This window comes from Perognathus longimembris, chromosome 17 (assembly GCF_023159225.1).
Source record: "Perognathus longimembris pacificus isolate PPM17 chromosome 17, ASM2315922v1, whole genome shotgun sequence".
Lineage (NCBI taxonomy): Eukaryota > Metazoa > Chordata > Mammalia > Rodentia > Heteromyidae > Perognathus > Perognathus longimembris.
Genome location: NC_063177.1, coordinates 46,311,184 through 46,887,899, shown reverse-complemented (window position 1 = coordinate 46,887,899; position 576,716 = coordinate 46,311,184). Strand labels below are relative to the sequence as shown.

The 576,716-nt window shown below is 41.4% G+C and overlaps 2 protein-coding genes across 2 annotated transcripts; both read right to left on the bottom strand.

Annotated features, from left to right (window-relative positions):
• Nucleotides 1-158,963: 158,963 nt before the first annotated feature.
• On the bottom strand, nucleotides 158,964-190,196 carry Axin2 (axin 2). The gene is made up of 11 exons (XM_048366012.1): nucleotides 189,967-190,196; nucleotides 187,704-188,667; nucleotides 180,010-180,150; nucleotides 170,859-170,961; nucleotides 168,510-168,650; nucleotides 167,829-168,343; nucleotides 167,417-167,611; nucleotides 166,905-167,135; nucleotides 166,270-166,365; nucleotides 164,231-164,398; nucleotides 158,964-160,487 (listed from the first exon to the last, which is right to left on the bottom strand). The coding sequence occupies exons 2-11, from the start codon at nucleotides 188,516-188,518 to the stop codon at nucleotides 160,361-160,363; spliced, it is 2,532 nt and encodes an 843-aa protein (XP_048221969.1). The 5' UTR covers nucleotides 188,519-188,667; nucleotides 189,967-190,196; the 3' UTR covers nucleotides 158,964-160,360.
• Nucleotides 190,197-245,706: 55,510 nt separating this feature from the next.
• Cep112 (centrosomal protein 112) lies at nucleotides 245,707-576,516 on the bottom strand. The gene is made up of 28 exons (XM_048367299.1): nucleotides 576,449-576,516; nucleotides 570,193-570,305; nucleotides 567,349-567,539; nucleotides 564,657-564,829; nucleotides 539,117-539,210; nucleotides 536,740-536,817; nucleotides 516,125-516,172; nucleotides 515,810-515,887; nucleotides 502,068-502,154; nucleotides 499,472-499,571; nucleotides 497,892-498,010; nucleotides 495,889-496,032; nucleotides 483,871-484,025; nucleotides 483,394-483,523; nucleotides 482,717-482,809; nucleotides 481,235-481,294; nucleotides 471,316-471,395; nucleotides 449,641-449,776; nucleotides 434,861-434,968; nucleotides 416,918-417,100; nucleotides 373,925-374,155; nucleotides 328,692-328,754; nucleotides 322,231-322,382; nucleotides 282,976-283,063; nucleotides 250,086-250,187; nucleotides 246,925-246,989; nucleotides 246,636-246,745; nucleotides 245,707-246,106 (listed from the first exon to the last, which is right to left on the bottom strand). Exons 2-27 carry the CDS (start codon nucleotides 570,290-570,292, stop codon nucleotides 246,652-246,654), a joined length of 2,952 nt encoding a protein of 983 aa, XP_048223256.1. The 5' UTR covers nucleotides 570,293-570,305; nucleotides 576,449-576,516; the 3' UTR covers nucleotides 245,707-246,106; nucleotides 246,636-246,651.
• Between the last annotated feature and the right edge of the window lie 200 nt (nucleotides 576,517-576,716).

Below are 576,716 nucleotides of genomic sequence, written 5' to 3'. Positions count from 1 at the left end.
TGTTGATGTTAAAGCTAAAAAGTATTCTCTGGTGGAGTTGATATGCAACATTGCCTGCGACAAAGTATATGTGAAATTTATTTTAGCACATTTCCTTCACACTGTATTCGTTCCACATATAACATTTTCTCAAAAACTGTTACTAGATTTCTTTTTTTTTTTTTTTTTTTTTTTTTTGCTGTCATTACACCCAGTATCATTGTATTTTACTTATGGCAAATTTTATTACCTTCTTTGTGGTATTCCTTTGTTTTGAAGATTTCTGAACAATACAGTAAAAGTTGAGACAGGACTTGGAAAAAGGAAGAGAAAAATATTATTTAAAGATAGTATGACTATGAATATAGAACTGAAGAGTATTGAAATTAATTGGAGGATTTAGGAAGGAGAAAGAAATAAACAAAATTCAGTCACTTCCTGTTTTACCAGGATGGTAGATTCATTATCTATTGAGAAGTTTTCCTTTCTCTTCCATCCTTATAACCTTCTGAAGGAAGCATACGCTGTATTGTGCAGTGTGGATGAAATATTCTGTAGATGTCTGTCTGGTCCAACTGGTCTATAGTTTTGTTTAAATCTATGTTTGTTTTTTTGAATTTTTACCTGTGTGGCCAGTCAGTTGGGGAGAGTAGGATATCAACACCTCCTGTTCTCATTGTGTTGGGTCTGCTAAGTCCTATAGGCTTGTGTGACAAAGGTGGATATGCTGATGCATGATGCATAAATGTTAAGAGTTGCTATATCTTCTTGATGGAGCATTCCCTTTCTAATATCAAATGACTGTTGTCTCTTTGGACTAATTTTGGTTTACAACTACTTTATTGGCTATGAGTAGAGAAGTATAGGTGCACCTGTCTGCTTTCATAGTCTGTTTGCTTGGAAGACTTTTTTTTATCGTCTTTCATCCTAGGCCAACGTTTGTTTTGTTTTGTTTTCTGACAGGTGTGTTACTTGTAGACAACAGATGGTTGAGTCTTGTGTTTTGGTCCAACTCACTGTTCTTGTATTTTAATTGAATAATTCAGATAATTGATATTGAGTGTCCAAATTGAAAGGTTATTATAGGAGTTCTTGCAGCTTAAAAAATTAATGCTAGAGAATCGCCTGGTCCTAAGATACTAATCTGCTTCTCTGGTGGGATGTGTTTTCCCTCATTTTTTTAATATATACATTGATCTTCGTATTCTATATGCAGAATATCTCTGAATATTTTCTGTAATGCAGGTTTGGTGGTGATAGCTATGTTAGTTTTTGTTTATCATGGAGTATGTTCATTGTCCTTTTGTGATGAAGGATAGCTTCATTGGGTAGAGGATTCTTGGTTGACAATTTTTTATTTTAAATATTTGAAATACATAATTCCAAGCCCTTCTTGCTTTTAAGATTTCTGTTGGAAAATCTATTATTATTCTAATGTGCTTCCCTTTGAAAAATGACATACTTTTTTCTCACATAGCTTTCCATATTCTTTCCTTGTTCGGTGTAACTATTGTTTCACCTATAATATGTTGTGGAGAGGGTCTTTCATAATTTTTTGGTTGGGTTTTCTAGAAGTTTCCTTATCCGAATATGTTGCCTTTTTTATTAGATATTTGGGAGTTTTTCTGCTATTATTTTTGTCAAATAGGTTTTCTATACCTTTGGCTCTCATGTCTTCCCTTTCATCTATGCCATAACCCATAAATTTGGTTTTTTTTTTAAATCAAGTTCTGAAGTTCTTATAAATTTATTTCATATTTCTATGGCCTTTTTATGGTCTTTGTATTTTCTTCCACTTTTTCTACTGTGAAAAAGCAGAAATTGTCTTCTCTATTGTTTAATCTGTTAGAGTGACTTTCCATTTTACTTTTATCTGTAGGACTTCAACTTGACCTTTTTCAGGATTTTTATCTCTTTATTGAGATCCTTTTTTACATCTTGCACTGGCTTCTTTATTTCATTTATTTGTTTATGGGCATAGTCTGATCTCTTTTCGATGTTTATCTGTATTCTCTTTGAGCTCATTTAGCTATTTATTTGTATTTGCTTGGTGTTCACTTAGCTTTTTATCTGTGCTCTCATAGATTCCTTTATTTGTTTGCTTGTGTTCTTTTTTGTGTTTATATAGTTGCTTACAAATGTCCTCTTTCATTTCATTGACTGTTCACAGCATCATTCCTTTTAGTTCCCTACAGGGTTTTTCTCCATTTCACTGTTATTCTGGTTCTTTGTTGGAAAACTGGTCATGTTTGGAAGTGTTACAGTTCCTAGTTTTCTCATATAGCTATGTGGGGATTTACTCATTTGAGGATACCTCATGGTTTGACTTTCAGCCACCTGAAGTCTTCACATTGTGTTAATCTCTTTATTCTCACAGGATTGGGTATGGCTGTGTTGATGTGTCACTTTTCATCTTGGCATGGGGCTATATCTCAGATTTAATAAATTCACTAATTCAAAACCTAACCAGATATTTACAAAAAGCCATTGTGAACAGTATCTACACAATCAATCATGCTATACATACAAGGGGATAGGGTTTTGTGTGGCCCCATAAGGGGTTAGCCAAATAAGGAAACTATGTATGTGTGTATGTGTGAACTAAACTATTATGAGTAGAGAGGGTGAGGGAAGAGACAGCAAGTATGGAAGATGGGGGAAAAGAGGATGGAACGTGATGAACACCAGCACCTATTGTGCTGTGTGTACGCATGGTAGTTCAGTTGTGGAGAAGGGTAGTAATGTCAGGGATTGTGAAGGAGCAGTCAAGATGGGAGACATAAAGAAGGGGAGAGGTGGAATACGTTGCTGGTGAAAATAAAAAGAAAGGGAAAAAATGAAACAGTGAGCTTTTAATTTTTGTTGAGGGTGAGATTGACTGTTGTTGGGCTCTATCAAATGGATTGGCTCTTCCTATCTCAGTTCCTGCTCTAGGAATTGGATTAAAGGAATGTAGTCCAAAAAGTAGGAGGGCGAGCACTCTACTTCTCTTGGAGCTCCCACTTTTCCCTGCTCAGGTGGCGCTGTGTGAGTCCCGGCAGTGCTTCGGGGATACTGTAGAATCTGGGAGGTGCCCAGTGTTTTTCTCCTTTGTCTCTGCTGTTAGAGTGGCAGAGTGGAGATGTCCACTCTCAGTTACCTTGCGCAACTTGACCCTGCTGATGGGTTTTCATGTGGGGTAGGAGACTCCCCTACCCTGGGTGGATCTGGGGACAGATTGCCAAGGAGTAGAACACAATTACCAAAAAGTTCCAACCAAGCTCTGTATGCTTCCATTCTGCCCCAGGCTTTTGCTTATGAGAAGTCAAAGGGTCCACTCCCAGGGGTAGGAGATTGGCACAATGCTCCACTGCTCGAATTCCCTGCTGAACCTGCATACTTCACTTGGTCACCACGGGTAGAATTCCCAGGGATGAGGTAGATTCCAGGAAAGGTTGGCAGCACAGAAATGAGCAGCCGCCGCCACCCAGTAGGATCATCACCCACTGAGGAGCAAGGCACCTAGTTGGGTCCCTCTTGTGGGGTTGTGCATTCAAGTCTTCCTTTGGTATGGATCTGGCCTGCTGTCCACCCACACAGGTGCTCTTTTGCTGCTCTGATTTTGCCCTGGGCCCCAGGACAGAAATGTAAGTTTGATCCAAAGGGGGAAAACGTATCAACCAAAGCCAAACTTGCTGAGCTCATGCAACTGAGCTGTTCCTATGGTGGTTCACACGTGTGGATCTCACCAGGAAGGAAGTGAAGAAGGGATAAGAGAGAAACAAAAGCCATAAGCCCAAACCTAAAGCAGAGCCACCACCAGAGCAAAAAGGAAGAGGGAAAGGGAAAAAGGAATCTGGGAGAGAACTTCTCTTCATCTACTAGAGAGAAGACTCCCTGCCCTGAGCCCCATCTGGCTGAGTGAGGTTGGTTCCTTTCTCCTTTCTTTCAGTGGTTTAGGATTTAATAATGTTGCTATCCGCTAATCTCTTTCTGCCTACACATTTTATGGAATCCTCCCCTAAGCTGGTCTTTCCCTTGAGTCACATACCTGAAGTGGATCCCACAGAGACAAGGAAAGGTGGCTATCAGCAGTTCTGCCATTTTCTTCTCATTCCTAATATTTTTTAATTGAGGTCATTTGTGTGTAAAATGCTATTTTCTTGAGAGTTGAAAGGTCTGGCAATAACGTTCCCATATGGCAACAACTGATTGGAGCCCGGTCTCCTTTAGACAGGAAATGCACTTTCTAATTACTTTTCTTACATCGTGCCTTATTGATGTTATCCCTCTTGTCCCTGTAGGCATTTGCTTATGTGATCCTTGATTAAACACTACATTTAATCCTTGGATTGTAGAAGAACATCAGAGTGCTCATTCCTTCCACCACACTGTTCTGGCTTTTCACCGCCATCTTAGGGGATTTGTTACTATGATGATTGTAGGAAGTTGTTAAGGATGTGGTTCTGTATAATCTACAGGACAGATTTTTCTCTGTACTTAGCGTCCCCACATACCTCTGCATCTTAATTTTATATGGCCAATCATGACTGTACCTAGCACTGGCTGCTAGGAAGCTCAGAGCCAAATGGTCCACCAAATAGAGCCATAGATGTGATCCCTGCCTAGAGAAGGTGTCCATTGAAACTGAACAGCAATATCTTAGGAGGCCTTCCCCAAAGTAGGTCCTGAGAAGAGAATTTACATGTGGTAGAGTCAAGACGTACTTCCAGGAGAAACCAGTCAAGATGAGGAGGATTCAGGGCAGGAAAGGAAATTAAGCCTAGATGAGGAGGAATCTCAGGACCATGGAGAGTAACTTCTCACCCCCCACCCCCCACACCACCCCACCCCGCTACTACCTCACCCCCAAGCAACTTTGGCCACTAGCTTTCTCTTCTGTGTCCAACTCTTGAAGTCATCTCAGTCTAGGTCAAGTCTCACCCTTCAGTTTGCTAACACTTCATAAATGTGTCTTCAGTCCTTTAAGTAGTGACTAAAGAGGACAGATGTATAGTTACATGCTTGCTATAATGATCCAGGCAGGACGTTCTGGACAGGATGGGAAAGGATGTATAGATTCTGGGTACATTAAAGGGACACATCAAAGCTTGGCGGCCAAACTGGAAGGGGCTGAAGGTTGGCAACAAGAAGACTGGACCCAAGTCTCAGCTTCTGCTGTTTGTTGTTGTTGTTTGTTTATTTGTCTGGAGCTGGAATTTTTGACTACCATCCATGGTAAGGATTACATTTTCCATGGTGGAGCCAATACTACTGTGCTCCATCCATGTCAACTTGGTCTACACCAAGGTCAGCACAGACAGCACCCCTGCTCTTTGACAGATACTCTGCCTCTCTGCCTGAAGGCATTCTCTGGTCATGGGGATGAGCTTGGTCCACATGAAATGTATCCCCAAAGTGCCAGGTCACTAATGCCAGGGTGCAATCCTGGCCAAGAGATGGTGGGGTCTGTGGGCCAATGTGCTGATTTCCTCACTCTTCTCCTGAGGTGAGATACACTGGGTCTCGCTGAGGCTCCTAGTATGATCAGACCCAGTGTTTCATAGTGGTCGCCCTGGCCTGAGTGAACACACTTCGCTGACTTTCCTCCCTTCTTGCCTTCTTGCCTTCACCTCTACACAGTAGGGTAAAGCAACAGGATTACTGATAGGAACCCAGTCCACTCCAATCTGAACAAAAGTTTCATGAGGGCTGGGGATATAGCCTAGTGGCAAGAGTGCCTGCCTCGGATACACGAGGCCCTAGGTTCGATTCCCCAGCACCACATATACAGAAAACGGCCAGAAGCGGCGCTGTGGCTCAAGTGGAGGAGTGCTAGCCTTGAGTGGGAAGAAGCCAGGGACAGTGCTCAGGCCCTGAGTCCAAGGCCCAGGACTGGCTAAAAAAAAAAAAAGTTTCATGAAACTATACACTAATACAGTCGGCTCTCTGTTTCTGCAGATTCCTCATCCACAGTTCAGACAATTTCAGATCAGAAAAGAAATGTATCTGTATTGAATACCTATAGACTTTTCCCCTTGCATTATCCCCTAAAAAAGTGTAACAACTATTTACATAGGGTATATATTACACTAGGTATTTATAAATAATCTGGTAATAATTAAGTGTGTGGGAGGATGGTGAAAGTTCCAGGCAAATACTACATCATTTTGTATAAGAGACCTGAGTAGACCGCAAACAAGTATCAATAAAATTGTTTTTGCTTTGTTTTTCCTTTTTGATAATATTGGGTTTGAACTAAAGGCCTCATATTTATTAGGCAGGCATTCTACCATTGAGCTTCCAGTCCTCAATAATGTTTTAAAAATGGAATTACATTGTTACATAAGGGACCTGAGCATTGATGGATTTGGTATCCCCCAGGGGCTCTGCAACCAGTTCCTTTCAGGTAGATATGAGGGAAAACTGACCATCAGATACACTCTTCCCTACCCTTTCCTTCCCCTTCCCGTCCCTCCCTTTCCTTTCCTTCCCTTCCTTTCTCTTTCATTTTCCTGTCCCTTCCTTTCCCTGCTTTGATTTCTGGACATGTCCTCTCAAATCGATGAAACCATTCATTCTCACATGTCAGCCTATAGTTTGAAGACCCAGATGGTGAGCATGTTCCAGAGACCTGGGTGTTGCTCACATCAGACAGCCTGAGAGTGGATGGGCTCCTGGGGAGACCCTGTGAGCACCTAAGGGGCTCCCAGCAGCCTGGGGAAGCCTCTGCTTCATTGACTTTCACTGACAGTTCTTGTCAGGAACTGCTTCATTGGTCTCTGCTGGCCTTTTTGGCATGAAACCCCATAGAAACAAAGCCCCCCCTCTTCTCTGACTAGTCCTTTGGGTCACCTCAGAGGAGACAGAAGCTGGGAGTGGAGGGTGGAGCAAGCAATTAGGGGGGAGGAGGAGGAGGACAAAGAGGAGGAGGAGGAGGAGAAATGGATGTGGATTTTTCAAAGGTCAGTGGCGTATGATTAGCGAATGCCTGGAGATTTATTCCAAGGGCCTTTCCTGACTGGAAAAACAACAAGAAAAGAAAAGAGAAAAAAAAATAACCACCCAAGCCCACAAGTGGGGTGGAAGTTGAAGAACACTTTAATTCATAAGGAAAAAAGGCTTGAATAATTGATGCCGCCGCCATGCCGAAGATAATTTCAGCTCTCTCTCTCTATCTTACAAAGACATTTAGCATTGGTTGAGATCAAAGCATCAGGAACCCCTGCTGCTAGGCTGAAAGGCAAAGCCCTCTCAGCGGCCTTTCGCTGCTCTGATAATGTCGTCTTTATGTAGTTAATAAACTGTACACTTCAGTCAAACTATATCATTACAGAAGACTTAGGAAGCTAATCATTTAAAAGCAAAGAATTGCCTCTGTTCTTCACTTTGAACTAAACAACATTCTGTTGAATGAGGGGAGGGGGACATCAAAGTCTTCGCTATGACTCGATTGGAGCAGAAGGCCTCACGGGGAGGGGGGGGTGGGAGGGGTAGGGGGCAGGGTACTGCAGTCGAGGAAGGGGGGAAAAAAGAGCAAGGCAGAGGAAACATGAAAAAATACCGGCTTCTCAACCCAAAGGTGGTATCCGGTGTTTGATTGTTGCTGTTTGCACAGTGCGAGCATCAGGTGGCTCCCTTACCTATCCCGTGGCCTTGTCAAGCGGATGCCAGTGAACAGGGTTAAAGAGTTCACTCTTCACCTTGGCCGGGCTGTCAGTCGGCTGGGTCTCTGGCTGCCTTCGGTCCGCCTGGGCCCCATGCTGCTGGCTTCCTGTGTTCAGGGCTCTGGTCCCCCACATCTGCTCTCAGCCCGGGCTTAGTTGTCACTGTGTGTCTCCTGTGTCTCTGCTTTTGTCTCTGAGAGCCCCGTGGCTTGCTGGGTGACAGCATCTTCCGCACTGGTGTATGGGATGGGGAGCGATGGGGAGTAGAGGTTTGTCTCTGGGCTGGAGAGGCCAGGCCCGGCCAGCAGCGCTTCTCCTTTCCCATCAGGCCGGCTCTGTGCTCGGCTTCTGCCCCGTAGTCGCTTCACGCTGTTGGCAGGGTTTGGAGGATGGATTCATTGGCAACACGGATCTTCATGCGAGTGGTTTATTGCGAGAGGCTCTGGGATGGAAACTTGGAGGGGAAACAAATCAGGCAAGAGGAAGAAGCTAAGGAAGACAGGGTGGGTTCAGCTGGAGCCAGGCGCCATCTTGACCCCATGGGAGCTCTGGGTAGGATGGCACTCAGGGTGGCTTTCTGAGCACATTCTCACTGTTATCTCATTTAGTTCTTTCCCCATATTTGCGAGGGATCGTATACGTCTTTTTTTTTCTTTATTGTCAAAGTGAAGTACAGAGGGCTTACAGTTTCGTATGTAAGGCAATGAATACATTTCTTGTTTAGCTTGTTACCTCCTCCCTCATTCACCCCTGCCTCCCCTTCCCCCGCCCCCGCCAATGAGTTGTTCATTTGGTTTCCACCAAATGATTTTGTATGCATTGCTTTTGGAATCATTTGTCTTTTTATCCTTTGTCTCTTGATTTTGATGTTCCCTTTCCCTTCCCTAGTTCTAATACACTTATATACAGTATCCAGGGTACTCAGATGACATTGTGTATGTCTTGTAAGTAAGGAATCAGGCTTAGAGAGGTTCTTATCCTTGACTGGGATCCTCTGCTTGAGAATCCAGTGCTATTTACAGTATAAATGTTTGGAAATGATCTATTCTCTGAACACTGGCCACTACCTCTGTAGAAGGCTTGGTATGCAAGTAATAAGTGATATAAGGAGGACAGGAGGCATGGCTCCGGTGGTAGAGCTCCTTCCTAACAAGTAAGAAGCCCTACATTCAAACCTCACTACCACCACCACCAGCTAAAATGCTGCAATGAAACCAATAGATCTGTATGACTTTGCTCAGTGGAAATATTAGGCCATAATGCCTCATTGTGTGTGTGTGTGTGTGTGTGTGTGTGTGTGTGTGTGTGTGTGTGTGGTGTCTGCATTCTTTCTACCCTTTGACAAACCATCTTCTTTCTGCCTCCCTCCTGCTCCTCTGAATTAAAGTTCAGCTCTTTGATGCTTTTTGCCTTCAGGGAAGAAAGCGAAATGGAAAAGGGTTGGGAAAGCTGCTGGGGTATGGAGGACCTGGTCCTCTAGATTGAGGCACCCGTCCCAAGACCACAGGCCCTGCCCTCAACCCCTCCCCCTCCCCTTCCCAAAGGGAGAATGTAATAGAGAGGTGGAATGCTTGTCTGCAGTGGAACAGGGACTCAGTAGGAACCAAGAAAAGTGAGAGGAAGAGGAAAAGCAGATCGGTTACTCCCACACCTGGAGCTTCACACCAAATGGAACTTCCTGTTACCTGAGCCCAGGCAAAGAGGGAAAGAACAAAGAGCAAAGTGAGTGCTTCTCAGAGTGATTTCTGTTTTCTCCATACTCTCTTGTGGGTGTCATGCTTTTTGCAATGAAATATTAATTTTAAAGTTAAAAAACAACTTATTATTAGAAATCCTCTTCTTCCTCCTCCTCCTGAAACATCATCACAGCAACAATGCTAGCTTACATTTGTTAAGGAAACTTAACATGAGGTAGACACTATCTTCATTGCATTTTGCTGATGAGTAAACTGAGGCTCAGAAATGTGCTAACAATCCCGGCATATCAGATCCCAAGTCCTGTCTTTTCTGTCTCCCTCCCTCCTCCCCGCTGCCCTTGACTATCAGGAAAGCTTTTGCTACTAACCAAAAAATTAGCCAAAGAATCTGGAGATGGGGTTAGAGGCTGCATAGGAGCACAGGTGCTGGGCAGAGCTGGCCCTGCCAATAAACAGAAGAGTGTATACAAAGGGCTGGCGGGCCTGGGGCCCAACGATGCAGCTGTTCATACAGTGTGACAGACAGATATGCCATGCCAGATCCATGCATTCAACAGCGAAAGGATGGGTTTTGTTTGTTGTTAAGAACTGACCTACTGGGGCTGGGAATGGCCTAGTGGCAAGAGTGCTTGCCTCCTATACATGAAGCTCTCGGTTCAATTCCCCAGCACCACATATATAGAAAACGGCCAGAAGGGGCGCTGTGGCTCAGGTGGCAGAGTGCTAGCCTTGAATGGGAAGAAGCCAGGGATGGTGCTCAGGCCCTGAGTCCAAGGCCCAGGACTGGCCAAAAAGAAAAAAAAAAGAACTGACCTACTGACTGATCCACTCAGTGTACTTTCTGAACGAAGCAGAACTTTTTTTTTGTTTTTTGTTTTTTTTGTGTTTTTTTGCCAGTCCTGGGCCTTGGACTCAGGGCCTGAGCACTGTCCCTGGCTTCTTTTTGCTCAAGGCTAGCACTCTGCCACTTGAGCCACAGCGCCACTTCTGGCCATTTTCTATATATGTGGTGCTGGGGAATTGAACCCAGGGCTTCATGTATACGAGTCAAGCACTCTTGCCACTAGGCTATATTCCCAGCCCCGAAGCAGCACTTTTTAAGGTACTTGTCTTATTGAAGTGTGGCCCTGAACAGAAAGAAGCAAAGAATCAGGGTGCATTATGATGGATTCTTACCTGGAGAACATGCCCATGCCACCAGCCCCCAGCTCAAATAACAGACGTACCAAGAAAGCCAGAAGCCCCCTCCTGTCCTCCATCAGTTACTGTCCCCTTAAGAAAGGCAACAGCAACAGTGACCCTGATCCTAACACCTTGGGTTAGCTTTGAACACTGTGTAGACGGGCTGCTTTGATGATTATATGAATGGATGGTGGGGTGTGTTAATGAGATTTGTCTATGATGTGTATATAGAGTTTGGTCACGATCTGTTGAGTAGATATATTTGTCATATGGGAGTATAAAGAGTTTAATATTCTACTGAGTGAATATAGTTATACAATATTCCCTACGTGTTTACTTATATATGTCACATGTGAGTCTACAGTGGAGAATTTACCTCATCTCCTAATAGACATTTGATTGTTTCTTTTTATCTTTCTTTCTTTCATATTGCTTAGGGAAGAGGTATATGTACTTCTTTGGGGCCTGTAGCTAAGGATGGAATTAGTCAGTGATGGGATATACTATCTATCTATCTATCTATCTATCTATCTATCTATCTATCTATCTATCTACTTACCTATTTACCTACCTATCTATCTTCCTAGCATCTATCTAGCTATCTACTCTATATTGGTACATATCATCAGACATTTCCCACAGGTAGATGCCAGTGGCTCATTCCTGTAGTCCTAGCTACTCAGGAGTCTGAGATATGAGGATCTAGGTTTGAAGACAGTCTGGGAAGACAAATCTGGGAACCTTATCTCTGATTATTAACTAACAAAAAGCTGGAACTAGGGGTGTGGCTCAAATGGTAGAGGGATAACCATGAGCAAAAAGGCTGAGCAATAAGCCCCCATCCCCAATTTCTAAAGCACTACATCATCCCTATTAGGTGTGTGTGTGTGTGTGTGTGTGTGTGTGTGTGTGTGTGTGTGTGCGCGCGTGTGTGTGTGTGTAGGAGTTCTCAGTTACTTTCTTTACCTATACTTGTATTTTGTGTTTCGGTGGGTTTGTAGTAGCATTTCATTATCTTAATGAAGTTAAATACCTGAATGACTTTTCATGTGTTCATTTGTCCTGGGGTCTCCTTCATAAGGGATTACCTACTCACTTTTCAAGGGCCCAGACTACTATTTCACACAGGTGATTAGATTTCAATATATGAATTAGGGTCAGGGGGAACTTAGCAGACTTGAAATCCTAAGCAGATAGATAATATTTTCAAAGTCTGATAGTTTCTAGCCATCCATCCCACCCACCCATCCATCCATCCATCCACCCATCCATCCATCCACCCATCCATCCATCCACCCATCCATCCATCCATCCATCCAGCGACTCATCCATCCATCCCTATATTTACCTATTAATTAAACAATATCTTTTGAGTTAAATTAAGTGTTAGACATGGGGTATCTTACAAGGGAGGGTCAGTAGCACTTAGGTCAAGTCTAGACTATTGAGGCACTTCCATACCTAGAATTGAGGGCTCAGCCTTTCCCATCTGCCAAACCTGAGTTACTTGTTCACATTCCTTGGAGTGCTATTATTTAATGATGCAAACAATTTTCAAACAGGATAACTCCTTAGAGTATTGTCTCCTTCAACTTTCCCATCTTGGGGATGACAAACCCAAATTTGGAAGCTTGAAGGATTTGCTCAAAGATTTGGCATGCACTGCTTTGGTGATTTCATGGTTTGGTGTTGTGATGGCTGGTGGTGGGGATCGAAGAGAAAAGCCAACAGAACCCATAGGTTACATGCTGGTCTAGGGTGGTAAGAAGTGCTGTGGCTTTTTGTGGAAAGTGATCTTCTTTCCATTTCTCCTCCCCTCCCCTCTGTTCTCTCTTCTCCTCCCCTTCCTGTCCCCTCTTTTTTCCTCTCCTGTTCTCCCCTCCCTCCCTTTTCTCTCCCTCCTTCCCTCCACTCTTCTGTCTCTCCCTTCTTTCCTTCCTTCCTTCCCTTCCTTCCTTCCTTCCTTCCTTCCTTCCTTCCTTCCTTCCTTCCTTCCTTCCTTCCTTCCTTCCTTCCTTCCTTCCTCCCCTTCTTTCCTCCCTCTCTTCCTGTCTTCTACAATTGAGAAACAGCATATATCTCTTCAGGTTTCCAAAGAAAAGGCGCCAGCTGCCCCACGGAAGCGCATTTCCAAGCGATGGCCCCTGGAGCATGTGAAGTGTCTGCTCTTGCTTTGAGCTCTCCGAGGCGCCAGGTTGCTCTGCCCAATTGCTGTTTCCCAACTTCTCCCTTCCAAAAAGGACATTGCAGGCATGTTACTGCTGTGCTTAGGACTGGGGATTATGGAGCTTAAACGCTCTCCTCCAAGCCATGTTCAAGTTTTTGACTTAAAAGGGAAATGTTTCATTTTCGGCCAAATGCATCCCCCTCTTTCCCCCTTTCTGGATGGAGAACAAAGCAATTCAAATCAGAACACACAGGGAACTCCATGCATTGTCCACAGGGACCAGGCTCCCCACTGGATCCCACGGAATTTGATTGAAGTGCAACCGAACCCCTCTGCGTTTCTTCAAATGTCATTTAAATAGAAATGTTTCAAATCTCTGCCAAGGAACTGCCCAGGGGGTGGCACGGGATGGAGTAGGGCCCTCGCGGCTCTGCGGGCTGTTGGGGACCAGACTGCAGGGGCGGATCCAGGCCAGGTTGACTTAACCCAGCTCACAAGGCAAAACTAAGCAAGTGATGGGAAAAGAGGAGAGGAGGAGGGGGAGGGGGAGGGGGAAGGGGAGGGGGAGGGGGAGGGGAGGGGGAGGGAGGGAGGGAGGGAGGGAAGGAAGGAAGGAAGGAAGGAAGGAAGGAAGGAAGGAAGGAAGGAAGGAAGGAAGGAAGGAAGGGAGGGGGTAGTGGAGTATTCTGGGTAGTTTGTACTAGTACTACGGACACCAGATATAAATATTGGCATCCGGTTTCTTTTTCCTTTTCCTTTTAGATACAGAGGCATTCAAAGCCCAGATGGACTGTGGAATCATAGGGAGGCTTCCAGATTATTTTCTTGTCATTTCTGTTGGCATCATGAGGACCCCCAAGGCAAAAGCACCTGTCCAGCTGTGTTTAGTGACCAGTTGGTTGCCTGAGCTTGAGGTTTGGGGCTAAGGACATGGGTATTATTTCCTCACCAAGGAAAGGTCAAGGATTCAGGACATGGTTGGTACCCAGTCGTGGGAATTCATAGGCATCACCAGCGTGTCTCCCCGGGGACGCCCCAATGGGAGGAGTCTAGTGACTCATCTTCCCCCAGCTATAATGACTACTCTTTTATCTGCTTTGTGGGTTGTAAGTTCGGGGTAAAATTCTGTGGCCCAAAGAAATCTGCTCCTAACAGCAGTGTTTGAGGATCACTGAAGTAGGCATTTCAAAGAGTCTGTGTTGCTGACACTCTATGAGATCAAAATGGAGAAGAAATAGGAATCGGAGTTGTTCCTTCCTCTCAGGGGACCCATTAGCATGGGGAAGAGTTAACTTGCCACGTGAGGCTCGCTCTCTCTCAAGACAGGTAAGCAGGACTTACCTGGCTGTTAGAAATGGCATACGGATGCCCGGGTAAAAACATCAAGCAACTCATACTGAATATTTGATTTGTGTCAAATCATCCTTTCCTGATCCCCTCTGATGCCTTTGTTTCTCCTTCAGCCTTTGCCCAGGGGAAGGCTATAAAGCAGTAGTCCCCCATGTGACTCCAGATGAGAGCAGCTTTTACATATCAGAAGGTTCTTATGGATTTGCACCGACTGAGGTACATTTACCTTCTCCGTGGACAGAGAAAACATAGAGTGAAAGCAACCCACTCTGAACTAAATAATTCTTCTAAATAAGGTTGCACTTTATGACTGTTATCTACTTTGTGTTGGAAAGATCATTCCACATTTACCCATATATAAGCAGTTTTAAATAATGTTCAGTCAAAATGATCATCTTTGCAGCTAGTTCGGAGTTGGCAGGTTAGGTGTATAGAAGGGATAGCACATGTGTGGAATGTGTGTCTGGGTCTTTATCTTCTGCCTTCTCTGTCAAGAAGTGATGTCTTTTCACTGCTAAGTCTGGAACTCAGCCTCCAAATCTTTCTCAACTGAATACCCTAAGTAGCCACTGCCAGTGCACGGACATTGGCACCTGAGACAAACTCCTTTCCTTCCTCCGCTGTAGAATGCAAGCTTCTCGAGAGCAGGGAGTCAGAAGCTCCCTGCTTGGCCATATTCTGAGCCTAAAGACAACAGTGAAAGACTTGCAGAACTTGTGATGGGTACCACTGGCTCTGGCTTAATCAAACCAGTGAGTGGCTTAGAGCTATGAAATGCAGAGCCAGAGCTCAGTGCTGGTGATGCCACCACAGGAGCTGCCTCTGCGTGGAAATTGGCAACCTAAACACGGAGGAGAGCGATTGAAGAATCATTGGTGGTGAGACCACCAATGAGACCAAAGTAGTCAGCATAGCACAGCCCCTTCCTCACAGCTTTCAGCCAAGGAGCAGCTCTGAGGAGTCCCTTTCATGAAGGAGCCCCGAGGAGAGGTGTTAGAAGATACCCAACAATCATCTTCATTTGTAGATGAGGAAACCGAGGCCCACATTAGTGAATACTCATAAGTAATTAATTGTCATCTAATTTGGTACGATCATACATCTAGAACCTTGGTTAATTTTCAAGATGGTGGGCTTAACTCCAAATCAAACTTATGGTGTACCTTGACACTCATTGATTTTTTTGTTTTTTTTGGCCAGTCCTGGAGCTTGAACTCAGAGTCTGGGCACTATCCCTGAGCTTCTTTTACTCAAGGTTAGCACTCTACCATTCCAGTAACAGTGCTACTTCCAGCTTTTTCTGTTTATGTGGTACTGAGAAATCGAACCTAGGGCTTCATGCACACTAGGCAAGCACTCTACCACTAAGCTACATTCCCAGCCTTATTACGGATTTTTAAATAAGATGGAAGTCAGTTATTTATTCCTCTGCATGTGGTCATGGGATAGTAGTCAAAACTGAAGTGTTTCCCTGTGTGCTGATTCACATAGGACCATTCTTGTCATTCCGCTATCATCAAAAGTCACAGCCCTATCTGCTTTTATTAACCTTTGTAAGACAAAAGGCTTGAAAAAACATTGTCCTAGTCACATTTTCAGTGGGTTACCAAAGTTTCCTTACCTGTCATAGTTTTTCAGCTTTTGTCTTAAAAAATGACACGAGGTAAAAAAAAAAAAAAAAAAAAAACCCAAAACCAAGTTCTCATTATAAAAAATAAGAACTGAAACTGGTATGGAAGTACAAGGGACCCAGAATATCCAAAACCGTCTTGGAAAAGATGAATGTAGTTGGAAGGCTTACAGTCTTCTGACTTCAAGATGTAATGCAAAGTGGTAATAGTCAAGGCTGGGTGTGGGCATAGGATTGATCTGTAGATCAACTGAATACAATTGAGAATACAGAAGTAAGTTCATACATTTATGATCTATTGATTTTCTTGATGAAGGTGCCATGACAATTCAGTTGGAGAGAGAAGAAGGGAAGAGAATATCCTGTCAATGGATGTGCCAAGTCAGCTGGATTTCCAATTGGATTTGAAGTTGGATTCCTGCCTTACATCATTTACCAGAAATAACTGAAAATAGATCAAAGACCTCAATGTAACAGTTAAAACTTTCAGAAGAAAAAAAAATCTTTGTTATCTGATACTAGGTAATGATTTCTTAGATGGGACAGCAAGGGTACTGGTAACCAAAGTATTCTATAAGTAAAATAATAATAATAATAATAATAATAAATAAGTTATGGTGAGACTCATCAAAATTAAGTGCTTCAAAAAAGGCTACCAGGGCTGGGAATATGGCCTAGTGGTAGAGTGCTTATCTCATATACATGAAGCCCTGGGTTCAATTCCTCCACACCACATACATAGGAAAAATCCAGAAGTGGCACTGTGGCTCAAGTGCCTTGAGCAAAAAGAAGCTCAGGAACAGTGCTCAGGTCCTGAGTTCAAGGACCAGGACTGGCACAAAAAACAAAAAAGGCTACCAATAAAGGGAAGGGACAATGCCCAGAATGGGAGAAAACATTAGCAAGTTGTTTATCTGGTAAAGGTCCGGTATGGAAAACACTTACAAATCCAAGATTAAAAGGAAAAAATTTATGTTAAGAAGCAGCCAAAGGATTTTAATAGACATTTCTTCAGAGACCATATATAAATGATAAATAAGCACCTGAAAAGAAGCTCAACACCACTAGTCATCAGAGAAATGCAAATAAAAATTACAAAGCACCACAAGTGGCCTGTAACCCTAGCTTCTCAGGAGGCTGAGATCTGAGGATCCTGGTTTAAAGCCAGCCAGGGCAGCAAAAAGCTGCAAATGGAGGTGTGGCTCAAGTGGTAGAGTGCTAGATTTGAGTGAAAAAGCTAAAGGATAGCACCCATGCCTTGGGTCCAAGCCCCATTAACGGTATGAAAAAGTTACAGTTATTGTTTCCTAATCATAACAATAATGATAGTTAAAAAAAGATGGGAAATATCAAATACTGATAAAGATGTGGAGAAACTGGAACTCTTATCCATTGGTAGAAATGAAAAATAGTGTATTTACTTTGGAAAATACTTGGCAGTTTCTCAAAAACTTAAACACAGAGTTAATATACAATCCAGCACTACCACTCTGTCCTCTAAAACACTGGGAAACAGGGCTTCCCAAAAGAACTATTCATCATAGCCAAAAGGTAGGAACCACCCAGAATCCATCAACTGATAAACAAATACGATAAAACCTACACTGAAAAAATTTAAACCATCACACCAAAGTAATAAAGTGTTGATACACGCTCTGACCTGAAAGAACCTGGAGAACAATATGCAAATTAGAGAGTCATACACAATAGACTAGATATCACATGATTCCATGAATAGGAACTAACCAGCATAGGCAGATCATGGGATTTCAAGTAGATTCTTATCTTCCCAGGGCTGGGGGTTGGGGTAGGAAATGACTGCTACTGAGTGTAGGAGTTCTTTTAGGGGTAATAAAATATTCTGGAGTTACATGGTGATGATAATTGCACAGCTTAGCGCATACACTAAAAGCCAGTGAATTGGATGCTTCTCAATGGATGCATCCAATGGGGAGGAGTGTCAATTATACTTCAATTTTAAGACAGGAGATGAGTGGGGGGCGGGGTGAGTGTGTGAATAGAATCTAGTGAGCATTTAGAAAGCTGCAGGATTCATTTCTCCTAATTAAGATTTTCCTTAACCATCCGATGTAAGATGTGCACATCAGGGCCACTTGTCGTTAGTGTCTTTGACCTAACCTGATATTTGGGACTCATTTCTTTCCTTACTGCTCAACTGTAGTCTGGTCAGTAGACTTCTTGCATTATGCATGTGGTTCTGTCCAGAAGAAAGAACACGAGCACTGGTGATAAATGGTGTTGTCTTGGATCTTGGTGGCATCCTTTGTCCACTGAGGCATTCTGGGCAACTTCCTTCGCCCTCCACCATCTCAGTTTCCTTATCTATAACAGAGATGGGGAGAAAGACCCAATGTCAAGTTCCGGTCACACAGTACCTAGCAGCCAATGCCAGTGACTTGCTTTGCCTTGCTTGTCTTCCCGATGGTGAGAGTTTGGGGTCTATTCGTGAGCAAGTATGGGTTGTAGGGAAGACTGATTGGATAGGCAAATGGCTTCTCTTTCCTTGTCTCACCCAAGATCTATCAGAGAAAGGGACTCTGAGTCACACCAACTCCCACTTCCTCTCCCAGGAAAACTTGGACTGCTTGCAAGAGCCCTGGTCCCTGTAAAATTGTGCACAGTTGTGCAGTATGGCTTAGCTTCCCTACCAACCCCTTCCTTTACCCTCAGAGAAAGTCCTCTGCTGAGGTGGAAACTGAGTCAGAGGCTTCCTTCTAGAAGCGACTCCCATCTCCGCGCCCCTCTTCACGCGCTGACCTGCAAGCTGGCTTTCATCCCCCCTCTTTCAAGCTTTGAAGACAATTTCTTCCCAACACTTGTCAAAAATTAAAGCGAGCCCTGCTTTCTAACGCTCTGTCTGTACTCGCTGGCCAGGAAGGCTGAGTCTGTCTCCAAAGAATTTGCATTTACATTCCAAATATGCACTTGTGCTCAGACCAAAGAATGTCTTCCGGCTTTCAAGCTGGGTTCGGCCTGACCTTTAGGTTTTAATATTTTCAACAAAGTGTCATTTGACAATTCAGCAGCCTTCAGAAAGCCGAGGGAGCGACGTGCCCTCGTAAACGCACAGACAGGATCGCCAGCGTGTGATGAGGAGACGTAGCTCAGGGCCAACTGCTTTATCTTTTGTGCTCACCCTTCATTTAATTTTTAAAAAAACATCTCTACAGCTACGCTATCATTTTCATTTCGAAATTTTAACCTCAGCTTTGGCAAAGAGGGTCAGCACGAAGCTTCCTAAGAAGGAAGACCACTGCATTTCCTTACTCAAATGCATCCAAGAAAGGTCTTTCTTTTCCTGCCTCCCAGCTCTGGTATCGAACTTAGCATCCTCAGGGGCCCGCACCCCAGCTCCCCTAGGGAGGAAATCTCAGCACAGCCAAATCCGAATTTACTATGAACGTAGGGTAACCCTTCTCTTTGCCCCCCAAGAAATGGTGAGCAAGCAGGATCCAAGCACTCCCCCACCCCCTGGCTCTCCTCAGTCTAGTTCATGAGGAGGTCCCCATAACAAGGGCAGAAAGCAGGTGGCTATTGTGCAGGGTGAAGTCCCTGGCATGGCCAGGAGGGGGTGTCCTGTGCTTCAGAAGTTCTGCATATGGACGATGGGCCCTTCCTTGGCCGGGTTGCAATTCCTTCTCCTCTGGCAGGGAAGGTTCCATCTTGACAGGATTGGAGGCATTCACTTCAGGACTCAGCCTGCAGACCAGCCTGTCACAATCATCAAAGCTGTCCCGGGCCGCGCCACCCACCCAGGTCTGTTTTACTTAGAAGCTGTGTGAACGGTGAGATTTCTGGAGACAGCGTCACTCATCACTTGGTAGGCCTCTGGGCACAGGATGGGGGCAGGTTTACACAGATGCAGCTGGTGCTGGCACCCTGAGCAGGAGTCCAATAACTCTACTCAGACCACCCTCCTAGTATAAGTGCCCCTATTGAGTGGGAGGCAGGGAGTGGCTTTCAGGGGACCCTACTACCTGCTTGCTGCCCATTGGCTTTTATATGAGACCCTAGTGGAAACTGGAAGAACAGTGAAGCGGGGTCCAACTTTGGTCAAGGCTCTGGACACTTGGTACCGGTTACGCTGGTGGTCATCGTGACCAGCCCAAAGGGACTCATCCCTCCATCTGTGCATGAGGCTCAGATCAATGATATTTCTTTGCCCAAGGTCACAGAACAGCAGGTGGGAGAGCCGCATGGCCTGATGGGAGGCCCTCCAAACCCTGGGCCGGCCTGGTAACTCTGCCCCACCTGTACAAACAGATGGGCCCGGGGAGTCTGGAGAAATAGCCAGCCCCCATCAGGTACTTTAAACTTTTTAAGTAGCCTTTTCCTACCTCTTCTGTTATCTTTATTTATTTATTTTTTGCCTCTTTCAATAGACCCTTGCTTGTATAGATTAGGAGGGGCCTGAGTGGGAGGCTCCCTGCTTGGGTTCCCAACGATTATATTTGGGCAGCCCACTCTCAGAAAGTGGCAGGTGACTGTCCCTCCCTGTCAGCCCATCTGGGCTCTGTGATAGATAGAACTCACCTGTGACTGAATGAGCCCCTTAGAACCAGGGAAAGGCTACCCTGGGTGCTAGTTTCTGGATATTTCTAGACAGCTTCCCATTGGGCATCCATTACAGCAAAGGGGAGGGAAGCTGTCTGGACATGTTATTTTATTTTCTTAAAAAATTAAGGAAAATGATTGTATACCTCATCACAATCTTTCTCTCAAAAAATTGCAGGGAAAAATGTACAGTATAAAATTTACCATCTTAGGGGCTGGGGAGATAGCCTAGTGGCAAGAGTGCCTGCCTCGGATACACGAGGCCCTAGGTTCGATTCCCCAGCACCACATATACAGAAAAACGGCCAGAAGCGGCGCTGTGGCTCAAGTGGCGGAGTGCTAGCCTTGAACGGGAAGAAGCCAGGGACAGTGCTCAGGCCCTGAGTCCAAGGCCCAGGACTGGCCAAAAAAAACAAAAAAAAAAAAAACAATTTACCATCTTAAGTCTGGCACTAGTGGCTCGCATCTGTAATCTTAGCTACTCAGGAGGCTGAGACCTGAGGATCACAGTTTGAAGCCAGCCCAGGTAGAAAAGTCCATGAGACTCTTATCGCCAATAAACTACTCAGAAAAAAAAAAGCCAGAAGTGGTACTGTGGTTCAAGTGGTAGAGCACTAGCCTTGAGTATATATAAAGAGGCTCAGGGACAGTGCCAAGGCCCTCAGTTCAAGCACCAGGACCAGCAGAAAAAAAAATGCCATCTTAATCAATTTACAATTTAGTAGCATTAAGTCCATTTACATTAGTATGTGACCATCCCCATCCCATCTACAAAACTCTTCTTATCTTGTGCAAGGCTCCTATTACCACTCCCTATTCCCTGGGCACTATTGCTCTACGCACTGTCTCCATGAATTAGAGCACAGCCACCTGTGCACTGGGTGGGTGAAATCCCACAGGAATTTATCCTTTTGTGGCTGGCTTATTGCCTCGAGATTCCTCTTCCATGTAGTAGCCTATGTCAGGATTGCCGTTCTTCTTGCTCTCCTCCTCCTCTGTCTCCTTTTTCCTTCCTTCTCTTTCCTCTCTTCTCCTTATGCCCTTTTTGTTACCTTTCTCTATATCACCTCCTCATTTCTCATTTCTTCTGGCTGCCTAAGTTTAGTGTTAGCCAGTTAAGACTGTGGGGATGCACGTGAGTTCAATACATTGTGAGAGCCCGTTTAGGCGGACCGTGCAACACAGTTGGTCCTTCATTTTCCTTTCTGTGTTTCCCCCTAGGAGGAGCTTAGTGGAGAACAAGTGCATAATGGCATAAGGCTGAGGACAGGGTTCAGCACCTGGAATATCGTGATTTATTACCGGGCCTCTATCCTAACCTGGTGAAGACCCAGGAGCAGCAAGGAGGTTGGTGGTGACCTTGTCTAGACTCTGAATTTATTTTGAAGTGACAGTTTGGGAAGCAGGAATCAGACTGTTCGATGTGTTCTGTCTGAGATGATGTTGAAAGCATCTACTGTACAGGGGCAATGTCCTGGGTTTACAGTTTCCTGACTAATTCCACCATAAACTTAATTGCTTTTGCTTTGGCTTTGAAGCCCAAAGACTTCAGTGGCACAAGACTGTCTCCCTTCCACATCCACACCCAGACTCCTGGCAGGAAGTAATGACTCAATATCCAAGTGCCAGGGCTCTTTGACTCATGCTCCAAACGGTTCTTTCTGTTCGGCCAGGAGCTGGACTCTCCCTCTTCAGAGGTGATGTCAGGGAGGAACCACTTGGCCAACCGCACACTGGAGCCTTTGGGAGGCAGAGAGCAGGAATTGCTATTTCCAGTCTTTGTCCCCATAGCCTGTCTGGAGAACTGGGGAGTCCAATCCTTTGCGTTGCGCCTCAAGTCCAACCCTGTCTGTAGCAGGAGCTCTAGTTAGCTCTTCGACGCGTCTCTGACTTCAGACTCGCTACAACCACGACAGCCAGGCAACCACATGCCCATTCTAGAAAGGAAGACTTGGCTTAGGTGAAGATGAGTTGTATGAGGATCTATGGCTGGGAGGTGTTAGGACCAGGACTCAGATTTGTGTCACCTGACTCTAAGTACAGGACCGCTAGTTTTATTCTACATACGTTTGTACTAGCTTCCTAGGATGGTCATAGCAAATTACCACAAGGTTGGTGGCTTCAAACAACAAGAATTTATTCTCTGAGTTCTGGAAGCCAGAGTCCAAAGTCAAAGCACTGGCAGGATTGTTTTCCTTTTTTTTTTCTGGAGGCTCTGGAAAGACTCCATTCCATATCTCTCTCCAAGTGTCTGATGGCTTCTGGCGATTCTTGCTCATCGGCTCCTAGATGCATCTCTGCACTCTCTGACTCTGTCTGATCTTCTTCTTGGGGTTTCCAAGAAGGGAGTTGAAGAGTTGGAGGCAGGCTAGGAAAGGGAATTTTAAGGTGGAAAGAGGACGTAGGTGAGTCTTGATCAGTCAATAGGGGTTTCTGTATTTGGGTTTCCTCACCAGTTAAGGGCTCTTGTAAGACCTAAATAGATGCCAAGTGCCTATCATTGTGCCCAGCAAGTGCCCAATGAATGTTAGTTATGAACGGCCATGGTGTCTCCTATCTCATTGTGAATAAAATCCAAAGATATGTTGTAGTCAACAACTCCTTCCATTTCTGGCCCATGCCTTTGCAATCTCATCTCCAGTCCCTGTTGCTTCTCAGGAGCTTTGTTTTGTATCTGAGTATGTTTCTCCTTGCCCTGCTCACCTCTGGATCTCTACCAGTTTTCTTATTCACTTTATTTGACTTGTTATTTGGAGGGTGAGGCAGAAGAATCAACAGTTAAACCTGTAAACTTTGTTCATAGTGTGTGTAATCACAAAAAATTCATAATAAAAAGATATAGAGGCACCTGTGGCTTGTAATCCTAGATTTTCAGGAGGATGAGATCTAAGGATCACAGTTCAAAGCCAGCCCAGGCAGGAAAGTCAGTGAGACTCTTCTCTCCAATTAACCACCAAAAAGTCAGAAGTGGAAACATGGCTCCAAGTGGTAGAGTTCTAGTCTTGAGCAAAATAAAAATTAAAAGCTCAGGAACAACATCCAGACCCTGAGTCAAACCCTAGGAGTAGCACCAAAAACAAGCAAGCAAACAAGCAAGCAATCCCTGTTACCTTTATCATTCCATGTGTCCTCTTTGATCCCATGGATAACTTTATTTTTTTTAGCACTTAGAATGAATTGATATAGGGGAGGAGGAAAGGTGGGAGAAAAATGAGGGAGGAAGAAACAAGTTTGACAAGAAATGTACTCAGTACCTTATGTATATAACTGTAACCCCTCTATACATCACCTTGACAATAAAAATTAAAAAGCGATATATGCATATATATATATGATTGTTTTATTTATTCTTTTTTATTCTTTTTTTTTTTTTTTTTTTTTTTTTTGGCCAGTCCTGGGGCTTGGACTCAGGGCCTGATCATGGTCCCTGGCTTCTTTTTGCTCAAAGCTAGCACTCTGCCACTTAAGCCACAGTGCCACTTCTGGCCGTTTTCTGTATATGTGGTGCTGGGGAATCGAGCCCAGGGCCTCACGTATACGAGGCAGGCACTCTTGCCACTAGGCCATATCCCCAGCCCTGTTTTATTTATTGTTTTTGCCAGTTGGGGGCTTGAACTCAAGGCCTGGGTGCTGCCCCTGAGCTCTTCCATTCAAGGCTAGCACTCTACCACTTTAAGCCACTTCCAGTTTTCTGGTAGTTAATTGGAGACAAGGGTCTCATGGACTTTCCTGCCTGGGCTGGCTTTGAACTGTGATCCTCAGATCTCAGCCTCCTGAGTAGCTAGGATTACAGGTATGAGCCACCAGCGCCCAGTCTAATGGTTTATTTTTGTCTTCCTCCACCAAAGTGCCAGCTCTGTAGGACTCCTTTGAGTTGTTGCTAAGTCATCCATACCCATGACAGTGACTGGAAGATAGTACTTATTTCAACAAGTGTTTGTTCCATGAGTGAATAAACAAATGAATTAATGAATGAGCGGGAATGACATCTATACCAGCCCTCCTGTCTCACCAGCCATCTTTTGAAGAAGTGGTTCAACAGTGCAAACACTGGTGGCTGAGCTGGCTGTCACCCCAGCTGAGATCAAGGGGGAAGTGGTAGCAGGCATCCACCACACATACCACACACTGCTGCGTCCACTTCATCCTTGAATCCACTTGCATAGGTAAAGTAATAGGCTCAGAGAGGTTGTCTATTGCCACAAAGTTTCCACGGCCAGGAGAGGCTGGCATTCCAACCCATGTCTGCCTGTCTCAGGGCCTCTGTTTTACATAACCCTATCCTGGGAGTATCCTCTTTAATTTCTAGAGGAGGAAAATATGAGTCTAAAGATGGAATTTGTGCCCATGGGGGTTGGGGGAGGCTGTGGGAAAATTTTCCATCTCAGCTCCCAGAAGAGGGTCCTGGACCCCCAGAATTTTTGGCAGGAGGGGAAAGATGTTCCTGGACCCTCCTGGCACTGACCTTGAAGAAGTAGCTGCAGAAACTCTTTTAATCTAAAATCCCCTGCCGCTTCCAGCCACCCACATCTTAAATCCTGTCAGCAGAGTCCTGTCATAGTTGACATTCTTTCCCCAAGTTCCTGACCTCAGCATTCCCCAGCCAAGTCCTCTGGTTCCACCCCTGTGGCTGGTGGATCACTGGGGAAGAAGGGTAGGATCAGTAAGGACCGGGAAACTGAAGCCTCTCTCCTGGCGATGGGAGCAGAGGTCACTTGGCTGCTTGTTTTCAGAAAACCCACCTCTAGGAAAGGTTTTAGACGTTGCCATGAGATGTTTGAGTCCTTCTAGGGATGTATAGAGTCACGGTAGTTTTGATGGCTATGTCTAGCTTTAGAGGCCATTGATCCACCCCACAGGCCGTAAAGTCAACGTCTGTTGCTGAGTTGTACATGGGCAATGGGACCTCCATCTTGGATCTCTGAGCCCATCTGGTATTACCCTCCACTCCACGTGAAATGGGAAGCACCACTCTCATGGAGCCTCCATTAGAACCAGGTTGGAAGTGTTGGTGGAGACAATGCAGAACTTGTTCTGGGCCCTGGCCCCTTCATTCCCACTTGGGGTGTATATTCCGCCTTACCTGACCAGAGCCAGCTCAGATCTCAAATCTCAGAGCTAGTGCTGATCTCAAAGTGGATTCCGTGAGCCTCCTGTAAGAAGAGTTCTCTTGTGCTTGTGAGAAAGAAACCGAGAGCTTCCACGGATCTGGGGCACCAGCCTTGGTTCCTCACCCCCACCCCCAGCTTCATTTTTGCTGCTTCTATGCTCTGCAGCCACCCCAGCCACGTTGACATCTGTCAGTGGTCCAGGCCTTGACCCGTGCTGCGCCTCTATGTCCTTCCCCCTTCATCAAAGCCTCCTCATCATGCCAGACTCAGAATGTGGCTTCATTTGGAAACAAGGTCATTGTAGATGTCATGAGTTAAGATGAAGTCCTATACAGAAGAGTGGGCCTGTGATCCAATATGGTGTGAGTCCATAGAAGAGAGGATACAGGGACCCATGGGGAGATGAACTTGTGGAGAGACAGGCAGAGATCAAGATGACACAGACAGGGACTGGGGATATGGCCTAGTGGCAAGAGTGCTTGCCTCGTATACATGAGGCTCTGGGTTCAATTCCCCAGCACCACATATACAGAAAACGGCCAGAAGTGGCACTGCGGCTCAAGTGGCAGAGTGCTAGCCTTGAGCAAAAAGAAGCCAGGGACAGTGCTCAGGCCCTGAGTCCAAGCCCCAGGATTGGCCAAAAAAAAAAAAAAAAAAAAAAAAAAAAGATGACACAGACAGATGCCAAGGCAGACCAGTGGTTGTCCAACTACAAGAAACTTGAGTGAGGCATGGAGTCTCCTCTCTGGAAGCCTCAGGGAGAGTATGACCATGCTGAAACCTATATTCTAAGCCTCGGCCTCCAGACATGCAGAGGGGACAGTCGTTGCTGTTTGAAACCACTCAGTCTGTAGTTTGTGGCCATGACATCCCTGGCTGACCCACACTAAGTGAATGGACTAAAACCACCTCAGTTCCACTCCCCAACCCCACCTCCACTCCATTTGTCCTTGACCACCTTTCTACCAATCCTCCTGCCCCACACGACAGCCCTTCCCAATCTCCAAAGCCAGCTCAGATCCTCCCACAATGCATCCCAGTTTTTCACATGGCAGCAAGTTTTGTGGGCTCGCTGTCTCTCCCTGCACCTCCATACCCAACTACACGGGTCGCGCGGCTCTCAGAGCCAGTGCAGCCAGACCTTCGTGTATCTCACAGGACACCCGTTAAACGGTTTCCCTGTACCGTTCTGTGGTTGTCTTGGACAAGAACTTTGGTCCATCTCTGATTACCCCCCCCTCCAGTTCTTCCTCCCTCTAGCTTGCTAGGTTTCAGACTCAGGGGTGCCTGCACCCATCCAGATAAGGACTCTGGAATGGCTTCTAGGGGAGCCTGCCCCTGGATGGGGAGATACAGATGGAAGCTAGACAGGCAATTTCTCCTTTGTCTATTTGCAGGGCTGCCCCAGAGCGCATCTTCTTGTGGCCGTTCTGTAAGCAAACCTGCTGAATGTCCCATGCACACATTCCTCCTGTTCCCCTTTCCCCTTTCTCTGTGCACATTGCCCTGCCAAACTGTCCCTGAAAATGAAGCATCAGATACTTCTTTCATTGTTACAGACTTTGTTTTCTACAGAGCCCAGTCCAAAACAGTGATCAAATCAGATTAGGAAATGAAACATACTTAACCCTGATCCCCTGTCACAAAGAAGGTCTCAGGGCACATGTATTTGTCAAAGGCAGTTCTGCAGGGAGGCGAAATCCTGGAATGCCTGTTTAATTCCTTGACGTCTTTCTCCATGGCATGTGTGATTCTAAGCACTTTGCATGTATTAACATTGTTGCAGTTCCTACTATAAATCCTGAAAGTAAATTGTAATGCAGATAGGAGGGAGAGAAGGCTGGCTAATAATCAGGGGATCCTGGCTCAGCCTGAGTGCTGATAACCACAGAGCTATAAACACACCTGGTTTGAACTTGGAATCCCTCCTCCCCTCCCTACTTTTTATGATGGATCGTGTTAGATCTTGTCACCAGTTAGCATCCACTGAGCTTGCTCTACTGAAAAGTTCACTCTAAATTTATCTTGATTTCTTGCAGACATGTTGTATGGTATGACCTGGTATGATCACTAAGGACTTTTTTCCTCCCTCATATCTACTCCATGGCTTTAAGAAATCTCACAACTTTATACTGCTCCATATTAAGAAGAAGGGGAAGGAAAAACTGTCATAAAAAAGGACCAAGGATCATGTCTTTAAAAAATTATCTTTATTATCTTTAAGTAGTTGTCCAAATGGGTTCCAGGCAAGCATATAAGTTTATGAATACCCTGCATCTTGACCAATGTCACCCCTTCCATCATTCTCTCCCTCTCTTTCAACCCCACCCATCCCCCCAAGTTATCTAGTAAAGATGGTGGCTTAAGAGAAGGAACCCTGGGTAGAAATTCTGTGGCACTTTCAGTTCCAGTGATAATTCTAGTTCTTTGTTGCTGCTCCCTAGTTGAAAGCGAAGCCTTCGTTAGCATGCATGGACAGCAATCACTCTATTTTGTCTTCGAAGTGTGAGCATGGCCAAGAAGAGAAGTAGGGAAGGCCATTTTGGTGGAAGGCAGGGTTCCCTGGTTTCTGATGGAGCAACCATACTGCATAGGTTGCCCACTTCACAACTATAAGGGTGCCATTTCCGTGGAACAGTTGCTCCTCAAGAGAGTCACACTGTGCCTACTACAAGGCTGAGTGGGTGGGGTGGGTGGGGTGGGGTGGCGTGAGGCTAATTGCAGGACTATAATCACTCCAAACACAATCTGGCTTATCTGAGTGGCTCCGGGTGTAGTCCCTGCCCTGTGACAAAGGACCAGGAAACCCTGATAGTGGCGCCTGGAAGTTTGCCCTGTCTGAGGCCAGGCCCAAGTTCCTGCAGGAGTGTCTGTCCACATGGCGTTGCATGCCTACTTCCTCCCGCAGGAGGGGAGCTCCGCCTTCCCCGGGTGGTGATTCTGCCTATGTCACTATTCGTTGTGAGGGGATCTATCCTTTGTGTTGTAGGGCCTCTATTGCAATGTCTCTCATCTCTGCACAGCCTGCGAATAGTGCCCTTCACCTCAAGATGTGACAGCCCTAACTGTCCCTAGACATTGTCCAATGCCCCCCAGGGTTGAGAGGTAATGCTGTAGAGTTTAGCTCAGCACTGTCTGATAGGTGGACACTAGCCAATGTGAGATGGGTCTGAAGCCAAGGGAGACATTCTGCAAGGACAACATACACACCAGAACCAGCCCCCAAAATGGAAAATACCTCAAGAATAATCTTAAAGCCTTGGTTCCATGCCAAAAGGGCAATATTTTAGATCTATAGGGCCCGATTCAAGTATTCTACAATATGAATTTCACATGTTTCTTTTTACATTAAAAAATGTGTCCCGTAGAAGGGTTCAAATGACATGCCTTTGTGGGCTGGGAATATGGTCTAGTGGCAAGAGTGCTTACCTTATACACATGAAGCCCTGGGTTCGATTCCTCAGCACCACATATATAGAAAATGGCTAGAAGTGGCGCTGTGGCTCAAGTGGCAGAGTGCTAGCCTTGAGCAAAAAGAAGCCAGGGACAGTGCTCAGGCCCTGAGTTCAAGGCCCAGGACTGGCAAAAAAAAAAAAAAAAGACAAATGACATGCCTTTGTGACGTATATTTCTGCTGGATAGCCGGGATCAGCCTATCCCCACTTGCTGCCAGCCCTCTTGATACTTTGTGTATCTGTCTATGCCCTGCCCTCTCCTCTGTTCCTGGTGGGGGGAGTGGGAGAGGCTACCTCTGCATCTTGACACCCAAGACCATCCTCAGTCCTTCTCTCCTCTTCGGGAAGGTCTTATACCTGCAACCTTATCCTGCCAAACCCTACGGGGAGGCAGAGCCCCATACAGTGCTCCCCCATACCAGGAGGTCCCCACAGGTACTTATATTTTTAATTTTTGGTGATCCTAGGGATGGAAATCAGGGCTTCGTACTTGCTGGGAAGGTACTTAACACTTGAACCCTACGCCAGTTTTGTTTTGCTATTTTTTTTCAGATACAGTCTCATGCTTTTGTGCCTGGACCAAGATCTTCCAAGCTATGCCTCTTTTGCCTTAGCTAGGATCACAGATCTTGCTACCTTTTTGTCTAGCTTTGCCTAGAACCTTGATCCTTCCAATCTTTGCCTCCCAAGTAGCTGGTGTTATAGGCAGGGGCGCTACCATGTCTGACTCTACCTTCGTTTTTCCATCATTGGTTCACGGGGTCCTACTGTGACTATCTTAGAGCTACCCCGCCTGTTGCTTCAGAGTGCTTCATGTGCTGGTCTCTTCTGTTTGTGATTCTCTAGGTTCATTTCTACACTCCAATCAATCTCCCATCTGGGAAACTTTCATAACCTCCTTGTGATACCAGGTAGGAGCAAGTCTCTCCCAGATAGCTCTTTGAAGACTTTTGCAAGCTGGCCACAGTCCCCTTTTCAGAGAGGTCTGTTCCCATAGGTCTTACCTTCTCTTCCAACCAAACAGGTGCATGTCTTCTCTCACATCCTCTCCCCTATTTCTATCCATCAAAACCTATCTGTCCATTAAGACCCTTTTAGATCTCTCCTCCTTGCAGAAGCCTTCTGTGTTGCCATGGTGACCCTGCCCATGATCACATCCCATTATGTTAAGGAAACTGTGGCATCACACTGTTCACTGACAGTGTTGCTCCTTCCTTCGCTTTCCTTGTCTTTGGATCGCTTTGTCCTGGGGTTTGTGAAGGGTTTTTATGTGTTTTGGACCAGTGAATAGTGATTCAATGGCATGGTGACTGACTTGCCTTGTATGAGAATACCCATCAGAACAGTTGGTCCTTGCCTTATCTGGGATCTTCCTCTCACACAGGAGAGCAATGACAGTCATACTTAAGCCTGCTGCTATTTCTTCAAAGCTTGGCCTCCCATACAACCCAGCTGGGGCCCATGAAGTGTCATTGATGGGCTGAGTTAGACTGAGGCCTGCAGTTAGACCACACAGGAGGGGGTTCAGGCAGTACAGGGCATGGGGTAGGTTCTCTTCGGAGACAGCTGTGGTGTGCCTGGTTTTTGGAAGGGTGCCTAGGAGCAATCTCCCTCACTTTCTTTTCCTAGGCTAATTTTTTTCCCTAGGAAGTTGCTGTCTTCCTTTCTCCAGGCACCTGATAGAGCAATATTTGAGTTGGGAAATTATGGCAGTTAAACAGAATGGTGGTCCTTGTATATGCATCCAATGTTCCCAAGGCCCTGGATGAGGAGCTTAAACTCTGATTCCAAGGGACGAAGGGATGCAGGCCAAGGCAGTGGACCATTTGTTACGTAGCACAGTCTGTATCACCTCATCTTCTCTACCCCAGTTCTTCCCAACACGCTCAACATTCCAAGGAAGTCTCCTTTGCTCACCTGCTGGAGATGTCTCTGTTCATCTCCATTTCAGGCCATCAGCCAACGTTCAGTGCCTGGTGCTCTGCCATCAAAGCTGAGCTGTCCCTTTGGCCTTGGTCTTTTTGGGGACCAGTCCAACCTGGCTTCTAGGAGGATGAGCCTGGAGGAAATTCTAAGGCTCAGAGGTGAGACTGAACAGGTTTTAGGTCTTGGGGGGTGGGGGGTGCTGTGCTCAGGGGGGCCAGTAGGTGTCTCTGTTGCACACCATAAGGATGCGGGGACCAGAAGGCCAGTGCCGAAGGCCACCTGTCCTCTGCAGATTTCCTGGGTGCTCTCAGAGCACCCCCAGGAGCCAGTGATATTTTAGGGGTCAGGAGAGGGATCAAGATCAGGAAGCATGAAAGGAGCGAGGGAAAGGAGAGTGGCAGAAATACACAGGGGAGAGGAATGCACAGGAGAAGACCATCCTAGAGCATGCACGCTGTAGGCAGGGGAGATCCAAGGAGGAGCTTGGTGGGGAGAGGCAATGGGGGGGTGGGGAGAGGCAGCACTTCTGGGGTATGGAAGTTAGAGACAGCTCCTGGAGGAATAGAAGGGTGGGGTTTATATCCTTCCTCTCTCTATTACTAGCTGTTGGGCTTCAGGCAAAGGCCTCTACCTCTCTGTTTCTTTGCTCCTCTCCAACTGAAGATCTAATGCCCCACAGGGTAGTCGAGTCATTGAAATGAGAGCCGTAGGGTGTGGGATGACCTGTTGCAAGCCCTCAGTAGTCCTTGGTCAGGGGAGGCATACGGACGCTTCACTATTGAAGAATTCACAAGCCAGGTTCATTGGAACCAATAGGCTGACTCTGAGGGAGGGTCCAACTGTGATTTCAATGAATCACAGAGAAGGACGGCTCACCTGGGAGAAGGAAAGGGAGCCAGCCAGACAGCCAATGGCCAGCTGGCTTCGCCTTTCTTGGGAGGATGCTAGAACCTGATTGTCAGTGATCCAGCAAGCATGAAGCCAAGTACCACAGGGGCTCAGAACAAGGCCCTAAGGTCAAAATTCTAACCCTGTCACTAGTTATGTGGCTACAGGGCACGTGGCTTTCACCCCTTTGGTGCCTACTACCCACATGAAAGTGTTGTAAGGATACAGTGAGTCATCGCTTTCCTGAGTCGACAGGAGTGAAATGCCTGCTAGCAGACATTGCTGCGGGACCGGAGGAAATCACTGGTTAATGTTGTAAAGGTTATTCCAGCCCGGTGTTAATTTATCTTCATTAGAAGAGGAACATTGGGTGAGTTGAGGCTAGGAAAGGAAACCCAGCATTTCACAAAGCCAAGGTCGAGGAAAGACACTAACAGCAACAAAAGACCTACCCAAGGCCATAGCTAGTGGGGAGCTAAAAGAGAGTCTGGTCTCTGGACTTCAGGCTAAGTAGTTCTTCAAAGTATTCTTACTCTTCATCCTGATACCAAGATAGACTCTCTAATAGTACTCCTTCAAATGTTCATCAAACAATGGTCATAGGGCTGGGAGTATGGCCTAGTGGCAAGAGTGCTTGCCTCCTACACATGAAGCTCACAGTTCGATTCTCCAGCACCACATATATGGAAAATGGCCAGAGGGGGCGCTGTGGCTCAAGTGGCAGAGTGCTAGCCTTGAGCAAGAAGAGGCCAGGGACAGTGCTCAGGCCCTGAGTCCAAGGCCCAGGACTGGCCAAAAAACAAAAACAATGGTCTTAGGTACTGGTAATTGAATTTGAGAAATATGTTACTAGAAAATGATATAGAGCTGGGTACTGGTGGTTTAACTATGCGTGCAATCCTAGCTCCTCAGGATACTGAGATGTGAGGATCTTGCCAGCCCAGGCAAGAAAGTCTGTGAGACTCTTATCTCCAAGTAACCACCTGAAAATTAGAAGTGGTGCTGTGACTCAAAGTGGTAGAATGCTAGTCTTTGAGCAAAAAAAAAAAAAAGTCCAGGGACAGCGCCCAGGCCCTGGTTCAAGCCCAATGACTGACAAAAAGAAAAAAGAATAAAAAGACATAGTATTTATCTACACATATCATGAGGCACAGAGCCCAGGAGGGTGGAAAGTCTTTCTTGAAGGGATGAATGTTGCTTGTCTGGGCTATCTCCTGAAGCTAGAGCTCCTGGAGAACAGCTTGGGTTACCAATATGGCCATTACATAAAGTTTTCATGTGGGAAGGTCTGTGTAGCAGTTGAGTGCAAATAACTAGTTCTCTGGTGATGCTGCAAGGTCAAGTCCAAAAAACAAAACAAAACAACAAAAACCATATCATCCCAAGATGCATGCTGCTTCTTAATCCCAGCTGATGAGTGTAGGTCCATCCCAAGGGATAGTCCTGTGCCCACACCTGCAGAGGAAGAGCACATTTCTTTTTCTTTTTCTTCCTTCTTAGACTTATCTGTACTCTGTGAGCATCCTGCAATGCATACACATGTCCTCTGCCTGAAAGAAATATCATTCATTATTGCACAATTGGTGAGGAGGCCTCAGCTTGGAAGCATGTGGCTCTCCTGGGATTAGCTGCTGTGTCTATCTAATGACTTAAAACAAAAGCATGGACGAGGCGGGGTGGCGCGCCTCAGATCTTCACATGATACTAAATTTGGTGGGGTGGCTCGCACTCAGAGAGCCAAGAATAAAATTCAAAACAACCGTGACAAATTGAAAACATGGCCTTACCAAAAACCGGATGAAACTCAATAGTACAATTATAAGGTGACATATTTAGGGCTAAAAACAGCCACCATATGCTTAGGATAAAAGCAGCACTAACTTCCAATGGGTCAGGAGTTGGCAGGTGAATCTCCAAGCCAAAGGTTGGTACTAGAAAAGAATTTGGACTAATGGAAAGCCACAGATTGAGGACAAATGAACAGATGTAACCACCCTCCGCCCTCAGCCCCCGGGACCTTAGCTTTAAGGAACAAAATATTTGTGTGTGTGTAATTATGTGTGCTGATACTGGGGCTTGAACTCATAGCCACGTGCTCTTGCTTGGCTTTTCCTCTCAAAGCCGTTATTCTACCACGTGAACCACATTTCCACTTCTGGCTTTTTTGTTGTTGATTAATCAGAGATCAGAATCTCATAGATTTGTCTGCCTGGACTGGCTTTGACCTTAGCCCTCAGATTTCAGCCTCCCCAGCAGCTACAAACACAGTTGTGAGCTCCCAGCCCTCCAGCTCAGAGCCCAAAATCTCAATAGTGGTCTTCTCACTCACCCAAGGAAGGCTTTCTGAATCAGAGAGAGCATTCTTCCTGTCCTGGGCATGTTGTTATCTGTCCTCTGTCAGGCTCAGGGGAACACTGTAGCAGCACATTTGTATAGAAGAGGCACTTGGGCCTGCTGGGTGGGGACAGAAATGGTAGAACGGCTGGGGCACTTGGCTGGTTTATGGGGACAATCAGAGAAGATATTTGAAATCTGAAGTATCTCTGAGAAGCCTTCCCTGGCAATCTGGGCATCGGGTCATAGTCAATGTAGCCCTGCCAGCTGGATTGCTCACATAGAAAAGGCCTGAAGTCAGCCTGGGCATCCCTCTCCTGGCTCTCGAATGACTCAGCTTCCCTTTATACTGTGTCATGCCTACATGAAGGGCTTTCCGAGATGGGATGTGTCTGGGCAAAAACCATGGACACTATTGATGGGAATTTGGCCCCATGAATGAAGGTTAAAGCAATTGGAATCGTTTTTCCCCCTGAAAAATCCAAGAAGATTTTGAACAGCTCAACTGCAGAGTTGGAGTGAGCGACCTCCACTGTAACCTCTGCACGCTCCCCTTCCTAACTATGGGTGTGCAAAACACCACTGGGAAGGAACAACCAGGTGCTGGCTCTGGCTCCAGGCTTTCGGTGACGTTCTTTCTGTGATGTTCTCAGGTCGTCATTACCGGGGTCCTATGATTGTCCCTGCCTTTTAGAGGAAGAAGTGGGACACAAGAATTCCATTGTGTGTTGGAATTCAAGTGGTGGGCCTTGGATCTGAATTGTCTCATGGTGATTCAGTGCATGTCACCAGCAGGGACTGCGCTTTCAGTCTTCCTTTATCCCACATTGTGCAGCACAGATTACTAACAAGGAGAACTAAATGACAGGGACATCCTGTGTAATGTCACAGAACTCTGATGTGTCACATTGGAATCATGGGCCGAATCGTGTCACCTGTCCCTATGCTCAACCTCCAGGACCTCAAGGAAGCAGTCTTTGAAGTGATGCTTGAGGTCAAATTGGGTCCCTCCTCCTCCTCCTTCGCCTCCTTTTCCTCCTTCTTCTCTTACTCTTACTCAGTGTGGCAGTACTGGGGGGGGGGGGGACTTAGTACATCATGCTTGATCCATGGGGGCTCTACCATCTGAGCTGTGCCTCCAGCCCTTTTTGCTTTCATTGTTTTGTTTCAGATCGACTCTTCCTTGTGAAGGCAAGCCTGGACTGGAATCCTCTTATTGTGCTTCCTGCATAGTCCAGGTTTTTTTAATTGGTTGAAGATAAGGATCTTGGGAACTTTTTGCCTAGGCTGGCCTCAGACAGCGATCTTAGCCTCCTGAGTAGCTGGGATTATTTCCAGGGAGCCATGACCAAACTCTCTCCTGTAACCTTTGTCTCCTTCCCACTGCCTGGGAGACACAGGCCATAGTTGCTGGGTTGGGTGGGCTTTGGATTATGGTTCAGAGGTGCCCACTTATGCCCTAAGTGCCTGGGCTCCAGCATCTCCAGCGCTCCATCACTAGGATGTTGCTTTCTCAATGTGGTGGACTCATCCTGGCCTGTGTGGCCTCAGCTTTTCATCTGCCTAGTGCCCATCCCCGACTGTGACATCCATTTCTAGGCCTCTGAAAGGCTCTAGGAGGCTCTGAGCCCATCTATGGGCCTGAAGCCAGAAAGGCCTCGTTGCACCGGAAAGAAGAAGCCCTGAGTCTCTTTCCCTTCCCCAAAGCTGGCGCCCACGCCTGTGGGGCCCATGGCCTCGTGGCGGAGTCAGTTTGAAATATTTGTGCTCCATTCATGGGGCCCTAATGGAATCAAGACCCAGCTATTTATATTTACAGATGGTGCAAACTCTGCTGGAACATCAAATGAGCCAGATGTTGTTAGGACATAGGGAAATTACTGACTTGGCTAGTAGAAAGCAGAGTCCCCGCCTCCTAAGGCTTTCTGGGCCCAAGAAGCACAGGCCCCTGAGCGGATGATAAGAAACGTGGACACCCGGGCCTGTTTGATTCAGTGCAACTTCCGCAGCCCAGTATGGAGAGTTTCTTGGAGTAGTTCCTTTAACTTGGGGGAAGAAAAGAAATGTAGTCATTGTCTGTCTCCATTGTCCCTTCTGAGACAACGCTGGGGACCCAACAGCAGGCTTTCATCTCCAATTCTTTTCAGCCAAGGGGGAGGGGGGGAAAAGCAGATGGCAAATAGGACTGAAGGAAAATTTTTTAAAAGAATTAATATTAATAAAAGATGTGTTGGAGGTCGTGAGAGTATCCCGAGGTAACAGGGCCAGCCTGGCGTGGGGGTGGGGAAGGGGAGAGGGCTAGGCCAGGGCTAGGTGATGGCAGAAGGACAGGCCTATGTGACAAAGCTACATGTGCCCCAAGAGACCCCACCCCCAGGCACTGGGGGTGGTGGGGAGTGGGGGGTGGGAGTAGACCCTTGGGAGCCCAACATCTGGCTGGTGGCTGGAGCCCTATTGTCACACATGTCTCTCAAGGCTCTGAAGCACCACAGGGGAGGGGGATGGCGGGGCCATGGCAGAGGCTGCCCAGCTCTCGTTTACAGGGCCCACTGGCGCCATGGTTCCCCTCCCAGCCGGGTGTGGCCCAGATGGCTCTTGGGTGCAGCTGTAGCTCCCAGGGGATGGCGGGTGGGTGTCCTCACCTCGTTGGCCCACACCAGCCTCTGTCCCGGTCCCAGTGTCCATCTGTCAGCAAGTGCTATCCGGTGTCCGCCAGCTGCCCAGCTGTTCCCTGGGGGCTTGGATTCTACATCCAAGCAGAGAAAGGGTTCTGGCTCTTTCCAAATGTGAAGCATTCACAAGGGAGGATGGCCTGGCTTAAAGGGTCTTGTGGGGGAGGAGGGAGAGGTTGGTTGCTGGAGGTGCTCCTGTTTTAGGCAACGCCTGTTCTTAGCTACAGAGAGGTACTGAGGAGCAAACAGATGATACGGATCCACCAGGAGCTTGCCCTCCAGTGCGGGGGAGAAGCAAGAGTAAAGTGCACACACAAAGCTGTGGCTTTCTTCTAGCTTCTGTCTCCCTTCACCCCTGAGCTCAGAGAACAAAATGAGAAGCGAACACACACCACAATCATGAGCTGTAGACCCCATCGCTAAAAGGAAACACAGCCTTCCCACGAGACCAGTATGCAGCTTTGCCTGTCAATCTTGTTTGCTTCTTTGCTTTGGCCACTAGGAATCTTGCAGGCCAAAGCATGGTTTGCTTTAAAGCAACAAAATCCAAGGACTTCATGATATCTCTTGTAAAAATAATACTTATTCTAGCTCTAGCTTTTCTTCTCTTATTTCTTTCTATTTCATTCCCTTCATCTGCCTTTTTGTTTTTAATTAGATGATACGTCTAGGTCCGTCTTGACAATCCTTTCTGAAATCCCATGGAGATACACAAGAAAGTATGGGCATTGTAGGGTTTGATGAAGGCCTGAAGATTGCCCTTACTTTACATGGATCGTGAGCTAGGGAAAACAAAGGAATTTCTTGGAAGGACATTTGGCATAACTCATGAATTGACATACACACTGCAGGTGAGGCGAAGCATTGTGGGAAGAGGACGCTCCTGAATTTGGTAGCTTTTGTGGCTATGTAAACAATGGTCTCCTGCCAGCCACTGGTGGCTCATGAGGATTGCACTTCAAAGCCAGTCTGGGCAGGATAGTCTATAAGACTAGCTGTGGCTCAAGTGGTAGAGCACTAGCCTTGAGCAAAAAATCTCTGAAACAGTGCTCAGAACTAAGTTCAAGCCCCATCACACACACACACACACACACACACACACACACACACCACACACACACACGGGGGGGGTATAGCCTTGTAAATAAAAGTATGATATATGTAGTTTTAAATGGTCCAGAAGTGGAGGGTCTACCAATCTGCCTATCTATCATATATCATATATCTATATTTATCTGTCTGTCTGTCTGCCTGCCTGTCTGTCTATCATCTATCAATAAATCAATCTATCTCTCTATCATCTATCTATCTCTACGTATCATCTATCTGTCATCGATTGATTATCAATCCATTGATCTATCTATCTATCTATCTATCTATCTATCTATTTGTCCATCCATCCATCCAGATACCAAGGAACAGGGAAAAGAAACAATTACAATCTCTTACTTAGGGGCAAAAAGAAAACATTTCTGTGTCCAAGAAACTTTGCTTCATAATTTTTTTTATTAAAAGGGAATTTTTAAAAATCCATTCCAAGCCTAGCACTGGTGGCTTACACTGGTAATCCTTGCTACTCAGGAGGCTGAGATCTGAAGAACACGGCTCAAAGCCAGTCTAGGCAGGAAAGACCATGAGACTCTTACATTCACTTAACCACCAGAAAACTGGAAGTGGTGCTGTGACTCAAAGAGGTAGAGTGCTAGCCTTGAGCAAAAAAAGAGCTCAGGGACAGCGCCCAGGCCCTGAGTTCAAGCCCCATGACTCACCAAAAAAGTCTATTGTGGGTGACATTGTCCAAAAAGAAATGTACTCATTAGCCAACTTATGTAACTCGAACCCCTCTGCACATCACCTTTAGGATAACAATTAAAAAATCCATTCCATCTTCCTTTATCACTAGCCTGCTCAGGGCACCCCACCCCCCCCACCCCCCCCCCCCCCCCCGGCTTATACCTGGATGCCGAGAAGACTGGAGTTGGAATCGATTCTGAGAAGAGTAGTTTTACACAACGAGGATAGCTCATTCCTTCTGCATTGCTGTGGATATAAAAACCCCACCCAGCTCATTCAGAAGGTCTGAGGCCGAGAAGCAGTTGCTTTTGGAGGCTTTTATTAATCCATGGGGGAAACGCCCTCAACCTTTCTCCCCCAGGCCTAACCTCCTGTCAGTTACAATCCACCCATGTTGGGCTTCAGAAGGAAAACAGAGAAGCAAGGGGACCCACTGACTTTCTAGAACCAGAAGTCAGTGCTTGTGTTGGCTGGGCTTCAGGTGGCTCTTGCCTGGCTGGGAGACCCTCCAGAAGAGTGTTCCTCTATGCAGTCCCTCTTGTCTCCCACTCAGTACCCCAAGATGGGCCCTGTTAACTCTGCCAGAGCAGGCCAGGCCAGCTCCTCTTACAACTATTGTTCCACACAGCTCCAGAAGGGGGCGCCAGCCTCCTCCCAGATCTGGGTTCTTGTATCCATGGCCACCAGACAACAGCCCTAGGAGGCAAGCTTCAGAGAAGGTGGATGGAAGCACACACAGCCCTGTTTCCAGGCTACCTGGCAGAACCAGTGTTCCCTCACTCTTAAGGAATGACTGTCTTCAGACCCCCAGGCAAACACCTCCGTGACTTCTGGGCTGAGTTCAAGGCCAGTGGGAAGAGCTTTGGACTGTGCTGAACAAAGGACAAGTTATCACCTTTGCTCTCTCTTTAACAAAGGCTGGGTGGCTTTCTTATGTGTTCCCTTTCTTCTTTCCATGGAGTTTCACCTTTCCAGAAGCTTGTCTTCTGCCCTGGCCCTGTGAAGGATGGAGGCATCCCCAGTTCTGTCAGCGCCTTTCACCAACTCTTAGAAAAAGTCACTGAACTTGGGCTGGGAATGTAGCTTAGCGGTAGAGTGCTTGCCTTGCATGCATGAAGCCCTGGGTTCGATTCCTCAGCTCCACATATATAGAAAAGGCCAGAAGTGGCGCTGTGGCTCAAGTGGTAGGGTGCTAGCCGTGAGCAAAAAGAAGCCAGGGACAGTGATCAGGCCCTGAGTTCAAGCTCCAGGACTGGCAAAAAAAAAAAAATGCTTGGAGCTGGATGGGGGTGCGATACTGCATGATGGGGGTATTTGGAGGGAGTGGGAAGTGGGGGGGGGCAGGACAACATTTGCAGAAACAGTCAAGCAAAGGGTGATAGAGTCGCTCAGCAAGTCAGGTGACTTTCCGTGCCATGTCCAGAAGTGGCACTCTCTCCCCACAGCCCATTATTTTGTTCTTTTCCAATACTCTTCTTCAAAGTCTTTTATCCGGTGTAGTTCAAAGTGATTTTCCAACTCAAAGCTCTTTAATCTGAGCAGTAACTTGTGTGACGCAGCAGATGGGAGCAGCGATAAGGCTGGGAGTGGGAGGAACCAGGCTTCAGCAAGACCCGGGGACTTAGCCTGGGACAGGTCGGGGTGACCTTGGCTATGGCTCAGGTGGCTCCAGGGTGGCTGGGCTGGAGCACAACTTCCGGGACAAGTGGAGGCATGGGGTAGACTGTGGTGACTGAGGGAGGGATTCCCAGACGGGTGCCCTACAAAGTAGATGCCAAGAGTAGCCGCCCTTAGTCTTGAACTCTACCCCACTTCCTGGCCCGGCCCCAGCTGCACTCCCAAGCCCCACCCACTTCCCTGCCAGCCTCCTTGTGCTGTTCCCAGGCTGCACTGTCTTCAGGCAGGAGAGAGAGCAGTATAGGGTCAGAGAGAGGCTTAAGCTCAAATCTGGTCCTTCTATATCTCGGCTGATGGACCGAAACCTTAAGTGCATTTTGTTGTCTTGTTGTCCAGTCCATCCTTCTCTGGATAATCTCATCTCTCTCTCTCCCCCTCTAGTTTTTATTTTTGTGCCAGTCCTGGGGCTGGACACTATTCCTGAGCTATTTCAATCAAGGCTAGTGTTCTATCACGACCCACAGCTCCATTTCTGGCTTTTTTTTGGTAGTTAATTGGAGAAAAGAATCTCAAGGGCTTTCTTGCCTGGGCTGGCTTCGAACTACAATCCTCAGATTTTAGCTTCCTGAGTAGCTAGGATTACGGATGCGAGCCAACAGTGCCTGGCTCTGATTCACTCTCAATGAAGTTTGCGTTGGCTTTCTTTAGAGTCCTTTGTACTCAGCCTACAAACCAGCTAATTTTGAGGCTGGATAGACTGCAGATGACTCAGTTTCCCTTGCCAGGCAGGTCATTTGATTTAAATGTCCACCTGGTAGAAGTGGACAAGAGGAACCTGGTAGAAGTGGACAAGAGGAAAAGTGGATGGCGATGGGAACTTGGAGGGAGTTGAAGTAACCGTACCCATTTATCATTTCAGATAGATGAGCACCATTCCTATCCCACAGAAAAAAAAAGAAAAGACTCCAAGGCCTCCGAATGCAAAGCACCAGGCCGGTGGCTTGTCTACATACAGCCAAGCTGTCCTCGATCAGCCCAAACCCTCAGCCTTGAGTCGCAGACACTTCCAAAGGCCTCATAGGAGAGACCAGGCATTTAAAACGAGCTGGTTCCAATGCGCACGCGCACCACATCTCGCGCTGGGCAGGGGAGGACTAGCCCTGGGAGGAGCGGGCGTTTGGGCTGAGATCCAAGAGGGAGATGCCGGATGGTGGATGGAGGGAACTCCAGGAGCAGAGGGCCAGAGGTGGGAGGGAGCCTGAGAAGTCCAGGGACCAGGGTGAGCCTGGGTGTGGCTGGAGAGAAGGCAGGCTGGCCCTAGAGGACCCCCGCATGTGGCTCAGCCTGCATGGAGAAACCACGGAGCGGGGCGGGGTCCCTCTACCCGCACACGGGCCCCCCCTGCACAGACAGGCAGGTCCCCAAATGTGTCCCTTCCGTGCCAGCAATTGTGCTTGTCCTCCAGACATCACATAGCACAGTGGGCTGGCTCAGATGACGGGAGCCGCTCTTCCCCAGAGGGCTGGGCAGCAGGCACCCACTGGTGGTGAGGCCACTGCCATTACCCCCCTGCTTCACAGTGAGGAAACTGAGGCACCAGGCAATATCACACCACACACACACACACACACACACACACACACACACACACACACACACACACACACACACACTGGGGACTCAATGAGCAGAACCCCAATCTAAGCCACCTGACTGTGGAGTTTCTTGCTGTCCCATCCCGCTGCTCAGAAACTATCACCAGCATGCCAAGAACTCACCGGTCCTTTAAGAGGCTACTCAGGACTGGACAGCGGCCCAAGACTCCTCTTAACCCAGGGATGGTTCATTATCAACACAGATCAGAAAATGAAGAAGCTTGAACCAGCCTTGGTTCTGCACGGCTGTGGTCCCAACACTCGGGAGGCTGAGGCTGGAGGCTCACCAGTTAGAGGCCAGCTTGGACCACATGAGACTTTGCCTCAAAAACAACAACAACAACAACAGGAAAACTAGAAAATAGAGGTTGTTTCGTTTGGCAGTACTGGGGTTTGAACCTAGGACCTTTGTGCTTGCTAGGCCGAGGTTCTACCATTCGAGTCACGCCTCCAATCCTTTTTGTTTTAATTAATTTTTTTTTCTTTTGCCTGAGCCAAACCAGACCTCAATTCTGCCTTGGAATGACAGGTAACCCACCTCCTGTACCCAAGGTATTTTTATTGAGATGGGAGGGGAGAATTGTTAGGTCCTCTCCCTGAGGGCTTCATGTAGAAGCCCCCACCTCATTAAGTCTCCACCCAGTTACCTGGGTAACCTGCAGACCTGGAGGCAGTTACCTCCCCTTTCCCTGAGGTCACATCCTAATCCACCTGGTCACACCCCTTGCCCCTGCCCTAGATATAAGGCAGGGCTGGGTGGGGGTCGCTCTCCCTTCTCTCCGGTCATGGATCATCTTGGCCACAGGCCAGCAGTTCTGTAATAAACTTTCTCTCCTGCCTGAATACCGCGTGGCGTTCTCCTTTACCAGCTACCTACTTTAAAAACCTAACAAGAATCTCATGCATTTTTTTTGCTCATTTTAGCCTCTCAGTGTAATCTCCCTGATTCCTATCTCCAGAGTAGCTGGATTACAGGCAGGAGTCACCATACCTGGCCCCAAGATGAGCATTCAGAGAAGCCCCAACATGTAACAGGGCTAATCAGAGCCCTCAGATGGTGGGTAGGACACTCTTGTGCTTAGTGGATGACACCGGATGGCCAGGACCTTCTGTGGGGAAATGAGTGATGGTAATAACTGCTTCCTGGCCACAAGAAACCCACACTGAAGCATGATTAAATATGCTTCCTGTAAAGGAAATATCCCACAGTTAAACCAAACACGGGGCGCCTTCTCTCTTCCATTCACTGCGATGGTCGTTTTATGTGGCATATGCCGTTCTGACCCCTAGCTCAGTCTAGTAGACCAAGTTCCAAATGACTTATTCTTGTCCTAGGCAGTCCAGGCCTCCTATGCCAAGCAGAAGGACAGAGTATTCGAGCTCTGCTCCCTGACCAAGCCTGGTGCTCTGGGGGCGGGGGGGGGGGGGGGTGGAGGGGGGGTGGAGAAGATTGAACACCTCTTCATGGCTTCTTTCTGTGTCCCTGAGAGCCACTTCCTGGCTTTTCTGTTAGCTTTTCTGAGTCTCCAGAACATTCAACTTGCCCTCTCCAGGGAGAATATCTGGGAAGAACAGAATCTTCCCAGGTGAGGGGGAGAAAAGAAAGGCAAATGAATATGAATATATAGTTGTCATGCTAGCCAACAAAGGGAATTAGACCCTGGCCACCCCGTTACCCACCCCTAATTCAACTCAGAATAAGAAGTCATCATTTCCAAAGCGACCGATTTCTCACTGGCACAGGGAGAGGAAAGACATGTTACTCCCCCCAATTCTACTTGCATGCAGAAACAGAAGCGACTGCGTGCCACAGCCTGCTTCCAGTTCTCCTGTGATTCATATCCCATAAAGGACAACTCTAGCTTAGCGCTGGTGGCTCACACCTGTAATCCTTGCTACTCAGGAGGCTGAGATCTGAGGATATGAAGCCAGCTTGGTCATTAAAAGTCCACAAGACGATTCTCTCCAATAAACTACCATACAACGCCAGAAGAGAAGCTGTGGCTCAAGTAGCAGAGTTGTAGCCCTGAGCAAAGTGCAGGGACAGCACCTAGGCCCTGAGTTCAAGCCCTGGGACAAACAAAAAAGAAAAGAAAAGAAAAGAATTCTATGTGCTAGGAAACACCCTCCTCCCCTTCCATCTTGGGTGAGGGACAGGGCAGAAAACATAATTTCCTTCTTTGTAGGAAAGACCTTTTAAGCTATTGAAGCATCACTTGGCAGATTAGACCAGCTCTGAACTGCTCGGGAGAAATGCGTGCCTTCCCCAACTCCCAGCCCGCAAAGCGATAAGGGATCTGTAAACACTTTTGGAAAAGTTTTTCCCCTACCATCCTGGGTTTGCTGCTTTGAAGTTGAACTGCAGGAAGACCTCCAGTTGAGATGAAAACGTCTTGCAACTGATAAAGTAAGTGAGGATCTAGCTGGAACCCGCTCTGTGATAGAGATTAGCAGACATGAGAAGGCTCACTTGGCTGGAAGATTACATATATATATATATATATATATATATATATATGTATATAATTTGATTTGGATTCGATCAGAATGAACCCAAACACTGCCTGCCCCCTCCCTACTGGCCAGGGTGCTCGAGCTCAGCCCAGCACTGTGAACATGCTTGCTTTCAAATTCATAACGTTCTTCATGGTTCCTTGGACTTCTGTTCCACACCATGGTTCTCAAATCCCATAGATCTCATTCTTGTGCGTGTTTGGGGGTGTGATTCACCTGGTTCAGGTTGAGACTGGACTGCCAGGAATCCCCCATGAGGGACCGCTCACCCAGAGTTTGGCAATCACTGTTCTAGAATCAACTGACATATAGCAGATAAGAATAAATACAGGCGTGGTCCTACGGTATAGACTAGTCTTGGTGGTGGAAATACTGACATCCGGCCATTTTGGGAATGCCCGGGAGATACCTAACAGGTTATCCCGATGGTTTATACTGCCACTCGTAGCATAACCGTCGCCTCCTGACTGTTGTGGCTTTCCTCTGTCTGGAGGTGGCCTTTCTAAAGGGATTTGCTCAAGAGGAAAGTTGGGGAGATTTTCTCTTCTTCCACAGATAATTCCTCAGTAAGTTCTCCCAAGCTACCCAGAATCCACCACTTTCCTCCACCTCCCCGACTGCCAGGGAGCTCACTGTCGTGGCCGCCTACATTACTGACCTCACCCCCACTCCCACTCTTGCCCTCCTGTGACCCCTTCTCTACCTGCTGGCAAGACAGTGTTCTTAAAACATGATTCCACCATGTCACTAGCTTCCCTGAAATTCTCCAGCAAGACCTAAATTCTTTATTGCAGTATATACTGTCCCTGTGTTTGAATAACCCAGCTCCACTTCCAACCAGTCTCCCTGTGGGCTACCACAGCGACCCCCCGCCCTTTCTTGCCTTTCTTCTGTTCCTGAGAAGATTCCAAACTCATTCCTGCCTCTGGGCCTTTGCACTAGATGAGCTATTAACCTGGGTTGGTTAATTCTGTTCCATTATGTGGGCTCTTCTGACTTTGTAAACTCAATTAGCTACTCAATTGCTGTCTCCCACCCTATTTTAATTCTCTGCACCACACTTGCTACCAGTGGATGTCCTGTTGTTGGTTTACTGTTAGACTAGCCCATTCTCCCCAAAGAGGACGTTAGCTGCAGAGTGCTGTGACTTGGGGGGAATTTGTATTTCCATTAAGAAAACCGAACCATACAGTCTTATGCGTCCACCCTTCCTACTCAATTGTCTGCTCATCAGACAGGAGTCCTACCTATCCCTGCCAGCCACTCGACTGCTAGTATGTCCTGAACTAAGGAAGCAAGCAATGAGCAGGCTTTCGAGGCTTGTATACACAGTAAGCTGGCATGCTGGTGACCCACACCTGTAATCCAGAGGACCCAGAGGATCTTGGTGTAGACAGAAAAGTTTGTGAGACTTCATCTCCAAAGTAATCAGCAAAAAGCCAGGCTGGAGGCATGGCTCAAGTGGTAGAGTGCCAGGCAAGCAAGCAAGCAAGCAAGCAAGCCAAGAAGCAAGCTGAGCTCGTGCAAAGTCTTGTGTTCCAACCCCAGGGTTATGTACAAAGGTAGAGGTCATTCAGCTATTCCGAGCAAGGCCGACTGTTCCTCTGAAAAAAACAAAGGTGCTTGTGGTTTGTGGGAATAGTGGTCAAATATTCATGGGTAGATTGGGGGTCAGATGGGTTTTTTTTTCAGTAGCCAGATTCCTGGGGTTCATATCTCTCTCCCTGTAGGAGCTGCTTCCTAGGTGTGGAGTAGATTCTGCAGGTCTGCTTCTTACAAAGCAGCCTGAGTGGGGCGGGGGGGCGGGGGACTTCCACTTTGGGGCATGGCACCTGCTCACTTGGTTCTGGGGCTTAAGAATGGGTGATGCAGGCCAACTTCATCATCGACTTAGCGCAGGGTCCCTCCACCCCACCAAGAGTCTGTTTTCCAGAACATTCGACAACATCAGCAGCCACTCCCAAGGCCAACTTCTCTTCTGCTCAATGATTGTCTCAACTGCTCAACCTGCCTGGGCCAGTTAATTGTATGTGGAAATCAAGAGTAGCTTTTAACTAATCTGAAAGAGAGAGCCTGGTCAAAGCTTGTTTGAAGACTGGCTCCCTCTAAAACTCGACATGACTTAAAACAGAATCCTATAAGTTCCTTTTGCTAAAATACTTTCCGGATGTATTAGGTATAACAATAGTTTGCTACATGAAAATGGCTTTGAAAATCTTTAAAGTGTTATAAAAGAAAAGGGACTTTTTTTTTTTTGCATTAAATTGGATGTGAATATGACAGATTTCAAAGACTGTCAAAATAACGAATTTACATCAGAAATGTGCCGGCTCTCTTTTTCAAGGCTCTTTCCAACCACTCAGAAAGGCATTTAACGCTGAGCAGGTTCAAAATGTCGCCGACTCCCACTGGTACCACAGGGAGGCGAACCCCACTAGAGTCTCCAGGTTTCAGATAATGTCTCTGGTTCTTTTCAAGTTAATAAACTGCACTCCTGTCAAATTGCAGATAAATGAAAGAGATGGTCCCATTGTTTTCTCCCACATCTTTGCTAAGAAAGATATCTTCCAATATTTCGGGAGGACCCAGTATGCCAAGGAAAAAAAAATAATAATAAACTTGAAATAAATCCACCCTGCCGTGACTTTACTGGATCAAAGCCGATAGGATTTCTACAGAAGCACTTTGCTCAAGTTTGCAGGGGCTTTCGTTCAGATAGCGGCTCATTAAGAAGCTTCTAATGCGCCTGATTGTTTCAAAGTTAGCCATCTAAATTTTTAATCATGTATGAGCACAAGATAGTCACAAGGTTGCCCCCCAAACACTGCGAAGCCTTTATATTCTAAAGAGTCATGTCAATATAATATTTTCCAGAATAAGCAGCAGGTAGGCTCAGGAAGGGGGTGGCTTCAAACAGCTCTCCTCTTTGATGGAAGGGTGGACAGCTTTCTGAAGTTGCCTTTTAAAGAAAAATAAGTCTGAGCGTTTTGAAATCTGGATTCCTTTCTTTTTGAGGGAATGAGGCTGCTGGTCTGGTGTTTTTTTTTTCCCCTCCTCATTTCCTTTCTTGATTAATAAGAGAAGGAGAAATAAAAGCTTAACTAGGGTCTCCAGCCTCTCCAGCGGGGACAAGAAATCCTCATTTATTCACACTCTGGCTTAAATGTCTTCCACCATGAATCATGGGGTCAGTTTTTGTATCTCCTCCTCTGGGGGACATTTTTTTTTTGTGGTTTTTTTTTTTTTTTCTTTTCTTGAGAGCCTACTATTTGACTGGGAACACAGAGGGCACAGAGCTGGCTCTACCCTGGCATCTGTTCTGCCCAGCTTTCGGAAGCAAGAGCTGCCCTTGCAATGGGTACAAGATGAGGGAAGAGGGTGGAGGGGAGGGACCTGGATTGGAAGACTCTTGGAAAGCCACGAAACCTGCCGTTGACATTGAGCTAGCTCTTCATCCCGAGTTTACTGAGCATGGACCCCGTGATGGTCACTTTACACCAATTTGCCACACTCCCATGTGGCAATGCAATAGCTTGCATGAACAGCTCTCGAAGGTCCATATGTGAAGGATGGGCCCTCAGTGTGTTACTGGGAAACCTCATGTATCTCAAAGAGGTAGAGCCAAATGGGAAGTCTTTAGGTTATTGGGGACATGTTTCAGAAGGGGATTCAGGGACCTTCCCAGTAATTCTGTCTCTCTGCCTCCTGGCTTGTAATGTAAGCACTCTCTAGCACCTGTTTCCACCATGATAGGCTACCCTCGCCAGAGACCAGAACCAATGGTGCCCAGATCAGCTGGTCTTGGCCTTGAGCCTCCAGAACTGTGAGCCAAATGAATGAACCTCTTTTCTTTTTTTTCCTATACTTACTGGCCAGTTGTATATCTATTTGGATCATTCACCCATTTATAAATAGTTTTTTTTTTCTGTTGAAGTCCTTATATACTCTAGATAGTAATTGCCTTTTGCATGAATCTGCAATAGACTTGGGCTGACACTACCAATGAGCGATGCCAGCCACTGAAACCAACTAAAGGACAATCTTCCCATGGTGGGAATATAATTAAAGTTTGTTATCATTTCACTAATAGGTCCATGAGATAGCTCTTAATCATTCTGCTTTGATCAGCCAGCAGATTCCATGTGGTGAGACGCAGATCCAGGCTTTTCCTAAATTGCATTTCTACTTTCTTCTAGGAACTCCAAAACCTCTGCTTGCAGGTGGTGGAGACAGGGGAAGAGGAAGTAAAGATCATTCACATCCTTAGCACTAACGCGCTAGTCATCATTCTCAGATCCAATTAGGAAGACATTGTCACATGGCTCATTCTAGATGCAAAGAAGGATGGGAAATGTAGTCCTGGGCAGGTCACCTCTTCCCACTTTCTACCCTACACTATGAGACAGAATGCAAACATTGCTGGTGGACATCTAGATGCCTCTGTTAATACAATATGAAGGGCTTTTTACTAAAGTGATCACTGAAACAGAAAGATGATCAAGGGAGAGGTAGGCCTGTGCTTTGAATCTTAAGCTGTAATACTTCTGATGGAAAAGGGGATACAAAATTCCTCTTCTCCTCTTGTTTTCGATTTCTATCTGGAAGGAGGATAATCGGACTGACTAGTATAAAAGGGACATTGGCCAAAGAGGCATTGAAGCCAAATCAGAAACATTTCCTGACTGCGGTTGATGGATTCTCCTGGCTGGATGGTTTGACTTCAGGGATCCTAAGAAGACTAGTCAAAATGTTGCCAAACCTCACAGAGAACCATTTCCTGGCAAGGAAAGATAGGTTGAACTCACTCCTAATTGTTGTAAAGGAGGGGAGGGTGTCTTTCTGTGTGCTTGTTTGGTGAATCGATTATAAGTCTCCAGTAAAGTCATAAAAACAATGGTTTAAAGGATAGCTGTTATGCTTCTAGAAAAGGTAAAAATGATGATTAAGTTGGCATACATTTCTGATATTAAGACAGATATTAGGTTAGTGGCAATCTTATCCTTAGTCCTAATAATGTGGTAAGTCAAGGAGATGCAGTGAACATTGGTAACCAACATTTATACAAGATTTGGCAAAACCTCTCATAGAGAGAGTGTATGACTTGGGAAATGGCACCATTGGATGGACAGATTGCACCAAAGGACATTAATAAACAGGAAGTCGAGGCTGCTACCTCAGTGCTTCAGGAGTGACAGATATCAATAAGTAGATGTGGACCAGCTGCTTGGAAAGAGGAAATAATAGTGAGGACAGAGGAAAAATGGAGAGCCTAGATCTTTCCTAATAGTTGTAGGCACTACACATGTCCAGGGAGAATATTTAGTCCACAGCCTATACAACTACATGCTCGTGTTTGCACTGTGAGCCTGGTATTGACATACCTTTCATCTTTCAGATGAAACTAGAAATCCAGACTAATTCAAAGTTAAATGTTTTATTTTTTTAATTACTTTTCCTTTATTGTCAAAGTGAATTACAGAGGGGTTACAGGTTCATATGTAAGGCAGTGAGTACATTTCTTGTTCAACTTGTTACCTCCTCCCTCATTTTTCCCCCGCATCCCCCTCCCCCCTTCCTTCTCCAGTCATGAGTTGTACAGTTGGTTTACACCAAATGGTTCAAAGTTAGACTTTATAAAAGAAGCAAACATCATGTATGCCAAACAAAATGCATCTTATTTGATGGTTAAACCATCCTAATGTGAGCTCTGACCCCAAGAAAGATTTCAAGTAGCACAAGGCTACACCTTTGGTCCCGCCCACCCAACAATTTTTATCAATGACTTGGATTAAGGTCTAGGAAGCATACAAACCCAATTGGCTATGACCCAAAGCCAGAGCCACAGCTGCATGACCAATTCTGGGCTCTGAGTAACATTAAGAGACAGAGAAGGGGCTGTACAAGAGGAACCATGGGTAAACAAATATTAGATCATTTACTTGGGTCCAAAAGCACATGCAAGCACCCATGGCTTAACAAGAGCATGTGTTGAGGAGGGGAGAAAATGCTGCAGAGATTTCATTGCCTAGAAATCAGACCGAGGCTATGGAGTGATGGAGATGCCTGCACCAGGAGGCTCGGGTTCTGGATAGTTCCAGCCAGTAACAGCTAGAGCTTTTGTCCTTGGTTCTAGGAAACACTAACACAAAGAGCACAGAGGAACTGGAGCAGTGTTGGAGGATTTCAACTGGGAAGGTGAAGAGATTAGAAACTAGTAAAGTACAGAGTGGCTGAAGATGTTAAGGATTCTTCCTTTAAACATAGAAGTCTTGCTGATATTGATATATTGACATCTTGGAGGTGGGAAAGTCTTGGAGATGTTATAAGTTTTGTTTTATGTGTGTGTTGGGGGGGCGGGGTCTGGGCTTGATCTCTAGGCCTAGGTGCTGTCCTTGAGCGGTTTTGCCCAAAGCTAGCGCTCAGTCTACCACTTGAGCCACAGCTCCACTTCTGGCTTTTTTGGGTAGTTAATTACAGACAAGAGTTTTGTGGCCTTTTCTTCCTGGGCTGCCTTTGAATCATTGTCCTCACATCTCAGCCTCCTAAGTAGCAAGGATTACAGGCATGAGCCACTGGCATCCAGCAAGGAAGTCTTGAGGAATTGTCATGTGGATGTTCTTTATGTCTAGACTAAAACCAAGGGAGAAACTGAACTAAGAGCTAGCTTGTTATCCAACCTGCTAATACTCTTCCTGTTAGGAAAAGTGCTGTCCTGGAAGGAAGTTAGCCTTCACCTCTAAAGACAGAAATGTAAGAAAGGCAGTGGCTCATATGGACAGGAACACGGTGGGAGGAATTTGGTCATTAAATAGGTGGCCATCAGAGCTGCAGTTGACATAGCCATATAGGAATAGTCTAGGTAGGAACTAGTGTTGTCCTACCTATAGCCACATAGTAACCCTCTGGCTAGCTAGCACATGTAAGACACTTATGGATGGAGATTTAGGAGAACTCTAAGAATCCCAGTGCATCCCCAAAGGCTGGACCACGTGGGTAGTGTGGGGGTTGGAGATGGCCCATTGGTCCTGCAAGGACACACAAGGACTGCATTGAATTTTCAGTCATACTTGTGAAAATGCTGGGTTCCTTTTCAGTGGGAATTGTGCACCATCTGTTGAGCTCTGGTTCAACAACAAAGTCTTCAGGAATAAAGAACCCTTATGGGGATACTAGTTCTACCTGCTTATTCTACTAATCAGAAATTGATTCCCCCCCTCCCCTGGGGAGAAAGCAACTTATCTAGAGTTATATAATTAGTAAATGACAGAATCATGACTTGAACCAGGTTTCCTGGTCTCAGCTTTGCCCACGATTGTGGTGGCCTGGTTTGTGTTCTCTAAGGGGAAAATGACCTCAGATGAAGTTTGATGCTAACATGGCAGCAACCATAGTGTTTTCCAGGCACAGAATCCTCCCCAACCTGGGAGACAGATACATTCTGGTTTCTACTGATTTTCTTCTTGGATAGATTGGTTTTAGATTCATATTCTAACATACTCTTTCCATATCATTGATCTTTCCTATCTGGGGTTCTTTGGATATTTTTTTTTTGTCCCAAATAAAGGTTGACTACAATGCTAGGGAGAAACTGGAGCCTTCTCAGACCACCAATGGAGGCTAATTCCTAAATCATCTTCATAGTCCTTCCCTCCTCTGAAGTCTAACTGACAGGAAGGCTGCAGGTCACTAAGATCACCTGCCACATTGTACTGCCCCCATTCCACCAGCACAGACCCTGCCCCAGCCCATCTTGGTACCAATTACTGGCCACTTTATCTCCTCAGATAGACTGTGGACCTCTTAGGAGGTGGCGAAGGGGATTGCCTGTGGGTACCATACTGAGGTTCCATCATGGTTAAACAACTTCCCTTCATCTTCCCTTTATTAAGGGCCAGAAGGAGTGATAATGCCTTGTGGAGAAACCATGCCATCAGCCACGGTCCTGGTTGATAGCCATCATTTATGTTAATAATCACTGTGCTACAGTTGTATATATAAACATAGGCATGATGAACTAGATTGAGAGAGAACACAGCCAGCCTGCTACTCCTCAGGTTTCTCATCCATGGGTTCAAACAACCATGGAAAATGTTTTCAGGAAAAAGCAAATCGTGTCAGCACTGATTACACATAAGCTTTGTTCTTGTTGTTACTCCCTAAGCAATACAGTAGAACAACTATTTACATTTAGATAGTGTAAGTCATCTAGAGATGATTTTAAAGAATACGGCAGGCTGTGCGTAGGTTTCAGTGCCATTTTCTACAAGATTCTTGAGCATCCTTTAATTTAATTCCCCCCGGGACATGATGGGGTGTCTTGGATCCATTCCCGAGGGCATCTTGAGGGACAACGCTGCACAAAAAAATGCGAAGGAGTTTCATCTCTTGATAGAGTATAAGACTAATCCTTAAAATAATGTTTGAGTGCTCTGTAATGCCCAAATCATTCCACTGAACATATGTACATTTAATTAGAATAAAATAATATTTTTTTTTCTCCAAAGAGAGAAGAGAGTCCTGACCTAGGGCTCACTCCCTCTGCTCAGGAAGGGACCCCACTCATGGAAACTGAAGAACAAAGGCGCCCTCGTGCCTCTGGTCCTTCGCCATCCCCCCCGAGGCCACAGGGCAAGGCCTGTGGGGAGCCAGGGCCGGGCCAGGCTCCCAGCGGCATGCGGAGCCAGAAGCAGCGCAGGACCACCATCTGGACTGGAAGGTCACTGTCTTTTCCTTCCAACACAGCGGGAGTGGGATGAAGAAGGCTTGGGAGACAGGAAGAAAGCACAGGGACTCCAAACTAGGTCACCAGGAAATCAGGGGAAATAAACATGGGGTTCCTGTCAAAGGGAGGCTCCCTTTGATCCTGGGATGGGACTGGGATGGACCGACTCTGAGAAGAGTGACGGAGCCACTGTGACATCCTCAGCCCACCACAGGCAGACATGATTAGAGCCTCAGAACTACACAGCTGGAAACGGAAGGGGCCCAACAGCCTTTCTCCTACTGTCTCAGACCCACCCAACATAGCACAGCACCACTGTGGACCCCAACAACCCTCTCCCACTCCCAGGAACAGGTCACACTAACCCCACAACGATGCCCCACAATACCCACTTGCAATGCCCACTTGCTATGCCCGTCTCTATGCCTACAATGCTGGCCTCAGCTCTGCTTACAAGGGAATGATTTTCTTTCAGGAGTTCTTTCATAATCCAGAGCAGAACTATCTGTGCTATACTTTCTTTTCTTTAATTAAAATTCAAAATTAAATCCTAGTACAATCAGTCAATTAGCCAGAGAATGAAACCTGGTAATAGACAAGTGCCTGGTAACAGGCACTTGGAAGGGGCTACAAGCCAAGGAATGCAGGGGGCCTTTAGACATCAAAAAGGACAAAAGAAAATGGATTCTTGCACAGAGTTCCCAGGAGGAACTCATACCCAACAACAACTCAATTCTAGGACTTTCAACTTCTACTTAAGACAGCAGAAGTTTATCAGAGGGCCCTGCAAAGGCATATCTCCTATGGGAGTCCAGGCCAGTGTTCAAGCTTCTATTGTTACATATTAGGAACTCTGCATTGGGAATCATTACCCTCTTGGAAGGCAGGTGTGAGGGGAACTTATCAGATTCCCCAGATTCAAAACACCTGCCAGAGTCAATGTCAACCGACGTGGAGGACAGTCCCCTTAGGAGTCCATTCATCAGGGCACAGATAGTTAAGGGCTGCCTACCTGGTAATATACACGCTTCTCCACCCCCTCTGGCCAGGCAGACCAGTGGATGACAAGCAGGAAGGTCATAGACAGAAGTCACTATACTTGCTACTCCAACAGTCTCTAATAGGAAACCCTCCGCAAGAAATGACATAGGGCCCTGCACTGCCTCATGAACCCCATCACTACACATTATAATATCTGACTGTCTCCGAATGGCCTACCCAACACCCTCAGAACTTAGCACGGGGCCTGCCATGCCCTCCAGAGCCTGCCTTGATAGGATAATGGTTAGGTGGTACCTCCAGGCAGGATTAAGTCCTGTATGGAATTAATCTCTATCCCACCCCAAAAGCAGACTCCAGCAGCCAAATTCTCAGGCCTGCCTGGCTCTACTAAGTGTTCAGAGAAACTTGTCCCAGAAAAGCCAGGTCACTTAGGCAGCCCACCATTTTCTCATGCTGGACAAGCCATAAGTGGGGCAAATCACAGCTCATGCTTAAGTGTTCCTGATGGGTCCGCCAGGCACAGAAACCCATTAGTTTCAACTTTATGCAATTCTGCCTTCCCCAACATACCTAGATCTCAGTGAGGTACCCATTAGATGCAGGAAGTTGACAGCATGTTGGCGTTACCACTAGTTTTTTAAAGAAAGAAATCCAGAAAACAAAGTTTGAAAAAAAGGAAGAGAGAGAAAGATTGCCCTGTTCAGGTTAGGATTGACAAATAATAAAATTGAGACTAATCAGCACACAGCCTATTTCCTTCGGAGACTTACTGAACAGAAGGATCTGGGTTTATCACCAGGATGCACAGAAGGTGGAAGTCCTCAGTGTGAGGATTGTAAATAGAGGAGCTTTGAAATCAAACAGACCAAAGCTGACATTTCCTGCTGAGGGACCAAGTAGCAGCAGGACTTACAGCAAGGCTGTTAGGCTTTGAGGTATCACGTCCTCCTCTGTTGAAAGAGAAGAGATCGGGGTCTTGTAATGTTGAGAGAATTCAAGGCACTCATGACTGTTAGGTTTGTAGCAAAGTGCCAAGAATTGTGTATGTACTCAACAGTGTCAGCCTGGCTTGGATATCAACAAGTATGATTCCTGTCTGAGCTCCAGTTCATTCATTTCCAACTCCTGAGCTCTTTGTCAATAAGATGGGAGGAGAAAGGGACAGACTCTGCCATTCGGACTTCTCCATTCCTTAGTGATATTTCCTCCTCTCATTCTGAGGATTTGCTGCTCATTGTTTACAACAACAATAATAAGGCAATATTAAATGAAATATCAATTCCCCTCTTCTTCTTGGTTTAGTTTTCTGCAATCTCCATTTCTTATAGTGAACCACAGTCTGAAAATATTCCATGGGAAATTCCAGAAGTAAAGAATCATTTTGTGTGAAGTTGTGCATTATTGGGAGTTGCATGATGGAATTTCCTGCCATCTCAATCCATCCCCACTGGGACTGAATTATTCTTTTGTCCCAGTATCCATGAGGTAGGCTCTGCCCTCCCGTGAGGTTCTCAGCTGTTTCTGATGGTCAGATGCATTGTCATGCTACCCCAGCATTTGTGTTACCATCCCTACATCCTTCAGATCATTCTATCTCATCAGGTATGCTTTGTAATTGCCATCATGATGTTGACTATGTCTCCATTGCTGGAAGACTAAGGGCGGGGTGGGGGGGGGGCAGGATATGGAACCAGAAGGTAGCTTAAGAGAGACCATATTGATGTGCTTTTATTACAGCGTATTGTTATAATCCTTATATCTTCTTTTATTATCAATCTCATACAAACTAAATTTTATCATAGGTGTGTGTGTGTGTGTGTGTGTGTGTGTGTGTGTGTGTGTGTGTGTACATTTTACAGTATGTACAGTGTTCAGGGTTTTCAGTGGCTTCTGGTATCCCCCGAGGGTCTTCGGTGGTATCTCCTGCTCTGAAGCATGGGAGCCCAGAAGAGGACTTTACTTTCCATAGAAAACTCTGGTAGCTGATGCAAAATTGTTCTACTTGGTTCCAGAAAACCAAGACCCCAGGATTTATGTGTCTTCTTAATCCACCCTTCTCAGCACAGAGTTCCAATCTTCTGGCGAATGTGATTGCTCAGTTCAAGCAATCATGTTTGTACTCAGCTGTCAGAAAGGGAAAAAATGACAAGGTGAAAGGCCCATTCTCACCTTTTATAGGTACTTCCTGGAAGTTACATTCTCAGCATTTCCACCTGCATTTCTGTTGATCAAATTTTTATCATGGGGCCTTGCCTAGCTGCAAAGGAAGCTGGGAAATATAGTTTTCATCTTGAATAACAATGTGCACAACTAAAACTTGTGTCAGGCTTTTCAAAATGTCAGGGAAACCCAAAACTTGTTTTTTTTTTTAAGTCCCCTCTACTATTACAAAAGAATTTTTAAATCCCTTAATAGTATACCAGATATTGAGATACACTGGCAATTTCCAATACAATGTTTAATGTCCAACCCTTCCTTATGCAGTGAAAGATTATTTCCACAGGAAAGAACTACTTCCCTAAAAGTCTCTTTATTTCCCTTGCAGCATTTATATTAGGTTGCAATTATACATTTTAATGTGAGCATTTGATTAATCCCTTCTAAAGTATAAACATGATGAGAATCTAACATACTTCTAAACCAGGCTACCTAACCCTAGCATGACATCTAGCATGTAGTAAAAATCAGTTAATACTTGTGCAAAGGAATGGTCGGTGGTAAGTACCCTATAGCTTTGACTTTTCAACAAGCCTGTCATGTAGCTTACATGTGGAGTAGAGCTTCTCATTTAGTAGCTAAATTAGCCCTTGAATTTCTCCTTCACAGAAGTATATAGCCTCCTGTGTTGCTCACATTTACTCTAAAACTACCACAATCAAAACAGTGTGTAAAGAATAACAAATAGGGCTGGGGATATGGCCTAGTGGCAAGAGTGCCTGCCTCATATACATGAGGCCCTGGGTTCGATTCCCCAGCACCACATATACAGAAAATGGCCAGAAGTGGCGCTGTGGCTCAAGTGGCAGAGTGCTAGCCTTGAGCAAAAAGAAGCCAGGGACAGTGCTCAGGCCCAGAGTCCAAGCCCCAGGACTGGCCAAAAAAAAAAAAAAAGAATAACAAATAGAGAAGTGGAGCTATGGCTCAAAGTGGTAGAGCACTAACTTTGAGCAGAAAAGCTCAGGAACAGCACCCAGGCCCTGAGTTCCAGCTCCCCTGGCAAAAAAATAAATAAATAAAAAAAAATATATATGGCATATACATGCCAGGCACCGGTGGCTCATGCCTATCATCTTAGCTACCCAGGTGGCTGAGATCTGAGGGTTGTGGTTTGAAGCCAGTACGGGCAGGAAAGTCCATGGGACTCTTATCTCCAATTAACCATCAGACAACTGGAAGTGGCTCTGTGGCTCAAAGTGGTAGAGTGCTAGTCTTGGGCAAAAAAGTTCAGGGATAGCACCCAGGCCCCGAGTTCAAGCCCTATGACCCACCAAAAAGAAAAAACAAAAGAGTAACAAATAGATCTATAGAACAGATATTGTTCAGAAATAGCTTCTGCTTATCCAGAAACTAGATGTCTGTTTACATAAAGGTCAACAGTCAATTAATTTAGTGGAAGAAAAATAACCTGGAAAGACAAATGGGGCTGCATCTCCAGGTTATCAAAGAAATGAAGTGGCTATATTGGGCAATATTAAAGATAAATAAAGTTGGATAATAAATTGAAATAAAGTTGCCTTTCTATAAAAAATGAAATTTGGGTCAAAGACAGAGGGGAAACTTTGAGCCATACTCAAAATGGACCATTGGCCTAAATGCTAACACCTAAAGCTATAAAAATTCTAGAATAATTTGTTTACTTGAGATAAGCAAAATTTTCTTAGGAACAAACCCAAAGCACAATTCATAAAAGAACAAATTAGTACATTAGAATTCATCAAAAATAAATTCTCTGCTCTTTAGAAAAGATTAAGAAAATGAAAGAGGATAAGCTACACTCTGGGATAAAATATTTCTAAAGCATGTATTTGGTAAAGAACTTGTATGCAGAATACATAAAGAACAATCAAATCTCAATAATAAAAAACAAGGAAACCAAATAGGCAAAAAGCTTGAAAAACTTTGTCAACGAAAGATATATGGATAGTAAATAAGCATGTAAAATGACCCTTGGTCTCAACTCAAATTATTCAGTGAAAACCAGGAGTGAGGCACAGATCCATGCCTGTGTTGTTTGCAAATAAAAAAAGTTAAAGGCTGCCCCTATCAAGTGTTGGCAAGTATACAGAGCCACTGGAACTCTTAGGCCCTACTAATGGAAATGTAAAAGGACACACCATTACGACTTTGAAAATAGTGTATCGTTTCTTCAAAAATTAAACATAGCTATCATACAGGCTACCCCGTAGGGAATTGCATATTCTGTAAATCTTGCATGAATGCTTAATGTTTGCAATAATTCTATTTGTAATAGTCCCAGAAGCTGTAAACAACATAAATTCCCACCAACGGATGTGTGTGTATCAATAATAAAGTGGAATGAACTATTAGTATTATAACTATATGAACATACACGGGTTGAAGGGAATTGATAAGAACACTATGTTGTGATTCTATGTGCCTAAAATTCTGGGTAATGAAAATTTATAATGTATAATGACTGGAAAGCTAACCAGTGATTGCATGGGAACCATTTGGAAAAGGCACAGGAAACGGGGGAAAGACTAAAATATGAAAAGGTCTGAGAAAATCTTTGGGGTGACCAAGGTGTGACCATTGTGATGATTTGGCAGGAGTATGTCATGTCAAGATTTATCAAATTGTATATGGTAGATATGTGCAGCTTATTTCATATCAAATTATAGTTAAGTTTCTAGCCAGGCATTTGTTATAATAAAAAATCTGGGCTGGGGATATAGCCTAGTGGCAAGAGTGCCTGCCTCGGATACACGAGGCCCTAGGTTCGATTCCCCAGCACCACATATACAGAAAACGGCCAGAAGCGGCGCTGTGGCTCAAGTGGCAGAGTGCTAGCCTTGAGCAAAAAGAAGCCAGGGACAGTGCTCAGGCCCTGAGTCCAAGGCCCAGGACTGGCCAAAAAAATAAAAAAATAAAATAAAATAAAATAAATAAAAAATCTGTGGGTAGTCAAAATATTAGCAGATCAAATTCAGCAGTACATGAAAAGCAATAAAGAATAAGTATGGATTGAATATCCTTGTAATATTTGAGTATCCTTAGAATATATCCTTGTAATATTGGGTGTCCTTGGAATATATCCTTGTAATATTGGGTGTCCTTGGAATATTTTTGCAGTGTAAGAAAACTTAAGCATGTGGCTTAACAGCCTTAAAAGTAGTTAGATGGTCTGGTGCTGGTGGCTCACCCCTATAATCCTAGCTAATCAAGGAGGCTGGGATCTGAGGGTTGTGGTTCAAAGCCAACCCAAGGAGGAAAGTCTGTGAGATTCTTATCTCCAATTAAACAAAAATACTGGATGTGGAGCAGTGGCTCAAGTGGTAGAGCGCTAGCCTTGAGCTGAAGAGCTCAGGGACAGCACCCAGGCTCAGAGTTCAAGCCCCATGACCGACAAAAAAAAAATAAAACGAAAGAAAATGTTTAGAGGCTCTATATAAATCCTACTGAAACAGTGTTAGGAAGATTTCTGTTTCTATTATTAAAATTTTATTGACAAGGTGATATACAGAGGAGGTACAGTTACATAATAAGGTAGTGAGAGTACATTTCTTGTCATATTTATTACACCCTCCCTCATTTTTCTTTCCCTTCCCTAGTTCAGGTAAGCATATATACAATATCCAGTGTACCAAAATCATATACAATAACCACATGGGGTATGCCAAAGGCAGTTTACCTAGTACATTAAACATAACGACAACAATAAAATCTAGGAGGATTTCTTAAAAGTTAAGCATCTACAAAGAAACTGTATGCTGAGCCACAATCAGGAATCTAAGAGTATAAGAAACTCTGATAAATAAATCCAGCTAATTTCCTTGCCACTAACATAAAATAACACTAATAATATAGTAGTTAATGTGCTTCAAGAGTCTGCTATATCAGTGCTTAATGTTTTAAATTAATTATGCTTATTAATAACAATATTTATTATTGGAAAGAGTATTGAATGCACATATAAGATATTACATAGTCCTCTATATCTTGGGGATATAGTGGGGATTCAGTCTATATTGTGGATTCAATTAACTACATGGAAGAAAGTCTTTAAAAAAATTGTGATAGCTGGATGCTGGTGGCTCATACCTGTCATCGCAGCCTCTCAGGAGGCTGAGATCTGAGGATGACAATTTTTTTTTTTTTTTGGCCAGTCCTGGGCCTTGGACTCAGGGCCTGAGCACTGTCCCTGGCTTCTTCCCGCTCAAGGCTAGCACTCTGCCACGTGAGCCACAGCGCCGCTTCTGGCCGTTTTTTCTGTATATGTGGTGCTGGGGAATCGAACCTAGGGCCTCGTGTATCCGAGGCAGGCACTCTTGCCACTAGGCTATATCCCCAGCCCCTGAGGATCACAATTTGAAGCTTGGACAGGAAAGTCCCTGAGACTTTTATCTTTGATTAACCACAAAAAAACCGAGAGGTGGAGCTGTGGCTCAAGTGGTAGTAGAGCTCTAGCCTTGAGCACAGACACGCTGGAGTAGTGCTCAGGCCCTGTTTAAACCCCAGGTACTGTCATTTCTACAAATGATCTCTAAGGAACAGAAACACAGAGGGTAAACCCACTTGCCTCGAGCCACGCAGATATCCCAGAGATATTTTGAGATTCTATCCTATTCTGATTTGTTCACATAAGAGATTTTACCACTCCAAAACAAGAAGTTTTATTTGTTGTTGAAAATCTTTAGATTACCACCCTTCACAAAGAGAAAAGGTAATTCAAACTGGAAGATGTTTTTTTTTTTTGGCCAGTCCTGGGGCTTGGACTCAGGGCTTGAGGACTGTCCCTGGCTTCTTTTTGCTCAAAGCTAGCACTCTGCCACTTAAGCCACAGCGCCACTTCTGGCCATTTTCTGTATATGTGGTGCTGGGGAATCGAACCCAGGGCCTCATGTATACGAGGCAGGCACTCTTGCCATTAGGCCATATCCCCAGTCCCTGGAAGATGATTTTTAAATCAATGACCTTTAAGTCACAAACTTTGAAGCTCTACAAGGACTTTTAGCAAGTGTGAGCACTCCTGGCCTGCTAATTTACATATACAATGATAAGGAATGAAAATGTCAGTTGTACAGGGTTGTTACAAAGATTATGGACTTACTAACTCATTCAATAAATACTTATCAGCCAGTACCACCGTGCTTGAGTCCTAGAGCAGAGAAAAACTCTGCCTTCCTGATCTTTAATCCTAGCCTCTCAGGAGGCTGAGATCTGAGGATCACTGTTGGAAGCCATCTTGGGCAGGAAAGTCCTTGAGATTCTTTTCTACAATTAACCACTGGAAAACTGGAAGTGGCGCTGTGGCCCAAAGTGGTAGAGCGTTAGCCTTGAGCAAAAGAGCTCAGGGACAGCACCCAGGCCCCAAGTTCAAGCCCCACAACCCAAAAAACCAACCAACCAAACAAACAAAAATAAACAAACAAAAAACCAATGCAATTGCTGGAGCAGCAAGCACATTGGGAGCTGGGATCATGATTTCTAATGCCATTTTCCAATGAAAGGAAGCAGATCGCCTTGAGAAATAGAAATTTCTAGGCTTTGGGTAGAAAATGTATAAGGTACCCTAGAACATTTACTATGAAGACAAAAATCAAAAGGTGCTCCCAGCATAAAACAGAGCATATCATAAGTGTATAAGGACGGACCTGGAAGAGTTCACAATAGCCTAAGAAGGAGCAAGAAGGATAAGTAGCAGGACTAGATTATAGTCTAGGGCATAAACCAAATATTCATGAGTACATGTTGATATAAATATGAATGAACAATTTAATGGAAGTGAAGAAACTAAGCCCCTCTGCAGGATCAGCCTGAAACAACCCACCTGAGAACTCCAATGCCAGGATTATAGGTGACCACAGCAGGGATGCTACAACAAAATGCCACAGACTAGAAGGCTTAGTAAGCAGAAATGAGTTGAGCTGGCAGGGTCAGGATCTCCTGAAGACCCCCTACCATGACTTTCAGAAGGTCAACTTCTCTTCACAGGTGTGTTCTCTGTGTCTGCATACCACACCCACGTTTCTCCTTAGGCCACCAGGCCTGATGCCAGAAATCCTAGCTACTCAGGACTCTGAGCTCTAAGGACTATGGCTCAAAGCTAGCGCAGGGCAGGAAAGTCTGTGAGACTCTTACCTCCAATGAATCACCAATAGCCAGGAAAGGAGCTGTGAGTCAAGTGGTAGAGTATTAGATTTGAAATTACCTTTCTCGTTTCTCTCTGAGTTCAAATCTGAGTATAAGAGGAAGAGAAAGAAGAGAAGAAGAAGGAGGAAGGAGGAGAGGAGGAGGAAGGAGGAGAGGAGGAGGAAGGAGGAGAGGAGGAGGAGGAAGGAGGAGAGGAGGAAGAGGAGGAGGAAGAGGGGAGGAGGAGGAAGGAGGATAGAGAAAGGAGAAAGGAAGAAAGAAGAAGGAGAAATAAGAGGAGAAGAAGGAAAGGAGGAGAAGGAGGAGGAGGAAGAAAGAGAAGATCCTGAAATCGTGGAACGTAAGCATTAAAGGTCCCTAGGTCTCAGTCTTTCAACATTAACAGATCACAGGAGACATCAACCCAAGTGTTTCTTCTATTCTTGGTAGCCACAGGAGCCCAGCGCCCTATACTCCCCTACAATAGCTGGCTGGGCAGCCCCCCCTCCCCCCATTCAGCCCACCCCAGCATGTGCCAGAGAAACCAGAGTCCTCCATGGCTGTGGTTCGGCAGGAAGCCCGTGTTGAAAGCAGTCCGATCTGGAGCAGCTCCCCTTCTTCTAGCCAGTTACCTCCAGTGCACTGAAGTCTTGTAGAAACACCGTTTCCTGGGAAGATATCAAGGAAACTGTGCCAGGAGCTTAAGCAGCACGCTCAGCTTGGAGACTCCTCACCCTCCCCCCCTCTTTTTTTTTTGAGGTTTCTCTCCCTCTTCTTCTCTCTCTACTTTTCCCCCCACAGCAATCCCTTTCAAAAATTTTTTTTCTCCCTCACCATTGACCTTGTTAGAGTTGCTAGTACTTTTCCCTTACGCTGTGGCACTTCTATAAATGTTTTTTTTTTGTCTTTGTTCCACTTCCTACACTCTTTGAGCTCGGCTGTGATGTCTTTTCACTTAGGCCTTTCTGATCCAATTGCCCCTCGCCTGTACCTCATCTCCCCAGGTATCAAAAGCGAGGGCAGCCGGGCCTGGAGGGTTCCTCATTAGACAGGGGCGGCTCCGCTCACCCAACTGTCACAAGCAGAGAGGGCAGAGCCGACTCCACGAATGACCAGTATTGAAAAGAAAGCTCCAGGGGTGAGCAAGAGACAGACACTGGCAGAGTCAGAAGCAGAAGGTTAAAAATAAAGAAGAGAGAGAGGGAGAGGGAGAAAAAAAAATCCACCCAAACCTATGCTTTCTGACTGCCTGAGCAGCAACCTTTTAAGGGCCTGAAGCTTTCCAGAAAAATCATCCTGTGCAAAGTGGATCATTTGGTGCTACAGCATCTTCCATTTGAAGGTGACACTTGAGGGATGAAGGGCAATCACTGCTGCCTTCTCTGTTTATGGGAGACACCTCTGAGCCCAGTGAACTCACCCTGGCCCTGTGGGAGCTTGCTAGTGGTCAGCGCCGGCAGGACTGGACTCCAGGAATTTTGCTAAGGAGCCAGCACCTGAAAGAGAAGAGGATAAAGAAGAGGAGCCCTGGAGAGCTGTCAAGATGGACAAAGGCAGATGCAAAACTCAAGCAGAGGGCTGGTTCTCCACTGAGCCCAAGCTACAGGCCTGCTGCAAAGAGTTCTGTTTATTCTGAGTAGCACAAGTGGTGTTGGCTTGGGGTATCTGAAGAACTGGCTTTGAGCCCCCCCTACCCCACCCCTCGACACCAAATGAGCTTGAATAAACCATCCTGAGCCCCTGAGCTTTATTTCTTCTTCCATGAAATAGAGACAGGGCTTTGCTTTCATTCAGCATTGAATGCATATTTTCCTGAGCACCTACTATGTGCAGGTGCTGGAAAGAAGATATTAAACTAGAGGATGCTTCTTTGGAGACCACGTGTTGTAGTCAGGGAGATGGATGCATGGACCAGGGCTTAACATCCTGAGTGATGAGTACTGGGAGACAGGGATACTCGGGGTGAAGAAATAGCAGAACAGTAATTATTTCTTCTAGTGAGGTGGGAATTGAAATGCCATCGATCTTCTTCTGTCTACCTACCAAACGCCTAGCTTTCAAAACTCTTAAGGCTACCTAGAGATGTCACAAACAGCCAATTCAGTGATAGGGGAAAAGAGCCTGTCTCCTGATGGGCAATGGGAGCTCTTGCTCATCCTGGATCTATGCACAAACCCAATGCACACAATGAATTACGATGAGTATATCTCATTCACTACTGAGCATCCAATACTGAAACACTAAGTAACCTATCACCTAGGTGACCCATCTCCTGTCTTCTTATTATCCTAAGGCTGTCTCCAGGGTGACTCCAACTTGGGGAGTGAGACAAGGTGGATAAAGCACCTCCTTACAGGCATTTAAAGGCAGTAGAGTACTTAACAAGGTAGTGGATATGTGTGTGGAAATGTGTGTCGGGCAGTATGTCTGAACACTGTGAGTTTGGGGGGGGGTGTGAGTTCTGGGTGACAGGTGGTGGAGTTAGAGGACAGGGGAGGATGGGTACAAGCCAGGCGGAAGCAGACACTGTGACTCAGTGTCCCGGGCAGGTGACGGTCCACCACCCCGGAAGTCACAGGCGGGAGCTGAGGCTCTGTGGCTCTGTCCCAGTAGATTGAGTGGAGATGAGGATGTCCCAACCAACGTGACCCCTAAGTAAGAGCTGTTTGGAACTGGATGGGAGCACATTGTCACCTGACTGGGGAGGACTCTAAATTAGAAAGAGACAAAGGTGCTAGTGTCCCTCACAGTGCCAGCTCCAAGTATCCAGCACAGCAGGGGAGGAGGGGGCCTGGGGCGCCATGGTCTTCCTGTACCTTCACACCATGCTGCCCAACTGTGGCCTCTGGGGATGTGTACAAAAACAGCCTGCACTACAGCCCCCACCCCCCACCCCCACACAGCCCCCACCCTGCTCCTCCTCAGGTGCACACACCTGCACCCCTCACAGGCCCAGAGAGGTGACCCGGTGCTCGAGGTCCCCCTGCAGGCCTCTCCTGGCAGGCACAGAGCACAGAGCAGACCTAAGACCACACGAAGCCCTTGGGGGTGGGGAGGACCCATCCAGAGGGAGGGATGGAGAGGGAGGGTCACAAGGGCTGTGTTTCAAAAGGGACATCTGTCCCTTCTAATAAGAAAGCCTTTCTCCAGGGGAGTCCCCCAGAGCAGGGAGGCCCCTGGGAAGGGGGTCAGCCCCCATGACGTGCCATCTTTGAAGCTGCCCTCTGTGCTGGGAGGGCTTCCGGGATGCCAGCCCCTCCGCTTTTGAAGTGTCTGCTTCTGAAAGGCTGAAGGCCTGTGTCAGACACCCAGACAGGAGGGGCGGCCTTGGGCAGCTGGGAGGAGAGAGGACGCAGTGGACAGCTCCTTGTCTGGAGCTGGACAGGAGATGCAGCAGGGACCTGGCACTGCCCCGACCGCAGCCTCTGCTTAGTGGGGCCAGGCTAGCCCCAGACTGTCCGAGTCAGAGCAGATGAGCACCAACCCCCAGCCCCTGTCTGTCCCTTCCTGGGAACAGAGCTGTGGGTAGGGAGAGGGGAAAGAGCCAAAGTGGCTTTCATTGGCCCAGGACAAACACCGACTTTGTCAAAATGCTTCAGTGATGGTTGGAGCCGGTGAGTCTTGATAGGTGTGTGATGGAGACGAGGAAATGCATGGAAGCCTGTATCAGGGGGTTTCATAGATGGGTAAATCAAGGCACAGGGGGTGGGGTTAGGAGACTTTAGCATAAGGATGGGAACTCCGGAATCCTGAAGTGTGTCAGTCCCGTCCCCACTTGGCTGTGTGACTATGGCGAGGTGGCTTAACCGATCAGAAGGTTGGACCACACAGAACCTGGGAGGACACTTCCCACCCTGCGCCCTGCGGTGCTTTGCCTCTTGGCACAGCCCTTCCCCCTACCTTTGAAGCTTTGGCGGGTGACCATTTTCTTTGTATCTGATAAAAGGCAATTCAGGGTATCAAAGTGCTGTTTGCACGTGGTCCCTTTCCATACACTGTGCTTCTGGGGAAGGAAGGTCAGACAGGAGCGCAAGGATCATTAATGGGGGAGGTGACTGGGGCTCCAGAGCACACGCAGTTTTCAGGTAATCACAGCTTGTGGAGACTCCCCTCTGGCAATGCACTACAAACCCAACATCACAGGGACAGGCGGGCTCCCCTCACCCCCCTCTCTCAGCTCGTGTCCCTGTGACCTTCTTACAACTTGACATGCATAGACTTCATTCTTTAGAACAGTTTTAGGCAAACACACACACACACACACACACACACACACACACACACACACCTACAAAGCCCCCACACCCTCCACCCCTTGGCCACTCTCCCCACATCTTTATTATGAAAGCTTTCCCTTTGGTATGGCTGATGAGCCAGAACAGATGCATTGTTCTTCCCTAAAGGCCTCAGTTTATGGGAGGGCTCACTTGGTGTATGGTGTAGTTTTAAGAGTTTTGCAGGCATATAATGCCTTGGTCCATCCTTGTGTCAGATAAAGCCAGAGACCTGTGGCTCACACCCTGTAATCCAAGCTACTCAGGAGGCTGAGATCTGAGGATGGAGGTTTAAAACCAGCCCAGGTGTGAAAGTCTGTGAGACTTTTGTCTGTAATAAATTACCAATCCCTCCCCCCCCAAAAAAAAAATCCAGAAGTGGAACAGTAGCTCAAGTGGTAGACCACTAGCCTTGAGCAAAAGAAGCTCAGGGACAGTCCCTAGGCCTAGAATTCAAGCTCTAGGACTGGCCAAAAAATGTGTGTGTGTGTGTGTGTGTGTGTGTGTGTGTGTGTGTGTGTGTGTGTGTCCGATAAAGCTCTCTTGGTATGACACAAACGCCTCCATTTATACCCTGACTTCTTCCCCCTAAAGGGACAGAGGAAAAAAGAATTCTGGAAGGAAGAAGTCCACTAGCACCTAGGCCTGAGTTTACCCATCTGAGAGTTATAACAGTTGCTCCTGGAGATCCCGGCTTGGAAAAGCCAACTGTCTGTCTTCTGCCCTCTCCACTGGTGATTAGTTTTATGGGGAAAGCCACTCTGACACCCCTGACATGGGCAGGATCTGTTTGATCTTATCTGTCACACCCCAACCCTCCTTCCAGGTCAGGACACAAGTGTCACTCTGCATGTGTGACACGGTGATTTGTTTTCACCCCTGCAGTGATTCCCAACTTTCCAGTCTCCTTCCTGCTCCCTCCTTGGCTGGCATTGTTTATCCTTGGGAAATGAACAGAGGAACAAGCCTGGTACTTAGGCATGTCACCTGCTCATGGAAGTTCACCCAGAGTGTTGTATAACTTGGGCAAACTTTGAGGTTGTGCTTTCTGACTCTTAGTGGGGTCTGGCGTGCCATAGGGCAACAGAATCCTTCCAGGTCCCCCCAGGAAGGGGTAGAGAGTGAGAGGAGAAACAGAAAACCCAGACTCTCCTCTAAAACAACAAGAACCCAACCTTTAGCCACCATCAGATAACAATTCTGCAGCTGGTTATATAAGCGTTGTGTTTAAAGTCTGCAGTTAACAATATGGTATAGCCCAGGCCTGTATATCTTAGACTTAATGCATCTGGAGCAAAATAACTACAAAGGTCTCTGATGTTTCTTCCTTCAGACTTTCTTGCGCCTCCCACCCCTGTGGTATCAACTTTTTTTTTTTACGGCTCTCACTTTCCAGGGAGCTGTCCTCCATCTCTTCTTCTTGCTGAAGTTGCAGATATATATATATATTGTGGTTGTGTGAAAAAAGCTAATTAAACTGCAGAAGCTCTGCGGGAGGTAGGGAAGGCCCGCAGAGCACACCGGATGATTGATTTGCACTGTCACACCGCTCTGCTGGGTGTCATAACTTAGTGACAAATCAAGGATTACAGTGGCCCAGACTAACTCTCTTCCTTTGTTGTTGAGTAGACATCAAAGCCGTCAAGCATATTAGTGTTTTTAATAAGTAGTTAGGTCAGGAGTAGCTTTACAGTTTAGAATTACTTTTTGTGTCTGTGTGCCACTGGAGGTGTTAGGGGAACGGGGTAAGAAAGAAAAGAGAAATGAAAAAAAAAAACAGCCCAAATTTATTAGTGGGGTGGAAAAAAAATGATATAACGAATGAAAAGAAAGGAAAAGGCAGCTCTGTAGAAGGAGTAAGCCCTTTTGTGGGGTTTTGGGGAATTCTGCACTATTTCTCTAAGTCACATGGTGACCTGCTGTGGTAAGACAAACCCTCTGGAGATGAGATTTTTTTTTTTTTGGTCTTTCCCAAGGAGGAAAATGATTACCACTGTCACAGTTCTGTAGGGTTTCATAAACAAGCAATCAGTGTAGAGCAAGGCTGGGAGGGTCCCAGTGAAGTGTTTACTCATGAACATCCGGTTCCCCAACAATTCGTATCATAAAACAATTGGGGCAACTGGGCTTATCTCGAAACTACACATCTCCCTGAAGAGAGTAATGGCTGACCTTCGTTGTTCTTGGGGTGTTTACATTTGGCCATGGAACAGAGCCCTGAAAATCAGAGGGGAGTGGGAATCTAAAATTCATGCCTGCTCATTATTGGCAAGTTCATGATTTGTGCATGAATGGAGCCCAGCCCTTCTGGAGGATGCTACAAGAGCCAGGGCCATGATGGGGGTACTGGAATAGTGGGTCTCTCTATGTTGTCCAGACTGGTCTCAAACCCTTGTCCTTGAGAGATCCTCTTACCCTCAGTTTCCTGAGTAGGTGTGACTATAAACATGTGCCACTGAGTCTGGCTGCCCTGTGAAAACACTGTCACCATACCACATGGGCTCAGGATGGGGTGACATTCCTGAGTAAGCAGAAATTTCCAGAAGAGTACTAGGGAATCACCTGTTCACTTGGTCACTAGAAGTGATGTTTGTCAGATGTTGCTCTGGACCACAGCGGGGTCACTCGGCTCCTGGGCAGTCAAACCCTTCTGCCCTAGCCTTCTGTCTCACCTAGGAAAAGCCTTGCTTCTCCAAGAAGCCAAGGTAGGGAGTTGTCCATCATTTGCACCAGCTGGCCAAGTTCCTCTCAGCTAAATCAGGAAGCTCATAAAAGACCTTATCTCTGGCTAACCCCCCCCCCCCCACCTAGTTTCCACTTGCCTGGCGCCTGGGAAAAGACAACAAAGGGGTGTAGCAAACAATGACCATCTGTGGGAACAAGGCTGCCCCAGCAAGCCATGGGAACCCCAGGTCTCTGTCCCTCCCGTCCAGGAGCCAGCTGCTCTCCTGGTAGACCAGATGGTCATGGTGAGCACTGATGCTTCTCAGTCTGCATCCTTACCTAGATGCCATCTTGAGTGAAGCATGACACTACTTTATTTCTGTTTCTATTAATTTCTATTTCCATTTTCATTCTTCTTTCCTTCCTTCCTCCCACCCTCTCTTCTTCCTTCCTTCCTTCCTTCCTTCCTTCCTTCCTTCCTTCCTTCCTCCCTCCCTCCCTCCCTCCCTTCCTTTCTTGTGCCAGTCTTGGGACTTGAATCTAGCCTCAGGATCCCAGTAACATCTGAAACTTCTTTCAGGCATTTCCTTCCCTTTTCTAGGTCTCTTTGGGATCTATAGCCCATACGTTGTTCATTTTCCCATTTTTCCAAAGCTCTTCGTTGCATTTCAAGTGAGAATGCATCCTATCCATTGCTTCTGAATCTGAGCAGGAGATTACAGAGGTCAGCAAAGCCTTTAATATAGAAAATAAATGAGCATGCAAAGCTGTGCAAGAATGCAAGAGTGCTTGTGAGCACACATCTAGATGAGTATTTACTCCCTTAATTTACTTTAAGCTCCACTATGGAGGATCACAAAGGAGATTTGGGCTGTGCGGTACCTCTTAAAAAGATTCTTCACACATCCTTAGGAACAAATCTCATTCCCCAAAGTTGTCCTTTTGTGGTCTACCAGGTCAGTCTTGCCGATTTCCACCAAGCTAATGACTGGCCAGCCCGCAGCCACTTTGAGCTGGACGCTTACCAGAGGCCCGCTGAGGATCTGGTCTGCTGGGTAACCACTTCCATAGGATCACAGGGAGCAAAGGATTCCTTTTCTCTTCCTTGAGAGGGAGTGGTGAGAAAAGCCCTGTGATTAAAGCAGAAGTGAAGAAATGGAAGGTTGGGGCCTGTTCTTCTGACAAGTTCAGCAGCAAGAGTATGTATGGTTGCTATTCTACACTGAACGGCAAAAGAAAAGAGGAAGAGAAGGCATGAGGAATGAGGCAGAGCCAACGGTGTCCTTTGGGCAGAACCATACAATTTCCAACATGTTCATGGCCATTGTCTGACTACCTAATACTGTTCTGTGTATGCCTAGAAATATGGATCCCATTCATGTCACAGTGTGAAGGCTAAGAAGACACAAAGGTGCCAGGGTTTTATCAACTTTACTAAGCATAGTATTTCTTTTTTTTTAAAGAATATGGGATCTGGGCACTAGTGGATTATACAGGAAATCCTATATACTCAAGAGGCTGAGACCCTAGGTTCAAAGTTCAAAGTCAGCATAGACAGACAAATTCAAGAGATGTATCTCCAATTAACCACAGAAAAGCCGGAAGTAGTAGTCTGGCTCAAGTGGTAGAGTTCTAGGCTAGAGAGGAAAAATCGAAGCGAGGTCCAGAGTTCAAGCCCCCGTACTGGCAACACACACACACACACACACACACACACACACACACACACACACACACACAGAGAGAGAGAGAGAAAAGGAAAAAAGTAGGACTAAAATGTTGATGGTGCATACTCAAGGCTAAGTCAACAGATTTATAATACAGTAATTGTGGTCTCAAGTTCTTGAACACAGAGCCTTGTGTATGCTAGGCGATTTTCTATACATTGAACTGTATCCTTGGCCTTTTGGTCTAGATTTCTGAGCCAAGAATGGGAAGAACTGGTCTTCCAAGTAGGCGTATATATGAAACCAATGAGATAGAATGTTTTAAAATTGATTGATGCAGAAATTATAGAGAAACAGCTCTCCTCTCAGCTTCTAGAACTATAGAAAGTAGGTATTGGTTCATTGGAAGTCTCCATAGTTCCCCATGTTTTGTTATAGCAGTAGTCAATGGACTATAAGACATCCAGATACACCTTATTGGACTAGAGGAAGAGGACTTTAACTTCATGTTTAACTTTGTATAACAAGCCACCAGAGGCTGGGAATATGGCCTAGTGGTAAAGTGCTCGCCTCATATACATGAAGCCCTGGGTTCGATTCCTCAGCACCACATATTTAGAAAAAGCCGGAAGTGGTGCTGTGGCTCAAGTGGTAGAGTGCTAGCCTTGAGCAAAAAGAAGCCAGGGACAGTGCTCAGGCCCTGAGTTCAAGGCCTGGTTCAGGACTGGTAACAAAAACAAAACAAACAAATAACAAAGCACCAGTTCATTCACACTCAGCCTAAGAGTCTCACAGGAGAGACAGTTTATTGGTCAGGAAAAGATAGTCTATGCTGCAGCAATGAACAACACTAAAATCTTACTGGATTAAAAAGAAAAGTTTTTATGTCTTGCATATTTGTCTATTGCTGGCATTGCATGTCAGGGGCTGTTTCGGAGCAGAGAACTTTGTCTAATCTACATAGTCACTCAGGTGCCAGGCTGACAGAGGCTTCATCACCTTTTATCATTGTCATCTCTCTATGAGGCTTCAGGGTTCACTTCAAGGGGGAAACTATTGAAGGGGTTCACTGGAGAGTGATACATGCTCTCTGACTGGAGACTGACACATACTCTGTCCAATCACAGCCCACTAGCCAGAACCAGTCACATGATCTTACCTACTTGGGGGTGGGGGTGGTGGGGAGGGGGAACATGCAGTCTTCTAGTTGAAGAGGAGAACCCATGAAATGTGAGAAGCTGAGCTCCAAGGCCAAGCTGGGCTCCCAATAGACACTAGAAGGAGCCAGAGCTGAAGTTATGGGAGCTCAAACCATGTGAATATACTGAGGAGGAGGATCAAAAAAACGGAAACAGGGCCAGATGCACAAAGAGAAGCAAAGAGCAGGTGGCCTCTGGGGGACATAAAAGGTAGGTGCCGCATTCTTGGCAGCTTTCAAGTGGTTCACTACTATGAACAGGGTGAATAGATGTCTGTTCTTTGTTAGTAAAAGAGCCTTGACTTGTACTCTTTCCATTTGTAATTCTCTGTTGAGACTGTTAGGCTACGGTCAGGAATGGTGAAGCATACCTGTAATGACTGATTGGGAGACTGATGAGGAAAGATCATGATTTCAAGGCTAGCGTGGTCTATATTGTGAGACCCTGTCTCAAAAAACAACAAGACACAACAAAGACTCTTGAGTTGTGGAAGCAAACTGGAAGCAAACTCTCAAAGTAATGGAACAAGTCTTAAATGACAGTCTTCCAAGATGATCTTTCCAGGATAGCCTAGTTTCCAGTACCCCTGACCTAACAGTTAATGGGGCCTAGAGTAGCAGTGACTCAGAGAAACCACCTCCGTACCTATGGTCCAGCCCCGCACCCCAGGGGTGCCAAGGCTAGAGTTCTGGAAGCTAGAGCTCCCCGGAGCCAGCTTCTCACAGAGCAATACCCTCAAATGGTTTAAATGTTCTTCAAGCAGCAAAGAATACGCCGATGGTTACGAAGGAGATGCGTGTTACTGCCATTTCAAAAATATGAACACATGAAAATGTCTATTTCTTTTATCTATGACATGGTCAATACCTGCACAGGTACTGTTAATGCCACTGTAATTAGCTGCTCACATTTATAATGGAAACACGCGCCGAATTTCCATTAGACAATTGAAAGATATATTTAATTGCTTACATGCAAATAGAAGCGCGTTTTTACCAGCCATGCTCATAAGTGTCTTGAATTCTGTGACCACTTTTGCCTAGACAGTTTACCCAGGTAGGTTTTCTTTTCCAGTCATAAAAACGTTTATTAAGTTATGTTTACATTCTACATATTGTATTAGGAATTGAAAGCATTGGAGAAATGAGAAGAATCAGATTGGTTCTTGTGGCTTGGTGAAACATTGGGTAGAATAAGGTAGAAGACAAAGATCAGACACCGGGGATGGAGAAAAGGTGATTGAGTTCAACCGGACCTAAGAACTGAAACTAAGAGAGAGAGACACATTGAGCCACAGGAGCACCGGAGTAGGCAGACGTAGGGATGGGAGAAAATTTGTTCTGGAATGCACAGATTCTCTTCTACTAGCTGAGTGAACTTGAGCCAGTAACTTCCTGTCTTTGAACCTCAGCCCTTTCATCTGTAAGATGAGTCTTTTTTTGGTGGGTTTTTTTTTTTTTTTTTTTTTGTCATTCATGGGTCCTGAATGTAAGATGAATCTTACACAGAGGAAAAGGAAACTAATTTGGGGTAGAACCTGTACAGAATAAGGTACATACACTGTCCATGTCCAATTTCATTCAGAAACTGTGCCTGACAGATGAGAAAACTGCATTTCGTAAAGTGAACTTAGCTGGGTGCTGGCGGCTCAATGCCTATAATCCTAGCTAGGATGGGGATTTGAAACCAGCCTGGGCAAGAAAGTCCATGAGACTCTTATCTCCAATTAACCACTAGAAAACAAGAAGTATTGCTGTAGCTCAAAGTGATAGAGCATTAGCCTTGAGTGTAAAAAGCGCAGAAACTGTGCCTGGGCCCTGAGTTCAAGCCTCACAACAGACCAAAAAAAAAAAAAAAGTGAACTTTGCGTTTTCTGACTCATGTAGTTACCCAGGAGCCAAATAGATCATGTGTCTGGAATAGGATTGCCAGTTTTAGCAAATATAAAGAAGATGGCCAATTAAATCTGCATTGTAGGTAAACAAGGTTTGCATACTTTTTAATGTAAGTCGGAAATATTATTTTGTCTGACAACTCAAGATGGAAACCATCTTATCAACCATGACGGCTCATGTATAGTTTTATTGGGTTGTTTGGTTTCTTATTAGTAAGAAGTTTTTCTGTAGTAGGGATATTAACCTTCTGACATGTGTCCTAAATATTGTTCCTATTTGTGTTTTATTCTTTACTTTGTTGATGGTGTTTGTTGGACAGAAGTTTTTAATTTTTATGTCGCCACATGTTCCGATCTTTTCCTTTATGGTTTATGGCATTTTTGCCATGCCTAGAAGTTTCCACTCAAAGATTATACAACTATTCATCCACGCTTTCTTCTAGTGCTTTTATGGCTTTATTTTTGTACATTTAGAGCATCTGGAATTTATTTGGGGGAGGGGGATGATGGCATTTCCCCCCCAAATGGCTAGCCAGTTGTCCCAAAAGCATTCAATAAATTATCTTTTTCCTTGTTTGTTTGAAAATACCCGTTATCTTACACTGAATTCTGAAATTTACATGACTGTATTTGTGGAAACTCTAATCTGTTCTACTAATCGAGTCTTTTTTTTTCTTTCTGGTAGACCACCATTCAAATTGCTGTGACTTTATAAAATGGCTTATTTTGTGGGAAGGCTTATTTCTGCCTTGTTTCCTTTCTTTTTAGGGATTTCTTAGTTATTCTTACCTTCAATTTCTTCCAAAAAATTAAAAAAAATTTATCAACTATTAAAACACTTGTTGAGATTTTGATTAGTACTGGTATCAATTTGCAGAAAAATTTAGGGACCTTTAAGTACTATATCTGCCCATCTAAGAACAAAGGGAATCTCCCCCTTTTGTAGTCCTTTTAATGTTCTTCAGTAGAGGTAGTTTCTTTGTATAAGTTTTGCACAATTCTTAAATTTATTCTAGCATTTTATATCCCATTGACATTCAGGGCATTTTCTGGTTGATTACTCTGCACAGAGATGAGGTGTTTTATTAAAAGGGAAGAAGATGGAAGGAGCAGCAGAGAGGGAAAGATTCAAGTTTGACCCATTTAAGAGTTTTCCCTGAGTCAGTCCCTGTAGGAGATTTCAGGGAAGATTAGCTCATTGAGACACCCCTAAAAGGAAAAATATACTTATGTACTTTTGAGGGCACAAGTTTACAACAAGTTTCAGAAAGAGAGAGAGCGAGAGAGAGAAGGGACAGAGAGAAGGAAAGAGAAGGAAAGGAGGAGGAGGAGGAGGAGGAGGAGGAGGAGGAGGAGGAGGAGGAGGAGGAGGAGGAAGAAGAAGAAGAAGAAAAGGAGGAGGAGGAAGGAAAAGGAGGAGGAGGAAGGAAAAGGCGGAGAGGACTGAGGGAGGAAGAGCTTGAAAATCAGGCATAATTCTCCCACTTTTCAATTGGTTTCTTTTCAGGGCATGTAAGGCCTGGAGCAAAGACTGTGATCTTGTCTTCTGTGTTTTCCATCATTACCCCAGCCAGGTCCTGACATGCCATTGGCTCTCAGAGCAAACCCCACCCCTTCCTGTTGAGCCCCACTTCCCTTTCTGAGGGGTACCAGTGCTCACGGGAAAAATCTCCCTCTGCTTTTTGTTCTCTGAGCATCTGCCATGAGAGTCTGCTTTTCTGAAGAAGTCTGGCATCTCCCTGACACACACATTTGCTGAAAGATTTACATTTTCGATTTCCTCACCCATTTTTTGAGTGCATACATAAAAGAGAATTGTAAATGTTTAGAAAAATCAAAGTTCTTCTTAGACACCTGCAGTTTTCCCCAGGTAAGTATTCTCTAATTTATGCCAAGAAAAGGCAGAAGAAATGAGGTGGAATAACCTGGCCATTTGCTCACTAAGGTTTCTCAAATTTTATTTCCTCCTCTTCCCATTGGAGTACCATCAGGTTCTCATGACAGTGTAGAACCTTGTCAGACACAGCACCCTGCTTTAATTGATGACTGAAGTCATTCAGGGAACTTTCCATGCAGGTGGTAAAGACAGGGGTGAAGGAAGGAAGAGCAAGGACAGCAGCCACTGCTGAAGCGGATAACATTGACCAGGCCAAGGTCAGAGATAGGCACTCCTTCCTTCACCCCTGCAGTGCAGGGCCTCTTGTCAGACCCTGGTTCTCTTACCCAACCTTCTCCCTGTCTTTTCTCTTGAACCTATGGGGCTCCCACAGCTTAGCACTGGACATTTGGGACTGAAAAGGCCTTCAGTTCCTGACAGTTAGTGAACATTCAAACATTAATTAATTTGCCCTCAGAAAAGCATCAGCTGAACAGTCATTTCTGGGTTTTTGAATGCATAAAAGCAATTAATTACTAAAGAGCAAATGCAGTGGTTCACATCTAGAATCCCAGCACTTGAGAGGCTGAGGCAGAAGGATTTAAAATTTGAGGCCAGTCTGGGATATAGAGCAAAACTTTGTGCCCAAAACAAGTATTTGAGGGGACAGGTGGGGTTGGGATAGATGGGAGGGGGGAAGGAGAGTGATGGAAGGGATGTCACTGATGAAGATGTATTGTATGCATAAATTGACATGTTGATGGGAAATCCCTTTGCACATCTACTTAAATATAATAAAATTTAAATAAGTAGTATTTGTTTATTTATGCTGGGGCTTGGACTCAGGGCTTTGTGCTCTTGCTTATTTTTGTGCTCAAAGCTGGTGCTCTATCACTTCCACTTGGGTTTTCTTTTCCTTTTTTTTGCTAGTTAATTGGAGATAGAGTCTCATGGACATTTTCATTTGGGCTGGCTTCGAACTGTAATACTGATCTCAGCCTCCCTGAGTAGCTAGGATTACAGGCGTGAGTCACTAGTACGTCTGGCTTAAATAAATAAAAATTTACAAAGGAAAAAGAAAAGCAAATGCAGACCATCTCAGAGCTATCCCTCACATAAGAAGATGTGGAAGTTGGATGTGACTGGTGATGCCAAGGGGAACCCTGTCCCATACTCGTGCTCGTGACTCACACTAGGAAGATCTTACCGACTGATGGAATCTAGGACTTCTAGGCAGAGTGCCGTTTATCTCTGGACCTAAACACACAGTACAATTCTCTACAGAGTCCTCGGCCACTGACTTCTCAGTCTACCCTGGGGCAGATTGCTAGGAGCGTGGCATCATTAGGTTTTACATTCATATCACTTTACTAAAAATCCTCCACACCATTTCCGCTACTGTACTTACCACTTGCCCTTGGAAATGGAAAACTCCATTCCATAAAATGAGTTCCTTTTTCCAAACACCCCACCAGGACCTTTACAGAGAAATCTGAACTCTAATGAATCAAGTTTTTCCACATCTTCTACCACCTAATGACAAGGGAGTGGGCTGTGTTATAACCACCCCAGGCTCAAATAACACTATAATGTACATGGCTATGGCACAGGAAGCAGGACTCCATGGGAGCAGTGTCATATAGACAGTCTGTTGATGACCAAAACATTACGTGGCACACAAGGATCAAACAAGATGTCCAAACAGAATGAAAAGTTTGCAAACACCGAGGTTAAAGAATGGGTTCTGGACATGGATTCAACGTCATCCTTCCTTTGCTTTCTTTCTTTCTCTTTTTTTTTTTTTTTTTTTTTTTTTTTTGGACCGTTAGCACACCATTCATAGATTGCCAGTTTAGTGCAAATGTCTTCAGCCAAGTCTATAATAATGAGAACATCTGGGAATTCCAAGGCAAGGGAAACAATCTCAGTGCCCCCCCTCCTTCCTGCATCCAACCTCATCAGCTTTTATTGCTTCACAGTTCGTTGTCTCGTTTTGCCCTCCACTCCCCCTCCCCACCATTCTTTTGCTCACATGGGCCCGGTGGGAAACTTAATCTGGAGAAGGCGTCAAGTTCCTTTGGAACTGAATGAGGATAGCCTCAGCCATGTACCCAGATGCAACTGGGAGAATTGTTGCTCTATTCAACATCCCCTCCTTCGCACTCAACGTGAAACAACTTCAGGGTTCATCGCAGCTAAGACTTAGGGCTCTTCCCTTGCGTCTTGGCTTCTCATCTTTTGGGTAAGTTCCAGAAACATTCTGAAGGCAGGAGTCAGGTAGCAGCATACAGTGAAGTTCTGGAAACAAAAGATAATTGAAAAATCCCAGGAAGTCCATTCCCTTTGGCCCACATCCACATATGGTCAACACATTAGAGAGTCTGTTCAAAAGACCCTGGTGGGACATGGGGTGGGGATGGTTTCTGTAATAAACACAAAATACCTTCCCCTATACCACTGGGGAATCAAGACTCTGCACCTTAGGTCTACCAAAGGCTTGGCTATGTCATTGGTTTTAAACCCAACATGCTACTCTTTCTAGAATGATCTTCCTCTGTAGATAAAGTAGCAGTCTTCATGAGTGATTGCTTCCAGACCCAGCAAAGAGAAACTCATATGCTTGAAATGCCTGCCATTCTTCTCCATTTCATCATAAAGTAGCCAACTTAATTTTGCACAATACTGTTTGATAGCAACCATGTGTGTGTCTTCTGTATTTATAGACTCAGGAAAGAACCTACTTGGTCAGTGTGAGATAATTTCACAAGCAAAATGGAGCCAGATGTGACTCCTTATTTGGCGCCTCAAATTGGAGCAATCTGATTCCCAGGGTTGGTCTTTGCCCCAGTTTTTTTGGTTACCTTGCAGAAGAGGATCCCTCTGCACGGTATTTGCTGTGCCAAGGTACCTGACCGGCAAGGTTAGGCAAGAATTTGGGGAGCTGGTTCTCAGTTTAGCAGGTTCCAGCATTTCCAGGTATGGGGATTCAGCAGGGCAAATGCTGCTTCTTTTGGAATAGACTGTGTCTGTCTGGTAATAGGCTTGCCTACCTTAAATTAAGCCATTCTTTCAACTTCCCAAAATAGTTAAGCATTTTTGGCCTGGAACTCAGTGGTGCTGAGGTGATTCATGCAAAACTCCAAAGCAAAGGAGTTGGATAGAACTGACAGAAAAAAAAAGAGGCAGGGTTTTCTCTCTTAGTTTCTATCTCAACGTGTGTTGATAGGTCTTCCTTGTACAGTGGTATAGTTCGTGCATTGTGCTAAAGTCCTGAGCCAAGGGGCCATCTAGAGACTGAAATCCAGGCCATGTTACAGAATATGCAGGCATTCCAGCATGGGCTATATCTGCTGGAAGAAGAGACATTTCTTCTCTCCACAAAGAGGCCAACTGTTCAGCAAGTTGGCTACCCTGGGGTTTTATAATCCGAGAAAGATGCTTTCCTAAGGAGCTGTATGTGTAGGTAGAACCTGGCAGACTGGTGATAGCCTTAGAGACTGAGAATATATCATCACTCTTAGCTGCATATGTTAGTGTGTTCAGCGAGCCACACACCTGTAGTCTGTCATGTCTTTAGGAAACCCCAAAGAGATTCATCAGGAGAGATTTAAACTCAAGCGAGTAGCTTCATAGCGCTTGTGCCATGATGCTTCCTGTGGCAGGCATGGCTAATTAATCCTGGAATTCCTTCACACAGAGCCCGAGTTGATCTCACATTCTTTCACCCAGTGTATGGCTGTACTCAGTCATTACCTGTTGGATGGAGTCAACACACAGGAGGGACCTATCTGCTAGCTAAGGTTGCATAGCAAATCACCTCAACGTAAGAATCATCTGACATCGGTGGAGTCACACTGTCTGTGCAATAGGGGCTTGGAAAATGTGAAGTCACATATTTGTGTGTGTCAGTTGTGGGCCTTGAGCACTATCCCTGAGCTTTTTTGCTCAAGGCTAGTACTCTATCACTTTGAGCTACAGCTCCACTTCTGGTTTTCTGGTGGTTAATTGGAGATAAAGAGTCTCACAGGACATTCCTGCCCAGGCTGGCTTTGAACCATAACCCTCAGATTTCAGCCTCCTGAGTAGCTAAGATTATAGGTGTCAGCTTTCAAGTCCCATTTGGTATGATGCCCCCTACTTGGCTGGGATCAGGGTAGAGGGGTTCCTTTGAGGTTCTTTTTTGTTGTTGTTGCTTGTTTCTTTTTTTCTTTGGGTTTTTTGTAACAGGATTTCACAAGCTAGCTTCCAATTCCTCCTGCCTTGGACTCTTGAGTGCTGGGATTCTAGACATCCACGATAATCAAGAGAAATTATTGCAAACTGGGATGGTTCTGAAACAGGTACAGTCAAGTGTTTGTTCAAGGAGATGAGCACCTATCTATACATAGGTGAGAAAGGGCTGGCCAGCCCGGAAGCCCGGACTTCAGGCTGTGTGATGTGGAAGTGGAAAGAGCAGCCGAAGGCGCCCGGACTCCGATGTGCTGTGGGGCGGAGACTCCTGCTCACCCACGCGCCGAAGGCTCCTCCTCCTCCCTCATCAAAGCAAAGCATCTCCCACCAGGCCATCATCAAAGCTTAACCCAGAAAATTACAAAGCCAAGGTCCTGCCCTCCAGGAGTTCACAGTCTAAGATGAAACACAGACAGCCACCCTAGGGAAAGGAAACATAAACAGAACCGACACGTGAAGCCAACAGGTAGCCACGGAAGCAAAGCAGGCATGGATTCGGGAGGGCTCCCGGGAGGAATCACCTTCACAAGAAGATGGTGGGGTGTTCGCGAATGTAGACGATGAAAGTGGCAGCAGGAAGCGGCCCGCGGCAAGGTTTAGGGAGCATCCGGCTGCATGCAGCCCCGTTTATGGTCCAGAGACTTGGGCAGGGCTGCAAAGGTTTCTTTTTAAGAAAAGTTTAACTGCCTTTTTGTATTTTCTACCTCCAAAAAAATAAAAAAGATGACCTACTTGTCTATTTATTGTCAGTACAGAGCCTCATGCTCTCCCTTGGTTTTGGTTTGTTTTTGTTTTGCTCAGGGCTGGCAGTCTACCACTTGAGTCACAACCCCACTTCTGGCTTTTTGCTGGTTCATAAACTCTCCTTTGAACACCAGCCCTCGGATCTTAACCCCTTGAGGAGCTAGGAGTACAGGTGTGAGCCACCAGGACCTGACTTTAACTCCCTTAACAACAACAACATAACGATTAACAATAGCACATGAGGGTAAAGAAGGTGATAGGAAGACTGTTGCCTCTCAGACACTTTAGAGAGGAAAGTAGCAAGGTAGGGGCTGTGGTTCTTTAAGTCTCACCTTCTGGTCCCTCAAGGACCACAAACCAAATGCCCCCTGCTTAGCTCACCTGTGTCTCTGACAGTGGGCTCAGAGCCCGGCCCGCCAGGGGCTCCACGCGTGTGACACCACGCATGCGTGAAATCATCCCAGACTCATGTGTGTCACAGAGCGTGTTTCCAAAGCAACCCTGCCCCTTGGGAAAGTTCTTCCAGCCACTAGGCCCCAGGTTTTCCTTGCACCACAAAGTCCTGGCCCATTTTCTTTCTGAGAGAAGTCAAGTGTCCAGGGCAGCCGAGGGGAGGTCGAGCCCAACAGGCTCTCCCCTTTCAAGCCAGGCTACCAGAGTCTGCTTTGCAGGCAGGTGAGTCATTGATTTTTCTCTCCCCTCCAGAGAGCACTGCCATCATTACCAGGATGAAAGGCGAGGAAGAAAGACAGAACTGAATGGTCCAGGTTGAAAGAAAACTTTTGAAACAAGTTAGAAGACTCCGGTCGGGGGTTGGTTTGTAGTGTGAAATGTCGGCTCTCTGAGCAAGATGCCCATCGTTGTTTAGATGTGGTTGAGAGGGAGGGGAGAGCTTACGTAATTGCCATGCCTTCCCAAAGCTGAAAGGAAACCACTTTCTTAGGTCTTCCTTTGGGGTTCTTTTCGCCTGGACTTGCCACATCACAAGTCTGTCTTTGAGCTTGCATGTTTCTGAAAAGTGTTGAAGGTTGTGTTTCTCTAGTGTCAAGTTCAACACAGCCCAGGCTCAAATGCCACCAAGGCAAAGACTCCAGCTACCCTCACAAAGCACTGTCTCAGAATCACGGGAGACTAACATTGCTGGGGTAGGGGGTAGTGGGAGGGGGAGAGGGAAAGAAATCATCTTATCTGAATGTGTGACAACGCATGGGGTCCTGCACTGAGACCCCGGAGAGACCAGAGGTTACCATCGTCCTTCAAAGGAGGGAATTCATCTTTGGTAAGAGAAAGCTAAAGGGAAGTGTGAGGCTGCAAAATGAAAGACACTAAGTCAAGACAGGTGCCACTGGTTCACGCCTGTAATCCTAGCTACTCGGGAGGCTGAGATCTGAGGATTGTGGTTCAAAGCCATTCTAGGCAGGAAAGACTATGAGACTTATCTCCATGGAACCACCAGAAAACCAGAAGTGGTGCTATGGTGCAAAGTGGTAGAGTGCTAGCCAAAAAGTTCAAGGACAGTATCCAGGCCCTGAGTTCAAGACAACAAGTAGCAAAAAAAAAAAAAAAAAGACAGCAAGTCCCATTCATCAATGCTTTGAGATACCACTCCTGGGATGGGAAAATTGCTAACTAATGTGAAGAAGTGAATCCATTTGGGCCACATTTGGTGACTACCTCAAGAAATAATCTCAGACAAAAGAAAAACTAGATGGGCATAAAGGGTTGTCTTTCCAAAGGAAAGGACTGAAGGTTTTGAGAAGGATGTGGGAAGAGAGAGAGAGATCACTATGAAATGTCCTGATTGTTGGATACAAGCATGGTGAAGCCTATCTTCCTGTGACTTTTGGAATGGACTTTCCACTTGGCTGGAAGAGCCTCAAGATAACAATGGCTCACTCGGGTCAAGGTTAGCACTGATCTTCCCAACACCCCCCCCCCCCCAGGAGCAGTGTTATTAGTTACGTTCTCCGGATGAGGAAGCTGAAACAGAAAGGAGCCTGTCTGTGGGTGCTCTCAGAGAACATTGTATTTTCAAAGCAACCTTGCTGGTTAATTAGTGCATGTGTTCAACAAGAGTATGAAGTAGGAAAGGGAACTTTGTACTCACAGCCAAGAATCTCTACGTTTTTTATAGACCCTGAATTTATGGGTATTCTTCCAACATCTCTTGTTCATCCTGTTTGTGGAAAAGTGAGGAGTATGGATATGGAGGAGAGATTAAAAATGAATAGATGGAGCTGCCTAAAGCACCAACCTGTGATGAGGAGAAAGAACTCTGACACTATGCTCTCTTCATACCTATTAGCGACTGGGAAAAATGTATAGCAAAACCAATCCAATAGTAGATCCCACTGCAAAATGTGAACACTGGGGGCGTGCAGCATATAGCTGTGTGACACGTCCAGCTGTAACCACTCATGTATTAGTGCTGAAGCAGGAAATGCAAAGAGGGAAACGTCTGGAGGAGTGGGCATGATGTTCACAAAGACATTTTAGAAGTCTATAAGTCATGAGATAGTCAAGCTAGAGATAGAAAATGGTCACTGTAAAAGGGAACGTGAATAAAGTAGGCTAACATACATTTTCAGAAGAATGAATATGTCTTCCAGTGAGCATTGATATTTTCTCTCCCAGGGATACTCGGAAGAGAATTTCAGCAGTGTCAGGATGTGAGGAAAGATAAACATGATATCATGGTTTACGGTAACCCATGGAGTTTACTTCTTTTTCTGTACAATAATACACGTATCATCTTGTTTTGAATTTCTTCTTCCTTTTACCCATGGAGCAATGACCTCTTCAAAAACACAGTCCATGAATGCAATGAGTCACAGTGGCCACACTCTTAACGAGACATCGGTATTTGTAGTTTCTGATCACAATAGCTCTTTAGAGAGACAACTTGGAACACATAGCTATAGGTTAAGGTGGAGTTCCAGATGATAAACTTTTGTGTTTCTTCTCATTATGAGCACTTCTATCACCAACAGCTCCTCAAGACCCAAGCCTCTCCTTGTACAAATTTAGCCCCAATGTTAAATCAGAGAGAAGATCGAGCCTGCTCTTTTATCAGCAAGTGACTCAAGAACTCCTGCAACAGTTATGTGCGTGCATCTAGGACAAGAATGAGAAGGGCCAGATGGTGATCATTGGTGTGGGGATGGTGAACACAGGAAAGACTTCTTCCCAATTCCTCTTAGTTCTTGGAGTTCCTGAAATTTGTGAAAGTGAGTTGTACCAAGATGGTCATTTAGATCCATCCCACCAATGTGGTTCCAGAAATGTCACATGGCTGTGGTGTTGGTACCCAGTGTCGTATCCCTGCCTATCTGCCTATTTTCATTTCCAGACCTTCAACTGACCAAGTTGGAATAAAATATCCAATAGAAAAAGACTCTGAAGACCAAGATCAATGTGTCCTTAATTAAGAAAAGATTTCTGATTCTTAAGCAGACAACCCACATGTGTTAAGTGCATGGGAAAGCAGACAAAAGAAAGCCGATCACTTGAAACATTTGTTGTAAAAAGTATTCAGATTTCTAGGAAACTGTTCCTGCTGTAGGCATCTTAAATTTTTGCTTTGTATTAGTTGACAGTGATGTTGAAGCAAGAGGAATGAATGGTCGGAAGAACCTTTCCTCAGCCAGAGCCTTCCCAACAGCTTGATTCCCTCCCCCCGGCCTCATGTCTCAATAATCAAAAGAATGGTTAAGTATCTCTTAGCAATGAATCATAATAGAAAGTGTCTAATATTCAAGAATTCTCTCATAAGGAAAAGTTTGAAGACACTTCTGCCTCAAAATGGGGATGATCCTGGAAGAACAGCTCAACTCCCTTCAACTTTTAAACTTCCAGAATAACCAACTAAGGGAAGGTCTGCTGATTGATTCAGACAAACTTCACTAAAAATACTTTTCCAGAGCTGAGCATCTGGGGCTCACGCCTGTAATCCTAAACTACTCAGGAGGCTGAGATCTGAGGATCGCAGTTTGAAGCCAGCCTCGGCAGAGAAGTCCCCATGAGACTCTTTAAAAAAAAAAAAATAACAGGGGCTGGGAATATGGCCTAGTGGCAAGAGTGCTTGCCTCATACACGTAAAGCCCTGGGTTCGATTCCTCAGCACCACATATATGGAAAATGGCCAGAAGTGGCGCTGTGGCTCAAGTAGCAGAGTGCTAGCCTTGAGCAAAAAGAAGCCAGGGACAGTGCTCAGGCCCTGAGTCCAAGGCCCAGGACTGGCAAAAAAATAAAAATAAAAATAAAATAATAATAACAATAACAATTATTTATTGTCAAAGTGACGTACAGAGGGGTTAGAGTTTCATACGTTAGGCCATGGGTACATTCCTTGTACTATTTGTTACCTCCTCCCTCATTCTCCCCTCCCCCCTCCCCCTTTCCCTATGAGACTCTTATCTCCAACAAACTACTTGGGCAAAAACAAAAACAAAACAAACAACAACAAAAACTTTTCCTGGATGTTCTGTGAACTTGCAATAAGACTGAGTCCAGTCTTCTTGAATAATTTACCACCGTTCAGACTGACAGAACTTCCCTTTCTTCCTTCTTTCCTTCTTTTTCTCTTTTGGCTACCTTTCCATCTTTCTTTCCTCCTACCCTCCCTCCTCTCTTCTCTCCCTCCTTCCTCTCTCTTTCTCTCTCTCCCTTCCTTCTTTCTTTCCTGTCTCCCTCTATCCCCTCTTTTCTTCCTCTTTCCTCCTTTTTCTCTTCCTTTTTTCCTTCATTCCTGTGTCTTCCTTCTTTCTCTCATTTTTGTGTCTTTCTCAATCTTTCCCCTTTTATTCCTTCTTCATCTTTTCTTTCTCTATATTTTCTACCTATTGGTTCTTCCTTTCCTTAATCCTTCCTTCCCTTTTTCCTTCTTCTTTTCTCTCTTTCCCTCCTTCATTCCATTTAAATTTTTTCTTCTCATCTTTTATTTTTCCTTCTGCTTTTTCTTCCTTTCCACTTTTCTTTCATTGCCTTTCCCCCCTCTTTTTACTTAACAAGAAAAAAAAATCTAAGTGTGTAAGCAAAACTCTTTCCCTACATTTTTTATGCATTATTTATCCATTAACTCTTAAGCTGTGAAAACAAAGAAGCCCTCCCTCTCCGTCAAAAGAAAAAAGGAGCTTATAATCATTTCTTATTTCCAAGGCAATGAAACATTTTGATAGAACATCTTAGTAAAATTAGTGGAAATGTTAAACTTCCCCCCCACCACTAGCTCTCTCCTTTGAAAAGTTGTTCTGTGCAAGTTTCTTTAAAATCTCAGAAGCATTAAATCTTCATTAATAAAAAGCCAGTGTATTTATGGTGTCAAAATATGTTTCAGAAAAGCCAAAAGCAACCGTTACACAAGTTGCCTCATTATCGATAATCTGGCATTATGCCTTTTATGTGTCATTTCTTTACACAATACACTATCATTGATGACTTTCAGCAGATACATCATGGCAAAGGATTACTCTCATCAGAGGCAGCCTTTGAAAAGGATATGCTAATTTCTAGGGAGCAAGAAAACATCAAAACAGTGCCAGCAAATAGCCAAGGGACTTTTATGTCTTAATATGCCTCAGAAGTGCTTTATCTCCTGGTGCAAACGTGCATCATCGCATAAACAGGAAGCGAAGCAGCCTCAGCATCAAAGACACGCCAGGCCACGGCTGTAATTTCAGATCAGGTTTAATAAAGGTTATCTACAGTGGGCTAATCAAACAAAAGGATGCATGTTTTTAAAAAGCCATTTGATAATTTTCATCTAAGGTGCACAATCAAAGGGGTCCCAACAATATCTTCAGTCATCTGCCAGACCCTGCACCTCCTACCACGCATCCCTTCATTGGTTGGAAGGCTTGTCTTGTCCTAATATCTTAAGTGATTTTAATTTTGAAGCAATCAGCTTATCCAAAGTCTCAAGGCTTACTTTAATGCAGGCCTTGATCTCCAATATGTATGTATATACAAAAGAATAAAAAAATGAAAGAGTGTGAACACCACCACCAAGACAAGGAAGCATGGAAAATTCCAGATCCAAAGGCTCATTATAAGCCCTTCACTTGTCCCAGGAAAACTTGGTATCCCTACCAGTATAAAGCTGAAATGTGTGTGTGTGTGTGTGTGTGTGTGTGTGTGTGTGTGTGTGTGTGGTGCGTGCACGCGTGTGTGCTGGTACTGGGGCTTGAACTCAGGACCTAAGTGCTCACCCTTGACTTCTTTTGCTCAAGGCTGGTGTTCTACCACTTGAGCCACCGCTTTAAAGACTTCCAGGTTCTTGGTGGTTAACTGGAGATAAGATGTTCCTGTCTGTGCTGGCTTTGAACTTCAATCTTAAGATCTCAGTCTCTTGAGCAGCTAGGATTACCAGTAGGAGCTCCGGCGCCCACCCACATTGAAAGTTGAATTTAAGTCCACATCATGGTCTGGTCTTGGTAACAACAGCCCTGTCTCCACTTACCTTGAAGGACTACAGCCTTGGAATTTCAGATTTGCTACCGAGAATGGCTCTTGGTGTTGAACAACAGAACCCTTGCCTCTGTCTGTTCACAGCCCCCTTCTGCTCTGTACTGAGCAAGAGTCTGACAGTCGTAAGCCTGGAGACAGACAGGACAAGAAAAATGCTATCCCGTGGGGCTCAGTGCTGTGCTGAGAGCCACCCCACCCCATAGGAGGAGGACAACAGAGCACCCACCAGCCCCCAGGCTAGCCTAGACTCAGCCTCACTTCCCAGCTGGGTTCAAGGGCTCCTCTCATTTGCAAGTCAAACATCCCCATTCAGCTCCTCCCTGCAATGGCGGTGCAAGAGGGGGGCAGATGGGCCACCTGTCAGGCAGCCTTCCCTTCATGGCACTAGGGAGGGGGAGTTGGGAGGGAGGGGAGGTCAGACACTGGGCCTGGCACAGCTGGGGCCCAAATGAGTCACTGGGCTAAGTGTTCCCTTTGAGGCATTTCCAACAAAATTCAATATCCGTGGTCAGTTTCTGGATTTCTTCTGTTCCATGAGGGAGAAGGTGGGGGGGGGGGGCTCTGTGGTGAGGACACCCACATTTGAAGTGATCTTTCTCAGGGCCCTTCCTGCTCTTCTTCCCCAGGCCTTGCTCCCAGCCCCAGGGAGTGGCGGGAGGGGCCGGCTGGCACATGACCTGCAACCCATCGGGCTGTGGCCCTAGGCGGTGGAGAGAAGACTGTGCTTCCCCCTCCCCTGCCTGTTACCATGACAAGCTGTTGGGCTGGGGGTCGGGGGGACAGGCAGCCAGGCCCTGGTGGCCAATGCAGGGAGGGTCAGTGCTGGGCCAGGGCGATGCCATATGCCAGTGCCCAAAGCTGAGGACTGAATTAGCCAGCAGTCGGCCATGGAGACCCCTCCAGCTCATTGTCGGAGCAGCTGGGGGGCGGGGGCATTTTGTGCTTTGTACAGAGATGTCTGTGTCTTTCATCTCCTCCCTGGTCCTCCGGCCCCCAACAGAGACCTGACTATGCCTAGCCCAAGCACACCACATGGCTACAGGAAGGAGTTACGTGACCATCATGTCGATGGAGCTGGGGGGGTCACAGAGTTGAGTCCGTGGTCCAATCTCCCTTCCCTACCCCCCCCCAAAAAAAACCCTCCCAGGGCCAGCTTCTAGTCCCTCACTAGCAAAACTCAAGCTTGACATATTCCCACACCACCGGCAACCCAGCCCATCCGAATTCCAAACTCGCACAGTAATCTCTCCACCCTTATATTCTGTGTGTAAGAATCTGATAACACAAAACAAACTCAATCACTCCCACAAACAAAGCGGCCCGGGCTGCAGCATCCATGGAGGATCAAAGCGTTGAGAACAGAGCCATAAACATCAACGTCCAACCCCAAGAGCTTTATCCCTCGATCTCAGCCCCACCCGCCAGCCACGCAGGCTGTCCAAGTGCGGGTTGCAGGCTCGGGGACAGCATGCACGACATTCACGACAAGTGTCCTTCATGTCTGAGAAAACTGGCCTGGGAAAAGTTCAAGGGGAAACAAGCTTGTCAAAGTCAATTTATTTATTTATTTATTTATTTATTTATTTATTTATTTATTAGTGTTGTGTGTTGTTTTTTTTCCCCAGAAAGGCGTGCTTGTAACTAGAGTTCAGCTTTTCTCGTTTTTTTCCTTCCTTGTCACTTACATTTCAGCCAGTTGGGCGATAGTCTGGCTCACGGCTCAGGGTTGCAGGCAGCCACCTTTGAGCATGACTTTTCATTTCATGTATTCAGCATATACGGAGGGCTTTCTTTTCACACAAGCACAATAGATTGCTCTATTGCTGGGTCGCATTATTGGGCGGGTGGGGGGGGGGGTTGGTCAAAGGAACCCAAGAGGACTTGGATTTCAGGCCAACTCTACCAATTAAGGGGTTTATTTTGTTATTTTTTTTTTTTAGGGATGGGGGTCCTTGATTTTCTCTTTGATAAAGCTCTTAAGCGGGCTGGGGATATAGCCTAGTGGCAAGAGTGCCTGCCTCGGATACACGAGGCCCTAGGTTCGATTCCCCAGCACCACATATACAGAAAACGGCCAGAAGCGGCGCTGTGGCTCAAGTGGCAGAGTGCTAGCCTTGAGCGGGAAGAAGCCAGGGACAGTGCTCAGGCCCTGAGTCCAAGGCCCAGGACTGGCCAAAAAAAAAAAAAAAAAAAAGCTCTTAAGCTTGCTCTGAGGATGAAATTGCCAATAAATACAATAACAAATTCACTGTGCTTGGAAGGGAGGAGGCATGGATCTAGGCACATTAGTTTTATTTATTTAATTTGTTAATTTTCCTAAAAACACAGACAATATGTTGGAAATGAACTTTACAACTTGAAGGGGACTGGGGGGAGAGAAAGTGGGAGAAAAATGAGAGAGGAAGTCATAATATTCAACAAGAAATGTACTCACCTCTCTTATGTATGCAACTGTAACCCCTCTGTACATCACCTTGACAATAAAATTTAAAATATACATATAATTATCTTTAAATCACATTGCTTTAATAAACGTTATAACACCAACCTACTGAAAAGTTGTCTTTAAGTAGTTGTGCAGAGGGGGTTCCAATTCAGCCCATCGACTAATCAGTACTCTGCCTCTTTATTAATAGCACCCCTTCCATTTTTCTCCCCCATTGAGGCATATTTAATCTCTTATTTAATTTTCTGAATGACACAAGCTAAGTACTATTGTTATCTGTATCTTACAAAATGAAAAATTTGAAACACAGAGAGGTAATTAAGTTGCCCAAGGTCAAATAGCTATCTAGTGATACAGCTGAGACTAGAACCCAGAAAAACATGTGTAAATACAAAATAACAATGAAGAAGGGCCAATTAAAAAAAAAACGAAGGCTGTACTGTTGGCTTATGGTAAACTTGTATGGATGAAAAAGAGAGAGTCTTTCCACTTCATGGAAGTTTCTGTGGGACAGTTCTTGTTAAGCACTTAGCAGGGGAATAATTTTCCCAATAAATTCTCCGGTGAAACCTCAATGCCTCAAATAAACAAAGAGGCTTCACTGATTTTCTAAGGTCAAATTCACAACCCTTAATAATTACCCACCCAGAACTGTGTTTTTAAGTATGTTCATTTATGGACTACTTATTTGTAAACATTTACATGGTGAACTATTCATAAGCACACAGAAAAGCATAAGAGATAATGAGAAGATTAAAGTGGACACCTCTGTGACCAAAGCCAAAGAATTCAGAAACCCTCCTTCCTTTCTCACAGTCCTGCCCATTTCCAATCTCATCAGAAGTGTTTCCACCTGTAAATACTCTGTTCAGCTCCGGTTAATCAACGGGCCACATAGTGCTAGGGTTACAAGATTGGTGAACTACAGCTCATGATTCAAGAATGCTTTCTACATTTTTTTTGCAAATATTTGGAAAAAATAAAAAGAGCACTTCATAACACATATAAAAGATATGAAATCTAGCCAGGTGCTAATGGTTCATGTCTATAATCCTAGCTACTCAAGAGGCTGAGATCTGAGGATCACAATTTGAAACCAGCCCAAGCAGGAAAGTTTATGAAAAAAAAATTAATCACCCAAAACAAAAAGATATAGAATGCAAGTGTCAGGGTCTACAAAGTAATGCTTTATTATGTCAGAGTTATGATTGCCCTTCCCACATTGTTTGTAGCTACTTTGGTGTTTTAGAGCTGAGTAATCATAACAGATTGTGTGTGTGTGTGTGTGTGTGTGTGTGTGTGTGTGTGTGTGTGTGTGTTGGTACTAGGGCTCCAACTTAAGGCCAGAGTGATCTCCCTTAGCTTTTTTGCTCAAGGCTGGTATACTACCACTTGAGCTACGACTCCACTCCCAGCTTTTAGGATGGTTAATTGGAGCTAAGAGTCTCATGAACTTTCTTGCCCAGGCTGGATTTAAACTGCAGTCCTCAGATCTCAGCCTCTTAAGTGACCCAGCTACAATAGAGATTCTTCATGTTCCAAACTAAAAAATATTTACCATCTGCCCCTTTGCAGAAAAAGTCTGTCTACTACTGGTTTCCAAGACAATGTATTCAGAATCTAACCTCAGCATCCTACGAATAAATTATGTCTCCATTTTCATTTTTGGTTATACAATACCAAGAAACTCCTGACTCACTGAGACAAGAGGTTGTCACTGAATTGTTATGAAACTCACCTTGCAATCTCAGAATAGACTTTAATGAAACCATTCCACAGCTTTCCAGATTTCATTTCCAAGTTCAAATCAATGTAATACCTAATTTGGCTTCCATTCTTTATACTTCTAGAAGCTAAAGAAGCAGTGTCCTTAAGGTAATACAAACTTTGACACCATAAGATCAGGACACGGAGAGTTAGAAAGTTTTACTTGTGGAAGTGGAGCTGTGGGTCAAGTGGTAGAGTGCCAGCCTTGAGCAAAAAAGCCGAGCAAAGCCCTGAGTTCAAGCGTAAGAACCAGCACATGCACACACGCACACACACACACAGACACACACTTTTTACTTGTAATTGTACAACTGACAAGACAGTGCCAAGCACAGCCAGTGAGAGGTGCCTAAGCTCTGCTGGATGGAGTGTGCTTGTGTTGGCATTACATGTGAGCAAACACATAAAGCTTGTGTTTAGAAAAGGAGAGGCCTTCCATCTTGTGACACACAGACAGGGAGTTCGAACAGATATCGGGAGACCCTCCGTTAAGACACTGATGACTTTTATTATGTTAAAAATTGGACAGAATACTCACAAGTAGGCCTGCTGATTTTGACAAAGGGATTTTAGAAGTCTCTATGTAGATGTGCACGTATACGTACATGCGTGCATGCACACATGCTAGTTCTGGGACTTGAACTCAGGGCCTGGGGGCTGTCCCTTAGCTCTTTTGCTCAGGGCTAGTAGTCTTATCACTTGAACCACAGCTCTATTTCTGTCTTTTTAAAAACTTTATTTATTTGTTTGTTTGTGATTAATTTGAGATAAAACTTTCAGGGACTTTCCTGCCCAGGCTGACTTCAATCCATGATCCTCAGAGCTCAGCCTTCCTAAGTAGCTAGGATTACAGGTGTGAGCCACTGACACATAGCTCAAGTCCTACTCTTAAAAAAAAAAAACAAAAATGGAGGGGGATTTCAATGGTTGGAGCTCCCTAGACTTGTCACGCATACTGTATTAGAATGTTCGTAGAATTAATAACGGAGTTGGAATTTGTGGTTGATGGGCTTTTGGACAATGATTCTCCAAAAAGAAAAAACGCACAAAGGTAGAGTTGGGTCTGCCTGTCAGCACTGGGGAATGCAATGGTATATTCCTACACACTGCCAAACCCAACAGAGCCTTCTTGGCTGTGGGGATAGGCGTTGACAAAGCCTGGTGAGATCTCTCACTGTGGTTGAGTGGATCATTCATCTGCTTCATGGAGAGATAGAACAATCTACATGTGGGCAAAGGCTTCACTTCGGGTCCCCCTGCACTCAGCCCTGGCTTTCTCTAGTCCTTCCTTTCCTGTTCTCCATCCCACAGCACCCCACACAAATGGATCCTGCCTTTTCTTACTTCCTCAGTCATTTCCCAAGCCCAGCTCCTCTCCCTGTATTACTTAATGACTGACAGCCATCAGCCTGCGATTAAGAGATCTTTCTCAGTCCTATTCTAAAACTCACATGGCTATAGACTCCACTGCGGACAGCTAAGGCTGATTCAGTCTTTGTCACTGGTTCTCTTGAATGCTGCCACCACAAGATGCACAAGTTGTACTCAAAGGTTGATTTTCATTCTTTTTTTAAATGCTGGTACTGGGCTTTGAACTCAGGATCTCATGCTCTTGCTTAACTTCTTGTTGTTGTTGTTGTTCAAGGCTGGCGCGCTATCACTTGAACCATACCTACACTTCTGGCTTTTTGCTGGTTAATTGGAGACAAGAGTCTCTTGGATTTGGCTGTCCAGGATGCTTATTTTGAATAAATCTCAATGAGGTCAAGACTTATTGTAGAATTATTCCTAAAATCATTAAAAGGCAGTGGAACTGTTGAACTCACTTTAAAAAAAATATGATGCAAAATCTCAAGCTACTTAGATATTCATAAATTTCTCATTAGTACCTACCATGGAAAATAAGATAAACTACCACAGTGCATGGAAGGGAACTCAAAAGATTTACAACCGGGCCAGTTCTAAGTAAACCAGTTAGAGTCTGAGTCCTGTTCTAGTGATGGTTCTGAGCTTGGGTCCTACTGTCTCCTATTTAAAGGGGCAGGACGGGAGACAAGTGGTTTAAAGAGTGTTTAAGCTGTTTTCCTCCTTGCCTCAGATCAAGAGGTTGGGGAGAAAGAGTTTGAAGGAGGGGAGCCTGTCTCCCTGCATGAAATGACACATTCAGCTATATTCCAAACACTCTAGAACCTTTTCCACCCCCCTTGAATCATGGACGCTTCACCAGTTAGAAGCCTATACACATTGCTACTGTCAGTCTTAAGCCTTGTGACCCCCGACAAGGTTTTAAAATTACTGTGCTTCCAGTTGCTCCTCTTGGATGAGGATAACAAGACTTCCTACTTTGGAGGGAGACAGAATGAAGGATTCAGTGAGGAATGACCCAGTGAAGTTTCTAGCTCAGCTCCCATCACAGAGTACAGATGCAACAAATGTACTTGTTTATTCATAGCAATATACTGGCACTGCATGGGAAACTCTCCCTTCCTTTGGGAGTTCTATTCCGCTCTTACCTATAGCTGCTGCAAATAATGCATTTGAAGGCATTTAGATGACTGACTCTTGGTCTTCTTCTCAGCCACATCACTGTAGCCAGACAGAAGCGAGGGATAGATTTCTGATTTGATGACAGCCCATTCTTCCCTACCCTTGGCTCTCTCCATCATTCCTTCTCCCCACTGTCCTTGTCACTGGGCCTTGTCACAGAGACATCCTTTGTGCATCAACTGAATGCTTCATGGTACAGAGCTCTGTTCTCAAGAACAAGAGTAGAGATGCCAGGTAACCAAGGCAACCTGGGAGGGAGACTCTGGGATGCCAATTTCCCTTCTGAGCCATCCAGGATGGAGCTGAGCTGCGTTGCAAATGTTTTCCAAGCAAGAACATGTAAGGTGCCCCCCCTTTTTTTCTCTCTCTCTCTTGTAAGTAGAGGATTTACCAATGCTAATGAAGCTTAGGGTTTAAGACTCTCCCTCACTAAGTTCACTGAGTTCTGGTAGGTGGTAAAAGAAGCCAGGTAGCAATAAAGATGCATTTTTATAGTCATGAGTTTGTCTCTCCTTGGATGTTTTCAGACATGCTCTGCACAGGAAGTTGGTCCTGGAAGGCCAGCGGGAGGCTGCTATGTTGTAAGATGCACACGAACCAGAGTAACCAAGACCCTGCTCTCAGCCAGAGCCAAGGGCTCCCATGGGGGAATGTGGATCTGGGGTGCCAGATTCTCTGATATTTCAAGAGTAGCCAGAAATCTGGATTTTTATAGGAATGTTCTCCATCTGAAATGTTGGAATGAATTCAGAATGTTTTGGATGCTACCCGGGGCTAAATGACACACATCTGTGAGTCAGATGCAACCCATGGATTGCCAATTTGCAACCACTGAAGCAGATCCACCCCATAATTTTACAGAAGGGAAAACTGACCAGTTCCAGAGACAGTCAGTGACTTGTCCAAAGTCACACAGCCGGTCGCGAGTGGAACTGGGACTGGACCCTCACCTCGCAATTGTGGTCTGTAATACTGCGATCTACCGAATTCAGGAAAGATCCATCCAGGGCCCAAGGTAATGAGAGCAAACCACAGTCTTTGTGCCAAGCCTGGTCAGTAGTGTGTTTTTGTAAATAAAGTTTTATTCAGCCGCAGCCAGGCACATTTGTTTACCAATTATCTGCTGCTTCCCCACTAGAATGGCAGACTGGAGTTCTTGGGACAGAGAACGCAGCATGTCTTACAAAGTTGAGAACATTCACTATCTGGCCTTCACAGGAAAAGTCTGCCAAGCCATGCTGTAGAGCCTTAGCATTGATCAGTGTCCCCTGGAGTATTTTTGCTCAAGGCTGGCACTCTATCACTTGAGCTACACACTTCTGGCTTTTTGGTTTTTCATTGGATCAGAGTCTCATGGATGTTCCTGTACACGCTGGCTACAAACTGTGATCCTCAGATCTCAGCCTCCTGAGTGTCTAAAATTACAGGTTGAGGCAGCAGTACCCAGCATCGATGTTCTATTTCTTGTCTCAATTATTCCTGAGACATCCTAAGGATCCAACTAGTAATATTACTTAGTGATCTATCTGAACTCTACTTGTGTAGTGGTAGGTCTGAGAGTTCAATTTCCAGAGAGGAAAGAGATTCAGCCAAGTAGCTGAAGTGCATCTCATGATGCGAATGAGTTAATCTCATGAGTTGCTGAGTGAGAAAAGCCATCACCACCACCACCAACATCAAGAACAAGGTCTCCATCCCTAAAAGGCAAATGGAAGTAGAGGGAATTAAAAACATAAGGTTGTGAACATTCTTAGATTCAAATAGACAATATAGAGAAGTAGAATTTGCTGTTGGTGGTGGGCAGGACACACATACACGTGTGCATGCACATGCCTTTGGAAACAGTAAGATGTGGTGTGTGAAACACATGTGGTCTATGAACCTGTTTCAGAGATTGGTTCAAACTGCACAAAAATTATTCAATTAACAAATAAGTGAGAGAACGTTACTGTAGATGGAGAGGTGTTAGGATAAACTAAGTGAGACTCAGCTAGATGTGCTGCCCTGGCTAGGTTTCTTCCCAGGAATAACAATAGGAGGGACAGCCAAGGGGTTCAATCTATGGGTACCTCAATCTAGGGGTACCTCACCCCACCCCGGCCCTAGTATATTTGCATGATCCAGGAGCTTAATGCCTTGGCATCTTTTCCCATGCATTTCCTCTGCTTCCTTTGGAGTTAGTTCCCTTAGTCTAATGGCTGAGATTGGCAGGAGGAACTGGGCATGCGTAGTTCAACCCCTGCTGGACTCCTATTGGCCACAGAAGGGAGGGTCATTTGCATCTTCCTTTGTGATTGGATGCTCTTACTCCAGGCGGAAGGGCTCAGCTCTGCCAGACAAAATAGAAATTCTACTGCTGCCAAATGCCTTCCATTACATCTTAGAACACGGCCTCCAGCTATCTGCCTCCTCTTTGTCCATCCAGAGCTTGGAACACGCAGAGGTGTTGCTTATTTGAAACAAGTGTCAGTGAGCTCTCGGTGCAGCTGTTACATAAAGCATGTAATAGAGAATTATCTGTCCTGGCTAAGTCCCAAAATAGGGCACTTCAATGTTCTCCTCTCAAATATTACCCAATTCCCCTTCTTACTTAGGCCCCGTCACAGATGAAGAGCCATTAGCTCTCCAGGCAGACAAACAAGTCCAGCCCTGTAGATGCTTATGATCTATATTCAGCCATCAGTAGGTGATCATCAATTCTGTTTGGATAGTAAACAAATTGTTGGACAAAGTGCATAAGATAGCTGGGTACCAGCAGCTCAGACCCGTCAATCCTAGCTGCTCAAGATGCTGAGGATTTGAGGATCACAGTTCAAAGGCAGCCTAGGTAGGGAAGTCTGTGAGACTCTTTATCTCCAGTTAACCAGCCAAACCTCAGAAGTAGAGGTATGGCTCAAATGGTACAGTACCAGCCTTGAGCAAAAAAAAAGCTAAGGAACAGCACCCAGGCTCTGCATTCGAGCCCCAGGATTGGCAGCTGGGGTGCTGAGGCCCTGCTTCAGACCACTATTTTCTGGGGACAAAGAGGGGAAGAAGTCACCTACTGGCTGTGTGTTTCTTTCCCTGGAAGGCACCCACTGACTGGGCAGGGAACTGTGACGTTTAATTGGCTAATGTCTGGAGAAGGCTTTGAAGATGAAAAGTATCAGGTGAGCACCATCACATACACTTCTTAAGATGATGCATGAGAATAATAATAAAGTTCTCCCCCCACTGGGCCTTTCATCCGCAGATTTCAAAGCACTTAGCAAAGCTTAATTAACTCGCCAGCACCTCTATGAAGTCAGCATTAATAGCCTCTTGCCTTGGATGGGGAGAAAGAGAAGGCTAGAAGACTCGCCCAGGCCCTCGGAAAGTCACAGGAAAAGCAAAGACCCATTCATGAGGGAGGACGGTGTGTGGTGCTTACTCTGAGCCAGGCCAGTGCAAAGCCTGGGGATACTCATGCGCACAAGCTGTGAACTCCGTTACCTCTTCAGGAAGTTTGTTAGCTTTGAAAACAAAGACAATAAAAGTCAAAATGCCTCAGTCCTAGTTGCTTTGCCGTGAGTACGTGTGTGTGTGTGTGTATGCGTACACACGTGCGTGCATGCATGCATATGCACATGTGTGTGCCAGTATTGAGGTTTGAACCCAGGGCTTCACATGCTCATTTGGCTTTTCACTTAAGGTTGGTATTCTACTACTTGAGCCATGTTGCCACTTCCAGCTTTTTGGTGGTTCATTGGAAATAAGAGTCTCACAGATGTCTTTGCCCAGGCTGGTCTTGAACCACAGTCCTCAGATCACAGCCTCCTGAGTAGCCAGGATTACAAGCATAAGCCACCACTGCCCTACTATTCTGCCCCTTTTTAGTGTTATGTGTACTCTTGAAGTTAATCCCTTCCATATTATCTGGGTGTTGGAACTAGTACACCTGAATGTGTCATGGGGTTGTGTATCACTTTCCAGTGCCCTGCCTAGAGATGCGCCAGCTATCATTTAGAACCACAGAAACTGACAGATATTACAGAGCAAGGCCTGCCTTATAGTTCTTTTGACTTGTACACATAAGGAAGTGACAGAGAAAATGTTAGTAACATAGATCAATGTTAAATATGTGTCATATCTGTAGCTGCTACACTGTGAATATCATACCCCCCAAAATTGAGGAAATCATCTTTTAGCATTTAAAACATTATTTGAACCAAGCTCCATTGGATCATGCCTGTAATCCTAGCTACTCAGGAGGCTGAGATCTGAGGGTGGCAGTTCAAAGCCATCTTGGGCAGGAAAGTCCTTGAAACTCAGCTCCAATTAAGAACCAAACAAAGCTGTGTAACTTGAGTGGTTGAGCATTAGCCTTGAGCAATAAAGCTTAGGGATATTACAGGCTTTGAGTTCAAGCCCCAGGACTGGCACTAAAAACAAAACAAAACATGATCGGACCATTGACAGCCATCATTGAGATGTCACGGGCAAATGAGTGGTTCTGATGCACATGCCATCTCATTTGCATCTCCTTCATTACCTAAGTGATGAACCAGCATGCATGTCAGAACTACACCCGCCTCAGGTGCAATTCTACATCAGCTACAAATACAAGACTTTGACAAAACCCAACCAAAATCCTCTCCGAGGATCTGTTGGCAGAATTTATATTTTATTTGTAAATTGTATGCTACACACCCTTAACATCAGGGCAAGATGCTGTTTGTTGTGGGTTTTCTTTTCAATTTTCTGGAGACACTGTTGTTCAGCATGACTGGAAGACACTGGTGGACCCATGGGTGAGCAAGCATGGGCCAGGTCAGGAAATGACAGACAAACTGCTACTTCCAGTGTGAAGGCTGTGCTGGGGTCAGAGGGCTCTGAGGCTCACAGGCCCCGAGTGAAAATATCCCCACGCCTGGAAATAGCCAGTCATAGTCCCATCCCTACCTGCACCCAAGTCTCTTGTTTGGGCCCCAGGTTTACTGTCATCTGCCAACATACAATCAGATTCCTTTGTGTCTGGCAAAGTGGGGGCTGAAAACTTTCAGGGGAGGACATAGGAAGTGTGAAAAAGACATAATTAAAAAGCATATTATATATGCCCATATATCTATAAATGTACAGATAAATTTGCATATGTATGCACATACATGCACATGTGCCTATCTATAAATCTATATGAGCATGTATATGTATATCTACCTCACATATATATGCACATGCGTACACACACACACACACACACACACACATACACACGTATATTTTGGAAAGAGAACCCCAGATAGATTCAAGCACACAAGAATGTAAATACAGCCCTAACTCCAGAAAACTCAGCTAGGCTGATCTCACCTGCCACTTGTTTCCAAAGACTTTGACTCTTCAAAATGAGAGTGGGACTTCAATTCTGCCATGCAAAGAAACCTCCCCTGTCAGGAAGATCCCAGATTCAACTCTGACTCATACATAAGCAACACCCCTGATAACTTCTAGCCCTCTGGTCCCTCTCCTGACACCTTGGCTCCCCAGCCCTGGGCGGCAGCCCAGTTTCTCAGCTGCTGAAGGGGATGAGGGGACAGTTTAGTCTGCTGAAATCTGCCTGATTTGTGGACAATGGCTCACTTGTCAGAAGACAGGCCTGTCAGAGCAGTAATTAATTAAGTGGTTCAAGATGCTTCAGAAGCCGCCTTCATATTAGGAAGTCCATCCAGGAGAATATTTCCATTCCGAAGAAAAGAACTCTCCAGGTAAGAAGGAGATCAAAAACCACATTCTCAAACTCTCCCAAAGCCAGGCATGGCTCCTTACCCAGCAACGAGGTGCAAGCACAGGCTGACCTTCCCATCCTCCATCCTTACCCCCCATGCCACTATTAGAAGCAGCCAAGTTGTGGTGGATAGCTCTGGTGCCTTTCTGGCCACATCTGATTGGTGAAAGGGAGTGCTGGACCAAGCCAATTGCAGTCCATTCCTGAGAAATGGGGGAATAGGACTGCAAGCCAGGCTTTCTGGTAACTGAAGCTTGCGTGTGACACTCGTCTATGGAGCAGGAGAGGCCTGGCTGAGGTTTGGAGAGCAGAGAAAGGTTGAAACCAAGGCAAAATGGTCCTGGGAAGAGATGCTTCAATGTCGTCTTAGTTCCCACTTTCCCCAAGAGCTCCAGCCTCTTTCCTGTTCCACTCACCACTTGGAATTCAATTCTTCTTCGTATTTTATGTTATTCTCCAGATCCCTTCCTATAAAGTCATCATTTGTCTGTTTGTTTGTTTGTTTTAGCTAAGCGAGTGGCATTTTTGTCATTGTAAACTAGAAATGGTCCCAACTTTTCTAATTACCCCAAATGCTACATTGGTTCTTTCATTCACTTTACTGGGCTCCCACCTAAATAAATATAGGGTATAGAGTAAATAATGGAGGGCATACAAGCTCTGAACACTGAAGGTTAAGCATCCAAAGTTCAGAATAGTGTGACACCCTAGAGAAGCATGCCTGTATTCCTAGCAGGAGGATTGTGAGTTTGAAGGTAGACTGGACTACATAGTAGCACCTTGTTTCAAAACAAAAACAAAACTAAAAACAACAACAAAAGCAGACAATTGGATAAAACCCAAGTCCAAATCCAAAGGAAATGATCATTCCACTCAGATTCAGGGTTAGAAATGAAGATTTGAGGCCTCCTGATCCAACAACGCCCGCCCCCCAACATTGTTCCTACCTCTGTTCAAAACATTCTTATTACAAAATGACCTCTCCGGGTTGAACCAAAATCTGTTTTCCTATAACTTCCAACCACTGGTCTTAATTACATGCCCTGGAGCTGCACAAAATAGATCAAAGTCTTCCTTCACATGATAGCACTTGAAATATTTAAAGTCGAAATGCTGTCATTACTATTCCCGTTTATTGAGTAATTACTACATGCCAGCACACGATGATGGCTTTTCATCTTTGTCACATACCAAGGCAAAGATATCAACTGAAATTTCATTTTGCCAATGAGGACACTGAGGCAAGGGTAGGCGTGAGAAATGAGGATTGTCACGTGTCACCATCTTTTAGCATGGAATTTCATGCTGGACTCTTATACTCCAAGGAATTCAAGAACCATGTCTTCCAGGCTGACTTGCATATATCACGAAAGAACGTGTGTGTGTGTGTGTGTGTGTGTGTGTGTGTGTGTGTGTGTGTGTGTGTGTGTGTCCTGGGTCTTGAAATCAGTGCTGTCCTTGAGCTTTTTTTTTTTTTTTTAATCATGGCTGGCACTCAACCACTTGAGCCACAGCTCCACTTCTGACTTTTGGGGGGGTTAATTAGAGATAAATGTCTCACACACTTTCCTACCAGGTTTGGCTCCAAACCTCAATCCTTAGATGTCAGCCTCTCAGATACCTAGGATTACAGGCACAAGCCACTGCGCTCATATTTAACTATCTGTTGGCCTGTGGTTTTTAAAATTATTATTTTGAATCATTTAGATTTGTAGAACAGTAGCCTCTCTGTATTGTCCTGAGCCAACAGATGTCACCGTGAGCTGGTAGGTTGCTTTAGGAAGGACCGTTCCTGTGACTGGTAGCTGACACTATTCACTCTGTTGTTCTGTAGCCTCCAGGGTGCTGCAGTGGGGACTTTACTCTACCTTCTGTGCCTTGGCACTTGGGTACCTACCAGCTTGACTGCATTTCCTGATGAGCATATCCATTTTCCATTGGTGCAATGCAATCCACTCCCAAAATGTGCTGGCAGAAAGCTGCCATTACAGCGCCTCGACCTTATAGGGGCAGCAGTTCAGCATGAGAAGCAGCTGTTCTCCCTTCCACATGTGATACCTTTGGTGGAAAGACTCCAAGGCTGAGGGTGGCTCAGCCTTCTGTGACTGGAACCATCTAAAGGCATCACCATATGCATAGCAGCTGGCTGATACCAGCTGCCTTCTGGGACCTCAGCTGAGCTGTTGGTCTATATGTGGCCTTTCTTCTTCTTATTATTATTGTTTTTGCCAGTGCTGGGGCTTGAACTCAGGGCCTGGGCACTGTCCTTGAGCTCTTGCTCAAGGCTGGCACTCTACCACTTGAGCCACAGTGCCACTTCCATCTTTTTCTGTTTATGCTGTGCTGAAGAATTGAACCCAGGGCTTCATGCATGCTAGGCAAGCACTCTACCACTAAGCCACATTTCCAACTGCACATGACCTCACTTTTTTTTTTTTTTGGCCAGTCCTGGGCCTTGGACTCAGGGCCTGAGCACTGTCCCTGGCTTCTTCTTGCTCAAGGCTAGCACTCTGCCACTTGAGCCACAGCACCACTTCTGGCCATTTTCTGTATATGTGGTGCTGGGGAATCGAACCCAGGGCCTCATGTATACGAGGCAAGCTCTCTTGCCACTAGGCCATATCCCCAGCCCATGACCTCACTTTTAAACTACTGTTTGAGACAATGAATAAAGGTCTTCTCAGGTTTAAGGGAGGAGACACCGGCCCTGCCGTCCAAGTGAAGAAGAGTAATTAATATGATAAATATTGTTGTCGCTGCTATGGGAAAATACAGTTTTCCATGGAGAAGAAAAGCAGGCAGAAGGGAAAGAAAGTTCTGCATGGATTGTTCTGCACCATCTCTCAGCCATAGTACTAATTAGGAAGATTCTCCATTCTAAAAACCAAGGCTGTCCTCTTCCATTACTGCTTAAGGATGGAGGCAAGAGATGGGCTTCATTTCTAAAGGTCCTAACCTTTAGCATCCTTCATGGAATGGAGCTCCAAGATGAACAAAACGGAAGCAAGAATTCTGGGATTAGAAGAGGGGTACGAAGTACTCTTAAGGGCTTTATAACCAACCTTCCTGGTTATTGCATGTTTTTGATTGGGTGTTCCAAATTCCTCATTGATGGACGAGACTAGGGAGCTACTTCATGCTAATTAATCCAAGAAATGATGGCTATTTCAGCCATACTGGAGCATTCGTGGCCAATGAGTGGTCCTTCAGGGCTCTCTTTCTCCTCTGACATGTAACTGGTAATATTTTAGACAGCTTACATCAGAACACCTGGTAACCCACAAGAGATATGCAAAGTGGATGGGAAACAAACATTTGCTCATTTAAAAATCACAGAGACATGAGAGGATATTTGTTACCACAGCAGAGCTGGCCTTATCCTGATACAGGAGAAAAGAGAGAGAAAGAGAAATAGGAAAGACAGATTGGGAAATGTAAATAAATATCTGGTTCCTTTCCCTGGCCTTGGTGAGACTTGTGGCCTTCTTATAGCAGGACTGCTAGATTGCTTCCAGATTGTACAGGTGTGTCTGTGAGCATTTGCACCCACATTTCCTTCTGTTATTCCTCATCCCCCACCTCTTCGCTTTGAATGTGTTTCAGCCAGATCTGTTCTTTCTCTCATGGATCTTACCTAAAGAATAACTGTGATAGGAAATTCAAAGTCAGGAATGAGCTCCCCCCCATCACTTAACCCCTACTCCAGATGTTAACAACACACTCAGTGACATCATCTGTCTTCTGCAGGTGTCGATGCAGCACCTACAGTATTGCCTGTGACCTGCGCACTGAGCACCTTCGGGAGATGCCCCGTGCTGACAGCAGCCAGCATTCACGGCATTCCTGAAGGAAGATCCTGCCAGGTAGGAAGAAGGGGAGCTTTGTGCTACTAGGTTCTCAGCTCACATCATCCTGCCAAGAACCAAGGGCCTTGTTCAGAACACTGTGTTGCCTGATAGAGGCCCTGAGTTCTGGCAGAGGTAGCTGGGCTCCAAGCCTGGGAGGCGGGGGGTAGGCCAAGAACTGCTCTACGACCCTCCCCTTAAAAGCTATTGCTGTCTGATTTTTTTAATATAAATTCAATCCAGGGGTCAGTGGCTTATACCTGTAATTCTAGCTAAACAGGAGGCTGAGATCTGAGGATTGTGAATCAAAGCCAGCCTGGGCAGGAAAGTCTATGAGACAATGATCTCCATTTAACCAGCAAAAAAGCTGAAGGTGGTGCTGTGGCTCAAGTGGTAGAGCACTAGCCTTGAGCAAAAAAGCTCAGTGATAGCACCCAGGCCCTGAGTCCAAGCCCCAAGACTGGCACAAAAAATAATAATAAGTTTGAAAGGAAAGCAAACTTGTAGAAAACAATATGAAGCGTTGAAACAACTTTTAGTTAGGATCTGGCCAAAAGAAAAAGAGTATTTTTAAAATCATATTTAGCTCTGTAATCCTATGGTTTTCATCAAACTTTGAAAAAAAAAAAGAACAAATTATATAGAATTTCTTCAGTACACCTGGTATTTCTCCACGAGTCACTTGCCATCCCTTCATAGGCTCTTAACATCATCCCAAATTCCACCCAGGCTCCAAACAGATAGGAAGCCTCCTGTATGAACCTATGAGCAATAGCTTCCTTCCTCCATTCCTTCCTTCTTTCCTTCCTTCCTTCCTTCCTTCCTTCCTTCCTTCCTTCCTTCCTTCCTTCCTTCCTTCCTTCCTCCCTTCCTTCCGTCCCTCCTTCCTTCCTTCCCAAATGTGAGGCTATTCCCTGTACTTCATTCCTTAAATTGACTTCAAAGTAGAAATTGGAAACGGTACTCTCTCATACTGCTCTGTAGCAGGAAAAAGTCACATAATCTGTGCTCAGCCAATGAGAAGTACCTTCATGGGATAAGGGTTGAGGATTGACTCCAAGAATAAGACATGGCATAGACTCCACTAAGGAAAAAAATGGCAGGGTAAGCATTGACTTTCATTGTAGACATCAGGCTTCTAGGAGCAGAAACGATGTCAGCAGTGGGCTCAACTTGACCTTGTTCCAAGGAATGGCCCGGGTGTCAGGGTCCTTTGGACATTGTGTCAGGTTGTACAGCTTCCAAGCTCAGTGTTAACCAGTGGAATCATGGCAGAAATGTGGTAACCCGTTTCTACACCTGACCCAGTCAATGCCTCCCATGCCATTTATCTTTTGTGTTCTTATTTACCCAATTCCAAAATTATAGAGCCATGCAAAGGGTAGATCCTGGATCTCTGACTGCTTTTCCCTAGGGAAAGCTGATGGAAACCCATCAGATTTTAATAGTAGCCAGAACAAAACATGCTTAAATCTTGTTGAACTTTCAAGAACTACTTGTTCTTTGTTGTTTCTCATCCTACTCTGATGAATCCACAGTCGAGAAGAAAACTGAAGAGTGGCTAGGTCTTAAACATAGAGAGACAAAGTAGAAGTAGTCTAGGCAGAGAGAAGGGCCCATGCCACCTTTTTTTTTTTTTTGCCAGTCCTGGGCCTTGGACTCAGGGCCTGAGCATTGTCCCTGGCTTCTTTTTGCTCAAGGCCAGCACTCTGCCACTTGAGCCACAGCGCCACTTCTGGCCATTTTCTGTATATGTGGTGCTGGGGAATCGAACCCATGGCTTCATGTATACGAGGCAAGCGCTCTTGCCACTAGGCTATTTCCCCAGCCCCCCCATACCACCTTTGTGGTAGCTGTGAGAAGGGCAAGGATGAAAGACATGAAGCTGGGCACCAGGGGCTCGCAACCATCATCCTAAATTCTAAGGAGACTGAGATTTAAGGATCCTGGTTCAAAGCCATTCGAGACAAGAAAGCCCTTGAGAGTCTTTCCTCCAATTAGCCACCCAAAATCTGGAAATAGGGCTGTGTCTCAAATAGTAGAGCACCAGCCTTAAGCACAAAAGAGCTAAGGAACAGTGCCCGGACCTTGAGTTTAAACGGCCAGATCCTGAGTTCAACAGCAAGCCTAAGTGGAAAAGCTCGATAAGGGGAGACAGCCCAGGGGCTGGGGCTTTCAAAGTAAGACTGCAGAAGTTGATGGAAGACAGGCTGTGAGAGCCACATACTGGCCACATGGAAGAGTTGGGTTGACAAGATTCCTGCTTGTTGCCATTCCTCCTGTCCAGATCCTGGAATGCTTCATGGTTACCCTTTCTTGCTCCCTGATGCCGAGGGCCTCGGGATGAAGCTGTACTTTTCCATTCTGCAGTAAGCTTCCCACATCAAAGCCCAAGAAGCCACAGGCATTTGGGGGAGTCGTGGGTCAGATATTTAATTATTCTAATCTAGAAGTCTTTTCTCTGTCTACTGCCAAGAACAGAGAGTTCCTTTCTGAAAAATAGGGTAGCTCCTTGGAAGGGCCGAGTCTTATCCTTGATCCACAAAGCTCTCAGAACCCCTCCCCCTTGATCATTCCAAAGCTTGAAAACCCACCCACCACTCCTCACACACAAATGGGGGCCAGGCTACAACCTACCTTGCCCCCCTCTCTCACGAGTGTTTATGGTAAAGACAAAGAAAAATGGTCTTAGGTCTAGTTTTTAAACTTCATTTTTTAAAAAGAAAAGTTATCTTCAAAATGGAGAGGAACGGGTGGACGTGTATTTCTTAACAGTGTTGGTGCTGTGATGAAATCAGATAAAGAAATTACTATAAAAATATTGCCTCATCTACAAAGCTGGGGACAGTCTGTCCTCCCCGCCCCCCCCCCATACACACCTTTTTTTTATTTTGCTCTTTTTAAGAAATCTTTAAGAAAGATAATGAAAGAGAAAGCTTGAAACCTCCTTTCTATTGATGTTCGGACACAGGACTGCTGGGTTTAAGAACCAGAGGAGATCAAAGGGAGTGGGCCCATCCCGATAAAATGATAGCAGTGCTGGCAGGGGGTGTGGGGTTCATTTGGGAACTCAGAGGCAAGGAGTTGCGAACACACCTTCATTTGTGCAGAAAACCTAAGGAAAAAATACCTGAGATTCCGAGGAAGTCCATTAAGAGTATGGCTTGAAGATTTGCCCCTGTCAGAGAGGAGAAGGGAATTGAATTGTGGTGACCAGCCCCTAGTTCCAAAAGAGATTTCTTTTGGAAAATGTAAGTGGCCCAGAGTCCATTCAATCAGTTCATGAAAGACCACACACACACACACACACACACACACACACACACACACACACACACACACACACACACCGGAAATAGAGGGGCAAGTGGGCTCAAAATGTTTTCTATCAGTTTTTGTCACATCTTTTAATGTGGATATTCCGGTGGATTTCCACCCTCCCCACATCTGCAGGTCCAGCTGGGGCTTCCTTGCCCAACATCTGTCTATCCAGCAAGGGGACTGTTGGGTAACAAAAAAGTAGAAACATTAGGGAAAACCCACCTGGGTGGTCTTTCTCTAAATCCAGTACTGGCATTAAGAACTGATTCCCTATATTAAATGGTAGAGACGTGCCTATTCCAGACGGCTATCCTAATCTGTTACTCTTAAGTCCGTGCCAATTGAAAGAGCAGAAGTTAGAAAGCCTGGCTTATCGTTTGCATCCTCAACTAGTCATTGCAAAGCAACATATACACAGGAGGAAGCAGCTTTTGACAATAGTTCATGTGGATTCCACAAATACCAAGTGATTTTCATGTTAGCTTAATTCTGATGTAACCAGGAAGGCGAATTAACTTCAAAAAGGCAGAGAAGAAAATTTGAAAGCATAAACTCCTTGTTCCTTTGCTAGCTCTTCCATGGAAAATAACAGTGTAATGAATTATTAGAACTTGCCTAGGTCAGGCACTGTACAAAGTGCCTTATGTATGTGTCATTTTTGTCTTAGAACAATCCCATGAGGGAGGGACTTTATTAGTCCCATTTTTACAGATGAAGGAACTGAGACTTGGAGGGACTTAAAAATTTGTGGCTAGCCAGGCACTGGTGGTTCACACCTGTAATCCTAGCTACTCAGGAGGCGGAGATCTGAAGATTGTGGTTTGAAATCAACCCTGGTAAGAAAGTTCATGAGACTCTTTTTTTTTTTCCAAGTAACTACCAAAAGAAGCCAGAAGTAGAGCTCTGGCCCTATTGGCAGAGCACCAGCCTTGAGCAAAAGAAAAGCTCAGGAATAGTGCCCAGGCCCTGAGTTCAAGCCCCAGGATTGGAACACACACACACACACACACACACACACACACACACACACACACACGTTTGTGTCATGATCTTAAACCCAGTCTCTCTGACCACCCTCCCTATAAACTTTTAGTTCACATTTTCCATCATTGCTCATCTTGCCTCTCAGAAGGTAGTTAAGCAGGTTTCCAATAGACAGTCTATTTATAAAATCAGCAGAGAGAAGCAGAATTGACAGATGGTTGGGCAGTATGTATATTCTTGCTTTGACCTTGAAAAGAAAAATAATCACCACCTCCCCATTGTGCTTCCTTTGTTCAACCTAGAATAGAATGAGCCTGCAAGAAGGAAGCATTTCTGAATTAGCAGGAAATTATAGTCCCCAGAATTTTGTCTTACACAACTTAGAAAAGCACCAGTAGCACAATATACAGTGATTTGGTGCCATCTGTTCATAGCAATGGCATAATAAAGTTCCCAATGTTGTGCTTATACTACATGACCAGCCTGACTTATCCTATCTACCCTCACAACAGCTCTACCAGGCATAGACCGTCTCCTCAGTTTCCAGATGAGGAAACTGAGAACCCAAGATGAAAAATAATATGTCAACTCTATACAGATTTTAGTGGTAGAACTGGGATATGCATCTATATTATTCCAAGACCACAGCTTCATTTCCTATTAAAATCCTCACTTCCCTCCTTGGTACCACCTCCTGCCCTGTCTTGTGTAAGACTCCATGACCCAGTATCCTTGCCAGTCTTTCTGGCTCCTTGACATTCACTTATACCTACTTTGAATCAATTACCTGATCAAAGCTAATCTTATTATTTTGCTCAAATGTGTCCCAGTCTGGGTGCTACCAATGTTTTGTGTTATATCTCTATAGAATAGTCTACAGGAATGTGAATAAATGACAAGGGCATTAGAAGGACTAAAATTAGAAGTTGAAGTGAGGTACAGTGACACACATCTGTAGTCCCAACACTCAGAAGGCTGAGGTAGGAGGATTGTGAGTTTGAAGTTAGCCTTATCTATACATGGGAAAACCCCATTTTTACAAAAATAGCATTTATTTATAGCTAAAGGATTGCTTCAGGTTTTTAATTCATTATGGGTAGAGGTGGGGACTCTCGTACACTCTAGTTTGAAAATTTTAAGTCTAGCTTCCACCCCCATTGAAACATACTCATACATAGCTTTGGCTATGAAAATTGATATAACCGTTTTGGAAAGTAATTTGGCCATATATATCAAGGGCCATAAAAATGTTCCTCACCGTTGACCTAGTAATCCCTTTATTCCAGGAAAATAATTTAAAAGAAGAAGAAAATAAACCTAATTGCACATAGATGTTTTATTACCTTTTTAATATAGTAACACGGATCTAAAAGCAAAAGAAGTCTTGAATTATATTAGAATAGTGAAGTAAATTGCAGTGTAATTACCTCAATACCATTCCAGGTAACTGCAAATAAATAAATAAATATTGGGCACATGGTAGAAATTTGGAAAAATAAACAGGAAACAATGCTGAATGAACTAAGTATACTCCCCAATTACAACTATATAAAAACATATATTTGTACAGATGAAAGATGGAAGGGGCTAAGGAGAAAGGTAAATAAGGTGCGTGATTGATTAGTAGGATTATGGATGTGGTTACTTTGAGTCTTTAGACTTGCAGGAAAATGTTTCACAGACCCTTTGAAAGTCCCTCAGGAAAGGGGTACTTACGAGAGGACTCCGGGCCCAGACTGTGGGTGAAAGTAGCCAGCCCCTCACTCAGGCCCATGATTGTTCTCTACCCTCTCCTGGAGGCCTTCCCATCCTGGACCAGGATGTGGTAGACGAGCTAGAGAACCCATTCCTCATCTTCCTGAGGGAGGTAGCCCTGGCCCTGGGCCCCAGAGAGCCCCTGGCACTGTCATTTCTCTCATTTTCCCAAGGTGGTGGCCCTTTCTGGAAGGTCAAACCTGCCCAGAGTGCAAAGAGCTCATAGAAGCATGATCAGGCATCCCAGAATCCAACAGATTAGGATCCTGGGGAGGGTAGGTGGATGCCCACAGAGGTAGAAGAATGCTCCGGGTGATGGGTTAAGACCTAGGAGCGGTGAGCCTGGTCTCCCTCCCTCCCTCCCCCGTATGCTTAGTAGCTAAATCCATTCAGCAATCTTTACTCTCTTTCCCACCTCTCCTCCTTGACCTGAGGCCTGTCCATGCCACACATCCAGGGTAGCAAGGAGCCCCTGAGTGGGATACAATGCCCTGCCTCAACCAATCATGGGGATGGGTCCTTCTAGAGGCAGTGTTGGCTTCATTCATTTTTTTCCCTGCTGAGCAGTTCCAGACCTGGCCATTTGCTGGAGGCCCCGGGCGAGGCCTCTCTTCAGTGCCATTCTGTGAGTAAACACCCCTTCCTCACAAACAGGATGCTTGCCGACACAGGCTTTCATCTGGCTCCATACAGAAAGGGACAGAGCATCAAGGCTTTGGCTGGTCACAACACAGTGGGCGGGAAGCCAACAGGAGTTCATTGTCCTTTCTGCCATCTTGGACTTCGCTCCCACGCAGCTGCCTTCAGAGTTTTAAACAGCATTTGTTCAAGGGACAGTGTTTTAGCCAATGCTGGCACAAGACTCAAAGGACTCTGAATCTGGGGGAGCTCTGAATCACAATGACTCCTCTTACCCTTTCCTCTTTTGGCAGGTGGTCGCTGAGCTCAGAAGATGGACAAATCCTGTCTACAGAGAAACGCCTGGAGGACAGGCCAGAATTAATTAGTAAGATGTAAGAAATAACACTTTCTTTAGAAATGCAACTTGCTACTTTCAAGCCCCAAAGGTAAAGCAAATCAGATTAAACCAGGATAAAACTGATAGAGACTCTGCTTGAAGGATGTCAGAAAAAAAAAATGACATGTTTCTGCCTATCTCTTGAACCTCGGTAGGTCTGCCCATGTTCCTGGGGTATTTAGAGACTGGAGAGCACTTGTGACATTCTGTACCATTTTGGCATTGTTGTCATCAATCTAGGGCAAGGTTGTTCAAACTGGGCACCAGGTGATATTTGGAGCTTGAACAGAAAGCACTTGAAGAGAAAGTAAAGTTTTGAAGTGATATGATATCCAGAGTGGAGAGTTCACTCAAAGAAATGCAAGGCTGTTAGTACTGGTCATGTGTGTGGCTTCTCTAAAATGTCCCTTATTTTAAATGGTCTTTGTGTGGAAAGGTATGCTTGCACACATGAGCAACAAAGCACGGAAATGTTTTCTTCCAGGAAAATAAAACTCGCATTTTCTAGTCCCCTGCAATGAATCCCCTTAGAATACGGCTACTTGCGTTTGGTCATGTTAAGTTGACAAACCATCTGGGTTGTGGACAAGCTTAGAAGACGCATTGTTTAGATCTGGCTTCTGTCTCTTGCAGAGTTGTGGCTAATGCAAGGATGAAACTATAGCCCTAGGACTTAAAGAACAGCTTCTACTCTGTAGTAACAGATATGATATTGAATTCTAAAAGGCCATAGGAAGTTTGGTGGGGAATGAGGAGAGACAGAGTGACTCCTCTACTTGACGTGATGACTGCGTACCTCTACGGTATGTCAGGCAGAGGAAGGAGAGGAGAGAGGCAAACCTTGACCTCAGTTCCTTCATCCATAAAACATCTACCATTCAATCACTGTATCTGTGGGAATGTGGCTCAGCCTCTACCTCTGGGATACAAAATCCATGGCTGCTCAGGTCCTTCATATAAAATGTCATAGTATTTACTTATAAGCTACATTAGTCACTTTCAGTCATCGAGAGATTACTTATAATACCCAATACGATGTAAATGTATATAAACAGTTGTTGGTGAGTGCATTATTTGTAGAATAAAGACAAGAAAAATCTGTCCATGCTTAGTACCGAATTAACATTACTACTATTATTATTGCTTTGCCACTCCTGGGTTTGAACCTAGGCAGTGTTCCTGAGCTTTTCCCCTCAAGACTGCTAGCATTCTACCACTTAAGCCACAGCTCCACTTCTGGCTTTTTGCTGGTTAATTGGAGACAAGAGTCTCATTGACTTACCTTCCCAGGCTGGCTTTTAACCATCATCCTCAGGTCTCAGCTTCCTGAGTAGCTAGGATTACAGGTTTGAGGCATTGGTGCCTAGGTCAAATTATTTTGATTCGTAGGCTCCATAGGTACCAAGCCCATAAATATGGAGGGTCCAGTGTATTGTGCTGAGTGTTTTATATAAAGTTGTATGTTCAATTCATTAGAGGCCTCACAACAACGCTATTTAAAGACCGCCCCTATTTTATAACAATGAAACTGGCATTCAAGGACATTAAATTACTTGTTCATAACCAAACAGCCAGTACTGAGCAGAATTGTCATTTAAGCCAGGTCTTGTAGACCCAGTTTATGCCCCGATGCCTTGACAGAGATGCCAAAGCAGATTGTTAGAGGCAAAATGATCTAAAGACCACTACCCCACCAGTGCTGTCAAATAAGCAAAGCAAAAGGGAAAAACAAAGGGCCCAGGAGCTTGCCTTTTTATCCTGCCTACCCAAGGAAGTTCCTAGGAAAGTCTCGAATCTAAGGCTTACCAATAAATCAGCTTCCTGGAACAAAGGTACAAAGTAATCTAGCAAAGCACCCAGCCCCAATGCATCAAGTCGAGCTAACATGAACACACGGCCACTTGGATGTTGTTGTGGTTGGATGGCTTGAACTTGGGAAGGGTTTGGCATGAAATGCCTGAACAATAACAATAGAAAACAGATCAAAAGCCAGGAGAAAGAAACCAGGAGAAATGAAAAACAGAAGGAATTGCTAGAGAAGATGAAAAGAGGAGAATTACGATTTGACACCATTGTGGAGCCAGGTCCAAAGGTTTTACAGCCAGTTGACCCATAGCCAGAGGAGATTCCTGAAGCATTATTGGAGGTATGAAGTTACAATCCTTGAGTGCTTTTGCAGATTTCTTGGGCTTTAGGGTTAAAAGAAGTTTCCTGATGGTTTCCTAGGCCCATCTTTCCCTTTAAAAACTCTCGGAGAAAGTTCCTGATCTTAGGTATGTCATTCTTCCGTGGATACCAAGGAGGCACAAAAGCAGTGGGAAGGAATGAAGAAAAGCTGGTTCAAGCCCTCTGTCTACTGTCACACGAGTATGTCACCAACCCACGTATCAGAGCACTCTGAACCTCTCTGTTCAGAACCCAATATTCAGTAACCAGCAAAAGAGAGAGTGTATTGACTCACATAATTTCTAAGTGACATTTAACTTCAGATACGATTTGGTCCAGGAAGCCTCAAAAGATGTCACTAGGTCTCTGTCTCTTGGCTCTAATCCATTTTTTTCTTTCTTCTCAAGCTCCAGGTGATGATTTGATGGTCGATTTTAAGCCTCTCTCCTCCCAGGTTTGAGTCCAATAAAAAGACATGCCACTCCCTGCAATGTTTCGGTGCTAGCCTCACCAAGACCCATTGGCCCAAATGGGATTATACACTCTGCAGGTAGGAAGAATTGTAAGAGGCTGTGGAAGTCATCCAGGTAAGAACTCATGGTCATTAGTGCTAAAGCCACAAAGCAAACTGAAGCATCCGACTGAGTTGAGAGGGGCACTCCAGTGATGTCAAGGCAGGGCTGAAATGGGAGGTGCTGGAGAGTGGAGAGTCAGAGATGGTACCAGGGACCGGGCAGGAGCATCTAGGACAGGTGACCCAGCCCAGTGAGTGACACATAAGGCATGAGGAAGGATGATGTTTAACTGTTTTGAGTGAGGGTGAGATTGTGGGGCCTACAGAAATAAAATACGATCCGTAGGTGGGCTGTGGGTCCCAGGGCCTCTGACCTTGAGAGTAGCCATGTTTGAAAAGAAAGCCAGGAATCACCCCGGGCTCTCCATGGATGGGAGCTTGGGTGGTCGCAGAAGCTCTGGGATCAAGTACATCTGTTGGTGGGCTCACTTTAGATAACAAGAAACAGCTCAGGCACAAAGCCCCAGAAATGGCAGGGGGGTAGGGGTGGTGGTGAAGGAAACAGGAGACACATTAGCCAAGATAGAAAGCTTTTAAGGAGGGGTTGATAGAGCCTAAAAGGAACCTGGAAAGATAAGGAATCGTGCCAGTTGCATTCTGCAACCAAGAAGTCCTTGGCCTCATTGGCAAGCAAGTCAGTAAAGTGAGGTGACGAGCAGCTAGCTTGAGGTTGATGGACATAGGAAGGGAGGTGATGGCATGGGCTCAGCCGCTGGGGACAACCTTCTTATCAAGTCTGGCAAGCGAGGGTCAGAAAGAGATAGGGATGGGACTACAGGAGTGAGGGATGGTTTGGGGTGTAGGGGCTTATTTAGGCTTTTCTTTTTTCAGAGAATAAGAGGCTTGGGTAATGCTTACATAATGCCTGAAAACCCTCCACGGGTGGGAGGGCAGAGCCTGAGTGTTCATTCAGAAGGCTCAAGGAGACTCTCAGAGGCTCCAGGAAAGAAGAGGGGCAGGCACGATTTAGATAAAGGTCTTGGTCTGAAGCAAGATGTCAGGGGGAAGGTAATCTGGATGTTTTCAAAGAATGAGGAGGTCAGAGTGTCTGCCAGATGTAAAGGGACCTGGGGTGGCCCAACTGGGCTTGAAGAGGGTCTAGAAGTCCTAAGCCACTCGGATGAGGAATGGCAGGAGCGGCTGAGTGGTACCAGGACTCCTGAGCTTCAACGGCTCAAGGCTCTCCGTGGCCTGCAACAGTCTTGTATGCTTTTCAGATCTTCTGGTCTGGAATTCCTGGCAAGGTCAACAGAGACTGGGCTGAAATATTTTGCTCAGGAAGAAAGAATGAGCTAAATCAATACAGGCAGTAAAATAAAATTGAAGAGAAATGTTTAAGCTCCTCAAGGGAGCAAACTTTGCAAACATTTTCACAGGACCTGTCTACAGTCCAAGTGATGAGATTATGTAAAAAGGACTCTGATCCACTCCTGGAAACAGATCTGTGGAGTTTCTACTTGACAACACTTCATGACTGGATTGCATCACTAAAAACCTTCCCAAACGGACCTCAATTGGATAATTCCCATTGGGCAACAGGGAATGGGAAAAATACATATTTTTTGACATTCAATGGAGTTTTATGCTTAAAAAATGAATGTGAGGAACTAAAATAGCTGTGTTTTGGAAAGGCCAAGCAAGTAAGGTATGGTATGTAAGGGGCATTCTGGGTGTGACTCTCCAGTTTGGAGCCAGGCTCAAAGTTCTTGTAGAAGTCTATCCCCACCACACCCAAGACCCACCTGCTGTAGGGGAGGGGTGAGGATGGTGGTAACACCCATCCTTGAAGCCTTTAGGGAGAGAATAAGCGAAGAGAAGAGCGGCAGTCTTCATGGGAAAGATTCTTGGGGAGAGCTAGAAGAATTTGTAGTAAGTACCATCGAAAAGTTTTGGGGTTTTTTTGCCAGTCGGGGTTTGAACTCAAGGCCTGGGCACTGTCCCTGGCTTCCTTTTGCTCAAGACTAGCACTCTACCACTTGAGCCACAGTACCACTTCCAGATTTTTTTCTGTGTATGTGGTGCTGAAGAATCGAACCCAGGGCTTCATTCATGCTAGGCAAGCACTCTACTGCTAAGCCACATTCCCAGCCCAGAAAAGGGATTTTAAAAAAAATCTATTTTGGTCATGGCTCTATCCCAGAATGTATACTGCATCTAGCTCAGAGAAGATGCTCAATAATGTTGAGTGACAAGACAGAGATATTTCACTCAACTTGTCTCTCCATCCATTCATCCATCCAGCCATCTCTCCACCCACCCATTCATAAACACTTATTGTTTATGAATGTTTACACTTCAGGCCCAGTACTATCACTATTGAGAAGAAAGCCACCAACAGAACCTTCAAGGTCTCTCTCCTTAGGAAGCTCCCATTGTAACTGGGGTAGCCAGGCAGCATGAAAGGTAAGCAAATTAAATGAAAAAAATGCTATGACAGAAATGAATCAAGAGTTAATGATAGCCGGGCACTAGTGGCTCATTCCTGTAATCCTAGATCTGATGATCATGGTTGGAAGCTAGCTCAGGAAAGAAAAGTCCATGAGACTCTTTTCTTTAATTAACTATCAGAAAACCGGAAATAGCACTGTGTTTCAAAGTGGTAGAGCACTAGCCTTGAGCTAAAAGACCTCAAGGACAGTGCCTAGGCCCAGAGTTCAAGTCCCATGATGGACCAAAAAAAAAAGGAGTTAATGCTAGAAACTGACTAAAGGGATGAGGTAACAGACAGATGGCCAAAGAAGATCTGACAAAGAGAAGTCCGCTATTGGGGCTAAGCTAAGATGAGAAGAACCTAGATTAGTGTAGGTTTCTGCTGTGCACGGAACATTTATGACCTCCCCCCAAAAGCTCTTATGTTGAACCCTAATTTCCCAACTGATGGAGGCATGGTCTTTAGGAAGCGAATGGATATGTATACATCCATAGCCAGGCGTCTAGGAGGGTATGCAACAGAATGGGATCTAGGAATCACTCTTAATTTGAACATCTTGTCTTCTGCTCACTACTCATGGAAAAATCATCTTTATTATTAAAAAAGAACAGCTAGCCCCAGAAAATATTAGCATAAAATACATAATATAAAGATAATCACTCAAATATTATTCATGAAGCCAGCATGGTTTGGAGAAGGTAGGTCTACTGAATTTGGTCACCAACTTGCCCTGGTTTTCTTGACATTCCCAGGGTCCTCACCTTGATTTCCTAGGTAAACTGAGGCCCAGCGATGGAAATCTCAGTAACAAGGCTTGGATCTTGGATCTGCTACCTTCTTGGCATCTTAGACGGCCCCCTCGCCCTGCCCCACGTTAAGAAGACAAATTAATCCTCTACATGTCATGTAGTTCAACTGTAAATATACACACATTCTTGCTCAAGAGATCCAGCATGAGGATAAAATGAGGTTAGAGTATAAATCAACACAGTCTCAGTCAACTGTGGTGGCCTACAAAAATGGTCATTGGCCCTGCAAATAAAATTATGCAATGGCTAGACTTGTGTGACATTGTAACAAAGGTAGGATGAAAGAACAATTACTTAGAAGGCTGCCATATAATTATAAGGTGACCATATAATTTGTTGTCCAAACCAGGACAGCGTTGAGAGCGGAAGAGAAGAAGTCCTAATGACATTGGGATATCAGTAGTAAACCCAAGACTGACCCAGCCCAGCCAAATAGAGTTCTAGGACCACAGACCATAAAATGACAGAAAAGCAAGGCTGGCTTTGTGGGCGTGTCCTGTGTAGTCACCTGGGGCCTGCTGCACCAAGAACCCTAGGTGTGGTTCTACCTTCTTGAAATTCTTAATACTTTTTGAACAAGGGCTCCTCCATATTGCCATTTTGCCCAAAGGCCCTTAAAGTGATGTATCTTTGTGCTGCTTAGGGAACATTTCATCGTGCAGATGGACAGATGGCTTGACTTCTGAAGCCCCTTCCACTCCCAAGCAGCTAAGCATCTGAATCCTGCCCTCTCCAAAAGAAAATTCTGGCTTTAACCCCAGTGGATTCAAATACTCTAAAGTTTAAAAAAAAAAAAAGGCGGCACATAATAAGATGAAAACTGGGGTCTGAGACCCCAGAGCTGTGTCATTACCCCGCTCAGTGAAGGTTCCGGCCTTTGGAGAGGGCCCAGCCAACACCTGGAATGACCTGGCACCTGTCTGAACTCAGGGTTTGGGCTTGGCCAGCATGTGCGAAGTGGGCCAGCAGCTGAAGTAGCCAAGGTGCTGGATGAACCCTAGAGGGCATGTGCATGAGTCACCCTGTGAAGTTAAACTTACTGATCTGGCACTCCCTTGGCCCACTGATGGTGGCTGCCAGTACCATTTATGGGGCTTTCAAGAATAATAACCATAAAATCCAGTTCCCTGTCTTAACAATCCAGAACAAAGCCAGGTAGCACTGCTAGAGGAGTACAGCTGCCCGTCCTGTGACTAGGAACTTTATCCCGCAGTCTAGCAACCCTTAAAAAAGGCAGCCAGACCCCAACCTACAGAAAAACTTGGAGGAGGGAGGAGCAGCTGAGAACACTGCTTGTCTTCCAGGTGTGTCTACTGGGGCCCAAGCATTCCCATTCGTGAAGGGTCCAAGCCAGCACCATAACTGGTGAACTGGGTGTAGGGCCTGCAGGGAGGGGCTAGTGGAAATACAGTCCTGAACCAGGAGTAGCAGCATCCTGGTCTCTTTTCACAGATGTTAACAGTACCTTCATCTCTACAGTGTGCAACCCCAAATAGTCCCTAGACTACGTCCAATGTCCCACGGGCCTCCAGTTGAGATCCCCCTGTTGAACAACCTCAGCAGAGTTCCTACTAAAGGGTGATGGGGAGAATTCTATGAGTTAAGAATGGGTCCAAGGGGCTGGGGATATGGCCTAGTGGCAAGAGTGCCTGCCTCATATACATGAGGCCCTGGGTTCAATTCCCCAGCATCACATATACAGAAAACGGCCAGAAGTGGCGCTGTGGCTCAAGTGGCAGAGTGCTAGCCTTGAGCAAAAAGAAGCCAGGGACAGTGCTCAGGCCCTGAGTCCAAGCCCCAGGACTGGCTAAAAAAAAAGAATGGGTCCAGGACTTAGAGCAATATCCAGCACAGTCAGGACTACATGAGGATATGTCAAACAAATGACGTTGTTAGGACACTTCCCCCACACCACCTTGGATAGGTGGAGAGCGCAGCCCATCCCTTCCCATCAGTGGGAGCATCCACCCACTCACTCTGCACAGAAACTACCCCATCTGTGGCTCCGTGCCCCTCAGGGGGTGCTTAATGCCTTTGCTGATAGCTAGGCCACTTCTGCCAGGGCAAATGTCTTAACTTTTCTGTGCTTCCTGTGAAAAATTGATATAACCATTGTATTTGCCTCATGGAACTGTTTTAAACCTTCATGACAGTGGCTGGCACCTAAGACTTCCTTCGGCTGGTGGCTGAGAGGGACTGCCACCACCACCTAGCAATGCCTGGCAGCCGTCCAAGAAAACAAGCACACTCATACTGCGTGGACTTAGTGGGGGTATGAGTGTGTAAGACCAGAAATCCTAGTATGTGCTAGGGTGGCAGTAAGCACCTGTGATCTCAACTACTTGGGAGGTATAGGTAGGAAGATTGAGGTCCAAAGCCAGCCCTTGGCACAAGAATGAAATACTATCTGGGAAAGCAAACGAAAAGCAAAAGGTTCTGAGGTATTGTCCAAGCAGTAGGGTACTTGCTAGTTCATTCTCAGTACCATAGAAAAAGACTACCATGTGAATAGTGGCCCCCAAAATCCAGTGCTAAACCCCGGCAAGTCCCAGGTCAAGTAGGACAGGTTGATTTTGGAATTCTATTCGGACTCTTGTCTGGACTCCATCCATGCTGCTAGAATGATAGGAAAGAACCCCTCCCTGACGTTCAAGGCAAACCCCGGCTCTTCCCCCTCTCACAAGCCTGTGCCCTCTGGTCCAGTCAACTGTGCATCACTTACTTGCTCAGGCTCTGCATGTTCATGGGAGGAGGGGCTCCCATGCCACACCCTCGCGTCTTAGCAGCATTCCCATCCCTACTCCCAAGCCTTCCAGAACTCACACCTGTGCAGAAGAGAAGCAGTGAGCATCAGCCATAAGGATCAGAAGGAAAACCCAAGGCCACTGTATATTGTCAGGACCACAGCCCCCTCAAACTCTTGGGAAATATTTTATGTATGTATGTATGTATGTATGTATGTATGTATGTATGTATGTATTTCTGTAGAGAGGGTATAAAGAGAGGTCCAATAAACCACTGGGGTGCTTTCAAATCTACCACTCACAGACTTTATTTAGTTTGAGAGAAGACAAACTTGGACCCATTGGTTAACCACACCTGGCTCTGCTATTGGTCACAGCGTGAAGCGTAGAGATTCTACCCGAGTCATGAGCACCAAGTGGGGAACCACCATCCCCCCCCCAACCCCCAGCAGTCCATAGTGGAGAAGAGGAAGGAGTGAGGTCCTGATGCAGAAGGCTGTTCTGAACCTAGAATTGATATCATGCCAAGCCCCCAAGGAAGGAGAAGATGAAGCACACCCCACCCTCACCCCTTTTGCTGGCCAGTATGGTGAAGTGACCTGGGAAAGCTGAGGTGGAGGAAAACCAGAGGCAGGTGGACAGGCTGCCCGAAAGCGGCTGCTTGGATTTGTTTGCAGGTGAGCAGCGCTGATCTGTTGATGGTAAGGTCAGCAAGAGGGGTCTCCTCCAGAAGCGTCAGCTTGCCAGATCATTCTATAGGCAGAACTAAACAACACCTCTCTCCCAAGCCCCGGAGAGTTCTGAGAATACCACAGTCTGGAAACCCCAAGTCCATGTATCCTTAGCAAGAACCTGAGATCAGGCTGCATTAGCGGGCAGGATGCCTCACATGTGTGGGGACTTGGCTTCCTTTCTGCAGCATTCTCTCACCCAGTAAGATAAGGAGCCACAGATGAAGCCACTCAAATACCCAGACAACTTGACTCACCACCCAGTGGGAGAAGACTGAGTCTTTGCACATCAGCCTCTGCACTTGGCAAGCTGCTCTCGCTGGGCAGAGAGGCCAAATAACCTGGGACCTGCTCCTCTTATCCTACCCAATGCTGAGGCAATGAGGTAACCAGGAACATTCACATTAAAACCAGAGAGGCTGAGCACTGAGTTCGGAGCCCTCCTTTGTGTTAAGTGCAGTACTTGGTTTGACATCTCCTAAGTCCAGTCTGATTTCTTTAGGTAGTGCATCTGACACAGTGCCTGGAACATTAGAAGGGGTTAAATAAAAGTTGCATTGACTTGATAGCTCAGAGTGAAATCTGGGAATAGCCTACAGGAAATTGATTCCCTGCCCACCCACCCACCCCCCCCCGCACCTTTTTTTTTGGTTGGTTGTGGGCCTTGAACTCTGTCCCTGAGCTCTTTTGTTCAGGGCTTGTGCTCTACCACCTTGAGCCACAGCTCCACTTCTGGTTTTTCAGTGGTTAATTAGAGTTTCATGGGGACTTTTCTGCCCAGGCTGGCTTCAAACTGTGATCCTCAGATCTCAGACTCCTGAGTAGCAAGGATTATAGGCATGAGCCACCAGCACCTAGCTGACTCTCCTTTTGTAAGCCAAACTATGATCTTTCCTGAGAATATGACCCATCCTCTGGGCATCTAAAGTAGATTTCATAGCAAGTCTGTGGACAAGACATTGCATCTGTATTCCTTTGCTAATGCTGCTATAACAAAACCCCACAAGCTGGGTGACTTCATCAGTGCAGGTGTATTGCTCACTGTTCTGGAGACTAGGAATCAGAGATCAATGTGTCTGTATGGTTGGTTCCTGCAGAGGGCTTTGAGCAAGAAATCTGTTCCATGCCTCTGTTTCATGTTGTGCCTTGATTTGCTCATATCACCCAATATCTGGTTTTGCAATGTTGAGGATCAAACCTAGAGCCTTGCACACACTAGGGGAAAATGCTACCACTGAGCTGTGCCCCTACCTCAGACATCTTGAGCTCAGAGTCCACCACTCTACAGTATGACCACATCTTGACTTGATTAACCACATCTACAATGCTCTGTTTTCAAACAAGATTACGGCTTTTTAGCAACAACACTTGTGGTCATGTGATCATTTGACCAATAGCACCAATAGCACCTATACATAAGCATCATGGGGCAATTTTCAGGAAACTTCACTAAGAAAATTCTTAACCGCACAACGTGGAAAACTGACAGACTACGAGGCTGCTTTTTGATGGCTGGAGCTGGACCTGCCATCTTGGGCCATGAAGTAATATTGGCAATGGAGAGAATGTCTAGTACAACAATGCAACAGGAACCAGGGTCCGTCTGGCTCCATAGTCCATGCCCCTGTACCTTCCTGGATCAGAAAAATAAATGGTATCTTGATTAAGCTTGAGATCTGTTACTTGTAGCTGAACTGAATCCTAATTGATTTGACTGGGTCTCCTCCATGGCTCAAAATAAATGAGATTTATACGTTTCTTGAATTGGATTTGTTGGTAAGCCCTAAATCTTCACCATCTTCCATTATCAGATAGTCTCTTGCATTGAGAATCGAGTCTTTCTCTGATGGGCAACAGAGGGGCTGGCAGTGTCCAATCTCTGACTCAGAATAAAATCCCATTTACACTGAGCACCACAGAGTGCATGACTGAAATCCCCCGAGAAAGTTTGTTCTTCTTGTGGTACACACATAGAAGGTGGGCGAGATGACATGAAAGGGAAAGAATAGAAAATGAGCAAAGCAGTTCCCTGAACCCTGCGGATCCCTTCCCAGCCTCCCAGGAATAACAGAGCCACCAGGACTTGGACACAACACATGTATATGACTAGCAATCCTGCAGGCTGAGAACATTCCTTCCACTTCTCACACCAGGCTTCATAGCCAGGGAGCCCTAGAGCCATCGTTTGAGTCCAGATCAGTTGGGTTTTAAAGCCTAAATTCTTCCCAGATCCATATCCAACTTGCCTAACTCTGCATACACTTGCCACTGGGGGAAAAACTGTGCCCTTCCAGGCTCATATTCCAGTTGTTCTGAGTTGCTGTTGTGTGCGGGAGCCCTCTTCCCCTGTCCTGGGCCGACAGGATGGAAGAAATAGGATGGCTTCCGAACATCGGGGAGATGGTGACCACGGGTGCACATCTTGGCTTTCTGATTCTTGTTTCTCCATCTGTGAACAGGAAGAACTCCCTTTTCAAAGCTTCCTGGGAGCGCTAAATTGGAACCAGTCTGATAACTTATGTAAAGTGTCTGGCAAGGAAGGAGCTCAGCAAATATAAATAGCAACTCTCTTTTCCTTGGTTTTATCTAGAAATCCTGCCTCATAAGGAATGTGAGGACAGAAATGGGACATTTAAATAATCTTTCCAAGCCATCCCCGAGGCCTAATAGAATAGATGGAGGCTAGTTAGGGAAGCAGGAGACTCGGGACCCAGTCCAGTCTGGCCTTTTGCCAGCTGGATGACCTTGGGCAAGAAATATAACCTCTCCGGAGACCTAATGAGATCGCACACATGAAAGGCTTTTATAAATTATAAAGGGCTGGGCAAACAAAGATGGCGGCACTGCACTCAGATGAGGTATGGGGATAGAAGCCATCACTCCACATGTTTTCTTTTTAGAGGACAGCTGGACAAAAGGCTCTCCTCCACAAAGGACTGGGGAAAGCAGTTTGGTTAATGGTCCTTCACCCAGAGGCCAAAAGGTGAAAGGTCATAATGAGGCCTTGTCTTCCAGGGGGATATTCCTACTGGGAGGCCTGGGGGCTGGCTGCCCTTGCTGAGGCCCACAGCAACTGGCTCTCTAACCAAAGAAAGGAACACTTTGTTTTCAAGATTCTGGGGGAATGAGAAAGAGGAAAAGAGAGTGGGCAAGGCCCAGGCTGCCACTTTCCCCCTTTGCTTTCTGACTACATGCTAGATGGTGGGCAGAGTTCAATTGTTCATTCCGCGATGCTTATCATTACCATTTTTCATTAGCATCCATGAGCACAGCATGGGCCTCGCACTGTGCTGAATAAGCACTGCTTCATTTTGCCATCACAACGATCTGCTTCAGGGTGGTATTATTACCTTAGCATCCCTGTTTGGATGATCTGGCAACTGAATTGGGGGGTATTTCTCTGACCAATTCCATGGTTGTGGGCTGTGTTTTGTCTTGCATACATGTAGACTGTGCTAAAGGAGGACCAGGGAGACAGAGCCTAACCAGAACCCTGACTCAAAGCCCAGGAAGCAAGCAGTGGGGGTTCAAAAGAAAGAAGGACATATATTGAAATTACAGTCCCCACCTCCAGCTATCCTTGCCTTCTTTTCTTGCTCAGAAGAAAAAGTCACCATCCATTCAATCAATCTGGAATTCTGGACATTTGGGTTGGGTCTTCTCTCCTATTCCATCTCCTACATCTACCCACCTGTCTCAACCAACAGGTTTGCTTCAAGGCCAAGTTGCACGTCCTAGGCTAAGAGGAACTGAGAGTCTCCATAGGAATAACCTGAAGAAATCAGCACAAGTTTTGTTATAGGCCTTGATCAAGACATACTGTTTTTATAAACTGCTTTGTTGAATGGAAACTCTTTTGTCCAACTCTTTAAAGGTAATTTTTTAAAGTTCAAATATTAATAAAAACAATACTCAGGAGAACAAATTAAAGGAGGAAGGGTTTATTTGGAGGGTCATAGTTTTAGGAATTTCAGACAATTGTCTCTTGGCTCCAGTGTTTCTGAGCCCCTGAATGGTAAGGCAGAGAACTGTGGCAGGAACAAAGTGTCTCACCTCATGGTGGACAGGAAGGAGAGAAGGAGAGAGACAGAGAAAGAGAGGGGGGGGCACACATCAGGAAAGGGCTGGAGAAAAGGCCTATTTTTCCAAGGCCCCACATGCAGTGATGTCAACACATCTCGAGTCCATCGAGGCATTGATTTGCCAAGGGATGGTGACAGCCACGTGTATTCCATCTCTGGGTAAATCATAAAAGACATGGGAACTTCCACCATGGTCTCCTAGATGGACAACTTTGGAAAAGCCACTCACGGTGTGATGGTGACACCTAAGCAACCCAGTAGAGAGGCAAATGTGGCCTCTTGTCCATGGCCAGCACTGCTTTACCAACAGTGAGTGGACAACCAAAGTAAGTAGACCTTCTAGCCCCAGGTGACATCGTAACCACAATCCTTATGACAGATCTTCAGCTAGACTCAACCAGGAAGTCACCCCTGAATTCCTGACCCACAGAAATGGTGAGACAGTAAGGGTTCTAAATGCTAGGGTAACGTGTTACCAGCAAATGGCAATAAATACATTATGAGCACCTTGTCCTAGGATAACAAAATGTAAATCCAAGCATGCCTGGCTCCAAAGTTCATGCCCATGAGCCTACCCTGATTAAGGAGCAATTTCCAAGTGTACAGGATGGAGAAGGATATTCTGAGCAATGAGAAGGATACATTACCTCCCACTGTCCCTCCAACCATAGTACAGGCTGCTTGGGGAATGATCCAGTATATTTACACAGTCAACTCATACCCAAAATTCTAGATTCTCAAGAGGTTAAGCTCTAGAGGATCAAGGTTCAAGGCCAGCCTGGGCAGAAAAGTTTACCAGACTCCATCTCCAAAATAACCAGCAAAAAGCAGGGATGGGAGTGTGGGGTTTGGCTTAAGTGGTAGAATGCCAGCCTAGAAAAGTGCAAGGTCATAAGTTCAAACCCCAATACTTCCAAAAAAGAGGCAGAGGAGGAGGTGGAGGAAGAGGAGGAGGTGGAGGAGGAGGAGGAAGAGGAGGAGGAGGAGGAGGAGGAGGAGGAGGAGGAGGAGGAGGAGGAGAGAGGAGGAGGAGGAGGAGGAGGAGGAGGAGGAGGAGGAGGAGGAGGAGGAGGAGGAAGAGGAAGAGGAAGAGAAGGGAAGGGAAGGGAGGAAGAAAAAGATAGAGAATGTTGATGCTAAAACCAAATCAACCTAAGTTTAGGGGGTCCGAGGGCTACCCACTTACTGGTGACATCTGACCACCTCCTATTTTCTGAGGCTCTGTGGGGAGGAAGAAGGTATTCATCTTGTCTGAAAGCCTCCACTCGGGCCAGTAGTCATGGCAATCCTCCTGTTCAGAGCTTTCCGTCCTTGTCTGGACCTCCCGGGGAAGGGGGGGGGGTGCGGTGTCAGCTACATTCCTCTGGATGCCCAGGCCTGCTGGCCTTACTGCTGGCCAGCAACTCTGGGAGCTTGCTGGGGGAGGTCAAGGAGACATTGCCCCGCTTAGCCCTGGGGTCAGGAATTCCGCCCTCTTTCCACTCTCTTTTCCAACAGGGCACTTGATCCTCCAGGAAGGACCTAGAAATCATCCTGATCCAGGCACGCCAGCTCCCTTCCTCCCAGGCTGCTCAGAATTCCAGGCTGTGTAATGTAGACAAAGCGCCCTGGCTCGCTTTGAAAGTGTCTTGAGGGCTTTTGATCTCTCACCAAAAAAACAAAAAGGCATTTATTATCAGAGACTGTTTGTACCAAGTTATAGTGTCTCTGAGAGACAAAATGAATTCTCTTTACAGTTGGGGGAGCTTCAAAATAGAACATTGGAGACCCAGAATAGGTGATGGCCAAAAAGCCAACCATCTATTTCCCAGGAGAAAAAGGGGGGCCATAAACCTCGGCAGTGGTTGAAGGGGACCCCCATCCAAGTCTGTCTCATCCATCTAGCTCCAAGGAGGAGGCAAGGAGAGGGGGTTCAGAGCTCAGTAGGGACTCAGCCTTCCCTCCTCTAGGTTTGGTGGCCACAGTATATCTGTCTGAGGCCTCATGTCCCCAGCCCCGTCTCCCCTTCATCCACAAAGACACTTCGCATTCTGTTAAAGGGAAAGGCCTAGGAATGTATTGCTGATACTCTGGACATCATTCTGGCCATTAGAAACCAGCCACCTGCCTCTGGCCTCCTCTCTGAGAGATTTCAGATCTATTACTCCCCGTGAACCTTATCAAATGGGGAACCTAAGGGCCTTTGGAACCAAAGACTTGGGTTCAAGTTCTGCCTTACCACTTTGAAGGCTTTTTGGATGACCTGAGATGCGTCCTTGATATTCTCAGCCTCTAGTACCCTTGGATAATGTACACAGCATGACCAGTACCCAGCCTGAAAAGAGCTAGAAACTCTAAAACAACGACTACAGTTAGGCAGGGTAAATATGCTGCTACTGATATAGGTAAAGAAACAAAAGCCCAGAGAGGGTGGGTGACAATGCCAAGGTCCCAGAGTACATTTGGTACAGAGCTCAGCCCAGGACCTACAGCACCACCTTCCCAACCACCAGCCCATCAAGCCCCACCTGTCAAGTGGAGATCCATTCTCTAGGCAGGAAAACTGTGGGGATAGATGGGAAACAGTCATGGAACCATGTAAAGCCCAGTCCTCCTTTTGTGAATGTTGTGACCCCTGGAAAATGATTCACATCCAGGTACCTCTGTTCTCCCATCTTTAAACTGGCTAATCAAGATCTACCTTGTGGGCTGTTGGGATGATGACAAGGAGGAGCTGCCAATGAATACTCCCCAATGCCCGGGGCATCCATGCTTAAGATGTAGGCTAACTAAACACTGGACTGGCTTCTTGTTTCCTGGGATTGAAGAAGCTGGCCCAGAGTGTAGTCCACGTTCATCGAGGCCTTGAATGGGGCTCAGCAAGATGAGGAAAGGCACCACAAGTCACTAACCAGACAAGTCCGAGACGGGAGGCAAGCCCTCCACACTTCAGCTGGACATCTACGGGACCCACTCCCCCGAAAGGATAAGAAGAGTGTCGAGCACACAAGCCAAGCTCTTGGGCAACCCAATTTTGAGCAATTCTTTAAAGGAGAGAAATGTCCCCACAGAGCACATGTTGGCCACATTAATAAACCCTCTGGGTTTGATCTCTGTTTTAAAGGCATTCATTAATCACCCTCCACTCTATTTTTAGATAACTCATGCCTCGCCATCCACTAGGCCCTGGCCCTTTACCAAATCTGGATTTTTGTTCTTTGCTTTTTTTTTTTTTAAAGAAACTATCTTTTCTTTGTTTTAAAATGAGAACTGAAATAATTTCTTCATGTTCCCTTCAGGAGAGGGGAACTAGATAAGGCTCCTCTCTGTGTACCAACAGTGTGCAAGCTATGGAAAATCAGGGCTGAATTTTTCAATAGATTAATACAAAACTAGAGCTAGGTGCCAATGGCTTGTGCTTGTAATCCTAGCTACTCAGGAGGCTGAGATCTGAGGATTGTGGCTCGAAGCCAGCCCAAGCAGAAAAATCGGTGAAACCCTTATGTCCAATTAATCACCCAAAAAAGTGGTAGAGTGCTAGCCTGGAGTACTAAAGCTCAGGGACAGCATCAGGCCCTGAGTTCAAACCCCAGGACTGGTGCGCATGTGCATGTACATGTTTATGCTTGTGCGCACATACTACAGACACATACACAAAAACTAGTTATCCTGATAACACAGATAATATAATCCATCTCTACTTTTACCCTGTCTAATGACTGTATCTTTAGGAGGATTGTATCTTTAGGAGGAGGATTGTATCTTTTGTGTCCTCTGTCAGTGTGGAACCAAGTGTGTCTCTTGCTTCATGACTTCTTTACTGATGCTCCCATGATCTAACCACCTCTGGTACCAAGGGTCTTCATAAGTATTTGTTGTGTGAACGATCCCTCTTCCCAGCCCCGTGTGATGAGGGGATTCCTTTCAACAAGGTATACGGTACTCTGGGGAAAGTGGTTGGGGATGGAGTTTTACAGATCCAACCTAACCTTGTTTTCCTTCTTGTGATAAAGAGCCCATCTTTACATTCAAGACCTCTTTTGTGTGGTTCACAGAAGGTGCACCTAGTCCATGGGTGAGATTTGTGACCCTAACATGAGCAGAAATCCAAATTCCTGGCACAACAGGTGGTTCAGGGACTCAGAGCCAAGAGCCAGCTAGAGTTTCTCTGAGAGGAATTGGGTACATAGTTCTGTGATGCTAATACGGTAGCCATTAGCCATAAGTAGCTTTATAGAGCTCAATTTAAATTTGCCCAAACTAATTAAAATTAAATCTTCAGTACTCAGTCACACCAGCCCTACTCCAAGTGGCCAATGGTCAGATAAGTGACAGCACACATCTATACAGCACAGATAGAAGACCATTATCTCCACTGATCCAGATTCCCCCATGTCGGAACCAGGCCACAATAGATTGCTTTCTTTTCTTCTTCTTTTGCTTAGGTTTCTATTACATAGAACATAGTCTTAACAATAGAACACTACTCATACTTCATCAAACACGTGCAGGTAGGTGTGTAGGTCATCCAGTGAAATCTTCATCAATGATCGGTCACCCAGTGCTAATGGCAACAATCAGTTTAGCCTCCCACTTTCAATCAAACAAGTCTTTACTTCTAGGTAGGTCGAGAGGATGGAAGTACTGGGGATCCAACTCTGGGTTTGGCCTTAGTAAATATTCTACCATTGAACTTCACCCCCACTCCTTCTATTGTTGTAGCTTGTATTATTTTGCTATCCTGTTCAGAATACCAAGAATGCTGGACATCCAGGATAAAAAGAAAATTCATACCAAGAAGAAAAGAGTGCTTCTCTGGCAAGCAGTATGGAGATTCCTCAGAAGGCTAAATGTAGAACTCCCCTATGACCCAGCAACCCCACTTTTGGGTATTTATCCAAAAAACTACAAACAAAATCAAAGTAAAGCCACTAGCACAACAATGTTCATTGCAGCGCAGTTTGTCATAGCGAGAATCTGGAACCAACCCAGATGCCCCTCCGTAGACGAATGGATCAGGAAAATGTGGTACATATACACAATGGAATTTTATGCCTCTATCAGAAAGCATGACATTGCCCCATTTGTAAGGAAATGGAAGGACTTGGAAAAAATTATACTAAGTGAAGTGAGCCAGACCCAAAGAAACATGGACTCTATGGTCTCCCTTATTGGGACTAATTAGCACAGGTTTAGGCAAGTCACAACAGAGGATCACAAGAGCCCAATAGCTATGCCCTTATGATCACATAAGATGATGCTAAGTGAAATGAACTCCATTTTATGAAAATGATTGTTATATCAGAGTTGTAACTACTTTCAACATCCCATGTGTAGTTTCTACTATTGATGATGTTCGTGTATCACCTTCTTGTGATTGTATCTACACTATCTCTGTAATCTTATCTGAGTGTATGGGAAACAGTGTGTACTGGTATTAGAATTAGGAAATTGAAAGGGAATACCAAAATTGAGAGACAAAGGGTAAAATACGAGAAACAACAACAAAAGCAATACTTGCAAAACTGTTTGGTGTAAGTGAACTGAACACCTCGGGTGGGGGGGGGGTCAGGGGGAGGGGGGAGGGGGGTATGAGGGACAAAGTAACAAACAGTACAAGAAATGTATCCAATGCCTAACGTGTGAAACTGTAACCTCTCTGTACATCAGTTTTATAATAAAAACTAAAAAAAAAAAAGAAGAAGAAGAAAAGAGTGCTTATATTTTTTGGTTCTCTTCCTCAATCACTAATTATGCCTCAATCTTCTCATCTGAGGATTTAACTATTTTACCTGACTGAAGAGAGAAGGGTAGACCAGATGGTCTCACCAAGATCCATCAACATCTACTCAAAGAGTCTTCTATTTCAATTAAGGTCATGTCTTCCTGTTCGGTATCTGAAGGGCAAAAGAACATACACTTTCCCCATTAAAACAACAAAATTCATTTAGGCTTCGACTATATCCAGCCATTCTTTTGCTACTTGTAATCACTCTAGGAATGCCAACAGCACCACTCAAAGAGCCTGAGCCTGTCCTGCCGATTGGTCACCAGTGCAACAACCTGCCCGTTTCCACAGGGGCCTTCCTAACATGCCTGGCTTGTGCTTCAAGTCCATGACTCTGACTACAGTTATCAGGCCAGGAATAGACCGCTGATCTAAATCACAGCCAGTGGGAACTATGACCAAGACTAACACTCACAACCCAGGGGCCATCGGGAGCTACAAGAAAAGAATGAAATTGATGTCCAAGAAATCTGGAAGAGATTGAGAGAGAGAGAGAGTAGGCCTTTCCACTGACCTTTCTAGACTCTTTGTGAGGCACAAGAAACATGGCAGATTGGACCTTCCAGAATGGTTATCACAACATCTCCCATGCCACATATCTTCCCTTCAAAGGTAGAATTCTTCTCTCCTCCCCTCAGGACCACATGAGCCTCTATGACCTTGGAGGCAAGGCCATAGAAGGAAATGCAGCTCTCCTGTAGCTCTTCCTCTTAGGACACATTGATCTTTGGATACAACCACCATGCTCTGAGGACGCATAGGACACATGGAGAGGAAGCTTCAGAGATGTCTTAACCAACCAGCAGACAGCAGCTATCACTGGCAGCAACATGACTGTGCCATCTTGAGAGATCTTCCAGTCCCCATAAAACCAACCCAGGCGACACTGCATTAAACAGACATGAAACTTAACTGAGCCCTGTGCAGATGGCAGGTTCAGGAGCAATGAATGATTGTGGGTGCTTAAAACCACTAAGCTTGAGGGTTGTTTGGTCTGCAGCAGTGGACCAACCAAACAATGATGATCTGTCTTCTGTTTGCAAAAGGCAGCCCTGTACCCTTAGCGCAAAGCCTTCATCCTGGCTTGAGCTAGTTCATATGGGTTTGTTTGACCTGCAATAAAACAGTGACAATCATTGCACTCTCTTCTTCTCACCTTTAACACAAGCGGGGAACAAATGAAGCCTTCCATTTAGATTATCACCTCTTTGTTTGCATTCACGTAAGAGTCCTGACTCTTTTCCACCTGTATGGGTATACTGATAGAGCAATTTGTAGCTTTTCTATTTTCTAAGGGACTAATGATAAGACTTTGCATACGGTGAACATTCATCCTCAAAGATGACTGCCAGCTACACAATTCAATCGAGACCAATGGGTAACTTCAATTTAGACCAATAACTGTCCTTGGCACAAGCTGTGACCAGTGACCAGCCCATCACACTGCTGATGCACAAACTTCTGCCACCTATGAACTTGTGCAGAAGAATAAACAATGACCCAGAGTCCTGGGTGACATGACAGCCTGTACCCCTAAGGGTAGAGCCCACGTGACTGCCAGGAAGCTCCAGATGCCCAGGCACATTAAGGATGAGCTGAATTGCTAGCCGCACATCCTAGAGACCCACCATCACAAGTGAGGCAGGGAAGAGGGGACTGGAAAAGTTGTGACCCATCAAGCCATTTTGATGAATCGGGATGAACATGCCACTTAAGATTATCCCAGAATGTCTCTTGAGAAAGTCTTTGTCATGGAAAGATTCCCAAGTCCTGGCAGATTCCATACAATCCATGAATTTCAACAGGGTCTTGGCATATGTGGCAATGAGACCTGACCCAATATCTTCTCCAGGGATGGGGGTGTGCTGGCAGCCACGAGGGAAGGACAGACAGCCTTGGCAGTGCATCTCTGTGGCTGTGGAGGAAAGACTCAAATCAACACCAAGGTTACATGCTGTCTCGACTCTGGCGAGACCAAGGCCCAACACCCTCTGTCTGCACTGCTTCTACCAAACAATTCCACTTATTGAGTGGGACCAGGCTGAGTCCCCGCTTTTCCATGAGTAGTAGGGGTTCAATTGCCCGCCACCCACAGAATTATTCAAACCAGCCAGTCAGATCCTCATGAAGTCTCTCCCAGCCCTGTCTGTGCATCCTGTGTTACCTGAACGCAGCTCTCCCCCCTCCCACCCACCACCCACCCCCCGTGATCATGCTGGCAGGCAATGCCTTCCTTCCCAGGCTGTGACCTTATGTGAATAACCAGTTTACTGATGACCCTTCGGCCTGACATGGAGCAGGTGTCACCTGTGTTCTTCAGAGACCTCCTGGCCCATCTCAGCTGTCCTCCCAGCACCCAGGCCAGGTGGGGAAATGGAGTCATCAGCCTCATTGGACCAGCAAGAGCCCTGCATGTAACAAAAGTTCAGAGACTTGCCAAAGGCCAAGGTCCTCATTTGAAAGCATAGCCCACATCTTACAGGTTGGGTTTAGGAGACGTTGGCTCCTATGAAGGGCATTTGAGGTCCAGGGCTGATGTAAGCAAAGATCACTTATCCCTTTATTCATTCTCGGTGACTGCTCTCAGAAACTATGATCACTCTTGTTTTAAAAGTTTCTAGCCTTGAGCCAGGCATTGGTGGCTCACACCTGCAATCCTGGCTACTCACAAAGCTGAGATCTGAGGATCACAGTTTGAGACCAGTCTGGACAGGAAAGTCTGTGAGACTCTTATTTCCATTTAACCTTAAAAAACTGGAAGTGGAATTGTGGTTCCAGTGATAGAATACTAGCCCTAAGCACAAAAAGGACCTGAGTTCAAGCCCCAGGACCAGCACCAAATAAAGAAAGAAGAAAGAAAGAGAGGGAGAGAGAGGGAAGGGAAAGGAAAGGAAAGGAAAGGAAAGGAAAGGAAAGGAAAGGAAAGGAACGGAAGAAAGAGAAATGAAAGGAAAAGAAAAGGTGTCCAGTCTTGGAATGGAGGTGTGGTTCAGGTGGTAGAGTACCAGTCTTGAGCAAAAAAGCTAAGCAAGAGCAGGAGGCCCTGAGTTCAAGTCAAGAGCCGGTACAATTAATTAATTAATGCTTCCAGTATTTCAGAGAGAAATAAAGACCAGGATTGGAATACGTTAAGGTTACAATATGGCAAGTACCAAGGACTTTGTGCGGCCCTGTGTCACGTACACATTACCACAGTGGCCTCGGGACACTTCCCAAAGGACTGGCTTATTGGTCCAGTTGGTCCCTAATGGCTAGAAGTTGGATGTGTGTGTCAAAAGCAAATGCTGCTGACCTTTGTCCCCATTAAGTCAAGGGCAAGTTCTCAGCAACCCAGCAATTGGCCCCAGAGAGCAGCTTAGCATGTCAGTAAAGGTCATGGCACCAAAACTCACTGCTTGGATGTGGCAGAAATAAACCACAGAGCAGGTGACCCTGTTTTCAAAAAAAAAATTAAGATGATACAAACAGCTCATTTTGCTTTATTTTTTAGTAAGGTCTTGGTCTTGTGGGTTATTTTGTGTTTGTTTTTGACCAGGTCTGGGTCATGATTTACTTAAGCTTCTGCATAGCTGGGCTGCCTGATCTATGCCGCCACATCTAGCTTTTTCATTGAGATGGGTTTTTTTTTAACCAGGACCAGTCTCAAACTGTGACCTGCTTCCTGAGTAGCTGGAATTACAGGTGTGAGCCTCTGCACTTAGCTCCTAAACAGAAATTTATACGTTAGAAAAAAATCTGAGTTTCAGCTTGCTGGAGTGGCCAAGGTTTTACCAGTAGTAATACCAGGATGAAGGTTTGAATTCAGATCTGTCTCTAATTTCTTTTTTTTTTTTTTTGGTCAGTCACAGGGCTTGAACTCAGGGCCTGGGTGGGCCCTGTCCCTGAGCTTTTGCATTCAAGGCTAGCGCTCTATGACTTTGAGCTACAGCACCACTTCTGGTTTTCTGATGGTTAGTTGGAGATAAAAGTCTCATGGACGTTCCTACTTAGGCTGGCTTTGAACCACCATCCTCTGATCTCAGCCTCCTGAGTAGCTAGGATTACAGGCGTGAGCCACCAACACCTAGTTAAGTTCTCACTCTTTCTTTTTTTTCTTTTTTTTTTTTTTTGGCCAGTCCTGGGCCTTGGACTCAGGGCCCGAGTACCGTCCCTGGCTTCTTCCCGCTCAAGGCTAGCACTCTGCCACTTGAGCCACAGCGCCGCTTCTGGCCGTTTTCTGTATATGTGGTGCTGGGGAATCGAACCTAGGGCCTCGTGTATCCGAGGCAGGCACTCTTGCCACTAGGCTATATCCCCAGCCCTAAGTTCTCACTCTTGATATTAAAATGCCCCAATGGCTTATCTCTCTCCCCTTGTCACCATGGGAGACAGGGCTCCTCCTCCTTAGCTGCTCATACCAAGACATCTTTCAAAGCACCGTGAGCATTTCGATCTTATTTGTTCCCCTATTCGTCTTTGAGTTCCCGCAGTCAGCATAACAGGTCCTCAGAGAATGTTTGAGTGACTCAACCTCTCTTGCCTGCCACAGAGTTCGAGCATTTGTCTCTCAACCCAATCTGAGAATGAGTTTCATTGGCTTTTTTTTCCCTCTCATTCTTTTTAGCAGGACAATAACTCAAAGATTTATTAAAATATATGGAAATATTCAATTAGTCCATTCATAAAGCAGCAAAATGGTATCTATTCATTGATGCCAGGCTACTTTTGGCAGATTGGCCACAAGACAGGCTTGGGGACGTTTACTCAGAGGATAATTTGGGGGAAGAAAGTAACATGCAATCTATTTATTTATTTTTAATTGGCATGTGATATTATAAAGTACCATGTTTCAATAGATGTATGCAGTAATACATAGGGACCCAATTTGAGTAATTATTGTATCTACCATCTCAAATTGTTGCCATTATTCTTTGTTCTAAGGACATTCCAAATCCTCTTTTCTAGCTTCCAGTTTCTAGTTTCGAAATCTTCACTATATTATGGTTTATTTGTGAGTCAGCAAGGATCCCTGTACGGCAGTTAGACAAGCTGGGGTAAGGGCCCTAGCCCAGCCCATGGCCCCCAGCCCTACTCCCTTGAGCCCCACTTTCCAGGATAGATGGGTACAAGGCCATCTGGACTCAAAACTCCCCCAAGTACCCAAGGTATTTGTGTCTCTACACTGGAACTGGGCCCCTCCTTCTTGCCAACCATTCATAGGAGAGGGGGAAAAAAAAGATTAAAAAATCTGGAGCGACTGACTCATGAGGAAATATGAAGAAAAGCCCAACAGTCCTCAAATATGTTTATCTTGGCTCCAACACAAAGAGGGGATATGATAAGGGCCGCGAGTCACAGGATGGACACATGTGTCGCCTGGGCTGCCTGGAAGGGGCCCAAGGGGCAGCCGCAGATGGGATGCAGGAGAATAAGATGTGGGCTCTGTGCTGCAGAAAAAAATGGTTCCTGGAGCCTGGGGAATCACTTTCCTGGGGGGTGGGGGAGTGGGAGGTGGGTAGGAGGGGTGTCAGGGATGAGGACCAGTGCCAGAAATTTTCAACACAACCTTTCATGTTGGCTATGCTTGGCTTCAGCAACCAAGAGACTAAAAGGGCTTTCCTTCAGTAAACACCTCACACCACACACACACACACACACACACACACACACACACACACACACACACACACACACACGGCCATACCAGGCTCAAAGTATGCTGGGTAAATAAACACAGGTTGTCTTCCATCTGTCCGAGGCAAGTCTTTGGGGTGTTGCCTTAGCTGCTCCATCTGCCCAATGGGCCCATGGGCTATATAGAAGGCCCTCGAAATCACCTGCTCCCTGACACGACAGCTATGTATATTTCTTCTATGATTCTCCTCACTGGATTCCCGTGACTGCCTGCCCACATTGATAAGTTGGTATGATCTGAGAATGTGGCTATAAAATATCCAAGTGGCCCTTGGCAGACATTAAAAGGTTTCCCACCACCCTAGGTTCTTCTTCCAGGCTCCCATTAGGCCCAATCTCTTCCCTTTATCAAGTTCCAGTCTGAAGACACTATCACATGCTTCCTAGCTTTACTTATTAGAGTGACTGTCCTGGTCCCTCCAGCTGCTATCATGAAAGGCCTCAGACTATGGGATACTCAACTTCCTGTCACTGTAATAAATGCCTGATAAAATCAACTCAAAGCCACAAAGAGTAACTTAAGAGAGACTACAGAGTGGAGTGAACTGGTTCCTCTCATGGTGGCTAGGAAGCAGAACGAGGGAGCACAAAGGAAGGAAGAGGGGGACAAAATATACCCTTCAAGGACATGACCTCAATGACGTGTTTCTTCTGAGGCCACACCTCCTAAAGTTTCACCACCTCCCAATAGTCCATTATGTTTGTTTGTTTGGTTGGTTGGTTGATTATTTTGAGCTTAGAGCTTGGGTGCTATCTCTTAGCTTTTTCCCTCAAAGCTGGCATTCTACTACTTGAGACATACCTTCATTTCTGGCCTATTGGTGGTTCATTCTACATAGATGTTTCATTCTTGATCTGACTTTTAACCATGAACCTCAGATCTCAGCCTCCCGAGTAGTTGGGATTACATGCGTGAGCCACCAGCACCTGGTTTTTGTTACATTGAGAATCTATGAATGGACCCATCCATCGATGGAGGTCAGAACCCTTATAATCTAATAATCACCTCCTAAAGGCACCACCCCAGAACAGTGCTGCATCAGGAACTGAGCTTTCAACACATAAGCTTCAGGGGGACATTTCAGGTCCAAACATAACAGATGGTTATGGTTAGAAACAACAGAAACAATTTATTGTTCACAGCTCTGGAGTCCAAGGTCTGGATGCCAGCATATTCTGTCTGGTGAAGGCTTGTTTTCTCTTCAAAGATACAGTTATGTTCTGTGTCCTGGAATGGCAGAGAGGCTTGGTGCTCCTTTGAACCTCTCTTATAAAACATGAATCTTAATGCCATTAATCTCTTCTTTCAGACCCAATTATTTTTGTTTTTCCTAATGGGGGTAGAGTATTTAAGGATTTCAACTCAGGGCCTCTTTCTTGCCAGCCAGGTAATCTAACATTTCATTCATGACTTCAGCCTTACGTGTGTGTGTGTGTGTGTGTGTGTGTGTGTGTGTGTGTGTGTGTGTGTGTGTGTTAGTCCTAGGGCTTGAACTCAGGGCCTAAACACTGTCCCTGAGCTGTTTTGCTCAAAACCAGCACTCTACCACTTGAGCCACAGCTCCACTTCCAGCGTTTGGGGGCTAGTTAATTGGAGATTAAGAGTCTCATGAGCCTTCCTGCCCCAGGCTGGCTTTGAAACAATCTTCATACTTCAGCTTCCGGAGTAGCTAGGATTACAGGCATGAGCCACTGGTGGCCAGCCCCCCCATTCCAACTTTAATCCGAGAGTTCTGCCTTCCATGGTTTTATTTGTGCACATTTCTGGGTACCATTTCCTTTGAACAAAGGGATCTGTGACTCAAAGCATGTTTGAAAGCCAGTTACTGCTTCCTGTACCAGGCCAAAGCTAGGACAAACCAGGAATGGCTGCAAAAGACAGAGCAGATGTCTGGAGAGAGGGGCCTGGTTAGAACTTAGGGGAGAATGAGATGACCACAGAGGGTCTGAATGAGGCCATCATGGGGTTGCAGTGGGCATGTAGTCAGCGACCATGCCCATGGGCCAGCGAGCCACTTCCTGGGGTCAAACCAGGAATCATGCTGACAACCAGGAAAAGGGGTGTTAGGCATAAAGGGAGAGGGAAGAGCTGGGTGCCTGGGTCTTCACTCCATCTCCTGGTCTCTTATTTGTGAGCAGTGGAAGAAAATGAAACGAAAGCAAAACACTAACGACTGGGTGCATTGGTTAAGTTCCTTTTGAGTACCAAGTACCTATTCAGGAAACTGAGATCTGAGGATTGGGGTTCGAAGCCATGCCAGGCAGGAAAATCCACGATACTCTTATCTCCAATGAATCACCAAAAAAAGCTAGATGGAAATGGAGCTGTGGCTCAAGTGGTAGAGTGTTGCTTTGAGCAAAAAATGCTAAGAGACAGTGCTCAGGCCCTGAGTTCAAGCCCCAGGATTGGCACGCGCGTGCCCGTACACACACAAACACACACAGAACTAGAAGGTAGCAGAGGCAGGAGAGAAGGAGAAGAGGAAGGCCTTTCCCATGACCTTTGTCCCAAGGTTGCCCCTTCAGCGGTGGTTGGCTCTATCACCTACCAACTAGGTGACCCTTTGGTGACCAACATGACCTCTCTGCGCCTCAGATCCTCAAGTGCAAACTGGGGTCACAGTGTTGTGAGACTGGTACGAGACAATTTAGGATCGCCCACACCAAGGTGGCTGAACCTTAAAGAATTCTCCACAGAAAGTAGGTATTTGCCAATAGGAGACTTTTAGTAAACCAAGCTTGGCTTGTAGCCAATGGCAGGTTACCATGGAAACCAGACCCGAGCACTAGACAAGCATCAACTAACCCAGACCTCCTAGGCCCAATTACTTTCTAATGTAAATCCTAAATATGACTGCTGGAAGTTCGCACAGGCTTGGAGGCATCGCTCCATCCATTGTTAGTCCCCCAGACAGAGACACAGCCCTCTGTGAGGCCGAGCCCTGGACCCCTTCTCACAGAGCGATGCAGGGCTGAGAACCTAGTTACGTATCTTAGATGAACCTGTCATAATGCATTTCATGGCTTCCTACAGGGACGTGGCAAGATGTCAGGTGAAATTGCTGGCGTCACTCCATTCAACTTGGTCCTTAGGTGACTTGTGCTAGGGTTTATGAAATATCTATACTCCCCCAATAGGTGCTTTTTTATGGATTATGTGATCAACCAGACAGCAGGTTCCTGGGTGGCCTTCTTCTGATAGGTTCATCCTTGGCTAAAGCTTTTAGTGGAGGGCTGCCGCCTCCCTGGTGTGGGCAAGGGCCGCTGGGTCTCCCATGACAGTTTCTCTGTCCCATCAGGGGTCATCAGAGGCAGGCACTGAAAACGGGACCCACAAAACCATCATTTCTTAGCAACCTGAATTTGCACTCAATCCTCTGAACCTTCATTTCCCTCCCCCACCCAATAGGAATGTAGCTGATGCTCTGCTTGTGGGACAGAGGGGTAGGAAGGGAGAGACTCAGGAAAAGCCAGGCTTGACCTCAAACCAAATCATCCTGGGAGTCAGGGAGGGGGAAGAACTTACCCTTTAGATAGCCTAAAACCCACTCTCCAGAGATCAGCTCATCACAGGACATGGGCAAATCATAGCATGTCTCCTCCAGACCTCAGCTTCCCCGTACTAAATAAAGACATCCGCTTTCTCAGCTCCTGCTTTCCGTTGGACAGATACTCCATGATGAAAGACCTGAGCATGTCCATGCCCACAGCAAGTTTCTCATGTACAGCCAGATTACCCATGTAGGCGCATGCGGTGTGCTTTGTCTCTGGCCTCCCCACAAATACCTGCTTTAGAGGTGAGAAAAGAGGCCACACAGCAAATAATGGACTGGGCCCAGACTTGAACTTGGGCCTGTTGAGCCCCTAAACCTCTATGTCTTCCATTTTTTACTCCTTTCCCCAAATTTCTGCAACTTGGATCCTTTTGTAGGAACAGCAGATATATTTCTGGAAAACTCTTTAGAAGGTCATGACTAAAGCCATTTAACCGGCTGATTCGTCAGTCTTTGCCTGCCAATAAACAACCTCCTGTGTGTAAGTGGACCCAGAATGCAGCTCTTTCAAGATGGGGAGGGAGCGGGCCTTGAGGAAGACAGAACGCCCAAGCAGCACCTGCCGGCTCTGTGAAGGATGGAAGAGGGTGAAGGAGAAAGGGCTGGCAAAAGCTTTCTCCCTCTCTCCCTCAAGTTAGAAAGCAGGCAGAGAGAGGGAGAGAGAGCGAGAAGGGAAGCAGGAGGGAAGGAGGGCAAGAGGAAGGGAAAGGAAGAGGGAGAGAGGGAGGGAGGGGGGAGACAGAATGAGAGGGAGAGATGGAGAGAGATTAAAAACCACTGAAGTTCTCTCCTGTCAACTTCTCCCTGTTTCAATTAAGCTAAGTTGGCATGCCAGCCCCACTCCTTCTGAAGGCTTTGCACTCAGCCAGAGCTGCCTTAGAAGGTGGCAGTTAAGCCTTCAAACGAGCAGCAGCCTCGGGAAATGCCAGCCAACCACGGGTACGGGCATAGAATGCCACCCCAACTCCTGCACCCAACCAGAGCATCCTGAGAAGATGGCGGAGAAGTCCCTGGGCCTCCTCCAGAGGCTAGAACCATTAGAACTACTTCCCTCACTAGGGAAGATAGCTTTCAAAGGGACCCGGTTACCCCTGCCAACTCCATGCCTAGGAAATGCGAATAAAACCCTGCAAAAATATAATTCTTATACTAATCCATGCTTTCTTTCTCTCTCTATCTCTTTCTTGCTTTCTCTCTCTCTATCTCCCTTCCTTCCCTCCCTCCCTCCCTCCTTTCCTTCCTTCCTTCTTTCTTCCTCTCTTCTTTCTTCTTTCGTTCTTTCCTTCTCTGCCAGTACTGGGGCTTGAACTCAGGGCCTGGGCATGATCACTTAACTTTTTTTGCTCAAGGCACTCTATCTACCACTTGGGTCACAGCTCCACTTCTGGCTTGTTGGAAATTAATTGGACATATCGTCTCTCATGGGACTTTGCTGTTACAGCTGGCTTCCAACCTCGATCCTAAATTCTCAGCCTCCTAAGTCATTACGGTTACATGTGTAAGCCACCAGCACCAGGCACATCTGTATTTTTTAGCCAGACTTCTACCCCTCGCTTAGCCCAGAGGCCAATTCTTCTGTCCCCAAAGCCATCCTACACCTGGCATACCTCTATGATGTCTCCCAGAGGTCTCCTTTGCAAGTACTGCGATTGGCAGGCAGCTGTGTTCCCCATGGGTCACCCCAGCTGTCATCCACTGATGGAGACCAGGTGGTTGTAGCTCTCCAGGATCCGTTCATCTTGGATGGCCAACCTTCTGGAAAGGAGGGAGAGGAGAGAAGACCTAAGCCTTCTCCAGGGCAGGAGTGGTGTCTTAGGAAGAGCAGAGCCGGGTGCAAGCCGGTCTCCCTGAAGACTCTGCAGTCCTCCGGAAGAAGGAATGGTCGTCGATGCCAACCACCATGCTGCCTGTCCTCCGAGTAAGAGCATACTTCATCTCAGGTAAGGAAACTCTCAAGACGCCGCCAATAGGCCTTCTGGAAAGAGAAACCCTCATCCAGAACGATGAGAAACTTGCCAGGCACCAGTGGTTCATGCCTATCATCCTAGCTACTCAGGAGGCTGAGATGGGAGGATCGTGGTTCAAAGCCAGTACAGGCAGGAAAGCCCATGACACTTAACTCCAATTAACCACCCAAACAAACAGACAAACACCAGAAGTGGAGCTGTGGCTCAAGTGGTAGTGTACCAACTTTGAGCAAAAAACCAGTGCTCAAGCCTAGAGTTCAAGTCCCATTGTGTACGCATGGGCACACACACACACACACACACACACACACACACACACACACACACACACACACACCCCAGAAAGCATGGGGGAGAGAGAGAACCTCCAGAAGGATCTGCGAAAGGGTCTGTGAAAGGGTTACATCAGATGGGAGTGGTGTCTAACTTTGGATTTGTAGAGTTGTCCCACACCTGCCTGTGGTGAGGGGTGTCAGCCATTCATTCTCTGGGGGATGGAGGGAAGAGGGGTGTGGATGGGGTGAAAGGGAAGCAGAGGCAGGCGCTGGCACCACGGCCTTTGCCCATGGGAACAGGACACACCGAGGATGTGACGAGAGGGTGCTGCAGCTTGGTCGAGCTCATCACGGCCCTAGAGAACTCCAGATCAAGCCCGAGTCCCCTTGGGCAGGTTTAATCCTGGGACCCTGAGCTAGTCACCAATGGCTCTGGCTTCAACTTCCTGGAGAATTGGAACTTGAACTTTTAGGAGCGTGCGATGGCCCAGTTGGGCACTTCAAACATGGTCAAGAAGAGAAAATGTATTCAGTTTAGCCCATGTACCAACTCTTCAAAGACAATCTCATTCTCATTTTGCAAATGAGGAAACTAGGGCTCAGGGAAGGCCCAGGAGCAGCAGCCTCAGAGAGTCAGCAAGGAGTAAGCATCTACCAGGTAAAGTACCATGCAGGAGGAATCTAACGTTCACTCTTCTTGGGGTGAGTGCCTAGTATTCCACGAATTCGCACCCACTAAGGGCCTTCCACTTCTGTGGAGCAGATGAGTGCAGGGGAGGAAGGGGGTGGAGTCTACCTGGACTGGGGTCAGGTAGGCAAAGGCCTGCTGGATGCCTTGGAAGTCAGAGACTGGGACTGTTGCTTGCTTGCTCAGAAGTGGGGTGATACTATTGTTATTGCGCATCTTCTGCCCCTGAGCCCTACCTTAGCTGATACTGATTAGAGAAAGAACTTGCTCTCAAGAAACTCGTTCACCAAGAACCCCAAAATTGGGCTGGGGATATGGCCTTGTGGCGAGAGTGCTTGCCTCATATACATGAGGCCCTGGGTTCAATTCCCCAGCACCACATATATAGAAAATGGCCAGAAGTGGCACTGTGGCTCAAGTGGCAGAGTGCTAGCCTTGAGCAAAAAGAAGCCAGGGACAGTGCTCACGCCCTGAGTCCAAGCCCCAGGACTGGCCAAAAAAAAAAGAACCCCAAATGTCGACTTTGGATCTGCAGATGGGGTTGTACACACCACACCCGTCTGCCATCCTGGCAAACAGTTATATGCCAGTGGCCCCCAAGCTTGGTGAACACATTGGAAATTTCCCCCTCCCCCCAGGTGTCCTATCCTCAGTAAACCCATGACTCGGGGCTGGGGCCTGACACTGGTGGGTCTCCAGCACTCGCCCCCCCCCCCCCGCCCCGTGTCAATGAGAATGAAAGACTTACACTTTGGTCCTGCACTTCCAAAAACAACAGCGGCAGAACCAAATGGAAGCAGTCAGTGCCTCTCTCCAGGCGAGGAACAGAAAGGAAGATGAAGAAAAAAAGAAAAAGAACTGGCTTCTCTTTGTGATCTTGGTCCAAACCTCTCCTCTCAGTAAGGGATTCTCCCAGCAACCTCCGAGCAACCAGCCAAAAGGTTTGGTCTTCAGCTGGAGAACAAAGAACTCTTTGAGGCTAAGCTTGAGGCTGTGCGGGTCTCTGGCCCCTGGGCTGCCCCATCTACAAGGGAAAAGGCCTGGTAGCTGCAACAGCATCCAGACCTCTCCAAGGGCAGACCCCACATCCAGCCCTGCTGAGGTGCTGAGCAAAGTGAGATTGTGCCATGCAAGTGAGCCAGCAGCTCCTGCGGGGGGGGGGGGGGGGGGAGGGTAGGCGGGGGAGAGGAACTTTGTCCTTTTCTACCTCAGAGGTAGATGTTAGGTGGAAATGAAGAAGAATTGGACTTCTCCAGCCACGGGTTAGGAAACAGCTCATCGTTCTCCGAACTCCTTTGGTGTCATTGAAACAAAACATGCTTTTCTGCATGTCTGCTGCTCTTCAGGGTCTACATTCTACATTCTTCAACCTCCTTAGCCTCTCGCTGACACCCAGCCCTTCCACTAGAGTGGCTCTGTCTCAGGACATTCCAGTCCCAATGTCCAACCCTCTGTCCAGCATCTCAGCAGCCTTGGATAGTGAAATGTAGGTAGGTAGATAGACAGATGACAGATAGGTATGATAAATGATAGATGATAAGTAGATAAGATAGGTGATAGATAACATACATACATACATACATAGGATAGATGCTAAATAGATATGATAGATGATAGAAATGATTGATGCTAGACAGATAGATGGATGGATTAATAGATGATTGATGGATAGATAGATTTAGAGCTGAGTGCATAGTTTGGGTGGTAGGGCATCTATGAGCAAGCACAAACCCCTATAGTCAAACCCCAGCACCACAAATAGTAAATCCACTAAGTGAAAAAGAAGTATACTACTACATGAGTTAAAAGACAAAATAAAGCATATGTAGAGGCTGGGCATAATGACACAAACCTGTAATCCCAGCTACATGAGAGGCAGAGGTACAGGGATTGCGGTTAGGGCCAGAGGGCTGGGCGTATGGCTCAAGTGGTAAGGAGCTTGCCTAGCAAGTGCATTTTGATTCCCACTACTGCAAGAAGAAAGATGAAAGAAAGAAGAAGGAAGGAAGGAAGGAAGGAAGGAAGGAAGGAAGGAAGGAAGGAAGGAAGGAAGGAGAAGGGAAGGGAAGGAGGGAGGGAGGGAGGAAGGCAGGCAGGCAGGAAGGAAGGAAGGAAGGAAGGAAGGAATGAAGGAAGGAAGGAAGGAAGGAAAGAAAGAAAGAAAAATATGCATGACACAATTAATTCTTTACTATATAAGGAGCTCTTATAAATTGGTAAGAAGAGAAGTAGACATTCTAATTTAAAGCAAAATAAAATTCATTGATTATAGCTGAGTGTCAGTGGTTCATGCCTGTAATCCTAGCTACTCAGCAGCCTGAGATCAAAGGATTGTGGTTTGAAGCCAGACTGAATAGGAAAGCCTATGAAACTCTTATCTACAATTAACCACCAAAAATCCAGAAGTAGAGCTGTGGCTCAGGTGATAGAGCACTAGCCTTGAGTAAAAATAAAACCCAGGGACAGTACCTAGGCCCTGAAGTTTCAGTACTGGCAGTGAATGAATGAATAAATAAATAAACATTGGTAAGATGGTGGGAAACAGGATCTCTGATTCAGAAGTAATGAAAATAGATATTGTTCATTACCACACTTTTGTGGGCAATTTGCCTATTTATATTGGCAAATTAAAAAAAAACTTGAAATCTTCATAACATGTACCTTGATTTACTCATGCTTACATTTAGGAATACTTCTTAAGAAAATAATTCAAATTGTATAGGAAGATTTTATAAAAAGATATTAATCACAGAGTTTTTCATAATGATTAAAATTAAGAGGTTCAATATCTGAAAATAGGAAAATTGGTCCAATATAGTTTATATATACATACATATATATATGCCATCAAAAGTGATAATTTCACAGAATATTTAAAAACATACAGAAATACAATATAATATTCAGTAGGAAAAGTTAGATATGTTCTGTATATGTTGGGATGCAAATACAACTTCCAAGAAATATAAAGAAGTTGAGAAACCATGTTCAGTTCTGAGGCAAAAACATGGCCAGACTTGAGTGCTCTGCCTAAATCAAATTTGCTCTCTCATCTGTCAGTGAAAGCTCCGTGATTGACAGTTCCCTAGGATCACCTGGTGTGAGGGGAGGAAATTTCCCAAGGGACCGAGTTCAGGACAGACAAATAGATCCATCATGTCCACAGAAGTTGATTGACAGGCTGATGGCGCGGGGGCTGGGTGGAGCCGTTGGAGGGACGTTGGAATGCCCAGTGGCGATCTAAACATGTGCTCAGCAGTCATCTACAAAACAGGGCTCCAGACAATCCATTGTACGTGTTTCCCCAAAGCTTTGAAGTCAAGGGAAAGCATGAGCAGTTGGGTTCCTTACTTGGGCTTCGGGAAGGCCTTGTGTTTATTTGTAGCATGGCCTTAGTCCTGCCCTTATTCATCACGCTGACTCACTCAGCACTGTTACTCCGTGTCTGATCTCCAGCCATCTAAAGAAGAGGTCAGCTGCCAGGTGTGGCCTCGCCTAGCCACAGACAGAGACCAGAGAACCATCAGGAGCCTCAGGGCTCCCAGACCAGAGCTCAGGACAAGCCCAGGAGGGCAAAGGGAGGAGGCAGCGGCTCAGCTAGGGAGGGAGCCAGGGCAGCCTGAACCCAGAGACCTTTGTGTGTTGGGAGGCTCCAGAGCAACAAGTGGATTTCTTCTTATCTTCAGGGCAGCTTTGTGTGCTCCACCCCGCCCACCCCCCCACCCCCCCAGATCTGGGGTGCTAGGAGTGAGAAGGCGGGAGGAGCGGTCTCCTGGAGAGGAGCGTGTCAGTCACAAACTCCTTCGGCCCAGAGGCTGACACCAATGACAAACTCACCTGTATCCAGCAAGTGGAGTGCTCAGCTTTATAAGGGAAGTTTGTATTGGGGGTTTCGTTCAATTCTCTAAGTAGTCTCATGAGGGGCAACTGTGGTGGTCCAAGAGCTCCAACTGCTTCCCTCTCCTTGTGATTTCCCTCCCACAAAAGCCTAACAAGTAGCCTTCCCATCCCTCCTCCCCTCTCCTCCCTTCTCTTTTCCTCCCCTCCCCTCCTCTTCTGCCTTTCCCTTTCCCCCTCCCTCTCCCTTCTCCTCCCCTTCCCCCTCCTCCTTGCCTCCCCTCTCCTCTCTTTCCTCCTCTTTTCCTCCCTTCTCTTCTCCTCTCAATTGTACTCTCCTCTCTTCTCTCTGTCCCTCTCCTGAACAGATTTTCCAAAGTCTCCACTGCCCTCATCATTCTTTACTGCTCTTTTCTTAGTCCCGTTTCCTTGACCTTCTGCCCCTTAATTGCTGTTAACCAAACCCCCCACAACTTAGCATAAAGCGTTTTCCCCACTTGTCCTGATACCTTCTCACCCCCTAGATTATCCCTTTCATTTCAGTCGCATCCCCAAGGGTATATGTCTGCCAGGAATGCCAAGTCCCAGCTCCTCCCTAAATCCCCATGCATTTTGTAAACTCAGTGTCTCAAAGAGAAACTCATGGTTTTTCCATTTTAATTCAGTGGGACTTCATGAGCATGCATTGTTAGACATTGTATTATGAACACAAAATGGCTGAGCCTTTGCCATGCGGGCTTTCTAGAGCAAACCCGCCAGGCCTGTGATATGCTGGTGACCAGCTTTCCTACACAGAAAGCCCTGAGCTATTATGACATTTGCCAACCTGGAGAATGAGTGCCCCCAAGCCAAAAGGAGCCAGCACCAGCTCACTATTTTGCCTGACTGTCCCAATCCACTGATCAGCTACTGTCCACTTATCTACTCTCAAATCTCAGAGGCCCCTGACACCCTGTCCCTAGTAAGTCACAATGCGTAGCAAGCCACAAACTTCAACAGCTTAAAGCAAGGCCTTACAATGATTTGAAGGCAGATAGTTAAGACAAGTTAAAGATAAAAAGAGAGTAATGGGGAAAAAAAGTACCAAGATGGTAGAGGCTTAAACCCAATCATGTCGATAATTCTATGAGATGTACATAGCCTAAGCACTCAAATTAAAAGGCAGATTATCATCACACTGAAGAAGGAAAAAAGTGGGGGAAAGCAAGGTCTAATTTTATGTTGTGTATAAGAAACAAACCTTATATGTTACAAGATAGGATAAAGTTAAAGCATGGAAAAAAAAAGTACATGATTAAGAAAGGTGGCCTTATAAATATAAGCCATGATTAATTTTGAAAAAGGATGTTAATAGAGACAGAGGACTATTTCATGGTAAAAGAAAAAACAGAAAAGCTAGCAGGAAAGAAATAATAAAAATCAGAAGACAAATTAAATGACTGAAAATAGATTTACAGTCAGGTGTTGGTAGCCCACACTTGTAATCTTTGTTGCTGTTCAGGAGGCTGAGATCTGAGGATCGAAGTTGAAAGCCAGCCTGGGTGGGGAAGTCCATGAAACGCTTAGCTCTAATTAACCACCAAAAAAGCCAGCGTACAGGTATGAGCCACCAGTGCCCAGATACATTGGCAATTTAAGTCCAACATTTAAGAAGATACAATGCTATTCTCCAGTAGATTCTTTCAGAAAATAAGAGAGACCATTTCTTATCTTCTTGTAGTCAGAATAACTTTATGCCAAAAACAGACTTGGCAAGAAAACTATAGAATACTATTTCTCAGGGACATGGGTAGAACTTTCTTAGTGAAATACAGGCACTGGTGTATGATATCTGCAATCCTAGCTACTCAGGAGACTGAGATCTGAGGATTGAGGTTTGAAACCAGCCTGCACAGTTACTGAGCCCTATCTCAACAGAAAAAGCTGAGCATGGTGGTACACGCCTGTCATTTTGGTTGCCACAGAAAACATAAACAGGAAGATCATCATTCAGGCTGGTTCTGCAAAATGCTAGACCTTAACTTAAAAGTAACTTGAGCAAAGACAGTGTGAAAAGCAGGGCTAATGTGCTACAGTGCCTGCCTAGCAAGTAGTAAGCCATAAGTCCAAACTTTAGTACCATAAAGAGAGAGGGGAGAGAGGAAGAACAGAGAATGAGAGAGAGAAAAAAAAAAAAAAAAACAAATCACCCAGCTTCCAAAAGAAGATATATTCATAACCAGTACTATATATTAAAAAGGGATCAATGTCACTAGTAATCAGAGACAAACAATGAAATATACGACACAGGGGCCAGAATATTTGAAATTAACCATCTATCATATCAAATGTCCCGGGGGCTAGGGTATATAGCTCAGTGGTAGAGTGCTTGCTTAGCATGCTGGAGGGTTTGGGTTCAACTTCAAGCACCACCTCCCAAAAGTTTCAACACAAGCTATGAAAGAGGATGTGGACCAACTGAACCTGTTATATGTTTTCATACACTGTAGTAGAAATATAAAATGATGCAATCACTTTGGAAAATAATCTGGCAGTTTCTGATAGAGTTAAACACATATTTACATATAAACGAATGACTTCACTCTGTGCCTAAGTGAAAACATATGCCCAACTATGTTGTAAATAGATGTGCATAAAACAGCCAGTGAATATCTTAATGAGTGAGTGAGTCTGGATAAAATAGCAGGCTTGTTTAAATATCCTCAAACTGGAAATGACCCAAATTTGTCCATCAACAGTTAACGAAGGAAACAAATTATGGTATACTCATACAATGGACTAATACTTAGCAATAAAAAGGAGCATACTATTTATATATCCAACAATGGGAATGCACGCCCCCCCCCCGCAAAAAAAAAAAGAAAGGAAAGAGAGAAAATCTATGCTGAGCAAAACAAGCCAGACACAAAAGAGTATGTATGATTCATTTGTAGGAAATTCTATAATTCTCAACGGTGGATGACGATGCCTCCTTCAGGGATAGTACTTGTAACTATCTGGAAACATTTAGAGTTGATGCAAGTTGGGATATGCTACTGGCATCTGATGAGACCAGGCTGGGGATTCACAGGCCCCATACCAAAGAAATTATTAGACCCAAAATGTGATTAGTGTGGAAATTGGGAAATCCCGAGGCTAAAGGAACCTAGGGTGACAGAGAATGGGTTGGGGATCGCTTCCAGGGGTGGGGATTTAAGTGTGGATGGCAACCCATCACACAAATGAAGAAAATGTTTTCTAGCATCACTATAGCTAAAGGAAGCATTTTACTTCTTACAAATGGTATCATTTGCAAAACTGATTTGTAGAATAACCCCAAATGCTACCTCACGATGCATTTTGTCATCCCCACGGCTGCAACTGTAAATGACTACCAGCAGAACTCTACAATAGCAAAGGGCTTTCCCCCTCACTAGTCTGGATCTTAGGTACAGAAGTGAGGAACTCCTCAGTCTATAAAATTGAGCACATATTTCCTAGTAAGAATCTGAGGAAGATGGAACCAGCAAAGAAATAAGAACAAAAAAGTCCTCTGGCCCACCCATAGAATCACAGTATTCTGTTACTATATGCATGCATGCAGACACACGTACATGCATACACACATACAGATAGACATACAAGCATACACACGTGCATATCCTCATCCCTGCCAGGCACATACAAGAAATCACTTAGTACATGACAGGACAGACACATATACCTCTTGTTGGCTCCTCAAGGCCCATCTGCCTATATTGATAATTTTGTATGACTCTCAAATGTTGTTATAAATACCCCAATGGCAGCCAGTCACTAGAGGATAACTGTCATCCTAGCTGCTCAGGAGGCTGAGATCTAAGAATCATGGTTCAAAGCCAGCCTGGCCTGGAAAATCCATGAGATGCTTATCTCCAATTAACCACCAAAAAGCCAAAAATGGAGCTGTGGCTTAAGTAGTAGAACACTGTGGGGCGCACTGGCCCCCGCCTGTCCTCGCCCCAGAGGCGTGTGGCTGTTGTGCCACAGGGAGTGAGGCCCTGAAGAGCCCCGCCTGCCTCAGTCCCTGGGGGCGTGATTGTTTGCACCGCCTCCGGAAGAGGGATCCCGATTAGCCCCGCCTGCCTTCCGGGTCCAGAACTGGAAAGGCGGCTCTAGCTGGCCACGCCTCCCAGCCTTAAGACCAAGTGCAGCAAGATGGCTGCGGGCAGTAACCTGGGGGCGGTCGTGCTAGTACTTAGGCCGCCCCTTAGGGAGGTCCCATGGCCTTCCGCCCTTGACTGACAGCTCAGACCACCAATCATAGCCCCTGGCTAGATATGTTACACCCTCCTCTTCCTGCCATTGCCCATACTTAAGATCGGGTCCGACCCACTAAAACTGAGAGCAGTCTTGAACTTCTCCGGAGTCGGCTGTTTAACTGCAGCAGAAAGGTTGGGTTGGGCTGCCTGGGAGCGACTCGCGGCTCATTACCTATTCTGGGTTCACCCTCGGCGGGGTGCGCTTCCTCGCCTCTCCCGCTGGTTGGGAGAGCACCTGGGATGCAGGGACCCCTGCAGAACACCAGGCTTGAGCACAAAAAGCTAAGGAACAGAACTTAGGCCCTGAGTTCAGTACACACACACACACACACACACACACACACACACACACACACACACACACTGAAATATATATCCAAATGGCCTTTGGCAGAAAAAAAAGGTCTCCTCATCACTGGATTATTCAGCGTTTGCATGATGCCTGGTGCAAAGACAGAACATGTGCTAATAGCCATTGCTATATTCTTTATGTTTTTACTTCTATCCACTGGTGTTATAATAAAGCCTAAATCTTTAGCCTTCCAACAAGAGGACAGTCTTCTGGAACAGAGGATTATACTGAGAAAGTAGCTCTCACCATGAGAGGTTAGGTTTGGATATGATGTCTCATGCCTGTAATTCCAACTACTCAGGAGGCAGAGATCAGAAAAATTGTAGTTCAAAGCCAGCCTGGGCAAAATGTTAGTGAAACTCCCTCTCTACCAAGAAGCGGGGCATTGTGGTGCATGCATGTCATCCTAATTTCACAGAAAGTACAAGTAGGAGGAGGAGGATCAGAGGGCAGCCTTGGCAAAAGCTTAAGACTCTATCTGAAGAATAACTAAAGCAAAAAGAGGGCATGGCTCAAGTGGTAGAGTGCTTGCCTAGCAAGTAGGAAGGCCCTGAGTTCAAATCTCAGGATTGCCTCCAAAACAATAAACAAATAAGTTTTTTAAAAAGAAAGAAACAGTTTGGGGGTTCTGCCAAAGGGTATAACTCTCACTGGCTTGAGACAGTTCATTGTGAACCTCTCTTCTAAGAAACCTCAGGTAGGCAGATGGTTTAAAACTGGCCATTGTGGGCGCATTTATACCAGGGAAATTGGCAGATGCTACAGTTCGGGGCGTTTCTCTCCAGAGAGCCTGGTGTTAAATGGTTGCCAGCATGTCACTGCTCTGACTCAGAAAGAAATGAAATTCATATTCAAAGAAAATGCACCTGTGTGCGAACGCGGATGTTGTGGTTTGGAATTGATGATTTCTTTCCCTCTTATGTCATAAAGACGTAAGTAGCAACTTCCCTGAAGACTCTTTTTCTTGTTTAAAAAAAAAAAAAGTCAGGGAGGGGTAGGGGGAGCTTGACTGTACCCATAGAGTAGATTAAAGAAAATAGTCATTGGAAGCATGGAAGCTTCTAGTTAAACAGAACAAACTGTCCATGTTGTATTGGAAGTACAGAATGCGGTGAGATCTTAGTCCTCATTTGGAGAGGCTGGGCTTCGGCTGGTTCAAACACTGCCAAGAAGTCACAGGTGTTCTGCAAACCTGTCAAGGTGACTGAGCCTGGCTTCTTGTATCTTATTCACTGGTTGCTTTTTCAAAGGAACAAGGCCAGCAGAGATGGAAGGAAACACTGTCCAAGGCCAGCATTTCCCCATGAGCAGTGGCAGCTCTGTTCTGAGCTGTCCCCTGCTTTGTGGGGGCCAGCTTAGCCCCAATCAGTCCATTTCTTCCCTAACACAGGAATAATGAGATGGATCAGATATCTTAGTTGTGGCTTGGCAAAGATCAGCAAAACGAAGGCCTTGGCGGTGGGAGCCATAGATGGATCTATGGCTTGATGCCTTGTTCTAGAATTCTTTAACTTGTCTTAAAAATGTGATGTTATCAAAGCAGTGTTGGGTCATTCCAAGAGACCAACCCACATCCCTGGGCTTGAAAATCAGGCCTGCAAATGGGAGGTCCTTTCTGGTCCCCAGTGGAGGGCAGATGTACTGGGACTCTAGGAAAGATGGAAGAGCAGAGAAAGGTGGAGTTTGCTGATACACAGGCAGAAGCCCTCTAGGGAAACCAGAGAAGAGCCTAGAATCCAGAACCTAGGCCTCAGGCCTCCAGTACAAAGAACCCAGGAGGCCCAGGGCTTTTGTGGGGTGCAGCTAGAGGAGATCCCAATCTCTCTCTCTCTCTCTCTCTCTCTCTCTCTCTCTCTCTCTCTCTCTCTCTCTCTCTCTGGCACAGCTGGAGGAGATCTCTCCCTCTCTATTCCTTCTCTTCCCACCCTCCCCCATCTCCCTCTGATCCTGGGATTAAAAAAAGAAAACTTGATCAAATAAATAAATAAGAAAAGAAAGAGAGAAGACAGGAAAGAACACAAGAAACGAACCGTAGGTAGAAATCAATGAAGCCCTTAAATCTTCCCCACTGCAAAAGTCGTTGCGTTTCTCTGTTGTCTTTGGGAACCCGCTGAATGGCTGGGAAACTGTTTTTAATAAACACGAGTTCAAACGCTGAGTCTCCGTAGCCAACAGTCACGCCTTAAACTCTAAACTTTACATGAAAACTCTCCCAGTCCCTTTGAACTCTCCTTCCCTCTCCAACGGAGCATTCCAGTGTTTATGCTTTTTTTTTTTCCCCTTTCTGGAGATTGCTGGCAGAATCTCAGGGCTTTGAATACTTTCCCCCTCTTTAGCAGCCTCCTGCCTTCAGAACCCATTAATGCCCCACTCAGCAACATCAAGGTATTGCTTTGAAGTCCCTTCTGGCTACAGGCCTCTCACACTCTGGTTACTGTGCGATCAAATAATTAAATGGATTCTCAGGGGGGGAAAAATCATTCTTTTCCTTGGTAATTAAACACTCCAGGTTGGACAGGAGTGCTGGGTTGCCAAGCGAGTGAGAATCTGTAAAGGCTCCAAACCCACAAGACTGCTCGTGGCCCCCAGGGGAGAAAAAAAGAAGAAAATCAGCTTGGTTCTCAATTCCCTTCTTACCAGGCCCTTCCTTGTGTCCTGGGGTCTAGATCGCAAGACCCCCACCCCCACCCCTTTCTTGGGCTCAAGGTGGGGCCCTTTGAGGGAGGGGGAGAACAGAGTCCTGACTGGCACTGTGGGGGCGGGAACATCTTCTGTAGAGAGAGAATGCTGGCTGCTGAGTGGCGGGGGCTGGGGCTCCACCCACTCCTGGTGCATTTGGGCAGAGAGGCTGGGGCAGGAAGGGGCGGTTCAGGAAGGGGAGGGAGAGGGGTAGAAGGGAGAAACAAGAAGAGAATGAGAATGAGAGAGGTGGGAGAAGCTGAGGAAGGGAAGAGGAGAGAAGTGAGGAGCATGGGTGAAAGACAGGGGTAGGGGAGAAGGGAGAGCAGTAAAGGAGGAGGCGCAGAAGTGGGAAATAGGGACGAGGGGGAGGAAAGAAGCGGAGGAAGAAGGGGAAACGTGGGGAAAAGCAGGAAGAGAAGGCGCACTGGTCAGTGGTAGCCGAGGCCACTGGTTTGTTGGCTCTCTTCCATCCTTCCCGGCCTCCAGGGCTCAGCCAGTTTCTCCACTTGAGCCTCCCGCCCTCTCCCTTTTGGACCATGTGATACCTGAGCCCCTGAAACTTGGGCCCTGTGACATCTTAATTGCCCTTGACAACAGATCCCAGCCAGGGGACTGGAGTTGCATTATTAGAACTATTTTGGTTAAGCATGACAAAAACCCATCAAGTTGACTTAGGAAGAGAGAGATGACAGGATTTATTGAGTCACAAGACTGGGCTCTCAATTGGCTCTAAGTGTCCAAGTGATGTCATTTGGCACTTGGTAGATCTTTTCCTCTGTCCCTGTCCTGCTTGCTTGTGGCTCTGAATTCCCCTTTGTTAACTTCAACCTCAGGTAGAAGCCCACCCTAGAAGGTCTAGATTTTATTCTACACTTTCAGAAGCCCCAGTAAGAAAAAAATCCATTCCATTTCTGAATTGCAGGCACAAGTCCCAGAGCTGAGTCTCACTGGAACAGCTTAAATCACATGTTTATTCCTGAACCAATCATAGTAGCCAAAGTGAGAGAATATGCTAATTGGTCAGATCATGTGCCCATCTTTGCACTTGATGGGTCTGATGGGTGTTCTCTAAAGGAAAAACCAAGGCACTGATATCAAGGAGATGAGACATAGGTTCTAGAGTGGTTGAAATACCAAATGACAGGACAAGAGCAAGCAAGTCTCATTGATGTCATTCATGGAGATTCTCCAAGCAGGGTGACTGGGAAGACACTCTATCAGGGTAAAAGATAGAGATCAGCCAAGACCAGAAACAAGAGCATATGATCAGATCTACACAGGTGGGAGGCACAGAACAAGAGGAACCAGGCAAGCAACAGACATGCCAACAAGTGACCAAGAAGAAGGGAGAGGACAGGCAGGACCTCGAAGCCCATTCCCGACCCAACTTACAGTCAATTACACAGTTTCTGGAGAACCAGGAGCCCACCCTTGGGGGAGTTTACCTTCCGTCTCAAGTCTCTTCCTTATGCTAGAAAGGAGGAGGAACTCAGGTGGGACCGGACAATGGTGAAGACTGTCTGTAGAAATGTCCAGAATAGAAATCTTCACACATGGAGAGATTCATCCTGAAAATTAGAAGATCCTCAAAACACTTGGCTAAACAATAGAGCCTGTCATTTATTGAAAGGATCTTTTTTTTTTTTTTTAATTTGCCAGTTAGGTCACAAAGATTAGAGGTGGATTTCTTCATTCTATAATTTCATGCATTTTTTTCAAGTTTATACCATGACTTGAAAAAGCATAAGGAAAGAACAATCCCTAAACTCTTTCTTCCTGTCAGTTAACATCACACCGTCACTGTCATAGTCCAGTTTCTTCCATGCATTTCATTTTCTCTATCACTCTGCCCGGGGACTGGCTGTCTGGTAGCAGGTGGTGAAGCTATTTTGCCCCCTAAAGTGAGGTTGGCTCCATCTAGAAGCCCAGGCCTCGGATCCTACTGGGCCTGGCCTATGCTCAGGGAGTAGGGCGCAGCTGCAAGGCAGCTGGGACCCCCCCCCCCCCAGCTTGCATCTCTCCCCCTCCAGGCACCTTCAGGGTTCCTCCAGGCTAGATGAATGAACAAAGGCCTTGTGGCCATCTTAGCCACGCCCAGATGTAGGTGTCATGTGGAGGGTGCATCAGCCCAAAGCTTTCATGTTGATAGGAAGACTAATTGCTTATTAGTGTCTTCTTGCCCAATTGCTCAGTGACAATTCACAAGTCATCTCTGCAACTATCACAAGTGACTTTGCCCTGGTGGCGTGAATGTTGCACACCCATTGTCTGATTGGGAGTGGGAGCTGAGACCACCATGAACAAAAGAAGATCCCAATCAAGACAGAAGTCCTCCCCAAATACACCCACACAGTGACACAGGTAGTCGTCCCTTTCCCTTGGGAGAAAATGGTCAGATTCACACTTGCAGGGCTCACCAAACACAGAATCCTGAAAGGAAGAGACACGGTAAGCTCAGTAGAGAGGACGCATCTTTGGGCTTAGACAGAGAGAGCTTTAAAGACCAATGAAGACCTATTGCTTTCTCTTCTCCACCTGAAAATCTTTTTTTTTTTTTCCTACTTTGTGAGTCTCAGCACTGTTCCTGAGCTTTCTCACTGAAAGCTACCATGCTACCATTTGAGCCACAGTTCCACTTCTGGGGTTTTTTTTTTTTTTTTGGTTATTTGGAAACTTTGCTGGCTGGCTTTGATCCCACGATCCTCAGATCTCAGCCTCCTGAGCCTAAGGAGTTAGGATGACAGGCATAAGCAACTAAGTGTCCAGTTTCTTTTTTTTTTTTTGCCAGTCCTGGGCTTTGGACTCAGGGCCTGAGCACTGTCCCTGGCTTCTTTTTGCTCAAGGCTAGCACTCTGCCACTTGAGCCACAGCGCCACTTATGGCCATTTTCTGTATATGTGGTGCTGGGGAATCGAACCCAGGGCCTCATGTATATGAGGCAAGCACTCTTGCCACTATCTTTAGGAAAAAACAGATTCCATCATTTCTTCTAGTGATTTGATACCAGGTTTTCTATCCTGGTCACTAAGATGGTTTGTGGAAAGACAGTTATGTCCCCAGGTTTTTTTGTTTTGTTATTTTCATTGTTTTGCTTCTATAGACAAAGGGTCCAAAACCAGCTTTATCCTCTAGCATAGACTTAGGCCACTTGGATGGAGTTTGATCCAGGCTTGGTAGAAATGAAAACTAGTGGTTGAAATGGGCTTCAACAAAAGCTAGCTTTATGGGTTCGAGCAGGCCAAGAGAGGCTGACAGGGAGAAAGCAAGTGCTAAGATGGACAGCAAAGAGAATCTTTCCTATTGTGATAGCAGCTTTCACCAAGAGGTGGTAGCCCAAAAAGCACTCTTAGAACTTGTCATGGTTGAACTGTGTCTCTCCAGAAAGACCAAGTGAAGTCCTGTTTAGGAACAGCTCCTCTGTTGACTTTTAAGATGACTAGAGCCGGTGCTGTGGCTTGGTGGTAGGGGGTAGGAATGTAAAGATGGTCTAGGGTCCAAGGGTGTCTCTAGGCAAGTCTGCTTCCCAAGTAAGCAGCTGAGAGCCGAGTGCCCACGGCCTTCTTGGTTCTGGGCCAGGCGAAGGAGGAGTGAGCGGGATGGAAATTCCACTGGAGGCACAAACTGTGTGATAGCATGGTGCCTTCATAGCATCTGTGTGGAGAGGACATTGAACAGATGAGGAAACCATGGCTCCCCAACACCACACAGCTTGAAGAGGACTCCAGCCAAGTGCAGCATGACCTATAGTCTGCTTGACTGCTAGTAATGACCAGAGCACAAGCAAGAGCAGATGAAGTGAAGGCCAAAGCCCGTGAACCCAGAACAACACAGCCTTGATGAAATCACCTGGAGGAAACAAATCCTGGCCATCTGGAGGGGGACATCCGAACCTCACAAGCTCCCCTGTGAGGCCAGTGCTGGGGGTCTTCAGAACATACTGGAAAAAGGGGCTGGAGTCGAGAAGTTTCTGGAAGTACCCCATCTTAAATGATTGGAGGGCAGGGAAGAGGGACTGGCATGCCAAGCTATGAGTTCTTAAGTGTTTTCTTTTGAGGCCTAGTGCTCCCTAAAAATCTAATAAAACCACCGAGTTCAGTGCAGAGGAGGGCACCCATAGGTTTAATGCGGTAACCAAGTTCAAGGTCTCACAAACCCTGGGAGCAGATCCATAGAGAGTCCCCGATTGCTGAAATGAGAAGCAGGGAAACAGGGCCCTCTTAGGAGATGCACCATAGTCCCAAAATATATAAGGAAGGTCCCCCAATTCTATAGCAAAACTAAATGAATAACTCTAATAACCCAATTTAAACCTGGGCTACAGACATACGAAAGACATATGAAGACATGAATGATGGTCAAGAAGCTGAGATCTGAGGATGGAGGTTTGAAGTCTCATCTCCAATGAACCAGCAAAAAGCCAGAAGTGGATGTGTGGCTCAAGTGGTAGAGCACCCACCTTGAGAAGAAGAGCCTTGGCAAGAATGTGAAGCCCTGAGGTAAAGTCCCAGGACTAGCACACGCGTGCGTGCACACACACACACACACATGCATGCACGCTTGCGGAGAAAATGGTATGAGGGAATTTGAAATGGTTCAACTGCCTTGAAAAAGTCTAGAAATGTCTTGAAAAAAAGTTATTTTTTTAAAAACAAGAGCTATGATCTATCCAGGAGTGAAGGTGGGATCGTGACAAGCTGTCTGCACTCTCCATACTCAGCCCCACTCCTGACAGTGAGGATGTGGAACCCCAGATGTCCCCTGCTGGGGGGATAAAGAGAATATGGCATTGACGGTGTGTGTATTTCCTGCTCTTCAAAGGAAATCCTACAGTGTGACACAGACGAATGCGGAGGGCACCAGGCCTCATGACACAGGCCAGTCACAGCACAGATGTCTCGTGGTTCATGCAAGCCACGTGGCCCACAGAGCCAGAGAATAAAGTGGTAGCCGCCATCCACGGCACAAAGCTTCAACGGGTAAATTCTTAGTATCTGCTGTGCAATAGTATCACTGTAATACTGATTTAAGTATTACAATTTAAGTGGACTGCTGGTACATGTAAAACTATTTTCCAAAGAGTATACCCCTAAACCTAGGGCCTGGGTGAATGCCACAAGCTACGTGGGAGGCTGAGATTGGGAGGATCACAGTTCAAAACCATTCTCCAAGTAACCAGGAAAAACACCAGACTGCAAGAGTGGCTCAAGTGGTAGAGTGCCAAATGTGAGCAAGCAAGCCAGGAGAGGAGGAAGCCCCAAGTTCAAGCCCCAGTGTTGGGAAAAATAAGAGGATCCATATCATGTTGTACTCTCACCATGATAACATTTAAAGAGATAGGAGCCGGAGCGATTAACTAGTCAAGCGCTACCTATGAGTAAACAGTCCTGTAGCCACTCAGGTGGTGGTGGTAGTGGAGGCGCCCCATTTTATCAGAGCTCCAGGACCTTTCCTTGTTAGTCTCCTCAATCAATGAGTCTCTGGCTCTTGATATCTGACCTCAGCCACTAAGCAGTTGACTGGAGGGAACGTTTTACCACACCCCAGGGCTGGCCCAGAGCAGCTAGAGGCTCAAGGCCAGTTTCAACCTGTGATGGACTAAGGTAGAAAATCAAATATAGATATCCACATACACAGTGGTGCCTTGGTCCTGCTCCAACCCTGGGGGACTCCAAAGAAGAGGCCAACATTTTGAAAAATATAAAATTTTAATAAAGGCTACATCTCTTAATTACAATAATTATTGTACCAAGTAATTTTCCTTAAATGAACTCTTTATAATGCATAATTTACAGTATAAGTAGAACAAATGCCATGACAAAAGTCATTGAGTACAAGACTTGTAATAAAAAGGCATAAAATATATTTATACATAAACCCCTTTCAAAAAACAAGGGAAAGCTTGAACCCTCAATATAGGGCGATACACGGGGCGGCTCCCCCGTGCTGGTACAGGTACTGTACTGATTCAAAGTCAAGCACTAGAGATAGTGGATTAAAACTCTGCGGTACACTATATACAGACGTATAGTACAAGGAACAATGGTAAACAGAATGTACAGATTCACTTAACACAAAACCCAGACATCAAACTGAAGGGGGGGGGAGAAGGGGCGCCGCTAGGTCTCCCCGCATGCTTGCAGGGTGGCTGGGCAGGGGGCAGTGCCCTGGATGGCTGCGGTCCACACACGCATTAAAAAAAAGAAAAACGAGGAGGAGCGGTCACTTCACTAAATGCACAAGTCTGAACCACACACTGGTTTCCAGCAGGCCTCGGCTACTGGGTCTCAGGACCGGAGGGGGGAAGGGGAAGGCTACGCAAGTGTGGACTTGGTCTCAGGGTGAAGGCTCCCCTTTCTTCACGATGGATCACCCCATCCGATAGGACAACCCCAAAGTGGCGGTGACAACAGCCAGCCCGCAAGACCTTCATGACAAGAGTCGAGCAGCACAGGGGTGGGGGAAATGCACCAATTTCTGCGTGTTATCTAGGGGAGGGCACCATTATTTAAAAAGTCCGTCATCACTTAGAGAAATACAGTGCACGGCCTGTTCCTGTGTTCATGGGGGTGGGGGGGGAATCATTATTAATGCACTCGTAGCTCCACTCCTAAGTTCAGACAGGACAACTTAAAAAACTCCCTCTCTCCCCCTTCTGTGTTTAAAGCAGCATATCCAAAAATTGGGGATGGGAGAGAAATAATTGTTCAATAAATATCAGTAAAGATTCCCGTTCAGGTAAGCTATACACAGTTTCTCTTAGTTTCTGGATTTCAGATCCCTAGGAAGTAATATATTATGTATGGCAGTCTCGCTCACACAGCATCTTCTGTAAGCCAAGAGTGGTCATGTTTTTAATAAATAGTTCAGGCTTTTCTTATCTCTGTACCCAGCTCGTGAATAATGGAAATCAACCTCTCCCACCCGCCCCAAGGCCCCAGGGGCCAATGTTTCCCGAGATTTTGCTTTTTGTTTTCTTCATTGGTTTAATTTTCCTTCAAAATGTCTTGTGGCTGTTGTTCTAGGCTGAAGACAGGTCCCATGGGCTTCGGGCTCCCCGGCATCCCAGAGCCGGACCCCCAAGGCTCAATCGATCCTCTCCACCTTGCCCAGAATCCTGCCTTCGTACATGGGCAGCACTGTAGCATCGTCCCAGATCTCCTCGAAAACCGCTCCGCAGGCAAACTCGTCACTTGCTTTCTTGAAGTAATACCTTGGAAGGAAAATGGAAAGCACTTGTGAAAACAGCACCATCTTACGTTGTTTTAAAGAAAGCCCACCAGTGGGGCGCTGGTAGCTCACGCCTGTAATCCCAGCTACTCAGGAGGCTGAGATCTGAGGATCACTGTTCAAAGCCAGCCCTGGCAGGAAAGTCTGTGAGAGTTTTATCTCCAATTAACCACCAGAAAACAGGAAGAGGCATTGTGGCTCAAAGTGGTAGCGTGCTAGCCTTGAGCTGAGGAGCTCAGGGACAGGCGTCCAGGCCCAGAGTTCAAGCCCCACAACCGATCAAACAACAACAAAGAAAGCCCACCAGCAGGGATGACTAGAGGGTGTACTGCACCAGCCACAGAGCGGGTCACAGGACCGAAGGGGGTGGCCAGGGACGGTGACACGTCCTCTCACCCATACACAGAACCGCTCCAGCCAGACACCGGCCTCACACACACAGAGCTGTTGCTCTGCTTTACTTAAGACAAAAAGAATGAGAAGGCAGATGCTTGGGGTTCATTTGAAGAGACAGCTAGGGAGTCATTCCACGAGACCCAAGACTCAGGTCGGCTTCATCCACCCTAACTGCTAGAGTCGGAAGGCAAACTTGCACCTACTTTGTCAGTGCAGAGCACACTTGCCCTTCTCACCACTGGACTCAAGTATGAATACTTCCTGCCATTCCCAGGCCAGCCCGGGCTCAGTGCAGCCGGGAGAGACAGCACTGACCGGTGTTGCGCAACCACACCTCCTCTCCTGCCTCTTCCTCCAGCATCAAACACTGCACGCCCTCCTCCTCTGCCTTCCTTTTTGTTTTGTTTGGGGGGTTTTGGACTCTGTTGCCCAGGCTGGCTTTGAACTGTGATCCTCAGATCTCAGCCTCCTGAGCAGCTAGGATCCCCCAGTGAGCCACTTACGGCTCCCCTGCCTGTGAGCAGAGCTTCCTCTCACCCCTCCCAGCATGCTCTCTGAGGGTAAATGCACAGTAATTGTGATTCTCCCCGAAGTCACAAATGGAACACCGACTAGCCTTGGCCAAGTCCTCCTTAAGATCTGTGGCAGAGACTAAGCAAGGTCTCTTTCCCCCCCCCCCCTCGCTGAGGGGAACCCCCTCAGGCAGGTTGCACTTGGTTCCTGCAGGCTGTAACTTCTAGCCCAAACTGGGGCCACTCAAAGGGGCAGGGACCAAGGGAGCCTCCAAAACATTTAATTGTACCTCTGGGTTAGAACTGGCTTCCCCCCCCCCCCACACACACACATTAACACAAAAAGTTCGGTGCTCCTGGCTGTGCTGAGTAGGGGCTTCAGATTCTTAGGGGAGCCCGAGAGGAAACAAATCAAAGCCCCTACATTCAGGGCCCCACAACAGTGGAGGGAAAAAGTCACTTTTCCAACGATGAGGCTCAATGCCCAATGCCACACGCAGTGGCACGTCGACCTCGGCTCGCCTCTGGGGTCTACCAAGCTGAGCAAACATGCAATGACCTTTTCCATAATTGCAGCCGCTTCCAGCCCGGCATGGGAGGGGGGAGCATTCCCGCGGCCCCACCCCCAGGACTTCAAACACACTGCCCTCTCTTCCTTTTCTCCAAGAATCGGGCTTCTCCAGGGCAGCATGCTTTATGTGGCAAATGCTGCTTTCTTCTGCCATCTGGCACCAATAGCCGGCGCGTCGGCGGGGACTGCTTGCTTTCTGAACCCTTGCCATGTTGAGATTACTCAATCCAGCCAGGTCCTGGCTTTACAGCACAACCTTGTTGGGCTTTTTTTTTTTTTAAATTTTTATTTTATTAGGATGGGCATGGGAGGCGGTTGGGGCTCAAGCCCTGGGGGATGGGGTGAGGCACCCTGTACCCCAATTCTCCCAGGAGAAATTGCGTGTGTCCCTTCCCCCCAAACTCAAGCCCTGCAGAGATAAGAGCGTTGGGAGGGCCTTCCCACAGCCTGATCCAATCAGGAAAGAATTTGAGCGTCGCCCATTTGTGCAGTCTTTGTGCATTAAAGGGGAGGCCAGGGCTTCAAAGCCAGGCTTATTAAATGTGCCTTAGGGGGAAAAAAATCAGAGCCAGATGTGGCCGGAGTGGCTGGCTGAGAGAGACGCTGCCCTCCCCAGCCTCCGCCAGCATGCTGCAGCTCTTCCACCCTGAAGGTCACCTGCCGTTCCCCTCACCGTCCAGCTGAGGCAAAGCCAAGATCAAAATGAATCCCCAGAGGGCCACGCTGGTGTAATTAGTTTCACCTGTGTCTTTTCAAGATTAAAAGAAGCAGCAGCAGCTAGGCCTGTCCCCAGTCCCTTTGATAGCTTTTCAGAATTGTCTCTTCCCAGGTATGAAAGGGAAAGATCCAGGCCCAGCTCCCCGCCCTGCTGGTCAGTCACCTGCAGGGTCTCAGCCCTCCCCCTGCGCCAGGCGTCATGCCAGACAAGTTAACTAACTCTGCAACGGACAGGGTGGCAGAGCTCCAAGGAGCTGCAGGTGGGCTTGCCTGGGCCGGTGAAGCCCCTCGGGGTGGCCCCTCAAGCCTCCCAGCTCTGGAGGAGGGTGCTGGCTAACACTCACCGGACCCCGGCTGCACAGGACCCAGGGCTCGGCGAGGCTGGGCACCTCCCACAGGGCTCTGAGGCCTTGCTCCCCACCCCCACCCCCGCCCGTGACATCCCAGGCCACTGCTCTGTCCCTGAAGCAGACAGCGAGCAGCACCCGCAGGCTAGGAGAGTTCTGGTAGACTGAGGTGGTTGTCAGCTAGCTGTCCCTCCTCAGGAAGAAATGGCTCTGAGCCCCACCCCCACCCCCCCACCTCCGACAGCTCAGGACCTGACAATATCAGCATGGGCCTCCTCAAGGACACCTCAAGGACACAGCAGATGAAGAAAGAAACCTGAGCTCTGGTCACCATCCAAGGTCACAGCAAGAAGACAGTGAGCCTGGAGCTGGGTGGGAAAGAGTGGCCACCTCAACCACCCGGTGCCTACCCAGGTCCAGCCTTGTCTCCATGAGGGAAGAAAGAGTACCTGGGCTTCAGATGTCGTCACACACCAGAGAGGAAGCTCTTAGGCAGAAGGGCCCAGAAAAGAAAACACTGGTGGCTCTTCCTAGCCATGGCCTCTGCCCCCCCTCTGGGCTTCCAAGGTCTCACCTTGACCCAAGCCAGGAGGAGAGAGGTGCTTTGGGGTTCTCTCTCCCCAATCAACAGTCTCTCTGCCACCCACCCCCCCACACCCAGCTCCCTCAATTCAGGCAGAGCCTCTGCCATACAGCCAAGCCAGCAAACAGTTGCTCCTTTCCTCGGTCTTGTTCACCTGAAGGCAAGAGCCCTAATGGGTCGCCAAAGAGCCCAGCCTTCTGTGGCCACTGTGGTGAGAGGCAAGCAGGGAGAGGAAGAGAGGAGGAACCCCGCTGCCCTGCCCAGCAGCCCCCTTGGACAGCTGCACTGCCCTCCTCCTAACCCCGGCCCATCCGAGCTACATCTTCAGGCTCAGGCTCTGGCTCCTGAGCAAATGAGCTCTGAGAGAAAAGCCACACCTGTCATCCTACTCAGGGTGCTGAGATCTGAGGATCCTGGTTCAAAGCTAGCCCAGGCAGCAAAGTCTGTGAGACTTTTATCTCCAATGAACCACCAAAAAAGCTGGACATGGAGCTGTGCCTCAAGTAGTAGAGCATTTTCTTTGAATGAAAAGGCTCTGAGACAGCACCCAGACCCTAAGGTCAAAGAAAAAAGAAAAAACAAAAGCCACAAGAGTCTTACCTGTAATTTCCCTTTTTGCTGAGCTGCTCTTTGAAGTGGCCCAAAGTCAGGCTCTGGGCCTTCAGCAGTCTCCTGTATGGGATTTCTTCTCCACAGAAGAAGTAAGTGACAACCAGCTCACTGGCCTGCAGCGCATGGACACCTGCCAGTTTCTTTGGCTCTTTGTGACTGGAAACAAGACAAAAGGTGACCAAGTTCAACATCCTAAACACAGACATGCATTTCAAGAAAACGCACACAGCAGAGTGGACACAGGCTCTCACACAACAAGAGGTGGCCACTGACGGCACACTGTCCAGTCCCACCCGGTCTGCGGTGTGAAGGAGGAGATGCTTTCCTTTTGGTTATACAGACTGGCCCTCTGTGCCACGGAACGGAGATACAATAGCCTCCTTCAGGTTAGCATAAATGAGGTGCTCACGAATGATGAAAGAAGTATCAGGGGACAGCAGAACTCACCCCAACCAGGGAAAGCTGCAGAAGCAGAATGGGAACCTCCAGTGATTTCGAACTCAGAATAAAATGTCTGACGCCCACCCAGCAGAACAAATGTAACTAAAGGAGGATGGTCCCCAGTCATTTCAATTGCCCCGTTTATTCTGAGCTCTGACAGAGTGGAATAAAAAAAACAAAAAAAGCTGCTAGTGAAATCATCTTGCAGACTTAAGGTCACCAGGCACTAGCGGCTCACCCCTGTAATCCTAGCTACACAGGAAGCTGAGGAATGAGAATTGAGGTTCAAAGCCAACCGAGGCAGGAAAGTCTGTAGGACTCTTATCTCCAACTAACCAGTCAAAAGCCAGAGCCAGAGCTGTGGCTGATATGGCAGAGCACAGGCCTTGAGTGGAGAAGCTAAGGGACAGTGCCTAGGTCCCGCGTTCAAGCCCTAGTTCTTTCACAACAAGGTAACAAAAGGACAGATCCAGGAAGGACGCTTATTCAGGCCTTCAAACATTGTTCCCTGCTCAGAACGAAGAGGCCAAGACAGAAAAGTTTATTTGGACCATTTTAGATCCCTTTGTAGATTTTCTTTTTAAAATGCATCCTCTACCTAAACTATGCCAGATTTCTTGTCTCCTTTGTCAGTGTAAATTGAAAAAAAAATCATGGTTGAACTTGGAGAAAGACACTGTTTTCACCAAGTGAAACATGAAGATGGTCATGTACACATCCACCATAATGGAAAACCACCTTTCCACTCACTGGCGAGACAAAGATGTTCCTGGAGCTGCTCACTTGAAGGCTGAATGAGGGCAACTTCCCCACCAAGATTCAAAATCCCTGTCAACCTTCTACTACTGGTTTCGTGTCTCAAATTTTGATTCAATGAGCCCCAGAAACCTTAGGTTTTGATGTACTGTTTCTCAGGACAGGTTTCCCACAATCCTCAGCGAAGGCAACATCTGCATTTACTGTTGCTTAGCACCACCCATAAAACCAAGGTCATCTCCTGTACTAAAAAGGACTTCACACACTCCATTCATGAGCACTGGTGGCACCTGTAATCCTGGCTACTCAAGAGGCTGAGATCTGAAAACCATGGTTCAAAGCCAGCCTGGAGCAGGAAAGTCCATGAGACTCTTACCTACAATTAACCACCAAAAAAGCCAGAAGTGGAGCTCTGGCTCAAGTGGTTAAAAAACCATTCTTGAGCAAAAGAAGCCAAGTAAAAGTTCAAGGGTCTAAAGTTTAAGACCCAGTTACAAACAAAAACAAAGCTAGGGGCTGGTGGCTCATACCTGCAATCCTAGCCATTCAGGAGGCTGAGATCTGAGGACTGCAGTTCAAAGCCAGCCCTGGCAGGAAAGGGCATGAGACTTATCTCCAATTAACTACCTGAAAACCAGAAGTGGCGCTGTGGCTCAAAGTGGTAGAGCACTAGCCTACCATTCAAGGGCAGCACCCAGGACTTGAATTCAAGTGCCACAGGCAACAAAAGAAACAAAAACCAGAACCAAAGTACAACCCCAGATCATCAGTGTGTGGCCTGACATGGAAAGTGCTCAGCACATCTCAGCAATGCCAGGCAGGATACTCACTCTTCTGGAGCCAGGCTTGAGCTGGAGAAGGATGGGGCTCCCGCCTGACCCTGGCCTGAGTGGTTCCTGTCCCTCTGCTGAGTGGCCACACAGCACCTGAGGACATGAGTGAGGATAAGTGATTTAGAGGTGTACAGTTGGCCCCAGGACACCTACAACTACTCTCCTGAAGAGACACAGACCCAACTTCCGGCCCAACCAAAGCCTCGTGTTCACAGATGACCAGGAAGCCGTCCTGGGTCCCTGGCTGCCTAAAACAGGACACTCCCAGTCCTGCAGAGGGCTCAAGATGTTTAGTTCTCCGCCAGTCATGACTTCGTGCTTGCTCATCTGACCACATTTAACTGATGAAGCCGTTCTCAAGAAACGGGATTCGTAAAGGATTATGGAAACCATCCTCTCCTTGCTAGGCATGACTTCCTAAGAGGCTATGACTGAACTCTGGCCATACAAATAGAACGAAAAGAAACCCAACTTCTAGAGGCTGCAGAGTGAACTCGAACTCAGGCAGAAGTAATCTCTCCTTCCCACGAGGGTCTGAGACCCAGGAAGAGGAGAAGGGCCCTCTCCATAAGCCACAGGCTCCACCCCCAAGCCCACGCCCCTGCCATGGCCTCTGCCCCCCTCCTACTCACCGCTGCTTTGGGGGCTTCGACACCTCTGCCAGCCTGCGGCAGGCCTCCTCCAGCTGTGCCAGTGTGTTGGGCGGAGTGAGGGGAGGCATGGCAGGGTCCTGGGTCAATGGGTGGGTGCGGGGTGCTGTGCGGGGGTGCCCGCTGCTCCCCCACAGGTGGTGTCGGCTGACCCGTTCACCGGGGGATACCCGGGCAGACTCCAAGGGGTAGGTCTTTTTAGTACTCTGGATACTGAATGAGGAAAGAGAAAGCAAAGAGAGGGAAGACACTGGGTTAGAAACACTGGAAACCGTGACTTCAACTGCCACTTGTCCCTTGTGCTCTGAGAGGGAAAGAAGAAAATAACTCGACCATTACATGGACAGGGGTCGTTGCCAACACATGGCATTTGTGTGGTCTGCTCTCTCCAGCGTCTAATATTAAGATGGCAAGGGTAAACGGTCCCATTTGCTGGGGGCCAACTGCAGAAATCGGTGCACCCCCCTCCCCCGCCCTGCCCGGGCGGTGTGTACCTGTGGGGCTTGGGCTTGCTCTGCCGCTCGCTTTCCAGCATCCACTGCCAGACGTCCTGCGAGCGGTCCCCTTCCTCCCCGGGGAGCTGCAGGCTTCCCGCGCCCCCGGCGGGCCCTCCTTCCCTGACCGGCAGTGCCAGGCTCGGCTCCGTGCCCTTCCCGTTTCGTTTGGGCAAAGTACTGCTTCTGGTCGTCCTGTGGGGAAACCAAGCACCAAACCCGACTGAGACACCCCATTAAATCTCCAGGACACCTCAGATCAAATAACCCAGCGAGGGGCCGCACTGGAAGATCCCTGCAGCAGCCCCTGCAGCTGCCCCCCCCCCGCCCCCCCGCTCAGGGCTGCTGACCTTCGAGGCCAGGCTGGAAGGACATCCCCTCCCAGGTCACCCCCCCCCGCAGCCCCACTCACCCACAGGGCTCCCCCAGCGCGGGCTCTGGAGCTTTGGGGTGGCTCTTGCATTTCGAGTAGCAGTAGTACTCCGAGCTCCCGGGGCAGAAGCAGCGCACCCTCTGCGTGGCTTCCGCCTCCATCTCCTCCTTGGTCTTGGGCCCCGAATGGTGGTGGATGTAGTGGTGGTGGACATGCTTTGTCGTCTGCTTGGTCACAAAGCTCTTGCCCCCCAGGAGCTGGCAGGTGGCGGCGGGTGGCAGCTTGGCCCCGAGCGGGAGAAGGGTGTGGTACTGCTGCTGCTGCTGCTGCTGCTGGTGGTGGTGGTGGTGGTCCGGGGAGCGGGAGCGCGGGCTATAGCGGCCCACCCCTGGGGACTGGCAGCCAGGGGTCTTGAGGACTCTGGACAGGTGATCATCCAGGATGGTCTGGGGATCCTCCTCGTAGCTGCCAGAGGGCAGGAGGGATAGGGGGTGCTGGGTGGGTGCCGCATCCCGCGAGCTCAACACCTGCTCAGACCCCTCCTTCTCTTCATCCTGGAAGTGGAAACAGCAGAGTTAAGAAAGTGACCCAGGAAGGAGGTGGGGGTGGGGGGATCCTCCAGACCCGGGCTTGCAGGCACAGGCTCCGTCGGGGGGCAGCACAGGGGGGGCTGGCACCAGGAATTGGGGAGGGGGGGGGCGCGGAACCTGGCAGCGCTACCTCTCGGATCTGCTGTAGCCGCTCCTCCAGGCTATGGCGGCTGTCCTGCTCCAGCTTCAGCTTCTCCAACCTAGAGATGAGGTCGGCGGCGAAGGTGGCGGGTTCCACCGGGGTCATCTCCTTGGGCAGCCGGTGCGTTCTCTGGGGGGCACAGGAGGAGGAGGACAAAGCCCGGTCAGCAGGCAGGGCGGACACTGGCCGCGGTGGCCCAGTGGGAGCTCGCCGGGCCGGGCGATGAGCGCCACGTCTCCATGTTTGGGCGGAGAGCGGCCGGCGGATGGCGAGGGGGCCCGGGCTGCTCGGGATTTTTATGCAGTGGCTCCGTGGCCTCATGGAGAGCCATGGTCCCCACCAGCGTTTGCCTTGGGCGGGAGCAGTTGGTCGCACTCCGAGAGGCCCTGCTTGTTCTCTCTGTAGTACAACCAGCCCATCAGTAGCCACTCTGAAGTAGAAAATCTTCAAAGACTGTTGTCAAACATCAAAAAAAAAAAAAGCCCCAGCCCTCTGAGATGGGGAGGGGAGAGCAACCAACTCAAGGAATCAAAAGTAGAGTCTAAACAGAAAGGGAGTTGGAAATTAAAAAAAATAAGATTGGAAAGGAGGCAGGGGGGAGGAAAAAGGAAAAGGGAAAAAAAAAATAAAAGTCAAGCGGCCCCAGATCAGAGAAGCAGTGGTAATTTATTTCCTGGCCGCACACTGCGCACCTTTGAGGCGGTGTTGTCTCAGCCCCGTCCTCCATCTCCCCCGTCCTCCTCCTCCCTCCTCCCGGCCCCTTTGTACGGAAAATGAAGAAAGCTGCTGCCGGCTAGTAGCAGAACACTGCTGAGCTTGGCTGCCTGAAGCCGAGCTATCAAGGGAAAAGGGAACATCTCCAAATCAAGTGAAGAATATAAAAAAGCACCGAGAACGCCTGCCCAAAAAGCAGCAGAGAGAACTCCCGCCGCCCAGCTTTCTGTCCTTTTTCTGTCATCTCGCTCCCCCCCCCCCACCTCTCCACTTGTGTCCCCCCCACCCCCACCTCCTCCTCCTTCCTCCTCATCTCCCTCTTGCTTTTGCCCTTTTTCTCTGGGATGGGGAGGAGAAAGCCAACCTGCAAAGGCCAGCATCATCTGGCAGCCACAGGGCCGGCCTCTCTGCAGACACAGGAGAGGGGAGAGAAAGGCCCCAGCCCCCAGCAAAGCACTGTGGATGGAGGAGGTCTATTTGCACGCCATCCCCACACCCCCCCCCCCCCAGGACAAAATCACCTCTTTTACAAGCTTGGGCAATAGCATGTTTCTTTGTGAATACACATACCCACCCACCCACCCACCCTCAGTCAAGAAAAGAAATGGTTTCATGCTGCTTTATGAACGTGGTGGGCGGGGGTGGGGGTACTCTGATTTTAAGATAACCTTACACCTATTGTCATGATGAGCTGTCAGAGAAGAGCCACAATCCACACTCGCACAGTACGACATTAGCGATTTTCTGAACGCCACATAGACAAGACAGACCAACTGGGTTCTCTGACACTGGCAGGAAGGACTCTGTGAGCCGCATGATCTCTCCTCTTCCCTGAGGAACACCTCGCACCTCAGGCTACCAAGAGACAGACACACAGTCCCTTGCTGGGAATGGGAATGGCGGCTCGCTCTTGGGTACAGGGAGCCGTGTGCTGGCTGCTTTCAGGGACATGCAAATAAAAGCCCTCCACACACCAGCTCCACCCCACGAAGCCTTCCGTGGGACTCACTCTTCCAAGCCTTTCATTCTTGCAGCATGTGTTAGGCACAGGCCCACTATGAAGTCCTAAGCCAAGTTCTGGGGTCTGCAAAGGACTGAACAGCTTGCGGAAGTTAGTAGAAATGACAACCTAATTAGATAAGATGGAGGCGTGGAATGACTGAGCACACAGTCAACAAGAGGAGCAGAAAGAGCATGACTTCCTCTCCAAAGGGGCTTCCTCCAGCTTCTCTTATGCGCCCCATCTAATGGCCCCTCGTGCGCCTACAATGGGTCAGTCTTCTCAGTGGGCACACAAGAAGCTAACACACAAAACGAGCTCCCATTCCATTCGAGTGGAAATGCTGTGAGCCCTTCGCTTACCATCCCCTAGGGGAACCTGATGGCTGGAAAGGAACTGTGTGGGTTTCTTTCTTATAGAGAACTTTGTTCTTCAATTAAGAAAATGTAAGGTTTTAAAAATAAAACGGGGTGTCACCTTTAACCTCACACCAACATTCCTACCCAACAGCACACCCCAAAGAAGGGCACAAAGCCCTTGTTCTGTTCTTCCCCTGGGTCTTGACCCTCCTTCCTTCCCCGGACCTCTCTTCTCTACCTCCCCGCTCTCCAGTCCATACTCACCGGGAAATGAGGTAGAGACACTTGGCCGTTGGCCTTCACACTGCGATGCATTTCTCTCTGCAGCTGTTTCTTACTCCCCACTCGGTAAGGAGGGATCCCATCTCTAAGGGAAGGAAAAACAAAACCCACAGGCTCACAAGGATGCTTCCAGCAGGGGGCTGCCACACACGTGTGCCATGCTGCGATCCGGCCAGTGAGCAAGGCCACGCACCTCCATGAGCGTGAACCGCACAGCTCCAGACGCAATGGCTGTCGCCATGGGGAAGCATCCACCCAAGGTCCAACGGGCAAACCAGCCACTAGTCATGTCTGGAGTCCTGGCTCCCTCTCAGACAGGGAAGCCTCAACGTCAAAGGCATAACGAGCTCCTCTCGTAGACAACTTTTACTTAGAACCAGGTTACGTTCCAGCCAACCCTCCATTTTCCAGGGTCCTCCCGACGTTAGCATCGTCACATACCCAGTCAGGGCCAAGCAAAAGGTCAGGAACGAAACCCACTGGCTCACTCAAGCGTTAGTGAAGAGTCAGCCTCGCAACTGCTTCCCAATTTCTTCTTTTAATAAACCACCCCATCATGACTTTTCTTTGCTCCAAAGTTCAGCATCCCCAACCAAGGAACTCTCAAAGCCAGATAACCAATGTGGGTGGGTGTAAGAGGAAACTCCTTCTGTGTGTCACTCTGAGCGTCATTAACATAGGTGAATACATACTACCTGGTGCCTTCCTTGTAGGCAGTAGGCAAGAGCAGTAAGTAAACAAAGATTGCCCCCTCCCATCTACTGTTCTTAGGAAATGAGTATTTTAAAGAGGAGACATGAGCAATGACAAAAATAAGGAAGCAAAAATGATGCCAGGAGATGGAAAGAGCTTCAATAAAACAGAAGGAAAGGAGGGAGAGGGAAGTTGCAATTATAAATTAGGGGTATGGGGGTGGGTGTCCAAGGAAGTTTTCACAAGGTGACCTTTAGGCAAAGACCCAAAGGAAGTACAGGCCCATGTGTGTTCCATATTCTATTTAGAAACAAAAACAGCAGATGGAAGAAGCGTGTGTGTGCGCGTGCGTGCGCGTGCCTGCGAACATATGCTCATGCTAGGGCTTGAACTCAGGGTCTGGGTGCTGAACTTTAGCTCTCCCTCCACTTCTAAGTTTTGGTGGCTAGTTGGAGATTAAGAGTCCTTTCCACCTAGGGCTGGCTTCCAACCATGATCCTCGGGTCTCAGCTTCCTGAGTAGCTAGGATTACAGGTATGAGGCACTGGAGACACACTTTTTTTTTTTTTTTTAATGAAGGACTACTGTAGCTAACACTGGAGTTGGTATATTTTGAAGAGGAGGAGGAGAAGGAAGATGACTTTGAGCTGGGCACCAATGGTTCACAACTATAATCCTAGCAACTCAGGAGGCTGAGATCTGAGGATCATGGTTGGAAGTCAGCCCAGGCAAGAAAATCCCTGAGACTCTGAGCTCCAATTAACCACAAAAAGTCGGAAGTGGTCTTGAGCAAGAAAGCTCAGGGATAGCACCTAGGCTATAACTTCAAGCCCCAGGACCAGCACAACAAACAAAAACACTTTCTTCTTGAAAGCAGTAGAATGGTCACTGTTTGACCAGGACTCGCCCATTGATGTCACTTTCTCCAGGGGTCACTTATTTACAAAGCCTTGATGTTCGTACATTTCCTAAATGAGTCACCCTTTTTGTGGCTGCGAACACTGAAGTGGGTAGGTGTTGGGCTGGTTCCCTTTCCCTGTTTTGTTCAGCACAGGGTGAAAGGAAGGAAAACACCTTTGGCTCATCAAGTCACAAATGACCATGTCTACCAATACCAAAGGAGCAGCGAGGAGTAGCACTGGCAAGCCTGGGGCCCTTGTCTGGGATATCTCAGAATTCTAACTGGCTGCACTTGTTCCAGAAGCCTGCGGACAGGCCACAAGACAAGGCCAGTGGGGGAATATGAGAAAGACAAACCACGTGGTCCAAATTCTGACTGAGGAATGCAGGAGGGATTATCGCACTGAGTGGGAGGCAGGAAGAGAGAGGAGAGGAGAGGAGAGAGAGGAGAAAGGGGGGAGAGGGGGTGTGAGAGGGAGAGAGGGAGAAATCAGTGTCCACCTGAGGAATTGCCCCAGCGACAATTGAGAAGGAAGCAGAGCGAGCACTGTGGGAAGGGCCATGGTGAGCAGCAGTTAAGCATCTCAGTCTGGGCAGGGGCGGGACTTGACCGGGCCCCTTGGGGTAGTTCTAAGCCTAATAACCTAAAGGTGATTTGGGGGGATTTGGTTTGGTTTTCTCGCCATCCTGGGGTATAACCTCGGGGGGCCTGGGGGCCGTCTCTGAGCTTTTTCACTCAAAGCCAGCACTCTACCATCTGAGCCACAGTTCCACTTGCAGGTTTGTTTGGTGCTTAATTGGAGGGAGAGTCTCACAGACTTTCTTGCCTGGACTGGCTTCAAACTGCAATCCTCAGGTCTCAGCCTCCTGAGCATTACAGCTAGTATTACAGGCATGAACCACCACGCCCAGCATGAAAGCTGATTTTTATTTATTTCTGGTGCCCGTACTGGGACTTGAACAGGGCCTCAATCTCTTGCTTGGCTTTTTGTTCAAGGCTGGTGAGCCACGCCTCTCTTTGAGGGCTTTTTGCTGATTAGTTGAAGAGTGTCCTTAGACTGTTTCGGTCCCAGCTGGCCTCAATCCAGGATCCTCGGCTCTCTGCCTCCTGAGTAGCTAGGATTACTAGCATGAGCTACCAGCGCCCAGGCTAAAGATGATTTTTATCAGGACTAAATGTTGTTACCTTGGGACAGTTTACCAGACATCAGAATATGCCTGAAGTGATCAGCAATCAAATCCTACAGGAAGCAACTACCTCCAGCCCGAGGCCTCCAGCCCCCAGAAGCCAAGCTCCTACTGAAGGCCAGAATGGCCTAGAAATCTGACATGTCACTGGAGCTCACTGTCACAGGAACCACATCTGACTGATGGCCAGAAACTCTGCCTTCCCAGGAGTAGGCTGACAGTCATGGTTAAATACAGGATCCAAACCCAGGATCCCAACCAAGACACTGCTGGACAGCAGTGTCCTTAACTAGGCAACCTAGGCTCCCCTCAAGTCCCTCGCTTTTTACCTGCCATTCCCAGCCCTAAGAGAACCAAGCTTCAGGGTGGTCTGAGTTTGGGGTACCATCTCCTAAGCCCCAGAGAGCCACCTGACATTCGGAAACCACCAATGGGAAATTCAGGGAATGTTCTGGAAATCTTCCTCCACTGGCTGGTCAGTCCTCCCTGGCTTTGAGAAAGCGGTGTAAATCCCACAGAAGGGGGTCTCCAGCTACCCCAGCCCGTCCTGACCAGCTCATCTTCCAGGAACTTCAGAGTGAAGAACCGTGTACCATTGTGTCTCCTGACAGTGGAGGTGGGGTGAGCGGGCAGGTGGCGAGCATCAAGTACTCCCTGGCCATACGCTAGCAAAAGTAAGCTTCAGGACGTGAGAAGAGGCCCCCTGGCCCCCTATCCATTCCCTATTGGCCTCTGCCTTCAATTGTCCATTCAGTTCTCCAATTCCTTCTCTTTCCTTTTGGATAAAAATCAATAGTAAGGCTTTTACACCTTGCCTGCTTTCTCCATAGAAGGCAGAAGAAAGAAAAGACACTGAGAAGGGGAGGAAGCAGGTGAGGGCCAGACCGAACCCCAGCCCCCACCCCGTGGCCTGGAGGGGCAAAGAGCCTTCCTCTAGGAAAGCCAACTTGTGACTAAAGCAAAACTGGGAGATTTTAGCTCAGAGAGGCTCAAAGAAGCTTACAGAGCCTTCCAGAAAATGTGGCTTTAATTCCTCCCCCCACCCCCCACAGCCAAGAATTTTCTTCCAAAAAACAGCCCCTCATTCCAAAAAAGCGGGCCTCTCTTCTCTCTTTTATTCAGGCTCTAGAAGTCTGATCAGTTTCCTGGCTGTTCAAAACCCATGGGCTGAAGAGTGCCAGGGCTTTGGGCCCTCGACAGTCTTCTTTAATTATAAACATTTTAGCTAACGAGCCTGCTGCCCGGCCCAGCTGTTTCTGGGGAGCACTGATTTTGAAGTGTGGACTCCACTTAGCTGCCATTTAAGCAGAGCCAATTAGCTTTAGCCTTTTGACTCTGCTGTGGCCACCTAGCCTGGGTGTGCTTTCGGGCAGCTTTGAAACGTGCAGCCTCCCACACCTGTACACATCTGCATCTGGCAGCCAGGCTGAGGCGGCCTGCAGCCGCGGCCAGCATGAAAGCCCGGTTGGCAAGATGAGGTTACCTGAAGCTCCCTGGGACACACTGCCCCGTGTCCAGGACGCATGCCCGTCCGTGAGGCAGAAGGAAAGAACGGGAAGGAAACCCGCGTCACACCCGCATGGAATGGGGAGAAGGCACCTGGTGCTGAGCCTGGGGCGCCCGCCGGAAGCGGAGGCAAGCAGCCAATCCTGATGCCACAAGCAACACCCCCATAACAGACAAGACATGGGGTGGCCTCCACAGTCTCGCCTGGGCTTCCCTGAACTTGGGCGGCCGCCTCTATGCCCAACCCCTGGCTTCCACCCTTCCCCGGCCTGGTTGCCTTGCCGTGCCCCCCACCCACTCCCCCTACCCACCCCCCTCCGCCCCATGCTCCAAGGACTGCAGTTTAGGATTTTGCTGGAAGCCTGGTAGTTAACTTAAGGGGGTGGGGGAACCCACCCTAAACTTAGAAGCCGTTTCTTCCGCGAATGCAGGTTTCAGAGGAACAGGCTCATAAAACTACCTTTGCAGAGGCCTCTAATGGAGACTCAAATCCCCAACGATCTTTAACAGGGATTTTTACTTAGCAGGAAAACAGAAGCCAGCCATGGGCTCCGGGAGAAGGCAGGGTTTTCTTTAAAGACCCCCGCAGACCCCGCCTGCTCTGCAAAGGCCCAGCCCTGGCCAGGCCGGCTCCCGGGAAGACCTGGGTACAGGCCGGCGTGCCCCACCTTCTACATCCAGGCCTCTTGCAAAGGCCCCTGGGACTTAATTGGTTCGGTCGCAAATGAGATTGCTTCCCTGCGCTTGTGTCTAATGAACTCCAACCTTCTGGAGTCTATTGAAGGCTGCCTGTGACCCCCGTCTCCCCCTCCCACCGCGCAGCAGGGCAGCCAGCCCCACTCCCCAGCCCCCCACAGCCCACGCCGGCCATTGTGCCTGTGACCAGGAGAAACAGCCAGGGCTCTTTTCATGCTTTATGGGGCGCTCCTATTCACTTGTTCAAGGAAATTTCAAAGGGGCCCTGCTACCCTCTTATCCCCTCTAAGCTTCCCGGATGAACAATGGGCTGAAAGCGATTCAGCCCCGCTTTTCATCCCCACACACTTTATTTCTTGCCTGGCGCTCTCATCTGCACGAGGCCCACAATTGGCAGAGCTCTGAAGAGGGGGTCGAAGCCCAGCCCTGGGAATCCCAGGTGACTGCCTGGCACGGGGCACCATCACACACCCATGGTCAGCTAGCACCCACCCACGCTTTTACTCGATGCCAAGTCTGCTCAGCAGAAGAGCAGACAGCCCCCTCTCACAGAGGCCCCAGCCTGGCACCAGTGGCAGCTTGGGACCCACGGGAACGTCTAAGTGGGAGCAAGCCCCCATCCAGTGGGCTCTGGGTTCTGGAGTTCCTTGTGCAAGTGCCAGGACACGGATTTGCCCCTGAAGCCAATGCACTCCCATTGCTCTAAACACACCTGGGTGGGCACGGCTGGGACAGTGACTCTGACCGCCTGCCCACTTGGTTGTGGGGGCTCTGAGCCATCCGATGCTGCCAGGGACATCAGGGTGGCGCCCCGCCTCCCCAGCCTCACAGGGACTGTCTCTAGTTCTGGTTGGTTCTTGAGGAATCCACAGCAGCTCAACTGTGCCAAGACCGTTGCAACACCTAGCACCCAGACACTCTGTCACCAGGTGCCCCCAAAAGTTGCTCAGAAGCCATTTGCCCTTTGCTGTCGGTATCCAAGTGGCCTCTACTGCTTTGCTACCTAGGATCAGGGCTGGCCCCGGAAAGTGAGCCCCAGATGCGACTTCCCCACACTTGAAGTTCACACAGTGCTTCAGCTAACACGGGGAGGGCGCTGAGAGCTTGCAAGCGACTTCTAAATGAAATGAGGCCGTCTTCCTTCTGGGAAATGGTAAAAGAGGGGGAAATGGGCAGGCCGCAGGGAGGGCTCCTCCCCCAGCCTGTGGAAAAGGCAAAACCATGCTGATCACTAAGGAAAACACAGCACAGCGCAAAGGTCTGATGAGCAACTGGGCTGGGTGAACATGTCTCCTGGTTTAAAAAAAAAAAAATGTTAATGCTGGGGAGAACACAGCAGGCCAAGGGCAGGGGCCCAGGTCTAGCTGAAATCTGAGTTCTGCCTTCGCTGTGAACGGCCAGGGCCACACCAGGCCTCCCCTCTGCCTGTCAAGGCCTCCAGTAACTAGCTACCTTTCCCATTGGGTCCTGTGAGGATTACACAGCCAGAGTATGGGACCACACCCAAGTTATCTCATCATGAACCCAGAATAACACCTCAGTGATGGGGACTGAAATACAGCCAAGGACCAGGAAGCAAGCCAAAAATAGTCTCGAAGAAATCTAAACAGAAGCCTCACAGTCTACTAAGTACACTGCATCAAGACTTAGGAGAGCCACTCAATGCCTTCATTCAATTCCCACTCACTCTTATTCCACACACAGTCTCCCACTTAGCAAATGAAGGAGCGATGTTTGCTAGAAGCAAGCATACAGAGCAAAACATGACAGCAGGTGGAATGACAAACAGGGGGGAAAGTTGGTTTTGGTCTTTTGGGTGCCAGTACTATGGCTTGAACTCAGGGCTTTGTGCTGTCACTTGGCTTTTTCATTCAAGGCTTGCATTCTACCACTTCAGCCACAACTGCACATCTAGCTTTTTGCTGAAGAGTTGGAAATAAGACTCTCAGACAGGCTTTTCTGCCCCAGCTGGCTTTGAACGGAGAGCCTCAGATCTCAGCTTCTAGAGTAGCGAGGATTACAGACATGAGCCACTAACCAGCCCCAAAGAGGAAAAGTATTTTAAAAAGAGCAATAGATACAGGAACATACCTCACACAAACCCATAGCCTTTGAAATAATTCTATAACACAACATGAAAACAGATCTTGACATTACGTTTTTTGGCACAATCACGAATAAACTATGAGCTAGAGGCTGGTGGCTTACAGGTGTAACCCTAGCTACTCAGAGGGGGTTGAGATCTGGAAGGATGGTGGCTAGAAACAGCCAGGGTAGAAAAGTCCAAGAGATTCCCATCTCCAAAACATAACCAGCAAAAAGCTGGGCTGGAGGCATGGCTCAAGTGGTAGAATACCAGCTTTGCAAGTACCAGTCCCTTGAGTTCAAACTCTGACAGACAAAATAATAAGTTAAGAAAAATAATAAACTTGGCCTTATCTAATACTATTCAGTGAAGACTTAGTACAAGCTGTATCAAGAAATATGCTCACCAAAGCTTCTTCCAGCATGAATACTTAGAAGGGCCCAGCTATCATGGGGAACCCACTTCTCTGAGACCTCGTGTCCCTCCATAGTAGCTAAGAAGTGTGTACTCTTGCTCTCATGCCAAAATGTGATTCTTCCACTAAAATGGGACTTTCTGCCTTAAGGATCATGGGACCCTTTGCTAACAAGGGAATCCAAGGTGACAAAACAAAAGCCACCAAGACAATCACCAGCAGGGTCCCCAACTAACCTTACCCACTTTTCCTCCAGCCGGCCCCAGCCCCAAGCCCAGCAGCAAACACATGGGGAGAATGGATGGCAGCTCAAAAGGACAAAGTCTCAGTGAGGTGTGCCAGAACTTACACCACTCGATATTGTTCCTTTAGCAAGCAAAGTCTTGACTCTAATCCTTCTGTCCCTGGCTTCTTTTTGCTCAAGGCTAGCATTCTACCACTTGAGCCACAGCGCCACTTCTAGCTTTTTCTATATATGTGGTGCTGAGGAACTGAACCCAGAACTTCATGTATGGGAGGCAAGCCCTCTACCACTAGGCCACATTCCCAGCCCTACCTTCTTGTTTTTTTTAAATTTTTTACATTGTTATTATAAAAGTGATGTACAGAGGGATTACAGTTGCATAGTGACTCCAATCCTTGAAAAGCCATTTCTGGAACAGGGTGTTGGGCGAGAGAATTTGAGGAATTTCGCTCATGCCCAAGTTCTACCGTGAGTCTTCCTCAATCAAAACCCCAAAAAGATGCCCGGCCCCTCATCAGGAGGCCATGACCAGCCTTCAAATAACCTAAAACACAAAGCACGACCTCTTCACACCTTTCAGGGGCCTGGCTTGCTTTCACACATCAATGCCATCATCCAGCAGCAAAAGATCCAAGACCAGGCATGACTTTGGGGAGCTGCTAGTTAGGGTCCCAGCCTCTGACAGAGGACTGGCGCTTTCCCCAGCACTTTCTGAATGATGCCCGCTGAAACTTTTCCATGTGGGTACAATGCACGCAGCGGCCCTTTACAGACAGCTGGCTCTCTGACCCCCATCTTCAATGCCTTTTCCTACAAACACACAGACCACACACCCCCCACCACCTCTCCCTTTCTTATGCTGGTACTGGGCTTGAACTCAGAGCCTCATACTCTCACTTGGCTTTTTCACTTAAGGCTGGTGCTCTGTCACTTGAGCCACAGCTCCACTTCCCGCTTTTTTGGGGGTGTTTTGCTGGTTAATTGGAGATAAAGACTCTTACAGACTTTTCTGCCCAGGCTATCTTTGAACTGCGATCCTCCTACCTCAGCTTCCTGAGTAGCTAGGATTACAGCCAGTGCCCAGCTAACACAGACCCTTTTAATACCAGGCTGTGTCCCACCTATCGGTTCTGCAGACAGGTGACTCGAGCTTTGAAGATCAGCCAGGCCATGGTTCCCATGGGGACAACCCATCCTGCCCTGATTCTGTACTTTGGTTTCCTTTGATTAAAAGGCACGATTTCCATTTTCCCTTCAAGCTCTCTGTCCTTCTTGCCCCTCTCCTTGACCAGCACCAGGCTGTCACTTTCCCCTCCCACCAAACTACCACCCACACCCACGCACACAGGAGGTGCCAAGCCAGTGCCCTGCAGTGTGACCCTGTGGAGCAACAGCAGATACTTACACGCTGCTGTCCGTCATGGACATGGAGTCATCCGTCAGTGCATCGCTGGATATCTCGCTGTCATTGGCGCTGGTGGCTGGCGCGAAGACATAGCCGGAACCTACATGATAGGGGTTCACGGGATCGCTCCTCTTGAAGGACCTAGGGGAAAAGTACAACCAGACTGTGGTCATCCATCCTCCCGCAGGAACCCAAGCTGGGGGCAGAAAGCAGGGAAAGCTGTCTGCCAGAATATTCCAGAAGCAGTCTAGAAAGCCTTGCCAAGTCCTAAGCATACCTTTACAGAGAGGAAGAGACTCTGCTCCCTAGCAGATTACGCAGATGGAGGAGGGAAGCCCGTGGAGACAAGTGTTGTTCCCCTCCCAGCCTCTGTAACCAAGCCTGACCAAAGAACCCACTTTCAGGGTTCCCAAACAACGGAAGCATCCTAGCTCCTGTCTGGGGTCTGTGAGCAAACGACCGCAGGCCTCGTGCGGCCTTCCCATGTCGACCTGTGTCCGCAGCACGCTGGACAGATGCTAGGCGCTGGGCCTCTGCCATGCCCTTCCCCCAGCCCAGCCCTCTTTCCCCTAGGCTGGCTCAGGCCCCGAGACTGAAATGAGCAGTACAGCAGCGTCAAAGGAAGGCTCAGGCCCCTCCTTCGGGGGTCTCCAACCCTTTTGTCTCCATGGCCTCTGGGTCCCCATTCTGTTCTCTTGATCTCCTCCTAGAACAACCAGTGTGCCTGTCTCCTGCCGTCGGCCGGGGACATGGGGGGAGGGGAGGCAGGGCAGCAGGCTGCAGGAAGGGAGCCTCCCTGGCTTGTTCAGCCTGAAGTTGCAAAGCCCTACCTAGTCCATCCACTGGACCCATCAAAGCTCGGCCAGTAGCCCTGGCCTCAACTGGAAGAGAGGGCAAGTCAGCGAAGAAAACATAACTCCATGCGGCCACAGCAGCTGGTCTACAAAGATAGCCCTGGGGCTGACAGATGACAGGGGCACAGGAAAGGTCACGGCCGGCCTTCTGCGCATGCTCACTGGGCTCCTGCTCCCTCCTGTGTCTGGCATGACTGTCTCCTGGCATCCGGTGCCTGGCGGAAGGCACAATTAACCTCGTGTGGGGTGGGGATGTGGTGAGGAAACTACACGGGGTGCTACAGCAGGACTGCTGTGCTGTGCCCATTTTCCAGATGCGGCCTCAGACAGGACAGTAGCCTGGGGCCTGGGCCACACAGCTGGAACTGTGGGCCTGGCACTAACTCACCTGACTATCACTCAACCTCTCTTCCTATCTCCTAATACAAGAGGTTCCAGAAAGTTCTAGGCAAGGAGGCAAGTGGTGAGTAACCAGCACGGAGAACCCAGATGGGAACAAGATGCATCACGATGACTTGAGCAGGAATTTGAGGAGATGAGACCCAGGATTGGGGAGTAAGAAAGTGGGAGGGGGGGCTTTCCCCAGACTAGGAAAAGTGGGGGCCTGACTAGTCAGACTGGTAAGGACGGTGCAGGAAACAGGAGTGAGCAGGGAGGGGGTGGTGAGGTCCGGGAGGCTGGAGACAGCACTGGGTACAGGCAGCAAGGGCTCCCAGTAGCATGCAGGGCCTTGGGGTACCTAAGTACCAGCTAGACTGGAAGGAGGAGCCCATGGGACACTCTGACCCCACTGGCTGTGCAGATGTCAACAGGGAACAGCAGAGATGGAGAGGAAGGCGGGAGGGACAGCCCTGTCTGTCTAGAGCAAACCTCATCCATGTCTAACCAAATGCCCCACACCAAGAGGTGCTAAAACCGGTAGGCCACAGGTTGTGCACTGCACTTAGTCACTGCTGTGCCGCAGTGCCCAGGACAGGGCTGGTACACAGTAGGTGCTCAGTGAGCTGCTTACCCTCACTGTCCTCTTGAATCCTTAAAGCCACTCAAGAGAGTTCCTGAGGCCCCAAGCAGGCCCGGGCACCTGGTCAAAGGAACCCTACTGGAGACCTGGCCACTGCAGCTGTACTAGGCTGGAAAGGCCCTAGAATGTCAGGAGACATGGAATTCTCCAGAAGGTTCAAGCCTAAGTGCTTTACATGAATCCACTGTATGCTTTATGACTAGGTGACAATGACCTATTCCAGAAACAAATGCTCTTGCTCTATCTTGCCACCTCCTGGGACTTGTTAGGAATATGCTTTGAGAATTGTTCAGGTCTTCCATGCTTATTTCTCAGCCCTGCCTCCTCAATCTGGGGTTCCCAGACACCCAAGATGGTGGGGAATGAGCAAGCAGGGAGGCAGCTGGGTTTTCTAGAGAGGTGCCTGAGGGATGATCCATAAAGAAGCCTTCTAGCCAGTGGGCCATGGGAAAGGCATAAGCTTGGTTCCCTACTCCCCATCACCACAAGAGGCAGAAGAGGGGGAAGTAGAGGGAGGGAGGGAGGGAGGGAGGAAGGGAGGGAGGGAGGGAGGGAAGGAGGGAGGGAGGGAGGACTTCTACATGGTCAAGAAGATCATGGAGCCCAAGGTACCCAGCTCTCTAGGGCTTGGACAGGACTTCTGGCCCAAAGCAGGTGGACAAGAGGACGTCTTCATGGCCCCCTCCTATGGTCAGAACCCAGTGATAAGTCAATTTCCTATCCTCTTGGTAGGGACCAGAAGTCAGAGGTTAAGAGCTGGTGCTGGCATGGCTGTCGGCTGTGTCCACCTGAAAAGCTCACACACAGGCCACCTACTCCATGTGCTCACACTCTCTGAAGGACCCAGAAAGGTGGTATAATTGTGGGTGTCACAGTAACACTCCAACAACCTCAACCACCAATCATAGTGCAGAAGCTGGGCACCCGTGCCTCACGCCTGTAATCCCAGCTACTCAGGAGGCTGAGATCTGAGAATCAGGGTTTGAGGCCAGCCTGGGAAGGACAGTGTGTGAGACTCTTATCTCCAATTAACCAGCAAAAAGCTGGAAGTGGAGGTGTGGCTCAAAGGGAAGAACACCAGCCTTAAGTGAAAAAGCTAAGGAAGAGTGCCCAAACCTTGAGTTCAAGTCTCAGTACGAACACATACCTACCCATACACACATACACACACATACACACTACTATGGAGAGCCCTTGTTCTCTCACAGTATTGATCATACACTGCTGAGTATCTTTCCTGGATCCTAGAGGGAACTCTGTGGGAGCCTGGCATGTCTGTGCACGTGCATCTCCAATACCAAAAGTAGTGGGTGGCACGTGGCAGGAGCTCAAAACCTGCTTGCGCCTTCTTCAAAGGCCCAGATCCATCAAATGGGTTGCTGAAAAGTTTTAAAAGAGGCATAGCACAAGATCAAAAAAGCCAAAGCAGCCTTAAATAGCTTTCAAACACTCTTCTCATGCCCTCAGCCCTGCTATCTTGGTGGTATTAACACATCAACAACGCCTGAGACTTAGGCTTACAGCTCTGTAGGGAGAAAATGACTCAATAGAAATTCCTTCCTCACCAACAGAAAAAGACACCTAGCTTAGAAGACCCCCATGGGTGAACACCCAGACTTGAACTCCTTCCACACCTGGATCCCAAAATAAACTCCTCCCTCTACTTTCAAAATAGAGGGCTACTGTGAGGCCAGTAATTAAAAAAATGGAATATACAACTCTTAACTGGGTTGTCTGCAATAAAGTACTTGGATTTTCCTACCATCAGAACAAGACAGGCAGGGGAAGGAGGTAGGCTTTGGGGAGAGACAGAAACGTAAGGTTTTTTAAGTACCCAGAACTCTCTCCAAAGCACCACATAATTTTAAGAAAACGGATTAGAGCTGTTTGCTTGTGATTACTTAAATGGGGGGGTGAAGGAAAGAAAAGAAACTAGAGCATGCTGCAGTAATTGTACCCAGATGCTTTGATGATTTTTCTTTCAGGGCTGTTGTGGGTCCAGTTGCTGCAAGAATTGTTGCATTCCTTCAGGGCCCAGAGGCCTGTGGCCTGTCCCCCTCGAGACACACAGCCACAGGCCTGCCCTGACACTGGAGCAGGCAGAGGGGCCTCGGTCAGCAGGTAGCAGAAGCTCCTGGGACCTCGGGGGGGGGGGGGGGAGGGGGAGCCCAGTGTCTACAGCTAGCTCATTCTCCAGGTACCCCTGGGGCAAAGGAGGCTTCCTGAAGGCCCCTGCTTCATTCAGAAAGACCACACAGAAAAGGACTTGCTTCTATGGCTGTGCTTCGAGCTAAAAGAGCCACAGACCATTTCCTCCCAAGGTCACTGCCCCAACGGCGACACCTTCTCCCACCGGTGTTCTCAGAGGCTAGATCCAGGGGGTGTACAGGCAAGGGTCAGCGCCTTCTGGAACCAGGCAACCTGACAAGTGCATCTGGGCCAGCTGCCTGGAGCCCTGTTCGTCCCCTCACGGCTCACGGCCGCTTCCCACATAGCTTTCTGATGGCATCACTCACTTTCTTTGATAATTGAAGCCAAGCTTGATTCCAATGGCTTTGCATTTAAAAAAAAAAAAAAAGGTCTCATCAGCGAGTTCTTTCAGAGCACTGCAAGCCCAGGAAGCCAGCAGAGAGCCATCTACTGGCCCCAGGGGGGATTTCTAGGGAGCCAGGGCAGAAGACCCAATGGCAGGCAGCTAAGTCCAGCGGAAAGGGAAGGGCACGGGGGAGTTCTCTGGGTGCACCACACTCTCCTCTTCCTAAAATAAGTGCTGGGCTGAGTGCCTGAGCCCACAGCCCCTCTCTCGGCACACCTGGACACTGTGTAGGTGTCTGTGTGCAGGCTTCCTCCATAAACCCCCCAATAGGTCCCTTCTGCCCCAGGGTTATTTACAGAGAGCTACCAAAACCCCAGGCACCCCCACTCAGCCGCTCGCCCACCAGAGCCCTTCCCTCCCAAGTCTGCTCTTCCGTCCCCAACTATTTCTGTTAAACCTGATACCCAGTCAGTAGGGACACAAACAAGTCATTCAAAAATGAGGCTCCTTTCAAGTGGCCGGGGGTAAAACATGGGGCTGGGAAGGCCAGCCAGGGCCTTGGGCCTTTCACCACCCGGACGATTGCTCAAGAGCTGAAGAAGACAGACCCTCCTTCCCCACGGGCTGTTTTCTGATTCATTCATTTTTCTAACACAACCTACAGTGCCTATCCCAAGTGCTAGGTACTCTGCCTAAGGCCAGAAGGGATGGACTGAAACCTAACAGTTCCAAGAACTGGCTGCTATAAAGATAGACTTGTGTAAGTTTAAGAAGCAAAAATAGCTGAAGTGTGGGAGGAGGGGCCAGTCTCCCAAACCTTCCAACGAAACATGAGCTAAACCCTGGCCAAGAGTCACTATTTAAAAGTGACATGTTAACCCGGTTGCCCTTTCCACATACCCAATTATTATCATTAATTACACTAATTATAACACTTGACAGCTTTTCAAAACATTTCCCTTACAAAAGGCTTTCATGTTTATTATTCTGATCCTAAGAGCAAGCCAGTGACATAAACAAGACGGGGTGGTGTCCACCCATTTTACTGATGGATACACAGAGTTAAGGGAGGCTTCAAGCCAGGTAGGAAGTAAGGCGAGCAGGTCTGGAACCTAGGCCTTCAAATAACCTTCCAATACATTGTACAGACTCCCCCACATCTTGCCTGTTAACACAAAATTAGATCATCTGGGTCAGTCTTCAATTCTCTTTCACAATACCCACTTAAGACATTGAGGCTACATATAGTCCAGTTAAGATGTTTCAGTCCAACCCCACATCAGGTGGAAACACAAGATTTATTCCTCCATCCATCAATGATGGTCCCCGGATTCCAATCAAGGAGGACAGCCTTGGAACACACAAATCTTCCACCCCTTGCTCCAGGATCTCACCACACTGTGTAATGCTGGCAAGATGCCAGGTGAAGCCTCTGGAAGGCAAACCAGGGCTAGGTCTTCACTGCCCACCCACAAAGAAAGGAGTCACAGGAGAGTCTTGCCTGAGCAGCACTTTCTTAGTGTTGACATCCCAAGCCACACACAGCTATTTACAAAGGTGACCCTCTGGAACAGACACTGGAGACATAGAAGCCCCACTGTCAGAAGGCCCTGCAGGAGCAGCCTTACCACGGGCCTTAAAGAATGTCAGCAACAGCTGCCAAGCTGGAGGGCAAAGAGGCCAGCACGGAGCACCCACAGGTTTACCCACGTGTCATCGCAGCAGAGCAAGACAGAAGGGGCAGGTGCCTGGACACAGCTCTGCTGCAGAGGCCAGCCCCAGAAACTTCCTCCAAAACAGCCTGACTAGCATAAGGATTCGGAAACAATTCCCTCATGTGATCTTCTTATGCTTCCTTGCAAAAGTCAGGCCAGTTCCACTTAGGTGTAGACCAGATGTCTGAGCATGGGTATGCTGGTTCCCAAGGCTGGATGAGCGCCCCCTTGTGGCTGAAGAACAAGCTCTTCCCCTTCTCACCAGTAGTCAGTCAAGCTCCTAGTCTGTTACTCCTAAATCTCTCATCCATCCATCCATCCATCTCAATTATCCAGAACCTAGCCCCTCCTCCTGCAGCCAGACATTGGAGGCCACACCCCGCACAACTGAGATCTCCTGAGATGACTGTCAGACACATCCAGGTCCCCAACACAGAGAAATAAATCTACAAGGGGCAAAATGAGCCATTCAGATAGCAATCAAGTGCTACACACATCCTCCATAAGCAAAGACCTAGAATTAAGCAGCACATTCTCCTATCTGACACTTCAAACAAGGGAGAGGTGAAGAAAGAGAAAAAAAAACAAAAACCTCATTCTAACGTGAGGTCTGAAGTTGCCTGCAAAGACCAAGAATCTTAAGACTCTGCCATTTGGTAAAGGACTGTCTCTGAATCCTCCAAGACAGAATGTACTCCAGGGCCCAGAGTCCTCCTGGGCTAGGATCTCTTTCCTCTCCACCAAAACCATTGCCTGAGATCTGACCCTCAGGCTTACAAGCATTTAAAACCTGGATTCATAACCCTGGAGTCCTTCATTTGAGGAAAGTCACAAGGCCTTCCCCCAAGTTAGAAGCCTTTCTTGCTGAGCAAATATCTAATCTGACAAAGAGAACAAGTGAGGTTGTTAAGCCAATTGCTGGCTCTTATCTTGACATAAAAGTTCAAAAGATCCCACTTAGCCCTCCATGGGTGCACACATTATTTCCTGTGACTACCACAACCCAGCTGCCTCCCCAGCCACATTAATTCCACTTTGCTGATGAGTGGTGAAATGACCCCTTTCCAAACTGGTGCTTAGTGGGTCTGGTGACTCAGAAGCAGCTTGAACTGCTTCTCTCCCCCCCCCCCCCCCCACCCCACCACACACACTTCCCCTCATTCATTCTCTTTCTCTCTCTCTCTCTCTCTCTCTCTCTCTCTCTCTCTCTCTGGTCTCAGAAGGGGTGGGTCTCCCCCCCACCCCCCACCCCTTCTGAGATACTACTAGCCCAGGATAATAAGTAACCCACAGTAATGAATACAGCTTGCCACTGTTTGAAGTCAGCACTGGAAGAGAGTAGGTATTCAGCTGTGTGCATCACACTCCCTCCTCCCCCCTCCCCCGCTTTATAAAAACAAGAAGCAAGATCAAAGAGTTCCTGGCCAGCGGTTCTAGCTCTCAACAGACCTTTGTCAGCCTCCACAGCACATCCATCCATCCATCCAACCTAATTCAAAACATCTGTAAAGTCCAACTCATCCTCCAAGCCCCACCCCCACCCCCACCAGCTCCAGCCAAAGGCTTACCTGTATCCGTTTTCAATGGTTTCGGTCGACCTCACACTTGCTGTGGCCCTCAGAGTTTTGCTGGATAAGCCAACCACCGTTGGTGAAAGTTTGCACTTGAAGTCGGCACAAGTCCATTCCTCTTCTTCATTCAAGGTGGGAAGGTAGCCACACAGGACCTTCAGGCTTCCCAGTCCCCCGCTATTCATGTAAGCTGTGTTTTCTCCCCCACTCCTCACGTATTCGAGGTATATATCAGAAGTCAAAAACATCTGGTAGGCATTTTCCTCCATCACCGCCTGGATCTCAGTCTGCGCCTGGTCAAACATGATGGAGTCGATCTGCTGCTTCTTGATGTTATCTCTTATGTAGGTCTTGGTGGCAGGTTTCAGCTGCTTGGAGACAATGCTGTTGTTCTCAATGTACCTCTTGTAGATGGCTTTGGCTACTCGCAAAGTTTTGGTATCCTTCAGGTTCATCTGCCTGAACCCATTGCAGGCGAACCAGAAGTCCAGGGTATCCACACATTTCTCCCTCTCCAGGAAAGTCCGGAAGAGGTAGGCCCCGTCCTGGTCACCCAACAAGGAGTGTAAGGACTTGGTCCATCTGGTCAGAGGGGAGTCGGGGGAGGCCCGCCCCTCAGGCTCCCCTAAACCATCTTCATTCCTCCTGGCATTGGAGGGGACAGGCATGGGTTTGGTGGCCTGGCCCTTGCCCACTCCTGGCTGGCACGTTGGGGTCTCCCCTTCTTCCCCCGGAACAGGGGGCCGAGGGGCATCTTCATGGAAGCTGCTGCCAGGGTCCGGGAGGCGAGTCACCAACACAGCGCTGCTCATGGTGAGGAGCGAGCACTGCTCACGGAGTTGGGGATTTTTTTTCCCCCCTTCTTCTTCCAGTTCCTCTCAGCAATGGGCTTGGTCTCTCTCTCTCTCTCTCACTCTCTCTCTCTCTCTCAAGTCAGCAGGGGCTCATCTGAGCCTCCTCTCTGGAAAGAAAAGGAAGGAGGGGGGAGGAGGGAGAGAGAGAGAGAGAAAAAAAAAGAGTATTGATCTAATCAAAACCAGATCTACCCAACATCAAAGCAAGAAAGTAAAGAGGCTTTTCAACTCCTCAAATTCAAATCAAGCGACTCGGCTATCCGAGAGGTGCTCATCTCAAGTATCCGACACAGCTTTTTCAAAGGTGAAATCTGAGCTCCCCACTCACTTTTAAGGGGTGGAGGGATGGGGGGAAGGGAGGGGGGGGGAAGGAGCTGGAAGCAAAGGAGGGGATGGCGGCGGCGGAGGGACCTGGGAGGTGTGAGACTCGACCTTCCAAAATCCGGCCGGGCACGCCGGGCGGCCCCGCTCCCCACCCCTCCACACGCCCCTCCCCCGACGGATGGCATCCACTCCAAAGACAGGCACGCCGGCCAGCCGCCCGGCTGCGTGCAGGTGAAACCAATTTTGGTAAATTTCCCCGCTCGGCTCTGCACAGATAACTCCAGCAATAAACGTGCCCTTCTCCGGCATCTGGTTCCCATTGCTCCCCCGACGCGCCCCTCCCTCTGCGCTCCCCCTAACCCACTCCTTAAACATCTACAAGTTCCTCCCCCGCAAGCAGCCTGCTCAGCGGCGGGCAGGACGGGCTGCCCGGACCACCCCCCCACACACCCCGATTCCAGGTGCACCCCCACCCCCATTCCAGGTGCACCCCCCTTCCTCGTGCCACACGTAATCGTTGCCCATGCCCCCTTCCCCACCAAAAATCCAGCTCAGGATACACCCCTGTCCCGGCACCCCCAAACCCGAAACGCAGTCCCCCGGTAAGGAGACTCTGATATGGAAACTTTGCGAGACAGCAGCGGAACCGGGGGGGGGGGAACCCCACGCCCCCCGTCCTCGCCGCCCACCCCTCGGAGCCGCGCGCCGAGCAACACCGGATCAAAAGCAGTCTCACTCACGCTGCCGACGGCCGGCGCCAAGAACCCCAAACTCCACTGATCTCAAGCTTGTCTTTCTCCAAAACGGGGGTGGGGGGAGGAGGGAAACGTCTCATCGAGCCAATAAACAAGCATCTGTTCCCCAACACCGGAGGGACCAAACTAAGGAGGGCCAGGACCCGCGGGGGAGGGGGCGCGGGCAGTGCCGGGCGGGGAGCGGGGGACCCAGGGCCCGAGGTGGGGTGCTAGGCGCCCCTGCCCGGGACTCCGGGCCGTCGAGCTGAGCAACGCTACCCGAGAAGGGACGGGGCCGAAGGTGGCACCGCTCATCCGGGCGGAGGGGAGGTGGGGCGGCCCCGTTACCTGGAAGACGAAGGCCGCCAAGGCCGGGCTCTCATCTCTGAGCCCCTCCGGCCCGGCTCCCCGGCCCAAATCCAACCGAACGCCTCCAGAGCCCCGGAGAGTGGAGCTCTGAGCACCGGGCCGGAGCCCGAAACGCACGAGCAGCCCCGGAGCCCGGCCGGGGACCGGCCCCCGGCGCCGCAGCAGCGGCTCGGAACGCAGCCGCCTGGTCTAGAAATGGCGACGCGCGGAGTCTCCGAAAGAAGGGCCGCCGGGGACGCGGGGGGACGCGGGCACCCCGGGCTCGGGCCGGTCCTGCAGGCAGACTGAGCCTCCGCCGCGCTCGGGGCCCCTTAGCCGAGACCCGCGGCTGGGAGGGGGAAGGGGAGGAGGAAGAGAAGTGGGAGGGAGCGCGGGGCGGGGGAGACGCGGGGAAGGGGGCGGAGGGGAGGGCAAGCGGGGGGCGCCGCCGCCCTTTCATCCCACCTTCCAGAGGCACTCGGCCGCTCACACCCCCGGCCCACAGCCACGGCGGCGGCGACGACGACGTGGCCCCCGGGGGGAGGGAGGGATGAGCCCCCTCTCCGCCCCCGTCGCCACTTGGAGAAGTCTCCCGGCCCGGGCCCCCCGGCACACCGCCCTCCGCGCCCGCCGGGGAGGGGGGGGTGGGTCCCAAGCTGGGCGCGCGGGGCTGCCCGGCCAAGCCCCCCGGAGCGCTGGGCGCCGGGCCCGCAGCTCCCCAGCGCGCCCCGAAAATAGCCGGCCTGCCAACTTCAAAGGGCCGCCGGGACATCAAAGCACGCGGGCCGCCCCGCCGCCGCGGCCTGGGCACTCACCAGCGATCCGCGCGCGCGCTCCGCGCCGAGACCTCGCGGGCACCCCGGGCCGGGCCCCGGCCCCGGCCCCAGGATGGGCTCGCAGCGGCAGCCCCCGGGCCCCCCGGGCCGGCCCGGGCGTCGGGGAACATGGGGAGTCCCGCAGCGGGGTGCGGGGGTGGCGGGGAGGGGGGGGGGCTGACAACGATCCCGGGCTTTAAAGCGAGCTCCGGGGGCCGGGGAGGGGTGCGCGTGCCCCGCCGCCCCTTTTATGCAAAAGATCCGACCGAGCGGGCCTCCGCCCCCGCCGCGGCCGCCCCCCCGGCCCCTCCGGCCCCCGCCCGACCGGCTTTCCACCCGGGTCCTGTTTCCAGCAGTCCCCGGGCGCACCAAATGTCCTCCGGGCGCTTCCAACAAAAACTGCGCTGCGGATTTAACTGTGCACTTCAAAGGCGCGAGCCGAGCGCACGGTCCTGAAAGGGAGGTAGGCGCCCGCCGCGCCCCGGCGGCCCCCCCCCCCCGCCCCGAGCCCCCCGCCGCCCCTCCGCGGGCCGGGCCGGGCCGCACACCGCGGCGGCGGCGCGTCCAGACGGGCCGGCCGGCGCCCCCTCCCGAGGCCCGCGCCCGCCACGCCGCCCGGCGCGCCCCCGGCCCGGGCCCGAGGGGGGCTTCCTTTGAAGCGGCTCCCCGGGGGCCGGGCCTCCACCCCCACCTTTTACAGCCGGGCTCTCGGCGGGGGAGGCGGGCGCCTCGGCCGCGGGACGGCCCCGACGTCCATCGCGATGAGGGGTTATTTTTATTTCCCGGCTCTCGGGCTGTTACTGAGTTGCCAGGACCTTATCAAAGCGCAGCCGGCTCCAGCCGACTCCCCCGGGCCGGGCTCGGGGAGCCAGTGATCCCGCCGCGCCAATCACCGCGGCGCTCGGCCGGCCCGCGCCGCCCGCCTTAAAGGGACAGTGCCCGAGCCCGCCCCGCCCCGGCCCGCCCCGGCCGCACGCTCCGCTCCGGCGTTAACCCTTCCCTGGCCCTCCGCGCCCGCCCCCCGCGGCCCCCGGACGGTCGGCGTCCGAGTTCAGACTTCATCTTTGAAGTTCCTCGGCCTCTCCGCTCAGGCTTCACACTCCCACCACCACCACCACCACCACCACCACCACCACCCCCCCCCCCCCGGCTCTCACCCTCTCCAGCTCTGGAATGCAACAGTTTCTGGTAGCATTCTGGCCATCCCAAGAACTGCAAGCGAGCAGAATTGGTTTTTGGTGGTGTTGTGTTGTTGTTTTTTTTCTCCTATCCTCACACACTTTTCTACCTTTATTCTAGTTTGCCTAGGTATTTGGTTCTTGGAGGACTTTCTTAAAGGAAGCCCTAGGATCCACTGGCCAAGTGGCACCGAGCCGCCCGCAAGCCTGGGCGCAGGAGGCGTGTGTGCGCGCACGCGTGAGCTGAGCCTGGGTAAACACCGGCCCGGCGTTTGTGGACGGTGTGCGCCGGTGGCTGCGCGAAGATGGGGGCGTGAGCCGGCCGGCCAGGCCCGCCTGCGTGCTGCAGAAGCTGCCTGGCACCGCATGAAGTCGCAAGCCTCGGTTCCCCCAAAGACTGCACCCCCAACTTCCCAACCTCGCCTGGCCCTGGGCGCCCTCTGGAGCACCCACGGACCATCTCCACGGCAGCGATGACCGCACATCCACTGCTGTCTCCCAGAAAGCCGCCATTCTCCCATGTGCTACATATTAACCAGTCACGGAATGCCATTTTCCCCTCCACACGCGGTTTTAATGTATACAGTTGCACCCCGTTGTCACCTTTGAGTTCCTCCCCACCTTCCACCCAAAATGCTCATAAGGCACAACCTTTTCTTCTCCATTAAAGTAAGAAAACATGCCACAAACCCCCAGGACGTTATACATCTCCTGCTACCCAATGATCTCTCTGCTTTCCTTCCTTTAATTTAAAAACAAAAATAAAAAGAACCAAAGAGATCCAAGTTTGAAAAGGCAGACTCCTTAACCTCTCTCTCCCCAGTGCTAGGCAGAAGTTTGCCTCTACAACTCTGGTCACTTTTTCTCTATTAACCTCCTGGTTGGACTTAATGAATGGCAAGCCCTTAATAAATGCAGAGAACACCTATCATTAGGCCTTCAGAACTTTAAAGCAGGCAAGAAATACAACTGTCTAGGTTCCCATTGGAAAAGAGAAGGAGCAAATGCCATTCACGACTGGAAAGGGCCTGGGCCTTTCTCCCACTCCACCCTCTCTGCCTAAGGGTTTATGATCAGGGGCTAGAGAGCTCTAACAGCCCAAGCTGCCAAAGTCTCAAACTTCTGCGCTCCATGGCAGGGTGCCCACTGTGTCCATGATCCGGCTCTCACTCCCGGGAGCCAGGCTACACGGTGCCGGCAGTCTAAGCTATAGGGAAGACCCAAGAGTGGGTTCCCATGATGCCTCTTTGCTTTGAGCCTAGTGCTAGGTGGCTCTGTGAGCCCAACCTCCCAGACTCCTGCAGGGTGAATGGGCGGGACCACTCTGCATCTCCAGCTTTGGGCTCATACTTGGAACCCTGGATCAGGGGCAGCACAACCCACCCCCTTCAGTGACCCAGGAGGGCCAAGAGCAGTGCTGCTGCCTTGATTCCTGGGGGTCCTTTGGCTGTTGATGATGTTATTACTGGTATGTGGAGGCGGGGGGCAGGGGGGGACACAAAACAACACAAAATGAAAACATGTAGGTGGATGAATTTCTATGGTGGTGCAACTACAATGCAAGCTGCAGTACACACACACACACACACACACACACACACACAATGTGGGGAATAGGGAGATAAAAATCAGAACATCCTAGATCAAAACTGGTTCAGAAAGAAGAGACTTTCAAAAAGGAGGTAGCAATGGGGTCTTCTGGGTGGCTTTCCTCCCCTCCCAGGTGTCCCCACCGACCCTTGGCTGCTACCCACCCAAAGGCCTAGCTACAACCAGAACGCTCTCATTATCCTAGGGCTTCTGCAGCAGAGCTGGGCCTGCAGGAGTGGGTGTGGTTTCTACCTCCTCAGTGGTAACTCCTCTGGATGCAGGGTTTCCAGCACAGGTGCCAATGTCACCTTAGGCCAAGAGCCCCTCCCCCCCACCCCTGCCAACTCCCCCTGCCCTGTCTCTTCTTCCCCACCACTTCCTATCTAGTTGGACTTTTTTTTTTTATCCAGTAGGATGTTGGTCCAAGTATGGAGAAGCCAGAAGCCCTTTCTAGCCCTGGGGTCTTTGAGGAGTTGTTGATAATATTTTGAGAGGAGAGGTTCAAGTCTTCTGCTTATTCCCAGCCTCTTTCTCAAGACAGCACAGTTTTCCATTTTCCCCTTCTCCCTGGCAGCAGCACTACCATGTGACTTGTTGTAAAGCTGCGCGGTTGCCTGGAAACAGGAAAGCTAGGTGATGGTTTTCTGCACATGCTCACTCACACCCCCATACACCTCTTAAAAGAAAACCCTTCCTGGGGGAAACAGCCTACTCTGCCAGAGTGTAGACAAGTTCACCAAAGCAGAGAGTGATTGTTGTTTGGAATGATGTACTAGCCGGAAATCCTAGAACCCCAGAAACCAACTAAGGGCTCCTTGGAAAGCATGTGGCCAACTCTTTGACCTTAAATCAGTCCCACAAAAACCACTGTGGAGGGATGTCACACGGGCTGCAAATGCAGAGTTGCATTTGGACCTGGGACACTGCTTTGAGATTCAAGAACTCTGGCTTTTCTTTCCTGGGGAATGCACTGCGTTGACAATGTAGCTTTGTTTACAGGGAAGGACCAGCTAGGTAACCTTCCTGAGGCTGTCAGCTACCTAACCGCTTTGGGGGCCACTTGTTAGTGGGAACCAGTGAATAGGGCAAGGTCCCCTTGTACCACTCACATCTGTGAGTGTGAGAACAAGACAAATGCACACGCTCAGCATGTCATAGGTATTCCAAACACAATGGTAATTTCAGCATGGCCATCCAGTTCCCTCCAAAGCCTGTTACCAGTTGTGGAAAGATTGCTCCCCCCCACCCCCCCCCACCCCCCGCTCCGGGCCTAGATGTCCTCCCCTTAGGAGCCCGTAGTGAAGCTGCCTGCAGGAGGTCTTGCCCAAAGAAGAGTCAAAGGTTTTCTACCATCTTTCAATAACTGTCCTAGCCAGTATTCCAAAAGAACCAGAATTTTCCATCTCAGGGAAGCATGCTCTCATTAAGAGATGAGGCTTATGGCCATCATCCTAGCTACTCAGTCCGAACTCTGAGGATCATAGTTCAACGCCAGCCTGAGCAGAAAAGTCCATGAGACTCTTATTTCCTTTCTGCTTCTGCTGCTTCTGCGGCCAGTAGTGGAGTTTGCACTGGGGGCCTGGGTGCTGTCTCTTAGCTTTTCCGCTCATCACTTGAGCCACAGCTCCACGTCTGGAAGATGGTGGCGACCTGGAGACCAGCCACCGTCACATAGTGAGAGTGGACGGTTCCTCATCCAGCCCGTGATCCTGCCGAGTCGGCAGGCCTTCCCCAGCTCGCTCATTTGGCCTGTGGGCTCTTGGGGTCCAGGCCCCAGCTGTCTCTCTGCTTGGGCCTTCTTCCTGGGGGGTGGGGGTAACTCTCTTCTAGTCCACACACTGGGGGAGATGGTGGGAGCCATCAACAGGTGTCACCTCTACCTAGAGGCAGGTGTTCCATCTTGTCCTCCTCTTTCTGGAGTACCAGGGACACAGCCATGGGACTTCTACAACCAGAGGGTCCCCATGCCATGCCCTGGCTCCCAATCCTCCCGTGGCTGAGCATAAGCAAGGGAAGCTCAGCCCTCCGCGTGACGCCTGGAGACCATGTTTTACGATATTTGTACCTGTTAGCTCTCTGCAAGGCAGGGACTTCACAAACGGTTGGCCTAGATTGTGGACAAGAGTGACATGGGAGACATACCTAGATATTTTTCCAAGTACTAGGGTTTGAGCTAAGGGTCTTGTGTTTTATTTTGTTTTGTTTGCCAGTGCTGGGGCTTGAACTCAGGGCCTGAGCACTGTCCCTGGCTTCTTTTTTGCTCAAGGCTAGCACTCTGCCACTTGAGCCACAGCGCCACTTCTGGCCTTTTCTATATATGTGGTGCTGAGGAATCGAACCCAGGGCTTCATGTATACAAGGTGAGCACTCTACCACTAGGCCATATTCCCAGCCCCAGAGTCTTGTGTTTTATTTACTAGGCTGGCACTCTACCACTTGAGCCAGACCTCCAGTCCTGTTTGTTTTGTTGGTTATTTTTTGAGATAATGTCTTGATCCTTTTCCTCCTCTGGCTGGCCTTGAACCACAGTCCTCCCTCCCTCAGCCTTCCAAATAGCTAGGATTAAAGACTGGTGCCTAACTGTGACGTGGAAAATATTTAACAAGCTGGAGGAATGTGGGCACCAGGGAATCGGGACTCAGGCCAGCCTAGTGCTGAAGCAGGGTCTTGGGGTTCTATCAGAGGCAACTTTTAGTGGTTACACCCTGGAAATGGAGGTTGACAGCTCCTTGTTTAGCCCCAAGACCCACTTTCTGGTGTAGTTCCCTCCTCTTGGGCACAGGAGGGGCTTAATGACTTTTTGAGATAGGCTATGATAGACAATATTACCTTCCAGGATTAGGTTATAAAGAGACTGTAACATCTGGCCAGGCGCCGGTGGCTCATGCCTATAACCCTAGCTACTCTAGAAGCTGAGATCTGAGGATTCTAATTTGAAGTTAGCCTGGGCACCAAAGTATATGAGACTCTTATCTCCAATTAACCACCCAAAAGCTGGAACTAGAGCTGTGGCTCAAGAGATGAAGCCCTAGCCTATGTACATAAAATTCAGGGACAGCACCCAGGCTCTGGCACAAAAACAAAACAAGAGAAGGGGAGAGAGAGAGAGACAGAGACAGAGACAGAGAGACAGAGAGAGACAGAGACAGAGACAGAGAGCCGGGGGGGGGGCGGCTGTGGCTTCTATCTTAACTTTTCCCTGAGATGGTGACGTAGCCCTCATACCAGTGAAGTAAGCCATCTGGAAGCCAGTCTCTGTCCAGCCAGGCCTTGAGTCCTTTGGGCAGGAGAGTGGCAAAGACAGATCTGTGGATGAGAACTTTGTGGTCAGCTAATGCTAAGACCCAAGTTGAATGACATGGAGTGGCAAGGACCCTTTCTGTACTTGATTAGCTAACAGCACATGGAGGCTGGAGAGGGGAGAACTAGCCACAAGCATCACCTAGCAACCCCCTAGAAGCTGTGTCAGAGCTGGGAGTGGGAGTTGGGAGGGGGGGGGTGTTATAAAATACGTCACATTTCTCCAAATGGATTATGAAAGCAAAACCAAATCATTTTGAGGTTTTACTGAGTTACAAGACAACAACTTTTGGTTACACATAAAACCAGCAAGTGCTTTGCTTCCACCTTTTCCTAAATTGCTCTTTTTATCTCTCTGAATGAAGAGACAACGTATTGGTCTAGTCAGGTGCTAGGGGCTCACACCTGTAATTCTAGCTACTCCGAGGGCTGAGATCTGCAGATGAAGTTTGAAGCCAGCTGCCCAGGAAAGTCTATGAGACTTATCTCCAATTAACCAGCAAAAATAAATAAAAAAGAGCCAGAAGTGGAGGTGTGGCCCAAGTGGTAGAACACCAACCTTAAGAGAAAAGCCAAACGAGGGCAACTTGAGGCTCTGAGTTCAAACTATACTGTTCTATTGTTAGCAATGTCTGAGATTTCCAAGACGGAAACTGATCTTCTCTTTGGAGTGGGAGTGAATCTGGTAAGAGCTTTTGTGATTGAAAAGCAATGCCGAAAACAGCCAGTTTGGTTAATGCTGGGAATAATGATGGTTGTGAAGCAAATCCCCCAGTGCTAGTCTGACTTAGATGGAGTGGCAGGATGTCTGAAAGGGAAGGCCTAGAAAAACTTTGAAGAAGTCTTTGTTATTTGGCAATGTTTTAAGCAGCCAGGTTCCCTAGGAATATATTCTTTGCACAGACCAGAAGAAATTGTCCCTAGATTGAGAATACTTGAACTTAAAGATTTTCTTTGGCAAAAATATTAGCATCACAAAGGCAAAGGTGTGAATTGAGCCTGTTAGCTCTGGAACAGGTACTGTCCCGAGGAAACACTTGCACTGGTACATACATAGAAAAGTTGGGGCATAGGAAAGGACGTACTAATGATTGAACCTCAGCTTGATAACCTCAGTTGATACACACGCACACACACTTAAAGGAAAATTAGAAAAAATTATATATTAAATAGGATCAACAATTACTGACCTGGCTCAGCTTTCTAGGCTAACCACAAACCAATTTCATAAACAGATGACACAAGAGAGCCAATCTGCATGCAAACTCACACTGTCTCCCCCTTCCCCGGAATTCATATTATATAAATCCTTGCATTCTTTTCTCAAGAGCATTTGTTCACGGTGTTCAATTTGCTTCTTTGTATTAAAGTTATGACATGGCTTCATTTCATTCACAAATGATCAAGACCCAAGGGCCAGAAAATCATCACCTAGCGACAGAGCAAGTGGGGCTGGGGGGGGCGGGGCAAGGAGTTCTCTGGGTTCCCGTCTATTCGTGGGCTGGGTAGAACCCTAAGTGGCTCGGAGGAGGGAGAGATGGGAGGTGCAGGTGGCAGACAAAGCCTTGAAGTGGGGGGAGGGACAGGCCGGGGTCCTCCAGGGAATGCTCAGAGGGCTCTCTGGGGACACCTCCACCTGTTGGACAGCTTCCATAGATTAAGACCAAGTAAGGCAAGGGGGAGCGGAGCGCCCACCCCTGAAAGGGAGTGCCCAGGACCAGAAGGCTGGGCTGTGGGGAGGCCTCTGCCCATTTCCGCTTTCTCTGGAGACCACCCACGTGGTGTAGGTCGTGCAGCTGTTTCACCCAAACTTGGCTCATCTTTAACTGACCTGACCCTCCCCACCCCCACTCTCTGAGCTTTGACCTTTTCTATCCCAACAAAGGCTGGGCTTCCGGCCCCTCTCCAGCCATCCCCCGCTTGGAATGCTCCTGTGAAAAGGTGTCAGCCTGAAGACCAGGGAGGGTCCTGCCGTGGCCTGGCACTGCAGCTTTGCAGAAGGGCCTGGCCTCTTCCTAAGGAGCCCAGGGTGAGGGCTGGCGGAAAAGCCGGCCTCACCCAAAGTGGAAGGGACAGGGCCGTGCCCAGCCATTTTTGTAAGGGCGAGGAGGGGGAAGGCAGCAGGAACCAGTGGTCATTTTGATGTGTGTGTGTGTGTGTGTGTGTGTGTGTGTGTGTGTGTGTGTGCGTGCACCAGGTGCTGAGCAGAAGAGGTAGGGTGGACTAGGAGGACATAAACAAGGACCATGGGCAGCTGTGAAGATGGCTTACAAAGTCCCCAGACTAGAGGGGGCTAGTTTTATCCAGAAACCCATAGAAACAGAGACCCTGGGAGAGGCAAGGTGAGACCAGCTGGCCTAGGAAGCTTTCGTAGAACCCTGCTGGGAGGTGGGACTTAAGGAGGAGGTATCCTCCTCCTCCCCTCCTCCCCCCCCTCTCTTTTTTTTTCTTTTCTCTCTCTTCAGAGTGGCCCCCTGTAGTCCAGGCTGGCCTAGAATCCACAGTCTACCTTAGCCTCTCCAGCGCTGAGATTTATAGGCATGTCCCCATCATGTCTGGAAAAGCTGATTTCTTTATTCTAAAGTAGCACTATGAGCTCAGGCTAAACATAGAGGCTCTAGGGTTAAAGAGGGGGCCAGGCCTATAGCATTTGTCAGTGCCTTGGTTTCCCAGGTATAAAACGAATCTGGAGGGTTGTGTAGAGGGTTAAATGAGATGTACCATGCCTGGGGCACCCTCTGCTCCCCAAAGAGCACTCCGTAAAGGGTTGGACCTCTTAGGAAAGCTCTCAGGACAGCCTGCTGGCCTGGCCTGGGCTCACGGCGAAGTCCCGGTGTCCACTGAGCTCCTTATGATGGACTTCCCTGAGTAGAAAGTGGGAATGGATGTGTGCATCTGTAAGCTGAGAGTCGAAGGCAAACTTTGCAGCCAGTGAATTTAGCAATATGAGCAATTGATAATTAGTAATTTAGTAATTCAGTAAGATTCTATAAATACTCAACTTAGCAGTCCAACCATCTACCAAGGTCAGCAAAGATGAGGTGGGAGGGGCTTCGATTGCCTGTTCTCAAAGTGCACCTTCCTGAGAATGCACCTGCTGCTCACGTTCCTCCCCCCCCCCCCCCCCGCCCCCAGCCTCTGGAGAGCTGGCTCTTTTAGTCATAGGCTTGCCCCCTCCCCCTCCCCCACATCCCTGGATCCCCACCTGAAGGACTTGGACTTGCCTCTCCTCTGTAGACCCATTCTTTCTATGTATCCAAAGATGGACTAGGAAGGATTGACACCCCCCCTCCCAACACACGGTATTGCCTCAGGCCCATACAGACACCAGGCGGAACCTCAATATGCGAACCTGCTTTGCTATGCAGGCAGGACGTCTCACCTAGGCCCCGCTGTAAACAATCCTTTGTGGGCCAAACGGAAAAGCCCCAACTTGCTAGACCTAGTGGTGCTTTCAATAACCTCTGCCTCCTTGCTCAGACCCCATACAAGCCTGGTCCCGAACTCACCCCCTCACATAACCTCCAAACCGGCGAGAAGGTCTGTGCCCCTCGCTGTTACTCAATAAACAGTCCTTGCCTGTTGACGATCGAGCCTGGCCTATTCCTTTTCTGTTCTCCTCCATTTTCCCAACACCCCCCTCCCCCATCTGTGGATTCAATCAACTTTAGATCAGAAATATTCAGGAGAAACAATTGCATCTGCAAGGAGCACCTACAGACTTTCCTTGCTGTCATTATTCCCTAAACAATACAGAACAGCAACTATTTACATAGCATTTACATTACAGCAGGTATTATTAGCACTCTAGAGATGATTTGAAAGTATCTGAGAGGATGGGGATAGGTTGCATGCAAATATGACACCATCTAATTTTTGTTTATTTATTGTCAAGACATTATTCGTTTGTCTGCTTATTTTGCCGTGCTGAGGACGGATCCCAGAGCCCCAGCTAACAGCAAGTGCTCTACCACTGAGCTAGAAGCCCGCCTTTACACGATTCACACAAAGAGCTTGAACGTTCTTGGATTTTTGGAACCCACTCCCCATTGACACGCAGTGGAGACTGTTGCTTTTAAGTGGTGAACTCTGACCTTAGGACTTCCACACCTTATACAGTAACAGCAACCTCCCCTCCCCCCAGCTTAGTCGGCTCCTCCCACCTCCACCCCCCCTCCCCCACCTTTCCCCAGGTGCCAATGTCTGAGCAGCACTGACTAATTCTCTTTACTCCCACCCAGATCTACAATAGACCCCACCGAGTCAGGCTCCTGCCCTTAGCCAAAACCCGCCACAGAAACACCTGGCACTGTCACTTTTGATCCAGCAATTTTGTGATGATCAGGTATGACAGCCGGGACCACCAGGCCTTCTCCCACACCTGTTGCTCTCTGCAAATCTCGTAAGATTCTGTATTTTATCACCTCCTTTCTGTATTCTGCATGGGGCCTCATGCAAATTCTGCCTCGGCCTGATGCTGGTGGCTCACGCCTGTCATCCTAGCTACTCTGGAGGCCGAGGCCACAGGACTGAGGTTCAAAGTTAGTCCAGGGAAGAAAAGTCTAGGAGACTCTTATCGCCAATTAAGTACCCCCAAAAAGCTAGAAATGGAGCAGTGACTCAAGTGGTAGAGCACCCAAACCTGAAGTTCAAGTTTTAGGACCAGAAAAAAAAAATCCTCCATGGGAAAGGGCTTGTTCACATAGTACCCTCAGGCACCCAGCCTTCCTCTGCCTGCCTCTGAGCCTCAGTTCCCAAAGCCCTAGGGTTGTGCAAGGCTCCAGAATGTGTTTCTGATGATCGGGGGGGGGGGGGGGGGGTGGGGGGGGGAGGGCCTTGGGGGTGTCTGGAAGGTGTGGCTCACTGTAGAGTCATGGTGAGATGGCATCAGACCATCCCCAGGTGTGAGGCATGTTGGTGAAACACAGTAGGTCCCCGAGTCTGGGACTGGTGGCCCGGGGTCCTCAGGACCCAGATCTTTGAGGGGCCACTGACATCGATGCCTGCTCGCAACTTGCTCTGAGTTTAACAGAGATGGGATTCTCAGCGCCGCTAAAACCTCAACACCTCAATTTATTTCCTCTATACATTGGGTGGTGTGTGTGTGTGTGTGTGTGTGTGTGTGTGTGTGTGTGTGTGTGTGTCAGGGGTCTCATGTTCTCACTTGGCTTTTTTTGTAAAAAGGCTGGCACTCTACCCTTTGAACCACACCTCCATTTCTAGCTTTTTCCTGATTAATCAGAATGAAGAGTCTCAGATTTTTCTGCCCCAGCTGACTTCAAACCTCAATCCTCAAATGTCAGTCTCCTGAGCAGCTAGGATTACGTATGAGCCACCGGTGCCTGGCTCTACCAATTTATGTTTGGATCTGAGCCTTCTTTACGAAGGGTTCCCTGAAGGGTGTGTCTCAAGGAAACAAAGGAACACGCAGAATTATTGGAATCTGCATTCACTAAGACTTTGCTTCCTTTTCTATTTTTTTTTGGGGGGGGGCAGTATTGGGGTTTGAACTCTGGGTCATGAGCCATTCCCTAAGCCCAGCTTTTGGCTGGTTACTTTTAGAGGCAGTCTCATGGATCTTTCTGCCTAGACTGGCTTTGAACCATGATCCTCCTGACCTCAACCTTGTGAGTAGCTAGGATCACAGCTGTGAGTCACCAGCGCAGTCCAGTGCTGCGTGCCGCCTATGCGGGGCTGCGGGCATGGAAAGGGACCAGAGCTCCCCAGGGACACTTTGTCTAGACAACCTGGCCAGCAAGGAGCCATGAAACTGCCCAGACCAGACCTGGGGAAACTGCCCGCGCCAGGCCTTGTGTTGAGGAAGGCAAAGCAACACTATCTTTTAGACTTTAGAACCAAAAAGACAAATCCCGGGCTGCAGGTGTGGTTCAGGTGGTTGAGTACCAGCCTTAAACAAGAAGAGCCTGAGTTCAAGACAAGACATGTTTCAGATCCCAATCCTTGTGGCCTTAAATAATTTACATCTTTTAAGCCTTCATCTCTCCATGGTTATCTCTCCATGAAATGGAACTAAAGACAACTATCTTGTAAGGGTTGTCTATGGGTGAAATAATAATGTGTGTGTGTGTGTGTGTGTGTGTGTGTGTGTGTGCGCATGTGTGAGCACACTGGTGCTGAGGCTTTAAATTCAGGGCCTTGAATTCCCCCTTAGCTTTTTCAGTTTAAGGTTGACATTCTACCACTAGATCCTCACCTCCATTTCTGGCTTTTTTTGCTGGTCAATTGGAGGTAAGAGTCCCTTAGATTTGTCTGTTTGGGCTGGCTTTGGACTACAATCTTCAGATCTCAAGCTCAAAAGTAATCGTTAAGTCATTTTTAAAAAATGTTTCCTAAGTACCTGTTCTGGACAGGAAAGAGGCAGGACAGGGTGTTATGGGTTAGAAGATAACAGAGACTGTGGTGTTCCCTGGGGCTAACCCCAAGAGCACAGTGACTAGCAACTTGCCCAGTGCTATCTTCTTCCGAGGTAGATGAGATCTGGAAGGCTGGCGCTCTGGGCAGACCTGCAAGTGTGGCCTCTGGGCTGAGTCCCTGTGGCCAGAGCCTGTGGTTAGCCCCTCCCCATCCACCGGGGATCAAGACCTGCTGCTCAGAGGGAAGGTAGCTCTGCAGTCCTGAGCCACTTTCTCTCTCCCAAAGGGACTGTTTGAACCCTCTGGGCCAAGGGAGCAGTAAAAGGGCCATAAAGGAACTGGGAAGCGCCACCATAAAAACCAGAGCTGTTAGCAACTCCCTTCTGATAAGAGCTTTAATGGCTCCCAGTGGCTGGCCCTTGCCTGCACCTATTTGAATCCTTGGTTCAGAGTTCACAGAGGGAAGAAGATCAAGGAGAACCAGGGGAACAGGAAAGAACAGGAGACTGCATTGACCAAGGGCAAGAGGCAGGCTGCTGAGGGTTTGGATAAGAGCCATAAATGGATGGGAGGTGAAGAGGTCTTTCCTGTGGACCCATTTCTAGATCCTTTCATTAGATGGCTATTACTATTATCAACCTATTTTTCAAGGAACTCTGGCCTGGAGGCCGGACCTGAGGCATGATTTGCACATTACAGAACTACATGTAGAGGAGGGTGGCCTTGCTGGGCATTTATTTGGAATTCCAAGATAGCGGCAGCAGAGCTTTAAATCTGACAGTAAGTTCTCTGAGCACAATGAAGTCTTGAGTGACCGCACAGATCATACACCACGAAGCCAGGTTTATCTAAAGAGGTGGAGATCTTTAATGCAGGTCACATGATAAATAAGCAGGACTCCTGGGAACTCTGGGTGAGTCGTTCCATTCCCCTCAGTCTTTTGACAGCCTCTCAGCCACAGGCTCAGGGAAGGTTAGCCAGTTGCTCAAGGTTAGCCAGCACCCTGACAGTTGTATTGTCCTGTAAGGCAGATAATTCAGAAGGACCAGTGAGCTAAAAGCTGGTGGATCACCCCTGTAATCCTAGCTACTCAGGAAGCTGAGATCTGAGGATCACAGGCAGAAAAGTCTATGAGATGCCAATGAACCCAAACAAAAACCAGAAGTAGAGGTGTGGCTCAAGTGGTAGAATATTAGTGAAGAAGCTAAGGGGGAGCATGAGCTCCTAAGTTCAAGCCTCAGTACACACACACACACACACACACACACACACACACACACACACACACACACACCCCCCACACACACAGTCCAATGATGCCAATTCTGGGGCTGAGAGGTGTTCTGGGCTGAAAGAAGCTCCTGTGTGACTGTCCCTTCAGGAGGGACAGGTGGCTCAGCATCCAGATCCAGGGCTCATCTGCCCGTCCATGCTCTTTCATGGATGGGAGAGTCTCAACACTTGGGGTAGTCATGTCACTCTTTGAGTGACAGGAATCAGTACCCATGGATGAAAAGCTCTCTAGCTACTTGGAGCTGCTATTTCTGAGGACTAGGGCCATGACACAAAAGGGACATTGGCTACGTTTCTCAGTGGGCTAGGCGCACAGACAGGAGGGCTATTCGGGGTGGGCCAAAGGATCCCTTTCTAGTTGTTCTGTGAAATTCTAGATTAGCCTCCAACTATCTCTGTGACCCAGCCACAGCTGATTGGATGGCCCTTGGCCCTTATCATTCAAGATTAGCCAATCATGAACTGGTTAACATTATGTAACTTGGGCCTAGAAAGGCAGCTGAGTTGTTTAGCTTTTCTCTTGAGCTAATAATTTGGATTGAGAAGTGAAAGGGAAAGTATGCATTCCAAAGGACCATTGAGGCCTTACCTCCCACCAAAGGTACTTCATTCCTGGAACACCCCTATTTTGCCTTGAAGTCAGTTGCATGAGTCTGGTTACTGCAACTTTCCAAAATCTCTAGAACTTTACGATTGTGTGTGTATGTGTGTGTGTGCGCATGTGTGTGTGTGTGCGTGCGCGTGCACACCAGTATTGGAGCTTGAACTCAGGGCCTGAAATCCAAAAATGTTTCTAATCCATCTGACCTGCTACACATCATAGCTTAGCCTAGTCTACCTTAAGTGTGCTCAGAGCACTTAGCCTTTACTTTGGCAAAATCAACTAGCACGAAGCCTATTTTGTATGAACAGCTTAAATGTCTCATAGAATCTACTGAATATCATAGCTATTTGGCATTGGGGGCCACCCAGTCAGGCCTAGCCCAAATCACTGGGCAGGCCAGTCGGACCTCACCCCTCTCCAATGTCCTTACGGAGGGCTACTGTGCCATCAAGCTGACCGCACTGTTGGAGCACGGTAAGTAGCTTGTACCTACATGCTGGTGTCCACACTGCCACACACACACACACACACACACACACACACACACACACACACAGCCGACAAACTAGGACACAAGCAGCCTAGAAACACTCGAGGAGAAAAAAAATGGAAGAAACTATATAATGAGCCTTAGAGAATGTGAAGTCCCTTTTCCTCAGCAAGGGCACTTTTGTTACCAAGCCAGAGCAGATAAGAATCTCCCCACCCTATAATCCTCCAGCTTTTCCATTCCCCAGGAAGGCTTCGTCCCTTGAAGTCTCTGTACTGTACACTTCCTGCTATCTCAGACCCTGGCTAGATCTTCACATTTGAAGGAGGTGGAATGGCCTTGAACCATCTTCCTTGTGAATGAAACATAGGAAACCACACTCGCCTATCTATTAGCTTTTGTGAAATCTCTCCTTCCCAGCCCGCACACTGCTGAGCCCAAGAGGCCCAAGGTGAGCGAGGGAGGAACAAATGGAGTCTGGACTCTAGGCACACAGTACCCTACTTCTTCTCCCCAGACCCTCACCCCCTCTTCTGGCCTCTTTTGAGAAGAGGACAGATGTGTGTGTGTGTGTGTGTGTGTGTGTGTGTGTGTGTGTGTGTGTGTGTCTGTTCTGTAGCCAGAGAAAAACTAGCATTGAAGACCTCAAGCCTAAGCTTATATTCCAGTTCTGCCACTTAACAGCTGTTGTGGCTCTGTGCACACGGCTCACGCCTGTAATCCTAGCTACTCAGGAGGCTGAGATCGGAGGGTGGAGGGTCAAAGCCAGCCTGGGTAGGAAAATCCACGAGACTATTATCTCCAATTAATCACCACAGAAAGCCTGAAGTAGAGCTGTAGCTCAAGTGGCTGGCCAGCCTTGAGAGAAAAGGCTCTGAGTTCAAGCCCCAGTACTGTCACACACACACGCACACGCGCACACACACACACACACTGTGTGAGCGTAAGCAGATTATTTCACTCCTTTTGTTCTTCAGTGTTCCCCCCTGTATACTAGGACTCAACCATCCTGTGATGGGATGCATGAAAGGAGAGCATGGCCATGAAGGCACATGCGTGCAGTGAGAAGGCTCACCTCCCTTCCTCTTGGGGAACAGGGCTCTGTGTGGGGAAACACCCATGGTCATCTATGGAGCCTGATGGGGGCTGGGCTAGAAGGGTGGCCTTCTCCTGGGCTCCTGGGGGGGCGGGGAGGACCCCATGGCCCTTGTCCCGAAGGCCGCGTCCACAGGTGGTGCTGTAGTGGTTGGGGGAAGGGTGAACAGGGATGGTCAGGGCTCCACAACCAGGTCTGGAAACACGTGTCAGAACCAATTCCAACCAGATGAGGCTGGCAGGCTTCCAGCAGCCATTTTCCGTCCACGCTCCGGCCAGGAGAGCCTTGCCCAGTTCCCCTGCATGGCAGCTGGGCCTGTCTGTTCCCTAGAATCCTTGGGCTCACACCAACAAGCGCACCTCTCAATAGCGGAGGTTCCATTTGGAAGGTCCAGCTGTGACTCACGGGGCCTGGCGCCGCTGGGGACCTGTAGGTGTGGGCTCAGGGACTCCAAGCAACACCCCACCTTCCCAGAAGGAGGGGCTGCGGGAAAGGATGGGAGCTGCTCCCCCAATCCACAACCTGGGCTGACCCCTTAGCCCCGCGTGTTACAGATGGGCCTGAGGCAGCTGGCCAGGGAGCCCGGGACTTCTCTCTCTGCTGGGTTAAAAATGGTGGCGGAAAAAAATAAAACAACAAACTACACACCACCTCCATCCGCCCCCCCTCCCCCTCCCTCCCCCCTAAAAAAAACCTCACTAGGGAATGTAGCATACCAGCAAAGAGTCATAGAAGGAAAGAAAATCCAAATGTTTTGAGTTTAGCTATTAAGCATAGTTTCCAGCGAGTGTACTCATGTCTTGAAATGAAACAGATGAAAGCACCATGTGTCAATGGTTGTAGGAAGGCAATAATGTCATCAACAGGAAATAAAGAAATTGAACACTGAAGCCTCAGCCCAGAACTTAACTCTTCTCCTGCCTGGTCCCCAAGATCTTCTGCATAGCAACCAGAGGGATATTCCTGCAGGACGGGACCTCTGTCCCTCTCCACCTCCTCTAGGGCCCTCTGTGGGCCTCCTCGGAGGCCTGGCTGTGCTTCTTAAGGGACAACAGTCTCGGAAAGATGGGCGGCCCTGGGGCTCTGAGTCCTCTGAAGAGGAAACTACAGAATGTCTCTCTCCCTGAAGAGGCTACACAGCCCTGGCTGCGGGGCCACGTTTAAGAGTTCCTGGCAGGGACAAGCGCTGGCTGCTGGCAGGGGCAGCAAAGCCCAGGCCAATGTGCTGGCGCCACCAGGGAGTCTGCGAGCCCCGGGTAGCCGCTCTGGGCCAGGGCTGCAGATGGAGCCGCCCCGGGGCTATCGGCTCGTGGTTCATCCAATCCCCCCATGCAAGGCAGAATAAAGACAGCGTGCACCTGCCCCTTGGGCCAACCTCAGGGAACCCCAGGAAGAATGGTTTTCTTGGGCTCTAAGCAAGTTAGTGTCTTCCTGCCTAGAGAGTGGTCACAGGGGTCCTTCCGGCCAGTCTTGTTGCTCTCATCTGTGATAAATATACCGTTCAGTGTTGGGGAGCCCTGCCTCGCTGAGCCCATATACCACGTGCAAACAAGATATACAAGGTAAACATAAACAGGGATGACAGACCAAGTGGGATCATGAGCAAAAGCATTCCTGAGTCCAGGTTTGGGTCTGGCCTTCCAGTTTTGGGGTCCAATGCTGTAGTTTACACTTGTTATCTGCCCTGGAGACCTTAGGAGAAGTGGGGGTGCGGTGGGGTGAGGGTGGGGTTCTTAACAAATCCAGGTTCCACAGTTCTGCTCTAGAATCTCAGGAGGTCAGCCATTTAGCACACTGGTTTTTAGACTAACCTGGATCATGGTATCCTAAAATATGTGGATGGTATCACAGACAAAATGAATGGAGAGATCTGGCCATGGCGGGGCATACCTGTAAGCCCAACAACTTGGGAGGCTGAGACAGGATGATCTCAAGTTCAAAGCCAGCCTGGGCTGCACAGTGAGACCTCAAAATAGGTCTGGGATATTAGATCAGTGGTAGACTCCAGTATACGCTTGCCTAGCATGTACGAAGCCTTAGGGTCAATCCCCAGCACTGAAAACACATGGACATAACATTTCAATTCCTTTTCTCACGCTAACCAAACAACAGTGGAACCACCTTCGGGCAGATCTAGATTCTAGTAAAGGAGCCTTAATAGTCACATAAGTGTACATATTTAGAACCACGGGTGAGTGGCTCACACCTATCATCCTGGCCACTCAGGAAGTTGATATTGGAGGATCTTAGTTCAAAGCCAGGCTGGAAAGAAAAGCCTGAAAGATTCCAACTCCGATTTACTAGACAAATGACCAACAGGAGGCCTGGCTCAAGTGGTAGAGTACCAGCTGTGAGCAAGCAAGTAGATCAAGATGTTGAGGCCCTGTGTTCAAACCACAACACTGGCACAAAAAGTGTATGAATTTGGACTTATTATAGCCATGTGCATGAGTCGGCTTGAGAAGCCACAGTAAAATAGCATGGACTGGCTGGGCTAAAGAATAGGAAATTATTTCTCGGAGTTCTAGTGGCTGGCTGGAAGTCTAAGATCAGATTGCTGGCCAATTTGGCTCCTAGTGAGGGCTCTCTTCCTGGCCTTCAGACAGAGAGAGACAGAGAGAGCAACACCCTCAGCCCTCTGACGTATCCTCCTATCACCTGGTTATGGAGTTAGTCCCACCCTCATCTAAGTCCAATTACCTCTCCCAATATTGCGGGTAGGGCTTCAACCCAGGACTCTAGGAGGCCACAGAGCACAGCTTAGTCCATGCGCAGGTGTCATCAGCTCAAGGAACGTCACCGGGTAGAACGGCTCTACATCTGCAGGTGTCTGACATGCGCAGAGCATTGGGCCTTGCCTACGCTCATTGTCAGCCAGGACTGCTGGGAGCCCTCGCTGTCACAGAGATCACAGAGGACACAGACAGCATGACAGCAGTAGAGGAAGGGCTCGCAGGGTGCTGGGGGCGTGGAAGGGTGCCTGGAGGCCAGCACAACTGAGATGACCAAGGGGCAGAACCAGCCCAGAGGAGCTGGAGTTAGAAATAGCCATGGGGCAGGGACTTTATCCACACAGCCACAACTCAGGTGCTAACAAAATGCAAGGCAAAGGGTGGCAGCTGGCATCTGCTAGGTGGAGATGAAACACAGTGTGGTGCTAGGAATATGGTGAGTTCCTTAGATAACTATGATCTAGAAAGTTCCCTGTGTTGGGAGTGAAGAGTTGAGAGGTAGAGATTCTCTCTTCCACCGCAAGAGTCCACTGCCTGCAAAGAATCTAAGACTTGGTTAGACATGTCCATAGTTCAGCAGACTCCAGAGAGGTGAACCTAGGATGAGAATTCGTGTGATTCATTCATTTTTAAAAATTAGTTGTAGTGCTTGGGTTTGAACTCAGGGCCTCATCCTTGGTCTCTTGCTTGGCTGGCCCTCGATCACTTGAGGCCACACCTCTAGCCCTGCTTTTCTGCCAGGTATTTTTGAGCTAGTTCTTGTGACCATTTCTGCCCCACCTAGCCTCAAACTTTGATCCTTCTGCTCTCAGCCTCCAATTAGCTAGGACTACAGGTGGGAGTCATTGCTACCCAGTAAACATCCGTGCGAACTCTCAGGAAATAGTCTCAGGAGGAAGGAAGGAGGAAGGCAGGGGAATTGGAAGGGCAGAAGGCCAAGCGAGGCCATGGTGCCATCTTTGGCTCAGCCCGTGGGTCAATCTGTGCTAGCACAGGCTGTTCTCCATTGTCCTGGCACTAGGGACAGGCCAGGTGGAGTGATGGATACAGGCACTTGGTGGTCTTTAAGCTGCAAGTAAAACCGACTTGAGCGGCTTCTGTCAGGAGGGAGAGTTATGCGTGAAGCATGAAGCTGGGGTTCAGGGCAGAAGAAGAGGTCAGGAAAGAGGCCAGAGGGCATCCGCCATGGCTAGGAGACTGGCCACGGCCTTGGCGTGCGTTCTGCCAGGGTTCATCTCCGCCAGCTCTGGCCAGAAAGTGGTGGCGGGGAAGAGCTCAGGGTTGCGAATCTAGAATGTCAAGGAACCTCCTGAGCAGGGCTGCTGTGGTGATTCCTCCCAGCTGGGCAGGGGCGCAGGCAACGCGGGGGTTGCCAGCCCCATACCGACTCCACGAGCTCCCCATAAACCACATCAATGGCTACAGCAGGAGTCAACGGCTGCCCCTGCCTAGCTCAGTGAACCCAGGGCACGGCCCGGTCCCCACTCATGAGTGACTCAGTACTCACTGTTTGCACAGCCAGGATGGCACGGCCTGTTCCACTCATCTCAGTGACTGTTCTAGAATAAAAGTGAGTGTCCAGCCTGGACAAGTTCTCCATGCCTGCAGGGTACCCCACTTCCGAAGTGGTAAGTAATGACAAGCAAGGGCAAGTTGAGGGGAAGGTGACATTTATGGGGCCTTTAAACACAAGAGGAGAAGGGGCACAGGCTAGAATGTTGACCCTGATGGCCCAATGCTGAGCACTGGAGTCACTGGGGGATTCGCAGAGACTTTGACAGGTAAAGACCCAGGATCAGTTCTCTGGACCCTCGTTCTCCTGTTGCCCTCAGCACGTCTACCCTAAGTCTTGCCCCTCCCTCCCCCCAGGGCCAGCCTGAGCCATGCAGCCCCAAAGCTACCCTGGCGCCATGGTGGTGGTGGGGCCATGGTCTTAGATCAGCAGGGTGGATTGGGGTGGCTTAGGGGACTCCCCTCCTGTCTCCATAGTATCTTCTCCCTGGTTGACCCCACAGCATAACACCTCTCTTCCAAATGCTCCAGGCTGTGCCCCAGCCCCATCGGCAAGGCTTATTTGTCTTAGATCCTTTGCAAGGAACAAAATAAAACAAACACCAAAACTGACTGGAAGCCCTGAACGGTCTAAGGCACCTGTGTCACCTGTGGGCCCCGCCTGCCCCGTGGAGAGCTGGGTGGGGAGCCGGGGAGCTGGTGGGGAGCCCTGGCCAGGCTCTCTCTGGGCCTGTGTCCACAGAGACGTTCTCAGTCCACTGTGCCAGAGAGCCTCTGTTCACAGCGTTAGGCCACAGTCTCCCAGAGCGAGAGTCACTCGTCTCCGTGTTCCCAGAATGTCACCCGAGGCCGGAACCCCACAGGGCATGTGTCCCCAGAGCCAGATTCATGAATGGCTGTATTCCACACACGTCTTTAGCAACTGAGAAGACCTGAGCTGGTCAGTGCATGGCAGAGTCTGGACTTGAATGGCTGCTTGTCTCACTTCAAAGCCTGAGTTCCTGGTACACGGCACATCTCTCTGAACTCAGACATCTGGGTTATAGCATCATAAAAACAAAAAGGTTGGCAATACTCCTCAGGGTCCAGTTTCACACAGGGAATCTCATTCTGTCTCAGTGCCAAGGACTTGTGACCTTGACCTCAGCTATATCTTTGTTGACAAGGGGATCTGGGTAAGAGAGGATGGAAGGTTCACGTACAAGCCCCTCCCTCCACATTTCCGGTGACCTCTAAATTCTCTCTTCTCTCACGGTATGTTGGTTGCAGGATGTAATATGTAAAATATCAGAATTTGGATTTGATTGTAGAATAAATGATACAGTGTTCCCTCTCAATTTCCCAAGTCAAACCACATGGGTGACCAGGGCCAGTCTGTCTTGGCCAGTGCACACACAGTGCAAGCAGCTCCCAGGCAGTCTTGTGGCCACCAAACAGTACCAGCCCTTCAGGGGACACTGAGAGCTCTGATAATGCGGACACAGTTGCTCAAATGTTCTTTCCTGAACTTAAAAACCGCAAGAGCTGGGCATTGGTGGCTTACGCCTATATTTCTAGCAACTCAGGAAGCTGAGATCTGAGGATCGAAGTTCGAAGCTAGCCCAGGCGGAAAGGTCTGTGACTCTTATCTCTAATCAGCAAAAAGCTGAAAGTGGAGGTGTGGGTCAAATGATGGACCATCACCCTTGAGTGAAAAAGCCAAGGAGAGTGGGAAACCCCAAGTTCAAGTGCCAGTACTGGCACACATGAAGAAATGAACAAACAAGGGAAAAAGAACGGATGTGAAGCTGGACAAACTGACTAGATCATAGGTGCTACAGGTGCTCAACCCAGGCTGTGACTTTTCAGGACAGTGGTTCTGCAAAGGGCTGCTTGCTGCAGGCAGAAGAGGTGAAGCGAGGCTTTGGCGGGCTCAGCGGCCTCTGGCTCCCGCCTTCTCTCCCATTCTCTGGCCATGAATTTGGACTGCAGTTTGGGGTTTTTCCTGGTCCTTAAGACCCCGTAGAAACCCGGGAGGAGAAAGGATGGAAGGGCAGAGCTGTGCTGGCAAAGGTGAGGAACTCTAGGAACCCCTCCCAGCCCCCAGCCTCCAGATGCATCAAGCAACTGGCTAGGGCAGGAATGCAGCCGGAGCCAAGCCCCTCAAGTCTGCAGAGCCAGGCTAGAGCTGTGGGCAGCTGTTCTGAGTGTTGATCCATTTCAAAGGACTTTTGTTAAACTTCTAAGGACCAAACGGACTGACCAAAGCCACTGGGAAAGCCTGGCAATTCCTGTGACCTGGAAGGCCAGCTATCAAGTAGCCTGGAGACCGGAGACTGGAGCGGGGACAATCAGTGTAATAAATCAGGGCTGGGTTCAGGGGCCATCTTGGCCAACTGGAGCCTGCCCCTCCCCCGCCCCTCCCCCCTGGGATTTACTGAGGGCCACGTGCAGGTGTGCAGAGCAGAGGCCTGAGCAAGATGCTCCCCAGGGACGTTGCCATCTGCATACAAGAGTGGGGGCTCCCTGGAATGTTTGTTTTGTTTTCGTTTTTTTTTCTAGTTTCGTTCCCTGTTCCTCCTCTCCCCCCAGCTCCAGATCTTGTTTGCTCCTGGAGGTCGGCACTCTGTCGCCACCGCTGCTCTGCCTGGGGCCCTGATCCCGCAACTACCAATTTGCTGATTTCAGGGCAAGTCCCCTCACCTTTCTGAAATGCCACTTTTCCATTCCTGTAGAGGCTGACCTGGTCCTTTCTGCCTCCAAGGCTCAAGTCGTCCCCTCCCCATCTCTGACCACCCCCATTTCAAACCCCAGATCAGTGGAAGGCTCCCCAGCCTTTGCTCTGAAGCCCACCCTGGCAGCATGTATGAAGGAAGGCCCAGGTCTGCCCCCCCCCGTACCCCCTCCCACCGCCCAAATAAAGCAACCTCTGCACTTTGCAAGTGTCTTCCTTTGATTTGAATTGTTGATGGCCATCACGAAGGGGCAGGGCCCAGGGGGACCTTTGATTTTTCTGGCCTTCCTGGAGGTCCCCAGGATCTGTGGTTTGGCCAAGGTTTGGGGTCAGCAGCCATCGCTGCTGCCATACGCAAGGGGGAAGCGCTCAGGCTCAGATTGCTGTCAGGTTCCCAGCTGCCGGCCGGAGTGTTACCTGCAGCTTTGAAGCTCATAATGACTCCAGACTAGCTTCTCAAGTCAGCGGCTACAAATGTTAATAAAATTAAAGCCACCTGAGAGTTCAGCCTGGCGATCCTTTGAAAGCAAGTCTGTGATGGGTTATTACCCTCAATTACTTAGTTGTCCACTCTCTTAGCTTGGGGTTAAACTCTTAACTCTTCCCTTTGAAGTTATTATCCTTTTATCTATGACTGGACTGAGGAATTTCAGGACAATAATCAATAGAAACTTCATAAGAATAGAAGAGCCAGGAGGGGAATAGGTGTGAATATCCCTTTAACTGTTGGCCCACTCAGGGCAGATGGGGGGGTGGGGGTGGGGCAGAAAAGGGACTGCACCCCCAACTTGGGGAAGAAAAAGTTAGGAGGGGCGGCACCCCATAACAGCAACCACCCAGCAAGCAATTTTCAGATCCCCTGGAAAAGAAAAGAGAAAGCGACCTCCTGATCAGAGAGGTACAGTCCTCATCAAAGGGGAAGAGAGAGTAATGAAGCAAAAAAGACACAATTAAAGAATGGGTTTAATTAGGGCTTTGATGTCTGACATGGTGCCTGACACTTGGAAGGGGCTAAATGCTCATGCACCAGGAAGTGGCTTGTTAAAAAGATCTGTCCCCAAAAGAGGCTGCTGGAGAGAGGGGGAAACTTTCATGCCGGCCTCTCCTTCTAGAAAGAAATGTCAAGAGGAAAAAGCATTACAACTCTTTCCCCTTCAGAGCAGCCTGGGCTCCTGGAGGCAGCGAGTGGTTCTTTGACTCTCTTCCTCTCTCTCTTTTTAAAAAGAGAGAGGAAACTAGGAAGATAAAATGCGTGTGTGTGTGTATGTGCGTGCACACACACATGCCCTGATATTGGAAATGTGTGCTTCATTTCTCCTTTTTCATTTAATCCCATTTGGAATGCCTGTCGACACAGCGAAGATGAAAAGGCCAGGATAGCGGCCTGCAGGAAGGGCTTGAGTAGCAGGCTCAGCCCGGCCGGCCCGGCCTCCGAGGCCCAGGAGCCCGGCCTGCCCTCTACCCCAGAACCTGTGCCTCTCCACCTGACACACACGCGCGGGATCCGAAAGGTCACACGGTGCCCTCCTCACAGCTCTCCCACTCCTCATTAAAGAAAGAAAGAAATGATAAAACAAAAACTTTTATTGTGTGCAACATCTGGAAAGCTCCCCTCTCCATCTGCTCAGCCCCTGATGGGCATTTCACCCCAAAGCCAAGGTCTTCTCCTGCAGAGTCAAGGGAGCTGGGGGCAAGCGGGGGGGGGGGGGGGACTTTGGGCCAAGGAGGCCTAGGAGGGGGTCAGACACACAGGTCCGTCCTACATGATGGATGAGCCCAGAGCCCTTGGCCAGAGGCTGGGAGTTTAAGGGAGCCCTTAAATGCTGTAGGGAGATACCAGGACTCTGCACTGCTCTGTTCTGGGAATAAAGGGTCCCTCCTGCTGGGGTTGTGGGTGGGGTGGGGGTGGGGGTAACCTGCTTTAAACCCCAAGTTTGATGCTGAGGATTCCACTGGAAATGAGTCTGTTGGGTTTTGATTTCCGAGCGTTCAGTCTTGGGTTTTTATTTCTATTCTCTGGAAAGCGGGGTGTGGGGGGAGGAGTGGTGGGGGAGGGAGGAGAGGAAGGCAGCAGGTTTTGAAAAGTAAAGTAGTTTATGTGAAAAGATCAAAATGTTTCTCATACTTTCTCCAAAGGCCTAGGGCTCTTTTCTCCCAGGGACTGAACTTTTTCTCTAAGAGAATAATCCTTTAAAGCTTCAGCCCTCATTTCTTTTAGGTCACTCTTCCATTTCTTGGATTTAAAGGAGGCAGAAGGGTCACAGATATAGGCCTGTCACTCAAAAGGAGCCGCGAGGCTCGCTCCACCCACTTTTTGGAAGGAGGATTAGAGCCTGAGAGGGTGGAGCTTCCCAGCTGAGAGGGGCACGAACTCCTGTCCAGCCAATCAGAAGCCACAGAAACACAGGGCAGCTGTGGGGGTTGGGGGTGGAGGCCCTGGGCTGTGAGGATTTACTATGACACACACAGAGATGTATAGCTACCTGCACCTGAGCAAAAGGTGCCCAGCAGTGGAGGGTGACCCAACGCGCATGCTCCCAATTAAAGTCAACACTGAAGTCAGCTGAAGAAAACACAAACTTCTTCGAATCAAGCATAATTATTGTAGATACATGAAAGCTGCTTTATAATATGATCGGTGCATGCCCTGGAGGCATGGACCACTTGGGCACTTCTGCTTGGACCAGAGGGTTTCATTTGCTTTCCTGCCACAAGTACAACTTCTCGAACATTCTACCGTGAATAAAACGGAAGATTTGCAAAGCACTGTAAGCCCGAATCAGCCCACATTCCGAATAATCATAATCTCTCCTCACTGGGGGCTTTTCTATTCGATAGTGGTTTTCTGATCTTTGTACACTGGGTAGTAAGATGCTTGGGAAGCCATGATGAAGGAGCTGGATTTTTAGAGTTCTCAAATGCCCTAGTTTATGCTAAACTAACTTAGAAAACCTTTTAGTATTCTCTTCCCCTAGCATAAAGTTATGATACAAAGTATATGTTTAATTATTGGTTCAAGAAAGTCTCATTTTGGTTTTCTGGGGGCTGAACTCAAGGCCTGGCATTTGCAAGGCAGGTACTCTACCAGGCACCCCTCCTGGGTCTTTTTGTATTGGTTATTTCCCCAGTAGGGCCTCTCTTTATGCCTGGGCTGGCATAGTCTTACTATAAGGTCCACCCCTGACACTTAACTCGTGTACCCCTGTGTGGCTGGGGATGAGGGGTGCACACGACTACACCCGGCCTCTGGTTGAGCTGGAGCCTGAAAGCTCCTGCTGGCCTCAAACCCTGACCCCCTTCATCTCCTCCGCCCAAGTAGCTAGAATTGCACAAGGCACCCCGCCCCCCACCAGTTCTGGCTTTTGATCCTTACACTAGGCTGTAAGCTTGCGGGGGTGGGGGGGTGGGGGGGTGGAGGGGGGCCACGCCTTGGGCCGGCAGAGGCAGGGACTCAGTAGAAGGACCTTGAACACTTTGAGTCCTGGTGTTAGAGACTGGCTCCATTTCTGAGCATCATTTGTTCCTATTTCCCTTTTGAGTATGCCAATATTTTTCCCTTTGCATCTTGCAGGGGATTTGCTTGTTAGTTTGCTTCTGGGACAAACATCTTCACTTTTGGGGAAAATGGATCTAATTACCAAGTGAAGGTAAACCTGAACTTACCAAGAGACCTCTCCAGAAAATGCCAGAGAGAAGTTTAACTTTGAGAATGAAGCATAAGACTTGGCTTTCGTGTTGCTGGAGAGGGAAAGGCTCCCTGTGAGATGAGAGATGGCGTCGGGCACTGGCTCCTATGGAAGGTGGCTTTGCTGGAGGCATGCAGTCACCCGAGGCCAGGGACACTGCTGTCATCCCCCCTCCTCCCATCCCCGGCCTCAAAGCACAACAGGCCCAGGTCGGCTCTCACAGAATGGGTGGCTTGCCTTCCTTGGCTGCTAAGCCTCACACTGGAAAGGGGGCTGGGTGGGGTGGACCCAGATTTGAATGGGACCCTCTAGCCGAGGGCCCGGGGGACACGCCAGGGAAGGGGAGTGCCTTTCACTTGTGCACAAGAGAAGAATGGATTTCAGATTCACAGACCTAACCACACCCATCCACCCAGTAACCTGGGCTTCACCGCATTCCGTCTACCAAGCATAGCCTGAGACTACACTTCACTCTGCCACATATTGTCCTAAGATAACTCTCCTGGAACAAATGACTGGATCAATTTCCTAAGTCTGTCAGATGGGGACAATTTCTGTCTTAGGATTGTGGTTATTAGAGGTAATGGACCATCTTAGGCACATGGCACTCAGTCGACTCAGGATTTCTCCAATAATTCTTCTGTGGGATCAAAACAGGATGGATTTCATGTGGCACCCAAGATTGTGAACTCATTGAAAGCAGGAACTACATCTGAGTTTGTGTCCTCATCTGTGGCATGTTGCCCAGATCATGAGGGCATGGTTGTGGTTTCAGCTATGGATCATTAAAGAATTGCTGTTGGCCACAAGAAGGTGGGGGAAAGAGAATTACAGTAGCTTCTACTTTAGGAAAGCCTTATCCTATAGGATTGTGCAAACTACACACTGAGCACTTTTATTGAACAGAGGCACCAACCCAGCTACAAGTTGAAGCTCATGATGTGTTGAACGGGGACATCTATCGGTTGAGCATGAAAACAACCCAAGTCTTTTAGACAATGCAGTCAATTACCCTAAGGGAGCTCAGATTAGAGAAGGAAGTCTACATCCAAGGATCCCTGACCTTACTGACAAGAAATGAAGGTGAAAGAAACATTGCCAATTAGGAAGCGTCAACAAGTTCTTAGCTGACTGACAGCAGACCACGACTAGGCACATCCAAGGGAGATCTTCCTTTCCATAGGAATCTGATCCTAAGGTGTGGCTCTGTTTGTCCCAGCATTGAGATGAGTCTGTCTCATTGGCCCCAGATGTCTGGTCTGAGCTCCAGGACCCATCACAGACGTGTGAAATGACAGACGAGGGTGTGATCTCTTAATGGGGTTCCGTGGGAAATGGACATGCCAAGAAGGGTTCAAAGCCTTGGTTTGGAGGTGCACTCTAATAGACTGAAGCAATCAGAGATGTCCCCTCCCCCACCAGGGGCCCCACTGAGACCCTGGTCTTTCCTTCATGGCGATCTCCCTTTGTGCCAGGGCCCCCTGAACACTTCAGCAACTCATCATCACTGGTTAGCCAACTGGCCTTGGGCAGGCCATTTAAATTCTCTTGTCGAGTAGTTTCTTCTTTAAAGGGAGAGAGGTGGACTAGATCATCCCCAAAGCCTTGCGATCAAAGTATTCTCGAGGTTCTGATCCAGGCGGGAAAGAATCAGTAATTGCCATGGCTCTGCATAAAGACTGGCAACGAATTGCCTCACTGTCATAATCACATTCTGCTACACGGGCTCCCTTCGCCCCCGTGCGCCTTCCCTATCAAAGTCCTTCTCCCCCTTCCGAGCGACTCTACCACTGTGGGTGCCATCCCTTGCTGCCGGGCTCCTTATTAGAACTGCCAGCGCATGAAGGCCTTGATGCCAGGCCTGTCCCTCATCAAGAAGAGGAACAAGTCAGAGAGGTGACAGCCTAGCCACTCATCTCTGAGCACCTTGAGGAGGGAAGGAGGAAGCTGGGCCATTTGAGGTGAGAGAAGAAAGGGCGGCAGCGCGCTTTCTCTAGCACAGCTGCCTCGGTGGCACAGTGGTAACTTTTCCCCGAAGCTTCTTGTCTTCGGGGGGCTTTTGGCAGTCACTCGATGTCACTCGAAGGCTTGCCTAACATCTGAGGGCTTTTCTGGAAGCTGCTGAATGGCCTCTGTGAGGTTCCTGCATCTCTGGAGAAGATGATGGGGCGTGAGCCTTACTATCTTGACATTTTTATAATTATTATTTGGCTTCTCCATTGAAATGGAAATGTCCGCCCTCCTCCCCTGTTTTACTGGAATGTCATGTAGGGCAGGTCTTCTGTTGTTCAGAAAAAGAGAGACTGTTTGGAACAGTTTGAAATATCTTTAAAGAAACAGTCAAATCATCCATTCAACTAAATAGAAGTGAACTCCCCTAGAAATAACTTCCAGAAACTTCTTTAACAGTATGACATTTTCAAAGTAAAATTCTTTTTCTTCCTTTTTTCAAAATACCACAAGCAATGCATTGAGTTCAGGGAATACTGCCTGCCAAACTTCAATTTTTATATTTAACCTTTCTTCTTCTTTTTTAACGTCTTGCAAAAAAAAAAATACATGCTTGAAACTCTTCAAAACCTTTTTAGCTTGAAAGTTTTAGCAAAAAGTCTTAACGGATGGAACCTTCAGTTCTTAGCTTCCCTGTATCTTTCCTGCCTTCTTTGGGTTAAGGAGGAAACTTATAATTGCCTCTTCACTAAGCAAGGTTAACTCTAGCTAGACTGGGAGAGGGTTAGGCATTTGGTTCTGGCTGCTAGCTTTAGTTTCACACATCAATGATTCCTATCAAGACAGTTTATTTTTTTTATTTAAGACAGGGTCTTGCTACGTTGCCCAGGCTAGCTTAGAACTCATAATCCTTTTGCCTCAGTTTTCCAGCTGCTAGCATTACACAGACACCATCAGTGCATCTATTAAAGTAAGAACTCAAAGGTTCTGGGACCGTTAACAGTGAGAAACCCTAAAATTGTGGTTATGGTAGAACTAGTCGAACAAAAGCACACCACCCCGGTGTCAGAACAAGGCAGCATTGGGCAGTCAGATTCTGCCGAAGAAATTGGAAATCTGTAAAGTACAAGTAATGGCTAGTCTGTTTAAGAATTGAACTTTTTAAAAGGTGTTGATAAAATACTTGCTAGAACAGTAAAATTGGATTAGTGGTGTTCTGGGCATGACATCCTTTGGGGCAAAAAAGAAAAAAAAATTCATCTTGTTCTATTTTTCCTGAGGCCCAGCAAAGAGCCCTGAGCCCAAACATCAGCCCCTTAATCTTATTTTCTTTTTCTCTAGCATGTATTTTATTAGCCCATTTTCTCATTTACCCACTCTGAATAGCTCAGTGGGTAGCATCCTTCTTAGAGAGTGAAAAACCTCCTTGGAGATGCTGTGTCCCAGCAGCAATGCACACAGCCTCGCAGCCCAGCGGAGGGAAGAAAAGCCCCTTCTGTAATCCTGTCTGGTGAATCCACACATTGTATTCCAGCCTGCCCAGGAGTGCGCAGGCCTGATTAAAACACTGGCAGTCCAGGAATGCAGCTGACAACAGGCTGGCAGTTTGCAAAGTGATTAATAATATGAAGGTGGGGATGAAAAGCAGTGCTTCCAATCTGCGGCCCCAGGCAAAGACTTCCCACAAATCTGCCACCTGGCAACAGGCTCCACTGTCTTGAAACACAATGGAGCCAGAGCTAGGGGGTGGGCGGGGTGGGGGCGGGGACTGGAGTCTGCATCACTGGACATCAGCCATGGCATCAGAGCCAGCCAGGTGACCCAAGTTCTCTCCTTAGCTGTGCTATCATGATGGTTTAATGACTTTTGGCTAGCCAGCTTCCTTTTTGGAGCTAACCCACAGAACTTCTGATGAATGAGCTCAATGGATGGGAAAGTTGTGAAGAATTGTAGGGCAATGCCCAACTTGCTGTGTCTTGGATTAAAGATGCAGACATCATATCCCTATTTCAAAGGCAGAGCTCCAGGGTAGAGGGAGAATTATATTTCCTCCTACTCTTGCCTTCTGATCTCAGAAATGTCTCCTATTCCTTGTAAGACTGAGAAAGGTGGAGGTTGATGAAGAGGTGAGCTGACAATCTAACTCCACAGACACTAAGTACCCACCACAAACCCCAGTCCACGCCGAGTGCCGGAAGATACAACACATCCCACCTCATTCCTCATCACTAACACCACGGGGCGCTAGCCCTAGCAGAATGGCTTAATTTCCAAACACTGACAATACCAGATGTCGGCAAGGATGTGAAGCAATAGGGACTCACAATACACTGTTGATACGAGTGTAAAGTGGTCCAACCACTTTGGAAAATTGTTTAGCAATATCTCCTAATGCTAAACATATGTAGGTCTAAGTTCTAGCAATTCTACTTCTGGTGCATAGCTAGGGGAAAAGTTCATTCTTGTTCACTAAAGAGTATAAGTAATATTATACAGTCGGAAACTACCCAAGTACCCATCATGAGTACACTGAGGATATTTATACTGTGGAATGCCATGCAACGATAAAAACAAGTGACCTACTAATATAAATAATGTAGCTAAAATTCACAGATGTTATGTTAAACACCAAAAATCACGTACAAGAGGGTCTACTGAATGGTTATGTAAAACAGGTAAAATTAACTTTGCTGGTAAAAGTCACACTAGTGACTCATGGTGGGCACTGACAGAGAAGGAGCACGAGAGAACTTTCTAGAGAAATGATGAGGAAATGTCATCTTTAATTATTATACAGGTATAGACATATATAAAACCTGTACACGTAAAATCTGTGGTCTTTACTGTATGTAAATTATTTCTTAAAATTGAACAAATACAACAATCTCCAAATATATATTCTAATTTACATGTTACCTTGGTTTTCTTAAAATTCTGCAGTACAAAATTAGGTCTTAGCTAGGAGCTTGTGGCTCACACCTATACTATAGTCCTAGCTACTTAAGAGGCTGAGATCTGAGGATCGTGTTCAAAGCCAGTCTGGATAGGAAAGTCCATGAGATCCTTATGTCTAACTGGCAAAAAAGACAGAAGTGGCGCTGTGGTTCGAGTGGTAGAGTGCTAGCCTTGAGCAAAAAAGCTCAGGGACAGCACCCAGGTCCTGAGTTCAAGCCGCAGGCACATACATAAAACTGGCACATACAAAAAAAAATTAGGTCTTATACTAATAAATATCTATTAGTAAAAGACAAAAACCAAAACAAGACACATATGTGATACAATTGCATGAACTACACAAATACACACACACACACACACACACACACACACACACACACACACACACACCCTGTGTAGAGGATTCTGACACTTGCTCTTTCCATCACCTCATAGATGATTCAAAGTCTCCTGGCCCCCAGCTTCCCTATTAGAAGTCTGCATTCATTCTTAGCATTGTTTCCTTGCTTATGACATTTTTGCTCTGGTGGCATTCAAGATTTTTCTCCTTGTGTCTGGTTTTCCACAGTCTCTGAGGTCTCTTGGTGTGATTTTCTTGGTAGAATTTATAATTCTGCTTGGGATTTACTGAACTTCATTAATCTGAAAGTTGATAGTTTTTAACCACATTTAGTAAAATTTTAGCCACTATTTCTTTAAATATTGTTTTTATTCTCATCATCTCTCCTGTCCTTGGATTCTAATCACACTATGTTCAACCCATATCATTGCTTCAAAAATTAAGGAAGCTGTATTCATTTCTTGCAATATATTTACTCATTTCTTCAAACTGGGTGTTTTCCATTAATCTCTTTTTCAAGTTTATTGATCTTTAGTATTCATAATCTTTTGTCTTTACATACACCAATGACCACCGATTTTAGGTGTACAGCTTAGTATGTTTTAACATATGTCTATACCTATGCAATAATTACCAGATAAAAATAAAAAAAAACTTTTATCATTCTAGATTTTACAGCACACGTATAAAATTTTCATTTCAGATAAGCTTTACAGATCTAGAGGGAATCTTTTTAAAAACGCAATTGCTGGCTGGGAATATGGACTAGTGGCAAGAGTGTTTGACTCCTATACATGAGGCCCTGGGTTCAATTCCCCAGCTCCACATACATAGAAAATGGCCAGAAGTGGCGCTGTGGCTCAAGTGGCAGAGTGCTAGCCTTGAGCAAAAAGAAGCCAGGAACAGTGCTCAGGCCCTGAGTCTAAGGCCCAGGACTGAAAAAAGAAAAAAAATGCAATTGCTTTTCTCAGATTCCCAACTTTTAAGTTCATCAGGACTATCTTTTCCTTTAGGTCCTTTAACATATTTATAAATGTTGCCTTGAAGTCTCTGCTCATGCTAGCATCTGAAGCATAGTGGGATTAGTTTCTTTTGACTTACAGTATGTTTTCCATTTCTTCTCATGCATATATATATATATCTATACATATATGTATATATGCATATGTATGTATAGATATATATGTATATATATATAGATATAGATATAGATATATATGCTCTTAATGTGACCCTCTGCTGCCTTTCTCCTGCTTCAGCTTCCTGAGTGCTAGGATTACCAGCGTGCACCACAGTGCCAAGCCAGCATTTTTTTTTAATTGCTCACTACCATTAGTTTTTGTTTTGTTTTGATGCTAGAGATCAAACCCAGGGCCTTGTGATTTATATTTTCCCTAAGCAGGCAGTTACTTGAGACTTAAACTCTAGACTGTTTCTTTTGTGGTCATAGCAGCTGGAAATACCTACTCTGCCCTTTCTGCCTCCCAGCAATTGCTATCTGTAGCTTTATTTGCCCATGGCACGCAGACTGGAGATTTCCCTCAGAAGAAATACAATATAAGGGGCTGGGAATGTGGCTTAGCAGTGGAGTGCTAGCCTTGCATGCATGAAGCCCTGGGTTTGATTCCTCAGCACCACATACACAGAAAAGGCCAGAAGTGGCGCTGTGGCTCAAGTGGTAGTGTGCTAGCCTTGAGGGGGAAAAAAAAAAGAAGCCAGGGACAGTGCTCAGGTCCTGAGTCCAAGCCCCAGGACTAGCAAAAAAAAAACAACAACAACAAAAATACGTTTTTCTACATACAGTTTTCTTCTTTCAAAGGTTGGAGTCTCTCCAATTTAGCCACTTTCCTACCTCCAATAGTCTAAAATTTTTGTTTTATGTTTTTTTTTTTTTGTCATTTTTACCATTGCTGGATAGTTCAACATAAGCCACATTGATTGGACCTTGTCCTAGTATTTATGGTCTTTATTCAATGGGATTTTTCTTGCCTAAAATAGTAAGAAAAATTGTGTTGTGAAGGTGATCCTTACATCACTGGGTTATGTTCATATCTGGAGGTGGTGGTGACAAGGACAGTAACATCCAAGGAAATGGCAGGGCATACTATTTGAAATTACTGAGGATAGGACTGGGAACATGGCCTAGTGGCAAGAGTGCTTGACTTGTATACATGAAGCCCTGGGTTCGATTCCCCAGCACCACATATATAGAAAATGGCCAGAAGTGGCGCTGTGGCTCAAGTGGCAGAGTGCTAGCCTTGAGCAAAAAGAAGCCAGGGACAGTGCTCAGGCCCTGAGTTCAAGGCCCAGGCCTGGCAAAGAAAAAGAAAAAAGAAAAAATTTACCCAAGCATCAGTCAGAGCAGGACCTAGGGCTCAGTATTAGGATCTTTCACTATCAATGGGACACCAAGGTCAAGAGACCATCTTCTTTTACAAAATGACTTGACAAATGTTGACTTGACTTGAATTCTAGTTCACATCCCTGCTCACAAAGAGCTCATAAGCCAACATACTTATAAAACCAGGGCCACCAAATTTTATTCAGAAACACTAGCACCAGTGACAAATGATTCATCCTCAATTGAAAACACTTGTGTGGTAGAGTAGGTTGGATATTAAAAGGTACATCGAGGGATGGGGAAGTAACTCAGTGGTAGAGTGTATGCTTAGCATAAGAAAAGCCTGGGCTCAATCCCCAGCATCACAACAAACTAAAACAAAAGCTGCATGTAATCTTAATCCATCCTGCTGGCTATGTGGTATTGGGTAAGTCTTTCCTGTAATTTGATCTCATTTTCCCTCATCTTCAAATGGTCAAGAGCCTGGGTCTATGAGTAAGATCCTTTGTTGTGGTCACAAGCTCCATCAATCACGATGACACACATGGATATGTTTGTGGTTCATAGAGAGTAAAAGGGTTCTTGTGACACTTTTGCCTGGGTGCCAGAATTACGTTTCAAAGCTATAGACTGACTCTGGTCTGAGTTGGATTTCCTTCCCACAGGAGTCCCGACATAAATTCAAGGTGGTCAGCTGCAGCTCAGCCTGGGCCTGACTCCCTTGGAGAGAGAGTCCACTGACTTCTTGGATGCATAATCGAGAAGAAATGGCCAATCCTGATGAAGATGAGGGGGTTGGAGGAAGCTGACCTTCCCTAAATCCTAAACCCCGAAGGATTTAAGGAGGTAGAGAAGCATCCGTGGTAGGAAGAGGATCGGGAGTGATTTTATGCTCTCTGCCTCCTCAGCGGGGCATGCAGGCCAGGAAATGCTGAGCAGGGGTCTCAGATTCATGGGTTCCGAGATCCTGAGCACCCTCGCCCTGCCCCACCGGAATCTTTGCATCCCATTGAAGGGTTAACTACCTGCTCTTGGTGACTCAGGGAAACCCCTCGAGCTGGTCTTGACGTCCCCAGCACACATTTAACCCATCAAGAGCTCTCATCCCAGCTGGTTTGGTCTCTGGAGTCTATGCCTGCACTGTGCTTACAAGTGCCCACGTCAGAGCCCCCTAACAATAGGGGTGTATTCATTTGCTTTTCAAAAGGCATTCTACTTGTCCACTAATTCAACTGTCCACATGAATTGCTCCAGGTCATGCAAGCTCAGCTCTGCAATGTTCTGGGTTCTGTGAATTTGGGCAAATTACCTTCCTAAAGTTCACAATGGCTGCCTTACTCAGTCTATCCCTACTGGCTTAAGCTGAAGGATGTCCTGAGATGCCACCAGCTCTGCTTTGCCTCTGTTTGTGAGGGTGTCCTCCTTCTCCTCCCTGCTGGCGATGCTGAGCATTTTGTGGTTCCTTAGGATGAAACCCTGTCTTCTTGGCCTTTGTCAGAGTGAGGGACTTTGTGTCTTCCCTGCCAAAGGACCAGAGGACGGGGTTAAATCTCACAGCGTGAAGGCTGCTGACTCTGGTGCCAGCTCCAGCCAGCCCCGTAAGGACAAGGGCCACTTACCACGGGCAACCATAATTCTTAGGTCTCCCATGACAGATATTGCCACTGAAGGGGAGGAACTCGAATTGGCTACATATGTTGTAGATTTAATGCAACATTTGCTACTTCTCAAAACAAAATTTTAAAAATGAAATTTGAAAAGTCCCATTGATGTTCAATTAGAAAAATTTCATCCGCACCTCTTGTATCCCTGTGGTCATTGTGAAGACACAATACACTGGCCCGCTACAGTGGGATTCTTATTTCATAATAAATACAGGGCTCCCTGGGATCTGGGAGCAACCGATGATCCCAAAGTACTTCATACTTGGAGAAAGGGTGTCCTCTGGAGAGGAAGTGGATGGTAGGGGCTCACTGGGAGGAGCCCTGGGCGCCATACTTGCCCATGTATTACTATGATGGTGGCATGAAGACTGAGGTTGGCAGGAGGGGTGGGGCACGAGGCAGAGAAGCAGAGGAGGAAGGGAAATGGCTTCTTCCAGCTCCTTGGTGCCAGTCACTCCAGTCACCACTGAGAGCAGGCTTGGCCAATGCTGGGGTCCGGCTCTGCATTCCTGGAGGCCACGCATCCCTGCATTCAGCCCTCCGGCAGCCATGAGAGGCAAGGAAGACTTCCAGGGAAGGAGCGGGAGCCGCGCCTGCTGTCTTTGCCAGTGCACAGCTGGGAGAGGGGAGTATTTGAGGAAGCTGAAGCCCAGGCTGGGAGGGGCGAGTGTAAGGAGATGTTTAATTCATTTTGAAGGCAAAGGGGGGGGGTGCATCTGCAGAAGAGGTGACACAGTTGGCAGCCCCAAGCTCACAATGGGGTGGAACTTAGGTTTCCAAGCAGTGCAGACTCCCACACTCAATCCTGTTAGGCAACCCATGGTGCACCGCGCAGCGAGGCCCTCCGACCTTCACAGGTATTTCCAGGGTCAGCCTCTGAGAGATGCACCCTGACCACAGCATACAGGGGACTCCAGTCCAGGCTACACAGCATCCACCTCACCCACTAGAACGGGCTTCCACATGCCAAGCCAGCCTTCACGGTGGCCGGCGGGGCACATACAGGCATTTCCTCCTCTCCCGGCATTTGCTTCTCTACCTTTTCCTGGGAGTTCTTGTAAAGCTCTGTCAGTTTGGGACTAGAAGGTCCTATAAATGGTTTTCATCTAGAGAGACCTTAGAAACCTGTAGAGGTTTTACAGACCTCTGTAGCCACAGGCTCAGCCCAGGGCCCTGATCACAGTTGAGTTGGGGTGGCTACAGGCCTCCACGTATCTAGGGGTACTGGGGAGCCTGCCTGCTGAGTCAGTAGACAGCCAGGATTAAGCGCCCAGGCTCATTCTTCATCCACTCGGAAGCAAGCATGGCTCCCACTTCTCAGAGTGGTCAGGATAAGGGTTTGGGAGCCATGTGTGTCAAAGGGGCTTATTCCTTGGCAATGGATTATCACCAGAATGACTTCAAACATGAACCAAGTCCAGGTAAACATGGCCCAGTGACAAAGATAGAGCTCACTCATGGATTGTTTTCACCCCCTTTTTGGGCCTATGTAAATGGCAGAAGGGGAGGTCATTCTGAAGTAAGTCCACATCCTGATGACCTTCGAGGGGGCATCTGCTCTGAGATACGGTTGGCCCATGATGCTATCTTGGAGCATTTTATTTCAAGCACAAGAAGCAACGCAACACGTTGAATCTCTCTCCAGCAATCTGGAAAACAGGGAGTTCTACTTTCCCTCTCGAATTACAGCTCCGAGGGCCCCAGGAACCAGCAACATTCCATTCCCATCTCTTCGCCGTTGTTTTTCCATCCTCTCCAGATGGAAAATCAGCGACATCAGCAATGCGAAAGGCAGGTCCGGTGTGGCTGTCGCATTGAGAAGGCCTCCAGTTTCTCTAGCGTCCCTGTGCAGGACACTGAGTGTCCTTGGCCGGACATCAAGGGTCTGTTGGTTGCTTCACACTTTCCCCACCCATTGCCCAAGATCAGCCACTTATCAGCTTCCTAAGATTTTGTCAGAGAATCTTGGAGTTAGAAAGACTTCAGAGATAGAGATCAGAGGCTTGCACAATGCCTGCTCTCATCTCCCCGGTGCCTCCACCACGGCTGCGGACGTGTGGACGGGCACGGACGCGGGACTGCCGTCTCCATGGGGAGGGAAGGCCCTGTTCCAACGGCTCCGCGAAGAATGTCAAATCCTAGCAAAAAGGTGAAATTGCAGAGAGGGAGGATTTCCTCCTGTGGCTCTAGCACTGGCTGGCAGGGAGGCAGCCACTTCATCTGGGAGAGGAGGAGGGGGAGGCTAAGGGTTCAGGCATGGCCGGGCATTGCCTGTGACCAGAGAGAGACAAAAGCTATTTGGCAGTGATGTCAGGACTCCCCTCTTCCACTTCCCACCCCATTTCTCAGACTCTTGCCCAAGAGCACACTCTTGCACATACCACTCTGCGGGACTTTGGCCAAGTGCTGTTCTTCTATAAAATGTCTTATCAGATGGTTTATGAAATGAAGCATCGTTGCCATATAGCACATTTCCAAACACACACAGTTTCCAGGGTGAAGCCTTTCAGACTTTTCTTCTTTTATATCATAGGGCACATAAAATATTAGAGAAAGTCAATTGGACCAAGAATAACCATTATTTAAAAAAAAATAAAAAGGAAGGCAAAACCAGGAGAAAGGCGTCCCTCTTCGTGGGAAACTCCTCGTGGATCACAGTGGGCAGGGGATGGGAAGATGAGTTTTAGGCCTGGCAGTGGTCTTTGACCTCAGAAAAACCAATATCTTAAAGATTCTCCACTTACATGCCTTTTGCAAAACCTGAGTTAGTAGATGGGACACATTTTTATCTACATAGCGTCAAATAAAAGGGGAGTTGCCGTGCCTTGTTTATTTTTGTGGTGCTAGGATTCTTGGGGCTTTATGCTTGCCAGGCTTGTGCTCTACCGCGTCCATCATGCTTCCAGGTTTTGTGTCTTAATTCTTTTTTTTTTTTTTTTTGCCAGTCCTGGGCCTTGGACTCAGGGCTTGAGCACTGTCTCTGGCTTCTTCCTGCTCAAGGCTAGCACTCTGCCACTTGAGCCACAGCACCACTTCTGGCCGTTTTCTATATATGTGGTGCTGGGGAATTGAACCGAGAGCTTCATGTGTAGGAGGCAAGCGCTCTTGCCACTAGGCCATATTCCCAGCCCTGTGTCTTAATTCTTAATAACTATACAATATCCTCCTAACAAGGAGGATTAATTCTGGAAGAAAGTAAAGGCCTTTGGTCAAAGTAGCCAGGTAAGACTTTCTTTTAAAAGGGTAAAAGGACCATGGGTGGTTTTGTTTTTGAATCTGTTGATTGGCCTGGCCCAAGACTCCTAGATTTAAGTGATCCTTCTGCTCAGCCTTCCAAGTAGCTGGGATTACAAGTATGAACTACCATACACAGTAAGGGGTTTTTTTTTTAATAGATCTATTTTTTTACTTTAGTAATAAGGTATTTAAATGCATTAGTTTTCTGCAGTCAAATTATCAGGTATGTTTAAAATCATTCCATATTTTAAATGTTTACACCTTATAACAGCTTATTATTCAGGTACATTATCTGATGGATTATATTTTTAAATTCTGAAGGATCCTAATTCTGTAATTTTTAAAGTCATAGATGTGTATGTTTACAAAAAATATGAAGATGTATGTGTTGTTACAACTTTTTCTTTATTGATCTAATTAAAGGTTAAAGATAAAGGAAAAAAAAAAGGGTAAAAGGAAGGGAAAGTGGGAAAGACTCAGGCTGAGCGCAAGTCACCGGGCGGGGGTGAGGGGTTGAGAGGAACAGAAACTCCCGTGGGGCGGGCCGCACGTTCTGCACACAGCCCCATCCCTGCTCCAGCCTGGCTCACGGAACCTGCTAGGGGCCGTCAGGCTGCAGGCTGCTGGCAATGGGGAGGAGCTGGGGTGGGTGGCGGTGTCTGGAGCTGGGGCCATGGCAGGGCTGTGAGCGGGGCAGGCGTTTGCAGATCTGATGGAATACAGCAAGTAGGTAAGTATACATCACCAGGTATACGACTCCATCAGGAGACACGGAATCCTTTCATCCATCCTTCTAGAATGTATTTATCAGAAGTCTCCGCTGTGCTCCTTCAACTTTTATCTCTTTGCTTTTAATGAGCTCAAAGTCCAGGCAAGACAATAAACTGACTCTTATCACACGGTACCTTTAGAATTATGAGAGCTTTGGACATAGCATGCAGGGGGAATGAGTCGAGGCATGATGTCCTTAGGAAAGGAGGTTCACACAGTGGGTCACAGGACTCGACGGGCACTGGCTAGCTGGCAGCTGGAAAAGGGAGCTCTGCACAGAAGGAATGGCAAGGAGATACAGGGCCCTGGAGCCCAGCGGGGACACAGGTCAGGGAAGTGTGGAAATGAGACAGCACCCAACTCCTCCCTAGGAAATACTGAAGGCAGCACCTGCTAAGGTTTGTGTTCTGTCAACACAAACAATTCAATTCCTGCACAAAGGGGGTTCACAGTCTAACAGAAGGCAGCACCGCCAGTACAGAACTGTGTGAGAAAAGCTGCCCGTCCTCCCTGGGCTCACATGGGCAGTCTTGGAGCACTGAAAGGAGAGTAGTCTCCATTTCCAAGATGGAAGCTGGGGCTGTCAGCAGGAGAGTAGCAGGGTCAGAGCAACGCGGGCACAAGGCCCTGTACATGGAATGGGATTTCTACAAGACAAGGCTGGTGTACTGCGGAAAATGGATGCAGCTAGTTAAGAAGCCATTGTGATAGAAATAAGGGAGGTTTGAGCTGTGGGATAGGCAGTGAAGATGGCAAAGAGGGGAGGAGTCAGAAAGCTATTGAGACAGCAGTGTTTACAGAAGTCAGGATGGAGGAAGAGACAGAATCCAGGGGTTTGACTGAGCTTCTAATGCAAATATGGTAGAAAAGGTGAATCCTAGACATTTAGAATTTCTGTTAGAAATGAAAATGGAGACATCCAGTAGTTATTTGGGTCTGAGTTCAAAGACAGATCTGAGATGGGCAACCACAGAAGCCCTGGGTGTGGAAAGGATCTTAGGGGAATGAAGTCTGGAGAAACTAACTTTTAGGGAAAAAGAAAACTCCACAACAGGAACTGGAAATGGCTGAGGTATAGAGGTGGGAGCAAATTCTGGAAGACAGAAGAGTAAGAAAGGCAAGTGAGAAGAACCTGGAGACGTCCTTGGCATGTGACAATCATGTAACATGGATAAGTGCAATCTCTGGACACTGGCATTGGGACTGGTCTGTACTGGGTTGAAATGTTAGAGACAAGTGAGGAAAAGCGACTGTGAAAGTGTGGTTGAAGGCCAGGAAAGCAACTGTGACCCCGCTTGGAAGATGGTATTAAGTGGGCACGATGTTTTGGAAGATGATAAACTGAAGGAGTTCCCCCTAGGCTGACGGATGGATGGCCTGGAAACCACATCCACTCAAGAATCACGGATAGAATGCCTGTCATCCCAGCCACAGAGGAGGCTGAGAGGGAATCAAATTCTAGGACAGTCTGGGTAAAACAGTTTGTGAGACTCCATCTCAATAGATATTAGCTGAGTCTCGTAGCAGGTGCTACTCATTACAACTACTGCAGAGAATATAAAGAGGAGAAGGGAGGTCTAGGCTAGCCTGGGCAAAAAAGTGAGACCCTATTTCTTTACTATTATTAATTATTAAGTAGGTGTACAAAGGGGTCACAATTCCCTAAGTCAGATTATCAGTATAATGCTTCTTGGTGAGACCCGATTTCAAAAGCAACCAGAGTGAAAAGAAAAGAGCTGGAGTACTTTCTTAGTAAGTATGAGGACTTAGGTTCAAACCCACCAGAAAATGAAGAACTGGGGATAGTGATGGTGATGATGATGATTTTGAGACAAACTGTATTAGCTGATGATTAGCCTTGAGCTCAAGATCATGGTGTCCCAACTTCCTAAGGACTTCCTAAGACATGCAGCACCACGCCCAGCTAAAAACCTAAGGGTTGTTTTTTGTTGTTGTTGTTTGTAAATCAAAGATGATGGCTAGGAGGGTATCCAATAGCTTTCTTCAAATCCCCAAATATCTAACATAAGAAAGAAGCATGAATGTAGTGTGTTACAGAGCTGAATTAGACTGGATGGCAGAAGTTACAGGAAAAACAAGTCAATTTCAAAACTAGCTTCAAACACAGAAGAACTTCCCACAACGAAATGGATTGTCTTGGTTTCTAAAAACTTTCTCTTCCATGGGAAGTTATTAGCTGATTCAAGACGAGTTGTATAAGGAATCATCAGGAATCGATGACTACCCAATCTGGCAACACTAGGCACAGGTTCTGCATTCTTGTGAGTGCAGGATGGGTCTTGGATAAAGGTATTGGTACAAAGGAAATGAATGAAGGATAGGAAGATGAACAGGGTGAAACTTGTCCCCCGAGTTGGTGAAGGAGCGGGGAACCGGCGGCAGTTTGGGCACCTGGTAAGGTGTGCCATGTTGTGTGGACGGCTCTGCTCCCTTGGCTGGGAAGGCAGCGGTGCCCTCCGCTGGGTGCACAGTCAAGTCGTCACTCAGCTCCTTGGGCCAGCTCTCTCCTGGAGAGGCCCTGTGGACCAGTCACCGGCGGCGTCTGGTTCCTCCCTGATCTTGGCTGTGGGGTACCGTGGAGTGACTTCTTGTAAAGCCCTTAACTATTGATTGTCCTGGTCATTCTGGACTCTTCATGGTCACTCTTGCTTCGAGATATTTTAGGTAGATTTGAATAATACTCAAACCAGTCTCCTAAAAAGACATCGACCAGTCTTTATTCTTGGAAAGCCCAGGGGCAGACACCTGGGTCTTTTGCTAAGTGAATCTTAGCAAAGAAATCTTCCAGAGATGTTCTTAGTCTTTGATTCAGCAACAGCCATTTGCTCTGCCTGTCCAGTAACTGTTCTACCTTTCCTGTAAACCTTCACCGCAGATGACTAGGATTAAGTGATCTATATGTGGATCTTTATAAAAAGTTGCAAGAGCCAGTCTTGGTCCAAAATTCATTGGATAAGGGGATTTTTGACAAACAAATTGGTTACTAAGCAATTAACAGGTCATTGTTTTTCTCATAGGCATCTATCTTCTTTTACCTGGAGATTTCATTTGTAAGAATCTGGTCTATATCATTAAAATGCCAAAAGTAACCTCTAAAATATATTAAAAGGGAAAAGAAATATGCGAGAGCAGCAATTAAAAACTAGGTCAATAATGCTACTTTTTTGAAGGTTTATCTTTAGGGCAGAAGTGGATTGAATTTTCTAAAAATACTAGTCCAGTGATATCAGAAAGGAAATAGCATGTTTGTATCACCATTTTCTCACTGCCCCAAGGGCCTTGGGATGGTGTTCAGATTAGTTATTTCCAGAAATCAGTTATTGTGGATGTTTTTTCATACTCAAGGCCTCCTGCTTGCTAGGCTGATAATCTATCATTTGAGCCATACTTTCTGCTATTTTGGAGATGGAGTCTAGCAAAGTTTTCTGCCCAGGCTGGTCTCAAACTATGATCCTCCAGATCTCAGCCATCTGAGTAGTTTAGGATTACATGCATGAGCAATGGCTCTCTGAGTTACTGTACCTTGAATGTGTATAGAATCTTCAGAAATACACTAAGTAGCAATTGCTGGGAGAGAAGATTCCTTGCTTCCTTTCATTGACTTTTCTGCAGAACTCTTTGCTGCTTCCTAATAGGTTCTGAAAGCATCCTCTTGTCCCTTGGTCTCAAAACCACGAGTTCATTTTGGGAAATGATAAAAAATCTACTTTGGTGGTATTAAAGTGCCTTCATGTTTCTATGTGTTTAACAGGGAATTGGTTCTTTTGCTCCAATAATTACTTGATTCAGAAGCACATGCTGTTTCCACTATGCTATCTATTTTTCTACTTCATAAATGACATATCGCATTCTCAGAACCACAGAACTGACTTTTCACTAGCTTTAAATGTTTTTTTTTGTGTGTGTCCTTCAAAATTAGGCTCACAATAAAATAAGACATCTTTCCTTTGACTAAATGATTTCCAAAATTATGGTGCTTCTCTTGATTTTTTTCATTGATTTGAGAATCTGCACAAGTACCTGTTTTTTTTTTTTTTTTGTTTGTTTGTTTTTTGCCAGTCCTGGGCCTTGGACTCAGGGCCTGAGCACTGTCCCTGGCTTCTTCTTGCTCAAGGCTAATACTCTGCCACTTGAGCCACAGCGCCACTTCTGGCCATTTTCTGTATATGTGGTGCTGGGGAATCGAACCCAGAGCCTCATGTATATGAGGCGAGCACTCTTGCCACTAGGCCGTATCCCCAGCCCACAAGTACCTGTTTTATAGTGAGGCATGGAAACATTTTAATAATTGAATATTAGGAAATAAGTAATTGAAAAAAATCTATTTTTTTCTAAGAATCAGATGACTCAAGTACTACCAACTTAACTTTGACTGGGTAGACAGATATAGGCTATAGTAAATACATATCTTGGTGGTTGGCTGGGATTTTACTCAGGGTAAGACTTTTAAAAAGGGATAGGAAGAAAGGTTCATTATGGACTGTGAAAGGGTAATTTTATACTCAGTATCAGCAGCAGATGACATTTCTCTTTCAAGATGGTCTGACTGATTTCTATATTGTATTTCTGCATCTTAGTCACATCACTAGCTTGAAAATGTTATAGTCACTATGTTTGTCTGATGAACCTAAAGCAGAGTTTATGTGGCTAGCATAAAGGCAAAATTAACCAAATAGCAACAGAATCTGGTACCAACACAGCACTTGCTTTAAAACACGTCTTACGAGTTATACTTTCACAACAAAAGATTTAATAACTTGCTTCAAGACACAATAGAATACGTCTTCTTTTCTGTGATTAGAAGTCATGAAGTAAAATTTCACTCCCCTTAGGGATGGAATCACTTCATTAATATAGATAAAATCCATTATGATCACATAGGAATTATAGTATTGCCTAAACATATAAAATGAAATTAAGTCGTATTACAGTAAGGCTAATGTGAAATAAGAGTCCACTTAGTTTTGCTCAAACATTGCTTCAGAAGATAAATGCTACTTCCAGCTTTACAGACATTTCTAGGAATAAAGCTCAAGACTTTCCCACAGTGCCACAACCACTTGTGCATTGGTATCCTCTCCACTTGTTCCTCAAGTAAGTACTCTAACGTCAAGCTCCTGACCAGCAAGGCATTTCTCAGTGTGCCTTTCGTTGATGACATGTAGCAGAAAAGTGGTCTCTAAGCCTCCAGCTGCAGAAAGAAAGCATTCCTGCCTACCTCTCTTTCACTGTCTAATCATGGCCAAGGACTGCTAAATTCTGACATGCGTTCAACTTGCATCCGGGTCCCACCTTGTCATTTTGCAGTTGGGAGGTGAAAAAGAAACTCAGAGCTGGGCTGGTGAAGGCCCATTCCCTCAGATCTTGGCACACACAGTCGTCATTACCATCTTGGTGGATGAGCCCACAGGGGAATTCTTCCCTTGGTATAATGTTGGGAGTCAGGCTCTGGCATCTGGAGTTGACTGGATCCTTCCTGCAGTTCAAAGGCACTAGGAAAAGTTGGCTTCTTGGTTTCTCACCCCACCCCCCCGAATAGGAAATGCTTAAATGTCCTATTAATGTTTGGTTTTCTTGGGCAGAAAAAAAGGCCCATTGTCCCTTCTCTAAAATGACTGTATAATGTATTTGATGGGATCACAATGTCTTGACTTATTTTCTTCCTCAGTCACTGTTAGTAACTTTTAGTGTTGACATCAAGGGAATTTTGATGCCAAACTATTAAAATTAAAGAAGACATTTATAGCTTCTAGATATTGTGGTAAGCATTTATAAAACTCATTAAAGTGGGGTACCCATGGCTCATGCCATGGGTTAATCAGGAGGCTGAAATCTGAGGATCATGGTTCAAAGCCAGCCCAGGCAGGAAACTCTGTGAGACTCATCTCCAGTCAGCCACCAAAAAAGTGGATGTGGTGCTGTGGCTCACAGTGGTAGAGTGCAAAAAAAACCCAAGCCCAGGATTCGAGCCCCATGATTAACAACAAACAAACCCTCAAACACACAAAACTCATTACATAAATTTAGGGAATCAAAATGCTTTTATCTAGTCAGTCTCATCTGTATTTCTGGAGTTGTTTTCCTTTTATCTTTCTCCTTCTCCCCTTTCCCCTTCCCTCATCTCCCACTCTTTTCTTCTCTTTCCTCCCTCTTCACTCTCCCTCCCCATCTCCCTTGCTTTTTTTTTTTCCAGTGGTGCTGAATACCAAACCTAGGACTTGCACACGCTAGGCAAGCATTCTACCACTGAGCTATACCCTTAGCCAAATTTTACTTTTTAAAAATTGTTTACTCTTTTGGTGTTCAATAACTGAAATCCTAATACTAGTCCTCACATGGCTGTATTTTTAATGCAGTCTTCTTAAACCGCCACATGTATTCATGGTCATTTGCCTAGATTAACTACCGTCTGCTCTTTTGTGTCTAGAGGGGGGTGGTGAAAGAGTATAATTTTGTGATGACGTGTACCAACTGAAGGTTAAGTTCTACCAAATATCACTTAAAGTTGTTATGCTATCCTCGGTAAGAAGAAGTGCCTGGAAACCAATGGTAATTCCAAAATTTCCTGTCAACAGGGATTCAGAAGCAAAAAGAGTGCTTGTAGAGGAACTTCACTCCCAGAGGGTCAATTTTATTATCATGATGTTTCTGGAAGGCTAAGTGGCCAAGTGGCCAGCGTCACAGACCGACTCTACAAATACTACAGGAGTGCAGAACGGATGAACTGCTGAAAAACATTTCCCTAAACTTTCACAAGCATCCCAGGATACCACCAATAGCCATGGTTGGGCCTGCACAGCGCTAATGGGTGTGTGGTGTGGGTTCAGTGTCCCCCTGCTAACTGTGATCTAGAATCCAAGGAAGGGACCTGCCTCACAAGGTCCATTCCCTTCTCTGCTAGTCTCCACGAATCTGTGCATGTCTGGGAGCCACCACATCCTCCATCCGAACCCTCCGGGAATTTAGATGGCATCTATCCTGTAATCCACACATAGCTCGCCTTCTTCCTCCAGGGGAAATCCAAAGGACTTTATCTTTTTTGAAGCATCTTGCGTCTGACTCATCTACACTACCACTTCTATCTTAAAAGCTATCTTCTCCCATTGGTTTTCTGAATGGCCTCCTCCTCACCCTCCTTTCTTCTCCTCCATTCTGTGGCAAGTGGGCTGCTCCCAAACATCCACTGGAACCCATATGCTCCTGCTCACACAGCTCTGCGAGCTCTTCCCACCATGTCAGTTACCGATGAAGCTCATGAGGTCTACCCCCAAACGCATCATCGTTCTTTCCCTGTTCACATCGGCAACACACAGCTTTTAGGCGGGAAACCTTGACCCACGTGTTTCCTTCTCTTTCACAATCTCCTCATCTATTCAGGTGCCACAATGGCTACTGAGTCACTGACCTACTTCCTGTTCACAGAGAAACACTTCTCTCACTAGGGATCTGGACCAATTCATGGGAATACGGCACACATTTCTCTTGCCCCCACTCTTGCCTGCCTCTTGCTGATCCAAGACGCATGCTCAGAAGGCACATAACATCATGCTTTTCTCCAAGCAGTTCTGATGGTGTCATCCCATGCACAAAACTCTATTGTTGATAAAGTCCTAAACTCCTCCCAACCACAGAGGCAATGCATTGTAACAGAAAGAATAAATATCAGTGGTTTAAGTTTATAGGCATTCTATTTTCCACTTTCACCAGATATTAGCTATGTGGCCTTGGGCAAATTTTCAAACTTCTCTTGGGCTACCTAAGTTTAAGTAATTTTCTTATGCAATTGAGGATCGTCATAAAGTATAGCCTTCATTGACTGAAAGTTTATTATATGTTCGAGGTTCAAAAATGTATCATCCCATTTAAGCTTTTTTTCTTTTTTTAGAGACAGTAGCATAAGGTCTTACGTAGCATAAGGTCTTGTTATGCAGTCCAGACTGGCCTGGAACTTGGGATTCTCCTGCCTCAGACTGGGATATAATATGCACCATCAGGCTTGGCTTATTTAATCTTTATTACCATACTATGAATTCCTTCATTTTCTAACATGAGGAAATTCAGACTCAGGAAGCAAAGTAACCTGCCCAGTTCTACGTTCATCTGACTCCGAAGCCCTTAAGCGACCTGTGTCTTGCCTAGGCCCATAGTCCTTAGTGAAGGCAGCTCTCTGTCTTCTGTAATCTGACTCCAACATGCCTTTTAAATCATCTATGCCATACAGCTTTTCTCCCCGCAAGTGTAACCTATACCATCTGAACGAAGCTTCCTGATGGGAATCACACCGCAGGTGGTGGCTGCATCTGCAGGGCCGTTCCCACACTTCCACACGTTGAAATCCTGCTCAAACTCCAGCTTGGGTGTCAGCTCGTCCTCTAAGAGTTCATTTCAGATGTCACTTCTTCCTTGTAATTCTCAAGACACTTGGCATTTCTCTTAAAGAAAATACTCACATTTGAATTTGGTTTGATTTTCTTTTCTGTACATGTTTTATCTCAAATCACAGCTCTTCTGGGGGGAGGGGACAGTTTAAGCAAGGTCTTGTTCATCCTTGAATATCTCCTAGGCTGGGACTTAGTGCTCTAGACAGACTATGTATTTGGCTAAAGTCTGCTAAATCTACAGTTTGTTTCTTGTATATCAGGAGTATTATCACAGGGAGATCAGTAATTAGAATGTCGGGAGGAGATGGAGAAAATTAATCTTTCTTCTCTATCAGTAAAAAGGCACACTGAGTGAATATTACCTGGTTTACAGCAAGGGCCAGCAGTAGTTTTCCATCTCAATTAGTCTATTTTAAGAAGATTTGTGGGCACTATAAAGAAAATTTGCTTTTGAGTGTGTGTGTGCGTGTGTGTGTGTACCATTGTGTCTTCCTCTCTTTCTCCCCCAACAAGATTATAGAAGAAGGCATTTTAAAGGAAACTTTACTATACAACCCAGTTGATCAGCAGCTTCCAAATTCATGTGCCACTGATGTTTAATGCATAAATAAAAATACTGAAGAAGATCAGATAACACAGTGGGAACTCAGCAGGAGGCAGGTTCCCGGACCCTGTAGGAAATGCCACTCTAGGCAGCAAACTGCCACCAGATCCTTAACTGTGAAGGAGCAGGTGGAGACATGACAAGACAGAGCGCCAGCTCCACAGGCACCGCGGTGGCCAGCTTGGATAAATATTTTCATTACAGACACAATGATATGCGAGGGGCCAAATCATCAGTTCTGAAGAGGATTTCCCACAGGATTGTGACACCCCACTCGCTGGGAAACACCGGAGTGTTCAAGGGAAACTGGACCAGGACCAGAATGTACACAGAACTTAAGCAGCAGCATCAGGGTGGATGGCAGGCAAACGACAGCCTCAGATACCTTACACCCCGCCAAAGTCACCAAAGCACAACTCGGTTCTGAGAAGTCTCAGTCTATGTCAACGCACGTCTTCGCAAAGTGCAAGGGTCCCAGGGCAGCCTTCCTTTTTCTGAGCAAATGCTGTTTTTCCTATTGTTCTTTCACCCTCAAACTCTGGGGCTCTGCCCGTGGAATGGAGATGAATGCTAGTCAATGTCTGATGTTTGCAAGACAGGTTGATCACTAAGGTTGGGGCAACCATCAATTTGTCCAGGGATCACGGGCATTTAGTAGTGGGGGTGGTGGGGGGAGTCCAAGGAGAGCAGAGAGGCAGCCCTGCTCCTGGCACTTGGCACTTGGCTCAGTTAACCTATTTACATTCCCCACCCAGTCTCAGGCTGAGAGGAGAGATACAGGAGATGGGCTGAGGCAGAAAGAGAGATAACTCCACTGCAGTGCTGAGAAAGCTAACGGGCAATTAGGAGACTGAGTCATTTGTTTATCTAGATGATTATGCCCTACTTAGTTGAGTAGTTTTTAAGTGTTCTGTGGTTCAGGACACTTCCTCTCAGGCTCATCAAGTCTACCTCCTTCCACGTGCCAGACAGTTCCACGAAAGAAGGAAAAGCCATCCTCAGCACAGGGTATGCGTTTTGGTAGATATTTATATTAACACAGTCACTAAGATAATTACAACAGACAATGCTGAATACCAAGCCCTGGACAGAGAAAAGGTGGAAAACAAACATTAAACTAGGTTGTTATCGTCTTTTGAAAGTATCACAAAGACACAGACTTATTGAATATTCCTAATTCAGGGCTTCCTAAGAGGTATTTCTAAATTCCCAATTTGGTTGTCAATCAATGATTATAGAAATGCAACACAAATCAACAGAATTTTTGAATAGGATGGAGCTTTTTAGTAATTAATTAATTAGGTTGAAGTGGCTTTTCTAAATCAATTATTTCACAGAACCCTGTAATAAAATACACAGGTCCCTGAAAAAGCTAAGAAATTATTCCATCATTTTAGGAAATAGGCTTTTTTTTTTTAAACAAAAGGAGTGGCAGATTCAATCTGGCCAGTTACTTGGCTTTGCTGGGTTATGGCCTTTACCCTTGACTCTAGAGGGCTCCGTCTTTAACAGAATATAGGCATTAGTAGGCCCAGGCGTTTTGGGGCTGCTGGCTTCTGAGCCTGGTCTCTTGCTGGGGTTGTTCCGAGGGCTCCTCACGGTTGATACACTCCTATCAACAGGAGCATCGCGGGCTAGGCCTTTGTCTCCCGTGGCTGCCACTTCAGCCGTGTGGGGCTCCCCTTGGAATCTAAGTGAGAATAGTCTAGCTTAGCCTAGTCAATCATTGCTTTTCTGGTGCTTGAACTCAAGGCTTGGGTGCTGTTCTTGAGCTTCATTTTGCTCAAGGCTAGTGCTCTACTACTTGAGCCACATCGCCACTCCAGGCTTCTTTCAGGGGAGTAGTCTATTGGAGATAAGAGACTCACAAACTTGCCTGCCCAGGCTTGCTTCAAACCCCAATCCTCAGATCTTGGCCTCCTGAGTAGCTAGGATTACATCTACCTGTACCTGGCACATTACTTTATAATGAATATTATTTAATCTATTAAGTTTTTGTGTGGTTAATGTGGTGTCAATAAATCAATTGAATGATTGAGTGGCGACATAAGTGTGACTCTTTAGTATGGGTATACAGCATGTCACGTTTCCTAAATGTGACATCTCAACACTGAGTTGAGCCACAAAGAAAGGCTTGATGTGGTATAGTCTGGGGAATGCCAGTCCACAGATGAGAAAAGAAAGGTCCAAACCGGTGAAGAGAATCATGAAGCAAACAAAACTTACCAGTAGTGGACTACACCTATGAACTCATTTCCTTTCCTAGCTCAAGAGAAGGGGTACGGACAGAATGGCTTTGTTCACAGACCACATTTTTAGCTAATTAAATGTATCACAGGTAGTCCTCTTTCTGTTCTATGATAGTCTTTTGTTCAAGTAGCTATTTTCCGTAAGCTTTTTCTTAAGTGGATGCGGACTTTTTACTAATCTCAAGTTTAGACTAAGGTGTGGTTCTCAAAGTGGAAGAATCTAGAACATCATCTAGGGTCTTTAATTCCAAAACACTTGTCAGATGGAAACCTTTGCTTAAAACTGAAATATCTGGATGAACAAATATCCAACTGAATTAAGATATTTGGGAGGGATCCAGATGTTAAGGTTTCTTTAGTATAGTTACAAATTTCATTTCTCTTCTTTTGTATGAGAGGCTAAGTAATATGATCTGAAGATTCATTCTGTTTTTAAAATAACATAGTGAGGAATTTTAATACTAACCATGTGAAAATTTGGGGTATTCAATTTTTTACTCTTCAAATAGCATTACACCTGCCACAGCTTCCTAATCAAGGTTCCAAAGCTAAGACCCACTTCGGCAGTTGAAAAAGTTTTATCTAATTATCTTCTTTCCCTACTTTGAATTGGCCAACCATGTAGCTTTCCCTGGTTTTATCAAAGGGGCTGCCAGGACAAAAGCACATCCAAATTTAAGTAGGCTTTAGTTAGCAGACTTAAAATTGATCATGCATTTTAGTTTCAGTAACTTGCAATTTCTATACCCTTTGATAATTCACTTTAAAGAGCAAACTGTCTTTAATGACAAGGCTTAAAAGAGACGACCTTTCTGAACAAAATATGAAAGCTCAGAAGAGATGGTTCTTTTCAGGAAACTATGAATTAAAATGACCTTGTGTTCTGAAACTTTTTTCCCCACCATTTTTGATGTTTTACCTTTCCTTTTTTACTGGTAGACAGAAATCTCACACGCCACTGCCTTCTCTGGCTGGTGATGCACTTCAATGAGGGAGCTATTAATTGTTAATTCAAACTCATAGATACTCCTTTCTGCACTTTCCTCTCCAGCTTCTTTAATGAGTATAAGCGTATGCCCAGTATAAGCGTATGCCCATTTCTGAAGAAATCACTGTTCATGAGAGACAGTACAGGATCATGTTTGCATCTGAGCTATTTCCCTCGAGCCACACAGTTGGTTCTTATGTGCCGTCTATAATGTAGGCCTGTTCATATTCTGTCTCCTGCACCCAAGACATCCTTTGTCTCCTAGATGGCTGCCCAGTGTAGGATTCAGTGTTGGGTGTGGAGGCTGCAGAATCAGAGGTCAGACCCTCCTCCCGCTGGGGGCATCGATGCAGAAATGGTGGGTGGAAGCAGTACTAGAGCTCTTGCAGTTGAGCAGTTGACTGAAGAGCTTCTTCCCTTTGGGTGCTTCCCCTGACCTGACCTGACCCTGGGAGAGACAGCAGACACTGACACCCAGCAACCACTCTGTGATCCCAGAGCCTTCCTTCTACTCCACATGGTCCCAGGGCTTTATCAGCTGCAACCTGTTGATAATTGTGTACTGAAATACTGAAAGCACGGATGGATACGCAGGTACATCAGCCAACAATACCTGGAGATGTAACTAAACTAGATACTTGTGATGAACAATTGATCTTCCACCAGATAAAAGAAAGGATGAAATCTTAGATGATTTTATAATAAGGCACAGTGTTCATAATTTATTTCCCGAGCATTCGCTTTCTCTCCCAGTAGCCATTTATATACTCAGTGCTCAACTCAGGAAGGAATTTCAAACATGCCAGATGCCATTTTTCTCTCTCTTCCTTTATCAGAGAACATTCACAAAAACACAAGCGTGAACCATACATTCCTATCACATCCAATCAACCTGACTCAAAGTTTCATTTGCTTTATTCTCAGACAGACACGACGCACTGCAGAAAGGCAACAACAGGATCTGAGTAATGTCAAAGGTTCACCAGTGTTTGTAATTTCATAACCCTTGAAATAAGGAAAAGAAAGAATAGCAGGCAACTTTCCAAAACACCTACTGATATTTACTCATGGAAAACAAATATTCCCGAGTGGGAGTCACCAATTCCAACATACAATACAATACAATCCACAAAGTATTTTCACTTCAAGCAGCTAATAACCTTAGTAATGAAACCTGCCAAGCCATGGCCTGCTTTTCATCGTCTGCACACAAGTACTTTAATCATTCCTTTAATTTTTCCCTTCCAAGTACTAAGTCACAGCCTCAGCTCCAACTGTCCTCATTGTTAGGTGGTTTCAAGGACATGTGCCATCACTTTGCTTTTTCCTGAATATTCTTGAATCCAGGGCAAGAATGCATCGCATATACACCAGACAAACCGGATCTTCCACAGGACAGAAACTAATGTTCTTGGAGGAGGTGTCAGGGGGCGTTTCTGAGTGTCACCAGGGGTGGCCCCACAGAGATGATTTAGTGCAAGATGCCAGCCTCCCACTGAGGGCCACTATACAGCTGCCTTTAGCTGATCCTGGGCCTGGCTTTGGAAGTAGCTGTAAAACCTGTTACTTCCCAATGTCATAGAAAAAAAAAAAAAGATAATCCTTGGGCTGCAAACAAAAGATGAGTTTAGGTGTGGAAAAGAGAAAATGACTTCAAAAATGTGTAAATAAACCTTTTTTTCCTTTTACAGTAAACCAGATAAGTAGAGCCAGGTTTTTTTTGTTTTGTTTTGTTTTGTTTTGTTTTTCTGGTGTCGGTCCTGGGGCCTGAGCCACTTGAGCCCCACTATGGCTTTTTTTTTTTTCTTCCCAGGGGAGCCGCCCAATGGTCTACCGGCTTCCAAAGAATTTTATTCAAGGGAGGGGTTTATATAGCAATAATGGCGGCAGGAAGAGGAGGGACTAACTGGGTATTAACGATTGGCTAGTGAACTGTCCATCATCGTGATGTCACAGAACTTCCTCTATGGGAGGAGACCACAGCCCCCCAGGACCGGGCCTCTGGGGTCTCTGGTGCCACTATGGCATTTTTTTTTTTTTTATAGTTTATTGGAGATAAGAGTCTCTCAGACTTTTCTGCTGGAGCTGGCTTCAAACTCAGATCCTCAGATCTCAGTCTCCTGAGTAGCTCGGATTACTGGTGCCCAACTCGAGTCAGATTGTCTCAGAGGTGCATGGCAGGCATCATGACTACTCATGAGAATCTGGAGCATCCATCAATGGCAATTTAAAGTTTTCTTAGCAAATCACGGTTGGCACATTAGAATAGAGCTTGTTGGCATTCAGTGGGAGGAAGGACTCAGACTTAAAACATCCTTGTAGGAACACCACCATGCTTTCTCAACGAGAAGGTGTGTACAGCAAACGATGTAGGAAGCATATGCTGTGATTGACTCTACATTGTTGGGCTTCCTTAAAGATAGTCAACTCATGTAACAGAACAAGAACCACAAAAAGAAAGTGTAAGGAAGTAACAGTATCACAATGAAGCCTCTTAATACTTTCAACTAAATATAAGCCAATAAAAAGTACCACAGAGAGAAAGAGGAAGAAATTAACAATCAAGCCACAGCTACCTGCATAAAACTCCAACACTATGCTGTCTCTGATATTCCAGGACCAGACTGAAGACCAACATAACACAGATCAGATAATTCAGTGAATTCATTGTAAGCACCAATCTCATGCACTAATTATGGATCTGATCTTTGATGTAACATAAGGCAGTTTCCTCCCAAGTTTGAAAGGGGAAAATACCACATATATATGTCACACTTATTTGAACAAACAAGGTGTGTTAAAAAGTAAACAGTAAACTGCTAAGTACAAAATGATATTTTAATAATATATGAACAGAAACATGGAAACAAACAGGTTAAAAATTCTGATATGATACTACAAGCGTGATTTTGATCATACCCAACTGGTAAAACTACTCAAAGCAATAACGAGGCATATTATTAAAAAAAATCACTTTCCTTCCCAATACAACTAATTCTCCACACACACTCAATGCACACAAATATGGAAATCAGAAATAAAGGGATGCTAAACAAATAACTTGGGCAGACACAAATGAAACCATCCCACAGTGTGTGAATGACACGTGTTTTTATGATCTTAATTACACTTCCGTATTCAACGCCACCGATTTCACAGCTTTCCTTATAATCTCCAAATCTTCAAACCTGTTGGTAGAAGTCCTCTGTTCAGTCTGGGTAACTGCAACCATTACTCTCTTCCATGCAGTTATCTGCAAACCAAAATCCTCAGTTAGAACTTTTGGATTGAATAGGTCAGTCAATTATAACATGTGTACCAATCTGAAGGAGTTAGGGGTTTAAAAGGATATTTGATATTAAATTTTCATCATTTATGCCTTGAAGAGATCGTATCTTATCTATAACAGGCAAACAGCATCCTTTGAAAAGTGAATGATTTACAAGCTCTTTCCTTTTAATTCGGTGCCAAGTAAGTGGTTCAATCTCGCATTGCATCCAAAGTGGAGGTTGTTTGAACTGGAGCAGGTAAATATCATCCATGTCAGTGGTGTCACTGGGAAGTTTTGATTAAAAAGGTCCCAGGCATTCCTGAGCACTGTACACTGGGGGCACTGGATCTCTGTGAGTGTTTCGACATCACTGACATCATCAAGCCATTGATCTATTCTGGTCTGGAGAACAGCTCCAAACCCCCAGGGGACAGAGGACTTTGAAGCTGTGAGCCATTAGAGCAAGAATTGCATCATCTCACAGTCTTAAAGGAAGGGCTGTTTCCATCACCCTGTATATCCAGGCTTCAAGACCACATCTTGCCTGACTGCGCAGGTGAGGCCTCCTCTCGCCACTCCCTGCAGATTCTCTCATCTTGATCTGATGGGACTGACCAAGGCCTGTGATAAACAGAGGTGGGTGACTTCTCAAAGGCAGGCTAGTTCCTAAGAAAGTGTCTTACTTTCAAAGCTGGCATTGTGTTCAAGCACTTTCTTAAAGACTTCAATGTCAGTCCAGGGGACTTCCTGGTACAAACAATGCAAACTAATAGGAAAGGCCTCTGCTCCATGGGCCGTACCTTCTCCCTTGGTAGGCTGCCAGTTCCTCTTGAAGGATGGACGCTCTCTTCTGCAGAAAGTTAACCTAGAAAAGACACCTGGTATGAGAAAAGGTGAATGTGGCTCAAGGGTCAATACTGCACATATGGAACGGTAGGATTTTATTTAAATTCAGACAGTTCCCTAGCTAAAGCTCAAAGTATTTGTTCAGTACCTGTGGTGGGTTTATTTGTTTCTTAAACAACACCTGGCCACATCCTATCTCTACCGAAAAAACCCACCAGAGGCTACAGAATACCTTTCTGTATCAAAGAGTCATTTTGATCTGGCCTGTCCTGTCTTTGGGGTCTCTCCTCTCTCCTCATGCCCTCCCCCACTGCCACCTTACACACTGTTATTTACACTCAGGTGCCCTTGGGCATGGGGAATGGCTGGCTGGTTATCTCCTCTTCCTTCTCCACTGTTCCTCTGACTGCTGCTCCCGCCCCTGCAGCCCCGGGGCAGGCCAGTGGTCCCTCTCCTGCGTTCCTGTCCTCTGTAATGGCCTCTTTCTCATGGCCTCATGGTTCCATGCTTTCCTATTTCTCCTCCAAACCTAAGCACTCTCTTGAGGCAGAAATGACTATTTTCATCTTTATATCCTCAGTTTCTTTTACAGAGCTGGGTACGTAGCTGCTATTCACTAGCTGTTGAATGAATGAATGAATGAATGAGTAAAAAGAAAAGACTGCTTTCTGGACTTCAATCCATCCTGGGTATTCCCTGAGGTTGGAGAGACAGTATTTTGTAGTGGAAAGAGCTTGAACTTAGCCTGGAGTTCGGCCAACTTGAGTTCAATTCCTGGCTTGGCCTCTAAGGCTCTTGGAAAGTTGCTTTGGCTCTTTGATGCCTCATCTGTGAAGTGGGGTTAATGATAACTACTTCCCAGGGTTATGAGGCGATTGAAAAGAATAGAAATTGCCAAGTGCAGGCTTCATAGCAGGTACCACTCTTACACTACCACTCTTGGGGGGCTGGGAAATAGAAGAAACTGCGTTTCCCAGCCTTTTAAATTGGACCTTTATAAAGCGTTTGATTATTTTGAAGCATGAGTTTCTATATGGTTAAAGACATTTATAAGGCATAAATTAACAAAAAAAAGCACCTTACACAACCAAATTTAAACAGTTTGGGGTTAACTTATACGATAGCTTAATGTAACCAAGAGTCAGTGACATTTGATCCCTTCAGAATTGTTTACACTTGCCTCTTTGGTCTGAACGGAAACCATGGCAACGGCTGATTCTGAAGCATAGTTATGCAAGAGTGCAGCTGGCAGAAGGAGAAAACGTGCTTGAAGGAGAGCAAAGCCGTCTTCCCAAATGGGCGCATATCAAAGTGGGTTGCTTATTTGTAATAACACACTGTACTTAATTTTATCCAATTGCTCAAATAACCCACAGGACAATTGATAATTTTGACAGATGCAAGGATTACGCTGCTTCAACTTCCTCCCCCACCTAGCACTGTAATAGGAATTCCAGCAATTTTCAAAAAAAAAAAATACAGGCACCTGTGCTTTCAAACTGCTGCCTGCTCCCTGGCCTGTGACTCCTCCACGCAGCTGCCAGTGCGGAGCCCTAACACAGCTGGCAGAGCTCTCTTTCTGGGTCAACACCCAGATTCAGGAGGTGGAAGTGGCTTTTATTACAGTGAAATGATATGAATGATAACAGAAGCCCTGCAGGTGGGTATTGGATTTCTTCTCCCCACATCCCAAATTAAAAACTCCTCGGAGGGTGTCCCTTCCAGGGTTGCTCCTATGGGAGCCTCCTTCCTAGAAAATGAATGAGCAAATCACACCTGCAGGAGGGCTCTTCATGTAAATAAAAATTGTTTAACCCTTCATGTCAAGAGTCTCATTCCAGCACTTATTTTTTCCATGCAGGAGCCAGCAGAGCAAAACTTCCTACTAGCTACCAAGTCCCTAGAAGCCACAGCAGACGGCAGGGTTGATAGAATGAACGCTGTGCTTTCACATAAGAGAATTTTTACTGCAGGGAGTAGAAACGAACAGCTACAATGTACTTCACAGTTCATCTTGCACATTATAAAGAGTGAATGGGAACATTAGAGAATAATATTGTTTATTTTATTTGAAAATAAATGGACGGAGCACCTGCTATGTGCCAGGCACAGATCCTGGCATGGTGAATACATACAGCCTTTCCCTCCGGGAACCTCTGCAGGAAGGGCATGTCTTAAATTTCTCAGTGTACTGGAAAATGAGCCCATGTGGACATTCTCATGTGATAGTTGGGGGGAAAAAACCCACCTCATTATACCAGCAATGCACAGAGCATCCAAATAACAAAGAACTATACAGGGAATTCAAATAAGTTAAAAATCCATCTCTCACATTATTTTTGTGACAGGGTCTTGCTCTATCCAGGCTGGCCTCAAACTTACCATCCTCCTTCCTCAGCCTCCCAAGTGCTTATCTGTCACATTGTATCTTATGAGCTATACTAAGGACAGTATTTTTTTTTTCTTTTGCCAGTCCGGGGGCTTGAACTCAGGGCCTAGGTGCTAGGCATTATCTCGGAGCTTCTTTTGCTCAAGGCTAGCTCTATCATTTGATCCACAGTGCCATTTCTGGCTTCTTCTGAGTAGTTTATTAGAGGTAAGAGTCTCACAGACTTTCTCACTCTCCTGAAATGAAAGGCATGAACCACTGGTGCATGGCAGGACAATTTATTTTAATATCTAACCCAACTGTTTGAATACCAACTGTTTGAATGCCATTTTCCCTTGGTCTTAAAATTCATCTTATCCTTAAGAAACAACCATAGAAACTATACCAGAAAAAAATGCTGCTAACTTAATGTAGCTTTTGTTTCCCTGAACCTAGAACATGGAGGAACCTGCCACATGGCTATGTTTGTAGTGAGATTTTGGACCTGGTATCAAGAATAGAGGGTGACACTGGAATGGAGACTGAATGTTTTGATTTCAAGGAGGCTTGTAAGAAAAACAATTTAAAACAAAATGAAAGGAAGACCAATTCATGTTGCGTGGTGGGTTATGCTAGGACATCCCATTGATTTCTGTCAACAATTCAGAATCACATTTGATTGAAGTCTCGTCTCAGAATATGTACATTGCCTATGTCCTCGGGAAATGCCTTGGCTCTAGGAATTACCTGTGATTTTAGGGAGGAAATGGTGTCTTCAAGTTCTTGCCTTAGAGATGCTGGCATCAACCCTTTGAGTTTCATTTCATATTCTTGTCGTATGTATGTCATCTAAAATGGAAAAAAAGGTGTTTTTTTTTAATTCCAGAAATGATTATTTTGGACTTTAAAAACTCTAAAATAATATATATTCATCAAAAAGATAAGTTTGCTTATCTTCATTGTCAGAAACCAGACAACAAAGATGAAATAAGAGGAAGGAAAAAGCCACCATCCTACACCTCGTGACTTTAGGGCAGTAAGGATACTTTCTTCTCTCTCTCTCTCTCTCTCTCTCTCTCTCTCTCTCTCTCTCTCTCTTTCTCTCTCTCTCCCTCTCTCTTTCCCTCCCTCCTTTCCTGTGCTAGTTCTGGGGCTTGAACTCAGGGCTTTGTGCTCTTATGCAGCCTTTTCACTCATGGTGGATACTGTATTACTTGAATTATGTTTCCAGTTCCAGCTCTTAGTTAACTGGAGATAAGAATCTCAAGTACTTGACTGGCTTCCAACCTCAATCCTCAAACCTCGGCTTCTTGAGTAGCCAGGATTATAGGCATGAGCCATGAACACCCATAATACTTAATTTCTTTAAAATCCTTGTTACTACACTATGTAGCATCTGGTAAGATACTCATTGTCTCTTCTCCACACCTTAGGTACACTGCTAGGCCAACTTTGCAGCTTTCTCTTGATGAGGATGTGGACTCAATTGATACTGAATGGTGACTTGAGGACAACTCATGGCGCAAGTTTGGTTTGATTAACACACTGGTAGGTACCTAGAATGCTCAATGCAATTCATACAGTATTCATACATATGTTTTCAATTTGTAGCAAAGTGCTTTTCTAAGATATGCTATAATTTTGTGATTTATTTATTATTATTATTATTATTATTTTATTTATTTATTTTTTTGCCAGTCCTGGGCCTTGGACTCAGGGCCTGAGCACTGTCCCTGGCTTCTTTTTGCTCAAGACTAGCACTCTGCCACTTGAGCCACAGCACCACTTCTGGCTGTTTTCTAGGTATGTGGTGCTGGGGAATAAAACCCAGGACTTCATGTATATGAGACAAGCACTCTTGCCACTAGGCCATATTCCAAGCCCCTTGTGATTTATATCTAAATGAAAAAGGGAGTGAGAAAAATAACCTCTCCCACAGATATAAAAGCTTTACTGATAAAATATGTGGATTTCTCATATCTATTGCTTTTTCTCATCTCTTTTTGGACTTATTTCCACTAGTTACATCTGCTAGCCAACTTTAAAAAAAAAGCAAATGCGAAACAAAACACATGTTTTATAAATCACATTTTTAGGGCACCATTCATTAAGGATCCATAGAGTATCTTAACTATTTTTTCTACCACTTGACAATGGCTTTGGAGTTTTGAGTTCCTGCCCTTTAAAAAAAAATCATGTACGCTTTATTTTTTGCATTTTTATCTGTTAAGAAGATTTGTCCACTGCCTGTATATCTGAAAGACAGCATGGCTGGGTATAAAAGTGATTCATTCTCACTTTCTAATCTCAGAACTTCGGAGATTTTTAAATTTTTTTATTCTTTAGCATTATGTATTGAGTGTGAGGCAAGGTTGACCTTTTTTTTAAGATGTTAAATGTGGCGCCTTTGCTTGGCTGTCCATTTGCTCTTCTTTTCCCCCAACTCATTCTTGGAAAATGTTTTGGTATTAATTACTTTATATAATTTTTCCTGAGAAATTGTGTATGTTTTTCATTTTTAGATATGACTGAAGTGGAGTGTTCTAGTAGAAGAAAATTTTGTATATAATATACATTTTTCTATAGTTGACTTTGAAATCTCATAGCACAATTTTGCCTATTCTTACTTTTGCCTATTCTTACTTTTACTTTCTTATCATTTTATACTTATTTTGTATTCTAAGCTCATTTTTTTGTGTTTTACAACAGCCTCACTCCATATTTCCTTAGACGTTCTTGATTTTAAAAAAATTTTTTCCCAACTGGGATTTCAATCTTAGTAACCTTTTGATTTTTCTCTACCATTTTCCTAAGCTCGTGGAAATAAATTTTAATCTTTTCTCTTGACTTATATCATCTTTACACACACACACACACACACACACACCTCTTTGCAGGTTCTTTGAACCTGGGAAGAAATGTTTGCTATAAAGAACTCGAACCTTGCCCCCTGTTTCTTGGGTGATTTTCTACTTGATATCTGTTCTTTATTTATTTCTTGCTTACATTCCTTTCTTCTCTATCTTTTTTTTCTTTTTTTTGGCCAGTCCTGGGGCTTGGACTCAGGGCCTGAGCACTGTCCCTGGCTTCTTTTTGCTCAAGGCTAGCACTCTGCCACTTGAGCCACAGTGCCACTTCTGGCCATTTTCTGTATATGTGGTGCTGGGGAATTGAACCCAGGGCCTCGTGTATACGAGGCAAGCACTCTTGCCACTAGGCCATATCCCCAGCCCCCTTCTCTATCTTGTAATTAAGCTAAGAGCTATGCTAGACCCCTTTAAAAAGTCAGTTTTTAAGGGAATCATTTTTTAATGGAATATTGGTTATCAATTATTTGATATTTGGCAAATATTGGGTTAGGAGAGTAAACTAGTGCTATGCCAAAGGAATGATTTGGTTCTGTTAAGTTTAATACTCTTTAGCTAAATTTCATTTGTTCTGGTGGCCAGTCTCCCTCATTTTTCAAGGACTTTGGAGGTCACAGATAAGATTTAAAAGCTCCTTGGCTCATGTTCATGGTTTCTTTTGATTCTGATTCCCACCTTACTCTAGATTTTATGCTTCTCTCTTCTAGGAAGGCTGGGCTGTAGAAAGTAGGTAACTATGAGACCACTACTATTCTACTTTTTGTTTTGTTTTGCTAGTCATGGGGCATGGGACTCAGGGTCTGAGCACTGTCCCTGGCTTCTTTTTGCTCAAGGCTAGCATTCTACCTCTTGAGCCACAGCTCCATGTCCAGCTTTTCTGTTTATGTGGTGCTGAGGAATTGAACCCAGGGCTTCATGCATGCTAGGCAAGCACTCTACCACTAAGCTACATTCCCAGCCCCAGCTATCCTACTTTTTAAATTCAGTATGCTACATTGCCAATGCTCATCGAGGACCCATATGTTTCTCCTTCTTGTTGATCACTTTACCATTTGGTGATTTCAGTGAGTTTAAGCAAACTTAAAGTGAGCCCCTGAAAAATGTGAAATTATGACACCTAGGAATGAAACTAAAATCAGGAAAATTAATACTACCTAAATTATTAAGTCTAAATCCTGATTCCAAAAATCATATCAAGCAGATTCTTGTTACTTTAGTAAAATAATGGGAAAACTTACACCATTTGCATTTATAAGGCTACTTAAATGCTATGTTCAGCATAGCATCTTCTATGTTCTTTTTTTTTTTTTGGCCAGTCCTGGGCCTTGGACTCAGGGCCTGAGCACTGTCCCTGGCTTCTTCCCGCTCAAGGCTAGCACTCTGCCACTTGAGCCACAGCGCCGCTTCTGGCCGTTTTCTGTATATGTGGTGCTGGGGAATTGAACCTAGGGCCTCGTGTATCCGAGGCAGGCACTCTTGCCACTAGGCTATATCCCCAGCCCTTCTATGTTCTTTAAGTTAATATTTTTTTATCCATTATGTTCGACTTTTTCATGTCTCCCAAATGCTGGGGAAGTTCTTCCCCCTCAAAAGAAAAAGAAAGTCACTGACACAACTGGTGAGGACAGCCTCATCTACTATCCCCTGAAGTTCCCCCACAGCACCAGACGGAACAAGATGTGCAACTACTGCCCTTCCAGGACTCCAGTCAGTCAGTGGCCTCTTCTTTCCTCTTTTCTTCCTTTCCCCTTCCTCCCTTTCTCCCCCTCCCTCCCCTTTCCCTTCTTCCCTCCTTTCTTTTTCTTTCTCCTCCTCTTCTTTTACTCCCTCCTTCCTTCCCTCCTCCCCTCCCTCCCTCCCTCCCTTTCTCCCTTCCTTTGTGTCAACAATACTTGGTTTCAGAGCAGTTCATATTCTTTCCCACGACTTTAAAATTTTAATTTAGTAAGGATTTAAATTTAATTAGGGATTTAAATTAAAATTTAAAAATTAATTTAAAATTAAAAAATTACACAAATGCAATGTACCTATTGACCTAAAATAAGTGTTACACAAGATTCTCAAATAAGCACACTTTTTTTTTTTGCCAGTCCTGGGGCTTGGACTCAGGGCCTGAGCACTGTCCCTGGCTTCTTTTTGCTCAAGGCTAGCACTCTGCCACTTGAGCCACAGCGCCACTTCTGGCTTTTTTCTATATATGTGGTACTGAGGAATCGAACCCAGGGCTTCATGTATAGAAGACAAGCATTCTTCCATTAGGCCATATTCCCAGCCCAAATAAGCACACATTTTAAAACCCAACAGAGTGAAAAGGAAATATTTAAGTTTGCCAAATGGCAAAAAGATGAATGAGAAGAACAGTATTAGCTTCCATTTCTTCAATCTTGACCTACTGCTGATGTGTGACTCTCTATGGTCCCTAAGAAAAACAGCATCAGTATCAACCACAATACTCCTGAAATGCCCTTTTTTCATTCCCAAAACTCTTGCCCAATCAAGGGTCACTGAAAGTGGATCATTTTCATAAGGGCTACCTGGAGAGCCTGAGATTCTCTCTTACAAGTATAGGGCATTGAGGTAACTAGCATTATCTAGAATAGAACCTGTTTCCTGCATCCCAATGTCAGGTATTCTTTGGAATGCTAGTAATAGAAGGACAAAGCTAAGTTATGCTAATTATGTCACTGCTTCAATAGTCTAAACTTTAAAGCATTTCTTCCTGTGATAATTGGGGTGGTGAAGAAGCAAGGGGGAGATGATAAGTGCATGATGTGTAGAGGATAAAGCGTTATGTACCTGACATCCAATGTGATGTTGTACAGAAAATAAGCACCATTGGTCACACACTGAGAAAGGTACTCTTGGTCCAGCCTGTCACTACCTGTCACTATTGTAGAGACTGTCACTGCTCAAAACCTTCCCAATGGTAGATTTCTTATTAGTAATTTTCAATAAACATACCTTGCATGCCACCTCTGGGTGTTTTCTTTGGTCTCTTGGTAACCTATTCTACTGCCTTTGTGCAAATGGGCTATGGATGAGATCTCTACTACATGAGATGTGTTTGAGAGACGATAATAAGGAGGTGATAACCTATAAACTAATCTCAAACCTACTTATACTACTCTCCTTCCTGTCTCTTCCCAACCCGCGCCCCCCCCCCCGCATTCCTCATGTCAACTACAGAACCATCTAGCCTTATAACAGAGAAGCAAGAGGAAATGGAATTAATCTAAGCAATGGGTTTGATATACATATAATTCCTTTGATTAAATACATTTTTACACATACTTGATTTCATTACTAAAGTTTAATATTAAATTTCCTTAGCATATAGTATTCTATTATACTGATGAGTGATATCTGTTAAACACCAAACCATAAAAGGGCTGTTTTAGCTTAGAGTCTGGAAAGGACAAGACTATCATGGCTCATATTTCCGTCCCACCCTCCACTCCTACCACCCTCAAAAAAGCACTGTGTATAATGATCTGTTATTCTACATACCTCAACCACATCACACCAAATCAGATACCAGCTTCCCTCTCCCTACCATGCTAATTCCTCTTCATCTATTTTCTTTAGCAAAGTCAAATTAGAAAACCAGGACACCATAACAAGCAATGACATTTCTGTAATGTAATTAGCCCTCTGGAAGCTGAGGGAGGTATTTATAACATGGCAAGCACGTGACCAAAAATAGCTCTGTTCTGCTCTAAGGCAATAGTGCTTGCCCTCCCCTGGGAGTCAGGGATGGTATGGACAATATTTCCTTAATTTTTAGGATGGACTATGAAGATTGAGAACAATTTAAGTTTCTTGTTGCATTCAAGTAAATCAGACAGGTACCATTTGCATAAACTAGACAATATAAATGTATAGATTGTGTAGATTTGAACCCAGAGACTTCCTAGAGATAAAAATTGAAAGCTATGAAAAATGTAGACTTTGGGAATACACTATTTTATTAAAATATAGATGGAAAACAAAAACATACTTTGTTTTGTTATTTGAAATCTACTCTATCAACTGGTCACATAAATATGCCAGAGCTTGTTAAATATGTAAATCTTTTATTTATAGTAAAACAAAAAGAGAAATAATGTAAGAAGAGGGCCACAAATATAAATTATTTTACGGTAAGCTCCAATGCCCCTGGTAATGGATATTTCTAGAGAGAGGAGGAGACCACTGCTCCCTACTGTAGAGGTTGTTTATATGTCTCTGTGTCATCATCTATTATTGTGTCCTGAGGCAAGGGCAAAGCAAGTTGGGAAAATGTCTGTGCAAGATACTTGACGAAACCCAATAAACACTTTGGGAGTCAGTTCAGAACAGGGAGGGGAACTAATAATTCCACTGATGCTTACGGTTTGTGTATTTTTTGGTGCTGGTCCGGGGGCTTGAACTCAGGGCCTAGGCACTGTCCCTGAGTTTCTTTTTTGCTCAAAGATAGCACTCTGCCACTTAAGCCACAGTTAAACTAATGACTTTTTTTTGGATAGTTTACTGGAGATAAGAATCTCACAGATTTTCCTGCTGGAGCTGGCTTTGAACAGGATCTTCAGATCTTAGCCTCCTAAGTAGCTGTAATTGTTGGTGTGAGCCACTGGTGCCCAGCTTCATTGATGCTTATCTTTTCATCTTCCTTACTTAACCATGGTGCCTTCATTCTGCAAGGTTGATGGCAATATTGATATATTGGGTTTGGTTTTCCTTCATTTTGATAATCAAAGTTAAAATCTTGGCTGTGGTTAAGGCAGTGCACGTTGGGGCCTCCATCCATTTCTCACCCCGAGTCACCTTGTTGCTTGAGCACCTGACATGCTTCTTTTCAATTCATTCCTCAAATGTACTGTGCTTTTCTCCTACAGATGCTCTTTTCACTGCATCTCGGAATACTGGGGGCCCCTTTCTGAATTTATGGTAGGGAGGCTGCAAATCTGGGTTCTACCTCAGGCAAGCAACAGTTTCCAACAGTAAGAACAGGACTCATACCAACCAGTCCTCCTCGCTGCCACCCGGGCTCCTGCCATATACCTGGCTGGGAGTACTTGCAGCCTTTTAAGTTCCTGTTATCCTCTAAGGGCTGCATGGTCAGGACCAGCCCATGTACTAGTCGCTTTACTCTTGCTCTCTACTCTAGGCTCTACTGTTCCAGCCCATAGAAATATCCAGTTTGCTTTGATACCAAATGTATCCTTTTATTTCTCTCTTTGTTCTGTATTATCAGCCATTATTAAATGTTTAGGGAGGAGAAGGGTCTTATTATGTGACATAATAGAACAATCCTGTACCAAATGGTAGACAGAAGCCTCTTAATAATACAGTAAAGTGTGGGGGTGAAGCACACACATCCTGGAGCTGGAGTTGCATTGTTACCCCAAACCATATACCCCAGGGAGGTTAGCTTCTACGTGCTTCCATTTTCTTGTCAGCCCAGGCTAAACTCAAACTTAAAGTCCTCCTGTCTCAGCCTCTTAGCTGCTGTCTACAAGTTACATACAGTCAGTTAACTCTTATCATATCACTTAATGGAGACTATATATGTATATATATCACATACATGCATATATATATTCCCCTGTATTTATATGAACACATGTATTATAAATGTATATTTTCTTTAGTTAATCTTCTATCATTTTCATTATTTCTAATGCTTGAATCCTCATATGATACCATGCACACATATTCATGATTGACTTGTAGATTCATGTACACCTCTTTTTGTGTGTTTGAGTGTCTAAGTACATAATGACAAAACTTACAAATTCAGAATTTTTTTTTTTCTGTACTGGGGTTTGAACTCCAGACCTTGTGTTCACTTGGATTCTGTGCTTAGCTGGCACTCTCACTACTTGAACCACACCTCCAGCCTAGCTTTGTCAGTGGTTATTTTGGAAATGGAGTCTTGAGGGCTTTTCTTCCAGGCTGGCTTCAAATCCTATCTCCTGCAGCTAGGATTATAAACATTCTTACCAATGCCTGGTAAGAATTAATTTTAAGTGAATTTGTATTTTATAATTAGAAACAATCTACTGTATACATTTGAAAAACAACAGCTCTTATTATCCAGTCTGTCAACAATGATTGGTGTATGTTCTTAGTTTGGGTTGCTATGCCAAATAGCATAACGAGGGGTGGGGGAGGGGTTAAGAAGCTATGTTCCACAGTTCTGTAGTCTGGGTGCCATCATGATCAGGTGCTTATTCAGGTGGCAATGTTCTCACATGGCGTTTCCTTGTGTGTTCTTGCAGAGTGCATTCTGCTTTCCTCCCCTTCTTACAAGGGTACTGGTACAACTGTGGGGACTTCAGTCCAAGACCTCAGCTAGACTCAAGCAATCCTCCCAAATGGATTAGGGAGGGATTCAGAATAAATGCAGGTGGGTGTGGACATGAGGCTTCCGTCCATTGAGTGTGTGTCTATGTGTGTGTGTGTGTGTGTGCATGCGTGTGCACGCATGCATGTGCATGTGTATGTATTGATGGATGGATGGATTTTTCCAGATCCTCTGGCACATAGGTAAATCATTTTACTAAGGATCTTGATTTAAGGAAAGAATGTCATCTCAAAACTTTTTTCCAATTTCCAAATTTCTACCGGGTAGAAACATATGAACAGGTTAAGGCAAATTCACAGATACTTCTACTCATTGTGGACAAGTTTATTCAGAACCTGCCCTTCTGGATTAAGTGAATGCTATAAAGGAAATGGAGTTTTACTGGTGAGTACATGGGGGGAGGGTTAGAGGGGAGGGAGAATAAGAGGAATCTTTGGTTAGTAGTGTATACTGTGCTTTGAAGGGGACATGAGTAGGTACTATAGGTGGTCTGAAGTGGACAGCATCAAAAGACCACTGGACTTATGGAAGGTTGGGAGGGTGGATTGTGAATGGGCAGGAGCAGGGCACAAGAAAGAAGGTTTGTGTCTGGGGCAGTCAGATAGATATTAACAGAGATGTGGAAAATGGTCTTGAGGGATTGGTCTTTGTATAGCAAAAATTTGCATTGGCATGTTAGGGAGGTTAGTATATAGAGCTATGACTCTGATTTTCTAGTGTGAAGAATAAAAATGAAGGAAATATCTGTAAAATGTATTGTAAAAAAATCTGCAATGCAGCTGAGAAAAATGCACTGCCTTCTAAGACATGTTGTCTTTATTGAGGTTAAGGTATTCTGTGTTGCCACAGCAACTGCCAAGAAAGATCCATTTTAGGAAGGATCCTCTGCAGAATAGCTTATGTAATTTGAATCTCAAACATAAGGGGAAAAATATAAAGTAACTCTAATTTTCTTAACAACCTTTAAAATACTCATTTTCCCTCTTCCTTCAATATGGCTTTTCCTACAGCTCTTTATTCTCACTGGTGCCCCTCAGGGTGCAGCTCACAGAGTCCCCTCTCCTGCTCAGCAGGGCTCCTTTCTACCATGGGAGGGGGGAAGCTAGGGACATCTCCCTCCCCCCCCCCCACCGCAAGTGGGTACCTGAGAAGCCAAGCAGCTTCTGACCTCTGTTGTTTGTTTTATGCCAGTCCTGGGCCTTGAACTCAGTGCCTGAGCACTGTCCCTGACTTATCTTTTTTTTTTTTGCTCAAGGCTAGCACTCTGCCACTTGAGCCACAGCGCCACTTCTGGCCATTTTCTATATATGTGGTGCTGGGGAATCGAACCCAGGGCTTCATGTATACAAGTCAAGCACTCTTGCCACTAGGCCATGTTCCCAGCCCTGACCTCTGTTGTTTAAAAGGGTCATGTACTAGTTTCTGAGGACAGTTGCATTTTAAGGAAAGAAGCATTGTTCTGATCCATTGGACAAAATGATGGCTTCTGAATGAGAGAATGGTTTGAATCTAGCACTTTAATTAGATATAGATGCTGTAAATCCAGGTATAACAAAAAGAAAACAAAGGTATGGTGAGGCTACTTATAGAGCTTTGTAGAGCTATTTATAGAGGCTACTTATAGATTAACACACATAGAAAAGGGGGAATGGGGAAGAGAATCACAGGCCAGAAAATGACCTGACTTTTCATGAACCAAAAGATTTAGATGTTTAATAAGACTTGTAGGTTTTTTATGTGCAACAAATGTGGAAATATAAAAACTTTGAACAACATAATCTATACACTTTGCTACTTGATGGAGATGGAAAAGCTGGAATCCTATTACCAAACTCTTACAAATAAATGCAAACTTTGGTGGTCTTTATATGGCACATTTCACATGATGCACATAATGGGTTATTCGTCACCAGAGTTAAGTCAGCACTGACTCGAGCACTCACTCATCTCTCTTTTGGTAGCTGGAGTCTACTTCTCTTCCACTCTCCATCCCACTTGAGGGCCAGGAGTACAGTCTGGATGGGATCTAAGTCAGCCATCATAGTCCCTGTGCCACAGTTGCTTTGGTGTATTTGATCTGAGTCCATATAACCAGTGTCACTGAGCAACAAGACACACAGACTGTCTTCTCTATTGAACTTTTCCCCCGTGGATGTCTTTCTGGAATTGTCACAGATATCTTACTACCACAGAGTGAAAAACAGACCAAGAATAGAGCCAATCTAGGGAAAGTCAGCTGAGAATTGGACAGAGAAACTCGACTTTCTATGAGATTGCACCTGATGTCATCCCTGTCCTGAGTTTTTTATTTTTCGTTTCTGTCACTTGTGACCCAACTGTCTAAATCAAGACAATGCAAAGTAAGCAAATATTAACTTGCACTTACGGGTGTTGGGTCCATTGGATCAGGAGTCAGCAAACTTCAGACTTCAGACAAACTTGGCTGACAAACTTGCACATTTATCTATGACTGTATTCTAGTGACAATGGCAGAACTGAGTAATCACAACAGAGACCTTACAGTTTGTGAGTCCTAAAACATTTGTAATTTGGTTCTTTAAAGAAACGTGGCTGCTTAGACTTGTGTCACAGGTCGGGGTGACTGCTGCAGCCCCACAGGGTGTTGGCATATGGTGGAAACTCAACAAATATTTGCTACTGAACAACTGCATCCACACCTCAGAGCCCACAACTGTTGGTGAGAAGTCAGTCTTTATCTTAAAATGACAGGGTCTTCAGAAAGTCTAGAGTAAATTAATCACAAAGGCTTTTCCTGAATACAAAGAGCAGATTCTGTCATCGTGGAATTGCAGTTCTTAATCAGCATGGTGGCTATTAATAAGTAGGCCAGCTTCAAAGCTGAGAAAGTTGGAGGCAAACACCCGGGCCTACAGTTCTGCGGAGATCAAAAGGGATCTTGGAGATTCACCCGAAGGCGGGGAGTTTGTTTCATCCCCGCTGTCTCCTTTTCCACATTGCCTCCCCTTTACTCACTATCAGACTTTCTATAGAGTTGTGATGGCAAATGACCCAGGCCTTTCTTTCTTCTGAAACTAAATGCCAAAAAAAAAAAAATCTTTTTTTACCTACTGCTCGTTTCTAATGTCCCCCTTCAAATAGCATTCCTAGTGTTTTTCATTGCTTAGGTTTCATTGCGCACACACCTTCCAACAAGGGCTGCTACAGGTCTTTAGGAGCAGAGGAGGCACAGCAGTTGGGCAGGCATGACACAAGAAAGGCCGAGTGTGCAACATCTGAGCCTGCACACACTGCAAAGCACAGACACTTGGAGTGCCAAGTCTATATGAGTTAGAAGGCAGTCCCTTCTCTAGTTTGTAAAAGGGTTTCGAGAAAATAAAAACTGGGGGAGGGACATGATGGTTTATACTTCTGTTTATAATGCTGGATCGTCTTCTCAAGAAGAGAGTGACTAGCCCTTTATGGCTGGGCTACACTTCATGCAAAGGCCATTTCACTCAGTGCAGGACCATCCCCATCGGAGATGGGGCAGCAGAACCTTGAGATTTTAACAATTGATTTTGTTATTAGAGAACTTAAGCAGATTGAAAGATGAAGCTGGTGTTCAGAAAGGCGAAGGGAAATTCAGAGTCCCTCTGATAATTATTACCCACTGTGCCTTCAAGTCAGGTTGGATCACTTGGCATATAGCAATGCACAGAAAACATCGAATAAATGGTGAACAAAGTTGAATAGATAAATGGGGCCTTGAAATTATGAAGGACAGTAAAGGTCATGCCAACATGTTTAGATTTAGTGTAGTATAAAAAGGAAAACCCCCATTTATGATCATCTGGTTTAAGCCTGGTACTGTATTAAGTTCTTGACATATATTGTAAAGATTTTGTTTAATCCTTACATAAAATCTAGCAGATACGTTTTATCATACCTCATTCATAGAGGAGGAAGAAATATTATAATAAGGAACTTCTAGAACCAAGATTGAAACCTGACATCTAATCTTACACTACTAATGCCCTGGGAAGTGGGAAGGAGAGAATGGATTAAGACTGGGAAGTGAAGGAGAGGAGTGGATTCATCTGGATATATGGTGACAACATTGCAGTAGAGGGGACAGCAGTTGGCCGCTGTTGGAATGACCTAGGAAGAGTGAGGAATTACTAGTGTAAAGGGTCACCTATGAGATGGTCATGCAATAAAAGAAGACAATTAACTGACTTGCAGAGTAGAAGTGAGAAGAGTGAAAGAAGGATTTACACTTGCAGCCATGTGACTAGAGGGAGGGTATTGGGTAGCAGTGGGCCTGGTATGGGTGGGAGGGAAGATATGACTTTTGGTTTGCATTTACTTAGTTTGGGGCACCAGGGAGACATCCCTGAGAAACCACAGGAGTTGCGTTCAGGAGGAAAGCCAAGAAGGGAGACTTAAAAACCAGCCAGAAGAGTGACGGAAGTGCAGTGAGGAGGAGGAAGAAGAAAATGAAAATTTCACTTAAGCCATCACTCATCCCAAAGGCACTTCCACATTTAGCATGGAAAAGTAGAAAGTAGAAAGTCCAGGAATGGCCAGGGAGGAAGATGAACCCAGAGAGTGGGGTGTCATGGGTCTCACAGGGGGAAGGAAACAAGTGAGCGAGGCCTGCTGCAGAGAGGCCAAGGGAAACAAGCAAAAGATCAGTCTTTACCATTTGCCTTGAACATCATTGCCATAGAGGAAATGGAGCAACCTCAAGAGTTTATTAGTCACAGGAGACTTTGGTGAGCAATTCCATCACACACCAAGGGAATTGAACACAGAATTATTTTCTTGACAAAACTTAAAAGCAAAACTTAAAATGTCATTCAAAATATTTGATTTAGTCAGAGAGTTCTGACTTGGTTTGAAGGCATTTTTTTTTTTTCAAAAGAGGCAAGCTCCGACTGCTCTTTCCTTTCTGCGCATTTAAACTCTTGACAATTATAAATGAGTTAAACCTCTCTCTCAAAGTACCAATTATCTACTTATGTTTGAGAAGGCAGGTCTTTCCAGACATGGCATCCTATACAAAACGCAAAACAGGAAGACAAAGGCGGCCATTGTCCCACTGATACACCCAGGATTTACTTAGGCAGCTCCAATTAACACTAACAAGGATTTTGTGTGTGAATCCCCTTACCGCCCTACTGATGGGAACTGAGACCTCACAACCTAACAGAAAAAAAAATCCAAAACACTATTATAAATAGTCACTGACTAAATTCATGAGTTATTTACCATTGCACAGTGGAGAGAAAAGGAATTTTTATTGAACCAAAATTAGGGAGCCAACCACTATCAAAAGACTTCAGCTTAGGCTTATTCTTTTTGCATGTGATATAAAAAGTAGCTGTGTTAATAAATAACTGACATATAAAAAGCTAATGAAGGGAACATGACACTTCTCAATGGGATAGTGGAGGTCTTCTAAAAATGAGTAGGGATTTTTGTAGATGGAGGAGTGTGAGAAGAAACTGCTGGTAGCGAAAGAGTGAAATGTGGATAGGACTAGGGCATGCTTGGGGATGGTCATGCGGTTGGGTGTGGGCGGAGGTCATGGGTGGGTGAGTGGAAATGATGCAGTTAGAGTCTGTGGGTCATGCCAAGCCATTCATACTATATTCTGAGACAATGGAAGGACTGTGACTAATTTGCCCCGATTTCCTTAAAGGAAGAGAAGCTGTCCTGCTTCTACCTTTTTCTTCTTCAACTCATCTCCACACAGTTATTTTATTTTGAAGTGTAGACCTGATCATCCTGTTCTCCCATCTCCCTCATACTCCCATATAAAAAGCACTTCAATGGCTTCTTCTACCCATAAATCAAAGAGACATTGGCCTCCTTTGCACAGATCATCTAAGACATGTCTCATAATGATCCTAGCCTTGCTTTCTAGGACTCTGTGCTCCACTAACAGCCCGGCATTTCCCCCAAAGTCTCATCCCATTTTGTGACTTGAGCCTTTGCATTATTCTGTGCCTCTTCTGGGTCTTTCCTTCTTCCTAAGTAGCTGGAGAATTACCTGCTTGCTCATGGGGTTGCTCTCCAGTACACCCTTCCCAGGCTTTTAGGCAAGAAAGTCACTCCCTTCACTAAGCGGCGGGTGCTTTATTCACTGTCACTCTTTGCATGATGAAGAGTGTTGACATTTGCTGAATTTTCTTGAGGTATCTTATTGCACTCCTTTGTGTGTGTTTCATTGCATCTTCCACAACCATGGCACTTTTTATACTTATTGACATCAGAAGAAATAGGCTTGGAGAAGCTACTGTCTTATCCATAGTCACTCAGCTATTTAGTGCCTAAATACAACCTGTATCTAGGTCTTCCTTATCCTAAGGCCTCTGCTTTTACTTCATTACCATATAATTTTATAATTATTGATTTGCATATTGCTTTTGTGTATTAGAATGTGGGGTCCCTGGAGGTAAGTTCTGTTTAACTGGAGATGGATGCTATTTAAGAAGTAAATAAGATTAAATCATTATTTCTTTGAAGTTGGACAGTATTATTTGGATTGTTTTTGCCAAGGTATAAGTGTTTTTGCCTCATAAGGGCTGTGCAGGAGGCAAATCAAACCCAGCCATGTGGATCTGGCTCCTTTAACCACTTGTTATAGGTGAGATGGAACTTCTTTCAAAAGAGGTTGAAGTCTACATTTTTAGATGAATGTAATAAACACAAACTTGTCTTGATCTATTAGAATCTCGTGAAAGTACAATCTCCATTAGAAAGAGTTACAATAAAGTATCTTTTAAAAAGGAAAGTGTAAGCCAGGTGCTGGTGGCTCAAGCCTGTAATCAATCCTAGCTACTAAGGAGGCTGAGATATGAGGATCATGGTTCAAAGGCAGCCCAGGCAGGAAACTCCATGATATTCTCTCATATCTCCAATAAACTACTCAAAAAAGCTGGACACAGTGCTGTGGCTCAAGTAGTAGAGAGCACTTGCCTTGAGCAAAAGCAGCTCAGGGACAGCACTCAGGCCCAGAGTTCATACTTCATTCTGAGACAATGGGCACAGGACTGGCAAAAAAAAAAAAGTGTTGTTCCTGACTTAGACAAAACCATGGCAGCATTTCTAACTATACTGGGAGGGGTGATAGTTCTGTGGATTGAGCAAGAGGCCTCATCTTCTAGTTCATGTTCTAATCTTTTTTTCATTACTATTTTTCACTAGTGTGCTCTTTTAGGAATGTCTCAGTGCATTCTTTGTAAAACTATTGCCCAGATCTTTTTTAAAAAACACATCAAACCAACAAAGGTCAAATAAAGAGCAGGCGGATTTTGTTCTTTCAGTTGAAGGCATTTCTTTAATATTAAAAATGTACTGAAACCTAGAAACATATTCTAATGATGTCTGAAAAGAATTCATGCTACAGAGTAAAAAGGCAGAGAAAAAAGCTCTCCACCATCACTAGGGCTGAGGGCCGAGGGATCCTCATGGGAACAGCTTTTTTACTTTACTTCAATGGCAGAGGAAATTTGCTATTTAAAAGCTGAAAAAAAGCCTTAAACATGATCATTTTTCATGTTTATTGACCCATATGGTAAAGTATATTATGGCAAAAAGTTTAACTAGCTCACTTTTAAGAGAAAACAAGAATGTCTTTTCTTATTCAGGAAGAACTCCGGGTTTGTTCTTATTTAATTCCAACCATGATAGGAGCTATCACGAGGGCCTTTATGTGTAGCTGGAGTGCTGGCACTGGCAACTTTGGCAATTTCATTTCTTTCCTTTATGTTGCACCATGTATTTAAAACCAAAGGTGGAAGCAGAAAGCCTAAGATCAGGGGGACAAGGTACTATTTCATCTTGTGTTAACTTTTCCTCCAGCTTTAAGAAGATCTTTTTTCCTCCTTGCATTTGATGAAATAAATTAATCTTCCCTCTGACCTTAGGAAGTATTTAGAAACCAAGATAGGTCAACCCAAGCCCCCATACTAAAAAGTGCTTTATGTGATCTTTGTCATGTCCAGTAATCCCAGAAATATGAGTTGTAGTGTGAACGTAGGTTAAATGTACTTTAAATGTCCCTTAAGTCAAAGTACATGTTTGAAGAAATGGGAACTTTCAGAAGACTTTGATCAGATTTTTAATTGTGCCTACACATGGTATAGCTTGCCTTAGTTTGGGGGCCACAGATGGTAGCTGTAAGAAGTGTGGGAGGGAAGCAAAGGTGGCCACTGTGAGTGGACAAAGATCAGGTGTGACATATGGCCTGGTGGCTGGTCTCTGGAGGCTTGTAACCACACCTCTGGGCTTTGGAGCGCCCTCTGCTCCTTCATTTAAATTATTCAAAACCAAAGGGAAGGAAGAGATTGATGGGTAGTCAGGGAAGGAGCTGACAGAACTGGACACCTCTATTTCACTCTCTGATCAATGCTGAATGCCTAGGTTGATTAGAGCTAGGATGTCCAAAACACAAAGGGAGAACAAGACCCTGTCTTTAAGGAATTCAGCTTTATTGTGAAACAAAATTAGCATACAAATATTATATATTCAGCTATGAGGAACCAGTGCAAAGAGAATGGAAGTTTGGTAGAACAATACTCTTTGTGCTGGGCATTGTGTAGAAGGTCTGTGGGGAGAGCTGGGTCTTGAGTTATACTCTTGAAGATGAGTAGCAAGTTGGGTAGCAAAAAAAAAGTCTGTGTGAAAGAGACAGTGAGAGACAAGGCACAAATGAGTAGGAAATGTGAGAGCCCACTTAGCTGAAGGCCAGAGTATAGATGCCAGGAGATGCTTAGGAATAATATGACCAGTTAATCCAAACTGAAGGGAACCTTGAAAGTCTGGCAGTTGGATGAGTGAGTGGGAGCCAGTCTCCTGGGGAGGGGAATAACATGATAAGTACTATTTAGGAAGATCACTGAGGAGAGAGAAAGACATTTCATCCAAATCCAAGGTGATTAGGATTCAAAGATGGTAGTGGGGAAACGGACCAGATGAGCAGACTAAAGTGATATTTTGGAAGGAGAAATAACACATCTTGGTGATGAAATGCTTATAAAGTCCAAGCCTGTGTGTTTCCAGCAGAGGCTTCCTCTCAAACCTGCTGACCCTGGCAAGGACTCAGTATCCCCACTGATCCATCTTTAAGCCTTTAGTTTCTTGTGTCCAACCTATTTTCACTGGCTTGTGCTACCATAACAAAATGTCATAAACCGGGACAAAGTAAATTATATGAAAAAGTATTTCTCACAGTTCTGGGAGCCTGGAAAGTCCCAGATCAAGTGAAAGCCTGGTGGATTTGGGGGAGGGCTCTCCTAATGTGCAGGTAGCTGCCTTCTTTATGTAGCAAGGAGAGCAAGATTTCTCTTATATCACTTGTTTTTTTGCCAGTCCTGGGGCTTGAACTCAGGTCCTGGGCATTGTCCTTGTGCTCTTTTTCTTTCTTTGTTTCTTTTTTTTCCCTCAAAGCTAGCACTCTACCACTTGAGTCACAGTGCCACTTCCAGCTTTTTCTGTGTAAGTGGTACCAAGGAATTGAATCCAGGGCTTCATGCACGCTAGGCAAGCACTTTACCACTAGGCCAAACTCCTGGCCTTCTATCACATCTTATAAAGGCATTATCTCCTCATAAAGCCTCCCTTCCTCCAATCTAATCATCATTAAACACAACCACACTGGAAGTGTGGAATTAAATGTACAATTTTTTAAATGATGTCCTTTCAGCCCACAGCCCCATTTTGATTTCCATATTTTCTATTTCTGTGGTACACAGACCTGCTGTGCTGTTTTACTGGGATTGTTTTCATGCTAAGATGATTTTGGTAAAAATGAAAGGTCCACAGTAGTCTCAGTCCTGCCACTGGAGACCACAGGCTGTCCTTATCATTGCAGACCCAGTGTCTAGCTGCCTTAGAACCGGCGTGCCATCTGGCTTCATTAATCTAGGTACTGTGAATGAACTTCAGGTCTCTCCTGCCTACTGCTCCAAGTCCCCAGTAGATTTGGAGTTCAGTGTAAGCAAATGATGATCTTACAACTTCTGTAGATCTTTCTCTTTTCTGTTGACTCAAACCTGGAAACATAGGACCAGGAGCTGACAGAGTTATGTGGCAACAGTGAGGGGCAACTTACAGGAGGAAACAAAGCTAAGGAATCGAGAGGACAACTGGAGATTAGATTGTAGGCCAGTACTAACTCTCAGATACATGAACCTGAAAGTGCTTATTGTTTAAACCAATTTGAGTTTCAACAGTAATTTCCAAAGGGCCTACACTTTGCACCCAGGAGGTAATGAGGGCCACAACCCAGTTGAATGCTGTCACACCCTATTGGCTGGCGCAATTGCTGTCTATGACATGTGCCCAGATCCTGAAAGCAACTTCCACATCTTCCAATGCTTTGCCTAGTCAACTGCTCATTTGTATTGTAACTCTGCTCATTCCATGCCTCCCTAGTTTCCCGAAAGTTCTCTTGTGACTCAACCTAGACTTCACGTGCTATAATCTTATATTTATTGGGTCTTTTGGGACAACCCCAAAAAGCCACCTGGTGCTTCATCCAGAGGCTTATCAAAATTTGCTGTTGCAGAAAGTAAACAATAACACACACAGTATTTTGATACAGCCAATTACAAAATCATGCTCAGCAGAACTTCTCCATTGCCATTGAATTTCTCCATTGAAAATTTTTCTGACATCTATTTAATATAGTGTGGGGTCATGTCAGTCTTATGGATACTTGCATATTTGCCAAGCCATTATTGCTAGGGATCTGCTAATGGCTGACCCTAGTATAATTTAGGGCCCAATATCCTCTGTGGTTGGTAAAGCTTTTGGCAATACCTAGGGAACAACACAGAAAATACCTTACACAAAGACAAGGGGTTTAGTTATTTGTTGTGTCTTAAACGAGGCAAGCCATCAGAATAATGAAAAGGAACAAGATACAGATCAATAAAGTAAAGGAGTGTTGAAAGGACAGAGCTATTCTAATCTCCTAAAAACAAAAACAAGCTGCTTTACGAAAGAAATTACAATTTAGCTTTTGGTTGGCTTTTTTTTGTTGTTGTTTTTTACTAGAAAGCACTAATAAGCTCAATTTACAATTAAGGTTGAAGAGTACTTCACTTTTGAGCTTTCGTAACTCAGTCAACATTCTTTTTAAAGGAAGATGCTTTGGCGAGGCAGACCCCACGATACTCTGGCTTCTTTGTATTTTTCCCCTTTAGTCCAGATTTTATATGAATGATACACGATGGCTAATTCCTTCTCTTTGGATCCTTTAGGATAGTATTTAAACTGGAATCTGGCATAGGGAAATTTAATGTTAAGTCTGAGGAGTACTTGAACAGTACATCTGGTTTTGTAGAACCCATTCCTGGAAAGACACAGGGAGTCAGGGGGAATAAGCACGCTGCTGGCCCTTCGGTGTGGTGCTGGTGGGGCTGGTTCCTGGGGTGTAAAGTACACCATGGTGCTCCCTTTTACAAAGGGAGGGATTAGTGCCACCTTCTTTGTAGCAATGTCATGACCTCTATAATGCTTCTTAAACTGAGTACAATGATGGACCCACCAAGCCTTAACACATGATTTAAATCTGATCTGACAGTACTTAAATCCAGAAGTCCAGAAGGCTAATGGTTGAACAAGCTTGGGAAAAATGTCCAGCAAAGATAGAAACCTGATGAATTATAGAGTCACAATTTAGGGCAGTATGATAGGGGAATAAGATGATATTTTCTAGGCTAGTATCTGTTAAAAGATGGTTGTAAATTGTGAGCCTTCCATAAATATTAGAAAAAAGTTTCATATATATATTTTGCTTCTTCTAACATTTACTATATTAAGGATATGAGTTTTTAAAACATTCTTGCTCTCACAAATACATACCAACATACAAATGCCAGTTGAGAGGAGTCTCAGAGAAGCTATATATTAGCAGCAACATTCTTTTACGGTCGTCATTAATTTTAGGTGCAAACATATTTTAAATTTCTCACATTTACCAAGATAAAAATGGAAACAGGATTAAGATCTCTCTCTATATAATGTTTGTACATGGAGGAATAGCATGCTATTCTTAGAGGGACTCCCCCTATTTTAGCAAAGTTGATGAAAGGGCCAATTTAAAAAAAGATTGTTTTTAACTTGTAAACAATTCATACACTAGAAACATTTGTGCCTTGCTCATGACTAACCCCCAGGGTTCTCCAGGTATGCTGAGCTGTTTAATATACATGTTAAGCTTTCGGTGCTAAGTCAGGAACTTTCTACCCACATCTAAGAGACCTTATTACCCCAGTGACTTGTACCTCAGCATTTTTCTTTTCATAACTCAAATCCCCCACCTGGAAAATCCTCTGTTTGTAGTTTAACACTAAAAGGCTGTACAATTCACAACCACAAGGACAGGGAAGGCAGAGAACATGCTAAGACACCTGACTATGGACGGCTTTTAGGAAGCAATGTTCCTGGGATTACTCTACCTAACAAGGGATGAGGGTGCTCTCTGACAACATCAAGTTAGCTAAACGTTCCCTTCTTTCCTGGGGTGAAATAATCTCCTTTTCCCTCCATTTCCGATAAAATGTGGGAAGTTTTTGTTCTCTCAGCTCAACAATACTGGTTAAAAAACAAAAAACAAACCTGCTACCGTTTTGTCCAAAGACAGGTTTCCACAGGCAATCTCTGACTGCCAAGCCAGCACTGCAAAAACCCACACAGGACTTTTCTTGGTCCTCTTTTCTTTGTCATGCTTGCAGAATCCTGCCTTCTTCTCCAGCCCGCTCCACGACCCAACATTCTCATCTTTCTCCCAGCAAACTCCCTTTTGGGCAAAATTTCTTATGTGTTATCATTTCACACTAGAAAGTCCCTGGTTCTGATCCCTGATGCCTGATATTCCATCCCCGTAACTTTTCAGTTTTTGGAAGAGGCAGGGGAAACATGTTGGGGGAGGAGTTGTTGAGAGTCTCTTCTACCAGGCTATGAGTTTCTTTAGGAAAAAAAATCTTTTCCATGTTTCTTAAGGGCTATTGGTGCCCAGCACAAAGCAGGTGCTCAATAAATGTTTGTTGAATAAATAAGTGCCTTCTCCTATTGTTAATTACTAGCTTCTCCCTTCAGTGAGGCACATATTCTATGAGGTTACTGATGCTTAAGAAAGTCTAAAGTAGGGCTGGGGATATAGCCTAGTGGCAAGAGTGCCTGCCTCGGATACACGAGGCCCTAGGTTCGATTCCCCAGCACCACATATACAGAAAACGGCCAGAAGCGGCGCTGTGGCTCAAGTGGCAGAGTGCTAGCCTTGAGCGGGAAGAAGCCAGGGACAGTGCTCAGGCCCTGAGTCCAAGGCCCAGGACTGGCAAAAAAAAAAAAAAAAAAAAAAAAAAGAAAGTCTAAAGTTAACACTTTCTGTTGCTTTCAAAATGTACTTTAATTGTTGCATAGATATCATAGGTAGGAGTTCCTAACAGGCTGTATTTCAACTCACTATTGGGTGTTGTTACTTTCTGTGTATAAATATTTATTTTGTAAAAGTGTAATTCAAAACCATAATTGACATTCTAAGGAGATTTTCTACTTGGAACAATATTTGGGTCATTATTTCCTTTCCCTCCCTCTCCCCCTCCCCCTTCCCCTCCTCTCCCTCCTCACTGGGGTTTGACCTCAATGTGTTCTGCTTTTGCTTGGCTTTTTTACTCATGTATTCCAGTCATTTAAAAGTTTAGTGGCAACTAAGCATATATAAATTTAGAATCAGACATCAGATTGTCAATCAACTCAGGGTTCAAACGCTCATGGAAGGTAGCCCGCATGTGCTCACTGGTGGAGCAGAAGGGTCCTACTCCATGTGGGACCAGCCAGTGTGCTATGGAGGCAGCAAGGGGAGCCTGAGATTCAACTCAATATAAATGTCAGGGAGAGCAACTCAAGTCCTCTCCTCCAGAGAAATAGCCTACTGTTATAAAGATTAAGAAGTAACAGATCTATATATAAAAAAAGAAAGATCTATGACTATTTCTAAAAGGCAATGCTTTCTCAGACATCTTCTGGGTTGTTTGGCTAAGGAGGGGTGGGTAAAACACACAGCAGGCAAGCTGCTAAAAGGGAAATACTAAGAGCAAGTAGCAGTAGGGAAAACTGGAGTCAGTGAGTAGGGATCTGAATGTCAGCCTGCGAGTGGCACTACAAAGAAGAGACCCCTGACTCTACAGTGTCAGAGCTCCAAAGGGGAAATGGAGGAAGAAATGTGACTGTGCAACAGGGGGCCAAGAAGTCACTTTGAAAGGGAAAGTCAGAAGGAGGGATGTTTCTATATCACACGCACACGAGTATGCCCAGGCTCTCTGTGTCTGTCTAGGTGATACACTCTTCTTGTGCCCACTGGAGATACACTGTTCTTCTATAGGGTGAAAGTTGACTATGAGGCAAATGTGTTTATTATAAACATACACCCAGTATATGTCTGGATATATATATATATATATATATGTATTACTATATTCTCTGCCTTCAAGAGATCTTATCTTAGTGGAAATGAAAAATGTGTTAAGTAATTACATTGAAGATGATGTGAACACACAACAAATGCTAACTATCAGAAACCCTAAAAAGAAAAATGTTCCAATGAAACCCAAGCATTCTAGTTTAAGATGAATAGAAGGCCAGGAACCTATTACTAAAATGTAACCTTCACAAGGACAAGGAATTTTTTTGTTGTTCATCAATGTGCATCCAAGACACATAGAAGGTGCTATCGAATACTGAAAGGGCCACATGTTTTCAGAGTTCACTCTAGGCTGTCCTTCAGTTACTTGGCACACTCCAACTTTCCATCTCATTTACCTTCCTCTGCTCATCAAATCACACAGAACCTCAAAATCTTATGGGATGAATGTTAACACTTGGGATTATTCAGCCTAGTTTTCTGATCCCCCTCCCCCAATCCTTTCTGCAGGGGTATTTATTTGAATAAAATCTGAAGGTAGCAAGGTATTGGTGGCTCACTCCCGGAACCTTAGCTACTCAGGAAATGGAGACCTGGAGCATTATCATTTGAAACCAGTTCAGGCAGAAAAAAAGCACCTAAGACTCCATCTCTAATCAATCAACAAGAAGCAGGTCTAGAGGCATGGCTCAAGTGGTTAAAGTGTCAATTGTGAACAAGAGAGCTGAGAGCACAAGGCCTTGAGTTCAAGCCACGAGATTCCTCACTCCCCCATCCCACAAAGAAATCTGAAAATTAAATTTCTGCTTGGATCCCACTGGGCATGATCCTTCCTATTGCTTCTACAAGAACGAGAACAAGTACCCACTCCTGACATCTGGCTCCTTTTTCTGGTGAGAAGGGCCCTACGAAGAAGCTTGTCAGTGCCAACGTCAACCAATTACAGATTTCTTCTTTCTTAATAATCAAGACCTAAACAATATCCTCTGCCCCCCCCCCCCCCCCGCCACGTCTTCTCATCCCTTTGGAATAGTCCTGAGTGTAAATGTGTTAAACTATTTTCCTTTATCCTAATAGTAAAACCTCCTAGAGGATAACCAAGTTTTCTCTCTATAAGCAGAGAATTGAGTAAGCCTTGGGATCCTGGCTGAAAAAAGCTCTCCTCTTGGGGCTGGGGATATAGCCTAGTGGCAAGAGTGCCTGCCTTGGATACACGAGGCCCTAGGTTCGATTCCCCAGCACCACATATACAGAAAATGGCCAGAAGCGGCGCTGTGGCTCAAGTGGCAGAGTGCTAGCCTTGAGTGGGAAGAAGCCAGGGACAGTGCTCAGGCCCTGAGTCCAAGGCCCAGGACTGGCCAAAAAAAAAAAAAGCTCTCCTCTTAAAAAATGTGAGCAGTGCAAAGTATGTTATAATCTCTCATTTCTATTTTTTCATTAAGTTATCCTTCACACTCAAACTTTTATAATTATCCCCTTTCCTATTAGAACTATGAAACCTAACTTGTTGTCTACATGGAAAATCAATCCACATGTTCCCTTTAACTTCCAAATTGTTTTATATATTTAAAAACAGATCTCTTTTTCCTTATATCTAGTTTAACTGATTAATGTCTGGGTTCATAAAATACTTATGCTCTGTCATGTGCTTGCCAATAATCATTTCAATTGCTTGGACCCCCAAATGGATCTTTTTCACTAGGAAAAGATCTTAGCTGGTTGGACTATATAATCAATGAGGAACTGCAAACAAATGGTTTCTTAGCTTGATGTTCTTTTCTAGACATGATAAGGATAGTAAGTCATCATCAAATATTTCTGTCACCTTGCTGACTCACCTACCTATTTACCATCTCTGTTTGATCTCTCTTTTCACTTCCTCTTTCCAGCTGTTCACTCAATCTTAGCAATTCAGTGCCCAGTAGCTGTCAGAAAAGTAAGTCTTGGTAGGCTGCCATGGAGGGCATATTCTTTTCTAATCTTCCTGGGGGACTTTAGGCAACTACCTAGGTTAATGCTGAATGATGCATCTTGCTAATCAACTTAAAAAGTGTTATAGAACAGAAGTTGGTTTTAAGGTGTCTGTTTTTAAGAGCTTCCATAATTTACTGGCTTGGAGCAATTTGAGGATTAAAATAATTTTTAAAAAGACTAACTTTAAAGCAAAAACTATCTTTAAAATGACAATTAAACCCAAAGAAGTAAAGCTTACTGTCACATAACTTCAGTGCAGGGGTATAAAATGAGCCCCATCCCTAGACAGGCACAGCCTGGCTTTGAACCCTCTGGCCCTGGGTCAGAGGCCTAGGGCTCTGCCCAGGTCTTCATCATCCCCGCCCCCCCCCCCCTCCCCGCTGCTCACTGCATGCTGGAGAGCCACTTCAACAATGCAGAAAATGCTTTCTGGAAAAACAGCTGCAGTGCTGCAGTGGGTGCTCTGTGGCCACTTGGATCTGATATGTCAGCAAAGCACAGGATTAAAAACAGCAGGCACACCAGGGGTCCCGCCCCCTCCCTCCTCCCTCCTCCCCTGCACTGGGAGCTCCGTGAAGTTAAAAACAAAGGGAATGGCAAGAAAGCCAGGATGAAAGACAGAGCACATTCACCCCAGAAGAGTGCTTTTAGTTTTCCTTAAAAAAACGGTGTGATCATTGTTAGTGAAGAGTCTGGGGACAAGTGCTCGACTCGCTTTGCCACCAAAGTCTACCAGAAGAACTGATTTATCAGGAACATGATGAGATATGTACTGTAATAAAAATATATTGTCCCTGACATTGTAGCTCGAGTGTTTGTTTCAGAAAGCAGAGGCAAGTAGTCAAACTCTCATTGAAAATAAGATGTGGCCAAAATTAAAAGTGGCTCTATCCGTCATAACAACTCAAGTCTTAGTATAATGCATCATACCAGCTGTCCTGGAACAAATGTGTTTTGTTGGCATGGGAACAAAAGAATTGGTCTGAATTTTGTAAATAAACTGTGGTTATTAAAATGGCTTGAAACAAGCCAGAATAATAACCATTAGACATGAAAAGTCAATAAAAGTCTTTGAATTATATTTCTTTTGCAATTATTATTCCTGTTCATATAATGTGCTCTGGGATAAAACATAGTTTTGAATTGTGAGTACTTTTAAATAGATTTTACTGCAGATGAGTTAGCCCACAAGCAACCAAGACTGTGAAGTTTTAAAACCCATTATGGAAAATGGAAATTAAAGGCTTGGAAATCTGTATAAGACCAATTCTTCCCTTTAACATTTGTCACGACTATTGCTTAATTGATTTTCTGTCTCTACAGCACCATCTTCTTTTAGGCTGCCTGTGACTCTCTGGGTTTAGTGGTTACCCTGGATGATATCAAGGTGGTTTAAAAATGAGCAGTGCCAGCCAATGAAAGCTCTAAGATTGATTCTAACATCCAGGAATGTGTTGACAGATCACTGGGCATAGTGGGAGGCAAGCAAACATCCTGGGAAAACAAATACTAGAAGTAGTAGCTATAGATGGCACTCCTCAAGATGTCTACTGCTATCTGAAAGCTACTTAGAGTAGGGTCCAAACTTCCTTCTTAAAACTCAGGAACCTACAAAGATGCAAAGAATGTTCGGCTTAACTCCAGAGAAAGCAGAGTACTTTTTGTTTGGGGGGGGGGGCAGCCTTTCTACCCTTACCTTCTGAGGATATCTTACAAGAGAGACTTGGAAGGAAACCTGTCCTATTTTAGAGGCAAGCAGAAAAGCAGGCTGCATGTGGAGGGTGCTGGCATCTTGCGTCCATTCCGTCTATAAATCCTTTAGGTGATATAATTAATGTGTGGGAGTAGCTGGGGGCCACAGCAGAGCCAGGAAGAGGCAGATGAAATATGTCACCTCATATGAAAATGTTTGAGAGAATATCTGTAGTATTTATTTCCACAGAAGTTTAGACAAGAATGTGTCTAGAAAAAAAATGAGAATATGTTTAGGAGGCCTTACCAAAGTTCTGTAATCATTAACCAACTTCAGTGGCTTTTGGAACTCCTCATCCTCCATTTCTCTGAAACATGTGACTGTTGCTGTTAATCTTCCCTCCCTCCCAACGCCATAATGTCATTCCCTCTCTCCTCTTCTTCCTTCCTCCCTCTCCCTTCTTCCTCCTCTCTTTTTTTTTTTTAATCCCATTAATTCACTGAGCATACAATGGGTCAGGCACTAGACTAAATGATAAGACACAAGTATAAGCATGACACAGTTCCTGTTCACAGCACACCATCTACTGTGAAGTTTGATGGGAAACCCTTCAGTAGAGAGCCACAGAAAATGATACATGGGCAGGGATAGATAGCCCAGGGACAGGGATGGGCAGGGCTTTGAGGAAGACGGGGTTATGACAGCAAAAGCTTTATAGTACAAGTGCTGGTGGATGCTTGAAAATGATAGTCCTTACCCTGAGGAGAACAGCCTGGTGGGACATTATCTTTCGTGTGTGTGTGTGTGTGTCTGTGTGTGTGTGCACACGCACTCATAGGTGTGTTGGTCCTAGAGCTTAAGCTTCGGGCTTCATGTTTGACTTATTTTGGAAGCTAGTGCTCTACCACTTGAGCCACAGCTCCATTTCTGGCTTTGTGCTGGTTAATTACCAGACATACCTGCCCTGCCCAGGCTACCTTCAAATCATGTGATCCTTAGATCTCAGCCTCCTGAGGAGCTAGGATTACAGGGGTGAACAACCAGTGCCATGAAGAAATTCTCTCTTTTTGGGGTCCATGGCATCAAATTCTTCTGGCTCTGTTCTATCCTTCCTATCCATTCCTTTTAAGTCTACTTTGTACCCACCCCTACTTTTCTGATCCCTTGAACTGGCCCCACCCATTGCTCTGCTCCTGGCCTCTCTTCCTTGTCATCATCACCTACACACTAGGGTTCCCTCCATAAGACCCTGCTCAGCCATTCCCATTTCCAGGGCTCTTTATGCAGGGTTTTTTTTTTCTTTCCTAAACTCAGATTTTCAACGATACCACTCCAAAGCATCTCAGATGCCGCATGCAGGAAAGAATAGTATCATGTTCACCAGACACCAGTTCATTAGTTAAAAACTTAGCATTACTTTGACATGTTCTTTTCTTTTGTCCTTTTTCATGTTTGTGTCCCTGTGATTTTTCCTTGTTAGTCTTCACGTCTACCCCTCTTTTTACGCCTTTTGCTAACATCGATCGCTTCAAAGTCTTCCATATTTCTCTGTGATATAAATTTTAGTGCAATGACCTCTCACTGAGTCTCTTTTCAGCTTTTGTTCATCTTATTTGTTGCTGATTAATCTCTGTAAGTATAACCACAACCATGTTAACAGTGCCCAGTAAAGAGTGAAATCTCTACTGCTGACAACTTTCTGAAGAATGACTGAACTCTGCATTGAATCCAAGACTGGCCACCAACTGCCCTTACATACCACAGTGCTTAGTAAACAGCAGATACTCAACAACAAAGCAATTTCCGTTTCTTTTATGGACAAAATGAATAAAATTAATTTTCTGGTCCTGTCTTCCTTTCCACTGATACTACCCTCTGGCTAAGGTATTAGTCACTGTTGCCTGAACACATCTGACCAGGTTTTCCCTCATTCTGTTCCCTGGCTGGAGAGTCTTTCCTCTTGGATCATGTGCAGCTCAGAGACCCTCCTCTACCATGAGTACCTAATCACACACACTGAAGCTGTGTATTGCAGAGTGTTTCAAGTATTTTTATACACATAATTCCATGTTGATGTTCCCATAAGCCCCATGGGAAGGTGATGTTACTAACACTCTTCTGGTATTTATTGTACCTGACATCCAGAGAGGTTAAGGAACTTGACCAACATACATGATCAATAGTGACAATGGAGCAAATATTGAGTAAAAGAAGACTGATTCACTGGTGAACTGTATAATACTGTAATTTATTACGAGGTCTCTGAATTATTGATTTCCCCCCTCCTCCACTAATTAATTTAAATTAATATTCTGAGAAATTAAAGTGATAAAAATACTCAAATGTGAAAAAGTAAAAAAATCAACAATGTATTGAGACCATGAGACTTAAAAAATATTTTATGAAGACATTGTTTTTGACCACTAGGTATGGCAAATCAATATGAGAGCCATTCATAGCTAAACTTGTACATCACTAGTTTGAGGGACTTCTGCATGTATGAAATATACATATTTGTATGTTAATACCCACATTATATGGGGTTAGAATCTAACCTGTTTAGTGACAAAAGTGAATGTCAGTTTTCCCTGCCTAGTCTCTACCTGACCCTGAGTGACAGGACATGTATAACACCTCACGTGATCTTTAGCATATGGAGAAATGGCATCCTGGGAGGGAGCTGTGCACGCAGCCCTCATGGGGCCTGCCACTGACTGTGCTGTGTGTCAGGGAAATCACATCCTTTCCAGATGGCTGTTTCCTTGCACACTGAAGAAGTCTGATCACAGCTCTGATCCTCTATCGTTTGCTGAAACTGTGGGGTTCTTGCTCCTATCTTATCTAGAATTAAAATAGATGAACTCTGGGTATGTTTGGTGGTGGTTATGATTGTTACTTATGGAGTAAAGGAAAGATTGTGTGTTTTTAGGACTATCTTAGCAAACTGTATTTTCTGAGTCGACTTCTCTTGAATCTGCACTAGCATCAGTGCTTCCTTCGTGCCCAGTGATGGGTGCATTCTCTCTGGAGGGTCTGCTAATCGGCCAGTGGAGGAGTCAGAGCTGCTGATGGCACCAAGGCAAGTGGTGGGCAGCAAGGATACCACCCATCAAGACCTGATGAGAAGCAGCCTTTTGTTTTTAATTAAAAACATAACTTTTTAAAATGCCTCATTCATTTTTTGTTTTTGTAGAATCAAAACACAGGAATTTTTCTTAAATGAAAACCAGAAGCAGTTTAAACCTTTTTTTTTTTAAACAAGCAAGTTAAAAAAAAAAAGCAGCCTAGGAAATTGTCCTTTGTAATCCTGCCAGTTTCCATTTTGATTCTTTATGCAACCAGTATCAGAATAATATTTGGTTGAAAAGAAAGGGAAGAAACTTCTAAGTCACTGTTTTGCCCACATTTTGGTTGTTTGATTGGCTAATGTGGGGTGAGCTACTGTAACTCAAGTTTTGTTGACAGATGACAAAGAGAAGGTCATAATATAACTATGTCAACATTTAGATAACTTAAGAAAGTAGACCATAAAAAATGTTCATGATAATACTCTAGTTATTTTTGACTATTTCTCCTAGTGTCACAAATTGAAAGGGGATGTGGGTCAAATTTAGATAAGAGATTAAACTAAGTGAAAAATGCTGAATATTATGTATTAAGTGCCAATTACTTGCTGCTCAGTTTTGTTGAAACAACTAACTTTTAATTTTTTTTAAATAGCTACTCTCCAGGACCTCATGGAAAGAACCCAACATTTCAGTGTTGCAAAGATTATGGGTATTTCCTGACATTTCTTTGGTAAACTATAGCCTAATAGGAGATATCAGGAATTAGTGTAAGAAATATTCTAAAAACCCTATTGTCACTACAAAGATGAAAGTAACTTTGATGATCAAAAAGAAGTCAATAAAAAAAGACTGAAAGTAGTTCCTGAATCCTTCCCTATTGTTCATTTGGGATTTCTTAATTTCCCAACTCTCAATATATTAGGGAATTTTCTGTGTGAAGTTTTGCCACGAATTAATGTGATGTCAACAAAGTTTTACCTTCAGTCATATTTGACCACAAACTGGAGAGGCCCCAGTCTTTCAGAGAGAACATTTTCCAGCTTCTAAGAAGCGTCTTTTTTCTCCTTTTAGGTACAAGCTTCCTAGATAGAGGACTGGCACTCAGCTGACCTTCAGAGACAACACCGCATCGCATGCCTATCTAAGTAGGTGTTGGCATCTGTGGCCAAATCTGTTGTTCCTTACTTTGTCTCGGTCTATGAAGATCAATGGAATCTGCTAATCTACAAGGCACTTGGAATAGTATGATTATTTTCCTGCCATCCTTAGTAAGCTTACATTCCATATCACCAAACTAGTTTTTTTCTTGTATGTTTTTGACTGGAAATGCAACTTCAAAACTGTCATGCTTGGAGCAAAGGTTTAGACTTCAACTAAGCTTGGGTCTGATGCCCCTCTACTACTTATTAGCTCTGTGGTCCTGGATGTGCTATGCAATCAATCTCAGTTTTAATCTATAAAGTGGGAATAAAATTACTGAGTTTGTCATTATTGTAGAGACTAAATAAGCCAGGCACTGTGGCTCACACCTGTGATCCTAGCTGAGATCTGAGGATCATGGTTTGAAGCCAGCCCAGGCAGGAAAGTCTATGAGACTCTTATCTCCAATTAACCACTAGAACTTGGAAGTGGACCTGTGGCTCAGGCCCTGAGTTCAACTCCCACAACTGACAAAAACCAACAACGTGTAATGTTTCCCTTTTTTTGGTTGTTGTTTACACTGAGGTTCTCTTTATCTGTAATGTTTCTTGTACAATTATCTGCTGCTTTATAGATGTTTGACAAAGTGTAGTTATTAGTTTTTTCATTCTAGTCTTTCTATTTTGTTACTTTATTATTAATGTATAACATAGACATCTAATATGCACATATATAGGTGTGTATATATATGGACAGTATTGAGAGAAATTATTTGTAAACTGTACAATTCAGCAATTATTAAGACCCATCAGCTATCAAGTACTTACTTTGGCCACTTTGTGTAATTCCTTATCATGAGACTCTATTTGTAAACCTCTCCAGAGATGAAACAAAAGCTTCTCTATTGGCCATACTTTTCAGTGTTTACCTTTCCCTCCAAGGAAAAATGGCCTAGTCTATTATTCCTGTACCAAGTTTTTTGAGACAGCTAAGGTAGAGATGTCTGGCAACCCCTAGGGTGGGTTTTATATGTACAGGCTCAGGGGCACTGAGGAGGCGAGCAATGCTAAACACAGTGGCTGAGGACAACGTGACCTTTGTGAAAGGTTTCTTTTAGACTCAGGCATTCTGTCAATATTCTGGTTTTTTTTCACATATTACAACGTTTGACATTAAAATTAAAAATATTTTATATATACTAAAATTAAAAAATTGTCAGTATTAGCATTCTAAAACAATATAGACCATTAGCTATTGCCATAGCCATATTAATCTGGTCTATGTTACATTTACTTTATTAGCAATGAAAAGAGAAGAAAATTTAGGTAAAAACATGACTTATGCTTTTAAGTAAAATACTATCCATTAATCTTAAAGCACTGACACAGCAGACACTTGTTGGCAGCCTACCTAATATTCATCTCTCTTTTTCTTTTTTTTTTTTTGCCAGTAATGGGCCTTGGACTCAGGGCCTGAGCACTGTCCCTGGCTTCTTCCCGCTCAAGGCTAGCACTCTGCCACTTGAGCCACAGCGCTGCTTCTGGCCGTTTTCTGTATATGTGGTTCTGGGGAATCGAACCTAGGGCCTCGTGTATCCGAGGCAGGCACTCTTGCCACTAGGCTATATCCCCAGCCCTCATCTCTCTTCTTTATCCTTTTTTTTTCCTTTCTTGTCTGTCACCAGGAGATGACTCCTGATTGGTATAGGCTAGTTTTGGCACCATCAGTTTCCTTTCCTGTGTAAGTGACTGAATATGTAACCTCCTTTGGCCAAGATATGAAAAATGAGATATGAAAGGTTAGGGATAGAAAAACTAACCTATTGTTCAGAACTCAGAAACTTGCACCCCCTCCCCTTCTGCTCTGGATTTGCTGTCCTGGGCAGGATGCATGGCACTGCTAAAGCCATCTTAGAATGGCTTTTAGATTGAAGAGAGCCCGGAGATAGAGCCACAAGAAAGCCAAACACTTAGAGCCAGACTCTGTGCTATCTCCAGCCATTTTGTTCTATGCAGTAATATGTCCCTTTGTTCTTTATGGCAACTATAGAGGGGTATTCTGTTACTTTCAGGGAAAGGATACTAGTTGACACTGGAATGCATCAACTCCCAGACCTAGAGAAGTAAACAAGCAAAGAGGAGAGGAGCCTACCTGTTCCTGGGACTCCAGTTCTTTGTGCTGTAGTTTTCTCTCTGCACATCGCACCTGACTAGAGCGGTTTTCAAGTTCATCTTGTAAAGTCTGAAACAGGGAAAGTAAACACAGCAACATCAAAACTTAGTATTCTTAAAAAGAGTCTTACTGCCGGGCACTGGTGACTCACACCTGTAATCCTACTACTCAAGAGGCTGAGATCTGAGGATCGCAGCTCAAAATCAGCCCAGGCAGGAAAGCCTGTGAGACTCTTATCTACAATTAATCACAGGAAAAGTCAGAAGTGGCACCGTGGCTCAAGTGGTAGAGTGCTAGCCTTGAGCAAAAGGAGCTTAGGGACAGTGCCCAAACCAGAACTCAAGCCCCAGGACTGGCAAAAACAAAAAAGTCTTACCACATGAAGTGGCATTAAAAAGACCCCAGAGTTCTTGTACACTTCTGTTTTTCCAGAGTTAAGGCAAATAAAAGGAGTTTTTGTATGTTAGGCCAAGATGTGTTATGCCTTAAGAATGCTTAATGCAAGTGTCTCTTATATTCCCAGTTTAGACCATAACCATGTAACAAAGCATAAAGCATTTCTAACTAAAATAGGTCTACCAGTATGTCAAGGTATATTTCCACTCTGAAAAGCATGGAATGCATAGAAATCTCAATGTCTGACTAACACAGCACTTTCCAAAATTATAAAATTATTCTAGTGAATTTAAAGGAGTCACTTTAATAATTCAGAGAGAATGATACAGAATTTGAAGAACCTGTTAAAAGTGGTCAGTGATAAATTTTTGGTTGACAATGTGCTGTTGGGAACAGAATACTCAAATAATAAGCCATAAAGGTCTATAATTATCAGTGAATCAATTAGTATTTCAAGTAAAAAGTAAAGTACAGCTACCAGGTGCCAGTGTCTCATGACTGTAATCCCAACTACTTGAGAGATTAAGAATAACAGGGTCACGGCTGAAGAACAGCCTGGGCAGAAAAGTTGGGGCAATCTCTTCTCAACCCATAGCTAGGTGCAGTAGCATGCGTCTCTCATTCCAACTTAGGTGGGAGAATGACATTGGAAGGATCACAGTTACAGGCTAACCTCAGACAAAAGGTCCGTGAGATGTCATCTCCATGTGCTAACGTGCTTGTGATCCAGGGGATAAGAAGAAGCCTACAAGCAGGCAGATCACGACTCAGCACAAAGCAGGACCCTTTCCTAAAAACAGTCAGTGGAAAATAGGGCTGGGGATATGGCTCAAGTGATAGATTGCCTATGTAACAAGTCTCAAGTCCTGAATTCAATCCCTAGTATTGAAAAAAAATGAACTAGAAATAGTATCCAGCCAAATAATTCAGTGTAATGACAGAAACAGTACATGGAAAGTTACAGTGAGCAGGATGCGCAGGATAATAATAGCAAAGACGCAAGTAGTTCTCAAATGAGATTCACCCAGGCAATATACAGAGTTCCTGCCTTAGGCTGAGCTCACGATACATGCTCTAGACGTAGCTGAGAAAGAAAAACAAAAATTCCCCACATTCACAGGTTTCTATTAGAGTGAGGGGAGGCAACAAGAAAACAGTGGACGTTTATCAGTAGCAAGTGCAAGGGGTGTGCAAGGCGAAATGTTCTGGAGTTGTCAAGGTGCTGCAGTCTTAAACATATAAACCAAGAAAGCCCAGCTCAGCAAAGATCCACAGCAGGAGGGGACAAAGACCACACATATCTGCAGAAGAGCTTTCCTTCTGTGCAGTGAATAACGCAGGCATTAAGACCTCAAGAAAGCCACAGAGGCCAGTGTGGAGAGGGCACCGAGAGGGCCATGAGGACAGAAACACATCACGGCTCAAGTCATACCAGGCCACAAGAAGTGCCACAGGTCAGCAAAGGAGTTTGACTTGGAGGTAGACAGGAAGATCCTGAAGGGTTGCAAGTAGCCACTGCATTTGTGGCAGACTGGAGTGGGAGAAAGCAGAAATAAGGAGGCAGAACTCCATGTTATGGAAACAATTGTTATATCACAGTTGTAACTACTTTCAACGTCCCATGTGTATCTGTAGCTTTTATTATTGATGATGTTCTTGTATCACCTTCCTGTGGTTGTACCTACACTATCTCTGTAATCTTATCTGAGTATATTGGAAATCGTGTATACTGGTATTGGAAGTAGGAAATTGAAAGGTAATACCAAAATTGAGAGACACAGGGTAAAAAAAGACAAACAACTACAAAAGCAATACTTGCAAAACTGTTTGGTGTAAGTGAATTGAACACCTCCGGGTGGGGGGGAAGGGAAAGGGAAGGGAGGGTATGAGGGACAAGATAACAAATAGTACAAGAAATGTATCCAATGCCTAACGTATGAAACTGTAACCTCTCTGTACATCAGTTTGATAATAAAAATTTGAAAAAAAAAAAGAAATAAGGAGGCAGGGGAGAGGCCATTTAATCTATTGGGAAAGGAGTGATGGAGAAGTAGACTAGGTGGTGGTAGCAGCTGGTGAGGGAGATGTGGGACTCCAGAGATATTCTGAAGATAGAGATGATGGTCCTGTGGGACTGGCTGCAGAGAATGAGATAAAGAGGACTCTGAGGAGCCTAGCTTGAACAGCTTGATGAATGCAGTTGGCACGGCAGGAAGGGGCAGGCCTTCCGGGAGAAGCACTGGAGCTCAGCCTGGGATGGAGGTTTGAAATGCCTATTACACATACAGACAAACACCCTGGGTGTAAGAGCTCGGAGTTCAGACAAAATAGGTAAGATAGTGCCCATTAACAGTTCATTCAGTGTCGTTGTCACGGAGCCTTCCTGTAATCCTAGCACTCAGGAGGCTCAGGCAGAAGGATCTCAAGTCCAAGACCAACTTGGGTTACATAATGAGACTGCCTCAAGCAAGAAAAATCCTTTCAATGCAAGACTATTTCTGTCTATCTAGATAGCGGTTCTTGGATTTAAGGAAGGGGACCCCATTTCACTAGAGAAGTAAAAGTATGTTTATAACTTTGCCTTTGATAGGGAGTTCATAGATTGCCTAAAGCCCATCCATTGAGACACCACAAACTAAGAACTTCTAATTTAAAAAGTAAGATGATTTGAGAATAACCTAAACTGTTTTAGGAATTAAATTTGATTGTAAATCTATAATTTGAGCAGGTTTGAGGATGAACTTAGGACTCTCAAATTCTTTACTTGCCTCAAATCATGTCACTGTGGTCTCTTGCCAAAAGAATGGATGCGATTGTTTCTTGATCTAGTAGCATTTCTTTACCTTGACAGCTACTGATAAAAATGTCAGCTTCCTTTTGTAGCATAGCTGGGGAGAGTGATGGTTACTGCATTGGGAGGAATACGCATAGTTTTCTGGCCCTGCTCTACTCTATCTTCTCAATGCCATCACAGTGACCTTGTTAAGTCTAAATATCACCATGTTCATTCCCCAGTGAAATGCTTCCACAGTCCCCAGCACCCCCCAAAGTGCATGGCACACTCATGAGGACCAGGGCTGAAGCCACCAGTGAGTTGTGGGGAGGCCATACTGCTTGGTGACAATGGGAGCTGGTATGGGTTTTATTTTTAACTCTCACACAGTACTCTGCAGCAGGTATTTTTTCACCTTTGTTAGAAGAAGAAGCTCTGTATAGTTAAGTACTGGACTGGAATTTTAACATTCTCTAACGATAAGTTCAATATGTCTGGCCTACATTATGCCGCCTCTTTCTCTGTGCCTTGTTTCTCTTTGCCTGGAAGGCCTTGCTCCACCGACTCTGATCAGTAGTAGAGTCTCCCTGACCCAGGCCAGAGCTCTGTCTAGATTCCTCTGGGCGCTTACCCACTTGGTGCTGAAGACAATCAATGAGCACATCTGTGAGAGAGGGATGCCCAGGGTTTCTTTTGCCCTCACTGAGAGCCCAGAGCTAAGCCAACTCAGTACCTGTCTGTGGAAGGAACTCATTAATATTTGGATTCTGCTACCCAAGTTATCTGGCTTCTGGCTGTCCTTATCATGGCACATTTAACTAAAGGTTGTTATGTGTTATGTGTTTTGAAACACAAAATATGCCTATGTACATGACGACACATGACAGTGAGAACAGAGTGGGTCAGAAGTAGAGGTAGGAGAATGGCTCCTGGCATGCTGGATTTAAGGAGCTGATGAGGCTCAGGAAGATTGACTGCTATGGTGTCAGTGTGTATCCCCCCAAATTCAAATGTGGAACTCTAAATTGCAAGGCTATGGTGTTAGGAGGTAAGAAACCTGACAAATGGAGTAGAACCCATAGAAAAGAGGCCGGAGGCAGGTCTCCTGCCTCTTTTATTATGTGAGGACATAGAGAAATACAGCCACCTACAGATCAGAAATCAGGTTCTCAACCAGAGGCCTGATCTGCTGATGCTGTAACCTTGGAAGTTCCAGCCACAGAAGTATGAGGAATAAATGTGCTCCCTGCTTCTCAGGGAATGTGTTCCAGAGCTGTGAGGTTCCTGTCTGGTAGCGGGCACTGCTAAGCCGGGTCTGAAAGGGTACAGGGTGACCCCAGAGGGCTGCTGACAGGGTGCCTTCCTGGCAAAGTGCGTAAGCTGAGCCTTTGGGTTATGCCCGCGCTGCAGATTAGGCAGAGGACAGGGCGAGGAAGAAGCTGCTTAAGATCTGGCAGGGCGGGAGGTGGCAAGAAAAGCTGATGTGAGGAAAATCCAGGTGCAAGAGGACCGGGCAAGCAGAGCAGAACTGATCCATTCTCCAGACTCCATGCAGGGAGAGACTACTAAAGTCTATCAAGACAGAATTCAAATTACATTTGCTCTTCAAAAACATAGTACTTAAAGCATGCTCACAGTTTAACATGATCATTTTAAGGTTAATCAGAGAGAGGCAGTTATGTTTAGAATTGACTTTTATTATCTCTTAGAAAATCAGTTGAAAAATTTGAAAGTAACCAAATAATGTTCTACTTTCAACAAAGTGAAAATGTATTACATGAAAGGAAAATGATAGTTTGTACTGGCAGGTGTTCCTGGATTTATATTCTAAAAATTATTATGCTGTTAGAGTTCCAACTCAGAATTTAACATAAAGACTAGGTAAAAATGACCACAACTACTCAATAGATTTTGGTATGGATGAGAATTTGAAGTTGTGTCTTCCTCATCTCTCTTTCTCTCTCCCCTCTCTCACGCACACATACACACCTTCTAGTTTATCTGCAAGGTAACTGAAGAACAGAATGTCCAATACCAGATAAAAACACAAAGCAAACCCCAAATTGAATATTTTATCTATGTAGTCTGTAAAATGATTTAACATCTGAGCTCTGCTATGTTAACTTGTATCATTACTAAAAAGGCAGTCCTTTTCTTCCAACTAAATCTGCCTTTAACTACCATATAAGTCAGCTTGCTGTAGAGAGCTATGCCCTTACTGACTTTGGGTGCTTTTTGTTGGTGTTAAGTATAGAACAATACAAGTCCAGAAGGAAGATGAAAATGACGTAATAAGTTCTACAAGAACAATGAGAGTATTCCACACTCTGTAAAGTGAAGAGACTTAAGAGGATAATTGAGTGTGAAAACAATCAGAACAAACTAAACTGTAGAAGATGGTATATGTTAATGGACCCTTCAGGGTGATGAAAAGGACCTGTTGGTTAATATACCCTGTGAGGGGGCACTGTGACAGTATGAGGGCTTCTCTGTACAATAGTCAACCTTATTTTCATAAATGTTTTAACAGAATTCAGAGCAAGCCACTCCCTAACTTGTAATTAATTCCATGAAGGAATTACGTGAAGTTTCATTAAAAACTAGTTTCCTCTTATAGTTTTGAATTAAATAAGGAAGAAGCGATGACAGAAATATGGCTTTTAATAATAAATGAAATAAAAGTTCATTTGATTACAAAGTAACAAATGTTATATAATACATTTATTTATCTATGGGAAGAGAGAAATACTATGTTACAACGATTAAAAGAAATACAATCATGTTTCAAGTACACAAAGCATTTGAGGATGACACTTTCAGACTTGGTGTTTTACTATAACCACAAATCTTTCTAGAAGTCTCTGAACTTGCCTCACTCAAACTGTCCACAGAACATTTGAGAACTTCAACTTTGTTGCCCCTTTCCCAGGGGGCTAAGCACACAAATTTGTCTTCAGTATCTAGTTCAGAGCATTTGTTTTCCAGGTTCTCACCAGAAAATACAATGTCAAATTCTTCTTTTCCATCCACATCAAAACCTCAGCTATGGGAAATTTGGAAGAATTCACTTGCAAATGAAAACAGACTCATTAGTATATGCCACGTTCTCCATAATCAGCTGTTCTGGAAACACTGTCAAGACAAAGTGACCCTGGAGGAACACCCATTGAATACTGGATGTCATGACTCTGTCTTTGAGAGTTTTATGCCAGTTCCCATGGACTTGAGAGGTAAGGAGTTAAGACATTTAATATTTTGCTCCATTCTGTGTTTCCAAATCTTGGCAAAAGGTCAATAGGCCTTCTTGGGCCTGCCGTTTGCTGAGGCGCACAGGTAAGCAGGCCCCTGCCTTTGCTCTGTCCCACGGATTTATCCAAATGCCCTCTGGGAAGTGGGAGCCTGGGATGTCAGAGTGCTCTATTACTCAGAAGACCTTGGTTGAACCATATGGAGGCAAAGGGTGTGGATTAAAGCTTACTCTATATATATATACAACAGGATGGAAAGGACATGGATGTTGAAGCTTTGGGCCTGTGCACATAGAGCAAGAAAGCAGAAGAGCCTCTGCTGGGGCTGTGCAGAGGGGCCCAAGAGCCACTCACTCTGGCAGCCAAGGAGGAACAAGAATAAGTAGTAGAGCATTATATTAAGGATGCGGCCCCTAAGGGTCAACCTAGCCAACTGCAGAAAACCGCAGAGCTGGTGAGGGGTAGGAGTTTTGTATACATTTCTCTCTAAGTATATGCTTGAAAACTTCTAGAACAAAAAGCTCTTCCCTCTACTTGAATGGAATGAAGTCACCATAGTTTGAATTTACTGTTTGCTTTGGAGAAATGAGATGATTCACTAATCATCCAACAGGGATGTAGGAGAGCTGTGGAAGGATTTTCATGTAGGACGTTCTGCACACAAAACGAAGGATGAAGGGAGTAGATGTTCCCATTGTGAGTGAAAGAGAAGATAGCTGGAAAGAGAAAGCTTATTATTTTCTTAAAACTGTGGTTCCAGGGATTGAACACAGGGCCTCCCATATGCTAAGCTCTACCACTGAGTTACACCCCCAGTCTACCTGTCTGTCTCTCTCTGGATTAGGCTTTGAATTCCCAGCTTCATTCTTGTTCCATCTTGTTTGTTATGCTGGGACTCTACCACGTTAAATCACATGTTAAGTGATTTAAAAAACTGTGTCAAAAATCTGTTAGCCATGATAACATTTTGATAACTTATCTTCCATTGATTGATCAATCTGCTAAACAGATATGACCACCTAAGCTGTGACTAGATTATAAAAGTGAAATAAAGGTGGCTTTCATTTAAACTTTGTCTTTTTAATAATGCCTACACTTAAGCAGCATTATAATTCATTATTGTAATTCAGTCTGTAAACAGTGCTGACACTATTTCTGATGAGTAAGTTTTCTTTGACATGCAAACTGACACAAACATGACTAATAATTTTCTTTCTGAATAATGCTAACTTCAAGCTAAGATAAAATGCAAATCGAAGTAATAAAATTGCTTTCTATTTTCATGTCAGATTTAAAGACTGTTTTTTTCTTTTCGAATCATACCTTAAATGACTGAGACCCACCGTGTTAACCCACACAGGAGATATAAATTTGGGACCATTGACGATGACACAATGGCCGGGTGGGAGTATTTTTCCTGGGTGGTCTCTCCACTGTATAGAGGCCAGGATAGCTCCTGCTTTGTTATTACTTTTTAAATATAAGGCTAGGTCTACAACACAAGTAACAAATATTCCTCAGCTAAAATGCCACTTAAAGTTCCCTTTAAAGTGATTTCTTCATTTAGACCTACACAGGATGAATACAAACCATTAAAAACCTTTTTATCAGTGGTTGTACAATAATGGAGAACTGGTTTATACCACAGATTGAAAGCAAATCTGAGCTGCAGTTTCTGTAGGGGACACTAATGTATTTGTAACAGTGTAATTTTTTTTCCTTTATGGCTTACATGCAGGTTTTTAATCCCTCCTCCACACATTCTAAGCATATACTTAAAAAAAACTTTCATAATCACTTTCTCTTGTGATATTGGTGTGAAGAAAGGGAAGCCTTTGGGGATTTTAACCCAGTGCATACTTTACTTTTCAATGAAGAAATTGCATTTGAATGTGGGCTCACTAGGCATCTGACAACAAAAAGGCAAAAGTATTATAGCCAATACAAAAAACAATAGTAGTGCTTTTTCTAAAGAATAAGAACATTTTCTTTTTTTCCTCTTCTCTTTCACATCTATTTTCAGTCTTTAAAAATTCCTAAAGGAAAATGTATCCAATGCCCAACGTATGATACTGTAAACTCTCTGTACGTCAGTTTGAAAATAAAAATTTGAGAAAAAAAAAAAATTCCTAAAGGATTTCCCTCTGAAGTCCTAAAAATGTACTTTCTAAAACAAAAAAAAAAGTTAGTGTTTCCTGATCTTACAGAGCTTCCAGGAAAAGAAATCATGTTATTTGAAGACTTTGAAGATCTAAGGAATCTGGAATCTCCTAATGCACCTTGTTAATGTTTCCCTAGTCACACAGAGACCATTTGATATTACCACACATCCTCCTAAGTAGCCTGTCTATTTCTACTCAGGAAGTTCAAAGCGCTTTAGACAGCTTCACTTGTGAACAAGTTCTTATCTTGGGTGGTAGAAATCACGGATCAAGTTCAAGAACCAGAGCTAGGATTTTTCAGTATCATAGTGGAATGTCCTCATCTGGCCGCTGTGATAGCCACTCAGCCTTAAGTTCAGTCTTTGCAGAACAGAGTGTAAACTGTTACATCTGCACAGAACATTGCCAGGAGAGAGTGAGGGTCTGCGATCCATTCAGTTCAATTCCGAATTTCTTACAGCGCTTCCCACTGAAGCACATGCTCAACTCTCCTAACAGACATGGAGTTCTCCCTTATTAAAATTATAGTCAAGATTCATTTCTATTGTGAAATACTTCAAATCAAGATGGGAGAAAATGACTTTCTCATTAAATCTTTGTGTCTACAATATAACATGCTTACATATGTTTGTATTGTGATGTCATCTGACTTTTTTTCTTATTATAGACCATTAGCTTCTTATGGGTAATAATCACCGCCCCCTCACCCCAACCACGTACCTTTTATTTGTTTTGGTCCCGTGGCCTGAACTCAGGGATTCATGCTCATGAATCACCCAACGGGATGCTCTAATACTTGAACCACACTTGTGCTTCCATTCCCCCAACTTTTTTTTTTTTTTAATGATTTCTCAGATGCTTGGTAAAGTGTTATTCACAATACAATAACTGGTATTTATTGGTAAAATCAACTAATTATATAAGGATCAAGATGTCATCCATTTCACATAATTGGGGTATTCCCATTTAAAAAACTCACCTATTTTCCCCCTCAAACCACATTTCCTCTTACTCAGACCCCAGATGAAAATAATTTTCACCTGTGTCAGAGTGGGACCCCTTCTGGTTTTCTTAGGATAATTCACCTAACAGTGTCTGTCTTCTAGTTCCACAGACCAGGTCTGGCTGCTGACAGTGTCCCCTCCATGTGGGCAACCTGCCTTCCCCGTAGCTTCTCTCAAGAAGGGCCCTGGGGCCTCCTCCCTTGTACTGGAGGAGAGATGGAAGCGATCCCAACTGGCCCTTCAACCCTGCCACTTATTCTCAGATGGCCATATATCTTTTCATTTGTTTATTTTTGTTTTGGATGGCCACAGTTCTCAAATGTTTCTACTCTGCTCATATTTCTCTCCTATCAGTGAAGTCCTTCCTTCCTCCTCTGTAACCTGGTTTTGATTTGTAATACTTTATGAGGTACTTTTTTTTTTCTGTAAAGTCAGCCACGGTCCTTTTACTGTGTCTGTTACTATGGTCCCTTATGAGGCCAGTGGCCTTTCCTGTTGCACTAGACACTGTCAGAGCCCTCTCCTCTGACATCATGACATTAGAAATGTCTCTTCCTCTTTCTTTTCCTCCTCCTCCTCTTCTGTTGTGGATATTCCCCAAACACGGATCTTCTTCTCTGCTCTTCTCAATCTCATACATATGGTGTGGTAGGCACATCACAGCATCCAGCTTTCTTAAACCATGGACAATGACATTATTGCTAACTAGGTCTCATCCAATTCTCACTGATCTGCACAACACTGTCTCATAAGTCTCCTAATTTGACCTCTCTGTCCCTTATGTGTGCAACGATTGCTTCCCTATCACTTCAAGTGTATCAAGTTCAAGATCAAATTCATGACATTCCCTCAATACTTTGCCTCCCACTGTCCTGATCAGTGCCACAACCATTCTTCTAGGCACCTATGTTTAAATCTCACAATCATGTGTGAGTCTCTTCTCTCAGTCTTCACTCCTCAAAAATGCCCAGGTTCCTTCAATTTTTATTTGAAATGCCTCTCATCTAGGTCCACACCTTTCCTGAGTTTCTCCAGGTATAAGATTCTGAAGACCAGGGGGATAAACTCAAGGTTATCATCCTGTATGCTTAACTCATTAAGGTCAAAGTTCTTCAGTTAGCCTGAAATCCCTTTCTTAACTAGGTGCAGTTGTCCACCTGGACTTCCTTCATACTGTGGCCAGGATACTACTGGTTTCTGTGTCAGGTACTGACTGCGCACCCTTAACATTCCATTTCCTTTCACAACACTCTGCATGAAAACCAAATTTTATAAGAAATAGCTAAGACTCCTAGAGGTTGTTCAAGGCTGCCACGCTGGAAAGTTGTACAGAGAGCAGAGAGGAAACGGACTCAAGTCAGCTTCATCGTGAAGTGGGAATGGAAGTGGACCTGGGTACCTGCTACTCCTGGCCTTCCAGCCTCCACTTTTTGCTCCCAACAGATCCAGCACAGCTCTGCCTTGTGAGTCTTTTAGAATGCAGCAGCCCTGCCTTTGCAAATGTCTTCTTCCTTAAAAAACCTTCAGTGACCCCAAATATTCCAAGATTACTTTTACGATATTTAATTAGAATGTATGGAAACCAATAAAATAAAGTGTCTTTTTTTTGAGCCAGTTCTGGGACCCTGTCCCTGAGCTAGCATTCTACCCCTTTACCGCTCTACCATTCTTCTGCTGCCCAGGCTGGCTTCAAACCGCAATCCTCAGATCTCAGTCTCCTGAATAGCTAGGACTACAGGCATGAGTGTTCAGCCAAAATATATCTTTGTGTTATGGACACAATAGTAATAATAAAGCCAATGACTTTTTTTTTTTTTTGCCAGTCCTGGGCCTTGAACTCAGGGTCTGAGCACTGTCCCTGGCTTCCTTTTGCTCAAGATTAGCACTCTGCCACTTGAGCCACAGCACCACTTCTGGCCTTTTCTATATATATGGTGCTGAGGAATTGAACCCAGAGCTTCATGTATACAAGGCAAGCACTCTTGCCACCAGGACATATCCCCAGCCCTGGCCAATGACTTCTTAATCATTGAGTGCTGCTAAAACAGAATTATGGGTTGAATGATATCCTCCAAGAAGGTATTCTGAAATGCTAACCACAGGATAATGACCTTTTTAGGGGGAGGGAATGAAGTCCTTGTAGACATAGTTAGATAGGATCATACTAGCATAAAGTAGACATTTAATCCAATATGGCAGATGTTCTTACAAAAAGAGTGTTAGGAAAAGGTTGACAATATGATTAACTAAAGTAGAGATTGGAATGATAAAATGGACAATCCAAGAAATACTAATTATTTCTGGGGCCAGGTTTGGTGGAAGACTGCTGTAATCTCAGATATTCAGGAAGATATAGGTGGATTGAGGTCCAAAGATGGCTGGGAATGTGTAAGACATTATCTAAAAAATAAAGCAAAAAGGGGCTGAAAGTGTGTCTAAAGCAGTAGAGTGCTTGCCTAGCAAGGAAGAGGCCCTAAGCTAGCGGCCCAGAGCCTTTAGAAAAAGAATTTCTTGGCAACACTAGAAGCTAAAGGAGGCAGAGAAGAATTCTTCTCTAGAGTCTTTCTGGGGACTCTAGACCTTCCCAGACCTTGATTTCAGACTCCTGGCCTTCAGAATTCTAAGTTAACAGCTCTTTCTAGCTTTTGGGTCTACATTATGGTGGCCCCAGAAACTAATACACATGGGAAGAAACTTTCTTTGTCTCACATATTTTTTCTTGAAAAACACACACACACACATACAAGTGAGCATACACACACATACACACAGACACACACACAGACACACAGACACACACACACACACACAAAACTTTATTCCTATTGCCCAGTTCTACCACTCCTCATTCTACCCATGTGATGGCCAGAAGTATACCTGCTATGAGAAAATCTGGAGAAGAGCCCTAGGGAAGAATTACTACTTCTGTATTTATTCATTAGCATTCCTATAATTTTTGTACAGGTTCTAAAGGAAGTCATCGCAATATACTGATGGCCTGTTCTTATAAGATGAGAAGGGAAATTCTGGGATGGAGAGATAGAGAATCAGTTTCCTACATTCTTGCATTCACACAGAGGGTTGAAATCATCTATGCTAGATAAAGTGTTTTTCTTTTTTTAACCTTAGTATTCTGTGATATCTGGAGCCCATACTTATGAAGGAAGAAGTTTAAAACTTTCCATTTAAACCACTTAGAATGAGAGGATTTACAAAGATCCTGTTTAATGTTCAGCTGACACGTTGTCAAAAACATTTATCATGCAACCTTTTGAAGTTTCTTCCTCTCCTTTCTAGTTATTAAAGCTCAGATTGCAGTTAGTTATCAACAACAAAGAATACACATGACAATGTTTTTATAGTCAGTCGTTCAGTTTGATTTCTGAACTACTAAGCAAAATTCAGTTCTCCGGATCAGAAAAATGATTACTGACCTAGTTTTTATGCTGAAAGAATCATGTAGTTGATTTCTGAGATCATTTCTATAGAGATTTAGAGAGAATTCAAGGGGCTTTGAAAATTACATTTCATTGTTTTATGACGCTCTAACTTGTAAGAATTTTCAGCTTTGAGAATGTGCCACTTAACGTTAGGCTGGAATTCTTCCAGTGCAAATGAGAAAACAGTGACCTACATTACTCAGAAGATTTTTCTGGCAATGTAAGCCCCAATGTTAATTTCTTTAGATTGAGACTATGCTCCAGTTCATTTTTTTGGCTCCAAGAAGACTAAAAAAATCTTTTCTAGATAGAGCAACTGAGTGATACTTTTTGAATAAATGTGTTAGACATCACATGGAAGATACAAAGTTGGGTGAGACCTGGTCTCATCTATTAAGGAGCTGACACTATTATAGAAGGTATGTGGTAAGGATGGAAAGCAGGAGAGCACAGTAAGTGTCTTACATGGCCAATTGAGAGAACAAAAGAAAAAGCAAAGAACAGAGGAGTAAGTTCAAAGACACCACAAGGAAGGAAACAGATAAATCCAGAATGTGGGACATTCTACAGGGCATCTGACCTGCTTTTCTGCAAGCTGTCAATAGCATGACAGAAAAGCAAAAAAGGATATGCTTTAGATTTAAAGATATAAAAGATGTCAAGTTCAATGTTGGCATGCTGCTTAGATTGATTCAGATAAACCAACCATAAAATAGCATTTTAAAGTTAATTTAGGATGTCTAATTATAAAACAGATATTAGATAATGCTAACAGATAACTGTTACAGTCCTAGTATGACAATGGAAGTGGGATTGTTGAGACAGTGTCCATGTTTTCTGAGAGGTATTCTAGAATACTTGTTGAAAAATGATATGCTGTCTGCAATTTCCTTTAAATTTAGCAAAGAAAAAGAAGATAAGCAAATATAGTCAGATCTTGACAGTTGTGGAAGTGGCTGATGGATACAGTACTATTTTCTCTATGTTGGTAATGTTTGAAGTTTTTTCAATAATAAAACTGAAAAAACTACAAACACTAAAATGACATGGGGGAAAATCACAATGAGATCAATTGTTGAAAGAAGTGGCATTTTGGGAGCGCCTTGAATAATAGTTATAATTTTGATAGGCATAAGTTGCAAAGGTAAATAGGAGGCAAATGGAATATGCTGATCAAAGATGGTACAGTCCATGGAGCAAAGGGAGGCAAGTTAGAGACGCATGGATTGGCACTTGACCTGGTACAGAGAAAAGGGGTACACTCTGGTAGACAGCCACATTTGCTTTGTTCCTACCACAGAACTTGTATATTCTGTTCCATCCAGAGCACAATTTTGCTACTTCACACATAATCACATCCCTTTACACATCCATCCCATCTCAGCCCCAACACCCCCTCTCCTGGTAACCTTTCCCAACAGGCCTGTTGTGGTTCACCCACTGAAACACATGCCTATGCTAGACAGCTCCCAGCAGGGCTATGTTTTTACATTTATCCAATTGTCATCTACAGCTCCATCAAGCCATATTTATATGAATACAGGGAATGGTTTTTGGTTTTTGACATTGAGGAACTTTAATGGCCACTAGTTTAAAATGGCCATTCTCCCGGGAGATGAAGCTCTTTGAAGAATAGAACAAATGAGTGTTATTTATGAATCTTAATATGAACATACAGTAATGAGCATGAACATCTATGCTCCTAATACATGGGGAAGAACTACAGTAATGGTGAAATTATGAGGCATCTAAGTTGACTTGTGCAAGTTTCTAACTGTTTTTTTCTTTCTAAAAGATGATTTTCCATGTGAATTAGGACACTGTAAAGGATTAAAACTTTTTGAATATTCATTATTGCCAGAAAAGTAAAGCAATATTTCCTTCAGCACTAGTGAATTCAGCATAAGTATCTTTTACGAAGAAAAAACAATATTTTAACACCTTTCAAAGTAACTTCAATCACAGATAAAAGTCCTGCAAGGAAAAGCAATACTTCATGAATTATACAAGAACTTTAATGAAAAAAAAACATCAAATTTAGTGTAGGGATGCAAATACTCAAAAATATATTTTGAAGCAAATTGGTTCTTGGCAGTAGGGCCAAATTTCAACACTTTAGTTGAAAATTTGTTCAACCTTAATTTTCCATCAAAGGCTTTCCTTTACTAATAAACAATCCCTGTAACTAAAACCATAAGGCTAACACGGTTTCTTTGAAATGAGCTGCCACAAACCAAATACCTAAAACATAAAATAGTGTTCCCTTCAAAACAAAGAAATTCATCTTAGTACACTACAAGACCAGTATCTCTGAAACAGATTTGATCTCTTATTAATTAAAAAAATAGTATTTCCTTATTGTTAGCCCTCCTTGTTAGCCCAACATCTGGGGAGCTAAGGCTAGTCAATCTCCCACGAGTGGACCAAACTCCGTTCTAGGACTTAAACCAATTGAAAAGATTTACATTTTACTTCAGATTGTAAATAATGCATGATAATTAAAGAGAAATAAAAAGGTATCAAGAGGAAAGGGCAAATCTCAGTCTTTGTACTCAGACATAACCACTGTGAGTGTAATGCCTTTTTACTGTGTCTTTTCCTCTGTGCACATGAACCTGGCATGATGATCCCTAGGACTTGTGGAGCGTGGGCACAAAAGCCTCATTTTCTGTCTCCCATTGTTCTTTTACTCTTGCTTAGTGGAGGCAGCTCTTCTCTTGTCCCTTGATGAACACTCAGAAAGGTACCCTGATTTTCTTTTTCAGGTTACTCTAGTCCCATGGTCACTTTAAGTTGCATACAAAGTCTTAATCCATTTTTCAACACAAGTTTGAATATCTTCTGAAAGCAATTTAATATAAAGCAGAACATACCTAAAATATTCCAGAGCACCATTCTGTAATTTGCTGTCAAGGTACTTCTATTCCTGCTGGTCTTTGACCCTGGGCTCTGGCTAGACCACCTGGTGCTGGACTTATCCACGGTGTTCCCTCCCAAGATGAACAAAGTAAGACTGGTTGTGTGGTGTCACCTCAGATCACATTCCTAGTAGTCATATTTTTTTTTGGGGGGGTGGAATTATCCTTCAACATTTGCTTTTGCCTTCCTTGCAGCTTCAGCTCCTTGCTGTAATTCTCTCTATTTATGATTCTTTGACTGCTGGGTAGCATGATCCTCTTCACAATCTTGGCTGTTCTTCAGTTGAGGGTCAAATAATAATTTTCCCTTGTTAGAAGAATGTGTATGCTCGAGTTCTGAATTCAAAGTTTAATCTGTGACTAAAACTATCATTTTGTCCCCTTGAGAAGTCTGTACTTTGGGTTTGAGAAGGGAAAGGTCTAAAAGTGGCCCTAAGAAATTTGATGTTCATCTTTGTATTAAAATGTTACTTAGAACATCAGCTGTGTCTTTAAGATATTCTGTACCCATCTTCCTTTGTCCTCCACTGTCTCTTCTACACTGTTGCTGATGACCTTTCCAAAATATAATTCTGACTTGGCCTCCTCCTCTGCTGAAAAATCTCTAAACTCCCAAATCTTCAAACTTGCAAGCATGCATCCTTACTCATAATGTGTGATCTACATACCAGTAGCAATATTAGGTCAGGAGCCCTACCCAATCCAACAGCATCAGCATCGACATCTTCGCTAGGGTCCCAGGTGGTCTTCAGGCACAGTCAAGTGTGAGAAACACTTATCAGCCAGTGCATCCTCCTTGTGGACTCTAAGTGAAATTCCTCTCAGGAATCAGTGCTAGGAAACATGGAGATTCTCCTGAGAACTTGATCTGCTTTCTAACAATGACACTGGCTAATGAAACCTACTAGATTTCCTTTGACCTTTACCTATAAAGGAGGCTAGACAAAATAATTAAACCTACTTCTGGCAGTCATGTGCTTCATCAATCTTCTTCTTGGTTTTGTGCTATATTCCTGTCCCTTTGCTTTATATTGGTTTCTTAATATTTGCTAATTTTTAACACTGTGGTATCATACGCATCTCTATGTCTCCTGAAATACTTTCAAATGAGATATGAATATATGCTATTTGTATGTATGAAAGGCAGCAAAGAAATGATACAGCTGACCAAGTCTCATTTCCTTGGCTTCCCTTGCCTTACGTGGCATGTTAATATCAGTTCTAATGTCTCCGAGTCCAATTTGTCTGTGTGCCAGAGTACAACTTAAGAGACTTCCATCACAATCCTGGAGGTATGCATCCTAGAAATTTCTGTGTAAGAACAACTGAAGATTTACAGGAATGAGGCAGGAGGTATGGCAGGCTGGCTATCACAATCTAATCTAGGTTTCTCTGCAATTTTAAGCCATGTTGTTCTACCTAGGACCCAACCTGACTGCTTACTTTGTGCCTCTACTTTATTCTAAATAAGGGCTGTCTCTCTGGCTGCTTTTCTCCATCATGAGCTGGGCTCCAAAGGAGCAGCTTACACTAAGAAGTAAAAACAGAGGGCTTTCACTGAAAAAATAGTTCCTGTAAAACCATTAAAACAAAACCACAAATGGACTTGTCCAATTCAATGACAGTAACTAGTAAAAACATCCTGTGTATGATAGCAAGGTTTGTTAGAAAGAAGAAAGGCTGGAGGGTGGGTCATCACATTCTCATTCACCAGCAGTAGGTCCACAGGCAAGTCATTTGACCTCTGTACCTCTGCCCTATGAACAAGGGAGTTGTGCTCATTGAGCACATTTTGGTTAGAAGCAAAATTAAAGAGAAAAGTCTCTACTACTTTTCCGCTCAACCCAAGGAGACACGGATTTCTGTGTGCCCTGGGCCCTTTCCTGCTACATCAGGGCACAGTGCCACCCTCATACCAACATCTGAGAGTCAGCATATTGAAAAGGAGTCTTGCTACTATTCTGCATTGACTGCCCACTGTGCTCAACAGAGCAACACTCAAGATGCTGAAAATGAGGAAAACAAGTTTTTCCACTACTCTTGGATATGTCATAGAGAAAATGAAGCATAAAACAGAAAATAAGTACCTCCTAATCATTTCTTTTCGGTCTCAGAGGAGACTGAAATATTCTGTATTTAAGCAGCCTAGAGAAATGATGTCTGATATTGTTTGTCTCTCAGGAAGGAATAATTTCAAGTACTTTTGAAATATGGCATATTAAAACTGTTTACAGAAATAACATAAAACGGGACAGAGAGATCTGCACCACCATCCTTGCTGTGTCGTTACTGCCCTCTTCCATCTGACTGGTGAAGCCCAGACAAACATGTAATTTCTGCTGTGCCGTGGGGCGTCAAAGGGTTTTGAGCAACAACAAAAGGAACTTTCTGTTTTCTCACCAGAAAATGTAAATAGTGACCAAAATAGTACTAGAAAGAAAACTGGGTTAAACTGTCTGGGTCCTGTTCTAATTTCCACTTTAAATGAGAAGATGTGAGCAAGTTTGTCTTCTGTGTAGGCGGGTAGTGGAGGAGACATTCAAAGGCAAGGACTGCATCGGGTGGAGCTGTGTTGGCAACATGGAACCATAATGAAGCTTGAATCCATGCCCAAATTACCTATGCCAAGCTAGCATTGGGTCAGGGAGGAAAGTGACTGAACATAAGGAATATGAAAGGTGTACATAGGTAGAAAATAAATGGCAAACACTCCAAGTACAATCATTTTCACTTTTTCTGTGGGTTTTTGTTTCTGAGCATTAGAATAAGGTAAGTAGATGACATTCAGCCATGAGTATTATGGAAATGTTTAATATGAGTGGCATGGGACCCTAGAGCGTGGCCTAGAGTATACCAGGTATGCAGACAATTAGAACCTGATGGTAGAATTAAAATGATTATATAGGTTTCTAAAATTGCCATTTTTATTTTGGACTACTACAAGTCCAAATCTGAAAAAGAGACAAATTATATTAACTTTAGAAACAAAAACACAGGAAAATCTAAATATATCTCGTAGGAAAACCTATACCACCTAAAGAGCACTTTAGAAGTTATTTTAAGAGCTATACCAAATTGTGCTATACACTGGCCCCTACAGAACAGATTCAGAAGATGGCAAAATTCAAATGCATCATAAATACAGCTCATCTTCCCCCTTTATATTCTTTAAAAACTATCATTTTCTTCCATATAGAGTCAATAAATACACTTTCCTTCTTCCATAAGTTCATCCTCAGGAGTGGAGAACACCTCGATGACCTCTACTTCCTCATTTGGCCACTCTTCATTTGTGCACAACAGAAGTCTTTGAATATACCTTCCGAAACTTGGAATAAACCCCGTACCTAAGTTATAGATACACCCTCTGCTTCTCAAGAATCTGAGCCTCAATTATAATCTTTCTCTACTTTCATAAATGTGTGAATACATATTTATGCATATCTACTTATATATATTTATATACATGCATATATAAATCCTGTCTACAATGTAAATATGTAACATTTTAAATTCTACTTGTTACATCTAATTTATTTTAGGTCATGACAAGCTAACTGATCAAAATGTAAAAAAAGTCAACAAATGAGGTATTTTATGACTTTTTTTGGTCCATATGATATAAAAATTATAATCATTGGCTATTTAGATGAAGATGATTATTTCTTAAAAGTACATGTCTCTGTTGGTTTATTCCTGCCCCTTTATCTATTAGTTCAGACTGTGGCCCCAGGACCTAACCTTTTACTTTAACTCTACAATTATAGGGCCTTGAGGTCTTCATTAATTAGTCATCCATGTCCCTGGTATTCCTATTGGTGTCTTCATCTCTTCTCTGAAAAGTTTAATTTCACCTTGATTTTCTCAACTCATTCTACAGATATGTCATATAGATCAGATGACTGTTTGAATATTAAATCAAGTAGTCCAAATTTTTGGGAAAAAGAACAGCATCATCCATGATTTATATACAAGAGACAGTGAGTTATTTAGTATCATCTATTGAGGCTGATGCTTTGATTCCATGCAGGGTCTAAAGGAAGAGGAGAGCAGGTAGGCCAGCTGAACCATTTGGGCAGTGGGAAGCAATGGCAAGATGAGGACTGGATCTTAGAGATATGTGGCAGACTTATGTGCTCTGGTAACAGACCAAGGAGTTGGACTGGAGTGACAAGGAGACTCAGGAAGAGGCCAGGAAAGAAGAACTAAGTCTGAAATGGAAATGTAAAGGAAAGGATTAATGTGGGGCACAGAAACAACTGATGAGGAAGATGAGGAAGTGAAGTCATCTGAGACTCTCAGGCTAGTTTAAGTCAGGCACAGTAAGAGTAGGAAGGAACTCTGCTAAGTTCCACATCCGCAGAGGCCATCCATACAGATCCATCTATTTCTTTTGGAACTTGAGGGGAAACTAGGGTCAGGGGTTCAAGTTGTGATTCTTCTGTAGAATCATTAGTGATGAAATGGGAGGGATGGATGAGTTTGATAATAGGAAGAATAGAGAGAAAAGTATCACAGAATTAGGGGCTGAAGAGAAGAGTGCCAGTAAATACAGCATAGGGGGAATTTCAAGTGTAAAGTGGAATGTGAGAGTTTAGGAAGTTCCAGGAGGTGGTTGTGGGAACTGAATGCAACTCAGAGGCAGCAAGGGATTCAGGACTGAAGTCATCCTTGTCACCACTGTCAGCATAACCCTCATCTCAATAACAACAACTACTACTATTACTGCTGCTAATCCTAAAAATATATAAGAGGAAATTGAACACTTCTAAGAATGTGGTTTTATGGCTGGTGGATGAAATTTGACATCCATTGTTTCATTCAACAGAAAGTTACTAAGTATTTAGGATTTGCCAAATCCTAAACTGGACACTGGATATGAAGCAAAGAACAAGACATGGCTGTGTGGTGAGAAAGCAGAAGACACAGGCATGACCCTAGTCTCTTAAGAATATGGTGGCTACAAGATGCTGGGGGAAAGTAGTCTAAGGTAGAAATACTCACAGTTAAGTCAAAGTTTGGTTTGTATGAAAGAACTGAACCTGAAAAAAGACCTTTTAACTGTTCTGTGTCCAAAATATTATGCTCTGCTAATTGTAATATGAGAACCATCAAAATTTATAATAATGTTTCTGTTGGAAAACGTGTTCAGAGTTGGGATACAGTGTACACAGTACACATTTTCTTGGAAGTCCTGGTAGGGAAATAAATTCAAAATGTAGGGGAACAGAAAATGAAAGAGGAACTATGAGACTGAAGAAAACAAACAGTAAGAGGATGATTTTTGCAAAAGGGTATTTCAGGGGGTCCATGAGATTCTGAGGACTTTGCTAGCATGTGCTAGGGCGAGAATGTATCAGACTTGCAGGTCTGGGTTCTAGAAATGATTTATTATTGCCATAAGCTTTAAATAAAAATTACATTTTGAACCTGAGGAGTCTTTAAACAATACTGTAAACTATTCAAGCCTAAGGACATTCTGAACTGCAATAAATTTATGTTTACATATCCTGTTTAAAAAAATTTCCTAGAAAAATGCTAACCTTCACGACTGGGCCCTCATTGGGAAATATAATTTGCCTCAGCTAAAAAAAAATCTGTATATTTTAGGACTTCTAACCACATCACACTTAAAAGTGTTTGCTATAAATTTTAAAACTGGCCCTGCCCCTGAAACAGCCTTTTAGTGGCTGTCACGTGGCTCTGGCAGGCGGCTGAATGGGCAGGACACAGAGTGCACGTCCTTGCTCTGATCTACTATGACCGTCTCTCAGAGAAACCAGTGAGATGCAGACATTCCAGAAAGACCCTGGAAGCACAGCAAGGTTTAAACTTATTTGTTGGTTTGCAGAAATGACTTGTTGTGACTGCTGTCCTTCATTTTCATCTTTCCTTTTGGTGAACCGTTTCTCCTCCCTAGCTTTGGAATCCAGGCTCTCCCTTGTGACTCTGCGGTTTTAATCTAAAGGAAGATATTTGACAGTACTTACTTTTTAGCTAATGTCACCCAATATATTAGGCATACTTTAGAGATGCCATGAAATAAATACAAAGCATTGCTTTGAAAAAATTATGACTCAAATCCTCTTTTTCCAGATTCTCACAACTTTGGAGTTTCATGCTTAACTGGAAGTCACATTTATTATTTTAATTTTAGTTACATCTTTACTGATCAAGTTTTGGCACATGTTCTCTTTCAACTCACCCCTCTCCTTCATGAGATCCTTAGCTTAGTACCTATTTCAGCAATAAGCCAGCATTTCTTAAATTCTATTGGACTCCTTTAGCACTTATTCTTTTTCTCCTGGTGAAGAAGAGACTTTGTTTATGCTTATTGAAATAAGGAGAGGAATTTTTATGTCATGAAATAATATAGTTTCAACATGGTGTTTTAAAATTTGGATTAACATCATAAGAGGTAAAGAAAAAGAAGTCCAACTCTGTAGAGCTTCTTGATAGTTTAGGGACTGACAATTGAAAGGGAATAGGCTAGAAAATGTTCTTATCTTGGGATAAAGCCTGAAAGTATGTCTATTCCCTTAGCCCTAGAATTTTTCTCAGAAGTTTCCACATGAAGAATTCAGAAAAACACTATTAATAATTTGCCTCAGAGAGGCAAAGCAGAAGGAAGAAAAGAAGAGCAGGGACTACAGGAAGTACAAAACTTTTGGGTATTTGTTTTCTCTGCATGTGTTAACATAACATTTACAAAGTGCTCTCTAGAAGGAATTGTGTTTTCACTGTTCTGTACATTCTATAAAGAATGGACCTTGGAGCTGTGTGTGTATGTGGCCTTGAACGTCAGGCTCTGTGCTCGGCTGAGAATGGCTCTGTTCTCATGGGATTCACAGGTGGCAGGAGGTTCTGAGAAGCAACAGCGAACCACTAGACACAGATCTGTGTCACAGAGAGAGAATCAGAAGGCACAAGAGCAAAGCAAAGAATGAACCTTAGGCAGTCTTAGGAGGCTAAGATATTAGAGATATTTAAGAATGAGATTTTTCTGGATGTGTAGGAGTTGAATAGCAGGAGGGGCAAAGGGAATATAAACAGCATGTGTCAGAGCTGAGGATGGGAGAAAGTTTATCACACTGAAAGAGTTTTTGAAAGGCCAGTCATGGTGAGAGTGTGGGGCAAGGAAGGGACTGTGACAAGCGAGGCAGGGAGAAATCCTTGGGAGCCTTTTTAGTATACGTGGATTCTCAGGGCTATGGACACCCACTGAAGGTCATTCTGGATGTGTGTGGAGAGGGTTGGCAGGGGCAACTGCTCAAAAGCAGGAGGGTGGAGCTTCCCTGTAGTAAAGGGCCAGGTGGATACCAAGAAGATGAGGAGTCCAGATGAAAAGTAGAGTACTGGGTAAGTGACAGCCTGCAGGAATAGAAAAAGGAAGAGAGGAAGGTAAGGTCTAGGATTCTGGTTGGGTCAAATGGTAGACATGGCTGTGAAATGCACTTGGGGAAACAGGGTAGTAGGAGGTAAGGGTTCAAGCAGCAGTTTCAGCTTTGGATATGAGGAACTTCAGGTTTCTGTAGGACATTTCAGATCTCTGTACATATTCCAGAAGCTTCCCCAAATGCCTAGAAAACAGCTAGTATTCGGTGAGATGGCTTAAGTAAGATTGTGAAGAATACTGAGAAGGAAGCTGCAACAGTGTGGGGACAAAAAGACGAGACAAACCAGAAGGTGGCACAAGGAGGGAGAAGACAGTGTGTTCCATCATGCTATACAATGTAAGGGACCAAAGTGATAGAGGGCTCTGTGGACTTAGCAACAAGGATGTCATTGGCAACCCTAAGAGCAGTTTCTGTGGAGGGACAAGGACAGAAACAAGACTATAAAGTTAAGAAAATGGGTAGGAATGAAGGATAGAGAATAATTAGAGGGCCTTCTAGGGAAGGACTCAGTTTTACACTTCTGTATTGTAGTACTTATTAAGTAGTAGATACTGTTCTAATGTTTTCCAAGCATTAATTCACTAAATTCTCACAGTTCCTATGAACTGATGAATTTACTGTTCTAAATTTAGGAGAGAGGAGAGCAAATTCACATAAAGGATAAGTTGTCTGAGTGCCTACAATTTCTAAATGGGGAGCCAGGATTTGGACTCAGGCAGTCTGGTTCCAGAATCCATGTTATTAGGCCCTAGGCTTCTCTTTAATGCAATACATACAAGAGACTCCTCTAAGAGATAAAGTGGCAGTAACATGAAAAAGAGTGGTTTCATGGAAGACTTAATAGCGTGGCAGGTTGCTAAATTAATGCAGCGCTGAACTTCTATTTTCTGCCCACTGTGCTAGCTTTCTTCTGAAAACAAAACGTTGCTGTAGTGACCCCTTTTATTTATACTTTGGTCATCTGACATCAGAGAGATAAAGTCATTTGAACTAAATGGATAATGAACTAAAATGAAAACAATTGGCTTTCTCTTAGAAAACAAATTCCTTAGGCCTTTTTTTTTTAAATTTTTTTTTTTTGGCCTGTCCTGGGCCTTGGACTCAGGGCCTAAGCACTGTCCCTGGCTTCTTCCCGCTCAAGGCTAGCACTCTGCCGCAGCGCTGCTTCTGGCCGTTTTCTGTATATGTGGTGCTGGGGAATCGAACCTAGGGCCTCGTGTATCCGAGGCAGGCACTCTTGCCACTAGGCTATATCCCCAGCCCCTCCTTAGGCCTTTTGCAAATCAACCTTGTCATGAGTGTCTTCGCTGAGCCTCCACATCTAAGCCATCACAAGAGAGCCCATTACTACCAACATTCCCTGCCTTTAGAATGATCTTTAAATTAGGTAAAATGGTTATAGAGATTGCCTTTCAAATCATGATCTGTATCCTAAATTGACCCTGTATATTTTAGTTTCAAGGACAACTAATAATAACTTTAAAAAAGTATGAGAGGCAATCATTGCTTGCTTGAAAGAAATGTTCAACTGAAAGAAACATTTCTTAGTCCACAGGAGGCTTGGCAGAACCCCTCTCTAGAGCAAAGGGGTGATTCTACTTGAATAATGAGGAACCACAGTAGATCTCGGGACTTTCCATTCATTCTAGCCATTCACATACATTTTAAAGTAAAAGAATATTTCCATGTAAATTTGAATGTACAAAGGATGAGGAGAAGATCAAAGACTTGAAAGTCCTGGGTTCAAGATCTGCTGCTGACAATAGATACATTACAAGGACTAGACATATCCCCTCAAGTGGAATCAATATTTTTGTTTGTGAAATGACAGACCAAGGTAGAGAGAGGAGGAGGCCAGAGGACCAATCCTCTAGGGTTTTTTCAGCCATAAAAGTATTTTAATAAATGAAATAATAAAGTAGAACTCTGGTATCAGAGGGGGGAAAATCACATGAATCTACTATATTTAATACTCTGTTCATTAAATCTTGACAAAAACAAACAACTGAGGAGAACACAATGTTTCAGAACTGGAAGATGGTAAGCTTGAGCTGAAAATTGCCATCTGGAAGAAAGAAGAAAAGCAGAATAAAAAGCCAGCTAGCAAAATATGACACAGGATCTGATAGAGAAGACTGCTATTTGAAGTGATTGGCGCTCAGTACCAATTCTAATGAAAAGACCTTAAGCCAAGAAATGAAATGGTAGACTTGCTGGCAGCAAGGCAGAAATAAGGCGAAATCTACCACATGGACTATCCATTATCTATGCCAGAAGGATTGTAGGCAGAGTTTAACATCTTTGGCTTTCCAAAGCCAAAGTAGCTACATTATTTAGTGTAGTAATACTATTCCAAGGTTCAAAGATGAATGCAAATAGCATCAAGTTCCATAAACCACCTTGTGATGTGAAGAACATACTTGTGCAATATCTAACAGAGGCTCAAGCTCCTTTAGTGTTCATTCTCATGGTAGACATGAACTTAAAAAGAGGTTCTGTTGATTAGCACTACCAAAGAAAATATTACGCTCAAGTCAGATTCTTATAAACAGATTTTGCACTGAAAAACACAACAAAACTAGATATGCCAGCTTGAAAAATAGAAAGTAAATACATCTCTCAGAGGAACATCAGAATTTGCTAAAATTTGAAACAATTAGTTTTTAAAGCAGTGATGAACTACTGACAAAAGTGACTCACTACATCAAAGCTGGCAGTCCAACTGAGCTCTGGTAAGCTTTGTACAGGAAGCCAAGTTTACTGGGAGGAATATGAAAAGAGCTCAGTTCTCCAGATGAGGAAATACAGGCTAACATCACTTCTGAATTTGGAATGAATCTGCCACTAGGAATGGCAAGAATATAAAAGATGGAAAAAGCAATTGGGAAGAAAAGAAAAAATAATAATGCTTGTTTCTAAGAATGCTGCTGCCTTGTTTTATGAACTAGTCTATTTGTTTTGGCTTCAACTAAACTCAAGAATGTTTCTGCATATTTTACAGTGTAGTTTATAGACATCAAAGGAACAATCTCCCCTTTCATCATTATTTACACATAAAAATAATGCAATTTGTGGTCCATGTAAGATGTTACTTCTTAAAAAGCTCTTGAGTCTAATTTATTAATTGCTTGAGATTTAAAGTTAAACAAGGGTGAGATGCAAATCATCTGTTACTCTGAAATCTTTTACCACCAAATCTTGTTTTATTAATGAGACGTTGAACAGCCATATGAATATTTATTTAGGTGGTTAGAGGGCTTTATGAAGAATCCTGGAGCAAGTGACAGAGACATAAAAGCAAAAGGGTTCTGCCTCTCTTGAAAAATGGGGGTTGTTTCTTTGTTTTTAATTCCACATTTTCCTCTGTGCTTCCAACATTAAAGCATTCCTGCAACCCACCAACCACCCCAGCTCTGTGCTGCTCCAAGGCTCATGTTTCAGCTGCTACTGCCACTATGACAGCAAAGCCTCCTACTGACTACTCTGGAAATGACATTTTGATCTTTTTTGGGTGGCAAGATAGTATTGTATTAATTTTTCCAAATTATATACATTTGGAAAACAAAGTACATTTGTAATATGACTGACATGTTAATTGGATTACCTTAATGATTTTAGTTCCTTAGAAGTAAAGCTAGCTATATATCTTAACATGCTATAGTATATATTTTCTCTGCAACAAATCTCCTAAAAAATAACTGCATATACATGTAAAATGGAATTAGCTAGAACTGTCTTAACAGTTCCCCTTGATTTACAAGGCACATTTATGCAGAATCAGTTATGATAATACAACTGTTAACTCATGCCCTCATTTTTTTTGTCAGTCATGGGGCTTGAACTCAGGACCTAGGCACTGTCCCTGAGCTCTTTGGCTCAAGGCTGGTACCACTTTGAGCCACAACACCACTTCTCATTCTTTGTTCTTTTTTTTTTCTTTTTTTTTAGAAAGGGTAAAACTTAAACATATAAGTATATTCAATCATTTTCTGGAAAAATACAACACACATGCATTTCATTTCCTTTTTAAAAAGCATTCATATATGTCTACCTATACCTACCTATACATATAAACATAGGCTCATATACAACATAGTTCTGCAATCAGTAACAGTGAAGATGATCTGGAACAAAGTCTACCCATAGGCTGGTGAACTCAGCCCAGTTTGTTCCAGGGGTTCTTCCTTCCCCACCAATCTAGCCTCCTCTGCCTTTCAGTATACCACCTCTCCTGATGCCTGGAGCTGCCCCTTCCAGGAAGCCACTTTCATGCTACATGCCTCAGGTTGCCAAATTACCCCTATCCGTCTTCTTCCTAGTGCTTCAAGTGAGATGATCTCATCTAATTGTTAGGAAGAAAAGTCTCTGATGAGTTTCACATTACAGCACAAATTACTTTAATATGTTAACACTTCAAGGATGCCTGCATCTTAAAAGAGGAGTCTGCAAACCCAAAGGTTTAAGTATTTAACACAGATTTGGAGAAGGAGGTTGTGGAGTCCCAACTTTCTTTAACACCAAGCTTGGTGGATATGTGTAAAAATCTGCCTTTAAAACAATCAGTCATAGGTAAATACTAAAATGTTTGATACCTACGGATTATATTCTTTAAATAAACTACTTTAGTTCCCACTGCGGTGTAGAAAACAGAAGTATGAGACACAAAACATAAGGTTTTTAAGCACTAATAATAGGTCTTTATGAAGCAGGAAGAGCTTCATAGAGGAGGTCAACGGGACCTTGACATAGCTGTGATAGTTCCTGACATTCTGAGAGGTGAAAGAAGCTGCAATAGGAGAAAGTCATAGGAGGAAAGCAGGCAGAAGGAACCCAAAACATGATCATGGAAGTGAGAAGACCTACTTGAGTACAAAAGGATGTTAAGTCAAAGGACAGTGGGAAGTCTGGATGGCTCTGACAGCCAGACAGAAGAGGCTTATAGGCAATGCTCTAATTAACTTCTGTAAATTAGGAAATTAAAACATCATCAGAAATGTACTCACTACCTTACATATGTAACTGTAATCCCTCTGTATAACACCTTGACAATAAAATTAAATTAAAAGAAAATTTTAAAAATCATCAGAAGATAAAATGAAAAAAACACAGCTCCACAAATAACTATTACATATTTTGAGACTTCATCAGGAAAATATAAATGTATATGACATTCAACACTCTTCATTCACTACCTACTGTCAATCATGCCACACACAGAGCTTGACTCCATTCTTTGTAAATAGCCTTGAAATATTCCATTGTGTGGCTGGATCATAATTGTTTTTGCCCAGCTTTTTGCTTAAGAAATGCAGCAAGGTGTGATGCATACTTGCAAGTACAGCCTGGGAGAAACTTCTAGCAGTAGAGCTGCTAGCCAAAAGGTCTGTGTGTTTAAGATGTTGGTAGAAATGACCACGCTGCCCTCCAAAGAGGCTGAACTGGTTTGTCTTTCACGCAATGATGCTGCCTGTGGCTGTGTGCTTTCCTTTCACTTGTGTGTTCTCCAAGTTCTAAATTTGTGCCAGTACTTTTGATTCCATTTTTTTCTCCCCCCTCTCATTTTCCCTCTCTGTTCTCTTTCTTTTTCTCCTCCTCTGTTCTCCTCCCCTCCTTTTGCTTCCCCTCCACTCCTGTGCTGCATCTCTCTTCATGATATAGATGTAGGTTCTTGTTGGGTAACCCAGGCTGGACCGGAACTCATGATTCTCTGGCCACCCACCCCACATACTGGGATTATAGGTATGCATTATCATGTCCAACTTAGTCCTTTTAGTTATGAGTAAGAATGAGCATAATTCCCATGTTTGTTGAACATTAGTATTTTGTCTGAACTCAATGTTCACATCATTTGCTTTTTTGGTCCTCAGGGTTCTTAGTTTTTTTTCTGATTGATTTCTAAGCACTCTTTGTAAGGCAGGGAAATCACAATGATTTAAGAATCCTTTGGCAGAGTTCTTCATACTGGAATGGAACTGAAAGTTTTGGCAGGGACATTAGCTGAGAGAAGGCTGTTTTAAATCAATCACAAGTTGAGAAAGGCTCTGAACAGGGTCATATCAGAGGAACAAGAAATACATTCAAGAACTCTGGTGATAGACGAGATAAATTGGCATGAAAGAAAGAAAGAAAGGGACAAAGATGAACTCAAACATTCTAACAGGAAACAGAAGACCAGGGTAACTCTGATAGACTGGAAGGAAGAGCCAATTTCGAAGGGCAGATAATATTTCAATGTTGTAGTTACTGACTTGGAAATAGTAGTACATCCTCCCAAGGAAGATGATTTATGGGCAATGTAAGATATAGGACCCAACCAGGAATTAGGCTGTGGCTTCTGGGCATTATCTATATAGAGGTGACAGCTGAAGTCACAGAGGAGACTGTGAACCCACCATAGAAAGGAAAAGGAGGAGAAAAAGGCCAGGATATAGAAACAAGGAATATCCACCAGAAGGAAAAAGGGCTTAGCAGAAAAAGGAAGTAAATTTTAAGACAAGAACAAAAAGAGTTTCTAGATCAAGGGTTTGCAAACTATGCCCATCAGACCAAACCCAGCATGTTTTCTTTTAAATCAAGTTTTATTGGAACATAGTCATACCACTTTATTGACCTATTATTTATGGCCACTTTGTTACCACAAAGCAAGAACTGGATAGATGTAATGGAAATAGTATGGCTTATAAAGCCTAAAATTTGGGTACTGGGATTTGAACTTAGGACCTTGTGCTTGCTAATTTGGAATATTTACTGCTGAACCAGGCCTTCAGTTCTGATTTTTGTTGGTTAATTTGAGTTAGGGTATCACTTCCTACCTAGGCGTTTGCTGGAGTGAAATCCATCAAAAGCTTCTTTCTAGTAGCTAAGAAAACAGGTGAGCATCACTATTTTGTTGAGAAGTAATCTTGCAATTTTTTTTTCTGCCCAGGCTGCCCTCAAACCAAGGTTTTTCTCTGCCTTCCAATTAACTAGGATTATATACATGAACCATCAGCACCTGGCCTACAATTTTTACTACATGGACATTAACAGAAAATATCTCACAATCCCTGTTGGTCAATGTAGTTAAAGGATCCATAAAATTGGATGATATTATAAGAAAGACATTGTTGAATCTGGAGAAGAGATAATAGGCTACTTCGCAGACTTCCTGTATTATGTCGATTACAAAAGGGATGCTGGGAATGAATGTAAGAATTGAATTAGATATACATTAGAAAAAAAAAGAGTAAGAGGCTATTAAGAACTATAAGAGGGAGAATGGCATAGGTCTATCCTTTTGCACAACCAAATATGTCTTATGATGGTAAGGTTGAACACCACACCACCACAATCCTGAGGACTGAAAATGGTGCTTCATCAGGAACTGGGCCACAGAGAACTGCTGTAGCCATGGTGCACTGGTTAATATTTAATAACTGTCCCTAAAAAATAAGGATTTTTAGTGCAGTGTATGTATTTCCTGGAGGTACCTGTTGCAGAATTCTTGCCAATGCAACAGCTCACCCAGATTGACTCCAGAAGAAGTTGAGGGCAGAGGCATTAAAATGATCAAGGTACGAAATTCTTCCAGGAATAAATCCTGGGAAACAGAAGATAATATCCTGGTAGTTATTATGAAGAGGTATAAATTTCAACATTGGTGAATGTTGAAAAAGGTTGAAAGGTAAAAGGTAAAAAGAGGTATCAGAGGTTGAACAGAAGCTCAGACGGTTAGAGAGATGAGCTAATTAAGCTAATTAAACAGCTAATTAGGTCATGAGCATAAAGTTGTTTTATAAAATTAGCTTTCCAATCATTTCAAGTCTTCTACTAAATAGGACTCTATATAACCCAGTGCTTCTAAATATACATGCATATGTAAACATTGTAAACATGTAACACATGTAGGTAGTAAATGCATGATCTTTATTTGGTAATTTTGATGTTGGGTTTTATATATATATATATATATATATATATATATATATATATATTTCATCAAGCATTCTGTTAGACTCCCTTTGAACTATCTTAGATATATCTCAGGTATTAAAGTTTAAAATTTTCCAAATATTTATTGAATTTTTAAATGTTAAAAATATAAATAATCCAGGCATGCCCAAGTGGTTCACCAACCAAAGTAGTTTCTTTTGGGGGTCATGCAACAATAAGTCACTTGCTTAGTTCCAAAGAGCACAATTTTCTCAGCCATTGGTGAAGGGGAATCTGAGTCTGTACTCTTTTCATTACTTGGACATGCTCATGCATTTACTCACTAAACTGTGACTTGAGGCGATGTATCGAGGCTAAACATAGTTTCCCTAGCACTTTAAGTATTTTATTCAGTGAATAAAGCATTTTTAAACTAGTTTTTTTTTTTTTTTTTTTTTTTTTTGGCCAGTCCTGGGCCTTGGACTCAGGGCCTGGAGCACTGTCCCTGGCTTCTTCCCGCTCAAGGCTAGCACTCTGCCACTTGAGCCACAGCGCCGCTTCTGGCCGTTTTTCTGTATATGTGGTGCTGGGGAATCGAACCTAGGGCCTCTTGTATCCGAGGCAGGCACTCTTGCCACTAGGCTATATCCCCAGCCCTTTAAACTAGTTTTGAAATAAAATCTTTCTAGAGAATGGCAAGGAAAGGTATGAGGTACATATTTTTGAGAGAGAACTGTTCATTTTTTTCTCTGCTCATTTATTATTGTTTCTCCTTACTCTACCAAGCAAGGTCAGAACCCACTGTCACAGTGTATCCAATCTTATCTTCCAGAGCATTCTTCCTGGAAAATGGCACTTATGCTTTATCCTCCTATACTGAATGGCTCTGTCTTCCCTTCTGAGTTAGCAGGCAAGCCTTCTTGGGTGGGATGGATATGCATTTCTATTCTTAGCATTATTAATTCTAATATAGGAGGACACAAAGAAAATGCCACTTTCTTCTATGCCTTTAGGACATGCATGCAGGGGAGACAAGACTTAAATAATGAACAGGTCCCAAACAAAGCCATTCCATGCTAGCCATTGAGAATTCTGTTTCTCAATGCTACTAAAAACCCACAATGAGGTTTGTAATTTTATTCTTTGGGAAATTGATTCCTGTAAGCTTTTAGCACAGTGAGAATTGCCCAGTCTTATGAAATATTCTCTCCTCGCATCAAGTCCTTCTGGTAACACAGACCAGATTTGTAGATGTCCTACTGGCAGCCGACCTTTTCTCGTGAACTCCAGTCAGTGGCCAAGGGAGAGAAGCATCCGTGTTTTAAAATCTCTTTTCTATGCCTGCAAGCAAAAATTTTTACAACATTTCTCCTTGATATGAAATCTCAGCTTGGACATCTGGCTTCACAGTGAGAAACTTTCAATACACCGGCTTCAAAAGAAAGGACTTAGCTCTGGTGGTGTAGTGAGGCCAGAAGAATGTTCCACAGTCTCTATTAGAACTATTCCTAATGTGAGCTCAGTGGACAGTGCTAACATTCAGACAACTGACTTTGGCTTACAGCTTTTGGTGGGCACTTTCCCTGTACCATACACTGTATGCTCCCAAATTAGATATATCAAGCCGTATTCTATTAGATTCTACCCAACAAAGCAAAAATATTTCATTGTACAAGATCTGGTTAGTTCCCTCTGTGTGCTATAGCATAAAGAAATATTTACAAAATTGCTGCCACAAATAAAACTTCCCATAATTCATTATCAGAGGCTTGGTCTGTGGGTTAATATTGCATTCATTCAGCATATTTCTAAGCATATCCACTGAAACAAGCCTTCAATAAATGCTTGTTCTTGAGAAGCTTTGAGTCCAGTTTGTGAGATAAAGAATTAATCAAATCACAGGTCTATCATGTCCTGTCTTCATTCTCTGAAAGCCATAAATTATTTTCCAAATGTGTGGGTTAGCTTGTTTGGCAACGAAATATGAATGATAATATAAGGTATTTTCACCTCTTATTTGTCCTATTTTGGGGGGATATTCATACATGTCACTGTCTATGAATGTGACTGGGGACAGTATTTTGTCTCTCATACCCACAGAAGGCAGATGATTGGCTATGCAGACTCCAACTTGCAAAATGCATCCAACCGCAAGGATTTGGATGAGGGACTATGATCTGTATTACAGTGAAGCATAACTTTATTAAATTGATGAATAGGCTTTGTCACAGAAGATGTTGTACACAGAGCATGAGAACAGTTCCATGGTACTGCTGTCAAAGTAAGCATGCCATCTCTGTCAAAGACTAGAAGCTGATGGTGGAGAGGAGGCAACATTTACACAGTAGTTCTAAATGGCTTGGTTTAGCAATTCCTTTGCACTCTTAAAATGAACAACCAACTGGCACCGGTATCCCTTGTCATCCTAGCTATTCAAGAGGCTGAGATTTGAGGATCATGGCTTGAAGCCAGCCCAGGCAGGAATGTCCCTGAGACTTTTATCTCCAACAAACTACCAAAACACTAGAAGTAGAACCGTAGTTCAAGTGGTACGGTGCTAGCCTTGAGCAAAATAAGCTCAGGGACAGTGCCCAAGTCCTGATTTCAAGCTCTAGGACTGGCAAATATATACAGAAACAGAAAAATCCCTAGGAAGTAGAGGTATGGCTTAAGTGGTAGAAGGTCAATCATGAGTGAATAAGCCAAAAGAATGCCAAGTCCTGTGTTCAAGTCCCAGTATCAGCACACACATATAAAAAAGAACCACCCCAAAGAGATTTTATTTAGCCCCTCATACCTGTTTTTTTTATTCTTTTTTTTTTTTTTTGGCCAGTCCTGGGCCTTGGACTCAGGGCCTGAGCACTGTCCCTGGCTTCTTCCCGCTCAAGGCTAGCACTCTGCCACTTGAGCCACAGCGCAGCTTCTGGCCGTTTTCTGTATATGTGGTGCTGGGGAATCGAACCTAGGACCTCGTGTATCCGAGGCAGGCACTCTTGCCACTAGGCTATATCCCCAGCCCCGTCATACCTGCTTTTAATCACACACACACACACACACACACACACACACACACACACACACACACACACACACACACACACACACACACACACGAGACAGTGTCTGGAACTCTGAATCCTCCCGCCTGAGTGCTGGGATGTACCACCATCCAGGCATCCAGTACAATAATAACAATAAGAAGAACAGACTGGAGCTAGGACAGGCGCAGTAGGGAGATAATCTAGTCTCTGAGATGTCTAGTTTGAGCCATCTATAGACCATCCTGGTTAAAAAAAAAATGTTCAGCAGTAGTTATAAATGTTGGTTGAGAACTTAGGAAAAAAAAGGTAAAAATTCAAAATTCATTCATATGGAAGTTTGTATGAAGGGAAGAGATTGTCCAGAAACAGTAGATACAAGAGGCCCCTAATAGTAATATTATATTGGGTATTAAAAGAGAGAGAGAAAGAAAAAGATGAGAGAGACTGATTCTTTCTAGGGCAGCTTCAGGAGGAGTGCAGGGTCTTGCCTTCATCACGAGTACTCTGTCTTTCACATCAGCCCTCATGTGAAACATCTCATTACTGTGTTAGCAGGGCCACATGGAGAGGACCCGAAACCATCTGACATTCCTGCCCCAGTCAAACTTCCTCCTGGAGGGAACCCATGAGGACCCCCAGGCAATGCATACTCTGACCTAGATTTGGATCTCAAGAATTGTAAGCATGAAAATGAGGGATGGGGTAACAGTGTTGAAAAACAAATGCACTTTTTATCTTACTTACTTAACTGTAACCACCCCCCCCATCACCTTTTCAATAAAGATTTAAAAGAAGAATTATAAGCATAATATAACATAGCTGCTGCCCCCTATGCCACCAAGTTTTGGGGTGTTTTAGTATGCAGCACATATAATTCTCTTTATAAAATTTATTTTAGATGTACGAATGAGCTAAAATAAGTAGGGGAAAAATTATATTAAGTGAAGTAAGCCAGACCCAAAGAAACAGTTTCCCTTATTTGTGGTAATTAGAATGTGCCTATAAATCTACAGGTAAAAGACAAAAAAAAACTACACTGGGGATAACAGTGATGTTATAATTTACACACACACATATGTACAATAAGGAAAGCCACAAAAATATCTGTACTAAGATATCTACTAGTACAATTCAGATATGATTAGGGCCATATTTTCCCTCTTGATATGCACTCTTACTTGAAAAACAGTATAAGTCCATATGTACATGTCTTTTACCCCATAGCTTCATGGAATCATGTCTTGTGAATCTTTTCACTATGCTTAAACATTGTTCTCTGACATTTTCAGTAGATCACAGTTCCCAGTTTATTAACCACAGTGAAAGATACATAAAGGTGTTAGAGAATGCTGGTGTTACAGGTGCCTGGCACAGAAGAGGAGTTCAAAGAATAGTTGCATAAAGGATATTTCTGTGGGTGCCAGGTTGAGCATCTTTTTGACTAGTTAAAGGACACTCCCAACTCTTTAACCATCACCTCAGGGTATTATCACCTCTGAAAATGGGTCAAAGGCTAGGCAGGTCTCCCCAGAAAGTTAATAGTGACAGGGACTGGTAAATCATTCTCCCAAAATGTCTCAAGTTATACTGCATAGACTGGTGGCCTTTCAGTGGACTCTCTTCAATTACTTTCTACCTCAAGTGTTTTCTAACACTTGGCTTTAATACTCACAGATATTACTGTGAGTTCTGATGGAATGAGTATTGGATTTGCTCTCCATTCTTGATCAATGACTTGAAAGAACTCAGCTCATTATCAAGCTGAAAGTGGAGGTAGAGTAGGGTTTCACAGTTAGTTTGCATGCATACCCTTTCCACAGTACTGGTGATATATCTGCTGACTCAGTCTAAGCCTCTTGGTGACTGTGCCTCCCTCTGAGTGTCTGTCTATCCATGCGCCTATACATACATACAAAAAACACTCATATATAATAGGAATGTACAAATCAAACAATTTTGTGGCAAAAATTCAGACAGATGGGAGGATAGAATGACCATCTCTAGGTTCATTTGGGTCCTTAGTTGTTTGATTTATTTTTATTAGATACAATGTAGGATACTGAAGGTATGCTGCCTTACTTAAGTCATTTAGGCTCTCAAGTAAGAAAATGACTGAAACTTGGCTCTATCAGTTGTTAGATGGTATGGCCTTGGGCCAGTTAATCTTTGTAATGGAAATGCCTTCCACATAAAGACTACCAATAGGGTAGAAGAGGCCAAGGTGGGGAAATGGCAGGCAGGAAGGCAGGAAGGCAGGAGAGAAGGTTAAAAAGCCACAGCAAGTTGTACTGGAGTAATGGAAGGGAAAGCCCAGTTGTGGCCTGAGAAGTGATTAACTGAAAAAGAAGCAGCAGATCTCCCAAAAAAGCTCACAAAGAAAAATCTCTAAGTTTGGGTTTACCACAGACGACAAAGGAAGAGACATGTATCATATTTGGATCAAATAAGATTAAAGAACTGCTCTGACTCTTGCTTCCAAACCTTGTTCAATAGCAGCAGCTCTTAATAAAGAGAAAGATGGTAAGCCAGAGGAAATAGTCCAGAAGCAAAGATGAGGAAGAACACTGGAAGGAATATACCAACACCAGCCAGACTAACCTCTTTCAGTAAATAAGAGCCTGGGTTTTCTGACAGTCAAAACCTATGTGAGTGAAGAAAACTCTCATCTTGGAAATACCCATGACCAAGACAGTTAAATGACATTTTGAAACTGGACTGTGGATTGTAAATTAAAAGGAACTTCTATTTTTTAAAGGAGGGTATAAGATTACTGTATTTTCAGATCTACTTATTTTTTACTTTTTAAAAAAAGATTAAGTATCACATGAATAAATGAGAGTTTGAAATTAGAGGTCATTTATCTTTCATATATAGATTTCAAGACATTTGCTAATTTTATAGTTTCACAGGATGAGTTTCCAAAGTTTGAGGTGAAAAAAATATTGTGAGGTTAGGTTTAAATACAGTAATGGAATATGACATGGATGAGATGTTTAGTAGACAGTCTAGCAAAACTATACTACATGCTGAACAAATATCACCTGCTATTTCCATTTATATGTTTTAGCCTTTTTTCCCTCATGGTGCTGAGGACTGAACTCAGGCCCTTATACTTGCCAGGTAAGAACTCTTCCCTGAGCTAAATCCCCAACTCCTCTATTAATATATTTGATGCATCCTGGAAAAAAGAGCCAATGGTATGAGTGCTAATAATAATAATGGTAATTATTATTTTTTTTAGCAAGGTTGATGTGCATTAGTAAAGGAAAAATACTTCATTCTCTATACTAAAATAAATGAGTGAATCAAAACAACTATATACTAACTATAATTTTAATTATTTTCAAGTCACATCTGGTGCACATGTATTGTTAAAACACTACCATCTTAAAATTCAGTTTTTGTGATTTGGAGCTGTGTTTGAAATTAGTATCAAAATGTTTTCTCCTTTTAACAGGTAAGTGGGTTAAAACTGTAAGAATAAAAAAATTAAGGGGTTGGAGGCTTGGCTTAGTTGGTAAAGTGAGCTAGTCAATGAGCAAAAGCATCAGGTACTAAGTTCAAGTCCTAATCTCAGATAAAAAAGAAAAATGCTCAAATAGCAATTACATTAACTATAATTATTTTATGATTAAAAATCATCACAAAACAACTCTAGAATGTTGTTAGGGGCAACTTAATTCATGTTTTTTCCTTTTGCTTATACAGGAAGATTCAATTGTTTATTTAAAATTTCAAAATGACTCACACTTGGTATTTGTGAGTGGAAAAGAAATTCACTTAAAATGAAACTTTTATATAGCCAGAACAATTTAAACAAACTCTACAACTTGTTGATGTCTGTATGAGAGAAAAGTGGGAATTTGTGAGTGAAAAAAAACCTTTGAAAGGTATTTTAAAATCACCAGAATATGAAAAATAAACTGGGTTTTGGTCTCCAAACACATGTAGGGAAAAAAAGCACACAGGTATAAATAAACAGAAGAAATGTGATGAGCAAAATCCTACATCCTCACCTGTAAACTGAGGAGGCTGATGTGCTGGCCTCAAAGGTTTCCATCTCTGAAGGCTTTTTATGCTATTCAATACTAGCCAGGCTTAAAGGATATATAGAAATATATACCTCCACATATAGAACTTATTTTTCTTTGCTCTGTATGACTACATGCTTTAAGTATTGTTACAACAAAGTCACTGAAAAATCATCTTTTGCTGGGAATTCTTTTAAATTTTTTGTTCTCTTTTAAGCCTTATTTTTAAAGGTTTCCAGATGCTTATCCTCACAGATTAAACACAGCATGATGCAGACACTTACAATAATATCCACTGCTATGAAGCCAAGAAAAAACGACTTTGAGATCTAACTGCCTATCACCTAAAGAATCACATCCGGGGAATTTTCTGTTGCTATTAAGGTATGATTCTCAGAAGTCATTTAGAGACAACCTTGATTCTCAGTAACAACAATAGACCCTGTACTGTGTCAAAGCACATCAAATGCTGGCATTCCAGGCCTGGAACAAACAGGTTATTTCTCATTATGCGAATACATAATGAAAGGATGTGGGTAAAGAACAGACTGTAAATTGGAGGCTGACTTCTGAATGTGCTAGGCAGTAGTACTGGACTGAAACAGTCATTCTAATTTCAAGAGACAATCCCAAAGTGGTTTTCAAGAGAAAGGACAAAGTATTTTTAAAATATTTGTCCAATGTGAATGGACTGAGCTTGCCAAAAATGACTTTTTATGCTGGCATGCAATCTCTTAGAGGGAAGTCAGCCTGAGTCACTGGATACATCAAAGGTAGAATCCAGTGAATGGAATTACTGCAGGCTGTGTGAGCAAGCCAGATACCTGCATTCATCTGCCCACTGCTGGGATTTCAGCCTCCTTTTAATTACATTAAAGCAGCTGGTACCACTGGTTACTGAAGTCTTCAGATTACCTTGATTGCTCGGTCATTATCTCTAATCAGCTGCTTCTTCTCATCTTCAAACTTTTGTACAAGATCCTGGAGCCGCCTTTCTGCAGCAAGCTGCTGCCGGCTGCTCTCTTCTTTCAGGGAGGAAATGGTTGTCTGAAGTTCTGCTATGATCTAAAATGAAAACAGCATGCTATAACTTCAAATTCTTCTGTGAGAGGCATCTATTTTATATGTATTTATGCTTAACAAAAGAATGGATTTGGCAAAACTCTATCCCACAAACTAAACATTTTCAATTAACATATCATACATTATAATGCATGAAATTCCACACAATAAAAGACTATAATAAAATTGTGAATGGTGAACAACTGCTAAACCAAGTGTATTTGGAAGACATTTCCACTATAACATTCCTCAATATTTACTCATCAGAAGAACATCTGTGATCTCAAAAATATGAAAAGCATCAGATTTTGCTGAGAAATATACTTATTACAGTGAGAAAAGCTATTATGCCTTTCCTAAGTCTTTGAACTCTAACAACCAAAATAACAGAGGTTATTTTCATGGTCACCTAATTCTATACAGTAACTTCTGAGTGAGTATCCACAAATGTTTGTGTACTGTGCTAAGCGCTCCGAGTTCTATGTCACTTATTATTGTGAGACAAGTGTTAGCACCTTTCTTTCATAAGTGAAGAAACAGAGGCACAGAGAGAGGTCAGACATTTCACATGGTTGAAGATGACTTCCAACTAAGGAAACAGGCAAGATGTGAAGCCCACAGATTCAGCATTGCCCTAAGCCATTCCTCTAACAAGTGCATTTGACTTTTCAACAAGATTTGGGTATTGAAGGGAAGTTTATACTTCCAAATAAGTTGTTTTCTTCCTAACTGCTACATATTCATGACAGTTTATTTTGGTTTGCATCTTGCCATTTCAGAGACTCCAGGAGAACTGTCTACATTTGAAAACTCGTTCTTTCCTGGACAGAGTTCCCTCCAACTTCTCTAATAAACATGTGAAGGCGGATCTCTGATATTTAATGGGTCTACAGAGAGCTTTCCTGTTCCTTTGCTTTGGATGTATCCATTTCCTTTCAAATTCAATTGTGATGACTTTTTGAAAGCAGGAAACAGTTGTTTCTTCTAATATAAGAAACACTATTAGAATATAATTCTACTGGTGCTGAGAGGGGAGTCAGCTTACTTTTTGCCCCGATTATTTGGTAGCAGAACCAGGTCACAGCATTATAAAATAATAGACACTTCATAGTCATCAGAAACCCAGTCTGATAGAAACACTAGTTGTTTCTATTGACACAAATAATAGCATTACACAGAATATTTTTAGAAGTGTTCAAACTCACTGTAACCAAGTTTAGAACTGAAAAACAATCAAATATTAGGGTAACTGCGAAATGATAAAATGTGTAATAGCCTTATGCTAATATTATTAAACGCAAACAAGAATCTTCTGCTACCTACAGTGTGCAGGAATTTATTTATCGAGATAGTTTTCATCTATTGTCTACATGTTGCTTCCTTTGTGGCATCCACTCAATTAAGCTTTCCTAGCACTTCTGTGAAACAGGAAAGGTTCAGTTCTTATAGTAAGTATCAAAAACTGAGGGACAGAATTAACAACTCCCAATTATAGAGCCAGCAGTAGACCTGGGAATAAGAAAGAATCCCATTTCTTTAGATTAAACTGAAATTTAGAATCAATCTTGTAGGAGAAATAATGAGATTCTATTTGGAAAGCTTTTTTCAGAACTTATGAAGGTGACACAAGGGAGAGAATGTCAAAACACTTGAGGTGAAACATTCTGGCTAGACAAATTGGTTGACAGACTGATAGTTGATGATGTAGAGCAGAAGCATGATTTTTAAGAATCAGATTTAATATTTGTGTACTTTACAACTGAGAATTAATCAGAATGATCAGATTAATGTACATGCTTTATGGAAGGGACAAGGCATGATCTTTAGGTCTGCTAGTTGTAGAACTAGATAAGCAAATGGACTGTTTTCACCTCTGTTCAATGCATGTAACTAACGCTTTATACAAAGTTAAGCAGTAGAACTATAATGATGGGAAATAAGAAAAAAATCATCTGGTAAATAGTATTGAGATAATCTAGCTTTTCCATAGAATAATATCATTAAAATGTGTCTGAAGAAAATGGAAGCAAATACATTGTATGTCTTATGATTGTATCATAACTAAACCCTACAATTTTTTTTTGTTTGTTTGTTTTTGGCCAGTCCTGGGGCTTGGACTCAGGGCCTGAGCACTGTCCCTGGCTTCTTTTTGCTCAAAGCTAGCACTCTGCCACTTGAGCCACAGCACCACTTCTGGCCATTTTCTGCATATGTGGTGCTGGGGAATCGAACCCAGGGCCTCATGTATATGAGGCAGGCACTCTTGCCACTAGGCCATATCCCCAGCCCTAAACCCTACAATTTTGATTGAATTTTGATTGATTTGTTTTAAAATATAAGAGGACAATGCTACTACTCTAAAATGTTTACCATGTGCTAGCTTCAGAGAAAGAAATGGATTAGAACATTTCATATAGATATTAAAAATTAGTATACTGGCAAACAGGAGTTATTTTGGGCTGATAACGGGAGCAACTTAACTCATGGAAGAACACATGCATAAACATTAGAGGTCTTATTTAAGGCCTTAAAACAAAAGAATTCCAAACAGAGGCTAAATTTAATCTTTGATTCATTCTTTTATTTTTCAGACTGTGGTATAGTTTGAGATATTATTTTCTAAAACTTTTCTGTGAAATGTAACAAACCAGACAAGCATACTTAGGAAAGACAGGCAAGTACTGGAGTTCCTGACACACACAGAAAGGAGTGGCCCCTTGCTGTGCCCTGTTTTCTGGCTACTCCCCAGAGAGTGACAAGATCTGGAAGGGTGGGACAAGTGGCACCTGTGCCTATGGGTGCTAATCTGCATCAAACAAGAGAAAGGGAGCTGGCCCCTAGCACTGGGTGGGCTTGGTAGGCAACATGTGGTCCTCTTCACATTTTCCATATGCATATTCTTGCAAAATCTCTCTCTCTTATTTTTTTTTAAAATGGCCATCAGTTGACTGAGCTGAGTGGGGAATCTGCATTGAAACTGAAAGGTAAGGTTAATACATGATACTGAAATGAAAGGAACAAATATGTGATTCAATGGAGGTGTCATCTGGGAGTGTGCCCAGAGACAGTGCCAGTGCTGAAAATGCCACAGGGATAATGAAGATCTCAGGAGCTAGGCCTCAAGGGTGCCCATGGTTGTACACACACTACTAAGTCCTAAGGGCTTGATAAGATCTGAAAGATTATATAACTTCCTGTAAAGGAGGAAAATATTTAAAATATGTTCCCAGGTTAACTGATGCTCTCTTCAATGCCAGTGCAGTCATCATCAATGCACTCATTAATTTTTTTTGAGAGATATTTGAAAGTCTGATAAACAGAATTAAGCAACTTTGCTTCTGGCACTCTCATCAGCTTGATGAGTTAGAGATTCCAGCAAACCAGAACTTGAAAGTGGAAAAAGTCAACCCATGCTTCTGGGTTTTAATGTTCATTTAAAAATAATGTGTTTCAATTGTCTGCCTGAATCAGAGAAACTCAAGGTGAAACTGAAGCTGTCATTTGTGTGTCATTTGTATGAACAAGTAATAAGAATGTATTGTTTTCTATAAAAAAATAATCTGTTTCTCTGAACTGACCAGCCTGTAGACAAGCGTATGTAGACGTCAATAGTTACATCTCTATTTATATGTATTTGGAGGTGGGCAAATAAAACATGACGTTATCCTTCTAAGGAGAGGATGGGCCATCTTTTCTTATGCTACTAAATCCTTCCTGAGATTCTTTTTCCTTTCTTTTTTTTTTTTTGCCAGACCTGGGGCTTGAACACAGGACCTGGGTGCTGTCCCTATGCCTAGTGCTCTACCACTTGAGCCACAGCACCACTTCCAGCCTTTTCGGAGTAGTTTATTGGAGATAAGAGTCACAGATTTTCCTGCCCTTGCCTGGCTTCTAACCACAATCCTCCCTGAGTAGTTAGAATTATAGGCATGAGCCACTGGTTCCTGGATCTTTTTTCTTATTAGGTATCACAGTATCCTTTCATTTATAAAATGGTGGCTACAGTACATGATAATTGTTACTGGCTGGGTTTTCAATCTCCTCCTTCATGTCTTTACTAAGGAAAACAGAGTCCTTCTGTGTTTCCAAGTCTCATTAATTCATCATCGACAATTCTTCCTTCTTTCCAGACCTTTTACATTTTCTTCCCTTTCTCTATTACATACTACTACAAAATTGTTTACAGTTATGAAACTCTTTAATATGGATGAGACAGTGCGTTTTTGTCATTGTTCTACTTCATAGTTAAAACAATCTCATTAGGTAAGTAATGCTTTCACCTTTGACACATAAGAAGTCTGAATTCCAAAGAGGGCAGGTAAGCTCACTCAAGGACACATAATGGTAGGACTGGCCTCAAATCTAGGTCTGTAGAAAGCTTAGACTTTCTTCCATATTAACTTACATTTAATTTGCTTTAATGCCATATAATCAGGCTTCTTCATACATTCCTTTAGATAAACTTAAGTATTCCTGTTTACACTCTCATTACTTAAGCATTTTTGTTAGCTATCTTACATCTCACTCTCAATCTGCCTCTTCTGTTTAACATAAAGCAAAATAAGCAGGACGCAGATGTATGCCAGCCAGGGATTTTGGAATAGTGAGATTTCTTTTAGGCTGGGGCATAGCGCAAGTGGTAAGAGCACTTGCTCAGCAAGTGCAAGACCCCGAGTTCAAACTCCAGTACTACCTCCTCTCACCCCTCAATAATTCTTGTTGATAGGAAGAATCTTTTTCAGTGAACTGTAAAGGACATTTCTTCATACTTTTTCCTTTAGGATGAGCTGGAATCATGGTAATCAGGACATTATCATCCTCTCTTGAATAAACATGTATGACTCTTTTCTTAAAGATTCTGTGCTTTCCTAACGGGATGAGAATCATATAATACAAAAATTTTAGAAATTATTATAGATTTGAAGACATTTCATGATAAATGCCAATGAAGTATTACCATATTAAACATGTAAGGGGTGTGGTCAGGCTTGGGCTAAGACTCAGGATCACCACATTGGAGTCAGAGCAGATCCAGGCTGAGTCCTGGCTGAGTCACTTTACTCATTCACAGGATTTTGTCTCTCTGAGTCTCAGTTTTCTTTTCTTTTCTTTTTTTTTCTTTTTGGCCAGTCCTGGGGCTTGGACTCAGGGCCTGAGCACTGTCCCTGGCTTCTTTTTGCTCAAGGCTAGCACTCTGCCACTTGAGCCACAGCGCCACTTCTGGCCGTTTTTTTCTGTATATGTGGTGCTGGGGAATTGAACCCAGGGCCTCATGTACTCTTGCCACTAGGCTATATCCCCAGCCCATCTAAGTCTCAGTTTTCTTAACTGGAAAAATGGGGCCAGTAAGGGTTTGCAACCTGAGTACCGTCAGTAAAGACTGACCGTATCAGCAGTTAGAGGTCATAAGCATTAGATACTACCAATTTGTTGTCGTATTGTTGCCAGTCCTACTACTTGGTACCTCAATTTACTACCATATAACACTGCATTCATGGAGAGATACCAAGACAAGCTGATTTAAAAAGTACAACATATGAAGCCTACAAAACCAAATGGCTTAATTTCTCCATCTGCAAAGTGAAGATAAGTAGGACTTATTTGTTCTAAAATCAATCATACAACTAAAGAATGCTTGGGATTCCCTAAATGATAGCATTGAATAACATTATAACTACTTATAACTAGTTATAATTCAAGTAGAGACAAGTATTCATTCAGTATTTGGATCTTATACTAAAAGTATAGCACACAGTAAGAATGGATAGAGAAACTCATAATTCTTTTATTTTTCTCCAAAGGATTCATAGTTGAACTGCTGTTTTAACCTAGAGTTGTCATTTTGAATTATGCTGTCAAGTAGCCCTTAGGTGCAGTGAAATGGAATATTGCAAAAAAGCACAGATGGTATCAACCTGCTTACATCACAAATGTAGGTGTGTATCTCCTGTGCTTGTGAAATGACTTCAGCCTGGGCTTGTTCAAGTGTACAGGCTGGTTTTACAACATCAGAGTATATGAGAGAGAGAGAGAGAGAGAGAGAGAGAGAGAGAGAGAGAGAGAGAGAGAGAGAGAGAGAGAGAGAATGTGCTAGTTCAAATAGCTCAATATGCCTACTTTGTCTTGAGTTTTAATAGGACTAAAATATTAAAAGTACATTTTACTTATTTATTAACTCATCAAAATGTGATACTGACCCATGAAAACTGCAAAGTAAATTCAAATCTGAAGCATAAAGGCTTTGATGTGTTAGTTTCATTTCTGCTTCATGTTTTAGTTTTACTTTGTTTTGTTTCTTTTCTTGATGCTTACCTGGGAAGATTTGGCAAGCTTCTGAGTATATTCCTTCTCAATCTGCTTCAGCCTGCTGTTGGCCTGAAAAACACACGCACATGAACACACACACACAGTGACCTGTGAGCTTGGTATCTCTTCCACATGCCTATCACCAGGCAGCTGGGACGCCCGCCAGCTGCACCGCCCTTCTGGGGCAGCCAGAAAACCACAGGGCTTGTCTTTGATCTGACGCCAACTATTCATCACTTAAAAAGCTAAAGAAAAAAGAGATCTCTCCTGCCAATTATTAGACAAACACAAGACTTCTGTGGATAGAGAGAGAAAGGGAGGAGAGACAGAAATAGACACAGCTAAAGTGTGAAAGCTCAGAAGGCAAAGAAGGGGAAGAAAGAAGAAATGGGAGGAGAAAGGCAGGAAAAGGGGACAGAAAATTGAAAGAAGAGGAAAAGAAGTTGGCAAATTTAATACTCTTTCACCTGGGCTTAAAGGCAGACATACAAATTTTGGATTCAATGAGCAGAGTTGAGTCCCAACCTTGCTGAAGGCAGACCGTTCTTTTGAAGTGACAAATATGTCTAAATCAAACAGTAAATCCACATTGCTTAGAACTTGATTATTCCAATGTTATTCAAGCCCAAGCCTTTGGATATAACCCATGTTCTGCTCTCTGGAAGTGTTTCTTCACTCTATCAATGCTCAGAAAGATCACAGTGATATGCCCTACATGGTCCCTTTACCTGTCAAGTGCATAGGTTCCTATACTTCATTTCTGGGAAAAGTATGAGTCATTATTCTCATGACTTCATACTGTCTGCCTGTCTATATCCATCTGCCTGCATCGCTCTCTGTTTTAATCTGATTTTTATACCTCTAAAATTTTATTTTATTTTATTTTTGGTGATGGTCCTGGGGCTTGAACTCAGACTCAGGGCCTGGCTGTTGAAACTGAGCCTTTTTGCTCAAGGCTTGGACTCTTATCACCTGATACTGTTCCACTTCCAGCTTTTTTGGCAGTTAACTGGAGATAAGAATCTCACAGACTTTCCTGCCTAGGCTGGCCTCAGATCTCAGCTTCCTGAGTAGCTAGGATTATAAGCATGAGCCACCAGTATCTGGCTATATTTTATTTCCACCTTAAAAGCTTCTGTTTTATTAAAAAATTCTGACAGCACAATGTCTAAGGATGATTTTCTGTTTTTTAAAACAGCATCATCAGCATCCCCCCTTTTTTTTTTTTCAAATTTTTATTATCAAACTGATGTACAGAGAGGTTACAGTTTCATAGGTTAGGCATTGGATACATTACTTGTACTGTTTGTTACCTCGTCCCCCATACCCCCCCCCCTCCCCCTTTCCCTTTCCCCCGATGAGGTGGGTACCACATTTTTTTAATCCATTCATCTGTAAGTGGGGCTTCTGGGTTGTTTCCATTTCTTGGCAATTGTGAACAGTGCAGCAATGAGCATGGAGAGACACCTCTCAGAAGTAAAAATGGCAAAGAAACACATGAGGAAATGCTTACCACCCCTGGCTGTAAAGGGAATGCAAACAAAACCAACACTGAGATACTACCTTACCCAACAGAATGGCCTATATTCTGAAGTCAGACAACAAATTCTGGCAAGGATATGGAGATTAGGTAGCCTTCCCAGCATCACACAGCCAGGAAGTGACAGGGCAAGACATAGTCCTCATCCTCCCTACCTGGCTGCAGAGCTCAAGGCTCTATCAGCCATAGCACATTGTATAATGCCTCACAAATAGTCCTGATGTCCCTTGAGGTTATTAATCCCGTATCTTCATACCCATTAATCTGTCAACGACTATCTGTGTATCTATTCACATATATACTTAAAGGTTTTTCTGTTCACTAGAGGGTGTTTTGCCTGAGTTCCCTTTATTTACTTTCTCCAGCCTTTGTCTTTCACTTTAAATACTTCTCTCAACTGTCTAGCATTCTTCAGTGTGCTTTCTTATTTAAGGTGAGACCTTCTAAAACTGAGCAGAAGCAGCTCCAATCTACACAGCCTGCGGATAGATGGATGCCCCATGGTATATTACACAGGTGCCTGGTTCTCCTGTGCTCGTCTCTTCATGGGTCAGTCTTTTAGAGTAAAACCTTGGCAGCACAGATCTGGCTTCTGGTTTGCAGAAGGGAGCCTGGGCATTAAAGTCAGCCATTCTTGCACAATCCTGTCTTCATTTCTTCCCTCAGCTCTGCCTAAAAACCCTCCCTCTAGATGCAGTTGAGGGGTGGAGCAGAGTGGATATGGGATAAGCTAGGTCACCTGGTCATTTGGCTGCTTCTTATCCACTTTCTAAACCCATGGAGAGATTTACCCATTCCCCATCCACTCCATACCCAGTCCCCCCAATTCCTCAAGCTTCCCTAAAGTTGAACAACATGGATGACTGCTGCTTTTAACAGGTATAGTGTCTTTTCTCCCCAAAAGCTATTCTGCCAAAATTGCTTAGATAGACTAAGTACATTTTGATCCAGTCCCTTGTCAAGTTCAAAAATGCTGTAATTTCTTATGTGTACCACCATTATTACTTATTCTCTGTTTCACGGAAAAAAGTGTACTATATAAATACTGATGCCTGGATTATATCCTGCAGTTTTGACTTCATTCATTTGGGATACAGACCAGGTACTGCAATTAAAACAAATCCCTGTAGCTATTTCTAATGTTTAAGCCAGGGTTAAACCAAGGTTAAAAACCACTGTTTATGTTCTTTTCAATTTCTTCCTCCTTCTACCACCCTCCTTTTGAAAATTTGGGAGGCAAGCATTCCATTACTGAGCTATATCCTCAGTTCCTCTTTTCATTTTATTCTCTGCACTTTAACAGGACTTCTACAGGGAGTTGGAGACAAACAAGTGAATATGTCTACCATGTTTAACTGGCAGTGAATGATTTATTTCACTGTCATAATGATATGAAGAAGACACTCACCGAGTACTTCCCTACTATATTATTGGGCTAAACTCCTGACTTCTAGTTTATTTGTCTCTTCTGATAGACTGTAAAATCCTGAAAGGCAGGTCCAAGTCATTCACATATTGCTTGATACAAATATGTTCATCTAATGAATGAAAAGATACTGTATAGATCCCTTTTTCTTTTCTATTTCTCAGCCTCATCCTTCTGAAATTAACTTTTCATAACTATATGTTTCATGCACTTAAGCTCAAAATCAATTCTTTGTGGAGTTCATTCCATAAGTCTCAGCATCTATACTCCCATTGAGTACACAGGGTAGTTTTGTTTTTCTCCAGAGTAGCAGGGCATGTGACTGTTGCTATTTTTCTAGTGAGTTGTCAGACTCAATTCCAGCTCAATGATTAATAAAGTCCCTCTCCATTACAGAATTAGGGCCTCAAGAACTTTTTGAGGTTTATTGGTCTTGGTTCACATTCTGCCCGTGTTACTTATCATAGAATGCTCGAAGAAGTATTTGTTGCTTTTAAAATAAACACTCATAGAGCTCTTACCATGTGCAAGGCACTATTCTAAGTGCTTTAAAAACATTTACTCACAAGAAAATCCACAAATTAATTATAGTGTCATAAAGACAAAGTTAGTTCTCAGAGATGCTGGTCAGTACAGAGAGCCTATGTGCCAGCGGCAGTTCCTCTGTAGGGACTATGGCTAGCTGCCCTTGAATTTCAGTAACCCAAACCAGCTCCTTCACAGCTAGACAAATGACTCATTCCTAACTTCTAGAACTATAGCACTGAACAAACAAGCAAGAATCTCTCCCTATCTCTGTGGAATGTTTATTCACAAGAATAAATAGCACAATTTTTGTGGAGCTTGATGGTGCATAACTGTAACACTCACTACTCACGCGATGGAAGTAGGAGGGTATGAATTTGAAGCTTAGAAAAGTTATCAAGACCCTATCTTGAAAGGGTCTTGACAGGGTGTGTTTCAAGTGGTAGGGCATTTGGCTAGCCTGTGTGATAACATACCTTTTAAACGTAATATTTTAGATGGCTTGATTGTCATAGAGATAGATAAAGTAGGCAAAGATGATGATGAAAGGTAGGGAAATGATGAAAGGTAGCAGTGCTTTGTAATTTCAAAAACATGAAAGTCCCATCAGGTCTCTTTGAGAGGGCAGTAGTTGAGTAAACACTTATAGGAGATGAGGAAGTCATGGTGAACTCCAGTGAGAGAGTATCCAGGCACAAGAAAGAGACAATGCCAGGCCCTGAGACAGAAACCAGCAAACCGTGGAAAATGCACAGTGCAGAAGATAGTGTGGCTGAACAGATAGGTCTTCCATGACCACATACATCTGAAAGAGAATGGGGTTGTGGAATCTCACTTGGGACTGCTGAGATTTTGTTGCTGTTGTTGTTTCTTTGTTTTTGTGCCAGTACTGGGCCTGGAACTCAGAGATGCATGTTCTCCTCTGGATTGTTCACTCAAGGCTGTGTGCTCTGCCACTTGAGAGCTAGAGCTCAAGTGCCGATTAATTGGAGATGAGTCTCAGAGACTTTTCTGCCCAGGCTGGCGTTGCACTGCGACCCTCTGATCTTTGCTTTCTGGGTAGCTGGGATTACAACATGACCCACCAGTGCCTGACTAGGAATATGGGCTTCAATATGAATAAGAGAAACTTTTGAAATGTTCTAAAAAGATCATTATAGATTTTGCTCAAGCTAAAATCCAACAAAGAAGGCAACTGGGAGGCTACTGCAAATAATATAGGATGGCAACAGAGGAGATGAGAAGTGGCGTTCTGTGAAAAAAAACTGACAGGAAAACCAGCTGAATATGTTACATGATTGAAAGAGATGAGTCAAGAATGACTTCCAGACCTTTGTCCTAAGCAAAGAAGATGAGATCATTATTACCTGACATGGGAAAGACTATGGATGGAACAGATTTTAGGAAAAGATTCCCTAAAATCAGTTTGGATGTAATAAGTATGGAGATGTTTATTAGACATTCATTATCAAGATGGAGAGAAGTAGGGGCAAGACTGGAGGGGAGGTTGGTAAGGAGGAGGATTTTTCTGTAAAAGAACTAATAGTACTGTAAGTTCTGTAAGAGTACTAATAGTAGGCTGATGGGAATGATCTAGCAGTAGAGAGGGAAATCCAGGTAACACCAGAGATTTACTGAAGATATATTCTTAAATAAAGGAGAGAGGATGTGTTATAGTAAACTGTACCATCCACATTCATAGGTAGAAACCCTAACTCATTTGCATTGTCTAAGCCACAAATTCATGTGATAGCCCCCTGGGAAGACTAATTAATAAAGGGTACAATCTAGAACTCCAAGGGGAGATGGCTTTGGCTAGGAGTGCAGGCTAATGATTCCCAAAACAGTGGTGAAAGGTTCAGATTACTTCCACTTCTCCATAAGGGAGGAGGAATGGTACATCATCTGGGCTTGAGGATTGTATAGAAACTAAAGAAATGTAAAGTGAGGTACAGCATGAAGTCATCATCTAGAGAAGAAAGAAAGGGGCCTGGGAAATATAGTCTAAGTCTTGGGATTCTAAGGTTCACTGGAATAATCAATATTGCAGTTGAAGTGAGACTAGTTTGCGTTAAACCAACACTCTAACAGCAAAATGGCATATCACCAGCACTTTGGAGATGAATAAGAATAGTTGAAAAACTAAAATTAATTTAACAAATTTGAGAATTTTATAATTTATCTGAACCTAAATCATAGTGGTGTGAATTCTTAAACACCTCCAAAGTCAATCTGAAAAGCTCTGGGTCATAAAGATGAAAATTAAAAGCTAATTTATTATGCAAACTATCTCTAAAATATCTTTGAATTCTTTTATTCGCAGTAATAGTACTAAATATACTTTTCATTTCTATACATAAATTAGGTTAGGCTTAGCTATTTTAAACTAAGTCTTAAAGTTCACTGGTACACATCTGTAATTCCCAGCACGTCAGAGGCTGAGGTAGGAAGATGATGGATGAGTTTGAGGCTAGCTTAGGCTATAAAGTAAAACACACTCAAAACCAAAATGAAACAAACAAAACACAAAATAAAACAAAGGCTTATGACTAGAGGTGTAGCTCAAGTGTTAGAACCATCTGTCTGGCAAGGACAAGGCTCTGCAATCAAACTCTAGTTCAAACAAAAGTAACGAATTGAATGAATAGCTCCAATTTCTATATAGAAACATCTCTCCTCTCTCTTTCTCTCTCTCCCTCCCTCCTTCTGTCTGCCCCCGCACCCCCTCCCCTGCTCTATGCTAGACCTAGAGCTTGAACTCTAGTACTCTACCACTTGAGCTACACTTCCACTTCTGGCTTTTTTTTTTTTTTTTTTTTTTTTTGCCAGTCCTGGGCCTTGGACTCAGGGCCTGAGCACTGTCCCTGGCTTCTTTTTACTCAAGGCTAGCACTCTGCCACTTGAGCCACAGCGCCACTTCTGGCCATTTTCTGTATATGTGGTGCTGGGGAATCGAACCCAGGGCCTCATGTATATGAGGCAGGCACTCTTGCCACTAGGCCATATCCCCAGCCCAACTTCTGGCTTTTTTGGTGGTCAACTGGAGATAAAATTCTCACAAACTTCCATGCCTGGGCTGGCTTTGAACTGTGATCTTTGGATCTCAGCTTCCTGTGTAGCTAAGATTACAGGCATGAGTCTCTAGCACTTCTCTAAGAACATAATTTTCATACCATCACCTGCAATATATCCTGAACAGATGTAATATAATGAGAAGAAAAAAATCACAATTTTGAAGTGAGCCTGAATTGTGTTCAGTATGAAGAGCAGCTGTTCTAGTGTTCACTTTTGACTTTGTTACTGCTCACTGTCCCTTCCTGTCTCCTGCTGTACTCAGCTCCTCTCTGTTTTTGCCAGCATTCTCCCTAAGCTCACACTCCCTGTTGAAGAGTACAATCTTTGTTACGGTCCACTGGCCTTACAACATTTCTATCGTAACCCATTTGTAAGGAAGAAAAGTCATCCTGTAAACTTTCCTCTAATCACTGCTTTCCACACATTGAGTTCAAAATTTATCTTCAGATTTCTTGACCCATGTATTACTTAGTGTGCTGTTGCTGAATGAAGTGGTATATACAGTTGATGATGTTGAATTCAACTACATCCTTTCTGACTTTCCTTCCTGAAGGATCTGTCAATTTCTCATAGTATTGAAGTAGCTACTCAAAATACTGGATTCATCTGCTTTCCTCCAGAGTGCTATCAGGAGGTGGTACTGGGGTTTAAACTTAGGGCCTAGAACTTGCTAGATAGGCACTGTACCTCTTGAGCTAGAGCCCTAGTGTACCTATCAGCTTTTGCTTCACATGATTTGATGCTTTGCTGTTTGGGATGTACCCAATAAGCACTGTTCTGTCTTGTAAAGACATTATATAATCCTCTATCTCGGATAACTTCCTTTGGCGCAAAGTCTGCTGTATAAAATTAATATAGCTACTTTCATTTTCTTTTGATTGTAATTAGCAGGGAGTATCTTTCTCCACCATTTACTTTTAGTCTATGTGTAAATTATATTCAAGGCCTGTTTTCTGTAGACAATATAAAGTTGAGTCTTGTTTATTTTTCCACTTTGACACTGTTTTAATTGGTATGTTTAGGCCACTGACATTTAAAGTCATTACTAAAGCCAGGTGCTGGTAGCTCACACCTGTAGTCCTAGCTCCTTAGGAAGCTGAAATCTGAGAACAGAGCTCAGATAGACAAACCTATGAAACTCCAGTTAATGAGCAAAAAGCCATACATGGAGATTGGCTCAATGGCAGAGTGCCAGCCTTGGGTGCAAAAAGACAAGCCGTTGGATCAATGTCTGGATAACTGCTCTGAAGTGGAATAAGCCTGAAGGTAAAATGTAGCAACAAATTAAATACATGGTAACAAAATAAATATAAAATGGAAAAACGATAATAAAACAAAAATGAAAGAGGAAAATCAGTGGGCCTAAATAGTGCTTTTTTAAAGAACAGAGATGTTAAATTTCTTGATACACTGATTAGAAAATAAAGACAAAAATTACCCATAGCAAGAATAAGAGGGCCATGTTTATCAGATTCTATAGACATTAATAGAGTAGCAAAAAATATTAACACGGTATGAATTTTCAGTAATTTAGACAAAGTAAATGAGTCTCTGAAATGATACTATTACCATAATTAAGTAATTACCATAATTAAGAAAAGGAGAGAATTCAAGATCCTCTCTTTCACACACACACACACACCCTTACATCCACTCTCAAATGCTTTCACTAATGAATTGCATCAAACACTTAAGTTAGAAATGATACAAACTCCCCACAAACACTTGCAGAAAATAAGTAGGCAGAAATTGCATCATGATAGTATATTGAAGAAGTAATATTGCTCCAGCCAAATGTGGATTGTACTTTTTGTCCTTGTGTTGAAAACCACATAGCATTAATTCTCCTAGTCTCCTTTTACATTAGTAAGATTTTCTTGTACACTGCCTCACTTCCATGCAACTATTAAAAGACCAGTTTTCGTCCTAGGCACATACTACATACACAAACACGTACGCATATACTAACATATACACATATACATATGAATTTCACCAATACTTCTTTTGGTTCCTTTTCTGTTAGGCACTATATGCTTATAGAGAAGTAAAAGACAATGCACATGGGGAGGAAATAAGTCAGTACATAAAATAATGCATACTAGGTGTCATGAAAAAGAGATGGTTATTAAAGAGGAAATATATATCTAACAGGAGGTGAATATTAAAAGAAATGATGATGACACTGGCAATTATGACAGCAACAACAAACAACACATTTTCTTTGACTCTACCAAAATAAATGCTTTATGCATACTGAGACATCTAAACCTCTCAAAAAGTTGAGTGGTAGCTGCTATTATTTCCCTCACTGAAACCGAGAGCAGAGGTGAGAAAATGTGTCTGAGGTTATCCAGGTAGGGATGAATAGGAATCAACTGACTGAAAGGGAGAAGCACATGTGGCCACGTGCATGGGCCCCTGGCGTGCGGAGCCCAGGGTGGGTGGTGCAGAGCATGGAGGGCTTTCTTTTCTTTCTTCTCAGGCACAGGAGGCACACATCTTGAAAAGGTCATCCTTCCCCTCTGCCTCCATTGTCACTGACTTATTAGTTCAAGAAATATTTACTGAGCTCCTTGGTGACTACCCATTCTTTACTTAATGCCCTGAAATTTGACCCTATCCCCTCTATTCAACTCTCCAATGACCTTTTCACTGCTATAATAAGAGGTCATTTTTAATAATGTTCTTTTTTCTGATTTTAAGAGTAAATAAGGATTGCGGTGACAGTTATACAATTCTTTTGGTTTATTAAAAATCATTGAACTGCATATGGAAAGCAAGAACTTGTTGGTAGGTAAACTACAATAAAGCTGTTTTATTTTTAAGTGTAAATATATGGGTATTGTAGGAAAAAAAAGAAATACATAGGATAAAGCCTGTGAATATTTCGGTGATTTTTCTGAGCAACATATTTTTATAAGTTTTCCTCCATGCAGGCTCTCCTTGCTTGGCGTTCTAGCTTCACAATGTTACAGCAAAGGATGACACAGTAAACTACAGGGAAAACAAAGGCATCAGTTCAGGGGTTGGCCCTATAAGCCTACTTGATGAGTCTACCACACTTGGTTTTACCCTACCTGCTTCCCTACTTTCTCCCTAGCTCCAGCCTAGAAAAGCTCCCAAGGCCAGGGAAATGGGGCACAGTCTGAATCACAGAGGTAAGTGTTTATCTGTGTGTCTGCTCCTGGGATGGCCCAATTTCTTGCCAAGTCTTCTGGAGGAAACGGGAGAGGAGGAAGATCAAGCCCTCCCATAGGTCGTAGTTACTATGAGAACAAAAGGGGCCTCGTAGTTCCCAGGCCAGGAGGAGGCCACAGGCTGCTGACCTCAGATGGATTCTTATCCTTACCCATAGGTGAGGAGTAGTGCTTCAGCAGTTTGGCACCACTGCTGTTCTCAGTTCCCTGTGGGCTCAGCAATCTCCCCAAGAAGAAATTTCCTGGGTGTCTTGAGAGCAGCACTGGAAGTAGCAAAGAGAATGCTGGCTTGGGCTTTCAAAAAAGGACAGATGATCGGGATGAGACTTGTGCAGCCAAAGGTCAGTCAGGTGATCGGAGTAGATGTCTGGCTAGTAGATGATATGCACCATCAGAGGCCCTACCTCACCCACCACAACTGACATGACAGCCATTGGGGCTTTCCCACTATCCTGAGCAGGTGGGTAGTGGTTAGGCTCAGGTTACTGAAGACAAGGTTCAGGTTTCTGCTCTACCACAACGCAGAGATTCAAGACTGAAGGTGAGATTACAGGAAGATTTTTACATTTGAGTCAATGGCTGAAGAGCTGTAATAGGTAGATCACTCTTCAAGAGTATGGCGACACTGGTGATATTTGGCTTAGATCCTGGCTTGCATTATTATGCCTTCTCAGAGGAGACAGGAATGAAAGCCATGGAAGTCACTTTATTACAGGCTGCACTTGATGTGGTGAGTGGGCGGTACACCGGCTGCGCCTCTGAGGCTCCTGAGGTGGAGACAACCTCCTTCCAAGCTTAAATTAACATTTAACCATACTTTGGACAACCTCAGGGATGAGGAACCTGAAGCAAGATCAAGCTGCTGGGACTTAAGGAGAGTGGATTTGGAAGCAGAGGAAGACAAGGCTATGTATAGAAGAGAGACCCAGGTGTGCTGCCACCAGCAAGTGCAGCCAGATAACCTGGTCATTCCTACCTGCTCTATCTCTGTACCGGAGAAAGGGAAATGGGCTAGAAAGCAAAGCATTTTCATCAGTTTCCCTATATGCCATTGTGTCATAAATAAAACACCTTTCTAGCTAATTAAATTATTCCCAAATCGAATTTTGTGTGTGTGACAGTACTAGGATTTGAACTCAGGATCTCTTGCTTGGCCAGGGCTCTATCACTTGAACCACAACTCCACTTCTCTTTGCTGGTTAACTGGAGATAAGAGACTTATAGATTTTCCTCTCCAGGCTGGCTTCAAACTGTGATCCTCAAATTGCAGTGTCCTGCGTAGCCAGGATTACTGGCATGAGCCACCAGCGCCCAGATCCACTGCGTGTATTTTTAAAATAAATTCCCAAAAGCAAAATTATCAAGTCAATGTAAAGAAGCATTTTTCTAAAGCTATGTTTATTGACCAAGTGCTTTTCAGAAAGCCTGTGTGCATTTATACTCACATCCTACACCTTATGTGTACACTACACTATACAACATGTTAACATTTTTTGTTGGCATCGCTGTGCAGAGTAAAGACCACCTGTAAAAGCAGCCTCCTCCGTAGTTGGGTGTGGCCTCCCTACCCATGTTCTGGTAAAAGCGGAAGTGTTGTGTGACAGCTTCTGTAATCGTCCCAGAGAGGCAGTGCTTGAGACTTCTGACTCCTCCTAGTCCAATTTCCATTCCTCATTCCAGTGCCTAGTTCTTTAGTGCTACCCTGGGTCACAAAGATGAGGGCCATACCACAGAAATGGCATGATGGTAAGCAACACTATGACCTGAATGACTAAACTGATATCAGTAGGTGTGGGAAAAGAATAAATTATCTTGTTCACATCACTGTTCTTTGGAATTATCCACTACTTATTAATGGTTTTAATCTTAATAAATACATCTCAATTTATTGGTTATATTTCCTCACTTTCTTACCCAACCCCTCACCAAAATTAAAAATCTTGCTGGGGTTAGCAGCTCATATCTGTAATCCCAGCTACCCAGAAGGTAGATATTGAGAGGATCCTATTTCAAAACTATCTTGGGAAAAAGGTTAGTGAGACTCCATTTCACTCATAAGATAGGCATGGGAGCATATATCTGTGTTTTCAGCTACATGGGATAGTACAGATAGAAGGCTGCTGTCTCAGGATGGCACTGGGCAAAAAACTGAGACCCTGTCAGGAAAATAAGGTCTGGAGGCATGGATCAACCGGTAGAATGTCTGCTTAGCAAGAGAAATGTTCTGATTTCAAACTCCAGTACCACCAAATATATATTTTAAAAAGTTTTATGTATTTGAGAGTAGAAGCTGTATACTTATTAGTCATCCTGCCCTCCTCTTGTATTCACACCAGTAATAAGTCCTTTTCAGTAGTGAGGGCTCAATAAGTGTTTGGGAGGAAGTTTACCTCGTCTCATTATCAATTTCAAACTGGATAGACCTTAAGAATCCATTGATTTCTCTAACATTTTGATATGGTTTTTCTTCTTTTCTCCACCTTTTTAGGAGATACAAATATTTCAACACATTTTCAAAGAAGTCTGAGTGGTACTGTTGTTACGGCATATCTATTTTTTTTGTAACTACTATTCTGGTCCTCACATTGGAACAAAACGATGACTTTCTCTTCAGTTTATTGGTCAACTGAATTCTTTCTCAATCTTGTGTCAACAATATTCTTCTGACTAGTTTCCCAGCCTCCATGTTTGGCCAATCTCTAATCCGCCTTGGATCACTATGGTAACTGCTGCTGGAGAATCTTGCTAATGAAGCCCTAGCTCCTTGGCTGTGTACTCTATATCCTCAGTGCTAAGACCCTTGGTTAATAAGAGGCCCACATCACTTTTCTGCTTCAACAGTCATTTGACTATAAAATGTAGTGTTTGCAATCTTTGACCTTTCTAGAATATAAACTTCCCAAGGACAGCAATTGTCTATTCTGTTTACCAATACATCCCCAGACTAACAGACTACAATCAATAATAGTTGGATAAATGAGTAAATACTTCCCAGTGTGTATTAATGATGTTTCCCTATATCTCTCCCCTATTTCTGCCAATTCTGAGGTTTGAACTCAGGGCTGGCCAGGCATTGTGTCTCATGATTGTAATCTCAGCTACTCACGAGGCAGGAATAGGATGCTTGTAGTTTGAAGCCAGCCAGAGCAAAAAGTTAATGAGACCTTATCTCAATCAATAAGCCAGGTAAGGTGTGCGCCTAAATCCCCAGTTACATGGAAGGCATAGGTAGAAAGATCTCAGCTTGAGCCCAGCCTTAGGCAAAATTGTGAGATCCTATCCAAACTATAACTAAAGCAATTAAGATTGTGGGCATGGCTCAGATGGTAGAATAGTTGCCTAACAAGCTAAGAGGTCCTGAGTTCAAACCCCAGTATTGCCAAAATGTTTTTTTAGAATATAACAATATAAAATCAGAGAAAATAAAAGTCTTCTCACAGTTATAATGATAGCTTTTCCCAAATATTTGTTCATAATTTAGCTAAAAGCATGAAATATATAAATTATGCCTTGGCAGTTAACTGTGCTGCTTGCAACAGAATATAAATGATTTAAAGTATTATCTTTACTTTTAATTCTACTTCCTTTAAATTTTGGAATGGATGTTTGTTAAATAGTTGCACTGCTTTGCACTCATCAGACACTAAATACTGAAATGAATGTAGGAGATTTAGCCCAATCTCTACATGGTCCTATAATTTGCTTGTGAAATTCTCCAAGGTCTGCTAACTAAGTAAGGATAAGTAGCAGATTGTCATTTACAAGACTTCTGATTGCAATTCACAGTAACTAACTCTTATGTGGACAGACAACATATTGAATACTAATCAGTACAATCAGAAAAAGATCCAAATTCAGGAATATATGGGTATTTCACTAATTCAGAATGCATAAACATACTTACCAGCACAATGCATATTCCTATGACTAATATCCATAAATGATGATATAAGATTTACATGCATTTCCCCACCCCACTTACTGAATAAGAAAGCAAACTGTGAAACAAGCTTATGAAAATAGTTAAAGAATTAAGATCTAATCATATTTCAAAGCTCACCCTCAGAGAAGTTCTCTAAAGCAAAGGCCACAGAAACTGAAACTCATTTATTACTTGGACAGAAATATAAACTTCACGAATGGAGTAGGGGAAAAAAATCTTTACTTTGCTCTAGGGAAGAAGCAACTATTCTCTGATGTGCAAAAAAGAATTTATCATCAAAGACCAAATGTAAATGGGGCCAATTAATTTTAAGAATCCTATCTACTCTAATATTTTTATAAATCTTTGTTACACTTTGCATCAAAGTCTAGTGTTGAATGACGTGACAAATGTCAGGAGAATGACTACTCTATTTAAGTAATTTTAACATGCATAATATACATTTTAAGTAATTACAATACAAAATGTTATATTACTGCAATTTACATGTAGTGGCATGTTCTCTGATATAGTAGTTTTAGGACAGAGAGGATTTACCTTCAATTTTGACTTCAAACATAGTGACCTTGTATAGTGAGCAAAGGACATTAATTATTGGTCAAGTAACAAATCAACTTTTTTTCCAGTCCTGGAGCTTGAACTCAAGGCCTGAGCAGCTGTCCCTGGCTTCTTTTTGCTCTACCACTTAAGCCACAACACCACTTCTGGTTTTTTCTATATATGTGGTGCTGAGGAATCGAACCCAGGGCTTCATGTATACGAGGCAAGCACTCTACCACTAGGCCATATTCCCAGCCCCTCAACTTTGAATCTAGTAGATAGATGCCCCAGTTGGTCATACTCATAAATTCCATAAACATTATAAATTTTACTCTAGAAAATTTTCTTGTTTGCTCGCTTGTATAAGAAAAAGGAAATTTAATTAATAATTATTATGAGATAATATAATTAAATAAGTTGCTAGGTTTGGTTTGTAGACAGCTCAAAATAATATCCTGACTTCAATATTAAAGAAAGACCTATATTTCAGACTGGATTGTATGGAGCTAAGAAGAAATGCTGACATAAGCAACAACCTCCTGAATAGAATACCAACAGTTCAGCAAACAAGGGCAAGGATTGTATCAAGCTAAAATGCTTCTGCACAGCAAAGGAAATACTAGAATAAAGACAGTGAGACAAAACCTTTGCTAGGTAGATGCTAGCAAAGTACACCTATAAAATTTTGTATATTTTGATAATCACACTATACCAAGAGCTCAAAAATAAAGGGCTGGGGATATGGCCTAGTGGCAAGAGTGCCTGCCTCGGATACACGAGGCCCTAGGTTCGATTCCCCAGCACCACATATACAGAAAACGGCCAGAAGCGGCGCTGTGGCTCAAGTGGCAGAGTGCTAGCCTTGAGCGGGAAGAAGTCAGGGACAGTGCTCAGGCCCTCAGTCCAAGGCCCAGGACTGGCAAAAAAAAAAAGTTCTACCAATAACTCATATATGAGTAAATGAATTGAACAGACAATCTGTGAAAGAAGAAATACAAATAGTAAAAAAATACATGAAGAAATGCTCAACATCCCTGGCCATAAAGAAAATGCAAATCAAAATGACACTGAGATTTTCTCTCACTTCAGTCAGAATGGCCAACATCAAGAACATCAAAAATGCTAGTGAGGATGTAGAGGAATAACAGCCCTTATTCATTATGAATATAAATGTAAATGAGCTTAACCACTATGGGAAGCAGTATGAAGGTTCTTCAGAAAAACTGAAAAAAATTCTACCACATGACCAGGCAATACCATTCCTGTGCATATATCTGGAAGCATGCAAGTCAGAGGCACTGCTACACTCATAATAATTGCAGCCCTATTCACAATAGCCAAGACATGAAATGAGCCTACATGCATGTCAATAAATAAATTTATATTTACACACACATATATGTATGCATATATGTACATTCACTATATAAGAATTATTCAGCCATAAAGAAGAATGAATTATGGCATTTGCAGAAAAATTAATAGGACTGGAGATTATCATGTTAAGCAAAGTTAGCAAGATTCAAAAGGACAAAAGTCACATCTTTTACTTGAAGAACTTAGATATATATGTACATGTATATGTCTATATGTATGTATATACTTATGTATTTAGATATATGTATACACACAAACATGATGGTAATTTTCAGGCTGTTTGGGGGAAAGAAAAGGATAAAGAGGGAAAGAGAATATTGGAAGGGGAATAAAACTGAAATACACGGTTTCTGAGTATGAAGATGGTATAAGAAAATCCACTGATAGCTGTTGAATAATGGGAAGCAGCAAAAAGAGGGGAGTAGAAGAGGTGAGGGAATTAATCTGATCAAAATGTAATATATGCATGTGAAATGTCACAGGGAAACCCCTTTGTAAGATTAATATACACTAATAAGAGCAACTTCTAAAACAGTGAAAGGATAGGCACTGAGACATTCTTGACATTCAGTCATTAGCTGTTTCTGATTTGAAATAACCTAGAGCTTATTCTATTCTCCAAGTTCATCTCTATTAAAATACAATTAGCAATGAGTATGATGGCCATACAAATACACCCGATTCCCCATTTAGTGTACCAACATAAGATGTGTTCAATTGATGTTGTGGCTGTGTAGTCGAATTTCCCATCACCCCACCCAGACTCTCAAAGCCACTCCAACTATGTTTTTCATCAACATAAGTTGCTTTGATTGACTATGCCAACAAGCATTTTCAGGTGGTGAGCAGTAGACCATGGTGGTTAAGAACACAAGGGCATGAGGCTTTGAAGTTCAACCAACCTGTGTGGTGTAACCACAGGCAAATTATTTAACTTTGCTGGGCGTTATTTTATAATATGCAGATAAAAAAGACCATCACGATTAAACAGGACTTAGGTTTCAGTTATGTATGAGAGGTGGAAGGTCAAGATGGCAAGGGATCAGAGAGGGGTGAGTCAGCACTGGAATGAGGACAAAGTCCAGGAAACGGGAAAAAGAAAAGGCAAGGCAAGAGTGATCAAAAGAAGTTGACAGACTAAGATCTTGGAGGTAAACTAGCTGAGTAAGAGTAGCTCTAATGCATGGCTACATTTTCATGGAGACAGTGGATCCTAGATAGAAGTTACTTTACTACAAATGAGCTTACAAAACTGTAGACAAGTCTTAGTTAATTAAAATTCCTCTTTCTTGTCCATCCTTTGTTGAGCACATAGAAGACTACTAAACAATGCTATATATAATGAACATGGTTGTGCTTGTGGCATGAGTGCAGTGTGGTTTGTGGTCATTTGGGTAAATGTTCAGGAGTGGGATTTCTGGGTCACAGGGAAGCTATACCAACAGTGTAGTAGTGTTCCCTCTTGGCCACATCCCTGCCAGCATCTGTTATTGCTATGTTTTCTTGATAATGGATATTCTAACTGGGGTGAGGTAGAATTGCAATGTTGTTTTCATTTGCACTTCTTTTATGGCAAGAGATGTTGAACATTTCTTCATGCTCCTATTGGCTATTCTTATTTCTTCTTTGGAAAAGAAATTTCTTCTTTAAGTCTTTAGCCCATTTATAGATAAGGTTGTTTCTCTGAGGATTTGTTTTTTTTTGGGGGGGGGTTAATTCTCTGAGCTCTAAGTATATTTTAGATATGATGCATTTGTCTGATGTATAGCTAGTAAAGATCTTCTCCCAATCTGTGGGCTTTCTATTTATCCTGCTAGCTATGTCCTTTGCCATGCTTTCAGAAACTCTTTCGTTTAATGCAATCCCACTTATACAGCCTTTCTTTTAAAGATCCTTTTCTGGATCTTTACTTAGGAAGTTTCAACCTATGCCAAGGAGCCCTAGTGTTTCCTCTATCCCTTCCTGTAATATGTTCAGGGTAGTTGATCTTACATTGAAGTCTTTGATCCATTTGGAATTGATTCCATAGCAGAATGATATGTAAGGATCTAACTTCAGTTTTCTACATGTGTATAGCCATTGTGCCAGCATCATTTGCTGAAGAGGCTGTCTTTCTTCCATACTGTGTTTTTGGCTCCCTTATCAAAGATTAGGAGGCCATAGGTTCATTTCTGGATCTTTGATTCAATTCCATTGGTCCTCCGGCCTGTTCTTGTGCCAGTAGCAATCTGTTGTGTTGTTTTTTTTAAATAACCATGGCTTCGTAATAGAGTTTAAAGCTTGGTATTGATATTCCTCCAGCGCTGTTCTTCCTACTAGGGATTGTATTTGCTTTCCAGGGTCTTCAACTTTTGGATTGCTTCTTCTATATCATTGAAAAATGTTGGGATTTTGATAGGTTTTGCATTGAATTGTGTAGATAGCTTGGGGCAGAATTGCCATTTTTATGATGTTAATCCTCCCAATTCAGGATCATGAGAGCTTTCTCCACTTCCTTAAACCTGCTTTAATTTCATTTTTCAGGTTTTTAAAGTTAACCCAGATGCCTGTCAGTAGATGAATGGATCAACAAAGTGTGGTATATGTACACAATGAAATTCTATGCTTCCATCAGAAAGAGAGACATTGCCTCATTCATAAGGAAATGGAAAGACTTGGAAAAAATTATATTAAGCAAAGTAAGCCAGACCCAAAGAAGCATAGGCTGCAGGGCTTACCTCACTTGTAATAACTAGAATATGTCTATAAATCTACAAGTTAATCCAATGGATAGTAAAAGACAAATAATTACAGTTGGACATGATTAATTAAACAGTACTCTAAGCATTGCTCAGTGAGAACATAGGAAGATCACAATGGCTCAACAGCTATGTGCATATGACCATATAAAATGATGCTTATTAAAATGAACGCCAAGAAATGGAAACAAAAGTTTTTTTTATTTTATTATTTACAGTTATTTTGGTGTTTTTAAAAAAAAAATCTTTTCTCCTTTTGGTTCATTTCCCTGTTGTCACTTTTTATTTCTGTACTTTTTGTCTTGATTTGAGGAAGGGAAGGGGAATCACAGAAATGGTGGGACAAAGGGCAAACAAATTCAACAGTGACACTCACTAGACACTCTGTGTACCTATAACCCCTCTGGTACATCACCTTTACAATGAAATTTAAATTAAAAAAAGAACTGCTAGTCTCAGCTTCTTCACTAGGGAAGGAATTCTCTTCCTGATATGTCCCAATACTGGGATGCTCTGCTTCTTCAACAATACTAATCGTTTTATTTGCAAATGTTTAAATTACGTAATAATCGGTACACACAAAAGAACATTTTGTAAGTTTATAAACCATCATAAAGAATCCTTTCTAAAACAAGACAATTGAACATCTGTCATTTAAGTGAATTTATGAAGGCTTCCTCCTTACCCACTTCTAGCCTTTTTTGAGTAGTTTGTTGGAGATGGGAGTCTCACTGACTTTCCTGCCTGGGCTGGCTTCGAACTGTGATCCTCTGATCTCAGCCTCCTGAGTAGCTAGGATTATAGGTGTGGGCCACTGGTGCCAGTCTCTCCCCTTCTATTCTTTATGCTTCTGAGAGTATCAAGCTATAGTTTCCTCAATAAGCTGACTGAATCCTGCATTTGCCCTATTTTAGAAAACAAATGTCCTTCCTTTCCTTAGTGAGTTTTTAATCATCTCTCAAGAATCATTTACGCATCATCTCCAGGCTGGGGGTGGGAGCATGGCTCAAGTGGGTGGGCACCTTCCTAGAAAGTACCAGGTCAAATCCTAGTACCATTAAGAAAAATGTGTTTTTCAAAGAAGTGGATTATAGTCCTTTTTCCCTCTCCAAAGTCATGATGTAACTGCTGCTCCAGAGACTCGGGGTGCCTCACTGGAAGGCAGGACCAGCTGAACCCAGCAAAGAGGCTGAAGAAAACAGAAGCAGCAGCCTTCACTAGGCTATAGTAGCTAGCACCTTGGATCCTAGGAAGAAATTAGAAGTTTAGTACCTGAAGAGCGAGTGTGGTACATGGGAAGCAGGGCTTCTAAACAAGGGTAGTTCTTGGCATGAAAATAGCAGAGAGTGCTATTTCAGGCTTGGAAGAAGAATCAAAGGCAAGGACTGGAAGAGATCAGGGTTTCCAATAAAGCAGGCTAAGGATTAGGGACCAATTCAAGTGCAAGTACAGATTTATGTTGGGGATTGGGGCCAGGCACCCTGGCAACAGCCTGTAACAAGGCCACATGGTAAGAACTAAACAGGGAAGGTGCTGACTGTGGCCACAGGTGCCTTTGGGACTGGTTCAATCCAGGCCCAGTAGCTGTTGAATGTGCAAGCCCCATTTACACACTTGCGGATTCAGCCCACATAAGAAACCAGCCTGAGCCCACCTAGCTCCATTGATAGGATCTGTCCTGGGAAGTTCCACGATCTCTTAAACCTCTTCTTCTTCTAGCCGTTAACAACTTGGAGTGAGTCCTTTGACAAAAGCAGTCAGAGCTAGGACCTAAATTTTCTAACTGTATGGGCTCAGGTGACTTGGGCATCGCAGCATTTTTAGAGGATAAGAGAAAAAGCCTGCTAAGGGAGCCTGCAAATGCAACCTCCAGCCTCTTCTTCTGCCTTCTTCAAACTGCTCAGTTCTTCCTTTGGGCTATGGAAACAGCACAGGTAAGCTTCCCACCTTAGTCTTCCAACCCTCTCTGGAGGATATATTTGACACATATAGCAACTAACTGGCCTTTTGTAGTGATAAGAGTGCTTGCCTTGCATGCATGAAGCCCTGGGGTCAATTCCTCAGTACCACCTAAACAGGAAAAGGCTGAAGTGGTGCTGTGGCTCAAGTGGCAGAGCACCAGCTTTGAACTAAAAAGCTAAGGAATAGTGCCCAGGCCCTGAGTTCAAGCCCTAGGACAGGCCAAAACAAAAACAAACAACAACAACAAAAGCAGCACTGAAGGCTGCCATATCTGTAACCCAATCAGATTTATTCTGATCCCATTTGCAGTGGGGGTGTGGTCTTCATCTTCATAACACTTTTATGGGGATTTACTTAAGTCTAATAGCAGGTTGATTTATTATGGCATTAGTGTAAATATTCTACATTAGTAAGATGAAAGAATCAATGAAAAAATGACCCAGGAGCCTGAGCAATTAGAAACCATGATTTGAGAAATAACTTTGTAAAGTTTACATGTTTGTTCTCAGACATTTTTACAGATTAGCTTTACAAATATTTTCAAGATCAGAATTAATAAAGATAGTAGAAGAGAGGATGCCAGAATCTGGAAGTAGAAGTATGGCTCAGGTTGCACAGATGATGCCAGAGATAATTTTGTTTTGGACTTCTAAATCTACTATGTCAGAATCACCAAGTTTGGTGGCCCCCTAAAACAGTAAAGGCTCCTTCAGTGTTTCTGGTAACATGTCAAGCTGGAAAGCCAGTGTTCTCCCACCTGTGGATACAACTGAGGGCACCTTCCTAAATAAAAGCATCAGGAAAATAATTAATAGCTTTTTTTCTCTTTTACTATTTCAGTTATATTAACTCATTTTTACTATTCTTTCTGCAAAGTGCCCATCTAGTTGAGATTGTTCTAAATAGGTGAATGTTTTCAACTGATAATCCCAAAGAGTTTCTATGGTAACACACAACAAAGAAAACACTCATCAAGATCCAAATAATCATGTCTGCTCAGTGAGCTTAAACTGGCTTAGTTTTAATGGTTTAAGATGAAGAAAAAAGCAAACAGTTCAGCTCCCAAGAGTCAGGCAAATTATTATAAGAATATTTAACTAATTATATGGTTCCCTCCAAACCCAAATAAATAGGATGGAACATGCTGTTTAATTGTGAAGCAATTAAAATACAAAAATATGATTTTCCCTGAATCCACCCCTCTTGGCACACAATTCTTTATCTAATTCAAGTCATGCAACTAGGTGTTAGAATTAAATTCTCTGAACTAAATACAAAAATAGAAAGTCATTTTGGGATTTGATCCTCATTCATTTTCAACCAAATATCCAAATTCATTTCCAATTTACACAAGGCCTGCAACAGCTTCACCTAAATCAGTTTTCTACAAGTTAAACATCCCTCCTACACTCAGATGTGATTGTGGGACTACTTTGATCTTTATTCCCAAATTTATTGCTCCATGTAATCCATGACAAAATATAATGTGATTTACTATATCTCTATATGACAGCCCAGCAGCTGACAGAACTTAATAATTTAGCGTAAGAAAAAAAACCTCCTGGCACCAAAATATACAGATCATAATGGGAGTTCTTTAGTATCCATTTACAATGAAGCCTACACAGCTGATAAGAAGAACTTCAAAACAATTATTTCTTTTTTTGTGCATTTAATGAAGGAGATTTTTATTTCTTAAGCATGTTTGTAGCTGCAAGCAAGTAATTCTGGAACATTTTGCTTTTGTGTTCTCATTAAAACAATGTGGGACTACTGACATATGATGTTCCTTTCTGAAAGAAACTTATTTTTTCCATTTAATTTCAAGTAAATAAAGAAATACATAAAGACCCAAGGAAACTGAAGAAAGCACATTCACACTATGCTCTGATACACAGAAGGCATAGATCAGAGAGTTAGGTCTGGTGTGTATGTTATCAGAAATAAGTGAAGCCCTGAGTTACTAGCTGAAGTTCCTCTGGAATTGCCTTTCCTGAGTCTGCACCATACTAGGAAAGTCAGAACAAATGGCCTTTGGATTGGTTGCAACTCAAAATTGCTAAGATCTTTGAGACTGCTTTGGGGACTCTAGCAACTTTCTTTTAACCAAGAAGAGTAATTTAATGTCTGTAGTTGATATAAAATACACAAAAATAACAGGAGGAAGGTCTTAATTTCAATTTAATCCTAGAGAACACTCAAGCACAAAAAAGTATTGACCTGTTTTTAAGTTAGGAGCAAGAATGAAAATTGAATGAGTTTTCAGTAGAAAGGACTGCTCCACCTCTCAGGCCAGCTTGGCTCCTGAAAGGAACGTGAACTGTTAAGACAACCTGATATGCTTTGTGAAAAGTTCTAAATCATTCATTTACTTTCATGCAAAGCTGATTTCTAAGCCTCAAGTGGAAGATATAATGCAAATGGGTAAATATGCTATGTACTTCAGAACAGTGGCTGTCATGTGTACAGTGCACCCACATTTGTCATACCCAGAGGTTTCTATTGAGCAGGTCTGTGCTGAGGATCTGTTTCTTTTTTAATATCCACCCAAGTATTCTGATAGGGAGCAGGTTTGGAAGCTTTAAAGTCATTGAACTTCTCTTGTACTTATACATGCTGCACAGCAGCTCAGGGTTGACGGTAGTAATTGATATTCATGACTTACCCACTTTCTGTGTTTTGTAATCAGGTAAGCAGAAAGATACTTTTACCTTTATCATATGAAATTTCTACCCCAGGTGACTCTTTTTATTTGTCTTCCCAATTCTTGCAAGAACTTGTGCTTTATCTCAGATAGTTTCTCTTTTTGCCCTGGAGGCAACAGGTGGCAAGCTCAAATGAACCTGATTTGCAAATATTTTAAAACACAGACACATTTTTGTCTATTCCCCATTCTCATTTAGGCCTCCATTTGTGGAAAGTAAATCTAAAATTGAGATAGGTCTCTACTCTCTAGAGGTTTGTTAATATATTCTTGACTTCTATATATTCTATTGTTGTACAGAAAAATAGCATTTGTTTTTCCTAGAAAAGTTCTGCTGGGCAGTATCACCTGTGGCTGTTGGACAATAATCCATCCTGCTTCACCACCTTTGGATTATTCTTTCAGTTTAACAAGTGTCTTAGTTCTCTAAGTGCTTTTGCCAGGTAACATTATGGGAAATAATTACTGTATTTTTGTTTTTTTTGTTTGTTTATTTTTAAAAGGTGTTGTGATACTGTGGCTTGAACTCAGGGCCTGGGTATTGTTCCTCAACGTTTTCACTCAAAATTGGTATGCTAGCACTTGAGCCACAGCTCCATTATGGCTTTTGGTGGTTAGGTGGAGATAGTCTCATGGATTTTCCTGTCTGTGACGGCTTCAAGCTGTGATTCACAGATCTCAGTCTCCTAGGTGGCTGTTTATAGGTGTAAGCCACTGGCACCTGGCTCAAATACACATCTTATCCAAAAACTTGCAACATGTTGTCTTTTTAAAAATATTTGAATGAAAGATTCTTCTCTAGGTTAGTGTAGTTGGAGGAAAGACTGGTGAGCCAGTGGGCTTTCACAACACTCAAGCTTCTTTTCCATGAAATATCATGCCAACGCTAACTTGTAGATAATCCCTCCATGCCTTGTAGGTAGAAATTCAGTGTTGTCGGAAACCCTTCGTGGGTTAGTTAAGAATACCTAGTACCACAGACTGAACACATAGGTTCTGAAGGCACCCTCAACTATCCTATTTTATCCAATTATGAAATTTTATTCAGATTTGCATATAACATTGTTTGCATTTTAAACCAGCCTCACAGTATGCTTAATACCTGTCGTTTGATACTAGCATTCACCTGTTATATCATATTCTCAGATTAAAAACTTAAGAAATATTCTATGACATTTTACTGCTTCAACTCCTCTTATCTTAATTTTTAAAAATATCCACAGGCATTCAGAATATTTAAATACTCTAAAGAAAAATAAAATGTATGAACAAAATAATTGCTTATCAAAGAGGCAAGAACTAAATGTTTAAAGATTCCTTGATGGCCAGAGGCATAATATAAATTATCTAAACTAAAAGAAAACAAAAAGCTGTTTTCTTTGATGAAGATAATATAGTAGTTATTTCTCCAGCTTCACTTTTTCTTCAATTTGATGTAAGATTAAGAGAAAGTATTTTCTATGCACAGTTTCCTAAATACAGTCCCCCTACCCTGACTTTTGAAATGAACTCTGTGTCTGCCCACAGGTCCTTATGAATATCTACTAACTAGAAAACATTTCTCCTAACAGCTTAGACAACAAGCTTCTAGTGCCAGAGCAGGAGCTAGGAATGTAAACTGGCACCAATCCTTTGACTTTTCCAGACTCGCCTCATTACTAGTTATATCTAGTCTTTTATCTGTTTCCACTCAACTTGGACTTTAGGGCCAACAATTCAGTGTCTGGGCCAAATCAATGGGTCTCAGGCCAAGAAATCTGGATTTTATCCTGGACTTAGTGGGCTATGTTAAAGCAGGGAATAAAACAAATAGAAGTACATTTGGTAAAAGGACTACTAGGACTGTAGGAAATAAGCCAGAGCAGAGCAGGTAATGGCAATATGAGAGAGAACTGAGCCAATAGGTAGGGCTTTGTTTAAAGTCCTAATGCAAGTATAATCTAGAGGATACAATAGAAGTGAAATGGGGCTATAGTCTTCTGCATCTTTTTGAAAGAGAAAGCCCCAATGGGGGTAAAGCCAAAACTCTCCCCCCCCTCAAAAAACAAACAAACTAAGGGAAATAGGTTCATTTTCAACTCTTTACATACTTTCTGCTATCTCTAACAACTACACTGGCATCTACCCAAACAACATTTTCCTGTAGTAATTCTTATTTCAAGAGACTTGGTTATGGTTTATTTTTCAGATTACTACGGGAACAAATACAATAAAATGCACTGAGAGATCTGGATAACTATAGACGAGTCATCTGTATACCTCAGGAACAGGGTGTCTACCTCTCAGCAATCTCTCATGAATTCTCCTACCTCTCCCACTACACTATTGCTTGAAATATTCGAATTATCACAAAATAAATCTTTAACAGTTTGTATAACAGTTATACAAACATCACCATTATATGTTTAGAACTTTTTCACTAAAAGGAAACAATATACTATTAGCCATCATTCCTCTTTCTCCTGACACCCCAGGCTCCTAGAAACTTCTATTTCTGTCTCTGTGGCGTTATCTATTCATAATATTTCATACAAAGGGCTCATAAAATATGTGGCCTTTTGCATTTAGCTTTTCATAATATTTTCAAGGTTTTTACATGTTTCAGCACATATCAGTAATACACATACAGAAATACCAATTGAGATCTCTTAGGAGACAAAGATGTCTTACAGGGAAATATCTATTCAAATCCTTTGCTTATATAAAAATATCAGATAGACAACTTTCAATGTCTTCTATTTTGTGAGTTATCTTTATTTTTCTGGATACTGCATTAGTTCAAGTAAACAGTTTAAAAATTGTATAAAGCCCAGTACTGGGGTTTGAGCTCAGGACCTGGGCACTGTCCCTTAGCTTATTTTGTTCAAGGCTGGTGCTCTACCACTTGCGCCTCAGACTGACTTCCAGCTTTTCCTGGATAAGTCTCATGGATTTTCCTGCCTGTTGTGGCTTCAAATTGTGATCCTGTGATCTCAGCCTCCTGAGTAGGTAGAATAACAGGTGAGAGTGCAACTTATTTTATCTGTTATTGCTTTTATAAGTATTACAATATCTAAGAAATCATGGCCTTATTTAGCATAATGAGGATTTACTGACATGCCTGCTTTCAAGAAATTCTCAATTTTAATTTTTACCCTTGAGTCTAGTAGGATATTATTGACAAATTCACTTTTTATTTATCTTGGAATTTTAAAAATGTATCCATCATTTTTTCTTTAAGGACTGAAAATTTCATTCCATTGTCTTCTGACTTTCACAGTTTCTGATGAGAAATTAGTTGTTAATCTTTTCATTATTTCTTTTTCTTCTTATTTCTTAGCTCTCTGGACACATTTAAATTAGGTTATTTAAAATTTTTGTCCAGTAAATCTAACACCTGTGCTTCAGGAAGAGTTTTTATTTATTTTTCCCCTTTTTCTTTGGGCCATGGTCATTTTTTTGTATGTATTGCAATTATTTTGCTGAAAAATACATACTGTATTACAATTGGAAAATTTTGAAAACTAGGTTATATTCCCCCTTCAGAGCTTTTTGTTGCTGCTGGATATTTTTGTTGTGTTACTGTTTAACACTGTTTTCTTTGTCGTGGGTGGTCACTGGGTTATCTGCTTGGCTAATCAATGTCAGCTAACAATTGGGGTGCTAGACAATTTTCAATGTACCTAACAACCTAGAGTCAACTTATGTATAGTAGACAGTATTGCTCAAAGTTGGCTGTATCAGTACGTATTCCTTTTACATGCTCTTCATTTTACATGGTATCAATACTCCTGAGTCAAGAAGTTTTCATTGTTTGAATCTAGGTAGAATTTGTAACATTTAACATAAAAAATAGCAGAAATGACACTGATTAGGGGAGATGACATTGATTGCTAAGGATAAATAAAAAAGGTGATATAGATTCTACCTGGCTTTCTATTCTAGGTCATGGGCCTTGGGAGTACTAAGCCAACAAAGCAGACATCAGCCACCTCAGAGGTCAGACCACACAGAAGTGGTCTTAGCTGCGTGCATCTTGCTTAATACAGTGAGTGTAATTTTCTATTAAATATAGTTCTGAGGATAATGTTTAAAAAAATTCATTTTCTTTTCCAGTTTCAAGCAGTTATATCCTGGGTTACATCAATGAAATTACTGTACTTTGCAAATTACTTAAAGAGAGGTCAAGAGATATGAAAACTGAGGACTGAGCACTGCATTTAAGTTAGAGATTACCAGTTGGTTGGATCAGTGCCTAAGTAACTGAAGTGGCTACAAACTTCATGGCCTTGGAGAAAAGAAAACATCATGAGACAGTAGAAGGCATTTAGTAGATAGTCCTTTCCCAAAATGGCTGTAAGGACAGAGAAATGATACCAAGGTTGAAGGGAAGATTGAACCACAGCCAAGTACTAACTGGTAGTTGAATACCCATTTCCATTCTCCAGAAAGTAAGTGGGGCTATGTGTCTAACTCTGGCTAATGGGATGTTTGTGGAATACGTGTCACTTCTGGCTTATGCCTGAAAGATTGTGTGTGATGTCTTCATACTCTCTCTTCTAGTCATGAATGACCAGCAATGTTCAACATAATGGAATATCACTTTCAACCAATATTGACCTTATACTTCAAGACCATATTAATTAATAAAAATAAATTAGTAGTAATTAGCCAGTTTGGATTTATAAAAATAGTATTATATAAGGGTTTTTCTTAATAATGAACATTTTTTGAGTTAAATAATTGGCCTTATATTTTTGGAGTACAGTCATATAGATCATTAAAAAAAGCACTTCAAGGATTTTAGTGCCTTTTGGTTCTAATGTCATTAACTATGACCGTTGCAAAGAAGAGATAGAAAAGATTCTTGGAATGTTATGTTTCCAAGCCACTAAAATTTGAGAGTAAATTTATTACCAAAATATAACTTAGAAAAATTTTGAATTGGTAGACAAAGAATTATTTAAAATATATTTCATGATTTTGGAAATAATAGAGGGGAAAGTATTGATATAACGAAATGTGGCTAATCAGAAAATCCTTTGAGTTAGGTGAGAAGTACAGTTGCAGGAATGAAGCCACAAACAGAGGTACCCATTTCCCTGAGTAAAATATCCACATACTCAAAAAAGGAGAAAGAAAGATATGTGGGGATAAATACAATTAGAAGGCAGACTTGGGTTGGGCTAATCAAAATAGTGGCTTCTGTTTGTTTCCAATTTTCCAATGAAATTTGGGTTATTATCTCGGAGTAGAAATAGAAAGCCAATGCAGCAGTGTTGAGAAGGAAAAAGAGGCATGATAATTTTTAGATAGTAGAAAAATGAAATAAGGCAGTGCTGAGGGTCCATGTGAGCTTTTTGGCCTTGAGTCTCAACGAGACAATGCTTTTGTCTTCAGTCATGTTCTTCTGTTTATATACAATAGTACAATACTTTATTTGGTTCACCAATGTTGTGCATTTGTCAATGATGAATATGAAGCAGAGGGGCAAAGAAGTTGAGAGGAGTGACTAACCATGACACCTAAGCTGGCAAACGAAGACAAAGCAATTAGTGGGAAGTGAAGGATGGTAATATTCATGAGTATACATCTCACAGGGCAAAGTCTGTTGGAGTGAGCACACTAAGCTGAACTAGAAAGATGGGAAATTGGGATGGGCAGAAGAAGAGTGGAGCCACTGAAACCAAGAACTGAAGATGGTATGATTATTGTATTATTGCCAAGGACGCTGGGTCACACTCACAAATCGGAGGCCACGGTAAAGGAATGATGAGGCAAGTAACTGAGAAGCCAATGAGTTGAAATAGTTCTTACTAATGGGTCAATCCATCCAATTTCATCATGGCTATGGACAATTTTTGGTAGGCCATATATTGTTCTGTCTGTTACAGATTATTGTGTACCAGTTACAGAGATCAACGAGAAGCCGTGTGAATAAGATAGTATAGAGAACAAAACTTTCACGAGAAAACTTACTTAAATGAATGGCTTTATCTTTTGTTTGGAGCTGACAGTTAAACAAAGAGCCAGGTATTTTTCTACAGTAACAGAGTGTTTCATTTTTGTACTATAACTGAATTTATTACTAAAATTCCCCCCCAAAGTCATTTATGTGTTTTAATGTCATTTAAACTTTGGTCTGTTAATACAATTTTTTTGTTATGCTGTTTTCCAATCATAATCACATGTACTAAAAGCTGTTTTTGTTGTTGTTGTTGTTAAAAATGATCATGCTTTCCCTTGACTCTCATGCTTTCTGCTATTTAGAATATTTACATATTTAAAATGGTCGATTCACACTTAAGAAAGGACTAGGAATGATTTACACCCCATTGCAAAAACAGCATACCAGCATAGAGAAATGTTTTCACTTCCGTCAAGAGCAGCAGTCTAATGCAGCTGACAAGGGCATCTAACACAATCACACAACAGTCAACTCCATTTATAATTGAGGGCTTTTAATTTTATTGAACTATTTTTGATTCCTGTTATATACTATCTGCAGAAAGAAAATCTACTAGATTAAAATAAGTATTACAATAGAACAACAAAACTTCACTTTTACTTAGGGAAAAAAGCCGTCTTCCCAGCAAGCATCCCTAATCTCTCAAAGATAATGATAAGACAATCTTGCAGCGCTCAAAAGTCACAATGACTTTCAAGCAACGCTATTTAGTTAAGCATACATTTTTAAAGATGTCAAAGGAGAATTTAGGAACAGAACTTACACTTCTAAAAATAAATGTATAAGACTGAATTCAGACTTTACACAGAATAAAAGATGGTTTTAAAAGTTGCTACGCTTCAAAACAAAAGCAAATGTTGTTTCTCTAAAAGTACTCTGGAACAGAAGAAGGAAGTATTATTAGGGAAGTAAAAGACTACAATGCAAGTTAAAATGCAAAGCAAAACTTTGGAACATAATGCTATTTCAAATAATAAGGTAACACGGGGTAAGCATTTCCCCCTATCCAAGGGATGAGCAGCTAGGTGCTGGAGGATTTCTGATCCTCCTACAAGGAAATATCAGGAAAAAGGCCCACTGTTTGTTCAGGGACATTTGGCCACCAATATTGCTAGAAAAAACACAATTAAAAGAGGATTCCATATTGTCAAATGGTAAGATCCAGTCCAAAGTGATGGAACAAGAGCTGAATGATGAGTCAGCTACCAAACACTGAGGACCAATCAAAGTAGACACAAGAAACAAGGGTGGGGACCTGTGTACATGAAGGTGATGTACAAACTGTTGTGGTGAAACTCAGATCTGTGTATGGTTGAAAAAGATGAGGACAGGGGCAACAGGCATAAACAAACTTATACTGAGAAGCAGCAGAAGCTTCTTCAATCTTTTGCTCATGGCAATCTATCCCAGCTAACAGATGGCTGGATTAGCTGAGATATAACTGCAAGCATTGGGTGGTGGAAAGGTACAACAGAATTAGAATCTTGTGGTTGTTTCTCAGTTCATCTGAGCCTTAGTATCTCCAACCTTTTTAAAGCAATAATAAATGAAAAGGCTGCAAGAATTAAGGTAACAAGAAGGTTCCAGGACACATGGTAGGTACACAGAAGGAAGCTCCACTGGCAAAGCAGTCAGGTCTATGCTCACCAGTTGTCTTAGCATATATTATTTTTAAGAATTGAGCACAAGACTGCAAAAATTGGAGTACCTACCGTGTATGATACTGAAAAAATAGGAGACTGTTTCATCATCAACAATGTCCACTTTTAAGCAATTATGTATGAAATTTGTGCTTATTTGTTGGTAATACTGGAGTTTGGACTCATGTCCTCACACTTGATAGACAAGTACTCTACCACTTGAGATACATTCCAACCCTTTATGCTTTGGTTATTCTTCTAACAGGTCTTGAAGGTTCTGGCCACCCCGCACTGGGGTCAGTTATGGATGTCAGCCCTTCTACTTATGCATCCTGATAGCCAGGATTACATGAATAAGCCACTACACTCAGGTTATTACTTGACTTGTGGAGTGAGGTTCACTAAGTTTTTGCTTAAGCTGTCCTGACTTCCTCCCTCCCCCTCTCCCCCTCTCTTTCTATCTCTCAGTCTCCATGTCCATCTCCATCTCCATCTCCCTCTCTGTGACTCAGCTTTTTTTTTTTTTGCCAGTCCTGGGGCTTGGACTCAGGGCCTGAGCACTGTCCCTGGCTTCTTTTTGCTCAAGGCTAGCACTCTACCACTTGAGCCACAGCGCCCCCTCTGGCCATTTTCTGTATATGTGGTGCTGGGGAATTGAACCCAGGGCCTCATGTATAGGAGGCAAGCACTCTTGCCACTAGGCCATATCCTCAGCCCTGTGACTCAGCTTTTTTGAGACAGATGCACCCTATGTAGCCCTGGCTGGCTGGCTACTGTGATTACAGACATGTACCTCCACATCATTTGTATTTTACAACTTCTACATTTAGTCATGAAATCAGGAAATATAACCCCTTACACTGTCATTTTTTTCAAAGGTGATTAGACAAAATGCAAATAAAATTTAGATCTAGTTTCAATATTTCAATGAAAAGGCTGCTAAAGTTTTGATTAGATCTGTACTGGATTGAAGGATCAAATTTTGGAAAAATGATATTCTAGACAGGTTGAGTTTTTTCCATCCATAAATTAGGTCTTCTTTAATTTTTGTCATAAATGTAATGGTCAATCTACAGATTTATATAGACCTTGCACATACCCAGTTATGCAAATGTTTCATATCTGGGTGCTATTGTAAATGGTACTGAATTTAACAATTCACAGATTTTTAAAGGAAAGGAGTAAATGGGATCCTTAGTTATCATCTGAGTATGAAAAACAATCATTTCTTATTCTTACAAAGTCATTACAATGTGTTACTTTCTTTCAAAAGTACTGTAGTCCACATTAGAATTGTAATCACTTATAGAAATGCAAGCCTAACATTATAAATATTTAAAACAATCTGCTAAAATTCTTCATTGAAAAATATGAAATGTGTAACTTAAAAGTAATGGTGACAAATATGTTCAAAGCCAGCAATGTTCCCTGAGATATTTTCCATGACCTGGGGCTTCCGTGGCATGTTCCCAGGGTGTCTACTGCTTTGTAACATCAGGCAGTGGGAACAAATGTCTATTTTCTCTGCCAAGAGAATACCAGAGATGAATATTAAAAATAGTTTTGTTAGCCAAAATTCACATCTGCATACACTTATAATGCAGCTCTTCTTTCCTCAACAATATTTTGTGATACAGCCTGGTACAAGCTACACTGTCACCAAAACCAAGTAGTGTGTTGTTTAAGTGTGGAAATGTATACACAGTATATGCATACCAGTAACACTACATATCTGGCACCTATAAAATACATTTAAAGTATATGAAGAATATATACTCCAAAACACAAGCTAATGATGTGACCAACAAATTAAAATAAAACATGTGTAAAGAGGAATATAATTTGCAATATGAGATCTAGAGATTTTTCTATACAATTTGAGGACTTAGGTTCTTAAAATAGTTAATGAACTGATACTAAAAAAATATTTAAAAGGTAACTAATTTTCTAACCTTTTAAAAATCTTTGTGAATATATTTGGCTTAATATTGCAGAATAAACTATGCTGGGGGATAATTTATAAATTATCATTAAAAATTTAAATATTAAGTATTCAAGGTTCTCAGTCCAATGGAATGTTTAAAATGTATGTATAAACAATTTCATTTTAAAGTCTTTTATATCAGCTTAATGTTTGAAAAGAATGATAATTTTGGAGAATGAAGAATAACTTGTAGGTTAAGCAGAGGAATTTGACAGTAGTCTGTCACATTTGCTAGCCTATGTTTTCTTACTGTGTTCTCACTTTAAAAACTATATGTTTGTCATAGTACACAACGAAGTAAACTGGAAATTCCAAATGCCCTGCCTCCATGTCACACCTGCATTTCCTCTGGCTCACATGAGTCTTCCTACATTAAGCTTCTTTTGAGTTGTTTCCCAAAGTTCACTTATGCAGTAACAAAATACCTTATTGTAAGAAAAGTGTGTTGACATACATAGCATCATTAAAATACAAAAAGAAAAACTGGGAAAACTTACAGACGATAATTATTTGATAATTAGTCTAGAAAAACCCAAAAACTACACAAAAAAGTGACTACAACTATTGCTTTTATGAAAGTTTATATAAGGTCAATATATTTTTTTAAATCGACTATATTTCTATATGTGAATGGGAACGATTAAGAATTAAGATAGTGGGGCACTGGTGGCTCACACCTGTAATCCTAGCTACTCAGGAGGCTGAGATCTGAGGATCATGGTTCAAAGTCAGCCCAGGCAGGAAAGTCCATGAGACTCTTATCCACAATTAATCACAAAATGCTGGAAGTGGAGCTGTTGTTCAAGTGGTACAGCACTAGCCTTGAGCATAAGCAGCTCAGGGAAAATGTAAAGGTCCAGAGTTCAAATCCCAGGACCAGCAAAAAAAAATTAAGATAAAAATGTAAAATGATTAGATGTAGTCTACCAAAATATGTGTCATGCCTGTGGGGCACACTGATTGGCCCCGCCTGTCTGCGCCCCGGAGGTGTGTGGCTGTTGTGCCTCAGGAGTGAGGCCCTGAAGAGCCCCACCTGCCTCCCAGAAGAGGGATCCCGGTTAGCCCCGCCTGCCTTCTGGGTCCAGAACTGGAAAGGCGGCTCTAGCTGGCCACGCCTCCCAGCCTTAAGACCATGTGCAGCAAGATGGCTGCCGGCAGTAACCTGGGGGCGGTCCTGCTAGTACTTAGGCCGCCCCTTAGGGAGGTCCCATGGCCTTCCGCCCTTGACTGACAGCTTGGACCGCCAATCATCACCTCTGGCTAGGTATGTTACACCCTCCTCTTCCTGCTGCCATTGCCCATACTTAAGATCGGGTCTGACCCACTAAAACTGAGAGCAGTCTTGAACCTCTCCCGAGTCCTCTGATTGTCCAACTGCCGGCAAAAGGCTGGGTTGGGCTGGGTGCGGGCGACTGGCGGCTCATTACCTATTCTGGGTTCACCCTCGGCGGGTGTGCTTCCTTGCCTCTCCCGCTGGTTGGGAGAGCACCCGGGGTGCAGGGACCCCTGCAATACCCACATGCTAAAAGGTATAAATGCTGATAAAAGGAACTAAAGATGTAAGCAAATGGGAAAATCTATTTTCCTAGATTAGAAGATTCAGTTTCATTAAGATTTCAATTCTCTCTAAACAGATAATTCAACACAAATTAAAGAAATTGAAATTCCAGCAAGATTCTGCAGAGAATTCATCATGTTAAATCACAAGAAAAATAACAACAAAAAATAGAGACACTATCACAGACTTCCTGAAAAGACACGATAATAACAAGGACAGGCCCATAGATCAATGGAATAAAATTCTTCCACTGACAGAGCACAATATATAATGAACTGATTTTCAGCAGAGCTGCAAAGGCCATTCAATGGAGAAAGAACTTCTTTTCAACAAAAGATCCAACAACTGAATCTTAATGCATTCCTCACACCATTCACCAAAATTGATTCAAAATGGACTTCAGATTTAAGTATAAAAACTAAAAGTATAAAACTTTTAGAAGAAAACAATAGAAATCTTTGTGATCTTATGTTAGATGAGGATTGTTACACATAATAACAAAAGGGTGATACAAAAAATAACAAACTGGGAGACTTCGTTAAAATGAAGACTGTGCTCTTTGGAAGGATTGTTAAAGGAAAGATGTCATGCCACTCACGATGAGAAAGTGTCTGGACATCACACATGGAATAGAGGACTTGGATCCGGTATATATAAATAAACTCATATTCAGTAAAAACTCAGTATCATAACTTAGAATGGCAAAATCATAGTTCAACAAAATAAATATCAGGAGGTAGGGCCTAGGGGAGAAGGGTAGACTAATGAAGAGAAGTGGGGAGAATGCAGTCAAAAACTCAATGTATATTCTATAAAATTAAGAAGAGTGAGAAAAGGTGTGGGTTGGGTGGGATTGGTGAGAATGCTGACACTGATTAAGATGCCTTGTATTCATAAATTGCTTCATTGAATGGCAACTTCATTGTACAACTATGTAAAGATAATAAACAATATGAAAGAGAACAACTAAACAAAGTCAGAAAAAAATTCTTCACTAAGGAAGATATTCCGATGGTAAGTATGCACATGTCAAGGTGGTCAACATTGGTGTTCATTAAGAAACATGGGATGAGAAATGTCTACATGGATGTAAACATGACTAGAACTCTCATACCTTCCTGGTAGAGAAATAATCTAATAATTTTGAACAAGTCCAGCCATTTATAATGAACTTAAAATATTTTTAATGTATGACACAGCAATCCTAATCTTTGCTATTTACATAAGTGAATTTAAAATTTATATTCACACTAATTCTTAAACTATTCCTCAGTTGAAGGGCAGATAAACTTTAGTATGTATAGACTTATATTAAAATGTCACCAACAAAAAAGACTACTATTATATACAGTAACATGGGAGAGTTTACAAGCATTATGCTAAGAAGAAGCCACTTTCAAACGACCCTACACAGGCCGGCTTATACACTGGTGGCTCATGCCTGAAATCCTAGTTACTCAGGAAGATGAGATCTGAGGATCTCAGTTTGAAGCCAGCCCAGGCATGAAAGTCTATGAGATTCTTGTCTCCAATAAACTAATCAGAAGAGGCCAGAAGGGGCACTTTGGCTCAAGTAGTAGGTAAAGTGCTAGCCTTGAGGCAATAAGCTCAGGGACAATGCCTAGGCCCTGAGTTCAAGCCCCACAACCAACATACACTCGAAAAGACGATACACTGAGTAATTCACTTACATGCCATTCTAGAACAGACAAATCCACAGTCTCAGGCAGCACATGAATGGATACCTAGAGTTGAGACTCAGGCAGGAAATAGGGTTGGTGACAAAGGGTCTAGGGAATATTTGAGGTGATGAGACTACTTATTACTTAAAGTAATGGTGGTTTGTCTACACAACCCATATGTGAATTATTTGCATTAACAATTGAGAAATGGATGAAGAGTTGGAGGAACACAAGAAAGAAATGTAGTTGGTGTAGGGAGTGGGGAGCCTGGGACAGGGCCCATATCTGAGTGAGTGACAAGTTCCCAGGTCACCCAAGCAAAGCAAACATCATATATAAAACCAGGATTGTAGAAAGGAAATTTATGGCACAGCAGAGATTGTCTCTTTGGTGAGGAAGACAAGAAAGACAGGAGACTCTGCCTGCTGGTTATCATGGCTATGGCAGGCAGAATTTGTGTACTATCAGTTGGAATGTGAAATAGCGTTACAATTACAGAAAGCATATGAAACATCTTCGAAAGTTGAGAAATAGAGTTGTCATGCCAACCACGTTCACTTCTGGATATCTACCAAAAGAAATGGAGGTAGAAACTAGAAGACATACTTGTACACCCATGCCCCTGGCCGATCACTCACAATACCTCAAAATGTGGTGATACAATGGAATCTCATCAGCCTTACAAAAATTCTGATACATATGACATAGATGAACCTTGAAGATATGATGCTAAGTAAAATAAGCCAGCCACCAAAGATAACGGTGATGCTGTATAACAGAGTGGTGTTTGCCCAGGGATAGAGGGAGGCAACAATGGATGGGGAATTACTGGTCAATGGCTACAGTTTTTGTTTTATCACTATTAAAAACATTCTACTTATGGATAATGGTGATGGCTGCTCCATCTGAGCTATGCAGTAAAATATGGTTAAAATAGTAAATTTTATGTATATTTAGCCACAATTTAAAATTAGAAGTTTCAAAAAAAGAAAGGCAGAAAGGAGAAATGGAATTCTGTAAATCTTTACCTCAGCAGCTAAGATGCTGTATAACTTCACTTTGTTTTGGTTAATACTGCTTTATAGGTTTTTAAGCAATTAGTTCACATTCTACCACTTCTAGAAAGTTCTGCCCAATTTAATCCATTTCCCCCCAGATTCTGACATTTATAGGGTGTTTGTCATGGCATACAACCCAACAGAGTCAGATGGCAGCCCTGATTTCAGTTCAGCTTAACTTTTTCCGTAGTGGTATCCACACCCCTGCTCAAATTGATCTACTCAAAGGGAGGGGCTATTTTATCACAGGTGTCAAATTCAGGACTCATGAAATTCTTTTTTGCAGAGGGTGTCTCAGTCTTACCGTCTCTCTGGGAACAGATGGTCCTGTGTCCCTCAGGGGTACAATCTGCTCTGCTGCATGGGCTCTACCATGTTCTTTCATCCCTGTCAGTTCTAAAACTAGCCTTTCCTTGGGAGATGGACAGTGAAAAATTGTAGAGGCCCACATCTTTAGCCCCTAGGAAGACCCCAGAAGTGGTGTAGAAAGCCCCATGTGCAGGGTGCAGGCAGGAAGTGGTGGATGATGGCTGTTTGCCTCCCTGACCTGACAGGTGACTTGGGGCCCTGAAGCAGAGTACTTGGGAAACTTTCAGTTTCTTAAAGGTAGGTGAGGCAGGTTGGTGACTTCACAATCACATTGCTTGGTTGCTGATATCAGCCAGTGTGATGCCAGAGCTGAAGGCTAGTATGTTCCTTTCCTTGGGATGTTGATTTCCCAGAAGAAATGGGGAAGAAGGTTTAGGCCACCCTAGGGCTTAGGGACAGGGAAAACTATAACATGGTAAATTCTGAACATCACTGTTGAGCTTACTAAGTGCCTATAGTGTAGAACATTTAGATAGTACAGAAAAAAATAGAATCCAAAAATCACAAGGTACTTGAGAGGCAGAGATGTGGAGGATCATGGTTTAAGGCCAATCTGGGAAAAAAGGGAGATTCCTCCCATCTCAATCAACAAGTTGGGCATGGTGGTATATGCTTGTAATCCTCACTACTCAGGAGATACATGTTGAAGAATTCCAGTCCAAGGAAAGCATGTGATAAAAATGTAAAACTCTTATCTGAAAAATAATTATAGCACAAAAGGGCAGTGTATATGGTCTAAATAATAGAATGCTTGCTTGGCAAGTACAAGGTCCTGAATCTACCCCAGAACCACACAAAAAGAATGTATATGTGTATAAAGAGGTATATTTTAAGTCAACTATACATTTTATAATGATGTATGTTCTTTCTCCACTTGTCTACCATTCTACCATTATGAGGTATTCAATTTAGATAATTTACTCAATATCAATTAATATTTTTAAACCTTACAATACTGGATAAGGTCCACATAGACTGATTGCTTCTCTACTATACTCAAGGGTTAAAGCTACACTTGACTGAGCTCAGAACTGATCACTTGTTATATATGTCTTAATCACCAGATAAAGTAGGAGAGAGCTGGGGACTGACATAAAAAAAGAGAGTTCAAGAAAAATACATTACTGATTCTTGCACAGTAGCTACAAAAGATGACTTAAACTAAAATATTCGACTTCATTTAATTTGTTGTCATCAAAATGACAACAAAGGTTTTGGCTTCTATAAAAGACAAGATGATTCATATTCAAAGAAAGGATACAATGGAGATTGTTCAAAGCCACACTACAATGTACTTAAATTAACCTTTATATAAATGAATCTCAATTCACTACATCCAAGTTTAACACACACCTTTTATTTTCCAGGTTGGCATTTGTGCATTTTCTTTTGTAAACTAATCTACTGCTATGTTGGATGTGTCATTTATCATCAGCCCATCAGGCTGAAGGTCAGAAAGTAACTTTAAATCCATCACCACTTGTAAACTATAATAAAAACTATATTGCATGTTGTTTGTCAATCAATGTCTCCAAGTCTTAATATTTAATTTAAAATTTAAGAATATAAAATGTCACATTTTTAGTAAAGGAAAAGTCAGGGAAGATCAAAGGAAGAAGAAACAGGATTGAGATTAGAAATCCTTTTTAAGCCAAAATGACAAAGTCTTCATAAGTTAGTATTAATCCTTTAATTATAAATTTCAAAGGTTTAAGTAGTTTCTATGACCTTAGCCTCGAATAATTATACCATATGGAGCTTTTCTTAAATTTGAAAAAGATGCTGAATTGTTGCTTAGAGTCTTTTAATGACTTCAGGCTGGCAGAATTCCAGTTTAATCCTTCAGATACCACTTAAAATTACAGAGCAGGAACCTGAGCTGGTAAGTGCTATGTCCAATTCTTAAGAGCTTTGTTTTGGGTGGAGTACATTACAGAAAATGATGTGTTGGTATATTTTTAAATATCAAAATACTAAGCTTAAAATGACTCTAAGGGTTAAATTCACAAAGGAAGAGATAAGTAGGTCAGGCTGAATACAGATTGACAACAAATAAAATTTTCTCTATATCCTAAATAAAAGGTGAATGTCAGAAATATTTGCCACAATGATAATAAGGTTTTTACAATTCTCAGTGTAAAAGAAGTTTACATGAGTTGATGAGGAAAACATTGGGAAACTCAAAGAGGAGAAAGAAACTGGCTGAGGAAATTGTGCTTTGTGTTTAAGTTATTAAGGAATATGAAGAAATGACAATACTAAAATATCACAAAGGAATATCTGAATACAAAGATATACTTGTCCTTTCCAAAGTATTTATAATAGGCTGAAATAAAATTTACCCACATTCCCATGTACAGGAGCTATATAATTTTTCATTTATCATTCTTTTATTTCTTCACTTTGCATTTAATGCATGCCTACTTTGCACAAAGAACTGCACTATCTCTGTATCTTATCTGAGTACATTGGAAACCGTGTATACTGGTATTAGAACGAGGAAACAAAGGGAATACCAAAATCGAGAGACACAAGGTAAAAAGACAAACGACTACAAAAGCAATACTTGCAAAACTGGTGTAAATCAACTGAACAACTCATGGGGGGAAAGGGAAATGGGAAGGGGGGAGAGGGGAATGTGGGAGGAGGTAACAAACAGTACAAGAAATGTTTCCAATGCCTAATGTATGAAACTGTAACCTCTCTGTACATCACTTTGACAATAAAAATTTTAAAAAACCAACCAAACAAACAAAAAAAGAACTGTACTTGATCCTAGAGTTTTAGAAACTGCTATTGTAACAAGACATACTGTCTACTCAGTCCAGATCATCTCCACAGATATTCCTCTTTTCCAACAAGTCCCTATATCCTCATTAAGTTTCCTGGTGCCAAAATCCTGTCAGCTAAAATTACGTCTGTCTTCATGTATAAATGTTTTCGGTGCACTCCAGAAGCATCCCATTCTTCAGACCAATGCACCCTTAGCTTCTTCCTCTAGCTGTAAGACTGCAGTGTTACCAGAGATCTCCTGCCCACCTATTCCATCAGCAGCCTGGATGTTTCATTCCTCTTGAAACTCCTGACCTGTGCAAACCACAGTGGCCCTTTACCAAGAAAATACACACTAGATTTAGCTATAGGTCTTCTCAAGTCTTGTCACAGAAACTCTTTACAAATCCTTTTCTTTCTTCCCTAAGCAAAAGATATGCTCCCTGTTCCTTATACACTTAATATATACTAGTGGCTAGCACCTACCACTACTAGGAAGGTTTTCCAATGAACTGACTGACAACATCCTGTTCTTGGAGCATATAATCTAGTGGAAGAAGAGAATAAACAAGTGAGTACAAATAAATAAAAGATAATCCTCAGATAGTGAGACAAACTATGAAGGCAACGAGGCAATGGGGTAAAGGTGGTTAAGTAGGTGAGACTTTACAGGAAGAGGTCTGCTTGGAGAAATGCAGAATGATGAGAAGGAACCTGGTCATATGAAAATCAGAAAACATTCTGGACAGAAAGTGACAGGTGTAAGGATCGAGACACAGGAGAGTATGTCATGTCCAGGAAGAGACCAATGTATCATACATCTGGATGCTTATAGCCAAGGGCTGACGTGGGCCCGTACTGCATGTGCTGTTAAGACTCTGCGACATTGCACGCTGACAATTATCTTCCATTCTCTGTGAGTCCTTTTCTCATGTATTTTCAAACGTTCAAGACATGCTTACTGTAAAATTACACCCTCTATAATTCTAGCTGCTCTTTGGAACTCTTACTTCCTAACATGAATACTAAATTTTCCCAATGAACAGAGGGTCCCTCATCTCCACTGCCTCATTCATCTTTTCCAAGAGCATTTCTGTTTACACTATCATTTGTCCAAGATCATGAATGACTGCTCTGTTTTAAGCCCAGTGACCTCTCCCCAACCTTCATTCTTCCTGATGTTCTCTCATGCTCTTGATAACTTTCCTTTGCAATATTCTTTCTCTCTATTTCCATGGAAACACATTATTTGAATATTTCTTCTACCTTGATGAGTCTTGTGCATCTCCAGCCTCTCAAGCAGTTTTTCTCTCTTCTCTTCCTTGCCTCTCTCTCCTTGCCTTCATCTTTTCCCTCTCTCCTAGTGATCTACTTCTCCTTCACATTCTCACTCACTTCCAGGTCCTCGGGCCATGTCCTCTCCATGGGCTACTCCCATCTGCTTTGTCCACTCCTGAAATATTTCTTTCAAACATCACAGCTGAGTGAAGACAGCCTTTCAGGTTCAACATATTCCTAATTCAGCCTTTTCTCCACACCAGAAACCCTTCCCATGTTTCCATTTGATTAAGGAGTTTACATTTAACAAATCTAATTAATTCTATCTCTACAGTGATTTGCCAAATCATCTCTGTAGTGTTGCCACCGGGGCGTGTGTGCTTCTTCACATGCCCAGCCCTCAGGTCTCTGTCAAGCCTTCTCCTGCTACATCACTTTGCCAACACTAACAGAATGATTTCCCCAAGTCAGCTAAATCTTGACACACTGCTTCTCAGAAACCTTCATAGCATCTCAGCATTTTCACCCCATGCAGCAAAAATAGTATCATAGCTGTGGAAACTTTCAACCATCCCTATTCAATCCTTCAGCCTGATTCCTATAGCTACTTCCTTTTTAATCTATCTGCCATGTAAAAAGCTTTATTGACTCTTGCTTTTGTTTTTCCTATGTCTTGACATGCCATCCTGTATGCCTACTAGTCAGAATCTGGTACATTGCTTATCTAGTTCTGGTTACTTTCCTCACCAGGAAATAATTTCCCGCTCTACTTTGCATTACAATTACCTGCATGTACGTACATGTACGTACATGTAGTTCTACCTTGTGCTCTCTATTATATTATTTTTGAGGACAATAATTACTGTCATTTTTTCTTTTTATCCTTATATTGTCTGGGAAAAATTCTTTCTGGTATATAGAAAATTTTGCCACATCAATTACCAATGCTTTCTGATACTGTTTTTAAAATTCATCTGTAGCCTGTAAGTCAAACATATAAACCTACATTGGAAAAGATTATCTCCTACTAAAAAGAAGTATTTGAGATGTTAATATACAATGTAAGAAAATAAATGGCTAAGTTGGATGTTTTATTAGTTTTATTTTGGTATGTCTAGCTTTCTTAAATCAAAGTACACTAGTATCAGTGGCATTTAAGAACTTTGCTTTTAGCAATGTTTTGAATGGCTAGCAGAGGTGTTTGAGGCCAAGAGTTAACAGAAAAGTGCCATACACTATCACTCTATCTCAAGTTCTTTTATGTGTCATCATTAAGAATCTGAGACTATTTTGTCTGTGGACATTTCCTAATTCTTGAAACTATGTACTTTAGCACTGTATAAACAATGTATTTGACTGTTCATTTTATTTTGTACCACCTTACAGAATTACCATTCATATCTAGACCTTTCAAAGATATCTCAACCTCAATATACCATGAAAGGGCTTCTTGCTCTTGTAGTCGTTGCAGAAAAGGACAGCTCCACCTGTCCACTGTCTTGGACAAGTAATCCCAATGTCACACTGACTGCCTCCAGCCTCTCCCATGCCCACATCTAAACCAACAGTAAATCCTGTCACTTCTACCTTCACAACAAATCCCACATCTAGTTTTCATCACTGTCACAACTACTGCCAAAGCCTACATCTGTCACTCTCTGTTTAAACTACTGCAAAATTCTCTGAAATGGTCTCCCTCCTTCCTCCTTTGCCCCCAGTTCTGTTAAATTCAAACATACAGTTGGAGAGACCAAATCCAGTAAGAGACAGATCTTATCACTTCTCTGCTCAATCTCTCCAAGGCTTCTCTAGTCAGAGGTCCTGGCAGACCTACTGGATACATTCCTGGCTTCTGATGGTTCTGCTTTGGGCTCCGCAACTTCCCCTCTTTTTCTCATTCATTTCCAGCTACCAGGAACACCTTTCCTCCACCCCACTTTCATACCATTCCTCCAGGAAGCCTCTGCCTTCTTAGGACTTCTTGTCTTGTTTATTTTGGGGTTCAGGAATGCCTTGCTAAGGGCAAAGCCTGGTAAAATGCCTCTTTCCAATGAATTAAGGTATGGTAAGGCAAACATCTCAGGTTCACAGTCTATATAAAGCCAGTGAAGTAAAGTATAGTAGAGCTGTCTGTACTGCATGAAGGCTCAACACATGAAGATGAAGAGGTAAAAGTTTGAAGAGAATGAGAAGACTTTTAAATAACCCTTTTCAAATTATTCCAAAGATGCAGAGGGGGTAATGACTGTCCATAGCTATTAATACCAATTAATATTTATTACCTGGTTAAAATATTTACTGCTTTAGAAAATCAAAAGCACAAACCATTAAAGACTGTTCCTTGAACATAATAAATCAACTCAAAATGTGTAAACATATTTATATTTACTTTGGAAAAATATAATTTTAAATAAACTTTTCTTATCCCTACTAAAACATGAACTTGGAAAGATAAGTCATCCTTTACGTAAAATGTTATTAAAAAAAACTATAAAGTCTAGAGAGGATTATTAGACAACCTAAGGAAAATGCCAAACTTGGTCTTAACCCAGAAAAATCCAGGACTACATCCCAAGTATTCATAACCAATAAATAATTAATAGTACTTTATTTTATCACAATGTATATTGATCTACTATGGACTAGAATCTTCCATATAATCCTTTCCATTAAAGTCAAAGGAATAGTTCAAGAATTCCTTACATTATTTGATGGTGCTTAGACCCAGAGCAGGATACTTAAATTGTTGATATAAAAGTTTACAAATTTGAAAAATAATTTCATGTCAACTACCTTTTGGGAATTAAATATCACAGTGGCTGGTAATGTGTTCTAGGGTCAATATCACAGTAGTGGCAGTGCATTTTAAAAACTGCCCATTAAAATTTCCTGTTAGAGTCATAAAATTCCATTGTGTATATGTACCACATTTTCCTGATCCATTCATCTACTGAGGGGCATCTGGGTTGGTTCCATATTTTAGCTATGACAAATTGTGCTGCGATGAACATTGTTGTGCTGGTGGCTTTAGTGTGTTCTTGTTTGTGGTCTTTTGGGTAGATGCCCAAAAGTGGGGCTGCTAGGTAGGGGAGCTCAATGCTTAGCCTTCTGAGGAATTTCCATACCTCTTGCCAGAGTGGCTGAACCAGTTTACATTCCCACAAAAAATGAAGTAGGGTTCCCTTTTGGCCACACCCCCTCCAACATTTATTATTGTTAGTTTTCTTGATATAGGACATTTTTACTGGGGTGAGATGGAATCTCAATGTTGTTTTGATTTGCATTTCTTTTATGGCCAGTGATGTAGATATATATACACAATGGAAGGACTTGGAAATAATTATACTAAGGGAAGTGAGCCAGACCCAAAGAAACATGGACTCTATGATCTCCCTCATGGGGAATAATTAGCACAGGTTTAGGCTAGTCACAGCAGAGGATCACAAGAGCCCAATAGCTATACCCTTATGATGATGCTAAGTGAAATGAACTCCATGTTATGGAAACGAGTGATATATACTGTTGTAATTACTTTCAACATGCCATGTGAAACCGTAGCTTCTATTGTTGATGATCCTCTTGTATCCCCTTCCTGTGGTTGTACCTGCACTATCACTGTATCTTATTTGGAAATTGTATATACTGGCATTAGAACTAGGAAACTGAAAATCGAGAGACACAGAATAAAAAGACAAAGGACTACAAAAGCAATACTTGCAAAACTGTTTGTTGTAAACCAACTGAACAACTCATAGGGGAGAGGAAAAGGGGGACGGGGAGGGGAGAAATGAGGGAGGAGGTAACAAACAGTACAAGAAATGTATCCAATGCCTAACGTATGAAACTGTAACCTCTCTGTACATCACTTTGACAATAAATAAGAAAATAAAATAAAATACAATTTCCTGTTAGGAAACTCACCTTTTCCAGAGTGATCTCTGTCTCAGCAGCATGAGTCTTTTTCAACTCCATTTTCATCTTTTCTGAGTCAGACTTCAGTTTGTTGACAACAGTCTCATGGTCCCTTGCAGCCCTTTGCTTTTCTTCTTCACGAAGAAGACCAAGCTCTACCAGCTGCTGCTTCCGCTGGGAATTCACATTAATCAGCTCTTCTCTCAACTTGTGAACCTGGGCCTCCATGTCAGCAATGACCTTGTTCAGAAAAAATTGGCAGAGGATATAAATAAGTCACAGAGAAGAATGCACATGGCCAACTGCTTACATAGTAAGTAGTTTATTTTTTCTTTCCTTTTCTCTCCTTCACCTTGCTGTCCTAATTCCCCAATCCTGTGCCATTCCCTCTCACTTTGAACCGTTTGCCTTGTATCTATGTCTTGGAATGACTTATTGCCTAGTTTCACTTATTTCTAAATCTGTGTAAATGGATTATTACATGATTTCTTCTGAACTTACTTTGTCAAGTATTCAGCAGCATCATGTTATAGAAATATGGTGTTCTCTACTGAAGCTTTGTTTGTATATCACTGACTTTTGTTTTTGTTCTTTGTTTTAAGGACACTGAGAATACTGATGTTTGAGTCAATGAATGTATTATATCTTCTGTTCATTCTCTGAAAATTGTTAAGACTGATGGCATGCTACGTAATCAAGCTTATGTATGATTATTAAGAAATATGTACTCTATTTTCTGTGGTTTTTGAGTGTCATATGCTATACATGTTCATTGGATCAAACTTGTATGCCTTTGGAATATCCATAACTTGTCCTTCTCCTCCTCTTCTTCCTATCATTATTATTATTTTTGTATCAGAGTCTCATTAAATAGCTGAGGCTTATATGAAACTCACTATGTAGTCCAAGTTGGCCGTGAACTTGAAATCCTCCTGTATCAGCCTCCCAAGTGCTGGGATTCTAGAGGTTTGCCACCATGCCTGGCTGTGTGTGTGTGTGTGTGTGTGTGTGTGTGTGTGTGTGTGTATGTAAAGTGTTAATCTCCCACTGTACTGGTAGGTTTATCTATATCTTTCTGAATCTCTGTTAAGTTTTCCTTTATATATTTTGATCTTATAAGGTTGATATAATTGTTACACATTACTTGTTGATTGACTTTTAGATCAAATAATGATCACCTTCTTCAGTATTGGTTTTTGTCATAAATTCACTTTTGTCTGAGATCAACAAGTTTGAATTTTTAATTTTTAAAATTTTATTGTGAAGGTTATATACAGAGAAGTTTCAGTTACGTTAGTCAGGTAATGAGTACATTTCTTTTTGAATAGTATCACCTCCTTCTTCATTTTCTCCCAGTTTTTCCCCTCCCAACTTCTGTCCCTGCCAAGTTGTATAGCTCATTTCTAACACAATGTCTAATGAGTATAACTGCTGAATTGGTTCATGCTTTGCCCCAGCATTCCTGTGCTTTCCCTTCTTTTCGCCAAATCAGATACATTTATATACAAGACAAAGGGTATAGAAATAAAAAACAGCGAGAAAAGGGAATAAACCAAAGGAAAAAAACACAATAGAGACAAAAAAAGATCCACAAACTACAATTTAAAAAAACCTCATTTCCATTTTTTGGAATTCATTCCGATAAGCGTTATTGTATATGGTCATATGCCCTTAGCTATTGAGCTTTTGTAATCATCTCCTAAGAATATCCTCCTTTGTTCTCATTGTGTGAAATCATGTCCAAGTGTAATTATTTTGTCTTTTACTATCCTTTGGGCTTACCTGTAGTTTAAAAGGCATATTCTAATTATTATGAATCAGTAAACCATGTAGCTTGTTTCTTTGGGTCTTTCCATTTACTTATGAATGGGGCGATGCCATTCTTTCTGATGGAAGCACAGAATTCCATTCCATTCCATATACCACATTGTCTTGATCTTTTCATCCATTGAGGAGCATCTGGGTTGACTCCATACCTTAGCTAGTGTATACAATGCTGCAATGAATATGGTTGTGCTGGTGTGGCTTTAGTGCGGGCTGGTTTGTGGCTGGGTCATAGGGAAGCTCTATGTTTAGTCTTTTGAGGAATCTCCATACTGTTTTCCAGAGTAGTTGAACAAGTTTACATTACCACCTACAGTGTAGTAGCATTTCCTTTTGGCCACATGCCCGCCAACATCAGTTATTATTAGTTTTCTTGATAATGGCCATTCTAGCTAGGATGAGGTAGAGTCTCAATGTTGTTTTGATTTGCATTTCTTTTATAGCCAGGATGTCAAACATCTCTTCATGTGTCTATTAGCCATTCTTATTTCTTTCTCAGAGAAGTCTCTCTTTAAGTCTTTAGTCCACTTATTAACTGGGTTGTTATTTCTTTGAGGATTTATTTTGGGGAGGTTTAATTTTTTAATCTCTAAACATATTTTATATATGAGGCTCTTGTGTGATACATAATTAATAAAGATCTTCTCCCATTCTGTGGGCTTTCTATTCATCTTACTAGCTATTTCCTTTGCCATATACTCTTCAGTATGATCCAATCCCATTTATCTAGTCTTTCTTTGATTTGTTATGATTTTTGTATCTTTACTTAGGGAGTTTCGACCTGTGCCAAGGACCCTTCGTCTTTTCCCTATCCTTTCCTTTAGTATTTTCATGTTTCTGATATATATTTGGCCAGTTCCTTAAAGCTTTCTGTATTGTCAATTTTTACAGATGTATCTTATGAATAGCATATAGATTTTAATTTTACTTTAAAAACCATATCAATATTTCTCCTTTCATAGGGGATTTAGTCCAGTTTAATTTGTATGTACCAAAATATTTCCCTCTCACTTTCTGATTTCTTTTGTGATTATTCTAAATAATATTTTTCTCCATGAACTTTCAAGTTTTATCAAATCTAAAAGTTAATTATTTCTGAGGTCCCCAAGTCGTAACATATCATAAGTTATGTTCTCTTCAAACCTTCTATGTTGTTGTAGTTAGTCCTTTTACTCAATTCAAGATTGCTAAATTGATTGATTCAGTCAGCACTACTTTCTGATATCACCTTATAACTTCTTGCAACTCTGGTCTCCCAACAACCATCATTTACACTAGCTCCAACTGGATTCTTTCTTTCAAAAAGGTTGACTGGCCAATACTTTCAGTTGTTATTGGTCTGAATATGTATTTATAGGGGATGAAATCAGCTGTTAAGTCTGTGAAGGTAATTTATTTCTAATCTGCTTCTAATACTTTTTCGTTTTGTTGGTCATGGGGCTTGAACTCTGCTGGAGCACTGTCCCTGAGCTTTTGTGCTCAAAGATAGTGTTCTACTACTTTAAACAACAGCTCCACTTTCAGTTTTCTGGTGGTTAATTGGAGATAATAGTCTCAAAGACTTTCCTGACTGGTCTGGCTTTGAACCACGATGTTCAGATCTCAGCCTACTGAGTAGGTAAGATTATAGGTATTAACCACTAGCGCTCAGTTCTCTTTGGCTTTTAAGCTTATCAGTTTCTTCATGATTTCTCAAAGTGCTGACATGCTTTTATTTATTTTGATCAGGACATGTCATTGTCCTAAGCCTTTGATACATGCTGCAATATTCTCAGTTAACCTGGCTATGTGCCTTCTCTCTCCTCTCATGAAACATTTGTTCCTTCTAATGGAACTCACTTAGATGTAGGCTATATTTCTTATATTTTGCTATTCTTTCATTTCCCTTAAACTCATATTTTTCATTTCTTACCGTCTCACCTGTATTTTGTACGCTTCTTCTGTATCTAATCTGCTGTCAAATCCAAACTTCTTAGCTCCCATTGTTTTACTTTTGTTTTTACTTATTTTATTCTTTTTCAAATATGGTTGACAATTTTAAACCAACTTAAAATTTCTTTTTTTTTGCCATTCCTGGGCCTTGGACTCAGGGCCTGAGCACTGTCCCTAGCTTCTTTTTGCTCAGGGCTAGCACTCTACCACTTGAGCCACAGCGCCACTTCTGGCCATTTTCTGTATATGTGGTGCTGGGGAATTGAACCCAGGGCCGCATGTATACGAGGCCAGCCCCTTAAAATTTCTTAAGCAAATATTATATATTAAAAATAAGTCTATTTTTTTATCTTCTGGCTGGTAATTCTAGTATCTCAAGACTTTTAAGGGTTCAGCTATTCACAATTTGTGAAGATCTGTTTGGTAATATTTTCTCATTTCAATTGCATGGTGTTTCACACAATTCAAAGTGGATTCTCCAGCCATGGTATCATATGAAATAAACCTGGAGATAACCACAGATAACTTAAAAATAAGTATCAGTTTCAAACTTCTCAGAATTCTTTGATGATGTGAATGAATTCAAGTAGCATCCTTATGAGGGCTGATGTATATTTGTAGGCAATACCACACTCAGTGCGAAGGTTTGGGACATTTTTTTTCTATTTCTGGTTTACCAATCTCCAGTTCACCCATGAAGTATTAAATAAGGACTCTTGTGGGCACACCCGCCAGATGCCTTGCATTGTTAAGAGGCAATTAGTTGGCCCCGCCTGTTTTCCCAGCCCTGGGGCCCAGAAAGGCAGTTTTACCTGGCCCTGCCTCCCAGCCTTGGGACCACATGTGGCCAAGATGGCGCCTGGAGGTGAACCTGCAGGCGGTCCTGTGGGCTGTGACATAGAATTAGGCCGCCCCTTAGGATTGGCCCTCCGCCCTTGACGGACAGCTCGGGCGTCCCTTCACAGCCCCTACGTAGGTGCACATACCCCTCCCCTTCTGCCAGCTCGGACCCATTTAAGAGAGGCTTCCTTCCCCCATTAAAGTGAGTCTTAGCACTGACTTGGCTCCCGGACTGTCTGTTTGTCCTCCAATGAAAGGGGGGCTGGGTGTGGGCAGTCTGTCTGCCCTTTCCTCTTCTTGGCTCATCCAGTTGGGGCGTGTTTTCCCGTCTCTCCCACAGGTCAGGAGAGCGAGGAAGGCTAAAAAGCCCGACAGACTCTCAACTTCTCTTATCATTACTTGCCATCATCTCCTCCAGCACTGGTTTTGCTAGAATTTAATTTGGTTTTGTCTGAAATTAATAGATATAAATAACAAATCTGACATGCCAGCTTCACACATGTTGGCATCCTGAGGGAGATCCTTAAACAGGACCAAGACTGTTTATTAGCCCTGTGTGCCCCTAAGATTGGGGGTAAAATCGCAAAGCACAATTAGGTTCATGTTCCCTCAGTTTAGAAAAGGTACTCAAGTGGAGAGCTTCCTCCCTGCTGTTCTGCTTCTATCTCTAGGTTTTGGTCCCATTTGATCTTTAGTTTCTTAAGCATCCATACTACTATAAAAGCTCATAAATACACTCGAAAAGATATTCTTCACCAAGAGACTGAAAAGTAATGAATAGGCATTAATTTTTTTTAAAATATAGCCTTTTTAGGTATTTTCAAGGAAATTTTGACAGGGAACCAAGTCTGAAGTATCAGATGAACAGTCAGTTCAGGTGTAAGAAAATATCTATAACCAATGCATTCGCTATGAATGTAACATTTTCCAAAACATAATGTTAACTGTATTAAGTACTTCCAACCAGTTCTTCATACAGGAACATTTACCTGACTGGAAACCAGAAAAGCTCAAAAATTGCAGTAATACAAAAGTAATGAACATACTGAGAATAGTAATACAATGCTAAATGATAAAATGGCTTTAGTAATAAAAATAAACAATACTATTTTTAATAAATTTCCTATTTTGACTATTAATAACTACACTATATCTACATGATAAGTAACAACGATGTTCTTTATTTTTCACTAAGTATCTTCACTAGGTAGCAACCCAGTATGACATATACTATTAATATTTTGAATTGTAATACTACTTCCCCTATTGACTGCCTTTTCTTAACTCTTAGGTTGGAAGAGACATATTACAGATGGCTATACAAACATATTTATGCCAAAGGAAAGTGCTTGATAATAACAAATCTGTGCCGTTGAGTGTGGAGGTGATAGAATGTTCAATTTCTTGCTACATCTCTAAAAATGCTAACTTGAAAGAGTCTTAGAGGAATGTAAAGGAGGACTTCACATGAAAGGCTGTTCTCAAAAATGTGTACTGGAAAAGAATTTCTTTTTCCTGTGATGTTTTAAATCTTTTTATTTTTTCATAGATGTATTGATAACTGCATATCAATATTCAGCTACAGATAAATTGTCCTTGAGAATAGTCTCTTGCCTTTTGTCCCTTGTTTTATAATGATTCCTTCAAACTCAATAATAAACAAGAAGAGGTAGTCAATTTAATCAAATCTTGAACAGCTAAGAAATTTCTTAACAGTAAACTGACTTAAGCAGTGATAATGGTGATATCTTTAAGGAGCAAAACAAGAAGAATACAAAGGTACAATGTCTATGTGCCTCTAAGGCTCACATAAAATAATATTTATTGAAATTCACTATAAGAAATGGAATCAAGAAGTTTTGTCTTTGTTGCTGTTTTCATGTTCTTTTTTGGTCTTGTTTTTTGTTTATATGTCTTTGGGAGGATAGGGGGAGGCACAGAAATGGAAGGACAAAGGGTGAACAAATTCAGCAGTGGTACTAGACACTATGTTAAAAATCAACTATGAAACTTGTGGGTGGAGATCGGAGGGAAAAACCCAGAGAGTGAGAAGGAAGGGGTGACACTGTCCAAAAAGAAATGTACTCTTTGCCTGATTTATGTAACTGTAACCCTTCTGTACCTCACCTTTATAATAACAATAAAAACATTGAAAAAATACCCAGTGATAACAGAATGGCCACATGAGCTGCTGACTGCCATCTCCCAAAATCAACCCTGGAGAAATAGTAGGAAGCATGAATCTAGGAATTAAGGGTGATAACAAGAGAAATAAAAGAAACAAAACCAACTTCTGAAAAGCTTCTGGATAGAATAAAGGCAGTCTTGAACTAAGAACAGTGTGTGAAGGAAGGAAAGGGGATACAACCCAGGGAAGCAAACACTGGGAAGCAGCTGAAAGAAGACATTGTGAGAAAGCTTTGTTTTCTACTACTAATGCCAGCAACTTTTGATGTCATGGACAATCTTATCCTGGACATTTGTACCACTGACAAGTACTCATACATAGACATTTGAGAATTAATTATGGTGATGTTCTGCGTTTAGGGGATATTATCCAAGTTATTTGATCAGATGGGAATGGCAGCTCAGGCCTGTCATCCCAGCTACTTGGGAGACAGAGACGGGGATTGCGGCTTATGCTAGTCCATGCAAAGAAGTTTGTGAGACTCCATCTCAACCAATTGCTGGTCATGGTGGTGTTCACCTGTTATCCCAGCTGCAGAGAAAAGCAAAATGTTTGGGCTTAGAAAAATTGAGAAGCTCAAGTTTGGAGGATAAAAACCCAAGTCTTCCCAGGCATGAGACCACATCTCAAATATAATGTATAAAGACTGGAGGTTGGCTCAGGTGGCACTAAGACCTCTGTTCAATCCACACCACTGCCAGAAAACAAAGTTACTTGTTGAAAAGAACATTTAAAAAAATATTTTCCAAATTGCTCCATACATCACTTTGACAATAAATAAGAAAAAAATTTTAAAATACTGAATCCATTTTTGTTTTTTTGGCCAGTCCTGGGCCTTGGACTCAGGGCCTGAGCACTGTTCCTGGCTTCTCTTTGCTCAAGGCTAGCACTCTGCCACTTGGGCCACAGCGCCACTTCTGGCCATTTTCTGTATATGTGGTGCTGGGGAATTGAACCCAGGGCTTCATGTATATGAGGCAAGCTCTCTTGCCACTAGGCCACACCCCCAGTCCCTGAATCCATTTTAAATGTGAGCAATATTTGTACCCTTTTCTCAACCATCCATGCTGTACTCCATGTGGTTATTTGTAGTAGATGATTAGATGATGCTGACCTGGAGAGCATTTTTTTTTTGCTTTAATATGTAAGCACTAGCTTTAGACCAATGGTGATTTCTAAATTACATAACTATATTAAAATTCACTAATTATGAGAGAAATTAAATATTAACTGAAAGAACTTCATTAACATGCTCTGATAACTAGAGTGATAAAAGTGGCAAGATCAAATAAAACAGATGAATTTATTTCTTTTAATATTACAATGAGTTATCATATTTCATTATGTGATGATATGAAAGCTAAATTTCACAAGTTCATAAAGGTTATGTCTCTAAGAGACACACTACAAAAACAACTTTTGTCTCTCTGACATTTAATTAGTAGTTACAAACATACAGACAGACCAGTTTCCTAAGAAAGCCCATAATTCTCAAAACCAGCCTAAATCTGTCAAATTCTGCAAAAAGGCAGGCTCAAAGATCCCATAAACAATCATGAATTGCCAAGATTATCATCTAACTAGCACCAAACAAAATTTAAATGAATTTTGCATTTCATGAAAGTATCCAAGTTGATAACATGCTCATTTGGATTATTTTCCAAATGGAACAAATATTACTGAAGCACTTTTGGGGCCAAAATGCAAAAAAAAAATCATGATATATGAAGATAATTGAAAATTCACAGAAAGTTGATAAACACAAGAAGCTGAAATATTTTCATGTGCCAGATTTTATTTTAAAATTGTATAATTTGCTATTTAATACATATTTATGAAGACTTACAACATAGAGACCATCATAAGTGATAAAGAAAAAAGTTTTTCTTAAATTTTTTTTAGTATAACACATAAGACAACCCCCATGTGACCTATTAAAAGATACGCATGCACATCTGTGTGTACACATGCCCTAGAAAGAGGAGATAAAAGGCCATGAGTCCTCCATTTGAAAAAGAAAAAGGAAACTTAGTAAAAAGATTTAGTATAGATATTAAAGGATCATGAATGCTAAGAATGGATTAAGTACATCCTAGAGAAAGGAAGACCCGCATCTGGGAAAAGAGTAGAATGGAGGAAAATACAATTTCAGAAGTAGAAGTAGTAAGGACTAAAGAACTAAAGCAAGGGGGATAAAGAATACTGGTGATTTAGGACACTTGAGACCATTTTACAGACTGGATATTTGGAGATGTCCTCCTAAAATAAAACAATTAAATATTGCATGATATGTAATTTTTGCAGTTTTTTTTTTCACAGCAAGAGAAACAGACAAAGGGGAAAATGAAACATCACATAGGTAGAATTACTTGTCCTGAAGCACATCCAAAATGCAAGGCACCTTTGGGGACAAATGTCCTTACAAACATTATAGCTTCAGGGGAGTAATAGTGAGCACTAATCATGAGATGCCTGGATTAAATCAGAGAGCATGGAGTGGGACTACTGTAGTTCTAGATCCAGTGTTTCCTATTCTCCGCTAAAGCAGACACAAATTCCTCCTGAAGAAAAGCTTCTTCAGCTTAATGTCTTCACATGCCTCCAAGTAGTTTACATTAATTTTATAAGTTAATATAAATAGAAAATAAGTACACAATAAAAATCACAAGGACCAGAAGGACCACTATGGTCAGCAGAAATAGATTCTCCTCATCATACACTTCAGATATTGTGACTAGCAGACAGTTAAGAAACAAAGAATGGGGCTTAGTGGTAGAGTGCTTGCCTAGCATGCATGAAGCCCTGGGTTCAATTTCTTAGCACCACATAAACAGAAAAAGCCAGAAGTGGCGCTGTGGCTCAAGTGGCAGAGTGCTAGCCTTGAGAAAAAGAAGCTCAGGGACAGTGCCCAGGCCTTGAGTTCAAGTCCCAGTACTGGCGTGCGTGCGTGTGTGCATGTGCACACACGTGCGCGCACACACACACACACAAAATGGGTCACAAAATAAGGAAGTCAGAAGAGAAGAAGTAAAATGACCAGAATCAAGAGAAAGGTACCAATATCATTCCCCCATGCAAAATTTTATACACATAAGACAAGTGATTTAAGGCAGTTTAAACACAGAAGATGAGAGAGGCATAATAAAAGAGAAAAGGAAGTACATTACCTAGAGTCTAGCACAGTTTTTCACCGATAAACTAAAATAGGAGACATGAGAGCCTGAATTCAAAACAGTATGATGAAGATGTGTTCATAGAAGGGCATACTCTGACAGAGGCACAGACCTTTCCATACTTGGACTACTTGGATAGTTAGCTAAACCAGTCATCTGTTTGTCTATATGTCTGTCCATCTAAGCAACATTGCTTCACTGACTTGTAAAGAGCTGTACTATCTATATTAATAAGCTTTCAGTGTTCATTTCTGAATTGTGGTTTTGTTTATAAACAAGATTTATCAAAAAGGCATAATTATCATAGGGAACTGAGTTTAAGTTATAAGAGAAGCCTGCTGATTTCTTCCTCACTGGAAAGTACTTTCCCCTCCCACCAATGAAAATATAAAGACCCCAACAACAGGATGGAGCTGAACATATAGGAAAGAAACACTAATTTGGTTAAAAAATTCAAATCAACTGATAGTCTTAAAGACAGTACACCAGGCTAACATCAACAAAGGGAAAGTATTTTTACATACAAAGGAAAAGTGCTACTACATAGAAATTAAAAAACAAAAGATAGAAAAGAAAAAGAAATACAGAGTGAAACATAAAAGTCTTTATTAATCTACATGCGTCTCTGGAGAAAAAAAAAAAAGAAAACTTCAAAAGGACCAGAACACGTGATGAGTCACATGAAATTTCCTGGCAAACATTAGGGCTGCATTTGTTTTTTTGTAAGTAATGACATGCTGCAAAAGATTCAAAACTGATGTTGAAATTTTTAGTTTTATTTTAAAGGATTCATTATTCAGGTCATCTAACAGAACGTGGTTCTTGAGGAAAATGAGGTAAGTAATCCACACCAAAGCGCTTTTAGGTTAAGTAGGCTTATAAGACATTTGCCTATTTTGGAAATTTGCAAATGAAATATCTTCTCCACTTAAAATGACCAGGTAGGAGCATTCATTATACATTAACTATAATTAACAGAAGCACAAAATATGTAGAGTGTTTTCTAGACTAGAACAGGATCATTTAAGTACAAATATTCTGCTTGAGAATAATGACACTAAAACCAATCTTCAAAAGGCTCTTTCAACAATCTCATCTGGAAAGTTCAAAATACATATATTAAGAAGCCAACACAGACTCCCTACACATGGCTCTAGCACACATCAGGGCTAATGAACAGGAAGACTATGTGTCATGAAGATGCTATTTGCAGAAAAAAATACTTAAAGTTATTTTCCTGGCACTGTTTTTAGGAGTGACAAAGCAACCTGTTTGAAGAAGTAAAGAATGATGTTCAAGTTTGGAAAGCTGATTTTCAACATTCCTTGCACCTACAGTGGCTCTCCTTTCCAGAAAGGCAGTTTTGACCTAGGTTTTCTGTGAGTTCTGCAGTCGGTACCCTATCAAACACTGTCTACACAAGGTCACAACTGCTCAAGTATTGCTACTTGGAAAACATTAGTTAGCATGCTAACAACATGACACTCCTTCAGCAATATGTTCAAAAGTTTTGGTCCATTAATAACTAAACACAAGAAGATCGAGAACACATTGATACAAATATATGAAGTTTTTTTTTTTGTTTTGTTTTAAATGGGCCAACAGCCAGGCACTGGTGGCTCACACCTGCAATCCTAGCTACTCTCAGGAGGCTAAGATCTGAGGATGGAGTCTTGCAGCCAGCCAGGTCAGGAAAGTCTAAGAGATTTTTTATCTCCAATTAACCTCAACAAAACCCAAGTGGAGCTGTGGCTCAAAGTGGTATAGCATTAGCCTTGAGAAAAAGAGCTGAGGTACAGCACCTAGGCACTGAGTTCAAGCTCCATGACTGACGAGAGAAAGAGAGAGAGAGAAAGAGAGAGAGAGAGACAGAGACAGAGACAGAGACGACAGAGAGGAGAGAGAGAAAGAAGAGAAAGAGAGAGAGAAAAGTCAATAAAAGAGAGGATTTTGCTCCATATGAAGGTTAAAGGTAACTCACTGACTCTGACAGGATCAACACTACAGCCTTTCTCTCTCATTAGTGTACTTTCTTGCATGTATCTAACTGTAGAAACTAATATAGATGGTTTATGTCAGTACCATGTAAAAATTAGAATCATGGGGCTGGGAATATGGCCTAGTGGCAAGAGTGCTTGCCTCATATACATGAGGCCCTGGGTTCGATTCCTCAGAAAATGGCCAGAAGTGGCGCTGTGGCTCAAGTGGCAGAGTGCTAGCCTTGAGCAAAAAGAAGCCAGGGACAGTGCTCAGGCCCTGAGTTCACGGCCCAGGACTGGCCAAAAAAAAAAAAATTTGAATCATATCTGTAATTTAAATGTACAACAGAAAACATGTCAGTATTATCTAAAGGAATAATCTGAAAAATATTATTTCAGTCTTTTTCAAATCCTAGCCTAGAATATGAAAGCTATTTTACATTCAAGTCTTTTCATTAATTGTAATGTTACTAATCAAATAAATTAATTCTTGATAGAGATTTTTCTTGAAAGTTAAGACAAATATTGAAGTTAAAGGAAATGCATTGGGTGAATATCTCTAACACTATAACACAGAATCTTCCCCGGTCAATTCAATTCACCTAATGGATGTCCCTGAGCCATCCTATGTATCAGTACCTCCTACACATGCTTAGGGATTAGCTTCAGGATAGAGCAGGGTTAACATGCTATTAATCCCGCCCACTAATGAAGCATGCTAGACAATTTCTACATCTGCACAGCAACCTCATGAGAGCAGGACCATAACCTAATTTCTACAATAGTTTGTACTTTTTGCACAATGTTATTCTTGCTGCTTTTGTTTCTCTACTCCTAAATTGAATTCAAGTAATATAAAAAGAAATTAAATGGGCAAAGCCAATTATGCTCATGGTAATATTTATCTTTGATTATAAATATGCAATATAAAATTTTAATTATTAAACCTTTTCACTTTAAAATTACTTGTAATTGTATTAACATGTTTTGGAGCTTTGTTGTTTTTTAGTTAGCTCACAGAAGAATTAACATTTCAGTACTATTCTTAAATACACTCTAGTGTAAATTTAAAAAGTGCAAATAGTTTTCTATTAAACTGACATATAAACATTCGATTGATGAAATTTCTACAGATCTCAGGATGACTTACTAGATATGATAACGATATGAATTTAGAGTTATAGAATTCTGTCCACTATCTAGTAGCTATATGAAAATCTTTCAACATTATATTTTTGTGCCTGGTAAAACTAGATAGTTATAAGTTTTAAGTAAAGTTATGCATCCTGGGTAATTAAATGCTTCACCACAGACACTCTGATTCTGACCATATAGTATTTTCAATTAACTAAGGAACAAAGACTACTTACATCAACATAATGGATGCCAACAGACTTTCAAAACCCAAAGACAAATGTCGTAACTAAATTTAGAGATGAACACTAGAACAAATTAAAAGTGTCCTTAATTAATGTTAGTTTTTAATATAGAAACTTTTCCTCACTAAATACTAATAAATATCAAATTTACTTTACAAATGTCATTTCTTTTAATAAAATGTTCTACAAAATTTAATGTTGGGTTCTTCTAAAACCATTTCACAATTAAAAAGTTCTGTCTGTAATGACTTTAACTTCCATTGTAAGTATTCAATGAATTTCTAATTATTGATATACTAGTTGTATGCTGTTATCTACCTAAGGCACCTGACAATATATGAGCTACATAATGTATGAGATCATTTTCCATTTTGTTAACCTAAATGATTGAGAAATTCCTTTTATCTTTTCTTTCCCATTTAAACTCAAGCACAGCATAAATTCCTCTATTCACTCAGCCAGCCAACCATTCCCTGCTATAGCATATCCAGACCAAAATAGATGTTTCCTCCAAAGTGTGCTCAGAGCCAGGGACTTTGGTCAGGGTCCTGGCCAGCCTACCTGCCTAACTACATACACCTGATGGCACTTGCTTCATAATCTAGCATCTGACCTTCATGAATACTCCTAATTAAAGTTACTACCCAATTTCCAATTTTTGTTTTTGTAATTCTATCCTGTAATTGTTTTGTTTGTAATTACATATATATATATTTTTTTTAAATTTCTAGCTCAGCTATCTGGATTTTTGAAGCTCTTACTAGGACCTCTTCATCTGAATGCATCAACCTAAAACTGACTCTAATGGTTAATGGTTTCTATTTATGCTGAGCCACCCAGGTTCTGGTCTCCTCCCTCTGCTACCTCTAGAGTACTAAGGTTACTAGATTTATTCTCAGGCCAGTTATTAAGCCTTTTATTCACCTAAAACCTAAGTGCTACAAATGAAAATGACTACCTGTGAAGTGTTGAAACAGAAATATATGTTGCTATGGATACAGAACTATATTTATGACCTCAACTTCATTCTATGTACTTCTAACACCACCAATAAGAAAGCAGTAATTTAACTGAGAATATGATCAAAGAAATCAGAACATATGCACTTTTCTTAGCAGAAAATGACATAAAAGTTTTCTGGTTGGTTAGCTTTTGTTTGTTCAGTAGGAAATACTTTGAATTGGGGAGTTTATCATATACTAGATTCACCTCATAAGGAAAGAAGTTTTCCCAGTTCTGTTTTACTGCAACTGAACACATACTATAAAGTGAAAGCTGTTAATTAAAATGACAAGTATAAACTACCTCACTTAAATAACACTCTTCATATCAATTCTATATTTTAGAAAACCAGCATAGGTGAGTGTACACATATATTTTCATATGCTTCAAAATTTTATAAACACTTCACAGACTTATTTGGGATCATAATAAACATGTAGGTTATCTTTCCCATAGACAATTATCAAATGAATTCTTAAAAGTATTGGGCTAAGGGATGTGTTTGGTTCATCAATCTGTAAGTGCAGATGTCTGCCTGTCATTCAGACCTAGGACTTAGCATGCTCACTCCATTTGACAGCTCTGTGTTGTGACTGGTTGAGGCATCTTGCTCTAGATTTCAGAGAAACTTTGTAAAGGTTTAGGCTCAAGTGACTGGGGAACTTTCTTTCATTTCTAACTGAAATCTTTAATGACCATTTAATTTTTATCATATTTAACACAGTTACCAGCTAGCTCAACAAAATTGATTCAACGAACATATCAACACTAAGTAAGGAGTTACTTTAAAAATTTATACTAAAATTAATGGAAAAAAGTACATTAGGTTCTCCCAGACAGACTAATTTCCCATGTGTTGGCAAATTAACTCACTGAAATAATGCCATTATATTGGAGCCTATAATTTTACTTCTCTTCTCAAACTTTATTGCATCATGAAATCACATTTCAACAGGATGCTCAAGATTTATTAGGAAAGTTTTGACTCAATACATCTTCTGTGATTTCTACTAATATTTCAGCTTTCCATGAAATTCCCATTTCTTAAACTATTCTTTAGTCCTTCTACTTAGATTTTATATTTTCAACTCAATGCAGACGATTGTGTCCTGGGAATTATCTAATGTACTCTCTATATTGATGAAATTATGTCTGGGCACCATTCCTTATTCTGGCATCACAAAAGCACATCAACCTCTGAGTTTCTAGTTTCTAGATCTATGGTCACAGATACGACACATTATCAATGATCCATAATGTATGATCACGACTCTGATGACAGGCTTCCCTGTGATCTCCTAACTACTCATACCAATAATGATGCCAAATAAAGTTTATTTTTGCTACACTAACAATAGAAATATTTTAATAAACATTCTCACGTGTGATGATAGCAAGATATGTTTCAGTGGACACAAGATAAGTTAAATTCCAAAATATCAGATACAAGTCAGAAATGTTTTCTAAGAATCTCCAGGTTTCTCTGGAAAAGTTCATTATGAATTAATTATAACCTGTCATACTACGTATCAATATAATTCTGAGGACTAGCTCAAACAGTAGATGCACATAAAAAAGGAAACATGACCACAAAATTGATCACATAAGTTTATCTTTTTCACAAGTGCTTTTAAAATTCAGATACATGTAATCAAGCAAAGGAAAGGACTGAAAGGTTCTATGGAAACAATACCATTTATGCTTTCTCATTTCACACTCATTCTCCAGAAAAAGTTATCTAATGCTTTTATAGTTTTATTTTAAACTATTACTAATTATCATCATGCCCTTATTATTTCATAATCAATTTACTCATTGCTTACTGATTTCCTGCTGTGAAAGACAAATTTAACTTATATGCCTTCTTCTCTTACCATTTTCAAAACACAGTTTCATCACACTTTACATTCCTTATTGGTTATTTAGATAACCAGCACTCTCTCTCTATTTATCTATATCACATTTGGAATAATTTCTACATTTGTGTATAATGTACTTTAAAATAAAGGAAACAGTCACATTTTTGTAACATGGAAAAAATCTGGAGGACACTATAACTATGCTAAGTGAAATAAGCCAGACACAGAAAGACAAAATGGTGTCATCTGTTTATATACAGAATCTAAACTAGTTTAAAAAGAGGAGAATAAAATAGTGGGCATCAGGAACTCTGAAGGAAAGGAAAATGGGGAGATGTTGGTCAGAGTTTCAGTTATGACTGATGATTAGGTCCTGAAGATATACACACCAATATGCCTATAATTCACAGTAATGTATAAAGATAGTTGATTTTGTATGCTTCCACCACTATGAGACGAGGATACATTGGAAGTGGTCAATTGATTAATGACATGGTGATTATTTTACACTATATATACTTATATAGGGTAAAATAGATACATATATAGTATATATACATATCTATACACATATATATTCCCAAAAATCAAGTTGTATAGATTAAACACCAAAATATTTATACTTCAATAAAACTTTCAAAAATATACAGCAAATGTATTAAACAGTTTTTCACTATCTGCTTTCCGTGACAACCAGTTTTGTGAACTGGTGGTAATTGGCTTTTATAAAATATAAAGCCAGCCATGGAAACCCAAAGAATGAACAGGGCTGAGTGCTAGTGACTTACACCTATAATCCTAATTACTAAGGAGGATGAAATCTGGAAGATCATTGTTGAAGGGCAGCCTGGCAGAAAAGTCTTTGAGACCCCCCATCTCCAATTAAATAGCAAAATACTAGACCAGAAGCACAGTTCAATTGGTAAAACACAAGCCATGAGCAAAATAAGCCAAGTAAGAGTGTAAGCTCAAGTTGCAGCCTCCCTCCCCATCCCCATAGACACACACACACACACACACACACACACACACACACACACACACACACACGAATGAGAACAGGCATATTTGGAAGACACTTACCAGTTTGGAAAAGCTTTCTTCAACTTTCTGAATGATTGAAAGGAGATAGGCCTATCTTGAGATGCTAAGAGTTGAAGTAGGCTATGAAAGCTAGAATTAATAGCAGTGGGTTATAGAAGAATTCACCAGAGGTAGAAGATCATCCACCTACATATATTGTCTATGGGCTTTGATAGCTGGTATTTTAAAAATGATAAAAAGAACAGTGAGGAGAGAGAATAGAAACAGTCACTGGACATCCGTCAAAGCAGAGACAGGACTCATTTCACTGCACACCAGTACAGGCAATGCAGGTGAAAACCAGAAAGCTCTTCAATAAAACAAAACTAGTTTTTGTTTTTTGTGGTGGTAATGGGTTTTTAACTCAGAGCCTTGTGCTCACTAGGCAAGCACTCTACCATTTGAACCATCGTATCAGTCCCCATGATGTGTTAGTTATTTTCAAGATAGAGTAGTTTTTTGTACTTGAGCTGACCTAGACTGTGATCCTCCTATTTGTACTTCAAGTTGCTAGAATGATAGGCATGTACCACAACACCTAACGACTGTGCTTCCATATTGCCTCGGATGAAAGGCATGTGCCATCATGCACAGCCATTGTTGATATGCTCAGGTTGGTCTTGAGCTGTGATCCCCCAATGTCTACTTTCCAAGTAGTTAGGATTACAGGATTGAGCTACTGAACCTGGCTAAGGCAAAATTTAATGAGCAGTATATTGAAACCCATGCCTTCCACTGTGGACTTTGCAACCTCCAAACAAAGACCTTTTTCTTTCTAAGGGTGATATACATATCCTAACACATGAAGCCCCCACATCTTAACACATACGCCTCCTAAAACTGTAACACAATTCTGACATATGTACTCTAGCCCATGGCTGTCAACTTAGGGAAAGACACATTAGAAAGTGGGGTGGAAATGAAGGCCTAGTTACATAACAAATCGGCTACACACTATGCTATTTGTTGAAAATCCAAGGGTGTCCATGTACCATAGTTTCCAGAACCTGCATTATTGTTGTCTTACAGAATAAAAGGGTCTTTGGACTTGATTAAGGATCTTGTGACATGTGTCCACTGTATCACAGGGATCTTCATAAGGGGAGGCAGAGGTTAGAGCAGAGTGCAACTGATGTGAAAAGGCAGGAGTGTGTGTGTGTGTGTGTGTGTGTGTGTGTCTGTGTGTGTGTCTGTGTGTGTTGGGGGCATTGTGGGAAGCAACACAGCAGGAATACCCGGTGGCTTATAGAAAAAAGGTATTAGGCACAAACAAGGAAACATACCCTCACTGGAAGCTTTAGAAGAATCCAGCCTTGCCAACAACTAGATTTTAGTTCTGTAGGGCTAATTTCATATTTCTTGCCTTCAGAACTATAATACAACAAAATACAGAGATTGTATTCTGTTTTCATTTCCAATACCAGTAGAAAATGAACATACCACTACTCTTCTAAAAATATAAATCTAAAGCAAGAATTAGTATAAGAAAGCCAACACAGTCTAAGCAAAAGAAAAATAGAAAAACAAATAGAAGAACAAAAACCCTGAAGGAAAAAAAATAATTCATGGACTAGAAAACTAAACTCATTCTCTAATTCATAAACTTGGAGATAGGAAAATTTATTACATTCATAAAATGAAAACAATATGTTCTAGAAAACAAGTAGGAAAAAGTACAAACAGATCTTCCACAGTTAAAATATGATTCCTGAGAATTAAGGAAGGCCATCTTTAAAATCATTGAGTAAAAAGACCAGAATGACATAAATTTTAGAGAAAAAAATAATCCAGGAGGTTCACATACACCTAACCAAAGTCCTTCAAAACACAATAAACAGCAACCGCCACCACAACCAAGTTAGATGGGAAATAGTTTCAAAGAAGCAATCCAAATAAATTTTCCAGAGATGGAAAAGGAATTATGCCAAGTCACGTCAATGAAGAAATTTCAGAAGACTACATATTTTGTTAGATTTATTTCTGGGAACTTTGTGTTTTTGTGCTATTGTAAGTAGCATTTTGAAAAATCAATGTTATCTATTGTTTCTGTGTAGAAAATGTGTTTTTTTGTATGCTGAATTGATTTTGCTTACTTATTAACACACAGTACTGTCTACCTATTATTCATATTACCTGTAAATACTGATAGTTTTGTTCCTTGCTTTCTAACCCTTGTATAATTTTTATTTTTTCTCATCCTAAGGCAAGATAAGGGAATCTTTATGTTTGCTGCAGATTGATTTTTTTTTTGGCCAGTCCTGGGCCTTGGACTCAGGGCCTGAGCACTGTCCCTGGCTTCTTCCCGCTCAAGGCTAGCACTCCGCCACTTGAGCCACAGCGCCGCTTCTGGCCGTTTTCTGTATATGTGGTGCTGGGGAATCGAACCTAGGGCCTCGTGTATCCGAGGCAGGCACTCTTGCCACTAGGCTATATCCCCAGCCTGATTTTTTTAATATGGGCTAAGGAAATCTCTACTATACATATGCTAAAATTTAAAAAAAATCAAATAAGAGTCAAACTAAGTTATTTTTTACTGAGGTTCAAATTAGTGTGTAAAAATCTTAAATGCTTATCATAAGTAGAATGTGCCTATAGATCTACAAGTAAACACACTGGATGGTAAAAGACAAAAAAATACACTTGGATATGATAAATTATACAGGTCTCTAGATATTCACACAGAGAGACCAAAGGAGAATAATCTTAGGAAAGGATCATCATATAAAATGCTACTTACTGAAAGGATCTCCAAGAAATGGAAACAAGAGGGTTTTGTTTTTGTTTTCCTTTGTTACTGTTTGTGTTTTCTGGACCTTTTGACTTCTTTGTAAGCTTATCTGTTTTTGAGAGGGTAAATGGGGAGCACATAAATGGTGAAGAAGTGCATCAGAGATACCAGATACTATGTTGAAAATGAACTATACAAGTCGTAGGGGTCAGGAGGGAAAAACTGGGAGAAAGGGAGGGAAGGGGTGGCACTGTGCATAAAGAAATATACTTACTACCTGACTTATGTAACTGTCACCCCTGTGTACATAACCCTTACAATAAAAACTCTAAAAAAAAAATCCTTCTGAGACTTCTAGTCATAAGAAGTTCTCTACTCCCAGATCCCTCTTGACAGGCCACCATGTCCAGGAATTCTATTTATTAAATAAATTACATATAAGTGTGTGTGTGTGTGTGTGTGTGTGTGTGTGTGTGTGTGTGTGTTGGTCCTGGGGCTTGAACTCAAGGTCTGGGCACTGTCCTCGAGTTTTTCTTTGCTCGAGAATACCACTCCACATGTTGGGTCACAGCTCTACTTATAGATTTTTGGCACTTAAGAGGAGCTAAGTCTCATGGAGTTACCTGCACAGACTGGCACAGAAACACAATCCTCAGATCTCAGCTTCCTGATGAGTTGTGAGCAACCAGCATACAGTTCTATCATAATTATTTTATGTAGATAAAATTTGTAAATTCATCTTTGTATTTGCTAATTTACTCGCTTAACACTCTTATATTCCAAACTGTACACTGAATATAATGATTTTCTTTCTGAAACTATGAACGGATTTTCCTTTAATTTGAACCAACAATCTCTCCTTTGACTAGTCTTACAATATGCCTTTACACCAAGCCATGCATGCGTACACTATTGAGTTCACAGTTCCAGGTTGGCTTTGTAGATTTTAGCCCAGTTTCTTCTGGCTTCTATCACAGCTCAATTGCTATGGCTATGTAGCTGAGTAACCTTTTCTTTGACTGTTTTTAAGTACTTTCTCTTGCTTTATGTGCAGTGAATTATAGGGTATCTAAGATGTGATTTTATTATTTATTAGTTGTACTTCCTGAATCTCTATCTTGGTATCTCTTAACAGGTCCTGAAAATCCGTAAGATACAAAATGTCCAAACAGCTTCCCTGCCCTCATGAAGTCCACACTCCTATCTTTATATTTTCCATGTTCTTGATTTTATGTTTAATGCCAGCTATTTCTTAAAATTCTTATTACAGTTCATATTTCCCTCTTTCTAAGTTGTTGCTTTACTCTTCCAGATGAAATGTTTCAATTATTTTTTTTCATTTTGACAAGTTCTTTTTTAATATTTTGTTTGAATTTTTTGATTGCTTCTGATTAAATTCCCATTTCTCTGGTTCATTATTTCATTTACTTAGACATTTAACACATATTAAAAACAATAATATGAAGTCCTTAGATGTAAAAAATCTGTTGGTTGTTTCTTAAGTTGGTTTGATATCTCTATCTCTATCTCTATCTATCTATATCTACACATACATACATATACACATACCTCACATATGTCAAGATGGGAAGGTTTCCTCCAAATACAATTATCATTTGATTCTTATTAGAAGCTAGGGAGAAATACCAACTTGGACAACATTAGACTTCTGACATAGTCCTAGACTAATGTAAGAACCTCATGGACTCTTCTTTCGACCCCTCTCCAAATAGAGTCTGGAGAGTATTTTCATGACTTTCTATTAACTTTTAAATAAATGTATTATATTTACCTTTAAAAATAAAAAAAAACAAAAATCAAAACAGAACAACAAAAAAACCTCTTCAGATTCAGTGACCCCACCTTTTGATGGGCCTAATGTTTAGATTACTTGATGATATAAACACAAGTCCTTTCCTATTTATTTATTACCAATTTGATTCCACTTTTTGGTGGAGAAAGTGGGTCCAGGAACAGGTGGTCCCAGAAGCTTCTCTTTCCTCTTTATGAGCCTACAAATATTAAATCTATGCTTCAGATGCTTTGGGATCTATAATGAGTTCCTTCCAGATTATCCTAGATCATAGTATGTACAAATAGAAACTCAAAATGTTTTTTAACCTAGAATTATAAAATATAAAGGCAAGTGAATTTGCATAAAGATACTTGCATATTCATGTTCAATGCTGCATTACTCACAATAGCCATGCTTTGGAAACAGCCCAGATGCCCTACAATAGAGTGAATCCAAAATATGTGGTACCTATATCCAATGGAATTTTACACAGCCATTAGAAATAATAACACTATGTCCTATGTTTATCTGCTCATACAAAATAACATTAAAATAAACTCCAGGAAATGGAAATGAGGTTTCTTCCTTTGTTGCTGTTTTTTTCTTTTCTTTTGGTCTTGTCTGTCCATTTATATGTCTTTGGGAGTGTAACAGGAGGCTCAGAAATGGAAGGACAAAGGATAAACAAATGGAGTAGTGCTACACACTAGACATTAAGTAGAAAATGAAATACACAACTTGTGGGTAGAAGTGGGAGGGAAAAACTGGGAGAGAGTGAGGGAAGGGGCACAAGAAGAGATATACTCTTCAAGAAGAGCTATACCTGACTTATGTAACTGTAACCCCTCTGTACATTATCTTTATAATAACAATAGAAATAAAAAGTGCTGCAGCAACATGAAGTAATCAAGTAAAAAACATTTGATACAGCCCAAAAGGGCAATGAAGGAAAGTGTTAGGCAACAACCATGTCAGTCACAGAGAACAATTTGTCCATGTGAATGTCACAGCAAATAATGAGCTCTAGTCAAATGAAAGGAGATGTTGATAATGAAAAGTATGACTGCAAGAAATAAAAATCCTAGAAAATGACATAACTATATTATTTATGAAAAAGATAAACAACTAGAAATTCAATACAAATCAAAACAGGGGGAAACATTATGGTGTCTCATGTCTTTGGTGCTAGAATTCTCTATTTAAGTGGTACAAGAGTCAAAGAGAAACAAATAATAGGGCTACACCTCCCCCAAGGTACAAGGGGAGAAGTCAGGCATTGCTAGAGTAGAGAGAGCATTGGTAGAACTGTTAAGGCAGCATTAATGTCAATGATAACTAATATGTTGAGGAGTGGTTTGAGACCCTAATTGATAAGCTGTTTGATTCTTCTCCAGGGTCATGAATGAAAGAAGGATGGCTAGCCAAGGAGTCAGACTGTACTTATGCTAGCACCAGCTGCTTTGAACCCAAAGCAGGACTCTGGCCCCAGAAGACATCACCTCAACAAGCATCTTGCACCAGACTTTGGCCACCACAAGCCTTGGTGAATTACAGAAGAGTCTGAAACTCCTCTACTCAGACCAGTGTGGCCCAACAGAAGGCCTGTGATAGACAACACAGACCTTCATTTGGGAGAGAGAACTGCTGCAATCGATTCAAACACCCTTCTCAAACTCCCTTTCTGGCTATATAAGCAGGTTTCTCAGCTCATTGATTGAGCAGCTAGTAGATACCCTTTGTGCTGCCCCTGGGTGTTGCAGGAGATCCACGAAAAACCTCTCTCAAGGGGCTAGGAATATGGCCTAGTGGTAAAGTGCTTGCCTCGTATATACATGAAGCCCTAGGTACGATTCCTCAGCACCACATATATAGAAGGTGGCCAGAAGTGGCACTGTGGCTCAAGTGGCAGAGTGCTAGCCTTGAGCAAAAAGAAGCCAGGGACAGTGCTCAGGCCCTGAGTTCAAGGCCCAGGACTGGAAAAAAACAAAACAAACAAACAACAACAACAACAAAAAAAAAACCTCTCTCAAGTGACCTCCTTTGCCTCCTTTTGATTTTTATCATTAGTAAAGCAGCTAGATCGGTAACATGAAAAAGAGACCTCTGCAATGGCAGAGCTGACAAATAGCTTCCATGATAGAATCAACCAACAGAAGTGAAAATGTGAAGATCAATTATTGATTTGGGGGCACCTAGGGCTGCAGGAGTAGAGCTTGCCTCAGTGACCAATTGGTGCATCAGCAACAGCAAGGTGGCCGTGGAAAGACGGGATCTGTCCTGGGAGAAAAACTGCCACCAGTGGTTAATCAGATTAAGCAGCAACAAGAGATTGACAAAGTGGAGCATGGCGATAATACTTACTTTGCAGGCTCTCCAGTGCAAGAGCTATAATATTTGTCCCAGTGTGGGATGCCCAACACTCTAGGCCAATCCCCAGAGGGTAAGTGCTGTACTACTTGCCTGCCACTCCAGCTATCACCTGCCACTTGAGGTGTAGAAGCTGTGACATAAGAGTGCACACCTCATGCCTCAGCCTGCTGTCATCTATTTAGAACATCTGTAGATTTTTCTCACCTACTATCTATTTGTATCTGGAAAGAGAAGGAGCCTAACCAGTGATTCGTGACAACACTGATTCCCTAGAAAGAAATGATGACTCATCATGAAAAAAAGCTTAAACCTAACAATACAGTAAGGGTTAGTTTTTTGAAATTTTTCTTTTTTAGAGAGTAGGTGCTAGAGATTGAATCCAGAGCCTCATGCATAAGACAAGTGCTCTACCACTGAGCTATACACATAGTCCTTCTTATTCAATTGTTCTACACAGTTATGATTTCACTGTGAACGTATAACAGAAGGTAAATGTTATCAATGTCAAAATTGAGGGTGATTGTGCAGCAGGCAGAAGAGGTGGCAAGGCAAAAGGAATGGATATTATATCTGCCATGTAGATAGAAAAAACACAAGGCCCTTTAGCCAGATCTATGTTCAAGGACCACAATGATAAGCTTTTTATTAAGATATTAAATATTTTAGCATTATTTAGTTACTATTAAGTATTACTAGCATTGAAAGAAGTTTTTGAAAGTCCAATTATACAATATTGGGAGGGAAAAGAGAAGGGTAGAAAGATACAATATGACACTTAAATCTTTCCATAGGAAGGTACCAATAAATGTCTAAAATCATCAAATCAAGATTTACAAATATCAGCAAATTATTCAGTTGTAGAACAGCCCACAATAAGCTAAATAAAAAGTGGCTAAAGGAAGTCTCTTCAGGAGGCTGTACTGGGAGTAGCAGAACTCGTCTCACATGCTCCAAAGCGTTATTTGTAACCATGTACATATATGAAGTATTAAGAATAGGCCACAGGTTTCAAAAAACAAAACAAAACACTTTTTACAGAGGCTGGCATTGTCTGTTTCCAAAGCTCCTGGAATTATCAGATGACAGCATCTTGCAGAGAGGCAAGTGGCTCCTAAGAAATCCTCTGAAGGCAAAACTGCCTCACACCTCTATGATATGGAGAGCACGTGTGCCAAATGCTCAACACTAGTCTTCGTTTTTCTTATTCAAGAGACAGAATCTTCTGATTGCTTATCTGACTCTGTTCTAATAAAATAGCAGAACTTATTAATTACAAAGTTAACTCAATATCAAGTGAGAAAATTCATGATTCTAAAAAAACAAAAAGGTAGGAACAGGAAGTCAAAAGGCTTTTGGTAGAACAATGCTATTTTGGTTATTGTAGATGACGTATTTTTTCCCTTTGTGTAATTTTTAGGAGAATAGACACAGCCAAGTTCACATATTAACTTCAGAGGCAAAGTAGAAAAGGGCTGTGTGAGTATACACACACATACATGCATGTGAGCATGTTTTCCCTTTGGTCATCAGACATAGCTTCAAACAACCATCATATTATTTTACCCCTTGAAAGTTAATTTATTGCATGGCAAACAGCTAAAGAAGTTCCTGAAGATGATCTCAGACTGTGTTCCCTTTGCCAAATAGCTATCCTTAATTATAACATCATATACCCATTGGACACAGATAAAAAGAACAAGCAATGGCTCTGTGGTACAGACGTTCAGTCATGACACATTTGTCATTCACAGTGGCAACATAATGTTTGAGGCTAGTATTTCTATGCACGAATCTAGATTATATACCAGAGATGTGAAAAAAGTTTCTAGAATAAAACCACATCATGTTATTCATCACTGCAAGGAGACTACAGAACTAAAGATATTTTTTATACTGGACCAGACTTTGAAGATATGAATATAAATTATGGAGAAGAATACTCAAACTATGTGTGAATACTATCTAATACCAAGGAATAAGTAACAGAATTCACACCTTGGCTGACTGAAGGGTTTTTTAGAAAGAAAACAAAAGGGGGACATTCACTGATTTTGTTCCTGTTCCTATGGACATGGTAAACTCATTGGGGAGAAATTATGTGGATGTAAGATAAAATGTTGAAGGAATACAGAGTAAAAATTTATGCTCTTTTTGACTGGGAGAGAACTCTGTGAGATCAGTACTCAATGCCCAAGCACTGTAGAAAGCCAGAACTGCCAGCCCTGCCAATTGCCCCACTCAGAATGGCTTAGGTCTCCTTCTCCATAGCACAGACAACCTTATTAAGTCTCTTGTACTGCACTGAGCAAATTATTATTATTATTATTTTTTTTTTTTTTTGCCAGTCCTGGGCCTTGGACTCAGGGCCTGAGCACTGTCCCTGACTTCTTTTTGGCTCAAGGCTAGCACTCTGCCACCTCAATCACAGCGCCACTTCTAGCCTTTTCTATATATGTGGTGCTGAGGAATCAAACCCAGGGCTTCCTGTATATGAGGCGAGCACTTTTACTACTAGGCCATATTCCCAGCTCCATGAGCAAATTATTTTATACTCGTGTTTCTTTGTCTTTTAGTTCATTTGGTTAAGGAGTGTTTTATTCATATTTGTAGTCAGCAATGTACCTGAACCAACAAATGCTCTCAGTAAATGCTGAATCAATATTCTTTCTTTTAATCATGTCACCAAAATGGCAGCCAGTTCTCTGAAATGTTTATTTGTATATTTAATAAACACACTCAGTATATTTCAGAAATTTAAGGGTTATAAAATATAGAAGTAAGGGAAGTCTAGACCTAAACCAAGCCCTGTGGAATAATTAAATTTATGGATTTGTGTTCATTTGTTCACGGCCTAAATAGCAGCACTCAGATCATGTCCTCCTCTAGGTTTTTTACATGTGGAATAAATAGGATATACTTTTTCCTCTAGACGACACAAACTTGTAAAATATAACAATAATATTATAGTAATCATAGGTTTAGCCTATAAGTATGTTTTTTCCCCTTTATTGTCAAAGTGAAGTACAGATGGGTTACAGTTTCATATGTAAGGCTGTGAGTACATTTCTTGTTCAACTTGTTACCTCCTCCCTCATTTCTTCCCTTCCCCCATCCCCCTTCCCCTCTCCCCCCCCCCCCCAAATTGTACAGTTGGTTTATACTAAATGGTTTTGAAAGTGCTTTTGGTATCATTTGTCTTTTTACCTTTTGTCTCTTGATATTGATATTCCCTTTCCCGTCTCTAGTTCTAATACATGTATATACAGTATCCAGGGTACTCAGATGAGATACAGTGATGGCGGGGGTACAACCACAGGAAGGGAATATGAGAGAAACAAAACAAAACAAAAAAGGTACAGTTTCACATGGCATGTTGAAAATAATTACAACAATGATATAACACTTGTTTTCATAACGTGGAGTATAAATATGTTTTTATCACCATATGTTAAGAGGTTTTGAGAAGGCCCAAAGTGATGGAAGTGATAAACAGGCTGAGAATCAACCCACCCAAAACAAACAAAAAATCTAAAGGAAATCTGGCAGCTTCTCTAGGTGCATAGCAAGCTATGCCTTTTCCCTATAACCTAACCAAACTTGTAAGCCACCCTGACCCCTCAGGGGGACACTATGCTGGCTTTGCTCTGGCTGTTATTGATCTGTGACTGTCTTTATTGGTAGAGTCATTTATAAATTTGCTAAACAATTTAAAAACAATGTACTCTGGTAGAGGATATCAGAAAATGCTGAAAAGGTAACCATAGGGCCAGATCATGCCGGAGTTGGCAGGTCATGCTAAAAAATTCAGATTTTATTCCAATACAAGCTATGGAAAAACTCTAAGCAGGATGGTGTCCTACACTTGCCTTACCCTTTGCCAATTATTTTAGGCTGCTGGGAGAATAGAGTCAAAGCAGGACTAAAATCAGTTCCAGGAGGGTGAATCTATAGAACGTACCAAGAGACTACGAGAAAGGAAAGTGTCAGAACATTCTGGCTAGTGCAGTTAGTGAATGTTCAGTAGCTATTGACAGACCTGTGGAAGGTGGGGAGGCAGAGTGGGAGATGTTTGTGAGAAAGTTCAGAGGAGATACCAAGAGGCAACAAGAAATTTGAGATGAGAGATGAGCACTTAGAGGTTTTTAGCAGACAGTTGTTATTAAGTCCTCTGAAATGGAGATGACCTAACAAAGCAGAGAAAGGTTGAAAAAGCAGAGCTCGGGCCTCAAAGTGAAGATACAGAAGCTGAGAGTAGAAGGAGCAGCAGGAGGGCTAGTACTAAGTGAAAAGACCTGGTTGTAACTGGTAAGGATAAAGACAGTGCAAAGTGGGCAATGATGAAACCCTAGTTTCACAAGTTTTATCCCAGGTTTACTAAGAAGAAGGGAGGTGGAACATTCTAGAATCTTAAGACCACTAGCAGCTATAGAAGCCTTCCAAAAGGGTTAATATTTTCCTAACTTAATATTACACATATTCAGACCAGACTTTTTTCTTACAGTGGTTTAGGTACTAATTTACATTTTTCACATGGAAATTCTATTTGAATTTGTAGAATTTGAACATGCAGAATTATAAGATCTATACAATCAAATGATAATAACCTTTCCAAATAAATGGAAAACCTTTTTATTTTTAAGGTACTGGGATTTAAACTCAGGACTTCATGCTTGCTCTGGAGGTGCTCTGCCACCTGAGCCATGTCCTCAACCTTTTGTTAGCCTTAGTTATTTTTCAGATAGAGTCCTATGTTTTTGCTCAGGGTCAGCCTTGTACAGCAAAATTTTCTACCTGTACATTTACATGACACACACCACCAGCTCTGGCTTGTTGCAGGGTCTTGCTAACTTTTTGCCAGGGATAGTCTCAAACTGTGGTCCTTCCAGATTTCTACCTTCCAAATAACTGGGATTCTAGCTATGAACCACCACACCTAGCCTAATATTTATTTTAAGATATAGGCTGTAAACTTCTGATATAAGGCAAGTGCCCCCATACCTTGAGAAAAAATTCGAATGGATTATATGTCCTAAACCATTACTAGATTAAAAATAATCACTTTTAACTTTAAAGTAGACTTAGTTCTATGACACAGGTTTATAATTATCTTAAACTAGTTACTTAGCTATTTGACTCAAGATGAATTATCATTCAATAGTATATGGAGCAAAAACAATGTTCAAACATGCTTTTACAAATGATTATTTTCCAGATCAATAACCAGATAAGAGAAACTATTTTAAAGCAAAGTAATTGTTTAAATTTTTGTTTTCCCTTTTAAAAAATGGTTTGAGTTAGCCGATTATACTTCATTACCCTGCAATGCACTTACTCATGCACATTAACACTGCAAGCAGAATATGTAATAAAAGAGAGGATACATCTTCAAATCCTTCTTGTCAAACTTTAAGAGATACCAATCAACCAAACACCTCCCTAATAGTCATGGGACTGCTGTTTTAATTAGCTGGTGATATTTTCGACTAAGAATCTCAGATGATGAAACTGTTTTTTTCCTTGTATTGAACCAGCTTGGCCCAGACTAGCCTGTCCTGCAGTGACATGTATATTGAATACAAATCAGACAGCACAGCTTTAAATCTGTGTTGCAGCTCTCATTTCCAATTCGAGACCTGTACTATAATCATAAGCTTCTGGTGGATGAAAGGAAATCAGCTCTCTGAATATTAGCTAATGCCACATTTGCAAGTCCTGAAGAGATCTGTGCTGTTAAAAAAAAAATAGATCATTGCGCGTGAACCTATATATATGAATTGCTTTGTACTGCTCAGCTGATAGAAGCAATGCCTGTGCTGGGATTAAACCCTTTTCATCATAAAACCTCATCTGGTTCGGAGTCCAAGTCCATCAAACCTTTTTCCTTTAAAGTCCCGCCTTTGATTCTACATCAATTTATTCAAACCGCAGCTGGGTGGCTGAAAACGAAAGGACAGCATCATTTAAACCAACCATGTTCCCAACTTGAAAGAAGGGCTATAATTAAAAAAATGGGCATAAAAGAATGGAAATGGGATAATATTTTTTAATGGTAGTTCAAAGGCCGACAGATGTCAGAGCCTTTGAAGATGTCAGTACACTGAGCAAGAAGTTGCCATAAAAGAGCTTGCCTGAGAGGTGAAGCAGCTTTTTAATGGCTGAAAAAACCCTTGCAGACACATCCTTGTGTTTTTAATTTGTCAGAGTTTCTGCAGTATTTTCAGATTAATGACACATGATTATAACTGCATAGCAGACATATTTTTATTCTTGGTTAAATGAACAGTTTATTTCACATTCTTTCAGAACTAGATAAGAATAGGGACACTTCCTAGGATGTCCAAAACTATTCTGATTGCCTCACATATTTATGCTAATTTTATGGGACCAGCCCAATTCAGAGTTACTATAAGTTGCCAGCTTTTGTTCCTTAACAGTCTGATTGCTAGTAACATTACAATTCACATGTGGTAGTTAGAATGCATTTCACTAGTTTCATTCTTTTCATGTACATGGAACAATATGTGCTTGAATAATTAATTTGTGCACCAAGTCATGTCAAACCAAATTAATGTTTAAAAACGTTCCTGAGCCCAATCTAAACAGCTATGGGCTGCCATAGAGTTCAGGAGAGAAAGAGTTGTGCTGGGAGAAAATTGCAGCCTTAACTATACTATGACATTAATGCTAACTCAAAAAGAAGGAGCTCAATACTGAATATAAAATGCTGGGGAACTCGTCACTAAAATTTGAGGGAGAAATTTGGAGCACTTGTGGGTCTAAATAGTTCTGACATGTCAATTTGATTTGTTCTGTAAAATTATCCTCACAATATTCATGAATGCTAACCACAAGTCTCTAGTGAGTAGTAGCAAAAAGTTTTTTTTTTCCCCCTACCAATGGGTATGCCTATAATTTATAACCATGATGAGGTACAGGGGAGAGAGAGTTCACAGGCTTTGAAGTCAAACCCATTTGGGTTCAAATCCTAGTTTTTCACTCAAGAGCTGCACAGCTTGGCTCTGCCTTCCCATCTGCAAAAACTGTGATAACAGCTTTCCCAGAAAGCATATAAAAGTATTTAGCACATAACAGTGCTCAATTCCCTTTCTCAAACTAGATGATTTATAGAAAAAATTAAATTAGATTATTTATAATTGATAGTGCTTATGTTTCTATATATAACAAAAACATGTTTTAATGGGAACAATTATTATTTTGTATTATGTTTCATTTTAAGATATTTTCACTATGTAGCCCAGACTGGCCTCAAAGTCTTGATCCTCCTGTCTCCACTTCCCCCTTGCTACCATTAGAGGCAGATTAGAGGCATGCAAAAACAGCAATTCTTTTAAATGTGGATGTTGAAATTCCCACCATTCTAAGACTATCAACTTATAAATACCTTTCTTTATGTCAGAGTCTTATATGGCATGATTGGTCCAATCCTAAAGTATATACATGTGTGGATAGCCAACTTCAGTCCTACTAGGACACCTGTGAGGTGAACTAGGACACTAGCTCAGTACATGGTATTCTAGCTCAAGACTGGAGCACAGGAGAAGAAATAACATTATCAAACAAGACTCGGCAACAGATCTCTGAAATAGCAGAAGAAAGCAATGCCCCCCAATCCCAGCCAAAAGATAGAAATTCCTATGAAGACAGGCAACTTACAACTTGAGCCTAAAGAAGCTGATCCCCTCATCTTTCACCTGCCCTCAAGTTTTCTATGAGGATGGGGTATCTTGGGTTTATTTCCCTAAGGGGAGAGTGGGCTGGATCTTCTAACAGGTGACTATTTTTGACATTGCTGACCTTAGGCACAACCTCAAGGCAAGTAAGATTTGCTTTAAGCATTTTACTATTCCTTGTCTGTGTTTCCCCAATTTTTGTCTTGTCTTCTGCCATCTGGATATAGACAGTCTCCAGGAAGTTACCTTTCTGAACATCTCTCTCCCTTCTCCTTTTATTCTCTTTTCATCCATCAGTTTCTATGTTCTAGTGTTCCAGCTTGATGGGAAGAACTGAATTGGAAACAATTTCACACATGGGGTCTGAAATGGCTCAGTGTTGTTCACATCTTCCATTCTATGAAGATTTCCCGAGTTCTCCCAGGCACACTCATCTTCTGACTGAGGTATGGGCAGACAACCAGAGAGCAGCAATCAGCTCATGTGTAATGCCACTCATTAAATGGCCTGGCAAGAACCCTTCCAGAGGAGGGGAGGGTTTCCACACAGCTCCAAACTTCTTCATCTCCTGTCTGCTGATGTCCTATCTCTTCTTCTCTGATCTTTGTGCCTCAAATTCTTGGCTCACAAGATAGCCCCAGGAAAACCTTGTTCCTTTTATTCCTGCTAGAACTGAGTTTGTTCCTTATTGGATGATTTTGACAGCAAATCCTGTTTAGCCAAGTGAGATATGGAACCTTTCTCACTATAGAACTTCAGAGCCTGCCTCTGGGTAAAAATGAGAGATATTATCTGAAAAATAACTAAAGCAAAAATAAAAGGCTGGGGGTATAGCCTAGGTGATAGAGTACTTCCTTGGCAAGTATGAGACCCTGAGTTCTAACACCAGTACTACACACACACACACACACACACACACACACACACACACACACACACACACACACACACACACACACACACACACTTCTATTTATTTGGAGCGTATGGTATTGCTGAACTGCATAGATTTCACTTTACAGGTTCTTCAAATAAGACTTCCAAGTGAAAAATGTAAATTGATATCTGAACCACAGTGACATCAGCAAAGCTTTCTCTGGACCTGAAATCTACTGCTCTCCGGAGCACAGGAGCAATGTTGGGCTTGGTGCATGACGGATGCTTCCCACCTCACTAATGGGCCTCCCTGCCTACCTGACAGCCACTGATGGCTCCAAATGAGGCAATCTCTTTAATGGGCTCCTTGGTCTCCAGGTCCATGTTCAACTGAAAAATTATGTGAGGTGGCATCAGTCTGCCAAGGTCATTATCCATCTCATGATTTGTTAAAAAAATAAAAAAGCTAACAGTTAACATGGATAGGGTTATTCAAATGTATTTGCTCATTTCAAATTCTTTATTACTTTGAATTAGGTATGGTTGTGATTTTTTACCCTGGATTCTGAACTACTTTCTCCAAGGTCTCTTTATATATCTCAACCTTTTCTCTGTGTTGTCTGGCTCCATCTGTCTGTCTCCATTTAGGCACTGAGTGTCTCCAAAGATCTCACCACATTAGTATGCACTACAAGCCACGCTTGAAAGCCCCAAATCTATCTTCCTTCCTTTTTCTTTCTGTCTTTCTCTTCCTTCTTTCTTTTTTTCTTTTTTCCTTCCTTCCTTCCTTCCTTCTTTCTTTTCTTCTTTCTCTTCCTTCCTTCTCCTCCCTCCCTCCCTTCATTCCTTTCTTCTGCCAGTACTAGGACTTGAATTCAAGTCCTTGGCTCTGTGTCTTAGTTTTTTTGCTCAAGCCTGATGCTCTATCAGCTGAGTGATACCTCTACTTCCAGCTTTTGGTTTATTAATTGGAGATAAAAGTCGTATCAACTTTTCTTTCTAGACTGGCTTTAAACTAGAATCCTGAGATGTCAGTCTCTTGAGTAGCTCAGATCTTTATTTCCAAAGGTGATGTAGATTTTTTTTTCTCTGTAGTCCTATATTTCCATATTGGTGAGTATCATCAAGGCCTAAATGTCCTGTGACACAAAAATCATAGCTCTGGTCTTTCCATTTCCCTCACTGCCTTATTACTGTCAGTACTAGCATTGCCTTAGCAAAGACACTCATAATTCCAACTGATCTTGCTCCAATCTTATTGCTACCGTTTGCCCGCAGAGCCAAGCACTCACTTTTCACTTAATAAATATATACAACTTTAAAGAAGTTAATTAATCAAGTTGAAAGTTGATGTCATAGGGAAACTTCAAAGGACAGTCGTACCTAGGTAAGAAAGTTATATGGAAAGAAATTTGATTTATATACTATAAAGTTTAAGTCCTAGAGTTCTATTTTGCCAATATCAATGTGGAACAGTGTGATTTCAAAGAGCAATTAGGATGGCTAATAAATACTATTTTCATGGGTAGATATACTCTATTACTGCTTCTCTGAGTTGAATATTTTTAAAAAGGACTTAACATTATGGCAATAGATTGTGGTTTCTTAATTACATGTCACTAGAAATGGTTAAAGATGTAATGGCATTCTCATGTTTTACCCATCATTTACACAGTTGGGATTGATTTTAATAGGGATGTATAGAACACATTGCATCTCTTAAACTTTGGATTTTTGTCTAGTAAAAATTTTAGCAGTAATTCTTGAATAACTGAGGAGAAAAAAAGCTTTACATCCACTTCTCCAACTTCATATGCCAACATGACTTTATCAAATGATTTGTCTAAAGATTACAGATGCTATTTACATTTCAAATAATTAAGGAAACATTATTAACACATGGATTTTGCATATTAAATGGCATCTTTACAAATAACTAAATAAAATGATTAAGAATACTATGGCCCAGCGCTGGTGGTTCACACGTATAATCTCAGCTACTCAGGAAGCTGAGATCTGAGGATGGTGATTTGAAGCCAGCTCTAGCAAGAAAATCCATGAAAATCTTATCTCTAATTAGCAACAAGAAAACTGGACGTGGTGCTATGGCTCAAAGTTGCAGAGCACTAGCCTTGAGCAAAAGAGCTCAGAGACAGTGCCAAGGCCCCAAGTTCAAGCCCTTGCCATCAAAAAAAGGAATACTATCTTATAAAAGATTTTTCATTGAATATTTATTAAAACTTCTAAAGTAGACAAGAGATTGTAAATTCTAATAATAATACATAAGGCTATAAATTTAGAGCACTATTCTAATTAATAAACAGGTCCCAGAGCTATTAAAAAACAAATGCTAACTTAAAGAGTCAGTATAGGATACAGAATTCACCAATCTCATTTTAACTATAGACCTACAACTTTAAATTTTTTCCTGAAAATTCCCTTGTTTTGAGTAGCTAGGGCTGACCAGACTGTTTCTGTTTTCTGAAGGTTCCTCACTACAATCACTGTATCAGTGGGAATGACAGACAAACATATCTAGCGACTTAACACAACAATGCAATTGTCCCTACAAACAAGGAATGAGACCTAGATCCAGGACACGAGACCTAGGTCCAGGACACCCATTCAAATATTGCCAATAATTTCAGGTCTTGGCTTCATAGTTGAGGCAAACAAATCCAAATGAACTGGAAAAAATAATACACATTTTCAAATCTTAGAGATCTAATTGCACATTGCTTTCTGATTTCTTTTCATCTTTTACAACACAATATCCCCATAATATTAGAGACATTAGGAAATAATTTAAAATAATTATTAGAACTAATGAAAAAATTCACTGAAGTATAATATTTATTTCATATTAACTCACAGATTTTAATACTTTGGGCTCAATTAGGCCAATTTTTATTATCTAAAACTTTCTACTTAAGTACTATTTTCAAGTGCTTTGTATATACTTTGAAAATAGACTATCATTTTCATTTAGTGCTTTGTTTTCCTCAGCAAGTAGGAGTTTAAGATCTCACTAATATCAATTTCTGTCAGTTTGGTTATGAAAAATGCTCAGGTGTTAAATATCTTTCATATCATGCAACTAGGCATGATTCCAATTAGTCCTGAATGGAACACAAATGACAGCTTAATGAGCTTCAATTTGCAGCTCTTTGAACATTTGATGATATCATCATTTTGCCAATCATTTCTTGCACTCTAACTTCAACCTCTCCGCCATGAGAAATTACCTCAACTACACAAGTGAAGACATCAGGGATGTTTCTTACAGAACTGATTGGGCCAGATAACTAAAAATGGTTTTTCTAAGACATCAAGGAGGAAGGGCTATTCACCCAATATCTCCTCAAAGATAATTTCTGCCAACATTCTCAGTAATTTCACTGAGGCAGAGGTGAAGAGGAGAAGGAAGAATAATATGCTAGAAATAACTAAACACATTTTTCACTATGTCAATGAAAATGACACTTGGCATGTAGAATAATTGTTTGCTTTAGGATGTTTTTAAAAAGCAGTTATCTTAATTTTTTTTTCATTTTTCCAAAAATGGCTCTAGAATTAAGTCAAAACGGCATCAATATATAAAACTTTGAGAAATGTAAAAGCAGTATACTTTCTAATTATTCCTTATATTTCTACAGAAAAATCCCCTTTGAACTTAATAAGCCATCACTGACTTTCATTTTTAAAACATTTTAAGTAGCTATTGTCATGTAACAGAATCCTAATTTTGATTTTTTAAGGAAAAATAGTAACATTAAACTTCGTGATTTAAAAATCTGTTCCATAAAGTGAATGGGTCATATTTAATGTCCAAATTAGTATGTTTATATAATAAAAATCTCATAATAAACCATTCACAAGCCATATTTTATCAGTATTGTTGAAAATTGCCATGCAGGTTTTTTTTGTTTTTTGGTTTGTTTTGTTCACCAGGATACCACTCCAGTCTGGCACATGCTAGGTAGGCAAGCATTTTATCGCTACAATATTTGGTGAATTCCTTCAGTGGATATACTCTTTTATTCCAGTAATAATATGAAAACCAGATGTAACTCATTTTGAAACCTCATTCAGTTTTCCATTCTACAAATTCTGAATTTTTTTTTGGTGTTGTTTGTTTTGTTTTGTTTTTTGCCCATTCTGGGGCTTGAACTCAGGGCCTGGTCTCTGTCTCTGAGCATTTTCCCCTCCAAGGCTAGCACTCTATTATAGAAATAAAACAGCATTATCAAATGACTTTTCAGGGACACAGAGTATGGCCAATTAGAGAGATGAGTGCAAATTGCAACTGCACTAAGAATCTGAGCATGAGGAACAGAGCAATATCTCTCTCCTGCTAGGAAAAGATTTATACACAACCCTGTAACCCTGCTCCTTTTTTTTTTTTTTTTTTTTTTGCCATGTCCAAGTCTTTCTCAATGGAGGCCAATATAGAACTTGAAGAAAAACTGTAAAGCCCTATTCTGTGGTTTTGGGCAAGATAATGTCCTTCAATCCCAATTTCCCTATCTATAAATTGAAAATAATTAGATACAGTTATCTCTTTAGGTTACTTCAACTACCATATTATTGTTAAGATATGTAGACACTTGGTATGACTAAAACCTTCTTATCTGGTAGAACAATCTGTACTGAATGATTTTTTGGTTCCCTGCAATACCTCACATTTTCAACACTGCAGAAGGGTTATAGTCTATTTTATATTTAAGTTATCTCTAGCATTTTAGTCAACTGTTGTAGGAGAAAAATGTTAATATTTCTAAAAAAATCCATTAAGTATAATGAAAACAAAAGATAGATTTTTAAAGCAACAGTTAATAGTTGATACAAAGTTGATAGTTCAAAGGGAATAATTTACGTTATTACACAGAAGGTTTCCCTTTAACGGAATATTTTTTATCTAACAGTGGAGCACATACTGCAGAATGTGGTTTCTATGGTAACTACCATATTTAAAAATATGCACAGAAATACAGATATACTTCTACAAATGGATCATTCTTAGAGAAATATTATTTCTTATTTTTGCCAATTTTTTTTGCTTCATAAACTTAATTTTCTTCAGAATGAAGAATAAATTATTTATACTAGTTCAATTATGGGTGTATTTATTACTTTGAAAAAAGCTATAGAATTTTACAGTTCTAAGCATTCTGGAATTATACAAAAAATTATTCTTCACCTTTTTTGGCACTTTCCTACTTAAGCACATAATAAGTATTACATGTATTAATTTATATAGCAATACATAAATAAGCATATTATTAAATTTATATGTAATACTATGAGACATTATTGTATAATAGCAAAATAATATATTCCTGTCAGTGTATTGTGTCAGACTATAAGGACTCTTCACATTCACTTGGGAAAATCTAAAGGATTTAGTGTTAGTAAAACACAAACTTCCTCACAAGCTCTTTTACAATGCCTAGCTAGGAAAACTTCTATTTATATTCTAAATGTACAGTATTCTTGATCGATCTTAAATAGAACGCTCAGAATAATATAAAAGTCTTCAAAAAATTTAATGTGTGGTTTTACTAAAAGACTGCCCCCAAAGTCTTATTTCCTTTTTGCAAAGTAAAAGTGAAATGTTTAGTTTTTCCCACCAACCGTCTAATAACTGAAGCTAAATTTTGTATACTACACTTAAACCCACTTAACACAGAGCACATTTAACTTCCACTGTCCCTCTAGTACAGAAAGCTAGATACATGAATGGGAGATATGCATCAATATTACTGTATACACAGCTGGAGCACCAGAATCCACTCAGCTGTGTGACTGTGTATGTCACTAAGGAGAAGAGGGGAACAAGAAGTAGTTGGCATTACAGCAACAGCATCATTAAGCTGCAGAGTACATATGATCAGAAAAAAAAATTACTGTTCAGAACAAAGTAAAAATATTAATAAGTATTGATGGTGAAATAATATTTTGGTTATGCAGGTATTATAAGAACAATGTTAATACAGGTAGGAAATCTTTTACTCATGGAACAAATTATTACTTGATTTAATATATCTAATAGTTTTTCATAGCATAAATACAGAGGGCAAGAGAATCTATGCTCATCAAGAATAATATACTTGGTAATTAATATTAGAACATTAAGTGTATACTGTTTCTAGTCTAAACTGTGTTTCTAATGTTTACTTCTAAAAGGAAATTTGGAAGTATATGCTTGTTACTAAATGCTTCCTTGAGTAGTTTAGAAACTATAGGCATATAAACAAATTAAAATAAAATGTTTTCTATAGGAAAATGCTACTAAAGCTCAAAGGCAATGTGCACGGGTAGGTATACCAACAATGGTCAGACTATACACATGGTTGCATTTTTCCTTTGGGTATCCTTTGAAGACTAAGAGTAATCTTAATCACACATAAACACACACACATTTATAAATGGGGATTAATACCATGGAAAATAACATACTATTATTAAAATTACCTTACAAGTGTCCTTTTAGGAAAGCTTATTTTTTAGTAGAAAAAATAAATTTCACATTTTACAATTAGTGATAGGTACAGCCTCATAGGTACAACCTTTTTTTTATTTTGCCAGTCCTGGGCCTTGGACTCAGGGCCTGAGCACTGTCCCTGGCTTCTTCCCGCTCAAGGCTAGCACTCTGCCACTTGAGCCACAGCGCCGCTTCTGGCCGTTTTCTGTATATGTGGTGCTGGGGAATCGAACCTAGGGCCTCGTGTATCCGAGGCAGGCACTCTTGCCACTAGGCTATATCCCCAGCCTGATACAACCTTTTAATATGAGTTCACCCAGCAAAATCAAGATAACCCACTCTTTTCTTATGCAGAAATATGTTTAATCATGTTAAGAATCATAATTCTCAGGAATCAAAAGAACTTAGATGCTAATGTTATGCAAGATACATAGTATATATACAAATACTAAGTTTAATGTATTTTTAAATGTCACTGATAATTTCCTCCAAGGATGCTACATTTAATTTGGATAATCTTGAGGGTGGTTCACAGTAGCTACTGGTTTCCAGACACCTTGATCTGTCTGCACTGCAATTGGTCCCATAACTAAGATGGTGAATCACCTATGGGTGGAACCCAAAGGTGCCATGTAATTATCACACAGTATTCATACACATCTCTCAAAAATATAATCAGATAAAAAAGATCATGAAATTTGTAAAAAGTTCAAGGCATTAGGAAAACTAAGAAATCAAAGAACCCACATTCTATTTTTGTTTTCTAATTCAACAGGATAAAGACATCCTTCATCATATCACAGTACAAAGGCAAAGCAAGAATTCCATATAGAGCTGCCATATTAGGAGAACTTTTCTTAGGTATTTATACATTTTCTTTATATTAAAAATGCACTGAATTAATTAAATCATTCTTCATGATAAGCTCAATCAGAGGGTCTGGGTAAATGAAAAATATTTAACAACAACATAATAATTTCTACATGTGTTTATTTCTACTGGTCTAGATGCTTTTTCTTAGGTATGATTTTAGGTAGAACTAAACTATATATCTATGAAAGTGATAAAAATAAATGTTTACTTTAGCTAATTATCACAACATAATATAGCCTGACACTGAAAAAGTGTTGTGATGAAAATGTAACACACACAGAATAATAAGCCAACGATACCAAGTATAATGAGAAAAATTATTTATAGATTTCTTACTATCATTATTCTATAAAAAGTATTGTTCTAAAATGAAAAATAATCTTAATAATTATAAAACATATTACCCACAGGGAAATTCCTACTGGCATTTTCAGCTCAAGGCAGTAGTAATGACTTTCTCTTATATATCTAGAAGCTGCTAAGAATAGATTATTAGAATATTATCCTCATTTAACTGTGTGATGAAGAGAAAGCAAACAAAGCCATGGCACACAGAGTAGATTTTACATTGGTCCCCTTTGGCTAAGTATTGCAGAGTCCTTTTTACAAAATGGCCTCCACTGCTAAACTGAAACAGCCATAGGTTAACTGAAAACCAAATCTCTCTGGAACTAAATTTAAAAAAAATATGCAGTCTAGTATTTAAGATTCATGTGTTTGTCATTAAATAACACTATGATTTTTAAAAGAATCTTCTATTTTGAAAAAAAAATTCATTTTTAATTTGTAAATAATTTCAGTATTCAAAAGGTACTGTACACTAGATTATTTAGGCCATAAGTATTAAAAGATATAGTTTGAAAGTCCAAGGCTTACCTAAAGAAAGCTTTGAATTAATAGCCACCTTGAATAATCAAAGATAAATACAAATTATTACCAATGTGGTAGACATAAGATTGTAAAATATATAACTTATTGAAAATAAGTGTATTCTCTAAACACTAGTTACACAGAATTATTTTCTTTTTTAGCCAAGAATGTATTTAGCCTGTTTCTATTGCTTACTGGCAATCCCATGACAGCAATTCCAATTAGTAAAACGTTCCAAGAAAGACACAAAAACAGGAGAAAAATCCTAAACTAAAGCATTTGAAAAGATCATATTATCCTCAGACTTAGTATTTCAATAGGAACAAATCCAACTAACAACAATATTTTATCCTCCCTGTGGCTTAATTATATATAAAAATTCTAAAATTTTCCCTTTGTTATGATTGGATGAACCGCACCCTATATGGTAGACACGGTATATACAAAATTCACAAAATTCTCCTTTAAATTTGGCCTCCATTGGTGGCAGCTTTCCACAAGAGCACCAAAATAACGGAAACTTAGGTAATCTAATGAATGTTATTGTATCCATTTGTTTGTTTTTATTATGCAAACAGATCCCACACTGTCTCAGATCCCACTTCCATTATGGTGGAAAGACAATGGTAGGCTTTAACATCATGTCTGCAGACAAACCTGAGTTTGAAAATATTTTTCACTATATTATATGGCTGGAAGTTAATTTTTAATTGCTCTAATGAGGTTGATGGCAAAAGTATGATGAATGTTGATTTAACAGGAACCATTTGACTATTCCAGGACCATGACCAATGACCATCGTTTAAGCAGACCACCATAAGACAATCAGAAAATACTTTCCTTTAGATGCATATCATAACAAAGAAAAGGCTATACTGAGCATATTCATATTGCACCAGTTATTCTTCAAAACTAAAAGACAACCCAAGGTCAAATGAAGAATAACCAATAACTCCCATTCTTTGCTTTACCGCCTCCCGCTCTCCACTAAAATAATTAACATTGAATTCAGTTAGCACTATTTTTACATCTACATAATTATAACATTGTTTAAACACAAAGCATAATAGAAAATTTACTCTGCTGTTTGGAAATTATATTATTTTTAGATGGAAGGATTAATAGAAGAAGCTTATCTGTGGTGTGGCTAGTATGGTAAGATTTCAATGGGAAAAGAGTATTTAGAACTAGTTTATGATATGGTTCTATTTGAAAAGAAAATTATCTTTTTATTGTTGTCAATTGCTCTTAAATGTTCATTTAATAAAATTTCACAGCAATCTCAAGAGGATAGACTAAAGGCCCTTGATTATGCATACCCGAAAGAATGTTTTATACCACAAAGACATATACCCAATAAGATTTTTTTCATCTGAAATTTATAAAGATAATTTTCCATGCTGACAATGCACATTTCATCCATAAGTTTGAAGAGTCAAATGCTACCACAGCTGGGGGTTATTCTGCCAAATGGCTTCCAACAGGGACTACAGAGATGGAAGCTAGGAGGCATGTGTACGTGCATGCAGGAAAAAGCAACAGACATGATGGGAAATAGCCCTTTTCTGGAGTCATTTTTATCAATTACCATCTGAGTGATCTAATCAAATATAGAGTCTTATGACAAAAAGCAACACTAGGAAGGAAAAGCAAATATTAAACTGCTGATTGATTACCTACAGAGAATAAAACAAAAAGCAAGGAGTGAGACTGATATATTCTTAGGGATTTTCTAAGGCTGAAGGGAGGGGTGAGGGGCAGATACCTTTAAAAAAAATCATGAAAGGAACTGAGACAAGATTATAAAAAAGGGGCCAAGTTATAGCGCACCATGGGATTTTTAATCTGGCTACCTGTGGTTTCTGTAGTTAAAGCCTTATTCATCTCCAAAATGGGGAGTGGGGTGTGGGGAGAAAACAAAAAAAAAAAAATCACATTTTATGTCAGTTTTACAAATGATCAAACAGCGTGCATCAACAAGAATAAGAAAACACTAAACGCTGATGACTTTTTTAAAAAATAGATTCCCGTTTTATCAAATATTATTGATAATTACCTGGGCATCTCGCTTCTTGAACTCTTGAATTTGCTTTTCGTGCTCCATATTGGCAGCGCGAAGCTGTTTCTCCAGGTTTTCAATTTCCCGTTCATGGTCTCGGACTAGGCTATCCTTCTCTGCGTTATGCTGCTGTAATAGGTGCGTCTTCTCCTGTTCATGCTCCAGCTTCAGCTCTACTATCTGATTGGACAATGAGGAGGACAGTTCATCAACAGAACATCCTTGTCGTCATGACAACTCATGTACAGCTTAATTTTTCTTTAATTTGTCTAAGTTGAAAATGTTATTTTTGCGTCATTATTACCTCACCCTTGAAATACCCTCATTTGATGGGGAGAGGGGGATTTTTATCCAAATCTCCTAATATTCAAGACAGTTGGACATATTCAGAAAATTCTTTTGCAATCTGTTGACACACGTCTGAACCTTGAAAAAAATTATGTTGAATGCTAGGTTATTTCCTACACAAGATTTCGAGTATTACTGATCAGCAATGGTTATAAACGGTTAATAGTCAGCATGCACGGCTTTTTGCTTAATATATACATGTAAAAAGCAGCAATTAAATCGGTCAGTTTTCTTTATAATTTTCAAATGAAAGATCTGAGCTAAATACGCATCTGGATTGTTGTATATACAGTTGTCTTTTAAAAAATAAAATGATAGATTTCAAAGCTCTATTATCTCGTTGTCAGCTACGGTAGACCAATATAAACAGATGTTATGTCTTCCAGAAGGGCACCTGCTGTGCTGCAAGCCTGCGCCATGATTTCATAAAAAGCATTCTATTCTCAGGATCCTTTCCCAGTCCACTCCACACTGGAGACTGTGACCTTGGCCAGTCTTAGCCTCTCCCTGCTAGACTGAATGGCAGCCGGAGACCAAGGGCCTGGTTGCCGCAGCTTTGATACTAATCCTCCCAGACTGCACAATGGCACCCTACCTGGCCTGCAAACTATAGCCAGCCAGGCTGTCTTTGAAGCAGGTGATGAATAGGGGACTGCAGGAAGCCAGCTTCCCCAGTGAACTCCAGGCCACACAGCTGCTAAGAACAGTCACTTGGATTTTTCTTCAGTTTTGGTGGATTTCAGGGGGAAAAACTGCTGTTATCTAGAAAATGTTGTGTTATTTTCGGCGTGAGAATCCATCTTCAAAAAGGCTAACAGTAGGAGCCTGCTCCAAATCGATCTTGTTTTGTGCAGTGCATCACCAGACTACCTTATCTTAAAGCTATAGCAGTCATTTCTCCAGCCGTGCCAGCTGCACAAGATTTCAGAAGTTAATTTGAAATTCTTATCCCCTAATTGCAAATAAACAATTAAAATCTAAATTAAACTTGATTTAGAACCTAGGTTTAACATATGTTTTCTGTGTGATTTTTCTTGAGTTGGAAAATAACCAACAAATTACCAAACCACTCAAAAGTGTACTATGTTACTTTAGAAGAAAAAAAGTATGCTAACTCTTAAACATATACACTTACCAGAAAAATAATGTATAATGTGGGAAATATGTATTTTGCTTCTAATACCAAATATGTATTCTAGTCAATTTACTTCAAATTTAGAGAGTTTCTCTCCATTTTACACAGAAAAAAGCATTAAAATTTCTTCTAACATATAATCTACCAAGTAATAAAGTGTTCTTTGATTATTATAATATGCATATTTTATTCTATGATTTGAGCCACCACAATGTTAACCTCAACAAAAGAAATCGCAATTTTACTATTATTACATTTTTTTAGGTAACTTGAATATATGAATTATTGAGTTGGGTTATTTTTAGTTTATGGATACAATATTGTTGCCACTATAAAGTTATGTATTGTTATACTGTTATACTATAAAGTATCACTGTAATAAATTTAAAACTTTAGTCAAAATTATTTCGCATACACTGAGCAAAGGGGGAGGCAGAAAGTTCTGAGATTTTCCAAAGCCTCAAAAAAAAAAAAAAAAAAGGGAGGGTGAGAATTAACATGATCTAAAATTGACAGAAAGTAAAATATTTTACAAGTAACAAAATGGCCTATAATTATAGCAACAGAATTACAGAACTTTCCTCTCCAAAAGACACATGGCTAGGACTACATATGCGATCATTACTAATGATGCTGCATCATTTTATTATCTAATAATAATGTATTTCCACCAGTGCTTTTGTAGCCTGAGTAATTTGAAGGATTCTCTTACCTTGTTCCTACTCAAATTTGTTTATTTATTCCAGATTGGTGAATCCCTTGTAAATGAGATGGCTGAGGGTGTTCTGCTTAGTCCAATGACATTGGGCTAATTTCTGGATGCTATAGCCCTTTCTTATCTCAACAGACATTTCCTAACTGTAAGTACTTCTGCTAGGTTATCTTCTCTAGATAAATGACAGAGTTCAGATTATAAACCCAAATGTTCTGGGCATATCTTTTATTATTATTATTTATGAAATTATACATTGTAATAAGAGATTTCATCATGACATTTCCAAACATACATATAATCTCTATTAATTTCGTCTACCTCCTCTTCCCTTCACATAAATTCTCTTCCTGTCATTTCCTTAGTAGTTCCCATTTTACTTTCATGACCATGATTTGCTTTGTTTTGTATTGTTTTCCACAAATCTTCACAAGAGAATACATGCAACACTTGATTTTGTGGGATTGGCTTATTTCAATTAGCTTGATGATATAGTTCCATTTATTGTCTTTCAAGTGACATAATTTTATCCTTTTTAATGACTGAGAAAAACTCATATGTGTATCTATTACACATTTATTTTATCTATTCACAAGTTGATGGCCATCTACGTTGATTTGATAACTGGCTGTTTTAAATAATACCACGATAAACACGAGTATATAGCTATCTTTACAATCAGCTGACTTTGATTCTATTAAGTGCATCCTCAGAAGTGGTAAGGCTGGATGAAATGGGAATTCTACTTCATATTTTTTGAGAAACCACCGCACTGATTTCCATAGTGTCTAGACTCATCTACATCCCCACCAAAAGTAAGAGTTATTTTTCCCTACATCCTTGTCAAAATTTGTTTCGTGATAGACAGCAATTTTGGCCATTAAAGATGTTGAACATTTTTTCATGCATTTGTTGTCAATTTGTACTTGAGTTGACAAATGTCTGCTTAATTAATATCCCATTTATTTATTGGATTTTTAATTTTTGTTTTTGTTTTTTGCCATCCTGGGGCTTGAACTCAAGGCCTGAGCACTGTCCCTGGCTTCTTTGAGCCACAGCGCCACTTCTAGCCTTTTCTATACATGTGGTGCTGAGCATCAGACACAGGGCTTCATGTATGTGAGGTAAACATTCTTCCACTAGGCTATATTCCCAGCCACTTAATTTAACTTTTTGAGTTTTTAAAACATATTCTAGATCTTATCCCTGATCAGAAGAATAGGTGGTAAAGATTTTCTCTCATTCTGAAGGCTTTTCTTTATTCTGTTGTTTCTTTTGCTATGTAGAAACTTTTTAAATTGATACAATTCCATCTATCAATTCTTATTTCATAAGCTAGAGGAATCTTATTCAGAAAGTACTTGGCCTGTCCTGGAAATGTTCTCCAAGGTTTTCCTGTGGTAGTTTCAAGTAGTGTTATGTCTTACATTAAACTCCATAATTTGTTTTAGGTTTGTTATTTACAAGGTGAAAGATAGGGCTCTAGTTTCAGTACTTCTACATGAAGATATCCAGTTTTCCCAGGAGTACTTGATAAACAAGCTTTTTTGCACATATGCTTTGGGAATCTTTGTACAGAATAAGATGAAAATATATTCTTGGGCTTATATCTGGACATTTTATTCTAGTCCAATTGGTCTATGTGTCTTTTTGTATGTATGTGTCAGTACATGCTCATTTTGTTAGTATGGTTCTACAGTACAGTTTGAAGTTAGGTACTGTGATACATCTAGCATTGCTCTTTTTACTCAGGATTGTTTTGGCTATACAAGGGCTTTAACACTTCTATAGGAACTTCAAGTTTTTTTTTTTCTATTTCTGTGAAAAATACCTATGGAATTTAACAGAGGATAACACTGGTTTTGTGTATTACTTTATGGCTATTTACACAATATTTATTCTGAGATTAATGAATACTGGAGATCGTTACATCTCCTGATATCGTATTCAGTTTCTTTAGTTTTCAGGTCTTTAAAATCTCTAATTAAGTTTATTCTAGGTAAATGTTTTTTAGTCCATTGGTAATTGGGTCACTATTTTTATTCTTTTTAAGGACATTTCTGGTGTATAGAGATGGTAGAATTACAGCAGTGAAACATAGAGTGTTGGGCTTTTCTTTGTTGGGTGGGTTTTTAATTAGCTTTTCAATCTCATTGCTCACAACTGATCTAAATTATTTGTATCTTCTTAGTTCAACTGTGGTAGGTGGTTTGCTTCTAAAAATATATTCATTTCTCCCATACTTTCTAACATATTGGAGTTTAGGTTTTCCAGAATACTGCTTAATGATTCTCTAGATTTCAGCAGTATCAGTTATGTCACATTTTCATCTCTTATTTTGTTAATTTTGGTCTTCACTTTTTTTTGTTATTTTGGCTAAGGATTTGTCCATCTTTATTCTTTCCAAGACCCAAATAATTATTATATTGATTTTTTATATTGTTCTTATGGTTTCCACTTCATTTATTTTATCTGTGATCTTTAACATGTCTTTCATTTACTAATTGTGCTTACTTCTTTTTGCTTTTCTAAGACCTTGAGATGTATTGTTAACTTATTTGAGGAGATGTCTTTTATTTTCTAATATAAACAGCTATAAATTTCCGAGAACTGCTTTCATTATTTCCCATAAGTTCTGGTATGTTATGTTGTTTTCATTTTCATTTGCTCCTAGGTATTTCAATGTCCCTTGCCCCTGACCAGCTCTTATTCCTCCAATTACCTTTTGAACATTTAAATGTGTATTGCACCTTCATGTGTTTCTACATTTTCTGAAGTTTTCCTTGCTTTTTATTTCTATTTTTATCCCATTGTGGTCTGAAAAAATACAAAAAGTCATTTAATTGTCTTGTATTTTTAAAGACTTTCTTTATATCCTAGAATATTATCTAATTGGAGAGAGTTCTATGGGCTCCTGAGAAGACTGTGTATGCTGTGCATATACTGGGTAGAATACTCAGTAGATGTCTGCCAATTCTACTTGATCTATACTGTCATTTAATTGTGAATTTTCTTTGTTGCTTTTTGACTCAATCATCTAACTCTCTCTAGTCAGTAGTATTTGTTTTATGAAATTAGGTGTGTGAAACTTTTGCTGCGTGATTTCAATTACTGTATCATCTTAGTGGATTGTTCTCTTTTATCAATATAAGGTGAATTTATTTTTTGACTTATTTTGGTTCAAAGTCTCTGTAGATACTCATTCGGGCTTTCTGCTTCTATTTGCTTAGAATATCTTTTTTCTGCTCTTTCACTTAAAGGAAGTTCTTTTTCTGCTGGTGAGATATGTTTCTTGTAGGCAACCAATAGTTGGATTTTGTTTTGTGTAATCCAATCAATTGGGGTCCTTAATTGGAAAATTAAGACTACTTTCAAAATTACTATTAACAAGTAAATTATTCATTCCTTTCATTTTATTGTCTCTTTAATTTTTGATGCTTTCCTATCCCTAAATTGCTTTTCTACTCATTTAGCGAGATTTAGTCTTTCTTTATCTTCATGGTTGTATTTATTTTCATCTTCTGTGTGCCAGATTGTTTTAAGCATCTACTGCAGTGCTGGCTTAGTGATCATGAATTCGTTTTCATTTATCATAGAAATTTTTGTTATTTCTCTATCAATTATGATGGATAACTTTGCTGGATATAGTAATCTAGCTTGGCATAATTTGTTTTGCTTTTTTTTTCAGGGCTTGAAAGCACATTATTCCACGATTTCTGGCCTTTTAGAGTTTCTGTAACTATGAAAGGATGTGAAAAGGTTCTTTCCTGGTCTTGTTTAGTGTTCTGAAAACTTCCAGTGTGCCTAGATGACCACTTCTTTCCCAAGATTTGGAATATGCTTTCTTTGTCTACAAGTTGCATCTTATCTCCTTCTATGCCTATGATTCATATGTTTGGTCTTTTGTAAACTATTAGCATACATTAATAGTACTAAGAGGGCTAATTGTGATATATACATAGATGTACTTTTAACAAGTTTACTCTTTACATCTTATTTCATTCATTTGTTCATGTGTATTCTCTTTAAATTTATTCAGATACTTATTATCTTACTATCCACCTGTTTTCAGCACTATTTTATGGGTTTCATTATGTTATACTCATTTATAAACCATATTTTAATCTTCATTTCCCAGTATCTTTTTTCCCTTCTTATACTCCTCATTTTTAATTCATGTTATGTCATATCATCATCTTCATCATTTTAGGCCTAAACTGAAAACATGAGTGAAAAAAAGTATTTTGTTTTGTGAGCTTGGTTTATTTCACTCAAAATGATGACACAGGATCATCAATATAGATCTTTTAATGATGTTCAAAAGTTCTTGCATTTTCTTTTTAGACTTTTTTTCTTCTTCTTACTATTTCAATGTTTTAACTCACCTTGCCTTCAAACCTTGACATAGTACTTTTTACTTGATCAGTTCTATTGGTGACACTTTTCAACTGAGTTTTTATTTGACTTCCTGAACTTTTTCATTTCCAGAATTTCAATTTTACTATTTCAACATTTCTATCTTTATTGAGGTTGCTCAATCTCATTCTATTTTTGAAATATATCATTCAGGCTTTGTTCCTAAATAGTTCCACCAAATATCTTATAGCTGCTGATGGCTAGAACATCCTTGTAAAACCAAATAATCAGTCTTAACTTAATAGCCCCTTCTTGGCCACAAGAGAAACAAATTATTACTCACTTCCTCCTTCCTGAAACATTTACTGCCTATGGTTCATGTGAAATCACACTTCCTTAGTTTTTCCTTTAACCTTACTTCCTGCTTATTCTTAGGCTTTTCTGTGGCTTGCTGCATCTCTTTCCCACTTCTAACTGTTGGCTTGCCTCTGAGCTAAACTTGGGACTTCCTGCTACTCTCTTTATTAATGTCTCTGTTTCTAGCACCAACAAGCATCTGATGGCTCAGGTAGAATACTTTCTTCTAAGTTTCATCTGGGTTCCTGCATTGCCTCATACAACATTTCACATCTGTTGACAAATCCTGCCAGCAAATACCACTCCTAGCTATAAGGGCTTAGACTCAAAAACTGTCTCTAAACTAACTTCTCTGCTTCCTCTCCAACTTCAAGTACATGATGTCCCACACAGCAGCAAGATCATTCTAAAATGCAAATTAAGTCTTTATCCAGTGGTCCCATGAATTCTCATTACATTCTGAATGAAAGCCAATCTTCCCTCCATAGTCTGTAGCACTTAATACAATCTGTTGTGTCTGACCTCAGGACATCATCCCCTAGCTCACTTTACTCTAGCAACATAGCAAACACTTCCTACTGTGGGGTGTATTAATGCCTCTGCCTAGATGTTCCTCCATCAATTCAGGTTTTGTATGTTTTCCTCACCTACTTCAGGTCTTCCTGTATCATAATTCAGTAAAGTATGTCATTGAAAATTTATCTAAAATAGCACCTTATAAAAACAACCTTATATGCAATAGTCTTTTCATTCTCAAACAAATTAGGCTGCTTTGTTTTTCTTCAAAGCAATGATTATTGCCTTGTCTTTTCTCACATTGTATTTTGAAAGAGAAAACTTCTAAGCACCTGAAACAGTTTTTAATACAAAGCATTTGCATTATAAGTATGCATTAATGAGTGAAGTCAGTATTTCTATTTTATGTCATTAAGATTTCTAGACAATGCAAATAGAATTAGTCATATTTCTCTCCAAGAAAAAATTTAAATGAAATGCCTCTAAAACTAAACAATACAAATACCTCCATAACTAAACTTCATACTACAATCACTAGAAAGAATTCCTCATATTTACTCAATAAATTCCACTATAAATAAAGGAGTCACTTATTTTAAACACCATGACAGAAATCCCAGCTCCTTCTTTCCACCACAAAAAGAATATGAGGTACTGTGTCCTGATCTCCTTTCACTAAGAATCAGGGTCTATTCGGTAGCTTCAGGTTCCTAACCCTTTGTCTGAAACCATGTCCCAAGCCAGGAGCCTTATTGCCTGTGACTCTGATCCTGGCATTTTTAGCTAACAACAAAGAACAGGAGACTTAGTCTATCAATGTATGACTGGTAACAGCTGAATTGAGTAATTATTAAAAGAAATGCTTTTGGAGTCATTAGACAAAGAACTGCATTTGTCTTGATCATCACTAAGGAGCAGAATGAATGGTATTTAGAATGGATGGAGTTAAGGATTACAGATTATTACAAACTGGAGGGGCTGGGGATGTAGGACAGTGGTAGAACACTTACCCAGCATGCATGAGGTTTTGGGGTCAAACCCTACCACTGAAAATAAACAAATTGGAAAAGGAAAATCATGCAAATAGATTTTTTTAAGAATAAAAAGATGAAAACAAGATAAACAGAATAAAAGCATTCTACTGGATGTACACGAAATTATACATGTCTAGTAATCAATAAATCATATGAAATCTATTTTGAAAAGATTTTAGGGAAATCCATAAATTCATAGTCATTAACTACATCTGGGACATCAATAGTGAAGACATCTTTTATTTATTTTTTTAGTCAGATCAGTCTTATGATGAACTGCTACTAATTCCCATTTTTCATCACCTCTGCTGTTCATATAGTTCCCGTAATATAGCAAATGAGCTTGCTTTCCATCTCATAAAGGAAATCTTCAGCAGTAAGAAGGTTCTCATAGCTATGGGAGATATACAAGTGTCTGTGCACTGTGTTTCCCTTTCTCCTCACAAGGTGAAGCAGGGCCTCTCTGCTCCTCCTCTCCTGGCCAGTATCTTCACTTGTGAAGACATGCTCACATGTCTCCACCTTTATGAGACTGCATGCCACTGAATTTCTTTCCTATTTCCTCTCTTGATTTCTGCTGTTTCCTCATCCAATGTACACTAAATTGTCTAATTTAAGAGATTTATTTACAAAGGAGAAAACTAGGAATCATCTGCTATCTGCTTTTAAAATATCTCATCTGGTCTTAAAATTTCCCACTTGTTTATCTTGCATAATGACTGTTTTGTCTCTGCCACTTTGCTACCACAATATTTTGTTTCAAATAATGGTTTCTTGTAAGAGGCTGGTGTTTATTTGTATAATCACTGAAAATTACATTTATTCTTTCTGGATAATTTTGATCACTTGTTTATCTGTTGAACTGCATTTCTCTTTATAGGCTTTGTTAAAAAAAGATATAAAGAATACGATTAAAATGATATTTAAGGGATTGCCAAAAAATTTCATAGTTCAGGAAATCCTAGCATGCCTGGTTAGTTGGTTGTTTGTAACATGAATGAGATTTATGAAAAGACAATTCGAATTGTCTTTTTGTTCCAATGGGTTATACAGGAAAGAAACAGGAAATCTTGATGAAAGCTTGGGCTTTACAGGATATTTGTGTATTTATCTCATGTGTTTGATGTTTTTTTGTTCCACATCTGCACACTTTATGTATGCTTGCCTTTTGGCTACAATATTTTAAATACCACTTTGCTTTTTTCACTTCTTTACAGTTCCTGGCACAATGCTTTCTGGGAGGGACTCAAAAATTAAAATTGGAGAAGGAAACTGAGGCCCATTATCTCACAAATCATGCATTTCCTCTAAATGTCAATTCTTTCATCATGAAATGTGAGGATTTACTGGGTAAGTGCTTCTGAAAATTTCCATCCAAGTACCCCATAGCAGCAGGGAAAATGGAGATTACTTCCCAGGGGCATCTGAGGGCATAGCCTAAAGCAGCTTGTGTAAGCTGAAAGTTTTTTGCAATGTCTGATTTTTTTCTTAAAAATCAACATGAATTTTGCATTTTATAAAACAGGAAAGTCTGTTTTCATATGAATGTTACATCAATAGTAAAACCACTTTCTTCTTCACACAAGAATCCAGTGAATCCAAAAATTTAAGAGTTGTATGTGTAGTCTTACCTATACCACAAATGCTCACAGCCTCTGGAATCACCTCATCTCAGGATGAGATGCAGGAGCTGGGTGACCAGTCCTCTGCTCTATTCATATTGAAGGGTTTATTTTTTAGAGAAAAGATGAAATGATAGAAAAAATGGTCCCAATTTGAATCTGCATGGTAACTGACAGTAGGTGAGTAATTGAGTAGGTAGATATCTGAGGAAATGCAGTTACACAGATGTGTAAGGGAAGTCAGCCCTGGAACCCTAGAAATCAAGTGTGTCAAGTCAAACTTTTGTCAAGTGTGGGGCTTGGACACTAACCTAGCAAACAAGAAAGGCACAGGATCTTGGATCTGGGAGTTACCTTGTCAATGGGACAGCCAAACAAAGTCCCAGCATCACAACATGCCCAACAGATACTTGACTATGCTCATACTGGGGGATTTACTTCTCACAATACAATTAACTGTACATTTACATCATCCTCTAGTAAGGGGAAACTTTGAAACAATTCAAACTATTACTCATAGTACCATCTACTATCTACACATAAACCCAATTTCTGCCCCTGGAGTTCCAAAGGAATGCATCTAGTAAAGTTAAGAACGTGGCTCAGGCAGGGCACAAGTGGATCACATCTGTAATCCTAGCTACTCAAGAGGCTGAAAGATGAGGATGATAGTTGAAAGCCAGCAGGGGCAGAAAAGTCCCCATGAGACTCTTATCTCCAATTAACCACCAGCCTGTGGGCCCGTGGCTCAAAATTTTAGAGCACCAGCCTTGAGCAAAAAGAGCTCAGGGACAGTGTCCAAGGCCCTGAGTTCAAAGCCATCGAGAGAAACAGAGAGACAGAGAGAGATAGACAGAGACATACACACACACACACACACACACACACACACACACAGAGAGAGAGAGAGAGAGAGAGAGAGAGAGAGAGAGAGAGAGAGAGAGAGAAACATGGCTCAGGTTCAGGTCCTTATCTAACACCTACTGACCGGATGGGATCTGAGGCATTACGTAACCAGAGGGGCTCCCATTTGTCCACCTAGAATAAGAGAACAATAAAAATACTGGCACCTATCTCACAGGGCATTGTGATGAGTCTAAATGCATGCATTGTTTTAGAGCAGTTCTGGACTCAGAGGAGGAACTAAGGCCCAAGGGTTATTCATATTATTGTCACAGAGACCAAACAAGCATTGTGTCTAAAAACACAGGCTTAAGTTTAAAAATAAAAGACACTCTCAATTCTTTTTAGTCTTCTCTTAACAAAAATAGTCTGTTCCTTTAGTCTTCTTATATAATTGTAGAATTTGCTAGGAATTCTCCACTGAATATGTCTCAAGTTTGTCAGCACTCTACTTAAAATGTACTGACCAAAATTAACTTACTATTATGTATGTGACTTGACATGAAAAATAGACTAAAGCCATCTCAATCAAATCTTTTGTCCCATTTTCCCAGGTACTGTCTCCTTGTCTCTGAATCTGTCTTCCTGCCTGATGCCTTCTCATAGCTTGCAGCTGATTTTCTAAACCAACGCATAGCATTTTATATTCGATCCTATTAAGTGTAATCACCTTAATTCCATCTTGCATGAAGTTCCAGAAAACTGAGGATTTTTCTTATCCTACATTAAATTACCACTCTGAGCTCTTAATATAAAAAAAAAAACTTGACTTTCAAATCATTATCTAGTAACTTCCAGATAAATAAAATCTCCGTTCAGGTTGACATGAATCTTTCAAAGATAGCTCTTTAAGCTGTCATATCATCACAGAAAAGGTATCAAGATCCAAGCCACATTTCCCCATATTGCCTTCCTGAAGAACCTTGGCACACAGCTCAATGAAGGGCTGATTGACTGCATCCTCTCCTTATTCCTTCTGCACCAGTTTAGCAACCTGATCAAAGTAAGAAATGAGTTTAAAGTAACTGACTTTGATTTTAACATACTCATCTTGACTTGTAGAGTTCACTGTTATATACTTAGTATTTCTCATTAAAATTCACAGTTAAAAACCTGAAAAACTTGAAATGGATAAAGAAATATTGTTTTAGTTAACAAAATGTTCTGCTGAAAAACATTAATTGAAAAATTTATAGTACTATCAAACCAATAAATATTATCTGAAAATATACAATTATATTCCTGCTTTTCACCTGTTTAGAGTGAATTACTGTCAAGGGTCTTCATTCTCAGGGTTTACTTGAGTTCACAGTCTTGCAACAGGAAGAATAAAAATGGATAAAATCCACATCAGTCTGAGATATCTTTGTCTGTGTTCCTTGAAGTTTCTGTTATAACCTACATTTGCAATATATCTCTTTTTCATAAAAAAGAAAGTACAAAAATACAGAACTGTATGGCTTTCATTAATACAATCAGTTCTGTAGTGAATTTATCAATTTTTCTTACTGTGTTAAGTAACATAGGTACTGTGTTAGGTTAACACAGGTAGATTATAAAATCTATCAGTCTAAGAAAAGCCTATGAAACTTAACATGCTTCCAAACAAATTGGCACAATGGACATTTACAGTAAAAAAAAAAAGTAATGTTATTATACAGAGAGAAATATAAGAAAAAATGATTCCATGATTTAAGCAATAACTTTAATGATTGATATTTCTGTCTGATCTTCAAGGCTAAGGATGATTGAGCTAGAGAAGGTAAATATTTTTTATGACTCAGTAAATATGCCATTCCTTTCCAAAGGCTGAATTAATTTATAATTCCACTGTCAACATAGAAAATGCAAATTTCAATACATTCTTGCCAACCTGAGAAGGTAAATACTGTTTATACTAATTTGAATTTTTATTAGCAACATCACTGACAATGTTTGTTTTTGGGTTCTTCTCTTTTTGCCTGAATTGGCGTTTGAACTCAGGATCTCATGCTCTTGATATTTTGCTCATAACTGGTGCTTTACCATCTGAGCCATGCCTCTGCTTCTTAATTGGAGATGAGTCTCTCAGATTTGTCTGAGCTGACTCCAGTGACCCGCAGATTTTCACTTCCTGAGTAGGTTGGATTGGGATGTGAGTAAATGGCATCTGATTCTCCCTAGTTTCTTACCCAATTAATTTCTTCTTCCTTTCCTTTGCTAGGTCAATTATTGGGACATTAATATTTTAATTATTTATACTCTAATTATTTGTATTTATTAAAATGCATTAATTTAAGTCACTTCCCTAACACATTTTCTATAGACATCATGTCTTCATTTTTAAAAACTTAAAATTAAGTTTTATTTAGTCAATTACATTTGAAGTATACCTTGTCACATGTATACATATGTGGACATGTAAAATGCAATGCAATTTTATAACTATTTGATGTTAATAAAAAAGTAAAAAAAAGAAACACCTGCTTCTTCTCTGGGAAAACATCAAATGGCGGATGAAGCCTATTCAGCAGGAGAGCCCGGGCTTGGGAGGCCATGGTGGCTTCCGAGGAGGGTTCGGTAGTGGCCTTTTTCGGGGCGAGGTCGTGGCCCTGTTAGAGGTCAGGGTCGTGGCCGCTAGGCTCAGGGAGGCAAGGCCAAAGACAAGGAATGGGTCCACATCACCGAACTGGGCTTCCTGGTTAAGAACATGAAGATCAAGTCTTTGGAGGAGATCTATCTTTTCTCCCTGCCCATCAAGGAGTCTGAGATTGTTGACTTTTTCCTGGGGGGCGTCACTCAAGGACGAGGTGTTGAAGATCATGCCCTTGCAGAAGCAGACCCGCGCTGGCCAGCCCACCAGGTTCAAGGCATTTGTAGCCATTTGGTGACGACAATGGCCATGTGGGTTTGGGTGTTAAGTGCTCCAAGGAGGTTGCCACTGCCATCCAAGGGGTCATCATCCTGGCCAAGCTCTTCACTGTCCCTGTGCGGAGAGGCTACTGGGGGAACAAGATCAGCAAACCTCACACCTCCCCATGCAAGGTGCAGGGCACTGTGGATCTGTGGATCTGTGCTGGGGCGCCTCATCTCCCTACCCAGAGGCACTGGGACCCTTTCAGCTCCTATCCCCAAGAAGTTGTTGATGATGGCTCCTGTTGATAACTGCTACATCTCAGCCAGGGGCTGTACTGCTACCTTGGGTGGCTTTGCCAAGGCCACATTTGATGCCATCTCCAAGACCCTGACCTCTGGAGAGAGACCAAGTTCACCAAATCTCCTTATCAGGAATTCACTAACCATCTTGGGAAAACCCATACCAGAGTCTCCGTGCAGAGGAACGGGCTCCAGCTGTGGCTACAACATAGGATTGTTATACAACAATAATAAAGTGAATCAAGCCTCAGAAAAGAAAAAGAAACACCTCAGACATATCATGATTAAACATTAAATACTTTAAAATTGTATTTATAAGTATATATATATATTTATGTGATATTAGAATATATATGTAATTATAAGCATGTTATAATTATATATTATATTTATATTTCATCATAACTACATATTATTACAATAGAATTTGATTTACATGTATATAATTATGCCAAAACCTGGACTTCAGGCATGGTCCAAGCAGTAGAGTACCAGAGTGAACAAGTTGAGCAAGCACATGACTCAGAGTTCAAGACCTAGTACTTCCAAAAAAAGGGGAAGTAAGGGCAATTATTCTTACAATATGCCATTTTTTCTTTAAAGAGTCTGATAAAATAACTCATTGCACCAGCTTTTGCAGTTAGAAAAGCTGAAGTTACCTAGATGTTGGCACGGGTAAAAATAATCCCTTAATGCTTTATTTTTTCTGTCTTTTCTTCTCTTTTAGGCTTTTCATCTCTTGCTTATTTTATGCTGTATATAAACTATTTGAGTTTACATTCTATTTACTTAGCCCAAATTTATTGCCTAATTAAAATGCATCAGAGTAACAAAACAAGTAATGAAATAAAAGTAGGATTGCTTAGAAGGTGGAAAGAAGGTTAAGAAAAAAAGTAACGGGGAGTAAGTATAATCAAAAGGTACATTATAGGAATATGGAATATATGCTATATATAGCTATACACATAATGAATATATGATGAAACTTCTATGTATAATTTAATCTATATCCACAAAATGGTCTTTTCATTTTCTATTATTTCATAGCACTTATACCTAGTGTTTTAATTATTCAAATAATGCATGACACATGCACCTTATAAAATTTCAAGTAAAACAGTCTCAATTCATCATATCCCAAATTCCTAAGTTCAAGGAGATAGTAAATACAAATTGTTCTAAACTGTGACTTATTCCCCTATCAGTTTATCTTAGAATCTTGTTGTACCTTAGAATTTTGTTAGTACCTAGATTTAAATCAATCTCTAGCAAGGTCATTTTATTACATAGTATGAAGTCAGCATGCATGATTTATTTTGTCATTTACTTAGACTTTTTCATCACTACAAATAATCCTCACAATACATGCAAATATACATCTTTTGAACTTATGTAAATATTTCCACAAGAGATGCTTTACTCTTTCCCTTCTTTCCTGCTCTTCTCAATATATTGATACTACTTAAGATTCCATACCACTGCCAAGTGCTGGTGGCTCATACCAATAATACTAGCCATTCAAGAGACAAGACCGGTAGTGTCAAAGTCAGGCCATGCTGCAGTCTGCCAGATTCCATCACCAATTAGTCAGCAAAATGCTGTACTGGAGACATGGATCAAGTGGTGGAACACGATTTGCAACCAGGAAAATCATAAGGCTTTGAGTTCAAGCCCCAGCAATGGAACACACACACAAAAAGATTCCACAGTAGTTAGATAACAACTTTAAGCATTTCGCTACTCAGGATGACTAATAGTCATATTATCCAACATTTTTAAAGAATAAATTTAATGTACAAAAATAATGAGATTGGGGCTGGGGATATAGCCTAGTGGCAAGAGTGCCTGCCTCGGATACACGAGGCCCTAGGTTCGATTCCCCAGCACCACATATACAGAAAATGGCCAGAAGCGGCGCTGTGGCTCAAGTGGCAGAGTGCTAGCCTTGAGTGGGAAGAAGCCAGGGACAGTGCTCAGGCCCTGAGTCCAAGCCCCAGGACTGGCCAAAAAAAAAAAAAAAATGAGATGATAGACACTATAATTTTAGTGAAGAAAGAGATTGGCATGTTCTTAAAGGTCATGTAACATTTGATGGAAGAGAAGAGCATGGGTTACCATCTTAAAGGCAGAAGGAAGAAAACTCAGTTCGAAAGATTTATCTTGTAACTACTTTTCTCTTACACTATCTCTATGACACTAACTCAAGGAGATACTTTCACTAAGTTTGAAATGAAAACAACCCTAAGGATACATATCAGATCAGACTTCCTTTTTCCTGAATTAAGGTGAGCCACTAATTGCAGTCAGCTAATAGAGGAAATAAAATTCAGTAATTATAGAGATTAGTTTTGAAATAGTACTTGCTTGATGGGGTTTAAAATATTATTTTAAAATTAGTTCTATTTCAATATTTCAAAAAGTTGTAATACTGTCTTTAGAAAAATACTTTCTTAACCTGAGTGAATACATTAATTAGTGCTTTTCAAGACATAAGAAAGCCAAATTATGTCAACTGTGTTATATTTGCATTTTTCCCATTAGAAATACGTTACTGGTATTTGGCACTATGCCTATACTGACTTCTTTCTCTATTTTCTCTTTGTTACTGGTTTTGATACCCACTTGGTACTTCTTATGCCTTGCTTGAGTTGGGTTATGGTTTTTGAGCTGGATATGTGGTTTTATAGTTTTGAAAGTTTTCATGTGTTCACATCTTCAAATTCTTATTTCCTTGATTTACTTGTACTGCTCTTTCATCTCTCCTTTAGTCCAAACACTTCCACATACATTGGACATTCAAGGTTATCTCTCAGATCGGAGAGATATCTTTCCTATCTCCTAGTTATCCTGTAGCCCCCCTCTAATGAAATTTCAAAATCACTTCTCATCTGAATTTTAATTAGAAGAGTTTTCTTACAATAAACTTGGGATTGTAATTAACAGAAAAAAGAGAAAACCAAATTAGATAAGTAAAAATTAGTAATACTTAAACATCTTGGGAATAAATAAAAATATTTTAAAATAAAATAAATATTTTCCTAACTAAACAAGAAACAAAGCATTGAGGACAAAATCTCACCTCTTCTATCATGGTCCAAGTAGTCTTCCCCTTACCTCTCCAGCTGGAACTTGTCTCCCTCACTCTAGTTAACCTGGCCTTATTGTCATTTTGCTCTGTAGAGGTACTCAGCCCCACTTCTCTGCATGTGTAGACTAAAATACTACTGGACATTCTTCCATACATCCTTTCTTTCCTGTTCCTCCCCAACTGCTCCTTCCTCACATTTTGAACTCTGCATAAATGCCAGAGCTTCCCTGACCACATATCCAATCCATCTACCTGATGCTAGCAAATCCTCTATATGCTTTGTGTGGCAAAGTCTATGAGCACACTCACGTTTCTATTATAAATTTTTCTACAAAATTGCTTTGTCACTTATCCTAGCATTCACTGCCTGCCAGAATATAGGGTCCAGGAGATAAGGAACCAAATCTCTCAAGCCCTGTTTTCCCTCGTTGTCATTAATGGAACCTGGCACTTTAAGTTCCTAGCACTACTTCTTAAATAAACTTATCAGTCCTACTAGGGCTCTGACAGGAAGAGAAGAATTCAAGAGTCACTATAAATATTTCCATCAGACATAGGCTTTAGTGGAATATTAAAATACTGATTGTGAATTTTATTTAAAATAGATTAGTAATAAAATATTTTAATAAATAAATATTTTCAGTATTTGAAGATTTTGTGATATAAAGAGATGTTTAAAAGAAGGATTATTCATGTATGAAAAATTAATTGGTATCTAAGAATGAAAAGCCAACCTGCTGTTCATATCGCTGTTTGACATCCTCTAGTTGCCACAAAAATTCCTTTGATTGTTTCTCACGAAGAGACTTGGATCTAGTTAGATCTGCTTCCACTTTTTCCATCTATAAGATTGAAAACAAATTTAAAATTTTTGACACAAAGTCATATTGCATATTTTAATTTGTCAATTAATTAAAAGGATATTTTAAACTCAACAATCATAATGATTGTAATGGTGATAATACAATGAAATATGTGTGAGTTTATTTTAGCATATTTTAATAATTTAAAAATGGAAATTAAAATTGCTATATATCTCTTTATATTCTAACATTATGACAATACAATAGAATTGTTAGACATTCATATATTTATTAAAAATGATGTTAGTAAAACCTTGATATGCTGTTCAATATGAAGAGATACTTCCAAATCAAGTAACTGATAAGAGATATATCTAGAACACATAGGAACTGCTATAACTCAATAAGAAATGAGTAATTAAACCCAATTTTAAAATGGACAAAGGATCTAGATAGACATTTCTCCAAAGAAAATATCAAATGTCCAAAAAGCATATGAAAAGATGCTCAACATCACTGTCGCTAGGCAACTATAACACAAGAATAAAATAATACTTCACATCCACTAGAATGGCTATGATATAAAAGACAGATATTGGTAGCATTTTGGTGAAGGCATGGGGAAATTAGAACCTTTAGCACTGCTGATGAGAATAGAAACCAGCATAAGCATACTGGAAGCCAGTCTAGAAAACGATATCAACAACATACTAAAAGGAGCAGACACCATGGTCAAGTGGGATTTACCTCAGGATGCCAGAAATTTTCAACATAGTCTAATATGATACACTATATTAACAAAATGACAAAAACCATGTAATTATCTCAACAAGATATACAAAAAGCTTTTGATAAAATTTAACATATTTTTATGATAAAAAACACTTAATGGTTATAGACTGTATCTCAACACAATAATCGCTATAAATAATAAAGCCACAATCAGTACTTCATACTCAATGGTGAAAAGTTTGAAGTTTTTCTTGTAAGATCAGGAACTAGACTATGATGTCCACTCTCATGCCTTCTTTTCAACACAGCATTACAAGTCTGAGTCAGAGCAATTTGGCAAGAGAAAGAAGAAAAATGAGATAATCTGTTTGCTGATGACCTAATCTTAAATATAGAAAACTCTAAAGACTGTTAAAAGTTGCTAGAATAAATAAATTCAGTAAAATTGCAGAATACCAAACTGACATTAAAAAACAGTAGAGTATAAATCAATTGAACAATTTGAAATGCTAAAAAATTCCTAAAATAATAATAAAAATTAGGTATAAACTTTTACCTTAAGTATAAAATAACAATTAGGTACAAATTTGACCAAAGAACTAAGAGATCTATATACAAAAATATGAAACATTGATGAAAGAAATTGAGGAAGGTAATTAGAGGGAATGCTATTCCATATTCTTAGATGGAAAGAATGACTGTTTTTAAAGTACCCATATTAAACTGGGCAAATCACAAACTCAAGGAAATATCAAAAAAATTCCAATAACTTCGTACAGTACTTGGTAAAACAATCCTCAAATTTGCATGGATCCATTAAAGGACCCAAAGCAACTGTGAGGAAAACAAAAGTTAAAAAAAAAAAAAAACAAAGTTGAAGTTATCACATTACCTGTTACCAAAATACATACAAAATCTATAGGAATCAGGGCTGGGGATATAGCCTAGTGGCAAGAGTGCCTGCCTTGGATACACGAGGCCCTAGGTTCGATTCCCCAGCACCACATATACAGAAAACGGCCAGAAGCGGCGCTGTGGCTCAAGTGGCGGAGTGCTAGCCTTGAGCGGGAAGAAGCCAGGGACAGTGCTCAGGCCCTGAGTCCAAGGCCCAGGACTGGCCAAAAAAAAAAAAAAAAAAAAAAATCTATAGGAATCAAACAGCATACCATTCACATAAAAGTAGACTAGTTGACCAATGGAATAAGACAGAGTCCAGAAATAAAACCACGTAATTATAGTCGATTCTCTATAGAGTATCAATCACACAATGAGGCAAGGGCAATTTCATTAATAAGTGTATTGGGAAAACTAGCCATCTGCCTATAGATGAACAAAACTTCATCTTTACCTCAATCTATTCAGAAAACTCAACTCAAAATGGATGAGAGATTTAAACATAAGACGGAAAACCACAAAACTATCAGGAAAAAACTTGGTTGTATCAAGTTTAAAAGTTCCTGCCCCACAATTGACAGAGTGAAGAGACAGCTCTGCTATGGAAGAAATCTCTACATAGGGTCCATCAGATAAGGGCTACCCATTTAACAATGAGCAAAGAGCTAGCACCGTGCCTGTAATCCCAGGCATGTAAAAGGCACAGTACAGGAGTATCATAGACTAAGGTCAGCCAGGGCAAAAATTTGGATACTATCTGAAAAAATAACCTGAAGCAAAAGGACAAGAGGTGTAGTCAAATGAGAGAATGATTATCCAGCAAGTTTTAGGTCTTCAGTTCAAACCACTGTACAGCCAAAACACACACACACACACACACACACACACACATCACCACCACCACCAACAACAACAACAAACACAAAGGATTTGAAAAGACATTTCTCAAAAGAAATAATTACATTGGCCAATAAATATACCAAAAATGTTCAGCATCTCTAATCACTAGGGCAATGCACATGAAAGCACAATGTGCAATTCACACTTTGGAAGGGTTACTGAGAACAAGAGCCATGAGAATGTGTAGAAAGTTTTGAATACAGCTAGGAGGAAGTTATTCTAGAAAACAGGATGAAGGTTTTCCAAAACTTAAAAAAAAACAGCTATTATTTGGTGCAGCAAACCCACAAATGGGTGTGTATATATTGAAGTGAGTGTATTGAGATATTTGCATGTCTACTACAAGATTCTAGCATCATTTACAATAGGCAGGATATGAGATCTCCCCATAGACTCATCAATGGGAAAAACAAAGGAAACATACCATATACACTGCTTCCCCTTTAAAAAAGAAGAAAGCTCTGTCATTTGCAACAACTATTGAAATAGATCTCTTCTGTTGTTCTTGGCAGCAGAGCTCACACAACTGTTACGACTTAAGAGTTTGCAGACTGCTAGAGTTGCAGCCCGAAGCAGGCTACACCTACTTAAGTGTTGCAACTCAGCAGTAGACAATGCCTGACAGTGTTGCAGCTCTACAGCTGCTGCTGCTACTGTAGCCCTCTTGAGTTGTTGTCTGAATACAACAAATGAAGTCTAGAATAATGGAGGATAAGTGCGAAGAACTTTAGAAGTATCTTGGTCAAAGGCCTCTGCTTGGTCTGTGTGCCTGCTCTCTGTCCTTTGTGTGCAATGTCTGTCCCAGTGTCTCTGAGTCTAGGGTTTTTTATATCCTTGGCTGTGCTCTGGCTGGTCACCAATATGCAAATTGAGGCATAGAACAACCAATCAGAGAAAATGTGCAGAGACACTGAGTCTGCAAGCCTCAAACTGTACTTCTCTATTAGGTCTTTCTCCTGATCTCCCAGAGAGGAGGACAAAACTGCATGACATCACTTATATGTGGAGTGTAAGAACGTCAAATTGATAGAACTATATTGTACAATTTTGGGCACTAGATGCTGTAGGAGAGCTAGCAAGGGCCATGCTGTTCAAAGAATACAGGTTTCAAGTAGATAGATACAAGGGAAGAGTCTACTGACAAGTGGCAGTGTATGGGGACTACAGTCAATAATGTGTATTTCGATCCTGGTAAGAGAAAATTTCAAATATCTCACCACAAAAAGTAAGTAGAAACATAAATGTATCTTTAAAAGTCCTCCACATGGTATAAAAATCAAAATACCACATCATAATACATATGGTTATTATTTATATATATATTTTTGCCAGTCCTGGGGCTTGAACTCAGGGTCTGGTCACTGTCCCTTGCTTCCTTTTGCTCAGGGCTAGCACTCTACCTCTTGAGCCACAGAGCCACTTCCAGCTTTTTCTGTTTATGTGGTGCTGAGGAATTGAACCCAGGGCTTCATGCATGCTAGGCAAGCACTCTACTACTTAAGCCACGTTCCCAGCCCTGTTATTTATAATTTAAAAACAAAAACATTTTAACTGTTCATTTAAGTATAATATATTCAGTATGTCACAGGCTTTTTTCCCCCACAATAAATCATTAAAAAATGTTTTTCTCACTGGGTGTAAAATCCCAATTCAAGGTAGAAGAGCCTATCTCCTTTTTATGAGCAAACAAAGTAGTGTGCATGCACCACAAGACAAGGTGACCAGCTAAGGCAATACACGTTCAGAAATAAAAGGAGAGCAAACATTTATAAGCATACTTTCAGCCTGTACATTTAAAGCTGAAGGCCTCCAAACAACCTGACAGGGGATTGTGAATGAGAAGCGCTTCCTAATAATAAAATTCTTTTGAGACAAAAAATTCTTAAAGTTGGAAGGAAGAGCAAGCAGAAGTGAAAGGACAAGAAAAAGGTCAACCAGGATCTATTCAATGTTTTAAGACAGATCTTTACGTAAAATTGACTTTTTGTTCTTTTAATTTCAGTATATTAAAAATAAGTAATAAATTTGAAAATATTTAAAAAGTAGACATCACAATACTTGAATTTTGATGTGATGTGCTCAAATAATTATTTTCCATAATCAAAATACAAAAGAATTTAAATAAATTGCTGAATAAATTATAAATAACAATAGATATGTCACTTAATACTGACCGAAAATGCCAAACCCCATTCCATTCTTCTTCCACAATTTAACAAATACTCAAAAACTAAGTCCTACAAAGTTTGTATAAAAATAAAGTTCTCAGTTACCATAGATAGATTCTGTTTTATCATACACCATTCCAAATTCCATTCAACTTCAAGGGTCTTTTGTTTGTTTGTTTGTTTGTTTGTTTAAAGCAAGCAAAGTCCCTTCATTATGTCTGGCCTAGGGAACCAAGGAATAAAAGTTGGTAGTCAATTAGAAGAGGACTTGACTATATATTTCTGTGCCTGTCAAGTGTTTAGAGATGTAAGAAAAGAGGAATGGTGAATGATGTAGGGTTCCTGATATGTTGCCTCAGACATTCTTTTTGCTACCTTGTAAGAGAAAACCCAAGTGTGCATACTTAGAACCGTATACAACAAGTCATATTTTTTTTCTCTAACTTCACAAAAAGTTCAAAAGGAAGCTGTTACAGCAGCAACTCAAAGATTTCAGGGTTAAGGTCATTGTAATTCAATCTTCCTTTAATAGTTGCAGAATGGTTGCTGTCTTTCTGGAAGTCAGGGAAGGGAAAAGCAAAAGATGAAGGTAACAGGAATGAGGTCAAAGGACATAGTAGCTAACTGAGCCCTCTTTTAAGGGATTTTCCTGCAAGTTCCTGTCAACAGCACTAGTTATTATTTGCAACTCATTCTCTAGAACTACATTAATTGTCAGCTCCAATACAAGGCATAAGCCAGTGTCTTTTGTTGCCCAAAATAAAATCAGAGTTCCCAGGGAAGGTAGGAATATACAATGGATGAACACTCTGTGGTCTCCACAGCCAAAGGTTTAGTTCTTTCTCCAGTTAAGTACTATATGTTGTTGCATACTAGGTAATTTGACACATGATTTATATTATACAATTATATCACTGTATAATAGAAATATATTTTGTTACATTAAATACGTAATATAAGCTATAAGAAATTATACTACAAATATCTTCATACATGGTATGTTGATAATACATATAGATACAAAAACACACTAACATAAAGAGATAGGCCAGCAGACAGAAATAAAGGGCAGAAAGTCAAATAAGTATTTCTATTCCTGCCTACATAAAAACTGAATTCTTTAACAATGCAAATCTATTAACTGACTTTATAATTTATCTGTGAGCAATAATCATTTTGTTATTGTTGTTTTTGGTGGGGGGAGAGTGTACTCAGGCCTTCAGGCATTTGATCTACCACCAAGCTCCAACCCCAGTTGCAATTATCACTAATTGATATAGGAGAGGCAAAATGTCTTGAATATGTTAATGTGGAGAAAGATTAGTATAAAATGAAAGATGTGAAATGTAGACATATTCACAGAAATATAAGTACATTATAACTTACTAACATCATAAAGGTTTCCTCAGGGGCCGGGGATATAGCCTAGTGGCAAGAGTGCCTGCCTCGGATACATGAGGCCCTAGGTTCGATTCCCCAGCACCACATATACAGAAAACGGCCAGAAGCGGCGCTGTGGCTCAAGTGGCAGAGTGCTAGCCTTGAGCGGGAAGAAGCCAGGGACGGTGCTTGGGCCCTGAGTCCAAGGCCCAGGACTGGCCAAAAAAAAAAAAAAAAAAAAAAAAAAAAAAAAAAAAAAAAAAGTTTCCTCAATTGAATAAAATAATAGGTTTAACTATTCATTAGTAAATTATTTTCTTCCCAATTTAGGGCTTTGTTCTCTACTTCATTATTCCATTGATTTGAGTTTCTTAATCTGTAGTTATTCATCTACTTAATACTCCCTCATTTTAACAAGTAAATCTTTAAGAAGTTCACAGTCATACATACATCATAACTGCAGAGAAAGGCACAACTCTCAGCCACAGTCATGCTGGTCTGTTTTGTGTCCGTAACCTGCTCTTATAATCACATCTTCAGCTCTGGCTGATTGTCTAATCCACAAAGACATCTGTGATTAGTCTCTGTACTCTGAATGTATTATGGCATAAAATGCATAATGGCAGAAAATAATGGCATAAAAAGTATTCATAGTATATTTTTTGAAAATAAATGAAAGAGGAAATCAAGCCTGTTTAATCTTTAGCCACAACTCAATAAAAGTAAAGGTATTAAACAATAATGTTACTATACTCATGAATCAGACAAATGAAGAATGACATGTTTTCTAGCCTAAGACTCTCAGTATACTTTTTTTCTTTTGTTTCTGGAAATTAGTCTAATCATTGAAGAATAATATGAGGAAAATACTTCACTTAGCATTCAGTCAAGCACTTAGAGATACGAGTTCTAATTTTCTATTTTGTTTTTACTTTGTTTTGCCTTTCAAAGTCAAATACCTACAGTTATTCTTTATATGCTGTCAGAACTAGTTAATTATCAAAATGGCTTTGGCTGTGGCTTGGAGCATCCTTTCTAAATCATGTGCTGAAATTCACTAGCTATTGGAACAGATATGTGGCCTTTAAAAGGTGACTAGTTTTGTTACTGCCAGATTGAGTTAACTGTGGAGGTTTTGCACTCCTAAGAGAGACTTGTAATTCAATCACACATGACACACATTCAATCACACATGGCACTTTGCTTTCTTAATTTTTGTTGTTGTTGTTGTTAACTCAACATCAACAATAGTCAGATGAACTGAACTTAAACCCTCCAAGAATCTCAGAAACTAGCCTGTTTCAAATGTGCTTGGAACTATAATCAACCCCACTGGTCAAAAGCAGTAACTTTCAGAATTTTGTTTTTAGGGTAAACCAGTAGTTTTTCCAGGAACAAAATAAACACCATATATCTAATGACTATAAAGAAAAAGGAATGGACCTTAAAGCCAGATACTTATTAGCTGCAAATACCGATTAACTAAAGTATATCTGCAAGCAGAGAAAAATGGGTTGGGAAAGCTGAGAAGCTAGTAGAGCCCCAGAAGGAACCACTCAGCTGAAATTCGTGCAATGGATTTGCCAGATAAACAAACTTCACTTTAGAACTGCCACAATACTTCTAAAATATAGCTTCATTTTCCAGTCATTTATTTGTCTTACAGAGAATAGGTAAATACAGGCACTCTTTCTTTTTAAAAACTGGATTATTTGCATGCACTAGCAATACCTTTTCACAATGAACACATATATGTTTTGCATAACTAATGGCTGGTAGCTAACGCTTCCAATGATTTCACCCTTGAAGAAGAATTGTTATTTAAGCAGTGTTAGGAAAAATGTCCTTCAAAGTGAAAGAAATGGCATGAAGCAATTTTTTCAAATTTATTTCATTTTCTCTCAGGGTTCTCTGTTTGAGACAAAAATTCTCTCTGAAACATTCTCATAGCTGTAATTTTTCACTCAAACTCCCCTGTCTACTCTCTGCAGCCGATTCCAATGGAAAGATGATGGCCTGCAGCTCCTCCAGCTTTCATACCAAATAGGTTTGCAGACACACAAAAACAATTTAGAACAAAAGCAAAGCAGAAAAGGAAGACTGCTAAAAACAAAAATTTATTGAACAACCTAAAAACATAATTTTCCACATAATGAATCTGCAAATATCTTTCTTTTAAAATTTAATCTAATATCAAGCCTGTGCTTTTTAATCCACTGATAATATGGAATCAATTTCTAAATTACCATGTCTTGAATACTGCTTAATATTTTTTTAGATTACTGTATGAGAAATACATGGCTGACGTGTGACAAAACCTAGTTATAAGGATTCCATTATACTCATTCTGCGAGCATTTTCTTATCTCAGAATTCCAACTGCACTTGGCAAAACTGTGTAACTGAAACCACGGAGGAACATTCCTTCAACAGAAGAAAAACAAAACAATCTCCTTGCGGCAGTGTTGTCACTAGCAGTCTCCACTAGAGTCTGTTTTAGCACCTTTCAATACATCAGGCCTAGGAGGACTGCTCACAAAAACAGGACATGGAGACAGAGGGTGTGGGGAATGGGAATCCCTGAGGCAAGCACCACATTGCCCTTCACTGGCCATGGGCTCCACAGAGACCTGGTGCCAAGAGGTAGGATCATATAAACTAAGATGAAGAACAGAACAAGTCAGAGGTCCAGGCAAGTTTGGTGAAATGAGATGGAAGCCAGCATAGCACATAGAGTTGGAAATGTCTGCGGAATGGTCCAATAATAAAATTGTAATTGGACTGAACCAGCTGTTGTAACTTGAAAAGAATCATTGATTTTCTACAGTTCTAATTTTCTAGACCTGTATTTTCTAATTTTTCATTATTAATAAATAGCATTACAATAAACACCTTGAAAAACATATCTTGGCACCACACAACAATTTCCTCTGGCCTTTGTGAATTTCTAGGTCACTCTTGTTTCCCTTTATATTTATAAGTAAGGTAAAATATAAACATTTCTTTTTTTGTCAAATACTAGCAACAAAAGGACATTGGATCTCTGAAAGGACTGTTCTGGATTTATGGGGTAATGTGGAGCAAGTCACCATCTTGATATCACTGTATCGTGTGCTCTATGAGCACAGATAGCTCTCGATTTATGAAGAGCTTTCTTAATTTCTCTCAGCAATATTTTATAGTTGTCCGCATACATGCCATGCCTTCAACTTACTTCATTATTTATTTGTAAATATTTTATTCTGTTTGATGTTATTATGAATTAAATTACTTTATAATTTATTTTTAGATATTTCCTTGCTAGCATATAGACATGATTCATTTCTGTACATTTATTTTACAGTTTTCAAAATTATTAAATCATTTATTATCTCTAGTATTTATTTTATACATTTTCCCCATACAGGATCCTCAGTATATGTCAAACATTTGTACTTCTGTACTTCTTCCTTTCATTCTGTTTTCGTTTGGTTTTGGTTTTGCCTTGTTGTACTAGCTAGAATTTCCAACACAATGCTGCCTAGAAGCAGCATAAACAGACACTGCCATGTCCTTACAAGAAAAAGCATTAAATCTTGGAACATTAAGTTTATTAGCTGTGGGGTTTTCATAAAGGTCCTTTATTAGTTTGAGTGTATTTACTTCTAATCCTAATTTTACAAAAATTTTAAAAATCATAAATGGGTATGCCTTTCTGACTCTATTAAGATAATCGGGTGATTTCATTCTTTATTCTAGTATTATGTCATAAACATTGATTTTTTGAATTTTAAAAAGAGTTCTTGGGATAAATTTCACTTGGTTTGGTGCATGGTAACTTGTATATCACTCCATTTGCTGAAACACTAAGGATTCCTAGGCCCATGTTCACGATGGACCTGCATTTACAGTGCGCTTGCCATTTTCTTTGGCTTTGACACCAGGGGAACATTGGCCTTTAGAAAGAAGAGGAAAATGTCTCTTCCTCCTCCTTTTCCTACAAGTTTTCAAAGAGTTAAAAGTATTTTTTTCTTAGGGAAAGTGATATGGTTTAAGTGGTAGAACACCTTGCCTTGCCAAGCACCAAGCCTTAAGTTCAAAGCCTCATTACTGCTAAGAAGAAAAAAAGTAAAAAGTAAACAAAAAGTATTAAAACAGCCTTTTAGTAATGTTTTCTTTTAAACATTTGGTATAATTTACAAGTGAAGTCATCTACTCTTAAACTTCTCAGCACTTTAAATTGGGAAATTTTTAGTTGGTAATTAAATTGATTTGCTCTAGTTCAGTTGTTTCTCCCTTTGTGAGACACCTGTAACTTGCATCTTTCTAGGAGGCTATTCTCTGATGTTGCTGGCTTTGGGTATTACCTTGCTGGTAGGAAATCAGTGAAACTCAGTAATCCTTTGTCTCCCATAGGATCAATAGTGGTGTCCTCTCTTCTTCATTACTAGCTTTGCTCAGCCAAGCTGAAGTTTGCTAATTTTGTTGATCTTTCCAGAACACAGCATTCATTGATTTTCTGTATTAGAACTTTCACTCTCTAATCTCCTCTTCGTTTTTTCTTTCTTCTACTTCCTTGGACAGAACCTTTTCCTCCTTCCTTAAGATAAAACTTGGGTAACTGAGATAGGATACTGCTTTAGCTGCATTCCACAAAGTTGACAGGCCATATTTTTACCTTAACTCAGTTCTAAATATTTACCAGATGATGTCTTCCTTGATCTATGAGATATTTAATAACGTGTTATATAATTTTCAACTAGGTGAGTGAGGATTTCCCTGATTTCTTCTGTTATTTGCTTCTCATTTATTATCATAGGGCCAAAATAAGATATTTTGAATAATTTTAATCCTTTGAAATTTATTGTGATGTGTCAGTCCTGTGGCCAAGCATATCGTCTCTCCTGGAGAATGTTCCATGAGTGCATGTAGCCATTGAGTGAAGTGAATCAAATCACCACCCAAGTTTCAAATTCACTGCTAAGACACACACACACACACAGAGAGAGAGAGAGAGAGAGAGAGAGAGAGAGCGCCAAAGTAGCATAGTGAAAGCTTGGAAGCTGAACTGAAACCAAAACCCCCCACAGAAAATGAGACAAGACTGCTCTGAAATGAACTCTGTTGGTAGTCTGCTAAAAACAACTAAAAAAAACCCCAACATTATCTAGGGAATTCTAAGAGAACTTGGAGAATATAAAACATGCTGTAAATAAACTTTGGTTTTCCTATTCTTTCATTCAACAGGATTTTGAGATTCATCTATTTTGTTCTAGGCTTCATAGTTCATTCCCTTTAATGCTGGATAATATTCCGTTTTATAATCCACACATTGGTTAACATTTGGGTTGTCCAAGTTTGGGGCTGTTGTGATAAAAAGTTACTATCGATATTTGTACATACATTATTTCTGCACTTGTGTTTATTTCTCTTGGTCAAATATATAGAAATGGAATGGCTACTAGTCATTGTATATTCAACTTTTGAAGAAAATTGGCAATTTCCCCAGGTAGTTATACTATCTTATATATCTACCTGCACTATATAAGAGATCCAATTACATATCTTTGCTAACATATGGTAATGTCCACTAATCTTTAATCATTTTAATCCTCTCTAAGTGTGTAGTGGCATCCCATGCTGGTGTTAACATATATTTCACAAATGATGAACATAGTATCTTTTCCTATACTTACTGAGTTCTTTTATTTTGTCATTTTTGTGCTGGTACTGGGGCTTGAGCTCAGAGCCAAAGCGCTGTCCTTTAGCTTTTTCGCATAAGGCTACTCTATCACTTGAACCAGAGCTCAATTTCTGGCTTTTTGGTGGTTAATTGGAGGTAAGAGTCTGCTGGACTAGACTTTTCTGCCAGTTTGGCTTGGAACCATGATCCTTGATCTCAGCCACCTGTAGATTATACATGTGAGCCACCCCATGCTTGGTTTTATTAACTAGTTGTTTGTATACCTTCAGTGAAGTATGTAATTTTTTTCCAACGTTACTTGAGTTGTTTTGCATTATTATTTAATTATAAGACTTCTTTTTTATTTTAGATATAAATTGTAAGCAAAAGAGGTATTGCAAATCTTGCTTTCCTATCTCCGGAAATCTTGCTTGCTTTCCTATCTCTGGCTTGACTTGCTTCTTTTTTTTTTGACTCTTTATAAAAGCAAAATTTTAAATTTTGGTAAAACCCAATGTAACCGTTTGAATTGGAATTCAATCTCCAGTTTTATTGTGTTGTGGTAAATAATATACCTTCTCTGGCACTTCAAGCTTTAGTAGTATACTGAGAATTTATTTATGGTCTACTGAGTTTTATAACTGCTCAATAAGAGTAGATATTTAGTGTGTTGTTTCTAGTGGGTAGGAAGCAGACAAATAGCTGTTTTGTAAACTGTTACTTAGACATTCCATTTGTCTTGGTCTTGCCTCCTCTGTTGTACAGAAGAACATGTTAAAGTACCCCATTGCCATCTATTTCAATATCTCCATATTTATTTTTTCTGAATATAAGTAACATATTTTCATCATCCCTTTGTATAGTAATTTTTTCAATTTTAAATTAGTTATGTATTTTATATATAACTTATTTATCATTTTAGGTTTGTGAATCATACTGCTCTTTACTAGAAAAATTAACCTATTAATAGCAGTACAACAATATATTCTTAAGAACTCTGGATATTCTGGTTTGTTTTTACTTCTGTTCCTTAAGCAATATCTCTAATTTCATAATTATCTTCTCAAGAGTATTCATGAGAATGTACACCTTGTTAATTTTGTTAATCTTGTGTTTGGCGGAAAAAGATGGCCTACACCAATATGACACTTGAGCAGTGAGTTTGGTTCAAAGGAGCCTCCATAGACAGTGAAGTCTAATGTGCAAGCAGATTGCAATCCAACCTAACAGTACATTCTTAACAGCTACTCAAGTGAACCTCAGTAAATCTCGGCAGTTAACCCAAACCCATCCCAGGCAGAAGGCTGTCAAATTATGCCTAAATAAGGCAAATACCAAAGTGAACCCATCAGGTAATCTCTGTTTTTTCCTCTCCTTTGGTTTTAAAATAACTCACCACATTGTAAGGTGGTAGAGGCAGGACAGATTCATTTAGTCTAGAACATTGCCCGTTTTCTAGAACTTTTTTCCCTCATGATTAAACACTGCAAGGTTTAACTGGTTTGTTTCACTTTTGACAGTTTAAAAATTTCAAGATTATTTTAACCAGTAGTTCCCTAATTGTAAGAGTTTTTATGAGTCTCATATATTTGTGCAAAAGAGACATATTTTGCTCTTTCAACCGTTCACTATTTTCTTTCCTGAAATGCTAAGGATCAACCCAGGGCCTGGCAAATACTAGCCAAAGTGATCTCCCATTGTTTCATTTGTTAATCATTTTAGTGTAATCTAGGGATTTAGATTCAAGTTATTAAATCTGTATTTTATACTTTATATACTTCCTTTTTTCTGAAATCAATTAACATGCTATTTTAGAACTAGATATTTTTAAAAATTTCTTACACTTTTTTCTACTTTGTTAGCCCTGCATTCTCGCCTCATCCTGGTATGTGCTGGTGTCCCTATGTGGGAGGAGTCTCAGCTCCATCTCTGGTGGTTGATGTGTTCAAACAAGCGCACCCAGAAAAGAAATAAGGACTGCATACATATGTTTTTATGCACAGTTATATACTTTACAGACATTGCATATAAATATCACATCTACTACATATAAAATGCCTTCCTGTTGATTTTGTGGATTAAAACTTGATTATACATAAAATGGAGTAACAACTTCTTTACAACTGTGAAATATTATTCATTTATTTATATATGTGTTTATTTGTGTGTTTGCCAGTACCATTCTGCCTAAAAGCTTATAGGATGTTCATTTTATTTGTGAGGTTCAATTCTTTTTCCTGGATATATCCAGATTTCATTGCATTGACTTACATCATATGTGACTTCTTATAAAGGTACTAATCTTCTCAAGTGCTTATCCTGACTTCTGTTGTGGCTTATTTCTATAAGTGTGCTTTTGTTTTGTGAGGGTTAAATGCAGAAGTCTTTTCCTCACATTCTCACAGGCTCCATGCTATTCCCTTATTCTTTTACAAATGCTTTATTTTCTCTCAAATCTAAAAGTTCTATGGAGACAGTCTCAGTCTTCCTGAACAGCCACTTTCAAATCTGCAGTAACTAATTCAAGTAAACACTACTTACAGAATAGAGTATGCAGGAACAAGGCCATGGCCCACTTAAGCTTTTCTTCTACAGCAACAAGTAGGTGGTGATAGGTCTTCCTTGTAGGCGACTCACTCATCCTCCAAGTCATGATGCATTGTCCTCTGTGCAGCTGAGTATGGAACCCAGCTTGGGCAAGGCCCATCCTCTACCATTGAGCAATTTCCCTATCCTGACAAAATACATTCTTGTCCTTGCCATCCCTATAGAAGAGACCTTTAAGTGATGGTTCTGATATTGCTTAAAGGATAAACCAAGGGGGTAATATCTCTTCTCATTCAAAACCTTGAATTCAACTGTATATGGCTAATTTTGGTAAAGCATTTTTAAAATGAAATGTTTCTGTCTTACTGAGGATGAGAATGTGTTCTCCTGCTGAGTGGCTTTCACAATGGCCACTGTGTTTCTTCTTACCTGCTCTTTCATTTCAGCATAGACTTTCTCTGAGTTCAGCTCCACCTGCCGCTTAAACTCTTCCAGAGCGGCATCTGCCTGCTGGGCCTGCAACCTCTGTACTTCAGTCACACGAGTGAGCTGATCCTCTTTCTCCCTAGAAAGTCAGAAAAGCTTCAGAGTGGAAACAGAAAAGAACTAGGCTCAAATAAAAGAACAGTTAGCCTTCTTTAAAATAAAATCCAGGCTTCCACTTTTTGATCTACATCCATAAAACTTCCTTGTAAAGAGTTGACAATAAAATAACTTGTTGCAGGGGAAAAGGCTATAAACACACAATCCACACTGTGATGAAAGCATAGCTACTTTCAAAGATTTCCCTTCAAACAAAACTGTATAAGACCATGCATCTCTACTCACTGATGAGCACTTAAGCAAAATGTGGTATATCCATACAATGGAGTATTACTGAGAGTTAAAAATCAGTAAAGTTGTGGTACATGTTCTAACTTGGATGAACTTTGAAAACATTAATGTAAGTCAAAGAAGCCAGTCACAAAAGGTGGCATTCTGTATGGTTCCACTTATATGACACATCCAGAATAGGTAAGTGTATAGAGACAGAAAGCAGATAAGTCACTATTAGAGACCAGAAGATTTGGGGTCTGGAGAATGGTAGGCTAATGGATATGACTTTCTTTTTTGTTTTTGTTCTTGGCCATGCGGCTTGAACTCAGGGCCTGTGCACTGTCTCTGAGTTCTTTGGCTCAATGTAGCATTCTTCCACTTGGTGACATAGCCCAAAGTACTGAGATAAAAGTGCTAAGATAAAAACACTTTCATTACCTTACGTATGTAATTGTAACCCCTCTCTGTACATCACCTTGACAATAAAATTAAATTAAAAACAAAACACTTTGTCTCTAGTTGTTAATTGGCAGTAAGAATCCCGTCCCTTCCTTTCTCCCCAGATCTGGCTTCCAACCACAGTCCTCAGATCTCAGTCTCCTGAGTAGCTAGGATTACAGGCGTGAACCACCAGTGCCTGGCAACCCACTACGAGTTTCTTTTTGAGTACTGTATATGACCCTGGAAATAATGGAAACAGTTACAGATTCCTTAAAATATATTAAAATCCAGCACTGTACATTTAAAACGGTTAAATTTTACTGCCTGTAAATGATGTCTCAATTTTTAGAGAGCCAATGTATCAAAGAAAGATAAATGTTTGCCAACAGGTGCAGGGAATCAATAAAAGATGGTGGCCTGAAATTATTCCACTGGCTTCTAGAAGACTTGCCTAAAAGGAATGAATAACTATTTCATCTCTTCATACTTCAAACTGAAATTATACAGTCAGTAAGCTACTACAAAATAAATTTCTGCATGTTGACAGGAAGAAAAAAATAAAGGTTTTACTTTACAAATGCACTCAACTTCCTAATAGCTCATTTTCAGTTCTCAGTAGGTCCTAGGTAGTGAGCAAAATAGTTTTATGTATCTTAGCTTTTCTTCACAGCAAACCTGTATAAGAATATTTTTAATCCATCCTTCACAGAACAAGTTTCTTTCACAGAACTGTAACTGAGCTTAGAGACATTCCCAAGGTACGCCCCCCCCCCCTCCCCCTCCCTACCAGTGACTGTTCCAGCTAGGCATCTGCTTCCACAGCTCCCCCTGTTGGCTCCCTTGCTGCACCGATCTCCTCAGATGCCTTCAGTAACATTAACATATACACAAAACATTATCTTCTTATCATTAATTGCAAGAATGCTGGGAGATGGGCTCATTTAACTTACCTAAATTAAATATCACAGTGAAAGAAAAAGATATTTAAAAATTATAAAAATATGGCTATTTCATTTTAAGAGGCAGGAAAAAGTAATATGAGGGGCCAGGAGTTGGTGGCTCATGCCTGCAATCCTAGCTACTCAGGAGACTAAGATCTGAGGGTTACAGTTCAAAGCCAACCAGGGCAGAAAATTCCATAAGACTATTCTATCCAATTAACCACCAGAAACTGGAAGTGGAGCTGTGGCTCAAAGTGGCAAAGTAATAGCATTGAGCAAAAGAGCTTAGGACCAGCACCCAGTGGCAAGTTCAAGCCCCTGGAGTTACTCAGATCTAGTCTAAAAATCTCCCTAAGAAATGTAAGTCCATGGTATGTCATACAAATTTTATATATATATTTATATATATAATATGTAATACAAATGCAAAGATTTCTTCCCTCTCTCAACTGAAAACATTTCTCAAAGTTTAAGCAGCCAAAAGACTGATACAAAACATAGTCACTTACTTTCCACTTCAGCAGAACTGTCCTGTCTATCTTTATAATACAGTGGTGTAGATAGAAGTTAATATTCTTTCCACACCCCCATCACACTGTACCATTGTCTCTGGGCATGGTGCACCTACAAAAAAGCAGCCCTTTGGCATATCAGTGGAAAGAATGCACCGATGTCTAGTTACATCCTTCTCACATCTATCTACCTGAAGATGATGATAATCACCACACCACATAATAAAGAAAGCAAGTTTCCATGGAACTCCCTCTTCCTCTGACCATCTGTTTTACAGGCTTACCTGCCATTTTTGTGGTTTAATACAGCCCCATGTCTATATGATTCCTAGTTGTGAGGGTTCTTCCAAAAGTACTTGGGAAGATTATTTCATAACTTGGATAAAAATTCATCAAAGAAAATCCACACTGAATAGTATTTGAAAACTTAGAAACTTGTATGTCGTATTATCTTAAAATGTACCATTAACTAGTCAGAAGAAACTGTGCTAGCAGATCTTGTAAAAATAGAACCTATGGCAACACTGCACAGGCTGGATGTCTCTGATGACCAGCAACCCCATACCAGACAGCTGCCTGAGCTCCACCATTAAGTGCCGGGTCCTCTGGGAACTATGGGGGAACTAAGCCATCACCATCACAATACCCTGGGGGAAGCATTTCCAGTGTCCAGCCACAATGAATGGACAGAAATCAGTTCATGAAACTTTAAGTTGAATTATTGGCAGCTGGGGTGAGAGGGTCTATTTTCTCCTGCTATTATTCCACTGTTTTTCTGATCTCTCTCAATCACTTTTCACAATAAATGTGTTCCCTTACAATAAAAACAATTGACCTATAGCTGAAATACTGTTTTCTCCCTTTTGTCAGTTAGTTATCAATGTTTACTGCCATCATTCATAGGAACTATTTAGTGTAAACATTTTCATTTTTAATAGGACATATCTCTTTTTAACTTCATCTCATTCTTACCTATTCAATTACTTTGTCACTAAGTTATAAGTACATAAATCCAAGTAATAAGTATCATTACCAATATATTTTAGAGATCTTTAAAAATGTTGAAATAAGCCTTGTACAATAAGGGACATTAGTTTCTGTAGGAAATTTCTATCCTGCTTTACAGATAATATTATTTTATCATAGGGAAATGTGTAACTAGCATCCAGTTCCACCACACCTGAGCTCAGATCTCCCTCAATGTAAGTCAAGGTTCTTTTCCAGTAAATCTAGGACAAATAGTAGCTCCATGAATATTTAGAAATCTTTTGTCTTAAGATAAATTAAATCTTCCTAAATTTAAATTAAAAGGTGCTAATCATTTCATTAGATTCACTTACATTTCAACAAGATGATGATGACACTGAAGTGAAAACTTTGAGCTCTGAAACCATGTTTTGTGCTCACAGATGGCAATTACTAGTTCATGCTGTGTTACTCTTTAATTTTGGGGGCCTTTAGAAAGTACATGGGAAGACTATTTCATAATCTGAATGAAAATTCATCAACGATTTACCTTTGGCTAGCTTACTTACAAAAAAGAAAGTATATTGGACAATATTTGAAACCTTGAAATTTAATATATCATATGATAAAAAATTATATACTATTAATTATCCAAAAGAAAATCTGCTATTATCAGATCCTTTAAAAATACATGACCTATGGCTGAAATAAACTGTTTACTTTGCAAGTCAGTTATTCATTTACATAGTGCAATCATTAGCATGTGCAATTTATCACATGTAACAACTACTTGCTCCCTTCTACCAAGATATCAAACAATGCATCCTACAAGAAGAAAAATCATTGAAGATTATGTTTTTTCAGGGCAACTAGCTGTAAGGTTGAGTATAAATGCATCATTTAAATGCCTTAAAGCTGGGCCTCCATGAAGGCAAAAAGGTGGAAAGAAAATCTGCTTTTCAGCTCTGATTTATTTATAAAACACAGCAGTTTTCCTCCTCTAAGTATATAAAGGATAAAAGATAGAAAAATAAAAGAAGGTGTATTCTTACACAGCCACAAACCAGCTCAGATTAAAGATGTTCAGAAGTACATGATTATTCTAAAAAGGACAATAAAATGTAGGGGACTAATGGACTAAAATTGTGTATTTCTTCAGCTTTACAAGCTAACATTTACATGTGCAGGCCAACCCTAATTTGAAAATCTTTCTTTGGCACATTTCTGTAGCAGTACTTTTGATAATAATGGCCATGGTCCAATATATATTTATAAGGTTTCACATTACAGTGTACTTCATTCGCTGCCACATTGGCATCTCCACTGGAAACTCTAAGAAAAACAAAATAAAACAAAAACTTCAAATAAGTCTGGAAAACAGAGAAGAGTCTCCATTCCTTTCCAGTTGGGGTGTAGGAAAGATGGTCAAAAGCACTATCACCTAGGGTCTGCCAACTGGTACTTAAATTGATTAGCCTGAGTCAGCCAAAACCATTAAAAACAATTCCTTAGTTTTTCTGGGGTGAGGGGGGGAAATACAGGATCTCAGTATGTAGTACAAATTGGCTTCAAACTCATGACTTTCCACTTTGGTCTTCCAAGGGCCAGGACTAATAAAGGTGTGCATCCGAATATAGCTTACAATAACGTTTTTCACTTAAGTATGTGACTAAGCAGACCATTTTAGCTTCTTCTTCACTGGACTCCCAAGACCATCAGTCTCTGATAATTCTTTTTTTACATTTCTTTTTAAAATGTATTTATTTCTTTATTGTCAAAGTGATGTACAGAGGAGTTACAGGGAGCACATTTCTTATCGAACTTGTTACATCTTCCCTTATTCCCCCCCCCAAGAAGTTGTACAGTTGGTTTACAGCATATAGTTTTGTAAGTATTGCTGTGGCATTGGTTTGTCTTTTTATCCTTTGTCTCTCAATTTTGATATTCCCTTCCCTCCCCTAGTTCTGATACACATATATACAATATCAAGGGTACCAAGTCTTTGCTAATTCTTGAGAAACATGATAGACACTACAGACATCTAAATATTTGAGAATTCAAGAGAAAATAATGCTCAATGTAAAATTGGCATGGGTTATACTACTGAAAAGATGAGAATATTCTCCAAATTGAACTACAGCATCAACATGACCCAGTGTGCAGGGCTGCAGAAGAAGGAACACAGCAAAGAAAAGGAATGGATCTTCCTTGGAGCCCTTGAAAGAGCCAGCCTGACAACAGGTTGACTTCAGCCCCAGAAGTCTCAAGTCACACTGTGAGTTCCAGAACTAAGAGAATAAAATTGTTTTAGGACACAAAGTTGGTAGTAGTTTGTTGGAGAAGCAATAGAACACTAAAACAACTAACAATAATTAAACACAATATGCTCCAGGGTGTCCATGGTGCTTGACATACATTTAAAATTCCCCTAACAATGCAGAGAAACAAAAAAGAAATTGTGCATAGGGTAAATTTGAAGGTTAAATCAAGAAAACAATCCAAAGATTGAATCATGTTATATCTTCAAATATCTAAAGATTTTGTGAGTGTTTAGTTACTTCTTCTAAGTAATATTACTAGGTTTATTCTGGGCACCAGTGTCTCATGCCTATAATCCTAGGTACACAGGAGACTAAGATCTGAAGATCATAGTTCAAAGCTAGCCCAGGCAAAAAAATCTGTGAGACCCTATCTCCAATTAACCACCAAAAAGCCAGACGTGGAGCTATGGCTCAAACAGTAAAGCACTAGCTTTAAGCAAAAGAGCTCAGGGGTAGTGCCCAGGCCTTTAATTAAAGCCTCAGGACTGGCACCAAAAAAAAAAAAACCCAGGAAGTAATATTACCAGGTTTCAAAGACAACATAAATAACAAGGATATTTAAGACTCAACCTGAACAGTGTCAAGTTTGGATGACGTAAGCTAGATGGCTAAGATCAAATAATCCCTCTTCTGAAATGCATTTGCCTCAACTTCCAACTCCATCACTGTTAGTGTAGAATCAGTACAGAACTAAACAAGACAGCTGAAGACCATTAAGACTTTCTGTGGCCACCCCCCAAAAAAAGATTAGCGGTCAACACAGAAATTAGCTATGTGTAGGATAATGAAGAATAAGCATCTGAGAGTCACAGAGACCAGCAGACACTGCAGGAAAAGGCCAGGTCACTGCTAGGAGGCTTCTTATGGGGCTGTTTTAAGACCTTGCAGGGAAAGGATGATGGCAAACATTTCTAGCCTGCTCATAATAAAGACATTTCATGATTCTATCACATAGTGGGTGCTTATGGTGCTAGTACAGTGCAAAATATATTGTGACAGTCAACTGTTCTCAGTGATAGAAGAGGCTGTATTTAAATGAAAATCATATAAGCACTCAAGCTTAAAAAGCCAAATGATACACTGGAGATAAAATGAATATTTCTAAGGACAAAAAATTCTCATATTAGCCAGGCACTGGTGGCTCATAGCTGTAATCGTAGCTTCTCAGGAGGCTGAGATCTGAGGACCACTGTTGAAATTCAGCCTGGGCACAATAGTCTGTGAGGTTCTTATCTCCAGTTAACATCAGAAAATTAGAAGTGGCACATGGTTCAAAGTGATAGAGTGCTAGCCTTGAGCAAAAGAGCTCAAGGGCAGTGTCCAGGTCCTGAATTCAAGCCCCATGATTGGATAAAACAAAAACAAAAACAAACCCAACTCATATTTAAATGGCATAGTTAATAGTTATTCCAAACTGATAAGATTTTTTCCTTTCTTCTTCCTCCTAAAAGAACCTAAATTCATTTTAGCTTGTAACAGTCACTCAACCTTGTAATGAGTCATTCAACAAACACTGGTATAGACTACAAACATGTTAACCACTAGCTTATACAAAGGAGAAAAACTATATGAGAAATATAATCCAAGAGAGTAAGTATATCAACTACAGAGAAAACTAAAGATCAGTACCAAGTATTGTAATAGATATACAGACGCAAGAGCTAAAAGAAAGTTTTATATATGTTTATTCTCTTTGACATACAGGAAAAATATGTCCACAGGAAATTTTCCTGTAGGAACCTTCATCCTAATATAGCAATCAGATTACCCCTCTTAGAGCTCTTCAGTACCCTCACCTAATACACAGCCATAAGGTAGAAAGGCAAGAGGTTCATGGTTTAACAGCAGAGACAAGGATCCCTGGTAGCAAATTCTGATATATTCAGTCAAATACTACAGAATATGTAAAAGAAGTAGAAAAAGAAACAGTTCCCATATTGAAGAAACTTCAGTCTAGGTAAGCAAAAAGGGAAAAAAATGAAAGGAGGAAAATCAAATAGTATTATAGTACTTTATATGTTAAATGTTGTAAAGAATTTCAGATGTCATGGAAATAGAATTAAGGATGCAATAGGAGTCTGAATAAGAACCAATCTCAGGGTATATTTGTGTGTAATGTAGAAAGTAAAGCTATGTAAGTACATTTAATAAAAAGGTTTAAAGAATTTAAGGTTTTACATAATAATTTTATACTAACTTCTAACTTATGCCTACAGCACTATAAATAAATAAAAATAGCATAGATGCAAGTTGATTATTCTAAAGCAACAAAATCTTATTAAAAGGAACTTTCAGTACAAAACAGCCATAGTGTATAATGAATCAATTTTTAAAAAATCTTTCATCTTCAAATTTCAAAATAAATCCCAAACCTAGTGTTGTTTCCCTTTATGTTTCCTATATTTAAGAAGCTTCTGATTAAAACTTGCATATATAAATTATACATCATACATGTGAAATTTATGTGCAGAGCCACTAATAAATTTATTTTAGAGACTGAATTATATCAGTAAATACTAAGGAAATCCTGTCCTTTTGTAAAACAGCAAAACCTAAACTCTCTGAAATAGGCACAGTACCACTGCTGGTTACTAGGGAGAGAAAGAAAGCGGTGTGAAGTCATCCACACAGAATGATAAGTGAACCAAAGCAGATCAAAAGAATAAAGAAAAAAGGCAGGAATGTGAAGCTGAAATATTTATTTCCTTCAAAAACATCATCCATATCTTGTCCCTGGGCAGTTGAATATTTCAAAGTAGCTGGGAAATATCCTCACTTACATTCATCACTATGCACAAACAGATCAAATTTTAAGGAAAAATATTTTCTCCTTATTTATCAAATATAAATGTAACATTTGTCATGTAAGAGAAATTTTCTGCTCATTATAGATGATATCTAAGTGATGTAAAGTGTTTTTAAATCACAATAGAAAATTTCCAGTATTTTACTCATTTATATTATATACAAACTATAACACTGATAGTATAATTTTCAAGTCTTTTCAAGAAAAGTATAGTAAACATTAAGTACTTTCTATGTCAATTACAATTTCAGATAGTTCACATAGTATTTCATTTAATTTTTATAACTTAAAACATTTTTCTTTTCTTTTTCTTTTTTTTGCCACCCCTGGGGTTTGGACTCAGGGCCTGAGCACTGTCTCTGGCTTCTTTTTGCTCAAGGCTAGCACTCTACCTCTTGAGCCACAGCACCACTTCCAGCTTTTTCTGTTTATGTGATGCTAAGAATGGAGCCCAGAGCTTTGTGCATGCTGGGCAAGCACTCTACCGCTAAGCCACATTCCCAGCTCCTAAAAACATTTTTTTTTTTTTTTTTTTTTTTTGGCCAGTCCTGGGCCTTGGACTCAGGGCCTAAGCACTATCCCTGGCTTCTTCCCGCTCAAGGCTAGCACTCTGCCACTGGAGCCACAGCGCCGCTTCTGGCCGTTTTCTGTATATGTGGTGCTGGGGAATCGAACCTAGGGCCTCGGGTATACCGAGGCAGGCACTCTTGTCACTAGGCTATATCCCCAGCCCTCCTAAAAACATTTTTAACAGATGAAAAACTGATGGAAGAGTAAAGTGTTTTGTCCAAGTCACATAGTAAACAGTAGAAATGATTTCAAAGTCCAAGGTGGTTTCATCATGCTTCTTAAATCTGCATATACATGTATACTTTCACTAAATTACTACTTGATATTAATCAACTAAATTTACAACAATATCTGTATATTAAAAGCACTTACATACAGTTGAAATCTGAAATGTTCTTCAAGTATTTTTACTTAACATCTACTGAAATGTCTTGGACCCGTGTTCACTACTAGAAGTACGAAAACATTCAAGATGTTTTTTCTACTTTTAATATGGAAAGAAGACAGACTTTAAGAGTATTTCTAGTAATAAAAGCTACAGAGTGATAGAAACATAAAGCTTTACAAGCAAATGTTGGGAGAATTCACTACATCTACAACACATATATAATGATGTACATGATGCACGTAATTGTAAATACCCATCCTATTGTGATAGTAAAGCTTCCTGAAGATGCTATATTTATAACATCTATGTATTTGTATACTTTCATGATAAACGAAAATCTCCATTATAGGATATGCTTATTTCAAGAGATGTCTGAAGACAGGATTAAAGTTTTCTTCGAGAAAATAAAATATGTAATACTTTTACTTATTTTTACAAACTCTGATAATTTCAGACATCTGTTAATTCTCAACCCTGGGAGTGTTCATGAATTCATTCACCATTAGCAAATATCAGGTACCATGTTAGACACGAAGAAAAGTCTCTGAACAAGTCACACCCAGTTCTTATGCTATGGGAACTTTCATGCTAGAAGAGAGGGGAAAAAAATGGATTGAATTAATTCTAATTAGAACAATGAATATTCAATTAACTGAAGAAATGAGAAATATATAGTAGAGGTTTCCAAAACAGAACAAAACTTCATAGAATCAACACATAAGAAAATGATATAGTTAACTGAAATATAACAGGTCTGGGTAAAAAGAAACACTGGAGCATTCCAGCATAAAAGATAACAAGTAGAAAATTTGTAAAAGGAAAGGGCCAGGCACGCACATTGGCTCAAATGTGTAATCTAATTAGATGTAAAGATAAGGAGTGAAGTTCAAGGTCAGACAAGTTAAAAAGCTAGGTAGACCACTATATCAATGGGCATATTAATTCATACCTGTAATCCCAGGTATGCAGGAAGCATAAATAGGAGAATGGCAGTCCAGGCCAATCTGGGCAACAAATGTGAAACCCAATCTGAAAAACAACTTAAAGCAAAAAGGGCTGGACCCAGGTGGTACAGTACCTGTATAGCCAGCACAAGGCCCGGAGTTCAAACCTCAATACTTCCAAAAGAAAGAGAAAACAAACATTAAAAAATCCAGGGAAAAAGACTAAGATAATGAAGATGACACCAGACTTTTCAGGACAAACAATGCAAGCAGGAAGGCACTGTCTCAATATCTTTAAAGTCCTGTCAATTTAGAATTTCATGCATATCAAAACTATCTTTCAAAAACAAAAAATTACTTAAGCACTACAATGATTAAAGAACTAAGGATACCACACAAAATAAACCACCTCCACAAACAACAATGACAAAAACCATGAAAAGATGTCCTCCTACTTGAAGAACAACAATGTAGATAGAAATACAGAAATGTACTGAAGGATGAAGATCACCAATAATAGCAATTACATGGATAAATATATACATGTTAACTATATGGGTATAATATTAACTTCTATTATCTAATTCTCTCTAAAAATAATTTAACAGCTGAAGTGAAAATAATGTAAATGCAATATAAGTTTTAAAAAATGTTAAGCAAAATATAGGACAACAATCATACAAATATGAAAAATATCAGTAAACTACACTCCCTGTGTATAAACTAATTTAATACCACGTGAGAGTAGATTGTAATATCTTTAAAATGTATATTATAAACTTTAAATCAACTATTAAAATAACAAAGCAACTAATTATGATTAACAAGACAATATAGGAGATAAAGAACAAAATATTCAATCAATCCAAAAAGCAGAAAATGGGAAACACAGGTTAACAGAATATAAAGATGAATATATCTTAAAATTAACCATGTCACTAGTCACACTAAATGTGAATGGCCTAAATATCACAATTAGAAGGCAAAGATTATCACTCTTGTTTTAAAAGCCTGAATCACCTACATGTGCTTAGAAATGAAGATGGCAATATCTTAACATAATATCATTAAAAATATGTTCAATATCAATATTAATATTAATCAAAAGAAATGTGGAGTTGCGATCTTAACAGCAAAGTAGATTGCAGAGTAAAGAACATTTCCAACAATAAAGACTGTTATTTCAATAAAACACACAATTTCAAAATACAAAAAACAAAACATTTATAAAACCACAAGGACAAACTCATACACAGAAATAGATAGAAATTCACTATCCTTTTCTACCAACAATTGATGGGAAAAACATCAAGGGCAAACAAGGCTTGAACAAAACAATCAACCAACCAGATCTATTGACATTTATTAAGCATCTCAGCTAGGCATAATGGCACATGCCTGTAATCCCAATGACTCCAGAGGTAGAGATTAGAAGATCATGGGTCTAGACCTGCCTGTGCAAAAAGTGATTAGGATCGCAGGTGGTAGACACCTTTAATTCCAGGTACCTGGAAAGCATAGGTGCCTAAGGAGGATCTCTAGATACAAAATAAGAAAAGCCCAAAAGAGATGGAATATGCCTCCAGTGGTAGAGTAATTGCCTAGCAAATGCAAAGCACTGGGTTTAAACTCCAGTAGTCTCTCTCTCTCTCTCTCTCTCTCTCTCTCTCTCTCTCTCTCTCTCTCTCTCTCTCTCTCTCTCTCTCTCTCTCTCACACACACACACACACACACACACACACACACCACAGAGAAATACAGGTTTCAAATCAATGGTATCAGGTCTCTTCTAATATGCCAGAAAAATGCAAATGACTCACAAAATAACTAGCAGGAAGTATATTTGGTTAAATTTCTCTACCTGTTCTTAGGTTCCAGACTCCTGAGATAGGAGAGAACCAACAATGAAGTAGAACATAGTGGTTAAGACAAGGGGCATACAAGTTAACCCCCCTAGCAACTTCCATCAACTGCATGATGTTAGGTATATGTATCTCAGGATAAAATGCACTGGTTGTCTGGAAGCACTCTTCACCTAATGAGCATGGGAGAGAAAAGTTGGTGGTTCTATAGAAAGGACAAGATGGCAGTGGGAAGAGCTGTGGTCAGGATAAATTTCCACCTAGAACTGACAGAATTATATGTGAAGACACAGCTAGTATGTGTTGCCATCTGTGAATGATTTACATAAAGTCATTATGGGCTCAGGTGGCTCACAACTGTAATTCTCAAGAGGTTGAGCTCTGAGGATAGTGGCTTGAGGCCACCTCAGGCAGAAAAGTCCCTCAGACTGCATCTCCAAAGTAACCAGTAAAAACTAGGGCACAGCTCACACAGTAGAGCACCACACAAGCAAGCAAAGTTAACAAGAGCTTGAGGACCTGAATTTGAACCCCAGTACCACAATACATAAAAGAGTATTATGTCAAGATAAGGGCACTAGGGGGCTGGGGATATAGCCTAGTGGCAAGAGTGCCTGCCTCGGATACACGAGGCCCTAGGTTCGATTCCCCAGCACCACATATACAGAAAACGGCCAGAAGCAGCGCTGTGGCTCAAGTGGCAGAGTGCTAGCCTTGAGCGGGAAGAAGCCAGGGACAGTGCTCAGGCCCTGAGTCCAAGGCCCACGACTGGCCAAAAAAAAAAAAAAAAAAAAAAAAGATAAGGGCACTAAGTCTGGACTAAACAGGCCTCAAGGTAAAACTCAGTGCAGACTAGTTAGCTACGCAGTGCTGAACAAACTGCTAATTTCTTTGAACTTCAGTTTCATCCCTTTAAATTACAGACAATAACAACCACACAGGATCTTCTGTTCAATGAAAAGTATATATATATTAAAGCCATTGTCATAGCCATAGATATACAATGTTAGCTTATTTTACTTGCTACCAGGATTATGTATCACAAGATCTCATTGCTAAAGTAAATTTTAATTAAAACAAAACTCAAAAAGGTAAACCCATAAACTGCTAAAAAAAATAGCTTTTGTGACCTGAATTCCAAAGAAAAGCTTCCAGTTGACCAACAAAATTCCAAGTTATAAATTAAGCATGCTGTGTGAAGCAGTGCCACAAATGTGTCCCTCAGCAAGAGGCTCCTGACTGTGTCATACTGATGCTCACTTGAAGCAAGGTCACCACATACTGCTCTCTCCTCTCCAAGCTTTACACTGTGCTTCTTAGAGGGAGAATTTAGTCAGCATGATCACTGAAGCTGAGGAATGTTTACAATAAACTGGAAACTTTGACTGCTCTGGATCTAAAATGGTTTCAGATGCTCAAGCAGAGTGGAGAAAAGAGAACAGCTGGGTCCCCTCACCACGACCTTACTATTTGCAAGAAGAAAACTATGCTCAGAATTAATGGATAACTTTGCTCAAGATAAGATAAATGCAAAACAATAAATACAAAATCATTTAAATCAATAAAAAATGGAAATTCTTGTAAATGCCTTCTAGTAATTTAGGCATAATTTCCAATTGAAAATATAATAGCTCCAGTTATAAGCACAGAAAAATATAAAATTCCCAGCAAATTATTTAGGAAATTAGTAAACATCTTTAATAAAAATATATCTTTAATAAATAATACATATTCATACCAAAGCCACAACATATAAAATGAACAACTTGCTGAATCTTCATAGCAGTAATTTCAAACACTACTACTATTCAGAACTACATGATTAGTCATAATTGAGTGTGCTAAAGAACAATTAACTTTCCAAGTAAAGAAGTTGAGATGGTTCTAATTATAATCACATAGCACCCCTTTAAAAAGAAAAGGCAAAAATCAAAGAATCAGACATCAAAAGGCCATTAGGTCTCTCGATATAGACCATTTCCAGACCGAGTTTACTCCACATAAAACCTCCTTTGGGGTGTTTTCATCTTTCACTAAGAACAGAGATATATGGTTCAAATTACTGGAAGTTTCTTCAAAGTTCCTTGACATTGTGTATTCCACTGCTAAAATGAATAAATTTTATATCAAGTAATAAAAAAACTAGAGGATTAAGATTTTCACAGTCACCAAATTTAAAAGACCCTCATTAAATTTCATGACAATAGACCTCAAGACCATTATTAAGGGAGAAATAAAAGAAATTCAAAGAGGAAATAAAAACATATTTCCCAATAGTGGAAATGTTTAACATTTTTATTATTGTTTATAATAATCTGACAAAAACCTTTCTTCCAGAAAGTCATGTCTGTTCTCTAGACTACTAACCTCATGGTTGGACATTATTTAACATGTCATCAGATTTCTGTCCTTGAAATGTTTTATTCCTTCAAGTGAGAAAATTCATTTTCTGTCCCCCTTTCAAAACTTGTTGCTAAGAAACAGGAAGGGAAGCAACCCTTTTTCCAATACCACACTGATCCTCTACAACCCTGTGCCCAATTCTTCAACCATCACTTCTTGGAAATGAAGGGTTGTCCTCGGCCTGGGCAACCTGTCCCTTTGACTTTCAGTCCCAACCAGGTTCATCTTCTTGCTTTTTCACACCCACTCTGTATTCTCCAGAGATGCTAACAATCTTCCAATTTCCAGTATGGCATTTACCATATACACAAAATAAATAAAACCAGGAGTGGTGGGCCACACATGTAATCTCAGCTACTTGAGAGGTAGGATGTCTAGTTTGATGTCTGCCTAGAAAAGTTAGTAAGATCCTAACTGAAATATGAAATGAAAACAAAAGGCTGAGATTGTAGCTCATAGTAGCAGAGTGTTTGCCAAGAATGCTTGGAAACATACACAAAGCCTAGCTTTGGTCTCCATCACTGTAAAAACAAAAAATGAGACACAGGAAGAGAGAGAGAACAGAATAAATCTACTTGGCACATACACCGTTGTATAGAGGATATAATTTGGGAACACCAACAGGAAGAAATCTCTTATTAAAATTAATACCAGATTAGAAATTAATTCATAAGATATATTATTGGTGAAACTTAATTTTTTTAGTCTCTATGAAGGAATCTTAGTGTTTCTGATAGCTAACGGTCAACTCATCTTTGAGGAGTCACTAACACTCTAAGGACACTTTCACAGTATTTCTGAAGTGTTACAAAATTTTGCTCTGTCCTTGACTCCATTTTAACACAGAGGCCAGTAAGAATTATTGCTATTATTATGGCTCATGACTTCTATTTTGTCTTCTCCACTGTATTTTGTTTTTAGGACTTCATTTCCTGTCACTATTATTGGCAATATTTTTCTAACTTCTCGAAATACAAGAGAAAAAAATTAATATAATGACTGTGTAAAGGAGCTGTCATAAGTAAAAGTTGAAACAATGATATAGTACACAAAGGCCAAGAGCATTAGGCAAAGAAATTATACTGTAACTGTCCAGCATAGGTGGCAACCTTTGTTCATTATCTCTTCTGACCAATGGATATAGGAAAATAAATTTATCATCAGAGAAGAATTTTCGTTCACCTGGCATAAGTTATAGACAAAACACCCCCCAAGTAGAGAAGAGCAATTTGTCCAACTTCGCTTCTTCCTCTAACTTGATAGAAATACTGCTTATGAATAAATTATGATATATATATATAATGACTATTCATCCATAAAAATGAACAAAATACTAATGCATGCTGCAAGGTAGATTGACATTGAAAACATTAGGTTACGTGAATCAGAAATAAAGGTCACATGTTAATGATTCCATTTATATGAATACTCAGAATATATCAGTCCACAGAGTCAGAAAGAAAATAAATAGATGGTTAGGAAGGTCTTGAAGGGAGGGAGGATGGGAATCAACTGCCAAAGAAGAGCACAGTTGTACTTGTGGTGCTAAAAATTATTGTTAATTAAGCAGAGACATGTTATACAACCTAACAAATTTACTAAAGATCACAAATTATTCACTTTAAAATGGCTGATTTTTATGTTACACAATTTTCATTTCAATTAAAACAACAACAAAAAATACCTAGCTGAAATTTCATAACAAGAATACTTACAGGGGCTCTGGTTTAAAAAACTGTGAAGAGAGAGAAGATTGCATCTCTTGTAAGTAAATATGTACCTAGGTAATTTTTTATTTCTTTTTTTTTTTTTTTTTTTGGCCAGTCCTGGGCCTTGGACTCAGGGCCTGAGCACTGTCCCTGGCTTCTTCCCGCTCAAGGCTAGCACTCTGCCACTTGAGCCACAGCGCCGCTTCTGGCCGTTTTCTGTATATGTGGTGCTGGGGAATCGAACCTAGGGCCTCGTGTATCCGAGGCAGGCACTCTTGCCACTAGGCTATATCCCCAGCCCAATTTTTTATTTCTTGAATGTTGTTTAATTTTTGTCTTTTGGCCTTTTATTTTCTTGGCCATTCTAACAGAGGTCTGTCTAATTTATTATTTTTTTAATTTGGTTTTTCCATACGGTGCTCTCCTCTTAACATTATTTCTCCTCTTAACATTATTTTGCAATTTTTTCTATTTGCTTTTTAGCTTTCTGAGACAATGGCTCAGCTAAATTTTGAAAATGTATCAATTTATAGGTACTCTACAATATTTGATAAGTAATAGTTTCCTATCTCAGCTTAAAATATTTTATTGTAACTTCCTTTATAGCCTATTTTGTTTAAAATGCAAGGTTTGTTTTAAAAATGAGGTTGAAAAAATCCTGGCTGAGCCAGGTATGGTGGTGCACTCTTGTAACCACAGCTACTTAGGAAGTAAAGGCAACAGGATCATAAGTTTAGGGTGTGCCTGGGTATAGAGTCTTTATCTCAAAGGGCTTTAGTCAGTCCTTTATCCAAAGGTCTGGGGTATAGCTAAAGTGTTTTCTTGGCAACTGAGACTCTTGGTTCAATCCCCATAAGTGAAAAATAGAAATGCTTATTTCTTGTTACCTTCTTCTAGTTTGAATGTTACTTAACATCAAACATGATCTTTATGACAGTGACTTTCTGAAAGCAGTTATGGATCATTTTAGGACCTAATTCTAGCACTATCTAGTCAGCTCCAGCTACTTGCTTCACTGAGAGAAAACTCTGAGCTCAGTGTTGCCAGAACTTTCTTAAAAAAAAAAAAGAAAGAAAACTAGAAATCCAAACTGTATTGAGATTTCCTGGTTTTATATAATCAACTCATCCAAAATCTGAAAACATTATGTAGGCCAAACTAAATATATGTTTAGAATGACTAAACCAGGAATTTATAATATCTGTTGGAAAGTCTGAATGTGAAGATGCCATTAAAATGGACAAGAAAAAAAGCACAGAAGCAAAGATTAACAAAGGAAAGGAAAGGTTTATGTACATAATCTTAATAAGTCTGTAAAAATAAACTTTAAAACAGAACATGAAACAGAAAATGTATAAATACAAGGTGGGTTCTGATGGCTTATTCCTGTAATCCTAGCTACTCAGGAGGCTGAGATCTGGAGGATCAGTCTGAGAAGAAAATTTAGCTAGACTTCATCATCAAAATAAACAGTGAAAAGTAAGCCTAAAGGCATGGCTCAAGTGGTAGAATACTACTCTGGCAACTACAAGGCTCTGAATACAAACCCCAGTACTGCCTGGGAGAGAAAGAGACAACTGAAACCAGCAGTAACAGAAAAAGAGACAAAGACAGAAATATTTAAAAATCTCATAGCATGAAGTGCCATAAGCCAAATTACTTAAATATTCTAAAGGCAATATAAACACTAATGAATCAATGCTGTATGGATAATACAGAACGAGAATTCATTTTTGATGCAATCTTGTCTTTCACTTCACTTTTTAAAAAGGTTTTTTAAACATTAAATGTTAAAAAGGCCAATGCAATGAACAGTAAAGAGGGTCTGGAATTACATTTCAAAATGGAGACAGATGCAATAATGGTAACAAGGAGGCAAAAACTTTGTGGAAAGACTGGTATATGAAATACATAAATTAAGACAATACAAAATGGGGATTTAAGAAAAAAAGCATTAATGGAATCAGAAACACTATCTTGGCCTGCATTCTGAACAATAGAAAGAGAACTAATTTTACATGTGTAATCAGTGAGTGGTAACTGGAGAGGTAGAAGACCAATTGTTGATCTACAAGTGATAACAAAGATTTCCCTGTATACTCCATGAACAAATAGGGTAAAGAATATTTTTTTAAGGATAAAGGCTCAGAAGGAGTTTTCTGCAGTCTATTATATTAATAAGGCACATCTTCAATGGTGTGAAAATCAAAGAACATTCATAGCAACACAGAATATGATGATTTTCTTGGAGTAAAAGAAAAAAAATCATTTGGGAGACTGTGCATCAGCCTTTGATTCACTTATTAATTTTGCAGAAAGCTAACCATGTTACACTGCTCAGGAGGTCAGACAGCTCCACATGCCTCATTCTCTCCTCTTGAAAAAGAAGCAAAAGACCACAGAGCAAGCTGAGATCAAGGACTTTTTTTTTATTCTAAGGAATCAAGTTTCAAAGTCACAGAAAGGTCAATGTGCATCTAAATTTTAGCCCCATAAATTTAATCTATAATTGAATCTATAACAAATCATAATAATTGATTCCAAAAGTGATGATGCTGACTTATCATATTTTTTTTCATTATACAATTACAAAGAGGATGGTAATATACATATCACATTCCAAAAACATTTATACAAAAAGTCAGTGCAAGAAAAGTTCTAGAATGCACAAAATGACATCTGGCTAGCATCTCACGATCATCTTCCCATGGTCTTACCACTATACTAGAAGGAAAAAGAGGGAAACGAGAAAAGAAAACATCACACACACACACACACACACACACACACACACAAAGATTCACTTTTGACTAAATTTAGGGGGGAAAGGGATGAAAGGAGGGAAGAAGAAACAGAGAGACAGAGAACGAAGGAAGGAGGGATAGAAGGGAGGGAGGAAGGGGAGGGAGGGAGGGGGAAGGCAGGGGGAGAGGCAGGAAGGCAGGTAGGCAGAAAAGCAACTCACAATTTCCTTTCTTATGGACCTACCCTTACTGAGGATCCCCAGGTACAGGCACTTCACAAGAAATTGTTCACCCTGATTTTAATCAGCTCTTTGTGTCTCTATATGAAACAATCTTCAAGATACATTGACAAGTATAAAGAAAAACAAGAGGGACTGATTATACATGGAATAAGAGAGGAATGTATGATAACTGGATATTTATGCTTGGATGAGGAAGGATATACAAGCTGTTGGTATACTATGTCTTCCAAGGAAAGACAGGTACAGCCAGAAAGCTGCAGGAATGAGGAGGAGCCTTTACCCTGCATGGTCTTTTTTATTTTTCTTTTATTTTATATTTTTCTTTTGAAGGACTGTTGATCCAATCCAGAGCCTTGCACAAACTAGACAATTGTTCTACCCCACTGAGCTACATCCATCTACAGCCTATGAAACTTTGGGATTTTAAAGCATACAGCTATATTATTTAGCTTAAAGCTTTTAACCTAATTATACAATTAGCTACTGTTTCATTTTCTCTTCTAGATTTACTCACAGCAAAATCTGGACAAAATTTAATGGAATATTTCTACTTAAATAATCAAATGCTTTACATATTTAAAACTTACATAGTAAAAAAACTTTGTAGATAATTACATAAGCATTTTGAGATCATATGGCAATTGAAAGACAATCCAAGAAAATGATTCAAAATGATACTTCAGGAAATATTCAGAATTCATGAGCTACTTGCCCCATTTTAACAAAATTACACCATTAATTTGCATTAGCAATGTTAACAGGCCTCTAGCCATCGGTTATGGTTCAAATTGAAATTTGTTTGATCTGTATGATTTCCAAAAAGCACCAAATGTTTTATTTATAGTGTATACATTAAATCAAATATATAAATATGATACATAGGTTGCAATTCCAACCAAACACTGGCTTCATTAAATAAGGGCATATTTCCTGTAGGGTTATTTATAACCGTATCACCTAAAGACCAATATATACTAACAAAAGTACTACTGAGTGTGTGTATTATATATACATATATATAATTTTAAAGTTATGGCTGCATTTTTATTAAACATTATATCATTGGTCTTTATCACTACTGTATATTTTAGCAGTATCTGAAAGCATAAGGTTATCTATATTAATATCAGTGTAAAAAATTTATATTTACTCTTTTGACAATGCAGGAAAGTTAAAACAGATCAACATAAATCTATTTCATCTTCACATTTTACTAAAAAGAGAGTTAGGAAAGTACCATCAAAAAGATGTTCTGAAGGCTTCAATGAGTACTTTAAAATAGAAAATATATACATTATCTCAAAATGATATTATTTTTGTAGTATTCAAAACCTAGCAACCAATTTTGTTAACAAAGGAATATTGAAAAAAAAAAACAAGAAATAATTTTGATAGGGTACTGGGGGACTGGTGTGTTCTATGGACCAAACCTAAAGTATTATTCATGCTTGCAGATTTTTATCTCCTCTTTAAAAAAGAGGATATCTGGGCTGGGGATATGGCCTAGTGGCAAGAGTGCCTGCCTCAGATACATGAGGCCCTGGGTTCGATTCCCCAGCACCACATATACAGAAAACGGCCAGAAGTGGTGCTGTGGCTCAAGTGGCAGAGTGCTAGCCTTGAGCAAAGAGAAGCCAGGGACAGTGCTCAGGCCCTGAGTCCAAGGCCCAGGACTGGCCAAAAAAAAAAAAAAAACAAAAAACAAAAAAAGAGGATATCTTACAGTGTTAATTCAAAGAGTTACAATAAATTATTTTGTGCATGTAACGTTTTCCATTTGCCAGTCTATTAAGTTTCTCATATACTTTGCTTACCTTTAAAAAATAAAAAATAAATATATACAATTCATATCAATGCTAATGATTAATACATATATAGAACAAACATTAAAAAAGGTAGTAAGCAAAAGCATTAAATTAGGTTTCTTTCCTAGAGACAACAATAAAAAAGTCTAAAACCATTAAGGTCTATTTTTTATATTAATATCACTTAAAAACAGCCAAACTGAATTTTCTCCTTAAAAAATATTTACTTGAGGGGCTGGAGATATGGCCTAGTGGCAAGAGTGCCTGCCTCATATACATGAGGCCCTGGGTTCGATTCCCCAGCACCACATATACAGAAAATGGCCAGAAGTGGCGCTGTAGCTCAAGAGGCAGAGTGCTAGCCTTGAGCAAAAAGAAGCCAGGGACAGTGCTCAGGCCCTGAGTCCAAGCCCCAGGACTGGCCCCCCACCCCCCCAAAAAAAATATTTACTTGAAAAAAAATTTACTTGTAATGAGACCTATGATGGCAAGTCAATGCAAACTAATCCAAACCAAATCTTCTATAAAATGTGCACTCTTATTAATTTGGCCCATACTATTATACTATTTTAATAGTATATACTATTTTAGTATAATAGTATATTTTTGATAGATATATTATGATTTTACTCACTTCAAAGCCTCCTCGAATTTATGAATTTTCTTTTGTGCATCTTCTTTTCCTTTTCCAAGTTCACTCTGTAATTCATGAACCTGCCATGAAGAACATGTGAAATTTATTAGAAAACAAAGCATACACAAAGGAGAAATTGAAATAATAAAATAGCATTCTCAAATCCACTTGCAGTATAAAATTATAGGTTGTTAATATTTCAAGAGAAATGAAAGTCTTGGGGCAAGTCATGCCTGTAATCTCAGCTACATAGGAAGAAGCAAAGGTAAGACTGTAGTTCAGGGAGAACCAAGACAAAAAGCATTAGACCCTATCCCAGAAACAAACTAAAAGGAGGAGGATTTAACATTTGCCTAGCAAACACAAGGCCTGAATTCAATCCCTAGCACTGCCAAGGAAAACAAGCACAATACAAACTTGCCCAACCATATCATTTAGTATAAAATGATTTCAATATTATACCGCTGTTATCAATTCCCTATCCTAAGCTTACTAATAGCTTAAAATATTAAGCAATTATTAAATATGAATAATTCTGTCACCACCACCCCTTCTCTCTCTCCCTTTCTTTTTTCTCCTCTCTCTCCCTCTCTGCCCTTTTCTCACTTCCCTCTCCCTCCTTTTCCCTCTCCTTTTCCTTTTTCCTTAGCCCCACCCCCTCTCTCTACTCTCTGTGTCTTTGTCTCTCTCTCTCTCTCTCTGTGTGTGTCTTTGTCTCTCTCTCTCTCTCTCTCTCTCTCTGTGTTCCAGTACCATAGATGGATTGAACCCAGGGCCTGGGAGTTGTCCCTTAGCTTTTTCTCTCAACGCTGGCACTCTACCACTTGAACCACAACTCTACTTCTGTTTTTTTGTGGATTTTGTTTTGTTTTGTTTTGTTTTTGGTGGTTAATTACAGATAGGAATCACACAGACTTCCCTGCCCCAGCGGGCTTCAAATTGGGATCCTCAGATCCCAACTTCCTGAATAGCTAAGTTTACAGGCAAGAGCCAACAGCACCCAGATGTAGATTCTCTTAAAGTAAGAAATTCAAAAAGAAACCAATTATTCTAATTTGTTTATCTGTAATTTAATCAAAGGAAAACAATCTCATAGACTGAAGAGAATGTAATAAGTGGTATGTCTATATTCCCCAGTACAGAAGGGTTATGAGGAAAGTTTCTTTCCCACTGCTAGGCATGATTTTTACCTCCTCTACTATCATTGGGAGGAAATCTTCCCACCATGACTGTCTCTTTTCTGAATATAGCAAGAACCCTTGAGTAGGCAAGATGGAAGCATGAACAATGATGACCAATTGGAAATGCCTCTTTAGGAATCTTGAAATAGTCAAGGAAAAGTTTAGTATAGCTGGATGGAAAGGAGGGGTAAACAACAGTCATTCTGCTACCTCTATGGCAAGTGAGAGAGCAGTCCCCGAGAGTAAGGAAGGTCCTAACTGACAGGAACCACTACTGCAGACCTGCTGAAAACCCCAGTGAGTAGGCAAGTGAAACAGATGGACAGTATGACAAAAGAGGAATAACAAAAACAACTCATTCCTTTATATGCACACACAGACACTCCTGTCACATTACAGTAAGCCATATTGAACACTTACTCAACTAGCCAAAAATAGCACTGTTTATCAGTTTGATGGAGACCTATGGAATTCAAATCTTATAGATTCCTTTTTTCTTTTTTAATTCTCTTGTAGGTTTCCCTTGCAACTGCTATTTGTTTTGTTTTACATGGGTGGGTGTGACTTGCCATTAAAATATTTACCAGGTTTAATGCTTAAATCGCTTCCATAGTCCATTTGGATTCTTTTAGCACATACTACAGTGCTTGGTGCATAGTAAACATGTAAAGTGAAATACAAACATGACCTAAGTAACAGAAGCACCAATCTAACATGAATCTAATCTAACAATAGGAATAATAGCCATAATTATATAAATGTAGGAAATTTATCACTATATAGCTTAATGTATAGAATTAAAGATAAAATGCCCAAAGTGGAACTCGGAGATGGTCCAATATAAATATTTTGCAGGGTTGATCTCATGTGAAGATTTTGTAGACATGTTTTATGCCAGTAAAATCCTTTCTTGAAATAAAATCTTGCCTGGCTTGTTCTTTCAGCACTGATGGCTAGAGTAGGACAGTGGCTATGGTCTTGCTGCTGATCTTCCAGGATGATCTTTCACCTTTTTTCCATGGAATACGGTTTTTGCTGTGGGTTTGTTACATGTGGCCTTTATTATGTTGAGGTACCTTCCTTCAATATGGAACCTGTTGAGTTTTTACTCATGAAAAGCTGCTAAATTTTATAAAGGCTTTTTCTGTATTTATTTAAATTGAGATTTTTATTCTTAATTCTATTTGTGATGTATTATACTTATTGCTTTGCAGATGTTAAAAAATTCAGGGGAGATTCTTAATCATGATGTCTGATCTATAATATGCTGGTGAATTCAGTTTTATGGTGTTTTGTTTTGTTTTGTTGGTCATGGGACTTGAACTCTGGGCCTGGGCACTGCACTGTCCCTGAGCTCATCAGCTCAAAGCTAGCACTCTACCAGTTGAACCATAGTGCCACTTCTTTTATAGTGTTTTGTTGAGAGGTTTTGTATCTATGGTCATCAAACATATTGGCCTGTAATTATTTTTTGTTCTGTCTGTGGAAACAGTTCTTAATTTCACCACTGATGGTGTAAAGACTACACTAATTTTTAACCTCTACTTCTCTAATATTCATCAAATGAAAACTTAACTTACACACTTGATCATTCTGAATTACTTAGTACACGTTTGCTCCTCCTCCTGGTTATCTTTTTTCTTTTATACAATCTGAAAATATGACCCAGGTGGTATTTTTAGTTTTTAAATTTTACATGATTTTCTTTCAATAATCTCTGTGGCATTTGCATTCTTTTTCATATCATATACACAATAAACATTTAAATTGACCTGTTTTGATCATTTTAGCATCAGCACCATTCTTTTCCATCTTATTTTAATTTTAATTTTAATTTTTGATTATTCTTATTCTCAAGTAGTTTAAAGTATCTTCTCTAGTAACATTATTTCTCAGAGTGAATACTTAGTGATATGTCTTCTGAGACTTTGCATATTCAATAATGTCACTCTATTGCCTTCACACATGAAAGAAAACTTGTGCATAAGATCCTTATGATATATTTTGGCTCCAAAACACATGACACAGTGCTATTTTAATGACATTTAAATTTACAACTAATAATGTTAACATCTAAGTTTTGTCCTTCCCTTCCCCTCATCTGAACACACAATATCTCTTTATACTGCAATTCAAATGTTTCTTCAAAATCTCTTTATACTGCAATTCAAATGTTTCTTCAATCTTTTTTTCTTTTACCTGGTAAAAAGTGAATCATACATGTGCACATACAAACCTCCACAAGAGTTTTAATTATTTTGGGGTTAATTTTCTTCTGAGACCTCTTTCCATTGTTACATATTGGTTTTCTATTTTCTATTCATCATCACTTCCAAAATTTTTTATTCTTTGTCTTTTCCTTTGCAATGTGAGAGGCACTTATGTTTTATTTTCATATCATTAACTCAGTTGTTTACATCTCATCTATCCTTGCAGCTTCTATGTCCATTTTAAATCTTCTGTTGTGCTTTTAGTTCCTTTTACAGCTCTTACAGCAACTGTCTCCCATTTTCCTGTTGTCCTTTTCTTTCCTTATGATATGTTTCTCCTGAAGACAGATCTGTTTGCATTCTACAATGAATTTCTTGCTATTTTCTTCTGGAGTAATGAGTAATGGATTTTTCAGAAGAAACACCCTTTATCTGAGTCTTCTATAATATGCATTCAGTCTTTGCCTCATAGTATTTTCCAATTTGGCATTTTCCACCTATTCTCCCTTGAACCATGTTCATCTTCCGATATAATACTAGACCAAAAGTATAGTGGGTATATGCCTGCTTCTATTACATGCTTCTTAGCATAGTTTCCTTCTCAGAACTACAGTTAAAACTCAGCTCTTAGCACAATTCTCAAGGGATTTTTAATTGGGTTTTCCTGCAAGCTTGATGCTCTGGTGCACTGAGTTGCCTTTACATGAAAAAATAACAGGGAACTGCTATCAGAGCTAATGACTAGTCAGTAGTATTTCAGACACTAAAACTGTACCTCCAGTGTACTATACTATCATTACTTTCCCACTATTTACTGTCTAGTATTTTTTCTAGGACTCAATTCTCTGCATAACAATTGAGATTTATCCCTTTAAACTGAATGTTTCAAAATTAATTATTTCAAGAAAAATCTGTGTAAAATTGCATGGTAAGTATAAGTCAAATCTCTGGAATCACACTGTCTGTATTTGCATCCCTACCCCCATCACAAGTTATTTAACATTCTATGGCTCAGTTTCTTTCTCTAAAAAATGGATACAATGGTAAGCATATCAAAGTTATTATATGTTAATGAGTTACTCCAGGTAGAGCTCTTCATATAATACTATGAACATGACAAATGCTCAATAAATTTGAAAAATGGTTATCACCTCAGATTGAATACTCATATGCAAACATTTTCTTAATTCTGTGTCATTTTAAACACCCCACAGTGCAGTTTGCCATAATTCTTTAATTCCTTAGACTGTGTGTGTGCCTTTTCAAAAACTGGCTCTGGAATTGTTAAGCATCTTGAGTACTTTTAAGTGCTTTTAATCCCTCACTATTCAAACTCAACCACTTGACACATTTTCAACTGCCTTTTGATGCTGGTCAGTATGCTAACACACGGCATCTTGATCTAATTTACTGATTCTAAAACTACAAGAACCATTTCTAGCTCTCTTCTGCTCTTCTTCCTTCCCTTTGTCTCTGTGCACCTCCATCTTGTGCGGTCCTGCAGTTTGCTCTACCCCAAATTAAATTTTCTCTGCCTGAAAAAAAAAAAAAAGAACCATTTCTAAGGAAGAATTGTACTATTTGGGCCAGGAGGGAGGATCTTCCTTCTTAGCAAAACACTATTGTTAATGCACATAGTTTTTGGGCTGGGGGCTTCCTTAAAGTTAGCAGCTGCTTCTCATTTATTCTTAATGTCTCCAATGCCCAACATACCTGGCTTAAACTAAAACCATTGGTAAATGCTGTTCTGATTTTTTTTCTTAATAGGATATATTTGTACTGTAGGCTGAAGATTCTTTTCTGATTATGTTTTTATTTTGACCTATATTTTAGATAGATGTGGTAGGGGATAATTAAATGCCAGGAAAGAAAGTAATCTTTGCATAGTATTTTGATATCAGTAGAAAGGGACTATCAATATTCTTGTTAGGTTAAAACTATTTGTTTTATGGGATGCCATGGTTCATATCTATAATACTACCTCCTTAGGAGGCCAAGATTGGGAGAATAGTGATTCAAAGAGAGCCTGGGCTGACACATGAGACCCTTTCTCAATCAATAGCTGGGAATGTTGGCACATGGCTGTTAACTGAGCTAGGTGGGAGGCTGAAATAGGCAGATTGAGGCCAAAGGAGTGTGTGAGAAGGAAGCAAGATCCTATCCCAAAATAATCAGTGCAACAAAAAAGGGTTGGAGGTATGGCTCAGTGGTAGAGCACCTGCCTAGAAAGTGTGAAACCTTAGTTGAAACCCTATGACTGTCTACCCAAATTATTTATATTTATACAAAATAAAACAACTCAGAGATTATTGTTCAACCTCTCCTTTTTGTGTTTATTTTGTATAGGGCAGGGTCTTGATATGTTGCCAATGGTAAAGGAGAATAATGATGGCTATAATTTATTTCTAATATTTCTCAGTATATATCATACTATAACAAATATTTTAATATACTTTATATATTAAAATATTTTTAAAGTATTAATAATGAAAATATAAAACAAAAATTTAAAGATACATAATAAATTGTAAGAAATGAGAATTTTCTATAAATAAATAACTGGGCTGGGGATATAGCCTAGTGGCAAGAGTGCCTGCCTCGGATACACGAGGCCCTAGGTTCGATTCCCCAGCACCACATATACAGAAAACGGCCAGAAGCGGCGCTGTGGCTCAAGTGGCGGAGTGCTACAGCCTTGAGCGGGAAGAAGCCAGGGACAGTGCTCAGGCCCTGAGTCCAAGGCCCAGGACTGGCCAAAAAAAAAAATATATATATATATATATAAATAAATAACTGATTTAGATAGCCATGAGCACATTAATTAATCATTGTCTAAATACATTTTTTTGCCTTCTGCTAGAGAAAAGGATCTAGGCTAAACACCACCGGCTCATTTCTATAATCCCAGCTACTAAAAGAAGCTGAGATCTGAAAATCTTAGTTGAATGACAGCCAGAGCAGAGACTCTTACGGCCACTGAACCCGCAAAAGTCAGAAATGGATGCATGGTTCAAGTGATAGAGAACCAGCTGTGAGGAAAAAAGCCAGGCCAGAGGAAAGAAGGCTCTGAGTTCAAGCCACAGTACTGGTACACATACACACACACACACACACACACACACACACACACACACATACACACACACACACCCCACAAGGACTTAATAGAAGAAACTGAGCTAAAATATCAGAAGCTAGATAGATATACAGTAGCATGGCAGACATGATAGCATAAGAAAAAACATTAAAAGTAGTGTTACACCAAACATCAACTAGCTGAACTCCCTAATATCTCTAAATTGCTCTAATCTTAGTTTCTCTATGTAAAAAATATGACACATCAGATTTCACTCTTTCTCTAAATCTTTTTGCTGCACAATTCCATTTTTACAAAACGTTAGGAAAACACATTAATGAATATTCACATCTGTAATAGTTAAGAAATGCTATCCAATATGTTATATGTAAAGGCTTAGAAACTTAAAATTATTTTAGACATAATTAAAAGAAATACACATGAATGCCAGGCACTGGAATAACTGTATTGAAGTGGTTTAAAACCCCATCAGAATTCACATTGCATCTGTTTAGTAACATAAGAATGATTTTAAGTAGCTAACTCAATTCTAGCATTCTTAGACAGTAAATGCTTAGCATTTGCCTCATTTAACTTCTTTAAGTAAACAGCATCATCTTTTACTCTCCAGTGCCTGTTTGGAAAAGAGTGATAGATTATTTGTAGGAGGCAGGTGTTTCCTAGCTAGTAAAATCATTTAGTTTAACCATATCCTGATTTAACAGATTAGGACACTTCATCGAACAATGATATTTAGTTTTACTCCCTATTATTTGTTTGATGTTTAAAGATCTTAAAAGCAAGCAACAGCCACCAGAGGTCAATAAAGGCCATTAGATAATATGTGCGTGCTTAAATTAGGGACAGCATCTGATGCTGTTCCTTTTAACTCCGTCCTTCTGCTTTTGCATTGGCATGAGGAATATAATGTCATTCAGATGGCATTTCCTCCTCTTGAACAGATATTCAGAATTAAGTCTCATACCAAAGGTTACTGAATGTGCACACCTGTAACGCTGTTCCACAAAACAAAAGCCCTATACATCCCATTTAGCTATCCAGTTACACAGTCCAAGGCTATGTGAGATTTATGTCAGCTCTTTGAGCAGTTAAAAAGGATATTCCCTGAGGGGGGTACAAGACATCAAATCTTCAAGGCTTGAGATCACAGGTTGAATAAAAAAGAATAGATGTCAATTTAAAAGGGGGAGATTATGGAATTCATTGTAAAACAACAAGTGGCATGCCGAGTAACATTTTCTTCCAATATAAATAACGTTAAAAACATATGCAATGTGGTTATTGCTCTTAAAATGATTGCTATTACTGTAAACAAGTGTTGTTTACACTAAAAACAATTAATAAACTTTATTAAAAAAGCTAAGCCATTCATAGCTTATGGAAAGGGAACAGCTGCCGTTAGAATGTCTAATAAAGAGGACTCCAGTTTGCTCTCTGAGGTGAGCTAGAATAGGAATGACCAACAGGTTACTGGAGAAAGATGAACTGAGCTCTCACGTTCCCTGCCTGGCAGATTCTCACTGGGGAGAGGAACTGATAGCACAAACTTTAGTTTACTTAGTAGCTAAAAAGAGGCCAAGGAAAGATAGTGGTAGGAGAAAAGGTTGCCTATGCAAGTCTATCTCTCTATCTACAGTTCTCAGTAGGACTTAAAGAAGATCAAGAGAGGAATATATTCTTTCATGGTTAGTATGTGCCTTCTCCTTGGCACCAGCCTATCTGTCTCACAGGTACACAGATAGCACCTCTCAGGAAGAGGCTGACCACAGAATGTAATAGAGTAGGCAGCTGGTGAGGTGCTCTGGAGTACAATGAAAAATGGACCAGCAAGTACACTCAAAGATCCAGAGGCCTTATACAGTGGGCAGTGAGGCTTAAGGTATATAAAGTATTAAGAAAGCTGCACATCTCAGCAGTAACGGGGGAAAATAAAAACCTTCCTTATTTCAATAAAATCATTATTTCCCTTCCTGTTTAGGTATCATTTTGTAAAGAGAAAAAAAAAATAGTTAAGACATTGCATTGAGCTGTATTAACACTGCATAATCTAAGAAAGCATGTGTAGAGCTGAGAATGTGGCCTAGTGGTAGAGTGCTGGCCTTGCATACATGAAGCCCGGGCTTTGATTCCTCAGCACCACATATATAGAAAAAGCCACAAGTGGTGCTGTGGCTCAAGTGCTAGAGTGCTAGCCATGAGCAAAAAGAAGCCAGGGACAGTGCTCAGGCCCTAAGTTCAAGCCCCAGGACTGGCAAAAAAAATAAGGCAAGCATGTGTATAGGTTGATATGTGTCTGGAGAAATATATTTCTAAATAACAGCCTTCCTCCACAGCTCTAACTATTAAGCTCTTGGAGAGAAATGTCTAATTCTTCTTCAGCCTACCTTGTGTCTAGTATATCTTACCCAATATAAGAAATTAATGGGTAGCTACTATGTGATGAATAGATAAAACATGTTTTAAGAATGCTGTGGTACAGGGTTGGAAATTTATCTCAGTGGAAGGGCACTTGCTTGGCAAATGCAAGGGCATTTCAGTCCTTAGCTTTGAAAAAACAAAAAGCTAAAGACAACGCTGTGATGAAGCCAGGCACCAGTGGCTCACACCTATAATCTTAACTATTCAGGAGACTGAGATCTGAGGATCAAAATTCAAAGACAGTCTTGCAACCCCACCCCCACCCCGAATAAAAGGCCAGCAAAAGCAGCCACAAAACTTTTATTTCTCTACTGCTTTACTCTCGATATCTCACAATAACTTCAGAGCTGAAGCATCAGTCACAAAAATATAGACTACTACACTCTGCTGCACAACAAGTTAATGGCCCTTAGGTATTATTGGTAACAGATCGGTAGAAACATACACAATTCTAAATGACAAGAAACAATCATTACTCAGGTAGAAGTCAATTCCTCCACTGTTTTATGTCCTTTGCTTAAATATTCAAAGTTCTTATTGCATGTATTGATACAGTAAAATACAAAATAATTCCTGCTGTATAATATCTTCAAATTTATTGAAAAAAAGACATAATTTCAAGGTGTTTTGATCAGAGGTTAAGATAATAACGCTTGGAGACTATAGTCATAATATTCAATGAACATATGTAAAAATGAAACCAGGTAGCTTGAGGGGATGGATGGGTTGGGAGAGATAGGGAGAAAGATAGAAGGGGTGATAAACATAGTACTCATAAACTGATACATTGTATTGAAACCATTTTGTAGAACTACCTAAAGATAATTTAAGAATTCAAGATAATAATGTTTTTCACATCCTATATACAGCTTCTAAGTTGTGTTTCAATGTTGAATAGTAATTGAAGAAACTTCAAAAATATGAAAAAATTGATTACTGCAATTAACTTAAATAAGCCCATTGCTTGCACTGTTTTCTATTGTAATTTTATAATTTCCCCCAACATATATTACCTTTTTTTCATAGGTGTGTTTTAAGTGATTTTTCTCTATTTGGTACTTATTTTCTTGATCCTGTAAATAATAAAATGTTTATTTTTATTACATTTTAAGTTGCTACTAAAATTAGTAATTCAATGAAATCATTAAATGTATTTGGTGTCAAACTTCAGCATTTTGCTTTTAGGGGAGTAGGGTAGAAGTGGGGGGGGGGAGGATTGAACTCTGGGCTTTATGCTTGCTAGGAAGATACTCTACCACTGAGGCCTCTCCATTAGTCCTTTTTTTGTGCTGGTTATTTTGAGAAAGGGTCTCTATGCCTGGGCCAGCCTGAACTACAGTCCTAGTTGTACTTCTCTACATGCTGGGAAGACAGGTATGCACCACTGTGAATAGTCACTGGGCTCCCCTGCATAATTAGGTAAGTGCATGCCGCCATACCCAATCACTGAGATGAAGCCTCATCAACTATTATGCCCAGGCTGGCCTCCAACCACAATTCCTCACTTACCTCTCCCAAGAAGCTAGGGATACAGCCTTGAGCCACTGATGTCTGTCATATGTTTTGCATATTATTCAGAGAAACTTACCCACCTAATTTCCTAAGCCACAAACAAAAACTTGAATATATATTATAGGACAAAAAAAAAACTCTTAGCTATCTGAAGATGTCACTGTTCTTAAAAGCATCTATCTTATAGTGTGAGAGAATCTTTTAATATTTTGGATTAAATGATTAAAGAATGGGCAAGTCAGTATGAAAATGGTAAATTTTAGGTTATATCATATACTAGTCTTTGATAGACTTTGACCATGAAAAAAAAAACTGTAAGAAAAAGAAAGATAAGGCTTGGGATATGGCCTAGTGGCAAGAGTGCTTGCCTCGTATACATGAGGCCCTGGGTTCAATTCCCCAGCACCACATATACAGAAAACAGCCAGAAGTGGCACTGTGGCTCAAGTGGCAGAGTGCTAGCCTTGAGCAAAAAGAAGCCAAGGACAGTGCTCAGGCCCTGAGTCCAAGCCCCAGGACTGGCCAAAAAAAAAGAAAAAAGAAAGATAAGAAAAAAAGACAATGAAGATTAGCAGATAATTTAAAAAGGGAAAACTATTTTAAAATAATATACTCAGGTAAGATTTATTTTCATAAAAACTAATCTCTAAAAAGGAGATCATCTTAAAATTATTGTCCTTCATTATATATATATAATTAGTATCTATGTTTGTCAATTACAATAATAAATAAAAGGAAAAGCTATACAATGCAACAAAAGAATCAGAAATGGCTACCTACAGAAGGACTATTTCTGAGTACCTACAAACACAGGATTTAAAAAGGCAAGGTGAATGAGGTAACAAACAGTACAAGAAATGTATCCAATGCCTAATGTATGAAACTGTAACCTCTCTGTAATTCAGTTTGATAATAAAAAAATATATATATAAAAAAAGGCAAGGTGAGTTTGAAGCATTGTTCTGGCTAAAAATAAAACTCACATTGAGTTGTTGCTTCCTTTGAAGTTCTGATTCCTGTAACTGCTGCCTTAATTGACAGATACTTTGTTCTAATTCTTCAATCATACCAGATGCCTAGAAAAATTAAAGAAGAATAAAAAGCAGAATATTGACTTTTGTACTATTCTATAACTCTGGATGAGTAGCTACAACATTTTTTTCTCTTGATAATTCAATCTGAATCTCTCAATGCATGAAAATATTTTTAAAAGATAAAAAGTAAACTTTTGAAATAAAAATGTAAAGGTATAATATTTTATGTTATGTTACATAGTTCTATTATAAAGATAAGTTTATAGGAAAACTTTTAAGTTTTAAAAATTAAGTAGAACAAATATTTTGAAATAAGAATAATGTACATAATTAATCTAATAATGTATTATTTTTAAAACTGAAACATTCTCAAAATTCATGTTTCCTCCTTTAAAAACTTTGTAGCTTAAAAGGGTTAACTTATAGCAGGATTTAGTTTATCAAATATTTATGTTATGCTACAAACTGAACAATTATCATTTTTTAAGATTTTTAAATACCAAGAAAACATCTTAAAGAAACTGGAGGCCAATTTTCAATGCCAAATACTTAGCCTCTACACTGCTTTCTATATTAAAGCTGAGCAAAGTAGTTAACTTTGTGAGGATGATCTGTCAGGTATATACCTTAGAAGATGAGAGAGAATGTTCTTGTTTCAAGATGTTCAAGTCAGCATCATGTTTGATTTGTAATAGTTTCATATTTTGCTCATAATCATTTACAAGGTGATCCTTCTCTTCATAAAGTATGTTGTGCCTAAAAGCAATAAAACTTTAAAAATAAAGCTCTAATATTTTAGAATCAGTCTATCTGGTTGATAGTTGATAGATATTTAGTTGATGTGGTTGGTAAAACCAGAACTATCACAACTAAATCCAAACACATTATCTTTTAATATATCAAGTAAGTAGGCACATTTTTATCAACTGTTGGCAAACATTATATCTCATGCTTAAATTGGACTTCAAAGTATAAATAGTGACAATTAGGTTAGAACATTCCAAATATTAAATGCACACAATATGATTCATTTTCCAAATAATTTATAGAAAAGTATCAATACTTTATAACTACACCAATAGATACCTGGTTGCAGACAATACCTTGCCTTTAGTTCTTGTAATTCACTACGTGTTATATGGTAACATCGTTCAAGTTCCATTTTATCTTGAATTAATTTCTGCTTCTGTAAATTACTGTTCTCTGCTTCTCCAGTCAGCTGCTGGACACGTGCTTCCAGCTCTTTGACCACATTGTTCTAAAAAATATAAATCATTGTCAGGAAAGCCTCTCACTAATTCCTAACACTTTTGTACCACTAAGCAACCTGAAAACAATATGTTGCCTTCCAGAATAACAAAATTATAACCACAGGAGTACAATAAAATCAATCATCTGGGTTGCTTCCATATCTTGGATATGGTAAACAATGCTGTAGTGAACATAGTTGCGCTGGTAACCTTAGTAAGGCCTTGCATGTGTTGGATAAATGCCCAGAAGTGGGGTTGCTGGGTCATAGAGAAGTTCTATGTTTAGTCTTTTAAGAAATCTCCATACTGATTTCCAGAGTGGTTGGACAAGTTTACATCCCTACCAACAGTGTAGGAGAGCTCCCTTTTGGCCACATCCCTGTTAGCATTTGTTATTGTTAGTTTTCTTGATAATGGCCATTCTAACTAGGGTGAAGTAGAATCTCAACTCTTCGTTAGTTTAGATTTGTTAGGTAAGTACTTGCTTACTTGACCTCTTCTTTTATTTGAAGTTTTGAAAAGGTTTTAAAATTATAAGAGCCATGAAATATTTTAGAAAATAGAATGCAGAGAGGAGGTAACAATGTTCGACAACATTTTCTTACTTATGTAACTGTAACCCCTCTGTACAATAAAAAAATTACAAGCCATAAAAAATAAATAAACCCATATTATCAGGATCATCAGATAACTAAAATACTTGTAATTATGAAGTATATAGAAATAGTCTTTTAAAAAATATTTAAGTGCTGTACAAAGGAGTTTTAACAAAGCAATTTTAGAATAAAATGCATCTTGGTCAGTGTCACTTCTTTGAATATTCATACCCGTCCCAAATTCTTTTACATAGTTGCATGTTTGTGCACCAGTTTTCATTAATTTCATTTAAAATATGTTTTCCACTTTATTAAAGCATTGTTTAATTTTCCTATATTCAAATATCACTCAACTGAATAATTTCCCCATTATTTGATATTTAAGTTATTTTGAATTTTCATCTAGATTGAACTACATTTTAAAATCTAGACAAAGCTAGTCATCTTTTACCAGCTTTTTTCTTATCATAAACCATGTTTATTATTATTATTGTCTTTAAATATTTGTACAAAGGAGTTTCAGGTCAACTTGTCAGTTTGTAAACTTACTATTAGGGTAAATAAACATTAACAAACAGGACAATTAATTTAAAGCTAAATCTTTAATAAAAATTGTGAGTTATTAAGGAAGGTTAGTATGATGTTTGTTTTATGCTATTTTTAATAATATTATAACCCATTCTTTTATTGCAATACTAAATCTTAGTGCAACAACCTCCAAATATGTAAAAAGGAAATTATTATAAGTAGTCTAAAATAATGGTTTAATAGTAGGTGATTTATAATCCAAACTACTCTGAAGGTGGAGATTAGAAAGATCCAGATTCAACGTAAGCCCAGGCAAAAATTCATGAAACTGTCATCTCAACCAAAAAAGATTAGTACCTGTCATTCCAGCTATAATGGAAACATAAACAGTAGAAATTCTGTCAGAGCTTTTCCAGGATAAACGTGAGAAATGTTACTCAAAAAATTACAAAAGCATAAAGTATTGGGGGCATGGCTCAAGTGATAGGATACCTGCCTAGCAAATATCCCTGAGTTCCACCCTAGTACCACAGAAAAAGCATGGTTTATAGATTACTTTTAAAAATAGATACAATTCCTGGCTCAGAGCCTGACACATATCAGATGTACAGATTCCAGTTCACATCTTGACTAAATTTAGAAGCTCCTGTCAGAAGATTGTTTCAATTTTCCTGACACATATTCTAAAGTCCTCTTACTTTTTCTATATATTAATTGGTTGGAAGAAACAAAGAAAAGGATATATCTTTATCTTTCTGATTTTAAATGGAAAAACATAAGAAATAGATGAAATTTCATTCCTGGTTTTGAAGGAGTAACTTGCAGCAAGGAGGAGGAGGAGAATGTGGAAGAGGAGGAGGGGAGAAGAGAGAGGAGGGGGAGGAAACCTAGACCTGGCCTATAAAGATCACTAGAGTTCCTACCAGACAGCCTGCATGTAAAGAAACCAAGGGAAGAAGAAAGAACTGCAGAGAGATGAGTCAATACTCTCCAAGCTGCATTTGCCCAAAAGGCATTTTTGGTCTTCTTGGGTGAGGATAGTGCAAGCAACTCAGGCAGAGTGTGGCAAAAACCAGAACTCCTGGAGCCAAGATCCCTAAGACAGAAATGCCTAAAACAAGTAAGATCCTTTTTGTTTGTTTGTTTGTTTGTTTTGGTGCTGCTTCTGTAGTTTGAATTTAGGGCATGGGGCTGTCCCTGGGCTTCTTTTGCTCAAGTCTAGTACTCTACCACATGAGCCATAGCTCCACTTCTGGCTTTTTTGGTAGTTTATTGGAGACAAGTCTTACTGACTTTCCTGCCCAGGCTGGCTTTAAACCGCCATCCTTAGATCTCAGCCTCTTGAGTAGTTTGGATCATAGGCACAAACCACCGACACCTGGCTAAAGTCTTTTTTTGTGTGTGTTAAAAAAGTAGGGACAGTAGATAAGAAATTCAAAGTAAGGGCAAATACATCTTCTCACATAAATATTTTTTGAAATTCTACTTCTTTTATTCTTCATCTAAACAGAAAATAAGTTATCTTTTTAAAATATCAGAAACTAGCCTAACTGCTAAAGAAATAAGCCAAGGCAAAGAGGCTGAATTGATACAGATAAATAAGTTTTGCCTAAGGAAAAGGGATCTCTACCATCCAGGAAGCCAGACAGCCCACTTTCTTCAAAATGAATAATTGAATACAGCAAAGATGAGAGAAAATGCTCAGATAAAAGTACAAACTGTTTTTCATTAGACAAAGGAAAAAGATGAGAGGGAGAGATATCCAACGAGTCAAAGAAGAAAGTGAGGGACATTGAAACAATACAGTGACCTCCACCGTATACATATCATTGAAAGAGTCACAATGATAAACTGAACTTGAGATTTTTAACTCAGGAATTATTCAACTGATCAAACTGTATGAGATCGAAAAGGAAAGTCAATCTGACTAAACATAGGATATAGCTGTTAAAAAAAAAAAGCCTGAATTAGCAGAAGTTATCCCTTTTCCTAATGGATGTCCTGGTTCTGACTGCTGGTCACTCTTCCTCAAGATGGGAATGCTCAAGATATGTATTGGCAAACACAGACAAGCAAATAACCCCAGAAAGCACTGTTGCTTGTCCTCCAGCTCTTCTTGGTGGAGACAAATAAGATCCCCAAGGAACAATAACAATTGTTGGTGGAAGAGGAGAACCTGGAGCCCCGGTGTGACATCGGCAAAAATGTGAAAGATCTACCCACCATAGAAACAGTTTTAAATAGGATTATTGAATGATCTAACAATTTCACTTCTGGATATTTATCCAAAAAAGCTGAACTAAGGATTTCAAAGACATTTTCACTCTCATATTCACTGCAGAATTATTCACGACAGTTAAGAAGTAAACACAAGGGGCTGGGGATATAGCCTAGTGGCAAGAGTGCCTGCCTCAGATACACGAGGCCCTAGGTTCGATTCCCCAGCACCACATATACAGAAAACGGCCAGAAGCGGCGCTGTGGCTCAAGTGGCAGAGTGCTAGCCTTGAGCGGGAAGAAGCCAGGGACAGTGCTCAGGCCCTGAGGTCCAAGGCCCAGGACTGGCCAAAAAAAAAAAAAGAAGTAAACACAAACTGAACACCTCAGGGGGAGACAGGGGGAGGGAGGAGGGGGGTATGAGGGACAAGGTAACAAACAGTACAAGAAATGTATCCAATGCCTAACGTATGAAACTGTAACCTCTCTGTACATCAGTTTTATAATTAAAATTAAAAAAATTTCAGTTTGATAATAAAAAATTTGAAAAAAAAAGTTCACAACCATAAAAAAATAAAATAAAAAAAGAAGTAAACACAATATAAATATCCATGACTGGTATGGTTAAAGAAAATATTACATATACATACACAATGTAGTATTATTCAGCTATAAAAAAGGAAAATAGGTTATGTGCTACAACTTGAATAACCTTGAGCACATCATGCTAAATGAAATAAGAGTCACAGAAGGACAAATATGTGATTCTAATTATGTAAAATAATCTCCAGTTGTCAAATACAGAAAAACAGAAGGTACAATAATGTTGGCTGGGAAAGGAGAAAGCTGAACTTTCCATTGTGCTGATGCTTTCCATTGAGCTGCTGTACAATGGTATAAAAAGTATCAGTCATAGAACCTGCCTTACTACAGCGTGCATACAATTAACAATACCATATTACTAAGAACAGATCCCAGGTTATATGCTTTTCAGTATAATAAAAAAGAGAAAGAAAAAACAGTGAGAATAAGTTAACATGTTGAATGTGAATAATTTAAATATCTTTCCCCACTGAATACACAAGACTTCAGGGATGACCATCTTATTTCCATAATGAAGGTAATAATAGTCACTACCACTGAGGGCACACTGTAGGTCAAGCCCTATGCTAAGTATTAAAATTTATGCCATTTAATCTTTTCCCCAAACTATGAGAAAGGCATTAATTAATACCATTTTAAATACAAGAAAAATTAGACTCAGCACAATTGATTTTCTTGCTTCTACTTGTCTTTAGGTAAAATAGTACAGAGCAGAATCTGATCTAGGAGTTTCCTAAGCCATAAGCACTTGTCTGTTAAATCGTCTCCTAAACTATAGAATTCTGTTTATGAGATTAACAGAAAAATGAGGTTAACAGAAAAGACACATCATTTCATAACACAGAGACGCAAAGAAAAATGTAAATGTTATACTAGAACCACTTAAATTCTTTTAAATTCTACAATATGACTCTTAATACTTTTTAGTTTGAATCATCTATATCAATAAAGGACAGGCTACTGGAATTTTATTTATTTCTCAGTCCTTTTCCTAGAATACTCACTACAAGTGAAATAAGACTCAGAAACATGGTAATGTATAATCTACTAATGGAATGGAGCAGTAGAAATAACAATGTTACCACAAAATGTCCTCTAAATATCCTATTGAAATAAAGACTGTTCATTTCCCAATGATTTCATAAATATATGCTTTAGTTGAATGAAGTAATAAGTCATCACTTCTATAATATAACACAATCTGTCAGAAACCAGTTTTAAAATGAATAACTTAATCTCCATCTTCTTCCACTTCGTAGTAGTAAAATTATTAGGTTATTGCACAATTATCACTCAGCTTTTTTATTTCAAACTGCATTAAAAAAACTAACTATAAAGGAACACTAATAATTAAGTCATCTCATTCCACGTATCCTTTTAGAGTTGATCTTCCACCCATTTGAGCAAATTAAATGCTGTACCTTGAATTTGTTATTTCCATGTGATAATTTTTCTAGTTTTACCAGATTATGCTTACTTTTTGTAACAATTCTAACTCAGGTCCATGCAAGTATAAAAATATATCCCCAATAATCAATAATGGAATAAAAACTGAGTCCCAGACCCACTCCCTTCAGCACAGCTCAATATCTTCTCTCATATTTCTCAAGCTTAGCTCTACATGTAATAAATATTCATGCTAATTGTGACATATCAAGACCCTATTGTACCAGTGTGTCAAAGATTTCTGCCAAGAAGCCCTTAGCAAACAATTCAAATGATATATAGATTAGATAGATAGATAGATAGATAGATAGATAGATAGATAGATAGATAGATAGATAGACAGACAGATAGATAGATAGATAATATATCTAGAAGGGGAAACAAACTGGCAATCAGGAAAAGAATTCAGCAGTCAAATATCAGGTTTGGAAGGAGAAAAGGGGCGAGTAAAAGAATTGGGTATGTATAAGAAGATTTTTTTAGAACTCCTCCCTTCCTTCCTTCCTTCCTTCCTTCCTTCCTTCCTTCCTTCCTTCCTTCCTTCCTTCCTTCCTTCCTTCCTTCCTCTCTCTCTCTCTCTCTCTTTCTTTCTTTCTTTCTCTCTTTCTTTCTTTCTTTCTTTCTTTCTTTCTGAGATGCTTCTGCTCAAGGCTAGCACTCTATCACTTAAACCACAGCACCACTTCTGGCCATTTCTGTTTATGTGGTACTGAGGAATCCAACCCAGGGCTTCATGAATGCTAGGCAAGCACTCTACCACTAAGCCACATTCTCAGCCCAAGAAGATACTTTTAAGGTTATGGAATGTGGCTCAAGTGGTAAGAATGTTTTCCTAGCAAGTTAAGGCCCTACATTGAAACACCAATAATGCTTTAAAAAACATTTATTTTAAAAGTGCTTTTAATAAAAAAGAAAAACGATGATTATGATACTAATTCTTCAAACACTGAGGACCTGGCTGATACAGAGCTCTTGTTAAAAGGTGGTACACTTTCTGATATGCAAATAAGTATTGATAAAAGAACTCTTCTGTATTAAGGACTATAGCTTTTGAACAAATACTTCTGTATTTACTGAAATCAATTTTTTGATTTAAGAAACATGTTATCAGTTACTCTTTTATTATTTATTTTAAAATATTTTGGACATGGTATTTTACATATAATTCTAAATACAAAGAGAAATTTAAAACATAATGTACAGAGGAACCCTATAGGAACATATGAAATACTGAAGGACAATAATCATTTTTTTTTTTTTTGGCCAGTCCTGGGACTTGGACTCAGGGCCTGAGCACTGTCCCTGGCTTCTTTTTGCTCAAGGCTAGCACTCTGCCACTTGAGTCACAGTGCCACTTCTGCCATTTTCTGTATATGTGGTGCTGGGGAATTGAACCCAGGGCCTCATGTATACGGGGCAAGCACTCTTGCCATGAGGCCCTATCCCCAGCCCACACAATAATAATTTTGGGCCGAAATAATTTTTCTTAAACTGAGTATGAAGAGCCAGCAGGATATGAAAAAGTAGAGAAATTGGATAAAAAAAATTGGATAAAAACAATCCAAGTAAAGATGGAGATACAGTAGCATGTTTGTAGGCTGTACAAACCAATGTAGAAGGAGAATGTGGTGATATTTAACAACAGTAACAGTGGTGGGTCCTGTGACTATACAGGAAATGATAAACAGGTTACCTTGGGTGCACAGGTTATCTTCCCAGATTGGGAACTTAAAGATGGCACTCGAAAAACAAGGTTGGGCTTCCTGAATTGATAGGGCTTGCAAGCAGAAATTAAAGTTGGCATTACATTAGGAGCTCAGTTCTTGATCATGGGAAATTGGCAAGTTTTGCATTTGACATATGTAGAGCAAGAGAAGACAGGAAGAGCAACTGGCATGTTACTAGATGAAACCAGGAGTGAGGCAACAATGGCCCAGATTCAACTGGTAACTGTGGAAACAGAAGGGAAGAGAGCACATCCAAGAAAATTTTCAGAGAAGAATGATTAAGTATAATGTTAAATGAGGTAGATGAAAAGTGGCTAAAATCATAGTCTTTTAGGTTCAAAATCTTCTGGGTCAAGAAAATGAAGATGACATTGGTAATTGTGAAAAAGTTTGGAAAAGAAAAGAAATGTGGGTTTGAAATATCATAGACATAATGTTCATCAAGTCTTAGGAAATAAAAAATGTGCAATCAGCTTTTACTTACCCAACCTCTCTTGTAATAAGATAAATAATATAAAAAATTAGAACTAGGTACTAGTGGCTCACTCCAGTAATCCTAGCTACTCAGGAGGCTGAGATGAGAGGGTTGAGATTTAAAATCATCCTGAGAAGAGCCATCTTCAATTAACCAACAACATGTCAAGCTGGAGATATGGATCAAGCAGTAGAATGGTAGTCACAAGCCTAGGGAGAGCTCAAAACATGCACCTCCCCCCCCCCCCCACACTCCTATGGCCCATGCCTGCAATCCTAGATTTGGAGGAGTAATAAAAGGAGTACGGTTCAAGACCAAACTAGGAAAACTGTTCACAAGACCCATTGGAACTAATAGCTGGGCATGGTAGTGGGTGCTTGTCATCCCAATTCCATAGGAAGCTGAGATGGTGCAGATTGCAGTTCTAGGCCAGTGTGGGGAGAAAAGTTTAAGAAACCTCATCTCAACAGAAAAGGCTAGGCATAGTGGCAAATACCTGCCCTCCGGGTGTGAAGTGTTAACAGGAGGACCCTGGTCCAGGCCCATATAGGCAAGGAAAAACACCCTACCTCAAAAATAACCAGAGCAAAAAGGGACTGAAACCAGGGCTCAAGCTCAAGCTGAAGAGCTCAGGGCCAATACTCGGGCCCAGAGTTCAAGCCCATCAACCAACAACAACAAAAAAACATACAAACCAAAAAAAAAAAAAACAAAACACCTCTAGAGATATAAACTACTAGGAGATATAAACCTTTCTGGCCCCTCTGAAGCTTTATTCGACACAGTATACCCATAGGTAACCACTATCCTTACTTCCGGCACCACAAATACACTTTGTCCTTTTTCAAACTTCCTATAAATGGAATTAGAGTATATACTTTGAGGGTTAGGTTTATTTATGCAGGTTATATATCTGTGAGCTTCATCCATGTCATAGAGAATAACAGTAGTTTAATCTTTTTCAATTCTATACACAGTATTTCACTGTAAAAGTATATCTAAAATAATTTATTAATCAGTGATAGGTTGTTTCCAGTTTGGGGCTATTAAAAAATGTTGCTTTCTTTTGTGTACATGTGTACCTTGAAATATATATGTGAGCAATTTCTTTCACTTACAGTCAAATTACTGAGCAATATGATATATATGTTAAGCTTTATTAGTTACTAATAAATGAATTTATAAAATTCTAGCTATTTTGCATGTTAACCAAAGTTTATGGTATGACATTGTACCTTTATTACCCTTCCCTAAGGAAATGTAATATTTCCCTTCAGTAACTAATGTAGCCATCAAATCAGATATTAGCAATACCAACAGAAATCATGCATATTGTTATAGTTCATTACATTGTTGGATAATTACTAAGTATTGTTTGCCCTCATCATTATGAAAACATTACTAACTAGGAGGCTGATAGATCTTTGTATTTCTTATATTCATTTGAAAACATGTAACAGTTCAGATGTATTAATACCTTGACAAATGTAATTCAATATAATTTTCCCTATAATTTTACATTATCTTACTAATTTAATGATATTATTCTTAGGATTTAGAATTTACCAGGTTAGCATCCACATCCCCCCAAAAGGGCAAACATTTAAAGACTCCTACTAAGAAGGCTTAAAATCTCAATAAAGCTGCTCATATACTTTCAATGGCTAAATCTGGTCATCAACAGAGCCTTATTATTCTAGGATCCTCCCCAAGCATCTACTAATTTTATTATAATTTTCACATTTGTATGTTATAATGTTATTTTAAAATTCAACGTTTACATGTTTTATCCATGATAATTCTCTTATAGGAAAATTCCTGTCAATACTAAAAATCATAAATTGACTATACATAAACAAGTGTCCACTTAGGATTAATGGCCATAAAACAAAACAGCATCTAAGACCAAAGAAAACGGCTGAAAGAACAACAAAATGGAGAAAGTGATTATCAGTGGCAGTTCTGTCTTCCAACTTAGGCCCTGCCCTGAGCTCTGCCTTGTTTAATTATTAAAGCAGAAGCTTCTCAGCAAGACCAGTCTAGACTTGATGATTCCCAAGTTCAATCCTGCTGACAGACTCTGTCCATTTCTTTCTATATTTGCTATTATTACCCAGGACAAAGTCTGAATGCTAATTATGGATTAACTTCATTAAAAGTAAAATGAAGTTTTTCCAGTACTGACTTCTTGGCTCCAAAGTACACTTTTTCTACCTTATTTGGCTGTAACAATTTTAAATGTTATTGTGAAAGATACTCTTATTATTTGTGTTTGTGTTTGTGCCAGTACTGGGGCTTAAACTCAGGGACTTCATTCTACCTTAGCTTTTTCCACCTGAACAATGCCTGCATTTCCTGCTTTTTTCCTGATTAATTGGAGTTCAAGAGTCTTACAGATTTTTCTGCCAGGGCTACCTTAGAGCCATGATCCTCAGATCTCAGGCTTTTGAAAAACTACGATTGCAGGCATGACCCACTGGTTCTCAGCTTTAATATTATTTGATAAAATATGCCAATAGAATAAATACCTTAGGCAATTAATATATTTTATAAATTTCAACATTAAGATTATTTAATATTTTAAAGATATAAAAGTTCAGGATTTTGAGATCATAAAAATGTATTTTATATTCAGTGTTGGGGTTTATCCACAGCTTTGAATAACAAAGAAATAGTTTATACACGATGTCCACAGCAGCCTTATTCACAATAACCAAAAAGTGGAAGCAAACCAAGTATCCAACAGATGACTGGATAGACACAATGTGGCACCTACACACAACTGAATATTACTCAGTATTAAAAAACAAAGAAGTGTTAATAGATGTTACAAAATAGATGGACTGTGAATACATTCTGTTCAGTGTAATAGCCATTACTAAAGGATAACTATTGTACACTTCTGTTTATATTAGGCACCTACAGTTGTGAAATTCATGAAGAGAATGTAGAAGATAGTTGCTAGAGACTGGATTCCAGGACAAATGAAGTTATTGTTTTATAGATAGCGATTAAGCTAAGAAAGAAGAAAAATCTGGACATGGGTGAAATGTTGACTGCACAACACCAAACTTACTTAAAGCTACCAAAGCTGTATGCAAAATATATGCTTTACATAGCAAAGCATACAACCATTATACAATAAAACGTGAGTCAAAAATTAAATTTTGCAAGAGATATTCTAAAGAAAAGATGTTCTTGGAATTCTATTTCTATATTAACTTGATAAGCTGTTTAAAACTATACATCAAAGAAAAGGATTCATAGTTGGTACTTGCTTGTTTTGAGTTCTGGGTAACTGACTTTAAGACAAATCAACAATAATCTTGGGTAGCTGACTCCTGTTCAAATTACACCTTTAAATTCAAGGAAGTGTTTGGACTAAACCAGGCTGGGTGGGAAGCTGTGATTGTGAAATGAGGACTAACATCGATGGCTGGCATGCTACCCAGGACTGACTGGACCATTCTGTTTGTCATATAATATATCTGTAACAAGACAGAACAGAAGCATTTGTCTTGCATGTGAGAAATCCCCAACTACATGCAAATTAGCCTGCCTGCAGAACTCTTTAAGTCTTCTGCATCTCAGGAAGACAAATGAGCTTCCACAGGGGGGAAGCATTCATTCTCTCTGACCTACAGCCTGCAGTAATGTGCTCTATAAGGAGGCCCATTACAAATGAGATGGGCATCCTCTGCATGTGCCCTAGGAGAGGCTCTTAAGGGATCCTTTACCTCACTCTAGAGATTGTGGCTGGTCTCTTTGTTGTGCAGTCTCCTTCCGACTCTTCAATACGGATTTGCCGAAGTAGTGTGTGTGTGTGTGTGTGTGTGTGTGTGTGTGTGTGTGAGAGAGAGAGAGAGAGAGACCTTCATTAAGGTGATCTTCTAAGAAACTTGGCCAGAGTAGCCATATCACTATCTTCCCTTTGCTCAGTTCACACCAGCATTGAGTATTTTCAGAAAAAGAATCAAGTCTTTAGTTAAAAAGAATTTTTAAAAGAAAAAAATTACTTCTGACCTAACAGTCAGAAAAAAACTTTGTAAAGGCCTCTGAGAGTTAAAAACTAAAGTGGCATCAAACAATCTGGTCAAACCTCTTAGCAAACTTCAAGGGATTGTCTGTTGTTACATGCAAATATGTATCAAGTAGAAAGGGAAAGCTTTTTCTTTTAATGCAATAACCCATTTACATATAGTGTACTCCAGTGAAGTTTAAGGACAGTAATTAAGAAGATAATTTCTAAACATGTCATAAAGAATAAAATGACACTTACTGTTGACTGTGTTTGTGCCACGTATTCACCCTCCATTTTATTCAGACGTACATTTGTGTCCTGAAGCAGTTCTTGAATATTCTCAGTGTGTCGTTTTTGAAGCTCAAACTTTTCCTTTTCCATTTCTGCTACAGCATTGTGGAGCTACACAATGAAATCAATGAAATCAAGCTACACAATACTATCAAATAGTATTTTGCAATTCAGAAAGAAAATCTCTAATATCCCTATTTATATCTACATGGTAAAGTGAACAACAAAAACATAAAGTCCACAAGTAAACATTAAGTAAAGATACATAAAACATGATTAGTTTTGGGATTTACTTTGGCTAGCATGCACAACGCCCTGGGTACAATCCCATACTGTAAAAGACCATGATTGAGAAACAATATTTTTATCTTTGCTTTCTTGAAGGTTTTAGTGGATGAGACAATATCACAGGAAATTATCTGCCGTAATATAAATAGCAAGTAAATCAGACAGCCAATCTAATACCTCCATTAAACATTAATAACAGTCTGGAATCAGAAAAATAAAAACAAGTATTGTACTACTGATTAGGAATATTACCTACTATTCATTTTATTAAACATAGAATTTCATATGACATTAATGTTAAAAATGTTCTCCCTTATCCAGACCCCAAATCAGAAACTACTTTTAGCCATCCTATCCTCTATACAAACACAAACTCAAAGGTTGTATTTATAAATCAAACAGGATGAGTACGATAACTGAGAGGTACTGTGTATTAGGTGGGTTACTAATATGAGTCTTTATTGATAAAAAAATAGTATATATACACTGTTAAATGGAAATATTCATATAAACAAAGGTAAAGAAGACAAGGACAAATACAGAAGGTCCAGAAGAGGTTCAGTGGACAGCTTCTGAAGAGGATTGAGTCTTGGCATTGTAGGGAGCTCCTTCATTTTATCTTAATGGGAATGGACTCTAGCCCCAACTTCCTAAATCACTCACTAGGGGGTAAGAGCAAGAGACCAGACCAGTCTCAATGATGAATTTGAGTAACTATCCATAAATGAAGCTGGGACAAGAACCTAATACAGGCAGTGTGAAGTCTTACTTTACTGGAAAAAAAAAAAGACAAGTGTGAGAACCAAAGGCAGAGACATGACAACACTGATTATCTGACAAGGATGGCTCAGTCATATCCGTAGAGCAGACCTTGTTTTAGACTTTTATATAGTTCCCCAAATCTGATAAAATTCATATTTTTGCAGAAATGTCTGAAATGTACATTTTTAAGTCAGCGTCATCTTGGGTATTCAAAAGTCAGTCTTTTAACTTGTAGAGGACCATCACCAGCCACAGGACCAACATCTGCATTCCTTCATATGCACCTAATTATGACATCTCCACAAGGGATGCTGTTCACATCAAAAACAAATTTCTACTACAAATCCTAGTCTTTATTATGCTAAAATTTCAAGAAAGAAAATAACTCAAATACTAAATTGAAACTGTTATTTTCCTTAAAATCTATTGGCTGTGAAAAAAACTCCAGAATATTAGTAGAAGATCTAAGTCAAAAGTTTGTTTTCTAGTCATGCATATATAGCTCACACTTATAATGCTTGATATTCAAGAGGCTGAGATGTGGAGGACTAAGGTTTAAGGCCAGCAAGGACAGAGGAATTCACTAGATTCCATCTCCCAAATAATCAGCCAAAAACAAGGCTGGAGGCATTGTTCAGGTGGTAGAGTACTAGATTATCAAGCATAAACTCTGAATTCAACGCCCCCCCCCCCAAAAAAGTATGCTTTATAAGTGAAAACTATTTTATACAACACAGATTTCTGGAAGAAAATACATCAAAACATAAAAGGTACTTATTTCTACTCTAAATGTTTACAAGGCTTTAAAAATGCTTTTCAGTATATTCTATTAAATTATTTCTATAGATTATCTCTATAGTTAAATGTATTTGTCTGAAGCATGTACATTTGTAGTTTGAGTACTATTTTAGGAAGCTCACCTTTTTCTCCCAATCATTATTCAGAGACTCTGCACTTTGTTCACATATCTTTTTGAGCTCTGTAATCTGGTTTTCTTTAGTCTCTCTGATAACTTGGCAGTCACGTATAAGGGCCTGAACTGTCAAAAATGATGAAACCACAGAAGAGTTCAATCATATAAAATACAGCACAATAGTTAAGAACTGTAATTAATTTCTCATAAGTCTTCTCAATTCTAACAGCTTCTTGTTTTTTTGCTATTTCCTCATCATGTGCATCCTTGACTGAATGTGCCCTTACTTTCCCTCTAGAAAGTTTGAAGACTGTAATAAGCCTCAAGTATCCTTCCCCTCTAATGGCTTCTCTGTCATTTTAACAGGGAAAAATGCAGTAATAGTTTTCCAGTCCAAAAATCATTCTAAAAGTTTTCCTTTCCTAAAGGAAAAAAGCCAAACAGCTCTAAGGGAAATAGCTAGTCATGATCCAACTATTCCCTACCCACAGCTCTTGGCTTTTCAATATCTTAAACCTGTAGTGCAAACATACCAGCTTATCTACAGATTACCGAGGATGTGTTCTTTTACATACAATTTCCCAATTATGATGACCAACCTTTCTGGGATGTCCTCCTTCCCTTGAAAAGTCCTGTTCATCCCTGGGTCTCAGGCCAAGTGTCACTTAGGAACCTTTCACAACCAGGTTCCTCCCCACCATGGACAGAGAAACTCTCCTTTATTTCCATGAAACGATGAGTATTTCTCCACTGTCCCTTAAGATACCATACTTTGTTTGTCTATTTATTTTTTTAAGAAGAGAATTTTCACTGAAGAAAAAGATATCTCAACTTCTGTTTTATCTACAGGGTGGCTACCCAGGCACTATCATAGAAGGTATGTGCTGATGAAGAAAGGGACCCATCATTTCTACCTGCTGCTGTTGCTCCTAGATACTTCAGAATCACTTTCAAGGTTTATGTTACTGAAACAGAAATCGGTTTTAAACTAAACGTTTCTCACATAAATCATTTATAATTCTATCTTCTTTCCTAAAATTAAATTGTCACTGATCTAGGCAAAGTTCTAATTTATTTGTCACCTAGATAATAAAATAAATACAGCTATACTTTACTCCAAGGTAGCAATTTTTTAAGTGACTGAATAAATTTGTGTTCAATTCTTTTGAGACTGTAGAATTTTCAGAAATATTTTCCTTTTTAATGAATGTGTAAATGCAGTGCAAACATACCAGCTTATCTACAGATTACCGAAAATGTGTTCTTTTACATACAATTTCCCAAATATGATGACCAATCTTTCTGGGATGTCCTCCTTCCCTTGAAAAGTCCTGTTCATCCCTGGGTCTCAGGCTAAGTGTCACTTAAGAACCTTTCACAACCAGGTTCCTCCCACCATGGAAAACTTTTCTAAAATTTTTCATCAATTGCACTACTATCACCACTATGCACACACACATATATACACACATCACCCACCACATGGAAGTCCACATGAATTTCATCCATTTATGGAAACTTACAAATTTCACATACATTAAGATAAAATAAAAATATTATTAAAAGATTTATGTAACCATACATCACCTTTTTTTTCAAGCTTTCTTATAGTATCCTCAGTTTCATTTTGTTTTTTTCTGTATAAAGTTTTCAATTCTTCTATTTCATTATTTTTTCTTTCTAAAATCTGCAAATTAACATAAAATTAACATAAATTCTGAAAATTAACATAAAATGTCAGGTTAAGTATAGAACATAACAAGCACGCATGCATGCACACACACACAGATCTTACAGGAAACAAGTAACATCTAACATACCTTGCCCATTTCTATTAGCTAGAGGCATTAGCAGTGGTTGACTACAAGATTGTATTTATTTTCAAATCTTTAAAAAATAATAATCTATGCTATATTCAATAATAAATAAATATCTATAGGGAAAAAGAAAAGTGTTAAATATAGTAGAACAACTTAAAATATGTTCTATGTTTTGAATTTTCACCTATCCATTTTAAGGAGAGTATAAATAATAAATTAGGTTGTTCCCTTAAATAAAACTCAGAAATTAAACTGTCATAAAATGGCAGAGAGAAGCCATCAGAAACTTGACATGTTGGGACAGTATAATTTGCTCCACTACACTGGAATAGAAAATCTCCAGGTGAGTGCATCTCTGAGTCCTCCTGCACCTTGGTGCACACGACAAGAATTCCCAGGTACATGCGAAGATGACAGGTAATAGGCTCCCTTACATTTAGCTCTGCTACTGTGAGTTAGAAAAAAAGAGCTCAAAATGTGTCAAAATTGCATAAGTTTAATGTCATCAATTTATATTGCACCAGAGGTTTTTAACTTTAATCATGTAATATATTTAATTATTATTTTATATTTAAAAATATATTTCCAAAATCACAGAAATGCAAAATGCAGGAACATTAGCACACAAAGCAAACAATGCTAGAAGTAAAAGTTTACTAAGAGCAAAAGGTCATATGTGCCTTTAATATTTGAATAGGAGAGAAAAATGAAAAGCATTAAATACTTTAAACTTTCTAACATGCAACCAGTGATTTCCTTCTTTGAAGATGAGTTAAATACTAATATATTTTCTGTTTTTAAGAAGCTTGAAGTTGTCATAGGGTTATGGGAAATGAAGGTGGACATTCTCACTAAAAAAGAAAGACGTTTCAGTGCATGCATAATGCAGTGACTTCAGCCTTTCAATTCTGCTGTGCTGTTCTGATCTGATTTGATGTAAGACCTCTCTTTGTAGCCCAAGCTAGCCTAGAATTCACTGTACTTCTTTCAGCCTTAGCCTTGCCAGTGCTGGCATTACAGCTGTGGAACATGCTTGACTCCACACCTCTGTCTCAGTTACTTAGTTTTTTTTTTTTTAAATTTAAATCATTGTAAAGGTTACAAGTTATTTACAGGTACAGTTATTTAAGTCAGGTAATGAGTATATTTCTTTTGAACAGGATCACCTTTTACCTCATTTTCTCCCAGTTTTTCCCTCCAACAGTATATGCAGTCTCTCTCTATTTGGATCTATGGTGGATATTTAAAATAGGCACATGAGCTGGGAGCATAATTTATGTGGCAGTGCACTTTCATAGCATAACAAGGCCTTGGGTTTAATTGCCAATGCCAAAATCAGAAAAGAACAAAACAAAAACATATCACATCACTAACATTTTAAATAATTACTAAAATAGAATACTAATTCAAGTTATATGTAACATAGCCACAAATCGATGCTTTCTGTTGAGCTGCTGTAGGAAACAAATTTTATTTGAAAATATTTCAAGATTGGAAAGCATAAATTTCAATTAGCTACTCAAAAAAATAGCCTTCATTGTCAGTTCTAGCTTTACATTGCCTAGCAGCCTACACCAAGCAGAACTAAGTCTAAGAGTTCCTTTTTTAATTAAAAAGAAAGCTAGGCACAATGGCTCACATTGGGAATTGCAGCTACTCCAGAGGCTGAGGTGGAAGGGGCACAAGTTCAAGACTAGTCTGGGAAACATAATGGTGATCCTGTCTCAAATTAATTAACTGACTTAAAAGGAAAATTATGAGAAAACTGAAAGGCTATTAGGATGAAACAAACTATTTACCACTGACATGTTTCAAATTTCATAAAAGGTAATGATAGAATAAAGATTAAAAAGCAATAAGAAGTGACTCACATCTAGCTACTGAGAATTGCAGATGGAAGCCAGCCCATACTGACAAATCTGTGAGACACTATTTCCAATTAAACAGAAAAAAAAAAAGCTACACTGGAGGTACGGCTCCAGTATTGGAATAGCAGCTATGGGCAAAAACAAAACAAAACAAACAAAACAAACAGCTAAGTGAGAATGTAAGGCCTGAGTTCAAGTCCAGGTACCCTCCTCTAAAAAGCTATGAGAAACTAAGTCCTGAAATAATGGTTGAAGAACTAATACACAATGTAAAGGAGTGAAATAACAGTTTTGTGAATGAAGCTTACAAATCAACTTTTGCTATTATGTTACCCTATCAAATCTCGCTAATAATATGTACTATCATAAAGGACATAAATAAGTGAACAGATAAATATACAAATGCATGGATCATCAAAAGACATAGAATACTTGAAATACTCAATAATGGAAATAAATTATATATATATATATATATATATATATATATCTTACCTTCTGAACATCAGCATCATGTTTCTGTTGTAGCTTAAGCTTTTCTTCATGGAATTTTGCTTCCATCATTTTTGTTTTCATGTCCAACTTTAAGGGAAAAAAATTAAATATCTTGTTAATTTACTCTTCCTCTTGGGAAAAAATTACAGAATTAGGGCTGGGAATATGGCCTAGTGGCAAGAGTGCTTGCCTCATATACATGAAGCCCTGGGTTCAATTCCCCAGCACCACATATATAGAAAACAGCCAGGAGTGGCGCTGTGGCTCAAGTGACAGAGTGCTAGCCTTGAGCAAAAAGAAGCCAGGGACAGTGCTCAAGCCCTGAGTCCAAAGCCCAGGACTGGCAAAAATAAATAAGTAAATACAGAATTATATTAAAATAAAACTCCTAGGATCAAGCATAGTGATACATGCCTGTAATCACAACTCAACTGGAGGCATAGATAGGAAGACTGAGGTCCAAGACCAATCTGGGCAAAAGCAAGAGATCTTACTGAAAAATAAACTAAAATAAGCCACATCCCCAGCAAAGGGGGCTGAGGATGTGATTCAAATCTTCGAGTGCTTGCCTACAAGCACAAGGCCCTGAAGTCAAATCCCAATACCAGTAAGAATTTTTAAATAACATTTTCTATAAAAGAAATGTTTATCTTGATAAGCCACAGGCTTAACAATAACTTTATATATGCCAATCTACTGACTATATTCTTTCATTAGATTCTAAAGTGATTAAAAATCTTCAAACTAAATTCCACTTGGTTAGCAAAATTGACAATATACTAACTACAGATTCTCCAGTTATCCCCTTCCTCCTTGTGCCCTCATTCAGAAAGCCACTTCACATCAGTATTCTGCTCTTACATTTAAATCCACACAGTTTTCTAGAATTTATTACTTTTCATTTTAGTAGTTCTTTCCCATCCTTTTTCTCTTTGTTCACATATACATGCACATTTCAAAACAATTTAAGAATGAATTTAAGAATGAATATCCATAAAATGGCAAACTACTGACAAATACATAACTACATAACTATTTCATCAGCTTTTCAGTTCTCTTTCTTGGCATCATAAACCTAGCTCCCTCAAGCCATTCCTTAACTATTTCATCAGCTTTTCAGTTCTCTTTCTTGGCATCATAAACCTAGCTCCCTCAAGCCATTCCTTAACACCTCCTGCCCTCCCCAACTAACCCTATGTGCAACAATGTTCTGAGCAAAATCAGCACATACGTGATCGATGCTATATGGTAATGCATGTACCCTCAAAATTTAAAAAGAAAACAGTAATTAAAGGTTTCAAGAAGAGCAGCATAAAATTTATTCTCTTGAATGCAAAAGTATTTGGCCACCTGATACATTACATTACATTACACCTGTAATCCTAGCTACTCTGGAGGCTGAGATCTGAGGATCATGATTCCAAGCCACCCCAGACAGCAAATTCCATGAGATTCTTATCTCCAATAAACTACTCCGAAAAAGCCACAAGTGGTGCTGTGTCTCAAGTGGTAGAGTGCTAGCCATGAGCAAAATCAACTCAGGGACTACACTCAGGCCAAGTTCAAGCCCCAGGACTGACGTTTAAAAAATGTGCATTGGAGATTGACAGATCTCATTTCTAACTCTATTTCTGATTAACTACTAACATCAAGTATTAACTGTTATGATTTTGGGCATCACTACCACTCTATCTACTGTAAGAGATAAGAAGTTCGCAAAAAGAAACATTCTGAATGTTCCTCTTCTCTGTGCCTAACTCATAATACTTCGTCTTTACAAATGGGGACTGGGTGATCTAACTCTATGAGAACATCTTTCACAAAATCAATACTGAGGTATATTAACAAAAAATAAAGCCAGTCATGATGTCCTACACCTATAATCTATTACTCAGGAGGCAGATGCAGGAGGACTACATGTTTGAAGCAAAGCCAGGCAACTGACCTCAAAAACAAAATCCAAACAGGCTTAAATAGGAGAACACCTGCTTAACATAAATGAGGCTTTGGGTTCAATCTTCTTGTTCAATTAAAAAAAAAACAAAAGGGCTGGGGATATAGCCTAGTGGCAAGAGTGCCTGCCTCGGATACACGAGGCCCTAGGTTCGATTCCCCAGCACCACATATACAGAAAACGGCCAGAAGCGGCGCTGTGGCTCAAGTGGCAGAGTGCTAGCCTTGAGCGGGAAGAAGCCAGGGACAGTGCTCAGGCCCTGAGTCCAAGGCCCAGGACTGGCCAAAAAAAAAAAAAAACAAAAAATAAAGAATTAGTTGACCAGGTATTTAGGACATAATTCATTGACAGATTTCTCTATACTATCTTCATACTTCTGAGGATTAACCTTAAATTCCATGTAGCTGTCTTCCATACCCTGACCATCCCATTGGGGCAAAGAGAGAGAAAGAAAGAAAAAGGGAGAGATGGAGACAGAGAGACTAGGTACTAGTTTCAAAATCACTTAAAGTTAGAAACATCAGGCCTCTTTATTCCTAAAACCTTCACTGTGTACTTCCGTAGAAGGGCATTTCCATAACCAACAGAGTTATCAAAATCAGTATGTTAAATTAATAATATATCACCCAACGAAAACTTTAGGGATTGTCACAATAACGCCATTAAGAGCTTTTGTTTTATCATGAGTTGTCGTGTGTGTGCATGTATGTGTGTGTGTGTGTGTGTGTGTGTGTGTGTGTGTGTGACCATGGAGTTTGAACTCAGGGTCTGGGTGCTATCCCTGAGCTCTTCTGCTCAAGGTTAGCACTCTTCTATGTTAAGCCGCATATGTACACTAACAGGTATATAAGTACATAGTTAATAAAAATGAACTTTAAAATTTAGAAAAATAAAAACTAAGCCCTTGTGGCTCAAGTAGTTGAGTGCTAATCTTGAGCAAAAAGAAGACAGGGACAGTGCTCAGGCCCCGAGTTCAAGCCCCAGGACAGGCAAAAAAAAAAAAAAAAAAAAAAGCAAAAACCTAAGCCTTATGACACATTCTTTAACAGAGTGAGCTACCAGGCTAAGCAGAGAGACCCCACATAAAATAGGGTGTGAATGCAATAATAATATTCAGGGTGTATATGTAAACAGGAAAGTAAGTAAATGGAGTTTGGAAGAGATGGGGAAGAATGATGAAAGGGGTGACATTGACTGAGATGCACTGCACTCATGAACTGGCATTTTGAGTTGAAACTCCTTTGTACAACTACTTAAGGAGAAAAGTGAATGTTGTCATACTCCATTACTACACCCACCATTGTTCTAATGATCCTTTTCAGTCATCTCACATTAGAGAGTTTAGTTAGGTACTGAAAATATCCACCTAAGTGATTTGCCTCATGAAAAATATGGAGAATTGGTTGGGATCAATAGAAAGAGGAAATTCTCACCCAATCTGACCAAATTTCTAGGCTTTATGACCAGAGGATCCACTCAGACAGTTACCTAAAGCCCAGGGTTAAACAACTCACTGTTAGTAAAAGAAGTTCAAATCAGGAGTTCAGCATAATTTCACAGTAACAGGCATATACACAGACATCCTATGGAAATCACTTTGCTAAAATAAAGAAACTGAATTCACTTTTTACATGGCTTTCCCACAAGCTGTTTTTATTTTTATTTTTTAATTTTTTTATTGTCAAACTGATGTACAGAGAGGTTAGAGTTTCATATGTTAGGCAATGGATACATTTCTTGAACTGTTTGCTACCTCCTCCCTCATTCTCCCCCTCCCCATCCCCCTTTCTCTCTCCCCCTCATGAGTTGTTCAGTTGGTTTACACCAAACAGTTTTGCAAGTATTGCTTTTGTAGTCCTTTGTCATTTTATCCTGTGTCTCTTGATTTTGGTATTCCCTTTCAGTTTCCTAGTTCTAATACCAGTATACACTGTTTCCAATGTACTCAGATAAGATAGTGATAGTGCAGGTACAACCACAGGAAGGGGATACAAGAGGATCATCAACAATAGAAGCTACAGTTTCACATGGCATGTTGAAAGTAATTACAACAGTGATAAAACAGTCATTTCCATAACACGGAGTTCTTTTCACTTAGCATCATCTTGTGTGTTCATAAGGGCATAGCTATTGGGCGCTTGTGATTCTCTGTTGTGACTAGCCTAAACCTGTGCTAATTATTCCCTATGAGGGAGACCATAGAGTCCATGTGTCTTTGGGTCTGGCTCACTTCACTTAGTATAATTTTTTCCAAGTCCTTCCATTTCCTTACAAATGGGGCAATGTCATTATTTCTGATAGAGGCATAAAATTCCATTGTGTATATGTACCACATTTTCCTGATCCATTAGTCTACTGAGGGGCATCTGGGTTGGTTCCATATTTTAGCTATGACAAATTGTGCTGCAATGAGCATTGTTGTGCTGGTAGCTTTAGTGTGTTCTTGTTTGTGGTCTTTTGGGTAGATGCCCAAAAGTGGGGCTGCTGGGTCATAGGGGAGCTCAATGCTTAGCCTTCTGAGGAATCTCCATACCGCTTTCCAGTGTGGCTGAACCAGGTTACATTCCCACCAATAATGAAGTAGAGTTCCCTTTTGGCCACATCCCCTCCAACATTTATTATTGTTAGTTTTCTTGATATAGGACATTCTTACTGGGGTGAGATGGAATCTCAATGTTGTTTTGATTTGCATCAAACTGCAGAGCTTCTGCAGGGCAAAGGACATAGCTCACAAGATAAACAGAGAGCCCACAGATTGGGAAAAGATCTTTACCGGCCATATAATGGACAAAGGCCTCATATCTAAAATATATGCAGAATGAAAAAAATTAAATTCCTCCAAAACAAAACCACAAAGAACCAATAGCCCCCTCAACAAGTGGGCAAAAGACTTAAAAAGGGACTTCTCTGATGAGGAAATTAGAATGGTCAAGAGACATACGAAAAAGTGCTCTTCATCACTTGCCACAAGCTGTTTTTAAAGAGCTTCTGAAGTCTCTGCTTAAAACTTTAAAACTTGTTTACACAATCCATTAAGCAGTGTTTGAAGTATTTACGTCAAAAAAATAGTTCAGAGTTTGAACATTACTGCAAAGCAAATAAAGCCGATGAATATGTTCACTTATTTAATACAGAAGTCTTCTTGGATACAAAGATTTCCCTTATAGTATAAGTAGTTAACTTTAGAGACAATTACCAATGTCATTGTTTATTTCACTCAAGATTTACATATTTTCAAATGTTCACTAAGCTATTTAACATTACTCCAACAGAGGTCAGAACATCTAATTTCTTATAAAAATGCTATTTTTATTATTCACTGTTATATGCAAATTTTTAACATTTGATATCAAAACTAATAGAATGCTGCATATTATTTTTTAAATTTAATTTTATTGCCAAGGTAATGTACAGAGGAGTCACAGTTACATATGTAAGGCAATGAGTACATTTCTTGTCAAACTCATTACCTCATCCTTCATTTTTCTCCTACCTTCCCTTCTGCCCAATCCCTCCCCTCCCCCTAGTTGAACAATTAATTTCCAACATATTGTCTTGTGAGAACTGCTGCGACATTGGTTCTCCTTTTATCCTTTGTCTCACCATTTTGATATTTCCCTTCTCTTCCCTAATTCAGATAATGTACAATACCCAGGGTACCAAAATCAAATACAGTGACAATAGGGGCTAAACCATAGGGAAGAAAAAAGCAATAATTTCCCATAGTACACTAAAAATAACAGTGAAAAACTTCTTTCCACATCTTGGAGTTCATTTCGCTTAGCATCATCTTATTTGATCATATGTACATAGCTATTGAGTTATTGTGATCCTCTGCTAGGACTACCCTAGACATATACTAATTATTACCAATGAGAGAATATATAGAGTCTATGTTTCTTTGAGTCCAGCTCACTTCATTTAATATTATTTTTTCCAAGTCTTTCCATTTCCTTATGAATGTAGCAATGTCATTCTTTCTGACTGAAGCCTAGAATTCCGCTGTGTATATATACCACATTTTCTTGATCCATTCATCTACTGAAGGGCATCTGGGTTGGTTCTATATTCCAGCTATGGTAAATAGTACTGCAATGAACATGGTTGTGCTGGTAGCTTTAGTATGGTCTTCTTTGTAATCCTTTGGGTAAATGCCCAAAAGTGGGGTTGCTGGGTCATAGGGAAGCTTTACGTTTAGTCTTTTTGAGAAACCTCCATACTGCTTTCCAGAATGGTTGAACAAGTTTACACTCCCACCAACGGAAGTAGAGTTTCCCTTTGGCCACATCCCCGCCAGAATCCTTTATTAGTTTTCTTGATAATGGCCATTCTTATTGGCGTGAGGTGGAATCGCAATGTTGTTTTGATTTGCATTTCTTTTATGACCAGAGATACTGAGCTTTTCTTCCTGTTTACTGGCCATAGAATGTTGTATATTCTTGAGTCAGGATTATTTTGTTGTGCTGAGAATTGAATTTAGGTCCTTGTATTTGCTAGACAAGCATTCTACAAGTTGAGCCACATCCTTTTGCTCTTGTTTGTTTATGTGTGTGTATTTTTTCCCCACAGTCTTAAACTAGCTTTGCTAAGGCTGGCCTCAGACTGTGATCCTCCTACCTCTGCCCCCCAAAAAGCTGAGATTAGAGGATATTCTCAGGTCTTTTAATCTAAATAATGTTCCATGGTGAACAATTATTTTCTTTCAGAGTTAGTAAATTTTAACATTTTCATGTGTTTGATGTTTATCTAGATTTCTTCCTTTGTGAAGTATTATTAGCTTTTAAAAAATCATTTTTGGGCAGGAGCAAGAGCCTATGTTTTATCCTCAGTAATTCATGCACACACATATACATACAACACACAGAAATACACAAGTAGACACACAAAGATACACATAGACACACAGGCACACAAAACATTGTGAGTTTGTTTCTATTGTCTCTCGGAGCCTTTGTAGTTTATAAAGGCTGTCTGCATTCTGTCATTACAGTTTTTATAAGGAAGTACAAAAACAGCAACTGAAAGAAATCCCTTGTCTTCTTTTCTTGGAGTTTATTTAATAAATATTATTTTCTATGATCATATGCACAAAATACTATTAGAATGTCAAAATAAAAACAATCAGAACAATAACTATTAATAACTGTAAGAAAAATGTATTGGCAAGTTAGAGATGCACTGGTTCACCCCTGTAGTCTCAGTTACTTGGGAGGGTGAAAGAGGAATGTCACCTGAGCCTATGAGTTTGTGACCAGCCTAGACAACATAGCAAGTAACTGTCACAATCATGTAAAAAGAAAGGAAAGGGATGGGGATATGGCCTAGTGGCAAGAGTGCTTGCCTCTTACACATGAAGCCCTGGGTTCGATTACCCAGCACCACATATACAGAAAATGGCCAGAAGTGGCACTGTGGCTCAAGTGGCAGAGTGCTAGCCTTGAGCAAAGAGAAGCCAGGGACAGTGCTCAGGCCCTGAGTCCAAGGCCCAGGACTGGCCAAAAAAAAAAGAAAGGAAATATACAAAAAAATTTACAGTATAGAGTGAATTCATAAAGTCTATAAGCTTGCAATGAAGTTTAGAATGTACCATTGTAATATTATTGAAATATTATTTGTCTTATGTGTCTTATTTACTTTATTTACTGTACCTAGGTAGCAACTAAACCACAGCATACAAATGTCTAAAACTATTACTATCTCTCCCTATTAATCAACCACATCTAAAACAATAATATTGCTAATCAGCAATAATTGATAGCTAATCAACGTATTTGCTTAGTCCTACTTTTTCAGTTTCAGTCATCCTCACACATCAAGCTGCAAAGGTGAGTCCTAAATAATCACTCTACCTAAATTAGAAGAATTTTGTTAGTTACTAGTGGCAGGAAATTATAATGCTAAGAATTAACAACTTTTAGATTAATACCTCCAATGGATCTTACTGACAGTATGTTAATCTGAAACATTCTACAAGGCCCATTGTTATCAATTATGCCAATTTATAACCTTAAGACAAAAAAAACTCATCTGGATTATTTTATCCCCAGGGATTAGAAATATATGAAGTTCTCCTATACAAGGATTTTAAGTACTTCAGAACTTACCACATTAAAAGAAGTGGCATTTAAACATCTTTCACAATGTATATGCTGATACTTTTTCTATTTAAAAATTATTTATATACCATTACATATGTAAATTTACATAAGGCATAAACAATTATATTACATGCTGAGTTTGCTTTGTTATACTTTTCTGCATGCAGTAGTGTTTATGTTCTTCTTTACTTGAAACTCTTTTCTGTCCATTTCTTCCTACACCTGTACTGGGCACTCCACATGAATACCCATTTTTGCAATAACAATGATGTGATGGAGGTTACATCCATTCAGACACATCTTCCTACTGACTCATCAGAATATGGGTTGTGGAAATGATCCAGTTCTTGCCTGGATTGTATTTATAATGGATTTCCTCTGTACAGTTATTTGTGAAATTTTATCACATCATATGTAACAAATTAGATATTTCATAAAGAGATTTTATAAGCCAGTTCTCTTATTTATTGTATCAATTAATTACATAGTTCTCTTTTCCTAGATTTACTTAAATTATATACTAAACTGGCAGATTCATGAGAAAAAAAATGTGGTTAGGAGCCAGCACCTGTGGCAAATGCTCATAATCCCAGAAATCAGAAAGCAGGAGCAGGAAAATCTCTGAGTTTAAGGCCAACTGGAGCTATAGAACAAGATCCTGTCTCAAAATAAAACACAAGTATAAGTAGGCATTACATGTACCCCATTTTAGGCACTGGGTGGAAGTGATATTCAAAAGAAATTTTCTGCTTTAATTCACAAAAACAACCATTTCTACCATCTGTTCTCTGAAAACTGATTGCTGATCTAAAAATTGATATCTTCTTACTGTGTTAGCCATTCTTTCATTTCCTGTTATTTTTTTCCCCCTTAGATTATAAATAAATAAATAAAAACAGCTGGAAGATGCTCACTGCGCCCTAATTCTATGATGTGGACGTCAGAGGAAATGTGTTAGCAATTACAGAGACAAACTAGTCCAAGATGTCTGTGAATGATAGGCTAATGTTAAAATAAAGGATCACAGTCATGGAACATATGTTTTCCCACGATGTCCAAAATAAATTGAAAATTTGAAAGAACCTCTTAAAACATTTTATATGTATACTTTCAGCAATCAAAACAAAAGCAGTGTGATTATTTAGCTCTGATAAAATACTATAAATATTGTTCATTATACATGTAGCATACTCTCCCTACAATTATGATTTTAAAATGGAAGTTGCAAAAAATGGAAATTATGCTTATAAATGGATTGCTGTCCTTATAAAGTTTAATTTTTCAATGTTAAATATTTCAAGAATAATTTTAACAGAATTTCTTTATTAAATGCTTCATAGCACAGGTGAACTCTGCAATCTGATGAAATTCCATATTACTCAAGTCTATCTATACTTACTGCATCCTTTAACACAAGCACCACAACCTCTTCCTAAATTCTGATTTTCTATCTTTTTTTTTTTTGGGGGGGGGGGCAGTCCTGGACCTTGGACTCAGGGCCTGAGCATTGTCCCTGGCTTCTTACCTCTCAAGGCCAGCACCCTGCCAACTGAACCACAGCGCCCCTTCTGGCCGTTTTCCATATATGTGGTGCTGGGGAATCGAACCAAGAGCTTCATGTGTAGGAGACAAGCACTCTTGCCACTAGGCCATATTCCCAGCCCCTGATTTTCTATCTTAAATGACTAACCTAGACTGCCAACAAGACCACAAAAAAAGATAGGAAAAAGAACTGAAATGGACTTGAGATTTAAATATAACAACAGATATTAAAAGAGATAACATAATGAGTGTTTTTTTAAGTTTAAAACAAGGCTTTTTTAAAGCCTGCTACAAAATCTAGTACCAGACAAGAGCTATAGCTCAATTGACAGAAAATATACCTAGCTAGCACAGAGCTCTGAGTATAATCCTTAATACTACAAAACCCAACAACAAAGTGAAATAAACAACAACAAAACACAAGCAGCCAGCGAAGAAAGATGGTTACATCAAACTATTTTAAAGAACACTTCCGCTGACATCAGTGATTCATACCTGTAATTCTGGCTGCTTCAGAAGCTGAAATTGGGAGGACGGCAGTAAGGCTAGACCCTTTCTCTGTAAGAGCTGGATGCAGTGGCATATTTCTTATCCTAGCTATAAGAGAAAGCCTTACTTAGGTAGGTGGCACCAAGGCTTGAATCCCAGCAAGAAGTGAAACCCTGTCTCAAAGTATTCAGCCAAACTAGGTGTGGTTCAGAAGGGAGAGTGCCTGCCTAACAAGTGAGGGGACTATGTTTAAAAAACAAAACAAAACAGTGCTTTAAAAAGAAAAAGAGAAAAAACATAACATTTCTATACTGAAAGTCTATATAGAATGAACCAAACAACATAAACATAGAAAAATATCTGCAAGCTATACTACAAAGAACTGACTTTCTTCTTGTCTTATTAGCAATACTTAGAGCTAAACTCACACTTGCGAGGTAAGTGCTGTACCACTCTCCCACTTGAGTTGTGGCCTCAACCCTTTTTGCTTCTTTATTTTTCAGATAGTGTCTTGACCTTTACACAGGACTAGTTTAAGGCCACAACAGACTATATCCACCTCATAACTGGGAATATAGAGGAGAACCACCCACCAGTTACTTCCAGCTTGTTTGTAGAGATGGATCTCACTCATTTTTCTTTTTGCACAGGCTGGCCTTGGGCTGAGATTGTCTCTCTGCCTCCCATGTACTTAGGCTTCCAAGTGTGCGCCACTATGCCCAGCCTAAATTTCTTAACATATAAACTGTTCTTAAAAATCATGATGAAGACAAGTCATTTGGCCTTTTATAGTTGTTGTTTTGTTTTTTTCCCCATAGCTGAGGACTGAACTTGGGGCCTTGCACTCGCCAAGCAGGTGCTCTTCCGCTGAGCTAAATCCCCAGCCCCAAGACAAGTCATTTGGTATAAGAGAGCCACATGTTAAATAAAATTTAAAATGCAACAACTATTGAAAAACATGCCTGTTATAAGAAATGTAAATATCAAAAGGAGACATTGCCATTGCACTATCAATCAAAGAAGCTTATAATCCAGTATTCATAGCAGGCAACACAGAGAAGCTATGGTGGGGCTGAGTGGCTAGGATGGTAAGGAGCAAGGCCTGAACACACTGGGAACTGGATAGCTGGGGCTGCCCAATGGCACACAGCTTTTTGGTTTGAGGAGCTTCTGATGCACTAGCCAGTATGTGGTTTAAAATCAGACCCATGAAACTATTCGAAATGAGCTTGCTTATAACGGTTATTACATGTGTGCTTCCTGTTTGCCTTGAGCATTGCTCTTTGGTATAGGATGCTGTACCTAAACACTGAACCTTTAAAAGCCCAAACTGATCCTGAAAAAGAATTCTGGGATTTTGACAGCCTGATTTTTTGTAGTTTTTGTAGATTTGGGGTTTTTTTCTTTTTCCAGAGGTGGGGACCAAACTCGGGACCTTGTGCTCACCAGGCAGGCACTCTTCCACTGAGCCAGATCCCCAGCCCCAACAGTCTGATTTTAAATACAATAATCACTGATGTAATCATAATTCAATTCAGAGACAACTGCTGTGACAGCCGAAAACCGATACCTTCCAAAGCATGGGTAAAAGCACATACTTCATTAAACAGCTATGTGCATGTAGCTTTGGGTGTGCTGTAGGTCATTCACCTGCTTCTCCAAAGATAGATTTTTAATCATTTCCAACTGTAAATTATTTTTACCCACTTTTATATTTCCAAAGGAATTTATGAAAGGTGCATATTTAAGGAATAAACAGTTGTGAGATACTCTCAGATAATTTGGGTTTTTAAAAATATATGCATTTTAAGGTATCATTTTAACATTAAAATGTGAGTCTTTGTTCTTTAAGCATAAACTGCCTATTTACTGTAATAAAAAGTAAAATATATATGTATAAATGCATTCATATATGTATATTTACATGACTGTGTATATACATACAAACATATACATACAAATAATTTTAAAATAAATCCATCCCTAAGGGACAAAAAGCACCAGAAGATATCAGCTTAAAGCTATGATCAAAAAGTCAAATGAGGGGCTGGGGATATAGCCTAGTGGCAAGAGTGCCTGCCTCGGATACACGAGGCCCTAGGTTCGATTCCCCAGCACCACATATACAGAAAACAGCCAGAAGCGGCGCTGTGGCTCAAGTGGCAGAGTGCTAGCCTTGAGCGGGAAGAAGCCAGGGACAGTGCTCAGGCCCTGAGTCCAAGGCCCAGGACTGGCCAAAAAAAAAAAAAAAAGTCAAATGAAAACAAGTGTTGTCAGGGATGTGACAGAAAGGGAAGCTTATTCACGGCTAGTGGGAACCTAAAGTAAAATAGTCATCATGGAAAACTCTGTAAGTTCCTCAAGAAACTAAAGTATAATTACCATTTCTACTTCTGTGTATTATCTAAGAGATTTAAATAAGTATATTAAACAGATGTTTGCACAGCAATCTTCACTGCAAGAGTATTCAAAATAGTCACATCATAGAATTAACTCACATAATCATCAATGGATGAACAGAAAAAGGGAAAATGGTGTATGTACTTAATGGTATACTATTTAGTCTTTACAAAGAAAGAAATTCTATCATTTGTAACATCATGGATAGAAATAGGAAATATTATGCTAAGTGAAAGAAGCCAATCACAGAAGGGCAAATACATGCTGTAACTTTCATACAGAATCTAAAATAATTGAGCTCATAGAGGCAGAGAGTGGATAGTGGCTACTAAAGTACCGAGGAGCTTGTCATACAAAGGAACAACGCCATAGATATTTGCACATTATGAAAAATAAAGCTAGTAACTGAAAACTGTATATCCCATTATTGCTGACAGTAAATCTCAAATACTCTGGTCACAAAAAGCATATTATATCATTTATCAGCTACAGAGTAGCTGTATTTAGCAAATCAATTTAACTGGTAAAATAGTAAGAATAAGCAAGCAAGTGTCTCACACCTGTAATCCTAGTTAATTGGGAGGCAGAGACCAGTATGGTCATGGTTCAAGGCCAGTGTGGGCAAAAAAAGTCTTATGACTCCAAACAAAATGAATAGCTTCCACTCATCAATCAATACATCCCTGCCACCCAGGTATAAGAGGAAGAATAAATAGAAGGATCACAGTCCAGACCAGTCCAGGCAAAAATTGACATGTTAATGCAAAAATAATCAGAGCTTAAAAAAGGCTGGAAGTGTTACATCTGCCTAGCAAGTGCAAAGCCCTGATTTCAAAGCCCAATACTACAAAAAAAAAAGTAAGCATGAATAGTGGTGAGACTAAAAAGACAAATTACAAGTAAATTGAATAAATAGGGAGTCTCTGAGGTTTTTACCTCAGAGTATTTTTTAATACTGCTTCTAAGAACTTCCTTCCCAAACCCCTGTTCTCTTACTATCAGGATTTGAAATTCAGGAGCGAATCCCTCAGGACACCCCCACTTAATAGTACTGGAGTTAAGACACACAAAATGAGAAATGGACATGAAAATCTTGAAATGACAAACCTTCCCTAATCAGCATTATGTATTTTTGTTTTTACTAAAGACAACCTTTTCCTGCTATGTGTCATTATTCTACCTAGAGTCCCCAAACTAGCATTTCACAAAATATTTAAAACTGTGTTGACTAAATTACATCATAAAAATGTCAAACTTACCTCTTTCTCATGCATCCGAGACAGAAAATGTTCATCGTGGAGACTGGTGGACTTTCTCAGGCTGAACTTGGGGGTCATCTGTAGAATAAAGAAGGAGGTAGAATTTTTTTCAGACCGCATTGATCTTCAATACAAAAATAAACTAGTAAAATGACTGAAACTCACACCAAAACAGCATTGGGTAAAAATTGATTTAATTTTTTCCATGGCAGGATTAAGAAATATATTGCTGTGGCAATATATTATTTTCTACAACTTAGTATTTTATGTAAAATTACCTATCCTTAGGGAAACTCCAATGGAACTCTCACCTACCAGAGAAACTGGGAGAGGCTTCTGTCTCAGATATCGAGGATTTTCTATCTGAAATTTTTAAGATAAAAGAAAGATTTATTCATTTCAGAGTTATTTAATGAAGTTATTACATTAAGCTTCTATATGGAAATGTTTTTCAACATGTCTTAATATTTGGTTCAGTTTCTAGAATGAGTATCATAAAACATTTTAGTGAGTGTCCAACAAACAAAATTTAAAACAAACTCCCTGCATGCATAAGTATGTTTAATGATATTCTCACTACCTAACTATACAGTCTCATCTTCCAATACTTATCTTGCATATGTTAAATGTTGTAAGGGTTTAACATGACATTTCCATACATGCACATAATGGACTTCATTTCCCATTACTTCTCATACTCAAGTTTCATACAACTAAAATTGAGAATGACTTAATTACTGGAACGTAAGTCTTCTTGTGCTTCTCTGCTTCTGTTTGTTCTAACAACCTTTTCAAATTCTATTTGTGATTCAAGTATCAGTTGAATCACTATACTCCTAGATATACTTGGATATCAAAATCTTCCAAATACTTCTATTACAGAAATAAGAATACAAAATCTCCTTGAGATGCCCCCTACATATATTTTTTTCAATTTCACCAATCTCCCAACATACTAAACATTCCAATGATACCAATGAACCTGCTTTACTTTGAAACTACTACACTGTCTTCCATACTTGACCCTAGAAATGGTGAACTCCTCTCAAATTCTTCAACGCATACCGATGAAGGATAATCTTCTTTGGGAAACCTAGTTCCTACTACTCTAGTACTTTCCAAGATGCTTATCCCCTCTTTTGATCTAGGATCCATCTTCCAAAACAGTATGGATTCTAAAAGAAAGACCATGACTGCCCTATTTACCAGTCTATCCCTATCATCTAACACAGTGCCAAACAGTATTCATGAAGAAGAACAAAGGAGAGAGAGGGAGGGAGGGAAGGAGGAAGAGAGACGGAAGGACAGACAGATGGAAAGATTTTTAAAATAGAGAAAGAAAAAAGCACACTATGTCTGGTTCCACTCTCCTGCCAAGTGCTGAAGAATCTTGTGTCCTCTCTCTCAGTCTCTATATAATCTCTACATAATACTTTAAGTGTTTGCCACTCTGTCTATACACCTGTCTTTGTGAAGAATGAATACAAAGATGACCTCTTTTCAATTCTGTACTCATAGTACTTAGTACATTTAATGCAGACTAGTGCTGGGTTATGTGTGTATGTGTATTCATGCATGTGTGTATGCACGTGTGGGTACCTGTGCTGATTCTAGAGCTTGAAATAAGGGTCTGGGAGCTGTCTTGAGCTTTTTTGATCAAGACTAGTGCTCTATCACTTAAGCCACTGTTCCATTTCTGGCTTTTTGGTGGTTAAAAGTCTCATAGACGTTTCTTCCCAGCTAGTGTTGAACCTCAATCCTCAGATCTTAGCCTCCTGAGTAGCTAGTATTACAGGTATGACTACCAGTGACTGGCTGCCCATGTTATTTATAAGGTAGGGTCTCCCTTTTTTGACTAGTTGGCCTGGATGGAATCTCCCTATCTATACTTCCTGCTGCAGCTGGGATGACAAGAACACATCACTCTGCCCAGGTTGCTCTGTTGAGAAAGCATCTTTGCAACTTTTTCTACCAGGATGGCTTGGAATCATGATCCTTCCAGTTAGCTAGAATGACAAGTATGTGCTCAGCTATCAGTTGATGTGGGAATCTCACAAACTTTTTTCCTGGGCTGGCCTACAAATATTCTCCTGATTTCTGCCTCCTGAATAGCTAGAATGATAAGCCTGAGCCACCTCAGAGTCATCAATTTTTCTAGGTGGCAAAGTGCAGTCAATAGTATTTGTTGTCAGAAGGTATAGATATGGAAGGAAGTAATCACTGTTTTCAGAAAGCAGAAAACAAGTATGAAAAGTAAGTTCTCAAGAATACACAAATCTGAACATCCATAAAACTCTAGTACTTGAAACAGAATTAAATATGAGAGAAGAAAATAAACGAAGAGGAAACAAGAATTTTCAAAGATGCTCAAGCTCCAATTAAGTTTAGAATTTGCTAAAAGTCAAGAAAGCCATCTGTGATTTATTTTTACTTAGTTCTACATTTATAAAAGGGAATAAAATACTGGTTTGACTAATTACAATGTAGCATTTCAACTATGCAGAAGTAAGTCCTATTCCATTCCCTTCATCTTTAAAGCCATTAAATGAAGAACTTAAGGTCTCATTCTATTATTATGAATTTCCTTTTTTTCCAAACTGACTAAAATAAAAGGAAAGATTGTCTATTCTAATTTTTCACAACAACAACAAAAAACAATAAACTAGTATCAATATTTTGCTGTTGTTATTCACTTACAATACATTGAGTTTTCTTATAACCAATTTTAATATGCAATGGGAATTATTCATAGTGAAGCATGTTCTTTAGTCTATTTGGGGAAAATAAGCAATCTATTTTCTGATTTTGTAACAACAGCCAGATGTGCTTTGAAGTTGAATGTTTCCACTTTGTAATCCACAAGTAACAGACTTGAAGCAATCTGTAAACAGTCTTAACTTGAGCTTTTTTCATGCTCTTTTAGAAAACTTCTTGTTCTCTTATAATACCTCAAGAAGAATACCACAATAAAGAATGTCCAAAATGGAATATAAAAAGGACTTATGTGAAACAATGACATCCATGAAAATGTTATATGGAGGGAAAAAACCAAAATAATTAAATTGCAATCATATGATTGTTACATATCTGCATATTTAAAAGGCCAGCAAAATTGCAACAATAAAATAAGTAATAATATAAGCTAGACACGAATATAGAAATGTGAACACTAACGAAAACTGGTTTGGACATTTTATTTAGTTTTTTTTAAGCAAGCCTGTTTGACTACAAATGTTTTCCATCCATTTGTGTTTTCAAATCAGGATCTAGTCAAACAGCTACGAGCAATACCCCCTGATAGACTAATGCTGATCCACTCAAGGAGCTCTGTTTCTAGAAAATGGAAGAGGCACTTTACCTGGCATGCAAAGTGGCCTCAAGAAAGAATATTAGGCAACATGTTACCAGCAGCACAACTAAAATAAATGTTTTAAATTATAGCATCAGTCACAAGAACAACCAACACTCACTTCATAGGGAAAAACAAAATGAACGCAGTCTTCAATTTAAAACCCATTGTGCTTCAAAACTATGAGCTTTTGTTGTTGTTGTTTTAAAGAGGGCAAGGAGCCTTTATTAAGCCCTAAAGTCTGTACTCTTCTATTTGCACAGGAGAGCACAGCCCCAAACTATGTTTTTTAAGTCAATATTTTAGAACTTAAAGAATGCTTACCCACAAAAATATTCCTATAATTGTTAGCTTATTCACTAGTTTACAAAGAATATTTCAACAAACACTGAGTGAACATAAGTACACAGATTCAAAAACATAGCCTACTGGCATAAGGAAATGCAAATAAGCCAAAGGAACAGAGTAGAAAAGGGTATATTATTATTTGATTCATGAGACAAATTGCACTTCAGTATAACAGAAAAGTAACAGCTTTATGCATAAATTGTCATGTCACCTAGCTAGACACAAAGGATGAAAACAATCTTAACTCTGCCTTGGAACATGTACCAAATTTACCTTCAGATGGTTTGTAGATCCAGATAGGAACATTAAAACAATAAAGCTTCTCCAAGAAGCAGATGGTATTCTTGGGACCATAAGAAAGTCAAAGATATCTTTGAAAAGAATTAAAATGTCACTAGCGGTAGAAAAATGGGTTAAATTAATTGCATTAGGGTTTACATTTTTCATTCATCAAAAATACCAGCAAAAAGATGAAGAACAAAAGAAAATATATGTCATGTAACAGTCCAAAAGGAGCCTTATCAAGAATACAGAAAGCATTCTCATGCATCAGTGGGAAAAAGGCAGACAACCCGAGAAAGTCTGACAACACTTAAGTAGGCACTGCTCGCTGAAAAAATGTCCAAATTGGCAACAGGCTTATTAAAAGGCATCTATCATTATTACTCAGAAAAATAGACATTAAATGTACATAAAATACTACCAACCACTCTCAAGAATGCTTATTTGAGCTGGCTACTAGCAACTCACATCTCTTTTCCTAGCTACTTGGGAGGCTGAGATCAGGAAGATCTCAGAATGAGGCCAGCCTGGACATTCATGGGGTAGCTCAACCAAGAGCTGGGTCCAGTGGCATCTGTTATCCTAGTTACATGAGAAATTGTGATCAAGAGAACTGCAATGCCAGGCTATCCCAGACAGAGAGGTTTCAAGAGACTTGATCTGCATGGAAGAAGGTAGGCAGGGTGGTGTGTGCCTGTCACCCCAGCTGTGATGGCAAATGTAAAATGAACATATCAGAATCTAAGTACATGTCTGAGGAAAAAAGTGAGATCCTAGTCTCAAAAATAACTAGTGCGTAAGTGAAGTGAGCCAGACCCAAAGAAACATGGACTCTATGGTCTCCCTTATTGGGAATAATTAGTACAGGTTTAGGCAAGTCATAGCAGAGCATCACAAGAGCCCAATAGCTATACCCTTATGATCACATAAGATGATGCTAAGTGAAATGAACTCCATGTTATGGAAACGATTGTTATATCACAGTTGTAACTACTTTCAACGTCCCATCTGTATCTGTAGCTTCTATTATTGATGATGTTCTTGTATCACCTTCCTGTGGTTGTACCTACACTATCTCTGTAATCTTATCTGAGTATATTGGAAACCGTGTATACTGGTATTAGAAGTAGGAAATTGAAAGGGAATACCAAAATTGAGAGACACAGGGTAAAAAAAGACAAACAACTACAAAAGCAATACTTGCAAAACTGTTTGGTGTATGTGAACTGAACACCTCAGGGGGGGAAAGGGAAAGTGGGAGGAGGGAGGGGGGTATGAGGGACAAGGTAACAAACAGTACAAGAAATGTATCCAATGCCTAACGTATGAAACTGTAACCTCTCTGTACATCAGTTTGATAATAAAAATTTGAGAAAAAAAATAGTGCGCCCTGCCCCCCAAGGGCTGTAGTTGTGGCTCAGTGGTAAGCACCTGCTTAGCAAACACAAGGTCCTGAATTTAAAAAAAAAATTAAAGGCTAATTTTTAAATTATTATTTTAAAAGATGAACTGAGAGGGCTGGGGATATAGCCTAGTGGCAAGAGTGCCTGCCTCGGATACCCGAGGCCCTAGGTTCGATTCCCCAGCACCACATATACAGAAAACGGCCAGAAGCGGCGCTGTGGCTCAAGTGGCAGAGTGCTAGCCTTGAGCAGGAAGAAGCCAGGGACAGTGCTCAGGCCCTGAGTCCAAGGCCCAGGACTGGCCAAAAAAAAAAAAAAAAGATGAACTGAGAGGACCAGGTTTGGAAAGGAAGTAGAGCAAGGTACACACTGCTGTTGAGAATGGATATTGGAGGGGCTGGGAATATGGCCTAGTGGCAAGAGTGCTTGCCTTGTATACACGAAGCCCTAGGTTCGATTCCTCAGCACCACATATATAGAAAAGGCCAGAAGTGGCAGTGTGGCTCAAGTTGGCAGGGTGCTAGCCTTGAGGAAAAAGAAGCCAAGGACAGTGCTCAGGCCCTGAGTTCAGCCCCAGGACTGGCCAAAAAAAAAAAAAAAAAGAAAGAAACAGGAGAATGGATATTGGCATATGCACTTATTAGGAAAATGGGCAATGTCTAAGGAATCAGCTTTTTGCTTCAGAACAAATCACACCTGTAAGGTCCACCCTGGGAGGGCTCCATGCAGATGCCCCCACCTTTTGAAGTCTCCACTCAGTTACCTGGGTAACCAGCAGACCTGGAGGCAGTTAGCTTCCCCTTCCCTGAGGTCACATCCTAATACACCTGGCCATACTCTCCTGCCCCTGCCCTACATAAGGTCTAATGGGGGTCACCCCTTCTCTCCGGCCATGCATCACCTTGGCCACAGGCCAGCAGTTTGGTAATAAACTTTTCTCTCCTGCCTGAATACCGCATGGAGTTCTCCTTTACTGGTTACCTACTTTACAAACCTAACAACACCAATATTTCATGGCTTAAAACTACAATGATGTTGTTTAGCTCACAGTTGTGTGAATTGGCAACCTGGCAGCTTGTCTCAGCTATAGTCACTGAAGCAGCCGCTGTACCAGGCAGATCTGCTCCACATGTCTCAACAAGTCATACTGGAAGGCCACTACCCACATTCCTCATGGGGAGAGCAGAGGAGCAAGGAAAATATATTTCCAGTAGGAGGATCATGGATTAAAAAGTAGTTATTTCTGTGAAACTTTTAAGGTTTCTTATACACCAATTCATTTTATATGCTAGGAATAAATCATTATTTGTTTGTGACAGTTAATCTCCATATCTATTGTTAGGATCTCCTTCAAAATTTAACACTGTTCTCATCTCTATTGTTTCTCAATTACAATGAAGGCAGCAAAAAATTTCTCATCATCTTCTTCTTTGTCACAACCCAGCTTCTGTTTGTTTCATTGATCTGTTCCAATGATTTGGTGATGATTTTTATTGTTTCTCCTTTGGTTTTGCTTAGGCTTGGTTAGTTTTTTGTTTGTTTTGTTTTCTTTTTTAAATTTTATTTAAGTTAAACAAGGGACCTTTGATCCTGAGTTTCACTAGGGACATATCTTGTTTTTTTTAATCAAAGTTCAACACTGTTCATTAAAGTCTACATTTGGTTTTTTTTTGTTTTTTTTTGTTTTTTTTTTTTTGCCAGTCCTGGGCCTTGGACTCAGGGCCTGAGCACTGTCCCTGGCTTCTTCCCGCTCAAGGCTAGCACTCTGCCACTTGAGCCGCAGCGCCGCTTCTGGCCGTTTATCTGTATATGTGGTGCTGGGGAATCGAACCTAGGGCCTCGTGTATCCGAGGCAGGCACTCTTGCCGCTAGGCTATATCCCCAGCCCCCTACATTTGGTTTTAATTACCACTTTTACACACAGCTATTTGGGAGTATCTGCTTTTGTGTTTTCTTTTTATTTTTTTCAGGTAAAAACAGAAGGAGAACTACTCTTTATGTTAATTTCTAGCTTTATTCAAATAATCATTTAATGAAAATATCTTTAAGTTCTAATTAGATCAGCTTTATAAATACCTATGACTATGTGAAAAGACTAAATTCATTAGCCATTTTTTGCTTGGTCACACTGTTCTCTAAGTATATTTTTCTCACTTTTAGAAATCACTGTAACATTTAAAAAATAGAACATAATAGTTTCTCTAATCTCAAACATTTTAAAAAATTTTGTATCTGGTTAAAACCATTGCCAAATATAGGATCTCTAAATGTTTTCTCTAGTGTCTGGTCTCATAACGTAAATTGGGAAGTGATACCTTCTTCTGTCTTCTGGAAGAGGCTATGTACTCTTGTTATTCTTTTTTTTTTCTTAATTACTTGCCTAAATTTGTCAGTTAAACCATCTGGGCCTAGAGTTTTCTTATTGGGAGTTATCTTAACTGCAATTTCAGTTTATTTAATAGATACAGGTCTATCCAGATTCTTTCTCTCTTTGAGTGAGTTCTTGTAGACTTTGTCCCTTTTATCTACATTATCAAAGTTATGCCCATAAGGTTATTTGCAGTAATTCCTATTTTACTTAGAATGTCCATATGGTTTATAGTGCTATCTCCTTTTTCACTCTTGATATTAGCAAACTCATTTATACTATTCTTCATCAGTATAGCTAAAAATTCACTGATGTTATTCAACCTTTATAGATGCAGCTGTTGCTTTCACTAATTTTCACTATTGTTTTTCTATGTTCAACTTCACTTGTTTCTGTTTTAATATTTACCATTTTCTTCATCTGCATGCATTGGGTTTTATTTTCTTTTCTTTATCCAATTTCTTGATAGTTTTGACAAATGACTTAGGTATTTTTTTTCTCTATTGCTGCTTTCAACATGTTGTGTTTCAAAGTTTTTACCATAATGTGTCTATAGTGTTAATATCTTTGTGCTAATTCTAACTTGTAACTTGGAGTTCACTGATTTTTTTTCCTGGATATATATATCATTTTTTTCAGACATTACATTTTCAAATATATTTCTGATTCTTTCTGCCTTTCCTCTCATTCTTGTACTATTATACATCATCTATGGGCACACTTAAGGTGTTCCATATTCTCTGAAGCAATATTTATTTTCATTCCACTTGTTTTCTGTTCTTCAGCTGACGTACTCTCGGCCAATTTATCTTCAAAGTCACTGATTCTTTCTTCTGCCAGTTCACCTCTACTGTTGAGCACCAATATAAAAAAGGTGTTACTTTAGCTGTTGTATTGTTTAATTCAATTCAGGAATTTACATGTGGCTCTTCTTTATAAATTCTTTTTTTTATTCTCTAATTTTATTTGATGGTCATAATGGCTTCTTTTATTTCTTTGTACATAATTTCCATTAGTTCTTTGAACTTTTTGTAATGTCTGCCTTGAAGTCCTTGTTAAATCTGGCCTCTGGATCCTCCCAAAGACAGATTCTGTTGCCTGAGTTTTTTCTGGGTATGGGCCACACATTCCTGTTCCTTTATGTGTCTTCTATGTTTTTTTTGAAAACTGCATGTTTTGTAATATAGTAACATAAATACTGATTCCTCCCTCTACTATCTAGGAGTAAATTTCATGAAATAGTTATTTACTTGTTTAATGGCTTGGCTATCAGTCCAGGTTATTTTCTCACAATAGGAAGACAGGTGTCAATTCTTCATGGGTTGTGACCTATGTCATGCACATAATCATCCTAAAATGACAATTCATTTTAGCAGAGCTGTCTTCAAAACTGTGTCTGTGCTTTGTCTTCCAGTTCAACTTATGTCTATTCAGGTTTGCCAACAAAATCTCCATTGTTTTCTAGGGCATCCTCAAACTTGAACTTCCCCATACTCTATTCCAACTACAGTCAGTCCTTCAAAGAGCTTCAGATCTCACTGTTCTCCTGGATGGCCTGACTCCTATGCAAGAAGTCTGAACCATTTCTCTGGGTACTGTGCAGAGTTAGCACCCTCTACTACTGTTGGCTTGCCAGGTTGGTGTGGAATCTATCCTCTAAACAATTGAGAACCATCATTCACTGCAGTATTTGCTATCCGTTGTGTCTATAGGGAGCCTCTGTCCTACATGAATATGGGGATGAGTTGTAGAAGGATCCCTACCACAAACACCCAGCTGCACTCACCAGGAATTCAACCTCTTTAACTCAGACTTCAAGGTAACACAAATGCTGGCAATATACCCTCCTCAATGAGATTGAGTATCCCTTGATGGAAGCTCAAAGGAAAGACCAACTCTCCAACCTTCTTAGCTGTACTCCCTGAAATTTCATAAAATTGACCCAGAAGGACCAGGAGTCAAAGGTATTTGCTGTTCTTACCAACTGTAGTTGATTTTCATTTCTTCCTCCACCCACTATATCCCCAGTCATGAAGCTTGAAGGGCCAAGTGTTGTCCCTGAGCTCTTTTGCTCTCCTTCTCCACTGGCACTCTACTACTTTGAGCCACAGCTCAACTTCCAGCTTTCTGGTGGAGATAAGAGTCTCATGGACTTTCCTGCTGCGGCTAGCTTCAAACCATGATCCTCAAATCTCAGCCTCCTGAGTTGCTAAGATTATAGGCATGAGACACTAGCACCTGGCCCTCTTTGATTTATTTATATAATTTTTATTATCTTTAGGTAGTTATACAAAGAGATTTCTACTCAACATGTCAGTTTATGAGTATAATCCATCCCAATCAATGTCAGACCTTCCATCAATCTTTCCCATCTTTTAGTTGATTTCCTTGAATAACTATATTCATTTAGTCTAAACCCTTGATATAATTTCCAAATACCTTTAGTGGTTTTATGGGGGAGGGTTGATTTTTTTAACCAAATACTCTTGTTTAGCTAAAAAGCAGGACTGTGGTGTTTCTCACAGTGCCAATCAATGATAAAACTCTTCTCTCTTTCTTATGCTACAAATGTCCATTGAAGGTCTACTTTGGCTGAATCCCACAACTTTTGGTGTGTTGTTATATCATTATAATTCAGTTATTTTATCATTTCCTTTAAGAATTTTGTAAACCCCTGGGTTATTTAGGATTGTGTTGCTTAAGTTGCAAATGCCTGTATAACTTTCCAAGTCATTTCTTTTACTGCTCTGGCTTAACAACTTTACCTGAAGAACAATAATCATTATTATCAAGTTATAAGGCTCTGGAAAATGTTGATGCTTGTAGTTTGCTTTGTTTCACTGGGCAATCAGCAGAATTCTGTTCCATCTCTGCCTACCAGTTCCATCCCTCCTTCTGGCTCATGCCAAGCTTTCACCATGTTATTCTAGTCTGTCCTCACAAGTGTTGCTTAGGAAGTGATCTAGAACTAAAGTAAGTCTTTATAACGCAAGTCTGTTCTCTAATATTGCTATCATTTTTGTCTGTGTTCCAGAAGTGCATACCTTGGAACAAGCCTGTGGCTTAAGCTATTTCATACACAAAGAAAAGAGCACCCTTCTCTCACTCATCCATCTCCCAGATTCCCTCTATACTTTCTGGTTCTAAGGATTTCTTTCTCAGTCCCAATAATGAGGAGTTTCCTTCAGAGTTTGAGTTTCCTGTAATCTCAGGGCAAAGTGGTAAGAGAAAGGTGGTGAAACTTACAAAAAACAAAAACAAAAACAAAACAAAAAACCATCATCCTCTGCATAATCAGAGAGGACCAAACCACTGCTGTTGCAGCACAGTTTAGTCTACCACTGGGGCTGACCTAGGGCAAGTCCAGGAAAGGAAAAAATAAAGCATTCTCCTCACTCTCTTCCAGGCTTTTTCCTAGTCCTCTGGCAAAACGATGAACTATTCTTGAGTTTCTGCCATCAAAGATTACTATACAATCTGACAATTTGATCCACCTTGGAGTCAAAGAGGGAAGTTAGAGAAGAAAAACAAATACCAGAACAAGCACCAAGGAACCTCTCTGCTGCTGGACAGGTCTTTCCTCGTGCTTTCTTTCCCAGTCAGTCAGATATCATTATACCCAGGTGAATATTTTTCACACTCTGCCCAAACTTTTCAGTTATAGGGGTATTGGGCTACAACTGACATACTATAATGAACAGAAATGGAAGCTTACTTTCACTTCCAAAAGAAATTAGTGCCGGCTTCTCAAGTAAGGCTCTGAATATAGTTTCACTTCACAAATACAAGCTTTAGGAAAACGTTAAAAATATCTGTATGGCTTTGTTTTTATGAGTAATAAATACAAAGTACAAAAATTTTAAACATGAAATGTTAGGAAAATAAGCACTCATACTTTAACCACATAGAAATTATCTGTTAACATTTTGAGTAGCTATTTCCAGACCTTTTTATCCTCTAAACAAAGTAAGCATTTGCCTTATCAAAACACCAGTTTTTTATGTAAACCATCCCTATAACTCTTTTCATTTAGATTACTTTGTTCTACTTACAAATTCTGATATAATTATTCATTTGTGGAAAGCCACAGAGGAAAGTATAAAGTATCAACCTATTCAACTCGATTTCTCTCCAAGATCATTGCATAGTATGAAAATAGGTTTCTAACCCAAATGGAAAAACATCAGATTGCCAAATAAAATTGTATGAAACAGCTGACATTACATGCTGATTTACAGGAAATATCTGAACTAATTGTACCACAAAGCACTCCATTGACAAATAAAATATACTGTTCTTCTTTGTCCTTTCAATAAAATTACAGTAGGATATACAAAGAGAAAGAATAGATGAAAGAAAAGGAAAAAAAGAGAAAAAAACAAAAATCTGTATAAGTAAGATCTCAAATAAGTATCAATTAAAACATTACAGTAACAACAGTGATGTTCATATTTGTCTAAAACCATCAGTCAGTAAATGACCATGGCTTTGTAGTGCTGCAATTCAAAAGCTTTATGCAATGGAGCTTTTCACTGAACTAGCAAATTAATTTTCCCCATTCAATTTGATATATATAAAATAGTAAAAGGAGGCTGAATAACTGGATTAATTTGTCTCAGGTTTCACTGATTGTCAAGGATCTACATCCATTTCCAAAAGAAAATTCACACACATTCTAGATGACAGAAAGAAGTATTTATTGATTTTTTTCTATGACCTGAAAATAATAGTACTATAAAGTAAAGAAAGCTATAGGTCATTTATAGCTTAGATTAACATAAAAGTCTTTCCATTTTTACTGTACACACCTTGAGGTTTTACATTAATAATAATATACACTCTATGAAATAATTTTTCTATCCTACAATTCATGGAGACTAAATAACACATTGCTAAACCACCAGTGGGTCATTGAAAAAAATTTGAACAGAAATTCAAATGTTTATGGAATTAAACCAAGATGACCACACAAAGTACCAGCTCCTTTGGGACACAGCAAAGGCAGTACTCAGAGGAAAATTTGTATCTCGGAGTGCCTACATCAACAAACTGGAGAAACATCAATTCAACAACTCAAGGAAGCACCTTAAGCTCCTTGAAAGAGATTAAGCCAAACCCCAAGCCAATAGATGGAAGCAAATAATTAAAATTAGATCAGAATTAAATGATTTAGAGTAAAAAAGAAATACCATAGAAAGAATCAACAAAACGAAGAGTTGGTTCTTTAAAAAAATTAACAAGATAGACAGACCCCTAGCAAATCTGACCAAGAAACGAAGGCAGCACACCCAAATAAGATAAGAGATGAAACAGGTAACATCACCAAGATTCAGAAAACAATAAGGGAATAATTTGTAAACCGTTAGGCCAACAAATTTGAGAACCTGATAGAAATGGATGAATTTCTAGCAAAAATTGATATGCCCAAACTTAACCATGAAGATCTAAACCTTCTAAACAGACCCATATCCAGCACTGAAATAGAAACTGCAATAAGAGATCTCCCATCCAAGAAAAGCCCAGGTCTAGATGGATTCACAATAGAATTCTACAAGGCCTTCAAAACAGAACTCACAACAATATTTCTCAAACTCTTCAATAAAATTGAAAGGGAAAGTTTGCTACCGAACACATTCTATGATACCAGTATAACCCTTATCCCAAAACCAGACAGGGACTCATTAAGGAAAGAGAACTATAGACCGATTTCCCTGATGAACATCGATGCAAAAATTCTCAACAAAATTCTGGCCATCGACTTCAACAGGTCATCAAAAATATCATACACTCTGACCAAACTGGATTCATTCCTGGTATGCAGAGCTGGTTCAATATACGCAAGTCAATCAGCACAATCCATCACATCAACCAGAGCAAGGTCAAGAATCACATGATTATTTCACTAGATGCAGAGAAAGCATTTGATAAAATCCAGCACCCATTTATGATAAAACCTTTGGAGAAACTAGGATTGCAGGGAACATTACTGAATATAATTAAGGCTGTCTACAACAAACCTACAGCGAACATTATACTTAATTGGGAAAAGTTAATGCCATTTCCTCTAAAATCAGGAGCAAGACAAGGTTGTCCACTCTCCCCTCTCCTCTTCAACATAGTACTAGAATTCCTAGCCAGAGCAAAAAAGCAACAGGAAGACATAAAGGGGATCCATATAGGAGAAGATGAAGTCAAACTCTCTCTTTTTGCAGATGACATGATCCTGTATCTAAAGAACCCCATAGACTCTATTCCCAAGTTACTTGAGCTGATCCAAAACTTTGGCAAAGTAGCAGGATATAAAATAAACCCTCAAAAATCATTGGCTTTTCTATATGCCAATGATACGAAGACCGAGGCCAAAATCAGGAAAGCAACTCCTTTTGCATTAGCCTCAAAAAAAAAAAAACCAAAAACATAAAATACCTAGGAATAACCTTAACCAAAGAAGTTAAAAACCTCTATGATGAGAACTTTAAAAACAAGAAAAATGAAATTAAGACAGAACTAAGGAAATGGAAAAACCTCCATGCCCCTAGATTGGGAGGAATAATATTGTCAAAATGGCAGTACTGTCAAAGGCTATCTACAAATTCAATGCAATACCCATTAATATCCCAACACCAATTTTTAATAAAATAGAGGAAGCAATCCAGAAATTCATATGGAACAATAAAAGACCTCAAATAGCAAAAACAATCCTAAATAGAAAGAACAATGCTGGCGGAATTACAATACCAAACTTCAAGCTGTATTACAAAGCTATAGTAATAAAAACAGCTTGGTATTGGCACAAGAACAGGCCTGAGGACCAATGGACAGAACTGAAGTCCCAGAAATGAACTTGCAGAACTATGCCTACTTAATCTTTTATAAAGGAGCTAAAAAAATGGTGCTGGCAAAACTGGTTTAACACCTGCAACAAATTAAAACTAGATCCTTATATATCATCCTGCACCAAAATCAATTCCAAATGGACCAAAGACCTCAAAATAAAAACAGATACCCTGAAAACACTACAAGAAGGAGTAGGAGAAAGACTTGGGCTCCTTGGCACAGGGCAAAACTTCTTTAACAAAGGCCCAGAAATGCAACAAATCAAAGAAAGGTTGGACAAATGGGACTGCATCAAACTGCAGAGCTTCTGCAGAGCAAAGGACATAGCTTGCAAGATAAACAGAAAGCCCACAGATTGGGAGATCTTTAACAGCCATACAACTGACAAAGGCCTCATATCTAAAATATAAGCATAAATAAAAAAAACTAAATTCCTCCAAAACAAAACCTCAAAGAACCAATAGCCCCCTCAACAAGTGGGCTAAAGACCTAAAAAGAGACTTCTCTGAAGAGGAAATGAGAATGGCCAAGAGACACATGAACATGTGCTCTACATCACTGGCCATAAAAGAAATGCAAATCAAAACAACATTGAGATTCCATCTCACTCCAGTAAGAATGTCCATTATCAGGAAAACTAACAATAAATTGGATGTGGCCAAAAGGGAACCCTACTACATTGTTGGTGCAAATGTAAACTTGTTCAACCACTCTGGAAAGCAGTATGGAGATTTCTCAGAAGGCTAAACATAGAGCTCCCCATGACCCAGCAGCCCCACTTTTGAGCATCTACCCAAAAGATTAAAAACAAGAACACACTAAAGCCACCAGCACAACAATGCTCATCGTAGCACAATTTGTCATAGCTAAAATATGGAACCAACTCAGATGCACCCCAGTAGATGAATGGGTCACGAAAATGTGGTACATATACACAATGGAATTTTATGCCTCTATCAGAAAGAACGACATTGCCCCATTTGTAAGGAAATGGAAGGACTTGGAAAAAAGTATACTAAGTGAATTGAGCCAGACCCAAAGAAACATAGATTCTATGGTTTCCCTCATAGAGAATAATTAGTACAGGCTTAGGCTAGTCACAGCAGAGGATAACAAGAGCCTAATAGCTATACCTTTATGAACACATAAGATGATGCTAAGTGAAATGAACTCCATGTTATGGAAACAAGTGTTATATCACCGTTGTAATTACTTTCAACATGCCATGTGAAACCGTAGCTTTTTTTTGTTGATGATCCTCTTGTGTCCCCTCCTTGTGATTGTTCCCGCACTATCACTGTATCTCACCTGAGTACCCTGGATACTGTATACACTGGTGTTAGAACTAGGGAAGGGAAAGGGAATATCAAAATCGAGAGACAAAGGATAAAAAGACAAATGACTCCAAAAGCAATACTTACAAAACCATTTGGTGTAAATCAACTGAATAACTCATGGGGGAGAGGGGGAAATGAGGGAGGAGGTAACAAATTGTACAGGAAATGTACACTGCCTTATGTATGAAACTGTAACCCCTCTGTGCATCACTTTGACAATAATTATTCCAAAAAAAATTTAAATTTTTCTTATTATAAAATAAATAATAGGACCTAAAACTTGAAAACTCAAATGAAGCATAATTTTTAGGGTTTTCTGTCATTGTTTTTTGTGCCTGTCCTAGGACTTGAGAATTTAGGGCCTGGGTGCTTTCTCTGAATATTTTTGCTCAAGTCTAGCACTCTACCACCTGATCCACAGCTCCACTTCTGGCTTTTTTTTTGTTTTTGTTTTTTTTTAGTAGTTCATTGGTGAGAATAGCTTCATGGACTTTCTTGCCTGGGCTGGCTTTGAACCATGATCCTTAGGTATCACCTACCTGAGTAACTTAGAGGCACTGGCACCCAGACTAAGGTTTTTTTAATGGGTGCACCCAGCATGTTTCACAGTGATCTGAGTCACTGGGTCAAGAGAGAATCTTCTACAACCTCCATCTACTTAATCACTCAAATTAACTTAAAAACAGAAAACATAAACAGCAATGAATTTCAGTCTAGTACTTAAGAGAGTTCCACACAAAATACACTCAAAAAACATAAAGAAGTAATTCTCACATAAACTAAACTTTGAGGAAATCAAAGAAAAAGAGGATAAAAATAAATATACAGATGAATTATGTATCCCTGAAAATTTTAATATACCTTGGAAAAAAGAACATATATTTTAAATGTGTTCTTCTACAAATACTAGATAATTTAAATCCTTCAAAATGAAGAAGGTGTTGACAATGATGCTAGCAATACTTTATTTGTTGTTTTTTTGTTGCCAGTCCTAGGGCGTGGACTCAGGGCCTGAGCACTGTCCCTGGCTTCTTTTTGCTCAAGGCTAGCACTCTAACTCTTGAGTCATAGCGCCACTTTCGGCTTCTTTCTATATATGTGGTGCTGGGGAATCGAACCCGGGGCTTCATGTATACGAGGCGAGCACTTTACCACTAGATGCCAGCAATACTTTAAAAAAGAACCATTAGGGGCTGGGAATATGGCCTAGTGGCAAGAGTGCTTGCCTCCTACACATGAAGCTCTCGGTTCGATTCCCCAGCACCACATATATGGGAAACGGCCAGAAGGGGCGCTGTGGCTCAGGTGGCAGAGTGCCAGCCTTGAGCGGAAAGAATCCAGGGATGGTGATCAGGCCCTGAGTCCAAGGCCCAGGACTGGCCAAAAAAAGAACCATTAGTCTAGAACACATAAATTGACTCTAGCTAAAAACCAATTTTTTCAAAGAAAGAAAGAGGTATTTCATATAAAACTCATTCTAATGTTATATTATTCTCCTCTAATAAAGAGATGTCATTTAGCTGATTAATATACATATATGATAAGTGTATAAAATGCAATTACATTACTAATGCATTTACTGGACAATAAAAATGTGGAACAAATCCCAAGCATGCCTAGTTTTAAAGACTTACATCAAAATATTATAGTTTCTTTTAATTCTATTATATGAAGGAAATATTTAAGTCTCTGAACAGTTATATAATCGTGAAGACTACTCTACGTACTAAGAAATGTACATCAAAAGTTTCAAATGGCTAAGGGCAAAGGCAAATTTGAAAGGATAGCTTCAAAATTTTATTTTTCCCTTTGATGTTGCTCTCTGGCAAAAGGAATTTGTCCTTCTGTGGGATTTCCTGTACTCCTCTCCCACCCTCCAAAAGAAACTTCCCCTACACCTTCAAACACAAAAATGTTTTTCTTTTGACTTATTATCCTCTCACTAGTCACGTCTACTTCCCTCCTCTCTTTCATAACATACACCAAAAACTAGTAGGAAATCTACACTGCTTCCTTCTCTATCCATTTCACAGCCTTATAAGTGAACCCATTCCATGAGCCAGACATTCCACTCTCTGCACTTTCCCCACCAGCCCTCCTGTCTGTCCTCTGCAAAGACTGAGCTGTGCCTGCATCCTGCCACCACTTTGAGCAGTATGGCTATAAAATACACCTCTAGCCCTTGAATCTCATGAAACTCTAGCACTTGAATTTTGCAATTCATCTTAGCATCGCTTTATGTTAAAACTTGAAACTATGTTAAAAGTTTTATGTTAAAACTTAAAACGTGAAATAGGTTCTGAGACCTAGTCGCTAACAGTGAGACAGTCCACATTTCTACGTTTAGCCCTCCAATCAGTCACTTAGCATCCTTTACAAGGATTCTCCTTTCTGTCCTTTCCATCTTTATAGCAGTCACGCTAAAAGTCCACCAGAAAAAGTGATTATTTATAATTAATTATACAAGACATGACTAATTATCCAGGACTCTAGACATTCACATACAATGAGGCCAAAGGAGGATGTTCTTAGGTGAGGAACACAAAGGCACAATGCCTATGTGCCTCTGATCCTATAAAATAATATTTATTGAAATGAACGTTGGGAACTGGAAACAATATTTTTTCTTTGCTGCTGTTTTCACTTTTTTATTTGTTCATTTATCTGTTTAGGGGAAGGTAAGGGGAGCATAGAAATAGAGGAACAAGGGTGAACACATGCAGCAATGGTACTTTATTATACCCTATGTTGAAAATTAACTATACAACTTGTGGGTGGGGATGGGAGGGAAAAAAACAGAGACAGTGAGGGAAGGGGTGACATTGTCCAAAAAGAAATGTACCCTTTACCTGACTTATGTAACTGTAATCCCTCTGTACATCACTTTTATAATAACAATAAAAAAGATATTTACAAAAAAGATGATTAGTCTCCTTTCTCCATTCTCACATTCACTATAACCTTTACAATGCCATCAAGCCAATTTTCCTAAAGCACTTCTTTCACTAAAGGCAACAATTAGTTACAAATGGGGAATATGTTTTTTAAAATAAGGCCTAATGTAAGTGAATAAGTCAGAAATGAACAACTGATCTGTTGTTGGTTGAAACTGGTATGAACCTTCTGGAAGGTACAAAAGATGTATATTCTTAGAAAGACAAAGGACAAAGGGTGAGCCAATGCAACAGCGACATGTACAAGACACTAAGTTGGAAACGAACTTTACAACTTGGGGAGGAGGGGAGTCTGGAAGTGGGAAAGTGAAGAAAGATGAGGGAGGGGCTAACAATGTTCGACAAGGAATGTACTCATTGCCTTACTTATGTAACTGTAACCCCTCTGTACATCACCTTTAAATAAAATTAGATTTTTTTTTAAAAAGAAAGCAAAACCAAGGAAAACTTCAGTAAGGAATTCTGGCACATTACTGTTCATATTAGCAACAAGCTGGGAGCAATTTAGATGCTCAAAAATAGCAGAATACTTAAATTATGAAATATCTATTAAAAATGAATGTTACCACTAATCACATTTGTAGAATTCTTATAAATTTATAAATATTTACAGTGTATGTAAAACATCATTTATAATGTGGTCTTATTCAGTCTATAAAACTTATTCACAAAAAAAGGAAAGATGTATACAAGTTGAGTACTCTCTACTTTGCATGCTTAGGATCAGAAGTGTTTTGGATTTGGGGGTTTTGTAGATTTAATATCTGAATAGATTTTTACCAGTGGTGCACCTCTAACCCAAAAATCTAAAATCCAAAATGCTCCTAAATTTGAGACTTTGTGAGTGACAACATTCAAAAAATGTCGAATTCTGGAATATTTCAGATTTTAAATTCTTGGTGAGGAATACTCAACTTGCATAATAAAATGTTAGTCATGATTTTTAAACAATTTAATTCTGATCTACTGTATTTTTCAAAATACAAAACTCTTATAGAACAAAAAAGAATCGTGAAAACCCTTTTGAAACCCTTATTTCCAAAAAGCATCTAAACAGAATATTTGCAAAGTGGAATATGGAAGGGAGATTCTTACACAAATCACTATTCCTAAAATTTAAAAGCTACACTTCTTAATTTAGTTCAGCATTACAGTTCAGTCTGACATAACTCACTAATTCCCCATATAAATCCCAAAGACCCAGTCAAGAAGTTTTACTTACACCACCAAATATTTCTTTGCTACTATTTCTACCTTGAATTTTTCTACCCTATATCTCTCTACTACCATGACCCTCAGCCTTTATGCACAAAAATTGCTGTCATCATGACAACTCTGAGTTTTATACCTAGATGACTTTCTTCTGCATATTTTCCTTCCTTCCCCACTCTATTCAGTACAGCCATATGCTACATAACAACATCCTGACCAACAACAAAGTACATATATAATCTGTATCATTACATCTGTAAGATTACAAGGCAGCTGAAAAATTTCATCATCATTTTATCCTCATCTTACAGTGTTCTTCCCAAATAGAAAGATCTTACTATTCAACAGTGTGCTGTGTAAGGCCAGCAGCACCTCATACATCCCACGCTTACTGTATCCCTTGAGGGGATCAGAGGCCACGTGGAGTGACTGACCTACGCCAGATATGCTGGTATAAACATCCTCTGTGATGTGCACACAAACACAAAAGTCACTTATGGCACAGTTCTAGAACGTATCCCCACCATTAAATGACATTTGAGTAATGGACCAATCATGATCTATTTTCCAAATAACTCATTTTAGTATTTCATTATGTGATACCTTTAATATTATTTAACTATTTTATGTATATCTCTTATTTTATACAAGAAAGTTAGCATGCTAAGGACAAAGACTATTTTATTTCCTTGGAATGTTATTTCTTTTTCTCACACTTAAAGCCCTTTCAAGGCCGGCATAGTACTATAATGATTCGCTGAATCTGAATTAGTTCAGACTTTCCACATATACTATGATTCTGCCAGATCTATAAGTACATGATACAAAAAGCATCTTTACCCCAAGGTTCCAACTATTAAGACGAGCTTCAATGTCACTTTCATCCAAGGAAACAGAAGACTTTTTAAAATGAACTTCCTGAAACACAAAAGAAGGGAAGGAATAAAGAAAAAAGAAGAATGAATAGGAAAAAAAACAAAGGAGAAAAGAGGGAGGAGGAAAAAAGGAGAGCAGGGAGAAGAAAACAAGACAAAATTTATATCATTCAGAGTAATAAGAGTTTTGTGTACTTATATGGTTATGTTATATTGCCCTCAGAGGAAAAGATTATGTTACAACTAAGCAAAAGTTCTCAATTCTAACTAATGACTGTTCATTATAGCTGGTTAGGGCTATAAGATGCCTTAACAATATACTTATAAAGTAACTGGATTTCAAAAAAAACATCAAAAGAATATTTTGAAAATTAATTCGACTCCTCTCTCTGAGCTCTTTTTACAAAAAGTTTTAATTGTGGTATACCACAGTAGCTTGAAAGAGACCTTGGGGGGGGGGGATGACACTTGAAAAGATGAATTATTTACTCTCATTAGAATTAGTTAACAGAAAAATTTTGTGTTGATGTCCAAGCACTTTGTTCTTAAATTAATCCTCACTTATACACTAAGAAGAAAAGGTTTGGATTCACATCATGAAAACACAATTACAGTGATCCTTTACTTTTTAAAAAGTAAAAACTGTTCCTACTTCACTACAAATCAATCCCAATTTCTTCCTAATTTTATGATCATGTTCTTTCCTTCTCTATAATTTGTTATGTTATTCATTTATTACGTAGATTAAACTAATTAAATGAAGACAACCTAAAATCTGTGCCCAGAAATGGACAATGATTTTAAAGCTTTAAGTAATTAGCAAGCAATATCAATGTAAAATAATGACTACTTTACAGCTCCAATTTTTTTAATTTAAAATGAAATTTGTTGATACAGTATTTTCATGCTGTTAGAAACCCTCCTTATTAAAAAATATATTTCCATACAATTACTCAAATTAATATTAAAGTATGTAGAAATACACTAAAATATTCTCTCCTAATTTTTACTAAGCAAAATACTGACTTTCTATTACTTTATATATTATTATAATTAATCAGCCAGATACTGGTGGCTCACATCTGTAATTTCAGCTATTCATAACGCTGAGATACAGAGGTTCTCAATTCAAGACTAACCTTGGGCAGAAATATCCATGAGATTTCATGTCCAAAATAATAAGTAAATATCTGGGCTGGAGGTGTGACTCAAGCGTAGAGCACTTCAGCTTAGCAAGTGTGAGGCTCTGAGTTCAAAACTCAACACCAGCAAAAAGTACTAATAATTGTTATCAGTCAGGCATGGGATCTCTCAGAATGCAAAGATGGAAAGATCTTGGGTTCATATCAGCCTGAACAAGAAATTTGCAACACTACCACCTCAGTCAGTAAGCTAAGTGTTATAGTTCATGCCCATAATCACAGCCTCACCCACCATAAGCAGGAAAAGGGATCTGCAGCTGTTCTTGATCAAGACCCTACCTGAGAATAACTAAAGCCAAAAAGGGATGGGGATGTTGCTCAAGTGGTAGAATGCCCACCTATCAAACATGAGGCCTCGTGCTCAACCTCACTACCACAGAATATTTCATTATCACTCTACTAGTGGTCCCTTGCTTTTAATATATTTTTCTTTGTGAGCAAGAACTTCTTAAATAAGAAAATATATCTTCCTAATTCATCTTAAGTAAATATACTTATTGGGAGTTATTTATTATCTAAAATGTGTTGCCATTTATATTAAATTTTGTTTTAACTTCCAAATTACCTTTGGAGAAAATTCAGCAAATTAGGTGTAAGGCTGAAATAGTCATGCATTTCGCATGACCTATCTTGTAACTACAAATCACATAACCCAAGACAGCAATAATAGTTTTAGCAAGCACAATTATTCCCTTTTAACAAGTAAGCAAACGCATTTTTCAAATAAATTCAAATAAAAACTGTGTTAAACACACTTATGTAAGGGATGGGAAGATAAATTGTTGCCTTTATTAAAGAAAGTAGTGTCTCCTATGTTACTACAAATCAATCCCATTTCTTCTTAATTTTATATCTACCAGGTATCTAACCACAATACACATATGAATAAAAGGGGAAAACAGCTAAAATTAAAGTTTCAAAGTTTACTCTGATACACAGGAAAAGCGATGGACTGGCAGATATGAGAATCACTGAGCGCAGAAGAAAAGTATCAAGCTCACTGCTATCTGACAGAAAAGATGTTCACCAAAACCTTTATTTGCTCTTTTGAAATACTAAATGTAACTTAGACAATGTGAAAAAAAATCTTTCTAGAATCATTTTTTAAAAACAGAGAAACAACACAAAGTACAATCTTACACAGTTCTTTGGGGTAATACTTTCTCCATCTTCTCTGTGAGTTGGACTCATAGAAAGTGATTTTATTCGAGGCTTCTCAGTGTAATGTTCTCCACTAAGAGACAAAAAATAGCAACCATCAAACTTCAGAGAAACAGAAAACAGAGCATTCAAATACAGAAGCATCATTTCTTCTTTTGTATGTGAGATGACAGTTTGCATGAATAATGATGATTCAGCAGTGGAAAAAATAAGGAAATAGTAACTATTTGTGCTTCTACCATTTACTTCATTTAACATTAAATTGTTAAGTTAAATGTCACATAAACTCTACATACTTGCTTAGAAACTACTGCTATTTTTAAGTGCAAGTATGATAAAGATAAGCATTTAAAACTCAGTATGTGGAAAGAGGCCACTTGATATACTAAGCAGTAGCCTATTCTTTAAGAATTAAAAAATCATAGCAGAGCTACACTTAAAAAATTGAAAACCTTAAATATTAAAAGTAAATCTTTTCATAGAAATATTAATAAAAAGAGGCTTAAAACATTTATCTATTTGTAACACAGGATACACACATAAAACAGCACTTTTTTAGAGTTCAGAGAAACTCATGTCAATGGTTTTACATAAGCTGATTCAAATTATCAACCTGCATAAATCTGGCATGCACATAAGAATTTTTTATTTAAATTTTATTGTAAAGGTGATGTATAGAGGGGTTACAGTTACGTAAGTAAGGTACTGAATACATTTCTTTTTGAACATTATTAATTCTTCGTTTTCTCCCACTCCTCCCCATACTCCCCTATCCCCCCAAGTTGTAAAATTCATTTCCAACATAGTGTCTAGTATCACTTAAATTGGTTCACCCTTTGTCCCACCATTTCTATAATTCCCTTTCCCTTCCTCAAACCAGATAAGCTTATATACAAGACAAAAGGTACAGAAATAAAAAACAGTGACAACAGGGTAAAAACCAAAAGAGAAAGAAAAAAGAACTGCAAACAGTACAACAAAACAATTTCTGTTTCCATTTCTTGGAGTTCATTTCAATAAGCATAATTTTATATGGTCATATGTATATAGCTATTGAGCCATTGTGTCTCCTAAGAATATATTCCTCCTTTGTTCTCAGTGTACGAATGCTTAGAGTGCTGTTTAATTAATAGTGTCCAAGTGTAATTATTTGTCTTTTACTATATTGGATCAACTTGCAAATATATAGACATATTCTAGCTATTACAAATGAGGGAAATTGTGCAGCCTATGTTTCCTTGGGTGTGGCTTAATATAATTTTTTCCAAGTCTTTCCATTTCCTTACCAATGGGGCAATGACATACTTTCTGATGGATAAGTAGAATTCCATTGTGTGTGTGTGTGTGTGTGTATCACATTTTCTTGATCCACTAGTCTACTTAGTTGCATCTGTGTTGATTCTGTAGCTTAACTATGATAAATAATGCTACAATGAACACAGTTGTGCTGGTGGCATTGGTACAGGCTGGTTTGTGGTCATTTATATAAATGTCCAGGAGTCAGATTGCTGGGTCATAGGGAAGCACTATGCTTCGTCTTTTGAGGAACTTCCATACTGCTTTCCAGAGTAGTTGAACAAGTTTACATTCCCACCTACAGTGTAGTAGCATCCCCTTTTGGCCACATCCCCACCAGCACCTGTTATTATTAGTTTTCTTGATAATGGCCATTCTAACTGGGGCAAGGTGGCATCTCAATGTTGTTTAGATTTGCATTTATTTTATGGCCAGAGATGTTGAACATTTCTCCATGTGTCTATTGGCCATTCTTATTTCTTCTTCAGATAAGTCTCTCTTTAAGTCTTTAGTCCACTTATTAATGGGATTATTAAAATAGCACATTCTTAATTCACATGGAATTGTTCTTATACACCGATCTACCTCAATTCCCTTTACAATTTATTTTATAAAAATTACTGGATCCATGCCCTCACCTGTTATATATTTTTAAGGCAACTACAAGTTGACTTTCACTCATCTTGAAAGTGTTCTAAGTAAGGTCATCAGTGATTTGCACACTCAAAACAAATGACTCCTAATCTGTCTTTATTCTAGCACTGGTAGCACCAGTTATTCATAAAGAGGCTTTTAGGGCTGATTTTTTTTCTCTTAGTCTCTGTTGCACTGTTCACCCTCACCATTATCCCCATCACTCTGAATTTGAGGCTGTCTTTGTACTTAGAATTCAAGTTTTTGAATCATTAAATTATCAGACACTGTGTTTTAAAGATGCCACATCCAATGACTCCATAGACTCATTCTTTCTGGTTCTCTACCTATTCTTCCTAGTGCTCATCCTATTTTTCCCTTGTTCTCATCCTATCTTTGCCTGGCCTCATCCTAACCTTCATTCCTAGTTCTCATCCTATCCTTTCCTAGTTCTCATTTAGGGGAACATCCTTCACTAGCTTTGTTTTCCCACCTCATTCTATAAATGCCATAGCCAAAGTTCTGTATTTAGCCTCATTTATTTTTTTTAAGTTTTTATTATAAAACTGATGTACAGAGAGGTTAAAGTTTCATACGTTAGGCATTGGATACATTTCTTGTACTGTTTGTTACCTTGTCCCTCATACCCCCCTCCCCCCTCCCCTTTCCCCCCATTGTGTTCAGTTCACTTACATCAAACAGTTTTGCAAGTATTGTTTTTGTTGTTGTTTTCTTATTTTACCCTTTGTCTCTCAATTTTGGTATTCCCTTTGAATTTCCTAATTCTAATACCAGTACACACTGTTTCCCATACACTCAGATAAAATTACAGAGATAGTGTAGATACAATCACAAGAAGGTGATACACGAACATCATCAATAGTAGAAACTACAGATACACATGGGATGTTGAAAGTAGTTACAACTGTGATATAACAATCATTTCCATAAAATGGAGTTCATTTCACTTAGCATCATCTTATGTGATCATAAAGGTATAGCTATTGGGCTCTTGTGATCCTCTGCTGTGACTTGCCTAAACCTGTGCTAATTATTCCCAATAAGGGAGACTATAGAGTCCATGTTTCTTTGGGTCTGGCTCACTTCACTTAGTATAATTTTTTTTATTTCACATGTTTTTCCTGAACGACCCAATGTTCTTTTAGAATTAAACAAAAGAAAAAGTTTTGCTTACCATATCTACATTCCCAGTGCAAATTTTGCTATTAGCCTCCAAATCCATTATAAACTCCAAATTGAATAACCCTGCCTCTGATTCCATATGCCCAATAATAAATGCATTGAGTTGCTCCAAAACATAATACAATAAAGGCCAAATAAAGCAAAAAAAAAACATTGCATAAGTCAGTTCATGAGGGCAATGGAGCCAATGAAAAGAGGTCAGTATCATTGCTCAAATCTGGCTGGCACAAGAATGAGGACCTTAGGCACAGAAGTTTCATTTTATGCCATGAGTCTGTCTCCTGATGGAAACACAATTAACTTGAATTCTAAGTACAAAGACAGCCTCAAATTCAGAGTAATGGGGCTAGTGGTCTGGGTGAACAGTGCAACAGTGAGTAGGAGAAAAAAAACAACACCATCAACCCTAAAAGCCTCCTTATGAATAACCAGTGCTACCTGCCACACAGAATATGAAGTCCCACACAGAGTATGAAGTCCTCATGCTTATTATACAGGCAGTCTACAACAGGTATATAAAACATGGTCATAGTGAGCTCATGACATGATACTTTTGGCAATTAGAGAAAAAATTTACCCTAGTAAAATTTGCTGGCATGTTCCTTATTACTTACTTTCAACAGTAAAACTAGAGGAAATATATTTTCCCTTTCACTTTTCCCTAATGAAAAAGTATTTCAACACTCTTTATGTACCTATGCTGAATCCAAATACTAGAGAAATACAGACATGCTCCTGAGCAGACTAAACATGAAACATTTTTTAAAAATATACAACTTAGAGAAATTACTCAAAAATTCTACAAAAGAAACTATAAAGCATGATGTTAGGAAGACGGAAGAAGACTGCTGGAAGCCCTGGGCCATTCCTCCTTCCAAGCACACAGAAAGTCAACAACAATGCATGGACCCATTCCTATTGAGACATCCAGGTACTAGCCAGGGCAGGAAAGTCCAGGAGATTCTCATCTTCAACCAACCACCAAAAAGTTGAACATGGAGCTATAGCTCATGTGGCATAGTGCCAGCCTTGAGCACAAACACTCAGGGACAGTGCACAGGCTCTGAGTTCAAACCCCAACACCATCACAAAACAAAAGAAAGATACCTAGAGTAGTCAAAACTATTGAAGCAGAAAGTAGAATGGTGATGGCTGAGGTTTATGAGAGGAAAAATGGGTAACTGCTTGTCAGGGTTTATAAAGTTTCAGTTATGGAAGATGGAAAAAGTTGTAGAGATTTTCTATTCAACATTGTATGTATATTAGCAATATGTTCTACACTTAATTTTTTAAGAAATTAGACAAAATACCATTTTACCATGATAAATAAAAAGGAATTTAAATTGAATTTAAAATGAATGTTTAATTCATATTCTCAATGTGATTGAACCAGTGCTCATAAAAATGTCTTTACAAATGAAAACATTATCAAATATTAAAATCACAATGAAAAATAGCAGATAAATATAGCAAAAAAATCAAGTCAATGAATTAGGAAAACAGTTCAAGAAATTCTGACAAAAAGATGGAAAATAAAGAATATAATAAATTAAAGCATAGGACATAAAGAATATATATCCAAAATCTCCACACTGGGATAAAATGAAATCTAGAAGGAGGAAACTAAACAGAAACTGAGGATATAGTAAAGAAAAGATATTGAAATAGTCAGTGAAGACTGCATACTTAAAGAAAAACTTTCTTTAAAATAATTAGGATAGGGGGCTGTGGAGATGGCCTAGTGGCAAGAGAGCTTGCCTCGTATACATGAGGCCCTGGGTTCAATTCCCCAGAACCACATATACAGAAAACGGCCAGAAGTGGCGCTGTGGCTCAAGTGGCAGAGTGCTAGCCTTGAGCAAAAGGAAGCCAGGGACAGTGCTCAGGCCCTGAGTCCGAGGCCCAGGACTGGCCAAAATAAATAAATAAATAAAAAATAAATAATTAGGATAAAATATAATGTAATGAAAAGGATGGAAACTGAATGTCTGCCAGGCTCAGTTTACAGAAATAACCGGACAAGAGGAAATATGACTGCTGAAAATAAAAGGGAATTGCAGTCAAATTCTTCAAGAAACCAGCAGCTGATATGGAGTTTCCTACTCTTGATAGAAAGATGACAATAAGAGGTAGTGACCAGTACTAATAGTTATGGGTATAGCTACATCCCTAAGAAAGGTTTTCAGATACAGCCTGAGAACCATGGCTTAAATGAAGCATATGGGAACTATGTAACTAAATCATAATGTCCTCAGATCTATGTAGTGAGTAGTATCCAAAGACCGGTCCAATAAATTATACCTATGTTTTCAGGTTCAGATACTGGCTCCTTCTTCCCTCAATCCACAGTAAGCCTTCAGTTGGCTTTAGTCAATAAAATGCTGCTGACACCCTGCCAGTTCCAGGTCCAAGCCTTAAGATTTCCTGACGCTTTCTCTCTCAAATATTTAGAAGCCCTGTAGAGCCATGTAAGTCTTGATACCCTGCTGCTTAAGACAGACCATAGGAAGAGGCCACATTAAGACAGAATTATGAGACTAAAGAATACAAAATTCATTGCCTTTACAACTAAGCCCAGACTGACAGCCATCCTACCATCAAGTTGCCAGGTGGCCTGTGTGATCTATCTTCAACATCAGTCTAGTCAAGTCTCCATATAATTGAGTCCAGCCAACTCACAGACAAAACAAGTAAGAAAATCACTGTTCCTTTAGTTTCTAAAAGTTTGTTGCATGGTAATGAGTAGATAAGCATAAACTGGTTCACAGATGTGAAAGACCAAATTACAAAAGCCTAAAAGATGTAGTACTGGCTGGCTTTGGGGCTGGAATGACCTCAGAGGTACTGTGAAGGCTGGAAGATCATAGAGGAAAATGTTACTTAAAGCTGTACCAAAAGGTAAACCACATTGTGTAGAGATGGAAAGTTTGGCAAGTGTCACTTGTGGTAATGTGGAAAATAGAAAATATACATATGACTTTATATAAACATTGGCTGAAGAGAATTCCAGGTAAAATACAGAAAATGCCAAATGCTCTGTTGTAGCTACAATTGAAAAGGTAGAAACAGAAATGAAACAAGGACATTCAGATTTTAATCCAATTCTTGATGATACAATTTCAACCTAGAACTTGTAAGGTCGTAAAACAATTTTTTCATTCTTAGATTCTGCAGGCAGCAACTGACGCTGGTAGCAAGAAATAATCTGAGGGCAAATACCAAATCTAAGATTTTGCCAGGAAACATGGACTCAGGGTCAAAAATCTCAATATATGTCTGTAAAACACTTTATTCAGGCCTTATAATGACTTGAAGCCATTCCTCAAAGACCCTATGAAGAAAACAAAAAGGCTTCTAAAAATTTCCATGTTCAGAATCTTTGCTACATATAAGAAGGCTTCTGAGAATCAAAAGGGGTTTACACAGCATTCTGATCCTTGTAACAAAATAAAAAACCTACTTCTAAAAACTTCTGAATATAGCATTTACCTAATGGAGTAGTATAATTTGAAATGCAGAAAGCCAAGGAAGTCGTGCATTAGCGTCATTTGAAAGAGAATTGATGCTCTAAATTCTTACACAAACAAGAAGCAGGTGGAGAAAACTACTCAGCTCAAAGCAAACCATTTCTTGCAGTAAAAGAGCAGCATCTCAGAGAGAAAATCCAAGAGCCCAAGAGCCTGAGATAGAGCAACAGATATGAAGAACTACTCCCCAAAAGGCAGCAGTGCAGCCTAGCCAATAATAGGTAACATCTGACTGGATTTCAGAATTGCTATAGTCATTGCAATGCATCTCCCAGTTTCAATAATTTTTGAATGGGAAAATAGTCCAAATTTCCAGAGGTCATTTCTCACCACTATTGACAACGTGAGAGGAGAAGAAAACATGTTCCTTCAATTCACAGGTCTTCAGATTGAAAGAAGCTATATAAAAAGTCTCCAAAAAATACTACCAGTTGTTTCTTCTGCATCAATGATCATCACTGTGTGAGGCCTTTTCTTATTATTATATTCTTATTATGTAACACATTTACTGATTTTTCACATGCCCATCAATCTTTGAATTCCAGAAAAAAAAAATCCCACTTGGTAATGACACATAAACCTTTCAATGGGTTGTTAAATTCATTTTTCAAGTATTTTGTTGAGGATTGGCCTGTGGTTTTCCTTTATTGTAGTGTCCATATCTGCCTTTAATGTCATATTGCTGCTGAATTCATATAATGAATTTAAAAGTTTTGTAACATTTTCAATTATTTCAAAAGTCTGAGAAAAGATTGTTTTCTTTAAATGTTTGGTAGAATTCACCAACAAATCCATATTGTAGTACTGGGCTTTGTGTGTTTAAGAAATTTTTTATTACAGAATTTGTGTATTCTAGTTGTATATCTCTTCAGACTTCATATTGCTTCATGATTCAGTCTTGGTGGGTTGTGTATTTTGGAGAAACGTGTTTGTTATTTCTAGGTTTTCCAATATGTTGACATATGACTGCTCATAGTAATAATCATTTTACGTCTATAAAATTAGTTGCAATATCCCCTTTTAGTTTTAGTCATCTGAATTTTCTTTTTTCTTGTCAAAGGTTGACAACTTTTGCTTTGTTGCCACAAAAAAATAAAAGAAGCATTGGTTGGTTTTATTGACTGTTATTTTTCTATCTTATTATCTCTTCTCTAATCTTTAATATACTCTAAAAGTAGCTTTGATTTAGCTTATTCTTCATCTAGCTCCATAGGTGTAAATTTAGGTTATTGATTTTAGACTTCTTTTAATATAAGCTCTTATAGCTTATAAATTTCCCTCTTAGCACTGCTTTCACTGTATTTCAGACAGATTTTATGTTGCATTTGTCTAAAAATATTTTTAACTGCCCTTGTGACATTTTTTGACCTGTCCATTGAGGATGTTTTATAATTTTCACCTATTTATAGACTTTCAACTAATCTGCTACTGATCTGGTTTTTACTTTTCTACTATTATAAAAAAAAAAGATACTCTGTGGCCTGATTCACTGGGTATCTTGAAGTATGTTCCATACATACTTGAGAAAAATGTGCATTCTACTGTAGTTGGCTGGAGTATCTACTAGCTCTAATGTTCTGTGGTGTTTTTCATATCTTCTGTTTCTTTATTGATCTTTTCTTTTCCTTTGTTAGGTCTGAGACTGGGACTCAAATGGTACTTGCCACTTTCATTCACTGGATAGCACTCTACCAACTGAGCCACATCTCTAACCCTCTCATTCATCTTCTGTCTGACAATTCTACTTTTGAAATTGGGGCATTGAAGCCCTGAAATATTATTGTAGAGCACTCTACTTCTTCCTTCAATTCTATAATGTTTGCTTCAACTACTTTCGAACTGTGAAGTTGATTCATATATATATAGTTGTTATAGCTCCTCAATGAATTCACCCATTCATAATTCTATCTTTTTTTTGGCTCTTGTTACTTAAAGTCCATTCTATCTGAAATAATATATGCACTGCATTTGTACTTAAAGGATATGTGTTTGATCTTCAATGATGAGAAGGTATTACAGAAGTTCCAGACAGATAGTGAGTACTTGTCAATTCTTCTACATCCTTTTCTATTTATTTTTTGCTGCTCCTAGGCTTGATCTCGAGGCCTGGGTTTGCTCAAGGCTAGCGCTCTACCACTTGAGCCACAGTGTCACTTCCAGCTTTTTCTGTGACTAATTAGAGATGAGCATCTCAAGGACTTTTCAGCCCGGCTAGCTTTGAACCATGATCCTCACATCTATCTCCTAAGTAACTAGGATTACATGTGCCACCAGCATCTGGATCCTTTTAGATTTTTTTTGTCCATCTGTTCCATCAATTTCCAAGAAAATGGTATAAAAACCTGTAATAATGTTTGTGTATTTGTCTGTTTCTTCCTTTAGCTCTGCTAGTTTTTATTTCATGTGTTTTTTACTTGATATATATATATATATACACACATTTATAACACATCATGCTTAGGAATTGACTGTTACAATTATAAAATTACTTTTGTCTCTTGTGAGTCTCCTTGTCTAAATGTGTTCTTTACCTGAGCAATTGCCAGTCACTCTTTTTATGTTTGTTTGAATGATATAGTTCCTTACATCATTTTACTTTCAATGTATTTTTCTTTGTATTTAAAGTATGTCTCCTATAGACTGCAGTTTGTTCATTTTTTATTCATTCATTTATATTTAATATAATTATTGATGCGATTCTAATAGCCTGTCACTTTGCCATTAGTGGTTGTTCTGTCTCCTCTTTAGCTCATTTCTACCTTCTCTGCCTTTTGTTTTCATTGAATATTTTGTAGTATTCCATTTCAATCCTTCCACTCAGATGTGTTTTTAGCTATGTATCTTTACATTCTATTTTTGGTACTTGCTCTAGGTATGTGCTAAGCATCAAATAAGACAGCTTCCAATTTTCTCCATCTCCTGCTATTCCCATCCATGTGTAATACTCTTTATCTTACAGACTGGACCTACTGACTTATTTGTAATGAAAACAATCTGTCAAGCAGGAGGCACAATCACTTCCAAGATCAGATTACAGGAAGACTCTGGCTTCTACTGTATATACTCACTCTTGGTCTCATGCTTGTTCAAATTATTCTAAGTCAGCTGCCATGTTATGGGCTGTCTAATGGAGTGACTCAAATAGAAATAAACTGAAAGTGGCAGCTTTTCAATGGAAGGCAGCAAAGACTGAAGCCAGAATGCCAATACCCCATAAAGAATTGAAACATCTTAACCATATGAGAGAGAGCAGAAGTAGATTCTACCCTAATGAAGCCTTCAGCTGGCATCACACTCCTAGTCAATATTTCAATCATAGTTTTATATGAAAATCTGAGCCAGAAGATCCAGCTAAGCCATATCTACAAAAAATGAATGTTCTTTAAGTTGCTAATATTTGTGATAACATTAATGCAGCAATAGATAATTTTGGTACATAAAAGATGCAGCCTAAAAAGGTGAAAGTATCCTTGGAACCAAATAGTAGGAAAAGGCTAGAAAGATAGTAAGTAGAGGAATAAAGACAAAATTGACTTGCAGAGACTTCAGAATCCTGATATTGAGGACATGGGTAGTGGTGCTTCAAGAGTAAGTGAGAAACATGTCATTGTAAACTGAGGGAAAAGTTATCTTCTCTATATTCTAGTAGAAAACCACACTATCACCTTTAGTAATTCTGATCATTAAAAATTATACATGAGGAACTGCATAACGGGATAGTTAGGAATATTTACAAAGTGTTTTCTATTGCTTACAAATGACTAAGGAGAATTATGGACTGAAGGAAGAATAGTTTTTAAAAATGTTTTAAAATCCACAGCCTTTCCAGATGACATCTAAGCAACATTTTAAGCAGTATCTAGGAACAAAGTTAAATGAATAAATTTTAAAACTTTCATAAGATTAAAAAGATCAAAAGTAGTACACTGGAGTACTCTGTATCCATACAGAGAATATGTAAAAAGATTAGGGGTATGCCCTGATGATTCTCTCAATGAAACATCAGGGCCTCTAGAAACATTAAGAATGTGGACCTTCAAACCTTCACAAATACAACTGAAGATAAAAATAGCATGTCTCTGAAGGAAATTTAATGTGGCTTTTATCTACAAGAGTAAAACCAAAAAATATGTCTATAAAGTTTTTGAGGAAATTGCATCAGCAAAATTGTGATCACCTTAGACGAAGAGAATACGGAATGAAAAGGGCCACTGAACTCCCAAAATTCTCCTGGAAGGAAACAGACTAAGGAAACTACAATATTGAATGCACATTCTGTCATTCATGAAAAAGAAACAATAACTAAGAAAATGGGATTAAGAGTTCAATCATTGGGAAAATCCAAAGTCACGGGAATTATTTACAGGTCCTGAGATTTAATTAAGAAAGAACTTCCAATATTTTCCCATCTTTATGTCATAATTGCTATGGACCAATGACTCCTTTGTACCTCCAAATACCTCCTTTTTAGAATTGTCTGCAGAACTTATTCTACATTTGTCTCATCATTATATCTTAAGAGTGAGGAGAGCAGATGACTATTAAAATAGTTATACTTCTCCAAAGAAAAAACACAAATGCCCAACAAGCATAAGAAATGATATTCATGTCATTAGTCATTAGAAGAATGCAATGAGATACCACTACATGTCCATTTCAAAATGGTCAAAATCAAAACAACTGAAAATACCAAGGGCTGGTAAAGATGTAGAGAAACTAGAATAGTCATGCTATGGCAATGGGATTATAAAATGGAATACAGATTAATAACTTTTGAAATTAAGTACCATTTTAAATACAATCTGCCTCTAGATATTTACCTAAGAGAAATTAAAAGAAAAAATGAGCTATCAAAAATGTGTAAAGAATGTCCATAGTAGCTGGAGATACAGCTCATACATGAGCGTTGTGGTTAACCCTCAGCACCAAAAAATGTTAAAGTGTTCATAGCAGCAGTGATTTTCACAATAGCCAAAAATTGAAATGATTTCAAATATCCACTAAGTGGTGAATGGATAAACAAAATGTGGTATGATTTTCTATGAATTACCACAAGGAAACAAGAAGGAATAGCTACTAATATGGTAATAAGGACTTCAAAAACAATATTCTAAGTAAAAGAACCAAATGCATAGGGCAACATATCTAATAATTCCATTTGTGAAATTTCTAGAAAATACAAAACAATAGAGACAAAAGATCAGTGTTTGCCTAGGGCTCAAGACATAATTCCATATTATAAAGCCATAATAATTTATATAATATAAACTTCCCAAAATGTTATATAGATGGAATTTTTGTTAAAAAAAAAACTAAGCAAAGTGGTATTCATGTGTGTATACAAATATGCATTTGTATATAAATAAAAACAAATTAGCTAATTCCAATTCTTTACATTTCCTTTAACAGATTAGCTAATTCTGAAATGTAGACAATGCGAATCAAGGTAAAAACATGATACTACTACGTTGGAAATGAACTATACAACTTGGGCATAAGGAAGTTGGGAGGGAAAATACCGGAGAAAATGAGGGAGGGGTTGACACTGTTCAAAAAGAAATGTACTCATTACTTGACTATGTAAGTGTAACCCCCTGTACAATACCTTTACAGTAATAAATAAATAAATAAAATTAATGCATAAACATTATACTCTGGAGGAAGAAGAAAATTACTACAATAATTAAGATTGATTTATAGTAAATAAAGTAGAATGATATTAAGACAATGATAGGCAAATAGTCCAATGGAAAAAACTAGAGACTAAAAACAAATCTAGGTAAATAAAATTTCCTGGTTTACACCAGTGTTGCCAAACATACCAGTCAAAGAAAAAAATGGTTCTTAAAAAAAATACAGTTAGCTGTCCATAGCAGGGGAGAGAATTAACCATGGCCTTTATCTCATTTCACACATTATAATCAATTTCATATGTGCCACACAACTAAATTTAAAAACATAAAAAGTTTCTAGAAAATAAGACTGATGACCATCTATATGCTTTGGGGATATACAAGGCAAGATATCACAACAAAACACACAACAACAGACAGTAAACAAAACCACAGCCTAATAATGTTCGGCAGATCGTTTGGGTTCTTCAATTTAATTTCCATTATAACAATGTTAAGAGATGCAACTTCTAACAGGTGATTTAGGCCACAAGGACTCTAACTCCTGATAGGGTGTTTGCCCTTACATGGAAAACAGATTTATAAAACAGCAAGTCAAGCCACTTTCTCCACATTTCCTTTCTCCCTCTCTTGCCTTCCACCATAGGACAACAGAGCTAAAAGACACTAGGAAGATTCCAGCATTTTGATATCAGATATCTCAGTTTCCAGAACTGCGAGCCAGTAAATTCTGTTCATTCCACACTCCCCAGTCTAAGGTATTCTGCTATAGCAGCACAAAAGGGAGCAAAACCCCAAGAAACAGTGTAGAAGAAGAATATACATAGACATACATATCTCCAACAAAAAAATAGTACTCATAATATATGAAGAAAATCAAAAGAGTAAACAGATGCATCATTTTTATAGAGGAAAAATAGTCAAAGACAAACTTCACCAAAAAAATGAAAATTCAAATGGATAATAATAAAAGAAAGATGGTCAATACCATTTGTCATAAAGAAAAATGTAAATTAAAAGTACTCATTCACTATGCCAGAAACACAAAAAATTAAAAGAAATCAACAGACTGCTAGGAGGCAGTTATTATTATCAGCTTGTTTTCCTACCTATTCAAGAGGCTGAGATTTGAAGATCATGGTTCAAAGCCAGCCCTGGCAAGAAAGTCCATGAGACTCTTATCTCCCATAACCTACTTTAAAAAAAAAGCCAGAAGTAGTGCTGTGGCTCAAGTACAGTAGAATACTAGACCTGCGCAAAAAAAGTTCAGAGGTCTCAGGATCAGCACAAAAGGAAGGAGGAGGAGGAGGAAGAGGAGGAAGAGGAAGAAGGAGGAAGGAGGAAGGAGGAAGGAGGAGGAGGAGGAAAAGAGAGGTGGAAGGGGAAGGAGGAGGAGGGAGGAAGGAGAAAGAGATGAATGGAAAGGGGAGGAGGAGGAGGAAGAAGAAGAAGAGAAGAAAGGAAGAGGAGGAGGAGGAGGAGGAGAAAAAGAAGAAAGCAAGAAAGAAAAGAAACCGACAGATCAAGTATTGGCAAGGATGCAGAGCCACAGGAACTTTCAAATCCTGCTAGTGGAAATGTAAATCCATGTATATCCATCTTTGAAAACTCTTTGGCAGAGCCTACTGCCATTATACTTCTAAGTCAACATGAAATAATATGGACATATATGCACTAAAAGGCATGTAAATTAATGTTCACAGTAGAATTATTCGTAACAGACAAAAAGTGGAAAGAATTCAAAAATCTAACAATAGAATACATATAAATGAAAATGTATTCACACAGTAATAAAAAACTTTAATTGCAACATGAGTCAATACCCTCACATAACAAAAGAAGCTACAAATGAAAGTGAACATACTTAATAGATTAAAACTAATCTATGCTGACAATATACAATACTGGTTACATTAGGGAATCTAGTGGGAAAAAAAAGACGAAGTAAAAGAAGTTTCTAGAAAGCTGGCTACATTCTCTAGCTTGATGTGGAGGATGATTCTATGGATTTTTTTTTAATTCTGTAAAATTTCATCAAATTTTATACTTTGATGTATTTAACTATATATGCATATGTATTATATTTTAGTTCTAAAAGTCTGTCACAAATAATGAACTGTAGCTGGAGTTATTGACATGACAAATCTGAACATATAATGCAGAAAAAATTCAAAATAATGAGTATGTGGAGAAGACAAAGAGGAGGAAAGAGATGACAGAGCACAAAAGGAAAAAGAAGCAAAGTATTAACACCAACACTAGGAGGGGCAAAGCAATGGGGAAAAGAACCTCTTTGGAAGTACTATAACATGCTATAAAGCTATCACATGCCCCTGGGGTGGGGTGGAAGCATAGGGATAATTTTATCATTGTTCTTTAAACTTTCAGCGAATGTGCGTTTTACGCTATACCTGCTATGTTTTCATTTTAAGATTATTACTGATTATAAGTAATCAAAAAAAACTTAAATCAGTTCTGACTGTAGATTTTATGTCATTTCCTTTGTCTTAGCAGCAGATAATGTTATTACTAATTTTTTTTTGGCAGTTCTATTGCTGAGCCATACCTTCCATCCTTTTTCTGTATGGGTTATTTCTGAGATAGGGCTTTCTGCCCAGACATGCACCTGGACAGTGGTCCTCCTGCTTTTTGCTTCCCACTGTAGCTAGGATGAAAGGCAAATGCCATGACATTGAACTTTGTCTGTTGAGATGGAATCACAGCCTTTTCTGTCCAGACTGGCCCTGAGGTACAATTCTTCTGATCCCATTCTTCTAAATAGCAAGGATTACAGGTGTGAACCCCAATGCCTACCTAGCAAGCAGCAGGTAATATTGTATGTCATGTGCCGGATAGCCTTCCTTTGACATACTGTTAAATAGTTTTTGTGAAGAAGAAAAATCATTATCTTTCACTTAAAAATATTTATTTAAAATGCTATATATAAATATCAAATAAAGTATCAAATGATGAAAATAAAATTCCACTGATCCACAACATAAAGTTTTAAGAAAACTTTATTAGAAATAAAAAGAAATATTTGTTAATACTCAATAAATGATAGCTGTTAAAAAATGTTTAAAAGAAAGAAAAACAGCTGGTCACTGGCGACTCACACCTGTAATCCTAGTTACTCAGGAGGCTGAGATGTGAGGATTCTGGTTCAAAGCCAGCCCGGGCAGGAAAGTCCATGAGACTCTTATCTCCAATTAACTACCAGAAAACGGGATGTGGCACTGTGGCTCAAAGTGGTAGAGTGCATGCCTTGAGCTAAAGAGCTCAAGGACAGAGCCCAAACCCAGAGTTCAAGCCTCATGACCGACAAAAAGAAGGAAAGGAGGGAGGGAGGGAGGCAGGAAGGCACAGACACAAAAACAAATAGAAAAACAAATGAAATGCTTAACCAAAACAAAACACTATCTGGATCCATAAACATTTTAAGACTTTATATTTCCTATGCCTACTTAAATAACACATTTAACTTAAATTTTAAAACATGTAACAAATTGTACAAAAAATGTACCCAATGCCTTACATATGAAACTTTAACCCCTCTGTACATCACTTTGACAATAAATAATTATTTAAAAAAATGTTAAACAGTCACATTTTTTTTGTTTTTGGTCAGTTTGGGGCCTTGAATTCATGGCCTAGGCAATGTCTCAAGGATAGCGCTCTACTCCTTTAAGCCACAGCTCCACTTCCAGTTTTCAGGTGGTTAATTAATTGGAGATAAGAGTCTTACAGACTTTTCTGCATGGGCTGGCTTCAAACCATGATCCTCTAGGGTTTACAGGTGAGCCACCAGCACCTGGGTAAATAGTGACACTTTTAATCAACATTTATTATCAGATCTCTGGCTTATACCACTTAGTATTTTAATTCTCTTAAAATTAAATTTACAATACATTTACAAGCTTACTGTCATTTTCATTAAAAGAAAAATCACAACTCTTCATTATTATGACAAAAATAATAAAATTGTGAAATAAAAAGATTTTATTACAAGTCTTTACCCATTAAAGAAAAAGAAACTAGGTATAATGGCTATGGCTCAAGCCTGTAATCCTTGCTTCTTAGGAGGCAGAGATTTGAGGGTAGTGGTTTGCAGCAGCTAGGGCATAAAAGTTCTCACGCCTGTAATCCTAGCCACTGAGGAGGCTAAGATCTTAAGATCACGGCTCAAAGCCAGCTCAAGCATAAAAGTCCCCAGGAGACTCTTATCCCCAATCAACAAGAAAGAACTAGGGCTTGAACTCAGGGCCTCAAGCTCTTTCTCACCTTATTGGCTCTGGCTGACATTCTATTATGTAGGCCGCATCTCTAGTCCAGCATTTTGCGGGTTAACTGGAGATGGAGTCACATGAGATTTTTCTGCCTTCAGGCTGGCTTCAAACCACAAGCTCTGATCTCAGCTTCTTGAATAACTAGGATTTACAGGCATAAACCACCAGCACCTGGCTTGTGAGTAACGTTTAAGGATGTTTTACTATGTGTTTTCCTAAGCACCTTTATTATGCGTAATAAAAATTCCCTACAAAGAAAACTTATTGATTGGCTCCCTGGCAAATAAAATACATCTAACAATTTTAGGAGCCACAGCTATCTTACAATGTTAGTGATGTGTATGTGTGTGTGTGTGTGTGTGTGTGTGTGTGTGTGTGTGTATGTGTATAAATAAACATATATGTTTGTATATATATATATACAAAATTGAGTTTAGAAAACTAAAAAGGCTCTATTATCTTACTGTAAGTACATCAACTAAAACATTAAAATCATTTTTAAATAAGAAAAAACTTGTACAAAAATCAACAATAACCCACTCGTAGGTTTTCATTATACTTGATCACCATCTGCTGGCTATTTAGTAAACTGCAGAAGCAAATATCAAAAGAGACTTAAAAAGAACACACAGAGTATCAGTTTATTTCCACAATGCATTCCTGGAAGACCACATCACCAAAAGGATCACTACACTGCAAATCACATTGGTACTAGTGGCTGATGCCTGTAATCCTAGATAATCAGGAGGCTGAAATCTGAGGACTGTAGAGCAAAGCTAGCAGGAAAGTCAGTGAGACTCTTATCTCTGACTAACCACCAGAAAACTGCAAGTGACACTGTGGCTCAAAGTGGTAGGACAATAGCCTTGAGCTTAGGAACAAGTTGCCAGTCTCTGAGTTCAAGCCCCACAATCAACAACAAGAAATAAAATTATATTTGCCATAAGAATGACTATGACTTTATTTTTCATGCCAAATTAAAAGGTACCATCAAATAATCCATGATAAAACCTCACTAAAACAAAGTTACAGTTGTAGTCTCTATAATCATTTAGAACAGGATAATTCTTCTCCAAGTCCTTTCTTACAAGCATTAACATAAGTATGACTGAGATGAGTAGTAAGCTAAAAGATCTACTTTAATGAAATTAACCACATCAGTTATGATAAAATATATGATTAACAATTGTTTAGTACATTCCTAGAACTTTAAAAGAATCTGGATTTATAATCTGGATTATAAACTGACATTTAAAGAAATCTAAGTGAATGCCTTTTTCATTGATAAATCTCTCAAAAATGAGTAAAAGTAATGTTTCTTCCACCAGAAAGCAGTGTTTAAGGGTTCATTGAGCAACATGTCTCATTACAATCTCCTAACTTACAATGAAAATTTCAAATAAAAAGTAAGTGCTATTAATTTTTTTCATCTTTCCCTATTCCCAGTACTTAATTGTTCTATAGAGATTAAACTATCTAGCTACATTTCATTGAAAAGTTGTAAAAATGTTTTTTGAAAGCTTTCTGCATGTTTCACAAAACTAAGAATACCATGGGCATGGCTCAAGTGGTACAGTTACTGCTTAGCAAGCATGAGGCCTCCAGTACCACTGAAAACCAAAAAACTCATTGCTCTCATGTTTGTGATATAGCATGAAAAGAATGCAGAGATGACATGAAATAAAATTTAAACATTAGTCAGTTCCAAATATATGGTGTGGCAAAATTTTAAAGAACAGATAAGTCATTCTGTGTTCCTTCTACCCTGGAAAAGGGTACTTGGTAAGTTATTTAAATGCAGATTCCCAAAAACCTTTGGGAATACTTCTGATAATGTACAATGTTAAAATCAGAACTTTCGTTCATAGTCATTAGTTTAACTTTTCTTGCAGAAAACAAAATGATTTTTAGTAACTGAAAATAATGATGGATGGATTTTGAGATTGTATACTCTGGGAGATCACATCATTCTAGAAACAAAAAGATATGGTCAAGCAAGCTGACAAGCAAGGCTCAGAATCAACCTCAACAATCACCATGCCAATAATTACAGCAGTAGCAGCAGCTGACACTTAACAGTCCTGTGCTGAAAATTCACTTTGTCCTTTCAATTCTGAGGTCCTTAAAAGTCTATAATTACAAATTATAAAATTTGGGTTTAAAATAAGTAAATTGCCCAAGGACAGACAGTTTCCAAGAATCAAAAGTGGGATTTAAACAAAGGCAAATTCCATCATTTTTTCCAAGAGTCAGAAGTGGGATTTAAACAAAAGCAACTTCCATCATTTCAGCACAACTCAGAAATAACCAAGAACAAAAGGCCTAGCTGTCCAGGTTTACTGAGGCAATACAAGTAGAGAAACAACAAAAATAAATAAATAAATAAAACTTTCATATTTTCTGCATCAAGTACTTATACTTACCTATATGATAGACTACAAACAAAATCATATCTCTATTTCAATTCAGAGTCCATAACTGGGAAAGTCACATGACCATCCTGAAGCTATTACATCTGCCATAAATATAAAAGGGCAATGATGTCAACCTCCCAGAATATAAAAAAGGATTCAAACAGATAACTTAGAAAAGATTTCTAAAGAAGTGCCTAAGAGACAGCAGGAGGAATGCAGATGCATAACTTGCCTCAGTTTCTACTTTAGCAAGTTAGAAATACAAATGGAATCCATAAATATTGAGTGCTTATTGGAAAACTTGCATTCTTTTCTCTAAATATATATTATGTAGTTAAATGTATTAATTTGCATCACTAATAATAATATGTATGTCCTGAGCTCTTTTGCTCAAGGCTATTGTCCTACCACTTTGAGCCACAGTGTCACTTGCACTAATAATAATGTGTATGTGGTGCTGAGGAAATGAGGCTTCATGCATGCTAGACAAGCACTCTACTACTAGGCCACATCCCCAGCCCAGCCAGTGAATCTTTTAGCTGCGAGGTCCTGGTATACAGTCAATCCAAGTAAGAACATATACAGAAAAAGCCAGAAGTGGCGCTGTGGCTCCAGTGGTAGAGTGCTAGCCTTGAGCAAAAAGAAGCCAAGGACAGTGCTCAGGCCTGGCAAAAACAAACAAACACATCAATTTACTCATGAAGAGAATCTCTGGCTTTTTCTGTTTATGTGGTACAGAGGAATCGAACCCAGGGCTTCATGCATGCTAAGCCACCTTCCCATCCCCCAGCTAAATTTTTTAACCATTGCACAAAATATTAAATCAACTAATAATCACCAGTAGTGCAGTTTTTCTCATATATATATATAATATCACAAAATGCATGTGTATAATAGTCTTAACATTATAATGGATGAACTCACATCTTTAAATCAAGGGCAAAACAGCCAAAGTTGCTTATATCCGTCTATACCATCCATGTCTTTTCACAGACATGTGGAAATCATATTACAAACCCTTCAACTACAAACACCAACATGTATTTCATTCCTGTCCAACAGGGAACATCCTCATAGAACAGCTCCCCACAACTATAGCACAGAAAGGCTCTCCCTTATACTTTCCCCTTACTATTCCTGCCTCCTGCCTAGCACTGGGGTTTATCCATGTGACCCATGTATGGTATGCCATGTCCCTTCCTCTTAGTAACTGAGTGATAAATTCTTCTTTCAAAGGAAGATGTTTCCATGTCTGTCATCCTTTAAAACAAATCCCATGTAAATTTCAATGCATGGTATATAGTGATATATGTACTAGGACATTAACTAAGATAGTCTGTATAGTAATAAAGGACTGCAAGAAGTAGAGACAAATTAGAGTATATTTTCAGTACAGATTATTACCTGCAAGGAAAAAGACAATGTCCACATGACAAAAGCTTCAGATCTACTTAGGTAAAGAAAGAACAAGTCATCACACAGTATATATAAGCTAACTTATAATTTTAATTACATTCCTATGGGTGTTGGGTGTCTATTGTAGAAAATGCACCAGATTGTTGGTAGCTATTGCTTCTCATGAAGAAAGTAGGAAAGAGAAAACACAAAGAAAAATTTTGACATTTTTTAATTTAGATATTTTAAATTTTTTATTGTCAAGGTGATGTACAGAGGAGTTACAGTCACATATGTAAGGCAGTGTGTACATTTCTTGTCAAACTTGTTACTTTTCCCTTTATTCTACATATTTCTACATTGGTGTTTCTACAAGAAGCATGTTTTGCATACTGAATGCAAATTTTTCTAAAGGTAAGTACTGTATTCATCAGCAGCAAAGTATTACTAACTGAGCTTTAAACAATATCCGTACAGCTTCTATCAGTTGCTGTGGACTAGGCACTGCTGAGCTAGCTCCTCTGCCTGAGACCACATATGGCTACAATCATGCTTTGACCAGAGCTAAGCTCTCAGGTAGAGACTCAACAGGGAATGATCCACTTCACTGCTTGCCTGGCTGTCAGCAGCATTCTGTTCCTGATGGTTATATGAGTCATGGCATCTGCCTCTTCAAAATCAGCAAAGGAAATGACAGTAAGACCGTAAAAGAAGTCAGCTAGCAAGATGGAGTTTTATACGACAAGATGTAATTATAGGAGTAACATCTCATTATCATTGCTATATTATACTGAGCAAAACGAAGTTGTCCTGCCAATACTTAGAGGGAGAAATTATGTAAAGAACACCAGAAGGAGGGTCATGGAAGCCATCTTAAAATTGGCCTATCATAAAGACGGTGTTTTATCAGATTTCATTGGATGACCACAAGGATAATACATATGGATAAAGCTTATCATTATAGAGCTAATTGAAATTAATTAAATATATATATACATATATATGAGTTCATGATCTCCTTAGAAACATTTTGTAAGGTGATGCTCATCATGCTCCAAAAGCAAATACAATTAACATATTTTGTTATCAAGAAAAGAGCTCAATATTTGACATAAAAGTTCAATGACAGAATTATAATAAAATAGCAATGCAATTGGATCAGTCGTTCTTCTGAAAGAAACATGGGTAATAACATGATCTTAAATCAAGAATTATGGGAAAAGGTAAGCAAAAAAGAGAATCAGGATAGGACTACCTATGAAAATGTTTAGTGTAAAACGCTAAGAATACTAGTTTATAATGCATATTTGATGGGGAAAGGCAGAATAATAGGACAGATAGAATCTGACTTCCTAATACATCTAGTGAGTGTGGAATGAGGCTAATGCTCATATCCAACAGGAAGAATAAAAGGAAAGGAAAAGAAAGGAAAGGTGCCATCTCTATTGAATAGGGAGTCCTAACAAAAAGGCTTCAAAAGAACTCTGCATCTTTAATAATATAAAAAGGCTAGGGCACAAACAGCATAATCTAAAATGCCATTAGAAATACTTCACATACAAAAAGGTCTAAGTAAAGCAGGATTTTATAAAGTGATCAAAAAAGAAACACTAAGGGGGAAAATCTTTTAAGATTAAAGAGGTTTTTCAAAGGACAACTTGAAGTGGTTGTAAAATTTATGAGGCAGCATTAAACTTCAGTTCTAAGTAACAATAAATTATTCACTATAAAAACATACATGTGTCAAATATTATAAGCCTCTTAAACTTTTTTAAACAATTTCTTGAAGAACTGATTATATATATTAGGTCAACATTAACAGATATCAACTTTTTCATTAGCACAGCATGACCACTCAGAGGAAAGAAGCAACTTTAAAAAAAAATGTAAAGATAGAAGCATCAATAGACTATTCACCAGCATATCTGGCCGATATACATATTATATGCTTGGCCTCAAAATTAATTGTGTTGACTTTAATTAAAATACAAGTTAGTTTTATTCTTAATGCCTTCATGTATATAAAATGACAAATAACTGTTAAGTAACATTTTCACTGATTACATTTTTAAACAAATTAAAGTTTTAAAGTAAGTTCAACTATGGCTTGAGTGATAAAATATTTGCCAAACAAATACAGGCCATGAGTTCAAACTACAATACCACCAAAAAAAATAAAATGTAATTATTAAAAGCAACAGATACCTTGAGCTTTATTTTTGCAGCCCTAATTAATCACCAGCCTTAGTAACACTGACATTTGATCAAAAAATCTCTTTCCAGCTGCCTCACTATCATGCTTTCCTCATAGTGAGTAAATGGCTTCACAATAAAATGCATGCATGCTTCTTCCAATAGTTCCTAAAATGTATCCTTCCCTCCACATTTCCTTAAATTTTAATTAAAAATTATTTTGTTCTATTCTTTCAGCTACAAGGTAGATATCTTAAAGGATGTACAAGTCATAAAGGTCTGTGAATAGTTTAAATATTTGGTTCTTTCCAACATAACCCATTCATGCATACATGTATGCATTTACCAAATACAAATAATTAACAGAATTTCTAACATGTTCCCAACCACTGCTAAGAGCTAAAAAATATAGTGCCAATCGGAAACACACATTCCTACCTTATGAGCTTACAATCTAGCACAAAGGATAGACATCAAATCTGAATGTGATGAATGTAACATAGAAACACAGAGTACCGTAGGATTGGATAACAGGGTTACCTAAATTGAACTAAGATGTCAGGTAAAGCTCTTAGTGTTGTTGTTTTGGTTTCTTTTTTTTTTTTTTTTGGCCAGTCCCGGGCCTTGGACTCAGGGCCTGAGCACTGTCCCTGGCTTCTTTTTGCTCAAGGCTAGCACTCTGCCATTTGAGCCACAGCGCCACTTCTGGCCATTTTCTGTATATGTGGTGCTGGGGAATCGAACCCAGGGCCTCATGTATATGAGGCAGGCACTCTTGCCACTAGGCCATATCCCCAGCCCTTGTTTTGGTTTCTTGATGGGAATGTTTTAGGGGGTTGCTCTGTTGCCTGCTTGCTTGCTTGCTTAGTACATTGATTCTTTGAGATGAGGTCTCCAGAGGACCTTCAGATGTTGAGAACCAATCAATGTATAAAGGACTTAAATAAGTAAAAAAATGTGATTATGATGCCAAATATAAGGACCTTCAGATGTTGAGAACCAATCAATGTATAAAGGACTTAAATAGGTAACAAAAATGTGATTATGATGCCAAATATAAGTATATTCCTCCCTTATGCAAACTTGTAATGTCTCTGCTCTTCTGAAACATTACCATTTCTACCTTTCTGCTGTTTACTTTTGGCAGAATATAAAAACAGGAAAACAATACTTTGTCTTCTAACCCTACCTAAAAAAACCCAAAACATGTAAACTGTAATTTGAGGCAAATTCAAGGAAACAGTAGAGCCAAATAACTGAATTTTGATATAAAATTTCCCAACTGATAATTCTGACATCTCATTTAAAAATAACTAAAAATATTATGCATATCAAGCAACAAATCTTCTCACATAATTCCTTCAGTTCAAAAAGATTGCCAGTTTTGTTTTTTTTTTGGCCAGTCCTGGGCCTTGGACTCAGGGCCTGAGCACTGTCCCTGGCTTCTTCCCGCTCAAGGCTAGCACTCTGCCACTTGAGCCACAGTGCCGCTTCTGGCCGTTTTCTGTATATGTGGTGCTGGGGAATCGAACCCAGGGCCTCGTGTATCTGAGGCAGGCACTCTTGCCACTAGGCCATATCCCCAGCCCAAAGATTGCCAATTTTAACCTCTGGTCTAAACTTAGGACATAATGTCTTAAGTTTAGTTCTTCTTTAAATCACAAATTCCAAGTTCATTATACCTAGAAAAGAACCCAGAATTTTAGCTGAACTCATAACATATATTTGGAATGGATTCAGCAGCCAAACTAAGATTTTTCTTTTTATATAAAATTCAACCTTTTATGTTTTCAGTACTGGAGTTCATATTCAGGGCCTCATATTTGCTAGGCAGGCTCTCTACCACTTGCCACACCCTAAGCTATATAAAATGCAACCTCTTTACATCTCCGTTTACTGACTAACAAACTGTCTACAATTATACTTCTCATTTTAACTTTCTATGAATATAAAAATAAGTACTTAATACCCTATCCTATGTACTCAATTCATATCTTTTTTTTCTTCTAAACATGTCCTGAATTTTATCCTCTTCCTTCACTACCTCTCCATGCTAATTTGTTTCCCCTAATAAAATAATTGCATGAACTAGATCTCTTTCTCTGTGTTCATCTGTTCTTTCTACCACAGTATCTCAGGTCTGAAAAACATAACCAGACATCAACAGCACAGACATCTCAAATCACTAATAGCATTTCTATATCTGATTAAGGAATACACCAAAGACATTATAGTGGATAAGAAAGATTACATTGCTAACAGAAACAAACTCCTGAAGTTATTAAGTCACCAAAACAATGGTGAGTAGTAGAGAATGAAGCATGGCGCATGTCGATTGACATTGTTCAATATGATAAAATCCTAGATTTAAATCTATCCTCTTAAAGTTCAAAAGTTATACTTCCATAATAATAGTCTTTTTGTATATTTTTAAAACTTCAAAGTTTATTTTATTTGCACTAAAAATCCTACTTAAGCTTAATACGATATATTAAGAAAGCATACTTTAAGCTTATATTTTTATTTCATTAAATGAAACCAAATACTGTTCAATGAGGTAGAAAGGAGAGATCTTTAAGCATAAGATTCAATATGGATGTACAGGGTATCATATTTTGTTGAACAGTGAAAATGTTCTTAATTTTTGTCATAAATGAAAACATAGTTGTTAAAAATTGTCTAGTACCACTTTCTAGGCAGTGGAGAGAGAGAGGGAAGTTAACAGGTTCCCATTAAAGTAGCTAAATATATAATTTTAAATATATATAATAAGCCAAAAATGAAACTTTATTCTCCCTATACACACTCTTAGCCCTCAATTTTAGAAAAATATAAAGTAGACCAACTTCTTAAAATTAAAAAGGAAAAATTTAATGTAAATCCAGTTTCAAAAGGCTAAATGACAAAAAGAAATTCAGAATCCCATTTTTGTGGCATACCTGTGGGTATCTGCTGGCAACAGCACTGAAGTGTTATCTTCTCCAGAAGAAAGATTCCATGATTCACTTAATCTGTGTTCGCTTGTGTCTAGTTCACCCAGTACCCAGTCAGGTAACATTTCTGGACTTGAGCCTTTTGCTCGTGCTGGATTTGGTTCATCAAAATAGATGGACTGATATTTTAAAATTAGAGAAATTATTCTTTCAAAATATACTATGAAGAAATACCTAAAATTTCCATTAAGTTTGATAAAAACCCTTTCAAACACTCAACTTAGTCAAGGACATAACTATATAAAAATATATAACTAAATATATGAATTATGAAATATTAAAACAAAGTAGATAACATATTTACATTTTAATTATGTACTGCTTATGTAAGAAATCTAATAAATAGCAAAACTATGTAACAAATCTGATCATTATTTATACAAATAAGTGATATTATATTTATGAAAAATCAATAAAGTTTAAATCATACTTCACTCTCTAGCAATGACTACTTTGTACACACATGCGCACGCACATACACACAAAATCTATGGGCAAAGAAATTACAATAAACACAAATAAGAAATTAAAATTACTAATCCACTGATGAGGTAGAAATGATACAGGCTGGCATACCTAAGGCAGGACTCCAAGGCCTTCTCATTCTTACTATTGTGAAATAAAGTCTTCTCTGTGATCCTATGGAATTGTCCATGAACGGGAAAATATGACACAAAATACTTGCATCTTAATATCTGAACATGCTAGAGTAGAACATTTTTGTTCTACTCTAGTCACTGAGAAGGACATCAATGAAATATCTGATGGTTGTTTTCAATACTATAGTTCTGTAGTATAGTTCTGTTTGAAATTGTTACCTCCAGCACTACTTTTTCTGCCCAGAACCACTTTTGTGATTCAGGGCCTTTTGTGGTTCCATATGAATTTTGCCCATTTATTTCTCTCTAAATGAACTGGTCTTCATGACATATTTCTGAAGAAAACTGCACTTAGTAAATAGCTGTCCAACAACTCTTCCAATCCAGCACAAAAATTCTTAAGGGGCTATTCTCCAGGGAGAAGTGGTATATGACCCAAATCAGAAATGATACATGATTCCAAAGCAAAAATCTTTTTTTTAATGAGCTACCATAACCCTGCCCCCTATCCAGTTTCACTTTCTATGGTTTTAATTAACCATGGTCAACACTAAATGGAAAATTCTAGGAACAAGTAAGTTTAAATTGCATCCCATTCTGAGTAAGTATAATGAAATGTCATACACCATTTGTCCCACTATATCCCAGTAGGCATGTTCATTCTGTAGATACTACCTGCACATTAGTCGCTTAGTAGCTGGCTCAGTTATCAGCACAGTATAAAGGATGCAAAACTATTTACAGTTTCAGACATCTAGTGGAAGAACAGGTCTTGTAATATATCTTCCACAGAGAGGTAGCGGACTATATAATAAATCTAATGTCTAACCAAATATGAAGTCATATAACTACCTGATATACTCCTGATCTTAGCATAAGCAAAATGTATGGTACTACTTTAACATAAATTGGGTAACAGTATTCAAACTTTTGGCCACCAACAAGAATTATCCTCTAGTGTTAACATACCATGTGATTAAATTTTGCCTCAAGTAAAATGATAAAATATGGAAAAAATCTCATAATACATTACAAAGAACTCTGCAGTTATATATGTCCATATATATGTACATATATACACAAACACATCTATACAAACACATATTTTCTAATAACAACCACCAATACCTAGTATCAAGAGCAGTCATATTTCTCAAGTATTTATATCCAACACAAACCAAGATATATTTCATGTTTATAAAGAAGATAACAACAATTTGTTGTGCATAAAACCTGCCTTAATAATTAAATGAGGAAAATAACTTTAGACTACAACTTATTATGATTACCATTAGAGTAGAAACTTACAGAATGCATTCAATATAAAATTCAAAGTCATAAATTTTATTTTATTTTATTTCTTTCTTTCTTTTTCTTTTTTTTTTTTTTTTTTTTTTGCCAGTCCTGGCCTTGGACTCAGGGCCTGAGCACTGTCCCTGGCTTGTTTGCTCAAGGCTAGCACTCTGCCACTTGAGCCACAGCGCCACTTCTGGCCATTTTCTATATAAGTGGTGCTGGGGAATCGAACCCAGGTCTTCATGTATATGAGGCAAGCACTCTTGCCTCTAGGCCATATTCCCAGTCCTAAAGTCATAAATTTTAAAATAATGTATATGAGTTTAAAAAGCTAGAATTTACGGAAATGTTACTATTATAATCCAGTGAAAATTAGTAGGGAATTAGGCCTTATATTAAGAACTCATTTTTTAGAAATATTTCAAATATAATTAACCTGTGTCCTACTGAAAGCTCAAAACAGTGAATAAGAGAAGAAATAAGTTTTAACCAATGTGCTATTTGCACACATAACTTTAACATTAGCATTCCCATGGAAATTTTTTCTGTCTTTTATTTGAAATAAGGTCTCTGATCAAATTCACTACTATGCCAGGCTCAAATTCCCTACTACCCCAGGGTAGTCTCAATCCCAAAATCCTCCTGCCTCCATTTCCTAAGTGCTGGGATTACAGATGTATGCCACAGCTTTACACACACTTTAAAGAAATGAAACGAATACACTAGTGCTTAACAGTACCTACCATATATGATGGTAATGTTTTTAGTGTCCCTGGCTCAGGGCGGTGTGTAAAAGGGCCTTCAAGCACTCCTCGCTTAAGCATATGTAGTAATAGTTTTGCATACAAGTTCCGATTCTTCCTGCCCATGACTCCTGCACCTGTTCCTGAAGGCTCACACAGCTTTCTAATCCATAGAGCACACCTCTGCCGTTCTATAAATACATCAGGACAATGAGAAAATCAATTTTCAAAAGTAAGACTTTAAATCATTAAGACATATAACAGTATCTACTTTAGTCTACAAAGGGAATCAGCAAATTTGCATAAAGGGCCCACAAATAAAAACTTTAGGTTTGTAGACCATGTAATCTCTGGAACAGCTAGTCTACTCAGCCACTACATCAAGAAAGCATTAAAAGGCCATATGTGGGGCTGGGAATATGGCCTAGTGGCAAGAGTGCTTGCCTCTTACACATGAAGCTCTCGGTTTGATTCCCCAGCACCACATATATGGAAAACGGCCAGAAGGGGTGCTGTGGCTCAGGTGGCAGAGTGCTAGCCTTGAGCGGGAAGAAGCCAGGGATGGTGCTCAGGCCCCCAGTCCAAGGCCCAGGACTGGCCAAAAAAAAAGACCATATGTAAATGAAAGGCTAAGAGCTGAGGCTCACTGTTTGAAGCCAGACCAAGCAGGAAAGTCCATGAGACTTATCTCAATTAAACTACTCAGACAAAGTCAGAAGCAGAGCTGTGACTCAATTAGTAGAGTGTTAGCCTTGAGCAAAAGAAGCTCAGGAACAACACCCATATCCAGAGGTAAAGTCCCAGGACCAGCAAAATAAATCAATACATAAAATGAAATCTCCAGATTACTATCAAATAAATTTGAGGTAAGATTTTGCTATAATTTTGCATCTCTACAATAATTGTAAGTTGTATTGAAAAAAGCTATAATTTTAACTATAATTCTAACTATGCAAACCTAAAAGAGATAAAATATAATCTCTTGATTTATCAAGCATTTTATACTTACTCTAAAATTAAACCCAAATGTTTGGTTTATTAAAGCCAATAATTTTCAGGGATTTGAATCTGGTTTATTTAGGGTTTTCTTTTAACATCTCTAAAAGTAACTGAGTGCTATTTATTGTAATTTCATAAAATAATTATCCTTTAAAAAAATCTGCCTAAAAAACAGCACAGCTTAATCCTCATATAATAAACAATCCATTAACTATATTATCTTGCCATGACATAGGATTGTTTTAGGTCTAATGAAAACTATTCTGATAGTAATTTTTTATCATCTAACTCAATTTGAGGATTATCTAACACAAATCATAAGTCTAAGTCTAATCTCTTAGCTCATGAAAGTTATATTCATTTATTGTCTTACCTACAAAAATCACTAAGGCTGGATTTACCACTTTGCAAAGCTCACTACAGGTATAAGAGCTGTGCTTCTAAAAAACTTTTGTACTTACAGATAATAATTTTTAAAAAACAGCAGAGGGGAAATCCCTGGAAGTCAGATACACACTAAAAAAAAACACTTTGGTAATTTTTGCTTTGAAAAGAATTTAAGACAAAAATCTAAGACAAAAAATTAGTGAAAATCAAAAGAGAATACAATACAGAAATATTCTATTGGATATAAAATACTCATCTGAAGAACAGTAGAAAAGAAAAGGTACGGTCCTGCAAGAGGAAGAATACTCAAAGGAAATGAATGCCAAACTACCCTGGACTAGGAAAGGCTCTATAACAACACATCACACAGAACACTTAATACATAAGTCACACTTCCATTTCCCAATGCTGATTCCTGAATAAATAGCTAATATTGACTCGTTTCTCACTTTGAATATAGAGTTCATTCAGATAACTAAGGCAAATAGAAAACTCAGAAAAATGTACAAAGCCATAGTTCCTTGGCCTTCATTCCACATCCTGCACTAAAGAGCTACTGTGTCAGATTTACTTTTACAGTCAACCATTCATCTACTGTGACTGAAAAGAATTTCCTAAAGATCCTTTCCATTTCTCTCTGATGCCATGAATTATGTGAAAATTCTAAATTTTGGGGCATATTTTAATTCTAACATAAAATCTAAAAGGACAGAAATTAAGACACAATATACCAACAAAAATTCACTCATAGTTGACTCTATTGTATCAATCAATAAGCATAAAACCAGTACATTCTTTTCTTCTTTGATAATAGAGTTAAATAATAGTGAACAGTAGACTCCTGAAAAAGAAGATATACCCAGAGAAGGAGAAAAAGATGAAGGGAAAATTCAGTCACAGCTAACTTTAGATGTGCTACATATAAAATGAGCTTATAGTATATCAGAGGTGATATCACAATAAGATCTTCTCAAAGCTAAAAGGATATTGTCACTGTTTGGGGGATGCAAGAAGCCGGAACTGGCAATTAAACTCAGGGCCCTACACTTGCAGGCAGCCACTCTTACCCTTAAACCACACTTCCAGCTTCATTTAATTTTTACTTCCCCTGGAACTGCTCAAAGTAAACAATCCTACCTCACTAGTAAGAATTATTACTAGGGGCTGGGGATATGGCCTAGTGGCAAGAGTGCTTGCCTTGTATACATGAGGCCCTGGGTTCGATTCCTCAGCACCACATATACAGAAAATGGCCAGAAGGGGCGCTGTGGCTCAAGTGGCAGAGTGCTAGCCTTGAGCAAAAGGAAGCCAGGGGCAGCGCTCAGGCCCTGAGTTCACGGCCTAGGACTGGCCAAAAAAAAAAAAAGAATTATTACTAAAGGATTTCACTTGTCTTTCCATTTAACAGTTTTGATTCGATAATACAAAGAAAAAATTAAGAATCTAGTTTTACTTTACCTGACCTATGGGGTAGTTTTAGAACAAAGGGCTTCATATCAACCACAAAGTGATCAAATTCTGCATCAAGTCTCTCCCATTTTTCTTCTTCACTTCCCATTTCCAAACTCAACCTGTAAAGTATTTAAAATTAAATATTAAGGATCTATGTGTTGAAAGCTATAAAACTCTGATGAAAGGAAAACTAAATTAACTAAATACAATTAAATTCCAATCCTCTCCAAATTAACATCTAGACTTCCAATTCCAACATTTCAATAAAAATCCAGCCATACTTTTTATAGATACATGCAAGCTGAATCTAAAATTTACATAGAAAGGTAAAGGAATTAAAGTACCCAAAATGATTTTGAAAAAGAACAAAGTTAGAGAAGTCATATTACCCAATTATGTATGATAAAGTTAAAGTAATCGATACAGTGTGATATTAGAAGAAGAAAAGCCAGATAGATTACTAAACAGACCAGACCAGATTGGCCCAGAAATGGGCCAATACAAACACGAACAACCTGTTTTCAATGAAAGTGTAATTCATGGAGAAATGGCAGTTTTTTACAACTGGAAAATTGTTGTAAAATGGCAGTTATAGCTGGATATCCATGTGAAAAAAGTTAACCTCTACTTTAATGTAAATATTAAAAGTTAACTCCAAATTGTCAGGTGCTTGTGGCTCACACTTGTAATCCTAGCTATTCAGGAAGCTGAGATCTGAGGACCGTGGTTCAAAGCCAGCCTGAACAGGAAAGTCCACACGACTCTTATTTCCAATTAAGCACCAAAACATTCAGAAGTGGAGCTGTGGCTCAAGGGGTAGAGCACTAGCCTCAAGCAAAAAGAGTTTGGGTACAGCCTCCAGGCTCTGGGTTCAAGCCCCAGGACTAGAAAAAAAATTAACCCCATTAATAGTGAGCCTAAGTATAAAATGTAAAACTATAAAACTCTTAGAGGAAAACATAGGGAAAAATTTGCTTAAGGCAAATATTTCTTATTTGCATCATTAAAAGTACTATTCCTATAAGAAGGAATTGATACACAGTATACACAGTATTAGACTACTCCAAAAAAGGAAAAAACAAAAAACTTCTTGATCTGCAAAAGACTGTTAGTGGATGGAGGAAAATATACTAGAGCCCTTGGGAGAAAATATTTGCAAATTTTAAACCTCATAAAGAACTTACATTAAGAAAATATGAATGGAGCTTGACACTGGTGATTAATGCCTGTAATCCTACCTACTTAGGAGGCTGAGATATGGAGAATCAAGTGATAAAAATTTTCCATTCATATTAAAATGCAAATGGAGTAGTTACAGAAATTTTTATATACACTTAATCACCAAACAATGAAAACAGTCCAAATTTCCCTCAAATGGGGATGGATAAACTGTCACACAATAACTGAGTCCTTCCAAGCTCACCAAGAAAGGAAAGCAGACTGAGGTCCATGCAGCCTCTTCCCAGCTAGTACTCTTCCAGCCTTAACCCCAATGTCCCATTAAGAGACATACTCCCCATTCCCATCACCGTCATGTAACAAAGAAACACCCCCAACTGATAAGAGATACCCCCCCACACACATATGCCTCTTTCCACTAGATCTTGGCTTTCTACTCAGTGAGACTGTGAACCCTTGATCTTAACACACACACACACACACACACACAAATTGACTAACCAAGGAATTGTTGGAGAAAGGCGGAGTCTGCTTCCATCACACAATATGGAACCCCTCAGAGGAGTCTCTTACTTTTTCCTACTCAACAAAGCAATTTTTAAAACTTTTACCACATATCGTAAAGCCCTTTCAACAATTTCAGCTCTCTTCAGTCTCAATTTTAAAAATGTTATCTTTCAGGCAGTAAGAATTCCAGATCACTAAGCAGAACCAATGTAGCCAGCTAAGGAGTCAAACCCAAGTGCAAAACCAGATGCAGGCTCTGAGGCTTGGCTGTCCCCTTCACATGAATGCTGTCTGTGTGTCTGCATTCCCTGTATTGCCTCAGACCCAGCACCCAACTTTCTCTATTTCACTTAGAAAAAAATAATAATGACACAATACTGTACCATTAAAGAATTCCAAATTGAATGCCATCCCAGTACATAGTTTCTCTCCAATGTAACAACTTCAGGGTTTGGAGTGCATAACATGAGTAATAATGTGTCTTACTTGTCCTGTGGCTCAATATCACAGCATAACTTATATGTGAGTCTAGGAGGACTGTTGTATATTTCTGTTCCTTTTGCGCAAATAAATAAGTATTCTCTTGATCAAAAAAAATGTTATCTTACCCCATGAAAAAAATACAATAGCTGGTAACATCTATTAGATTTGGTGACATTCCAACTTATCTTAGAGAAGATATGCTTGCCTCCTTTGCTCCTGCATCAAAAAAACCCCAGCAATTCTTCCTCTTTTTAAGGCCAATACTTCCTCCTATCACCTATCAATCATCAATTACCTCTTCTCTATTACAAACTCAGCATCTCTACTGGCTCCGTCCTCTCCTATGTCAGCCTTCATTCTAGTCTTGCATTCACCGCTCCACTCTTAGATTCTTCACTCCCTCAACTTTTAACCAGGTCTTGGCCCAGCAAATTACTGCTTTATCTCTATCATGCTGAGAACCTTTCAAAATTCACCAATGATCCACTAATTGCCAAATCCAAAAGGCTACCTTCAGTTTGCAGGCTCTAACATCTCTGCAGCATCCTATATGTCTTATAATTCACTGCTCCTAGAAAGGCATGTTGGACTTCAGTAGTCCACTCACTCATGTTCCTGTGGCCTCTCAGATCATTCCTTCCCAGTCTCTCACTGACTCTTTCTTCTCTGCCCAACAATTAAGGGTTCTCCAGTGTTCACCCCTTAGTCTCTTTTTAATCTGACTTTTTCAATGGTCCCAGGGCAATCACGTTTGGTATTATTTCATTTTCCTCATGATACTCAGCCTTAAATTTTATTTCTAACTCTGCTCTCTGTACAAGTCATAATTATAACAATCTCCTACACATAGTTCAGTAATGCCCTGTTTCTTAAGTAGACTTCTGGATCCCAAAGAAAATTCTTCATGATTTTCTCCACATACCTAGCAATGTTGCATTCTGCATTCTCCATTGATAGAAGTTTTAAGGTTCCCAACCTCTACACTCTCGCAAACGAATACATTCAGACATACCCAGAAATGCTTCAACATCTGCCAGCTTCTCATCTCACTGCCACTATCTCAGAAAAAGCCCTGCCCACCACTGACTTGCACTACTGCGACAGCCTCATGACTTGTCTCTTTGAAGTACATTTTCTCTGCTTGAAAAACCAGGTAAGCCTAGCATCACCATCTATCTAAAAGTCTCTCATGATTGCTGAGACTTTGATACTCTCCAAACCCAGTTAGGCATAGTTCTCACTACATATACTTCGCCTAGATATGCCAACCCACAAATGAACATTTCACTTGTCAGAATGTATTCAAACATTCCTAGCTTTTATCTGAGTTTGTTCCCTTTCCACAGCTGTTCCCCACAGCTTGGGGTCAAGTAAATGAAGCTCAATGTAACTTCTAAATGAAGCAGACCCTGCTTACCCTAGACAGATTATTATTATATTTTCACTGTAAACTACATCTGCACAACAGTATTTATCATGCTGTTACATTTGTATGTATTTGTCTATCATGTGCATATATTTTACCATTCGAGAGATGCTCAAAATGTATACATCTTAGTAGTTACCTAACATATTATCTGGTATAATGTTCTATTTTCATGTAATTGCTTTTTAATGTTTCTGTTCTGAGTAGTAGTCAACAGGCCTTCCAAAATAGGAATACGATATGCCCGATTCCATTTACCAAAACTATCTATCCTCCATCCTGTAATTATATTAGAAATGTCTTAAAATTTAATACTTGATTAAAATAGGTTGTCTTTCAGTACAGAAATAGGGCTCAATGATAGAACATTTGCCAAGCATATGTGAGACCCTGGGTTCAATCCCCAGCACCATAAGAATTATAAATAAATAAATTTGATTTAAATTGAGGGGGTCTTCTTGTGATTCTGAGGTTTCCCTTCATATTCCTATAACAGATATATTCTATCAGGTATATATTTAGCAAAAAGAAGGCTATTATGCCCCTATTGGATGTTAATTCACAAAGTTGAAAGGCAACTATTCAAATGGATAAACCACTGGAAACTCATAAGCCCAGAATTTTAAGCATAGCTCTGGCCCAAATATACTTGCTGGCTTTAACAGTGTATACTATGTACTCACAAATTTGCTTAAGAGCATCATTATCTATGTCCAAAGAAAAAAGATTCCTCATAATCACTAATTCTCAATAAATCCTTTGACACTGGCAGGAAACGTTAGTGTTTAATGTTAGAGGAAAACTAAAACTTAACAGCTAAATGACTCACCAAAATCATAAAATTAAGCACAAAGCTCAGATTAAAATACTGAAATCCCTAGCTCTCAGATCCATTATATCGGATCACTGAGCCATTTATAAATAAGTCAGCAATATCTCTGACTAATAAAAAAGTATTTTTGAAAAGTAGAAAGGCAATCTGAATTGCTATTAGGATGTGTAATATTATAATACAGTTTTTAAGGTAAAGTAATATACAGTCCAAGTGATATTTAGTAAAAGCTAAAAATCTGTTTCTCTTATCCCTATGCATTCTCTAACAAAACGGATGAGAAAAGCAACAAAAAATTAACATTCCAAACTTTCAAAGAACTCCTGCTTTACACATAATACTATAGACACAAATTATATCCAGCTATTCAAAATTTCGGTATTATTTATCAGAATTGCATATTTAAATCATTAACACTGAAAAGCAAAGTTGCATTTCTTAAAGTACTTAGTGTTTCCACTACTGATATATAGCATGATAGCTATATAAATTATTTTAAAATGTAAAAAACAAGTTAGTGGGTATTGCTTTTATCTATAATCTATATTTTAGACCATCTTTTATTGCACTCATTGGCAATCTTTATTTAAAAGCTGTTCCCTTTCCACGGCTACAAAATGGGCTAAGACCTTCTCAAGCTGCTTAGCTGCCTCAAGAGTCAGCAAAACATAAGCCACAGATACTAAGACATTAAAAAAAGTTTTTTAAAGGAGTCACAACTAAGCCAAGAATATATTTCACCTATATCCTGCCTCTTGCCAAACACAACAAATAAGTTCCAGAAAGTTGTATAGAATCCACTTTGTCCCACCAAATCATATTTTAAATATAGTGAGTTAAAACACTTCAAACATCAATGAATCAAAAACGCTTTCCAGACACATGTTTTATCAGGCTTGCACTGTGAGATGTTTGACAGACAGAACCCTCCCCTGACTGTGCCAGCCACCGCTGGGATAGGCGTGGTTTAATCTAGTCATCCTAGCTACTCAGGAGGCTGAGCTCTGAGGATCTGGGTTCAAAGCCAGCCTGGAAAGGAAAAGTCCGTGAGACTCTTATCTTCAATTAACCAGTAAGAAGTCAGAACTGGAGCTGTGACTCAAGTGGTAGAACACCAGCCCTGATTGAAAAAACTGCAGGGCAGTGCCCAGGCTCTGAGTTCAAGAGCCAGTACTGGCACAGATAAAAAAGGTGGGTCTGATTTCCCCAGGCACGGGAGGCCGAGGCCCTCGGAAACCCGCTGGACCACTGTGCGGGGATGATGCGCATGGCGGTGGAGAGGCCACGCTTTTCACGTGCCTTTCCGATCTCGCTTCCACTCATCTTCAGACAGTAAAGGTGAATAAACAACAACAATAACCACAGCCCGCCGGCTTGGCGTTTACTTCTGCAGCTGTCTGGACGGCGCCGGCCACTTCCTGGGCCGGTGCGGGCGGGTGTAGGGGCGGCCTGCGCGGCCTGGACGCCCCATTACCTCTCAGAACCACACACCCTTGTTGGGATTGCGGGTCTGGTCACGCTGACCGAGGTTCCTACACACACACACACCCTTCCTGCACTTTACTCAGAACTTTCCCCTCCGTGCCCGGCCTGGACTTCACTCCGCGCTGGACATCGGGGACCACTGCGGCGAGACCCCCTTTCCGTCCTCCCCACCCCACCCCATCCTGGGCGAGCGCCCCGCAGGCCCCAAGCAGCGGCCCCGCCTCGCGGGCGACGCCCCTCCTCGAACGAGCCCGCCCGGGCGGGGCGACCGCCACCCCGGGCAAAATTCTACTCGAGAACCCGGGAGTGGGAGTAAGGGAGAGGAGGGAAGTATTGGGAAAAACGAGAACCTGGCGCCCCCACACGCAAGCCTTCCGCCCGGCCGCCAACGCCGCCGCCAACGCCGCCGCTAAACGGTTTCAAATCCTTGCGGGCCGCTGGGTCGCCTCCGCCCAGCAGGCCGGGAGGGGCGGAGACTACGGGACTCGCATTTCCCCGCCCCTCTCGGCCCCTCCCCTCCGGGGGACGGTGGGCGGTGCTTAGCACTGTTGCCATGGCGACGCCCTGGGTTACTGAAAGTCTGATGGGCTGGGGGCGGAGACTTCCGATTCTGTACAT

What these genes read in the sequence shown, in the direction of transcription:
- Axin2 (XM_048366012.1), bottom strand. Translation starts at nt 188,518, where the DNA reads ATGAGCAGCGCTGTGTTGGTGACTCGCCTCCCGGACCCTGGCAGCAGC. An exon ending in TCCATGACGGACAGCAGCGT is followed by an intron (nt 170,962 to 180,009) that starts GTAAGTATCTGC and finishes TCCTTCCCTTAG; the next exon opens with AGATGGGATCCCTCCTTACC. An exon ending in AGCAAGCCCAAGCCCCACAG is followed by an intron (nt 167,136 to 167,416) that starts GTACACACCGCC and finishes TTCCTCATTCAG; the next exon opens with TATCCAGAGTACTAAAAAGA.
- Cep112 (XM_048367299.1), bottom strand. Translation starts at nt 570,292, where the DNA reads ATGGGAAGTGAAGAAGAAAAATGGGAGAGACTTGATGCAGAATTTGAT. An exon ending in AAAACTACCCCATAGGTCAG is followed by an intron (nt 567,540 to 570,192) that starts GTAAAGTAAAAC and finishes ATGTATTTATAG; the next exon opens with AACGGCAGAGGTGTGCTCTA. An exon ending in AAAGGAAGCAACAACTCAAT is followed by an intron (nt 481,295 to 482,716) that starts GTGAGTTTTATT and finishes TATTATTTACAG; the next exon opens with GATCAAGAAAATAAGTACCA.